This window comes from Drosophila grimshawi, unplaced genomic scaffold (genome assembly GCF_018153295.1).
Source record: "Drosophila grimshawi isolate 15287-2541.00 unplaced genomic scaffold, ASM1815329v1 contig_848, whole genome shotgun sequence".
NCBI lineage: Eukaryota > Metazoa > Arthropoda > Insecta > Diptera > Drosophilidae > Drosophila > Drosophila grimshawi.
The window spans coordinates 7,172,563-7,749,278 of NW_025063692.1; the positions used below are offsets into that span (position 1 = coordinate 7,172,563).

The window sequence follows — 576,716 nt, forward strand, 5'->3', positions numbered from 1 at the left end:
TTTTTTTCATATATGTACACAGAACTCTTAAAAATGCATGCAATTTAATTTGAAAACAAAAAAATTCTTATTTCACTCGACAACACGGCAGCCGAAAAAGTAAGTTTCCTTACTTGTCTCTGAATTTTAGGAAAGCATTTCTCTAAGCACACTTAACCATTTTAGAAGTTGTTTTCTTAATAATAAAAAACATTTCATAAAATAGAATTAATAGAAAAAAACCTTTATATTTTAATAACATTTTCTTGGATTATTTAGAAAGTATTTCCAAAGTTCTAGAATCATTTCTAGTCTTCAGGGCGATTTTCATTTTCGAAAGACGATTTCTTGAATTAATTTTTTAAATAATTTTATTTGTGAAACTTATAGATTTCAGTGTGAAAAATAATGACTGCATTAACTGAATATGTCTAATGGTATACAGGTAGACCTGTTGATGTTGATGTAGTATAGAGGAACGGACATCCATCAGTAGCATGCAACAGGGATGACAATACCAGTGTTGTGGTGCGGTGCGGTGAAGCTTCGTGTCTCTGTGGGTTCGAGCAACCGCAGAACATCAATGCAAAGTGAGTGCAAACGTTGGCAAATAACAAACATATTTGCAACTGTTCATGTATGTGTGTGTGTATAGTATATCCGTTACACACACACACACGCACACATGCACGCAGACAGACACACAACACTCACATGTAGAAGATGCAAAAGAAACAAAATTAATTATACGCAACGTATTTGCTTGGCTGGCAAAACTTTTGTCTGACCGCATTATGCACAAACTTTTTGGCAATTCCCCGGTGTGCAAGGGGGGTATGGATCAATCGTCTGCCCAGACAGGTGTTGTATTGATGGTAGCTAAATGCAGAGACCGCAGCATTATGTGTGCCTCCTCTCGTTGTTGTTGTTGCTGTTGCTTTTGCAGTGGCATCAACTAAGTTGTTTTGGATTTGGGGCGTACACTTAGCGAGTTGGATCTATCAATGCCACAACTAGTATTTCAGATAGCTGGGCAACCATTACAGGTCAGCTTATCAATCAATCAATCAATCACATTAATGGTTATTCGGTGTTCAATCTGAGACTGTGATCAACAAGCGGCTGATCAGTAAGTCGTCAATTAATCAAAGAATTTTAAACATACGATAAGCACAATTCTAATAAAGCCATCAAATGATTGTTGCTCAATGGGAAATGTGATCTGAGTGGAATGAAGTGATTGAACTGAAAGCACATGTTGCATGTCGAGTTGAACTTAACTGTAAGCCCAACTAATATGTAGATATTATGCCTAAGATAGACGAGCTTTATTGTTTTTGAATTGTAGATATAAAATTAAAACAAAATAACATGAAATTCAGTAAAAACAAATATCTACTCGTATGTAAATGTACATATGTATCTGAGTGATATTTGAATATGAAATCAGTATGGCATTTTAAAATATTATAAGGTATGTAAACAGACGCCGCCGCAGAGGCTGACTTTGAATAAGCAACCGAGCACGAAAATATTGAAATACACACTTGTACATACTCAGTTCTGCTCGTATCCATATTTAACTAGAAGTCAAAAATATACAAAGCACACACGCACAGCTGTGTGTGTGTTTTGCGGCAAGTTGAGATGAGCTGGCTGGGCAATGAAGTATAAAGACAAAAACCTTTTAGGCAATGGGTTCAGAGCTTGAATTTTTCGTCTCTTTTTTTTTTTTTAATTTTATACCCATTGAAAATGTGTGAAAAGGTATAATGTAACAAAGCACTAGAAAGCAACTCCGATCCGAAAAGATATATATATTCTAGATCAGTGTCAACAGCCGAGTCGATCAAGAGAGACTAGAGACTTCAAATTTTGAATCTTATCTCCTGTTATCGATAACTATTTTCATTTGCGAGTTAAACATAGGAATCGATTACCGATTGCAGTAAAATGCTCAATTTTGAAGATAAATCTTTCTTATTGGTTATGTATATATATACAAATTGCTTGTATATTTATAACGTTTGATAGGTTTACAGTTGGATTTGGAGGTATCTGCGAGTCGAGCACTCTCGCCTAGAACATTCTTATTTGATTCACTGTGAAATTTTATAAATTTGATGGGTGTGCAGTTTGCTGGGCGTAAAGTTTTTAAGCGTGAAGCTGGAACGGTTTCGCAGTAATCCACATCCACATGGAGCCATGGTTGATTGCGCCATGGCCCCCTGGTCCCTAGACCCTAAATTCCCTGCGGGACCCAAAAGTCGCCTGTCAGCGTCAGCTGAATCCGAGCAGTTCAACGAATATTGAGAAGAACAACTTGCGCAAGACTTTCGTTTTCGCATGCTGCACGCTCCGAAAATATTTGAGTTTTATGGGGCAAGAAACGCACACACACGCACGCACACACATCTGTGGGTATGTGTTTAAAGGAGTATATGTGGACATATTTCTACTTAGGATTATGCGCCGCTTGGCCAAGGAAGCATATTAATATTTTCTCAATATTGAAACTATTTTTCGATTTAACTTTGGTCCGCTGAAGCCAGTTTCCGGTTGGTCTGAGTTTCCGTTGGGTCTGTTGATCAGGCATCTGGCTGGGGACGGTGGTCAGGGGTCAGGGGTCAGGGGGCAAAGGTCGGGGCACACACATTTTCCATAGTGACTGTCCTTGTTTGCTTAGGCAGACAATTTGCAACTTATGGCCAACTGGTTGTTGGCCTAATCAAGACCCCAAGAAACCTGCGGCAAATGGCTTAAGCAACAACAGCCGCTTATCAGGCATCAGGACTGTTTAATATTTATGCGGCTCCTTTACAGTTATCCAGGACTCTTCTGCTTCGCCTTCTTTAATTCCTTCCCTTGCTCTCTTTTGTTTTTCTTTTTTTCATTTTATTTCATTTTATTTTTCTGTTTTTTTTTGTTTTTTTTTGTATGTTGGAATGAAATGCAATCAAAATAAATGCCAGGAAACAAATTTGACTCGATGTGGTTGCTACTCTGCTGTTGTTGTTGTCCACTTTCTCACACTTCCCACGGCCTCCGCACAACCCTAGCATACAAACCATCGTTTATCCTTTAGTCGCTCTTAGCCATTTACCATCATTGTCAACGTTGCTATTTTGCACCTGTAATGCGAGACGTCAACAAAAGTTTTCTGCACAATTTTGTGAAACGCATTCTAAGTTTTTTTTCCCTCTCTCTTTCTAGCTTTATTTCCAGCTTGTTTGCCACTTGCTTGTTATGCTTTACAGTTGAGCTGTTATTGTTGTTGTTGTTGCTGTTGTTGCTGTCGTTGCTGGATTTTCCCCATTTTGTGTTGTGGCTTGAAACATTTTTGATAATGTCACGACCGTGGGCTAAGCAGGGCCAACTTGTGCCGCTTAAGCCGCACAATTGTCGCACTTGTGGCCAAGTGCAAATAAAACACAGATGCTTTCATAACGATAATGATAATGACGACTCACTTACTATCCAGTGTTAACTTACCCAGTATTTGGATATATAGTTATATTATTCAAAATTCATCCGCATATTATTATTTATTTGATATATTCATTTTGTATATCTTGTGCGTAAAGTTGCCCACAATTTTAACTAACTTAAGATAAAATGGTTGTCTTTCAGCCTTCTTCTTCGTCACGCAGTATTCAAAATACTCGAGTTCCTTCCTCACTGGGCGATTTTTAGTTAATCAACTTTTGTTCTATATGATTATGGATGCAAGTAATAAGCAAATGAAATTGAAATACTCTGCAATATTGCGCACTTAATTGTCGACCTTTGTCCTTTACTCCTGGCTTATGATGCTGTTGAGTATTAATCACACTGACTAAGACGAGCAGCTTATGCTGAACAGTGATGATAATATGGTTCAGTTCGACTAATCCGCTCCAATTAAATAAATTCTAGTTATTAGGCAGCAGCTGCCGAAGAACAACAAACAGGTATGGGTCTAGGAACAAAAGTGTGCGCCTTTTCAATGTTATCCTATTAGACCTGCTTTTATGGATGCCAGTTGTCGGCAAAGGCATCGCACAAATTGAATACGGCCTGTGGTTGTAGATCGAAGGGGATTACAGAAGAGAATATTAACTGCAAATGAATACACTGTGTACATAAAAGGGGAGCAATTTGATTGTTCTTCTGATACAGAGGCAGCATATTTTCAGCTTACGGATTTCATTGTTGAAAATTAAAGTGACTGACTGAAAATCGCAATCAGCAACATATTGAACTGATTTCAAATTGTGATAAATTGACGAAAGTGTATTGATTTTTGTCATGGCTCCTAGCTTTATTAATGCTAATTTTTCGCTCTCTTTAAATAATTAAAATAAGCTTTGTACTGACTTCATTTTGGTTTTTACATATTATACAAATATATATATATATACATACGAGTATATACACCCGTAGAGCTTCACAGCGTGCGTTCAGTCAGCATTTGATTTTGAAATACATATGTCAAAATTAATTTCAAAGTTGCTTTCTGTGCTATTTTTTATTACCCTGAACACATTAAAAATGGGCAAGAAAGCTATAATGCTTTCGTGGAAATGTATGTAACCGGGCAGAAGGAAGCATCTCCGACTCCACAAAGTATATATTATTGAATGAAAAGGATCATCAGCCAAGTCGATATAAGATAGAAGAGCTAGAGACTTTAAATTTGGAATGTAGGCTCCCGTACACCCCGCGCAGATCGATAACTGTCCCTGTTTCTCAAATATAGCAACCAATGCCAGAATTTTAAGGGCAGAATCTCACTCGACTACATCATTCTTACTTCTTACTTGTTTTTTATATTTTTAATTTGTGTTTGCTTTCATTATTTCTCCTTAAACTTTTTGCTTTGTTGTGGATGACACATCAATGACTCAGAACAGTGATTTGAGCCTAGATTCGTATGGGATGTGGTTGATTAAATTGCTCGGATTAATTATTTGGCAGGAGGTGTGTTTAATAAATAAATAAAAATGTTCCTTTCTCTCGTTTGCTTTGTGCTTTGTGCTTCTAACAAGCCAAACTATATTGCATCTCTCTCTTTCTCTTTCTCGCTCTCTGTCTCACTCTGTTACAGATGTCAACAAAATGACTCTACGCATGACTTTTCTAAATCAATTGCAAAATCCCAAATCTCAAGAAGATGTACAGCATTCAAAGTGAATGCCAAACTGCCAAAGGCAGTCAAAGTATATTGAAATGGAATTTTAGTCCAGCCAAGGATTGAGTTCGCTTTTGGGTTGGGATCGTCCAGTGGAGCTGAGTGTAGGGCTGATATGACTTTAACGGCAACGCTTTTAACCTTAACCCATGCATGTCTAGTGTAGCTGTGTGTATGTATGTGTGACTGGCTATGTGTGTGTGCGTGTGTGTGTGTCGCTCTTGCTTTTGCTACTTTAGCTTTTACACTCGAAACGTTAATGGTCTGTCAATTATCGCCACCCAGTGGATGAAACGATAAGATATCGCCACAGGCACAACACATTGCTGACAGCACACCCCAACCCCCAACCCAAGCTCTACACACACACACACACACGCACACATATGCACGCCAGTATGTATGTATGTATGGGTGTACCGCAGCAGACTGGGAATGATGGCTGCTGAACACTTTAGTACATCATTTAGTGAGAATTAGTTATGGACCCAAGCCCAAAACTCACACACACTCACACACACACACACACACACACAGAGAGAGCTTGGAATTCAATGCTTATGAGTATTTGCCGTCAGGGTTTAGGGTTGCCAGAGCGTCTCTGTTGCGTCTGTTGCGCACTTGAATTAACTTCTTGGCTTGGGGCTTGCTCGACTGACCAGTCGCTTGCCCTTTTTACATTTGTATTTATGAGCAATGGCAGCCGAGCATACAGATGATGGGTTGTGTGGGGCTACTGGTAAGACGAGCTGTTAAGGACACCATAAAATGGCCATAGACAGACAGTCAGACATGCCACACTGACAGAAAAGTGATAATAAAATATCAATTTAAATTGAATTTGCAACTAATATTGCAAGTGCTTCTACATTCAATAAGAATATCGTAACACTTAAATTGTAATTTAGTTTCAAAGTTCAAATTAAATAATAAAACTACACAAATTATGGCTACTTAAAAGCCACATTCCCGAATTAACATTTCTGACATTATCGAATGTTTTGCAGTATGTTGAGTATGTTGTTGATATTTAAATCAATTTTAATTTTAACTTTTTGCAATTCACACGTTAACGACTAACGGACACTCATTGTGAATGTACGAAAGAATTGGGCAATAGTGGAATCCGGCTATTGGTCGGATCATCCTTAAGCCAGGCTATAATAGTAGTCGTTACTATTTTTGTGTTGTGTGTGAACACACTTTAAGTATTGAGTATACACACTTATACTCATCCTTACACTCATACTTGTACTTGTATTTATACCCAAAACTAACACTCGTAGTCATACTCGTACCGTTATTCGTATTCGCATTCGAATTCGGCTGCTGAGTGCCCATTAGAGTCTGACGTGGGTCATTGGAAAGGGGGAGGGAGGGGCGGTAAGAGATGTGGGCCCTGCGTGGATACAACAAAAAGTACTATGAATTTATCTATTTAGACGCTTTTAGTTACGTTTCGGTTTCGGGTTTTTCTTTTATTTCTGGTATTTGTTGCCTATCTGTGTGTGTGTGTGTGTGTGTGTGTATTGGGGGTGGGGTGGGGAATGGCACCTTCTTGAATTGATTTGGAGCACCATTGGTGGCATGGCCTTGGTCCTTTTGCCAGTTACTTAAAGCTTCGCATTGCCTTTGCTTATTTCTTGGCATTGTTGTTTTTGTTTGTCTTGCGTAAGTATTTTTATTTCTTTTCATGCTTATTGGAATTTTATTATCAGCTCATATAAATGCAATAAAATCTTGATGTACACACATACACACACGCATGTACATTTGTTGTGTGTGTGTGTGTGGTTGTGGCTGTAAATGACAAAAAATCAGTCATGTATTGCCAATGGCATCAAAGCCCTCAATGACCATATAAATATGTAGAAGGATCCCCTCTCGTCAGCCCCTCTAGTCATTATATCACACTGCATCTGATTTAAAATGTAAATTATATTTGTGTCTGAAATCAGTTAATGAATAAAATGCAGTTGATATCTTACGTATTATATTTGCAGTTAAGTAATAAACATATATAGATAAATATATTTAAATATGTTCTATTTGCAGCCCAAAACTTATTACAATTCCCACCGAGAATTTATTTCAAACATTAAAAATGCATTGGAGGGTTTTTTTTTTTTTTTTGGTTTGAAATATTTTCATTTTTATGTTTATTTGATGTATATATTTTTCACTTATCATTTGCTCTGTGCCATGGTTCATCGATTTTCTTTCCTTCATTCTTTTTATCATTATTTCTGCTGACTACAATTAATGTTATGGTAGTTTTGCTTGCATAAAGTCGAAATAGTTTGCTTTTAATTTTATTTCGGGTGATTTTCTTTTCTTTTTGTTTTGCAGCCCGCTTATATATATAAATTTATATATATATATATACATATATATATATTAATATTAAGTAATATATACATATATATATATATATATATATACTTTGTTTATTACTTTAGTTAATTTTAAGTTCGATTAATCCTAAAAAAAAAACCAACATTATCATTGCTTTAAAATAGTTTCAGTTTCTGTTTTTTTTTTTCTTTAGTGTTTTAATTTATGTATTTGCTTTTAATAATTGTTGTGCCTTTTTTTTGTTCTCTTAGTGTACTTACTTATTTCTATTGTGTTATATTTTATATGTGTTTTAGCCTCTTTGTGATTGCAGTTGCCTTTTAGGGTTGCATTACACATTACTGAATCATAATCATAATCATAATCATGATATTGATACTGATAATGCGGAGAGATCTTAAATATATGATTTTCTATACCTAAGCAGGTTTGCTTTTTATTTGTATTATTAGAAAACAAATGTAACAATCTATAAATATACAATCGAATATTTCATTGATTACTATGAACAAATTGAAACAAATTCGGAACTCAATAACATTATTTATTTATATATTTATGTAGGTATTATTTAATCATGATCGTTTACTGATTCGCATATTCACTTCATCTATTAATTAGTTTGGGTTCCTATTTGTTTAAAGTGAATATCTCATGAATCTCCGCATTCGACGTCATTATAACTAATAAGCGTTTTCTTTGGAAGAACTTAACTAAAGCATTCATTTGGATACTTTTTCTTGTTATAAATGGAAAATTACTGATACTCTTATTCTTCATCTTATTCGTATTACTTAGAAGATTTCTATGACCTAACGCACCTAGAAGAATCTCGTTTAATTTAGAATAAAATTGTACTAAATACGCTTACACGAAAAAAAAAAATTAAATAACAACACTTAAATTTCCATTGCATTTTTGTTGGTTTTCTTATTGTTTTTGTTTTTGTTTTGTTTTCTTTTTTTTTTTGTTATAGGAAAGTATAAAAATTTGTTGAGCTTTTCCTACAGGGTTCCAAAATGATGAGCAGGAAACGACTAGCCTACACATACATATATAACTTAACTGTATGTGCGTGAATGTATGTATGTTCTTCATTAACTAAATTCTTAAAAACTATTTTTTTTAGCTTATTTCGCTTTGGTTTATTTAACATTATTTGTCACATAGAAGCAATGAAGAGGACGGTTGTTGAAATCAGGGACCAAAACTTAAATGGGTGTGTGTGTGTGTGTGCTTAGATGCCGATTTAAATTTGATTCATTTTGATTTGTTTATTTCTTTGATTGTGAGCAAAGGGGCATACTCCAAGCAGTTCGAAATTAAGGCTCTTTGCTTGCACTTTTTCTTTGTAATGTTTTCTGTTTCTTTTCCTTTTTTTTTTCGACACTCCAACTGATTTGTAGTTTATTCGTGGATTGGGTAAGCGGCACAGTTCGTGGAAAATGCCATGCTTAGTATTCAAGTGTAATTGTGTTCCAGATTCTGATCTGATCCATTTTGCGATCAAAAACTCTCAGCCAATTTTGTTTTTGTTCTGCTTTTAGAGCACTTCAGCTTCAGCAAATTCAAGACGGCATCATTTTTATTCATTTTTATTCATTTTTGTTTTTGTTTTTTTTTTTTTGTTGTGTGAGTGGATAGTATATTTCGGTCCTTGTTTCCAAACAAGTTGTTCATATAATATGTATGTATATGCAAGTTTATATATCATTTTTACAGTTACTTTGCTAGTTTTGGTACGTAAATAGAATTTAATGCCTTATGCGTTTGCTGCCTAGCTTAGGTCTAGTAATTTGTAAGCCTACGCTTTAGATACCCTGATGCAACTTATATTGTAATTCTTTGATGTACCAATTCATCATTGTAGTACGTACGTATAAGCTTCGGTTTAATATTATTTCTAGTGCTAAGTACTTGATGGGCATGTGTGCCTGGCATGTCCCTGGCAAAAATACTGAACGAGTATTTTTCTTCGCACTCAGTGCGCTTTTTTGGTTGCTTCCTTACATTATACTATATTATAAATGTCTATATATGGAGCTTAGGCTAGTTTTAAATGCGCTTACATTTTAGTAATATTTCTACTTACACATATTTATATCCGCATGGGTATTTAGGTGATTTGTTGTTCTTTGAGAATCCAAAACAAGGGGTGTGATTTCAAGCAGATGAGTCAAATTCAGCGCCAATTGAAATATGCTTTTGCTTTTACTTTTTATGTGGGGCTCATTTGTTTCAGTATGTAAGTATGTGTGTGTGTGTGTGTGAGTATGTATCGAAGCTATCGATAATTAGCGCGTTATTGTCAAGTAGCCACGAATACTGGTGGGAAATGTTTCTGTATCTTTCATCTGTATCTATTTTTCTAGCTGAGAGAAATTTTGGAGTACAGGGTTTAAATTTTAATTCACTAGTTGAACTTGTAATATCGATTTATGTAACTAGTTCGAAGAAAAAAGTTTAATTTCGATATTGGTTCGGGTTTTCTAAATTTCAAACGATAAAGTTGTAGTTGCGCCTCCGGTTTGACACCCTTAAGCAAATTGTGGACTACATTGTTATTTTGATATTCTAGTTAGTTATTTCGTACAAGACATATTTAAATATATTTGAATTGAGTCTACTTGAGCAGCTAATTTATCGATAACTTTCGATTCACTCTCTGTGTCTCTCTTTTTCTGTTTCTCGCTCTCACTTGCTTAATCTTATAAGAGAAACATGTTGAATTTGTGTGGGGCGCTGAATTTGAGCCACTGCTTAAGACTAACTCTAGATACAAGTATTACAAAAATCCAGATTCTGGAACCGATGGACGCACGTTGTCACTAGAAGGGACCTACTAACATATTATCAAAAGGAAAGCATGTGTGCCGTCGGTTAACGATTTAATATTTATTCTTAACTACAATTCAAGCAGCATTCAAGCTAAGTATCAAAAAGGGGGATTGAGGAGCAGGTTGGTGGGGGAATCAGCATAGTGGTTATAGTTGATTCTGGATAGGATATGCTCTGCCATCGCTGGATTTGCCTTACAGCTTATCAAAACGTGGTCTAAGATCTCATCGGGAGAAGATTCACAGAAACTGAATGCGTGATATGTAAAGTAAATATCTAGTAACTTTATAAACTCTTGTCTCTCTTTAAGTAGAATTGTGAAAGTGAACAATATCGACTTACTGCCTAAGATGATCTCATATCGATTAACGGTACAACTGTATTCTTAAACATGTATACATATATATTTATATATATATATATATATATATATATATATATTCGGCAATTAACTAGAATTTTATGTTAGACATTAGCTAAATGTTAAAAATTGGTGCCTAGCCTACAGCTCTGAATGCTCAACATATACAATAGAATACAATACATACAACAGGTTTGATCAAATCTTAGTTGCTATTTACAGACCTATGTACATAACGATTATATATACTTACTTAGCTTAAACATAAACATATGTATATATAGATTTCTTTTATATACATGTATGTATCTACATATATCTATGTATGTATTCGGTTGATACCACCAACAATCTTATGAGTCTAATTGAGTTTTGAGCTTTGAGTTCAATTTCATTTGGTTGCATTTGGCACAGTTTGAGTTTTGAGTTATCGATTTCAGACACCCGATAGACGTGTATCAATTATCGATTTTCGAGTACTTACAAATTGATGAGCTTAACACAAAACAAGACTTTTTCAACACCCGTTTTGCTTCTCATTCTGTCAATTGTTATTGTTGTTGTTGTTATTATAGTTGTTATTTTTGTTGCTGTTTTTGTTGTTGATAGTAATCACCCCATATGCATAATCTTTTTGAATGCCTTGCGAAATTCTGGATTGAATATCGTGTAGATAACGGGATTGACAAAGCTATTGATATAGCCCAGCCAAGTCGTCAGCATAAAGGCCGTCAGACCCGGCCGGCAGTCTTCGTTGAATTTAGCGCACATTGCATCCATGATGTTGCAGGTGAAGAACGGCAGCCAACAGAACAGAAATACGCCTTTGATGGCACAGAATAGAAACAAAACGCAAATATAGAACAAACATACTCAGACAATTAACAAAATCAAGACGCATATTGAATGCAATGCAAAATAACAGTGATATACACGAATATTTGTTGTGTATTCGACTTACCCAGGACGATGGCCAATGTTTTCGTGGCCTTGCGTTCCTTTTTCGCCGACGATTTCTCGCGTTTCTTTTTCGAGGCCTTGTGCACCTTGTATATCGTGAATCTAAGGCCACACACGCAATAACCGGATGGGAAGCCGCAGTAAATTGCATTCCATGTTGCATGCAACAGGAAAAAAAAGAAGAAAATAGCAGAAGAAACAGCAAAACAAGCAGTGAATGAAAGAGTTTATTATGCGAGGAGAGTTGTTCGCAATTGTTGAAGCTATTAGACCAGCTGAGCTGAGCTGAGCTGAGCTGTGCTAATAATCGAGCAATTTACAAACATGGCAAATTTGACAATTTGACGAGGCAACGCCTTGCGACTCACCTTGACGCCTGCGAGTTTTTCTTATCCTTGCGCGAGGACGTTTTCGATGTGGTCGATAGCGTGGAGTCGTTGCGTGCCAAAGTCATGGCCTCCTGCACTCCGTAGCGTACAAAGGACAATGGCTTCATGGCGACGCTGCTGCTAAAAAACACAAGAGCAAAGGAGCAAACGGAAGCCAATTGGTCAGTACATGATTCACACCAAGCCACCAGCTACAGGCAATCTACAACACACACACACACACTGACTAAAGAAATGAAATGCTCTAGGCGAGAGGGCTCGACTAGCAGATATCCTGCATTCAAATCCTCAATTATCTTAAATCCCACAATCCATATTATTGATAACTGCATGTATGAATGAGTCGCATTAATCGAATAAATATGAAAATACGATTTCTTTCTGTATTTCGATAAAAATCGATTTCCAGCAGAAGTTATCAGTGAAAGAAAACGAATGTTACCTGTGTATGATATTCAAATGCTTATATTCCAAATTTAAAGTCTCCAGCTTTCCTAATCTCTAAAATCAGCGTTATCTGACAGACGCTCAAGAATATATCTGAGTTGCTTCCTGCTGCTTGTTGCTTACTTTTGCAAACCTTTATTATACCTCAATTATCAATTTTTAATGGGTGTATGATATAGACATAGACAGTTGCTGTCCAAATAAAATGCTGCTTCTCAAATAATTTAATAAAAATTGAACTCATTTTATGGTGATCAAATCTGGGAATATTTTAAAATACTTTTATTTTCCATATGCTAACGCAGAAAAACTCATCAAATCTAGTTTTTTAATTAATTTCAATAACAATTAATTTAAAATAAATATACAATAAATAAATAAAGCTTTCAATGTATATGGTATCTTTTGCATTGATTGCTTGTGTTTAAATACAATTGTCATAATTATTAAATATATTTTAAGTATTTTTTTGTTGTATATTTTCTATATGTGTGCACTACTATTATTTTGACCAGAGCTGTATGTATATCACTATAATAAATCAAATACAGCTTAATGATGGTTAAATACTTTTGTGACTTGTACGGAAGTGCGTCACTTGATATACATTTATACATATACGTATGTGTGTGTGTGTCTATATATAAAGGATGGGAGGGAGTAACATACCTGAGAGCTGGCTCAATGCGCTTGGGCGAGTCCTCGACGGTGTTGCGACGACTGCTGACACTGGATCGCTGCAAGGTGGTGCCGCTGGGTATTGGACTGTCCGGCGGCGTTGTGCTGCTAATGGCGGCGCCAACGCTCACTCCTGCAAGGACATCGTCAACGTTTGATGCTGCATAACCAGAATCATGATTACCATTTGGATCGGCAACGACCAGCTGCGGCTGTGTGGTGATCTGCGCCACAACGCTGCTGTCACAGGAACGATGACCATCATGTAAAATAAAACGGGCAGTTCATCATCATCATCATGATGACACCGATGATGATAATGATGTAGATGTTGAAGAAGACAATCAAACGCAATCCGGTCATGGTAATCAATCACGGATAGACAGCATCAGCAGCAGCAGCATCCAAAGGAAAACACACCAAAGAGAGAGAGAGAGAGAGAGAGAGGGAGAGAAGGAAAGAGAGAGAGAGAGAGAGGGGGGAGAGAGAGGGAGCCAGGCGGGTCAGATGATGAGCGGTAATGGGTCAACCGGGGCGCAACCGGGGGCAGCAAGAGAAAAAAAAAACGATTCGCAACGTCAATTTAAAAACAAGGCATAAAATTGAATTTTAATTAAGTGACGCATTAATTGAATTATTGAGATTTATTTTTCTCTGCCTCTGTCTGACGACCCCAACAACTAAGTGAATTGTGCACGACTGAGACAGAGCGAGAGAGCGAGAGCGAGAGCGAGAACGAGAGAGATAGAGAGAGAGAGAGAGACAGACAAATAGATTGTGTTTGAGGGGTGAAGTGAGGCAAAGTTTTGCGTTTCCCAATTATGTTCGGTCTCGTCAGCCCTTTGGTAAAAAGTTTTCAATATGGTTTGCTGGTTCGGTCGATTGTCGGCTTGACCGCCCCCTTCAATATTGGTTTCATTTCATTTCATGTCCTTATTGGATTAATGCGTCCATCAGTTTGCTAATTGACTGTACTTAACGCTCTCGCTGCGCTCAGCTGCCGTTTTCAAATTGACGATATATACCAATAATAAAATTATCAAAATAAATAATGATTGAATATACAAAAAATTTAAATTTAAATGTAAACTATTTAATAGTAAAGATGAAGATAGGCCATCTTAAGCATATCTCCGTAGACCGAAGTTAAACTGTTGAAATTGGCAATTCGGTCCAAAGTTAAAATAATTATTATTTCAGAAATTTTTTGCTGAACAAAATAAGAACATAAAAGAACTCATCTCTCGACCGATCGTTCCTATGGCAGCTTCATGATATATAATTATCTACAAGTTTCTCCAGATAGTTTTAAAGCTGAGCTATATCGACAAAAGTATAATGTTTGAGATCCATATTCAATAAATGCATATTCAGCACATCAATTTGAACACAATAACTATGTAAACATTAACTTGCAACATGATGAGGTATAAACTTATTGAGTTTTCTAGACCAAACCGATTGGTTCGATTTCTTGTTGTTTTATATACATATATGTCCCATTTCAAATGGAAGAAGGCATACGTAATTTGTACGATTGCCACAAAGCTCTGTGAGATAAGCTGCATGTGGCATGTAATTCCCAGAACTGATTAGTCATTTGCAAATGTGGCAAGCACATTTATTGTGAACGTGATTGTGAATACCAGTTGAGGGAGTTGAAAGTTGCAATCTACGATGCAGTCGCTTCAAATGCTTCAATATTAATCGCTTGCCTTTACTGCAAAGTCAATAAAATGCCGCATCTCCAAGCGCGACAATTGCAATGGAAGCCAAGGGAGCTAACATTGCCAGATACAGACGCAGATAGAGATACATATATAAATCCAAATAGAGAGAGAGTGAGAGAGAGAGAGAGAGAGAGAGAGAGAGAGAGAGAGAGAGAGATATGGGGGCGGTGGCCGAATGGGAATGCTGAGTGCTCATTTTGGATTTTCATTTTATTGCAGAGCGTGTGAATTTAAATGAGCAGGCGTTGAATCGAGTTAGCAACCAGACCTGAAAGATGAGCAGCGCCAAGTGCCGAGTGCCAAGAAGTTGCAATTACCAAGTACTTTGACAATTTGCTTTGGCTGCCACTAAGTGGATGCAGCCACTAAATGCATTTGGGAGTGCTTCCAGCTCAAACTCAAGTTCGACAACCAGCCATTGCCAGAGACAGAGCCAATTTGTTGAATCAGCAACTGTCCGTGTAGTTAACCATAGTCATACTCTGCTTTACAGTTCTTATCTTTTACGTTCCGCACGTGGCACATTGACAATCGCAGCCAACAACTGCAACTTGTCCTGCTGTAATTCAGGTACTCTGCTTAAAGTGTCCACAGTTCAACCAAAAACAAAAAAAAAGTAAAAACATAATTATATATGAAAAAGTTGCAGAAGCTTAGTTTAATTTGTTGTGATTGGAATACTTGAAATATGAACTGATTAAGCCTACTTGATACAGTTACAGTCATGGCTCTGGCAAAATTGAGGCATCGAAATTGGTAATCAGGCAAAAAGGGACTCCCAATATGAGACAGCCCAAACTATTTAAATTGTGTAACCTTTTGCATGTAAATTCCATTAGTTGTACCTACATCAAACAGTTGTCAAACCCAAACTAAATGCTCCGCTCCCAAACCAATTTGTATTCTTTTTATCTGGTCAGGGTCGTCACAGAGAGAGAGAGAGATAGAGAGAGAGAGAGAGAGAGAGAGAGAGCACGACAGAGAGAGAAAGAGAAACAGCAAATATCTCGCACAAAAACACAAAGTGGCAAAAAGGGGGCATTATTGGTATTGGCAGCACTTTGTTACTTACTTGCCGGTCTCCTCGACAACAGTGGCCAGCATGAACTCCGTCGACTTATCGTTCACAATGACGTGGCAATCATCGATATCGGGCGATATGGCATTCTCGTCCTCCTCCTCATTGGAGCCGCTGGCCGTGTTCGTTGCCGGCTCATCGGGCATTATGCGGCTTGGATGCCGGCTGCTATCCAATGCCGTTTCCGCCAATCGCCGTGTCTGTGCAATGTTCTCGATGACGCTGCCTCCGGTTAGCTCCGACAGATGCGGCTTTCGAGCTGCACGTTGTTTACGTGCACGGCTGCGAAGCGCCTGAAATGCAAAAACCAGATTTTGTTGTTAGTAAACCCAAACACCAATATATATACATATATATTTATATATCTATTTTTTTTATAGCTATGCTGTGCATGCAGTTTTAAGCATCAGCCTCGCCAACTTATTACATGTTTAATCGTTGGGAAATTGTGCATAAGTCAGCAGACTGAATAAGCGACTGCATTCCTTGCATTCAGCAAAAAGCAACTGGATATATATATATATAGATATATATTAACTAATTCAAATGGGCATCCAATCCAAATGCAAATCCCTTTTTGATTAGCTCGCTGACAGACTGTTGTTTGTTGTTGGTTGTTGGTTGTTTACTCACCTTGAATATGTTCCAGTAGAGGAATACCATGATTATGCATGGTATGTAGAAGCTGCTTAGCGATGAGTATAGAATGAAATCAGCATTGTAGAAGGCGCAGACATCCGGCTCACGATTCGGTGTGTTGTTCAAACCGAGAACTATTGGTGAACCGATGGCAGCAGATATCGCCCAAACCAATAATATTGTAAGGCAAACGCGGCGACTATTTTTGTGCTTTGCATATTTTATTGGCTGCGTCACAGCGATGTATCTGCAAAGTATGCAAAGATGCATGGAATGTCAGCAATATCAAATCAAATCGAATCGAATAGAGAACAGTCAACTGAGAATTTGCTTACCTGTCTATGGAAATCGCGACTAAATTAAATATCGATGAAGTAGAGCATATCACATCCATGGCTATATAGAAATCACAAACAACATTAGGCAATGCCCATGCACCATTCACCTAAAAGAGGATGGAAGAAAGAGACACAGAGAGAGATACTTAAAATGTATTATTTAAATTGATTATACTTAACTATATAATTTTATTTAAGGGCATAATGAAGTTATAGGTGTACAAATATAAAAAAACAGACTCAGTCTCATAACTATAACTATAACTCATTGTATAACATACGCAAATCAATTCATTTTATAGATAACTGCCTCGATTTGCCCAATATAGATAAAAATCGATTTTCGATAGCAATAAATGATACAATTGTAAAGATATTTCATTCTGATGATATATCATCTATACCCTGACATAATTTTGAACAGTTGCAAAGATTGGAAACGACTTACAGATTTTGCTAACCAAAATGTATTTTCATATTGAAGGAAGTTTTTATTGTTCGCCCATTTGGTTTTTTTAGAGTCTGTCTTTTAGATGATGGGGAAGCTTGGCAATAAAACTACAAGCGATGATTCAAAGATTTGATAAATTTAAGAGCAGATATCTATTAGTCGAGCTCTCTTACAGCGCTCTAACTTGTTTAATGTATTAAAGATGAGACGCACTTAAGAAATAAGTTGCGATTGGTTTGTAATTGGTGGGCATGGTGCAAAATCGTAGCCAAGTTCTCTCATTTCCTGGATAGTCGTTTATTGCCAAAAATAGCAAATAAAGCGATAATTATAATAAGGAAATTGTATTTTTATAGAAGTACACAAATAAGCAATGAGCGAAAGATATATAAATAATTTTTTTTACTGTGGATGATTCACTGAGAGCCGCACAAAATGTCTTTGTGTGTTTTGCAATGCTTTGATCTTTTTGATTCCGATGTGAAAAGGCTTATCTGAGGCAACTGAGACCCGCGGCCTTAAATCTGAGCAAGGAGTTTAAATCAATTTACCCACTGCTATGTGGGCTGAGATGACTGGAAAGGTCATTTCTTTTATTAGTATTTTTGCATCATTTGAGTGAGTAACAATATTCGCTTTTCAAAGACATAAATTTCTATTGCTTGCCATTTCGGACAGAGCAGCAAAGATGAATGGATTCCATTTTGCAGCCGGGAATTGCTTTGGCTGCCAACACAAATACATTTAACGATGTCAATTTGAGCCTAAGTGTCATATGGAAAAGCAATTTAATTTCCAATTGCCAGCCAAGTGTCTGTGAGACTGCGTGCAAGAATCGCATTGCTCGCACAGTTACAGAGCTTTAGAGCTCCACACACAGGACGACAGCTCCATTGGTGGTGCGGGGCGGTGGGTGGTTGGTAAGAGGCAAACATAAATCCTGGACGGCTGTCGACCATTGTCATCTATCAATAACAATATTCTTTCGTGCCCCAGCTACAAATTAGTTTTTCGAGTCTATCTTACGGTGCTCATCTATGAATTCCAGCTTACTTGCAGCAAACGCCATCCGCCCCCGCCGCCGCCACCGCTGTTCGTGCCACCAAGTCAAGTCCATAAAAACCTCAACAATAACGCAAGGAATTTCGAAAGCCAAACAATTTGTAGCACACACAAAAAACATAAAAAAAGGCAAGAGGCTGCCTCAGCAAAGGATGATCAGGTCTGGGTACGATGAGGAGTACACACTGTGTATCCTGTGTCCTATATCTATGTGTGAATCTGTCAGGCCCACACAAAACACCCATATAAACACACAATCGCACACACACACACACACACACACACACACACATAGAGAAAGATACATTCCTGCATCCATAGTTCCAGCATTCCGAACAATGGTGGGGTAAATAAATAGAAAGCCGATCGGTTTATGTTTAAAGTACACTCAGACAAAAAGAATTGGCGTGAATTTTACAAAAAGCTCCACACTTTTGGCACCAGTGGCAGCTCTGTTTATTGTTTAGAGTATATAACTATAATATAATAATATCATTTATGAAGTGTTGTTTCTTTCTAATTCTTTTTCTGTTCAATAAATTGGGAGAAAAAAAAAACACAGAAAAGTATAAAATAAGTTCAAGAATTTATTTTGAAAAGAAATGAAAACTTTCTAGTTTTCTGATCGAATTTTTTCTGAGTGTAGACAAACAAACTTCACTTGCTGAGCACCACCAAAAAGTGCAAAATATTTTTAGAGCCCGCACACACACAGAGCGATATACACGGCATCAAAGTTTCGCAGTGAAAGTGAAAGTCAGGCGAACCATTGAAAAAATGTACAAAAATAGCTGAGCTGCGTGAAGGGAGGTTAGTGGTTGATGAGTGCTGCGGAAGGGTGGGGAGGGGAGCTCTCTAAGGAGGTGAGATGTGGTGTGCAGACGATGGAGGGACTAAGCGAGCATAACAAAAGTTGAGCAGCGCTAAGAAAGTGGCAAAAACTTTTCGATATAAAGACATACGCACGAATGCTTTCTTCTACACACACACACACACACACAGACACACACTTATAGCTATACATAATGTAGCACGTAAGCTGCTCAAGAATTTTTACAGCGTTTATTTGCTTCCTGTTCTCAATTGTCGCCGCAGTTATTTCCTCAGTTGCCGTTGGTTGGCCCCTTTGCGTGCCATTGTATGGCAGATTACGTATACGCCGCGTTAGCAGCTCGAGAATGGCTGCTGCTTTGCCCGTGTCTCACTGAAATCCAACTATAATTTATAATGTATTGGCATTTTCGATGGGCCATGCCACAACAACAACAACAACAAAGGGACAAATGAAAAGAACTACTTTACCATTCGAATACTGAGCAGACAGCCGCCGCCTTTATTTGTGGCACCAACAACTCAACAACTGAATCGATTATTCGATCGTCTTAGTGAATCAAATCTGTTTATTTGTGCTCTATGTGTGTGCCCTGTGTACGTTAATGCAAATTTAATAGTCTCAGTCATAGCCATAGCACAGCACAGCACAGTCAATGTGTCTACGCAAAATACATATGCACACATTATATGCGATCTTATTTAAAGCTCAGCTCAACTTAAAATCGTCGTCAATCGAGTTGAGGCAAAAACGTTGCCCGTCTCAAAATATTCAATTTTCAATGTTCACTGTTCAATGGCATTGAAAATATATAGATTGTGCGCATAAGTAAAGAGAGGCATTTGAAGTTAGTCGGACGTTTAAAACGATGCTTTGACTGGCGCTCAAATGCATCCATAACAAAATTTAAAATCCTCAATCTCCCCCTTCTCCCCCCTTTTGTCTATATGTGCCTTTGTGGGTTTGTTTTTGTGTGTGTGTGTGGCTTTTACAGCAGCCGAGCATAAAATAAATAAATTTATCTATTTGCACAGTCAAAAACGACCACAGACACAAAAACCCAAAGGGACAAAGCCCCCAAAAGAGGCGACTGCGGCAGCAGCAGCTCCAATGACAATGAGAATGGAAATGCGTATGCGAATATAAGAATACTCGCCATAGATGTGACACACACATCCCAACACACACACACACACACACACACACAACAAAGCACACGTAGCATTTTGATAATTGAGCTTCTGGTTTTTATGGCTTGCACGCAGATAGAGTTTAGAAGTGTGGGCTGTGTGTGTGTGTGAGTGTATCCCCTTGTGGTAAGCAGCTGAAAGACTTAAGAATTTGTTGCCGCTACTTGATGTAAATAACTACTTGTATAAATCAGTAAAATCAGCTACTCATACAACTAACCAATATGGGAGAAACAGAAGAAATAGAGTGAGACAGTGAAGGAAAGACGGAAGGCTATAGAAATATCTAAGAGAGAGAGAGAAAGACGTAGAGAATTATGCTTTAGATCAATTTAGGAAAGGACATTTTGCTGAAATACATTGCTAATTTATTGATCAACTGTAAATATCTCATTAAGATCGGATAAGAAGTACTGAAGTTTTGACCCAAAAACATATTTCGATATTGAACTAATTTCTATCAGCAGGCTCAAGCGAAGTCTTCTCAGCTTTTCCCGCTGCTAGATAATATTTCTAAAAACTGAATATGATGGGTTATTATATTTTCTCGGTAATTGAATCTATATATGTCCCTGTCCATCCGCCTGCTTGTCTGTTTATGCGAAACACAATTGTCACTCAATTGTGTCATGCAATGATATGCATCAACTATCAATCAATCAACAACTATCAGCATCAATCATATTCAATCAATGATTGAAGTGATTGACATGCACAACAGTAATCGCTGTAAGCGTTACACATGCTGCCCCAGTAACCTTCATAATTCCGTTATACTACTCCAATAAGTCAATATACCTTCGGCGGTTGCTGGGCTCTGGAGTTTTATGGTCTCCATTGGAAAATTCACAATTCGCTTTTTTATTTCATTTCATCGGTTTGTTTTGTTCGATTTTCATTTTCATTTTAATTTTCTTTTCTCTTTTTTTTTTTTTTTTTGTTTTCTTCGCTTTGCTTTCATTTGCCTTGTTGCCGCTGGTATTTGCAGTGTTGACTGTTCAGTCTGCCAACTGGGCAGATGGAACAGCTTTTAATTAAATTCTACTATCGGAGCCAGCGATGTTTATTGCTGCAGACCAGAGAGACGAAGAACAATTTCAGATTGTGGTGCGGCTCGTTGGATTCCTATCGGTTCGTTACGTTACTTTACTTTACGTTACGCTACTGTGGCACACCCAGATCGAGTGGGTGTGGCACACAAAACAGAAAAGATGAAAAACATGAGCCAGCGGCATTTTTTGCCAATTTGCTAGGCAACTTTTGCATATTTGTCTCACTTTTGCCAAATGGCAAATGCAATTGCGGCTGTTCGTTGCTCATTGTTGTTGGTCTCGTGTTGCGGATAAAATGGACGGGACCAATGCTAATAATATATGACTGTCATGCGAACTGATGCTGCATTGTGTGGCGGAGCCAACATTTTTGGCAATTGCCTCTAATCCGATTTGTCATTAATTAGCCGCAATTACATGGATGTCGCTAGATAATGTGTCTCACACTCTCTCTCTCTCTCTCTCTCTCTCTCTCTATATATATATATATGTCGCTTTATCTCTTTCTATTTGTATCGTTCGCCATCTACATTTGATTATTTGTTTATTTGTATTTGTGTTTGTTTATCAACATTTACCACTGGTAACTGGAGTAGCGACGCGCATGATGATGATGATGATGATGGAAACGTTTTTTGGTTTCTAGCTGTTTACAACTTGTAAGAGCGTGTGTGTGTGTGGGTGTGTGTGTGTGTGTGTGTGTGTGTGTGTATGTGTGTGTGTGTGTGCAATTTCTGTATACTCGTCTGCTGCTATTTCTAATTTGTGCCTGTCAATTACGCACTTTATTGCCCAGCTACAATTTTGGTTTTGTGGGTTTTAAAAATAACGTATGTTCACTTCTCCTTGTATTTTATGAGCACACTTAGGAAATAGGCTTACTTATATATATATATATGTGCACTTTTGAGCACAAACAAGCTTTATCAAAAATTAAAGTGGAAAACAATTTGAGATGTTTGATAGACTCATAGAAAGTCGATTGTTAAAGTCTATCAGTATCATAATGAATGCAATTGAGAGAGTATTTAATTATCGGTGTTTGTTCACTCTTGATTTGTCTGTGTGTGTGTGTGTGTGTGTGTGTGTGTGTGTGTGTGTGTGTGTGTGTACTTAGCGGTGCTGAGTGCTCCTTCTGTCGGCTGGAGTAATGAAGCGGAAGCGGAAACGAATTGCTTAGCATCACTCGATGGCGCCTTGACCTTGTCTGTCTCATTCACACTCTTGCGCGCAACCCTTAACTCAACTCTCTCCCTCGCGCTGTATGTGTTTGTGTGTGTGTGTGTGTGTGTATGCCATGTTACCATGTTGGGACATGTGCGTGCTTTCAGTTTTATGCAGGACCGCAGCTGCAGGATCTCAGGATACAGCGCACGTGTCATACATTTTTGTTGCTGTTCTTCTTGTTTTTGTTAGTCTGGTTTTTGGGTTGTGGGTATTAAAACTTTGAAAGCACCAGGCGTCGTCTCTAATTGTAAGTACCGTGCGAGTGCGTAGCAAAAATGAAACTCAGTCAGCAGCTTGACGAAGCATTTAAAATGTTAAGCTTACAATATTGTAGATACACATATTTATAAATAGTTAGCTTCGAGAGGAAATGGAAAACAACACTCTCTCCCTCTATTTGGTCGGGTATGAGTTCCAATACAGCTTTTCATCGTGTAAATGGACAAAATTGAACTCAAAACATTCTGTAATAGAATTGTTTCTTAAAATTAGAAAGTCTACATTTCGAGACTTTTTTTGTACTGATTCGTATTCAATATGTAGTATTTTATGTGGTTTGATGAAAGTGCGTTGGCGAAACTTTTAAGACCAGTTAAGTACTGAATCAGATAGCTAAAAGTGGACAAACAGAGAAACGCAAAGGTTTGACATTTAACTGTTACTCCGACAATGACGATGCATAAATTAATTTAAAAGTTACTTTGTAAAAGCAAATAGTTGTCACATCAATTGAAACGAACGCCAAAAATGGCTAACCCTTTCAGTGAGTCCTCGAATCTTATTCAAATCTGTGCCTTGAACCCCTGTTTATTTTGTGAATTTGCATTATTATAAAACTGGGTGAATCATTTTCGTTGCGCATTGTAAAAGTTGCGGGAAAAGTCGAATGATGAAATTCGCCAGCTGAAAATGAAAGGTGTTTGCTGTTCGGGTTAAATTCATCAGACTGATTTCGTATTCAAAAGATGGTAGGTAGCTGGCCAAAAGCGTTTAAAAATAGTTGCGCCATAAGTCTAATTAACTGCCACAAACATCTCTGCGTGTGTAAGTGAGCCACGCTCTGTGCCACGCCCAATTGGCGTGCAACCACATCGTTTGGCCAGGCATCTTGGCCAAGACTGTAACCAACACGGAGTGGCAGCAAGCAGCAACCACTTGGGCTTCCACGTGCCACAAACACTTTGACCACATACACACACACTCACACAACACAAATGCTGGTGTACAGTTGTAGTCAAAATAATAGTAATCATTAATTAAAATTATTACTCTTTTTATATCGAGAAACCTCTTGAAAATCTTCAATGTGAAGGGAAAATTCAATTCAGCAAAACAAAAAATGTTTTGTTTCCCATCTAAAAATGTTTTTAAATACTATTATTTTCCAAATACTAAACGTAGTTAAATATATCCACCCATCATATCTAGTTTTTAGAAATATTATTTAGGCGCAGTGAAAAGTGAGAAAACTTCACTATTATTATTATTATTTTTATTATTGTTGCTTGTATTGAAATAAAATATTCCGAATTTCTTAACTATACTATGACTACTATTATTTTGACCGCAGCTGTATGAGGGTAAATTGAAGGATTATGGCAAGTGTAAATAAAAGCAAATTAAACAAAGGCCGACACATTCATTATTTAAGTTTGAGGCACAAGTTTTAACCTTAAAAACCCAAATAACAGATACAAAAACTAAGCAAAAATGCGCAAAAAAAAAAAACACAATGACAGTAAATAATGATGATGTTGAATGTTGGATGCTTGACGTTGATGTTGATGTTGATTGTGATGTTGCACTTCGAACCCAAATCAAAGAGCTTTGCGCTCAGCATGTCAAAAGTAGATGCGAGCTAATCTGGGGCCAGGGCTTGGGGCATGGATGTCCCAACTATTTTATGCGGCACATAATGACCATAATTTGTATACATATGTCACCTCCTCCATCCCACGCACAATCCCGCCCCCACCCTTCCCCCTGCAGCCTTGCACCGCCTGCGGTTGCCCACTGAAGTATTCAAAATCTGTTTGAACTTGAAAGCGTTTTTGGCCAACATTTCAAACACAGTTGTCCAAAGCAACGCTGCCAAGCATGCAGCCTTAACTCACCAGTGGATGCTGAAGTGGTAAGTGTACGGTGGGGGGTAGAAGCGGTAGGTGGATGTGGGTTGATGATGTACCCCAAAAGGGTTGTCAGTTAGTTGGGTTAGGTTCGTTGGCTGGTTGTGTTTTTCTTCGAAAATGTTTGCCTACTTTTGGTTTTATAATTAATTTTAAAAAGCTTTTAATAGCTGGCACGCGTTGCCCCAAGATGGCTAAGCATCCGTCAAGCCCCCGACGACGGCAACTCTGTGTTAGTGTATCTGTGTGTGTGTGAGGGGGGGTGGGGGGGGGGTGTATGTGTTATGGGCCTTGGCTAAAACTGTCAGAGCACTTCCCTTCAGCCACTGCTACTTGATCCTTGTAGCAGCTAATTGGCATGCCAATGTGTACGGCTCACTCAAATCGCCATTGGCCTGGCTCTTAAGTGAGTGGAGCGTGGAGGGGGGCGAGGAGAGGCGAGCAGACGCAGATGAAGGCATTTACTCTCAGACCGATATATGTAAGCCGTAATTTGCTTAAGCGCCCATCTTTATTAATCCCACATAATGCATTATCCATCAAAAAGAGCTTATAAAATTTATAGAAACTCTCATATTATGTATATGATAACCCCAATAATAATAAATTAAGTAAAATTGTCTTTGAGCCTTATATGGCAAGGTGTTCAGATTAACTTATTTCTAATATATTTTCTTTAAATTATATTTTGCTGATGAAAGTTTAAACAGTTTAAACATGTAGTTTGTAAATATTTAATTGATATGCCGAGCTATTTCCTCAATTTCATGAGTACTGATGGGCTCAGCCCTTTCTAATGCCCATTAACAATGAGTGAATAGTGTGAAAATGTTGGAAACAACCAGAGGGAAGCAGATCCGATACCAGTCTCTGCTCAGTCAATATAGCCATCTATCTATCCGACTAATTAATATATTGTTAAAAACTAGATATGAAAACTGGTTATAATTTCCGTAGAAAATAATAGTATTTTAAACATTCCCAGATGCGAAAACAAAATTTATTGTTTTACCGAATTAATTTTTAACATCATATTGAAGATTTTGAAGAGTTATCGACTACCATAAAATGAGTCATATTTTTATGAACTGCTTTGAGGAGCAGCACCACTATTTTTTGCACAGCTACTGTATGTGTGTATTTATATGCAAACGATTGTCGAAAGATTGACGGTGATTTGAGTTCGGGCATGTGAATAACACACACACACACCTCACAAATACCTAAGACTAAGCTCAACTGTCATTTCATAGTACGACAGAGTCGGCTGTAAGCTGCTGCATTAAATGTCAACGTCAACCACTTGAGCGAAGGCTCATCCGCTTCTATTCCTTCTTTGACATTACTCCAACGTAGTCCATCTAGTTGAAGATTCTTGCTCGTTCAGCATCTGTGGTGGTGTTGTCAGTTTTGTTGATGCTTGTCGCAGCGAAACGACATGATAAACGAGTCAGCGTAAACGAGTTTAGTTGGCAAGTGATAAACCAAGAAGCGGGAAACAAGAAACAAGAAAAAGAGCTCAAATTGGCAACACTCGCGACACTGCTGCTGCTCGCTGCTGCTGCTGTTTGCCGCTGCTGCTGCTTGCTGCTTGCTGCTTCTTCAGCATCGGGCTCAAAGTATGCCATAACATTTGGCTTTTTATGAATTTTCATAATTTGGCGCATTCGCTGTAATGCCAATGATGCTGGAGCTGTAGACGACTTGCCGAGGCTGCTTAGCATAAAAATGTCACAACAGCTGCATAAAAATGCTGCCAGGGATTCATTTTTTGTTTTTTGTTTTTTTTTTTTTTTGCTTTGGCGTCCCTTGTTTCGGTTTTTATGCGGCACGCATATTACATATACATATCTATATATAAACATCTATATATATGAGTATAAGTGTGTGTGTGTGTGTGTGTTATGGTCGGTGTATGGTTGCAAGGATGTGTGTTTTCTTTGGTCTGTGGCCGGTGCTGCTGGGCGCGGCTTTTGCCTATTTTATGAGCATCATAAAAGTTTACTTAGTGGCCAAGCATGGAATGGCCGAGACACGAGTAAAGGCATGGGCGAAAATCAACCACAAGCTGAAAGCCAAAGCTAGCGCCTTAAAGCCATCAAATAATTTGTTTATGTTGCCAAATGCTGCAGGGCAGCCAAGCGTTTCACTCCTTCTCTTTCTGCTTCAATGCGCTTTACGTTTTTATGTATTTTTTTATTTTTTTATTTTTTTGTTGCTTTCATTGTACACACATATAAGCATAAAAAACTGCACAATAAATTCTGTCAGCAGCAGCAGATATTATCAATGCAATTGCCATTAGCTGCAACTGGCAGCAAACGACAACTTTTATTCAACTTGAGGCTGCTCACACAAAAAAAAACGTTGCATATTTTTGTGCGCAACTCAACAGGAAAAACTGTGTTTCCTAATTTGGCCGACTGTTGACATTTTGCATAGACAGCAGACAGGGTAATCAACTTACAACATACAACTTACTCACACTAACACAGCAACGACTATTAAACGAGTTGCGCACACACATTTTGTTATGCCAAAGACAAAGTTAATTGAACTTGCTGCCCTAATAGAGTAACATACACTAACTCGCACACAATGGAGTAAAGGATAAAAGAGCAACACACACACACACACTCGCACTCACACTCACACTCTCACAGACACACACAGCTGTTGCTGGCTGCTGTTGTTGCTGCGATATCATATCAGGCGCGCAGGGCAATTAATTGACTTATTTATTAAGTTTATTGTGTGCGCCCAGCTCAAGTATGTGTGCCTGTGTGTGCGAGTGTGTGTGTGTATGTGTCTGTGTCTGTGTCTGTGTGTATGTCTGTGCTGGTAAAAGTACCATCCTTGGCTGTAACAACTTTAGTGTTCTATGCGCCATTTTTAATAGCCTCGGACGCCCCCAAGGGCGATGACGAGGGCAATGCCTGTTTATATACATATTATGTATATACATACATATATATATATATCTATATCTGTATATGTATGTGCAAGTACTGTGTATGTGTGCTACTTGGGCTGATGGCGCTACCGTGTGTATTGAGATTTTAGCACAAATTAGTTGTCATTAGCGTCAGGGGAAATTTTATTTTATGATGACATTTCCTACACCCAGTCTACATATTTCACCTCCGAATAACGTCGACTCCTCTCTCTCTCGCTCTGTTACTTTCTCTCTCTCTCTCTGTATCTTTCTCTCTCTCTTTCTGTGTTTTTATTGTAGTTGTATACATTTGTATTTTGATATAATGAGAGCTTTGCATAAGCCTGGTGCGTTTACATGCTGTCAAGTTTTGTCATCGAATTAGCCATTGAAATTGATTCTGGCAAATCAATCAAGTAAACTCTTATTTTTTTTTGGGGTTGGAGGTCAGTCAGCCAGCTTATGTGTATTAATTGCTATGCCTTAAACGTTGCAGACTTGCCGGGCGAGTAGGAATGTTCTAGTTGATAGAGGGCTCAACCAGCTGATGCCCTGAGCCCAATTCTTCACGAACTCTATAAAACAACATGCTGAAAAATGTGAGGAAGAATAATAGAAATATAACAATTTATCTTTGTTAGAGTTATTTTCTTTACCATTAAATAATTAGCACAGCTTATGATGATTAAAAGAGAGATTGTCAAACTCCACAACTGACTGGGAGTCTCTCTTCCGACGGGGCTCAAAATATATTGGGGGGATATAATAATTATAATTTACAGAATTGAGCAGTTAACTCAACGCACTAATAACTCTGTCATTTAAACCTTACCTTTGCTGGTAATAACAGCCTAGTATAAAGCCGTCAAATAATGTACTGAATATCTAGAATCATAACTACAAGACAATACCTTATAGTTATTTATCGACTTGACTACAGAGATTGCATTTTTAATGTCAGCCAAAGGTTTCTTAAGGCCTTCGTGTTCAATAATTTTGAAAGTTATTTGAGAACAGATTTTTTTGTTTGCATTGACCTTAAAGTTATTTCAACATATAAATCATTACGGCCAATCTCAGACAACTAACACAGGATTTACGATTGTTGTTTTGTCTTGTTTGCCCTGCAATAAAAGCTAGAATTTAATGTCTATAGCCTTTTAACTATAATAAAATATTCCCTTACATATTCGAGCTGCCTTGATTACAGTATTCTTATTTATCTTCTACGTATACCCAATTAGAGTGGCATAAGGAAAACTTCAACAATAGATAGTTGTAAATTAGGTTCGACCACTTTTCTGCCAGCCATTAAAAGCTGCTTTTGCAGTTGCAATCCCACCCATTTTTCCAGTTAAGCAAATTGTGAAAAGCGAAACTTTTTTCATACTGTTCTTAAGCTATGCAACCGGGCGGACCCACGGTTTGATTAAATGCCGCGGAGCAGGAGGGAGGGGTGGATTGAGAAAGTGTGGGAGGGGATGGGTCGGATGAAATGGGTGCAAATATAAAGTATTGTTAATTATTGAAGTTGCCCTTAAGCAAGGGGCGTCTTGGTGGTATTAAATTAGCTAAATAGCCCGGAATGGGCTGCCACAACCCGTGAACAGGACTTACGCACAGCTTCACACACACACACACACACACATCGCTGCGGTTCGGCAGGAAGTACGCGCTTTAACTTAGCTGGCATGTGTGGGTTTTGTTCGAGAGGAGCAGCAGCAGCAACTGGCGATAATTTCGATAGCAGCCATTTACTGCTTCTGTTGTTGCCCCTTTGCACCCAAAGAGCCTCTGCTCATTTCTTCTTCTTTTTTTATTGTGATAACCGCAGAATAAAACGGGGCAAGCGGCATGTGGAGTGTACGGCAGCTGAGTGGTTACGCTAAGCGTATGAGTGCTGAAAACTTTTGTCGGTGGCCAATTTCATGCTGTTGGATTATTTATTTGAATTGATGTGCGGCGTGGCCCCCGCCCCTGCCACTACCACTGCCGCAACCTCTTTAAACTAAACCTGGTTGCGCCTGTGACTCTGGCCCGTGCCGCTGGTTTTTGGTTCTGATTCTGGTTCTGGCTGACTTCCACGGATTTATATAAATTTTCTGGTCGCTCAACTCAAGTGGCTGCCATTTAAACGTGCCGCCCGTTGTTGTGTCAGCCACGACTCCTTTGTGCATGCGCCTCGTTTTTCTCATTTTTTATTCACATTTTTTTGTCAGCCTGTTTGCACATTTCTCTTAGCTTGGCCAGCTGCACTGGCATTCGCTTGCAGAATTGCATAAATAAACAGCCGCAAAAGCATTCTAATTTGTGTTCAACTTTTTGGCAGCACATCTTTTTCCTGTTTGCCATGTTGCATGTTCAATTTCGCTATATTTGACAGCGTTGCCTTTTTTTCATATTTGCCACTATTTACAGTGAGTAAGCAATTAATATATTAGGTCAGATGCTTGTTAACCAACTCATTGCCACCATGCGCTACCCTAATCAAATATTGCTCCCATTTTGTTGATACTGGATGAAAATACAACTTGATGAAAAAATCGTCTAACCGGATTCGTTAATAATTTTCGCAATTTTGGTTGGGTTTAGACTTGCTAACTGAGATAGATCGACTGGAAAGGGACTTTATGATTGGTCTGCTTCGCTTTTTTCTTGGTTAATTGCTACAAATGTTAGACCAATTCGACAATTAAATACCGTAGAAATGTTAAATATAAATATATTATTTACACCTCCTAGTTGAATGTTAAGTATTAAATTTAATTTTTTAATTTGTTTCAATTTAATTTCTTCTACTTCTTGTACATTTTCGTGTTAACTAAATAACTATGTTTAAATAATAAACTTGTTCTATTTTTGTTTTGTTCAAACTTTAATCTGTGTGTTGTTGTTAAGTTTGTTTAAATTTGAAATCATTGCCAGATTTTGACAGGAACATGTCGTGGCAGCTCAGCTCGGTGCCCTGTGGCGCCGCCTTGTTGCCTTGTTGTTGCAACCTTCTAAATGGTTACTTAAATTAAAAAACTTTGTGCTCAACTCAACTCTGCTTGCAGTTAACAGTTTGTAGCAGTCTCTCCTGTGTCTCGGCTATCGGCTAGCCGAACCGTAGCTGAAACTGAAACTTAAAACTTTAAACTGAAAACTGGAACTTAACTCAACCAACCTAAACAAGTTGCAGCTGGCCAATGCTGCTTTTATTGCTTGCCATAATGAAACACTTTGGTGCCGTTTGGCAGCTTCGCCCCCTCTCAACTGTGCTTGTAAAAAGTTGTTCTTTCAAGAAAACATATAGACAAAGTGCGATACGCCAAGTTTTGAGAACGTAAAATGTATTACATTCTTGTCAGTTTTGTTGTTTACTGATAAATTCCGATTCTTGACTGTAATTATATGTATTATTCAACTAAAAACTTAGTTACGTTAAATTGGACCCCCCAGATACAGTCCCAGCTGCCACACCCAACACGTTTTGCTTTTACCGCCGTAACTCTAGATCACTAAACTTGGCACAATTACCATGGTGATATATGGTAGAGGTCTGATATAAAACTAAACAAAAAAAAAAAAAGAAGAACTAAAAGCTAATACTACAAAGATCTTTTGTTCAATTTCCACGAATCGCATTGTTCAACAACGAACATTGGCCTCTAAAGAGAGTATCGATTGCGTAAAGCATTGTCAGTGATTCCACTTCATCCACGTTAATCTGACACCTTTTATGGACGTTGGTAATTGTTCTAATTTTGGCTGGAAAAAAAAAGGAAGAAGAAAAGAAGCTGCTATGACGTAATTGAACGGGTCACCCAACCCACTCCGGCCGCCGCTTTGAGTTGACATCTTTTTTTCGTCCCTTCGTTGGCTACTGCTGGCCACTTAGCTCCTCAACCCATCAATGAATGAATGAATCTGCTTAGCTCTGCTGCCTGCTTATACTAAACAAATCCAATCCAATAATTTCGGCTCATGCATAATAAAAATGCCACGGACAACACAGGGTTTGAAGAGGGTCTCACAGGGTAAGAGATAAGCGCAAAGCAGTGCGACAAAAATATATACAATATATATATATATATATATATATATAAATATATATGTGAAATTGGAATTGAAATGGAATGGGAATCGGTGAGCTGTGGCTGTGGCTGTGGCTGTTATAGAGTGCGACACTTGGCTGTCACTGCCAGGCGACTACGCGACTATTTTTGCCAAAATATTTTTCCTTTTTCTGCACCAAATGCTGACTAAGTGCCGCTGTCGACGTCGCTGTTGACTTCGCTCTAACTCTGTCCGTCTATCCGTCTGTCCGTCGGTCCCTCTGTCAGTCTGTCCCTCTGTCTGTCTGTCTGTGTGTGCGTGTGTATGTCTGTGCACCCTTTTTACTTTCATTGAAGCGCAAATAAATAAATTTAATGCGCCAACTGGCAAAAAAAAAAATATATATATATATTTATATATAAATATCTAAGTATATATATATATATATATATATATATATGTTTGTTGGCTCTATTCGGACACTTGTGGCAGTTGCTGCGAGCACAACCAAACCACTGAAATGCCAACCAAACCCCACTCCAAACCTCAATCCCGTCCAACTCCACTCCAAGCAACTCGCACACGCATCCGGCCAGGATTAGGTACAGTGCCAATGGCAGTACATTGACGCTTCGCTTACATTTGGCCAGCTCTCAAGTGCCACTAACTGTGTGTGTTTATATGTGTGTGTTAATGTGCGTATGTGTGTGTGTGTGTGTGTGTGAGTTCCTGTTTGTGTACATTAATCAGTTTATTTATTTATTCGCTGAACTTTATTCTTTTGGCTACAGAAGACGAAAATAGCTGCCAAATATAGCGCGATTTAAAGTATATTTTAATGTTTAAGTAGAACTACAATTTATTTCAAAAAAATATTTGTTTTTTTATGGAACAAATCTCTTTGTTGGCAAAAATGCCGTTGAATTTAAATTTAAGCTGAAATTTCAATTGAAAAATAATGGAGTTAAATCAATAAGGATTTTTTTTCAGCAGAACTCATTGAAAATTAATAAGAAGTTCTTAAATTATGTTAAAAATATAAAATATATGTCTTCTATATATATGAAGTTGTCAAATTCGTTTGTCCATCTGTACTAGGACTATGAGAACTGGATAATTCAAATGTGGAATACAAGTACTCGGGCAGGTCTAATATAATTATTTATTTATTATTTTTACATCGATAAGTGAACCAGAATCTGTTAAAACCGATTTCCGATAGCAATAATAGCAGTAGTTTTAAAGGTTTAGCCTACCTACCTTGATATATTGTTGATCTACCCAGATCTGACAAGAATCACCCAAAAATGATGAAGCTTCAACTTGACTATTAAAATATACCTGACGAATTGTATGTAGAGTTTTGTTGTTCTTTGTTTTAAGTGTATCTGTGTTGCATGCACTCAAGCTACGAAATAACCTTGGGCTGGCACAATCCTTGCCTCCTGTCGACTGGCAATGGGACTTAAGGCAAAGTTGAGGCTTAAGCGCTGAGCGAGGTGCTTGCAACCGCAGCAACAGCCGCAACAACAACAACAACAAATGGCGCATACAAGAGCAATTAGGAGCGTCCAACACGTGTAAAGCACAAATACACACACACATACACACACACGCACACACACGCACACACACACACATGCACTCATGACATGATTATGGCAATGAACACTAGGAGAACTTAAGGCAACGAATTGTTTGACTTTGGGATGTTGTCCACGCCCACGCCTCATTTGTGACAGCGTTGGCTCAGCATCGTAGCATGCCTGGCACTCTGGCATCCTGGCATTCTAACTTCCTGACATCCCAGCATCCTTTGGCCATACTCTAGGCTCACACGCTTTGCACGCTTTTACACTGTCAATGGGCACTTGAATGTCAACAAAAGCTTTCAACTGGCATATACAACCACTTAAAATAGAAAACCACTGGCCACAACACACACACACACACATGTGTGTGTGTTAGTCGCGAGTTGGAAGCGGCAACTAGATTGCAGATAACGCTTTACCACATGGCGCATGAGTAACATGTTGAAAGAAGGAACCAAAGCCAGTCGTTGCCTCAGCTAACAGTATGACTGTCTCTCTGTCTGTGTGTTTCTCTGTCTGTCTGACTGCCTGTTTGTCTATTTGCTTGTTTGTTTGTTTGTTTGCCTATCTGTTGGTCTGTGTCATAAGCAATGCGCCCCAAACAATAATTCGCATTGTTGGCTGAGCAGCTTGGCCAATGGCTTGGTGCTCTTGTTGCTTTTTGAGCTGCACACAACACTACAGCTGCCTGGGTTGCCTGGGTTGCTGCGGAACAGCCTTTGTCAACTGCTTACACACACACACACTCGCACACACAGAGTCACTCATTTATATGAGTTAAGTGCTATTACTACCTAACCCAAAGTTAGCCCCAAACCACACTTGGCCAACCCATCCGAACGCCAAGCTGGCACCCAATCCACAGTCACAGTACCCAGTCACAGTTCCCAGTTCCCAGTCCCCAGTCCCCAGTCACAATCGCAATCACAGTCACCAACGCCCAACGCCCAAATGTCCCGTGTTACTGCCCACTTATTGTGCTGTTGTTGACGCAAATCCTCTTAACTAAATCAATTTTCATTTGTGTTTACGTGTGGGCCTCTAGCTTCCCTCTCTCCCACCCTCTCTGACCCTCTTTCCGTGTGTGTGAGTGTGTGTGTGTGTGAGTGTGTATGTGTGTGTGTGCTTTCAAACACAAATGCCCATGGACTAGGGCCGAGCTAAATAATTGTGCTTGTATTTCGGATTTCTTTATATCGTTTGTTGGCGCTCTGAAAAGTATGCTATCATTTCCGTTGCTCTCCCTTTCGCTCACACACACTCGCACGCAGACACATGGCATGATAAGCAATTGTGTGCGCTATATTTTAGTTATGGCGTTCGCTTCTAGAACACGTGATCAGATACATTCCATTATAATTATAGCTATGCTCAGATTTCTCTCTATGAGATACACACGAAGAAATCTAACAGAACAATGCATTTAATAATTTAAATCTAGTACTGTAGGTTTATACAGCTGCGGTCAATATTAAAGTAGTGAACACATATGTTTTGAAACATGTTAAGAAATAAAAGAATTATGCGAATATTATTTAAACATAAGCAATCAATACTGAATACTAAGTTAACTTTCAAAGTTGGTTTAGCTATAAAATTTAATAACAAACAGATTAAAGTGCGTAGTTTATTATATTTCCATTTATTTGTATTCAATTTTTATTTGAATTTATGATTATATTAGTAGTGGATTACGAGTGAAGTTTTCTCTGCGCCTAAATAATATTTTTATGATGGGTTGTTATAATTTACTACGTGTAGTATTTGGCAAATAATTGTATTTTAAAACATTCCCAGATGAGAAACCAACCATTTTTTGATTCTCAAAACTGAAATTTGCCATCATTTTAAATTATATTATTATTACAAAGAGGTCTGGATATTATCAGCACAAGGTTAGTCGTATTTTCATTAAGTGTTTTGAGAAGCAATACTACTATATATATATATACATTTTGTATATGTATATATATATATTTCTTGTTTCTTGAATAACAATCTAAATGTGGTATTTAACTATATCTATGAATTACCATTAAATATTAAATGATGCCATTATATGGAGCGATATCACTTGAAGCTTACATTAACTGTAAATACATATATTTATATATATATATTTATATATATGTCAGTAGTCCCTACCCTTGGCTATTCAACCCAATTATATGTATGTGTGTGTTGCTGTGTTGACGTGTTCAGCACGTCGCAGTTGCTGTAACACTTTGGCAACGATGCCTGGTGGCGGTGTTGGCAATGTTCTTTGAATGTTCACCGAATTTAGTCTGTGAATGTTCTCTCACGATGTTTTTGGCACTTCTTGTTGTTGTTGAACCTTATAATTGATACAATGCCCTGCTGCTGCTGACATGACTCGGTCCGTCCGTCTGTTTGTCTGTTTCTCTGCTTGTCTGCCAGCTTAATTAGCACCTGACACATGCACAGAGGCAAGTGCAAAGTCCGATTAGAAGGCAAAGCGCATTTAATGACAAGTTAATTTGCCCCTGTTCGTGCCTACGTAGCTTTTTGTGTGCGCCTATGTGTGTGTCTGTGTGTGTGTGTTGTGTCCCTTTTGGCATTAGAAAATCAACATACAAAGCAGGCAGTCAGCCGTTGACAGGCAGCGGTGGGCAGCGAGTGTCAATTTAATGATGAAATTGAAATTAAATGAGCTGTCTAACCGTTAACTGAAATGTGGGTTCCAGTGTGTATGAGTGTGTGTATGAGTGTGTGTGTGCAGGTGTATGGGCGTGTCCTTAAATATTAGTGGCTAGTCAATAACAACTGGCATATGCTTGGAGCAAGCAATTTAAACTGTTTACATCCAGGAGTGTGTTCTCTGTCGTTCTCCTTCTCTCTCTCCCTTTATAATTGTGTATCATTAGCTTTCTCTCTCTTTTTCTGTCTCTCTCATTATTGCTCTCTAAAGATTGAGCATCTTTTTCCCTCTCCCTCACACAATATTTATTTATAATACACTAATTGTTCACTCCTCTATTTCCTCCCTTCTCCCAACCTCCATGTCCCTTTCTGTCTCTGTCTCTGTATCTCTCTCTCTCTCTCTTTCCCTCTCTCTCTCTCCCTCTCTCTTTCCCTCTCTCTCTCTCTCTCACTTGGCTTTTCTTCTCTCAGTCCAATTGCTGATGGCAAATATGCTAATATATTTTAGTGATCATTTCTAGTCCCATCTCCAGTTAATATTATTCGCATTCTGCTTGATAATATTTTGTAGGGACTCATTTGAAGCTCTTCTTTTTTAACTTATTTCTAGTTGCCCACATGCAACAGTGTTCGATATAATTCTTATTATTTTGTCCCCCCGTCGTCCTCTTGTGCAAGGTGTTGCTGTCAGTTTTGCGGATGGCTTTAGTTGCCATTTCATTTGAGTTGCGAACATTTTAATTATGTTGGGCGCTAGTCAGCTTTTCACGCCCGTAACAAATGTCGCTTTTACATCTGCCATTGCAATTGCAATTGCAATTTCCGATTTTTATTTAACATTTTGCATATGCTATCTGTTTTATTTACACAACTACACGCAGCACTGTGAATAAAATAAACACGCTATTAATTGTTGACAACGTGACAAACGTTGAGCTTGGCAACTGTCACAAAACTGCCAACAATTATGCATTCAGTTTTGCAAAGTGCATAAATATTGAAATAACTGACATGTCTTGACAAACAGTTTACTGACATATTCATGGGCACATGTTGTGCCACATCATCCTATCAGTGTTGACAACTGCTTTTTGACTCAAATTTCACCAGTTAAGTTAAACCATTTGGATAACCATATTTTTACATATTTATTTAAGGCACCTTCTGCTGCTTTATTCAAGAGTTTGTGATGCTTTATTTATTTATTTTTTTGGCACGCATAAAATAACTTTAATGCAGCAGTCAAAGTTGCAATCGATTTAGTGTGAATTCTACCAAAAGTTGAATAGGGAAATTGAGAAAACACTCTCTCTATTAATCTTTCTTCTTCAACTGAACTGTCTGCAAAACTCAGATTCAGACGTACAATTTAAAGCTTGGATATAGAGAGAGAGAGAGATAGATATATAGAGAGTGTGAGAGAGAGACAGACAAAAATGGGCTGGGAAGGTTGTCAGTCATTCAATCTCACAATCAATCATTTGGAATGACAGCTACAGCGACTTTAGTCAAAGGAAGTGAGCACAGACAGCAAAGATAGCATTTCTCTCTCTCCCTGGCTCTCGGTCTCTCTCTCTCTTTCTCTCTCTCGCATTCTCTCTCTCTCTTACTCTCACTTTCTCTCTGTCACACTGTCTTATTCGATTTGCTGATTTGCCATTGCCATTTACCATTTTTCCCCCTTATTTCCGTACGCATACATGCACACATTGATTTATAAGATTGGGCCGCCAAAAATTGAATGTTATTGCTTGAATGGCCGCAATTTACTAAAAAGCCTTGCCATAACCAACACCCACTAAAGCCCCTCTACCCAAAGTCCTTAAGCACTCGGCTTGCTGTTATTTATGTGCATGTTTATTTATTAGATGGCCCCCAGACACTTGATAAAATTAAACGCAAATGGCCGGCAATTTTGCATTTGGCATTTTGATTTTGACACCGTGGCCGGGCCAAATGGAACCAGTAGCAGAGCCAGGTGCAGGGGCAGCTTAGCTGGCCATATATCTTAGTGGGTGCAAGCAAGCTAAGAGACTTACCAGAAAATAAACAGCAAACGGCATTACGACTACGGCGACCAGCAGATCGGCTATGGCTAATGACACTATAAAATAATTCGTAACCGTTTGCAGCGAACGCTCGCGACACACGGACAGGATAACCAGAATGTTGCCGAATAGCGTTAGGATTGGGAACAGTATCAAGATGAGCGCCCAATAATTATGATCAACTGCAAATAGAAGAAAATACGAATCACACGAGTTATATAGATCTTAGATATTTGTATGCAACAGTTCAATTTTGTAAACAAAAAGTTCTGTCTGCAAAGTTAACAGATTTAACTAGGCCAACCTAAGTCAGAAATAAAGTAAGTAAGAACTATTTGATCGGAGTTTATTTGCGGACATCTAAATTTTAATCCCGAGTTTGAAATATTATTATGCTTTTGTACGACTTAAGCTAATTTTATCCATAACTTTAAACGTGGAATATTCAACTTTTGTTGACGTTTTAGTCATGGTTTGATCTCTAGACTAAAACTGCATTTAAATCTGAAAACATACCCAAAAAAATAAAATATATATCATGTCTTGAACTCTACCAATCGATTCCACAACTTGAAACTTATCATTCGACTGATTGATCGACTTATCGCGTCTACTCGTTTCTCTCTCTGGTTCTATTCCAAGAAAGAACGTGAATTGATCACTCTATGTTATACTGTTATACAAGATACTGTGCAGATGAACAATTCAATATCGGACACTGATTAAGAATATAATTAAATTAAATCCTAATACTCATTATAACAATAATGTTTACGTCCCTGAACATTGAAATGGGGAAATGGGAAAATTGGTAAATTTGACTTGTTAATGTGCAGTTACTCACCGATTCGGAGCTCGTGACAGGATTCCGTTGTTAGATTCAGCGTTGCATTCGTGCAATTGGTTCGATAGTTCTCAAAGTAGAGGTTCGTCAGGTTCTGATCGAGTAGAACGTTGCTCGTGGTGACTGTTGTGGTGCTGATTGTGGTTCCCGTCACACTGCTGCCATTATAATTGGGAAAATAATCGTTAAAGTTCTCAAGCAGCAGCATGAAGGAGCTGCCACCAGCACCAGCACCAGCACCCGCACCAGCACCCGCACCCGTACCAGCTGTTGCACTCGCACTACCGGCGGCAGCACCACTCAACCAAAGGGCATCCTCCGTGGCACTGGTGGTCGTTCGATTTGTTATCGTCGTCGCCGTGCGTTGCAAGAGATCATTGCTAGCCACATCCATATCAGCAATATCCAAGCTGGCACCGCTGAAGCCACCGAGAATGCCATAATCGGCATCCCCATCGGCCACACTCTCCAGCGCACTCTCCTCCGCGCTATCGATGAGCGCAATATCCTGCGCAATATCCTGACCCGATTCGCCGTTCAATTGCTGTTCGACAAAGTTGCGCAACGCGTAGAGTCCACCACCATCAGCATCGGGGTCCGCATCGAGATCATTGGTGATGCTGCTGTTGGTGGCGCCACTGTTGCTGCTGTTGCCACTTCCATTGCCACTGCTAGCCAGTGTGCTGTTCTGCAATGTCTCAGCGATGTCCAGCGTCAGCCAGCTGACCGTTTCATTGGGGCTAATGAAACCGGTGCTGACCATGCGGCCGATTGCAGCGGATGGGGTTGTCTCGCTGCTACTGCTGCTGCTGCTCAGGCTGAGATTATTGCCACCGGCGGCGCTCAGCAGCCATTCGCTGATGTCATCAATTAACGCATAGCCAGCCTCCTCCGCCGCCGCCGCCGCCGCCGCCGCTTGCGTCTCATCCTCATACAGGGACAAGTAGCTGGTGGGTGTCGAGGAGCTGGCGATGCCCACACTCTCGCTACTATCTCCATTCCCCCCTCCATCCGATACAGCTGATGCCGTGCCCGTTCCCGAACCCGATCCGCCTGCTGATGCTGCTGCTACAGCCTCTTCATGCACCGCTGTTATTCTCTCCACATTTGCGTGGGTGGTGCGGTTATGAAAATGGCCGAGCAACTTGCTGGCCAGCGCTGTTGCCGTTGTTGTTGTTGTTCTTGTGGCCTTAGCAATTGTTGCTCCCGTCGATGTTGCTACGGGACCAATGGCTGCTGCAACCATCATGCCTTTGCCTGACCAACACACACGCGCACACACACTCCCTCTAGTGGGGCTGAGCGGGGAGCGTGGTGCACTTTGCACGCTGTGCGCCAAGGCAACGTCCTCGCTGCATGCTGCCACCGACTGCAAGTAGAGAGAATGCAAAAAGAACCACAACTGGTTGTACTCCGTCTGTATTTGCATCTCAAATGTAACAAACATGTATGCAAGTTAAAATGGCTTGTTCAAGCCGACAATGGCTATCTTCAACTAAATTATAATAACTGAAAAAAATAAATTAATTAAATTAAGGTAAATAATAAATAAGAAATGTTTTCACAAACGTATTATGTGCATGACGATTATGATTACTTTTACATAATAACACCATATGTTTTCAATGTCTTTCAATGTTTTTTTTTTTTTTTTTCTGACTTAAGAGCATTTGTAAAGAAGTTTTGAGACCGTCCAACTGATGTGGCTATGCAAATTTTGAAAGGAAAATCTTTACCTAAGAGGTTAATATTGATATTAGTTGATCACTGTCCTGCTCAATATGGACTTTTACCGAAAGTCTCTTTGACTTCTTAAGCCACTTCTGATTTTCACTAAGAAACAATTTCAGTATACCTACAAATTAATATCTTGATATTTAAATATTATGAAAATTCCCAAGTATTTTACCGTCCAGCTGTATAAGAATTCTGGTTTTATTTTTCTGTCTGCTTAAATTTAAATCATTATTAAATTTTAAATCATTTTTGCCAACTGCAAATAAGTTGTTGTAAAAGCGTAAATATCAAGTGCAGGGCACACAGCTGGAGGCGCTCTGCAAAAGTGTGATTGAAATTGCACTTAAATCGCAGCACACACACACACACACACACACACACACACACACACACACATACGCACACACAGTTGCCCCAAATTATGGTGCCCTTTGCGCCAATGCAATTATCTATCCATCTATGTACTTTGGCGGCCCCCCGCACATTTAATTAACTCTTTAATCAATTTATTGCCAATTATTCTACAAAAAGCGCCAGCGAAAATGTTATAATTTAATTAAGTTAGCAAAAGGTTTTGGTGTGTCGCCTTACCAGCTGACTACCACCCAACCACCCAACCACCAAGCCATCCACCAATCAACCCAACCATCCAACTTTCCCCTCAGTTTGAGAATGAGAGTCTGCTATCGTCTATTTGCTTGCTCTGTCCTGCTTGAACTGCTTCTACTGCTTCTGCTCCGTCTCCTTCTCCTTCTCCTGCTCCTTCTCCTGGTCCTTCTCCTGCCACTGTTCCATTCCTGCTGCTGGTGTAGACACTTTGCAATTTTCGCTTTTGTATTTGCCAATTGGCGCTGATTAAAGCCCTCTTGGTCATTGGCCCATAATTAAGAGATGGCTCGTTGTGTTCTAATCAGAGCAAGCATCGACTGAGCACCTTCGAGAAATGTGAAACGAATGCGCCTTGGCTCAGCTTAATCGGTTCAGTTCCAAGTTCCAAGTTCCAAGCCAAAGTCCACTCAAGTAAAGTTTTCTGATCGAATCTCACCACTCTAAAACCAAATGAGGCAATTCAAATTGGCCACCTTTCGAGTGTGACATTGCCTCATATCGATGTTCGAAGCATTTAAAACGTTTGACAAATTAGCTTTATTCACCCGAATTAAGTCGATTTGTCGCATCCTGTCATTTAATTGTCCTCTGGCTTAGGAGGACTTGAGTAAAAACTTGAAATTAGCAGATAAACTCAATTTTGCTAATCGAACATTAATTTCCATTTTTTCTTCTCATTTTTCCTGGTTTAGATTCATCTTTATGCTAATTTATTTGGAAAGTAAAATATTTGCCTCTGAATATTACCAATAAGTTTATATTTTCTATATTGATTAGGCGTGGCTCCACAAAAAAAAAAGAAGAAAATTCAAATAATTTGCGAAGATGAGTGTGCATTTTTTGAATTTTTCTGATTTGACAACATGTGAAATCAGCTGAAGAAGCTGAAGATAATGTAAATCAAGTTGTATGGCGTAAATATAAATTAGCCAAAATGAATACTAGAAAATATACAACTAGTAGTAAAGCAAATAATTTTGCTTACTTTAAGAAAAGACTCCTTTGGTATAGACTCAAGTTAGACTCAAGATGGCATCGAGGCTGTAGTTAATTCCACAACATCCAAGTGTCAGAATATCTTGTCAAATACGCACTTAATGTGATCGTAAACGTGTAGTGATGCGCGTGCTATGTATATGTATTTGTATATGTATATCTATATGTATAACAGTTGGGGCTCGTTGTGGCTCAGATGCAGATGAGACAAGATAGTGGATACCGTTGCCTTTACCACAGATACGTGCCACTCAAAATTCGTGCCAGCTGCCAGACCCAAAATAAAGAAATGAGCAAATTGTTGGCTCTAATGAAATTTTGGCTCAAGCAAGACGCAAAAGAAACTGAGAAAAGCACGAATAGTTGCACAATGGGAAAAACCAGGCGAAAATCTTAAATACACCAAGAAAAAGACCCCCAATCATAGTGTGTGTGTGTGTTTGTGTGTGTGTGTGCTCTCGCGATTTGGTTGCCCTTTTCATTAATTACGCCAGCAAGTGGCAATAAGAACCGACAATGCCGAGGACTCAGCACAATTCAACTTGGCACTGAGCTGAACTGGACTGAACAGAACAGAACAGAACAGAACCGAACAGAACTCAAGTCGTGTAATTAATTTCACTTTCGCTTGAGCGATGATTTTGAATATGCGAGGACCGCACGCAATCCATACAATCCCTGTCCAGTCCCTCCATCCGTTTGTGGGTGAAGAGGTGCCACTACTTAAAGGCGGCAATCAACCTCAGCTTTGGCTAAGCAGCTGACAGTGAGACTGAGACTGAGACTGAGACTTAGAGTGTGTGGTGAGAGGTGGTGAGAGGGGGTGAGGGTGTCATTTCCTGTCGCTGGCACACCATCCGTAACCGACCATCCGTATCCTATTCCATTGAAGAACCACAAAAAGGCTAAATGGCATGCGACCACATAATTTTGGACTTGTTTGTTGTTGTTGCTGTTGCCTGAGATTGCTTTGTCTCTGTCATACTAATCAGCATTATAGGCACACTAATGGCATTATGATGGAACTGCTTTGGCTTCGCCCTCAGGTTCGTCCTTGGCAACTGCCAAATCCCATAAATATATTTGATATACTCAAGACCTGTCTGAGTGCAATGCACAAAGTGGCATTAGCATTTAGCCAAAAGTATTTAACTCTATTTTTTGCAGATATAAAAAGCGTAAATTGGGAAAATCAAGAATAAATTTGAGATTTAATGTTATAACATTATACTATTATATACTCGTATATACAATTATTTGATGTATAGAAAATATATCCTATCAAGTCTAATATTCTATACACAAATTCAAAGCAAACAAATTTGAATCTCCATCCCTTGCTGCAATCACAATGGCGACTCATTCACAATATCCAGTAGATGCGTGGCGACAAGGATATTGAATTTTTGGAGCAGGACTTCCGCTACTGCCTCGGCACAATAGCCACGACACTCAATAAATCAGCAAGTATAATTATTGGCGACACCAAGGCACGCGAATTAGCACTAAGCACACGCACACATCCATACACAACACACACACACACAACACACAACACACACAACTCACACACACATACAACACACACACACACCTGCACAGGCAACTAGAAACAAGAGCGGCCACCACAAAATATAGCCAAACAATTGAGAAAACTTTTGGTGTCAGCAAAAGGCAAAGTAACACTGAAGCAACAAAGAAAAAAAGAAAATAACACAAAAATATGCTTTTCGGTGTGCCTTCAGTGTGGCCGTGGCCCAAAGTTGCAAAGCTGCAAAGTTGCAGGTAATATTGCCACGAATAAGTTCCATTGCCTTGGCCCTTTGGCATTTGTTAGCAATTAATTTGTAATATTTTTGGTCTCATTTTGCTGCATTGCGTCGTATTTCGATATTTATTTATGATGACGTGTGACGTCATCGCACGCTTATAGCTTAGCAATTCCCATTGAGTTGCCACACACACACACACACACACACACACACACACACATGGCTGAGCGGTTAGCTGCGAAAAGCAAATTGGTTTCCGATTTAGTTAGCGCTGCGTTGCATGCAACTGGGACACATAATGCCCACAGGCACATTCGAGTATTCCGCCCCCATTCGCTTGTGTGTGTGTGTGTGTGTATGTGTGTATCTCTGTGTGTGTGTGTGCAACAGCTGTCGCTTGATAAATTTTATGGCATTGGATGCTGCTGCTGCTTTGCTTTCGGTTAACTCAATGTCCTCTAGCACATTCCTATGACACACGTGTATGTGTGTGTGTGTGTGTGTGTGTGTGTGTGTGTGTGTTTGTACGTGTGTTTGCAGCTAACGCCAAGTGCGAGTATCATCAGCAATAAAGCAATGACTCAAAAGGTAATGAATGGCAAAGTTTAAGCGCCCTTCTCAAAAAATACCTGACAACTGTCAATAAACACAAGTCCGCGGGTTGGGGGCAGCTTGAGCTAGTTGGGGGGAGGTTTGTGCGTGAGGTTTAGTGGGCAATAGCAGCGCCACGGGAGTGACACCTTGAACAGGGCCACGTATCGACGCTGAATGCGGTTGTCCACTTTTTTGACATAGGGCCAAACATTTTATTGTGTGTTCTGTGTTGTGTGTGTATTGTTGTTGCTGCTGCTGTTCTTGTTGTTGTTGTTCGTCATGTGGGCAACGTGAGTCAGCATGACGTTTGGTTATTTCCATTTGTATGAGTCGTCGTCTCCCCCCGGGCGTCAAACGTGCGAACAATTGATATTTATGCGTTAACTTTCAAGCGGGCAAACGGTGCGTATGAGTAATACGCCAGACCATAGATAAATTGTATAACAGATGCGTTGCGCATACGCAAAAACTATTGCAAAAACGATCTGACATTCGCTATATCTCTCTCTCTCTTTCTCGCTCTCTCTCAGACTTTCTCTCTCTCTGTCTCTCTCTCTCTCTCTCTCTCTCTCTCTCTCTCACGCCTTCTCTGTTTGGTTCTATATTGAAATGCCTCAATCAGCGAAGTGCGTCCAGAACGGCTCGTTGGTCTAGGGGTATGATTCTCGCTTCGGGTGCGAGAGGTCCCGGGTTCAACTCCCGGACGAGCCCACCGGTCGGACGGACGGGGTGGACGGACGGACACTCGCCCCTTCGTCTTTGCCCATTTTTTTTTTTTGGTGTATATATTTTTTTTTTGATATATTCTTTTTTGCATTTAGCTAACACTGTGCACACGTTGTGTGTATGTGTGTGTGTGTGTGCAGTGTAAACGGATGCGCGACTAGAACAAAATATATATTTTTGTATATGGGGCAAAAAGCGCTTATCGCTTCAAGTCTACTCAAGCGTCAACGGAGCGATTCATTCGAGAATTTCTTATGCTTCAATGAACCAGAAGTGTCGTCGTCGGCAGCATTCGCGTCGCGTCCATATCGCTTCTATATATATTTATATATATATATATATATAATGTATATATATTATATTTAAGCGTGTACACATATTTGCCCATATGAGCTCTGGCTGTTGTTGTCTGCTACGCCCCATTTATCCTTAGCCCTTTTATACATATATATATATATTTATACATATATATATATATATATTTATATATATATATATATATTTATATATATATAGATTATATATGCTGCTGTTTGAGCCATTGTCTGTTGGAGAATTCTTGAAAGGAAAAATCAAATTGCACGCTCAATTTTCTGTGCCACTTTTTGCCACGATTTTAAAGCATAAGCCTTATAATCAATTTAATAAAAATAAGCACATATCAATGACACCAAAAAAAAAGTAAAAGACAATAAAGATTGCTCTCTCCCTCGCACTGCCTCGACTTGGTCAATGCGCTATCGCTCCTTAAACCACGCCAAAAATCGATCGCTTGAAATACAGCGAATAAGCCAGGAATGAAATGGATGGAAACTCAGCTGAAACGTAAGAATTATAGAATAGTAGCAGATAAAAAAAACAATCCTAAATGAAAAAAAATAACGATTTTTCATCAAATTAATGTGAACATTAAGTAATATTGCGTGGTAATAAATATGTATGGAAATAGATAGAACAAAGAAAATATTCTCCGACTTGACAATAACTTTTATCAGTGTATATTTGACTTTGACATTCTACTATGGACTTAAATCGATTCGTTTTGCCAACTAATGAAGCGAGAATAACTAATTAAGGAATGGGATTCTAATCTAACAGAGGAATGTGGAGTGCATATGTTGACTGCTATTGTAGCGTGGCATGCAACAAGGACTCAGAATGCTGCAAGAAAAAGGTAATTCCCTCATGGATGATTAGAAAAAAAGAAGCTAGATAAAGGATAAATGCAATATAAAATATACATATATTCAATAATTTATTGGAGCAGTGCCACTTTGAAAATAGGGAATAAACAGCGACGGTATATGGATTGAAGACGGGGAGTCTCGGTGCCAGTTAAGCTTATAATTTATTCAAGCAAAACATTTTGCAATACAAAAGGGGTGCAGACCACGCAAGTGAGCAGCAGCAGCAGCAGCAGGAGCAGAGGAGTGAGCCTGCGAGTGGGTTAGGGGTAGATTTGGACTGTAGAGACATAGAGAGAAAGAGAGAGAGAGAGAGAGAGAGAGAGAGAGAGAGAGAGAGAGAGCAGCGAGTGGAAAGAAGTTCCGGAATTATGCAGCAGCATTGCTGCCGCTACTGTTGGCACAAAGAAAGTAGCAGAAAATGAACAGCGAACGGCAGAATTGCCAAACAAAGGCTAACACGATTGACGTGGCAGCCATAAACAGGGGGCTGCTTGGGGAGTAGAGCTGTTCGCAGCGATGCCTTCGAAATTGTGGGAAGAGTGAAAAAAAAACCAGAAAAAAAAGGTCAAAATTGCCGGACAATGAACATGCGATAGCTGAGCCTTATGCATAAAATTAAGCATTGCGACATACACTGAGCTCATTTGTGGCGACAAACTTAAGCTAGGCAATGCCTCAAGATAGAGAGGAAGAGGAAGAGAGAGAGAGAGAGAGGGAGAGACGGAGAGAGAGCGAACAAGAGAGATGGTTGTAAGGGCTTAGTCAAGTTATGAACCACAAAACATATTCAGGCAGCAGATCGCCACAACTGCCATTTTGAGTAATTTTCGCTCAGTGTGGGCCGCAAACGCCCTGTTTTGAAACCGGGTGCGGAGAGGGGAGGGTTAGGTGAAGTGTGTACCGAGAGTAGACAAAGGAAAATATCTTTCATTAACTAATTAGCTTACTTTTTCATTTGGCTGCCTGGAAAATCTCTACTGCTCTGCTCAGGCCTGGGCCTGTGCTGTGTTGCTTTTGTTTAGCCTCGTTCCTTGCCACTCCTGCACACACACACACACACACACACACACACACACGTACACAGGCAGAAGGGATAACGTGTAAAATTACAACTACCAATACACTTTTGGCCTCGCTGCTGCTGCTTTTACTTTTGCTCTTCCTTGTCTTTGTTATTTTACGCTTTACAATTCTTTTTGGGCATGGTAGCAAAAATTTGTTCAGCAAACGTTGGACCAGCCTGCGTCCTGCACCACCAACGGTGCCTGCAGCCTCCTGCCTACTGCCTCCCGCTCCGGCCTCTTGTCTGCTGTCCCTGCCATTCGCTTTGATTAAAGTGAAAATAAATGAGGGTCCTAGACAACTGATGCTGCTGCTCGGCGCAACCACCACAGCTAAACCCACTCCCACCTCCACCACTTCCCCTTCCCCACCCACAAAGCAAACCCACTTACAGCATTCGTCTTTTTCAGCCCGGGAGGGATCGCTGCCCGCTGCCTGCTGCCTGCTGCCGCTCCTGGTAACTTCATTAGAAGCCACTAAAAATACAAGCACCCACCAGCAATCAGAACCCACCCACCCCAAACCCCTCTCCGCCTAAACTAGTCCATTGTCAGATTCCTCTTTTCGTATGTATGTATGTATGTATGTATATACAAATGTACGTATGTGTGTGCTTGTGTTTTTTTATGCTTTCAATTCAGAGTGCCTCCATCATATCGTTCTATATTCATTATCATCGTCATCGTCATCGACATCGACATCGACATCGACATCAAGCGCGTTGACCAAATAATCAGACGCAAATTAGTTTAAAAGGTGCGGGTTTCAAGGGTTGCCTTTATCATGTGATTGAAAATGATTTGGGGCATAGTCATCAGATGTGAAGCACTACAGCAAGTCGCTCAATATTGTGCGCAAATATAATATTTAAAATATAAAAAATGAATTCAAATTAGCAAAAGATATTTGGCTTTTCAATTAAATGAGCTAACTTATACAGTTAAATTGAGATCGTTTGTGGGGCTTACTTATGAGATTGAAAAGCAAACTAGTTAATTGATGTACTTATTAATTCTTTACATAAATTTGCAAGTTTTAAGTGTCTATCGGGTATTTGCCAACCGAAACACGTTGGTGGCCCGGTTAATTGCTTGATGGTGCGTACATTTTTAGGCTAATAAAAACCACTTATCCAACTAATCAAACTTATGCAATTATTGCAGCTTATTCAATTTAACGCGCATTTGTCGAGTACACAAACACATGAAGCACAAAACACGCGAAAACAAATCCAGCAACAAAAACTCCAATTAAATGCGCATAATACGCAAAACCCATTACACAATTTGGCTTCGGGGGCCCTGCTCAGGATGCTGAGTTGGTGGCGCGGTTGCTGCGGTTGGAGCGGTCGGTGGGGGTGGTGCGGGTGTTGCGGGTGGTGCGCGTGGTGCGGCTGATGCGGCTGGTGGAGCGTGCGGCTGCTGATTGAAACTGCGTTTTGGTTGCTACAGCAAGTCGTTTGCACATATACATATATCATTAGGCATATGTAAATGTAGTCGAGTATTTGTTTTCTATATTTATAGCATGTTCACAACACACACTCACACTCACACACACACTCACACACACACACTCACACACACACACACACACGCATAAACGAGTCCCTTGTTAATTCCAATTTTCTACATTTTTGACTCGAAATGATATGAAATTCACACAAAAATAGCTAATTGCATTTGTTCTGATGCTCTTATTTTGAGGGGTATCGTTTCAATCGTATCCCGTACCAATTGAAAATGGATAGAAAGGGTATTATAAAGTTGTACAAAACTTAGGAAACATACTGAAGGAAGCATGTCAGAATAAATATATATGAGCTGATCAGAGATACTATAATAACATAAGACTTCAAATTGGGCATATTCATGTCATATACATTTTATCACTAAATTAATCCGATTCTAGCAATTTTAAGGATGCATTTATGTGTATTTGACATAATATTAATCATCCGTCAATGATGCACCAATATCAACTTGAAAGCACTGTTGAAAATCATATAGAGCAGCTCTTAGAGGAGATCTCTCTATAAAGTTAAAGATTCAACTTCCTGATTATTAAAAGTATATTTTTAAACAAATTAAAAATCTAACTGAATATCTATAAAATATGCAAATTTAATGTAACTACTAATTAAGTATATATTCTACAATATATATGTATAATAAAATATATATATAAATAATTCGTTATATTCCACTGAAAGAACACAAAAACAATTTATTTGAATTGAATTAATTGAATTGAAAGAATGCGCCATTTTACATTTAAACGGTAATAATTTAAATCATTGGATGAATGTCAAGCTTATTATTAAAAATGTTTACCCACTTTTCAATGGGTTAAGAAATAAATGTAATTGATGTGCTTTTTATTGATTTTCACGGTCCCAACTTGAATGACTCAACAAAATCAAAGTGCTGAAAATATGCTTGACTCAAGCGTTAAAATGCAAATGCAAAATTGTTGTGAGAAATTACAAAAGAAATAATAATAATATTAATATTAATATTATCACACAAAAGCAAACATTGAATTGAAACGCAATCGGTGAAATCATACTGAAAAAAAAAGTAAGATTGAAATGAAAATCAACGCTTCACGTCAATGCTCAGCTATGGATGAAAAAAAAAAGATGGACTGCGTGGAGGAGGGGGCATAGGGTGCGGGTGGTGAAATGCGTAACAGGACCCAAAAGTGAAATGAACTGTAATCAATTCCGAGGTCCAAAAGTCGGTCAATGGTCGGGCACGGGAGCTGCCCATCAGTACAACTGTAATTTCCGAAACAATTTATGAAATGCCACCCACCCAAAAAAAAAAAAAGAAAACAAAAAACACACCCACCATTCGCGTCCAGACCTCCACCCACCATCCATACATCCGTTACAGCATCTCGCACAGAAATGCCAATTATTAACATTTTTCGGCACAGCACAAAAAATAAAAAAAATATATATATTTAAATAAATATATATATATATATATATGTTTATGTATGTCTGTATGTATATGCCTCAACCACAAGGTAGAAACAAAACAAATTATTAACAGGGAGCAGCAGCAGTGGGGGAGGCAAGGTGGTACTACGCGTGATGTTGCTGGAAAATATTTACAATATTTTTCACCGTAGCTAGCGGTAGTCGTAATTTATTTTTTCTTTCACTCCCATTCTATTATTTCTTTTGTTTTTAAATTTTAATGCTTTTTGCGAAACTTTCGAATACAAAAACAAATTTGTTCTCCCTTTTTTTTTTGGTTGTTTTTTGCCTTTTAACGATTCAACTTTCTGTTTGGCTTTACAGTGGCCGATTTTTCTTCTTCATTTGGTCGGGCGATTAAAATTTATGAAATTTTACACAGCTACTGATAAAGGCCCTGATGGTGTGTGTGGGCGTGACAAACGTTGGGCAAAGCATCATTTGGGGTCCAGTTGTATCCGGCCAACTGCTAATTAATTGGAACTACGCCCTAAAGTGCCTAACAGGTGCAAGTTACCGCATGGTGCAAGTTAACAGTGCTTCCTAATTGCCAGCGTTCCTTCCCAGACCCAGTTTCAAGACAAACTAAGCCAGTTGACTGCCTCTCACATTGGCCACGACATGCAGCGCACTTTATCACTTTGATGTTGACGATAATTGCATTAAATGTAGTTTGCTGCCGTGCCCTCAATTCAATACGCATATGATGCATATATATATTTATATATATATATATATATATATATATTTATAATAAATTCTTATCATATTAAAAAGTTGCCTGCAAATGAAGTACTTGTTTGTACTTGAGGCGGGCAAATATAACCGATAAGTATTCTTTAGTTGAGAGTGCTTGACGATGTGGTACTCTGTATAATTGACATACATTGTGTCCTCATATATAGAATATACATATATTTTCGTGAACCTGGAGAACCGAATTATAATTTTCTCATCGATTTTAGTCGAAATTTTAACCAAGAGTTAAATTCACTACTTGAAGTAGTTGAAGTATACAAAAGGTATATAAATTCCTATATTTTTCCAAAAAAATTGAACATAAGTTTTCATAGACAAAGCTTGAACACAAAAACATTCTCAAACATGCACCTGAGTAAAGGGATCGAGCATGATATTTTGGCATTTTGGTTTTAAATACATTTTGTATAAATTTTTTCGATACCAATTCGGATTGCGGTTCTCAATATTAATCAGTAAAAATGCGGTGCCCAGCAGAGCTTTACGATACAGCCCGTTTCGTGTGAACCGGTTGTAATTAAATGTAGTCCTTGCTGACAATTCTGTGACATTCCCATTAAGCCGGAGAAGAAAAGGCTCTGCCGTAAAGTGTTGCCATATTACGCCTATTTGGGTGTGGCGCTGGAAAAGCACACCAAAATGAGATTATTGACAAAGAATGTGCCACGAAGGTGTCGTAGACAGGGAGCGAAACAGAGGAAGAGAGAGAGAGAGAAAGAAAGAGAGAGAGAGAGAGAGAGAGAGAGAGAGAGAGAGACATGGGCACATTACACCACATGAAAATGTGACAACAAGCGAGCACATAAGAAATTGAATGCCTCGACATGCTCGAACGCGTCAAGTGTGGAACATGAAAATGAAGCGACAGGCGACAGACGGCAGACAGCAGCAGCAACAACTGCAACAGCCAAGCGACAAACATACCCATGTCATACACACACACACACACGCACACACACACACGCACACGCAGGCAGGCAAGCACGCTGCAGCTGCAGCTGAGGATATGATTGTGTTTGGTCCTGTTGCTGGCATGTCCTGCGCACACACAAGAATTGTACGTTCCGCTGCTCTGCTATCGCAGCACCTTTTGTGGGCGTAATGGGCGTGGCGAAACGAGTTGCTGCTGTGTTATTGAATTAAATGTAAAGACACTCACACACGCACACATACATACATATATATACATATATTTATGTGTGCCCGTAGATATGTATGTATATTTAATGAGTAAGGCGGCTTAGCAATTTATTGTTACTTGTATTGGCCCCACAACAAATGCCATACACACACATACAGCTGCGGTCAAAATAATATATATATATATATATATATATTTTGTATGTGTAGTTTGCCATAAATATGGCCAGTGTCCAAAGCAAGTGAGGCTCATTTGCGCAAGCTTAAGACAGTTTAATGGTACTTTGCCATCCCGAAAAGTAGGCAATGCCAACTGATATACGATATATTCTCAGGCGAGAAGGCGCGCTGGCCAGAAAAGGATCAACAACTGATTTTAACTCTGGCATGCAAAATGCACAGCAAATTTGCACATCCTATGCAGACACTAGTGTAAACATATCATTCTAAAATAAAATGTAAATCAACCTGAATAACAACGATAATTAATGTATTTAGAATATACTCAAATATTTTGCACATATGCCTTCAGAGCAATCAGCACTAGCAAACAAATACATATACTCATATTAAATATATGTATATATGTACTGTGATTTCTCAAAGCTGCGAATATTCATTCACTATTATATATTTAGAGAAGAAATGTGTGCTTTTTTCTCTCCACTGGTTACCTCAAAAAGTCGCACCTATTTGCGCTTAATCCCTGGGCAGAGTCATTTGACTTAGCACATGGAAATTATGTGGCTCAGCGGCTCATTTAACACTGTAGCAAAAGCCCAGATTTCCCTCCGACACCCCTGCCTCCAGTGAGCAACAGTTACTGATTAGTAGTGGATTGTTGCTGTAATTAATCGTGGAGTGGGAATCGAGGATGGGGCTGCTGGTTAGGGTTGCCAACGCAATATGCGGTAAATGTCATAAATGGCACATTCGAGAGTGCCGAAAAATGCAAATCAAAGTGAACCTTTTTTTTGTGTGTGTTCCTTTACCTTTTTATACCGTACAGTGGGTCATTTAAGGTTGTCACGACGTACACGAAATAACCATTTGATTCCGTACTTTTGCTGTCTGTCGGTTTCTTCTATTTATTTAACAGGGTATTTTCATCACTTGTGATGCGTATTTTAAGCATGAGACTACGATATAATTTAGATTTCATATCAAAAATCAGTTGATTTTTTGTTAATCCCGGCTAGGGTATGTAATCTTCGGTGTGTTCTTTCTTGTTGGTTGTGTATTTTTTCACTTTCTCTCTCACTCGATATTTTTTTCATCTGCTGTTTTGTTGGTAAGCCCGCAAATATGCGCATAATTAATTTTCCGCCTGGTTCTTATTTGGACTTTGCGAGTTCGAAGCTGAGTAGATTAAATGGAATTTTGTCAAAGTGTATTCCGTATTTTAATTAACCCCGAACCTCCCCTGGTCAGACGGAGGGCTGTCAGTTACCCAGTTACTCAGTTGCTCAGTTCTCGCAGTTGTAACTCCCCCGCATGTTCAAGTTGGTTTCTTTTTATTTTATTGTCATCGTCATTTTGGTAGCGTTTGCAAGTACTTAATGCAAACGATTTAATTTTAAATCAAACTCGAAACGATTATTGTGTATATACTTACCAGTTTTTGTGTCCCTGCTGTTGACGTGATCAACACAAAGCGAGTGAATTCCAAAGTATTTGTTCTGCAAGCACATACAAAATATACACATTTTTAGATACATCTTATTCAAAGGCAAAATTTCGTTCTGGCCAAATCAAACAATGTTTTATGATTGCACTCTGACAGCAGAGCTGAAATCAAGTTGGCTAATCAACATATATATTTTTACGGCTTTGCAATTACTGCAAGCTGTTGTATACAGAATCAAATCAAGAAACAGACACACACTGAAAAAGATTTATGAGAGGTTTGTTCTATGCAAGGTATATGTTTATTATTAGTGTATTATTGTCTGGATAGTATAGTTGGTCAGAACTGAATATCGATGATTGCGGTACAAAGAAATGAGTGCAAACATGTTTGTCAGACAGTATTCAAGTGGTTGAAGAACTGTAATGAAATTCATTAGAAAATTCACTAAAAACGAGATATTGGCTTTGTGGTTATTTTTTTAATATCTTGTTGCCACTCGAACCTTGCAGCACCAGTTGAGGGAATTGCATTCAAGCTCAAAAAGGTTGGTTTGGCTGGTCACAAGTAATGCAATCCAATCAGCGCTGCAAAGTTCTTTTGTTCCATTGTCCCAATTGAAACCTCAAAGCCGGGAGTGCAACCAAATTTCAACTTCGCACAGTTCAACGCCTTTTCGAGTTGGTAATCCGCATCGCCAAACACAAAAAATGTACATATATAAATATATATATGTATATATATAAATATATATATGCATGAAGCCAACTAGAAAAAGTATTCGAGTCGGGCATACACGACTTGTCAAGTTGGTATTAAATAAATTCTTGGTCAAGATCACTAGTCGAAGATACTTGAAGTTTATACATGTTTTTGCTCCCGCAGTACATACGATGAAGTGGGCCGGATCGAACCACTATATCAAAAAGCTGTTATAGGTATAATAGTGCTAACGATTTATTTTTGTATGTAAAACTTTGTGACTCTTTAAGTCTTAGATGACAGCGGTCTGTAAGAGTATTTAATCTTCGTTTTTTCCTCTTTATTTTTGCTTATTTTTTTTTAAATTTTTGTTTTTTTGACAATGTTTTTGCGTTACATGAACAGTTGTTGTTGTTGTTGTTGCTGGTGTTTTTTTTTAAAAGAACACGTAGAGTGAATTTACCTTAAATTAATTTAATATCTGACGCAATCTGCGACAACAAGAGACATTCAAAGCTTTCTTGTAATCAGATTGATTCCACTGGAAGATACCCTGTATTCAAGTCATACTCTAATTTGCTTTTGGAGCATTCAACGGAGTCTCGTTCCTCAAATCCTTTGTTTTCTATTATTAGATTCACAACTTGTAAATACTTGAAACTGTTATAGGTATTATTTGATTGTATTTTATTGCCTGAGCTCTGACAGCGATGGCATAAAAAAGGCGCGGGCAACTTTTGACTGAACTTTGTGTTGAAAAAACGTAACTGAATTTGTTCATTATGAAATGCAATTTCGTTGCTTACTTTGTTCTCTGTAAATAATCTTGAAAATTAATTCAAAAATATTTTACATTTTTAGGGCTTGTCTCGCCTAATTCAATCGTATTACTTTTATTAAATCATATTTTATTATACATTATATCGTTTATAAGTGTCCCTTTGGATAGAGAGAGAAAGAGACAGATAATACAGGTAATAGTGAAGTGTCTGTCTTTCCCTCTCTCTCTTTCTCTGTCCGCTTTGTTTCAGTACTCATTCTTATAAACTGCTATTATCATGTTGTTAACATGTACTATTATTAAATAACCTACATTTTTGATTTACTTAAGGAAGTTTTTACATTTGTGAAGTTTTTTAGTAAGAGAGGAGAATAGAGGTAAAAAGGCAGAGAGAGAGAGAGAGGGAGAGAGATAATCAAATGTTGTTGGCCGATCGTCTAATTTGAAAACCTGCTTTGCCTCTCTATTTATATCTAACTCCCTCTCTCTCTCTCTCTCTCTGTCTCTCTCTCTCTCTCTCTCTCTCTCTTTATCTACATCTCTTTTTCTCTTTTTGTAAGAACACATTGCCATCATTCTCATATACCTTTAAACAATGATATTTTAAATGCTGTGGAGCTGGAGGCGACTGCAGAGATTGGTCGGCCGTTGGCCATTTCAGTATGCCATCTGCTATTATATAAACTTTTTATTACCTATATCATTTGTCCGTCCCTTCGGCAGCTCGTCCGTCGGCCCGTTGTACCGTTTTCTTCTGCTCGGTTCTGGTCTGTTCCGTGGTGCTTTTGTTGTATTATTTTGTTACTTTGTTATTTTCTGGTCGTTTCGCTGCTGTCGCTTGTACTTTGTACTCTGTTGTTTGACTTCATTTCATTCAGCTGTACCGCTTTTTATGGCACTTGGGCACTTGGGTGCTGCTTTGCTGCTTTGCTGTTTTGCTGCCTGGCTGCAATTATGCAAATGTGCCACGCCCATCAATCTTTGAGGGCAGGGCGCAAAAGCAGCCAAAGCCAAATAAATGTATATGAAAAATGTCATGTTTCTCTTTTGCCAGCTTTTCACGAGCGCACGACGGCGACAGTGAAAATATTTATGCATTTAGCCGTGAGGCATGTTTAAAAACTCAACTGATGGTGTACCACAACACCTACCCCTCCACCCCATCCACATCACCCCCCCTTTCATATAAGCGACGCGTCGGTGTCAGTCTCAGTGCCACTCCACACTCAACATTTCTCTCATTTGCTCGTTGTTGGGCTCCAGTTCAAAACTTGCGCGTAGATAAAAGTCATAAAGTTTGTTCAGCACCCTAGTTCCCCGCACACTTCCCTATTTGCCCCATTCCCCCTACACTTGCCCCGCCAATTACCTTTGTAAAATGCTATCAGCCAGCAGCTAAGGCGCGGCTGTTGCTCTCTGCTCGTATTTAAATAAATATAAATATAAAAAAACACGAACGAACGAAGAAGCGTCATTAAAGCGTTGTGTGGTGTCTCTGCCCAACCCCAACCGCAACCCCAACACCACCCACCACGCCCCCCTCCACGCGTCTTAGCCTTAAAAATAAATGGGCATAAATTTGCCTGAGTGCATTTAATGAGCAACAAAATGATGGCAATGCGACAGTCCCAGTCTGTACCCTAAATGGCCGAAAGTAAACGCTGTCCCCATTTTAGCCAGACAGAATGACAATATTTGTACACTTTATGGTAGCGAAAAATCAATGGACAGATCTTGTGGCGGTCATCAGAACAGTTTCATTCGTAATGAAAATTAGTTGGAATTTCAATTAATGACATAAGAGATACAACAGGTCAGCATGTGTGTGTGTGTGTGTGTGTGTGTGTGTGTAGGTGTGTAAATATTGTAGTTACTCTTCAATTTACATATTCTCTCGGTTTCTCCAATTAAGTTTCCAATTTCCATATATCTCCGGGCAATTCCTGACCGTGTTTCACTGTGTTAAGTTTAACTAATTGAGATATTTTTCTATTTCTTCTTTTCTTTCCTGTCTCTCACGTCCTCCCTCTCTTTCCTTGTTACTCTCCCCCTCTGAGAGGGATTTCCTGGTCTTCCGGCCTTCTGACTGTTTTAGCATTTTTAATATTCTCCGGTATTTAGTTATTTAATATTTCAGATTTTATTTTATTTGTTTAATTCAAATCTTGAACTTGAATACTCCCTTTCATTTAAAATTATTTATTATTTTTTTTTTAATAATTTAATTATGTCTTTGAATTTTAATCTTTTAAAGTCTGTGGACTGCCTTTAGTCAACATTAAGTTATTTTCATCTAGGAGACTATATATTTATTTGAACACAAAGAATTCGACAAACATTTTATCTGCTCTTTTTCTGATGCAAATTAGACTCTGGAACTTTATTTTCAGAGCAGCAGTTTCTGAGAAATTGAGGCTTAGATCGCGAACATCGACGTCGACAAAGTTGCTTTGCTCCAAATCGGATTTATTGCAAAAAACATAAACACACGCAACCCATCATGTGCTCGAAAACATTGCAATGCGATAAAGTCGCAAGAATTATTTGTCATGTGTCTACTTTAAAAGTTTCACCGGGATTCTGCTGGTATCTCGACTCAAAAGTTTTGGTGTCCGGAATTCATATTGAGATAGTATTCTGGAGCAGTTGGAGACTGCTTCTGCTATCTGCATTTGCCTTGCTGCTCAAATGCTGGGCAGAGAGACACCATCTCAAATTTGTGGCCTTATGCAAATTTCAGAATTTGCAGTTGGGGCAACACAAGTCGGAGGTCGGGACAAACTTTTGTGTAGAGACCAAGGCAAAGCAACGACTAAAACTTTAATTAAATATCAATTTCCGTTTGAGCGTCGGCCATATGTATTCAACTGTGAGTGTGTGTATCTCTGTGTGTGTGTGCGTGTGTGAATGGGTGTCTTTGATCTAACTGTTTGCTAAGAACATGTCCGAAACAAAAGTAGAAAAGCCACAGGAAAGCTCATTTACTTGACCAAGCACGCATTTTTAAAGCTGTTCCCAAAAAAACAAAAAAAGAAGAGAGAGAGAGAGAAATAGAGAAAAAGGGAGAGGGGAGTGGAGGGGAGAGAGACATGGATGGTTATTTGCTGTGATAATATATGCAGCTATTTAGTATACACATATCACAAAACTGAAAAGATATATGCAGGCAAACTTTGCGTGTTTGCCTTGCCCTTTGTCGTTTGCTGCTTGCAGGCAAATGGTAAAAGTTTTCTGTGCCAGCTAAACCAACACCACCTTTACCACCCACCAGCCCCCAGAACATACCCTTAAACTTTCACACCCTGCGCCCCTGAAACGAAAGTGAAATTTGAGCTTGGGTTTGCCTTTGACTTTGGCTTTGGCCTGTGATGCTGATGCTGATGCTGATGCTAGCCGCTGTCTTAGCATTTGAAATGCTAATGTCAGTCGACAGGGATACACATATAAATAGGAAAAGGAGCCATAACTGATGTGAGTGTTGGAAAAAGAGACATATATCTTGTGTACGACAGAGATGGAAACAGAGAGTGAAAGAGAGGAAGAGATTCGGCTCATAATTGAATGTTTGTTAATGCAGCGCCGACTTTCTGTTGCCTACTTTTTGGAGCGAAAAATTCACAACGGCTGCGTTTGATGGCCAACATACACCAACACACACACACACACACATACACACACACTTAAGCACACTAGCACCCATTGACAAAAAGGGACAAACTGCTCGGCAACTAATTTAAATACATGTCATGAATTTAACATAAATAAATAAAATACAAAAAATAAAAGTTGCCCATTTTTTATGACTCTCGGCGAGTTTTTGTTATTGTCGTTGTTGCTGTCGCTGTTGCTGTTTGCTTTTGGCAAAAACAAAATGCAAAGCGCAGGCAGACATTTACATGGACAAATAGTGTAAAAGTTGCCTAACATTGCTTTTGCACTCGACTGCGTTGAGGGTAGAGGAGCGGCTTGTGGGCGCGGCATTGTACGTGCCTGCTGCGTCAAAACTTTGAGTGAACTGGTCACCAACTTTTAACCAAAAGTCTGGCCAAACTAGATACAGAGTTGGCTGCCACAGAGAGAGCGGTGTGAGTGGGGGGCAGGCATTGGTTCGAGAGTGAGGTCGACATATCAGCAGCAGATAATATCATCCAACCGGATTTTTAATCAAAGGCAAAACGATCCCAGTGACCGCAGTGAGTCCATTTTGCCACAGATTTTGGAAAAAAGAAAACAACTTAACTCGGTTTGGTTTTTTGTTTGTGAGTGTTTCGGAAATTATTATAGAATCCGCATATGCGTTTTGAGCATATAGGCTAAGGCCTTAGCTCCGATGTTCCGATGATATTGGTCTAAAATAATAATCTAATAATAAACAATAATAATAATCATCATCTTGAATACATATAACATAAAAATATAGAAAATATTCCTCAATTTGAATATCATAATTTGACATAAGCCCTCATTTAATAATAATAGGATTATAGAGGATATTAATCAATAATGAAAGATAAACACTCTCTTTAAAAATCAGATTCACTGTTAAGAAACGTATTGCTATAAATAATAATACATCCTGCATTAAATGTATGTGTACACTCAATTATGTATAGGACAAATTGAAAACAACTGTATTTTTATGATAATAATAGTACGAATAAGAATATATAGGTTATTCCGCAATTATGAATATCACAATTTGAGGGAGGGTATTCCTTAGTTAACATTGAAAACGATTCCATTTGTTCGTTCACTCTTCATATCAAATAAATAAACTTTTGTTTTTGCTGCGTTGACTATTTTGCAGCGGCAAGGGTTTCCCGGCAATGGGTGGCAGTGGCCAACTCGAACTCACTGGGTGGTACGCGTTTAGCGGGAGGGGGGGGGGGCTGAGGGAGGGAGGGATGTGGGTTAGCCATGAGCCCACCCGTCAACATGAATTTTCTTTTTTGATTGCCAACGCCGGGGCAAATAAATAATTTGTCTCTGCCAGGGCTTATTGGGTTTGTAATAAATTTAAAGTTCGTCACTCCCCCCACTTATGCCACTCTGCCTCTTCTAGCTGGTTGGCTGGTTGGCTGGCTGTCTGGATGTCTCTTTGCCAACTGCACCTAATTTTATTTCAGTTTATTTCATCGTACACCACTTTTAGACCTGGCTAAGCCGGAAGGGATCAAACGTTTTGCATATTCCGATTCCAGTGAAACCCAAAAACCAAAAGAAATAATAACTCGTCGTCGTGTTGCTCACTGATGCTGATGCTGATGCTGATGCTGATGCTGATGCTGCTTTCAACATTTGGGGGCAATAAGCGTGGGTCAATGAGCAGCGACCGGCAGCATAATTTATGATCATAAACAGTGGGCGTGGCACGCTCGGGGGTAGGGCGTAATATGATAACTAATGACTTTCGTTACTGCAAATGCATGCAAATTGTTTCGAATCTGCTCACAGCTGCTAATTGGAAATCCGATACATAATTAAACGGCCATGGAGTGTGACCGTGGCTTGTGGCCGTACTGGTGTGGCCAGCAATTTTTTTCTTTTTTTTTATAACACTCTATGGAATTGATAATATACTTTGAGGATAAAAAAAATGATTGAAGTGAGCTACATTTTGTCATTATTATGGCAGTACAATTCAACTGTTTGGGCTGTTATTTATATTGTTGATTACAATGGCTGATTAAATTGGCAGCTGCCATAATCACGCTATATATAGCAACTTATTCTCAGGAGCTACAATAATTCCAAAACACACCTTGCCCATCACAGAATAGAATACAGAAAGTGGTGCTAAGACGACTTATATATGTGATTTGAAAACCTCTCGAAAGGGTTTCACAAGTTAGTGTAGAAAATCATCTTGAAAGTTACGGATAGTTAAAAGTTAAGCCAATTGTAAGTAATTGAGAATTCGCTGCCTATTTTTAGTGGTTTAACATTTCCAATCGACAATCAAATCCATCATTAGGCTTCAAGTATCAATTTCAGACCCAAAGGGTTTCAAAATGCCCTCACTCAATCTCTTTCTCTTTCTATTTCTGTCGATAGTTGACTTAAGTCAACATCGCTTGTGCTGTTAGTACTAAGATATTACGAGTTTTGCTTTGAGTCAATATATCAATGGGCCCGCAGCGTTTGCGGTTCTATTTGCAAAAAGCGAGGGGTCAAATCCACTTATTATACGCAGAGAAAAAACACTTTGAGTGGAACTAGAAATTCTATTCGGACTACAAGTAATGGTCTCTCTCTATCTCTCACTCTCTCCCTCTCTCTCTATTTCTCTGTCTCTTTCTCTCTCTCTCTCTCTGTGAGTGGTGCTGCTACTGATTTGCCCAGCAACTTGATGACTGACTGAAAATGTATTTATTCCAGCCAGATGATTTCAAAAAGCGATAAATGCCCAGCAGCCGCACAGCAGAGGCGAGGCAAATGCAACAGAATTCTATGAAATTTTACTGCCCGTCCATTGACAGTCAGCCGGGCGGAAGCAGCTTCAGCGCCTGACTGGGCGTCAATTGACAAATTGTCGGTGGGTTGATGGGTTCCACGCTGGGCTTGCCACGTCCACCAGTCTCAGAGTTGCTAGCTTCCTCGTCGTCACTGAAAGTCAACGTAAAGCTAATTTCATTTCGTTTCACTTGTGCCAAAGTAAGCTCAAACCAATTTGGTTATTATTATTCATACTCTACTCGCTCCATCCCCCCCCCCCCCCTCCCATCCAACGTCCCCTAACCTGTCTGCCTGCTCTTCTCGCCTCTCAGTACTTTGCTCACATTGCTCTTTGCGTTTGCTTTCTTTACATTCCTGTATTGTTTATGTGAGTTGTTTTGGCTGTCATCTCATTTTTTGCTTTTGTTTTTTTTTTTTTTTTTTTGTTTTTGGCACGCGTGTGCGCCCAAAAGTGTGCAGTGCTTTTGGCCATATACGTATTTTACCAGGCGTCTTCTCAAAATAAATTACGTATACGTAATGCTAAAAAAGAACGTAAAAAATGTATAAATGTTTTTCAGTGTGTCTTAAGCAAACAATGGCCGTGCACAGCTTTTGTTTATTTTGCTGTATTGTTGCCGTTGCCATTCACGCAGACACACGCACACGCACACCCACACACACGCACCCTCGTCCTCACACACACACATACTCACACACACATGCACATGGGGCCAGTTTATATTGTGCGTTTTTGCTTTTTGTGGCCCATTCGCAGTTTATTTTCGGTAGCACTGATAAAAATATTTTAAAGACAGCCTCAAAACTCTACCAGTCAACAATCAAGCATACATATATATATATATATATATATATATATATATATCTATATGTCATTGCAGTGCTAAGGCAGACCCTAGTTGGAATAAACAATATGACAAAGACTAATGCGTTTGCCTCATATTCTATTCAATTTATTTATAATCTGCGTATACTTATTTTATTTTATTACATTTCCTAGCTTTCTAAGTATGCCTTTAATATTATCATTAAGCAGCTGCATAGATTTATACACACCTCACATTAATGTTAAGCAACAATTTTGACAGGCAACATTTGATGTTTATTCCCAGCTAATTATACCCTGAACCGATTGCAAAAGATTTGTATGTAACAGGCAGAAGGATGCATCCACGACCCTATAAAGTATATATATGCTTGATCAGCATCAGCAGCCGAGCCGATATAGCCGTGTCCGTCTGTCTAGAGAGACTACAAGAGTTACAGACTTCAAATCGACGACGGCCTCCGTTTCACGAATACCGATCAATTTCGATTACCGATAGCATTAAAAGCAACCATTTTAAAATAGTATGCTTCTTATCTATATTTAATTTCTTTAAGATGGGCTTACAAACACCCAAATTATAGTCGAAAATAAAACTAATTTCCATCAACCGGCACAAGCATTCTCGGCACGTTCAGTACCTGTACCTGTCTTTTAGAAATTAAAGTAATTCCACGCAAAACTTTTAATGTGAAATTTGGCAATAAAACAGGAATATATTTAACAGCTGGATTCAGGCTATATAACAGTTGAGCTCATTAGACTATGGGACTACAGCATTCTTAATTGTACTAAGTTGGATTCGTTTGAGATTATTGTTTGCAGCCTGAACACATGGTTCACCAGCTGCTGAACCGCACCACGGCAATTCAATTCAATCTAATTTCAGATGAATCGAGTTAGTTGAAATGTCAGATTTGCGTGTTGCGCGAACTGACAATGTAAAACTGTGAGTTCAACACAAAAGTCAGGTTGGCGCTGATGTACAGCAAATCACGCACCCTGCCACGCCCACTGACGGAACTATGGGAAGTGAGCTAATTAATTAATTAATTGGCAGCTCTTACGCAATGCCACAATCTAACAATCGTGCAATCCCGCAATCTGTCAATGAACGCTGTTAGATCTGTTGAGGTTTGGGGCTGGCGTGACACTTTTGTGTTCGGCACGCATTATTTTGGACAAAAAACGAATTGTCAGCGAAAACACAGTAAACAATTAGCGCTTGCAATTCCTGCAGCTGCCCCTTAGTCACCACTTTGCAACGCCTCCACTTAGTTTATCTTAAGCAATCGGCGGCACGCACTTTCCGACTGCCTGGCTCTTGAAATTTATGAATGTTGCTCATGGTACTCCATTCTCATAATTCATAATTCGCAACTCGAAACTCAGCCGCATTACTTAATTGCCGCCAAAGTGCGGCATGCCCAAAGAGCCACGCCCATTTCACAAACTGAGAGCCATGTCGTGCTTGACGGCGACAAATTAGCGCAAATGTTTGCCAAATGTTGCCACACGCGAACACATTCTCTGGGGCAGAAGCAATACAAAAAAAAAACACAAAAAAACAGGTGGCTCAATAAAAAACACCTTGTCTTAATTAGTCGATTTCGCTTTTATGAAGTTTGGCTCGTTGTCATTAATATCTAGCAATAGAATGTCAACAGGAAATACTTTTGATAACTTCATCAGCACGAACAGGAAAACATATGAAAATTGCCGAATTGCCACAAATAGTGCGTAGCTCGTATATTAATTTAGTTATTTATTTTCATTTAGTTAGCTTATTTTATGAATAAATAACAAAATTAAATCACATAACCCAACACAGGAAAAGTTAGAATATTAAGTTATCAACCTGAAAAGAATATATACATAAAATATAAATAAATATTGCGAAACAAATATACAGAACAGTCTACACCAAAAATGATTGCGGCTGAGCATCTAAAAAAAAAATATAAATAAAATAAAACACAGTGAGAACGTTGCAGTCGGGGATGATCGACTGCGGAATACACTGATGCCACTGTAATACCGAAATAATAGTAGTCTACCCTCCAACTTTCAAATTTTGTGATTCCAGCTTTCAAACTGTGTGATATTTATCAACTAACACCATCAGCTATATCGGATTTGGGAGGCTGAGCGGGTGTGGCCATCCAGTTATCGATCACATTCTTCCAAAATTTGGTGAATCTCGCTTACAAATCATGGAATTCTAAGTTTGGCGACTCTATCTTTAAAATTGTGGGAAACATGTGCTGTGGATGCAGGCGTGGGCGTGGTCATTAAATTGTTCTTCGGTGCTTAATGTCTGTTACCAACGGTAACAGAGTATAAAAACCAAACAAATTTAAGAAAAATCACAAAAAACCAAATTGCAAATATGCAAAAAACCGAATAGATTTTTAGCTAACACAAAATATAAATAAATATTGTGGATTTGGTTTTGACTTCGATTTTTTCTTTTATTCTTTATTTTTATATATCATAGGACTAACACGTCGAGCATGGATCCGATTGCATTTTGTACGTGGCATCAATTGAAAAGCGCCGCAAAATTTATTTGAAGAAATTTCGTTTTATATATTTTTTATCTTTTCTTTTTTTTTTAGTAGGGGGTGGAGGGGGTTGCTTTGCCAACTTGTTTGCAAGTATTCAAACATTTCTTTTATGAAATGCACGCTGTGTGTGTGTGTGTGTGTGTGTGTGGACTGTGCGTGGGTGTCTATATTGTATTGTTTGGCATTGTTTGCCTGCTTTATGAACATTTTTAAGCACTTTAAATTTTTATTATTTCTCAACAAGTGTGAATGTGTGTGTGTGTGTGTGAGTGCTTGTGTGTGTTTGTGAGTGTGTGTGCATGTGTGAAGGTATCTTCTCGAAAGGCAACTCGGTTTTCAGCTCGTCGACGTCTGTGGGCCTCTTTTTGAGCAACGTTGGCAGCTGGGATTTGATTGTTGGTTCGCACAACACATACACGCAGTGCTTTGTTTATTGCTGTAGCCGCTAATGCTTTGTTGGTGTTGTTGGTGTTGTTGTTGTTGTTGTTGTACTTGTTGGTGGTGTTGAACATAACCTGCAACATTTATATACTCTGTACATTGAGTTAGAGGTGGGCATATCTGCCTTAATAATAAGCATTAGCAGCTGCTTTGAGTGAATCACCATAGCAACTTAGACTATGGCTTACATACTCCAAGTATACCTTTGACCAGCAGATCTACACAGTGCAGCATATCTTCGACTGAGCATTTTTCAACTTGTTCGCCAATTGTAAAATCGTCAGCATGAAAGCCACCTGACTCTGCTCTTGTGTGGCATGAAATTACACGAAATGATTGAGAATTGATGCGTGTATTAAATAATACTCATATCAACCCCACGTTAACATATATATGTTATATATATATGAATACACATCTAGTTTAATCACGTCAAGCGTTCCACATTTGCCACATTTTGCTCTTCTTTTTCATTTTTTTTTTTTTTTTTGGGACGCTCCTAATGTTTTCCGTGTGAATGGGCTCCTGTGTCCTGTAAGCGGTTCGACTAGTGTTCTAACGACTGAAATTTGTTCCGCTAGGAATGCCACAGAATGCCTGCAGTTGGACTCCATAGAGAAGTAAGTTTATGGACTCGCAAACTGTTGCTCGCTTTAATATATAAATATATATGTATATGGAAACCCTTGGAGATTTTGTATGCTATTTTAGGCTCAAGGCGAGTGTCTTAAAGAGTTTCCGTATTGGAACAATTTGCGGATTTCAAGTTGAGCGCACGCAATTCCCAAAATATCTAAGCACATGCCACATATTTACCAAAGACAGTGGTGTACTCTCAACCCTTTTGTATTTTGTTTTTTCTTTGTGTTGGTTTTTTAAATTGTATATACAATATGCTTGCAAATATTTATTTATACTATTTTATTATCACATTTATTTTGAATATTTGCAAGCCAACTTTTAAAATTGTTTTGGTTGACGTTGATTTAGTAACAATCTATAATTTTACAGTCGTTTCATAAGTTTTATGAAATTATTGCTCATTGCCAAATTACAATGATGAATTTCCAATTAGTTGCATTGCACAAGATTTAATTACTTTACTTTCAGGGGCACTGCAACAACTAACTATGTCACTGGCTAAATGTAGGCCTGATTTAGAGAGGAATATACTGTTGCCCTGTGACTGGTAAATGGTAACTGGCCAACGAATGTATCTTTCTTTCATATCCAGCATGGCTGGTTGTTTGTTGTAGTCACAATGTTGACCATTGGGCACACATAGTACAATGCTGAGTTGGCAGCTACTCCAAGTTGTTCGACTGACTTGTCAGCGTTGCCTCAAACACAGTGACATTGATTTTCATTTCAGAAGTGAACTCACATGTTAGCTCTGCAATCCACTTTGTTGCTTTTCGTTTTCACTTTTTTTCCCCCTCTTTCCTTCATTTTTATTTTTTTTATTTTTTGTTTGTTTGTTTCTTGCTACGCTTTTTGGTTCGGTTCGGTTCGGTTCGGTTTGACTTTGGCTTTGGCTTTGGCTTGACTTAGTTTGGTTTGGTTTGGATTTCTTGTCCTTCTGCTGCCATACGTCGCTGTTCAATTTTCAAAGCGAGTTACCAACAGCTGCTACTTAATTGGAATTTGTATGCTGCTGCGAAAAATGTGGCATGCATTGTCATTTATGTTTGCTTTGCCGTTTTTGGCTTCTCAGAGGCAAAATCTCTGAAAGCAGCTGAAGGCCCCCCAGGACCAAAACCAGATGGGCTCCGTTGTGGCATCTGGTGTTCATTTGAACCTGCATGCTGGCAACTTTTTATGGAAATTTTTGACCGTCCACTCAGCATTCAAGATTGAGATGTCAGACTGTTCGTTCCCCAGCAAACGGCCAATGGACAACTGAAAACTGGCAACTGGGAACTGGCAACTGACAGTTGGCCGAAAGCATTTATTGCTGCCAATTGCGAATATATCGAAACTGGAGCATCAGCAGAAAATGAATAGTTTGGATCAATCATGCGCATTCGTTGGCATTCATATATCTTGTACAGATATATTTCTTTTTTATTTATCCTATTTAGCCTAAAATGAATCAACATTATTATCCATATTATCATCAAGACGGCAGTCAACTGATTGTAAAAACTGAAATGTAATTAAAATTGTTTGTTCAATTGATCAATTGCCAAATAAGTCAATCATCTTAGACAATTCGCAATTGGCTTCAGAGTAAATACGATGACAAATTTCGAATCAAAACTTTCAGTTCAATTTAATAGAAAAATAATGAATCTGCTTTGGATGTGTAAACATTACAGTTCATAATTCAAATGTTTGTACATAAATCAATGAAGCAATTGTAATTTTGGAATATTTAATTTCTTAAATATCTGTTGTTGGATTATTTTAATAATAAGCTTTCCTCTCATTGGCTAAGGCATAATATAAGCACTTTATTGTCGCTTCGTACAGTTGAGTTGGAACCTAGAACCTCATCAGTCTCAGAATGTTGACATTTATCAGCTAGTTGTCTCCAGTTTAAATGCAAATTAAATGCAAAATGTTGTTTGCAAAATACCTGTAGCATAAGACCCAAACACCCACACACACATACACACCTGCATTTACATACGTATACAATAATAATTATGCAAATGTGAAGCCGTAATGGAGGCAAGATTCTTTAAGCCATCGTCACAGTCTCAATCTGAGTCTCAGTTGGAGTTTGAGTAGGAGTCACAATCTCCAACATCGTCATCACCATAATCATCATCTGCATCTTGAATCTTCATCGCCATCTCTTTATCCCATCTTCATCTCGGCTGGCATCACCTCTTGTCTCCACTTGGCTGATTTTATGTAAACAAAATGACGAATGCCTTGAGGTTTTTCACGTTCACTTTTTTGTGCAGGATACCTTTGCGCCTCAAAATTCGGCTGCAAAAATGTTCTTGTGCCTGGCAAACGGAAACGAAATGAAGTCAAAGCTAGCAAAACAAAAAAAGGAAAACACAAATGGAAAAATACGCGACAAAAAGAAAAATAACAGAAGCAGCAAACAGCAAACAGCAAAAAGAAGGCAACCAAACAACAACAACAACAACAAGAAAAAGTGAGCAACGCAAATCTCTCGGCTGGCGGGCAAATGCGCATAACTCGTTTGAGCAGAGAGCAACAGCATCAACATCATCAGCATCATCAGCAGCAGGATAAAGCTGTGGATGAGACTAAAACTGAAGCTGTGCCTGTTATGTGGGAGATGAGAATGTCATTTCTGGCCAGGAAACGGCTGCCTCCTGTTGGTGGCTGCTTCTGTCGCCTCGTTAGCAAATCTAAAATTCTCCCATCTGCTGTGAGCTTTCTTCTTAGTTTCACATATATATATAAATATTTTATATATGCATATATATATATATTTTTTTTTGTTTTATTTTTTTATCTTTCTTATTTTTTGTTGCCCGAAGGCGGCTTAGTTTTACGTCTATGTCCAACTAACTGGCTTGTTGAAAATGAGCTTACATAAGTAAATTGTGCAGGCAGCTGCGATTTAAAACTGTGCGGTTGCTGTCAGATCTATTATCTGGCTGTCGTCCATTGCCAGTACTGTTCCGCCTACCTCCAAAATGACAAACCCCTCGCCATTGGCCATGTTTGTTGTTGCCCAGACAAAGCACAAACAGCATTCAAATGCGGAAACCTTTTAAGCACCTAAAACGAAAACTGGGTTACCACTAAAATGCACATGAGTGCACCCAGAACGGCCGAACAGCTGGAGCACAACGATAGCAAGGATGCGGAGCATCAGCAGTGGTTCACCCGTTGGCTACTGGGTGGTGGGTAATAGGTGGAAGTTGGTGTGTGGGTCGGTAGTCGGTGGTGGGTGGTGGATGGTGGATGGTGGGTGCTAGGAAATGCAGCACACCATTTAACCAAATACAAGTAAAGTGCATAAAGCTGTTTGTTTCTGTGTGTGTATGTGTTTGTTTGTTTGTTTGTTTGTGTGTTTGTTTGTTTGCTTGTGTATGTGTGTGTGTGTAAGTGTGAACGACGAGATTTTTTAGATGTATTTTAAAAGATTTAGCGCACTTCCCTTGGGCGCCAAAAATGCTGGACACACAGATAGTGGAATTTAGAGCGAGAGAGAGAGAGACGGAGAGAGACAGACAGCGAGAGAGAGATAAAGCTGGAGAGATGTTCAACTGAGCGACAAACCAAGCAGAAGTAGAGGACAGCCGCTAGAGAAAAAAGAGAGAAGCACGGATAAGCTGCAGACAAAGCTTCAACTTCAGTAGGTGCAATGGGGCAGGGTCTGTGCCAAAAGCAAAAGTGAAACAATTCCGCTAATTGCAAAAAATTCTAGAATTTGAGTGTGTGTGTGTGTGTGTGAGAGAGAGAGAGAGAAAACGGGTAATAGAAAGTCGCACGTTTCAAGTCAAGTGCGACGCTTTGCTAACCGCAAAGCGCAGGGGCGCTACACTGTAAGAAAAATAAAAGAACAAAAATAAAAAATAAAATAATAAAAAAAAAGAAAGAATAAAGCCAACAAAGAAGCACAAAATAATAAAAATAAACATGAAAAGCAAAGGCAATGGCAACGGCAACGGCAACGGCAACACGGCAACAGCAGTGGGGCAAGCAAAAAAAGGTGTGCAACACTTCTGACACCATCCCAACCAATTCCCTGGTTTCCTTGCGTAGCGTCACTAACTTTTACTTAATTTGACTTTACTCTGCTGATTTAATTTAGGTTGACGTTGAAGATGGCGAAGAGTTTTCCCATGTTCTTCAACGCAGATTTTCTTGCAATTTAATTAATTAAATTTGGTTTTGGTTTTGGCTTACGCGAATGGCGAATGGCAAATGGCGAATGGAAATGCTTGCGCAGGAGGAAACTGGCGCGTTGCAACGTGGAACGCGCGTGGCACGTTGCTCACCATGGTCACTTCACTTCACTCGCATGCAGCTCTCTCTCTGGCTAGCTCAAGGCTCAATTCTCACAGTTTGCTCCTTGAGTGTTGCATTTTTCGCACGCTTTTAATTAAACGTCGCACACACTCTGTGTGTGTGTGTGTGTGTGTGTGTGTGTGTGTATTTGCAATGTTCATTGTGTGGTTTATAAGTTTGTTAAGTTGTTGTGGTTGAAAAGTGTGCGCTTAACGCGTTAATGTTGCTCATTAAGTAAAAGACGAGTGGCTTTCTAATTTCACTATTATAGATTATAATAATATAGTATGTATATAGATCATAATACAATTTTTATATACGCATTTCTTGGACACTTATTGATAATGACATTACACTTCATATGTGTATATAATATTGTTAGGTTTTTACTGCCAATATATATAAATTTATTCAATTCAGATCTTTTAATATTTGAAACAAACAACTTCATCTCCCATAAAGCACACTTATATATTCTTGATCAGCTGAGTCGATATAGTGTGGCTAGTCTTTTCATCGGAAACCTTAAACATTTGCTCCTCTTTCTCCTGAAATTCATTTATCGAATTGTGAAGCACAAAATCATTGCCAAGCTTTGACTGTCGTATCTTAAACAATATTAAACTGATTTGATTTCTAGAATGATACTATATTTCAATTTAGAAACACGATTTTTACTCTACATTTGTACTCTATATATAATATTATTACAGAAATCTTTCATTATGAATCTTAAAAGTCCTGAAGAAGAAAGTAAATTGCTGTTACAGTCAACCACAATTTCAGTTGAAAACCATTTAAAATTAATAATGCAAATAATGAGTGCGGAAAGCGCAATAAAAGCAATTTAGAGCAGTCGCTTGGCAATTGAAGATATCGTAAACCGCAGGAGTCACAGTCACAGTCGCAGTAGCAGTCACAGTCGCAGTCGCAGTCTTGAGTCCATAATTGAAAATGGGACCCACTGTTGATTAATGGGGCACCTATTGTCATTAAACAAGTCGAGTGCGAGAGATTTGCCGCCGCTGACTAATTTGGGCAATGCATAATCGTGGACACAAAATGACAGAAAGCCAGCCATTAAGCGAATGCCTAAAAAACACAGGAAAAATAAATCGAAACATAACCAACGATGAAAAACTTGATTGTGATGATAATGATGATGATGATGATGATGATGATGATAGTTTCGCGGAAATTCGCTTTGTGGGACATTTGACTTTGCTGACTGGCGCTCACTAACAAGGATAATTGCCAAAGGAAGTAACAATAAACTCAATGTTATCGAATCGTATCCAGTTATAGTCAGAACAACCAGCAACCAGCTAACAGCCACAAGAGCTCTGTCTCTCTCTCTCTCTCTCTCTGTCTGGCCTGAAAACTAGGGGCAGTTCACAGCCAGGCAAAGGCACAGATACAAACCGAACCGATCCGGGTGTCCTGTCTGGTTGGATGGCTGGCGTAGGGGGAAAAAGGGGGGGTGTAGGACCAAAAGCAAGCAAAATGTTTGCAAAGAACGCGCAATCAGCGTAAAGTGCGCGACGCTTTGTAAGTGAAACGATAAAAAAATATAGCTGAGAGGGCTGGGTCCAACTGTATGGCGAAGCTTGGGCAGGTTGTCAGCAGGCAGCAGAACGGAACTGAGAACTGAGAGCTGGAGGAAGAGCAGAACACATCAGAGCCGAGCAGAGCAGAGCAGGGCAAGCGTTGAGAGCAGACGAGCCAAACAAACGCCAGCAAACAGTTGGGAGAAAATAATAAAATGTCGTTTATTGGCGGAACGGTGAACGAGGGCGATTGTTTTCAGGTTTTTCCGTTTGCACCAATGCCACCCAAAACCCTCCTCATTTCCTTAGCATGCCCTCCCCATTACTATGCTGCAAATGGCTGATGGCTTTAAGAAACTATCTGTTTCACAGGTATCACAGTTATCCAATTGACAGTCATGTTCTCAATTAGCAAATTAAATGTTGAATGAAACGCTTACTTTTCTTTCTGATTCTATATTCTACTCTGTTTGTTAAGCAACAATCCACACTGGAAATATTTGCCAACAGTTTAAACGGATCTTTTGAATATTTGCACTTGTCAGCTAACATGAACCTTAACAGGCGCAACAAAAATCCAACAAAAAAAACAAAAAACAAAACAAAAACTATCGCAAGCTGGTGACAGGCAAATTGGAACAGAGCCAATCGAGTATTGTTTTGTGGCCGAGCACAACACACTCTCACGCTGTCAGACACAAACACCAAACACACACACACATACACACACACCCAGGGAGGCACAGTGTGACATAAATTTACTGGCACATTGCTCGATGTGAAACACACCCAATCACTTGTTACTCGCTGTAGTTGCGCCTTCTCCTTTTCATTTTCTCCAGTTGTTGTATGTTAACCTTGTTTGCTTTTTTATTGTATTTCGCATGGATCGTATCTACTACATACGATATATATCTTGGCAACTGGTACACAGTGCGTATGCGTATTTTTAATTACCAGTCATGGCATTGTTCATGCGCCGCGTGTGACAAATCAACAGGATATGCCAGCGGGAAACACAGTGTTCTATTGCTGGCATGGCCATTTGTTGCGTGCCCATCCACACCACCACACAAAAGTTAGCCCCCTTCCCCCCTCCATCCTTGCCTACCCGTTTACCTATTTACCCATTTACCCATTTACCGTCTCCATCGCCTGCAGCACTCCTGCAGCTCAATCAGCCCCAAAGCGACTGGGCTTCAGCTGTTGTTGGCCCCATTTTCATGCACATTTATCGTGATTAGCTATTAATTGATAATAATTAACTTAAGCACATGCCACAGATGTGAGTCCCAGCAATAGCAGCAACAGCAACAACAACAGCAGCAGCAGCCGCAACAGCAGCAACAACTAAATGGCATATTAACAACATTTGCGTTTGGAGATTTGCTGCTTGGCTGCGGGCTCTTATCGATATGACCATTTGTTATTGCCATCTCTGCTTTTTGTTTATGCCCCGCCCACTTTTCAAGACAATTCTCGCGTTTTCGTCTTCTTCGTCCTATTTTTGCTTTTTATCAGAATATACTGCTGCATATTAGCATATTGTTGGTCTTGCTCATGCCAAAGTAAACAAGTTCAAAATATATATTTTCGAATTTATTTTCATTTAAATTTGAATTTTCATTTCTTATGTTTTTCCTTTAGACAAATATGAAGAATTGACATCAATTAACTTTCAACCGTAGCTTTTAACCCTTTTGGCTAACTGCGCTTCCAGTTTGAATGAATTAAGTTTAACTAAACTAAATTTTGCATATATTGCAAATGCATACCTCGATCAAAGAAACTATCATTAAGCATATCTAAACACAGTTTTAGTTACTCTAAAAAAGAAAAGAGTTTTCAATCGTGAAATGTACTTTATTTTCTATAGTTTACAATAAAATATAAAATATATTATAAAAAACATTTCTGTGAAATGGATTCCAAATCAATGCCCCAATTTAAGTCTAACACTATTTATGAATTCATAACGCAAGCGTTTGTCTATTTAAAAAAAAAATAAAATAAAAATATTGGGTCAGCAATTTTAACAATCTTAAACCAATGTAGTAATACGATTATTCAAACATATAATAAACAAATAGAACTCCTATCCCATTATAATAATTACAATCACATAAATACTTACTTTCCGTGGTTTTGAATTACATTCAAATTTGCGTTGATCTTTCAGCTGTGGCAAATGCAGCAAATTCCGATTGAATTTCTTTCAAACTTTCTTCTTTTTTTTTTTTCTTGTGCAGCTTTCAGTGCTTTTGACTTATATCATATAAATATTCAACATACACATCAAACACATTCATAATTATTAAAAAAAAAAAAAAAAAAATCAACTAACACAAGGAGTGATTTTTAAATCAACCGAAAAAAAATTGCCGACGGTTTTTATAAAACTCGTAACGTTTTTTTTTATTTTTATTATTATTTATTTATTATTTTGCACGCAGCGTTATGAGGTTGACTTTGATTGCGGTGAAAAGGACTGAAGATATTTGAAAGCTTTGAATTTCGAAAAGCATAAGACACGAATTTTTTTTAAACACTTTACAGTTTGTATTTAAATTTGGAGTTTTTTGAAATCTATTATTTATTTTTTTTCTGGTTTTTATGGAGGTTTTATTTTGTTTTTTTCTTTTCTTTTTTTATAGTTTAGCTTATATTTTTAAAGTTGAATGCGGTTGATGTCTGTGGGAGTTTGTGATGTTTGCTTGATTTGATGGCTGGTTGGCTGCAACTGCGTGCTCCGTGCGGCACGTGCGAACACGTTGAGAATTCATAACCAACTGTCGAGTCTCGCCAGCCGAGTAGCCGACAGGAGCCGCGCCACAGTCGATAAACGACAGCCAGCTGCCGAGAGCCGAGTGCGGTGCCGAGTATCCTGCTGCTGCGGCGGCGACTACGACTGCTCGAAACGAAAGCCTTTCGAATTTTGGATCGGCTGCCTTTGCTCTTTAAAAGATGCCGTCTTGTGCAACAACAACAACAACAACAACAAGCAAACAGTTCCCCTTAGGCTTGACAGACTTCCGGGCGCTGTTTCTGTTGCTGTTGCGCCTTGGACAGGTCAGCATTGTCAACATTGGTCTATTGGCTGATAAGCAGCGACTCGAATGCGCTCTCTTAAACAGCACCCTCGCTCTTTCTCCATATCTCTCCCTCTCTCTCTCTCTTTCTGTGAGTGTGTGTGTGTGTTTTTTAATGATTCCACGCTCTCTTTGTGGCACTTTTATAACGCTGGCACTTTAAGTGAAACGCGTATTAAAGCGAATCGCGAATCGCGAACCGTGAATCGCATGGAACGCCAGCTAGTTGCTGCTACTTGAGGGTGTGAGAATGCCTCAAGTGTTGCACGGGCATAAAACTTTGACCATTAGCCGGCATTAATGTGCGGCGCGGCAAATTCGTCAGCTGGTCAGCGGTGCATTGATTGTGCCTGCTTCTGCTTCTGCCCTCCCCCACCACAAGGCGTTGAGTGGCTTATCGCAAGCTCTATTGACAACTTTTTACCCCAGCGTCAATCCCAAACTCCAATCCCCAACCACAACCCCAACTCCAGCAACAGCTACAGCTACTGCCCCCATTCGAAGTTCTCAGCTCTCAGTTTCCATTTACACTTTAGCAATTCCCATTAACATTGAAGTGTTTGCCAAGTTTGTGGCCATTTATGTTCATACTACTTATTATTCTTGTTCCGACATCGTATTTACAACTTTTGTTTTTTAACTTACACTTCATATATTATATATACATATGTGTATATATATATTATATTTATATAATGTCAGCATATATGAGATTTATTCTCAAGCTTTCCATTATTTTGCTTTCACTAGTGTGCAATTAATAACTTAACTCAATATTTAAGTTGAAATTTCACAAAACTTTAGTATGTCTTTGAATATTGCTGATTGTTCGAAATGTTGTCGTAGTTTTCCAACATTAATTCGTCTGTCAACCTTTATCAGCAAGACTTTGGCCATAAGAAACATATATATATATAGCCGAAATAAAAATAAATAAATAAACAAAATATAAATTATAAAGATAGCAGACAAAAGCTTTAATTGAACAATTTTACAAGTAATTGAGAATTTGCTTTAGTGAAACTTTCAGCTGAAATCAAATCAAACGAATGCAGTGGCAATTTCGCACCCCCGATCCAAATCACCAATCCGCAAGCCTCAGTCCCCAATCCGCAACCAAGTCCAAGTACAATTCCAAGTGTGACCCTTCCGCACGTATAACTTTAAGTGATTGTTTTAGGATTTGCATGCCAACTGTGACATGGCTCGCAAACACACACACACACACACACACACACACACACGCAAACCCAGTGAAATACCCTCCGATACACACATAAGTTATGGGTGGCAGGTGCTGAGGCTTGGCACAACAGCCCACAGGCAAGTGGACCTTTGGGTGGAAAGATTGAGGGTAGCTGAGCTTGAAACGCAGTGGGTAACAGTTGGCAAAGAGGCGGGGTAGCTCTCAGCTAGTTTTCAGGGGCGGGGAATGCAAAAATTTATGCGCCTCACTTGAGGCCGTAAGTGCTGTCAACAAGCGCTGCGCTGAGAGCAGTCCGTTAGTCCTAACCACTCCTTACCAGCCCACCTCACCTCCCCCCAAGAGGTATTGGGTAGGTACACGAATGACACATGTTACTCCAAGTGCTCCGGCGGCGACTGCTGCTCCGGCAGTGGCCCTCATGTGGTGCGCGGAGCTGGGAGCCACTATGACATATTGTATCCACAGGCGGACGTGCCTTGTGTGCCAACTAAGAAACTTTTCTTTGCCACAGTGCCTTGGCCATGTTGTTGTTGTTGTTGTTGTTGTTATTGTTGTTGTTGTTATTGTTGTTGTTGTTGTTGTTGTTATTGGTGTCACTTGGCTTGTTTACGGCCGCGTCCGACTCACGTTGCTGGGCGTGGTGGACTTTGGTTTCGGGTTTTTATGCGGCTCACACACATAAATTATATGAAAGACATATTAGTTGGTTGATTTTGATAGTGGCCAAACTTTTGCTAAGCAGTAAAAACAGCCAACCCCCACAAAGAGGCCATTTCAAAATATGATCACACAAAACTAACCTGGCGCCAGCGGCGTTGAGGGGTAGCTGGTTATGGGGGTCAAATCAGAAATATAAGAAAAACCAACAAAAAAAAATAAAAACGTTTGAAAACTTGTAATTATTTAATTAGAATGTATGAAATGTGGTAAGCTTTAAAAGCAAAATAAAATAAAAATTCAAAGTTCCCCTCTCCCCCTCTCTCTCGCTCTCTCTGCTCGCCACTTTTCGGGTTTTGGGGTGTCCATTGGCATGTTGCAAGTAAGTTTGCTAGTTGCAATTGGAGGAATTCTGCACACAGTTCATATGAAATCTTACTTATGCGCACACTCACACACACTCACACACACACACACACACACACACACACCTGCCGCAAATCACATTTAGTTTGTGGCCTAACCACAAGTCCATGTGCTTTCGGCCACCGTCCCAAATCAATCAATTATGTCAACTAACCCGCGGGACGCGCAACGAAAACCTCATTCTTCTGTGCGACAAAGCGACAAAAGTCGAGTTTTGTCATCTGGGAGCGCAAAGTTTGAATGGATCTGCAACCGGCAGGGTGGCAGACAAACAGACGGACAGACAGCGACTTTGAAAGCGTAAACATTTGACCCAGCAGCGACACTCTGCGGGACTCAGCAGCCTCAGCTGAACTCCGAACTACGCAGCTGACATTGTAATTGTGCATCCGGAGATTCGCACAAGTTTGGCACATTTGTAACTTCGGACATGGCAACAAAAAAAAAAAAAAACGTGATACCCTGTAATTAGAGTAATCTCAGATAAGTTGCGATTGGCATAAGTTAAGTTAAGTAAAAAAATAAACAGTTTTAAGTAATCGATATTGATCGACATTTTGTACGCTTGTCAATTGCAGGCTGAGCAGTTTTTATCATAATTAAAACATGTTTCAAACTCCACAGCTGACTAGACACACTCTGTGAATCTATATATCCAGCTGAGACTCCACACATATTGGAGTACATAAGAATTAAGAAGACCCTTGACCCACATCCTTAGACAAGATGAACACACTTTAAAGTGTCCATTCGCTTTGGGATACCCCCTTTTAATCAGTGTGAACGCGAATGGGACTGGGTATACGAACACTGCATACTGAGTGCAATAAAATGTTGCAGACAACACACACACACACACACTCGCACACTCGCACACACACACACAACAATCACAGTCCTCTATAACCTCCTCCCGCCCTCCCCCATTCCTCGTTCCATCAACCACCTCTATTATTCAAAGTTAATAACGGCCTGAGGCCAGCCGAGGTGGCGGGAAAGGAAAAATTGGGGGCTGGAGGCCATTGGAGTGGGTGCTGTTAGGCAGACGGAGGCTTTTTCCATTAGTTCACCGCTTTTTATAGCTCTTTGTCTCTCCGTGCATATGTGCAGCGTTATCTGCTCCGGCAAAACGCCTGCGGCACTCACACGCTACAGTGCCGGGAGCATGTCAAAAGGTGCGTCGTTGTCCCAACACGCCAGCATTCCACAAGAATGTGTTGCAGAGAGGGGTGTATGTGTGTGTGTGTGTCTGTATATGGCACAGGACATGTTGTTGTGTTAGTATTGTTGCTGTGCGTGCGCCGAGCAGAGGGCCAACTTTTCCGACAACTACAATAATTTAGTATAGTTCAAAAAAGTTCCACCTGTCCGTATCCGCATATCCGCACATTCATGTATCCGCATATCCGCACATCGGCAACCATGTGTGCGTCTAAAGTTTATTGGTAAAATTTTATTGCAGATTTTTGCGCTATGCCAGCCAGACGATCCATTTTTGTTGGCCCAAAATTCTCGGAGTAAAACCACGTTTTAGCCCCCAATCCTTGATAGCTAGAGAGCTAACGTTTTTTTTTTTTTTTTTTTTTGTGCGTCGCCCTTTGCGTTCCTCGTTTTCGTCCTTGTCGGCAGCGTCTTGTGAAAATATTTGGAAAAACTTTTGCAATTTATCTGTTTCATAGCCAGCGACGAAAATCGCAACGGCAAGGCTTGTCCAAGTGTCTTTAGTATTGCCCTTGCCATTACCTGTCGGTGCCAGGCTCAGCCACAGGCTCAACTACATGGCACACACACACACAAACACACACACACACACATGCACACATGTGTGTATACGTTTAAAAAGAGAAGGAAAAAATGAGAACAGAGAGCCGCATGAAAACCAATTGCAAAATGAGTTAAGTTAAAGTAATTTGGCAGTAGATTAAGCTTACCCCCTGCCCCACTTTAACCCCATCACAAAGAACCTTTTGACGGCTAGTTGCACGCTGTACAGATGCCCAAATGCTGATAAGTGAGTGCCTTGGACATAGCACTCTGATCCTTATCCATAACCGAATTCAGACTCACTCTCGTTTTCTGATTCATTGTCCGCAAATACAACTTGGTCTTTGGCTGCAGCTAAGTTTAGACCCTTGAATAAAGGAAAGCTGTTATCCGATTTATATTGGTATTAACTCTCAACTACAATGATTTTTTAAGTAGAGATTTATAAGTTGAATACACGTAATCATCTTATAATAATACTATATTTAATTTGCTAAAAACAACTTTTTTTATGCACAAAGTTCATATTAACGTTGTATTAATCTATATTATTATTAGCTATATCTTAGTGGCGCATATTTACAGCTTTATTTAACATTATCTGGCATTTTTTTACCGCATCCCACAACCCCGTCCAATGTCTCCCACAACATATATACATGCTTGATCACAGTCACCAGCCAAGTCGATATAACCATCTGTCCAACTTAATCTTAATCTTAATTTTCGGTTTGGCAAAGATACCCCTTCTTCCCTTCTTATTATACCCTTGCGCAGGGTATTATAATTTTATTGTGACAAGTGTAACCCTCTGAAGAAAACGTATCCAATGCCATAACATACATATATAGCTAACTAAGTCGATATGCCCTCATTTATTACATATGAGTTTTGAATATGTTGAATTCCCCCAACTTTTCAGCTTGTTGAAACTTTTTCAGGACTCGACTATAACTGCCATAGAAGCAAAAATAAAATAAAAATAATAATAATAATAACAATAAATATTATTAATAAAATGCGGAAATCTGGACTAAAAGTTCGATACAAACTGATTAACTACGATCCACAAGTGTATGTCGTTTTCGGCGTGCCAAAGATAATCGTTCATACTTGTTCCGTATTTATTAATAATACTTTTCGGCTTATTTGGTTTTTTGTTGGATGGGGGGCTGAAGCGGCTGCTGTAGCTGAGAATTAATGGTCGCTTATCCGTTGCCACGCCCAGTGTTGGTAACCGCAAGGCGAATGCGGCAGTCGGGTCGTAAAACCAGATGTTGCCAGCACAAAGCAGCTGCTTTGTCGATGTGTGTGTGTACGTGTATGTGTGTGTGTGTGTATGTGTGTGTGTGTATGTGTGTGTGTGTGTGTGTGTGTGTGTGTGTATGTGTGTGTGTGTGTGTGTGTGTGTGTGTGTGTACCCACTTCAACTCATTAGCGCGTAAAGAATCTTAACGCTTCAAAATGAATTAATTTTCATCCAATTTGACGTTGTCACACACTCACACACACACACACAGAAACACACACACACACAAGATGCGGAACAGGAAGCGGGAGCGGCAAAGAGCAAGCAGAGCTTCTCGCAATCTTCATCTGGCGAGAGCATGCACCTGTCTGACATTCCAACCCACCCACCACGCCCTCCCGCCTCCGTTTACCCCTCCGCAAACAAGCGACTCTACGGCTCGACTCTTTGCCACGCCCTTAAAGCACTGTTTGCTGTTGCTGCCTCTTGGCAGCCCATAATTTTGATTTTTTGCTCTCTTTTTTTTCTTTTTTTTTTTTTTTGGCCGGCGGCAACGTCTCTGCTTCTGCTTCTGCGTTTCGCTGCCACAAACTAAAGTCTGTCGAGCCGCTTCTGTGTGTGTGTGTGTGTGTGTCTGTATTTAAATCCGATTTGAATAATTACAAATTTCAATTGTATGAAACCAACGGCAGCAGCAGCAGAAGCCGCCGTCATGACAGCCAGCAATATGACGCCATATGGAAATGGCAGTGCTTACACACCCACACACCCACACACCCACACACACACACACACACGCACACACACACAGAAACATACACAGACACATACCTGCTGTGACTGTGACTGGCACGCACACTTCCCGTACAATGGAAACAGCAGCCATGCTGCTGTTGCTGCTTTCACAGTCGCTGGCCACGACAACGGCAACGGCAACAGCGAGGGCAACAGCGACGGCAACAGCAACAGCAACGGCAACAGCGACGGCAATGGCTTCTGTTTCTGCCGAGTTAAAGATAAGATTATTACCCGACACATACACACACACACACACATACACACACACACACAGACAGAGGGTGGCACACACCTAGTGGCTTGCGCCTGGGCTTGGGATTTATTTTTGTCTGTGCGCATTTGTTGCCAGCATCGCTTTTTATTTAAGCTTCACTCTGCGGTCGTAGATTCGACGTGCTGCGTGTTGCAAGCACTTCTCAGCCCACAGCACACACACATTGTGGCACTTACATTTTATTCATAATATTGAAATAATATCCGCACTTGAGCCAGCACAGCACTGCTCAGAGTCGGTCTGGCGATGCCCACATTCGTCTCTTCATATTTAATTTTTTCTTCTGTTTATTTTTATTTTGTAACTTAACTTTTGGACTCTGACCCCCAGGGTCAACGGAGCTAAGCCAGTTAAAGTTCATTAAAATGATTAAGAGCAAATATGACACAGGAGTAGATGCATTTCAAAATGTTGCATATTGATTTTGGGGATCGGCTTATTTCTGGTTTGTTTTGGTTTTCTATTTTTCAATTATTTTTCTACGAATACATTTTTTCACCTTTTTTATGTAATTAGTTACTCTCACTGTTTAATAGAAATGTAATTTACTCAGTTAAGGAATTATCTTGAATTGATCACATTTTGAATAAAACATTTCTGTGTGTGAAATAAAAATGAGATAGATTTAATTTTGCATATAAGCAATTATGGGAAATACCCAAAAATCATTCACAGTCCCTATTGAGCTTGCAAATGAAATTGAATAAATTTGTAGTTATGGGCAACGGGACGTATGCGCAATTTGAATAGCTATAATTGAAAAGCTGTCTGCCACTTAGCGATGATGATAATCAAATTAAAATAATACTAAAAACAATAATAACACTCGCACACACACACACACATACACACATACACTCAGACACATACACACACACACACACACATGAGCACACGCAACTGTTAAAACAAGAAATGAAAAACATAATAATTGTCTAATTATAATTCCAACTAATGAGTTTTCAAGTGGTTATCTTCATCTGCGAGCTGAGGCTGAGCTAACTGGCTTGTCCATGTGCACGTTCCCACTCTCAAGCTATTGTTGTTATTGCTATTGTTGTTGTTGGTTTAGACTTTCTTGTCGAGCAACAACAACAATGATTTTTGTGTCTTTCCATGGTAAATTTTTGCGGTGTTTCTATTAGCGGAGCAGTTTGCGGGACAATTGCGGGGGACATGGTGTGCTTGGCATGCTTATCGCTTAATTGCTTGACGAACAACAACAACAACAACAGCAGCAACAGCAACAGCAAAAACAACACTTGCCACAACACCAGCCAACTGACAACCGGCAACTGGCAACGATTGCCTCCCAAAATATACAAAACAAATACAAAATTTATCAAAATTTTGTGCAGACAAACTTTAAAGTGTTTTTAGCATTGGCTTTGGTTGAGGGGCGACAACAAGCGGGGGATTTTTCAATGAACTACATAAAACCAGAGGGAAATTTACCACAAATAAATTAAGACGTACCCAACAATACCCTTAAACGAAACTATTTTAGACATAGTTGAACATTTTATTTAAGCCATATTAGTTTGAGCCTTACACATACCAAAGAAGAAAAAATAATTAAAATTTATGTGAATTTGTTTTCAATTCCAAGAAAAGTAAGTTATTGCAACTAAATAAACTTCATATTCTCTCTCTCTCTCTCTCTCTCTCTCTCTCTCTCTCTCTTTCTCTCCCTTTCTCTCTCTTGGTGCAACAAAACAATTTGTTGGTCGACTAGCAAGTTGCAACCAATGTGGTCAACGCTTCTCTCTCGATTTGCTGGGTTACCCAAGTCTCTGGACACCCATAAATCAGCCCCGAGGCATCAGTCCATGGCTTAAAATAACCAGCATCATACCCACGTCCGAAAAAATCGATGGATTCTTTAATGAGCAATGTAAATTCAGTTTGCTTGAGCATGGAACAAGTTGATAACTAGCATGCTATTTTATTGTGTATGTATCATTATTTTGCCAATCAAAGTTCGACCTGGGGCAACTGAAAAGTGATTAAAAACAATAAAATGCGCAGAGTGAGGCGATTGTGTCATAATTTCTCCAGTCAGGGTGGGTAATGGGGGTGTTTTTGGGGGTACCAGTGCCTAAAACCGGATGACAGGAAGTGCGCATAATGAATTAGCGGGACGGAAGCAGACTGGAAAGCTGGCCAAAGCCTGTCGGTTAAGCCATTAAAGGAACACCCCAAACCCAACTCTGATGACTTGCCACAAGATGTGGAGCACTTGGAGGTGGACGCTGCCCATTGCCCGCGGATCGATGGCAAAATGCCGTTGGCGCTGCTTATTATTATGGCCCAGCTAACAATTTATGCATACGAACGATTCCCGGCTCCGGCGGTGGACGATGAACGATGAACGATGGACGATGGCCAATGGAGAGCTATTCACGTGCGACGAACCGGCTCCACTCCTGTGTTCGCAAATAGCTGCGCCACAAAATTAAGAACAAAGCCACTGATTGAAATGGCCCCAACAGCTGCGACCCGCTCACAAACAAGCCAGATAACCGTCTACTACTTATGATTAATTCGAATCCTCTACGTGAACTCAGTGCTCAACTGTACTTGTACTTAAGCCTTTATTGGACATTAGTCTAGTCTCTTTCTTACTCTCCATTGACTTTATTTCGTTTTCTTCATTTAGAAACAATAATTAATTGGCATTCGTTGTGCCAAAATATAAAAAACTAAAAAACAGACATTCAAGTTGAGAACAGGACATTTGTAAAATTATAATTTAGATAAATATTTACATACATACAAAAATATATATATATATATATATATATATATATACTATATATATGTATGTGTATGTGTGTGTGCTTCTTGCTGGATTTGCTCATGCAGGAAATCAACATTCCAAAAGCTAATTTCCCATGCATAAATAAGTAATATGAATGTCAATTTAATGCATATAAAAGCGAGGGCCTCCACACACATACATAAATATGACATATATATATATATATATATATAAGTATATCTATACACAAACAGACACACACATTGCGTAAATTAGTATTCGTGTGTGTGTGTGTGTGGCTTTTCTTTAGTAGGTGTAATTTTAATACAAACTGCCCTTTACCATTAATAATATTCGTTTTTTGCTTCGGTCGCCTCACAGATACAATCACACACACACACACACATACAATGGCTGTTGTATGTGCATTTGCACACATACACATATGTGTGCTGTGTGTGTAAAAAGAAAGCCAATATCCCGAGCAAATTTCAGTGAATTATGGCAAATTACATTCTTATCGATTGGACCATTTTTGTATTTTTTTTTTTATATATTTTTTTCTTTTGCCTTTTCCGCTGGCGAACACGATAGAAGAGCGAGCGAGCAGTGGATTGCTTTTTGCTTGCTGTTTGCCACAACGATGCGACTCGGCTTACCTGCAAATTACCGTATATAATAAACACGCCCTGCAACATACGAAAGGTGGTGCAAGAGATGCGAAAATATTGCCATCGCCATCGCCATCGCCATCACCATTGGCCAAGGTATGTCATTAAAGCAGCCACTTGCTGCTTACCCCCAAATGGGGCAAGCCAGAGGCAAGAGAGGAGAGGTAGTAACTGTGCTACTGTACAAATCTGTCGTGTTGTGTTGTTACTGCGATCATCAGATCGCTTACATACAATATCATACACATAATATCATCAAAATGTACGATTGCGATTGCAGAAATGGCCTCAACTTTCAAATAACAGTTGATTGCGCAGATTGCACGCAATTGGCTTACGACAATTGAGTTGATGGCATTATTATTATATATATATATATATATATATATATACAGCTGCGGTTAAAATAATGGTAGTACACACACATATGTTTTTGAACTTGTTAAAATATATTTAAAAATTATGAACATTTGATTTAAATATAAACAATCAGTACTGAAGATAAGTAAAAATTAAAAGTTGGCACAGTTTTACTTTATGTATTTATATGCATGAACAGAGTTCTTATATTGTGTTTTCTTTCAGTTGAAATAAATATTAATCTACGAGCCAAATTATGCTCAAAAAGGCAATTGCATTTACAAAACGTTGGCATTGGCATGTCTTGAGCTCCCCTTAAGCCTTATTGCATGCATTCTGGTGTTGAATCCAAATTCAGACAGGTATTTTTTCATTTCACTTGAATCGTTATTCGGTTACTAAAAATTTCAACACAAATTGACAACAAAAAAAAAAAAACAAGAAAAAAGGCGGCAGGCAGTAAAATTATCTGCTTCGATTTACTGCGAGCGCATTTTGCGCTCAACTGCGGGCCTGTCAACTGCCGCTTCCTGGAATATACACCCAAAGACCACCAACCAACCACCCCCCATCCCAAACAATAGGCCCCCCGCACCCTCAACAAGAGTCCGCTTTACCCAGAGCGTCTGTTTCTGTGTCAGCCTCCATTTCTTTGCTCTGGTAATAAGATAACCTTATTGCATATGTTTATATTACAGACATGCGTGTGTCGATGACTCTATGCGTGTATGTATGTGAATGTGTGTGAGTGTGTATTGTGTGTGTGTGTGTGTGTGTGTGTGTGTGTGTGTGCACTTGAAGATAAAACACCTAACTGCCGTTGGTGCTTAAAGACAACACCGCCTCCAAAAAAGCAAAGAAAAATATAGAAGAAAGAAAAAACCATAAAAAAAAGGTCATCTTAGCACACAGAAGATCAAATGCCCTTGTAAGCCGTAGTTAATCTGCTCACATCGAAATATTTTGAGCGTTTCTTCCTATATATAGTAGCTGGATCCGGTCGGAAGTCAACCGCAACAAAGCTTTAAGAAGAATACAACTTATTCAAATCGCGGGTGTACAAAATGAGGACAGACACTCAAACGGTCAGACAGCAACGGATATATCGCCACGTCTCTTAATGCTGATCAAGAATGTATATAAGCTTTGTGGACTTGCAGATTCCTTTGCTTAAGTGCATTAGAAGTTCGGAATAAAATTAGAGTACCACCAGCAAGGGTATTGAAATACGAAAGCCAAATATACTCAGAATCAACAGCCCACCTGGCTGTCTGACAGCCACGCCCATAGCCCATCGCCCATCGCCCGCAGCCCAATGCCAAACACCTTGCAGACCCAAGAGGGAAGTAGGGGTAGATGGCGGAGGGGGGAGGTGGTGTTGGGTTTGGTGAAGGCGGGGCTGTTGCTGTCGTATTTGTGCTCAGTGCTGCCTAATAATGCGATTGCCTTGTTATGGTTAAGCCATATAATGTAATATGTTTGTTTGTGTGTGTGTGTGTGTGTGTGTGTGTGCGTGACTGTGTTTGTATTGTGTGTGTGTATGCGTGTGGGATTCACAAATTCATTTTTATGATCATGTGAAATTTATTAATATTTATTGTTGTATATGTTTGCCTCTGCCATAGACCACATCGGCAATGTGGCTGCTGCTGCTGCTGCTGCTACTGCTGGTGCTGGTGCTGGTGCTGTTTTTGGCATTTTGCTTATTGTTTTTATATGTACTCAATGGCGGCAGCAGTAGCAGCAGCAGCAGCAGGAGCGGCAGCAACCACAATAACAGCAGTCAGCAATGGATGGAAATACATTTGCAATACAAGCTTGTATCTATTTGCAACATTGTATCTGTGACTGTCAATTGAAGGCGGCAGTCGCAGAGCAGGTGACCTAAGGCCAAAGGCCACACCGAATGCCAGGCACGGATCCCCGACTATTTGTTGTTATGCATGTGTATGTGTGTGTGTGTATGTGTGTGTGTGTACGTGCTTGTGTGTGAATTTCGCTTTACATTTCGCACACGGCACATGGCAAATGCGCGTAAGTACAAATTATTATCCTAGCGAAGCGTTGCATACTGGTTACCAATATCCACTCGAATACTAAATTACCCCGAATATGTATGTATGCATGCATATACCATATCTATATGCCAGGAATTGACAGCAAATGCCATGAGAAAATATGTTTATTGCAGCGTTAGCATCTCGGCATAAATGCGCAATTTGAATGCAAGTCAAATGCAACAGACTTTTATTGAATGCTTTATCAAAGCCGCCTGTAATTCGTTCTGATATCGCATGACATGTACTTATTTATATATTTATATTAACTATAATACATGTTTTCAAATAGTATTTGAAATAATTATATTTGAAAAAAAAGATAGAATTTTGATTTTCAGACGTTTACAGATAACCTTAAAACTGGTTTACAAAAGGAAACTATTTAATTTTATACAATTTAATTGGTAACTTTAATTCTAAATTTTTATTGATAAAACCCTTTTTAAATAGGTAAATTAAAATAATACAAGTGTAATAAGAGCACTTTCAGTGTATAAGCTCAAAGCTAGTTCAGAAACTGCAACACTTCCGCAAATACAAGTTAAAGGCACTGAAGCTCTAATCCTGGTAAGAAAAGAATGCATTGTAAGTGAACCCGCACTGTTTGTTATCTGCACCGCTTAAGCACACACACATACACACACACACACACATGGCGTAACCATAAAAAAAACATTAAAAAAAAATCAGACAGACATAAATACATTGCATCAACACTTAGCTCTTAGCAGAACTTTCTCCATTCGGCGATGGCTCCAAATCAAATCTCATGCCAAATATACGCCTTTTTATGCATTTACGCAATGATAGTGATGGGCGACGGGGAGATGGGTGGGAAGGAGGGCTGCGTAAGTTGTGGCAGTCGTCGAGTGCTGATTTGTTTTGAGTTCCTGAGTTCCTTTGCCATATTACAAGACGTTTTGCGCACAGGATGGGGCAGGGCCAAAGGCAGAAGCAGGAGGTTGCTTCATTTAAATTTGCCTTCAATTGCTGTGAACTGCGTATTTCGAGCGCTTCTTAAAAGCAACAGCCACCAAGCCTTAAGATGATCGACTCTGATATACCCTAAAATGAAAATCGACCCCAAATACTTAAGTTTTTATATTTTTTACAAATAATATCTAAAAATAAGGAAAAATATTTCTACAATTTAGAATGGCTTGTGCTTAATCGACTTTCCCAAAAATATGGCGATTCTGTCTATTATTTATAAAAATGTTCTAAAACAGTGGAAATATAAACCCTAATCTTTATAAGCAACAACGATAAGTTTTAGACATTTTTTCGTATTTTTATTGGCAAACATTTTATGAAGGGGATGATGGCATTCTCAAAAGCGAGTCGAATTAAAGATTCTGACTGCGAATATATTCTCCAATGCCCGCCATTTACAGGGTATAAAGACAAGAGCGTTGATAAAGCGTCTTCGTCATGATGCCGTCATGGTAATGCTAGCGAACAACATTGAGCGGGCTGTATGGGATTCAGGGGCATAAGGCTTGCGTCACATGCGCTCCTTCCTGCTGGGATCTGTTGATGCCACCGCCTCTGCCTCTGCCGTCTCTCAACCCTCATCTCACACCTCCTGTCTACTATCTCCAATCTCCAATCTCCTGCTACTGCTGTGGCTCTCGTTTACGTTTTACATTTCATATCTGATTTTTTGTGCGTGGAAATTTAATTTGTATTTCATCATACGAGTACTCTTCTGCCGTGCGTCGTGTGCCCTGTGCCGTGTGCCTTGTGCCTCAGCCCGTTATGCTGCCAGCTCCTGCCCTAGCACTCAGCCAGCCAATGCAAAAAAAAAAAGTAAAATACCAAACCAAAAAAAGGAGAAGAAAAAAGACAAAAGTTAAAAGAGAAATTCCTTGGCAAACGAGCAATTGAACGGCAAGCTTGGAGGCGCAACGGGGGCTTGCCACACACACACACACACAGATAGACACAGGAAATAAATAAGCCGAGGGCCAATTGATGGTTTCTGATTCTTTCAGCACCATATTGAAAGCTGTTAGCAACAATCTTGTCTTGTGCCCTGCTTTATGCCTGCAGCTAAACACAGGTAAGAGCAATTTTAACCCCAGTGCATGACTGAAAGATATCCTTTACACAGCATTACTCGATCTGTGGATCGAACACAAATCACATAAAGTATATAACAAGTAAAGGATAATATATATATAAATATGTATTAAAAATATGTGTGGAACTTATGATCGTTACTTCTATGATTTGTCAGCACAAGAAAACATAAATAAAAACAGACCGAGAGGGAGAGAGGCAGAGAGAGTGGAGAGAGAGACGAGAGTGGGAGGAGAAGAGGAGAGAGAGTTATGGGAGTAGTGGTGAATGCATGTGTCATCCATTTTAAAAGCGCGAAATATAGTTTATCAAGCTATTAGTCCGCCAAGACAGGCCACCAGAGATATAGAGAGACAGAGTCAGAAAGAGAGCGAGAGCGAGAGAGATAGACTGATATAAAAATAGACAGGCAAATAGCTTGAGAGACAGACTCAGTCAAATTGCGAGATGCACTTAAGTGAACACACCAACACACACACACACACACACACACACACACTAGTGATGTGATGTGGCAAATGCAAACAACAACTAAACGCGAGCTGTATGTGAAGTCATCAACTTTGCTACCATCAGAGACGACGGCAACTACGCGACTTTGGCAAGGATGCAAGGATGCAAGAATTCGTTGCCAAAAAGAAACTGCATCACACACAACACCCTCGCCGCCGCCCTTGCCCCTGCCACTTCCATTGGCTGTATTCCTGTTAGAGAGCAGCTGCTGGCTTCCAGCAAAAATAATATAAATAACTTTAAGTACTTTTGATTTCTCACAATTTTGCTGCAATTTGTAATTGCTGTTGTTGTTGTTGTTGTTGTTGTTGTGACGAGATGTGAGACGAGCGGCTTTATAGTTGCAACTAAGGGTGGATGATGCAAGCACAAATAAATTAAGCCAAGTTTGCAACTCCAGACATGAAATGAAAACTGTGCTCGTAGCTCGGTGCTGCATACACGTCGTATGCATAATATGCAATTATTTGCACTCGCTGTGAGGTGTGTGTGCTTATGTGTGTGGCTATGTGTGTGTGTGAGTTTGCATTGGTGTGTGTGTACTTGTATTTTTATATTTAATTAAAGATTGCATTCGTTTCTCTGTGAACTATGTGCCAAATATGCAGGCATAGAGAAACATATAATTTATACACATTTTATAAGTTTTTCTCTCTCTCTCTCTCTCTCTCTCTCTCCCCCTATTGCTGTCTCTCTCTCTTTGTGTCTGTCTTTTTCTATCTCCAACGCTCACATTTTAAATTAGCTTGAATCTAATTTACGATAGCTTTAAAACTATCTTATATCCTTATTTATTGAATGTACAAAATTCAAAAAGCCATTTTAGCGGTATTGTGAAATATATAGTTTGAGCCAATACTTATTTCAAGCGACTGCCACAACTATCAAGTTAAGTTTAAAAGTCAATAAATATCCAGCAATAATGAATAATTGATGAAGTGCAATATTGCCAAATCAAACTTAAGAAAAAAAATATTATTAGCACCGAGGACCTTAACTTCCTTATTCCTTATTTATATATTGCTTATAGTTATTAAATGGGCCAGTAAAACAAGGAGGCCGTGTGGCCTAATGGGATCAAGTCCCGTCATGGTCAATCTTATGTCTCACTTCTTAGATTTAGAATGTTGCTATTTGAGTTGAATGTTATTGATATACTTATTTATTACGGTCATGAAGGGAGACGACGACGACGACAACAACATGATGTTTTTCATCATCATTAGGCGTTTTGAAAGGACTTTTATCTAAACTATTTATTCAATAAATAAGTAGGTTTATAAAGAAATTCCAACTCCATTCAGCCTACTGCTCACTAAAATATCAATTCAAAATTATTTTCGGACTCATGCATTCAATTACGAATAAGAGATAGGTCATAGTAAGCAGAGAATCTAATTTGGTTTGCTGGCTTTTTATTTTACACAAACAGCAGCAGCTGACAAATCCCAACAAGGGGGTGGGTGGATTGTCACTAGTAAATCTCGTCTCTCTCCCGTAATTTATGCCTATAGCATAAAAACTAAGGAAGAAATATGCATGAAGAAAAAGTGCGACTCAAGAATCAACAGCTGGGCTGAAGTAGCAAAAGGAGATGGACGGGCAAAGTTTTACATGGCAAGAAAAAAATAAGAAGTTGTGTGTGTGTGTGTGTGGGGGAGAATGAAAATTCCATAGAAAATATGACGTTAATATGCATAAACGGAGAAACAAAGGCGAAACACGGAAAGACGAAAGGAACAGAACGGAATGGAACGAAATGAAACAAAATGAAACGGAAGCTCAACAGCAGCCAGGCAGGCAGACATCTTGCATTTAGCATATTTGCCACTCATCTGGATTCCGGCTCTGGTGCTGCTGCTGCTGCTGCTGCATCCTTCATTGTGGTCGAGTCCCAGACTCCCCGACCTGCCACGCCCTGCGCAGGCGCGACTGTGTTAATATGGTGCAAAAAGGGCACTTGGACATGAAGTGGATTCACAGGGATCCGTTGCTTGGGTCTCACTGCTCTGTCTCCGTCTCCATCTCCGTCTCGTGATTTGGGACTTCCGTTATTTAACTTGAGACATCTTTGGGGGCGCTCACTGTGCTCCCTGTGGCACGTCGTTCATGCAACAGTGGGGCAGGGCGAGTCTTGGGGCGTCAGCTGCAACAAGATAAACGCTGCTACCTTGACAGGAACCTTCTCGTAACTCGCAACTCGTAACTATAACGACCATGTTCATAATCTGCATAAAAGTATGCAATACATTTGCATTGTGTGCTTATGTGTGTGTGTGTGTGTGTGTGTGTGTGTGTGTGTGTGTGTGTGTGTGTGTGTGTGTGTATGTACGTGCTGTTTACGGGTAAGCTGCTTAAGTCCAAATCCTTTTTGTTATGTCATACGGCTTCGGTTCGGTGGTGTTTACTTTGGGTTGAGTTTTAGTTCGCTTCTTTATTTTCTTCATTTTTTTACTCAGTTGTCCTAACAACTAGCCTATGGCTATTTTACAAACAGCCCCTCCCCCTCCCCCTCCCTCTCACAGACCCCTTTCCTATTGCATAAGCAGTCTCGGGTGCGGTCCATGTCTGCGTACATGCTTCCAAAATAGATATCAGCATACAAGGAAAGCTAAACAAAATCATTTATCGATTATGGAGGGTAAAAAAAAATAAAATAAAAAAAAAAATTGGAAATAGAAGAAATGGGATATGGGAAAAATCAACTGATTGACGCTGGTTGGGTCAGTGAAAAGTGGACACGCAGGACGCAGGATCTATTTATGGATTTAGGCGATTGTACGGACGCCAAAGGCACTCGTAGGCCCCAGATGCTTGCTTTTGGCTATCTGGGTTAAATAGGGATCCGCTTTTTTTCACCAGCCATGGCCATCACGTGTCAATTTGCCTTGTTCGCATGTCCTGTACCCCTTTGCCCGATATCCATGAGTGCAGTTGACCAAGTCGCCGAATTGCGTCCTCAACCTATGCGCCAAATAGCAGCTGTTTCGATAACCCTTTTTAGTGGGCACAATTTGAGTGTGTTAAATAATTTATATTGGTTTAATATTATTAATTAGAGCTCTTGATTATTTTTTACGTGCATTCTAAATTAGATAATCATTATTCGATATGTTCCCTTAAAGTTGCTTGTATACTTAATTGATGATCTGCTTAAGCTTAAGCCTGATTAAGTCAAAGGATTTGAAACTAATTCTTGAATAGAAATGTAACGTATTAAGTTTTCGTCAAAGCATTATCCAATTTACTATTACCATCTTATCTTATCTTATGCTAATCTGTGTACGATGTACATATCTAAGAGGTTTTTTCACTTGGTTTTTCTACTTTGAACTCATTTGATCTCGATCGTCCGGAGATCCTGGAATTCACATATTTATTTCAACTTGAAATTTAAATTCCACGATATCAGTAGAAGTTAAACAAATGGGAAGCAATTTGTCATTCATAGATGTTGTTTATGATAGCAATGAGTAGCGCATTAATGCCATCTAACTACAGCTCTACAATTAACCTTTAATCCGTAATTACCTGAGACCTCAGACAAATATACACACAAATATATATATATTTAAATAAATAAGCATGGAGCAGATTTTACGCGTCTCAAATGTTTGTACGGCCTGCGAGGGCTTCATCCTTTGCCTAGTGCGTGTGCAGCATTAGACACATGTCCTTGCTGCTTGCTGGCAATACGAATTAAATATTTGTTTAGAATATATCAACTCATATTTCTTACACGTCATTGTGCATGTGAGATTATCATTGTCATAAATCATACAACAATCTTTCCATAAATATTTGCAAAGGCAAAGCGTTCGCGCAGCTTTACACTCGACGGAGCCGGGGGGCATGGAGAGAGCCTGGAAGCCCATGAGTATGACGAATGCGAGACCATGGGACAATGGGTGACATTCTGCACTGTTGTTTGGAAAGCAAATGCTGACGCTTTGCTCTCAAATGCATAACGCTTAATAAAAAGAATACTTTTCCAAAACTATGCAAGGATATGCACGACTCGATGGATACGTCCAGCTCGGGGTCTATGTCTTTCGCTGTGTCTGCCTCTGTGTCTGGGACAGAGGTGTAATTTAAAATGAAACTGAAACCAGTTCACAACTAAACTCACTCGACCCTGTGTCCCATGTTTAACTCTTGAAAATGTTTTCACTAACTCACTCATCATGCATATCCTTTCGGCGAGCACTTCACTTGCAAGACATTGGAGAGTTCATCTACACGTGCACTGAAAGAAAAACAAAATTAAGGTTGAATGGTAAAAAGAGCTTCACTTTCTTCATTTTATTTTTGATTTTTTCTAGGTATTTTATATTATATTTTATATTATTTGACTTTGAATATATTTCCATTAAAATTATGATTTTAACTTATTTTTGGAATTGTATACTTCATTCACGACAATTTTACTACGAATCCCAATTGAGATTCCAAAAACGATTTCTCTGAAAACTGAGTTTTACATCCTTGATTTATAGCAGCTAGCTTCAAAGCTATATTATATATTATATATTATATATATTTCCATTAAAAATACGATTCTCGTGCTCGAATAAAAGAGTTTTTATTTATTTTTTTAATCGCATACTTTTCTCAAGACAAATATAGCTCGAATTGTTTTTCCTTCCATTTATTTATTTATTTTTATTTTTTTTTCGTGTACATACACTCGCGTCATGTGAGTAGCAAGCGTGGTGGGTGGATTGTTGGGTGGTGCTACTGTTGGTGGGTGTGGCAGTGCTGCAAGCTATTTTGTTGCGCTGCTGTCATTCGTAGCTTATAGTTGATGAGGCGTGTTATGTGCATTTTATTTGCACCCCGTCCCCGGCCCCAGGGTCTTGGCAACCAAGTCATCCCATATATCTATCTATTTATCCATGGCTGTGTGTGCGTGTGTGTGTCTGTTTTATTGGGTGGTCTTGGGCGTTTCTCAGACTGTTCCACAACGATACTTGCAAAATTGCATTTTGAGGTTATCAAGGGGTTTTTCTTGCTTCGATCTTCAAAGCTTCGACTTTGACTTGATTGCTTACACACACACAGAAACCCATACAGAGAGAGGGAGAGAGACGTTCACATATTATGAACACCTGTGTAGTGTGAGAAGGCATACATCATTCACTGGTTGTGTAGTCGCTAATGAGCACAGCATCAGTGCCTGCAGATGCCTCATCAATTAATCACGCAGCAGGTAACAAAGTCAACTCAGGCTGAAGTTAATAGCTATTTGCAAAACGCAATCAGTCAATGGTTGGTTCACTGCTCACCTCCATAAAACATCGCATTGTATCAAACTAGACCATATATATATATATATATATATATATATATGTATATCAATAACCCTCACTGAAAAGTAAATTTTTGAAAATTATTTTTCTCGATTATCAGTTTGTTTTATCAGTTTGCAATTTTCAGTTTGTTTGTTTTTCATAATCATTATACTTTGATACCGATGATATCTCAATTGCTTTAATAACCCTCTCAATGTTTTATGTTACAACAGACAAATCAATTTTTGATAATATTTCCATTTATCAGTTTCTTTTTTTTTTTTCATATTATTATATTCAATTTGCCTTGACTTGCCTGCATTCTCGGTCTAATTGCCAACTGATATTCGCATTAAGCATTGAAAGTGATTTGCCAATTTCAGATGCATAGAAAACTGTCAAATACATGCAGTGGCGACAAGGAGCATTTATGTAACGTTGATACTCAGTGCATAGAGAGAATAGAGAAAAAAAGTGCCAACAAATCTAATTTCCATTCTACTGCCAGACAGCCACAGCTGAAGTTGGTCATGCATTAAGCAACAAAATGTTCTGCCTACGACTGAAATGGCCAAAAAGAAGATGCTGCATTGCATGAAAATGAGCTAAAGTGCTGAGCCTACTACTATGCTATCGAGACACACGCACACGTGCCACACCTGCCCCGCACTGCCTGACATCCTGCCAACCAGCTTAACACCAACCGAACTAACCACCAACCGAACCCACCTGGTGTCGACTTGGCTTCAACCTCTTCTCTCTCCGCCTCTCACCTATCCTTTCTCCACTCCATTTTATGCTCAAGTGCTGCTGTCCAGTTGTGATTTCTCACTGCCAATACAGAGAAAAAAAAGAACAAAACAAAAATTACTGACAGACAAAGTCGACAAGGAGAACCGTTTTCGTTGCTTGGCTCCATTTCAAATTCAAGTTTCGTTTTACTGGTCGCTTTCGCATTTGCAGCAACAGCAGCGACTTGTCCCAATAATATTTATCTCTAACCCAACATCAATCAGATTTGAGTAATCCAATTTGTCGCATTAATTGCCGGTACCAGGCCAGTCACCCACCAACACCACCACCACCACCACCCACGTGCCACAAATGAAATTCAAAGCATCATTCGAAAAGCTCAGCAACATTTTCTCAGCCAAATTTTCAGGGGCTTGAACCATTCAAACTCGTTCAACGTACAATTGCTTACTCGAGGGCTATTGCCTTTGATCCATGTAATGCATGGATCTGTAGCGTCTGTCTGTATATATGTATGTATGTATCAACAAGTGCCTTTGTAAATGTATCTGTATCTGTTTCAACAGCATAAATGAATCGCATCGCAAGTGAACTTGCTAAAGATTTTCGAAATGATATTTTTTAGCTTCGTAAGAAATCAGTTTTTATTCAAAGTTTTTTTTTTTTAATTTAAATGTATATGTCTCTAACTGTATTTATATAGAGAATAGATCTGCATTCATTCATTTATATGTGTATATTGAATCTGCAATCTGAATCCTTAGCTTTAGTCCTAACAGTGCCACACTTTCAATCTATATCTCTATCCGCATCCAAATGTATAAACATATTTTTATTTTTTGTAACTGTATTGAATATATAATTTTCGTGATATATATATGACTTGTTTTTTTTTAACGTAAATATCTTTATTTCGAATCTTCCAAGAACATATGCCGAGCACCTCTGTCATCTTTTCCGCACAAGTTAAGCGTCTTGTTTTGCTGCCGGTTGTATGCTTGTCGGCTGATGTTTATGCAAATGGCAAAATATGCACAGCTTATATAAAAGGCAGCCACCTCATCTGAAGTGTGCGGAAGTGGGTGCCGCAGGGATGGGGTGGGGGTGGGGGTGGATGAAATTCGGAAAACTCGCGAACAGATCGAACAGTTGCTCAGCCAGCCCCGTAATTTCTGCTCGCAGATATATTTTGCACTGGCTAAGAAGTTATGATGATGTTTGGTGTGTCGGCATGTCTCAATTGCTGGCATCAAATGTCGAAATGCAAAATACGAAATCCTTGCTACTTTTTTTTATGGGATGGGGAGGGTGGTGATGAGGTGACGAACAGGATGATGTCGAGGATTTGGTTGAATTTTGCATGTGCCTGCCACCTTTCGCCTCAAATTGAGTTGATTGTCGACATTCAGAACGTGGCTAGACGTTTCTCAAATGCTGCCAATTGTTGTTGCTATTGTTGTGGTTGCTGTAGTTGCTGTTGTTGTCGTTGTTGATGTTGCTGTTAGTACTCTTGTTGCTCTACATGTGGCTTGTGATTCCGATTCTGATTCCGATTGTGATTCTGATTCTGATTCTGTTATTTTGTTATTCAGACTCCATGTGCCCTACATATTCGCCTAGTCGCGCATATTTGCATAAGTTAAAGCCGGCCACGCCTTCGCCGACTCTGCCGCCCACGATCTGCCCCCTGAGCTTACCGACTTTACCGGGCTGCTAGTCTGCCTAGCTGCATTTTTTTGAGCTCACCCAACGCAGTGCAAAAATGTCGACGCATTTCATTTTATTTACCAAATTCTGTGTGGCGCAACCAGCAGCATTTTTCAAAAAAAGCAAAAGTGGAAATACTAACAACAACAAAAAAGCAAGTGAAAAGGGAGCGTGATAAACTGGAAGTTTCTTTCATCGCGACTACAACGAATGTCAGTAAAACCGGAGCGCTGACACTTGTCTGATCCAAACGAGCTTTGTTAAGGTGTAAGCATGTTGGATGCTAAGCAGATTAGTTTTTCGCCGGAACGGCTTTCGGCATAGGCAGGTGTGATCCAGAGTTAAACAAATTTGGTATTTGTTTTGGTTCCGGTTACGCCATATTATTAGTCACATTTCAGCTCAACTCAAAATAATTTGGAATTTGCAATGCTTTCAGTTTGAGCACTATTTGATCCAATAGGAAAAAAGAGAACAAATAGCATATCCAAGCCCATTAAGTATATCTGCATTCTCTAGATAAGTATTAACAATTGTCGCTTGTTACAAATTTAAGTGTTACTTTCTCAGCATTGCAGTTGTTTGATCTCGTGTTAGACTTTTGCGATGTGTTTGGCCAAAAAAAAAAAAGAACACAAGTTCGTCGCTGGGCAAACATAAATTGAGACGGTGACAGTGAAGCGCACTTCCGCCTCAGCCACACACATTTAGGTCAGCACACACACACACAATCACTTCTCACCTAACAAGAACCAAAAAAAAAAAAAAAAGACCGCCAAAAACAACACTACGGAAAAACCAAAAAAAAAAATGCGGATAGCAAACTCGTATAAAAACCGCAATCGAATAGAAAAAAGGGAAAAACAATTATGAAGAGCTTAAAACAACGTGCAGAAAATCATAGCAAAAATCAATAGGTAAACGCCTACAAATTGAGGCGCAAGGCAATAGCAAGGATATGCGGACGGGACACGCCCACTTGAAGGCGCTCCGCAAATTCAAGCGAATTAAGTCATTTAAACTTTTGGAGCGTGAGATTTTCGTTTCCGGCATAATATCAACGCCCCAACAAAAACACGAATAACAATAACAAACAAGACGAAAATGTCTGAGCCGAAAAATGTTATTTATGGCGACTTTATGCGCATTCATCATCGACGAATGTTTCTCGCGTTGTGTGCCCATTCACATGAGTCTGATAGCGAGTATAGGTATTATATTCTGTGGTCAAAATAATAGTCGTGCTCACATGTATTTTGGTAAATGTTGTCAAATAATGCTTTAAAAATATAGCTAAGTAATTCTGAACATTTTATTTAAACAACAGCAATCAATACTGATGATAAGTAAATATAAATAAATATATAAGTAAATAATATCAAAAAACAAATTAAAGTCCCCAAATTTATAATTCTTAAATTTATTTTTATTATATTTTATTGAAATTTATCATTATAATAATAGTGAAGATATCTCAGCTTACTAAATAATATTTCTAAGAACTAGATTTGATTAGTGAATATATTTAACTACGTTTAGTATTTGTAAAATTAATATTATTTTAAAACATTCCCAGACGAGACACCAAACCGTTATTTTACGTTATTATCACCATAAAATGAGTTAAATTTTTATGAAATGCATTGAGAAACAGCAATGCAATTTTTTTGACCGCAACTGTATATATATGTATATGATATATATAACATATGTATGTATTAAATATATATATATATAATGCTACTTAACTTGCGTGTGTGCTGCGTACGTAGTCATGTGTGAGAACGTGAGTTTCATATGAGCAACACGGGCACTTGACATTTATGTGCGGAACGCAGCTGAAACACACGCAGGCACCCGTTTCTCTGTGTCCACTACAGCGGTCAACGATGCCCACCAATAATATTTTTCACATTTTACTCACGAACACAGGCACAACATCAATAAACAATGCGGCTGCAATAAAACAAACTCTAACCTACCGCACATCGAATACCCTTTTCATATCGAAGTGCAAAAGTATTTAAAAGCAAATGGCCTTAAGTGTTTTTTTTTTAATAATATGACAGCCTCTGCATAGAGTTGATTTGTATATGTTCCTTACTAATAAGCCAGCCTCTGCTCAAAGTTATTACTTTGAAATGCTGTTATTTGGAATATCGAATATAATCGATAAGCAACTATGATAATTATCGAGCGTTATGCAGCATTAAAACTCATCTTCTTTTGATCGTTTTTATTTATTAATGATTATAATAATTATGATAATTAATAATCAGCATATGTCACAATATTTTCTACGAAATTTACGCATTTGATAATTATGAAATTGAAAGGTAACAAAAGCTTGCAAGTAAGCAAATAATTGTAGAGATTTAAGCAAGAGTATATATAAAAAAAATGCTCTGCTTAGTGAACTGAATATCCTGGGCGTTTACAGAATTTCGTTTCGTTGAGAAAGATGGGCACAGGGTATCTGTGAGTCAAACACAAACGAACACGATGTGTTGTGTTGCTTGCCACATTCTCAAATGTTGCTGTCTATGATTTATTTGTTGCAATTAAGTGCTCGCAGCGTCTGTAATTGACATTGGGCCAAGACGGTCTGTCAGCCAGCTGTGATAATTGCAATTGCCAATTACCGGAAGTTGGATCTACAAAATGTAGTCGGAAAAGCGCGCTGCTGCTAATAACAAACAAACAATACCAACAACAACCAAGGAAAAATTACTAATGTGTAATTTGATTAGCATGTGCTTTGTGCGCAACTCTCTTTGTCTAACCTATCTCTAGCTATCTCTCTCTCTCTCTCTCTCTCTCTCTCTCTTTCTCACTCTCTCTGCCCTTCAGCAATTTGCTGGTTCGCATTAAGTGCACATTCAAAACGAGAGAACGAATTTCAGCCAAAGAGAATGGCAAATGCTTCGGTTCTCTTCAGACATATAAGAGAAATGCGCGAAGCTGCTTCGGCTTAAGTTCGAAATTCGATGTTCGAAACGTGTGAATTTGTTTATAATACAAAACAACATTTCAAAGCAGCCCCACTGCGAACGTGCTCCAAACAAGACGGGGATGCTGTGCGTGTGTGTGTGTGTGTGTGTGTGTGTATTGGGCGCCATTTCATTATGTTGCTGCTTTAAAGCACAGGCACAGCGAACGGAATACAGCAAAATGTATTGCATACTTATGGGAGTTGCTTGAAAGTTTCTTTTCGCTCACATAATTTGCTTGCCTCGGCCACGTTGCGTTGTGGAAGGGGCAAACTGAAGGGTGCAAATGAGATGTAGTAGGAGTACAAGAAGAAGGAAAGCCATGCCGGCAGACAGTGAGGCAGTCAGCGTTATTTTTAAAAAGAAATATATTTGTTTAGGACGAAAGATTGAACATCATTTGTTAGTTAATCGCATTCCGTATTTATTTCAATTTTTAATTTTGCAAACTTATCGAGGCAAACAAACCAAAAAATAAAAATAATTGGCATATGAAACTCAAAGTTTTCCTCAACTTTCGTTATGGGGTATTTGATTTCAAAATGCGCCCTTAATTCGGCTACCTTAGCAATGCAAACAAAAATAATTTGTTCTCTTTATATATAGAATGATGAATTTAATGTAAGCATTTTAGTAAGTGCTTCTGATGATTTAATTTGTTTCTCAAATATTTTTAGCAATACAAAATAATTACAATCAATGATTCAATACTGATACAAATTTATACTTCGAAATAGCTAATAGATATTCATATTCAATATTCAAAGCCGATTCAACCACTAGCTTTAGCGAATTTAATTTTCGCTTAGTGCGGCTTTAACAGAGCAGGCAAAAAACGCACAGTTTCAAATATATTGAAGGAACATAGTATGTTTATTGAGTTAATTTGGTTGTTAAAAAAATTTAGGTGTTTTTGTGACTAGTGATTACCATTTTGAAAAAGGACCCTATAAAAATAAGAGAAAACCTCGCGAAACTGCAAAAATGCTGAGTAGTTTTGTGTTCGTTTGCTAGTAAAAATATTATTCGATCTTATTAAAATAAAATTGAAGTGAACTGATAACCAGGCTAAAAAAAAATATATTAAATTTATTTAAAAAAAATGTATAAGTTTGCATTATCATGTTGAACCACTGGTTGCAGTGTGCGCCATCAAGGCAGGGCTTTTCATATGTGATATTATAAGTGCACCGATATATTTCGTATTGCAGACACCGTGAAAGCGGGCACAGGACTCGAGACGCATAAAGGCAAGAATGATAATGGGTAATGCGGGTCCGAAAACCGATCGATGAACGAAACCACCGCAAGCGGTGCACGTGAAGATGCTGCAGGAAAACATCAATACACTGGAGAAGGTCTTCAAATATGTGGCCACAACGTATGCGAGCAAGCGGTGACTGGACACACGGCAAATACTCAGCGAGGATGACGAACTACAGCCAAATGGCCAAAACATGGGCAACTACACATGGAACAGCTACACGGAGGCCGAATGTGTGGCGGCCAATTTTGGGCGTGGCCTACGCGAATTGGGCCAGGCACCTGGCCAAAATATTGCCATTTTTGCGGAGACGCGCGCTGAGTGGATGTTTGCCGCCCAGGGCTGCCTCAAGCACTCAGTGCCCATTGTTACAGTATGTACAACGCTGGGCGACAATGGCATTGGACACTGTACGAGTATAACGGAAACGGGTGTGACCACTGGCACTGCTCGAAAAATGCACCAATGTCAACACCATCATTTACATGGGGAATCAGCTGCACAATATTCAACCGGAGGCCGTTGTCCAAATTCTCCCCTTTGCCGAAGTTGTTAAGACTGGCAGGCACAGCAAATATGGTAAGTACATCGAGACGATAAAGTTAATGATGATTAGAAATAAGATCATACGATGGATAGTAAAGAAATGAATTAAAATTTATATATTCAAAGCTTATAGCCTGATAGAATTGAAGATACGAATATCAAAGAATTTTGCTGAGCTAAGGTAGATACAAATTAGGCTTACAGACAGCCAGATAAATGGACAAAAGTATATAGACTGGATACCCGGTTGACTATTAATGAAAAGATACTGCTTAAGAATAAACATAAATATAACCAATTAATACAAATATCTTATGATCTTATCACACCGGAATTGCATTGTGGCAATGAAGGGCTTCTGCGGATGATCCGCAGGCACACATCTTTGAGCTGATCGCGGAGTGCGTTTCCCGAATGATGGGCGTCTCCATTGGCTACTCGACGCTGCCAACCCTGATCGATGCTAGCAGCAAGATCAATCGCGATTGCCAGGGCGATGCCAACGTTGCAACATTGCAACCGATTTGCATTACAACCATGCCCTTAAGCGAATCGCCAGGCTGATGGGCGGCAAGTTGCGCATTGTGCTCAATCAATCGGATATATAATTAATTACAGTTGGTTGTAAATAATAACAGACTGGGATTTTATTAAGCTGCCACTGGCATTACCTTTATCAATCACTTTTGCTGCCAGAGCTGTCATCTCGATTGTGAATTCTGTGAATTCTCATTTAAATCATAATGGGATTTAAGCACTATTCCCGCAAACCTAATCCCTCAGTGGTTCTTTGTTCTGAGAGCATAACTGAAAAAGCCTTGCGGAAAACACAAAATCATTTCGCATGATTGAAAGTATTTCACATTCCCATATTTATTAGTCATATACATATATACATGTATATGTATATACGTGATGAAAAATCTCGCAACTCTCAATTCCATCTATCGAATCCGTTCAATTAAGTTTTTCACATTGAGCTTATTGGCTTTTATTTTTTTTTGTTTTGTTTGTTATTTACTTGAGCGCTCTATTTTGGTTGTTGGTTTTGATTGTGGTTTCTTCAATTTGAGTGTTGTCCTTGCTGTACTTGAAAGTTGATATTGCTTTCGCACTTGCACTTTTGCCTGGCCACTGACCATTGGTCTAGCAAATATGTGCAACCATCCAACACAAAAATATATATGTATAGATACATATATGTATATATTTGTGGAGCACGAGGCAAGGTAAATAGCAATCTGAAGATTTGCGGAAATCTCATATCACTCTTTAACCTGCGCACAGACAACTATCCAGTATGATATCTTCGTTTTGTCAAACTGTCAAAAGGATACACAAAAAATGTACTTCATATCGATATTGATTATTTGTGTTTGTTACACGACTCGGTCTGTTTAGCCTGTGCTGACAGCTTTTAAGATACGGCAAATAGTTTTGTCAAGTATCGATTTGCTAAAATATCATAGAGCGAACTGAAAAAGCCACATTTTGAGACTTTTTCATTTTTCCAAATATATATTTTTTCCAAGTTTGCTTTGCTAACTGACTGCAGCTTCATAATTAAAATATCGATAAAGAAAAAATATTTAAAGTCAACTCTAGTAATATTTACTTTGGACAATATTTTATTATATTTTACGAAAAACAAAAATGTTGCCAATCGTTGTGAATAGCAAACTGTGCATTTCTTGCTGTTTTTCCGTAGTAATGGAGTTTTTCCAATGTAATCAAATTAACTGTGCGTTACATGGCAGCAATGTATTGAAAGTTTACATCAATCAACAACTTTAATGAATACCGTTGCAAATTGAAATGCACTTTTGCTGTGTCTGCTGCTGCAATTGTCGGCAAATTTATTTGATAAATTAAAATTAAAAAAAGTATGCAAATAAAACAAAATATTATGAAAACCTCTGCTCGACTTGGGGTATAGCCAATCTCAAGTAAGTACTCAACTATATGTATATCGTGTATATATTGATAAAAGAAAATAGTCAGAATATACTACATATACATATATATATATTGGACATTTTCAAGAGAGATTCATTTAATTAGATAATAATATTTAGTTTATTATATGCTGCGTTTATCAAATCTCATTCTCCAAAATGCACACAACAAAAAATAATTATTCATAATTATTAATAATAAATGAGAAATGTGATTAAAATTCATTTCATCGCAAAATTAATGTACATCATTACAACAGGAATGTTGGCAATGAATTCGTCGTAATTTTAACAAATTAAAAGAAAATGAATTTACGTTTGTAGCAAGGCCACAACAAATAATTCAAATAATACGATGATGAACACATCGCACTGAACAGACTCAGATATTGGCGTGGATATACCATCCTGTATAAATGTAATGCTGACATCAAAATTGACATATATGTATAATACCCAGAAGTACTGGGAAGCTCTCTAGCTATGGTAAAATGGAAGAAATCCTTATTCAGTTTAACATTCGATGCATTTCCAATCTATGTGAATGCATGTCGATAAATTTTAAACCCTGTTCGTTTCACCTTAAAATGAAAAGAGCAAGCTGTACTTAATGTAAACTTATGTATTATACACGAAACAAACAAAAAAAAAAAAAAGCACATGCAACTCATGATAAAATATGCATGCATCATTAGCACAACATGACCGCAACGCACACACACGCAGACACACCCACACGCACACTCGTGTACAAGAAAGGGCAAATATGGCAGCAATGTACACTGCTCCGTACAAATACAGCAATTAAAATGCGTGCATAACGGTAAATACTCACACTGTTCGCGCGGGGCGCGTGTAACGTGCAAAGCGCCATTTTGCACTGCTGCTGCCGGAAACGGAAACGCGCTTATATAACACGCATACCTATCTAGCAATTGCAACAAGAAACGCAAAGCACCATTTAGCTTTGCATAGTAGAGACACACCCACACACACACACCGACACACCGACACACCCAACTCTTATCGAGAAAATCAACACGCACCAAAGCCATGCTGTTAGCCACAGCATCAGTAGAGAGCCTTGCCACACCAGAGACTTGTATGTAATTTATAGCTCTAACCAATTGTCCAAGTTTATGGTTTTAATTTTTGTTTGTTACAGTCAGACCACATGCACACACGCACACACCCCCACACACACACACACACACACACATATATATACACAAACATAATTATATTGAAGCGACACGTGCGTATTTTCAATTTTTACTCATTAATTTTAATTATTTTGTAATAAATCGAAGATTTATTGCTTACAAGTTGCATGTAGCATAATTTTTATCACGTATTTGGTCGACCCATACCTGTGCGTGTGCGTGTGTGTGTGTGCATGTAACCTGAACATGTTGTGACTGGTCTCAGAGTGTCAAGGGTATTACAGTTGCTGTTGCGGTGGCTTTTGCTGTCGCCGTTGCCAGTTGTTGAGCTACAATTGATTCCATTGATTCCATTGGTTTGTCGAATACTGCAGCGCAAGTATAGTAATTAGTACAAAATATCTATGTAAAAAAAAATCATTTAAAATGAATATAAATTTATATAATTTGCTTAACATCCCAAGAAGCTTATGATTTAATATAGAGTAGAACGCAAGCAGTCAATTTGGCCTAACATTATAAAAAAAAAAAACAAATGAAGAATTATTTTACACTTTGGCCACCTTTTTGGTAAACCACTGACTTTTTGTTATATATCTTTTTTTTCAGCTTTGTTAATACTTCTGAGGTTACGTTAAAAATATTTATTGACATGTGCATATTTGTTGCAAGCTATGCACATGCAATATCTCACTTGGTGGCATTTGGATGCATTTCACAAATCATGCCTGAAATAAAAGTCAGCTTTTGCAACTTTCTTTTGTTCTGTCGCAACACGAATGCTGTTGCTGCTTATTTGTTGCCCGGCAAGTGTCTGGCAAACTGTCGAGCAAACCGCATCTCCTGGCTGGCAATATAACCTAAACTGCCCACTGAGCGCAGCGCACACACACACACACACTCACTCACTCGCACACACTGAACAGGAAGCAACAAGAACAACAAACAAGCAAGAGCATAAATTGTAAGGAAAAAAATGAAAAAAATAAAAATAAAAAAAAATAAAAGCAGAAAAGCAGAAAAGCTCGGTAAAAAAAGAAACAGCGGAAAAAAAATGGTTGTTTTGAATTGCTTTTGCCTGCACAACGGGCAACTTTGGGCAGCACAGGAGCTGGCAGGACTAATGAGGCTGCTGGCGGACATAGCGCAAATGAGCAAGGCGACCGCCAAGCCAATGCTCCAACTGGAGCAATGGGTGAGGACGCAAACGGAAACGCTTGGTCCTGGTTGTTAAATTAAAGCGGCGTTAGCAAACAGCGAGATTGCGGGGTATAGGGAGATGGGGGAATGGGGATGAGGGGCACATTGCTTTTGCTCTAACCTGCAAACAAAAACCGCACATCACAGAAAGAAAAAAAAGTAAAAATTAAGAAGAAAAAAGAAAGAGAAGTTCTAATTGTTTGTAGACATTAAATGGGGCGCCGCTTGGAAATTATTGCCACTCGCTTCAAATATTCGGTAAATCGCCAAAACAACAGCTCTATGTATGTGTCTGTGTGTGTGTGTGTGTGTGCGTGCAACGTAATTGGTCGCTTGGTCGCTCATAACAATAAGCAGGAATGTTGCTGCCTCGTCTGCCGCGTTTACATCTTGCCACACACAAAATGGCCGCATGACGAATGTAACGGGCGGTGCGGCTCATAAACTTGCAACAATAACAACAACAACAACAACAACAGCCGTGGCTAGTTGCGCATTTCGGCAATGGGCGTGCCACAGCATCAATTGTGTTCGTCTGTGTGTATACATTTCGACGCCTTGTAAGTTTTAATTGTAATCGTGTGTACTTTGTGGGCAGCGTGTGTAGCATGTCCCCTGTCTCGTCTTGGCCCGGCCCTAACCAAAAACATCGCCTGATTATTGGGCTTTAAATAATTAATTGCGTATACATGTTGTGGGCGTCGATGTGTGTGTGTGTGTGTAAATGTGCACTCAGAAAAACATTCAAGAATTGTGTACACACCTCAATTGAGAAACGAAAACTAGGCTGAGAAAACGAGCTTCTTTTGCCGAGCAACGTTTTTCTCTCCCTCTGTTATCAGAAAATTCATAAAAATAATAACTGCTTTTGATTCCATTTCATGACGCAAAAAGCTCTTTAGCTCAGCTATGACATTTTATTTTTGTAATTTATTTAATTTCAAGTACTCAAGTTCTTAAAGAAAAACTTGATATCATCCTGAATCAGCAAAAGGTTCTTAAGGTTCTCATTTTAGTGTAAGAGCGAAATGCATTTAACTTAAGTCTACAATTATACTGGAAATGTTCGCTCTATGCCAGAATTTCTCTCTCTGTGTGTGTGCGTGCATTAGAAACATTTATACTATTAGAACAGTTAGTCCGCATTTGACACCAAGGCTACAATGACTACAATTTGCGGCGGGCAGTCAGTCACTTGGGTTGCGCCCACAGTTCCTTCAAGTGGAATTGCAATTGCAATAACATTTTGCGGTTTTTTTGGTGCTGACCAATGGAATTTAATTAAACATGAAATTTGGGAATCAATTGTACGAACGGACATCGTCACTTTATAATGCCTGTGGTGTTGCCCGCAATTGAACAATTGTCAATTGAGCAAAATTCTTACAACAGCCAAATAAAGACGAAAACTGATCAGATCCAATATCCTCTTCAGCTAAAAAGTTAGATTAGATTCAAATGTAGCTTTGATTGGCTTATGGTATTAATCCATTATGTATAATAATTACTAAATAAACAGCAAAAAGGCTCGACCAAAAAGGTACCCTAAATACCCAAAAAGTTGTTGGAGATTTTCTTTTGCCCATTACTAAAAAAAAAAAAACAAAAAAAAAACGTTTCTTAAATGTCGCTCAAATTGAATACACATCTATTTGGTTGGATTCTAAGCGAATTTAGATAAATGTTTTCGATTTGTTATTGGCACAAGGGCAGAACAATTGAAACAACAGCAAATATAGTAAACGAAACTGAGAAATACCAAAGTACAAGTGCCAAACAATATGCAAAAAGAAGAGAAAATTAAGTCAGCGCCTTGGCCCATGATTAATTACAACGACCGGATGAGAGCCTAGACCAAATGTCCATTACACACACATACAAATATTAGGAGTAATACACACAAACACAAACACACACACACACACACACATAGACTCTATGCAGCGAATGATTTATGTATTTTTAAAGATAGGCATCAACATCAACGGCAAACGCTGCCCAGATAAAGCGGCCACAATGGCTGGCAGCCCCAAATACTCCAGTCCTCACACACAAACACACACACACACATTCACAGCAGCATTGACAGTGACATTCACATGGCTACACAGAAAAAAAAAATCAAAAATTGATTTTGTAATTCAATTTTCGGCAAAAGTTGTTTTTAGAAAGTTTCAATTCTTAAAAAACGAATTGTAAGATAATATAACAATTTTTAGGTCGAATAGTTTTGATATTCTCAAAATCCCGGCTAATAGTTGAGGGCATAGATTTTGTGCAGTGTATTGAAGTTGCTTGTCCAGGTTCAGATCAAGGCCAATACGCCCAGTCGCAGCATTGACTTCCGTTTCCGGCCAACGTTTTCGCACTCCGCACTGACCTGCGGAGACCGTGTTGACTTTATTTACGAGTAGTAGCAGTGAAATGAAGTTGATTTCATGATTGCGCCAAAATTGTCTATGAAAATGTAAATGTGTAATTATTTGGAAAATGGCAGGCTGTGCCAACAGCAACAACAACAACAACAGCAACAGTAACATTAATGAGGCCGAGCCAAGGCAAAAGCTAAATAAATCTTGGCCAAGCGTCTTGTCGCACTTTTGTCGCCCGAGCCGGGTCCCCAAAATTGTTGTGAGCGTGTAAGTAGCAAGGACAGACTTTAAATTGTGTGCCAAAACATTAAGCACCATTAAGAACTAACTGTGCGGGGCTTGTGGTTCTGTGGAGGCTAAGGGTGGGCTATGGCTCTACACAACTTAAGCTACATACACACATTTTTTGGCAACTGTGCTGCTGCAAGTGAAACCTGCTCGAATTCGTCTCGCAACACAATAGAACTTTCAAACAAGTTACGTCTCTCTTTTCCAATTTATATATATATATATATATAAATTCCTTTCACTTTTTTTTTGCCCACCTCTATCTATTCACAGTCAGTCAGGCAGCTATAAATGATATTTGAAAGCCACAAGAAAAATGAGAAACAAGAAGCCATGCACAATAAGCGGCTCAGCAAATATTACTATGGAAAAACTCATGCCCAAAAGATTTATACAATTTCCATTGCACTTACTTTTGCCGACTTATATTTGTATACTCTTCGGTGTTGGGTATTTTCCTTCTATTGTGCCGTGTGTCCGTTTGTCTCCGTCTATAACAAAAAGTTGCTTTCGTCGCATTTTTGCATTGATTATGCAATTTAGACATAGACTCCGCTCTGCAAGGGCATGCTAAAGTTGATTTTGTTTTTGTTTTTTTTTCAAAAAAGTTGTAAAGTCATTTTGGCATTTAATTGGGATTCACTTACACCACAAAAGCGACCAAATGAATTTGATGTAAAAACTTTTGCACACACAAACAAGAAAAAGAAAACTTTGATGTGCAAGCATTTGGTCACCCGTCCCTGTCAAAACTCTTTTCACTGCAGGTGTGCCACCGATGGAGGGGCACACAGAACGCGTTTCAGTCTAGATAAATGCCAGACACTCAAGTTGTGTCAGCAAAGTGCAGCAGCATCTGCTTTGAGCAGCGCCAACCAAATGGAAACTTGAGTTATAACCCAACTACCTACCACCCTGGGTAAACCACCTCAGTCCATCCGCGTCCTTGCTCACCCAAATGCAATATACAGCTGCGGCCAAAATAATAGTAGTGTATAGTGGAAAATGTATAAATAATTAAATACTCAAAATATAGTTCAAAAATTATGAACATGTGATTTAAACACAAGCAATTCAATTAAAAATTTGGCATAGTTCTAAAATATATTAGATTTAATCGTTTTTATATGCATTTTATACTGACTTTTATTCAATTATTATTTAAATTAATAATATTTCTAAAAACTAGATATGATTGATTATATTTTACTACGCTTAGTATTTGGAAAACAAAAGTATCTTAAAACATTCCCAGAAGAAACCAAACATTTTTTGCTTAGCCGAATTTAATTTTTCTCGACTCGATTTTATCATCATAAAATGAGTAATATTTTTATGAAATGCATTGAGAAGCAGCGATGTTATTGTTGTGACCGCCACTGTATATGCTTGTACGTTGAGGACTGTTCGCCGTTGGCATTTTGCATTCGGCACTTGAACAAGTCGACAAGCTGCAGTTGCACTTCCAAATGGCGCAGTTAAGTGTGACAATAATGATGTTGTCTGTGTCTATATCTACGTCTATGTCTATGGCTACGGCTGCTTAGCTGACTTTTGAACTTGAGTGGTGCCACAGCAGCAACCTCTAACATTGAACCCCCCACCAACAATGGGCTCTTTTTGGCAGCCGGGACAATGCGATAATAAAATAACATGCAAAAGGCAAAAACAAAAGCAGTTAGCTGTTGACAGTTTTAGCCGCAAGATATCTCTCTTTCTCTGCATGTGTGTGTTTGTGTGTGTGTGCAACCCAATGCTAGTGTTAAGTAGACCGCATCAAATCGTTGCCGAACCAAGAGACGAGTACCACCTGCAGAGCCGATGCAGCCAAAGATCTTTTTGAGCACTGGCAAAATTACAAACGAATCTCGGGAAATGGATTTCACATAAAGCTTAGCTCGATTGAGTGTATGTGTGTGTGTGTGGACATTTGGGGCATGTGGGTGATGCGACAAACAGGTTCATTAAATGTTTGTGCTCCACAACAAAGTAGCTAGTATTTAAACAAATTTTTTTTAAATTTTTACATTCATTTCACAGCAAATATTATTAAATGTAACAATGCTTATATAAATTTGGCTATAAAAAATTGCAGCTTTACAATCATTTTTCCATTTTTGCCTTGAAGTTTGCACTTACAAAAATAAATTAAATATTTGTGAAAAATAATATAATTAGCACAGCTCAGATATCAACTGGTTTTTATGTTGGGTTTTTTTTTTTTTGTTCATATTTAATTTTTTTCAAATTTCTGTGATGCTGCCACATGCCACAGCACAGAGGTGTGGCAACATTGCAATTCGGATTTTATGTACAATTTCCACAACTAGCAGTTACGAGCTAGATAAAGTAGAAGTTGTTGTCATTGTAATACGGGTAAACGGTAAACTGCGTAAATGGCAGCACAATGTGTGATAAATGTGTTGGCCAAGCGCAAAGTATTACAGTCATCACACACACACACACGCAGAGAGACGGCTGCTGCACTCATAGATGTAAATGGCACTCAAAAATTCCTTTGGGTCTCTTGGCTGGCTTCAGGTGAGTGTCCCTGAGTATCTGCGCACGTGTGTGAATATGTGCGTGTGTGTGTGTGTGCGTAAGAGCATGTGCAGTAGAAGGTTGCATACTCAGGTAGTCTGTCTACACTGAAAAAAAAAACTAAGAGATTCTTCGCCCCATATTACTACCTTGCTATAAATTTGAATAAGTTGAATACAAAAAAACGGGGACTCATATGATACTCTGAAACATATAGAAATTTCTGTTGTATTCTTAATTCCAGGGTATATTTTTACATTTAATTTATTTCAATTATTTACAAAAATATGTTTTAGTTACAGCGGATTTTTCCTATAGAACTCTAATTTTAGATTTTTCGTTACTTACATTATTATTAAGCATAAGTATTTTAATATTTTAGATTGCTTTTACTGAATTTCAGAGAGGAGTTGGCTAATTGGCATTTACATATCTACTTTTTACGAAGAAATATATTTCTGAAAAATAGAAAAGAAAACCAACAAAATTGTTCAGTGTATATACAGTGCCTGGCCGTGGCATTAACATAGAGAAACACTTAAGCATCTTTGACTGATGGCAATGCCCCAAACATGCATTTGCACACACACACACACACAGACATACACACACACACATGCACACAGTTTTATGATTTATGTGCATATTAGAAGTGTGTCGCTGTAGCATGACAACAGTCGTAGCTCACTTAGCAACGCTTGTTGCAATTTATTGCCTCTGTCAGTAAGCAACAAACCGACCCTACGGTAACCACCCCACCCCCCCCCCACGCCCCTTCACACCACCTCAGTCCAACCCATCTTCATGCCAACAACAAAGCACCCTCCACAATCAAGCATCGGCCACGGACTCCCGAAGCTGTCAGCAATTAAATGTCGCATCTGTCAAATTAAAAACAAAATTCGAATTGAGCGGGAATTGTTTCGCTGTTTGGCAAAATGACATCTGCCGTGCTCGACAGAAGCAGTATATATATATATATATATATATATATATATATGCATATACACATATATATATAATTATATTCACATCGATTTAATACAGTTTCAAATACCAAGAAATGAATAAATTATTCTAAGTCAGAGTCCATTTATGTAATGTGTGGAAATATTATGAACGTATATATATTTATATATATATTTAAAAATTAAATAAAAAAAATATCTTGATTACATACATATATCCATGTATGTACATATGCTTATACATATTTCTCGCTAAGTGATGGATTTTTTTTGGGCACCTCTGAAGACTAAAGCCTCATCATAATAAAATTAAAAAAACAAAATTTTTAATTAAATTGTTGGGTGATTGATTGCACTTGGCTGGCGGCAACAGCGGCAGTTGGTAGCAGGGTGGCATTGGTACGGGGAATTGGTTGCAACAGAAACAGCTCTATTTATGGATGATTTTGTTGCCCCATATTCTACTTGTGACTGGCAAATAGAAGCCGGACTAAAAGCAACGTTCGCGCAATTAAAAAATGAAAGCGGATAAATAAGTTGAGTTCTCGTGGCCTTTGATTGGCAGCAACAGGGGCAGCCCCGTCAAAAGAATCCCGCCAAGGAGCCACCAACTGAAAAATGATGAGCGCTCAAATTAAAAGACACTTTTTGGTTTCCATGGGACATGCGTGCAAATTGTGACCACGCCCCACTCACCCAGAAGCAGACCCCGACTCAGACTCAGACCCAGACCCAGGCTCCGACTGCGGCTCCAGCTTAGGGCACTGGATAACACTGAAAAATAAGTGCGTGGGTTTTACGTTAATGAGGCAATGCGTCACTGGGTCCAGTTCGCTGCTCCGCATCCCCGCATCACCGTATTCCCGCTGCCTCCAGCTCATTGCTCACTGCTCGTCAAGTTCATCAGCATAATTATCCATGGCATTGACTTCTTCATCAGCTGTCTCATTGTCCCAACGCCTGGGTGCCACTGAGATTTGGCTGGACAAAAATGTGTTCTATTTGCTCAATGGCTCCACCCCCACCCTCCCACTCCCACATTCCCCCCACTCCCCACTCGGCTCCACCTCAAATTCGCCCCCGTCGTTGCCAGTGGGCCACATAAAGTGTGTTAATTGTGCAGATTTGCCAGCAATGCGCACGATAAAGAAAATAATGTTTTTGGCTTAAAAAGATAAATCGCAAGGACATCGAGACGAAGCCGCAGGCGGCTAACGACAATGAATTTATAGAGCCTGGGGGGAGCTCCCCTTGCCTCTCTCCGCAGCTGTGCCAGCCAAATAATTATTGCATCAGTAATTAAGTTGTTTTGCTTGCCGGCTTTTTTTTTCTTTCCTCCATTTATCTATGTAGATATGGAGTAATATGTGTGTATGTAAATACTTTATAAGTTAGTCAGCAAGTGTTACCCGAGCTTGGACAGTTGTCAAGAGCGGAAGAGGGAGAGATAAATAGAGAGAGATAGAGATAGAGCTTAAATTCAAACGACGGCAATCACTTATAAGAGCATATCCGGGTTTTCTTTTTTCCATTCTGATAAATGATGAAAACGCCCTGTGAACAATCATGGTAAAATGGGATAAGACATAAAAATTGCACATCGGACTATGGAGTAAATAATGCAGGGCGAATAGAATAAATTGGATTCGAATTGAGAAAAATATTGTAATATATAATTTATCAAATCTCGATGTAGCTGACTACTGGGAGTCAATAGATTTAATAATATATCAAAATCATATTCATATTCAGATATTAGTAATAAAAGTACATTTAAATATAAATGAATGAAATCAAAAATTGTATATTAAATCGATTATTTTATAATTATTTTATCATATTGTACTTAAGAGGACAATTTTAAAGTCAGTTTGAGCATAGTTTTAAATATGGCCAGCAATATAACTCTATTTTTGATTGTAACCCTATTCTGTATTCTAAATTGCCTGCCACTCCCCAGTTTCAACCCTTTGTGCATATAGCCATCGAATTGATGTATATACATCGAATTGATGTACATACATAAATACTTACGTATGTATTTGGTTCGCGAGTGCCAAGAGGACAAAGCGCAAAAGTCAGCGACCAATTTCCAAAAACAAAATGCAAATCGTCTGTCAAGCACACTCTCTTCTCGCACACACACCCCACACACACAAACATACACCCCACACACACACATACACCCCACACACACACACACTCACAGGCCACTTATTTATTCCGTATTACGCATTATTCAAAATGCTCACTGCAGACAGGCTAAGTCGAAGAGGTGTAGTCGAAGACAGAGTCTCACTCTCAGTCTAAGACTCAGAATCAGTCTCAGCTTTGCCACACTGCCACAAAAAGTGCACAAACATTGTGCGCTGGCAAAGGCAACGGCAACAGCTCAAAAGGGGTGTGCGTGTGTGCGTGTGGACGGTTGTGCGTGTGTAGAGAAAGTCTTCAATCAATCACCGAGGTTGACAGTTACGCAAATATCAATCAAAAATAAATCGCATGTATGTAGCAAAAGTTGTTTGCCAGGTGGGCGGGGCAACTTACGGGCATGGCTAACGCATCCAACATCTTTGGCCCTGCATTAGCTGGCGCTTTTGGGCGGCAATCGGATCAGATTTTTTTCATCATTTTTTTCTTCATTTTTTTTTTGTTGTTATCGTCGCCATCTGCCAGAAGTCATTGCCCCAGCCCAGGCGGTCCAAGCCAATGAAGTTTCGCTACTCTTGCCTTATTTCTGTCTTTTCCTACATTTAGTGTGGCAACTTGGCATTTGATTGAGACGTGGCCTGGCCTAGTGTGCGACTGGGGTTGCGTCTGATTGTGGGACTGGGCACGTTCAGTTATCGTTATCGTTGCTTAGGCCTTGAGTTGCCAGCGCCAGCACTGAAGGACTTTACCCTCACATTTGTCACTCGACAACACATGCAGAATTTCATTTGCTTTTTTGTGTTTTTTTGGACAATCCGTCGGCTAATCGCCAGCTCTTTTTCACTTTAAAATAATTCATGTTTTTTATTTGACTTCAAGCAGTCTTTTTCCATTCAGTAAAATAATTATAATTCGACGACTTATTAACTTAATATCTTAACAGATCTCTTACAGATTATTTTCATCAATTATAATTTTAAAAAAATATTTTAAAAAAGTTCATAAAACGCACTTGCAACTTTAAATCGTACAAATTTGTGGTCATGTGTCACAGTTGCATATTTGTTTATATATGTATGTGATAGTGAATGTGGCATTGATTATTCTATTTGTTTCCACTTTTGTTCGGGTTCTTTTTTTTCTATTTTACTTTTAAGCGAATTCTATTTTCACCTTCGCTGGTCAAAAGACTATGAATAATTTATTGTTGTTATTGTTTTTATGGCTGCTGCAACAGCAGTGGTGCAGTGGTCCAGCGACAAACAACAACGACAAAACAAAAGAGAAACAACAAAGAACGCACACAAAGGTAGGGAAAGCCAAAAGCAACCACAACAAAGCAGATTGCAACCAAAAACAAAAAATAAATAAAAGTTTTTCTTACCGCTTTTAACATTCGGCCTGTGGGTCAACTAATTTATGCGGCCAGTTTGTTTGCTTGTTGTCCAGAAAGACTTTATAATTGCTTAAATCGTACTTGAATTGAAAATCTTACCAAATTAAATATGAATGAGCGGGCAATTAAAATATTTTCTTGCTAACTAGGGAAATGAGCTTCAAAACGCTTGACCAAATTTCTTGTTTGCATAAATTTTAAGAAAATAATTATAATAAATAATTTAAAAAAAAAAACTATTTTTATTATTTTTCTTTTATTTTTGATTAATTTAATAACAATTCTGATCAGTGTATCATTTTAACTTTTGGCAATCAGTTGGCCAAATATGAAAAGCTGATCTAAGCTTTTAAACGTATTTCAAAGGATTCATTTCTGCTCTGCACACATCCTGACGGCAAACATGCTTTAACTGAAGAACGCATTTCGCAGACTCGTTTAAGTGCGCAAAAAAAAAAAAAATCAAGAAACTAACAGACGGACTTGACATTTTTCATGAAATATGTAGGAATATATAAAGACATGGAAAGCAAAAGAATCACACACACACACACACATACATACATAGTCATACTCGAGATATGTATCATAAGCGGAGAGGGTGGGTTGGGGGGGGAGGGGGGTGGGGGTGAGAAATGTAAGCAGCATTGCCAACTCTTTAGCTGAAAGTTTTTACACCGGCTCGCAGCGGATACGGATTCGTGCCGGAGAATGTCCCCGACTCGCAACACGTGAATAATTTATGTAACAATTGCGACACTTTTTTTTCAACCTGAACGACTGGAGGAGGTAGGTCTACATGTTTAATGGCATTGTTGCTTGGGCCTAGCCAGAGCAGTCCGGGCCCTGGCGTGTCGTAAAAGCAAATAGAGCGCATACGACCACGAGTACAATGAAAAAAAATTACACATAGTACACCACTGAATTAAAAAAATACAAAAACCGAAATTTGAAATTTTTGGATGAAATGAATATGAGACAATTTTTTGTACATCACGAAACTTTTTTTTTTTTTTCCTCGATTAAATCAGTGCAAATTAAGATATAAGTAAAGAAATCGTAGTAAAAAAAAACACCAAATAAATAGCATAGAATGCGAGATATATTCTTTAAAATTTTCTTTTCTTTTTTTTCTATATAATTGCAATTTGCGCTTGAGATGTCAAAAGACTGTCTATATAAAAGGACAAAATCCTTAACTGTGGCCTCAAAGCGAGGACTTGTGATTTTTTTCCAAGTGTCGAGCTGCAAATGCAGCCGCTTCAGATTGCCATGCCACACGCCCCCCAACTCACCCTCACCGACCAGCCTCGACCAGACGAGCGCTGACAGACAACGCTTTGGCGGCTCGCCTAAGTGAATGAAATATGGTTGCCTAATAAAAATTGTATGAAATAAAAGTGATGACTTTCACTTTCGCTTTTGCTCTGGCTTTACTCCCTAGTTACCACCCATAGTTGAAGGATCTAAGTAAAAGCAACACCTCCTAAATGTAATGTGTGAGTGTATATATATATATACATATACATATATACAGTGTGTTACAGTTCATTTCGGGCAGTGTCTAGCAAAAACTTTAATTGCCTGCCATTAACAAATTATCGAATATTTTTCAAAAATTCCAAAGACCGGTGGCAGGTACATATATTAACCACCATAATGAATATATGACCCCCATAAACTGAGGTTTCCCACCGGCTAGGCCGGGTTATGTAAAAAGTACCTGAAATTATGGTTACATATTATTTCGGGCAGTGGCATTATGGACACCTGGGTGCCATAAAACCCGGATTTTTTACGTCAGATTGATTATTTTCGGTATAAATAGACCAATCCTTCGTGGTCAGTTTAGTTATATCCTGCATCTCGGGTGCCACCAGCCAATAAGGACTATGGACAAACGGACTACCATTGAGCAACGGAATCTCATCCTGGAACACTTCAAGATTGGATATACACATCGCCAAATATCTGAAATGGTAAATCTAAGCACCACAACTGTATTCAACATCATTAGACTCTTCGTCGACGAAAATCGGATAGAGGACAAGGGCAGAAATGCACCAAACAAGATTTTCACCGAACAGGAGGAGCGGAGGATCATCAGGAAAATAAGGGAAAATCCCAAGCTATCGGCTCCAAAACTGACTCAACAGGTGTAGGATGAAATGGGGAAAAAGTGCAGTGTGGAAACTGTGCGCCGGGTTCTGCGCAACCATGACTTTAATGCCCAAGTACCACGGAATAAGCCCTTTATAAGCGCCAAAAATAAAGGGACTAGGATGGCATTCGTCAAAACCCACTTGGACAAGGATTTGGAGTTCTGGAACAAATTCATATTTGAAGATGAGCCCAAATTCAACATTTTTGGCTCAGACGGACAAAATTATGTGTGGCGACAGTCCAATACTGAGCTGAGTCCCAAAATCCTAAAGGCAACAGTCAAGCACGACGGAGGAAGTGTCATGGTATGGGCATGTATCTCGGAAGCCGGCGTGGGAAATTTGGTGATTTTTGAAACAACAATGGACAAGAGTGCGTATTTCAATATATTCAAGGAAAATTTACTCCAAAGTGCCAAGAAGCTAGGAATCCGACGTACTTTCCGGTTCTACCACGACAACGACCAGGACAACAGCCAAGCATAAGTCCGGATTAGTACAGTCCTGGCATATCTGGAACTGCCCCCACATGATAATTCCACAGGTCCAGTCTCCAGACTTAAATGTTATTTAAAATTTGTGGGCTCTGCTGGAAAATAACATCCGGAATCACAGATCCGATCTCAAGAATGCTCTGCTGGATGAGTGGAGCAAAATCAGTCCAGAAACGACCCGGAATCTGGTATCTTCCATGAATAATAGGTTAAGGGGAGTTATTAAGGCTAAAGGATATCATACTAAGTATTAACATCCTTATTTAAGTTTTTATACGCCTAATATGTTACTTTTCCAAGACTGTTCCAAAAAAACTGTAACATGTATTTTGGATATGTTTTAAGTTTTGACTAATTTTAGTTAATTAATTAATATTTTAATAAAAACTGAAGCTTCTTTTTCAAACGTGATATAACATAAAACAAATTGGCATTTAAACATTTTGCGTTTGTTTCTTTGTTTAAACTTTATAGCACTTTAAAATTTTTGCTAGACACTGCCCGAAATGAACTGTAAGCCATTGTATATATGTATGTATACACATGCATATGCCTCAACTGGTTGCTGTGGCAGCTGTTTAACACACGTATTTTGTGAGCAAAACCCAAAATATTTAAAAGCTACTCGAATACAGCAGCACCGTTGGGCAATATGTGCCAAAACAGTATCGATTGTGCCCTTCCCTTAAAGTTAGCTACTCCTAATCCTCCATAGTAGATAGCTGCTCTTAATAATTTAAGATATTATTTATTAGACATATATGTATGTAATACATAGATTGCCCAGAGACAAGTCTTAAGGAAGGACATGGAAACCCTTTTGGATATATTCATTTCTTAAGTGGGTACTCGGGCGAGTGCTGAGCTTGACCTTAACACAGTTCTCGGTATCTATTTATTGACATTGTGAATACTTGCATTAAGCTTCACAGCCAAGTCGAAGTCGGTGTCGATCCCCGGTCCAATGCTGGTCAACCAATTAGACTACTACTTAACTGAATGTACATTCAGGTAACAAAACACATACACAGAGAAAAAAATTGTTATACTTTGCTTTGATACTCATGTTTCATCTGATAAAGTAATAATAATATGTAATTTCAAGTAAGGTCGGAGTAAAATAATACATGGGAGTACAGCTCTTCACTGCAATTATATATTGGTAGTTCTCGGACTTTGTTCATTTTTCATTAATTCAATTATTGTCACTAAAATGTGTAGTTGGTATTTAACTGAAAGGCTTTCTTGAGATATCAACTGGGTTAGATTCAAATTCTGAATTTTAACCGATAAAGTTATGCTGTGGCACCAAATGTGCACTCGTCAAATATATTTTAAATCAATTTTGTAATTTCCTAGTTATTTTCTTTCAGTGTATATTAACACACACACACACACACACACAGACACCCACAGGCAAGATGTGCATGTACAAGGCGTGACTTATTTAAAGTCGCTTGGTGCCACGAGGCGGCAACTTAATTAAATGCATCCATTGGCACACAGTAAGCGGCAAGAAGCATGTGGCATGTGGCACGCAGCGTATGCGCAATGTTTGCGTTCTAGCGGCCAGTAAAGTAAACATCTAGGCTAACAAGCACAGCATAGACAACAAAAGACAACAACTCTAACTCACACACACACACACACACATACACACACACATACACACACACACACACACACACACACACGCTCCTCTGGAGATGTCTGCAGTGGGCCGCAAAGCACTCGTAGCATGGTGCATACTTCCTGGGGGCACTAAAACTATTTGGCCAGGCTTAAATGTTGTTGGATTTTTCTTCTATTTCGTTTTTTTTTCTATTATTTTTGCCAGGCTGCACAAAAGTTGCTCTCTGTTGAAGCAATTTTTGCTATTTAGTTGCTTCTTTTTTTTGTTGCAAGTATGCAATAAATTGCTCCACTTGAGCAAAGTTAATAAAGTCACAAATAGTTTAAATATTTATTTACAGTTTTTTGGTTTGGCCAACATTTTTGCTGTTCATTACATTTGTTGTCATGCCATCTACTCGTTATCACTGAGTATCATCAAGCGTATGCAACAATTTAAAAAGCTTATCTCCACACAAGAAAAAATGCATTATGCTAAACCGAAACTGAATCAGACTCGTTTGACATCATTTGTATCAAAAGAAAAACGAAAAAAGATAAAATTATTGCTTAATGCTGCAGCTAAGTACTGGGAATCTGCTAGTCGGTCACTCTCGTCACTTGGGCACTTTCACAAGTTGTTAGTGCAGCTCACTTAGAGTTGCGCTAACCTACGTGACATTGTAATATTGCCGTTATGGGGCAAGTATTTGGCAGGCAGCAACAAAAAAGGGGGAAAGCCGTGATGAGGCTTATTGCGCTGAGCTGCCATAGTTACTGGAAACTGCAACTACAACTACAACTACAACTTCAACTAAATCCATATAACACAACAAAAACAAAACATAGTTAACACTTAAGACGGGCACGATTACGACAGCAAGCTACTTATACTTAAACTCTTTAAAAATGTCGAAATAAAATGTTCCCTAAACACTCCCCAGAAGATCGCATTTCCAAACTTTCCACTGCCATCATTTTGTCAAAACTGATTCTTGATCAGCATCAAGAGACGAGTAGATAAAGCCATGCCCTGCCCGACTGCGTATTCCAATCTAGCGCATTCCCATCTACACTATATCTGCTCTATACCTGCCTCAAAGGAAATGGGTCAAAACTTTGTCTAACCTATACCAATTTTAATAGAAAATTCCTTTTTATGCACTCAAACCATTAGAAAATGGCTCTGATTGCAAATGGAAATCAATTTTATGGAAATTACCGAGTATACTTTTTCTACACATAGTATACGAAAAAAATTATATTCTATACACACATATATATATATATATGTGTATATAGGACTATATCGCAGACAGTGACTTATTCAAATAGTTCAATTCGCTCACACACTAAAAACTTTTTAGTAACAATTAAATAGATTTGAGTTTAAAGTTTTCGGTGGAGCAATGATGCGAGTAAGTATTCAACCACAAATCTCGTTGACAGTTCATTTGTTTTAATTTAAATTGTCCAAGCAAATAACATCGAGCTAACTTTCCTTAGCCAAGTTGTGGACAATGAAATGTCGCCTGTTCTTAGTTGCAGATACAATTAGAAATTCCTTGCTCTTCCGAGGCTAGAAAACATTTCTTGCTGTTGTTGTTGAAAAACTTGAAAAACGTAAACAATTTCTGTTGACAAGTTCGCTCAGCACTCATATACACACTCACCCACAAAAGCACAAAAGCTATCAGGTCTTATATTGTTTATTGCACTCAATTTTCTGTACTCGATTTTAACTCACTCTCCAGAATGCAGCAGCGATGCTCTTTTTGGCGATGGGTGAGCAATGCTGTAATGGCTTTTGATGTTACACTTTTAATATAATATCTTCTACTTGAAAACCAAATATATATATATGTATTTATATAAATATATATATTTATAATGCTTTTAAGTTTATGGATAAAAAACCAAATATGCTAAATTTTTTAAATTTGAATACATCCTTTTTCTATTGTTACATTTTGGTTAGCAATTAGAGTTCGTCAGAAATCCGCTAGAAATTCTTATGAGACCCTATTCTCTATTAATAATTAGCAGCCGACTCATTCCGCATATGCATATGACACTGGTCGCGGGATCAGCTTAGTGTCCGTTACCAAAAAGCAATTGTAGCTGCTGGCGGCTTAATTTATGTTTATGAGAGATAGAAACAGATGAGCAATTCTCTAAAAATTCGGGACTTGGTTTTATTTTATTTGAATCTTTTATCCGTTGCCTTAGATGAAAATTCGAAAATTCAAACACACACACCATGATACACTGGAGTTGCTCGTCCGTCTGCTTTTGGCCAGCGTCCCAACCCGAATGGCAAATTTGGCTAACACTGCCCACGGCATGCTGCCCTGTTGCCATACACCCTCCTCCCCCCACCCTCCTCACACCACACACCCCGGAAACGCACTCATCTGAGTTCCAAGAACAAAAGAAATGAGCAACTGCGGTGCTTTGCAGTATTGTTGGCAAATTGCAGCCTCGGGATAAAATCCCATTACCGATTATTGTATTTCATTAGGTGGAAAACTCAGTGTTCAGTGTGCTCAATTCAATTATTAACAAGCTGCTGCAAACTGTATACGAATACGGTCAAGCTTCGATGTAGATACATACATATATATGTATATATAAGCATGTATGTGTGTGTGTGTGTGTGTATGTGTGTACATGTGTGTGTGTGTTTGTACGACGGTGTTCCCCTAAGTGTAATTTGATTTATCAATTATGGTGCTCTCAAGCCATCCAAGTTGAGCAATCAATTAATTGACTCTCTATATAATAGAGTTTTTAAGTATCTACCGGCTTTGCACAACAGGCCCATCGACCAAATGTTTGACGACCAGTAAAACAAGTACTGCTTTAAAAGTAGCATAATTTCCCTATTTTGCTAGCTTGTATATCGAATTTTCCAACACTAATTTGGCATTATATTAATTCAGTTGATGACCCTAATTTTAACCCTATCCGATACTCAAACTGAAAGAAGTACAAAAAAAAATGATTAAAAATATGTTTTAATTATTTATAAAGCCAAGAAAACTTTCTAGTTTTCAGGGCGATTCTTTCTGAGTGTAAGATAGGAGTGCAATAGTACAACAATAGATATGAAAGCTCTCAGCAAGCCCAACCAATGGATTATAAAATCACAAATAATAATATGACATCATACACACACACACACACTCACACACACAGAAGTATGAGCACATATGCACAGCGTGCAATACATCATAAATCTGAGCATTACAAAATTTAACTCTTAGAATGGGCGCTAAAGCGCCAAAGTGTCGGCTTTGACGCATACATCGTATATCATCGCACACACACACACACACATACAAACACCTAGAGGGGGTATGTGAGTCTGAGAGAAAGTTGAAATGTGCAACGATATTTTACAATATAATTATGTCAACTACAGGAGCCGCAACACAAAATCTACGTCAAGCTCTCATCCCCTCAACACTCTCAGCACTACTTTTTATGTGAGTTTCTTGTGCTGATGACTTCCACCCGCTTTCCGTTGGCTATTCCCATACTCATTCCTTGTCGCTCCATGGCCACATGATGCAACTGCAACAGTAACAGCAGCAGCAGCAGCTCTCAATTGTCAGCCAGTTGGTCAAGTGAAGCAACGGCGCCAGCATAAAAAATTATGACTCCCTTTGGGATTAGCAGCGAGCAGCTTTGGACAGTCTGTGTCCGGGTACAACGAGCAATCTAAATCATATCTTTCTCTGTCTCCACCAAGTAGCTTATTCTAGCCTCGTCCAGTCTCTCCATGGGGACATGGTATCTATTTTAATGTTTCTACACCATTTGAATGTCAAACACAAGTAAGACATTCATAATAAAAATACCATGCAGTTAACTTAATTAATGAGCAAATATTAAATACCTGAAATCGATAAGCTTCATTTGAATATAGGTTTAAATTGTGAATGTCCGCATTTAATTGTTAATGTATTTTATTGCCAATAATAAAAGCCGATTAACTTAAATATGTAGTTGGCAACTTGACATTGTCGACCCTGTACTGATAATAAAAATATTTTATATGATTTGTTAATTAAGTATTGCGTTTCTCCTGCCTACAATATCTACTTATTTAATTATCCACAACAAAGATTTCACAAAATTCAAATTTCAAATAAAATTTAAAATTAAAGCTCAAGCTACCATTTAAATAATATACAATCCAAAATGGGTAATTAAATTTTCATTTAAAAAGAAAAAAAGGATATAACAAATATGGGGATAATGAAATGTAAAATGGTCCAACTTTCGTTGCAAGGATTGGGAAAACTCTGGAAAAGCCAATCAGACAAAATATTGTTGAGCTTTAGTTATTTAAGAATAAAAAAGAAAAATAATGGAAAGTTAGGCAACTCTCTCAGAGATTTCGCTGAGATATGTTAGTATTGAAATTGAATATCTCTTTATCTTCTTTCACAAAAATATTTTCTATTACACCTATTTACACAAACTGACAGATGGTAACAAATGTTTTAGGTCTAAATATAGGTTATTCACAGTTTAAATCGAGCAATGCAATATTTATGAGTGATTGACCTGAACTGAGTTAAACAGCCGTATATTGGCCAAATGTGAAATGTTGGCTTCATTTCAACTCGGCGAAGCAGGCGAACAGAAGCGGCAGATGCTACAGCTAAATGTGAACTCAACTTTGTGAGGTGAGTTGCGCCCAAAACCACAAAATCCCTCACTCAGTGCTGTGTTTGCCACAATGTGTATGCTGTTGCCCTGCTCAAATGCCGAAGTGCAGAAGTTGGACACATTTTTGGCCAGGTAATAAAGTTAGTATGCAAACGGAATGACTCTAATTAATTTAGAGAATATGATACTTATGACATTTGCCATATGTCCCAAAGTTTATAGTTGCTTACATAAAGTTTTTGTGGCCCATTCACAATTACTTGGAAATACTGGCAGTCTCAATAAAATCGGCTTTAATAAATAGATGTATTCAATTCTTAAGATATCAATCTATCTTTTCTTTAACTCATACATACTCGTATTTAGCTATTTCATAACAAACATTTGATAATTTGATTTGGCAAATGAGAATATTATAAACCAGACTCAAATCGGGAGGTCTTTTTGCTGATATCCTATATATATATACATAAATAAATAAATATATAATATATATATGTATATATTATAGTAAATTAGCGCAAAAACATCTTCTTCTGTCTGTTACAAACATAACGGCTTGAATAACAATATGCTTTTACTAAAAAAGAATTCATTTTAAATTTTTAATTAGTTTGCCAGAAGTTTTAGCTATAAAAGATACCAAATAAATGGCGTAATCTAATTTACATAAAATCTTTAATTGGTTTCCTGTCTATCTGTAATTGCACTTAATATCTTTGGCCTTGATAAACTTAGCTTTTAGCTGGTATTTGGTAAAAGTTGAGTTTTGGGGCAAGGAGGCTTGTTTTCTGGCTCGACTTTTTGCAGCATACGCTTGAAAATCCAAATTTTAATTAGTTTGCCACTTTTGGTGGTAGCTTTTGTGGTTTTTCGTTAAATATTAAATCGAAATTCATTTGTCTTAAGCGACCGCAACAAGCACTACCTACACACATGAGTGTAGTTCCACACACAACCACACACACACACACACACACACGCACACACAAGCATGAAAGCCACACATTTGGCAAGCAGTCAACCGTTTGGCGCCACAAATTATGCTACATGCACCTACAACACGAGCACAAGACAAGAACAGATAGACCGAAAGCCAGGCGAACGGATAGACTTACAAGTTAAGCAAAGTTCTCAACAAATTAAATAACCATTTGCTGACTTGGCCAACTGGAAAGGGGAGACAACTCCATACATCTCTATCTCTATCTTCCTTAAATACATTCACTCATACTCATACTTACATGGCTAATCGAAAAATCTAAAAATCTACCAACCATGTAATCTAAAAGTGCTTCATAAATCTTCTCACCTAAACAGGTAGATAAATAATTTCAGGACACGTAACATTCATGTCGGTATCACAATGACAGTATCACAATCTGTACGTGTGAAGAGCCCTAACATTCGAAAACTTTAATGTTTGCTTTATCAAATATTTTTGGCTTTTAAGCTCCATCACAGAGCAAGAAAATATGGTAGCCGTTATAGGAACCATCTGCTGAGAAATAAGTTTGAAGATATTGGATCGAGATTGGCGTAAACATACATGCCACCCTCTCAGCTACAATATAACTACACAACTATAGTAGTCATAAAAATAAATCATTTAAATGCAATTTCCATAAAACGTACAACAAAAATGTAATAATAAATTAAACTGCTGACTATATTGAGATGTCAGCAGATTGGCTTCAGTCTAGAAGGGTATGCATTCCTCGTCATGGATAAGATAGCCTTTCTTACTTATTTTTTTGTAGTATTGAATATTATTTTGAAAACGAGTCAAGTGTTTTGCGAAACACACTTAATGTTCGATGGTGATGAACATTGTTGACCAACAATTCCTGTTGGTTTAGATCAACAGCAACTTTAGCTCATCTCATGCTGGCTGCATATTTGTTTAGGCTTCTGCTCTTTTCTTGTTTTTTTTTTTTCTTTTCTTTTTTGTTTATCCTTTTTGTGTTTTGCTTATAATAATAATAGAAGCAATTGTGTGATTATCATAAACCTATAACTAAACTGCTTTTGAATTCGTGGAAAAACGCTTCTCACCATCTATGTGCTTGCCATGACGAACCGTTTAAATAGATGCATGTAATCTTAAGCTATATGGTTCGTTAGGCAATGTTTTTAAGTCCTAAGGACTTCATTATCATTTGGCATACTAATACTGTTGCTGTTTTTTTTCGGTGGCTAAACAAGTTACGATGCTTTTGCCAACAACAATGGGCTTAGATTACTTTGCTCCTATGCTAATGAGTTGGCGCATTGATTGATCTATAATTGTGATTTAATGCGCTTGAGCTTCGTCCTTTCAATACTATGCATGCTTGATTTTTGGTAAAGACCTTTCTTTTGTTGTTGTCTTCATTCGAGTCTCCAATGGCAGCAGAAATCTTTTACATTATTCCCTAGGCTACGCACTATGGAGCTCACAGATCCAGAAATTAATCAAACAAAATGTTGTTTCACAAATACAAATTTAGAATCACAAAGTCAGCAATATCTCACTCGGGTATAAGATATTTGACTTGTAAGTTATGGAAACTACCTATTAGCCTTTTTTACTAAAATGCTCCACTGTGCAACGCGAGAATTTATCGATTGTCATTTTTCTCTGCTGTTTTTTCTGTTTTTGCTGTCATTTTTATTATTTTTATTATTATATCTTTTGTTGGGTTTCTTTTCGAGTTTTTTTTTTTTTTTTGTTACCTTTTTTTGGCAGGGACATAATGATGATACATATTTCACGGAAAGGTGATATTATAATTTTGTCCTTTGGCTTCCTTTTGCCTGAGGTCTTCTTCTCTTGATGCCATCGCTTCAAATGTTAATTAATATTTATGCAAAACGCTGTTACTATTAAGCGCATGTTGTTGCAGTTAATCCTTCATAAATAAGTTCATCTTTAAGTTCAACTTGTTGCTCATTAATAATTTAACAAGTAAAAATGCTGTCTAGAATGAGTTCGACTAGGAGACATAAAATAAAATAATGTACTGCAGAAAGCGCGTACTCGTTCTCAAAGGATCTTAATTAAATTTTTAATGATACTTAATAATATTACAAGTAAAGTAAATTATAATTTCCTCTCTTCCCCTAGGACCGTGGATATGTAAATTCTCGATTAGAATGATATACCTTCAAAATCGCGGAAGTATATATTTAATGATTCCGGCGTATAATGAGAAAAGTTGAATTAAGATTGAATACAGGCAATCTTTTTTTGTCCAAACATATGATTTTTTAAATAGCCAACCAAAATACATGATATGCCTCGAATTAATAGTTGATATTAAATAGGTAGGTTCGATGGCGTGCCCCAAATATATTTGTATGCGCATTTGTAGAATATATGTTAGTAGATAGTTAGATAAGTCGCATCAGTATTGAGTCATGCATTTTATGCACGAATTCTTGCTGCACATGTTTAGCAAGGCAATCGAATGCAAACAAGAAAGCTGCTGCTGCTGCTGCTGATGTCACAGAAAATTAGAGCGATTGCAAGTGGTTGCTGGTTGCTGCTTGCAGCATGAGGCGGCACGTGATTCACATTTCAAATTGATTTCTATTTGCCTATGAGCTGTGTGAAGGTATGTTGTAAGTGCAATTGACTTGGCAGCCACAAGCAGCAAGCAGCATCAGCAGCAACCCTGAAGACTCCATTGATTTGTTGCCTGGCAAGTAGGGCAATAATCGTTGTCATCGTCATCGTCGTTTGCAGATTAATATTTACTTAATGCCAATGCAGCGTATTGAAACACACAGTTAGCTGATCAAAATGAGAGAGAGTTGAAAAAATACAGTCACAACAGTTAACCCAACCCGATCTTCACCTTGTATCCTGTTTAGCTCACTTCAGCCAATATGCTTACAATTCAAATAGAATTTGTATTTGTTTGCCTTTTGGCTGAGATGCGTTTGCACTGACAACTTCGAAGCCATTGCAACCAAAACCTACCTGCCTCAGTGTGTGTGTGTGTATGTGTGTGTTTGTTTGTGTGTGTGCGAACGCGGTATCCCAAAAGTGTTGGGCAAATATTCGGGCCTAATTTGATGTGCTGCGAAGTATCTCTCAGATACACTGCCTGTTCTGCGGTCACTAACAAACCGACAACGTACGGCTGCGCATTGGCGATATCAAAGCAAATATTTGCGCACATTCGGCGTATGAGTAATGTGTGCTACACAAATCCCCACAACCCCTCAATCATCCCTTTGGCAGCTGACAGTTGACAGTTGACAATGACAATGACAATGATGAAGTGTAAAATGCAGTAGACATCCAAAAGTCGGCCACACTCAAACACAATCAAACACACACCAACACACACAAACACACAAACACACACACATAACTCTCTGTGTCAATCGCAATATGGATTTGGCTTTGGCTGCAATTGTGGCTTTTATTTGCGCTTTAATTCGTATTGTGTACCATGTAATGTGTCGCTAGTGCTTCACTTCAGAAGTTCATTTCATATTCTTTATTCATACTATATTATTCTATTCTTTATTCAAATTTTAACGGCTTATTTTTATACCCTGAACACATTAAAATGAGTAAAGGGGGTATAATGGTTTTGTGCAAATGTGTGTAACAGGCAGAAGGGAGCATCTCCTCCGACCACGTAAAGTATATATATATATATCCGTCTGTCGTTCCATCCGTCTGTCTGTCTGTTTGAACAAGCACTTCTCAGACACTTCAAATTTTCTACTTCTACTTCTACTAAATATATATTTTATATTGATCAACTGTCTGAATTTCTTTAAGACCGGATTAGACGCTCACAAATTAGAGCAATTCCACGCAAGGCTTTTAATAGAGAATTTGGATAATTTAACAGCTGGAATCAGGGTATTTCGCAATCGTGGTCAATAGACAACAGCATTCTTAATTGTTTTCCTTGTTGTGCTGCAAATTTATTAATAGTGATTGAATTTCTCTTTCATTCATTTTGAATGTCGTAAATATAATTTAAGATTTATTACTAACGTGATTACAAACAAACAATGTAAATAATTTTAAAAATATAAATGGGATGACTTTAAAAAAGTTTCAGGTAATGCTATACATAAAATATTTACAATTAAACACTTCATATAAAAAACATTTAAAATCATTAACCAAACAAACTATTTCTTAATCGCTTTTGTGTCAAGTGACGACAGTGTTGGCTATTGGCAGCAATGGTCATTAAACGCTTAACAAGGCATTAACACGTTAAAGATTCAGTGCAATCTGAAATATATTATAAACAATTATTCAATATATGTTTGCTTTAAACTATCCAGTTGCAGTAAGTGACTTCATGTCCAGTAAGTAAAACATGCCCTTGATATGGACAGCCAGAGCCATCAGAAACGATTACTTACAATGGGAAGCACACAGTCAACAACAGAAGTGAATGGAAAGCGCACAAAGCCAGTCGACAGGAAATTAATATTGAAATTGACATAGAACATGGCATTTTGTGTGTTTGCAAGCATTTCTCAGTCACTTTTCCCAATGCCACAGTAACAACAGCAAATTTGCTCGATTCCCGCTGTTTTTTTTTGGTATTTTAAAATGGGCCCCACTCGGAACGCAAATGCAATGCAATAGAATTTAATGAGCTCTTTATTTATGCATTTACATTTGCATTTTCATTTAATTTATCAGAAAATTAACGCGCACAGACGACAAAAACCAACTGTCCCATTCAACCAGTTAAAAGTGTTATAACCAAATTGCAGCTTATTACCGCAAAAGGTAGACCCACATTTTCAGTCTGTCTCTCTCTCTCTCTCTCTCTTTCTCTCTATCCTGAAAGTGTTGAAGGATGTCCCAGAATGTTGACTTAGGACTGGCCAGAGCCAGTTCAATGTGCTGCGAAGGGAGGCTGGCTGTCAAGTGTTTTTCATAATGCCAACAACTTAAGCTGCCGTAACTTTTGCCAGCTCAGCAATCGAGCATTAGTAAATCTGAAGAGGCTTCTCCTTTTACGACACAGCCTTAAAACTGTTGGACAATATTTGGCAATTTCATGTCTAGCCAAAAAAAGAGCTGAGTTGGCAGAAGCGCTTAGCTAAATAAAAATGCAAAGCAGTTGCCAATATTTAATTATAAACAAGTGGTCATCTTATTTAATACAGGGCGCTCGACTAACACTCACCCTGTTCGTGTTTGCAGCAATAGTTGTTGAAGCTATTCGCAAATTCCATTTAACATTTAAATTCACATATAAAATGCCAAAATTTGCTAAACAGTTGTTTGTAGCTGCTTATACACTTATTATTTAAATCAAAAAGGTAGCCAGATTTGCTTATAAACTTATGTCATTATACATTTAAAATTTGTAATACAAAGAAATACCAACATTTTACAAATTAAATTGATAATATATTTTGCCTGGTATAATACTTAAATTCCCCATTTTGAAAATGTTGGCATTAGCTTTCTGTTGTTACTTTCTTTTTATCGGATATCGACTTATCGATTTACTTATACAAGTAAGTCAATAATAACTAGTTTACAAATGTTTTCAAAGCAAGTCAAATGTTATGCGAAACGCACTCAAAGCTCCATAATGAGAATCAATCTGGTCGTCCAGAGTCAAGCAAAAAAAATATAAATAAAAAAATAGACGGAGCGCACACCGAAGATTGTATACCCTTATAGACCGGAGTTGACCGGAGGAAAAAATCAAATTTGTATCTATATAATTTCTGGCTTACGACTGTCTGTAAACTGATTATTTCACATTTGTCTGGATATATATTATATATAAATACTATATACTATATACGATATTATGTAGAGGTCTGATGATAATATATTTTTCAAATATAAGGAATATATTGGTAAATAATACTTATTTTAATCAAAAAACAAATTTTGGCTACATGGCCTCGGTTACCGATGCTGATTATGAATTTAAATGATTGAAGGGGTTCGAGTCCGTCAACTTTAATGCGTTACACATTTCATGACAAAATTATAATACCCTTTACAGGGGTAAAAAAAAAAAAAAAAAAGAAAAGAAAACATAATGAAGACAAATAGAGGCAATTCCTGTTGCTACAGATCCAACAAGGACTTTAGCTTCACATCCAGCGTGCTGACAGGCTTGCTGCATATTTGTTTAGGTTCCCGAGTCAATCTTTCTCGCTCTCCCTCTCTCTCTCGCTCTCTCTCTCTCTCTCTCTCTCTCTTTCTCTATCTATATCCAGCTGCCTAAGTTACACGTATTTGGCTTGTGCCTTGTTGTGTTTGCTTTAGTTTATCTCCATCTATGTTACTGTGTGAGTGCGTATGTTTTTTATTGTCACCAGCAGTGCTATTCTTTTGGGGCATACACACACACACACACACACACACACACACACATGTCAACTTTCGGCATTGTCCAACTGGCCACCCACCGACAAAAATACAATATACAAACACAAACACAAATCCAAACAACAAATAAATATACAATATACAATATACCATATACCATATACATAGACAAATAGCTATTTATGTACATATGTCCAAACACCAGCTAACCAGCTTCTTCTTCATTGTATTGCAGTTATTGTATTTGAATTGGAAAGCTAATGCAAATAATATATACACATATCGTCATCGTCGTACCATTCTGTACGTGCCACGAGATTATATTCAAGTTTCAGCTTAACAGATTCCGCATTTATTTCGCTTTTCATTGACTCGAACAGAAGCTGCTAACTGCAAACTGTTAACTGATAACTACTAACTGTTAAAGAGGGAATGCAGCCTTAGAATTACTAGCCAATCCTGCAGCTTTCTTCGTTATTACTGTTTAATTTCTCTTCATTATCAAGCAATAATTCCGTTGGCACATTGCGTGATAATCGATTATCACAAATCTAATAATCCATCATAATAACCATAAGATTTCTACATTAATGAACTCAATAATTTCTATAAATTAAGCTGCTTTTAAATTTATTTTATTATACTCTGACACCAAAGATATATGTTGGAGTCTCCCAAAAAATAACTAGAGACTTAAAACTTGGAATATTTACTTTTCCATATTTACGTTAAGCAAAGTATCAAAACTGAGGTGGTACACACACCAAATAGCTAATAATCTATAAAAATCGATAATTGCAAGTCGATAGGCAAACATTGATTAGATTAGTAGATTCCTGGCGACATTCTTCAAAGATCGCCATCGGTCAAGTCACGTGGCCACTTGGTTGGTTGATGACTATTACTACCTCCTTAAAAAATTGGTTAAAGCATAAGGTTTCTTGATCACACCCATTGCTTACAGAGTATTAAGCAATCGATTACGCCCGACCCTAATATTTCTACTTGCTTATGTTAATTTTTAAATATCATTAAATGTGCCTTACGGTTTCAATCTTTTGCAAGATAAGTCAAATGCCAAAAATAACTTTTCAATAGAGAGTTCGATTCGATTGATATGTACATATATATATATAAATATATATATACATAATAGCAACTAATAGCACTTGGAATTGGAATAGTGTTGCATTTGGTCGCTTGCGGTCGCTTTCAGTCAGATCCATTATAATGTTGGACCGCCCTTATGGCTATTTAAGTTAATCTTATGTTTATTTGGCCATTGATTAATGTGCGATGCCAAAAACCCGCAAAGGTCCTTGCCAGAAAGTCTTCAATCATAGTTTACTTGTTTGCTCTGCTCTCTCTCTCTCTCGCACTCTCTCACACTTTCTCTCTCTCTCTCTCTTTCTCACTCTGTGTCTCTTTGTGTGCATTTTTCTTGTGCTGAATGCTCTTAGTTTTTATGTTTATTTCTAGCCTTCTACGGGTTTATTTATGCATAAAATTTATAGCATACAACACAAGCATATTTGTGTCATTAGCCGCAAATTTTTGACCCATTTGTCATTAGGCTCGAATGCGGGGGATTTGCATAAAACAAACACACGATTGCCTTCAACACACATACACCCATGTGTATGTGTGTGAGTGCCTCTGTGTGTGTGGGTGTGTGTGTGTGTGTGTGTTTGTTGGTCTGCTAAATGTGTGACCGACAAGATTTATCAAGTAATAACAGACATTTCGGACAACCCATAGACCCATTAGTCACACGCTGTTTGACATTGTCTGAAAATATCATTTTAATCACAGGCCAGCTAGAAACGAACAAGATGCCTTTCGCCTGCTTCCTGCTGCTCTACTCCTCCAGCTCGCCCTGCTCCTCCAGCTCCAGCTCCGGCTCTGATGGCCATTGTCGTAGTCCGTTGTTCGCCAGGAGGCACACACATATATATGGATGACCCGCTCATATGTGAATGATATAATACATATACGCACACACACACACCTGATGCTTGATCTATATAGCTGCGGTCAAAATAATAGAAAGACACACATATGTTTGTTAAACAAATTGCTTAAGAGATGGTTAAAAAATATATACAAATTTGATTTAAACACAAGCAAACAATACTGAGGATAAGCAAACATTAAAAATTTATTAACAATAAAAATTAAATTAGTAGTATTAAATTATTATTTAAATTTATAATTATAATAGTAATGGAATAAGTTAAGTTTTCTCAGTTTTCTCTACGGCTCAATAATAATTCTAAAAACTAGATATGATGGGTGGTTTTTTACACTTTACTATGTTTAGTATTTGGAAAATAACAGTATTTTGAAACATTCCCTGATGAGAAACCAAACATTTATTATTAGGCAGAATTAAATATTTCTTCATATTGAATATGCTGAAGAGATATCGATTTTATTATTATAAATGAAGTCATATTTTTAAGGGAACACTACTATTATTTTAAACGCAACTGTCTATATATAATTGTTCGCAACTGTTCTAATATACACACTTATTATATTATATATTTATATATTGATGAGCCAGAATAATAATAGCAACGCATTACATTTTCGCAACAACAATTGCCCACAACAGATTATAAATTCGTGAAACTGGCATTATATCATTTCTCAGTTGAGCACTTGAATTGTGTAAAATTGTCAAATTTGAAATGCCCCTCAATTAAACTGCATAAGTGAGTACATTTTGTACAGTTGGAACAATTAATTAAAATATTAAACATTTTTTTGCTTTCAGCATTTAATTATAATAAATTGTAAAAAAAAATAATGTTGTATTCTTTGAGCCTTAGCTGCTCCTGACATTGATGTAGGCATACTTTTTAAATTCGCAACAAATACTTTACGAATGTTGAATGTACACTTATCCCTAATGGGAATATGCACAGGCAGCTTGACATACTTGACATTCGAGAATGTGTGAAATGTTAATAGTGAAATCTCGATAAAAACATTGCCAGCTACACGGCCAACATTCTCAAAATAAACAAATTTACCCCAATTCGTGCACTGCACTATCTACATCCAAGTTTACCCAAGGCATCAAATCTTATCTATGCGCTGACAAATCCAATGTCCTAATATTATCTTATTTACGACGCTGGCTGTGATTCCAGTTGCTTATTACAGGCCGTCCGGCAGATGGTGCGATAACCCATATCTACATGCAGCCCATGAGCCTGCCCCAATTCCGGTTGCAACTGCATTAAATAGCGCAGGCAGTGTCATTCCTCATATACACTGGGCATGGAGTATATAAAGTTCTCATAAACTTTGGCCAGATTAATGGGATAATCGGTGTCAGCCGGTTCACGATAATAGCCTAGTTTTTATAGTATGCAGTTTTTATAGTACTCCAGATCAGTAAACTTCCACTGCAGATCCCTGGAAATTGAAAATATTCGCGTTGTCATTTTTTACAAATTGCAAATTGAGTTGAAATAAATAGAAAAAAAATTAAGATAAGTAAAAACAACTTGATTCACTTCAAACGAAGCAGCTACCTTTAATGCTATTCTTAATTTTTTTTCTTTAATTTTAAAAATTGCATTGAAATAATTAAATAATTACTTTGAAAGTGTAGATTAATTGAATTATTTGCGGTCTGTTAAAGTATCTTATCTGTGGCATTCTGCGTCTGACGAAATGTTTGTAGACAATTATGTATTTATTCTATGATTGCAACAACTCGAAATTGAATTGAAATTGTCCAACTGTAAATGTCAATCAAAGAAAATAAGCATGATTCCAAAGAAAAAAAACAAAAACACAAACAGACAAAATGAATAGATTAATTTGGGATAATGAAATATATGGAGGATTATGTTGTGCATGGCCAAGAGCGAGCAGACAATAGAAGATGCCCAGCTACGTGGCAGACGTGGCTCTGAACAATGATTGATTCTATTATCCATAAGAGAGGGGTAGGAGAGACAAAGAGCAGACCAACAGCAGGCACAACAAATCAGTAATACAAACACGAAGCACTAAGCGGGCTGCATTGTATGAACCAATGTGTCGTATGAGTGATTACATGCAATCATTTTTGCAATCAAGCAAACCAGGCGACAGACTGAGTGCATGCTGAAATAGTTATTACATTTAAAATAAATGGCATTTAAATTGGAGCTTAGACACAGCAGACACAGCAGCCATGAACAATGAAACGAGATGAAACACAAAATTCTGTGAGCCATATCAGCGGCACTCTGGCTAATGCACAACGATAGCAGGGCCAACAAGGGTCGTTCTCTACACGTATATTGTCATTTGATTAGATTACAATGTGCATTTGGCTGTGTGCGTATCTGTGTGTGTGTGTATCTGTGTGTATATCTGTGTGTGTCTGTGCGTTAGCTGTTGATCTAACACAACAAGGACAAGCGGCTCTCGAGTGCCAGTCCCGTTGATATCCATAGACTCTCCGTGACTTGGTGGCTTGGTGACTTGGTGACTCGGTAACTTTGCACAGGCATTGACAGCAAACAGGAAACTCTAGCAACGCCATTTGCCACCACTAAGTTTGCGTCAGGGAGCCAATGTCCTGCTAGTCTGCTGCAAATTCCATCATATCACGCAAGCATATCCAACGACCAGCCCAGAGACGAACTGCTCTTCAAATTTACATTCATTCATTCACATTTACATTTACTGCAGCATGTGTGGCTTGTAGCCTTACAATTCCGGATACTTGGCTTTGCTCTTGATCTAAGTCTCCTGTCTCTGACTGTCGCCTGTCTCTCCTGTCTCTGACTGTCGCCTGTCTCTCCTGTCTCCTGTCTCCTGTCTCGGGCAGATGTAGCTGTTGCTCGGTGTTGCTGCCACATTTGATTGTCAGTTCTCAACTGTTATCATATTTGCAAGTGCAAATTAATTGTAGAGTCATGTAATTGTTTGACATTGTTGTTGGTCAGAATCATAAGTCTGTGCAGACGGGGAAGATGGCCCGTTAACCAGTCAGACGTGCTCTGACACATTCCAGCTAACAACCTGAACAACAACACGCAACAACTGCAACCAATAACAATGTCATGTTAGTTGTAAGATGTCATATTTAGTATGTATATTCAAGTGTAACACAATTAGTTGACATGGCTTTTAACTGGGATTAAACACAATTCAGTGTGTGTGTGTGTGAATAATTTATTTTGAATTTGTTTAGGCCTAGCTCTTTGTTTTATAAAACACAACTAACGCTGCAGACAATACATAAAGAAATGATTTACTGTTTGTATATAAATATCTATAATCATATTCTATATATATTTATTAAATTATTGTGTTATACATTCATTAAAAAAACACCCTAAATTGTAGTAAATCGCGCTTCTTTTGGCGTTAATGTTTCAATTCAGATAGTAAATTTCTAAAAACTACTGTTTGCATTTCTAAATTTTGGAAATTTTAGAAAAAATATGTCTAATTGTCAAATTGTTTTCTATGTGTATACAGTGAAAGAATTTATATATTACCTTTTCTGTTACTTTTATGGTATTTCATATAATCAAAAATGATACCTGTTTCTTGACTATTATTTCATAATTTTTGTTTTGTTTTCTTAAGTTGCTATCATGATAGACATTTCAACGACGAATATGCTGCAACATATTCCATCCAACCCCTTCGATATCATCAAAACCCATTTCAATCGAAATTTGCCAAATTGAAGCAAATTAACATATTCAATGGCACAAATGAAGCATTTCAGCATTTGTGGCCGAGCCACATAACTAATTAGACAATGTGGAGAACTATTGAGAAAGGATTACTGAATACATCTGCACAGCCATACATGCATATGCATGTAGATATAGACAGATAGATATTAATATATATATATACAGATAGATATATGTATGTGTATATATGTGTAACTATGAATGAAGGCAGCTGATCATAGCTGCTGGGCGCATTTTAGCCGCAAAAGGTTGTGACCAGGCAACAACAACAAACAACTGACATTTGAAGCAAACGTTTTTGCCGTTTCCGTTTCCGGTCGCACACACACACATACACGGGCAGAGTCATCCGATATAAATGATATGATGTGATTGTTTTGCACATATCTACTGGCTGGAAGCCACAGAGAGTTCAAAACGATTAATTATCAAATTGTTTTGTTCGTGATGGTCCTTTGTGAACCGCTCCACCCCTCCTCTCTCCGCCAACTCTCCCAGTGCCCTCTGCCAACTGTCCTATGCCCCCGTAGGCACAAGGATAACGATAATTATGCTGGTTGCCTGCAATTTGTGAGCATCAGTTAACATATATGTCTGTAGACAGAAGCCAGTGTATTTTCAGCAGAATTTAAGCTTGCCGTTATTGGGCCAAATTTTAATGAATTGCCAATTTGCATTAAACTTGACAATTTCTGGCTACAATTGAGTCATAATAAAACTATTTTCGCATTGCTTACTCAATCCATTTTGCAGTCATTTTCGACAATGCATTTTACAAACAATTCGTTGACACAAATATCGATGATGCCATATATTATAGTTACTTTATATAAATGTATACAATTCTCATTTTTTATTTATTTATTTTTTTTTTTACCAATAAACCAGATTGTCAACCTTTAACGAAAGAGTCACTGTGGCATAAGTGAAAGCATTTAATCTTACCTTTAAGTGAAAAACTTTTTTATATGTGCATTTTTGTTATTTTGGACACCAAGGCTGACTGACATTTTAGCCATTAAACAATTTATATTGGAATCCAATTTTTTTTTATGGAGAGGGTATCCTCATTTTGTCATGTAGTTTGTAACGCATTGAAAGACACGTCTCCAAAGCCAGAAAGTATATATAATTTATTAGCATGACTAGAAGCCTTGTTAGTCTGCTTGCTTTTTTTAGCACGATTTCCTCTCTTTTTACAAAATATATTAATGAAAGTTGATACATATTCTGATGAAATATTTGCTCGCATTATTTTTTTATCGAAATATCCCGATCAACCGTACAAAATATGAATATTATTAAGTTCCTCATCATAATCATAATCGGTTATAATTTGTGGGATTGTCAATCTTTCTGATACGATAGAATTCGTGAAAAAAGAATTAAGTCCGGTCTAAAAGAGTATTTCAGCGCCGGTGTGCTTTTCGATAACAGTTCTTTTTAGTTTCTTTTGTCTTTTTTTCATTGTCTTTTTAATTGCTGCCTCATTGAGGGGCAAAGAATAAGGCTGTCAGCTGCTCCTGGCACTCAGAGAGATTGGCAGCTCAAATGGCAACAACAGCGACGACTAGGACAAGAAGGTATCAATACTAATACGAGTGGGAGTAGAGCAGTAGGCAAGTGGGGGCGTAGGAGGACCCATATCAATGGGCTGTCAACGTGTCGAAATCGTTATGGCCGTTGTTATCAGCGATTGCTCTGCTGTTATCCATTTTAATTGCACGCTCAGAGAGTTATGCATCATTTTTCAAGCCATCAGCAAAAAAGAATAAATAATACACATGTTTACATGTTTCGATGACTAGAAGAATAAGATTTAACTCAGTATTGTGCATTGCATAAGCATTTGCATAAGTCAAACATGCTCTCAACATGCTGAACATAGTGCCAAAAGTGAGCTTATCTTGTGTTCGTGCTTTCCATGCTGCCCCGCCGGCATATCCTTTGGCTTTGGCTTGTACCTGTAATTGACGTGGTCAAAGACGCACCAACAGCAATCATAATCTGACCAGAGACTTCTTTATGTGCTTTACCACTGCTGGCTCAGCATGAATTGACTTAAGTAGAGCCAACCTTTGACCCACCACTATTCGACCACTGCTGTTCCAGCTGTGAAAGTGGCCCCATTGTGCACCATCGGACAGTCGAACATTGTTGTAGTCATTTATGCATTCATTCATTCAACTATTCACACATAACATGCTAAACATCGAAATCGAACATTAAACTTCATTACAACTTGAGAAATTCTGATTTTGCTTGTTTAAATTTAACTAGAAAATTCATCGGATGTTTTTATTGCCCACGTATAATGATGCCAGACATTTTATTGCTTTATAGCATTTTATTTTTCTCTCTTTTATACCTACACTGAAAAAAGAAAATGAATCCCTCCTTAAGTCGAACAATGTCATACCAAATTGAATACTACACAGAAGATAAATGAAGACCATATCATAAAGCTTCGACAATAAATACTCATAATATTTAAAGTTACTAAGTAAAAGTAACAGCATAATGTAATTGTTAAGAATAAAAACGGATAAATAAATTAGAAATAATATAAAAGAAGACTCGATTTGGAAAAAATAGAAAACGAGGCATGTCCACATTGCAAAATTGAATGTTTCTTATATCATTTCTGTTATCGCTTTGTTTTCTGTTTATGTATGCTTTTACAATCGTGAGAATGTATACATACATCTCAGATGGAAGCTCCTCAAAGTGAATTGTACAGCAGTATCAGACTTATAGAGTGGGATTCCCCGTTTTCAGTTTTATTGCTTAATATATTTGTCTTTCGTATTTGATTTGCAATACAATCACCATGAGAGTCAGCCACGTTGTTATTGTTTTTCATGCACTCCGCCCATAAACATATCTGAAAGAAAATAAAAACAAGTAAGAATGTTACCGTCGAGAGCACTCGACTTTCAGATACCCTGAACTCCAGTCTTAACCTATTCATGAGTCGTTTTTTTCGTATTTCTCGATTCACTTTCTTAACTATCGCTATCGATTATTCGAATCTTATTGATTTGGGGACCACGGTTATCGATACAATAGTAGGTGCTTTCATCATTTGAAGTGTCTGCCTCTAAGAGTCTCTAAGATAGATACACATATAGAAATACTTTTGCGCAACTTCATGAACCATTTTCAATGGGTTCTAGGTAAAAAAGAACTGTGCTTAGATTTAAACCAGGTGACTTCGATGATTTTTAGCACATTCCTGGCTACACTTTTGTTCCATTTCGATTTATAATGCCAGTGGAATATATCGATGAGGACAATCGTCTACCAAATCATCGCTATCGTAGATTTAAATTTAAATATAAGCAGCCAGATTTAACTCTTATGCATATGCAGATGTACATATATATATATGTGTATATATACTCACAATTTTCAAAGAGAGTTTTCTTGACTAGGGCAAATATGTTGTTGTTATTGATGTGGATGCTGATGTTAATGCTGATGTTAATGTTGTTGTTGTGCTTGCGGTTCATTCTGCTTTTTGCTTGTTATGATTTCTGTTTGAGCTTTTACTCGTATGTTAATGTGATTCTCACACTTTTCCTGTTTTTTTGAAAGAGACTCCCTGTAACTCACTTGCCAAGCCATCTATTCATGCATGCATACTCCTACATACATACATACATACAAATAAGTATGTACATGTACATTGAAAATTTAATTAAATCAACATACACAAAGAAATTATTTTGTTTGGCATACGCATTGCGAGAATCCGAATTTAAATTCAAAGTGAAAACATTATAAACAACAGGGAAGAGTTCCCAACGGCATACCAGAGAGCGACTCTGACTATCTGGGTATTGCTTTTACTTTTGCATTTGCTTTTGATTAACATATTTCTTTTATCTGAATGGAAACTGAATGGAACGAGCCACAAGTGTAGCGGAGTGAAACTGCTTACCCAGTTTACCAACAGAGTTCCACATAAGCATATTAGTCAAGCTATGAAATTTGTATACCCCAAGCCTCTCAAATACATATGTATGTACGTACGTATAAATGAATCAGCCTTTTATCATCAAGTACTTAGAGTGAAATACATAAGTAAATACACTCATAAAAAATATTTTGGATTTTTCTTTCTATGTGTGTAAATTTGATATTTGATTTGATTTCTTTGTCATCAGAAGCATAATATATTATATTCATTTACTTTCGCACCTCAAACAAATTGTTTGTACACACAATCAAATTAAATGAGATATAAAAAATAATCTTTTAAATGATGTAATGATTTTATAAACGCAACAACAATAAATAACCACATCACAAGAAGCTTATCCGCTCTTTAGTTTTTTAATCATTAGCAAATTGAGCGTTTACATTTCATTTTATGTTTTTTTACAGTAAACACTAACACAATTTGTATTAAACTAAAACAGTTTGTTCATTACAATCACGCGTTTCACTTACAATTGTTTAATTCAGCAACTGATTCAACTGATTTTTCAATTGGATAAAAATGTACACTGCGTGAATTCTCCCAGCAATTATCTTGTACCCAGAAATGTATGCATGGATGTATGTTTGAAGAAAATCGAACTAAACTGGAAATGTTTTCTATTTGTTAGAAACACTTTGTATTAATAGGAAAATCAATTATAAGAAATAGAAATTCAGAAACATGTAATGAAATTTACTGACTCGTTTTTTATATTAGAATTCAGCAATCGTCTGCTAAAACACATAATAATCTTTAATTGTCCAGAAATAGACCCCTGGAAATCACACATATTTTTTCCATATTTTGTAGAAATTTTAGAAATTACCATTGGCACCAAAAGTATTTAGTACGATTTTTTTATGAGTGTGTGAATGGACAGAGGCAATACAATTTGAGATGAGCATAGACAGCAAAAATAATATGCAATATTTGTTTTTAATTTCTTTTCTTCGCACCTTTCAGCATATATCAAGTCACTCTACTGATATTTGATCTATTTTTGTGTCTTAAAGTCCACTTAAAATGCACATATGTATTTATTCATGTAGTAATGTATGAAAATAAAGTTTTCGCAAATATGAAAATAAGTTTTCAGAAATGCTTGTGTTTTTTCATATGCTGATATTGATGAAATTGAATTGGTGGCAACAGCTTAAAAATTGTACATTTTATTGCCATAAGAGAAGGAATTTATCATCAAATGAAATAAATTTGATCTACGCATTGGAAACGAGAGATTTTATTATAAATTCCAAGAATAAAAACCATTTTACATACCCATACCCACACACACACACTCACATACAAGCATATCCATACATTTGTGTGTGTGTGTGTGTGTGTAATATACAGCTATACTGATAAATTTGCAACATTAACAGTCAATGTCGGATGCCATCAAATATAAATGTTTGTTTACAACATGATTTTTATGATGTGAAATGTGAGGAGTCGTAACTGGCATAGAAGCCTCATAAATAATGGGAAGTGCAGTTTCAAATCGGCCACTAATGGAGGTGCTCAATTGATGATGAGGCAAGCAAAGAAAATCGCCACAACTTTATGTTGCATAATATTATTGACTGACTTCCTTACAAGCAGCCCCCAGATGTGAAACTGCCAACGGCAACTCACAAGGCCAGTTAATGATGTGGACTGGGAACTGTGGTCTGAGGCCTGGGGTGTGGAATTTGCACTGAGGGGGGGTGTATCCTGGGTGGGCTTCGTTGGTTGGTTGTGTGGGCGGGTGGGGGGAGTAGAAGGCAATTGGCAAACATTCTAAAAGTTATTTGGCAGCTGCTCTTTGTGAAAGTAATGTACATACATTATTTGACTGCTGTTCCGTTGTCGTTATTGTTATTGTATATTGTATATTATTATTATCATTATTATTATTATTAGTATTATTATTATGATTACTGTTATTGTTTTTGCATTTTAAACCAAATGGACTTTTATGCGTTTCTCTCCATGTATGTATGTGTGTGTACGTGTATGAATGTGCCTGTCTCTAAGTGTAGCTGTAGCTGTACACTTATAAACAAAATCGCCCTAAATTGTTGTAAGCTTGCTGTCAATGGCAAGAAAGTATATTCCTAAAATTGATGCTTGTCTCTTTCCGATATCCAGGCTGTCGTTTTATTTATATTTTATACATTTCTCATATTAGGACGATTTACTAAAATGTTTGTTGATTTTTTTTCTGAGTGTATGCATGCCAAAAATTAGCCAACAATGATTTTGGCAGTCTTTGGCCGTACAATTTGATGCTGGCTGCTTTAACTGCCTGCCCATTTGCCCATCAATTTTACTTACTGTACAGACACAGGCAGGCGGCCTCTCTAAACATTTCGCTCCCATAAAAAATACAAATTTCCGCATAAATTACCAGCTCAACATTTTTTGATGGGCCTTCTTCATCTTCCTCTTCTTCGGCTTCTACTTATTCCTCTACTTGTTGTTCTTATTGTTGCTTATGTGTAAACATAATTGATGCGTTTGAAAACATATATATATATATATATACTTATATATATATATATATATATTTATATGCATGTGTGTGTATACACCCGTCCATAGATAAGAACAAAAATGGTTGAGTGTGAGTTGTAATGGTGCCGAAGATTTAATACCCTTGCAGACATGCTTCTACACATGCGTGAGAATCAAAATATTATTTCGAAGACAGGGACTTAATCTAAGAATATTTTCCTTACTCTTGACTTGACCTGACTTTTTCCACTTTTAATCAGGGTACGAAACTAGAACTTTATCGACTTTCAAAAATTGTATGAATGAAATTCAACATTTTTTAAGAGCCCGTTATTATTATACCACATAGTACAATAAAGTTATCGAGAATTGAAATAATTTATAGCTTTTACGATTCCATTTCATACCCATAATTTGTAGCTGAATCAATGATATTTTCTTGATATTTGAGTATTAATTTTCATTAATTTTCACATCATTACTTTATTTATGTATGTTTGCTTATGAATATTCATAAACACTCGCAGGCTGCGGGCTGATTAAAGAGTATTCAAACTGGTCAATTATTGTTTGGCATCAAATGTTTTACTAAGCATTATGAATGATGTCTCAGTTTTATTAGTTGGTTATCAATGAAGAGACCGTGCTGGACAGGTATGTACATAAAAAAAAGAAGGGCTGCAAATGTCACACATAGAGTGGCAGTGACCTATATATTAACATACTTACTTAATACACATGCTAAAGGCAGTGATTATTATCGCATTGCCATCATTATGACGATTTAGACGATTTACACAGGCGCTGATACATGGAAGACTGCTTTCCGTTAGAATCGAGACACAATTCACTGATTAGTGCTGACCTCCAACCTTGAAGCGCCTGTTAAGCCAGATAAGCCACTCAGAAGTGGAACTACGCAACACATTGTGGAACTACATTTGAGAATGATGCGAATCTCATCGCAGTCCAATTCCAAATTCACAACTTCAAAGACGTGAAAAATGAAACTAACGCAAATCGTGCTGATCTGTGCGAGTGTTTGCCTCTGTCTATGCTTATGCCCCAACGGCGGAGAGGCGTTGCATCTGCGGCAGCGACGTGTGGCAAATGCAGCACCCGATGACGGCAATCTGGCCAACGAACTGGAGGCGATAGCGGCAGCAGCAGCGGACAACGACTCGGATGACGACGAGTCGGCGGAGAAATTTGTCTCGGATGTAACAACAACGGCCCAGCCGCTGGGCATTGTCTCCATCAAGTCGCGGGCCATTGCCATGGATCGAGCCCTGTGCCAGGTGCAATCGCGCTATCATCCGCACTATCCCAAGTGTCATCAATACTGCAAGAGGCTCGAGCATTGGATTGGTCAGTGCTGGCGCGAAAGCTGCCACTGCATCTCCTAAGGCAACCGTAACCAGCATCAGTTTCATCGTCAGTTTCTAAACTTTGTACTTATATAATTATAAGATTTGTTTTACAAAACTTCTAATTACTCACACTTGTGTTTGTTTGTTTGTTTGGTTCAACTTGTTTCTCGCACTTATCTTTGTTTGTTGCCTAGTTGATTTATCCTCTTAGATGTGCCTATTAAAGTTGAAAAACACTTTTTGGATGACTTCATCATCATCACCAGCAGCAGCAGCAGCAGCATCAGAATCATCATCATTGCCTGTGTCGAATTAACAAGTTTTCATCATTTTCTTAATTCTTGGCAAATTTGTTGATTATTTTTGGGCACTTTGCAAACTTGCACCTTTACTTTTGACTTTTCGAAGCCGCTCCAAGTCGCTCACAGTATGGAAATGGAGGCATCAATTATGCAAATTGATTTTAACTATATATTTACACAGACTTGTGGCATGGAATTAAATATTTCATCTGCATACAATAAGTCAAACTCATTGGCAGAGTTTTAAGCTGATTTATTAACGATCAAATACTTGAAAGTTCGCATTTTTCGAATTTGATTTAAATAAAATGGCTAATTTATATTTGTCATAAAAAAAATGTAGATTCAAACAATTATTCAAAATCAAAGACAAATAAGAAACAAAAATATAACAAAAAAAAGTCTCAATTAAATTCTATAATAAATTTAAAAAAAAATTTATTAATTAAAAGGTATAAAAGGCTCTAATTTCCGAGCAGCTAATATATTATTAATATGCGATCTTTTAACAATAAGAAGCCAGTAAATAAAGTAAAATATATTAATGGAAATCGATACAAATCAGACTGGCAACAGAAATCAATTTAAGTTCAAATCAAACTAAATCGACTGAAAAGCAAATACAAAAATAGCGCAAGTATTGGATTTTAAGTGGTTGGTGTAGGGGATAAGGGAAGGAGGAGGTGCTTTGCAGCAGTATTGTACTATCATATGTGCAAATGTGAGAGAAAACAAAAAAATATATCTATGCAAAACCACACACATTTCGCTTGCTTTCCTCATGTGTGTGTGTGTGTGCGTGTGTGTGTGTGTGTGTGTGTGTGTGTGAAGAGTGTGCGAATGAAACTCTTTCATATGGTAATTTCAGAGTAAACAGTACTGGCCAAAAAAGCGCGACCAGAACATGCCGAGAAGGACCACATGGACGGATGGACGGATGGACAGACAGACGGACAGGTGGACAAACGGTCGGACAGTCAATAGAAGAACATCTCTGAATATGCATACATGTAACGACTGACAGCTACTAATATCACATGTGTGTGCACACACACACATATGCAGCTATTTATACCATGCTGTTGCAACTAAAATGCTCTGGTTACTGTTTTTACCTTTGTTGTTGTTGCTGTTGTTGTTCCACTTGTTTCAGTTGTTGTTGTCGTTGCTTTAGTTGTAGTTGTGGTTGTTGCTATTGCTGTTGCTGTTACTGTTACTGTTGCTGTTGCTGTTGCTGTTGTGCATGGTAAGCACACAAAATGCATATTCATGAACTAAGTGGCTGCATTTCAGCGCGTTAATTTTTGTAAAGCTTCTTTGTGCAAATTGTGAGCATTAACAATTCTATTTTCTATGCTTTTTTGTGCTTAGAGCTTTGTATTTTTCTTCTTCTTTTTTTTTTTTTTTGGCAATGCCACTTCCACAGTGCTGTTAAAAAATATGCGTCTCGTATTTGCATTTGCTTTCACACACATTCTCCAAAATTATAATTATGCCCAGGCACTCGTACGACTAAATAATGAGTATAATATCAGATGTGCCTCTTCTGCTTGTTGTGTTATATTTATTTAGACAGAAATTAATTAGTCAAGTTATGTGCAACTAATGCAAACATTTGGTATAAGCTGCTACCTGTCAAAAAAAGTTACGCGAAGAATTCTTAGTGAAGTGTATATATGTATATATATATATATATATATATATGTACATGCTTATAGATGTTTCTATAACTGTCATCCGCTATCACTAGCCGGGTATCAATTAAGGAGGCATCCAATAAATGATTGCCATCAGTTGACATTAACAAGGAATAGCCATGGATGGATGGCAACATTATTAGCCCATTTGATTGATCTGATTGTGTGCGGCCCTTAAAATTTAATGAGCTACCAGAAATGCCAAAAATATGCCCAAGCATTGGATTCGATATTCGGGCTGCTTTCAAATAATGCCAAATGGCAAATGCCAAATGTCAAATGGCAAATGGCACACGTCAAATGGTTTATGTGGGCATATGTCTAAATGCCCAACAAAAATAATAATAATAATAATAATAATAATAATGAATTATAATATTTAAAGCTACAAAATTGAAATGTAAGTGCATATAAATTGAAGCTATTTATTACATATACTTATCATTGGGCATATTCTAGTCGAGCCATCACAGCCAACAGGCTTCTTTCCAACATGTTTGCTCAGCACTTGTGCTGTGTGTGTTTTTGTGGGACCGGCTCAACTGATTTAGCTCAATAATGCGACGCGTCCCTCACGTTGACAAGGGTCTCGGCAGCATCAGTCGTTGTCAACAGATAATAACAACAATAACAACAATAACAACAAGTAGCAGCACAGGAAACACGAGTTCGTTATTTTTACCACAATGTTAACACCGCTTCACGGTTTGAAAGGATGACTCTAAAATTGCCATAGATCGCTCTACTGCAAGGTGCTTCCATTGATAACTGCACTCAAGAAGAAAAATTGCCTAACATTCATTCTTCCTTCTATCATTCAGAAAGTATATTTTTAGAAGGATAACTTGCGTCTTTCTGAAAACCAGCGTTTTTCTTTTCTTAATCCCAGGATACACATTTCTATAGAAGTTTCTTCAGTGGTGCACCTGGTGCAACTGCTGATCCATTTGGTTTATCTGAGTTTTCTGTGTTCAATTTGTCCTCAACCTTCTTGGCATGGCGTTCAGCTGATTTTGTTCAACTGTTCAGAATTAATCGCAGACCGCAAAACATTTTCTCACACTGACATTACTCACTCAAATATGAATAGTGATTTGCACGAAGAACGTTTTCATTTGCCGGAAACAAAATAAAATATTCGAGTTGTTGAATTCAACTGAAACCCAGTTACAACCTATCCTACTAGCCTATTTCAATTTCTCGACCGGTTAACGTATTTCCAAATTGAAATGCAGTATTAATTGAACGGCCAAGTTTTGACCAACAAATGTAAACTATTTATTAAATATATAGTTATTAATGCAAATTTAACAAGTGATTGCACCCAGTACAAAATTCGTATTATAATAGTTTAAAGCGTTGTTGCCTTCTACAAGCATCCTTAGCAAAATAAGCATCGTGGGAGCCGCAGCAGCAGAGGAGGCAGCAACACTACACTCAGAAAAAAGAAAACGGTGTGAATTCAAATTCGAATATCGACATATTTTTGGGTGCAGCTAGTAAATTTTTAAAAGGATATGTTGTATCTCTCTTAGAAGCGGGGTTTTCCTTTTCCACATTTCAGGAAACATTTTCCTACACAGAATTCCAGCATTAGATTATTACTGATATTATTAATAATCGTTAGCATTTCAGATAGTTTATAAAAATGCATATAATTTAATTTGAAACCACATCATTTTAGTTCTCAGGAAGAGTTGCATTTTGACGCGATTTTCCAAATGTCAGATCGAATTTTTTTCCGAGTGTAGCAGCTGCAAAGTTCTTAGCCAAGTTCGATCAAATTTGGGGTAGAAGAAGTAGGATGAGTGGGTGGAGTGGGGATGAGAATACTGTGTGCATGTAAATTTTAGCCAGATACAAAGCATACATATCGTATAATTCATATAAATTTGTTGGGCACAAAACTCTCCCCGGGGTGCATTTAACTAAACGCAGCAAAAGCTGAAGTCGAAGCTGAAGCTGAAGCAGAAGCAGAAGCAGAAGGAGCAACTGAAGCCGGTTGACTGCTCGTGGCAATTATAAATTGTTGAAAATAATTTCATTAAAAATGTAAAAAGCGGCATCAAATGGAAAAGTGTATTATTAAAAGCGAGAGACGACCGGCAGGAGGACCTATGCCTGAAGTTAGAAACTTGAAGCAGCAGGAGTCTGAGCATCAGCAGGAGTACAAAGCCGTAGACCGGCCAACGTGGTCGTACATATTGGCAGTCTTTCTCTTTATCCGTCGTGTCCATGTCCATGTCCATGTCCATGTCCATGTCCGCGTCCGTGTCTGTGCCCGTGTCCCTATCCATTTTCGGTGTTGGCTACGTGCTGCCATTAACTTACCTTTTGTCCTGCTCACACTCACACACACCAAAAAGACATTGTCTTTGTTGTTGTTATTTTTGTTGTTGTTGTTGTCGTTTTTGTTGTTCGAACTTTGACTTCCTGTGCCCGAAAGGTTTGCACTTTGCGCCTCCGCCATTTGGCTTGCAAATTTAATGCGTTCGTAAATTTCCAACTGAAATTTCATTTGCGTTAGTTCATTTCGAGTGCTCCCTAGCACACCTGCCCGGCTGCCCTCCACCCACCCGCCCCGCTTGACCCCGTTGCTAGTTAACAGTTGGTAGGTATGTATGTATGTTTTTATGGCCATCATTTGAATATTAGCTTGCGAAAAATGTTCCTACAAGTTTTGTTCATTTTGCTGACCACCCGCGCCCCACAAAACCAAAAAAAAAATTCTCAAAATGCGTGCGGCATTTTTCGGGTACACAGGAAATTAAATGGTAAACTTGACATAAATCGGTATCCAGTGCAGTTCGCACCCAAATATACCAATGTTCAACTCGAAGCAGACCACCTGGCCTATATGTACATATACATTCATGAACAAAATCGATAGCCGAGTAGATAAAGTCAATAAGGTCGATGCTTTATACTCATCTTCAGTATTGATTGCTTGTATTTAAATCAAATTGTTGTATTTTTGTACCCATATCTTAAGCATTTTTCTCTTACATTTTCCAAGACATATATACTGGAAGATCCATAGGCTCAAAAGGTAGCATAATAGATCTAACAGATCGCAGGGCATGACACACTTGACATAAAGTACGAGCAGGCGGCAACAGTTGGCATTATTGTATTTTGACTAATTTGCTGTAAATTATGTTATATATATATATATATCTATTTGCACATACTTTTCAGAACGCAGGTCGTTAACTCAATGGATTATATGAATCCAGTGTGTGTGTGTGTGTGTGTGTGTGTGTTGATTGTGCTTATTAGCACGCACAGTTGCTGCTTGGCCAACATGTGGTATGAGTAATGGGCTTAAAACAGGAAACGCAACCGAGCACCTAAATATAATACAGACTGTTTATTCGCGGCTGTTTACTTATCATGAGTGCCAATGAGGAGGGTGGTTCTTCAAAAGAAGTCCCTTCTAGCAGGAGCAGGAGACGGCAAATGTTTATTTAAAATTCACTTTAAATGTAATTATTAACGCAAATTAATCTTGGAAACAAGCCCCTACCAAAATGCAAAATGCCATAGAAGCATACGTGAACTGTATGATGTTAAAGATTCCATGAAATTGGATAATGTTACTAACTATTAATAATATTATTGCAAATTATTCTTTTTTGTAATTGGGCGGAATTGGAATGCGGAAATATCCAAACAAAAACAAAAACAATTAGTTCACCGATATTTAATTGTTTTAAGCAGCGTGTCGAACCGGAAACAGGACGCAAGCATAGTTTAAGAACCAGTTACAGGAACCGATTCATAAGTTCTACCGAAGCCTTTTCAATTTACGTACCGCAACCGGAAATGAAATACGATTCGGTTGACACTCAGCCATGAAGTTTAGTGAAGTTTTCTTCTCTGTTTACTGAAGAAAAGTTATTACATAGTAATTACAAAAAGATATCTTATATATGTCGTTCTTATGTTCCTTACGATTTCAGCAATAGTTTATATCTATTATATCCAATAAAGAAAGACCATCTATGCTTAATGAAAAGCCTTGGAATTTTTTTTAAAACAATACTCGAAAATTGTTTGAAACATTTGTTTTGCAAACAAAAAACATTCAAATTCATTTGCTTATTGACTAAAAATAGTAATTATTATTAACTGTAAGCACTATAAATACGTGCAGATGTTAAAAAGTTTTGCTAAAAAAATATTTGAAAATATTTGGGTTTGTTTCTTCCGCTGCCGCATTTAGTTAAAGCTTAGACGGTAATCGCCATTTAATTGCATTATGTCAGTGGCATTCCAAAGCCTTTCCAATTTGATTAAAATGAAAACTAACAGAAAATCAACAAAAAAAAAGCGACTAAACAGCTAAAACCAACAAGCATTTAACAAAAATTAGGCGGGCACATCAACAAAAATACAGCAAGTATAAAATAACAAAATTAAATGTGCAAAAAAAAAAAAGAAACAGCAAAAAATATCTGTAAATTAGCTTAAATTTTGCACGCACGAATGAAACGCAGTGGCAGCCAAAAGTGGCCCAAGAGCCGACTCCAGTTGGTAAGTGAAATAATTGCTGGGGCAGGAAACATTAACTGACTGAGTGAGTGACTCAACGCGACTTGACTCGACTCGATTCAACTCGATTCGAGTCTCGACTCCACTCAACGCAAGCCAACTCAACTCTCCAGACAAGGCAACTCAATTCAGGTCTTCAGTTAGTAGAGATTGTTCGACTGGCAGTTACCCTGTAAGCTGCCTCCTCTCACACAAAGCGTTACTCAACCAATTCAATTGTGTACGTGATTTCTTTTTTTTTTGTTCATATTGCATGCTCATTCACCCAAATGGAATATGCCCATTTGTTTTCTACATCTTAGGGTATTAATATGAATCGACAAAAAAAGAAATGAATAAATGCAGAGTATTCGTGTTGACGGAGCGCCCAAAGCGTTGCACACTTCACTGCGTCCAGGCTGACGCTGTGCAGAAGTGGGAGTGGAGTGGCGGATTGAGGGGACGATTGCTCTGGAATGTACTTAAGGAGTCCGGAGTGCCGAATGCGGCTGTCTGCCGGCTGTCTTACACGACACGGTTTACCATCTTAGCCCATTCCCATTGCCATCAGGCTGTTTTTTTTTTCATGCTGATGAGTTTGAGTCGCGGTGCCAGGCGCAGATAAAAATTCATTTCACAAATGAGCTTCATGATGGCCAAAAGCAAATACTCGATCCACGTTAACTGGGCTCACACATGTACACATATCAATATTTTACGCATCTGTTAATCAGCGTTTCTTCACACAAGCACACAAGCATTCTCAATGGACCGTCAGGGAGAGGGGGGATATATTAAAATGAAATACAATAAGTACACATACCTGTACAGTATGGCCTGCAGGCAGCTGGCACTTTTTTTTATTTAATAATTCCTTAAGCAGACAACACAAAATACATATTTTGTATACCTTTGTAAAGGGCATTATAATTTTGGCAGACGGCGACGACCCCCTAAAGTATATATAAGAAAACAAATATATCGCATTTGCTTAAAGCATACAAATATCAAAATATATCGTGCTGCAAACAAAAATTTTAATTTTAGCGCATTAACTCCGGTCTACAAGGGTATATAATATTCTGTGTGCCCAAGATAGCAGTAATTTCTTGTTTAAAATAACAGATAAATTATTCAACCTCTTGCAAATATGCCATGGGTGGAAATATTTAAATACCTGGCTGAGCTACACAACCAATATTAGGAAATTCTTGGCTATAAATTTGCTAGACAATAGTATCGTCATCAGATAAATGAATATACTTAAAATATTTAATGCCACAAAACGTTTAGTTGAGAAATAAATCGAGATTATTATTATATAAATCAATAGCAATAAATTCATTTAACTGCATTCATTATAAATAAATACCTTATTAAAAAGCCATATATGCACAATATTATTGTAACTTATTTAAAAGTATAGTAAATAAATTGCAACACTTTCTTTAAAAATGTTTAATCTCACCTTAAATCAACTTAATTAATTTTATAAAATTATATTTTGGTTGGTGTCATTGTATAATTATATTGCCAACAGAACAGCAGCCAAATGAGCATTTACGAGCAAAATATAAGCACGGACTCCGTTACTCTTTCAATTGGTTCAACAATTTGCGAGCTTATTTATTCATATTTGATAGCTTGAGCAGCAAAAATATTCAGTTAAACGCTTGCCTCATTGTTGTTGCATCCACACAACAGTCGCGAAAATGAACACAACGACATCAGCTAACCTCGAACACTTCCAATTCGATTCCAATGTGTACAACGCGAACCATCTCCTCACCGGATGCAGCACTGATAGCGGAACTTGTACTATTTGCACATAGAGAGGGGGATACAGGGGGGATGTGGTAGGTGCAGAGGAGACTGCGGTTGCCACTCTTAATGTAAAAGTGGAAATGTGCGAGTGTGCCTCACCAAATATTTATGCTGGGCACTCGAATATTCAGTGAGCTACAAATCGACACTTGGCCAGCAATTGCATTTAAATAGTTTTTCATTTGACTGGGCAATTTGCGTTGTATTTTGGTTGCCTGACCATTATTTTGGGCCATTTTTCTAACGGCCATCATTTTGTGTTTTCGGCATTTTGTGCTTGTTTTTTTTTTTTTGTTGGAATTTTTGAATGTTATGCGATTTTGTATTCGGTTTCGTTTTAAACTTTAAATGGGAACAAAGATAACAAAGTTATACATATAGCAGGGAGATGTAAAAATCAGCAAATTCATAAGGGATCAGAATCAAAACAGTCCAATAATGTGTGTCCAATGTATGTATAAGATGTGTACGCCTTATGGACAGTGTATCTCCTAGTCGAACTCTCTCGTCTACGGCATACAGCACACTTATTTTTTCTTTGGGCTTCGATTTCAATTTTGTCCCATTTCAAAGTGCTTCTGAATGCGCAGCGTCAGTGGTACAATTTCTTGTCATTTCCTTGAAAAAATAATTGTCATGCTGTTTTTGTATTTTTATTGTTATTGTTGTTGTTGATGATTGTTGTTAATTGTATACTTTTTGCATAGTTTGAGGCGCTGCAAAAGCTTTTGGATGCTGAGAAAGCGAATTCAACAAATTTCAGACAATTGATGTCGCAATAAAATAGATTTATTTGAAATGTGAAATCAATGCGCATTTGAAGGACAACTCAAAGTCGGTTAAATAATAAAAATGATAATAGCTCTGCTAGACGATGTTTAATGCGATGACTACAACTAACAGTGTTGTATCAAGCATCCGACCCGTTGCCCCTGCTCAAAACAGCTACATTTACAAACACAAACGGGTCAAGTTGCGGAAAAAAATCAATTAATAAAGTTGAAGACTTTCTTTAGTTCTCGGCCGGCAGATACCCTGTTTCATAATTATGTCAATCATCGTGCGAAACGAATTTAAATTCCGATTTTTCCAAAAAAGGTTAAAATAGATAAATAGAATAAAAACCTAATACATTTTTTTAAAGAGTGAGACAATGAGAATGCAATCAATAGTGATATTTTTAAAAGATATGCTTTACTAATATAACAAGTCTGGGAATAATTAAGATATGTGCATATCATTGATATCAGTTCAGATTTGGGTCCATAATTGTTGTGCACTGTATACTGAGTATCTACTAGCTAACCATTTGTGCTGTTGGACAATCTTGTTTGATTTTACTATATATATATATATATATATATATATTATTTTTTTGGGTCGGGTTGGGGTTATGTGTATTCCCTTGTCCAATTAAACGCATTTTTCTGCCCGCCAAAAAGCAACAACAAACTTTTTTGATTAAAATTTAAGAAAGTTGTGCTTCTTTTTTTTTTTTTTTTTTGTTTGTTTGAAGTGGGCAACTGGCCATAAGTTTTTGGTGGGATAACCAACCAACAAGTGGCAAACTGTGAGAGGCTGGACTGAGGCGATGAATTGTTGTTTTTGTTGTTGTTGGGTGGAGCTGCGTAAGCAAAAGTACGAAATAAATTACAATAACAATAAAACGAAGTGGCTGGCTAACGTTCCTGCCACGATGCTGTGACGTGGCTGTTACAATTGCAACAGCGCCTCAAGTTGTTTACTGGCAAAACTTTAACCAGAAAAATTACAACATCGCCGCAAATTATCTGCGCCAGTGTCGCAGCTCAAGTTGAAACCATAGCCGGGCAGTAGCAACAAATTGGCATAATTTCAATGTGAAACTTATTCAAAGTCAATTGTTGGCAGGCGGTGCGACGTGCGCTCAAAATTAGCAGCAGCAGCAGCAGCAGCAGCAGCAGCAGCAGCAGCAGCAGCGGCAGCGGCAACAGGAACCAAAGTGCGCCAAGCCGTCAAGCCACGCCCAATGTGGCCATAACGCCCCCCACACACATACACTCAGATTCAGCAGCAGCAACAACAACAACAACAGCAAATGTTGTTGCTGTCAGCAGATCCAAATGAGCATTTGAAACATTTTCATGGAAAACTTTTTCTTTGTCCACGTCCGCGTGCTCGCGTTTTATTTCACTTTTTATTCCAACTGTATATATATATATATATATATATATTTATATATATATATTTATTTTTTTCTTCTTCTTCTTTTCTGCTTTCTCGGTAGCGCGGAAATCGTAATGAATAATTTTGCTTTTAACTGTTTGGGGAGTCCGACAGCAACAACGACTGAGGCACAAAATCTGAATTCGTATCTGGTTCGGATCGTCAATGTGGTACTTAGTTGTGGCTGTTGGGTTAATTTTTTGGTTTGGTTTGGTTTCACTTTGGTTTTGCCTGTTGACAACTTGATTTTACTGACACTGAGGCACAAGCAGTGACAGTGGCAGTGTCAGAGACAGGGGCAGGGGCACGCACAGAGCTGCCATCTAGACCACAATTGAGGTAATACATTGCACATGTGTAAATGATTGGCAAGTGTGCAACTATTTTAGCTCTTGTTTAGAGCTGTCAACAATATGTACAAGTCTGGTTTAGGTGTGATATGTTGTCGCTGAACGATATACAACATACATATATGCAAATGAGAATCAAACTATATTTAATGCGTACAAATGTAAAGAGAACTATTTTAGTCAAGTATTACAATCAATCTTTGCAAATTTTAAAACTAATAATATATAACTTATGAAATGTATCTATACAAACTTAAATTATTGCGATTGATGCGATTTGTCAGGTGTTGACGCTGATGAAGAATATGTATATATATATATATATATGTGTATATAAATTCCCTCTGCCTGGTATAAAGTTTTGCACAACTTCAGTAGGCGTTTTTCCTTTGACCATTTCAAATGGATTCAGGATATAAAAGTAAGGCCAAGACTTGATGCGACTTGACCGCATAGTCAAAGCCATTTAAACCAGTTCAGATGCCTTTCTGTGCTGACTGCAACCGGTTGGCCATGCAACTGTTGTTGCTATTTCACCCATTGATGCAACAACTGCAACAACTGCAACAACTGCAACAACGGTCAGCTGCGCACTTCCGTGGCAATAAGCAGCCAGCCAGATTCGCTGGCTTCCTTTTGGGATCACAACTGGTTTTGAGCCAAAACAACTTTAGCTGGATTTGTTGCGCTGATTTAGTTTCGTCTGCCCACTCGCATCGATTGCATAATGCACTTCAAATTGCTTTCTTTTTGGATTCACGCACTGCGTTTCCTGACACGTCCATGGATCCAGCTCTTAACACATAGTTGCGCCGGGTGAGCTAATTAGTTGCCAGCCATCCAGTCAGGTAGCCAGCCAGACAGACAGACAGACAGACAACTGGCCTCCTTTTTTGGTTGTTAGCTGGAATTGCATGAATATGGCCAACATCAGCAGCAGCTAACCAACCAGTAATCATGACATTCCATTTGATGGTTATGAAATGGTATAAAATTTAATGACAAACCAAATATTTGCACAATTTCATTCCCGACTGGCTCTCCATAATTGCACGAATTATATGGCAATTTCGACAAAGCACATTTCACAGTTGCCTCTTATGCAAATCTGATTAATATGCAATTTTTGTTAAATTATATTTGGGAGCATTAGAACAGAACAATTGCAAGTATTCGACTAGACGATACTCTGTTTGCTCTGTTTACTCCACATACCACAGCATAAACATATAATTTATATATTGAAGATCAAGGCTAACTGAAATCAATCATTGGCGTAAGTGCCCAACTCGCAGAATCTGATTACACTCATTATATATATATATATATACATATATATTTTTTATTGCTATCATAAATTGATTTGTATTGATCTTGATCAAGAAAGGGTCGGAGATGATTCTTTCTGTATGTTATCATCATTTTGAACAACTTCATTATACCCTTTCGACAGATTTTCAATGTGTTCATGACATTAAAATATTTTTAACGAATTGCAATTTAAATTTTGTGTATGGGACTTGACTTCTGCTTTCATTCAGCCTTTAACATATTGGTTAGATATTATCAATGTGTGTGTGTCTGAGTGAGTGTAGAACAAATGTTTTGTCAGCGATTTATAAATATTTCAAGGTTAAAGTAACTGTTCGCCATAAATTCCGGCAACGCATTTCTCATTAGCATATACTCATGAATTTAAGCCACCAATTCTGAGCCATGCTACCAAATTGGAATAAATCTGTATTTCGATATTATAGAATTGCCAACGAATCTGTTTAAATTTGATATGCATGGAAATTGGGCAACTTCCTCCGTTAAACAGCAGCTCTAAAATAATTTAAAAGGGCAACGCAACCAAGTTTGAGAAGCTTTTAAAATGCCAAAAAGCAAATGGAGAAAATAATGATTCAACAACTTAAAGTGTTGTTGGAATCGAAAGTTTTTGAACAGAATCTGGGCGACTTGTTAGATAACCAAATTAGTTAAATAAAGAAAAAAGTTGAGTCCAATAATAGAATTTATCAGACGACTTATACTACTTATTTGTCATCAAGACAAAGAGACAATCTGCAACAATCTTGCACCTACAGCTTTGCAAATAAGTTTAGTATACGCAACAATTTTCAAACATTTGCCGCCACTGAAAGTCCAAAATTTTCAAAAGCCCTTAAGCCCAAAAAGTCTTCTTAACTATTACATTTCGAGCTGTGTCTGTCAGGTATATCCCCAACTGAAAACTAGAGCGGAACTGGAATAATATACATATATATATATATATATATATATATACATATATTTATTTTTATATTTATATTTATATTTATCTTATATATATTTAAATGACTGCCAAAATATTTGGTCATCTTAATTTTTCTTTACTCTTGTTGAGCCAAAAAATAACCGAATACTTCACATATATGTTCAGCACTTGATGCACATTTGGGCACAAGCCAGGACGAAGGATATGAGTATATTACTAACAAGGAGCGGCATAGAAGAGAAAGAGATAGAGAGAGCGAGAGCGAGTCAATTGTTGTTCCAGCATATTCTAATCCTGTGTGTGTGTGTGTGTGTGTGTGTGTGTGTGTGTGTGTGTGTGTGTGTGTGTGTGTGTGTGTGTGTGTGGCAGAGGAGTGCTTTAAACAGTCACCGGCTCGTCAGCAGGACGAACCACAGCTGCTGTCGCTTCTGCCCTAAAGCCTTTTGTTATTTTCCAGTCAACGTTTGCACTGCTAATTATAACTCTTTTACACCGGGTACCCAGCTACCGCCTGGCAACAAGAACAATAACAACAACAACAACAACAATAAGCAGTAAGTATTTTAGAAGCAAGTGGCAAGTGGCAAGTGGCACCACACTGCAGCCATTCGGCTCGCAGATTCGTTATTTCCGTATATGTTGCGCCTTGGCACAAGCTTTAAACTTGCCACTTGCCACATTTTATGTGAGACTGCAAATTGGGGCTTTCATTTGATGTAACATGGGCATTTTGGACATCGTTGTTGTTGTTGCTGTTGCTGTTGTTGTTGCTGTTGCTGTTGCCGTTGCTGTTGTTGTTACTGTTGTTGTTGTTGTTGCTGTTGTTGTTGCCATGCAGAAGTAACAGTTAAGTTTTACTGAAAGCCACTTGATTTTATTAGGAACGCTCATAAAGTCGTCCTCGTAAGCGCTTCGCTGAGCAACAACGCAAAGTGTGCGTAGGCACTGGTGAGGTGGTTGGTGGGAGGGGTTGGGAGGTGGGGGAAGTTGCGTCAAAACCCGAAGTAAGCGCTAGGGTGGCTAGTGGGGATGGGGGAGCACTGTTGCATGGAATGGGATGCTGAATGTGCTCAACAGTTTTTATAGTGCCAAACTCTTAATGGATGTTAAATTTGCAATGCTCTTGTGTAATAATAGGCCCCAATATGGCGAAAATGAAAGTCAAAGTGCGACACGCAACGAAGAGAGAGAGAGAGGGAGAGACTGAGAGAGATAGATAATTGGAATGTGGGATCTAAGTGGGTATTTAATTGTGCATACGCATCAACTTCTACTTAATCTAGATGCATTGTCAGTTGAATGACAAGTAGAAATAAACGCAGCCAATGCATTCAAAAATATCAATTACTCTGACTTTAAGTACTTAATTGCTTTAAGAATAAAGTCAACAACAAAAAAAACTCTATAAAAAACTCATCAGGATAATTAATTAAGAGAAATTAATGACAAATTATGTACTTTGAAAGCTATTTCAACTATTGTTTCTCTCTGTTTTTATTTAAGTGTTTTTTCTTTTTATAAACTAACACACTTTTCAATAATACGGCCATCAATTAAATATGAATAGAAAGGATATTATGAAGCAGGGTGTCAAATAGGATACAGATCCAGATACGTAAGATTCGTAAAGAACCTTTTTTTCATAATTCACCTTTTCACCTTTCCTTTCACCTTCACCTTTTTTTTATAATTTTGAGTTCTGTGACTTGTTTCACAGTCAAAATAAAAATGTATCTGTGATGTATGCTAAATACAAAAATGTACATATTTTTTCATTTTAGCTATAATCAATCTGTATATCGATCACGCTGATGGCTTAATGATAAAATCAAAACATACTCCGCCAAAAATTATCCCATTTCCGAATTATTTTCAACGTTATGCAGCCCATTTTATATATTGATGCTACATCGAAATGTAAAAAGATTTTTCTTTTATGTTGTGTGAAATTTTAAATTCAAACTGCTACATCTTCAGCAAAAATGATGCCATTTCGTAATTAATTTCAAGCTAATGAAAGTTGAAATGCAAGAAGAGCGCGTAAATCTGCATAAGGATTAAAAAATATGACCTAAGAACGCAATAAATCGCAAATGCAAATGTGGAGCACAAGCTCGTAAAGTGGGAACAGACGTTAATGGCAATAGCAAGAATAGAGTGGACAACCGGAGGCAAACAGCAGAAATATGAGTGGGTCGCATGCGGCATGTGGCACGAGCTGTGGCACGGATGGCTACTGCACAAGTTCAAAGAATGACAGCAACACAACCTGCAACAGACAGCAGCAAACAGAACGATGGGGACAGTAGGTGTGGATGGTGAAAATTAAAAAGGGAAGAGGGAATACAGCAAACTGGATGCTGCGTCGGTAACTAAACGCAACACCAGCGACCTTATGCTGCTATTGTTGTTGTTGTTGCTGCTGTTGTTGTTGTTAAGTAGAATTTGCATTTTGCCGCAGCAAAGTGAAAAACGAGAAAACTTGGCAAAGAGCCGCCAGCGACTGCTAATTGGTTGCAATTGCTGTTGCACTTGATGGGCGGCCAGCTTGCTAGCTACAAAGCTGACCAACAACAACAACAACAACAACAAGAACAACAACAACAGCAATAACTATAACGGCAACAGCAACAGCGCTGACAATGGCCAAGGCCGCTAATGATAATCAGTCGATTATGGCCATGATTATGCTCTCACTCTCTGACAGCGAAATGCAGCTAAGCAAACAAACAAACAAACAGACAAACCAAACAAACAAACGAACTATAGCAACAATAATCTAAGATCAGGTGCTTGCACCCAAACTGTAAGTTGCATGTTGCATGCCGCGTGCCGCGTGCCACGAGCATGCCTATAAAATGCAGCGCCAACACATTGCCCATTTCACTCTCACTTTGTTAGCTAACACGGCCAGTCAACATAAACGTGCCACTTGCGACTTGCAACACACGCTGCGTATGCGTTATGTTCAAGCAATACAAATTTGATTAACTTAAACGCAATGTTTCCGATTTTTTTTAACGTGTTTTTTGTTCTATTTTAAAACAGTGTAAATAGCTCAACAACAAAACAAACAAGCAAACAAACAAACTACATACGTTTTCTGTTAAGTGACAAAAATAATATACAACATTAAATATAAAAAGTGACTGTGAATAATGTCGCCCATAAAGGTGAATAATGGCTATATATTTATAAAAAATAAATTAAAAACAAAAAATCAGTTTTTTTTCATTTTTTACGCAGGTGTTAATAGATGCTCGTTGATTAACTTTGGTTTTAGTTCATTTATAAAATTAGCTGTTGTTGCTGAATGTGTTTCTATGCAATATTTAGTGTGTGTTGCAAAAAGTACTGAATTAAAAATAACAACATGTCCTGCAAATATACGAATGAAAAACAATTTAATGAAATCCATTTAGTTGTTTAATCAACTGAGGTTTTTAGGGACATTTAATTAAATTGCTTTTCGTTTGACTAAAAGCAATTTACATGTTATCAATATGTAACGCAAAGCCACACATAATTCCACATCAATTCAAATGATCTCATTTAGACACTAAATTATAATGAATATAATATCAAATCATATTAATCCGAGCACTTTTCGCCAATCATATCGTTCAACATTTTACAGCAACTAAAACTGAGTTAAAAGTTATCCCAAGTCTTTTTACAGGCGTTGGAACTAAAAAAAAATATTATACGATATGGTATTAGCTATCATTAGATTAGGTAATGAAGTCATCAAATTATTTAAGAAAATGTACTCATTAAGATAGCTCAGATGACTGATTAAACCACAAATATCCTAATGCCTATGAATAGTACGGGTTTGTTATTCCAATACTCGTTTGTGCAGCAGAGTTTTGAGTTATGAGAAAGGGCAGACAGACAATGTTGATTTTCTATGTTTGAATTGAATAATTAAATATTTAAGTTAAAATGAACAAAGACATCTAAGGTAATTGCAGTTGGCCAGAGACACCAGTTCGAAGACAAGCCAAATTTATCCATAATCAAAAACGACTTAAATAAATTATCAAAATTAAATCTAGATAGGACAGCACAGACTAGAAAGCTACTTTGTTATAAACTCAATCTGACCGAGATGCTTGAAATTGTGCCAGAGAAATGGTTTAAGTGAAAAGCCATAGATCGAATAGGTCGCAGTGCACATGGCCAATAATAATGTCAAATCAAACGTCAGAAGAGTGATACAATTTTCTTGAATTGTATCTGTATTTATATTCGTGACTATTCACTGTTGTTGGCTTAGTTCCACAATTGGTTGTTTAACATTATTAAATTTCCGTAGTACGTTTCGTAAATTGAAAATTGGCAGACATTTGTCTTTTTGATTTTCTACTCCCTCTCTTTTTCCATTTCCATTTATACTTCCCGGGGATTGCATCTGCCGGCTGGCACGCAATCCGATTGCATTTCTGCTTTTGAAGCTGCAATGTGGAAAGCAAATTATAAGTTATAAATTCACTGGGTGTAGCTAAACATTTTGAACTGTGATCAGGTTCGTTGAACGTGGCACAGAGAGAAGTTGGTGCTGATGCTGCTGCTGCTGCTGCAGCTGCTGCTGCAGATAATAAATAGTTTTTAATTATGCTATGTAGTGCGAAAATAATTGCATTTGCAACAGCAACAGCAACAACAACAATGACAACAACGAGAGCAATTTGTTTAATATTGTGTACGGCTCTCACATTAATTAATTTAATTGCATTTATAAATCGATTTAATGAAATTGATATTGTGAAATTACAAAAGCAAAAATGCAGCATGCAACATTAAACATGAAATATGAATCAAGTCTTAATCAAATGTTTATACGCTGCACTCTTTCTGTCGACATTAGCCGGTTCATTATGCCACATTAAGTGCCACAATTCGTATAATGTGCTAAATTTATGTTACCGTGTTGTAACTTCTGCATATATATATATATATATATATATAAATATGAAGCCAATTAAAATTAAATATAAATGTTGTCGCTCTCTCTCTCTCTCTCTTTCTCTCTCGCACAGCTTGCAGTGTTGCTCATTTGCTGCATGCACCTGGGACATGCCACAGAGCTGGAAACGAAGCCAACGGTCACCCAAGTTGAGCCAGTTGCAACAACAAAACTAACAGCCAGCGTTGAGGAGCCAAAAAGTAAAACCGAAAAACGTGATTCCTCCGACCAAACAGGTCAGTTGCAAAAAATTCACAAAAAATAAAATAAAATAAAATAAACTAAAACTAAAATAAATGCTTACAGCAATTCATTAGTCATTTGAATAATAATTTGCCAAAAATTAAGTTTATAGCAATTTAACAAGTTGAATTTAATGCAGCTACCGTGTACACCAGCAAGCCAGCCAAAGAAACGCCATTCCGTTCAATTTTCCCATCGGCAACATACTACGAGGCCGCAGAGAGCAGTCCCATCTTTGAGCCAACAACGTTGCGTTATACGGCAGCCGATGCAGCACCGCAGGTATGCAACAGCAGCAGCAACAGCAACTGCTACTGCAACATACCGCATTCAATTGTATTTAATGAACTCAACTCGACACTTGCAGAGCTACTATGAGAAACCGGCAAGCGGCAGTCTACGCTATGTGGCACCAGCAGCTGCGGGGCACAAGCATCCAACCGCCTTGGGTAGCCTTCCAGGGCCACTGCAATTTGCAACACAGCAGCATATACAGCAACAGCAACAGCAACAGCAGCCGCAGCAGCAACATCAGCAGCATCGCTTCAGATTTGCAGTGCCGCCACAAGTGGAGCTGTATCAGCGGCCGGTTGTTAAGTTGGCAGCACCACAACAGCAACCATTGCAATCCATTTACAGCTATGGGGAGCAGGCGCCAACACTTTATGAACGTGCCGCACCGCCGCAATATCAATTGGCAGCAACAGCAGCCACGCAGCAACATCAGCCACAGCAACGTTTTCAATATATTATTGCCATACCGCTTTCGTACATGAGACAGCTGCAGCAGCAACTTAGCGCCGGCTTGCTACCAGTGCCACCAAGCAGCGCGGCCAGCGAGAGGAGCTCAACCACTAGCACCAGCAGCACAACCACCACATCCACAACAGCACCAGTACCAGCAACAGACACAGCAACAACACAGTCAACCGGCGCCGCTCGTCATCCGATCATGCAGCTGTTTGGTCCGCTGGCTCGCGATCATCAGGGCATATATCGTCCATATTATCAATCGGATGCCGCCAGTGCCCCAACCGCTATACCCAGTCCAATTGATGGGTATGGCCAGCACTATGTGCAGGTACCAGCCAATGTATTGCTAGCTGCCGCACAGCAACTGCAACAGCAACAGCAACAACAACATCAGCAACATCAACAACCACTTCAAGCTCTGTATCCCAAATCAACCACATCGCCAGCATCCATTTATCAACCATCGCTCGTCTATCAGCCACATCTACAGCCACAGCAGCTTCAGCTGCAGCGCTTCTATCAGCACCCGCCAATGATCTTTGCCGAGCAGCCAATGGGTCAGCAAACCACCTCTCTGTACGGTGAGTACCCCAAAGAATATTTTTATCAATGTTAGTACTGACACCATACAGTTATTTGCCATCATGTTAGAGAATTATTCCTTTTATTATTCCCATAGTCGACGAAAGACCTGAGCAAATCTCAAGTGTATGTTAGAAAATGTAGCTTGATTTAGTAGAGTAAATAATTTACAATTTCAGTTTGGTTATTGTACCAGCCACATTAGCATAAACTTCATTTATATTATGCAAAAAAAAAATTGAGCAAAGATTTGCAGTAATCATAGAAAATGACTTCACATAAAATAAAATTTCAATCGAGTAAATTTATTAAGCACAACATTTTTAGCGTAACAAAAATATAAAAATAGCATCGATGAAATGTATTTTATTTCCCTTATTATTTATTAAATATTTTGTAGTTTAAAGTGTGTAAATTTCAAATCATTTTTAAAACTATGCTGGTTATTTTGAAATTGCATTTAACTGCTTATAACTGTTTTAATAACTGTTGGATGACAGCTGTGCCATGTGCTTTCAACCTGGCAATTAGTGCTCATTTTATGCAGCCTGGCAACTCTGGCAACTGGAAAACGCCTTTGGCAATTTGGATGGCGTTGCGAGTAGATGATTATGATAATGACGACGACAGCGTTGATGATAACTTTGTTAACTATGCTCATATTTTGCAGCATATCCGGTACACCAGCAACAACAGCAACAGCAGCAGCACCAACAGGGGCGACTGTTGCGATTGGGCCTCAAGCAAACGCAGCAGCAACATCAATATGTGGCCACACCATCCGCAGCAACTCCTTTCGCATCAGTGCCAGCAACGACATCGGCAACGACCACATTGCTGTTGCCCCCAGCAACAACAGCAGCAGCAGCTGCCGCAGCTGCACGTGAACAGCAGCAGCAGCACAATCAAGGAGCACCCATCGTTCACTACAATCCCATTTATGTGCAGTCACCAGCCGAACACCAGCAGCAGCAGCAGCAACATCAATTTGCAATATTGCCACGTTTTAGCAATAATAACCCAAAGGCCGCTTACAATCTAGCGCATGAATCAACGCCACCAATTCATGTTGTCAGATTGGCAGCTGCGAACGCATTAGGACACCACCAACCACAGACGATACAGCATTACCAGCCGTATCAAGCAACCCTGCAGCACCAACACCAGCAGCAGCAGCAGCAACAACAGCAACAGCAATTCTATCAGACCCATGCTGGGCCGCTGTCCAACTACGTCGAGGAGCAGCAGCAACAACATCATCACCATCACTCACATAGTCCAGTCTCGCCAGCTATTATACCATACTTTAGCCATCCGGGCGCCGTGCACTATGGCACACATTTGTATCATCCGGTGGCTGGTGCAGCCACAGCGTTAGCAACTAGCACAAAGCAGCAACAGCAACAGCAACAGCAACAGCAGCAGCAGCAGCAACGACTGGCGGCAGCAACAACCGCAACAAGTGGAAGGTTGTTGGGTGACAATGGGGCTAGCGGTGCAGGGGTCAAGCAGCCAACAACCGCCACGAATATTGTGAAATATCCCTAAGCAGCAATATCAGCAACAGTAGGAGCACCAACAGCAGCAGCAGCACAGCAGCAACAGAAATGAAGAGCACGCCGCCAGCAAAAAGTTTGCTAGCAGCCATTTTTTTATTGTGTGTATATAGAAATGTTGTGTAAGTATGTGTGTGTCTATGTATGTGTGTGTGTGTGTCTGTGTGTATCAGTACTTGTTATTTTTCTATAACATTCTGTCAGCTTTTTAGCTGTTATTGCTGTTGTTCCTACAGTTGTCACACCGCTTGCATAGTTCTTAATATATATATTTTTTTTGTTTATTGATCATATTTTGCTGTGGTTCTGTGCGGCTTATTATTTTAAACACTTCATTGGCAACATTTTTTTTTGGTAAAATTATTCATCATCATTTTTTATGTAAATATTTGAAATTTTAAATACACCCCATCAAATACCTTCAAATATATGTTTATCTATCTTTAAACCTTTTTGTATTTCTTGATTGTTGGTCATTTATCTCTAGATTAAATCCGGGAAAAAAAAGCGGCACCCCGAAGATTACATACTCTTGCTGATCAAACAACAAAATTAAAAACCCTTTTGCAAGTGCTAAAATATTCTAAACTTGCTAAAGCCTGGCAAAACAAACACGTCGGATTTTGATTCAGAATGCTTTATTTTCGAATTCGACTAATTAGCTTAACGCTTAAGAGCCTTTCATACCCATAAATGATAATAAATTATTATTATTATATTTATGGAAATATACCAAAAATGATTAAAGATATAATGCTGCAAATATCAATCATAGGCAATGAACTCATATGTATATGCTTTAGCCATTTGAATAATAATGATAATTTATGGACAATGACAAACCGTAAATCGCATAGCCGTTAACCGACCTATGCGGGCTTTGCCCAGAGAGCCTCCCCCCCTCCCACAAACCAAACCAGTCACAGTCTGGCACCCATATAAAATCTCTGGAGAGTTTTTTATTTATTAATTTTTTTATTTTTTTTGTAGGGAAGTTAAGCGTGTGTTTTTATTTTATTGAAAAGATTTCTGCACAAATATGATTAAGTTGAATGCGTAAGCTCTGATTTTGGCATAAGCGGGGCTGTCAACCGCAGCGTTGGCCACAATTAAAAATGTTCATTTTTAATAAACTCTTATTAAGAACTGAAGCAAGTGTGCATGGGGCATGCGGCATGCCGCTGTGTGTGGGGCAGTGCGGCGATGATGACAAAGCTTTTCGATTTTTATTTTTCGTTTAATTACCATGTAAATCCATTTAATAATGAGCTGCAGGATTATGCAATAAGCGCTTCAAAAGTCTACAGAAGAGTTTGTGCGCCGCTCCTGCCCAAGTTCAGAGGCTCGTACAAATCACAGACCCGCAAATCCGTTGACATGCGTACAAAACACATGCAACCACAACAGCAAAAGTTTAAAATTATAGTTCTGTTCGGATTGCCGAAGATTAAATACACTTACTGATGGTTAACACATCGGAGCAAGCATATATTAAGGCTTTCTTAATTCGAAAACCAATTCAGTTCGAGCACATTTTAAACACACAAAAATTAATTGAAGAAAAATTCAAAATATTCATTTGTTGGACCAATTTTTAAATGAAATATCTAAGTGAATTAGAATTAAATACACATTAAATTTAATATAATCTTATATACAACGCTCAATCTGTTGTTAGCTTTCAGTTTGACTCTTCATATTTGTAAAGATCTTTTTTACAAAACAATTTACAACACAATTTGAAACGGAAATAGAAGTTCAGGAAAAGACATACGGAGTTGAAAGCTTGACATTGCTTTGAACACACAAAGATACAATCACAATACCCACTTCAAGAGTATACAAAGTGGTATAGCTGGTGTGAGAGCACGCTGCAACTGTATAAGATAAATAACTTCCGCCGAAGGCCAGTGGGCGACACTTGCATGAAATGCGCATTTCCGGTTGCAGCTGAATAAAAATGACGGCACGCACACACTCGCCACAGTCTCGGACACGGAACGCTGCCCACCAACGGCTCTATTGGTAACCAGTGGACGGACGGACATACATTATTTTTTTCATATATTTTTTTTTCATTTTTTGTCCTTTTTATTTTGTGCTCAATGCGTGCTCGCCTTTTAAAAAATTGTAGGTAAGGGAATGTGTGTGCATGTTGTGTGTGTGTGTGTGTGTGTGTGTGTGTGTGTGTGTGTGTGTGTGTGTGTGTGTGTGTGTGTGTGTGTGTGTGTGTGTATGTGGGTGCATGTATTAATGCATGACAATTTAAAGAAGAATTTTCAATTTGATTACAGTCACTCTGCCGTCCTTATGCGATTGTCATTTAACTCATTGAGTTCATTTGATTCAGCAGCGTGTACACCGAGTAAGCTCCCTTGACAACCTGCAAATGGAATGAAATATTCACACATATTAAATACATATCTTATCCGAAGAGATCACACAGATATAATTAAGTTGCTACCCGACGCATTGGAATCGCTTTAATTCATCATTCATATTTTACTGGAGCATGCAACAAATGAATCAATAAGATTCAAAACAAAAATGATTGCTCAAAATTAAGTTCTGGCAAATGGAGAATTGAGAAAGAACATGGAAGAAAAGGCATATTTATTTAAATTTTAATATGCTTTAATATTTTAGATTCGAGATATAAGTGTAATTTAAAAATGGTTTATATTTGCAGTGCATAATACATGAGCGCTTTGATACATACCGACAATAGAGTTGTCATGCTTACTGGCAAATATCCGATTGCCATAATGCCAGCGGAACGCTGGGATCGCATTAGCATAATTAACACGATGCGACGATGCTCGACAGGCATACAGACCCAATTGCAATTGTAAATCGCCTTTGTCATCTGCTCGGCCTCATATTGCACCAGCTCGGAGGCATAGCAAACGATGTACATTTCAGTTAACATGTTCACGAGCATAATGAGCACGTATACAATCCGGAAAAAGTCCAGGTTAATTTGGGCTGCGAAAACGGCTTGTGTACATATTGCGGTTGCTGTACAAAGGCATTGAATAAAACAGGCAAATGACAGACTATCCTCAAGGATATGTCGCAATCTGTAAATGACGTTCCAATGACTTTCACTAATTGGAATTAGGATTTTCATATATATGTACATACTGCAATATAATCTGGTGAGACTCAACGCATTCAATCAGTTGCGAATAGCTCAGTTCGCGAGTTGTGCCCTTTGTATTCCCCACCCTGGCAATGCGTATGGCCAGCGCCTTCCAGTGGGCAGCGACTATCTTGAGATAGGCAACCGGATAGGTATCATTGCCCACCCCCATGAATGCCATTGTGACGAGGCCAATATTCAGTAGGCACAGCGTAAGCAGGTATAGAGAAAACGATTGATGCCAATCCCATGGTATCCAAACTTGAAATGGCATCTGTAGATTCGATTCCTTGAGCACAATAATATTAGCCACTGCAACGCTTCCCAAAAATGCAACGATTATATATTGAAAGAGTCCCTGCACCCAACGGATATTATCCTCTATTATCCGATACTCTTCCTGCGATTGCAGGCGTCCATCCAGGTGGCGCAACATTACATGGATATCCATCAAACGGGGACGTATTCGCAAAAAATTGATCAACTTCAGCAGCTGCACAAATATCATGGTGAATACTGGGAAAGCCTCACAAAAATCGGTTAATGATTTGGCTGTAAAGCTTTCTATGGAAAACCCAATCGGTACCCAAACAGTGCCAAGCAAATTCATGATAATTCCATAGATCCAATAATACCGTCTAACGAACGTATCCCCGGATGGCGAATGGTATCCCATCAGGCGCCACATGAACCAGTGGTTTGAAAATGCTTTAGTCGAATCAACGCTGAACATCTTTTCTTCTCTTGTTGCACTGTCACACTTTGACTGTGCCACAATCATGGATATACGTTCCTTTTATAGCAATCCGCCTAATGCAAATTGTCATTAAATTAGCTGGCACTGTCCCGACCAACACCACCCATCCATCCACCCACAGCAAGGACATTCTCGTCGAATTACCTATTTCAGCTACGCCACCTGAGCAGTAATCATGCATTTTCTTTGACTGGCAAATGTCCGGACTATCTTACTAAATTATGCACAATGCATTTAAGTATCTATTTCATATACATTAATATTATATTATTGGGCTTACCAGTTAATCGGCAATTGAAATTAAATTTGAAGTGGCCATAAACAGTCTTCAAAAACAGAAAAATCTTAAAAAATATATCAAAAAATGTATTTTAAATTATCGAAAGTCATATTATTGAAGCTATCAAAACAAGTTGATTTGCAAATTGATTTTTTATCATTATCTATGACAGCTTTTAAATAAAGCAAATAGAAGCAAAAAAATCTTGTATTATATAAGCCCTTTGAGCGCTTCGGCATTTTTATTTTAACTCTATCATAACTCTATTAACTCTATTTATTTTAACTCAATCAAGTTGTATATATGTATAGCAGCAAAAGCCGGCAAAAAGTGTTATTTATTTCGGATTACAAATGTAAAACAAATATTAAAAAAATCAATCCATTCAAACCTATTTCCTTTGAAAAAAAAAAGCAAAATCTGAGTAAATAAACCGTGATAAACAAATAATAATTGATTTGCAAGCTGGTTGATTAACCAATTTACAAATATAAACAAAAACTAGTGCATACAGACCAAATCTAAATAGAATCAGATTAAATTCAATTAAAAGCGTATTGCACAAGCCAAACCAGTTTGTGGACCAAATTTGTGCAAAATGTATGTAAAAGTAATTGTGAATTGCGGGCGGAGTCTGCATTTTTGATGGTGATTTGAATTTGGATTGGTTATGGGGGGGATGGCAGGGTGTTTTGGATTGGAGTGGTTGGAGGAGGGTGCTTCTGCCGCATACAGGTGTCAAGCGCGGCGTGTATTCAAATTAATAATGCCAAATTGATTACATAACATTTGTCAATGGCAATCGAGTTTCGGGATGGAGTTAGAATGGACTAAGCCATCCGTCAGATACACCGCACAGCACCATGTTTGAATATGATTGATTTAGGCGGCATAAATTATGAACATGCCGGGCCCTCGGAGCTACCACTAGCCGGGAGGTAACTATGCTCTCGCCACCAGTTTCAGTTTCAGTCTCAATGTCAGTTGCCATCTTTTGGCCAAGACACTGGGCAACCTGGTCGCGACCTTGGGCTTTTGACAAATGAGCTGCGTAAGCCGAAAGATTTGCGCAAGACGCATAATTAAATGGCTACCAGGCAGCAAATTGACATTGACAGTAGGCAGTAGGCAGTAGGCAAAAAGGGACACAAGGCCGTGCCCCAAGGACGTGGCAAAGCTATGAGGCACACACATTTCGCAGGTGCCAGCCTGGCATTCGAACCCATTTTTAAAATGACTAATGTCAATTGCAGGTCGGCTCTTTATTGGAAATCGAAATGCTTGTGAAACTTAGCAACTGGCATTATGAACTGACAATTGAAATTGCAAATTTCATTGACAATTGGTTCAAACATAATCCAATGCGACTTTGACAAACCAACACAAAGCTTTCGTGACTTACAAGACGGGCATGTACTAATATTAAGAAAAATGCACGTATAAATTAGCTCAATATATAAATTATTTTCACTTAACAAATGACTACAAAGTAGTTGTATTATTTTTGAATTTTGCCAGTATTTCAGTCAGCTACTGAATTTTCAAATACCTTGAATATTTTCTCTCCTTCTCTTTAAAATCTTTAAATTTTTAGCTTTAGCTTCAATTTAAGAATTTAAGAAAAATTTAAGAAATTATGAAAATGGAATCGAGATCTAATACATACATAGTAGAACAAATTAATAATAAAAAAAAAAACTGAACAACAAAAAAGAAGCGAATATTTATCAAAATAGGCTTTCGACATTTGTTGCTTGATATTTGTGTTTATTTAGGCATTTAATTTTATTTACATTTTTGTTCAACAAATTTTTGTCTTTTGGGCCGACGGAAATTAAATTAAATGGAAATGAGCAAAACTATTTACATGACATTTTTTTTTATCACAAATATCCGGTCCAACTTAAATTAAAAACATAAATGAACTGAAACTTAAATGGACAGCATAGCATTTTGATACATATACAAAAGCACACATACATTTACGTTGTATTTGTGATAAAATACTTGAAATTTGTCAATCACAATTTCATCTACATAGACACACAAGCATATCGTATCTATATACATATATAACGCTACAACATCCCATCCCTCCCCGACCGCCTACCGCCCCTTTCCCGTTCACCGTTCATGCTTTAACCAAGTTCTGGTTGGGAAAAGCAAAAATAAACGCCTTCATCGAACACAAATGTGTTTGTATGGATAATGGATGATAATAATTCAGTATACACAAGACCATATTGAGAGCTGTATAATTAATAATGCGCATCTAAACACATCCACACATCAACGCAAAGATATGTATTAACTATACTTGTAGCATCGATAAACAGCAAATCAGACAACAAATATCTAACAAGTTTATTAACCGAGCAGAGCCGAGTAGTGCATGGCAATTATTGAAGAAGAAAAAACACGTCTCTATTTACAAATTTGATTATCATACCAAGCTTGTATATAGATATAAATATATTTGCACATACACTCAGAAAAAAAAATCGCACTGAGCATCCGAAAATTTAATGTTTTGTCTATTTATTATTAAAAGCAGAATTAAGCTTTTGTTAATTCCAGGGTAGATTTTTCTAAATTTTCTAAATAATTATTTAACAAGAAGGGTTTTTTTTGGGGCATATGTAGTAGTTAGTATAAGTAAAAGATTGGTTTCTATGTAGAAATTAAAGATATGTCTCGATTATAGGTTTCGTATGAGGAACCTTATTGGTTTTTTTGGATAATGCTCAATGTTTGAAAAACAAAAAGGTTCTTTGTCTTCCTAATTTCTCATTTGAATTAATATTTTTAAGAGCTCACTCTTTGTTAGAGATTGTAGATCTTAATTAGTAGTTAGGATTCTTAGATTTCGATATGCTATTAAATAAAAAATAAAAAAAAGTCTTTGATCAAGATACGCTGCTACATTTTGAAGGCTTTAATTACAGGGTAGCTACAAGGCCGGTATTCGCTAATGGAGTGAAGTGTTATGAAATTGTTCATCAATGAAAATAGTGAATGTGATTGTGATCAGCTTAAGTTATTGCTACAATAAGCTACAGTGAGAACTGGCCAATGATGATCAAAACGAATCACTCGATATAGCCCATATACAAAACAAATACTGGATGTTATAAGACAAATATAATTTCCAATTCCAAAGTTGAAACAACCTACAACTTATTTATGTGCGTTTCAATTATTATTACGTTCACAAAATATATGATTTGATATAGCAGTCAGTCAGTCATATTAGGTGTTGGATGGAACAAAGCCAGTTTCAGCGCACAAACAGTAACAAAGTAAACAATAAGCAATAATAATATTTAAAAAATGACGCCCACGTATTAGAGAACCTCCTCCTAACCGAAGTCAAGTTGTCAAGTACGCTCTGATAAATCTTTGTATAAATAACCTGATGGCTAAGCTGGGCTCTTTGGCAAGTATGAATGAATGAACGAATGAATGAATGAGCGACTGAGTGAGTGAGTGTATCGCCAAGAAACAGCAAATGACTTTTAACTAAAAACAAAAAAAAAAAAAAAATCAAAAACATTACAGAACAAACAACAACAAAGCAGTTCCGAGTGCCAAACAGAGCCAAGTTTGTCAAGTCAACTGGGTTTAAAACTGAATTGGAGACTGCTGATGACGCCAACATTGCGTCTGTCTCAATTCTCAGCTGTTCTCAGCAATGCGACCTTTTTTGAGACTGAATGAGACTGAGAGGGAGACTGAGACTGAGACTGAGATGTAGACGGGACAGGCTTATAAATAGCACAAGTCCGTTTCGAAGGCGCTTCAGTTAGAATCGAGCGCTTCAAGTGGAATTAATATAATAATTATTAGCTTTTTTTTACTTAAAAACAATTTAAAAATTTGTATATATATTTAAACTCTTTTTTTGTGGCCAAGTACTGTATCTAAGAAATATGGTGAGTGCACTCAAGTGATTGTAAACAAAACGCTTCACATCAATGGAATTGTTGATTTATTTTTTTTATGTGTATATAGTTTATTTGTTCTTTTTTGTTTTGTTTATTTGTTTTTTTTTTTTTTGTAAATTACACACAAAGACAAGACATAAAAAATGCATTAAATACGCTACGTGAGCGAAATATTTAAATCATGTATCTAGAATACGAAGCAAAAAAGAGATATCGAAAATAGTCGAAGCGGGGGCAGATTCACTGGAAAATCCCTCAGTTTGAGTTTAGTTTGAAGTATTTGCTTCCGGCACTTGGCGATGGCCAACCCGCCAATGAATCACAACCATCAAATATCAAGCAAAACTGTTTTTAAAAAAGTAAACAAAAATGAACAACAAATATTGTTCAATCGATGGCAAATGTATATGAAAAGATACATTTGCGACATATTGTTAATGGGGTAGAAATATCTTATTGGCTGCCAGAAGTACATACCGAAGATTATATACTCTTAATACATACATACATACATATATACATACATTTACCATGGTAAACGATTGTTGCTATCAGAACTATATGAATACTAAGTCCGATGTTGAGCAAAAGGCATAACTGATGAGTTCGATTCGGACATTTTGGTAAACAAAATATAACAAAATATGACAAACAACAACTCAGCTTTCGACAAATCGTTTCTATGAAAACTATAGGATATATTAGTCCGATGTTGATAATTTGTAGTGCAAGTGTAAAGATAATAACGCACACATATTAATTAAGTTCGGTTCGGATATCTTGGTAAATAAAAAAGTTTTTCATACAAGAAGTCAGCTGTTAACCGATCATTCCTATGACAACAATATGATATAGTAATCGGATTCATCAGGATAGTTTTAAAGCTGATTTGCATAGAAACGGACGCACGGATATATCTTCTTCAATATCCTATAAAGGTATAAAAATGAAATACCTTTTAAAAATAAATTCTACTAAGATCAATCAGATAATTCGAATACTCTTACTACTTATAAGGAGATAATATACAAAATTGATTTTTTCCAAATTAATTTGAATCAAATGATGATGACTCTTTCTCTCTCTCAGAATTGTAGTTATGTCAATTCCCAAAAATAGGATCAGTTATAAGTTACCGCTCAGCAGTCAAAATATGCTATTAATCAAAGTCATTTAACAATTGATTAGGCTATAATGTAAGAGTAGCTCCGAAATATATATGTATATACTTGTCATGTATATGTCTGTTTATCTATGTGTGTGATGTATGATCGATTCGAATCATGCTTGGCAAATATTTGATTTGTTTTGGGCCACCTACTGCTTAAATTTGGCCATGCTGAAACTGCTGTACAACTTAATTATATTATGCCCATTCGAGCTTAAAACAATTAGCATAATTCCACTGAGTTTATGAATCATATTTAAACATAAATCGAAGTGACTAAAACAAGTGGCAAGAACAAGTTTAACACACTGTATGTGTCATAGGCAAACAATTATCGGCAGCCAGTCTAATTTAACTCGATGACATTTCTATATAGGCCAACGAGCAATAAACTCATCCCAAAATTGGTAACAGCTGCTGGCCAAGCACAAATTCAATTAAGTAGCCCAGCTAAATCGAAATCGAAATTTCGCGCTGCCCTGAAATTAGTCATAATGTTCAAAACGTTCCTAAATTCTGATGTCGTTGTTTGTTTTTATTTCTTTTTTTACTTAGGAGTTTTATTTAATTTCTTGTCAAACATACGAATAAAAATATATACCCTGAAAATGGGAAAAACGAGTATAATGATTTTGTGTGAAAGTATGTGGCACATAGACAACAACCGATCCATCTTATTAATAACACATCTATATCAGAGACTAACAGAGGTAGATCGGAGATCTATTTAATTTTATCGACTCACTTTTAGAAATGCATATATATTTTAAATATATATATATATAAAGTCGGGCCATGACTTAACCTTGATTATCCTTAGATACTATTGGATAAGTATACTTTTGCACTTTAAATTTATAATTATTTCGATATTGATACAATGAATAGTACTCAAAAAAGATTCACGATTCATATATGTATGTATGTAATATGATATTCAGCATAATTTTGCGTATCTTCTTGCTTCGCTCATCCATTTATAAAATTCATTTATAAGTGTTCTATACGCTAATTTTGTCTTGAAGTGTGTGCATTTCTTTAAAACGCCTTTTACAAGCAGATCTATCTATTATTATATACTTTATAGCATAAATGTAATAAATACCATTTATCTAATCACTTTTCATCTCTTTTCATTGACAGCATCGGGAGCTCGTGGGACTTGCGGTGATACTACTGGCACTCTGCTGCCAAAGTAGCATAGGTAAAAAGCTTGAGAAACGTTGTGTCAATTGCTCATATCGTACGTATTACACCTATGGCGATGGCCGATCCCTGCAGCGTGTCATCTATAGAGATCCCGTCTACACTCGTGGTATTTACAAATGAGAAAAAAATTAAAACAAAAAAAAATATATATTTATCATCTACGTTCAGCATCTCTGCTGCGTTCACTGAAGCACTTAACTAAAAAATAACACACACACACTTTCACACACACACACACACAGTATTAAGTAAATAGTTAAATGTTTTATTAAATTTATTTTATTACACCCTATTAAGTAAATAATTAAATGTTTTATTTGTATGGTTAAATTAAATCATATCACATAAGGCACTAAAAACACCTTTAAGCAATAATACACACCTCTCTCGTCCCGCCCACCCCTCTAAAATCCCTGCCTTTAGCTGCCGATACGTACGGGTGCAGTGGCAATCCGTGCGGTGCGAATGCCGTGTGTCAGGAGGCTGCCGGCGGCCGTCCGGTCTGCTCCTGCCCGCCCGGCTATAGCGGTAATCCGCTTACCCACTGCAATCGTGGCGAGTGCCTGGACAACGTCGACTGTCGTGGTGACCTACACTGCGTAAAAAATCGTTGCGTTAACCCATGTGTGGGTACCTGCGGCATTGGCTCCAACTGTGAAGTACGTACATATCTATTTGCCCCTCATCGCACTCCTCTTTCACATCTAAATACTTATATTAATTGAATTTGTAGGCCAAAAATCATGTGGCTGTATGCAGCTGCCCAGCTGGCTATAACGGAGATCCCTATACGTCCTGTCGTCTCGATGATCCAGGTAACAAAATCAATGCTCAAATACACTCAGCAAAAGAATCACACTGCATTTTATAATAATCACCCTTCATTTATTATCCACACAGCATATTTCTAAAAGCAAAGTTTATGTTCATAAAAAAAAAGACATTCCAAATCCAAGGTAGATTTTTCTAGACAACAATTTCAAAAATTTCCAGGGTGTTTTTTTTTTTGTATATCTAAACAGTGTACACGGAACTCTAAGATTAGCTTTTGTTAATTATTATTATGAGTATTTCCAGCGGTTTACTGAGTGATACTGAGCTACAAGGCCTCAAAGCAGACAATAGCTAAACTTTCGTTACTATTTTCTGAAGTTCAAATAGGATTTTTTTTTATTAAGAGTTTGCAGTTCAACTTTGTAGGAATATTTGCTGTCATTAAGAAACATATTTCTGAGCCTGTATAATATTCGGAAATTTGTATTTCAATAAAGCAGAAAATTGTCTTTAGTTTTTAACATATTATTTTATATATTTTATTTAAATATATATGTAGAAAGAGAGAGTGAGAGCGGTCCGATCCTGCATAAAGAAAACGTATGGATATATTTCAAGATTCATCAAGATAGTTTTTAGGCAAACGGATATTGCTATATTTACTCGGCTAGTGATGCTGTTGTACTGGAGACGCCTCATCCAAACTTCATAGTAATGTACCAATAATATATCCATTATCCAATGATGCATATTTAATATTTTTAAGTCAATTACTTACCTATATAACACACAGCAATTAGCATTATTTTTGTTGTTGTTGTTGTTGTCATTGCTATTATTTGCTCTGAAGCAAATTAACTGGTTTTGACCAAAAACAGCCATTTTCGGGCTGGGTCGATGTATATATTTTTATACCTGTATGTTTGTAGGTTGATTGGTTGGCATGCATAATAATATTTGCGCTGAATAAAATACAATACAATACAATATAATACAATACAAGAGCAACAACAACGCCCAATACAATACTCAGGCACTGGCGCTTTTGTAATTTTATGGTAATTAGCTGGTGTTTTGTTTCGCAATTGTCAAGATCAAGGACGGGCCAAGTAGGCTACGGCAAAATCAAAGCAAACCAGAAGCAAGTTGATTATAACGACTATATTTATATATATATAATTTGTCAAGTATTTTGAATCCAATTAGTATTTTCTTTTTAGTATATCTATCTTCGATGATGTTTCTTTAATCGCATCTCTGAGCTACTAAATAAATATTTAGCAATAAACCGCGTTTTTGCAAGCAAATTTCGAATCGATTGATCGAAAAAAAAGAGGTTTTTGTAATAGAATTTGAAAAGTTGAAATCAATGTTTCAAAACCTTTCAATAGATTGTTAAATGTGCCCAAAATATATGTTTTATATTAAAAAAAAAGAAGAATTTGAAAAATATTAAAGAACACATTCTATCTGTGGAAATAATGCTGAGAATTGTAGCGTATCTATAAATTTAAGTTCACATTTTCGTCTTTTGTTTTTGTTGCTATTATTGCTGTCATGTTTTGTTTGTTGTGTGATTTATGCTGGGTCATGTAATTCACGTGCAGGTCGTTGAATTCCGGCACTGACCCCTCGAAGGGTCCGTCACGGTTCTCCCCCTGCTCCTCGCACTTATCCTCACACGCACTTGAGTACTATAACAAAGCGCAAATAATTGGGGGGCGGGTGTGGGATCGAGTCACTTGAAATGGACCCTGAATAAATCGGCGATGGCCAACACCCTCAAATTCATACCCAACCAACATACCCACCCAACATCACCCCTCCACGGCGAGTTCAAATACATAAGTAGTCAAAGCTCATTTATGCGCATAATTTTTACTTATAATTTGCTTTCATTTCTATGGCCATGCCAGTTGGTTTTCATGTTTTGGGGTTGCTGTGCCCTGTTGCCAGTTCTCAGTTCTTAGTTACTTGTTCCCGTCGTTCCTTTCATTGATGATGATTATAATGCGGGACAAGTTTCGAAATTGGTATTTGTTTCCATGACAAAAGTTGTGCCATAATCGCTGGCAATGGTTAAGAAAGAAAGTCAACTAAGAGCTAAATACTTATATTTATTTATAGATTTGGTCAACATGATTCGCGTGCCTGGCTTCGCTTTTGTTTGCCAGTAGGCAACTGACGATAACTGCTCATACATATATATAAATTTATATTTATATTATTATTCTTACCTTTTTTTTATATATATATATATATATATTTTTGGTGCAATTTGTACAATTTGAATTGCTCCCTGATGACAGCCAAACTATTCACAGCTCGAAACTGGCCGCTGGACAATCATCAACCATTCGTGCATATAGCTTCGTTATGTATTATATAAATTGCATGGCCAGCTCAATTAGTATCCTTATATGGCGGCATATGTGTGGGAAACTGCACTATGCAAGTACATATATACATACACATACACACGTATATACATCTACTTTGGTATGCCTTCAATTTATGGGCATGCTGCAAATGCATATAAATCAGTGTTGATTTAAATATTCATGCAAATTAGTAATTTATTAAAGTGCTGTCGACGGTGAGGTAAATACAATGCATTTCAAACCCTACATATAAAAGTCGCAAACAATTTGCCGTTTTTAATTAAAGTCTGATATTTGTTGTTGGTAATAACTAAATCATCATTACATACAATTCGTTATTCTCACCAATAAATTAGTTCACTTTACTCGTCCTTCCACTTTGTAGCTATGCCATTGTTTATACTGCAAATATATATTTATTCGGCATTGAAATTCACATTAAATAATGCCTTGAGCAAGGCATCATCCAATCCCCAAACAAGTTTTATTGCTTAAGTTTTACTCAAATCCACTGTTGAGTTGTTTTTTTCTTTTTCTTCGTTTTGTAAGAGCCTTTTGTTGGCAAACAAAATGATCAGTATCGAACAACAATTATGTTATCTATAAAAATTTAAATTTAAAAAAGGCAGAACCGGAACCGTTGTGCGAAATTAAACAATTACAAACTCATAACCAGTATAGAAACCGATATTGAAAAAGTTGTAAGACGCAGAAAATTGAACTGAACCGAACTGAAATGATTATTATTTTGATTAATAATAATATGAATCTACAAAGGTTTGATATAAACATAAAAAATGATCGGCTAGTGATGCTGATAGTTTATGAGTTCGAAAAGTCTCATTTAATATAAAAACTAAATTATAATTAATACTCTAAAGAATATAAAAAATAGTAAGAAATTTAAGCTGCCCTTCAAAATGAAAATACAAATATTTCAAGATCATTTCGTTTTTCTGCGCACAATTAAAAACAAATCTGCCGATAGGAAGCACTTGACTTTTATACTGCTTTGCAATGGATCTGATCAAAATTATTGGGGATTATTGTCTACTCTAATTAATAAAATTAATTAATCTCAGTCTGCTATATTCCAAAGATATCCATTTGATGAGTTTGCCTCGATCTTACCTTATTTATTGGAAAGTGGATACTTTATAACTTTGTTCACAATTTGTTATTTTTCATATTTTTGCTATTTTTATGCAAAAATGATCTTGCACAACAATGAAAACGCATTTCTATTGGGAATTGCAAAACCCTAGAAAAAAAACCCTTTCTTGACAGTCTAAAGAATTGATAATTTTGTTATTATATTTCAATGAAAAATGCATCAAATTTAACTATATTTGCAGAGGAACAATGCCATCCGAGCCCGTGCGGCATCAACACGAAATGCGAGATTATAAATGGGGTGCCGACCTGTTCCTGTTTGCATGGCTTTTTGGGCAATCCGCTGAGCGGGTGTCGCCACGAGTGCGAGCACGATGGCGACTGCGCCAGCCGGGATATGTGCAGCAATTACAAATGTGTGCCATCGTGTGGCCAGTGCGGCATTGGTGCCAACTGCAAATCGGTGGCCAGTCATCGGGCGGTGTGCGAGTGCCCCAAAGGCTACATTGGCAGTCCATACACAGAGTGCCGGCCGGAATGTTATGGCGACTCGGATTGTCCGGCTGGCAGGCCGGCCTGTTTCTATGGCATCTGCAAGAACACATGCGTTGGCGCCTGTGGCGTCGGTGCCGATTGTAATCTGCGCGGCTTGACACCGGTGTGCAGCTGTCCGCGTGACATGACCGGCGATCCATTTATAAGCTGTCGCCCATTCACCAAGGAGGATCTCTGCTCACCGAATCCGTGCGGCACGAATGCCATCTGTGTGCCCGGCCACGATAACACGGGACGCGAGAGACCCGTCTGCAATTGCCTACCCGGCCACACTGGTAATCCGCTCTCCCATTGCTCACGCGTAAGTACTCATATAAATCTATATATAGGGGTGAAGACAATAGCTTGTGAACATTCAACAAAAATCTAAATATCATGTCCAGAATACAATACATTAATTTGTAGGATATAAGCTATAAATTAGAATCAGAAGGCTCCGGCTTAAGAAGTCAAAGAGGCTTCAGTAAAAGTCCATATTGAGCTGGACAGTGAAACAGATCCGAGCAGATTCTTATGGATATTGTTTGCAAAATATATAAGGTTTGATTCTATTCATTACAACAAAGACTGAGCTATCCAATAATATTAAACGAGCCAAGGACATCACGGACAGAGCTGAGATAGATAGAAGATAGTGCATCAACTCTAAGATATAGGAAAAACTCAACAATTAAATAGCCACATTAATTGGAAGGTCTCTGAATTTCTGAAGTGGCAAAAAAACATTGAAGACTCGTAGGATTCAAGTAAGCTAAAGATAGCTAATAGAATATGCAGTAAAGGTCCTTTAGTTGCGATGAAAACCAGATCAATTTATTTGCAAACGATGCTTAAAGATGTAAAGGATAAAGTCACCAAAATGTAAAGGATTTCATATTAAATTAATACAAATATCAGTCATGCATGGTGCCTGCCAACAATTTATTGCTTTCACACCTATTTTACTGTCCAGCTGATATACAATTTATTTATACATATTATTTTTGTGCAGGGCGAGTGTTTGAGCAACACCGAGTGCCCGGATCACCGGGCCTGCATTAACTATCAATGCGTCGATCCGTGCATTGGTAAATGTGCCTCGGGTGCCACCTGCGAGCCGAAGGCCCATCTCGCTGTCTGCCGTTGCCCGGCAGGACAATCGGGTGATGCGCTCATCTCCTGCCGCCAGACACGCACCTTTCCCGTGGCCAAATACCATTAAGCTAGTGGAGACGAGGCGTGGCCCCCATCTGAGCAAACGCCACACTGCCTGCCGCCCGAATTCCAATCGATTTCACACAACAAAACATAAAGAAGAAACTGTTAATTTAACTTGCATCTAATTCACTGACGAATATTAAGAAACTACGACTTACATTGCAATAATACAAAATAAAATTAATCTTCATTTATACAAAAAAAAAAAAAAAAACACCAAGTTTGAAAGCGCTTAAGAATTGTGGACAACTTTTTGACCCAATTCTCGAACTCTCCCTGTTCAAAGTCGCACAAAAAAAACTCTGAAAACTGGCTTGAGACTAAATCTAGAGATTAGTAATCAGCCAAAAGCATAATTTGCAAACAATTCTAGCATTATGTTTTGAACTAAATGCAGATTGCAAAACTCAGCATACAGTTTTATCAGTCAATCAAGAAATTAACAATATTTTGATAATGAATTAACAGCGTTATTAAAAAAAATGTAATTAGTTAATTTATTTGATACCGTCTCATACTGCTTACTTTCCTGAATCTTCTCAAATATATGGTATGTATGGATGATTATTAATGTGGACCATGCTTAAATACAACATATAACGTTCCTAAATTTGGTTAATGAAGTATTCAACACTCTGTGAATCGATCGCACTTTCTAAAAGTCTGTCCACTAAACATTTATCATATTTGGTGCTGAAACACACAACAAATCTGTATACGATTTCGATTTATGAATCTATACATATATATATCAAATATAAAATACAATCATATACAATATAAATATCAGTTTCATATGTAATTGGCGTTTCGAAAACGATTGCAAATTAATTTAGATACGACAAAAAAAAAATATACTTGTTAATTTATAGTGATTATGTATATATATATATATAAATACATATATATATATATAATTTGTATAGTGCACACAACTGAACGGTGAGTAAAATGTTAAATGTCGGTCGGTCGGTCAGTAAGTTAATTAGTTGTTGACTTTTGTGGAACTGCTGTATATGCATGTATCTATGTATCTATTGTGTGTATGTATGCATGTATATATGTATATATGTATGAGTATGCGTATAAGTTGTTTCCTTGAAATGATAAAACCGTATAAATTTCTTTACATTTTTCTTGTCTCGTTTTCTCTGCTGCTTGCTGCGTATTCGCAATTATTGTTACATTTCTCGTCATTATTGTAAATACAATTTTTCTTTGATTTGTGTTTCGGTTTCAAATATAAATATATTCTTGTATAAATATGCAATTTGTTTTCTTTTTTTGTTTTGTGTATTCCTTTTTATATATTTATATATATTATACATATTTATACATCAATGCACATATATATAGATATATATATATATGTATACATGTATAGAATATATATGTAAACTGCTAAATACAATTAATTGCGCTTTACATTTTTTTTACGGCTCTAGAGGCTTTACAAAAAAAAATTATAAACAGAAAAAAAAACCAAAAAAATTGTCTTGTGTGTGTGTGTGTGTAAGCTACATATGTTTGTCTATCTGTGTGTGTGCTGTGTATGTGTGTATGTGGTTGTGTGTGCCATCTGAACCTGTACTACGCGCCCCCACAACATATCCTCATCAACATTTTAGTGCTGCGGCTACTGCTGCTGCTGGTGCGGCGTCGCTTTCAACTGCAACATTTGTTGGATTTGCCCTTATTCTTGTGTGGCTTTACAACGATGCGATCCCTCTGCTGTTCATCTGAGGCGGCGCGCAGTTTATAATTCAACACCTGCCGCGTTATCGACATAAACATATCCTCCACATTGATGTTATCTTTGGCAGATGTCTCGAACAGCTCAATATCCATTTGACGCGCATAACGTTGCGCATCCTCCGTAATGACAACCTTACGATCCGGATCATCATTCTTGTTGCCCACTAAAAAAAATATATATATATCGGTTATTTCAAGGGGATATATGTAAACACACACCTGGACAGTAAAATGGGTGTGAAGACATTAACTTGTGCATTTTTTTAATATCATTTTGAAAATAGAATACAATTACTTCGAAAGTATATCAACATTTTTTCTTAATGAAATTCAGAAGTTCGCGAAGTAATTGCAATTTCAATATTATAAGGCCTTAACTGACCTATCAGATAATATAAAGCGTAAACTCTATCAAGAAAACTCTAAACTCTAATCAAAGAACCAATTAACAATTGCATCGCCGCATCAATTAAACTTCTTTACACAAATGCTCTTAAGTCAGAAACAGAAATAAAGGAATAAACGTAATTAGCTAGTAGAATATCCAGAAAACTTTCTTTAAAGAGGAGGAAAAACTTCGCTTTGATTCCTCAGTACAAACAATGCCACAAAATTCTCTAAAATGATGAAAATCAGATCAATTTGTTTGCTAACGGATACTAAATGTAAAGTATTCCATGTAAGATATTCCATATTAAATGCATATTGCCTTCACGCACACAACTATTTTACTGTCCCTGTATTGCATTGTATAATGGCAGCTGTACGCACCTAATACTTTGTTGACCACATCGCAATTGTGTTTGATCTCCTCCAGCCAGGTGCGGACATTCGCAAACGAATCGCCGTTCGTCACATCGTAGACGATGATGACGCCGTGGGTGCCACGATAATAGGTGCTGGTGATGGTGCGAAAGCGCTCCTGTCCGGCCGTATCCCATATCTGCAGCTTGACGCGCAGGCCATCGATGACAACGGTGCGTATCTTGAAGTCGACGCCAATCGTTGTTATATAACTGCCCGAGAATGTGTCATCTGAGAAACGAATGAGCAACGATGATTTGCCCACACCTGCAACAACAAAGACAACACAATTAATTAAAAATAATTATTTAAATAATACGACTGCAAGCGACTTCTATGCAACTATGCGCTTTCATTTCAATAGTTTATTTTTTCACATACAGTTGCGGTCAAGATACTAGCTGCCTTATGCGTTGCAAATACATAGTCAGTATCTTCATAACTCCTTTTATAATTCCTTTTCGATATTTCTCCTCAAAAAATATGGCTCATTTTATGGTGATCAATTGCACTGCTGAAAATCGAGAACTCTTCAAAATCTTGAATATGCAACAAAAATTCAATTCTGTCAAACAACAAATGATTGGTTTCTCATCGGGTACAACCATACTTAAATGATACTATTTGAAAATATAAAAAAAACCTTTACAATATGGCATTGAGTGCTGAGATTGCTGGCAGACGTCCCAAACATAATGGAAAAGTAGTTAGAAATCCAAGGCTATAATCCCTACAAACTGATTGTTCAGTGCTCAAATTAAATTTTCATAATTTTTCAAACTATATTTAAAGTGTTTTTTTTTTGAGTACTATTATTTTGATCGCAGCTGTAGATCAGTATGTGCAAGTTCTGTTTACCCAACAACAGCCACAACTAATCACTTAATAGCAGGCCGCTCTCTAATTACAAAACGCCCTTAAAAATAATACAATAATACACTCGATAGAATTCTGAGAGGGTTATGTGTGCTTGGATTTAATACAAATTGTTTATTAAACATTATCGACAACTTCATTTTTTTTCCTTTTTGCTCTTCTTATTTTATATTGCATAAAGAGCGAACAAGGAATGGCAGAGAGATTTATAATTGTTCGCCAATACAAATTGCGCGAATAGAGAGAGAGAAAAGCAAAAAAACAGCTGATTGGGCACAGCAAACACAAACACAAACAAAGAAATCGGTCAAACACAAAAACAGAAAACCAGGCAGACAGACAAATTGGAATTGAGCACAAACCGTGCAGATTTTTTTCTCCTAATAGTTTTTGTCGTTGTTCCCTTATAGTTTGTTGCTATTTATAACGTTATTGTGCAGGTGAAAAAAAAACATGCAAAAATGCATGCAAAAAAAAAAACTTTGTGTGTATGAGAAATATTTGCATTTGCACTTACCGCTGTCGCCGATTATTAGCAGCTTGAACATATGATCAAAGTGCCGTGCCATTTTTGAGCTGCTGCTTCTTCTTCTAGTTGTTGTTGTAATTTACAATAAAACGGCGTTGAGTTTGACGCTAGCAGCGGCGTTGACGCTGACGCGTCCAACTTAAACAATGCACAATTTTTGTGAAAATATTTCAGTTGTTGTTGTCCCACACACACACACACACGCGCACGCAGACACTCCCACACACATATGTGTTTCTTTGCCTCTCGCTCGCTCTGCTGCCGGTTGTTCAAATAGTATTATGATAAACCGTTGTTCTGCTGACTGCGACTGTGGCTGCTGTTGCTACTGTGTGTGTGTGTGTGTGTGTGTGATAAGATCCCGGCGTTAAAGCGCTTGCTGCTGCTGCTGTTGTTGCTGCTTTTGCCTTTCGCCTTTTGCCTTTGCATGTATTTATTATCAGCAATTTGGTTGGGATGGCGGCGAGGCAATTAAAAGTCTGACGGTTGCCGACTTGTTGTTATTATTGTTGCTGGTTGGTGTTGGAAGCACAGATGAAGTTATGTATTTTATTTGATATCCAAAAAAAAACTTACAGCAAGAACACAATTTACACGCACAATAAATTAGCAATTCTCGCCCTCTCTCTTCTCTTCACTCTTCTCTTCTCCGTCGTTCTATCTCTTTCTCGCACACAAGCGCCAGCGAATTATGGGCTCACACACACATATATATATGCACTTGTGTGTTTCAATTATATTTGGCTTATCTTGCACCGATACTGCTGACTGGCTTCAATATCTTAATTAAATTCATATTCCTAAATAATATTCATATTATGAGTAAATTATTACTAACGCACGGTATATATATATATATATATGGAATGAAGTACGGATGTAAAAAAAAATACATCGACATATCGATTGTGTGCAAGCGATATACAAATATGTGCGACAATTTACAGCACTAAACATCACTCGATAATTCGAGTCCACAAATAAAATAAAAATAATAATAATAATAAAGTCAATCTAATCTAGTTGAACTATAAATCATACATAAAAAAATACAATTTATATGTATTTAAAAATATTTTGCATTTTTAAAATAAGAACAAACGATAATCAAGTTTAATATTGAAGTTTCCAGTTGTCGTGTATATCGATTGTGCTGCTGGATAAAAACATCGATGTGTTTTGAATACAGAAGAGGTGATTGCAACTTATCGACTTTGATGACTTGCATATGTTCTCATTGCCAATCGACATCTATTTTTGGCGCACTATTCGACTTGAAAATCATTTTACTAAGCAAAAACATCAGTTTTTCTTTTACTCTTTTTGCGAAGCTAGTTTAATACATATACATATATATAGGCGAAAATTATATACGTTTTTCTAATATTCAAAATTAGTTTATGTTACGCACATAAGAAGTTTCCAAGCATATTCTCGGTTAGCTATGAATAAAAGCGAGACGCTTGATTTTCATATGTCTTTCCTTGTCTACTTTATGAAAAAAACGTTTCTAATTAAATACAAATTTAAATTAGAAGTGTTCAATTTTTCAAATCCATACATTTTTAATAAATTTCAGAATGTTATCTTTAATACTGCTATGAAAACTTAATGACTATGACTAATTAAAAATACAAAAAATGAACATTTTAATTTATTTTGTATATTTTGTGGAACGACCGCGCGTGCGACTCGCAATGACGGAATGATTGGCGATTTGATTGCGAAGTGAGATTCGTCTACGACCTGCTTGGACAGAGACGCCTGGCTGCTTCTTCTCCTTCTCTGTCACAATTTCCGAGGGTGGCTTCTCCTTCTTGTCTCTATTTGATGGTGTCGCCTCATTATTGTCTGTCCTCTTATTACGTAGTGAATATGGTGTGATTGTTGTCGTTTCCTGTTTAGCTGAATCGGTTTTCAGTTCATTGATGTCCTTATTTCTTACACTTCTGCGCAGCATCTTGAATCCCTCCCAATCTATATCCGAATCCGATCCAGAACATAATATATTGCCATTCTTATTCGAATAGGATGCCGATTTAGTGACGCCTGTGTTGCCACAGGTTTCTGGTGCGCGTCGCTGTTTCGGTGTTTGCGTTGCGATAAGCTTTTCAATAGGATCGAGATCATCGTCCGTACTATCCTCGGCGTTGGCCATTCCCACCACCTCCGAGCACGTATCGCAGTAATATTTATCATATTTTAATGGCATACAATTCGAATGCATCGGAATGGACCCACAGAAGCAACAGTAGAGCAATTGCAGATTATCTGCTTCGCGTCCATCGGGATTAACGCATCTGCGGGCGCTGCACTTAGTCTCCCGCCTCGTCTGATCCTCATACATACTTGTATTCTCCCAAGACGCATCGCTGTGGAAAAAATAATAACAATATCAATTTTAAATCAAGAGAGAACATTGCAGTCGGGCGTAATACTATGACAGCAATAAGTAAGACCATCTAATAACAGGTGCTATAGAATGGGGTAGCCAAGAAATACCGATCTTTGATGGAAGTTGCTAGTAATCTATTCTCCAAGTTTGGCCTTAAAATTACAGTTGATATAGGCTTTTAGTAATTTTTTGGGAGGGAAACAAAATGTTGTAGGGGATTCCCAATAATCTACCTTCAAGTTTTGGTAACTGTAATTCTTAAATTGCGATTGATATAGGCGATACTTAATAGATGCTGATCTTTGAAGGACATCGCCAACAGCTTAACTCAACATAATGATCACTGGACGAGAAAAAACTTACCATAGCGGCACACTGATACCCCATAGGACAACGGAACCAAACTTCTTGGAATCGTTGCACAAGGGGCACTTGAAGAAATAACCGGAGGAATTAGCATATTGCTGCAGGCAGGTTTTGTGGTACCAGCCATTGTTGCAACATTCGCCATGTATATGGTTGGTGCTGCTAAATTTTCCCCTCTTGTCGATGAGCATATCAAAGCATATGGCACACTTTTGATGCGGATCGGGACGATCTTCTTGTGGGTGCACATGCAATTTGCAAAACGATTCAAATTTGCCCTTAAATTGATACTGGGCACCATGCAAATTGCCACAATCGGTGTGAAATGTGCGACGGCAGCTCCAATGACAGCAGCCAATATTGGCGCTCTTCTTTGAACAATAGCAACATGACTGCAAGGAATTAATATATATATATATATGTATGTAAATTCAAATTTAAAAAATTACCAATTTCTTGACGCGTTCGGCTTCGGCTTTAATATCATCGATATCGAAATGAAGAATGGCAAATTTACTATTATAGCGCTGCGATAGATTCGAGCTCAAATACTGCAAGCAAAATGATTGTTATTTTCGTGAAATAATTGGTTTTGTATTTATTGCAGCACTCACCAGGCATCTCTCGTGCACATGCACATTGTTTAGTGTGTGAAATTTGCCCAGACGCAGCTCATTATCCACGCCCGAGCGGCAAATTATGCAATAAATCATTTTAATTATTAGTATACTTCTTAAATAATTGGTTCCCTATGTCAAAGATATTTGTCAAGCTATGCGACATTTCGATATTTACCAGCACTGGCGTATCGATACTCGATTCCTATTTAGGGATGTTACAAATCGTGCAACATTTTGGAAGGACGGTGTTGCCATATAACCATTTTTTTTATAAATTGTAATGTATTTTTAAATTTCATATTTAATTACATTTTATATATTTAATAAAATCGTAACATATTTCGATGCTCGATTCAAACAATTGTTATTAATATAATAAATATAAACACATTTATATATATATATATATATTTAAGTCATACACATTATAATTTCTCTTGGATCATCAATTACAATACAATTGTTCCATCTTGCACAAAAATGTCTACGGACTAAAAAACATAATTTGATTGCCTAATAACGACATAAATTCTATAAATAGTTTTATGCATATAGTAACTAAAAACTAGATTTTACACGCGGGTTTTTAGTTTTTTTTTTGTTGGCTTAATCTCTATATATATTGGGGCTTAAGTAGCAAAATTTTCAGTTCTCAAACTTAGATTAGATGCCGGCTCGCTCCAAGGCGGTAAGCTGTGTGCCCAGTCGCTCTTCCTTTGCTTTGCGCTCGGCGCTGGTCTTCTTCGAGCTTTGAAAGGTGCTGAGAAAGGTTTGCACATCGGTTTTACCATTTAGGAAATGTTCCACATGACGATCACAGTCGGCGTCCGCATTTGAGGCGGCTATTTGCAACAGTTCCTGCTCATAATAAAAATAACTATAATTATCAAAAAAAATATAAAAAATTTGTGTTTGTTTATTGCTTAAATTTTGTTGCATGGCATACTCGGATGTGCTGCGGTGCATATTCCTCAGATTTCTTCAAATACTTTTTGTTAAGCTGGTCACATTTCTCGCCCAGGGTTTTTAATGCCGTATAATCATCGCTGAGCCGTCGCTTCAACTCCAGCAGATGTGTGCCCTTATTCTCGTTTTCACCTGCGCACTCATATATAATAAATGTCCCTATAATTGATTTATAATTGTCATCTAACTTACGTGATATGTTCTCTACTTGATTCATCATCGAATCGAGTTCCTCGTTCAAATGCTGCACCACAGACATCTCCTCAATGAAGTCGTCAAAGAACTCGGGATCCTGATCGAGCTGCTTCAGTTCATCGAGTGACAACGTTGATAAATTTGGCATATTATCATCCTTCACTTTCGGTTCATGAACGCCATTACTTTCCTGCACATTCTGCTGCTTCTGTGGCGTCTGCTGCGCAGTAGGCATTTTTTGCAGTTTGCCAGCAATTCGCTATAAGTATCTCTTCCAATATTATCTATGGGCTAAAAATAAAACCTTAATTGCAGCTTAATCGATCACATATACATAGTTCTACATGAATTCGCCTACCCTTGCTAGAACTGTATGTATTTTCATCAACTTGTCGCTTTGCAAAATTAATATGAAAACTTGAGCTTTCTTCTTTCTTTTTTTTTTGTTATATTATAACTAGAACAAAATCGCATTCTATGAAGCACCGTTGGCTTTTGCCAACCAGAGTTGCCATTTAGCCGCAAATATAATATATGAACAGCTGGTCAAGAAATGTATATGTATGTATATGCCCGTACATATAATAAAATATAAGGACTGTTTGATTTATTACTTATACAATTATTTTTGGTAATTTAAAATATTTTGGAACACAACATAGTTACTCAATTTAAATAATACACATACATAACGAAGGTAAACGTAAAAGAAAAGCATTTTACTTACTATCTTACAAATTACAAAGCTCTTATTAATTATATTCAAAAAAATTGCAATATTATTTGTGTGTCACAACTCTAGCTAGCTTGGTAACTCTGTCAAAGACAGTGTTGCACTTCCATAGGAGCAAACAGCTGTTCGATGTTTTTTATATCTGATTTTATAATTGGGAAGAACGCGTTGCTAAACATTTATATAATAAACAACAGCGTGCAGTCCTAGAAAATGGCGTTGTTCGAAATGAAATGGCTGCGTCGCTTTGTGCGGCGCAACACAAGTCCAATACCGGAGCATCGTGCCGATTTGTGGAAGCGCCGCTTGAGCATTGGCTATGCGATATTGGCGTGGCAGGCATTCGGCCTCGTCTGTTACATGGTCTACACGGGTCGCAACGACTGGGCCAAATACTATGGCTACAAAACGGAGGATGAGCTGTCCTTGTCGCCGGCCCAACAGTTCGCCAGGCATGTCAAAGTGGAGGGCACAGGCAAGATTATACGTATATCGGGCTTTTCCAAAGTAGAGGAGGTCCCTTTCGACTCGAGCACCATTGACCGGGTGAAGGACTAAGCCTTATCCCTTAGTTAGTATATATATCAATTTTTTTGTTATTTATATGTTTTTCTTATTGCAAAATCGATGTAATAAAATAGTATAAATTCTGTGCAAAGAGTATGTTGGTATTTTGTATGCCGTGCAGAACGGTCACACTGGCCGCGCAGCAAACAGAAACCGACTTGGCTGCAGCAAACACAAACAAGCTAAAAGCCAAGGCTGCTAAAACACAACACAGACTTCAGCTGCAAAGCCAGCGACAAACAATATAATATAATAAAGTAATATTGCAAAGGAAATATAAAATTAAAAATATTAAAAGTTGTTTGATTCTCGTGTCTTTGCCATTGCTGTTGTCATCCCTTTGTGTCGCGATGCATTTCGTCTATAAATAAAACAAGAAGAAGAACCACAACAACATCGAAATCTATTTAATGAATATTAATTGGTTATCAAGTCGAGGTCAAACAGACTACATCTCCCTCTCTCTGCAGCGGTAGCTTATGCGCGTGGTTTTGTGTGTGTGAGAAATAACGGGATTTGCAGCAAATGACATTTGCGCTGCTCTTGTCTAATTGGAATTGTTGTGCCGATGAAGAAATGCTTAAAATAAGCTCCAGCCGCAAATGATTGCATTAGTTGAATTTTTTTTTGTGTTGCAAGGCTTCTTCCATTCACGACACGCATACGAATTTCTAATGCAATTAACGTTCGCGCCGCCTGTGGCTGCAGCCGCAGCTGTGTATAAATAAATATATATGTATAAAGAAATATATATATATATTATTTATGTGCTCATCTTTCTACTTGCTTTTCTTAATGCTTTTCATTCAACACAGTTATAAGAGAGAGTGTCAAGTGTTAAACAGCGTGTTCATCTAACGGCATTTAAATTTAAGTGTTGCCAATTACCAAAAAGCGAAGACAAGTGCAAGTGCTGCAAAAAAAAAACATACACACGCACATATATTATATTTATATACATACTTATATACATAGACATATAGGTATATATGTGTGTGTGTGTGTCGTTGATTGATTATTGTTGCTGTTGATTGCAGTTGTTTCTTGGATTGCATCTCTTGCGGGTAAGTTTTCAACAATTATGACAATTTGTTTGCTAGCTCTCTACACAATACGTTGATTGCTTGCTGGCTGGCTTATAATTAAAAACACATTAATTATATAATTTGAGTGAAATTTCGTTGACTTCACTTTCCAATTCTAAACCAGCAGCAACTACGAAAAATTAAAAAAAAAAAAAAAGAAAAAAACCATAACAAGCAAAACGTAAATCATTAACAACTAATGCATACATTTAGAAATGCAACAACAATGTCAATAGCAAAAGATATTGGAAGAAAAGAAAAATAAGAAAAAAAAGTAAGTTTCTATTTTTGTGGCTCAGGCAAAAAATGAAACCGTTTTCTAAAAATATTTCGTCGAGAAACGAAAGGAAAACGGATTATTATAATAAGTTTGAACAATCGAATAATAAAAGCACACATTAAACAAGCGCCGCGAAATGTTTAGCATATGGTAAAAAAAACGCGAACAAAGCGTGCGATAAACACACACACACACACACAATCATAAATCTACACATGTCAACAAAGCATATTTTCAAAGCATGAAAAAGGGAAAGGAAATCGGAATGGGAATGGGAATGGGAATCGGTATGTGCGAGAATATGGCGAGGGGCAGGTTGAAGAAAGGGAAGGGGAGAGACCTCAAGCGATGACAACGAATTTGTGAGACGCTACACCCAAAATGATATCGATAACTCTAAGTTGATTGATTGATAGCACATGGTTAATAATATCTGGTTTCATCTAACACTTAAATTGATTTGCTTGTCGATTAAATAGAGAACTTTCACTTTGAACTGCGATTTAAGAAACGTTATACACTTATCAAAATAAAAAATCGCCATACTTTTGGCGCCAATTACCCTATTACCCCATTATTCAGAAAGTGAGTTTCTCAAATTTATTGTTGCAGCTTTCACTACGGCTTCCATTTCTAAATATCATCTTGATTTTTCTAATATTTAGAAAAAATATGTATAATTTCGACAGGGGGTTGTTTTCTACTACTACTAATTATCGGCTTAACTTGTATTAATATCGAAAACGAAGTTTTTAGTTAAACGAATTTATCGATAACACAGCTCAATTCACGGTCCCCCAAATAGCAAAGACAGACATCTTTCTCGCGCACTCCAATTTGTAGGGTAGATCGGGCGCACCAAAGCGTAACACATACATAGGCAAAATGACAGACTAACCGAGCGACAAACCAACAGTAAAAAAACTAACAAACGAGCCGCTCACACGAGTAAATGCCCATTGAACTGGACTTTTTTTTATTTATATACCCTGCAACCATTAAACGCATTTTTTATATACCCTGCAATCATTAAGCGCATCAAATGTAACAGCAAATACTGGTGTATATATGAATAATTATACATATATATGTATTATGTAGACTATGTCAAGATTGTCTATTTCTTTCATTTTATTTGCAAAAAAAAAATGTAATTTATCATTGACTTAAATTTTTTCCTTATTTTTTTACTATCTAATGAAGTTTTTACAACTGGACAAGAAAAAAGTTATCACGTTTCATTAGCACAGGCAGCTTTGAAATTTTAAAAACCAATAATATCCATTCTTTGGACTGGGAAGAAATCACTTAACAATCGCTGTTTATAATTTTGCAATTCACATTAGAAGTGCGTGTTTTTCTTTTGCCTTTCGGCTATATTCAAATTTGTCCATGCAAGATCATTTTTGTATACAAATAATAATGATGTAACAAAAACCTACATATTAAAGATACGAACATCGCCAGCATTTTAATATAGTTCGAAATCTTCGTCATACTATACAGACAAATGAAAATATGCATAAATTTCAATTATTCACAAAAAAAAATCACTTCTTCAGTCATTATATACAATAGAAATATATTATTCATAAATTTAAATTTTTCAATTAATCAACAACAAAAAATCACTTCTTAAGCTAAAGTCTTCACATACAATAGAGATATATTACCCACGTATATATTTTAGCAAATTCTTATGCAATTCAGATCATAAAAATCGTAGTTAATGCAACTTTTTTGTCGATCTAGGGTATCTAATAGTTGAGTGAAAGAATCAACAATGCATTTCTACATTGTTGAAAATATACTTATGTCATGCTCCGACTGTCCGACAAGTTAACTGCCCACTGGGTTTCTCTGAGTTCTCTGGCGTAATGTGATCCGTTAGTGCCGCCCAGTGATCAGCGTGGGGCGTTAGGGTGAAGGGGGACGGGGGCACCCACTGTGTCGGTTATCACGACGCCCCGAAGCAGCGATAACTGACGTTTGCTACTAGATGGTCATAGACCTCAACGAGTTGGCCAAAACCAAAATCAAAAGCCAAGCAATAAAAATGAAACAAGAAACAAGTATGCAGCATGCGCTTGTAGAGAGTATGCGGCTAGCATATACCCTGTACAAACAGTTACTTTAAGAATGCATACAATGAGCAAAAAAATAATACTAAAAAATAGAAAAACTAGAAATAATTTATATATATTTATGTTTATCGATTTTAATCGATTTCAGTGATGTTATATTTTTAGATACATACACAAATATACACAAGCAGTGTGTATATAGCAAACGATATAAGGGATGATTTCTTCTGTCTGTTACATACATTTGCTGGACTTGAACATACCCTGTTGAATAGCTCAAAAGGTATACAAATACAAATAATAAAAACGTAGACATTTAACAGCTGAATACCGCATATGTGCATACATACACACATATATATATGTACATAAATACATATATGTATAGCCGACGCGGTTTGTGGCTTTTGTGGTTCCGGTAACCACTTCCAGCAGCCTCCTCACCTCGTGTGGTGCTGGTGGTGCTGATGGTTTTGTCCGCTTTGATAAGCACACGCACGCAGAAAAGCTTTCCGTAGATAAATAATTCGGTCGAGAGCCAGAGCAAAAGATGATGTAAAAAAGACATCAGACATCAGTTGCTGCTGGCTACCTGATGAGTCCATTGTTGATTGCTGATTGTTCACTGACGTGACTGACTTGAATGTATCTGCTAAATGCCAAAGAATACGAAAATGAATCAAAGAAAATGAAACTGAACTGTCATCTATGGCTATGAGTGGTGTGATGAGGTGGGAATGGAGTGGGAAGGGCAGAGCAGTTAAGGAGAGGGGACGGTGTTGAGGCAATGGCCGGCCGGCCGGCTTCTTGGTTGATTGGCCTATGGGCCAGATCATCAGCAACTGGAAAATGCTCGCAGAGAGCATAATGACTGAAATCGATACAATCCAAGCCAACCCCTCCTCGCCCCCCCCACTCATCGTTTTCCAATCCGCAAAACGGTGCAGAGAACAGCGAAGAGTGATTGATGTTTTATGTTCAAACAGAAGTAACCTAAAAGAGACATCTGTAAAATACACTCTTAAGAAAAATCGTCCAACATTTTAGTAAATCGCTATACTTTATTATTCATAGAGAAAATTTCTCAAATATTTGGTTCCAAATTTTAAATTTCTTAAAATTTAGGAGAAAATATATGTCAAACTTACAGGGTGTTGTCTATGGTGTTCAGGTGTCCTTACACTCAGAAAATATCTACATAAATTTAAAAACAATGTAAAATGTTTATGTTTAATTTTTAATAACAATATAATTAACAAAAATGTACACGACTGATTAATTCTTATATTCGCTTTTTTGTTAATTATATTGATATTAAACATTAAACATAAACATTTTGCATTGTTTTTAAATTTATGTAGATATTTTCTGAGTGTAAGGACCCCTGCACAGTAAGGACAGAAGAAAATGCACCTTCGATGCAAATTTCCAAATCGAAAGAAAGTTGACTCAATAGTTTGATCATTTCATTAGAAAATAGTTATTTATGCTTGTTTTTAACTTAATCCTAATAAACAACTCGCATATCTCTGCATTTATTTGATTCACAGCAAATGATGATATTTAGAGCACGCTGTAATTCTTTAGTCTTTTTTATTTATTTTTACCCGAGAATCGTTATTTTTTTTTCAGATTGCATGCTTTAATTTTAATTTCCTATTTGTTTGAATTCATATTTTGATGTCGCAAGTTTATTTGGTTTCTTGAATGATGATCGATTTATCGAAGCACAAAAAGAGAGAGAAAAAATATTATATATTATTAACTATAATATTATATATATATTTATATATATATATATATATATAGTTATATACACTATATATATTTATATGACAATATATATATAATATTATATTTAGTTAGTTAAATCAATCAATGACTTAAACAAACTTACTGATCAAGGCCTAAGCTTTTGCATCTTATTTCGTTGCGCCCGATCGTTCATTGAGAGTTGGTTTCACTGTTTTCTATCGAATTAAGTACTGAGTTGCGGTATTATTTTATACAAATATAGCGAAAGGCTTGGGCAAAACTTACGATCGGTTTGAACTTTAACGTTATCCGTACTGCATTCGATCCTCAAGCCGCAACTACTCCATACGGTTGTTAAAGATGATCCATCGTTCTCAAGCGCAGTCAACTTGTGGCCTCCGTCGAGTAAATCTGTTGCTAGCATATCCGTATCTTTTGTGTATTCGTTGGGATTGTTGTCTGGTGCGGAACCTTGCTTGAGATTGTCATTCAACATGCTTTTGAAGAACGGCATTCTGATCATTAAAAATACACAATAATATCACGAAATTCAATTTGGAGAGATTGATTTTGACCTGGGAATATGTTTGCTTTGAAATTGAAATGAATTGGAATTTGAATTTAAATTAAAAGCTGTCTGCTGAAATTTGAAATTTTTCGTACTTTTTTATTGAACGCGCGCACCGTCAAGTGCTGAAAAATACTTGTATATCATAAGTGTTGGGCAACACGCTACGCATGCGCTGTTATTCATTTACGAAATAACATTGTGCTGTTTTGCGCTGGCTAACTACGGTCACACTGCATACAGTTGACTCGTTCAGAAAACGCGCGTCGCTTCGCGTTCGCGTTTTGTTGTCAGTTGCTCAGCTCAGTTCTTTTTTTTTTCTTCGTACGCGCTGTGTTGTTATTCTCTTGTCTTTTATTTGTTTGTACCCCCACCCCTTCCCCTGGCTATATACGCTCTAACCTATTTCAATGGCTAACACTGTGTTCGGTATGATTGTGTGCGTGTGCAAAAAAAATACCTTTTACAGTTATTTGGTGTGAATATATCCAAAGTCCGAGCGTGTGTACGTGTCTTCATTTATTATGAATACCTCTGCTTGTATGTGTGTGTGTTCAATTCATTGTTAAGCAGTCTCTATGACACTGTTGTTGTTCTCGTTCTTCTACGCATGACATTCTTTAAGTGCTGCTGCTGCTTGATTTCAATTTACTTTCGTCATTGACAGTGAGCTAACAGCAGCCACAATTTCATGTGTAATTTAGTTAAACACACACACGAATGCAACTGCAGACTGACGTACGCTTGCACTCTCCCTCAGTGTTGCAAAACGTGTGCGAAATGTGCGCGCGTGCTGTGAATATATTTGATTTATTTGATTATAATGCACATTAATAATTAGCATTCATACGCCAAATGGGTTCACGGCGCTAATTTTTCGTTTCTTCGCTTGGCACATTTGTAATTATCTAATGGCAAGACACTTATCGCGCTGCAAACAACAGAGATAAACCCAAACCAGCCCGTATTAAAATACACATGTATTTGTATAAATTACCCACACGCACCTGATAAAACTCGAATGTAATTAACGAAAATTGCGACAAAAAAATCTGATTTTGCGTGCATGATGTCATTTTTTGATGTTTATGTTTCAATTTAAATGTGTCTCGCAAAGCCTTCTAACCAAATAAACATTTGCGTGTATCTCTTTTGTGTGGGTAGCAGCAGCATATTCCTATGAACCGTGTGCGCAGTTTGACGTCACAATTGCCTATTATTCCATATCAAGTTCAAGGATCACTTCTATTTGAAATTGTGACGGCACGTGATAGCGAAAAGTGCGAACTGTCAATTGTAGACTGTTAAGCATTACCAATATTTAACATAGGGCCGGCCGGCCGGATAAAGTCTTTATGTACCTTTTGTATGTGTGCATGATTTATATATATAAGCTATACTTATCCATCTTATTGCACTTTATTCAAGTGCTCAATTCGCGACATGAGTAATCAACACGCGCGCCACAAAATGACAATGAAAAACGTAAATGAAAATGACAATAAACCAGATGAGCAAACAACATATACAAACAAATTATTCACACACTTACATTGCATATGTATGGATGCATGTATGTGTGTAGCTGCATTCGACTTGAAACTAACTAGACGTTGACGTTGCAGTTTTAGTCTCTGTTTGGATTTCTGCTTTGCATATTTCAATTGCATACATATTTGTTTTAATGACTGCATACTAATGAAGAGGTGCCCATGATTTTTGTTTGTTTTTGTTTTATTCATAATTCTGCTTTTTCTATCTCATTGCTGACTCGACCGCTGTTAGTAAACATGACAGTGCTCTGTTATTGTTACTGTATGCAACTCTCTTTCGCTCGCTCTCTCTCGCTCTCGCAATCTTGAATTCTCGAACACAGAGCGGCTCAAAAATAATAACAACAACAATGCAAGCGATTGTCAGAGCCAAACAACAAAAGCAACTGCAACAACAGCAGGCAGAAGCGAGCAGCAGCAATATAAACGAGTTATTGTTTTTGGTTGCTGGTGTCGGCATGCAAGAGTTTTTTATGTGTTGTTATATTCGGCATCTGCTTTGAACTTTCATTCATCGTTTAGTTTCTTCTTCGGTTACTTGGTACTTCCATTGCAAATCTGCAAATTGCACAAATTCAAATTTTACTTTCTTTGCACACACACACACATACACGTAAACATAGCCAAATGAGTAGAGTGTCAAACCTAACATCGATTTGTGTTAATTTATAGCATGAATAGCGATAACGATTAATTTTAAGTGCCGATCACAACGACAAAAGACGAACGACGACGTTGCAATTGTTTCGTTCAAGTGCAACGATAAATAAATAAATAAATAAAAAAAAATCGAATCAGCCAAACAAACAATAAAATCAAAAAGTTGAAAGTTAATGATTAACGTTTTGCAAGAAACGACAAACGACAACAATTAAGCTACAAAAATAATACACAAAATGATTAAATTGAAATCATTATTTCGCAGAGGACAAGGAACCTCGAGTTCTGCCTCCTCCAACAACTCATCGCACAAGCAACAGCAGCAGCAACAACAGCAGCAGCAGCAACAACAACAACAACAACAAAATTCCAACAACAATCGACAAAAATCGCAGTCCAGCACATCACTTAATACGGCGCATGAGCAGCCACTGCAGCAACAACAGCAGCTTAACAACCCTGCAGCGACAACAACAACAAAATTTTATTCAAACAACGACGCGACTTACGAGCGAGGCGTCGATGTGGGCGACGAGGCTGCATTGCTGCTGACAACACAACAGCAGCAGCGACGCCAGCAACAGCAGCAGCAACAACAACAACAGTTGCTGAGCAATACGCTGCCGGCAAAGAAATCTAAATTTAAAGGACAAAAGCAGCCAAAGCAAATACCGCAACAACAACAACAACATCAACCGCAGCAGCAACAACAACAACAATTGATGACGTCGATTGCAGCGGTGCCAACACCAGCAACAAACAACAGCAACAATAATAACAATAGCAGCAATAGCGCATTGGCCGCATTGCAAGATGGCAGCGTTGCTGCCGCTGCCGCTGCTGATTTTTACCAGCAATTAGCAGCAGCAGCAGCAACAACAACAAACACGAGCGCAACAGGCAACGGCAGCAGCAACAACAGCAGCGCAGCAGCTGCAGCAGCAGCAGTTGCTGTCGCAGCTGTTGCCGCAAGCAGCTATCAACAACAGCAGCAACAGCAACAACAGCAGCAGCAACAACAGCAGCAGCAGCAGCAGCAAGAACAGCAGCAGCAGCTGCAAATCATCAACAACGAGCAACAGCAGCAGCAACTGTTCGAGGTGAGTAAATCAGCAACAACAGCAATAACAAGTGAAAACGTTGCGGAGTCGGGCATAACCGACTGCCAAATACTCTGCTACCAATAAGTAATCTGTTAATAGATGCCAAGAAATACCGAGTAATCTGCCAAGTTTGACTTTAAAATTACAGCAGATATAATCATTTGTGCATTTTTTGGGCCGTGGCGGAAAAAAATGTTGGAGGAGTTTCCTAGAATCTGCCTTTTAAGTTCGGTAACTGTGGGGGCGGGAGTGGGTACGGTCCAAACATTTTTTTTATGGCTTTGAAAGGTGCTACTAGCAATACACCTTACAAATTTGGTGACTAGCTTTCAAATGAGATGCATGAGATATATGGTTTTATCGATTTACAGAAATATCGCTTTTGGCGATTACGAGGGCAGGTGTGGGCGTGGTCATACAATTTTTTATCGATACTTCATAGATGCTAATCTTTGAAGGACATCCCCAGGAAGCTACCCAATCAAATTTGTTGACTGCAGCCTTCAAATTATGGGAGATATGTGATTTTATCGATTTGCGTTTATCAATTTTATCTTTTGACACTTTGACTCGGGCACCGACGAACACAGTCTGAATACCTTCTTTGGTATTATAGTATAAAATTGAAATTGAATCACTCGCTAATCTTGAAACTCTTCACAAATTACAGGCTAACAATAAAATGCAGGAGCTGCATACACAGCTGGAGCGATTGGGACGCGAGCAACTGCAGCTGGAGACGCGCATCGTGGAGCTGCTGCCATACCAAAGCGAGGTGACCAAATTGAAGGGCGATCTGCTCAAGATGCAGGTAACAACTAAATCAAGCTCGGCACCAACCCAATCCAATCCAAGACAGACGGCGAGTCGTCGTCGTCGTCGTCGTCATCGTTGTTGTTATTCCATCGAATTAACCGCAAAATCAACTGTCAACTATTGTTGAACAATTGTCTTTTTTATATTTGTTATTGTTATTATAATTATTGTTCTTATTGTTGGTGTTGTTGTTGCTATTGCTGGTATTGGAACTGGGGGCGTTGCGCTTCGTTACTTTAACCAATATTTATTGATATTCAATATGTTTCTATATGCTATATACTATGCTATAAGATAGCGCTCCTTTAATTGAGAAAATTGTCGCTCAGCGGCCGCCTCAAAACAGTCACTGCTAAAAGTATGCCAACACAGTAAATTAAAAAAAAAAAAACAGAAAATTGCACTTCACTGAAAGAGGAACCACAAAATAAATGAGAAAAATTTCAATATTAATGAAATAACTTGCGGATTATTGTTGAATGTGCATCGGGTTTTTTATTGTTATTGTTATTGTTATTGTTGGATTTGCATTGTTTGTTTGGTTATTTAGTGTTTCTTTTTTCTGTGTTTTTATTGTTTTTTTTTTTACACAAGAAAGTGTTTTGTATATTTTTGTTTATGTAGTTTTTGTTTTCTTTAATTTTGTTTTATTTTATTTATTTAATTTTTTTTAAGTAGTTTCTGTTTAGTTTTATTTTATTCTATTTTTGGGGAAATTGAGTTCATATACGATTTGCACTTGATGTTGCACCTTGCGTCACCAACAACAACGCAAAAACAACCACAACAACAACAGCAATAGCGACAACAAAAATAACAATGAGAAATTAGAAGCAACATATAAACAATAAACAACAAACAGACTCACCTGCCTCTCTCTCTCTCACTGTCATTCTTAGAATCAACAGGAGAAAACACAAATGGAAATTGGCAATTTGAAATATGAAAATGAATCTTTGCGCAATCGTTTGCGGGACGTTGTCAATTCGCCATTGTCGGACGCGGAGAAGCATCAGATTATACAAGATTCACAGCGCTTGCATAGCTCAGCGCCCGCCTCCATAGCATTGCCCAATGTAAGTCTTAATACTAACCGATATATAAAATTAAATATGTATATATCAATATATATTTATAGATAAACGAATCGGCGCATGATGGTACGCCATGTCTTACGCCGGACTGGGACAAGCAGTCGTCGTCAAGTGAAATTTCAGTAGCTTGCCTGCAAGATAAGATCATACAAATGGAGGAGACGCACTACTCGACAAATGAGGAACTGCAGGCGACACTCCAAGAGCTGGCCGATCTGCAGACCCAGCTGAGTGACACCCAAACGGAGAACGAACGCCTCTCCGAGGAGAAGGATGTGCTCTTTCAGTCGCTGTGCCGCCAAACCGAGAAGCTCAACGAGTCGCGTACACAGATCAGCACATTGCAGGAGCTGTTGCTGCGTGACACCAAGCAACCGGCGGCGGCAGCCGCCGAGGTCATCACCACGGAGCGTGAGAAGAAGCTGCTCGATTTGATACAGACATCGCAAGAGGAACGGGAAGTGTTCATGCTCAAGCAGGAGGAGCTTAACGCTGAACTGGCTGAATTGCGGCAATCGCGCGATGCGGTCCAACTGGAGCAGCAGCGTCAGCGTGAACGGAACGCACTACTCGACTCCCAGCTGGATGCGGCCAATGCGGAGCGCAAGCAAATCGATGCCCAACTCGCTGTGGCCAAAGAGGAGATCTCACAGCGGGCCATTGAGATCAGTAGGCTGAGCACACTGCTGGAGAATGCACGCTCCAAAATTGAGGAGCTCGAGGCCGATTTGGCGCGCGGTGATAAGACCGATCTGAGCGATGTGCTCGACGCGTCGCGACGCGAAAAGGATGCGCTCGAGGAGCGACTGGCCGAGCTGCAGGACCAATGGTCGCGCAGCCAGGCCGAGTTGCGGCGTCTGCGCGAACAAGTCGCCGGCCTGAGCGAGGAATGCAAGGTGGCCAAAAACAATGCGAAATGCGCCGTCTCCCATCTCGAGTATCGGCTGGAGCAGCTGCAATGCGACAAAGACAAATTGGCCGGCGATTGCCAGACGCTGGAGGAGCGTGTCGCCGAGCTGCAGGTGCAGTGCAAATGTCATCAAGAGGACAAGGCTCAGCTACAACAGTTGCTCAGCGAGACGCAGCGACATTTGAGCGATGTGCAGCTGCAGCTAAGCGATAGCGAATCCCGCCTGGACACAGAGACACAGCGACGGCAACGGGACGCCGACGAGTGGCAACAGTTTCAGGCGGATCTGCTGATGACGGTGCGTGTGGCCAACGATTTCAAGACTGAGGCGCTCAGCGCACGCGAGCAGCTCGTGCTCGATAACAAATTACAAAAGGACAAGATTCGGCTGCTCGAACAGCAGCTGGACAAGTTAACCAAGCAGCGTAAGCTAATACATCACATCAGAGAGCGAGGATATCACCGATAATCGTTAATTGTTAATCACTCTTCATGTAACCATCCACAGAATTGCAGCAGACGGAGACGCAGCAATCGGTGCTATCCACTGTGCAGCAGGAAATATGCTCGAGGCGCAGCAAGCTCAGCTTTAGTCGCCAGGATTCGCGGCTCTCCGTCAAAACGCTCATCGAGAGCATTGAGAACAACAAGCCGGTAAGCGAAGAAGAACAAGAAAGACCCAGACCGTTGTGTGTACCCTGAACAGGTTGTGAAAAACGGAGGCAGCTATCGATAAAATGGAGCAAACTTCATCTGCGCGGGGTATACGAGAACTTCTATTCCAAATTTAAAGTCTCTCACTCCTTTAGTCTGGCTGTTGATCCTTATCAAAAATATATATATAACTAATGTCCTTGCTACACATTTTCAATGGGTTCAGGGTATAAAAATACACACTTCTTGAGTTGCTGCATTTCAATTATTCACTCTTTATAATCCTAACACGCGCTTCGAATAGCAGGGCAAATCGGATGAGACCGAATCGCATTACAGTTCCACGTCCAGCTTGAACAGCGGCACACCCGAAACGGGCAATACGCCAATTATATTGCCCGTATCCGGTGACTGGCATGAGAGCGTAAGTTTCAACAATATATGTAGATAATATTTATTCATAAGCACAAATATTTCTTTTTTTAACAGCTACGTTTGCCCGTGCTGCAGAGCAGCAATCTTCATGTGAACGTTAACAATGCAACAGCAGCAGCAGCATCAACAACTATAACAACATCCGCAACAACATCAACAGCAGCTAACACTACCAAAGCAATACAACAACAGCAGCAGCAACATCAGCAACTGCAGCTGCAGCAACAATTGTCGCAACAGTCAACGACAAGTGCAACATCAACGCCGCCCTCCACACCAAACACGCCCAGCAGCTTGCAACAGCAGCAACCCAGCCTATCAACGCCGTCGACACAGACGCCCAACAGCAGCGCCCTGGTGACCAGTCTCAGTTTTGGCAACGTCTCAAAATCCTACAGCGGTAATTGAAATACATCCCCATACATCTATATATATATATATATATATATATATATATATATATAATATATAATACGGTGTTCAATTTGTTTAGGTGAACGCAAAGATCCGCTCAATATGCTGGCCAAGAATGGTGGCTCCAAGCGTAATGCGCTGCTCAAGTGGTGCCAAAATAAGACAGTTGGCTATCGCAACATTGACATCACGAACTTTAGCTCGTCGTGGAACGATGGGCTGGCCTTCTGTGCCATTTTACATTCCTATCTGCCGGATTGCATACCATACGACACCCTCAGTCCGGCCAACAAGTGGCGAAATTTTTCACTCGCCTTTGCAGCTGCCGAATCCGTTGGTATTAATACCACCCTGGTGAGTTGTGGAGTTGATAGCTCAGTTAAGCCTTTATTATTATTTATTTTATTCAAATCTTACATCTTTTGCAAACCAAAATCAATAGAGAAATGAAAGTTTTACTTATTTTATGCAACTCCTCTTATAATACCCCCTTTAATTATTGATATCGTCTATTTGGATGGCAGAACATCAATGATATGTGTCAAATTGAGAGACCCGATTGGACGCAGGTGATGTCCTACGTAACCGCTATCTACAAGTACTTTGAGACGTAAATCGCATCGCATCGCATCGTATCGCACATTGGAGAACTGAATCCTGAATCTGGAGCGGATATGCTGCGCAACACCTTTTGTATATGTATTATCTCTTCCGCCCTATAAGCAATCCCCCCCCCCCCCCCCCCCACACCCCATCAAATCCACATACAATTGAATGTTTCGGTGGCGAACTGTATTTATTACCAAATTAATATTAACACATGCGGCGCCCAGCAATAATTTGGCACAAGTCTTAGCCTAAACAAAGAAAAAACAAGTTTGCTTTTTATTTTATTTATTTTTGTTTTTTTTTTGTGCAACTACTCATAAATATTAGTTATAGTGTGTATTGTCAGGTTTTTAGAGTTGAGGCAGATTTCAAAAATGTTTGTCAAATTTAAACGCTGATTTCAGAGTTTATTTTATATAATTATAAATATACGTATAAATTTATATATATATATACATGAATGTTGGGCAACTGGGGAAACCGAGTGACCGATTAGCTATAGCATATTTATTATAAAACAAAAAATCCACAAAAAACATGATTATCATTACTTTTAACTTTACGAACAACAAAATGTAATTTTTATATTCAATTCAAAAAAAAATACCATAAGCAAAATAAATGGAAACTTAAAAACTACATAATTTTTTTAATTCAACTAAAATTCAAATGAGACAACGTTAACATAACTATGCTCATTCAACGAAATTGCTCACACAACGAAATGCACAGTTAACAACGAAATGTTATTAAAAGCGTGAAATTTGGTGGAGTCAGTATGTTAAATGTGGAGTAGCAATAGTTCTGTTTTGATATCGATAGGTCGTGTATCGATAGTTTGCTGCAATTATAGTAAGAATATACAAATTCATAAATAAATTGTTAAACAAGGCAATGTCCGGGACTAACAACAATCAGTAACGACCAAAGAGTGTCTTGCAATGGAAGCGACAGAAGACCAGCTAATACTGGCCACCGGTGGCTATGACCACACAATTAAAGTGTGGCAGACGAGCACCGGCAACTGCATCAAAACCATGCGCTTTGTGGAGACATCGGTGAGTCTTTTATCAGAGAGAACAAACTTTTCAATTTTTTTGTATATATATGTATATATATATATAAATATGAATATTTTATAAATGCATAGCAAGTGAATGCGCTGGACCGTACACCGGATAAGACGCGACTGGCTGCATGCGGTTATCAGTGCATAAGATTGTACGATTTGGACTCGAACTGCACGGCGCCGGTGATAAATTTTGATGCTGTGCAAAAGAATGTGACGCGTCTGGGCTTCCAGGAGGATGGCAAATGGATGTTTACTGCCGGTGAGGATCATCGTGTGCGCATCTGGGACATGATCTCGGCACCGCCCCATTGTTCGCGCGTTTTCGATTGTCAGGCGCCGGTGAATGCCGCATGCCTGCATCCGAATCAAGTGGAGATTGCGATGGGCTCCCAAAATGGTGGCGTCTATCTGTGGGATGTTAAGTCCGAACTGCACGAACAGCTTGTACCCGAACTGGAAGCCTCGATTCAGGATGTGGCCATCTCACCAGATGGCCATTACATGGCCGCCGCCAACAACAAGGGCAATTGTTACATTTGGGAGCTGAGCATCAGTCCCGGCCAGATGTTGAGCACGATCAATCCGAAGAAGATGATCCAGGCACACAATCGCTCTATATTGCGCTGTAAATTTAGTCCCGATTCGCGTCTACTGGTGACCACATCGGGCAATGGCAGCGCCTGCATTTGGAAGACGGGCGACTTTAGCAAGTGGCGCGAGCTGACCATTAAAAACTATTGGATTTGGGACGCTGCATTCAGTGCCGATTCCAAATTGCTATTCACAGCCTCATCGGATGGCGTTGCACGCCTCTGGAAGCTGGAGACGAAAACCTGCGAACGCGAGTATACGGGCCACTCCAAGGCAATTACGGCACTGTCCTTCAATGACGAGACTTTTGACTAACACAGGCTTATACATAGCCTTAGCATCATTAGTCTTAGCTCTACACATATAGATAAATGGAGTCCATCCCGATGTGCATTATCCAACTGGAGAAAAGATATTCTTTTCTTTTTCTTTACCAATTTATGAGAAGTCGGATCACAAAAAAAAAAAAATTCATTTTTTTTTTGTATAATATATTGCTAATGTATATACATATGTATATATATATAAATATATATATATATATATATATATATAGTAGTACATGAGGGAATGCAATTTAATAAAACCTTATAGGCATACAATAAACGATAAGTACATAAAAATACATAATAATAGCTGATTTGGGTGGAGCTCAATACTCGAATACGAAGAAAGAAAGAGACAGAGAAATCAATAATGACTACAGATAGTTCTCCGACTTGGACACATTTAATTGACATCTATGGCACATAGGCAATGCCTTTTGCCACAATTGACTCCTTGATGGGATCTGGATCATCGCCCAGTCTGTAGCCCACAATGCAGGTGATATCCACGGGATTGCCAGTGGGATTCAGTAGCAGCATCACCTGATTAATTGGCGATGCGGGCCGAAATGGTTTGAGGGGCGCCATTGCGTTATCCGTCGGTGGCAAGAGGCGCACCTTGCAGGGCTACACGCATATAACGATATGATGAATATGGTCAGTTACAATTGCAGTTGGAATTGAAATCAGAGTTGTTTCACTTGCCTTTTTCACGCTCGCCTCAAACTGGAAGTCTTTGACTGGCTGGCGGCTTTTGTTATGTGCCGATATCACAATAACGGACACATGACGACTGGGCCGATCCTTAGTAAAGTTGAGGCACAAATGCATATCATCATCGTCCAGCACAACACGCTCCTCCCCCGTCGCTTGAATATTATCCAGCTCAATATTTATCTCGCTCAGATGTTTCGTTTCTAATGCTGTTGATGCTGGTGCTGCAAGAGCCATCGCCACAGACACCTCCTTCTCTTCCTCCTGCTGCGCCTGCTGCTGCTCCTTCTCTGTGGGAGGTTGTGCTGCTGGCAGACCAGAGCTCAGCAGTGGAACATCATCTTCAGCAGGCTTGACGTGCATGCGCTCGCGCGCCATATCATTGAGTGTTATCTTCTCAGGATCTCGCTTAAAGCTGCTCATCCGCTCCTGTGTGGGAAGTACCTGCTGAAACAGCTCCTCACTCAGCATATCAATTTCAGGCATTTTGCGTACACTGCCCGATTTCCTCGTATCCATTGCAATGGCATCGCTGTTACTATCGCTCCTCTTGGGACTGAGCACCTGTGGCTCGAGCAGTTCACCGCTGCCGGCATGCTGAAAGTGCTCCGAGCTTTGCTGCTGCTTGTCCTCAATCTCGGCCAGAGCGCTGCTAAAGATGTCGCTGAGCTCCGCCAATGCATTGGGCTTTTTGTTAGTATTATTATTATTATTGTTATTAGTATTATTATTATTAGTGGTTGCATTCGTTGCTGGAACAGTGGCAGCTGCAGCTGGTGCATCTTCGCCAAGCAACAGATCGCCAAGCAGCTCATTCAGCAGCGTTTCATTGCTGGAGCCAGCTACTTTAGCTGGCATTGCTGCAGCTGTTGTTATTGTTCCTGCTGCTGCTGGCGGAGCAGCTGGCGAAGCTGGTGTGGTGCTCCTAATGGGCGAGGGCACCAGTTGTTTGTAGCGCGTCATTATCGCCACCAGATCGCCATTTGTCTCCAGCGTGTCCTCTATGAAATTACACAATTGCACAATTAATGAGCAGCAATAATTATGCATATTATATATTTATGTAAGTAGCTGGCCTAAGAGTATAATTGAATACTAACCTATTAGCTGAGCATCGGACTCGCCCAGCAGCTCGGGCAGATGCTGAAAGATGGGCTTGTGTTTCTTGCAGCTCTTGTAGAGATCGTGTATGGTTTCGTTGACATCGCTGGGATTGCCGGGATTGTATGTGTCCAGCATTTGATTGAGCAGCTTTATTGTCTCCTTCACCTCAAGCAGGACGAGACGATGCTGGGCGAGCAGATCGTTGCGTCGAGCCTCCTGCGCCATCCGATACTGCAACAGTAGATTGGCTCGCTTAAAATTCTCCGGATCTTTGCTGCGTATCAACTTGGCAAACATTGCCTCATCAATGGTGCTCAGCACACTCTCGCGCTTGGCTAATGCAGCGGCAGTTTGGCCATGATCAATGTCGCCCTCCTTGCGCAGCATCTCGTACGCGTCCCGTATCTTGAGACGCTGCGGAAACTCGGTGGTCCACAGCAGAAGGCATTCCATGATGCGTTGCTTCACCACCAGCGGCGTTTCGGCGCCTTGATATTTCTTCGACACCAGACGGATCAGTTCGTTGAGAAAGCGAAACTTGCCAGCCTCATCCTGGAAATCATTGCCGCACTGTGTCATGCACTCCTCCAGCAGCTGCCAATTGCAATTTTTAACGATTCCCACAACAAAGAAATGAAATTGAAGACATATAACGATAACACTAATGCCATAATCAAATGAGTCTAAGTGTGTGTGTGTGTGTGCGTGAGTGTGGGTGTGTGTGTGTGTACGCACTTACCGCAATTGCTCGATGGGCTTCGGTTACATTGGTCGACCGCACTTTGGCCACAATCATTTCCTGCGCCTTGTGCACCAGTTGGCTATTGCTGCGGACCACAATGCAAAACATTTGCACGCCCAGTTCATCGACTTGCTCTTTTGACGGGTTCGTTGCACGATCTGCGCAAAAAACCGTAAAGCCGTCAACAATAATGGCAAAGAAACGGGGCGCAGTTTACAAAATATAAAATAACGCAAGCATTCGTTGGTAGACTTACCCAGCATTTCGGTCATAATACTCTCGTCGGTTGTCATTATTTACATTAAATGCTGTTCAATGGCTTTACTTGCAAATAACAGTCTCAAATTCAAGGAACGTACGTTCTCCGGTGAATTTAAACAACAATCATATTGTTGTTGTTGCTTTAATTATTCTTAGAGCTGTGCATTTAGCATTCTGCAGACTATCGATATCAAACTTACATGGTTGCATTGTGGGCTACGTCAAAATCTAATAATTTGCTTCAAATAACAGAGGCCAACTAAAACATGATTGAACATATTCAGCAGCTGTAGGCGCCATCTATCGTGCGCTAGGATTAGCTACATTTAACAGCGTCTGCCGGTGTTACGCCGAACATTGAGTGTTATCGATAGCAAACAATAGCACAACATATCTAAGATATCTAATTAATATTCCATAAGTTAAACATAAGATCGTAAGCTAAATCGCTTGAGCACTTAGTGATACGATTTAATCCTATGCTTAACCTAAATAAAGTGCAAGCTATTATTTGTTAATTAAATATCTGCTCATTTTTACGATGTTAAGACTACTTAAACTGTTGCATAAAGATTGATTTATATTTGTCTATTCATTTATATAAGGCGGAGACTTTAGATAAGATTATATCATTTCGTTAAGATTACTTTCTCTGAAATTTTCAATTGCTCTACAACCATTTTCTCGTTGACCCTAAAATTATGTTGCAAAATTTTTGTTTGCATATCATGTCTTATAGTTTGCGAAAGGATTCATACTTTTCAGCTAACAGATGCTAAAATATGATGACATGTCACCATTTATATTTTAGAGAACTGTGTTATTCGATTTTTCAAAAAACATTAACTAACAATAGAATCAATCGACAAAAAATGAGTCACATCCAAGCATTACATTATATACAGTTTTTATTGTTACTGTGATTATTAATATTACTTATAACATTTATTATGTTTATAACGGCATGATAACAATTTAAAAATGTATCAAGCAGTTGTGCTTCTTATAATTTCAAATTGTTATATTTAATTTTCCAATACACAAATTTCAATATTGAATATTCGATTCAGATTTCATTGCAGGCCTGTAGCTCAAACGCAACCCTGCGCTCTGGCCGGAAATCAATTTTTGTGGTATTGACGCACACTGCCGCAACATGTTCTTTTTCAGGCGTACGCCTTTGCGCATACATCGTACACCGATTTCTTCTGTGAAAAATGTAAGATTTTTTTGTCAAAATGAAAGTGTATAAACATAAAAGCATACGCAAATGCATCTAAAGTTTGGTGGCCATCGGCTGCAATTGAAAGCCACGTGAAATGCATTGCGCTACTCTCAAAAACTCGTTGTTTTCTTTTCGCCACGCACAATGAGGTTAAATACGGTGCTCGTTTCATATATATTTTTTGAATTTTTTTTTGTTGCATTTAAATGCACGCGATTTTAAGTGATTACTGATTACTTCAACAAAGTACAACAATTACGTCCATAACTAAATCCGCAGCAGTGACACATACGTTGTTGTGGTATTCAATTGGACTACATCAAAGCCCATGATTTACTATTCCTCTTAAGGGCATTGGATAAAATATGCACACCTTAATAAAGTCAAAAATCAACAAAACAACAACAACAATCATAAATATGAATAGTATGTAAGTAAAATGAACATGTATCTGAATTGGCTTTGCTTCTTTAATATTGCAGCATGGCCGAAGTAGCTGAAACAGTAGCTGTTGAGACATTCGAGGAGCCGGTGCCAGTGGAAGCGGATGCTGCCGAAGCTGTGGTCGATACAAATGTGGTCGCCACCACTGAGCTGCCCGAGATTAAGCTGTTCGGTCGCTGGTCTTGCGATGATGTGACCGTCAACGATATATCGTTGCAGGATTACATTTCAGTTAAGGAGAAGTTTGCACGCTATCTGCCCCATTCGGCTGGTCGCTATGCCGCCAAGCGTTTCCGCAAGGCCCAGTGCCCGATTGTGGAGCGTCTGACCTGCTCCCTGATGATGAAGGGTCGCAACAATGGCAAGAAACTGATGGCCTGTCGCATCGTCAAGCACTCCTTCGAGATCATCCACTTGCTAACGGGCGAGAATCCACTGCAGGTAGGCGCACTATCCATCCATCATACTATATCGTGCCATGCTAAACTGCGCCATTGCCTAAAATAAACCAAAGCTGGCGACAGGTAGAATGTGCACGCAGAGCAAATTTGGTTTCAATATCCTAGTGTTTGAAGCGACACTCCTCTTCCTACTCTCTTGGAACTTGAAACGACAATTGCACATTAATCATAATTAATAATGGAACACAATCGTAGTTCTAGTCTACCTCAATGCCAGGCGGCGACTCTGTTCACAGGCTGCGCTGAGCATAATTCAAAAATAGACTGATAGTAAATGAAGTTTTAATATCCTAGTGCTCAAAGATCACACAACCTCTTTCCGCTCTCTTGGAACTTAAAACCACAAAAGTATTCAATAGTTTATACCGATGTACACAAACAAACATATATAAAACTATATCAATTTTGAAATTCAAGCCAAGTCCACCTCAATGCCGGTCAGCAAATATTTCATGCTGAGCTGAGCATATCAAATAACAATGGACTTATATTAAATGAGGTTTTAATATCCTAGTGCCTGAAGATCACATTCTCTTCTTGCTCTCTTGGAACTTAAAACTACATTATCCAGCCATGATCTGTATAGAAACTTCGAAGTATGTCCAAAACTAAAACCGCATCAGTGATTCACACGCTGATGTGGTATTCAATTGGACTACATCAAAGCCCATGATTTACTATTCCTCTTAAGGGCATTGGCTAAAAGATGCGAACCTTAATAAAGTCAAAATCAACAGTTATCAATAACAGTATACATATAGGAAATTGAAGGTCTTCTTTCTAATATTCATAGTAGTCCACCTCAATGCCAGACATCTATAAATTCAGGCTGTGCTGAGCATCTATCTAAAATGGACTAATATAAAATGGAGTTTTAATATCCTAGTGCCTGAAGATATCACTCTCTTCTTGCTCTCTTGGAACTTAAAACTACAACTAATTTAAATATACCTGCTGAGCACGTTTTGTGCAGTTTTGTATTTTGTATCTTATTGATATTTATTTGGATTTTTCTTGTAGATCTTGGTGAGCGCAATCATCAACTCGGGACCACGTGAGGACTCCACACGTATTGGTCGTGCCGGCACTGTTCGTCGCCAGGCTGTGGATGTGTCGCCCTTGCGTCGCGTCAACCAGGTGGGTGTTGCATACATACTGGTGTCCTGGTGTCCTGGTGTCCAATTGGCCAGCAACGATGGTGCGCAGTTCGAGCAGCGACTGTGTTCTTATAACGCTTGGCTATAATAAACATCTATCCTATCCGTAGCGTCACAATGTGTAATTGGCCGACATTTGGCGTATGAACTGAAGAAACATTTCATTTATTAATTCCAAATAATGCATCATAATTAATTCATCACTTTTAACTTTTGCTCTTTGCAGGCTATCTGGCTGTTGTGCACGGGTGCCCGCGAGGCTGCATTCAGGAATATCAAGACCATTGCCGAGTGTCTGGCCGATGAGCTCATCAACGCCGCCAAGGTAAGCTATAATCCTTCATCTATGAGCCCATCTCTTCTTGGTTTTTTGTTTTAATAAATGTTATGTTAAAATTATGTCCAGTCTAATTCTGCATCATGTCACTGGGATATTGATGCAGACTCGCTTTTGGACAATAACAAAGTCTTTTATTATCCTTGTGCTTGTGGCAACATTATCAGCTCAATGCACACGAGAAACGTAGAAGAACAACTCATTTAATATTTTAAGACTTTGACATTAGGGAAGTGGTCCAGTCTAATTCTGCATCATGTCACTGGGATATTGATGCAGACTCGCTTTTGGACAATAACAAAGTCTTTTATTATCCTTGTGCTTGTGGCAGCACTCTCAGCTCAATGCACACGAGAAACGTAGAAGAACAAATCTTATATATATATCTATTTAATATGATAATACTATTGTTTTTAATGATTTAATCGTAACTCGTGTATTCATTTTGATATATTTACATTTGCAGGGTTCATCCAACTCGTACGCCATCAAGAAGAAAGACGAATTGGAGCGTGTTGCCAAGTCTAACCGTTAAGAAGAAACTACAACACACAATATACAAATAAAACAAATACAGTTTGTTTAATGTCCGATTAAAACTTGATACCTTACGTTTGGTGTAAATTTGTATGTAGCAAAGCGTTTTGTTCAATTTTAAGCGTCCATTAAGTGAACACGTGGGGTGGCCAGGAGCTAAAGATATGTACTACACATGAAATGTTCAACAAATAAATCTGTGTAAACAAAACAAACAAAAAATAATAATATAGGACATGATGCTTCTTTTTTTTAATAGCTGTAGAGTTTATCACTAAATAAAATTGTATAATTTTTGTACGATCAACACACACACACGCTTTGCGCTAGAGCGAAAGCGTTTTTTTGAATCTGATTGTGCGCATGCAAAGTGCGCTTAAGTTTCGATAACGATTGCCATTGCCTCCGATAGCTGATGGCCTGATCTACAATACAGTTAGGTGGCAACGCTGGCTGATGCGACAATGCTGCCACACTTCATTTGAATTGTGCAAAAACAGATCGATTTGAATTTGCACACGTCTTTCATCGCTTTACATTTGTTTAAGCCTAATTGCTGCAAAATATGTTCAATGTGAATACAGTTCTGCAAACGCAATCGCTTGGCACAAGCTTAAGTGAGAGCAATTCAAACGACGACCATTCGCATCAGCGCCACAGCCAGTGAGTATTGCAAAACGAATTAAATTTTGCACACACATAATGTAGATTCCACGAGCAGAAGCTAGTCGACGAGTTTTGCCGAAAAACACAGTTGAGACAAATAATCGAACAGGCCGTTGATAGCCTGCTGCACAACTACAGGCGCACACGTAAGCCGGAGGAGGCGCTGGCGCCACTGCTGCTGCGCTTGGACTTTAACTACACGGAGCTGGCGAAGCACGCAACGCAATTGCTTCATTTGGCCATCGAGGAACCGCTGCAATTTGCCGAAGCGGTCAAATATTCCGTTTACGGGCAGGTGCGTAATTTGCTTAAGGCGGCCCAGGACAACAACGGACTCAAAACGATCGACATCGCTCAGCTGCATATACAGTGGCGTCTGCTCGATTTGCCGCTACAAACGAATCTTCTCTTCAATCCCACACATCATCAGTACCCCCTCGGCCTGGCATTGGTTAGTGGCATCCTGTCGGCATATACGCTGCCGGAGACATTAGTGTGAGTCGCGATGTGGTCGAGTTTCCCCTGCCACAATGCTATCTAAGCCGTTAAATATATATATTCTTGATCGATTTGAAGCGATTTCAATGCGACTTTGCCGTCAACTCGAAGATAATTGACTTTTGAATTTTGTATTTAAATGCTGTATACCTTTGACAGACTGCAATCAATTTGGTATTGTGGCAGCGGTTGCATGCGGAATGCAATCCAGACCAGCTCCACGGATGGTATGTCTCCTCACATACCTACTACACTCTTACTAACAACTAATACACCTAATAACATACATACTTCGTATATATTTGAAATCCTTGAATCGTAAAACAGATCCAAGTAGTCGTTCATTTAACAATCGTTATTCGTTTTTGTCGTATATTTAGTGTTATTATGTGTCTCGCAACGAATTCTACAAATTTGGATTTGCACTAATATATTTTTTTCATTTCGTTTTTTCATTTTTCACTCGATGCAATTGTGCAGCTCCACTGTGTCCCAACTGCTCGCGTCCCATGAGTGAATACCAAAAGCTACGCGTTATCGAAAATTATTGTATAATTAGCATATTGCCAGGCGACTGTGTGCTGACTCCGCGAACTGTAGATTGCATCTATCGGCCGATTCTAGTGCGTTTACGTGGTGAGTCCATATCTTATCTATCAACAGCAACGTATCCACATTATAACTATACTCTCTGTATGCCAGCACATACATACGATTGCAATTTGAAATTGGGCGCCAACTATCTGATCACTGGCTATTACTGTGGCACAGCGAACGCTTATCAATTTGAGGCATGCCATCTAAAAAGTATGTGAAGGGCGGCGGCAGCCATCGTCGTGCGCCCGTTCAGCTAACTGACTTTTTGCGTTCCGACTTCGAGCTGCCGGCATCATCAGTGCAGCCATTAAGGATCGATTCACTCTCGTGAGTGACGAATAAGCATTATACGTATAATAATTTAATCTGAACTCAACTTTTAGATCAAACATCAGCCCAGTGTTGAGTGCCACCAGCAGTCTAACCACAACCGCTGGGCCCAAAAGCATCTGGGGTGATGCTGCCAACAAATCAAATTTATTTAAGAATCAAGTATCATGTACCAACGATGAAGAGTTTCCCACTGTGGGCACCATACGCAGAAAGAAACCAAAGGACACTAGAGCTGGACAACCAGCTATACCGACATCAGCAGCCGCAGCAGCAGCACCATCAGCCGCAGCAGCAGCACCATCAACCGCAGCAGGAGGAGGAGCAGCACAGGGCAGTGGCCGGGCTCTGTTGTCCACAGGCAATTGCGTTGACAAACAAGCAGTGATAACCAAATGGCTCAACTTAGTGCAGCAGCCGATAGTTCAGACACAGCTGCTGGAAACGCCAATGCTTCAATCGGTGACGAGCATGAGTGCGCCCGCTGCTATTGCACCACAGCAGCAGCAGCAGCTATCTCAACAGTCACAAGGGCACAACAAGCCAGAACAACAGCAGACGACGACAAGTGCACCATCTGGCCAAGGCGTGGCCGTATCCATACCCACTAGTCACATCTGCACAAAGGCAGACGTTGCGCTTGGCAATGAGGAGAATCAGCAATTGCAGCGCATTGATTTCAATTCAAACGCGAATCGATCAGAGGCCGCCAATATTGAACAATCTTCGATTTGGCATGAACCGAATTCGATTCGGAAATGGCGACGCAATAAGCGACGCTTGCAAGCCGATCAAATGCCGCAGATGAATGGACCCCAAGATTATCCGGTTCAGCAGCAGATGCCGCCGCATGTGCCGGATGTGTGGTCTGCTGGGTCCACTGGCCGTAGTGACAATTGCAATCCTCTGCAGCAGTCCAACAATCCTCCTTTGTCGTCATCGCAATTCCAATCTCAATCACAATCCCAATCTCAGCTGTTCGACATCACATCATGCAGCACATTGAATTGCAATGCCAACGAATTTTATCCCAATCAATGTCCAAATGAGCGCAGGCAAATGATTAGCGTAAGTCCATAATCAATATTGGCCAACTAGTGTTGGCGCTTCAGCGAGAACGTTTGTTAAATCTTCGCTAGCTTAACTGTTTTTTATACTTTGATAACGAAATGCAACGTTTTCTCTTGATTTTTTATTGCACCCCACAGGATCGTCGCCGTCGCCAGCGTTTCTTTCGCACACTCAAGCCAAATACGGTCTTTAAGCTGATTGCGCTGCCACCCGATGAGCTCCAGATGTCACAACCAACCTCCACAAACTGGGAACCGCATCCCACCTACAACATATCGCCAAACAACAACAGCATCAATAATAGCCAGTCGGTTTTTCGGCTTTCCAGCTTCCGCAGTGGTATTGGAACGCACAGCGAGGACCAGTCCACCATATGTGACCCCTTTGATAGCTCAATCAGCCGACCATTATTGAATATGGACACGCAAGAGTTGCAATCGGATACGTCCATGTTCTTCGAGCCTGACAGAAACACAAAAACCACAAGCACCGCAGACGTGAACGTGCATTTGGATGATGTGGATCACGAGGAAGCAATCAAGTCGGACAACAAGAGTGTTCCGGCTTTGCCACGCCATATGATTTTTGTAGCTGCCGACAGTCGGCAGGGTGACAGGCAGAGTGTCACCGTCGATATGAACTTTATGCCACCCAGCATTAAGCAGCTGTATCATCTGATCTGCTCCAAGTATTCGGACTATGCGTTCGTCTATACGCTGAGTGCCCAGCTTAGCCAGCTGTGTGTGCCCATGGAGTGTTATGTATACCTGAAGATGGCACTCTTGAGCAGTCTCGCTAGCATCGAACAGGATGAACTGCGACCACCGATATCGCTGTGCGTCATTTGCAGTGACAGCAGTGTGGCCCACCAGCTGCTGGACAGCGTTGGTCAGCTGGCTCCACGTTTCATTGGCCCCCATGAGGGTGGACAGCAATCGGCATTTACGGCACTGCCCACACGTAACAATTGGGTGGTGGCCAGCCCCATACTGCTGGCACAGCAGGGCGTTTACTATGTGGGCGATTGGAATCGCTTGACGCGCGACCAAAGCGAGGAGATCGAGAAATGCATCGAGAATGGTAGCGTGGCGGTGGTACAGCTACAGAGTCAGCAGCCGCTTGAAGCGGCCATTTGGACATATTGGCAGCCGGAGAATGCGGCCAATCAAACCACAGCCTTTGCCAAGCTTTGCCCGTAAGCGTTTTACTCTAAATATAAAATATACAAATATATTTATGCATTTCTATTTGAATATATAGTATCTTCGGGCTGCCCGTCTACATGGATGAGCATGTGAATGATAGACTCTGGGATTTTGTGCTCCGTTCGCACAGCGCAGACGGGCAAGACACAACTCCGGATTCATTCAACATAAATAACGAGGATATACGATCGATGCTTGGATTGCTCCATCAGCGCCAGGTGTCATTCACGCAGCCCGCACAGCAGCTGCTGCAAAAATATTATGTTGTCTCGCGCATCGAACAGCCCAGTAAGTGAGCAAATCTTTCCTTCTCATTCGAATCCATAAATCTACTATATCTATATCTATCTCTCTCTGTTTATGTTGCAGCTGCATTCAGTAGCAAAACGTACATTGTGCTGAAGCAATTTGCGGAATCGATTGCCAAGCTGTCCATGCGTCTGGAGGTGCTCGAAGCGGATGTGACCGTTGCCATATTCCACTGTGAGCATTTTGTGCGCAGCATCTTTGGGGCTGGCGATTATCCGCCACCAGCTGTTGCCAGTTTTAGTGCCATCTCCAGGATTGATCCCTATATGAATGAGTTTGCCAGGTGGTTATTCCAATATTTGGATCGCTATAAGGACGACATGAACATGAACGATGGCAAATAGCCAAAAAAAAAACCGTCAACAGTAAAGTTTCTAATTAAAGTGCTAAACCTAATTTTTCACTACTATGATATTATTATTATCATAAATGACGCTTAACATTGGGTTATGTCTGTGCATCATTCAAAAACCATTTAGTATAGTTTGAAATTATCTTGGCTTTCGGTTTTCAATTGAGGAATAATCCTGGAAAATCACGAAAATCACGATTTGTGCCTGTAGACAGGAATATAAATTGTTTATGGCATTCCTATAAATATACTTAATCATTATCATTTTAAGCATTTGTTATCAAATTATCTCAGATTTCAGACAATAGTCACGTTTTCCAAAAGCCAATTGGCTAAAGCTTTAAGTTAAGTTTAATAATATTTCCTTTTAGTGAAAAATGTAAGCTAACGAAAATAATTTGAATTTCTTCTGCTAAAATATCACTTTAGAGACGGGTATTCAGCTCAACTCCAGTATTAATTTAAAAACAATTATTTATTTACTATTTGCCGTAGCGACTTACATTTGTTTATTAATTATTATTATTCTTTCATCAGTATTAATTAATAAATGTATTTTGATTATCATTTTCAGTTGCCTGAGCACAAATCATTCAATTAAGTTTGTTTTATGGTAATACAGAGTTGGATAATAAGTTCATAATTGATGTGTTCAACAGTTAACACATGTATCCATAATTTATATATATATATATATATATATATGTTCCCCTCGAACTCTTATAAAAATACACACATATGTATATATATATAATGTATAATAAATTTAAATTCACATCAAAACTTCAGTATAAAATTACATATTCATAGGTCGATTTGGTTATTAGTTATTAATTTGTATGTTGTATATATGTAGTTGATGAAATGGTAGCGTTATTTGCGTTTGGCTGTCTATTATACATATTTCATAATTATGTATTTATATATATATATATATATATATATGTGATATATGTTTGTTTGTACGTATGTATAAAAATGATTCTTATATACCTAGATTATGACAAAATTAAAACCATACAAAATACATTCTTCACTTTGGTCCAGTACTGAAATCTCGGATTTCGTTAGTTGCCAAAAATAAGTAGCTTAGTTTCTTGGTTTTCTGTTTTTCTGTTTTTGTTTTTGCTACGGATACATACAGGATTTATGTAACCTAGCTAGAAACGACTACATTAATAATGAGCTTCCTTACATATCTACAAGTTTACAGTTTAGTTGAGCTAAAAACAAGTTCAGTGTGTGTGTGTGTGTGTGTGTGTGATGGGCATAAAATAATAGTTTGAAATCGATGGTCAATAGTCCAAATTGCCCTGGGCCCCGGTTATAATGGCATCAATCCAAATGCGAGCCGCTGCATCCGAGGCCGCTTGTAAATTATAGCTGCGTTTCTTAGTCTTCACGATGAAGGTGCAATGTGGCCGACCGCTCTTTGAGGCATTCAAATGATCCAGATATACCTCGTCAATGGTCTACATGGAAAGCGTATAAGTTATAATAGTTAGTAACGAGTAGCGTCGTGTCGCATGTGGAATACTTACCGCAAAGTAGGCGCCACCGCGTGGCTTCCGCTCCGACTTATCCGAGTAATAGATGAGAGCACTTCGCTGTCGATCCAGCACAAACCAGCGCCTTGACCACGCATGAAACGTGGCACCCAATTTATGTAGGTAACTGCAAAACGAATATAATTCTATCATTTATATTTATCTTTATATTCTGTCACCAAAGAAGGTATTCAGGGTATATTGCTTTTGTGTGTCCGTCTGTTTAAAAAACGCAACTTTTTCGACAAATCGATAAATCGACATATCTCCCATGACTTTAGAGTTGCACTCAGCAAACATTGAAGGTAACTTGCTGGTTCCCTTAAATATCTTACACAGTTTGACAGCTAGAATCATCAAATTTCAAAAGATATATTTCTTGCAACATCCTTCTAAGAAACTCCGCCCAATCCCGACCCAAAAGTTCATAATTTCTAGGAACTTCCATTAAAGACGGCTATTTCGTGGCTACACGCAGCCTGTTCTGTTCTATTCTGTTCAGATGATATTGGTTATTGGAAGCAGAGTACCTGGCAGTCGGTTGCGCCCAACACTGCAATGTTTCTTATTCTCTTGCTGATTTTGATTTATTTTTTTGTTGTTTGGGGAACTCACCCGCGACAGCTGTGCGCATCGACAAAGACATGCGGACAGAGATCGATCTGATGGCCGGCAGTCTCGATGTGATGCCGCAGATTAAGATCTGGCGAGAAGATGGGCAGGTAGCGTGTCAACGGACGCTGATGCTTTGGCAACGCACGCTTTCGTTCACCATTGGCGCTGGCGGTGCTGCTGCTGCCAGTGCCGGCGCCGCTGCTGCTGCCACCACTACCGCTGCCCGCCGATGCGGTGTCCTGTGAGTTGCTGTTGCAGCTGGCCCGCTTGTTGCTGTTCTCCGTCGCTGATGAGTCGCCGCCATTTGCAAACTTGGGCCCCTCAATGGACGCCTCACAGTTGTTCGCCTCCGAGAGCGGGCGTGGACTGCGCACAATTGCTGCGCCACCACCACCAACACCAGCACCAAGAGCGATTGCATGATGCTCCAGTTCCGGCTGCGAGTGGCGTTGCTGTAAGTCAAACAAATGCCAGACATTGTCATGAGCTTCCATGGGCTTCCAAATTCATTCAATTCATTTAAGTGGGTTAGCGAATTGATCGTAGTCTATAAATATATTTATATATCTCTCAAAATAATATCTATTCTTCTTGTGTGTCGTCAGTCAGTGGCAAAGTGGCACGTTTAACCCCGCAATGGATCACACGGGCTTATCACACTCTGAAAATGCGAGTCAACTTCAAGTTAAAGCCAAACCTTTTACTTGCCAGCTAATGATTAATTTTTGTTTGCTTTTTTGTTTTCGGGTCACTTGAAGTTGGCCAAAATTTTGTTTGGCTGAAACATTTTGAAGGCAGAAGTGATGTTTGAGAGGAGGTTGGAGGAGGAAGGTTATAATTGATAGGGCTGTCTTACAGCAGTACATCTATATAAATCTACACACAAATCTTTTATCTTTGCCTGCTAAGTGTGAACATTTAAACCAAGACTTGTTATGCTTAAATACTCATTAGCATTCACATACTAATCGCTCGCTAAATTTCAATTGAGTAAAATTGAATGAAAAGCTAACTCTTACAGCATTGCGGCAAATTATGTAAGTCGTATGATATATTTACATTGATATATAAATCTTGTGTTCTTTAGCAGTTGAAGTGCTTGCCAACTGTGAATAGTTGCACAAAAACTCATATAAATAAAAATCGCATACGAATTTTAATCACAACTAATTACAGAATTGAGTACACATTCAGATGACTGATACACACACACACACACAAATATATATATATCCTTTTGGGGCAGCACTCACGAGATAATAGAGTTCGGAGCGCTGACGCGCATTCGCATCCATGCGGCGATGCTGCACATAGGTCATCCAGACGGACATGCTGACGTTGATGATCCTTTCTTAATGATGGCACTCTTATCTGTATCTGTGTCTGTCTCAGTATCTGTCTCAGTATCTGTCTCAGTATCTGTATCTCGCTCAACAAACAACTGGATAAGTGTAGCGCGCTACTCGAAATCTCAACTGTTGCGTGCTGCGATTGTAAATGCGGAATATTGACCCAATGCGAATTTGGTGGCTGCCTCTGCCCGGGGGCTATGGCCAACAATAAAGAAACGAGGCGCACACAAACATTATCCAGCAGATAATTGGCGATATTCAGGTAATGGTAATGGGCCTAACGATTTGTGGCTGATACGATACTGTTGAATGCCACTGCCACTGCCGCTGCCACTGCCACTGCCACTGCTACTGCCACTGCTGCCTGATACGGATGATGATGTAAACAAAAAAATTTTCGCACCAAAGTAAACAACAACAGCAATAAAAACAATAAGAACAATGGGAACAATGAGAACAATAACAAGCTGGCTAAGAAGTGCGCAACACGAGCAACGGTGGCAAACTGACGACTATCATCATGATGATCAGCTGCGATCAGCGGCGAGTATAAAGAAAAATATTATTATAAACTTATTAATAAGTGTAGTCCATAGCACGGAACGGAACCGAACTGAACCGAACCGAACGTAACGGATCGCAACGGAACGCAACGCATGGCCAGAGTGAGGGAGAGATTTGCTTTAAAATAAACATTAGCAAAAAAAAAATATATATATATTTATATATATAAATATATATATATATACACATATAAAAGAGCAAAACAAAATGTCGAGGCGCTGTATATAAAACTCGTGACTAACGAGTCAACGATCGTTTGACGGCGGATCTTATGATCAGTCCATGGCATGGATATACCAAGAAATAACCCCGAGAGAGAGAGAGCAAGAGAGAGCAAGAGAAAGCAAGAGAGAGAGCAAGAGAGAGAGTGTGTCACATATCCTTAAATGAATAACAGAGCTGTATATAAAACTGGTGACAATATGATGACGATCAGTCCATGGATATAGCAAGCAATAACAGATAGTGTGGCACACATCCTTAAATAAAAATCACAATTTGCTACAAAACTCGTGACTAACGATATTATGAGAGAACGAGAGAAAGCCACAGAGAGAGAGAGAGAGAGAGAGAGAGTGTGAGTGCATGTCACATACCTAAAATAAATAATACAATTCTATATAAAACTTGAGACTATGATGATGAGGATCATTCTATTACAATCAGTCCATGGATATGCCAAGAAATAACAGAAAAGAGAGACAGAACACAGAGTGAGAGAGAGCGAGAGAGAGAGAGAGAGAGAGAGAGAGAGAGAGAGAGAGAACGAGGGGGTGTGTCACATATCCTTAAATGAGTAAATGAGCTCTTGAGGGTAAGCAGGTGCCGCCAAAACAGAATTGATTGTGGATTGAGAGGCCCCAAACTAAAACTGAAAATAGGCCAACCAAAAAAACCAAGTATATACTATAAAACAGTGACTAAAAAGAGATTAAATGAGTCGTGACAGGCACGTTAAGTTAGGTAAGTAAACTTTTAGACCTACGGTCTACATTCCATTTATCTTTTTGAGCTATTTTTGCGTTAATTCCGCAAAAAGAATAAGAAACAAAGAGTTTCAACTGTGGACGGGCGCCTATTTGCTTCTCTTATCGCCCGTTTTGGACAACCAGTTTCAAACACGTCCAAATAATGCGTAAGCTAATTAAAAAAATAAAATAAATAAAAATAAAATGCATTGCATAAGAATGCTGTTTACTCTGAATATTTATTTTTTTTTATTTTAAGAAAGATAAAATCTGACACAAAACTCCAAAAGAACTATCCAACAACAAGTTGACTTTGTGACCTTTGTGTGTAGTCTTGAAATATTTATCGCCTTTGTGCGCTGGCCGGCCAACTATTTACGAATTTTAATTGCGGAACTTTGAAATCACTTAAGAAAAGCGTTCACGGTTTAATTTTGCCTTATATACGTTATTAATGGCTATAGTCATTTTATGGTCTAACATTAAACATATGACTCGAGAGGTGTTTGGGAAAGGCCGATAGGATAGGGGGCGTGGGAGGTATTGGGTCAAAGTAAACTTGAAGTCACATTTATCAAGTTGCACGCTGGACTTTAATAGGGGGCATGTAAATCTTTCCATTTTATGTCGACTTAAGTATTTTGGCCATTTTCCGTAGTGTTTATTTACAAAGCGAAATTGTTTCGATTGTTTGAAATTACACATGTGCGTGGGGGAGCCCAACAACAACAACCACAACAAAAGTGGAGGCGTCGCCTTGAATAAGCAACAACCACTTTAAAACTATTCCCCTAATTCCTCACTCTCCCCTCCCCATGCGAACCATTAAATGAAGACTTTCGCTTTGGCCTAGGTTCATTTTGGTCTCAGACAATCGACTCACCTGTTGGCAGCCGCTTGTTGTTGTTGTTTTTGATGATGATGTTGCTGCTGCTGCTGTTGTTGTTGTTTTGCCATCAGCTGACGCATTGTTTTCCTTATCGTGCGTCTCTTCTTCTTCTTCTTCGTGCTGTTGTTTTTGTTGAGTTGTTTCATCGTTGAGCTTTCGTAATTCGGTTTTTTCAAACAGTCTGGCATCTTTGCCGCCACTGCAAGGATACAAACAAATAGATAAACAAATACATCTGAGTTGATGATGAGACCAATTACTGATTATGTTTAAGAGTTCATTAATACCAGCATGGAATCAGCGCATTTAGCTTATCCATTACAATGACTAATGCAGTCAGCGGATAAACAATGACTCCGACTCCGACTCCAACTGCGACTTCGACTGCGACTGCGACGGTCAATTGTCAACTGTCAACTAACAGCTGTTGATGCGCCGCTCACCGACAGGCGTTCGCGAATTCGAATTCGAATCCGAATCAGAATGCGGCCAATGTTAAATGGATGTTGCGTTGGGCAATGCACAAATGCCAAATGCCCGTCGTCACTCGGCACAAAACGGCTAAGCAGTGCTCTCACCCACACAACAACACAGAGAGAGAGAGAGCGAGAGAGTGACAGGAGTGTGAGAGAGGCGCAAACACAAAAAGTGATAAGCTTATCAGCAACAGCAGCCGCGTTCGTAATTGCAGCGCGCCTGAATTTCAGGTGACGTTGTCGTCGTCTTCACACTGCCGTTTGACTGACGACTAACTGATCGATCGACACAGAGAGAGAGAGAGAGAGAGTGAGAGAATCCGCATCTGATTCGAATTCGAGTTCGGGTTCGAAATGGCTTATCTTGAATGGAAATGAGTGTCGTTTGTCGTAAATCAAATAAAAATCACAACCTAATCAAAACACACAATATTTGACTGTCTGTTTGTCTTGTTGTCTTGCTGCTGTCGCCGTATGTTTTGTTTATTGGAAAATCAACGACACGTAATTCGAAAACCGGTTTCCTTTTTCGATTTACTCACACACAATCAATCAGCAGCAGCAGCAGCATAGGCAGCTGTCGCTATTGCAGTCGACGTCGTAGTCGACGTTGACGTAAACGTCGCATTGCTTTGCCATTGGCAAAATATTTGATTAAATATAGAGGCGCAACAGGCAACGAGTGTCCACGCCACCCAAATGGCATTTACACACCACAACAAAGTTTTCAACTTCAAATACACAACGCAAATTATTCATAAAATTAATAAAAAATATACTTTCTAAAATAAGTTGTTTTCTTCATTTAGAGTCTAAGCGAAAGTTACAACACAATATATTGAAAATTTACAGCACAACACAATTTTCAATTCCAAATATATAAAACGCGCTCTTTAAAAGTCAGGTTGATAGTGGAAACCACTTGAAAGTTATTCATAAAATGAAAAAAAGGAAAAGTTAATTTACTGTCTAATCTAATGTCAATATTTAATATACAGCGCAACACAGGTTTCAATTCCAAATAAATAAACAAATGCAGTCTTTTGTAGAAAGTGGGCTTGATATGGGAAACCACTTGAAAATTATCCATAAAATTAATAAATAAAAATTTCTACTCAATAATCAAATGTCAATATATAACAACTTGTAGAGACAAACTTTCCTATTTTACAGTCTAAGCTAATGTCAATCTATAGAATTGTTTAATCTAGCTAAACTAGATATAGTTCTTTCATATATATATATTGTCAACAGTTAGATAAACTGCCTGTCAAAGCCAGTTTTTCAACAGTTAATGAAAACAATATCTGTTGACTGGAAAACAAATGAGTTTATTTCAATATATATATATATATATATATATATAAGGCAAGGCTAGTGGGATAAAAATGTGATATAAATATGATAAGATATACGAAATACCCGCAACAACAGTAATAAATCTCTCCAACATTCAACTTTGTTGCACAGTGTAATGGATGGTGCAACACCACAAGTTTCGTCAGCTGCACAATTAATTCGAATCAATGGTCAATGGTCGAGGGTCGTGGGTCAAGCGTGTGGAAAAAGGGGTTTGGCCAAATGTTGAGGCGACACCACCGACTCCCATTTCAGCTGGGCCGTTGATTCAATTAGGGGCACACTTTTGATGGTTGCTTGAGATTGTGGCATACACTCACTTGGCGTTCACTGGGGCATGTAATGGTGGCGGTGGTGGTGGTGGCATCGAGTGTGTCGTTGGTGGCTCTGTGCTGCTGCTCTGCGTTGACAGCAAGTATTGGGTGCGTGCCTCGTCGTGGCACTTCTTCTTCAGATCGTACATCTTTTGGCGCTCATGCTCGATGACCTGATGACCTGTTTGTTGTATTGGGTATTACAATGAGATTACAAAGTGCTCCACTCATCAGATCAGATCAGTTACCTTGCTGGGCTAGCAGTAGCTTGCGGTTGCGTTCGATTTCCTTAATGCTGTCAAAGATTTTCGTGCTGGCCCCTTGGCTGGTCGAGATGGGGGCATCGTTGGCCACCTTACAACTGCGATCGATGTCATCCTGCGAGGGCACACGCCGCTCCAGCGGATTCACCTCGAATCTATCGCTGCGCAGCGATAAATTGAAGCTAATCTGCTCACAGCTGCCGGCATCGTACAATTGCAACGGTGCACGCTTTGGCGTACTTGTCTGTCCCTGTGCCCCATGTGGCAGCAGCTCGATTTTATTGTTGTTGTAGAACATGTTCTCGTTAACGCTCTTGGACATCAGATCATCCTGATTGCGTCGCTTCGGGCAGAGCAGCTCAGCGGAGCCGAACAGCGATTGCGACATGACGCCATTGATCAGATTACTGCTGGTGCTGGTGCTGGTGATTGGTGTGCTGCGTCCACTGATGGTTGGCGATGTTGCCGGCTCCTCGGCCGGTTCATCGGGTCCCAGCTGGATGCGCAGCGATGCCAGCTCTGATTCGAGCAGTAAACGTTGCTCCTGTCGCTTGAGCTCCTCGTGGCAGGCATGATGCTCGGACTCCTCCTCAAAATACTGAAACTCCAGATCCTCAAACGTTTTGCGATCGCTGTCCAGCGATTCACAGACATGCTCCAGCTCCTCCTTGAGGCAGGCATTATTCGGCTTCTGCTTCAACATGGCGCGCAGTCTGCGGAATGAAATTCGTTAATACTCTTTGAATGTGTCACTGCCAACTAAATACCAATTCACAAGCAGCACTTGAAAAGTGCAAATCCAATGATGAGCATGATTCGAGAAATCTTTACTTGAATTACTGCAATACTCGGACGTTTTAATTTTAATTTAGACACAGCTATAATCTAAATATACATATCTATATCTGTCAATCTGCATCATATATATATATACATATATATAACTTTAACTATCGATGTGTGCTACATTTAACTCATTTTATGTTAGCTATCGCCCTCTCGGCTATAGTCCTACAATTAATGAATCTATTCCAGAAAACTATGCATTTAAATCAACTTGTTGTTGCCTCTAAATCTATAATTATATCTACTATTATCAATTTGAACTAGTTGAACAGACTATAAATCAATGTAGTATTCAAGTTTAAGCAATTATAATGATTATTATTGAGCAAGCTCTATGCATAATCCATAAATCTTTATCGTACATTTGTTATATGCCTGTAAATTTATATATATTTTATCAATATAACAACCCAAATTATTACTTTTTTTTCGATAACTATAAACTAAATATATCTATATCGTAAATTTGTTATAAGCCTGTTAATATGTATAAATTATCTCTATTAACTAAACAAAACTATATTGTTTATTGCCTGTAAATATATTTGATCTACAGCAACACAAATTGAATTAATATTTAATTTCTCACTCTAAGCTCAGCTCAGACTCAAAATGAATAATAATTTCTTGAAGATTGACAAGTCTGCAAAAATCATTCTTACTTATTGTGCTGATCTTGTTTCATTTCAATGGACTGCTTAAGTTTCGCCTGTTGATTCTCCTCCATGACACGTGTGGCATTGCGTTGCGCCTCCAGGCGATGGATGCGATGCTGCAACGCCTGCAGCTGCTGGCGGGGAGTCGCCATCTTCGTTGTAGTTGCTGTTGTTGCCGTTGTCAATGCAGATTGCTCACTGGGCTTCAGCTGGAAATGGTTAGAGTAGCGTGTTATGAGTGCTGACTTTTTTGGATGTATCAATATTATTACCTGGTGATGATCATCGTTGGCTGGCGGCAGCTGCGCCAGCTCACGCTTAAGCTGTTTACGCCGCTGGAGTAGCTCGCGTCGCTGCCGCTGCTCCACATTGATGATGCTGCGCGGCGCCGGCGCTGGCTTCCGACTGGCCTTGGGCGATTGCTGCTGGGCACTGCTGGCTATCGATTCGTTCAGATTGAGCGTCAGATTGTTAATGTTCTTGTTGGAGCGCTTGGCGGGTGTTTGAATGCGTTGCTGTTGCTGCTGCTGCTGTTGCTGCTGTTGCTGCTGCTGCTGTTGCTGCTGCTGCTGATGGTGTTGATGCTGTTGCTGGTGGTGCTCGATTTGCTGCTTGCGCTCAAAGGACTTGAAGAGCTGATCGTAGTCACGCTGCTGATTTGGCGCTGGCGGTTTGGGCGCCAATGGTGGCTTCTGCTGCTGTTGCATTGCGGACGCTGTTGCAAAGACGCTGCTGAATGTGGCATCCTTTTTGGGTGACATGCAATTGGTGCGTATCTTGGTCCGTGGACTCTGTGGCACATATTTGCCGCCAGTAGGGCCGCACTGACTGCCAACTGTCAACAAATTCTCATGGCTGGCCAACACGGTTGTTGTGGCTGTTCCTGCCGTCGCCGTGGCTGCAACATGCAGCTGACCATTGATCTCAACACGATTGGGTCCCAGCAAACGCACATTCTCATAGCCCGATGTGCTGCTGATGTGTTGCGTTACCAGATTGTTGCTGCTGTTGTTGCTGCTGTTGGTGTTGCTGCTATTGTTGCTGCTGCTGCTGCTGGTTGCATGCTGTTGGAATGGTGACTTCTTGTCGCGTGGCAACGAACCATTCGTCTTAATCCGATTCTGGACAATGGGCGATGAGGTGATGCTGCCAGCACTGGCATTATGCACGCCATGATTGCTGTTGTTGGTGCTGTGCTGCTGCTGTTGCTGCTGCTGTCTATCTGCGTATTCTGTACATATTTTGAGCATATCCTCCAGCTCGGCACCGCTGCTGCTATTGAGTTCGGTGTTGATGCCATTCATCGCATAGATTTGTAGACCGCCGGCGGTGTAGGTGCCCGGCTTGGGGTAACGATCATAACGATCATTGTTCACCTTACCCAACAACAGCTCTGGTTGCCCCAGCAACTGTAGCTGCTGCTGCTGCTGCTGCTGCTGTTGATGTTGCTGCTTGAAGACAGCCGCATTGCTGGGTATGTTGCAGTAGCCGGCATTGTGCCCAATGCCATTGGTGGCGCCACTGCTGCCGCCTGGCAATGTTTTGGCATATTGATTGTTTAGCTGTTTCTCGCCGCGATGATTCTCGGCCAGATTGCGCGCGAAACTAGCATATTTCTGACCAAGCACATCGCGTGCGGGCATATTGACGGTGACCAGATCCGAGCTAAACACCTTGGGGCACTGACTGGCACTGGTACTGGAATTGTTGCTGTTGCCCTGATGCTTGAGGGGATTAATGATCGTCTCGTAGAAGGAATCCAGTGTGTCAACTGTGGCAGTGGCAGCAAAGTCAATGTGTGGCATGGAGATGCGCTCGTTGGAGCCCATAGCTGAGCGCATCATTTGCGCCTCGTCCGGATTGTTGAAACGCAAATAATTCGAATTGCCAATGGTGATCATTGCACCCTGTGTCAATTTTACTTCATCCCCCACAATTGCAGCGCCGTCGATGAGCAACCGCGACTCGGGCTCGGCCACCAGTGTCACCTCGTTGCCCTCGCTCCGATAAATGGTGCAGTGCAGCGCACGGACTCCACTGCCGTTTAACGAAATGCTGCAATTCGGTGCCGAACCAATTGTTGTGTCTCCTGCATGAAATCAAATTACTTTTCATTATTAATCACAATTCCATAACTAACTGTAATCGTTGTAGTTTTATTTGTCACTCTTGTCCGTATATGCATAAGTAACTAACTGTAAATGTTGCTGTCACTGTCACCGTTACTCTAACTCTAACTGTAATTGCCGTTGTCAGCGTCGTCACCACCCTATTGGTTTTTGCTCTCGCTTACACACACGATCGAGCGAGCGAGACAGAGCTGAGAGCGAGCGAACGATTTGAGCTAAAATGAGTTGAGTTTATCCACCATGGAACGGTGAATGATATCATCATTACCGAATGCATTCTATATACATACAAATGTAATTGATTACATAGTAATCCACTCTTGCATACAGACTTGTATGCTCCAGCTTCTAAGTCAAGCACAAACTTGTCTTCGCGACATATTTCTAATATGTATTGGTTTCTTAAATATCTTATCTACCTTTTTTAATTATTGCGCTTGCGCAGCTTTGCCTATTCTAGTTTGGTTTTGTTTTTCTTTATCGGCTATGCAGCTGGGTATTTGAGTTGAGTTGAGTTTGAGTTGACGTTTGAGATGAGTTGAGTTTGAGTTGAGGTTGAGTTGACGTTCTTATCTCACCTCGCGTGGAGTAACAAGCACATGGCGTCCTCGTCCAGGCATATTACCGTAATTCAGGCCAAAAAGATTATGCACACTGGTCTGCTATCAATTTGTTTGGCGCCAAATTAAAACACAAGTAACATTGATTTAGCATTTATATACGCTCAGTTCGTTTACCCAAATTATTATCTATTTGCTCATCGAAATATTTTAAGTACCTCATTTTAATGCTCTTTTTCATTAAAAAAAAAAAGTAATTACGGCCACTGATTTTAAAGTTGTTATTTATTATAATTAGCATTGTGTGTGGTTATCAGTCGGAACCATTAACAATCACTATTTGCTATGGCTTTTTGGCTAAGACCATAAGAGTTTAACAACTGGCACTCCCTCTCATAGCCTGGTATTATATTTGAACCCGGAAACTTGTTATTCGACTGCCTTAATGATGCCGTCACTTAGACAAATCATTTACCAAGGTCGACTCAGTTTATGTTTATTTTGATTTTGATTTTAGGCGTGAAACTAACATTAAAACTTTTGCCCGCCAAACTGTTTAGCCAGACTCCGTTTAGACTTCGTATAAAATTTTTTTGTTGACATTTTGTTGAACTAAATTCCATAAATGATAAGAAACAAATCATTGACAGATGTGAAATTTTCAAGTGGAAGAACTTGTTTAAGCTGTGTATTTATGTATAAACAAATATATATATGATATCATGCTTACACGCATATCTTACTATCTTTATGGTTGTAAGATCCTAAAAGCTACCGGAGTATTTTCGAGTCACACTGTGCGAGAATCTTATCGCCTAACGAGAACTTGTTGTGTGTTTGTGTGTTGTGTTTTTCGTTTTTAATTCGTGCGTTGCTTTCGCGCCATTTATTAAGAATTGTTTTTCAGATTTTTGGAATTGTTTTTCTTTTTTTTTTTTTTTGGGTAATTATTTCATTTTAATTTTGCCTTATCAGCGTAAAAGTGATCTTGATGGTGATGGTGGTTGTGGGGGTTAAATATATACAGTTGCGGCCAAAATAAAAGTAATGCACACATATGTTTTGAAAAATGTTGAAAAATACTTTAAATATAGTTAAAATTAATGATAAAAATTTGATTTAAATAATAACAATCAATATTGAAGATAAATAAACATTAAAAGTTGGCATAGCTATAAAAATGTATTAGCAAAAAAAATTATTTCCTTGAATTGATTTTTTTTATATTTATTCGTATTGGATTGTTATTTAAATTTATCATTTTAATTGTAGTGGAATAATTTGGAAGTTTTCTCAGCTGTGTGTGTGTATGTATATGTGTATGCGTATGTGTGTGTATGTGCATGTGTGTACTCACCTATATGTATGTAATGAATGGTGACAGCGGTGCTCAGCCGACCGCCGCCAAGGCTAACCAAATGCGGATCAGAGGCAGCAACACGCAACGACGGATCCTTCTTCGTCAATGACATCTGCAAGCGAAATTAAAGAGAAGGACGAGAAGAGCGGATTTAGAAGATTTACAAAAGAAAATACACAGAGAGAGAGAGAGACGCACGCACAATAAGATGACGCAGCGCGTCCATTTGGCAAGGCGTGAAATCGTCAACTGAGAAACACTCACGCAAAACACAAATAAAACACAAATGATGCACAAGCACACGCAAACACACACACTCGCACACAAATACATGCACAATGCACAGTGAGCGCAGCTGCTTTAATTTGCTTTTGTTTCCTTTTCTAATGAGCAGGATTCACTGTTTTTGTGTGTATGTGTGCACACACACACCCACAAAAACTCAAATACACGCTCGAATTTTTGTCTGTGGGGGAGGGGAGCGCGTGGAGCGCATCTGCAAAGCGGCGCGCGCGCGCACACACGTGCATGCGTCATGCGTGAACAGCTGTGCCAGCAGCGAACTAGTGAACGACCTACTCATTACCGAGTGCATTCTGCAAATTCTATTATTTATTTCTTATAGATTTTGGCTTCCAGATGTTCTAATATTATTTTAATTATAGCGCTGGCGCAGCTTGGTTTATTCTATTCTTGATTTAACAGATACGTCGTAAAGTACTGTTTTGTATCAATTATGCAATTTGTGTAGTGAAAAATTAAATATATATATGTTTTTTATATTTAAAATTGTCAATGTGTATAGTGCACAATTAATATAATATGTACATATGTATATCCAAGGATAATCAAATTCTATATATAGTAAACTTTTATGTATATATACATATATATGTAACTACATTGTAAATGTATCTACTACACATTATTCCGTGTATCTTGGCATATGGTATATGGGAAAAGTATAGATTACGAGTTGAATTCGTAATAGCATTTTTCGGTGCTGGGTAGATGCTGTTGCCCAGTTGTCCAGTGTTGCCAGATCACAGCTTGATGGCGACAGTCGAGTCAAAATCAATTGGAAAGCTAATCAATCAACGGCATTGGGCAAATAAATGAAGAATGCGGCATTTGATAACACACACACACACACACATGTGTATGTGCGTCTGTGTATGTTGTGGAGGCATGGAAAGCAACGAAGCGAGCGACACACAAAAAGTTTTCACTTTTTTATTTTTGGGCGCGGAAATGACTGCGGTGGGCCATTTACGAAACGTTCCAAGACCCAAATTGGGTCATAAACACCAAAAGTGGCCGACAGCAAATAGGAAGAAGCGAAGCCAACAACAACAGGAAAAGCAAAAGCAAAAGCAATGCGATTAAGCTACATCATCGTCAACCTCAACAATGTGTATTATGTGTGCGTGTCTGCGTCCGTGTCTGTGTGTGTCTGTAGTATGTGGGCCAACTGTATGGATAACCAGCTGAAATGAGAGCATACTGCGAGCCTCTTTTTAAATGCTGATAAAGTTCTCATTGGACACGCATCATTTTCATTTCTATATAAACGCAGAAGAAAAATCGACCTAAAATATTAATTTAAAAAAAAAAAATGCAGAAACAAGAAATAAAGTTTACTGGCTCAGCTTTTACATTAGAGTTTAATTATCGGGAACCATGAAATCTTAAGTTTTTTCAAATTACATAATAAAGTACAAAAGTTTTTGTAATAATATAAGTAATAAAAAAGCTAATATAAGAATTTATCAATCAATCAAATTATACATATTTTTTCTACATTTAGATAAACTCACACCGAAATTTGCCAATGCAAACTCTGGTTTTTAAGAAAGCCACAACCATAAGTTTTATAAATTTAGTTGTTGAATAATAATTGTGACTAACAATTGGTGCGAAAAGTACGTTATACTTTACTAAAATGTATGGTAACTTTTTTATGAGTGTATTGTACATATTTTATATGCCACAATGTGTTGTCACTGTTGTTGTTGCTGTTTTTGTCACTGATTTCGCTTCGCCTGACTTCTCTGAACATTATCATTATCAGCAGCAGGCAGCAGGCTGTGCTCTGTTGCTGTTACTGTTGCTGTTAATATTTTTGTTGCGTGTGTCACAATTACAATTACAAGTGCCGTGTCTATGTGTAAGTGTGCGTGTTGGTGTGTAAACGAATCACCGTTGCGGGATCGGTCAGTCTACATTTGCACACAGACACACATATGTATATGTATGTAGGTGTGTGCTTAAGCTCTGAGCTACGTGATTGAGTAATATTGCTTGTGGAACGTATTGTGCGTGGATGCGGACTGTTTATTATTGTGATGAACGCATGTGGATTGCATTTTACAAAAGAAACGATCCACATATGATTTGTGATTGCTTGATAGTTATGTGCGCTTTGAAACGGTTTGCTTGTGGATTGCATTTATGACACACAATCCATTCTCTTAGTGGCTTGTGCATATGTGTGTAAACATGTATGTATGTAAACTGTGCAGATCTTGTTATTGCTCATTCCTCGCTCACTGCTTTCGCAAATAGCTAGCGTGATTGTGCTTTCTTCTCTTTCACACTTTCCATGCTTGTCTAGACTGCATTGACAATTGGCTGCTGCTGCATCGTTTCCATTTCCATTCCATATATCCACTCCACATTATAATTAACATTACGAAATGCATTTTAATTCTCTGCCTTGCAGTTGCGTTCGTCTTTGCTTTGTCGTTTTGTTTTTTTTTGTCTCTTTTATTAACGTCATTTTCGGCGTCTTCGTCGTGCGTTTTTTGTTTCGTCATCGTCATCGTCATCATCATCAAAAGCACCCAGATGTGTAATAAATAAAATCAAAGAAATCAACAGCAAAACAACACAGCAGACTAACAATGAGAAGCCAAATGAGTCAGAGAATAACAGCAACAACAACACACGTTCCACAACTAAGAACAGCAATTGCGTTCTTTTGTTTTTTATGCCCACTATACCATTATACCATATAAATGTATCTAACAGGCAAAAAAAAAGCATCTCCGCACCCTTTAAAGTATATATTCTTGATCAGGATTAACAGCCAGGATCATCTCTGAGACTATAAGAGCTAGATACTTCAAATTTGTAGTAGACGTACTAGAATATCTGGCGCAGATTGCTTCATTTTATCAGCAATTGCATCCGTTTGGCAAATATCGATACATTTCTATTTCTAATAGCAATAAAAGCCATAATATTAAAGGCAGAGGCTTGTAATTGATATATAATAATCTTTTCTTTATTATTTAGTATCTGTACCTGGCATAAGAATGCAAGCAATAAAACTCAAATACATTTAATAGCTTTAGGGTATAGGATATATCGTAGTCGAGCTCACTCACTCGACTACAGCATTCTTAGTTGTTTTGTTTTTTTTTGGAATGAGGCATGGAAATCTCGATTAATTGAGATAAGATAAGAACAATGTTATGTTAATTGTGTTGAGTATGGTAAAAGTGCCATTCTTTAATTACTTTTGCGGTCTGGAAGACATTTAATAAAATGTATATTTTTCGATGCTAAAACTGACGCTGATTCAAGGCAAGTTGGAAAATTCCTTATCCAAATGCAATTGAAATCTGTGAAAAATAAATTCTTTGTTTAGCTGCCAATTTGTCATAAACTCAAATCTCGCAATTTGCTTTATTTATTTTTATTATACGTAAGTCACAAAAACCACATTCATTAAAGTGTCAAAAGTCAGTAAAAAGAGCGAGACAAACAGTCAACGTCAACACAATTACCGTTTAATATTCGCCAAAGCCCGAACAGCTGAATGCCAACAACAAACAAAGAACAGCCAACTTCAACCCAATCCATTCCTACATTGCTCCTTTTCTCCTTACCTTCATTCATGCATGCATTTTTCATGCATCCAACAGCATCCCGCAGAGTCGATAAATTGTTTTTGCTTTCGCTGCAGCCGCTCACTCTCTCTCTTTCTCTCTCACTCTCTAGCATTTACTCACTCACTCACTCTTTCTGTCTTACAGGAAAATTAATACCAATACATTGCCATTTTTAGTTGGTTGTCTTTATTTATAGAGCACAAACACAAACACAGCTGTGTATCCCAACTTGAAAGCAAAAACACCGTTTCAATAATACGATAGTGCGGGCGACAAACAGCCACACACAGCGAGAGAGAGATGGAGTGAGGGGGATACGTATACATACATATGCACACACACATACATAGAGACTATGCATTAGCGCAGCAACTGTCAATACTCGACTCGTGTCTTCAATTGGCAAGCGCTTTTTTTGGCTGTCATATCATTCAGCTTTTGTTTTTGTTTTGTTGTACCTTTTTGTTGTTGTTGTCGTTTCATAGCACAAAACTTGGGAATCTGCGTTCGCTAATTGAATTTGCCTGTTGAACAACTAAAAATATTTGCCTTGACTTAAGCCAACAATGTGGGCAGGAAGCTATGTGGACCGTAATGCCTTCAGTTGCCAAAAGAAGCGGTTTCTATTTTTTTACGAATGGGTTGCAAAAAGTATGTCAAACATTTGGAGTGGATCGAGATAGCGTGGGTTTTTTTTCTTTGAGAGTTTCCAATACACGATTTATCCCCATGTTCGTTGAACTACCCACAAGAAGAAACGTTCGCACTGCAAGTGGATCGCATTCAAAGTGAGAGCTTGGGGGGCTTGGTCAAATTATGGATTCCATTGTGGATAGTAGGCTAGACATGCAAACTAGTTTTTATAGTGTGGACACAAATAAAAAGTGACACATGCTTGGCAGACATAATTACGAACAATGTTTGTGCAACTGTGTTCAGTGTATCTTAATAAAAATAAACATTTGCCGACACACAAAATGCGCAATTTGAATTAAAAGCATGCAAAGCGTAGCCAAAAAAGCAAAAAAAAAAAAAAAAAACCAAAACAATATACAAATTAAATATATTTTTAAAATGTTTTTTTTTTTTTATTTTGTAAGGCGTTTTCTTTGCTTTTTATTAATATATGTGAGGCCTCTGGGGTCGACGACAAATCTAAATAAAAACGCGCGCGATTTTAAACGCTTACGTTTTTTGTTGCTTTTTTTTGGGTGTGTGTGTATGTGTGCGGATTGTGAAGGTCAGTCAAGCAGCCGAAAGCGTCACGAAGACTGTTAAACTTATATTGCAATAATTCCCTCGTACATATTGTATGTGTCTGTGTGTGTGTTTGTACGTGCGTGCAATAAACAACAAGAGAAAAATGTCATCAAATCGAGTTGCATACGAAAATGCAATCTACTTTCAGTGTGCATGTGAGTTGTCAGTTTAAGCGAGCTGCTGTCATAGTCAAAGGGTTGTATGTGTGTATGTGTGAGAGGCAATATGTGGGCATTAACATTAACATTAACATATTAGCCCCAGCTACACGCACACAGGCGCCACTTGAAACTGTCAAAAATGAAGCGTGCATGCTTGCGTATGTGTGCGTGTGTGTCAGTGTCTCTGTTAAGTGGCTTGTTAATTGTGATTATGTGTATGTATTTAGCTGAAAGAATTATCGAATATGTTAAGGAGCAACACAATCACAACGCTGCCACTCGAGACCCTCTACTCATCTCTCAAGATGACGAAAATCTAATTAACACACAAAATACAACACACAAAATTAAATTGTTCTTCACGCTGCTTGACTCATTTTGAATGCCCAAATTGAGTTCAATTGAAGTAACTGTTAACCGTTTGACAGCAATAAATATATAACATTTACACATTTGCATGTATGTATGTATGTTTGCCTGTGTGTGTGTGTACGTGTGTACCAATAACAAACATAACGTCATTTACGCATACACACACACATACACAAACACACACTTTGCATGTATGTGTTTTTGCATAGATCAGTAAGCTGTAAAGTGCAATAAATCTACAATAACAGTACAAAAGTGCACAAAATGCGCATTGCAAATTTAAAAGCGCTGCTGCTTATGTCATCCACAACAACAACAATAGCAAGGGGAATATCAACAAAAGGCACTTCTATTTAACAATCGTCGCATTTAAACGGCACTTTCAGCAAGCGTGGGGCAAAACTTGATTTGACTGTATGACTTCATTATTAGTACAAATGAGAACAAATACATGGGCAACAAAAAAACAAAAACAAAAACAATTGCAAGTAATATTCAAATTCATACGTGTAATGGCAACACTGGCAAGCGCATGCGTGCGTGCGCTTACAGTTGAACAAGATACAAACGAACGCAAGCGCGCACGCGTGCATTGTGCGCACTTGTTTCGACGTTGCACAAGTTTTATTTTTGCTTTTTTTTTTTTTGTAGTAAAGGACAATTCAATTGCGAATGTTAAGTGAAGTTTATTGATTCAATTGGCTTCGACTGCGACTCCGTTGACTGCGTTTTTAATTAAAGGCAAGCGAGACAAACAAAAGCGAAGACTGCATCGCTGTTGCCGTTTAACAGAACAACAGCTACACATACATACATATGAATATACGTATTTACGTATGTATATCTACACTCATAAAAAAAACACACATTGATTGAAGTATTTTTATATTTAATTTTTTGTTACTTGTATTATTAATATAAATTTGTATATCAAGATTGCATATATACAAATATTCACATAGTTTTAAAGTTAATTTGAAAGAACTCTTCTAGAAAATCGAAAATATCATAATTTTGGAATTCTCAATTTGGGGCAAGCCTTTCTACATTTTTGAAATATTTTTCCTAATATCTAGAAATTATTTCGAAAAAAAAAAGAAAAACTTGCTATTTTTTAGGGCGATTTAATACAATTTATGTCGATTTATTTTCTGAGTGTATGTGCATGTGTGTGTATGGCGAACAACCCCCACGCCACAACATGCGTGAGGTTTTTGAACTCGAAACTTCCTCAATCTGTATATGTGTATGCACAAATGTATGTGTGTGTGTGCGTGTGTGTGTGTAAATACATATACAAATAAGGGCCGATGATGTTATTGTGGTTGCTTTCTGCTCTTTGCTGTTATTTTTGCAGACCGACAACTGGCAACCGGAAAACGGATGCGCCCTATTTGGCTGAGTACCTCAAAATTTTTATGCTGCGACCATTGTCATTTGTTATGAATAGTTGTGCGCTTATGGCTTGTCAAGACAGTTGACAGCAAAATTGTCCCATTTGCAATGGCCCAAAACCAAAGCAAAGTAAAGGTGTCACCACATGCAACATTCTAAAAGTGTATTTATGCATGTGCGAGCGAGGGTAGCTCCATAAACCCCTACCAAAAGGAGGAAATTTGAGACGCTACATAAACTGACTAAATTGAGTTAAAAACAAGTCGGAATGGTGCAGTCGATGGAGTAGTGAGTGAGCTCGACTACGATCTATCCTAGAACCCAGATGAACAGCTTTTAAATATATTATAGGTATAGTATTGCCAAATTTGAGAATATAAGAGATAAATATGAGAATATATTTTCTAGAACTATAACTTGGGTATTTCTTATCCGATCTTGATGAAATTTTGACAGTGGATCAAGCAATATCTCTGCTGCATGTACGATAACTTATGTTCCAAATTTGGAGACTTAAGCTCTTTTGGTCTCTCAGATCTCTGGGATCAGACAGACGGATATGGTTATATCGATTCGACTGTTGATTCTGATCAAGAATTTTACTATTTTACATATAGGTAAATATTTTTTTTTCTGATTCACAAACTTCTGGAACGCCCCTCGCTATACATATATGTGTGTGTGGCATTATTCATCACGCAGCACGCACCATGCACCATTAAAGATCCGATCCACCGACGGCCGGTTGACAAACTGCGTCCGGTTTGTGCGCTTCAAATGCAAATGTTCAATTTTCCCCCTTGGCCGATGTTGTTGTTGTCATTGCAGGCTGGTGGCAATGAACGCAATGAAATACCGTTATGGCCGCCTTCAACATAATATTGGCAATGAGCTGTTGCTGCTGCTGCTGTTGTTGTTGTTGCTGTCGAAAAGTTCCAACAGGCTAAAATGCGCACAGCTGCAACAGCAAACAGCACAAAACGTGCAGCGCATAAAAAGAAGTGTGAAATGGAAAAACACACACTCATAACAATAAAAAATAAAACAAGAAAGAAAGAAGCCAAGAATAACAACAACAGATCACACATATATAGACAGAGGCTGACACACATACGTATGCCCGCACATCAAACGAGAACAATTCAGGAGAGTTGGCAACGCCGTTTGGCAGCTTGCTTTTTTTTTTCTCAAAAAAAAAGGCTTTACTTTCAGACACAAGCAGCTTCTGCTTGGCATAAAAATCAAAGAAACACGAAGAAGAAGACGCTTGTGCAAATAAAAATTGCAAAGTACAAATGCATTTATGCATTTCAATTTTATTTTTCCTGTGTATATTTTACAGGCACACACACACTAAGTGTAATGGCAATGTAAGCGAATTCCGCTAAAGTTCTTTAGAGCATTGTTTTTTTATTTTTGTTTTTAGCTGTAATTTGATGTGGCACAATCTCTTTCTGCATCTGCAATCTGCGATCTGAGGATTCGTATTCGTATTCGTATTCGCAGAACGAGTTAACAATAAAAGCGTCTTTCATGGTAATTCTTAGTTATGCATGCCACTTTGTATTAATAAATGCCACAAATGCTACAAGCCGAAAATTAAATACCCTTGCTGACACGACACACATGGTACATTGCATATGTATGTGTAAAATACTAGTCGATTTTTTTTCTGGGTCTATGTTTAAACGTGCAGTTGCGGTTAAAAAAATATCTTAATATCATTAAATTTGCACTGCCTAATGCAATAAGTAGAAAAAGTCACTTAATACTCTAATTGAATGTTTCCACACAATGTTGGGCAGTAGTATATATGTATATATATATATATATATATATGCTTTAAATTTTTTTTACTGATTCTAATGGTAATTAATCATGTGCAAACAATGGACTAGCAATTAATCATCAAACTATTATGAATTGAACACTGCCCAACTCTCTATCTATGTATGTAAATAATAAATAAAAAAAAGAGCAGTTGATTAATGATTTGTACTAACTGGGAGCTCAGTGTTATTATCTCAAATTGAGTTATTAGAGTCTCAACTAATTCTGAAGACTTATATGTGCATATCTATATACAGATGTATATGCGTATGTGTATTTATATATTCTCTTGGTTCTCGATTTCTTTCTCATTCTTGTCCCCATATCGAATTGGCTGCAGCTTTTTGAAAATAATTTCTAGATATTGCAAAAAAGAATTTCAAAAATCATCAAAACGTATTTTATTATTTCTTATTTTTATTATTAACAAAAACATTTCTAAAAAGTAGAAATGCAAATCCTAAATTTCAGAATCTTTCCAAAGTTCAGAAACAAGTAATGAAATGTTTTTGGCTCGGCTTTCATATTAGAGTTTAGCTGTCGTAGAATACCCATTTTTACGAGTGTATATATTTATTTGAGTTGTTTTCAGAGCACATAAATATAAATTGGCAAGGGCAGCAAATTTGTGTCAGTGCACATGATGCATATCAAGCGGTAAACTTTTAGCACACACTGTTCTCTATCTCTCTCTCTCTCTCTCTCTGTCTGTCTGTCTGTCACACAAAACTGCATTTGACTGACGCACATGTTTTTTTTTTTTTTTGCAATACCAACTGAGACTGATGATGATATTTATATGTTCATGATGATGCATGTGCCACATCAAAAAAGAAAATAAAATATAGGACAATAACAATAATTTATTGTGCACACAACTAAATTTAGGGTCTGCCGCAATTGCCACTGTCTGTATAATTATGACAGCCACTGTGGGTTGGGCCTATTAAATTATTTCGTTTTTTTATTTTTATTTAATGTAACCTTTGCGAAATTGTTTGAGCAATTGAATCATAAAACACAAGCAAAAATGCTAATTAAATATATTTAATGTGATACACAAATAAAAAAATATATATCTAATTATTTATGTGCATAGAAATCAAGTAAGAATACTCTGCAGTCATGCGTATTCGACTGCAAGACACCCTACATACCCTTATGTTTATTACTCTCTCTATATATCTATAAGAGAGCATATGCATTGGACAATTTATTTACAGGGTATACGATATGAGAACAGCTGCAATTAAATTCCACAGCGCAGGCGTCGCGACAGACACTGAAATCGAGCCAACCCACAAACGCAAAGCGTGGCAAAAACAAAGACAAAGACAAAGTCAAAAACAACAAATAAAAAATGCTGTAGTCGATTGAGTAGTGAGTGAACTCGACCTACGATATACCCTCTACGCCGAACCCAGCGGAATTCCTTTCATTTCCTATGTCTGGCACAGGTACTGAAGAGTAAAATAAAGTAAGGCATACTCACTCACATATGTAAGGAGGTTAGAGACAAACATATTTTAGCTCGTGTCGAATACCTTGCCTCTGCGCTGGATACACGATTCTATTCTATTATAGTCTCTGAGATCAGACAGATGGACATTGCGATATAAACCCCTATCAAGAATATATACTTTAAAGAATGCAAATATGCTTTCTTCTGCCTGTTACATACATTTACAGAAAACCATTATACCCCTTCAATTGATTGAGAGTATAAAAACAGCAAATCAGAACTGAAAACTTTTATAGAAATCAAGTCAAATCAAGTTTAAGCAGCTGTCATAAAATGGGGTCTACTAATATATTGACTGGGATCTAGTTTTCGTTCTGGATCTGGCAAAGGGTATCTGCGTGGTCGGGCTAGAGTCAAACGAACGCTTGAACCTAATTCGGTTGCCCTTTTGGAATTTCTCAACGTTTGACTTTAATCAGAACTGAAAAAAATAAAAAGCAATAAAAACAAAAAAGTTGAAAGAGTCACAAAATGTCGAACAAAAGAACAAGTTCTCAGACATTTTTTTTAAAACTTTTGCCTGCTGTTCTTGCTGCTGCTTATTATTTATTCAATTTGAATTTGAATTTGCATTTTTAGCATTTTATAAAATTTACATAATTTAATGGGAGTATCTTTAGTCTGTAATTTAGCAATGTGGAACGCAAGTGGATTGTGTTAGTTATAGTTCACATTAAAAATGAAATCACTTAACGGTTATAAAAGCGCAGAGCATACTTCTAGTCCCAGCCGCATCCCAGTAAACCGCAAAAAGTATTCCAGCTTAGTGGATGTTTTTTGGATGCTCTGCGAAAGTTCATAACAAAAGGTAAAACCAAAAAAACAAACTGGGCCTTGCCATCCATAACTCCTGCAGAGCGAGAAAGAGCGACAGAGAGAGAGACGTCGTCTGGCAGTTTGTCTGCTTTTATGGAAACCGGCTAAATTCCATTTGGTTTTGATGCTGCCTGCCTTTGCCTTTTCTTTTCTTTTCTTGCTTTTTTTCTCACTGCATTTCACTATTTTCTGCTGACGTCGCGCAGCAGCATCTGTCAAGGGCGTTGGGTTATTATTTATTTTTTTTGTTTGTATTTTTTTGACAACTTGACTGTGACTGCGCCTGCAGGCAGCGACAATACCGTTATGCTGATTGTAGTGGGCGCATTTTGCTGTAAATCTTAATGAACAGTTTCAGCATTTTACACACAATGTTAATGCATTTACAGACACACACGCATACATATATATATACATACCTTTTACGTTCAATTTGTTTTGCCGCCTCAACTGTTGGCACAGTTTGCTAACTGTAAAGGTTGCTGTTACTGTTGTTGTTGTCGTTGTGCAGGGAATGCATTGAATACGGTTTGGTTCTTAATTGAAATTTCCATTCAATTTACAGCTGAATACCGCGCGCAACACTAGCAATCGTAATCGCAAAAGGCAGAGGCAAAATGCAAACAAACACATACAGTGTGTGTTTGGTGTTGGTAAACGAGTTTACTTTATTTTATATTTTGTTTTTGCTCTTTTTTTTGTTTAGCGTTGTAAAACCGCAATAACAACACACAATTGATTATTTATCAATTGCACACACTTTTTGTTTACTTTCAATCGAAAGCGAGCCTTCAATTCACAAACAAAAAACAAATTGTAAAAAAAATAATAATAATAATTGTAAGCGCACGCAGACGCCGTCGCGCTAGTCCGTTCAATGAGTTTTTTTCGACTGACTGCAAAAAAAAAACAAACGGTGACTGTTAACTTAACAGCCTGAGAGCCTCTGAGCCTCTGAGAGCGCAACAGTTGTTTACCAGTCTGCAATATTAGACAATTTTAAAATATTCAGATTTAAGTGCGCTTATGAGAGTATTTTGTTTTTAATTTAATTTTTATTGATGAAATTGTAAGTCAGCAGCTATTTTAAAAGCACTCAACTTTTGTAAATAAATACAGTTCATGCAACGTAAAACTAACAGCGCAAAACTGCTTACGTCAAACGCAAAATTGAGGCTAACAAGCGCATGAGGCCCACGAACGCAAAAGTGAGACTAACAGAACGCAATAGCAGAAGTTTTGGTTTGCATGTTATTTAATAGTGCTTTTTTTTTTAAGAAAAATAAAACAATTATTATTTCAACTGTTGTCACCGCTGGTTTTCATCTTTTTCGCCTTCTTTGCCAACTTCTTGATGTGCTCGCTCCTGTCCAGATTGTTCTGGAAGAATGTCGTCTCCCTGCGCGCCTGCGATACCTCCGTCTGCAGTCGCTGCCTGTGCGTCGCCTGCTCGTAATTCATGCGCTCCGTCAAATGTATCCATTTGAAGCGCGGCAAATATTTCATGGACCACAGCGAGTCATAAAACTGCGATTTCTTTCGCGTCGAAATTTGTTTATTATTCAGCAGTGGCACAATTTGTTTTGCAACACGTTTCGACTCGAATTCCACCCAGCCTTCGGTGAAATTTAAATTTAATCGTTTGTGCTTCTTCTTCTTCGTTGCCTTATCCTTTCCGCTACCTGCAAATATGAATGCAAGAAGTTAAATTGCATTTACATTTGAGGGGGGACATGTTGTCTCTTTCACTCACCCGGCTGCTTCTCGGGCTGCAAGTAGACTCGTCCAATTTTGCCAAAATCAGCGAGAATTTCACGCAAACGCGTCACATTCATGTGTTTCGGTATATTCGATATATAAATAATGCCCTTCTTGCGTTTCTTTCGCTTGACGGCGTCTGCATTAAAGTTAGCCAAATCCATTTCATCTTCGTCATCGTTGTCCACATTATTTGTTACAAGCTGATTATCACTGTTTGATTCCAACTCTTCTTCCTGCTCCAGCGCCTCATCGCTATCCGATTTTGTTTTTATTTGTTCCTTCATTTGTTTAATACAAAACGTGCGCTCTATGTGACCGTTTGAGTGCAACACGAGAATAACAAATACCCCCACACATTCGAATTTGTAGTATTGCTGTTAAGTAACATTAGCGCTACTTACGTTACCACGTTGCTTACGTCTAAATGAACGATAAATGCCTTTTAATTTTTCCAGGGCTGCTTTGCATATGGAGCTGCTAAACGGAAAACAAATGAAACGGTTCTATCTGTTTAGTAACATCAATATTTTTGTTTGTAATGTACGTTACGTTTGCTTACGTTTTAAATGTACGATAAACGCTTATCGATATTACCAGGGCTGCTATCCATTTCACAGTTAACAAACAGCAAACAATTGAATCGGTGCCAATGTTAAAATTCAGTTGATTACAATCCACCCAAAATGCCAGTAAGTAGTCAGTGTTGACAAATCATCAATGACTAATAATGTGTAATTTGAAAAATTTAGTTTATATTTTAATTTCTGTGCGTTTGATACACTCCAAAAAATAGGCATATCACTCGGAAATCGAAGAATTCGGGCGACAGGTGGGCAACATGGCAATTCTGCCGCTTCGCACCAAAATACGAGGGCCAGCGCCCAGTGTGAATACTGATAACGATATCATCGATGAGTCACTTTACTATTTCAAAGCGAACGTTTTCTTTCGCACATACGAAGTGAAGGCAAGGTTAACTTTATCTTTTTTTTTACATTTGTAAATCGAATTAAAATTGTATGCTATATATTTTTATTTTTTTAGTCGGAAGTGGATCGTGTGCTTATCTATATAACGCTCTATATAACGGAGTGCCTGAAGCGATTGATGCGTTGTACGAGTAAGGAGCAAGGACAACAGGATCTTTATGCGATGGCCATATCAAGATTTGATATACCCGGCGATGCCGGATTTCCGTTAAATTCCGTCTATGCGAAGCCAGATAATGCCGATCTGATGCGCGAATATATGCTGCAGTTGCGCCAGGAGACTGGTGTGCGGGTGCTCGAAAAGGTATTCGACACGCCCGATGGGAAGCCGAGCAAGTGGTGGATGTGTTTTGCCCGCAAGAAGTTCATGGAGAAGAGTCTCTCGGGTCCCGGGCAATAGAAACAAACAACATTCTCAAAAAAGTGGCTGTTAAATCAATTTTTGAGACTGTTAAGTGTGTTGTTGCAGCCCCTCTTTTTGAACGTGCCAGTGCTGTTAAGTGCCCATAGTACTAACGACAAGGCGCCAAGTTTAAATTAATCATGCGTATGTCGATGTGTATTTACCATTTATTAAAATATATATATAATTTTTTTTTATCTAGCTGTTGACAATTAATAATAAGTGTTCATAAAAAAATACTACAAGTACATTAAACTTAAATTGGTAAAAACATTCAGAAAAAATCGACTGCTTAATCAATTTTCAGACTGTTAAGTGTGCTGTTGCAACACTGTTTGTTGAACGTGCCAGTGTGGGTAAGTGCCGATGGTACTAACGTATAAGGCGCCAAATTTAAATTAATCAGACACATGTCGATGTTTATTTATCATTTAATAAAATATATGGATTTTTTTATCTAGCTGTAGACAATTAAATAATGGCGCCACATGCAAATAAGCACGGCAGGCACAGCTTAAAACTAATAGCAATACTTGTGCAAAAAAAAAAGAAACCAAAAAAAAGAATCACAAAAACATTAAACTTAAATTACGAGGACAATAAATCGTTTTAAGGTATTCACATGATTATCGGCATTATTTACAAAATACTTGGCAAGCGGACACACACACACATACACTCTCACACAGACACACACGCACACACATTGGAAGTAACGATTATTGAAACTCTTTGATAATCTCAACGATGCTCTGATAGGTGCCCGTAATAATGCCGAGCAGGGCGATCGTTAGAATGCCAATATTCTTCAGATAGATGAGGGTGCCCAGACCCTTGGGCACTTGCGTGCGTGTCACAAAATCAATGATCACCGGTATGACAAATGCCAGCGATGTTGAGCACAGTGCACCGATGAGCGAAATAAATAGATTCAATTTTGGCACCACCAGGGCAACACAAACTATAAACAGATTTGAAAAGAGACAAATGATTAAAATTTATCATTTATTGGATCAGTGTTTATATTGGACTCACATGTAAGCATGACCATGATGAAGCGCAGTGCGACCTGCATGGTAATCGGATACTTCTGGGCACAGCCATTGGCACGTTTGACGGGCGGCCACAGAATCTTCATCATGACAAAGAACTGTATGGGATAGCCAAAGAAGACGCCCAATGCGGCAACAATTTTCACAACCTGCGACATGCTGCAAACAACATAAATAATAAAATCAAATATATAAATAGGATTCTCTTTTAAATATATATATTTTTTGCGGTCAATTTAATAGGACTGCTGCTTCTCAAAGCATTTCCAAAATCTTCAATATGAAGGAAAAATTCAATTCAACAAAACAACAAATATTTTGTTTTTCATCTGGGAATGTTTTAAAAGACAATTATTTTCCAAATAAACGGAGGAAATTATAACCAGCTATCATATCTAGTTTTTAGAAATACTAGAAAATATTTAATTTATAATTTAATACAAATAAATATGAATATTATTAAATTTAAGGACTTTAATTTGTTGGTTAACAAATTTCATAAATTCCAATTTTTATAATGTTTTTAACTATATTTGAAGCATTTCCATTATTTTGACCGCAGCTGTAAATGGGGATTTTTTTCTTGCAAACTTACACATCCTCCACGTTGAGATTGAGCGTAATGCTGCCAGCAACATCCTCGCCCCAACGCATATAGCTAACGAATCCGGTGAAGATGAACAGGGCCGTAATGCAAAACATGGTCACATTCAGCACACCAAATCGACTGCTGAACGCATCCGGATTACGCATCGAGTTGCGCAGCGGTAAAATCAGAGCGATGCCCTCATACGAGAAGAGAGCCGTGCCAAAGAATAGGGCTAATTGTGTGCCGCCCGTGAACGAATGGCGATCACCAAAGGGTGGCATTGGTCCCTCCGAGAAGGCAATCGTTAGTGTCGCAATCAAACCGAAGAGTAGCGCAAAATTCGCCACCAGCGACACAGGCGATATATACTTAAGATTGGTCAACAGAGATGGTATCATTGCCGGCAGCAGTGTTATCAGCATCACCATGCTCATGCTAATATCGATGCCATTCTGCAGAAACACCTGCAAGGCAAATATTCAAACAAGTCAGCGTATAGTCGACTACGAAATACCCTCTACCCGCGAACCCAGTTTAATTATATTCCTCCTAGTTTTATGGTTAATATTACTATTTCCCTTTGAGAATGGAGAATGAGTGGAATTCTCTCATTTCTCATGGCTGAGGAGTAAACAAATGTAGAAAAGAGACAAACATATTTACGCTTGTGTCAATTGTCTTGCTATCCCTTTCTCACACAATCAGGTTGATAGAAATGAGATCAACATGAGAAAAGCTATAACTTGGGTACTTCTTATCCGATCTTGATGAAATTTGGACAGTTGATCAAAAGATTGTTAATGTATAAAATATATCAATAACAAGCCTCTGATTTTACTGTTATAGAATTTAATCGATATTTGTTAAACGGAGGCACGTATCGACAACTTCTATTCCAAATACTATAGTGCCTGAGATCTCTCAGATCGACTCGGCTCTTGATCCTGATCAAGAATATATGCATATGCAGATGCTTCCTTCTGTCTGTTGCATCTTCAGTAATCAGTAATCAGTGCTGGAGCTGGTGCTGCTGGAGTGGCACTCACCTGGTGTAGATTCTCCGTGACGAACACAAAGTAGATGGCACAGAAACCGAATTGGGTCACACAGAGGAACATCTCGACGATCAGTTTCATGGCGCGCGACATGCGCCGCAATGGTTGTGGCCCATACTCGAAGCACTTCTCAACCGTCTCCGGATAATCATAGAAGATGGCACCCGGCGTCTTCGAAACGGCCAGCAGCGAGCCACGGATGAGCAATCGCTCGCAATGGACGCACATGATGGCGATAATGGGCAGCATTATTGTGGAGCCAATTAGGCCGCCATTTTTAAAGCAATCGCCCATGGCGAAGAGACCGGCGCCGACGCTGCCCTTGAACAGATGTGTGGCTGCCTCCATATTGCTTGTGGCATGGCGCTGCTTCACGTTGCCCTCCACATCCCCATCCTTCTCTCCATGCGACGACTGCTGCTGCTGTTGTTGTTGTTCAGGTTTGGTTATTTCCAACGTTTTGCCCATGTTGCCGGCTTTGAGTGCTTTGCTGTTGTTGCTCTGTTAAAGAGGGTATGCGTGTGTGTGTGTGTGTGTGATGTTGTGTGTGTGTGTGTGTTAGTAGGTACATAGAAAACTTAAGTTATTTATTTATGCTTTATATTATTATTATTATTATTTTATGTTTTTTTTTTTCGTTGTGTCTGCCTCGAACACAATTCGGTGATTAAAAATTGAGAATCGAGGTGAAACTCAAAGTTGAAAGCGCAGCCACAACATAAGTTAACGGGGTTTCAGATTAGAGGATAAGCGGCGCTAGCTAAGCATGTAGATAAGGCGAAGAACAATGATCTAGAAAAAAAACAAAACAATTCCACTAGTAATTAACCCCAGAAAGCCGATGCTCTTTTTTCTCGTAAAACTAGTTTAAAAATATATATTATATTAGTCGTGATTCGACGTTTTTAGTTGTTGAGTTGCCCATCCCTAGATCTCCATACTAAATGCGATTAATTGGTCACGTTTTTGCCTCACATCTGGTGCGCCTCTTCCGTCATTAATTTTTAATTGCTTTCAGTGTTAATTTCAACAAATATTTACAGTTCCGCTCAAAATTATGGTAGTATATATGCAAATTTGGCTCATTTTATGGTGATCGAGTCGAGACCTCTTCAAAATCTTCAATATAAAGGAAAATTCAATTCGGCAAAACAAAAATTGGTTGGTTTCTCATCTGGGCATGTTTTTAAAATAGAACTATTTTCCTAATCATATCATAGCTAGTTGTTAGAACTCGAAAATTGAGAAAATTAGACTAATATTTCACTACTATTATAACCATAATATAAATTAAATAATATTTTAATAAAAATAAGTATAAAAATAATACAATTTAAGGACTTTTTGTTGCTAACAAATTTGTTAGATCTGTATGTGCACTACTATTATTTTGACCGCAGCTGTATACATTATATTAAAACGATTATTTGAAATATGTATGGGCATGGAATTGATTTATGTGAATCAAAGCTATAGTCGAGATAGAGCGACTAGCAAATACCCTGCACAAAGTGTTAGATATTTAATTGTATGTTGTACGATTTCCGATCTTGCTGGAGATATATAAATCTTTAGTATTGTCGATTTGATTGCTATGGGAAATCAATCAGGATCAAATGAACAAAGCTCGATACAAGAATATATCAAGAATATGTATACCTAATGGGATCGCAGATGCTTACCCATTTTCGATGGATTCAGGGCATAATAAAAATGACGTTGAACTTGTAGAACAACTTGGCATTACCACAACATTAACATTATTAACAAAATCAAAACAAATACGTTATTTTTTTTTGCACAGGTAGCATATGTGTTTTTTATTATTATTATTTATTTCTTATTATGTGTTGGGTTTGTTTTATTGATATTGACTTCTGTTTAATGACCTCTTTATAATCTCAACGAGCTTAGTCATTGAGGCGGATAGCAATTGTAAATGGAATTTCGCATTCATTTTGATGAGCTGAATGATATAGATGTTTTTCCCCTTTAAGTTCAAAAAGTTAATTGCATTACAAATGGATCAGTTTCAGTTTGTATATCTATGCACATTTCCCGTATATATTTAGAAGAATTAAAACTATTTTGGAATTGATATTAACCCATTAAACTAATTATGCGTTTCAAGGACTTTAATAAATTTTGATTTCAGATTGATTGATCTGAAAATTGTGCAATTATTTATAAAACTTTATTTATTATTATTTATGGCACATTTTGAAGGCGTCCATTTTTTATAAACGTTGGCAAAATTGGCATGCGATTAATGAAAGTATAAATCAATAAAATCACATCTATTTCCACAGGTTATTCCATAGTTATACCATTTGTAAATCAATGTGTTTATTCGGTTAGATGGATTGATAATAAATAACAAACTGCACATTTATTTATAGTATCTCAGTATATTAACGAACGCACGAGCTTCTGCATAAATATTGAGATAAGCCAAATGAACACAAATGGAAAAATGATAGCCGTTTTCATATCAATATAATCAGAATTATTTTTGATATTAAATTCACACCTTTAATTTGATTTTTCTCTCGATATTGGAAATATGTTCAAATTGATGTTTCAGAGTTCCTCTTTTTTTTCCAAAAATATTTCGGAAAGTTGCGCGTGCGTTGACCGTTTTTTTGTTTTTCTATGGAAGCGTGTTGACGCGTCAAGAACTCAAACCAGACTCACTGCTCAATATGCCAATTGGCCAAGAGTCGTAGCGTGTGAAGTTCCGCCCCGCCCCCTTTGCGACCTCTCCCTACCCCTTGGAAAATGACAGTGACTGTTGTGAGTGTGTATGTGTGTGTGTGTTTTGTTTTGCTTTTGCTTTTCTACCTTGCATTGGCGAGCAGTTGCCTCTCCTTCTCTCTATCCCTCTCGCTCTCTCTTTGTCTAACTATTTCCACCTCTTTCTCGTGTTGTGCTTTTGTTTTTCTGGATGCAGTTTGCAATTTGAAGTTTTTAATTGTTTTATTGTTTTGCTTTTTGCCTTAAAAGCGATCTTATCAGCTCAACAAGCTGTTCAATTCGATTTATAATCAGCGCATATTTGCCAACTTAATCTTGGCAATAGTTATTATTTTGTGATACTTGAAAATAGCATACTTTTAGTGCAGAACTATTTTAACGTTCATAATGCACTCACACAGTAACAGGGATGCACATAATCATAATATAATCATTATCAACATAATCAACATCAGCTGTAGCAAAATAAAGCAGTGCATAGTTACGTAACAGGAAGGAAGCAGTTTAACATAACATAACGTAAAGGGGTAAAGGAGATGAGGCGATATGCGAATTGGAACACAAATAGAATTCGAACTCATGACAATCACAACAATAATGCTACATGCATACACGTTCAAGGATATATGAGTAACATACACAAATATCTACAAACATACATATATATAAATATATATACATATATAACTACTGTTTCTATGCACGTGCCGATCGAGCGATGAACAATATGCAACAATATTGACATGACAATATTCGAAATTCTTCGTCGTTTTGCCGATCATGGCCCAACATGAATTTGAAAGCGCAACAAGCGTTCGTGATTGATCGTTACACCTGCAACTGCCCCGCTTCACATACACTTCTTGTCAAAATAATAGTATCATTCGGACATTTTTTCTTACGTATGTACTAAAGAATAAATCATAATTTTTGCAATCATTTAAAATGCTGTCTTTAATATATTGCTTTTAATATTTCATTGGGAAGGAAAGAGAAATAGAAATCGTCTATTTATTGAAAATTCAACTGTACATTTTATTTAATTTTCTTCCTTTTTCATAAAACTTAATTTTTTTTTTTAAATTTTAATTTTAAAGGAAATTTAAACAAGTTGAAAAAGGTTAGGGAAATAATGATTTTTTTCCCTCCCAATTTTTTATATAATTTTTTTTAAGTGTCTTCTTCCACTTTTAAGAAATATTTCTTGCGAGAGTGGTGCTATTATTATTTTCGTAACTGTGAAAATAAAACTCGACTTGGAACGCATGGAAATTTACCACACTTAATTGGTTGCTGTTGTTGTTTGTGGTTGGTGTCTGTGGTGTGTGTGGTGTGTGTGTGTGGCGCCAGTTAAATGAATTGCATGGAATTCATGACTTGGCTCTTCGGGCAGTTTGGACTTTTCCGACAGCCAGTTTTGTCGCACATTGATAGAAGACAATCAACGTATAGTTCGATCAAACGATCGATGTTTACGGAATTGCACAATTGGATTATATAAGCCAACAACAATGCCAAATGTCAAACGGAAGCATCTGCATTCCGCATTCGAAATGCTCGCAAATATTACAAATATTACCATATTCAATTCAAATCGGTAAAACAAGGGTATAATGTTTCATCAGTGATCTCAGAGACACTGTAAGAATAATTTTGGAATTGAAGTACATTCAGCGCAGAACAAGTTTGCTTCATTTTTATCGATAACTGCCTGCGTTTCGCAAATATCGATACATTTCGATTTTCCATAGCAATAAATGCTACTATTTTACTATATAGAAGTACGAATGAGAAATGAGAGCAATTGCACTCAAAATTCTCAAAGCGAAATAATAATAATAATAACAAAAAAAAATAAATAAAAAAATAGAAGAAATATATTTAAAAGCTGTTCAGTTGGGTTCTAAGGTAGAGAGTATATCGTAGTCGAGATCACTTGACTACAGCAGCATTCTTACATGCTTTGGATCTTCTTCTCTTTTATAATTTGGTTGCCTATTTGAAGGTCGCTAATCGGGCAATAGCGAAACGGTTTTGAACAGATTGATTGCGTTTTATTCGGATTCATTAGATTTATTTTCGAGATCAGAAGCCAAGAGCCCATTGAGACTTGTGCATCATATATACATCATATAGATATATATCTTTGGTTTGTCAGTTTTGTTCCGGGAAAGATGATCAATTCGTTCCATATATTTGTTGGTATTCGTTTCCGTTATGATACTATATGGACTCATTATAATTGTTCACTTAACTGATTCTTAAAGAAATTTTTGAATTTCGGTTCCACTGCTGAATTTCAATTGGTAAAGTTTCGGTTCCGGTTGGTTTTTTAAAAATATTTTTTTCCTTTCTATTTCCTCTGTTTTTAAATAGTCGAATGTGAATTCTCGAAATCATACATTATTTTAATTCATCACACGTTCTATTTCCATATGCAACGATCGATTTTCGATTATAATTCACTGTAAATAGTCTTAAATAGATGTCGAATTGTACAAAATGTACAGGCTGGATTTCCTCATATATGCATAGATATGGTAGTATTACTGCCCTTGTATCTATCTTTTTATATTATATTATATTACTTTCGATATTTTTTTTACACTACTTTTAACACTTTGGATGTGTATGTGGAATATGGAATTTAGAAAAATATAAAATAATAGCTCGAGCACGAACAAATAATAACACAACATAATAATTAGCTCTCGTCTGGAATATATTATTTCAAAACTATTGCTTATCACACGACTGAAACTTACTTAAGACGAGTGCACATCCAATAAAAAATAACGCAGACGAACTTCTGACGCAAATTACGTATTATAATTTATTTACACTTATGCAATACAAAAAAAAATATATATATGGTATATAGAAACTACAACTGTCGTGTATTATACGTGTATATATATATATAAATATATATATATATTATTATATATAAATTTGATAAATTTCTAATGATAAAATAATTAAAGCAACTCCTCCTCGCCAAAGTGTTTGACAATCTGTTTGAGACTCTCGTATGAGCCGGTAAAGAAACCGAGTAGTGCCAGAAGCAATATGATGAGATTCTTCATTGAAATCCAGAGGCCGGGTCCCTTGCTGGGTGCGCTGTGAGCAATCAGCTCGATGACCGGCGGAAAGACCAGCGCCAATGCCGTCGAGCAGAGTGCTCCAATCAGTGAGATGAATAGACCCAAAGCCGGCACCAGTTCTGCTATGGCAACTATATCGTTGTTTCTTCGATTAAGTTGAGTCCACGAGCAACAATGTTTTTTTTTTTTTGGGATTACTTACGCGTCACGATCACAAGCAGGCTGCGAAAGATGAGTTCACCACTCAGGGAACGGCCCTCGATGCCGCACATCTGCTTAGCACTGGGCCACATCACTTGGACGGCGACAAAGAACTGCAGCGGATAGCCGAGCAATACGCCCATGGAGACCATCGCTTTGACCGCCTGCGCCAATCTGTGAGAGCATCGGATTGGAAATGAGACCGATACCAAAACGGGAAAGCAAACCGTTCACGCGAATATCCACAAATTGGTGTCCTGGACATGGGTGCGTGACACCGGCCAATCAAACTATATCTATCCATCTATCTATCTATCTATCTAGCTAACTATCTATCTATCTATCTAGCTATCTAGCTATCTATCCATCTATATATCTATCTATCTAGCTATCTATCTATATCTAAATCCGGTTAACGATTACATTACATACATTATTCTTCAGTTTTGGGTATATCTTTGCTGCAGCAATCGGCCATATCGGATGACTATATCATACAGTCAATATATATCATAAATTTATGGTAAAATTTAGATGAAAACAATTTGATGTTGGTCTAAGTAGGCTTTTCTTTACTGGTGCCTAACAATTTTTGCATTTTGAACAACTATTTGTAGCTCGTGACGTCACGCGCCCATCTCCAGGCAAAGGGAGACAGAGAGAGAGAGAGAGAGAGAGAGAGAGAGAGAGAGAGAGAGATGGCTTACATGGTATCGCCGAGATTGAGGGTTAGACTGCCGCCGACATGCTCGCCCCACTTCATATAGCCAACGCATCCGGCGAACATGAACATGACGGAGACGAGAAACATGCCCACATTGAGAACGCCCAGTGTACTCTCAAATTGTTGCGACTTGCGCATGGCATTCTTCAGGGGCATCACCAGTGCAATGCCTTCGAAGGCAAAGATGGCGGTGCCAAAGAAGAGCGCCAACTGGCTACCATTCGTCCAAAGGGCGCGTTCCTTCACCTCCGGCAAGCCATCCTTCAGTGCATAATATAATGTTATCGCCAGTCCAAGGATCATGCACACATTGGCGAACATCGAGACGGGCGTCAACCATTTCAGATTCGTTATCAGCGAGCTGAGCAGCACCGGGAGCAGGGCCAGCAGCATCACCAGATGCACATCCATCTCAATGCCATAAGCTTTCAGGATCTTTTATTGTTTTTTTTGTTATTTTATTTTATGGATTTCTTATTTTTCTTTCTTTTTTTTGTTGTTTTTGTTAGTGCGTGTGAATTGGTTGCTCACCTGCTTCAGATTGGTGCTGATGAACACAAAGTAGATGCAACAGAATCCCAGCTGGGTAACACAGATGAACACATCCACCAGACGACCCATGGTGCGCGACCAGCCGCGCAACTTCATCGGACCATTCTCGAAGCACATCTCCACAGTGGCTGCATAGTCGGCACAGACCGCGTCCCCTCGCAGATCCCTCATCTTCTTCGAGCAGGCGATGAGCACGTGCTGGCAGTGAATGCTGATGACGGCTATCAGGATGGTGAGCAGCGGTGCCACAACCAGACCACCATTCTTGAATGCATCGCCCATGGCAAAGAGACCGGGTCCAATGTTCCCCTTGAACAGATGCACAATTGTCTCCAGGTAGCTGGCCGGTTCAAGTCATGCAAAATTCAAAATCGATAACAGGCATTCTGAATTGTTAACGGGTTCCTTTATCATTTATTTTTGGTTTCTATTTCCTCATGTTCGGTTAGGAATGGTTAAGATAATGCTGAGTGAACCCTTATTCATCGATTTGTGGAGTTAGAGTTGAGGAATTTTTTTGTATTTGTTATTTTGTTTTTACTTAACTAAGTTAGTTGTTAGGTCTAAACATATATTGGGGTTTTCCTTATGTTTGGTTAGCAGTAGATAATGATGGCTAAACCCGTATTATCCATATTATTAGTTAGTTGTAGATCCAAACAAATTGTGGGTGATTAGGTTTTTTTGGGGTTAGTATTTCCTTATGTTTGGTTAGAAATGGGTTAGATAATGATGGTTAAGTCCTTATGCCTTAGTTTCAATGCATAGATTATTGGTTGAATTTTGGTTAGCTGGTAGCTTGTTAGTATGGGGTTTTGTGTAGTTATCCATTGGCCATACCTTGTGGGCGGGTGATAATCCTCCCCATTGCCAGAGTCTGGCTTTGGGTTAGCTGCTGTTGCCAACGATGATCCATCGGTCGCTGGTGCGAAACTCGTTGTCATCTTTCCATTATTCTGATTATGATTCAGATTCTGATTCCGAGTGCTTTGTGCTGTTGTTGCCTGCGGAATGCTTGGTGCCTTTTGTTCGGTTCGCAGGGGCAATGCAGAGAAAGGCGAATTATTTATTATTATTACTTACGCCGACTCAATTGACAAATGCGAACGCATTGTCGTTGTTCATTTCAATTGCCTCATTTTCGGCTATCATTACTGGTTTTGGTTGTTTTTCTGTTGTTATTGTTATCAGTGCCCTTTAAGTGACTCACTTAAAGCACTTAAACGTGCCCACACAGACATGCCTATTTATGTGTTTGTATGTTTGTATTTACGACTTAATTTACGCATGTGATTTGATTTGTGTATCCTAAGCCCATTAAAAATTGATAAGAGTTTGCAATGAAGTTGTGCAAAACAGGCTGAATGAAGCATGCAGTATATAAATTGCCGAGTCGATTGCAAGCCATGTCCATCTGACCCCAGGGACTTTAAGAGCTAGAAACTTCAAATTTGAAATACAAATTCTTGCTTGCCACTCACATATAAAATTTCTTTAATTTTTTTAGAAAACTGTTATCGTTACGATATCCGTCGTTATGAAGATATAGCCAATATTCAAATGATATATATTTTATATAATATATCCTCACAAACGACTAATCAATCATAAATTTCATAAATATATAATTCATTTCATAATTATCATATTGCCAGCAAGTTTGTTTTTAAATCGATTTAATATGTTTAATTATAGTTAACACATATATATATATTAATATATATAATATATACATAGTAGATAGATACCCAGTTAGTCAAGAGTTCTCTCTATCTTATTTAGAGCACTCTAAAATGTTCACATTGACAAAGCACTTTGATTGTAATCTTTTTTTTATTATTATAGTTATTTTCCAAAGTGATGTGAATCCCAATAACAATTAAATGTACTTAAAAATACCAATAAGGTCGGGGCAGGGTTGGGAACCACGTGACTACAACTAAAGCGATTTGCAGTCAATTTTGCAATGGCAGGGAAATGCTTTCTTTTGAGCTTGGAGCAATATTGCCACAGTCATGCGGCATTCCAAATAATTCCAGTTAACCGCCATAAATTAATTCATAGGCGATAAGAAATGTATTTGTGATATAAAGCCATGATTTATAATAGATTGAATGACTTTCATTGAGTTTATTTCCTCATCATAAATCCGAATAAAAATCTGAGAAATTTTTTATAAATAAACAAAAATGTTTAGTTCCAAACGGAATCTACATCTATATCTATATATGTGTATGAATATCTGAGTATATAACATATATGACCATGGCAAATCAGCGGCAGCAACCACAATAACAACAATTAGCTGGCTATCACGTGCTCAACTTGACCATGTGGATTAAAATGGAAAATAATACAAATCCAACAAAAAAAAGAAATAAAAGTGAAATAGATTTTTTGGAATCCATTTCTCTTTGATAATGGTTTAGCTTTTAGATGAACAAAGTGTCATGCTGATAGATACATTATAAGCTAATTACTTAAAATTTCCAAAGTATGTCTAATCTAATCTCAATTTGTTTTTTTCCGTTTTCTTTCATTCTTACTGATTGAGTGATTGAGTGATTGAGCTATCAGCACTAATACTTTATTGTAATTTAATGAATGAATACAAGTTGTATTGCACCTCTGCCCAGAAGCAATGCGATTAGAATTCACATTCATATTTCATGTGTTTATCTTGCTGCTTAAAATGTGCATCAATAATCATAAAATTTATTTCGTATTGAAATATGACATCGATTTTCAAGAACCAATCGTAAATTAAGCAGGCAACTGGACTTTGTTTTCTGACGAGGGTTCGCAAAGTAAAACAAAAAAAAAAAATGTGTTAATCAATAATAATATAATATTCTATGCGAATTTTTATAAATTAATGTCAATCTTGGAGATTATAATTGACGTGCACGAGTGCCTGCAGCCAAGAGTTGGGCATTGAGGACTGAAGAGCTTTGCTGATAATGTGACACCATGTGGCACTAAGCGCTCAAGTGCCCCAATTGTTTTTTATCAGGATTGTTGGTTGGGCAGCAGTAGGTAACTAGGTAACTAATAGCTGAAACTGGGTCTCTAGATTTTATGCGCTTATCTGCAACAACTCAACTCAAATGACAACTGTAAGGTAAATGGCATGAATTGTTTCTGCTCCGTTCATTTTATTGACATCCATATCAGACGATCAAAACAGGAACTATTAACTATTATGCTACACTCAGAAAAATAAATCTATGCAGCAATGTGTTTCAAAAAAAAAAACTTAAGATTTCATGGCAACATTTCGTTACTATTTCAGAAAGGATTTTTCTAAATATGTCGATTTTAGAAAGATATTTTCGTATATTTAGAAATTATTTCGAAAAAAACAAGAAAAACGTTTCAAAAAGGCTGATTTTTTTCTGAGTGAAAGGAACTAACTTGTGATAAGATTATTAGATAGAAGTATTATGTTTCCTCCAATTTCGCATTGACATAAAAGAGAGATTCGAGTGATTGGGGCGTATCATAAATAGGGCGTATCATAAATTGTGTGATTTGTGTATCTGTATTATTTGTGTATGTATTTTTCATTCATTCATTTGTGGCAGCCAATTTAATGTCTTTGAGTGGAAATTTTCCATGCACGTCAAGTTTGCTTCGTACTTAATGCATTTGGTGCACTGGCGGCATATTGCCAGTCTGCAATTGGGATGACCATGGGTATGGTGCATGTGGGGCAGGCACTCTTTTCTCTGTCAGTTAACTGCTACCCAAGATCTGGCAATAAAATGCAATACAAATGATATGCACAAATAAGCCAAGCTTAATAGAATGTTGTGTATAATGTCTCCATTAAATCTAACAACAACATTGACATTTGTTTGCTGTTCATGTGTAATAATTGTAATACTTAACAAATGGCAAATTGACAGTTATCTATGAATGCAACAGTTTCTCAACTCTCTAATCGCTAAATAGTTACTTATGCATGATAAGATAATGGAACACAACTTGAACTCCTGTATTTTATTCATTAACTACATGTTCAACGTAAAAAAATGTGTAACAGGTAAAGTATTGTGTTGAACATTTTATAAACGCATAAGATTTATTGCATTATTAAGGAAAAATATTGAAAGAATAAATTGTTTTTTATTGTAGGTATAAGTTAAAGATAATAAATATATATGCTCTTGGATTTTGTTTTTGGGTTCAAACATTCAATAATAATCAAAATAAAAGTGTTTTTGAGCTATAAACAAATCGACAAAAATTTTTTTTTTATTTGATTTTAACTTTTATATAACCCAAAAACTTATATTTTTTATAGAAAAAATATAAACAGAGGAAATAGTAAAAACAGAAAACTGTTTTCGAGAAAAAATTACAAAATATATGTTTTTTTTTTGAGTAACAAACAAACCCATTTTTTTTTCTGTCCCCTTTAAACGCCGCCACTGCTGACATGTGCAACCGCTGTCTGCATCACTTTGAGCACAGCACAGCTTTGTTGCTGTTGTTGTTAATATTACGTGTTGCATTTGTTGTTGTTGCTGTTGTTGTTGCTGCTGACTTTGCTGCTGACTTTGCACTTGAATTTACATTCGAAAAATGAAAACAAAGTTTGCCTTGCTTTGGGTCTGAGAAGCGAATGTAACTGGTTTTGTGACGTCTTATTAGATGCTCAATTACAAATTTATGAGATGCACAGTAAAAAAATTAAGTAAATAAAAAATAAAAATTAATAATGTGTAAGACACATATTTGATGTAGTTTAGAGGCTATATATTTATATATATATATATATATATATATATATATGATTTATATTTCCCACACACTTTTCGACGTTTTCTAAGTAAGATCACACAAGATGTTTATATGTATAAATTTATGTTTATATTCTATAAGCGCTATTTACACACCTCTGCATCCATTTTGGCAGCTGCTGCTGGCTTGTTGTTGCTGTTGTTGTTGATGGGAGAAGTCGGTCAATGTACGAGATACGACCTGGCAAATAAAGCGGACGCGTAATTTGCCGAAATTCCTTGGCGCGTTTTTTGTTTGATTTTTTTTTAATGATTTATTTTTATTGCATTGTTCTAATTATTATTATTATTGTTGTTGTTGTTGCTGTTATTGTGGTTCGCTTAATTGTGTCATGTGTTGCTCTTGCTGTTGTTACTGCTGCTTGTTACTTATTACTTGTTACTGGCGGCGTCGAACGGATACGGATGCGTTATTGCCGCTTTTGCGATGAAATTGGCCTAGAACGTTGTCAACTTTGTGTGTTAATCGCTTCACGAAATCATCAAGACTGACTGAGACTCTGTGCCGTTGCCGCTGCCGCTTCTCATTGACGCTGCTGTCGCTGCTGCTGCTGCTACCGCTGATGTTGCTGTCGCCGCTGCTGTTGCTGTCGCCGTCGCCGTCGCAATCGTTGCCATAACGATGACGGTCGTTGCTTGAGTTGCCCCCACCCCTGTTGCTTCACTTTCCCCCTAACCAATGTACAACTGCCGCATCCGTGGTAGCCACACATTACAATACAATGTAATATATATATATATATATATATATGTCCAACCGGTTTTTTATTTTCTTTTGGTTTTTTTTTTATATTTTTGAAAAACAAAAAAACACCCACACCCTTCGCAATCGCCACCGGCACTTGCGACATCTTTCTGTCGAGCGATCAATTGAGCGCTTTTCGAACAGGTTACAGGTTGTCGCTGTCAGCTGATGGTGCAGCATCGACATGCAACATCAGCTGAGGGAAATTCTTGACGCTGATGGAATATTATTAAAGGGTATACAATGTGTCATGTGATTCAAGTATGTACAATATCATAAATAAAATATATATATAAATAATATTTATCCATTTTAGCAGCTGTAAATATAAATGTTTATATATATACAAATATCTATATCGCTTCCAGTGGCAGTTTCCGGTGAGCCACTGGTAAAACAACCTGGCCAGAAACAATTGATTCTGCTGATAACCAGGAAATTTTTATGCCACATCAGCGTTAGCCAATAAATCTATTTAATAACTCGATTGCAGATTGCATTCGCCGAATATTTTCGCTTTTATTTATTATCTAGCAATGCTTAAATAAATAAATAAATGTACAGGGTACGAAGTAGTTTAGGTGGCAAGTATAACAATTGTGCAATTTGTTGGCAGCACTTCAAGAACACAAATGATCGATGGCGCTAGGACAAAAACAAAAAATAATCAAAAATGATTTACTTGGAACGGAATGCGTTTACAGGGTATTTGAAATGCGTTGCTCAAATTTTGGCATCACTTTCTTGTTATATGTATGCTGCCATGCTACAATAAACGGACCTTTTAATGAACAATTTTATTTATTTTTTTTTTGTATTTTATTTTCATTTTATTTTTAAAGCAAATGCCGCCAGTCTTTTGAAGAATTGTTCATTCCATGGCTATTGGGCGACACACACAGCATATTTTCTTCTTGTCGTTGTTGTATCTGACAATGCCACTTGAAATTGGCGTGTTCCATGCACACACACACACACACACACACACACATACACACACACACACACACATACACACACACATTCAGTTTAATTGGCAGTGAGCAGATAAATTGTGATAGTTTCGGCCCCCTCCTGCTTGAGGACTGTCCACTGTCTCCTGACCTTGGCTTCAAAACTGTCGTGTATTTAGTGTGGACAAAGACACATACACAGATCTCCTAGACTTATTTTTCTGCCTCTTTTTTAAATGATCATCGTCTTTTTGTATATTTATAATTAAGCACTTAAATATTTTTGGCAGCATACAAATAAGAGTTCAATATTTCAATGCCCATCGTTAGGTTAAGATGCATATAGACAAGTATGTATTTATATAATACCTTGTAAATAAAAAATAATTATATTTTTAATTATATTCTATTTTAATAATATGTTTCAAATAGTTGTTAACATCGAAATATAAAAACATACCTAATACAAATGCTTTTGAATTTATGGTAATCTATTTTCCCAAAACGTAAACAATTAATTATTTCGCTTACATTTAAATTAGTCATAAAATAGTAAATCAAATAATTAATCACGTGTTTTCTTTTTCGATCATACATATATGTATTACTTACTATATTTATAAAATATTTTAAATAGTTGGTTGATATATAATAATATAAATAATACAAATGCTGTTGAATTTATGGTAATCTTTATTCCAACAGGTAAGCATTTAATCATTTCACTGACATAAGTCATAAAAAAGTAAAATAGTGGTCAGTAAATAGTAGCAAAGTGTTTTTTCTTATTGTATATATATATATATATATATATTAGTTATCGAAATATAAAAACATAAATATTACACGTGCTATTGAATTTATGATAATCATTTTTCAACAGGTAAGAAATTGTTTACATTATTATTTTCTTATTCTATGTATATTTTATTTTATTGGTTCTATGTTATATATATTTTAGTATAATAGCTATGTACTTATGTATGGTCTGTAAATGCTGGCCGAATTTCAAGTGGCTCTCGTGCGGTTTTGCAATTGCTCTTGACTGCGACAATCATGAGTATTTGTTGCTGTATACTTTAATTACAAATAGTACTTGTTAGCACATACACATATAGACATATACACATATTCACATATACATATAATCTTGCTTAACTAATGCCAAACTAATATTATTTACAAGTACATAACATATATATATATATAAATATATATAAAGCCTTAAAGAATCGTAATTGTATTGAAATTTGAACTTTTTTTTTCATTTTTTCTTTTCTTTTATTTAATAAATAGAATTAAGACAATTAAAAAAAAAAAAAAATTTTGGGATCGCACTAAAGTGAATAATTTTGAAAGGATATATTCCCACAACGTATAAACAATCCATGTAATAATTATATGTATAAAAGCAGTTAATACTTTCGTTAATGGTGTAGTGTTTAGAAATAATGAAACATTTTCATGAAATATATTGGATTTCGTGTTACGAATATTATTTCATAGTGGCAGTGATATTTTTCGGAGACACGCAGTTTCGTTTAAGAATTCGGAATTAAGTTATACGATGGGCTTAAAAAGAAGCTTAAGCATTAAATTACATAAATAACAAATATGGTACAAAGCTGGACCCACCACATGCACAAGGTGGACCCCATAGCATGCACTCCTCTAACGAAAGACCTTAAAAAAGTATAACTGAAGCTATATCAATAAACGAGTTCGAATCAAGACCTTAAATTAGGAATATTTTTAGCTAGTTTTGGAGCGCGTAAAAGTATCCCTATAAATTGCATGACGAATAACACTCATCTAATATAGTTATATAAATGTATGTGTATAAGCTAGTCTTTAGATTAAACAGCTAAGTCTACCAACTGACAAATAGATGAAGAAATAAAATTCTGTTTCGAGGTTTTGGTTAAGTACTATTTGCCAGCCGAAGTTCGAACTTAAGTAAACATAATGGCACATTGAAAGTCCCACAACCAGAATCTTTAACTGTTCTCCAGCTACAGCTGTTGCTCTTCATCATCATCATCATCATCATCTTTGCCAGCATTCACATGTGACCCCACCAGGTGGCGCTCGCCTGATAGTAGCCATCGTTGCCCCAATTCAATACGCTAAGCGGCGGCGGTGGCGGCGTCAAGGATAACACATCAAATTCATCATTATCTGCATCTTCAATGCTATTGTTGTTGTTGTTGTTGCAGCCGAATAGTATCCTTCTGTGATGTTTCTTGTGCTGCTGCGGCTTGTGCAGCAGCAGCTGCTTGAGCCTGTTGCGCTTTCTCCCAGGTGCAGCAATGCGCCGCACCAGATCCCATCCGACGGTGCCCTCTTGTTAGAAAACATTATGGCTAGTTTTCGCGGCCAGGAATGGCTTCTCCTCGTTCATCTTCTCCAGATTGCCGCTGAGCGTCGGATCTGTCGGTCGCATTCGCTTAAAGAATCCACACTTCCACATCGCATACGTGAATAGACCCAGCAGCAATAATCCGCCGAGCACCGCCAATATGTAGACCCACATTGGCGTATATGTCTCACGCTGCTGATCCAGCAGCTCCGGATAGGCGCGTGTTTCCACCTTGAGGATTAAACAAGAAATTCAACAATTACTTTCTGATTGACTCTCAATATATGTCTATATAAAAACATTAGCGAACCGGTTCCAAAACTGCGAAGCTTCTCTAAATTTGTCAAAGCTGTACCGATTTTCAAAGATGTTATTTAGATTAGTTCTGCCTTAAAAATCGATGCACATTGTTTGCAAGCAGTTCAAGTTGAGTTCATGTTTATCTTTTTACTTAAAACCGGTTCGGAATCGGTTTTTATGTGTACATACCACAATAAGATTATTATTCTCAAGCTGTTCCACGCCAAAGTTTTGCGGTATTTTAACATGGGCCGTCGACATAATCCTCACGAGATCGACACGAGGATATTCGGCGACGAGCGTTGAGTTCCAAAGTCGAACCTTTAAAGTGACCTGTGCCTCCGTTTTGGCCGGCATCCCAAAGAACTCGCATTGGATTTTGATGCACTGGGCGGTATATTTATCGCAGTTGAGTTCCACAATTTGCTGCTTCTTGCCTTTGCCGCCCACCTCGCGTCCATCCATGAAGCGTTCGGGTCGCACAATGCGCTCGATGGTGTTGCGGGGCAAGCGATTCGCCCGAAAATGGGTCTTGTTCAGTTGCAGTTTCTGCAATTGTTCCTGGCGGTGCGTTGGCCACTTCGCCATAGAGGCCAGCTTGAGGGGATTAACATATTCAGGCGGCACCGTGCATTCACCCTGGCCGGTCTCAATTTGGGGCTTATCCTCCAGATATTGCAGATACTGATATTTGCCGCCACCGTGCTTCAGATCATCGCTATGTCCGCTCTCAAGCCTCAGCGGCAGAAAGATGTCCAGCTGGACCTTGGGCGCCGTCGAGGGACCCTCGTTAAAGATGAAATAGGTGTGCACCAGCGGTGAGCCAATATCGTCCAGTTCAATGGGTAAATCTTGTAGCTTGGAAACGCCACTGTAGAAACTCTGCTCGGGATTAACCCAGCCACGTACCGTCACCTCCGCCTGTCGCACCACACGCACTGTCAGCTTGCTCTCAGGCAGCTCTTTACCCACCAACTTGGAGGTGGTGTTCGCAAATATGTGGAATAACATTTGCGTCTCCTCCGCCTCCAGGCTGTTGGGATCGAAGCGTATGCTCACATGTATGGTGGTGCCACGCAACATCGGGTTGCCCAGGCTGCAAGCCACAAGTGTCGTATTAAAGCTGTTGCAAGTCGCATTTGTCTATCGTAGTTTAAGATGGTAAAGAGAGAGAGAGATATAAATATAGATAGAGAGAGAGAGAGAGAGAGATAGGGGTAAGTTGAGGGAGACATTGCTTACCGGTTTCTTCGTCGCTATGTAAGATACGCTCTTCTGATGCGCGATGAACAACTGTGCCTCGTAAGCCGAGTCCGCCAGATTGCTCACATTCACCATAACCTCCAGTTCCGTTGTGTTTCCCTGGATCAGTACATATTCACCATCTGTTCGATGTCAATAAATATCACAATTAATTTAAGTCAATCTATATTAGTATTTGAACTTCAATGAACTACGTAATACTCACCCTCTGGTGTAAGATTGGGTTCGGCATGAAGTCGCAAATTACTCTCGCATAGATCATCATCCCCGCAATCCTTTTGGAACGTGCCCTCGAACTCAATGTAGGCCTGCGTTTGATCCAGAATGGGATTCAGACGCGTCAAAGGCGAGTCCGCCAATTCGGGTTCCTCCAGTTTCCAGTCCAGCCGGAAACGAATGGGCGTCTGGATGTCGCGAGTGTTGGCCTTGATGTAAGCCGTGACCATTTGGCACTGGACGCCACCATCGGTTCGCACCCGAACCCGTCGACTGATCACGTTGCTCCGCTTGTTGTCGTGATCAAAGAAAGCACGCGAGATCTTCTTGTGATTCTCGGAGGGCTCCGCCTCGACAGTGTATACCAAATTGATCTGCTTGCTGAGCTGCTCGTGCGGTTCGATGCTGCTGCACGCCTCGAACGTGAAGCACGTTAAATTTGTGGATACATCCATTCGACAGCCCGCCCGATTGGGATCAATGTTGCGTGTCTCACTGCTCCGATACGTTGTCTGTATGTTGATGATGGGACGGGCGAGGACAACAACGGCGGCGGGCGGTGCACCTACAACCATATCCACGTAGGAGTTACCATCCAGATCCATGTTGCCCGCTATCGAGATGCCAAAGTTGCGTATTGGCTTCGGGAGATTTATGCCCAGATCGGAGGCTTGAATGCGCTGTGAGGGCTTCTCGTTGAGGCCGTTGCGTGAGCCAAGGAAAACGTAGACGTTACCATCGCCCTCGTAGGGTGCACCCACAGCAATATCCTCGCAACCATCTTTGTTTAGATCACCAATGTTGGCCAGTGCCAGACCGAATCGACTCTCCATGGCGCCCGTTAGCCGCAGCGTCCAACTCTGGGGCAGCTTGTCATTGTCATTCTGATAGATATAGACGGCACCGCCGTCACTCTTCGAAAAGTATAACGGTGCGCCAACAATTAGATCCGGCTTTTTATCGCCGTTAATGTCCGCCGTCGCCAGTTCGTAGCCAAAGCTCGAGCCGAACTGTTCGCCGTTAATAATCATGCGCTCGGGTATTGGACTGATTTTGGCCTTGTCAAAGATGACCACCTGACCGCAGCCATTGGAACGGGGTGCGCCCGCAGCATAGGACATCTGTTCGCCAAAGTAGCGACCTCCGGTTACGGCCATACCTAGATAACTGTACTTATCCACCGGAGAATGGGTCTCCGAGTGATCACTGTAGTACATATTCTTATCCCGCTGCAGATACTCGCCCCCAATCTCCGTTACGAAAATGGCGCCGCGCCACGTAAACGGACCCGGGGTGCCCAGCACCATTGTATTGTCATCCAGTAACGCACCGGACGTGCCCGACTGACAGAACCCATAGTCCTCGTGTTGCCTGCAACGCAGAAAATAAACATGCATACATTAAAACGTGGCAGTGGCAGGCTGACATTAACAAATGAGTCCAGGGTCAGTTATCAACTGGGTGGGGTTGAGTGGTCCTTTCAAGATTTAGTGAAATTAAGTTGTGTCTAGAGGTGGTTGCGTGTACTAATTTAGTAATCATTTTTATTATTTTTAGTCGACTCGAGAACTGTTATTTTTTTAGAAAGTTGTTCTACATTTTCGTTGTAATAATATTACAGCAAAATTGACGAAAAATATATTCAAACAGACTTGCATATCTGAAGTCTAAGGCTAACCACAAAATCTTGTAAAACTAAGTAAAACGCTCCAGAAAATGTTTACTTTATGCGAATTTCTTTGGCTTTATGTTCATTGCTGTAATTCACAACATTTTCGAGTTCGTGTCACAAGTTGGGTTCGGGGACACTTCTGGAACACGCGATACCAGCGCAATGAATAATTGCATGTCCAAGTCCAAGTCCAAGTCCACGTCATCTCCATATTGTCATATAACATATACCATAGCATTTGTGCTTTGTTTTCGGTCAGCGTTTTGGGTGCGGTGCGACCCTGTTTATCTATAGCACCCATTCTTACCATACACAGACCCTACTAACTTCCCTTCCCAGTTTCAGTTCCTGCTACATGCGCTGACATTTAAATAAATTAAAATTTCGCCCTTATGACATGGGTTCCTGCAACGACGACGAGGACGTCATCGGTGTCACACCTGACCAGCTAGCTGTCCCCAACCCTCCTAAATCTTTTTCTATTCACCCGCACATACACACGATGCATGCTAATTGGCTTAAACAGAAGCTAGACACGCGTTGCTTTGTTCCTTAGTTTGCTTCCCCATTTAGTTTTCAGAGAGTTTCCTTTTTAAATACAATTAATAATTTATACATACATACTTCACCTTGACACTTTTTCGGTGTATCCCTCGGTTTCTTCTATTTCCGTTGCTGACAGCTTATGCAATGAACCAATGAAACCTGACCATGTCTAATTTACAACTTCAAATTGATTCGACAGGGAAATTTTTCATTTTGAATATGCAGTGCTCGAAATTTTTTGATACTTGGCTTCCAATGTAAGACATTTTAATTTTCTTTTTACACATTTCTAAATGCTTTCAAGCCTTGATTTGCCTAGGTTTCATAGTTTTTCACCCCCAACTCAAGTCTAAAGTTTCCTAAAGCAAAAAGAAATCTTTAGCATTTCAGCTTAATATCCTAAATTTGGAATATTTTCAATTCGAGGTGTTAATAGAGAAATCCTTGCTAATAGGTACATATTTACACCCCACCCAAGTTAAGCCACATATCTTCCCCCGAAACTAAGCGGGTTATAGCTTTAAAACTAACAATAACACTTTCAAACACTAACCTTTGCACGGTGCGTCCTTTGCACGGCTCGTAGACCTCGTCATACTGTAGTTCGTTGGTGAGGACATAGCACATGCCTTGCCCATAGAGATTTTCGGCCATTTTCGTCACGTAGCGATGCGCACAGACGAGCACCTTTTGAATGAATCGAGAGAAACGAGGATCAGTGGGGATATAAATATATACGATATGCAGTGAAATCGAATTATGTCTTGGGCTTACCTTGCCACCCAATCCTTGGGAACGGACAGTAACGCCCATCCATTGCCCCTCTTTAATCTCGTCGTCAGATGGCGGTGTCAGCTCATCACCATCGTAGTCTAAAGATGGCGCCAGGGAGTAGATAGAATGTGCAAAAAGTGTTTTGTTTTTTTCTTGTTAGCAATGTGTGTGACAATAGAATATACATACATAAGTATGTGTGCGCGGGTGTATCTGTGTGTGTGTGTGTCGCATCAGTTACAATATTAACAACAACAGCAGTAACGACAACAACAACATCAATAACAACAAATGTGATATGCATTAACAATTAGGTAATTCTTGTTTGTTTTTGTTTTTAATTTTCAAATAAGTTTATAAGAAACTAAACTAAACTCAAATTTACAGTATTTACAGTATTCACAGTCTGATTTTGTTAAAATTACAACAACAATTAAATAACATTAAAAGCAACATCAGCAAGAAGAGAGAGTGAGCGCAAGAAGAATAAGACAGCCTCGCTCAGACATCGCGCACATGTGCTGAAGAGGTTGGGGAAGGAGCGGACTTGAAGGGGAAGCTGCTGCTCTACTTATAGATATCTGCATAAACATACATATGCAACGCGCTGCTCAGCACATGTGCTACACAAGACAAACAGCAGAAACGGGAACAGGAGAAACACCAGCAACACAACATCAGCAAACTCAGCAACAAGTGCACAAAAACCAAACGAAGCATGAACTACAAATTATAAAGCGATCGGCATGCGGACTGTTCGACTATAAGATACCACGCAATAAGAAGCAGTATATGAAGTATAAGCAAATAAATATAAATATTCGAGATATATGTATATAGATTGAGCTTGAGAGATATTATTGCTGAATTTAAAAAGCTATTCATGCAAAGAAGCTTGGGTTATAGTAATTACCATATATGTAAAATTAATTTATTAATCGAAAAATTAACAGACAAACAAAAGCAATTTTATAAACTCTATAGCTCGTACAATCGTACAGATTTGTGGTGTCCTTCGCTTAGTTTGTCATAGAAATGTGCATACCCTATGCATGTGTTTTACATGGGCAGGAAGCAGAAAATGGAAAGCGCTGCCAGCGTCGCTGTCAACTTTTGATAGAATGCAGCAGCAGCCGCAGCTGCAGCCGAAGCGATGTCGACGTCGACGGTGAAGTTGGCATTGGAGTTGAAGTTTTGGGACGGGGTGTTGTTGTTTGCGCCGGCTTAGGCCATGTACCAATGCACGCACATGTGCCATAAAGAGAGAGAGAGAGACCGATAGAGTGAGAGCGCGAAACTGCACATGTGTGTGTGTGTGTGTGTAATGGGTGTGAAACGTAACGAAATTGATTTAAAATGCATTTTAAAGCATCAAAGTGTTGAAATAAGATAAATGATCATTACAGTGTGCCCGCGGCGATAACATAAAGAGCGCGGGAGAGCGAGAGAATGCTGATTGCAGTTTTTGGATGCGAGGTGTGCACTAAGCGTTTATCATTTATGATTGTTGAATCGAAGCTTTGTTATTGGTGGGGCGTGGGTCGATCGGGCGGCAGCCGCTTTTATACGTGTTTGACACGTAAAGTGAAAGTCACGAGACGCTATGCGACGCAAGCGCAGCTGACAAAAAAAAAACATACAAATTGCGCCTGCGCCCCACGCGATTTTTGGCTGCAGCTGCAGTTTAATATTTTGCAATGGCCATACAAACATGTAAGTTCGTGTGGGTGTGTGAGTGTGTGCCTGTGTGTGTGTGAGTGGCTTAGTATGTGTCTTTAAGTTGGCATAGGCCCAATGAACTTTTGCACTTTGCGGCGCGTTTTTGACATTGACAGTGGGGCTGTTGGGCTGTTGGGCGGTGGCGAGGGTGGTGTTGTGAGCGAATATTGGTTTTTTGTTGAGGGGAATTTGGCTCAACAATTTGAGACGCCCCAAGAATTTCTTCATGCCACACAAATTTGCGTTTGTCGCAGCTATTTTTATGCGCATTGCCAACGCTGCTGCGGCTGCTGTTCTACTTGTTTTTCTTATGCTTAAGCATTTTGTGAAATTTGTCACGTTCTCTGAAACTGTGCGGCAGCCGCTTTGGGGGCGCTTCGGCCAACAACTGCACGCTCTGATTGCCGCGCGTTACTATTAGCAAAGGCCATAATACACAAGAACAGCAACAACTACTGCAAAACGGGCACATATCGCAAAACATTTGGAATGCCAACAGAATGGGAGTGGCAACGAGAGGGAAGTGGGCAGATGCAGATGCCATACATACGAAAACTTTTTAATTTACATCTCAATAATGAAATGATCCGGCGCTGAGTCCATCTATAATTAATGCTAACTGAGTCACCAATTGGTGGCAAACAAAAGCAATGCATCACAGTTCCAGTCATTAGCGCAAAACGAAAAATTCTTAGAAGTCATTTTTGGAGGGGAAATGCCTAACATGTGACCAGATGCCAGCAAATAACAAGAGTGACTAAATGAAAAACTGTTCAATCAAATAATCAACGGGAGACAGCAGAAAAACGGTAAATCTATGCAAAACTATCGAATATTTATGAATTGTATGCGAAAAAAGTAATAATAGAGTGCTCATCGATCAGATGCTATCCAAGCTGAAATCCATTTAATAAATCTTTTGTTCATAAATACAAATTATTACCAAAAGCATTTATTTAAAATGTCACTAAACAGTTTTGGTAATTGAAACACATTTGAAATATACAATTCTATACAAGTTTTCTTATTTTCTAAATTTATGCAGGCCACAGTTGTTACGTCTCTCAGCGAAATTGTGTTCTTAATTTAGCTTTAAACGTAAAATTGTATTTATGAGATGCCAGAATAACTGGGAATTCCTATCGTTCTATTTATTTGTTTGGTAAAAACCGCAATTAATTATTTCATTTGATATTTGATTATTTGAATTTGAATTTGATAAACGAAATAAAAAAATGTTGCAAGTTGCAAGTTGCAATGTTGCCATGCCAATAAGTTGCCTGAGAATATTGCGTGAATTGTTTCTAAATGGTACACAGACACAAGTGAGACTGAAAAGTCAGTTAGAGTTATAGTTTTTAGTAACAAGCCAATGGCAAACAAGTTATTAGCACAGAGCGAAGTCCTAACGCCAAATACAAATTCCAGAGCGGCTCTTAACCCCGAGCTATTCCAGTTCTTACAATGCTGAGCAATGATTTAGACAGTGATTTAGTTAATTACAGTGATTGCTCATTCAAATGATGTCAATAAATGGATGTTGGAAGTTGAAGTTTAGTCAAGTAGTAAATTGTAAATTGGTTATAATTGTAGACTCAATATTGTGATTATATATACAAATTTAAAATATAAATATTATGTAAATTAGTGCGAAAAATATGTGTATTATATTAGCTTAAGTTGAGTATTATATATAAATATATATGTATATATACATATAGATGTGTGTGTGCTTTGTGCTTGAAGATTGTGCTGCATTTTGCGCTCGCATGCAATAGAAATAAATGCCGTTAGCTTTGAGGCATGCGTGCGAAACTGTACAAATAATGAGTGAGCGCTAATTGGCAACACTTTTTGAGTTATCGAATGGTATTTATCGTATTTATCGTATGTGTGCGCTGCATATTATTATTCAGTGGTTAAAAAGAACATTGGTGAGAGAGATCAAAGCGCATATGCAAATAATAAAATAAATTTGTAACAAATAAATGAAATGCTTTAATTGTGTTTTAGTTTTTGGTCTTGTTTGTTATTTTTAAATATGTGGGCAAAACAACAACAAATAAAGCACCCATACCACTTACTAGATAGATAGTATCCTTCAGATGCTAAATGACAAATTCGTTTTTTGTTTTTTTTTTGGATTTTCGGGTTGACGAATTAAAAATGTCAAAAGTAATTGGTCAATAATTTTGGTTTTGGTTGTGGTTTGTTCAAAATTTTTTGGGAGAAGTAATGTGTTTTCCATATGCGCACCGAATATATTATATATGTAAATATATTTTTTATTTTTTTTGGGGGGATTTAAGCAAAGAGTAGAACGAAAATAAAAATAAAGAAAAAAAGAAAATTAAAAAAACGCATATAAAATAACAATTAATATGTGTGTGTTTGAAAAGATTACTAAAATACTGGTCCTATACAATTAAAAAAATATAAGATTTATATTTATATTATGGATATATCCATGTAGTATGTATGTTGCCTATAGTAAACATAGTAATTTAACTAACATTAGAGTGTTAACAAATTTTAGTCACATTTCTCTATATAGCTGTAATAAGGCAAGGGATTTTATATACATAGACAAAAAGTAATCTCAAACGCGATACATTGTTATATTCTAAAAGATATTAGACCTTAATCTCGTACTGCACTCAGCGTTATCTATAGTAAATCTTAGCAAATCTGTTAGTCACTGAACATTTGAAAAAAAACAAGCTTTCTTTTATTTAAAGTTTGTTTAGCATTAACTATAAGCATGACTATCCCTATTATTATTATTATATCTAGTGTGTATATTTCCTGTACTCCGAATGTAAAACCTTCACCTCACAGACGCAGCAGTGTTAGTTTATTATAGACTAACAACAGATAAAATATATTATATACCTGTTACTTACGATAAACTTTTCGTTTTTTTTTTTTTTTTGTTTTTTTTTTGTTTTCCAATGCTGTGTGCTTTGTGAAAACAACTTAAAACTTGGCTGCGTAAAAGTAAATTATTATATAATCGAAATAAAATTAAGAATAATTATATACGTAGTGCTTATCGCTAAGAGTATTGTTATTGCCTTAATTGGATGTATATATGCATGGGCTATACTTACATCGTCTGCCATCGGTTATGACCTGTTCACAATCGTCAAAGTTCGTTGATATGGGACACTTATATAAAGCGCCCGATTGATTGGTTTGCGGCTGCCTATTACGATCCAATGGAGCGCCGACAAGCAGACTGTAATTGAAACAGAACAGAACAAAAGAATGAGTTATTGCAGGGTTCCTTCGGATCAATTGGCATAAACCGCAAGAAAAGATTAAAGTTAGCTGAAACTATGGGTCTATAGATAGATCACGACCGATGATCGCACGATCCGACGATCAGTTGATCGATACGATCTCAAGTAACGGCCCAATTTGCTCCACGGCTTGACAGCTATTCAGTTTACCAGACGACTTCAACTCTACAACAGCGGTCAGTTTTCAGTTTTCAGTTTTCGAAGTTGGCTGATTTTTCGGTGTCTCGTTTTTTTTGGGGTTTGAGGTTCACTTCAAGTGGCAAAAGTGAACTAAAGTCATGAGTATGGCAAATTGTGCTGCTCTGGGGCTTGAGAAAGAGATAGGGGGACTTACTTTGACAATCAAATCGATTATTGTAGGTGGAACCAGTTCAATGCACCTTTTTTTTGCTCTGCTCACAGGGGCTTGCCAAAATGTAATTACTTAGGACTGTTCAAAAGCGTAGTTTCGACAGGGAAAATGGTAGCTGGTAGCTGGGAGGGAGGTGGGGATAGTCGGGGGTGATTTGAACCTGGGCGCGTCAACACGAAAAGATGTTGCTAATGAGCAGTCGTCTATAAGGCGAAATGTCTAAAAAGCTGCTTCACCCACGTTGCACAGTGTAAACATGCAACTTCATTATCCTCCAAGCGGCAACAGCAACAGCAGCAGCGGCAACAGTTGCCACTTTATGGGCACCATTAAGTGTGTGGCACCTACACACACGTTGCCACACGGCTAAGTTGCATCTTTAAGTGCTTCCACAGTCAACAATAACAAGAAGAACAACGGTTAAGCCAGAGTCGAGGGCAGGTCCAAAGTCATTTGCTGCTTCTTTTTTTTTGTCGCCTTCCATTTGACACTAAACCGCGGACATTACACAACACTGGCCGTCTCTGACACTTTTTTACGATGTTGCTTTAAGTGTTTTGGTTTTTAGGTGTTTGCGTAAACACCTTTCAAATTCAAATTGTTTAATGCATTTAACATTAGTTTGCGTTTGGGTATGTTGCCCCAACCCCCCTTCTTTGTTGCGAAATAGTTCTTTTGATTAAGCCAATGCTGCAAAACTCTTTCAAATAAAGCACTAAGTAACTTACTTAGTACTCGCTATATTCAAAAGCTGACAAACATTTGATACTCAGTCTTGGTATGATCTAAGATCTACATTAAAGTGCGTTTTTTATGCTTCTGATATGTTAAAAAAACAAGTGTATCGTCGTTGTGGATATGAGTGTCGTGACTACATATAAAAAGACTGTAAAAACACTGACAACACTTTATATAGCATACATACTATGTAAGTATTATAGTCTTGTATCGACGCATCTTCGTTTACCGCAAGCAGCTAGCAAAATTTATGAACTAGTTCTCCAGCTCAAAAGACATAAACTAGTCGTTCGGGCTACATGGAGCCATTAATTGAGATTGTAATAACTTTTGAATATCTTAATGCACACCCACTGAACCAGCAAAATAAACTGAGAACTGGTTCCAGCCAGCCAGCCAGCCAGCCAACTAGCTAGACCTGATTCGGACACTTAAAGACTGGACTTGAGGCTCTGACCTGCCCCCTTCCACCGCCTATACCGAATGTATGCACGTGTGACACTGTGCAACACTGCTGGCCACTGGTCGCATTTCCATGCCGCTTTTATGGCCTGCCCGTGTCACGTTTGCTTAATTCGAAATCTGGCTGGAGAGTGTCTTGGCTTACGATCTAAGGCCTCGTTATTGGGCCAATTGGTTGGGTCTTTTGGATCGCGGCCAGTTGGCTGCTCATTTAGCATGTTTAGTCTCATGTCAACTTGCGAGATTTGGTAATGAAATGTTGAAAAAAAATTATAACAAAAAACAAATGTATGCTGTAGTAACGAGTGCTCGACTGTCAAATGCCCTTTAGTTAGGTCTTCAGTATAAGAAATTGCTTTGAATCTATAACTTCCAGAAACCAGAGTCGTCTAGAAATTATAAGCATTTGGAGAAGCAAATTCAAATTAATTTCGAACTGACCTGCCTGCAATTGATGTTAACCTTAATGTTAACCCCATATCAAGTTTGTTATTCCCAGGAGATTTAAGAGATAGCTTGATATATGAATATATCTGACTTATGAGATTGAAGATGGCTGGTTTGAAACTTTACAAAGTTACAGGGTATGTATACATAATGCCTTGATGAAAACAAACAAGGGAAGCAAACAAGAAAAAGTGGAAGAAGACGAGTCCAAAGACAACAGCGACGACAAATCTGAGTTCTTGTGTTTGTTGGTAGAACATAAATCTGTGCATAGAGTGCCGCTGTGCCATAAATCTTGGAGTGCTGCACCGTCGCTCAGTCCATAAAACCGTATTTAATGATCTTTCAGTGCCCGCTTGGAATTTCGAAATTTTGGATTGCTGCTAAAGTTGTGTTTGATATTAACGAAATTTTAGTGGCTAGAAATGTCAGAACGAGGGCTGATTTTATGCCACTTGCCACTTAGCTTATCAATTAGCGCATGGCTTTCAAAAAGGGACGATCGGAGGAAGGGCGTAGGGGTAGGGGTAGGTGCTGCTGGGCTTGTGGGTTTCTCATTCGGTTGGGGTCTACGCCGCACACAAATCAATTATCATTGCGGCCTAAATGAATGAATGAATGGCCCTTCGCTCCACTTGCAGCAACTCCTAGAAGCAATTACAACGCTCATATGAGTTTGACGTCGGATGTTGAGTGAATGCACTCACACTCACACTCACAGTCACACTCACACTCGAAACGCATTCACAAAATGCATTTAATTAAATTAAAGCATTAATTGCCGTATAAACGCGCCGCGCGTGTCGTTTCAATTGCCACAAAACAACACAGAGTCTGAGCATCACAATCCGTACCAGCACCCGATCCAGAGCCCACCCCAAAGCCCCCAACCCGAAACCCTTTCAAGTGGCTTTTGGTCGTGGCAATCAAGCGAAAGCGCCCCGCAAATTTACTACCCCACATCCACAATTCTCAGTTCTTAGTTCTCAGTTCTCAGAGTGTAGCCCGCAGCTAAAGATCTCCTAGAAATTTGATTGGATTGACATGCCAAGCCGAATGCTCTTTAGCTCTGGGTCTGCTGATTGTAATTGTAATCAAATATTGAATTGAATGCAAAACAAAAAGGGAACATCTTTACACAGCAACTAGTTCATAGTTGTCAGCATTCTCGTCAGCAATTCTCGTTAAATTTCATCAGTTTTAAGCGAGCTTTGAAAATGTATTTGCGGCTGTTCCATTTTTTAATAATAACGATTTGCTTATTAAGCTTTTAGTAATTATTAAATGAATGGAGCCAGATTTAGTTCGCTTATGGGCTCGTTTTAAGTTTGCTTAATCTTTTATGACTTTAACCAGCTAAATTTGATCCGTGCGTCACCAAATTTAATCCACAGGAAGCAATTTTATGCGTTTATTTACATCTTCGCTTACAATCGTCTGCCAGATGAATCGTCTGTTTGCTTTTGAGAACGTACTTAAAAATTGAAACCCCTCTGCTCCCCTCCCAATGACAGCAGCCACCCCTGGACCCAGCTGTGTTTGTTTTCCCCCCAACATATTTTTGTCCATGGTTATGCTTGGTTTTGTTTGGCTCTTTTTGGGAGTCATTGGCTGGTTTGCTTGTATGTCTTATTAGTCATCATTATCACAAGTGTTTTTCAAGTGTTTGCAGCCAGCAGCTCGGAGCAATCCGCCACCATCTACCCCCCGGCACACAGTCTCTTCCGACTTTGAGGCGATAGTGAATGAATTGCGGTAAGTGTTGCAGCATGGCCCTCTCGGGCTTGCCACACCCCTCACACCCTCCACACACATACACACACACACACAGAAACACACCCGAATTCTGAATGCTCTTTACAATATTTATTATCATTTGTCTGCTCCAGTCAAAAACCCACCCCACTCTTGTTGGAGTTGCCTCCCGCAACTTGCCACAAGAATTTCATTTAATTTTCATGTATTTTGAGTTCTTTGTTTGCTTGCTCTTGTTGCGACAGTTTTGGTCTAACCCCAATCTCTCATTCTCCCTTCTCGGGTTTATATAAATATTTATGCTTGGATTGGAGACAACAAGAATGTTGACAATATTGGGTCCATTGCTGCATGCCTCCTTACTCTGCTATTGCTGCTTCTTCTTCGTTGCTCGCCATTTGGTCCATTGAACTGTTATGCTTGGTCTTTGGATGGCACTTTCGCTTCATACCAAATACACCATCAAAAATAGAAAATTACAAATAGGTTTTTGGCATAGAAACTATTTACTGATAAGTGGAAAGTGATGACGCAGATGGAGCTATATGTGCATATGACGCAGAGATATGCTGTGATTCACTTGAAAGAAAACCCACTCACCACCCACTCACCACCCAGACACCCACCCAATGACACCTCATGCGGATGAAATCACACACAAATCCTAAATCATTTTTTATTTGCTGGTGTGTTTGATATATCTTCATAACAAAGACCTATCTCTTAAAGGTTTTTAATATTTTCTTGTCGGCTGGTTGAGGTGCAAAGGAGCAAATTTTACAATATTAACAACGCTCACTCAGAAATTCATGCAAGAAATCTGGAGTATTCAGTCACAGCTACTGAATTGGCTCGCAGACACACACACACACACACACACCTCTCTTTACATCTTTACACCCATCGTACATGTTATCCGTGCATTTAGAATAGATTGATCAGAATTACAACGAATCCTGTAGATGGTTGCACTAATTGTGGCCACGGGCCAATGGGACTTAGTCACGTTCACATTTAGATGGTACAGTCAATGATAAATAAAGTATTGTATTTCTGCTATCCTTGTGCAATGGATCAAACAGCAGGCAATAATGTTGTTTTCCAATTCCATTGAAAGCGGAACTCACGTGATTTTCTGTGAGTTATACAAACAAGAGGCAGCAGGCAGGAAGACGCAGGAGGCCCAGCTTGCGGCATATCCTGCTGGCAGGACATGCCTCATACAGCCGGCTGATGAAGCTATCTTGTTGCTCTACCTGACGTTCGGCTTGTTACCTGTCAGATCGAACGCGCTGATAGGCAATGTACGGTGTCGTTTACCTGCAGCTGTCCATGCCCAAAGAGTCCTCCTGCTAATCAGCAGAGGGGAATGAAGCATAAAGCAGAAGCAGAAGAAGGTGCACGAATAGTAGGCAAATTGGAAAGCATGTTAACTTAAATCCAATTACTAATATCTAGTCAAAAGCAACAATAACAAAAGCTATTGACCAAGTGGCTAATTCAATTTGCGCCTTCAAATGATGAAGACATTGAATGTAAATGAGGATTTGAGTGTGGATGTGAATGTGAATGTGGACGACGATTGACACCCAAAAGTGCTCAATGTCAAAATCACACTTGGAGTGGTGCGCTACAGCGAAAGGCATATGCCACTTGATCAAACATACAAACATCGCTATCAATAAAAAATAAACTGAATTTATTGTTAAAACTTAGAGCAAGCCAATACAAAAGATTCAAATACGAACCTCAAATCATTGAAACACAACCGTAGAGTAATTTTAGCCTTGCGGCACATGCTACAGCCAAACAAATAAAACTCAACAAATAAAATCAAGTAATAACCGAAAAAGCAACAAAGTTGACATTAAATCTAAAGAGATTTGTCAAAAATGTGTCTCCCATAGTCAATAAATTTGTGATGTTTTGTTTTTTTAATTTTCCTTTTTTTTTTAGGGGGGATTAAGTTAAAATTCAAGACAGGCAGCGAGCGAACGCGCATAATTTGATGGGATTTTGGTTAAGTCATTCAAGTGTATGACAGGGTTGCCGCAGCGTCTATGCTTGTGGTCGTGGTTGAGGGTTGTCAAGGTGTCAACGCATCATGGCTATAAAAAGACTTGGCCCACACCCAAAAAAAAAAATAAAATATGAAGTCATGGTTTATGTTCGCTCATAGGTAAACCACGTTTTTCGCCAGCTCATTAAGTTTTTCCTTTTATTTCGTTTATTTTCATGCATTTGGCGCATTTTTCACAAATAGTTTTCTATCTGGGGCTTTGATGTTTTCATTTGTGCTGGCCAAATGCGAGGTCAGCACGCGTTTCCGGCCAAATTTTGGCCAAGAAGGCAAAACAACAAAAAGACAGCATAATGTGTCCATTAAGTTAACCAAAAGTTAAAAAACCTGAAGGAAGTTTATGAGAATAGTCGGTATTTAAATACCCTATTGCAAATAAACTTAATTAACATGTATCTGTTCAAGCTGGTAATATAGCAAGTAATTAAGTAATTAATTAAATTATTAGCATATGAAAATGCTTAAATATAAATGCCCAAATATAAACCAATAGCATAACTCAGTTGAATGACTTTGGTCTTTGACTATATCACCTCAGCTAATCTTCAATCACAAAACATTTACTGGCAAACAACGTATTATGCCCACTAGCAGGGTATGAGGTATAGGTTATAGGGTATATACACAACAGAAAACAAGACAAGACAAGACAAGACGACGACGTCAGCTAGTTCTACTCATATGGTATGCATGGTTGTTGATGGCGCCGTCAAGAAGTGTCGAAATTGACATAAAAAAAGCTAGTTGTACAAATTGATGGAGGAGGGGTGTGGGGTGAATTTCAGGAGAGCGATGGAGGGAGGGAGGAAGGGAAGCAGATACTAGAAAATCACTCAAAAAAGAGCACTCAAAGCCGACCCTCGACATCGCTTTGCCTGACTAACTGTCGTTGAACCCGTTAAAATTTTGAACGATATTCGAAATGCGTATGCTTAACGGTAGCGCCGGCCTCGCTCCAGTTAACCAAGTTTGGGGTCATAACTTACGGCTCGTTAATGTGGTCAACGAAATGAGAAATTGATGCGCTGCACAGGAAATGCAATCGGACAGACAGTGGGACAAGCAGATGGACTGTGAGACAGCTGGACAGTTGGACAGTTGGACAGCTGTTGGCTGTTGGCTGTCAGCTTAGCCAACAGCTTTTTAAGCCGATTCGAGCACAGCCCACGTGCACGGTGGCCTCGTTCCAAACTGGAGCTGCCAGTTTGCAGCTGATAAGATTACAACAACAACCAAAATAACAACGAGACTAAATTGAACTGAATTTAGTATAGAGTCTGTCGACGGCAGACTTGCAGATGCTCTGCTTTTGATTATAATACAGCATCCTTATAGAGATCTAAAAAAAAGCACAAGTTCATATTTAAATTCTGATTAGCTTCTAATGACAAATTCTACAAGTTGTCCAAGTTGTTTGCTCGTATTCATGGCATGCCATGGAAGAGACACTCAGCTCGGATCTAGTCTATATGTATATACACATTTAGTTGTGTGTAGATTCCATTTATCAGCTGCGCTAGTTCGATGCATTCGAGCGTCAAATTGCTGCCAGCTGTTGGAGCATCAGTAGCTAAAGCCCCTCCATCCTCTATCCGCCGATCCCTCTCTCTCTCTGCCCTCGTAACGTAACAAAGTAGCACAAATTGCGGGCTTTCAGCTTATCACGACGACAATAACAACAACAACATCGACAACAAATTGCTTTGGCTACAAATTTCAGCGTTTTCCAGTTTCACTTCCATTTCCATTACGTAAATTGATGGCAAGGTCAAACGCTTAGTTCAGTGCGCAGGCGCAGCCAACTTCACTCCGTATTGTATTTCTTTCATCTGTTGTTTGTTGAGTTTTTTTTTTTTTTTTTTTGTTTTTTTTTGGGCTCATCGCTCATAAATTGTACAAGCAACTAAATTTTTGTGTCGTTACTTTTTTGGTGTGCTGTGTTTTTTCCTCTGCCCTTCCAAACCCTACTACTCCACACACTCTTGTATTAGTTTTTTGTTGTCAGCCGCCAACGACGTTTGAAAGATTGATGACATGGATCGTCATTCACGTTTGAACCCTTGCGGTCGCAGTGCAAGTGTGTGTGGGGTGGTATCGGTTAGCGAGAGACCGGCTCGAATGGAGCATGTGGGGAGTAAACACATTTCAATGTGTGTGTAAGTGTGAGTTACGTAAGCAAGTGGAAGTGTGGGCTTTCATTTCGATGTTCGAACCGAATACAAATTATGGCAATATACAATACATTTCATATCGATACTTTTGGTTAGCTTGTAGAGCGAAAGATTAGAAATTTATGTTATCTTGGGTTCAACGGGAGGTCGGCGTTTGCTTAGTCGCCTATGAAATATTATTAATTGTTGCGATTTACCGTAGATCCGTTATTGTCACTTCTAGTTATTCAATTTATTGGAGTATTGTTGATTTTCTATTTTCGATTGTATGTTTTTTTCCTCAACTTTATCATGTACAACACACATAATTATTAATGTGCATGTTCGACTCTACTTATATACTTTCTTGCTTAAAACTTTATTAAGGTTTCTTTTGAAAAATCGAAGATGTCATTCGTCATTCGTTTGTCATTTACGATTTCAATGACAATTCACTTTGTTTTTACCTGATTTTTACAGTGCAGCTAAGCTACTCTCCTCCCTGCATATTAAGAAACTTAACTCTTGGAATTGCTTAAAGTCCCTTGTCGAATGCTCGGACTCATTGTCTCAAAACCTGTTGTTAAGCATATTATAGGAATTACCAGCCAGTCAGTCGATGCACTTGGGGTAAGGTCAAACTTGCACCGGCTTAGGGATCGTTGTTGCTTACCTTTGCGCACTTATAGCCAACCCTCCAAGGGTTGGGCCAGCCGCAAGGTGGGCTAGGTCAGGAGGGACTGGGTCAACCATGCCGAATTGGATGAAGTGTGTTCACAAATGATGGCTGCGACTTTTGACTTTAATGATGGCATAAAACCGTTTGACGGTCGGATGGAAAAGTATCGGGGCGTAGTCGTTAATTGCTCTTGGTTGTTGCTGTTGTTGTCTAGCACATATATGACGATGAGAGAATGACAATAAAAATCGTAAAACACGCCTTGATACCAGGGCTGAAAGAAATGTCACTATTTGTTTTATGGCCCCTTGAAGATTTTGTTAGAGATGGATGATAGCAGGTATGTAGGGAGATATGTATTTATGTATGTATATATGTATGTGGAGAGAGGTGCTTGGATAGCAAAGGCGAGTCATTGGCATATTTAAACATAATCTGGTATTTTTATTATCCTCGTAGGCCAACACAAGCAGCCGCTTGGAGACAATGACAGTTAATAGCCCAAGCGTTAAGTGGGCGCCCGACCAGGGACCAAGTGCGAATGAGAGGGCGATGGCAATGGCAATGGCGATGGCGATGGATAGCGATGAGAGAGAATAAATAGCAGGGCACAGAAATGTGCCGGTATGCCGTGGTAGGTAAACAAAAACACTGCGCAGGTAAATTACAAAAGGATATGAAACGTTGAACGGCTGAAAACGTGCGCATAAATAAACCGAACTGAACACAACTTGAACAGAACTCAAAACGAAAATAAAAGAACTGGAAAGAACTCAAAAAAAGGAGAGAGAGAGAAAAAACAAACAGAACGGACGATGAAGCAGGCGGCATTTGTTGTCGAGTTGTGTTTTGTTTTGGGTTTCAGTTTCGGTTTCGGTTTTGAATTTGAAAGGAATTGGCATCGGGCCGACTGACGGTCGAGCAAACGCCGCTGGCTGACATGACCATGCCACACAAGTTGGAACTCGCTCGCTGCAGGTAATGTGCCGCATACCCATACTGGTGTATCCGGGCAGGGGGATGGGAATGGGGATGGGGAGCACACTCTCAACTAAAGCGGGGGCGTGCTCCATAGAAATTGATAGGCGTTATGGGCCCGCCTGCTATTTGTTCTTTTTTTTTTCCTATTTACATTTTTTTTTTTTTCATTTTTTTTGGAGATGCGCCTGGGTGTTAAGAGTTGAGCGGGGACAAAACTCAAGAACCTGTTTCCCTAAAGATGCCACTTAAGCGTAGTGCTTGAGTAGTGGTGCGTGCCGGGGGGCGGAGCAGTGGCGAAATCTATGCGACAAATACATGGGAGCCAAATGTGATCTGATTGAGTTCTTTTTAGACATTCAATCGATTAATGTTTTGATTTAGAGTTTGTACATGATCAAGAATATATATGCATTATGGGGACAAAGATGTTTTTGTGTGTGCTAAAACGTTTGTACAACTTACTCATTCTCTTTTTACTCATTTTTATCGGGTTTCGAGTAAAACAAATATAATTCAAAAAGAAGAATTTGGTGTATAAAAGAATCAAAAAGTAAACTGTGTTCATATAGTACATAAATACACGTAGAACTGATTATAAATTTGTTATTACGAAAAGCTTGATAAGATACAACTGGTGCTCCCAATTTATCGTGATAAGCCGTTAAGAGTTACACTTACTAGAAAGAGCGAGAGCGAAAGCGAGAGTGTGTCGAGTATAGGACTGTGGCTGGACAAGGAGCAAACTTATAAGCATGATCGATGCGATTTCAACGTTGTAATTAGCTCTATAATTGACTGTTAGAATAGGAAAGAGTGAATACAGACAGAGAGAGATAGATAGATAGAAGGAACAATCTGCTTACACCATGCTGATAACTACATCAGAACTAAGGTCTATTACTTGTATTATAACAGAGAGCGAAAGAGAGCGCGCAAGAGAGAACACAAGAGATAGAGAGGGCAATACAGCTTTATCAGATCTATTGATAAATGTAAAAGTGGGTTTCAAAGAGATATATATTAAGAGGGCAACACATTAAATTCAAAACGTTGCTAAAGCAGCGGGAACTCTTTCTAGAATTTGTGACTCTTTTGGATTGGATGCGGGCGTTGCCATTGCGTTTATTAATTGCCACATTGCCATACTGTTGTCATTGTCAAATAAATTTTAATTATGTCACCATAAACTAAATGAAGTCGATGCGAAACGCTGCAGTCATCAGAAGTTCGTCAAAAGGGGGAGGCGACTCTAGGCGACCCTTCCACCCTGCCTCCCTCCCACCATTTCGCACTGCCTCTTTTAAGTGGTTCTAGGCAACCTTTTCGCGTAGCTACGCGTTTTGTCTGCTGCTCTTGTTGTTTTTTGTTTTTTATTTTTAATTTTTTATTTTGCTGTCGTCTCTTGTTACCAGCCGCTTTATTTCTGTTCTGTGCGCATTAAATTTGCATATATTACAAGGCACCACACACAACCCGCACCGCGCCAACATACTGTTTTGAAGGCCCATTAAATCATTATGTTAATGAGTTTTAATTGAAGAGCGAAAAACAGCGAACGAAATATTATATTGTCTTCAAAAAAAAAAAAAAAAACTTTAAATATGTGTTGAAATGTCATGGGGGCACTCTAGTCCGAGCAGCACTTGGTCAAACTCTCTTTTGCTGATCCATACTGTGGCACGCTGTTCAACAAAAACGCAGTGCACCACTTGCAGCACCACTTGGTCAAATTAAATTGTGGAACGCTTACAGCAGCTTATGTTGCCATTCAAAATTCGTTTGATCTTTTACATTTGGAATAATGGGCATATATCACCATCATCTGGATTACCACTTGCAACACTTGCAGATCGCGCTTACCACAATCCACAACTTACTGGCTACTGCAGTGTCTGTGCATCATCCATAGTTGTCGACTGCTCTAACGCAGCTAGGGCCTGCTCCCAAGTTTTGGAGCCTGCTCCTGCTACCGTCTGAGGCATGTCCATTGGTATCGTCGCTGTTGCGGACACGTCCTGGCTGCATTGCCAGCCACCAGCGGAACCCGCTCCAGTTGCATTCAGCTTGACCGGGCCCTAGATCGCTGTGGGTTGACTTGTGCTCCTTTCACAGATTAACATTGTGTATGAATATGGGGGAATTTGCAGGCCCAACTCAATTTGCCAGCTGTATAGCAATGGCAACAAACAAATCGAACATCTGTCAGAATTTTTGACACTCCCGCCCCCTTTTATCCCAGCGGAAGTTGCAGCTGAGCTGAACTGTAACCGAAAAATTGGGTCAGCTATTTGGGGCGACGCCGCCATTCACAGAGATAGTCGCTATCAGCATGACGGAATGGAACGGCCCCTCATCACACAGACAGTAGAGAACCGAACAAAGCATCATATTTGTTTCTGGAGCCCCCTAGTCGATTGATTATTATTGCTATTGATTATTGCTATTGAACTCTAATCCTTATATATACATTCCCAATTGCCCTCTCCGCCAATACACAGAGCAGAGGGTTTGGGGTTTACTGCGTGGGGCAGCTGCCATATAGATGCGATTATATACATGAGCACTTAATCGACGAATGCGGATAAATACTTTTGTACATATTCCCATGCTCAAGCATTTCCATGCCCTTTTGACTAGCGGCTTATTTTGATTTGAACACCCTGTACATTATGCTAAAGTGTATAAGCAGCTCCCAAAGGCTCTCTTATTAACATTAAAAGTCGAGTCTTCCCAATCAGATTAGCTTGCTCATCTCATAAGATCATAAAATTACTATAGATTACAAAATCTTTTCAAAAGCAATGGAAACTTTTGTGTACTATTACAGGGTATCTGTCCGTCAAGCACTTTCAACTAGTAAGTGTTCGTTTTTTTTATATTTTGTTTGTTGTGGCTTGAGAAGCTGTTGAGTTTTGTGTTGCAAGCGCTCAGATTACACTTATAGATTCAGATATCCTATTCGATTTAATTCGATTCTGGACGTCCCAAAAAAAACAAAAAGAACAAAAACAACAAAAACAGCTTGAACATTTTGTTGTCTCTTCATAAACCATTTGTAACTTTACCTTTAACCATTTATATGCAAGCTAGATTACAAATTAAAATTAACATGAAAGTACATTAAAAAAAACTTCAGACTCAAACTCAAAATTAAAACAAATTTGGCAACTTGATATGTGTAAAATTCAGAAAATTTATCTGGTTTCTTCTTACAATATTTTGTTGGAATATTGTTAAAGTAATAAGCAATATAATATCAAATTATATGCTGAAAAGCACTTCAACTACACAAAATGCTGTTTATATTTACGAAGTCTTCATATATCGATATAAATAAAGAGGGTTGAACTAAAACCTATATAAGAAGTGATACCTTATCTATCTATTATATCTTAAATGTTATGAAACATAACTCAATAAAGTAAACTGCATCGAAATTTATGACACTGTGAGAAAAGTCCAAATTACCTTTTTTTGCAAGAGAAGTGGTATCTAAAAAGGGCTTTAAAATAAAAAAAAAAAAAAAAGATAAATCTACAATCAAAATTTGCATTGATACATATTTTTTAACAAACTCTAAAATATAAATTTATTTATTTTTTTTATAAATTTTAAGGGACTCCAACTCTTATTCAATATTTGGTGAACATCATTTCTGCTCCCTCTACCCCTTCTTTTTTTGATTAGTTGTATGGACTGCACATTCCTTTCGCATATAAATTGTTCCCAAGTGCTCGATATTATACCCGCCTCCTCAACCTCACCATTAACCCAAACCGTTGGACCCTGCTCCATTTGCAGTAAGCTGTCACGTGTTGGCAGCTACGCTAAATTTGCTTTTATTTCTGTTGACTTTGCAAATTTGGAGTTGCTGCTATTGTTGTCTTTGTTGTTGTTGCTGTTGCTGTTGCTGTTGCTGCTGACGACGCCCAAGCGGAAAGGGCGCGCAACAACAACAACAACAACAGTTGCTGTTGTACCAGCAGCAACTGGGTAACTGGAATCTGATCTTTTTGCATGGTCAATTAACTTTGGAAATTCATTCGCACAAACTGCGATGGCTACCACAAAATTCATGTGAAATATGCAACCGTTTGATTGTTAGTGTGGTGGTTGCTGCTACTCGGTGGTTGCAGTGGGTGCATTGAGTATGTATCGCCTTGCTAGAGCTGTCAACCTGATGAGCGTCTACATGGCAATCGAGCAAGTCGCCTTCCCCAACTCCAACTCCAACCCCCAACTGCCAACTGCCAACTGCTAACTGCCAACTGGAGACTCAGCTTCGACCACTTCAACTGCAGTTCCATTGTTGCCACTAACACAAAGCGCATTGCCAGTGTGGTTGCTGTCAACTTTAGTTGTATCCACAACAAACTACACTGCACTACACATACCACTTCACTGCTCTTGCCACCACTTCAACTGCAACTCCACTGGTGTGTCCTGTTCCACCAAAAACCTCGTTAAATGTTTAAGAAAAAAAAAACTCAATTTGAATTTTAAATTGCGTTTGCAAGTTGCAGTTGTTGTTGTGGCTGTTGCTGCTGCTGCTGCTGTTGTAAAACTTTTGTGTCGACATTTGCAACTGTGCAACATGCCACACAAAGTAGGAGCCTCCTCTACCCCCCTACATCTGCACCTGCCTCTCAAGCAAGCAACAGCTTCTGCCTTGTGTTGTCAACAGAAGTGTTGATAAATTCATTTGTCGAAATTGTTTTATGAAGTTAACTTTATTTAAATAAGTTGACCATCTACGTTATCGTGCTGAGCGGAGCTGATTTGACCGATTCAAAAGTAGGCATATAAATGATCAAAAGACGCAGTTAATAAATGCTATAGCAAGAGCAGCAGGACCTGTGGTATCTGCCAGCTTTATATTAATAAAGCAATATAAATCGATAATTTTTTGATCTTGGTATCGATATTTGTTTTAAATAGCTCCTATGACAAATACCAGTACCGCTTACATACATAAATGTGCTGCTGCTGGTTTAAGGGAGTTTTTACCGTCGAATTTCACTCATTGATAGTTGCTCGCCCCTTGGCTTAATGAATTGTTTGTCTGGCCCACTCCTCAACCCGATGCCGTGTGTTCGCCCACGCCAAGCCCCTTAAACACCTCAAACACACTTACACACACCGTTCACATCGCATCAAAAATGTCTGTCCGCATGTCAAAAGTGTCGCTGATTGACATTTAAATGGAACTGTCAGTGATGTTGTTGTAGTTGTTGTCTGCCCCCGTGCTCGTGTTCGTGCCACATACGTGTGTCCATTGTTAGCAGCGGCAACGACAATGGCTCATACTATGTACATACAAATCAACAATTGTCGTCGTTGTTGTTGTTGGCACAGCATCTGTTAATTAATCACAAATCTCTCAAATGGAATTACAAAAAAAAAGCAGCTGCAGCTGCAACTCCAGCAAATAGGTTTATCTTTATAGGAATTGATCGAATGGATCTATAAATTACATACCTGCAAAGAAAGAGAGAGAGAGATGGAGAGTTAGAGAATGCGTGAATGAAAGAACAAATAAATATAATTAATAGGAGAAGAAAATTGGCGCAAAAGTTCAAACCGAAAGCAAAGCGGGGAGGGAGGGAGTGAGAACAAACAAAGCAGCTTCATTCAAAGCACATACACAAGAAAAAAAAAAAAAAGAAAAAAAACAGTTGGCAGCCTTTCAGCTGAACTGAACTCTCGGAGTCGAGGAAATGAAAAGCTGCAGCATCTCGTGATTGGACCTTCGATATCGTTCGAGGGCATCAACAATGGTTATTGGACTGCCAACCAGAAGGGAAGAAAATTCGTTGGTTGGAAGGGGGAGGGCGTCAGAGCAGGAGGTAGTGGAAGCATATTGCAGATGTGGCGGCAGCCGCCAAGAGCAGCTAATTTAAATTCAAATTTAAATTGTTTGGCGCTCAGTTTTATTGGCAGCCGCAACAACAACATTTGCAGTGCTGCGCATTTGGCCTTAACATTTTCAGTCTTTCTTAGAGTCTGTCTCCAACAAAGTGTAAAGCTATTTGTCATTGAAACATATAAATTCAAGTCTCTTTAGTGCTCTGCTTCGTTTAGCGCGGCAACTCAAACTATCTCAAACTCTACCTTAAAAATTTGAACTATCTTTCTAAGAAGTACGTCTTTATCTTTGATAGATTGGAATTTATCTAAATTTTAATGCAGTTATGCTCAAATTATTATCTATTATCTCTATTATCAAAGATATCTACTCTCCACAATTTTATCACAGCATGCGTCACCCTCTGTATAAGAACAGGGTATAAGAATATAATTCTTGTTATTTTCTATGCTACCACAGCACCGAGCCTATGTAATCATTAAAGCTGTTCGATAAATCATATCATAGTTTTAATGGAATTTATGCTTGAGTTTTAGGTTGGCCCATTTTTGTAGTTAGTTAGTTAGAGAATGTAGTTAGCAAAAAAGATTACTTCTAATTTCTGATAAGATAAAAACGCTCTGGTATGTAACGTGCTTGTGTGTGTGTTCTTTTATGTAATAAAGCAGCAAATGTTTTAATTAGTATACTCAGAGAAGAACAGTTTTTCCAATTCCCAGTGTTATTATTAGAAATATTGGGGTATCGAAAGATACGAGAATTTCGAGCTTTGAGCGCTTGATTGAATACTTGAGTCGAGTAGAAAATTCTTTACTTTTCTCAGAGTGTAAACTAAGCTGGCAGCACTGACAAATGTTGCCAATCGACAGTTGCATGTTGTATGTTGGCGGTTGCATGTTGCTGGAGCATTATGGCAACACGTCTGCCTCACATCTCAGATGCACGCCCCGCGATTGCCAGCGCACAAAGAAGGAGGCAGAGAAAAAACCAAACCAAACCAAACCTAAACTAAGAAGATCGAGGTAACCTATGGGATTGGATTGGCACCCACGCAAAAATCAACTTCTAAAGGAGAAAAAAGGAAGGCAGCTGCCGCCCACACGTCGATAAGAGTAAATAAATATTATTTATGTATATTTGAGTTTATTGTTTTTAACGCCCTCGCTTTTTTTCCCCAAAAGAGATTTGTCAATTAGTGTTGAGAGCTGAGTTTTTAATCGCTTATCATTAATCGATAACCCTTTTGGGCGATGCCACTGCCACTGCCACAGTCGATAGACAAACGGCATGCCGCTCATTAGAGTGCGAACTCTCGTAACATCGCTCCAGCATCTCCATCGTCGCCACCGTCGCCGTCATTCGTCGTCATCCGGCGTCATGCATTGCCATTTTTGGTATTTTCTGCCAATTAGCGGCGCAAAGGCTTAAAATGTTAAGTAAAAGCGAAACAGGCGCGCAAAACGTAACGAAGGAGCAGAGACCCAACCAACCAACCAACCATCCAACCAACCAAACAAAACAAAGCCCAACAACAAACCAAGCAACGAACGAACCAACCAACTAACCAACTGAAACTGGCCAAGCAACTTGCATTTTTAATGGCATCAGGAATGGGCCTGGACTTGGGACTTAGACCTGGGGCCTCTCAGCATGGCCCGAAAGAGCCGGCGTGGAGTGGAGGATGAGGTGGAAAGGCTGTGTGTATGTATGATGCTTAGTTGAATTTGTCATAGTGGCCAACAAATTGTGGGCAGACAGCATCTATCTGGACAAGAGATGAGCGCGTGACACGACAGGAACTCGTTTCAGGTAAATCAAATGATATCAGAGAGACTAATCGCAAATTAAATTAATTTGTTGAATTTATTGTTAAAATTTCTTGCATATAATCACATCTTATGACTAATCCCATAGAATCGAAATTTCTCGCATTTCTGGTAAGGTGAGTAAGGCAAGTTTTCACTTTTTTCAGGTTAAAAAATAAATTAAATCATTTGTACTCATACACTTCTTGCCTTCTCGATAACGCCCTGACGTGTTATATGGTTACACATATTGTAAATATTTGTAGTAACCGGCAAACCGGCATTCTGAGAATCCAATCTCTTCACAACTGATCATATGAAAAATTATGCATGCCTTATTTATAGAACAAATATTGAATTTTGTATTATCTTGGTAATTTCACAACTTGTGACTGTTGTACGAATGGCGCAAACAAGCAAGCCAAATGACATGACGTATTCTCTTATGGTTATCGATAACGATAACGATACATATCGAAACACTCACGAGTGCATCGCTGAGCTCGTTAGCGAGCGCGCCCAATCAAATGAAATTTATGCGATGCGTCCTTAGAGATGCCCTGCGTGCCGAGTGACAACACTGGCAAGCGTTGGTCGCTTGCCCAACGCCCAAATATGGCCATGCCCCGTTTGGCAGGACTTTTAATGAAGCTTTAAATGTCATTGATGAAATAACTGCGCGATCTGCAACCCGCCGTCGCCAGCTAATTAAAACTGACCATCTATGGTGTCAGGCCTCCTTCCACTCAGCAGCCCCCTCACTTCACCACCCCTTATAGCACACCTACTTGCCTCTCAAGTGACTGCACATAATTGGACAGATTTTGAACAGAAGCGAAAGTGACGACAGCCAGCATCGAATGGGAGTTTTGGGAGTCCGATGAGAGCAAATGATGTGGAAGCTGTGACAGTTGAGACAGTGGGAACCGATGGCGAGCGGGGGAGGTTTGAGCTTGTGTAACTTAATACTTTTGGCTGGCTAATTGGCAATTGGCCTATGCCTAATGGATTTTGACGCCGTCCACAGCGACGGCTTCCGGCTACAGCCCCCCTCCAAAAAAAAAAAACAAAATCGAAAGGCATTTTTCCCAGCGATTGAGCGTGAACAATAATAATGGGCAATGATGTAGCCAGATAAATACAGATTTTGGTCAGTTGGACAATTTGTGCACAGCTGGCTGACCAGATTGATTATTTATTTGAAGTCGGGTTGGGGAAGTGGGCAGGGGCAAGCGTGGGTGATAAAGTCAGCAGCTGCAAATTGAATTTCTATCCACATTCGCAAAGCGAAGCAACCATCTGCATGCCATCTGGCAACACTGTGGAGCGACCTTGGATGCGCCACGAAGCATTAAAACATTCGTGCATAACTCATCATCCATTTTTTTCTTTTTTTCAAGCCGCAAATTATGATCAAGAATGTGGTCCTGCACCCTACAATGAATGGTGCTTCTTCCTCTTTCTGTTTTTTGAATAAATATTGATATGGAAATGAAAAAAAAAAACAACAAAAATAAGAGACAAGATGAAGAAGAACAACAAGCAGAAGAAGAATAATAAAATATGAGATGATGCTGCTGCGGATGATGATGCTGAGTCTGAGACTGCGACTGATGATGATGATAAAACCAGCGGGAAAAGGTCGACAGACGTAGGTGCAACGCCCAAATAGTTGTCGCTAACAACAACAACACAAACAACAACATCAACAACATCTCACACAATGATGCAAAGCAACAGCTCAAAAACTGGTAAGAAATAAGAATGATGAAAACGGCAAAAACATATACCAATTTCGGCATGCCGAACTTTAAATAGATTTACATGTTTATCTATCTGATCTATTAATATGATCTAGTGAAACTATCTCAATACTTCTTGTACCAGTTTATATTCCTATAGGCATGTTCCTCATTAAATATATGATATGAATGGATTAAACATTATACCCAGAACATGATGTGACAAAAGTTGAATACCCTATCCGCAAGGGTATATATAGAAAGAAAAAAAGTTGTGACGGTGCATAGGGAATAGCATATGGGAATGTATAGGCAAATGGAGTGGGAATTAAGATTAGGACAATGATTGTGTAGGATAAAAGAACCCAAGGGTAAGGTTAGAAGGGAAGGAAGGCGAGCAGGCAGGCCAACATCACAGCAAAGTGTTTGAATTTATGAAGTTGGCATTAACACGGGCGGAATGTATCTGTATCTTTGCATCTCCAGGTTGAGTGTGTGTGTGTGAGTGTGTGTGACAAGCAAAAGGTGGGAAACAAACAAGGAGCTAAAGAACTTGAGAGGAGTGCGAAGGCAAATGCCATAAAGGAAGAGGCAAAGCGGAAAAGGGCGAGCCAACAACAGAGGCAGAACTGTGGAGGGGGCAGGGTGTCTCTGATATTGGTTATGAGTTGACAGAGTAAACGCGCACATAAAAGCGCGTATAAACATGGCCAAGAAGAGATAAGGCCACAGCACGATGACACCAAAATGGTAACGAGGTGAGAAATTGAAGTTGTCGCCACATAGCAGCGGCGGCTGCAGTTGCTGCCACGCCTGCCACAGCTCACAGCTGCTGCAACCGGAACAGTGACCAGATTGAGTACCCCATCCCATTCCTCCCCTTCCCAACCCCCTCTTGCACGTCTCCCCTTTCGAGTGTAATGCTCAAGGCTAAAAGCGCACCGAAGCAAAGCAAACAGCTAAAACACAAACCGTTAGCACAACTGGCCGAGTGGTGCGAGTGGTGCCGCAGCTCAGTTTCTATTTGTACTTTCTCATTTAGCCACAACAACCACACAGACATACAGACAACAACAACAACAACAACAGCAATAACTGACGCATTTCAGTTCAAGTGCAGCTGCAGATTTTGCCGAGGCCTAAGACGACAATCAAGTGGCAGTCTGACCAAGTCTGGTCAGCATCATACATCTCCCATCTACCATCTTCAACTCAACCAAGCTTCCATCTTCCATAAGTAAAATGTTTGCGCAACTCGCTCCACAATCTCCCCAACAACAACCACATTAACAATAACAACAAAGTGAAAGACAACCAACACAAAACAAGAGAAGCGGCTGCCAAGTCAAGTGCCAAACAAATTGAAATTGCGGCACGCAAAAACATCAACCAAAAGCTGTCCTGTTCGCTTCAGTTTGTCCAGCAGTCTCTAACTCCCCACAGTCCATTCCACATCGAGATGAACGCGAAACAAACACGAGTCACAAGTGCCATCTTCAAAATATTTCACAAAAAGCTACTAAACAATACTAGTAATAGTAATGCTACAAACTAATATTCATTAATAGCGAATTGCGTTGGTATTTGCTGCGTTCGTGTCTCTATGATTTAATCGGATATCTGAAGTCGTTGGCATTTACTTGCAAGAATTAAGACATTCTCGTGTCACGACACGCTCTCAACGCTGACCGCCTCACAGTCCAGTTGAGTCAAGTTCTTCATGCTGCATGCTCCATCATCATCAGCGTTCATTAGCGTGAGCGAACCACATCGTGATCTGTGATCTTTGTGCTCGGCCAGAGATCTGAGAGATCTCTTGCCAGCTGTAGCAGCAATTGCTGCTGCTGTTGCTGCCCTTTCCAGCTCCAAGTTGCAACATGAATGCATCTATTCATGACTTGCACCAGCCACAGCCGCAGCCGCAGCATCCGCACTGCACTGTCCACCGTGGCGCCCTTCTCTCTCTTCTCTCACACCCACCCCTCCCATACAACTCCCTTAACTTGTCTTGGGTCACCAAATTCCATTCCCCCCACACACACACTCACACCCGGTCCATTGGTCACTGGCGGCTATCGCTTCGCTAATTTGCAGTCTCAATTATAACAACGTTGCAAAAAAGAATTTAATACATACAAATACAGAAGACGAACGATAAATAACTGCGCTGTCTGTCTGTCTCCTTGTTTTTTGTTTTTGTTTCACTTTCTTATATTTCTTGGAAGTCTTCAAGAAAGTCTTGGACCCAAGGTCTTATCACATATGCCTCAAGTGTATGGCAGCCTGACGGACTGATTTTCCACATAAATTTTATCAAACTGACTTTGAAAATAAAAGATTGTGATTTGTTCAAATTTATTTGGCCGTAAGTATCTGGAAATTGCATGAAGTCTTTTTCTGAATAAGTTATTTATTGAAGACTTTTGTTTGACACATATATTGAAAAGCTTTTTTACACTGTTCGAGAGTATAATAATTTTCCGTGAAGTTTTTAATGCATGGAACGAAACGTGTTCAATCCCATAATATATGCATCTATATATATTCTTGATCAACATCACTAGCCGACTTGATTTAGTAGCTCTGCAGTTGTCAAGCTATGTTGTTGAAAAGATCTGTTCTTGTATAATAAGTTGTTTTATGTGATCAGTAAATTTATCTTATATGAATGCTATTTTTATTATTAGCTAGGGACTACCAGTTCATATAGCTATCATAGAACCAATCAGTCAGTTCGTTAAATTATTATTTTTATTTATTCGATGTGCCTAAATAGCCGTTCTTTCTTATTTTGGAACTGTTTATTTTTATACAACAGACTATTTTAGTCATAGCCAGAAATATTCATTCAAGCAATCTTTTGACTTATTTAAAAAAAAATAGTATTCCGTTTTGAAACTTACTTACTTAAACAAAAAGTTGTAAGAAAAACAAACAAATAAAATTGTAGCTTAGCAATAACTAAGTTATGACTGTGCAGCAGTATTGTGAATTACTTGGAAACTGGTTTGATGACCAGAAGCTTGTTGCAGAACAAGTTATAGTAAAAAATGATATTTAAAAAAAAACCGAAATAGAAATACATTTGAATATGTTTAGTTCTGCAATCAGTAAGGTCTATTCGAAATAGTAAGTCTTGTTGTTTATTTTTCGCTGAATCACCAAAATGAAAATGATCATACAACGACAATTTGCAGCAGCAACAGCAACAGCAATTGCAGCAACAACAATGACAAATTCCTAGTCAAGGTGCTACAATAGTTGCGAATTCCATGAACTTGCTGGGTGGTTAAGCCCCCTATTAAGGTGGTGGCCAGGGGCAAACTGACTTGAGTCTGCCGGCTGGAAGCCGGTTCCCGATATTGCCAAGATTGCTAGTATTTATGCAGATGAGGCAGGGCCCAACTGATGACTGTGATTATCGTGATGATGCTGCTGCTGCTGCTGTCCCTCTTCCTGTGTCTGTCTGAGCTTTAGCCTCATCATCTACCTGACCCCCAAGGCGCATTGCGTCCTTCAACTTTGCGCTGCCACAAGGAGTTGGTGCTGCGACTGCTGCTGCTGTGACTGCAGTTGCGATTGCTGCTGCTGCTGCTGTGACTGCAGTTGCGATTGCTGCTGCTGATGATGATGATGATGCATTGGTTTTGCGTTTTCTTTAATAAATTGATCACAACAAATTGCTGACAGCTGATGGGGCGCGCCCCACTGTTGCTGTTGTTGCTGCTGCTGCAACAAGTTTTCAATCAATGCAGCAACAACAGGTGCAGCTGGCGGCCGTGTGTGTTAAATGACAGGCAGTGGCCAGGGACAGAAGCAGAGATTAGACCTCTGCGCTTAGTCTCTCAGACTCTCAGACTTTAGAGCTCAGTCACAGACTGAGTGCAAGCAATTTGATTGGAATTTATTGTGAGCAACAACAGCAGCAACAAAAGAATGAGCCGCAGCAATTTGAGGCACTTCAGCAGCAGCAGCAGCAGCAGCGACAACGACAGCAACAAATTGCACTCATTGGTGACATTGAATGAGCTGCGCATGCAAATGATCAAAAGTCAAGGATCCAGCTGCACAAGGAAAAGGGGACGGAAGGAAGGTGTTAGGGGGTTGGTGGGGGGAAGGAGAGAGTAAGATGCGCCTGCAGGCTGGCAATCAGCGTCAGCGTCAACGTCATTTACGAACGAAGCGTTGAAAATGCCAATGAAACGGAAGCCGCACAGCAAATTGCGGCAATCTTTGGCAATTACACCGAACTGGCAACAGGGCTGCATACACGCAACATATGCCAGCCAGGCAGCCAGCCAGCCAGGCAGCCAGCATGCCAGCCATGCACCTTACAGTGGTTAATTTCCAAAGAAATCTTAAGTCAAAATGATACATTTTTCTTTAATTTCGGCTTAGCCATTGTGAAAATACATTTTCAGTTCGTACATTTGAAAATTGGTGTTTCGTAAGTTGTGCTTTAGACATGGAAGCACGTGAAGTGTTCTAATTGGCACGCGTGCAGTGCACAGTTGGCCCGGAGCCGGCTTAAGCCAAAAGCGCGTGGGCAGCAAACTCGACTGTCCAGCTCGAAGCTCACAGGTTTCAGTTCTCAGCTTTGGGCACCCAATTCGTTGCTGGCCGTTCCCATCGGACAGTTCGGTCGGAATAGCTGAAAACCAAACAAGTTCTGAAGAATGCGCACAAGATATACCGACCAGGCCAATTGCCAATTGCCATTACAACATATTTTCGGCCAAATTACAATATTTGGCGCAAAAACAATTTTAATAGCGCCAGCCCAAAAACGAACAAATAAGCATCTCGTACGTGGCGTATGTGTAATTTTTTATTTAGATTGTAAATGCATTTGAACTGGCGGCTTATTAATTGCCAGCCAGCGGGTGAGCTGCCCGCTTTACCACTTTTGGCATGTTTGCCTGCTGGTCGTGTGGGTGCAGCCAGTGCCAGTGTAATTGGGTCATGCAAAAAATATGGTGAATAATCACATGCAGTACATTTTATGGTTTGTGATAAACGCCTCCTGCTGGTAATTCCCCAATTGCTCTAATTGTTGCTGGCAATCAATGGAACCGACACGACTCGAGTGAATCAGCAATATGCAAATGCTTGGATGAGTCAAGGATGTCAGCTTCGAGGTAGAAGGCAGCTCTTCACTTATATTCACGTATTATTCCACAATACGGTTGAAACTCTCACAAAGCTTGTCTGGGATTTATTTCGAATTTCTTCATTTTGGGTGCCACAATTGAAGTTTGGCCGTAATTGGATCTTGTTAGCAAAAGCAAAACAAACAAAACATGCAATTGCAAGTGGACCGTTAAACGTTTATATTGATCTTAGTCGACTGTTTGGCCAACACCGAATTTGATTACCTTGCTTGCAACTAAGCTGGCTTGAGAACTAATTTTCTATGGAACAAAGTCAACTCGTCCACCAAAAAGGAAACTCACACGTTCAGCTGGTAATTTAACTCAAGAAAGAGAAAAACTTTCCTTCGTCGAACCAGTTTCGTTTTTGTAATCATCTGGGGTATCTCAATTGGAACGCCCTCAGCCGTTTACCGTTCGGATGTCGGCAAAAAATGGATCGCAATTTGCCAAAAAGTAAACGAGACTAACAAATTGGCGACATTTCTCGGCATTTAATTTTTGATGGCTTTTTACCATTTTTCGATGATCAACAATCTATTTTCCAAAAAAAAAAGCTCAAAATTCGACTATTGTCGCATTTTCTAGTTTGGGAAGCGCTCAACGAAGCGTTGCCAATTAATTGAGCAGAGCAAAAAACCAGGGCGGGCTAAGTAATACACAACGGGGCGTGGTCCATGGGTATGACTATACACACATATATGACATAATTTTTGGACAATTCGATTCGATTCGATTCGATGCGTTTTAATGCAAATGCGAGAATCCAAATCGACCAATATGTGAATTAATTAACTGTGAGTTTTACTTAGCTGCAAAACGGAAACAGCATTGAATAATGTGTGAAAACGGTTTGTAGAAAGAAAATGAGGCACTCAAAGCCCGGAGCCATTGGTATCCGGGTAACGCTCACTTTCACTGCCACAGCGAAATGAAACGAAACGAACCGAAACGAAACGAAATGAAATGAAAGCAGCGCTGCCTACGCACAAGAAAAGTCCAAACGAAATCATAAAATGAAAACGTGATTTGCTTTTTAATTACACCCAAATAATGCGAGAGAAAAAATGCCGAAAATTAAAAGAAAATAAAAAATGCTTATGAAATGATTTTCCAGCTGGTAAAAAAAAAAAAAGTCAACGATTTTGATGTCAACATTCTTGCTGGCTCATAAATTTTTGGGACTAGGCGTTACTCACACGCAACACACATACAGCCCCCCAACCCAACCCCTGCCACGCATAAGAGCCAAGCATAACTCCAACTCCAACACCCACTCGAACACAGCACAGTAGCCACTCCAGCTCTACGTCGCAATTATGCTAATTGAATGGTCTATAGTTTGCCTAGGTATGCCTAGGTATATTGCCTCAAAGAGCAAGCCGAAATTTAATAACCGTTATTAATGTTGGCTCTTGGTTCCTTCAACTGGTTCATTACGGTTCAGTTGAAAGACTTTGGGAATCTATCGGTTTATTGCCAATAAAACGTTCAAGAACCAAAATTCTGATTGCTAGATACTCTGTCAAAGAAGTCCACATGAGAAATACTGAAGGAGAGATAGTTGATGTGCTTCAGCATAATCAGAGAACAAACAGCTGAATTAATTCACTTCGCAAATTAACTGACTCACCAAAAAAGTGGCAAGCTTTAAACGTAGTTTTATCTGAACGATCCCATTTGAAACGCCCCTATATGAACGCCCCACAAAAAATATATATATATAACTTATCAATTGAGTCCAAGGGGGGAAATATTGTTCATTTTTATTATATATATATACATTTTTTTTTTTTTTGCACCAGGGCAAACAATATCAACAGCTACAACAACAGCAATGACAAACACTTCATTGTCGCTAGATAAACTCCATCGTCATCAGATGTTTCTGTTGTTGTTGTTGTTGTTGTTGTTGATGTTGTTTGGAATTCCACCACACTGGTTCCTAGGCTGTTTCCTGAAAATACAAATAAAGCGGCGAGTTATCACCCCAACCCACTGTGCTCCATTCTCTTTCTCTCACTCTCTCTCTCCCTGTCTCTCTCTTTCTCCATCCATCCATCCATCCGTCCGTCAACAAATATAGAATAGTTAGGTTTGCAGCTGACGAAGTTACCAATACACTTAATAATAACATAGTAAGTGGGAAAAAGAAAGAGACCTGAAATCTATATAATTGAAAAATTTTAACTCTTTCTTCGATTGGATGGGAAAAAGGCGTAGGCAATAAAATCACACAAGGCGTTGCATGACTCTAAGAATTATTTAATTTAGACAATCACAATAATTAAGTCCGATTAACCCAACTGCACAGAGATGTTTCATCTAACTAAACTCACAAAATGGGAAATAATCAAATTCCAAACTATATTTTTATGAAGAATAATTAAACGTACTCAATTTTTTGTTCGTGCTATATATAGAAATTCCAATTTTGGATCTTGGATCAACTTATGAAAACCACTTAGGGAACTTGGGGTTGTTTAAGGGTGTAGGGATGTTTGCATTCAAGGGTCACACACTTGATGACCCTATTGAAATAGCCTAAGGGCAAGGTATGCAGCCGGCGGGGAAAGAAAATAAATATGATATTGTATAGAGTGTTTGATGCAGGTCTGCGACTAATTCAAGTCACAAACTGGAGCTCAAGTACATAAAACAACGCGACAACAAAGCGAAACGAGTTGTCAGTTGTTGTTGTTGTTGTGGTTGCCGTTTGGTAAAACTGCCGCCCAGCGTCGAGCCGCAAGTTTGTCAACATCAATGTCGCCTGCTCCGTCTATGTTTCTATGTGTGTGTATGGAACTCAATTCTTATCAAGAGTTGTGTCGCCATCGCCCATCGCCAGCGCCTTTGGCCGTGTTGCAGCAAGGCCTCAAGGCGGCAGTTTTTTTTTTGTCGATTTTGTGGCGCCCACACGCAGTCGCAGCCACTGCTTGCAACAGCTCAAAATTCGTCATATGCACATGTGCAACATGGGGCCTGCGAATGCGAATGCGACTGGGTTTGGGTATGGGTATGAAACACCCACTTGCAACTTTGGCAGCCGCTGCTGCTGCAGCATAGATAGTAGGCGTGGTAGGTGTGGCAGCCACAGCCGCAGCCGCAGCCGACGATGGCCTAGCGTATATTTCCGACAGGATTTCTGTGTATTGCCATACGCCAAACTGTGACAAACACATGGTGCGGGGCATGACGGAGTGGCGGGCAACGAGCAATGGGTGGCTCAACGGGGTGAGGGGCAGCGACGACGTGTCGCGCGTTTATCGGAGAAAAAATGTTGTTGTTTTCCTAGCAAAAGCAAACAAAACGAGGCAAAAGCAAACTTGCGCCCAAAAAAAAAAGGTAGGCGACTGACAGACAGGTAATGTGGAGGGCGTGGCACAGCTGCCGAGCAGCGTTTGTTGAACTTTTGTGGCAAACAACTAAAAAGTCGAAGAAGCAACAGCAACAAGTACGAGTGCTCCACTCAAAAGTGTCCGACTATCAGAATGCCCTGTAAGCAGCTTGTTGTTGTTGATCAGGTGCTGTGCTGCTTCTTCCCGCTGCACCACTCGATTGAGGAAAAACTATATTTATCGATTTTCGATAATCGCCTACAGCCAAAGCCAAAGAGTTATTGTGTTCAAAATGACAAATTGACATAGTTATCTCAAATATAACTTAATTACGCATTTGAAATGGTTACGGGGTATAAACCAGAAAGAGTGTTGATGCAGCAACAAAACTTTGAACGCAACTAATCAATCTGCGGCGCGCAGATGAACTGAATGGACCATGTGGACACACACACACAGATGTTGTGATCTTCTCGCTGGCAGCTGGCTAACGAAAAAGGAAAACAAAAAAAAAAAACGATTCAACACGAACTGCCAACATCTGTGGCAACTAACCAACGGCAGCAGCAACTCAAGTAAAACAAAATAAATAATCATAATAAATAAACGAGCCACGAAAAATCTCACAGTTGCATGCGATGTTGTTGCTCTTTTTCTATCTCCCTCTCTCTCAATCGCTTATGGTGTAAAGATTATTTTCATCTGCGGCAAAAGCCCAAAAAAAATGTAAAACGCAAGCAGGAAAACCAAAAAAGAAAATTGCTCAGCAATTTGGATGAAGCTAGAAAAACCTTGGGAAGCGCCAAGGGTTAAGAGGAAAAAACAATTCTAAGCGGCTTTCAAACATGGCAAAATTATGGCATATACTCGTACAAAGGGGCCGAGGAAGAGTTATAAGTTTGTCAAGAAAAAATGGTAATAAAAAAATTTCCGGAAGCAATCGGAAATGTCAAAATCTAGTCTACTGCAAAAGAGAAACTTACCAAATGGATTAGTAATGGGTATCTGCAATGTGGCACAGATTAACAGTAAGCTGAGACACTTCTTCAAAAGATATTGCGATCATTTTCCAAAAAAAACTCACCATTTTTCAGCATTTATTTTATATGAGCTTTCAGTAGATTAAATATTACAAATGTATAGAATACCAACTATATAATTTATAAAAGTGTAATTTCTGTAATTTAACTTAACGGTCATATAAGATAATAACAAGAGCTAGCTAAGATCGTCAGCATCTTGAGACGCTGAATCAATGCAGATAAGAAATATCTATGTCAAACAAGATAAACGTAAATGATATACAATATGCAAAGATGTAGCACTAGTTGCCATAGGCACTGTGGCATGTCTACCTTTGAGATACTCTATCCCCCACTCCCTCTCCCTCCCACTCCCACTCACTCTCTGTCTCGCACTGTGCCTCCATCTTTCTCTTTGGTTAGGAAGTGCTGAAGAAGGCGCAGAAATGCCTGCCAGCGACCGCAATAGGAATTGGAATAGCGCAAAAGATGCCAATGATTCCCAACGATCTCACGCAATGTGTACAAGCAAAATAGTTCGATTGTGGCAGCAACAGCAACATCGGTGATAAAAGTGGATGAGGAGTGGTGAGGGAGAAGCAGCACCAGAGGAACGAATAACAGAAAGCCCCCAAACCGAAAAAACCGAAAACAACTTAAATTACCAGCACGGCGTCAATTTTCATTAGAAAACAAGCTGCCAGGCAGGCAGGCAGGCAACTCGGCAACCAGCCGACACGATCAAGGCAGCGAATACGACCGGATTCAAGCAGACAAACAACAACAGCAACAACAACAACAACAGCCACAACAGAACAGCTAATACAAGAGGTTATGGCCATGGCTGAAAGCTGAAAGTTGAAAGATAGATGATGGAGACAACCACAGCAACGAATCCAAAAGTTTCAGCTTACGACAGGGGCAGCACAGGGGGTTTGGGAGTTTATGGGTTAGGGGGAGAGGAGGGAGGGGCAACTGAGAACTGGCGGCAGGTATTGGATTATTATTGGCAAAAGCTTCGATCTGTGGCTTCAGAGAGCAGCGCCAAAGCAGCAACTGCCGACTGTTTTTTATATATATTTTTTTTTTTTGGTTTTGGTAACGAGTTTCATTCGCACAATCCGAACGCCTCGAGGCAAGATACAAGACTCCAAAGAGACAGAAAGAGAGAGAGAGAGAGAGAGAGATAGAGAGCGGTAGAGGAAGACGGGTAGGCATTGAGAGATTTGCTCCATAAATCTGAACAATGCGAGGGTTAATGCCCATGGGCGCAACATGCTGTATCTGCGTGAGATGAGCTCAGATGCCTCCTTGCCACCATGCCTTCATTTGTGCTTGCAACTTGACGTTTGGGTGTGTCCCAGGCACACACAGGTAATCTTTAATACCCTCTATCCTTTGCAGCTGAATAGAATATAAGAAAAAGGGTATCCTCAGCAATATCCACTGTTTATTGCAGTAGAATGCTTAGATCTGCTTGAAAAAATTAAAGTTCTTAAAAACATTCTATTGAAAGTTGCAACCTTAATATTTGAAACATGCACTTTATGTAAGTGGCAACAAAGACATTTCTAAACGATCGATTATTAGGTTAGAAATTATTCGAGGAACAGGTTTCTAGTTGATTGGTTACAGGGCAGCAACTAGTCGAGCAATTAACTGTTTTATTGCTTACTTGAATGCTTTGCTTAGCCTGCGGGCAATTTGTCAGGCTCTGAGATTAGCCGAAACGGCAGCCACGGTTGCATTTTGGCTTATTGATTTATCGATACTTTTTAGATGTTGTTTTTGTTGTTGTTGTTGTAGTTAGTAGACGAAGCAGCAGCTTTAAGATCGTCGCAGCGACGCTTCCTGAACAACAATCACAGCGAATTGATTGCGTGGGCCATCAACGTGACGGGAAAGCTTTGATTTGCCAATTGCAACATGAGGGGTGAATGGTGGAGCGAACGGGCGGGAGGGCGGTAGGGCGGCGTGGTTGACTAGCTGGTTGCCCACACGCGTTCAGCAAAACGCTGATGAATGATCGTGTGTTGTTGGCCGCTGTTATTGCTGCTGTTGTTGTTGCTACATCGAGTGGCATCTCTGTTGGCCAAACTTCAACCTTTCTTGCCAGCAAGCAACAACTTCAACTTCAACTCGAGTGCGGCCCCCGTCGCAATTGGCAATAAATCATAACACCCACACGTCGTCTCTTAACTCTAACCGACCTCCCCCCCCCTCCCCCCTTACCCAGCAACCCCTCGTTGCTGCACACTTCGCCTAGCCTCATGACATTTTGCGTGTGTGGATCTCACTTTTTGGGATCTCTCTTCTCTTTGGCCTCTGGCGAAGATTGCATTTGACTACAGCACTTGGTCCGCAGTCTCATTAGTGTACACAACACACCTCATCCCCTGACGCCCCAACTCGGTCTTAGCCATGAAACTTTTTTACAAAAATTATGTTGCACGTTCCGATGTTTTTCGTCTTTTTCTTCTTTTTTTTTTCTTGCAGTGTTGTATCTTTCAGATATATTCAACACTCGACAGCTGCTAGGCAAGTTTGTAATCGTTTTGCCGCAGTCCGCTGTTTTTGTTGTTCTATCTGGCTTCACAAAAAGTTTTCCCACAACACACACACACTCGCACACACACAGAAAACAGTTCACAGTCCAGACCAACCTGCGTCGTCCCGTCAAGTCAAAAAGATGGGCAATTTTTCCTAGCGCTATAAATACGCACGCCTCCTTTTTTTCCAGTTGCCCATTTGCCCCGCCCTCCTTTTGCGGCATCTCGCACCTACCCCATCCCCTTTCGCAACAAAAATCAATTGAATTTTCACGCATGTTTATGACACGGCATGTGCTACAGTCAAGCTTGCCCAAAAGGCAACGAATACTTCCCATCATCACATGTATCTTTGCTAGAGTATCTGTTATCGAACACCTCAGTTTTCAACAGCTACATATGTGGTACAAATGGGGAATTATATGCCGATTGTCAGCATTCGTTTAAGGCTTTACCAATGTTGTTATTGGTAAGCAACTGCCAAGTTCAATCTGCTCCCAGATCTGCTCCAAGTGCAAAAGAAATGAGGATAGATCTCAGACAGCTTAGGCAGGTTTCACTGTGTGCGCATTGCGCGTATAATAAATATGTGGCAAGTGTGTGTTTGTCTTAGGGGCATTTCCTCGTCTAGTATTTGGTATTTCTTTGCTTTTTCCGCCGTAATGCGTGTGTCGTATATCTCTCTATTCTCTATTTCTGCCTGCCTTCATTTGTTTATGTCTTATGCCGTCTTTTCGGTGGAGCCAAACCATGGACATAGGCCCGCCAAAAACCAAAACAAAAAAAAAAGCAAAGAGAAAAAATATCTATTTTGCATGTGGAAACAGACGAATACTGAATACCAAATGCCGGCCGAATAACGTAAAACGAATATGAATAGACATATTCTATCATGTACAAGTCTCTCGCCCCAGTTGAGTACAACAACAAAAAACAACAAATATGACCATTAACTGCTCCCCCATTCCCTTTCTTTTTTTTTTTTCTTTTTTTGCCCAATCCCTGGTCCCATTCATTGCCCTGGCTGCGACTGTTTGGCGTCTGTTGGCCTCATTTTTCGAGCGAAACATTTTGGCGTACATTCAGTGCAAAGAGCCCCAAAGAACTATCTATTTGTGTTCCGAGTCAGGCAAAAAATAAAAAAAACGCTCCAGCTTAGATAAGTATATTTAATGTGACTTTTGGAATGCCACTATACTTATATATCATATAGGAAGCTTAACATTTATGCAGCCGAGCGAACTACATGGCAGATAAGAGCCATGTACTACCTGAGAACCAAACTCGGTTTGTTAGGTGTGAATTACATTTTTTCCATAGTTTATGGTATTCACGTCGATTTGTTTACAAATATTTGCTCTGGAGGCGTGTGCAATTTTACACGAACCATACCCTTCATCATCATGAGCTTCCTTACTTCCAATAATAATTAACAAGTCGGTGAGTAAAAATAAAAATTAAAACTAATGGTTTTTTTTTTCATATATGGATTCCATTTGGAGCGTTGCGAGCTGCACGTGGAACCGCGTGTGTTATTTAACAATATTGAACAATTGAATTGAATAAAGCATCATTACCAAACGAGTCATAAATAGTGTAGTTGAATTGGCTTGCATACGGATTACCCCATTTATTTATATTATAAATCGATTTTGAAAAGCCATCTTTAAATATTTGAATCAATTACCAAAAGTCTCATTATACATAATAACATCATGCTTAATAACAATTAAAATGTAGTTAGAGAACATTTAAATTCCAAATATTTCATTTTTCAAATCAAGAGTTTGTAAAAATACTGGTACTTAAACATTTGTGTATTCCAATAAGTATAAAACCCTAACCTGAAACTCGCGAACATATTGGTCATTTCCTAATTGATGCAAAATACAGACTACCCTTATTATGTACTGGGTACAGGGTATATACTTGTAGGTAGGAATGCCGGCAGCACCTGAACGCGATTTGCATTTGCCTATTTTGCAATGCAGCCACCCAACTCATTTACAAAGCAAATTGGCAACAAAAACAACAAACTCATTTCAAGCAAAATAAAAAAAAAAATTATAAAAAACAGCAACGTAAAATGCAATAGCAGAAACCAAACAGCCATAAAAGAAAATGGGTAAACAACCAATTTTTCCTCATTCGATATCGCTTATCAGCACCTGGGATGCGCAATGTAATTAAACAGTTCCGGTTCGGAACACTTCATGCAATTATAACATATGCAAAAATGCAATAATTACGATTACGAGTTCACCTATTGCTTGCGTATAGGCGAAATGGATTAGTACAGTTTCTTACCTTTTCAATTTTGCATCCAGTGCACCAATTGAAGTATTCGATCACTTTTTGTGACAGCCCTGTTTTCGTGCAACTTTTAAATTAAATAGCTTTTGTCACAATCACAGTTCACCCAACCCTGATCCATTTATTGAGTGCCCCCAAAAAGCTCGCAACATACCGAAATCATCCAATCCTTTCAATATATGTATATATTCGCACAGCATTGGAAATGTGTGCAGATATGTTTATTTATTTGTATTATTGCCTCAACTGTTATGAATTTCAGCAAATAGTACTAAAGGCTGCAGAACTCTTGAACTTGTTAAATAATTAAATATTTACAATTGCGGAAATTAGAGAAAATATATCTCAAATTGCCAATTTATGATACGCATTTACAAATAAATTAATAAGTCTTTGTATCTATTTAAATCTAAAATAAGAAACAAATAAAGTAATATACACAAATGACTTCACAATTGAGCTGGTTAAAGGTACTGATTTATAGGTTCGATATGTTGTATCGATAGGGACGAAAGTCTTTCGAAACGATGCAATCGCGTGACTATCGCAAAGCAAATAAAGACACGAAACGGGCGGCTCGGGCCGATCTTTGTGCGACCGCACAGAGCGCGTGAAGCGCACGTTTGAGTGCAGAGTGCAGGAGAATGGGCCGAATAATGGGCGACTGGCTGACTGACCATACATGACGGACATGACATCCGTTTGTCAGCAAATCAAAAGAGCAAAATGCACATGTTGAGAACCTGGCAATGGGAATGGCACTAAGAAACTGGAATTGGGTAAGGGAAATGGAAATGGAAATGGAGCTCGGACGAGGACTGAATTGGAGACTAGCGCGTTGCATTTGACTTCTGAATAAACGTGTGAATCGCTTTTTGATTGCCCGGCGGTTCACTTTAAAAGCCGCCAACAATTTGTGTGGTTTCATTTTGGGTTTTTTATTTTATTTAAAAATGTTTTTTTTTTTTGTATGAGCTTAGCCTTGATCATGGCCAAAAGCTGTCACATTGCGGCTTTATTGCGGTTCAGTTATTGTCGTCGTTGTTATTGTTGTTATTGTGGATGTTACAGCTGCTGTGTGAGCTGCATGACAAATGCAATCAGTGACTGAAACTTGAACGGAGTCAGACTCGAAGTCAGTATCAGAGTCTGAGTCAGAGTCAAAGCCTAATCATAAATGCACGACCAGCAGCTGAAGGAAACACATGTCAACGAGTCAACACATTGAAGGACAAATAAATCGGTCAGACATACAATAGTATAAAGGACCGTCAACTACAAGGATATTAACTGTATAGTAAATCAAAAAGTGTGTCATGTGAAAGATTGTAATGATTTTTGATATGCTTATATATCAATTTAAAGCTATATTGTAGTTAAGCTGAAACTCTTGAATTAGAAGAGTCATCAACGCTGTAATTGCCTGGAAAAGTTTAGCCAAATGGAATCATGGATCTGACTGTCTTCATCTATATATGAGCTGCTGGCATGATGGGGAGATGAATAGATAGTTAGATGGGAATATGGGAATATGGGGACAGCGAGAAGGAGCAACCTAATTGCTTTGACCTACTGCCACCCAAAAATGGACAAGTTACTTCCACGAAACAAACTTCCACAGACACGCAGACTAAATGGCGACAACAACAAATGCCAATAACAGCAACAGCAACAACAAATGCATGGATACATTGCTCTTGTAATATTTTTTTATGGCTCCATAAGCCATAAGATGTCTTAACCGTCTTTGATTGTCTTCTACTGCCACCCCACACACAACTCCCCGCATCCCTCATACCCAGCTGCTCCCCATGCTCTTGCATTGATTTTCTATTTTGATACCCTTGCCAGTGCCCAAGCGGGTAGAACGATTAACTGATGGATCTCATCTAGCGATGTCTGGCGATGGATATAAATAGAGATTATCAATTCGAATTCAAAAGCAGTCAGTAAGACGTTTATGAATGCAAACCTAAAGAGGAATATTCGAAATATCTAAAATGAATGGGTTCTCGTGAGAGTGATAAATATATATATAGTAATATATATATAAGGTCTTTCAAGTTATTTTGTCGTGAGCGTGTAGCGGCTTCGGTTTGTTGCAGTTGATGGTTTCATGCTTTGATGTTTGTCATTTTATTGGCAGTGCGGTTGGCTCCGACTTGTCTGCCCGGCTTGGCATGACCATTGCGGACCAACAACGGACACCGGACAATTCACTGTGGATACAAACTGTGTGACAGTTATACGGTGAGTTGGCAATAGTATTGTTGCTGTTGTTTTTGTAACCATTTTAAGTGCAGACGTCTGCAATTGTTGGCCTAGCCCCGGCGACTAGGTCTCGTTTGGGCCACATAATGTTGTTGATGATGATAATCAACGCTTGAACTAATCGTTATAGGTTTCTAATGAGCTTCTTGCATTTGCAATTAATTGCTGAATCAGCACTATTTCGAATGAAGTCATTCAATTTCCGTGCAATGCAAATGACTCAAGAATTTCTTTGAAAAAATTTTATTATTTAAATTTATATCCATTATCAAGTTGAGACATAACCAAAGACACATAGGGGCAGTCAGAAAAGATTAGTTCTTAAATAGAACTAACTATTCGATACTGCGAAAATATAATAAAAAAAAACTCAACAGCATACAACAAAACAAATAAATAAGGAAGAATCGGCGCTACACAAGGAAATATTTTGTTAGAAACTGGCTATGTAAATATGTACATATATAAATAAACAGTGTCTTATCTCGCGGGGATTGGGCACAACTGCAACCTAAGCACACATATAAATCTATATACACATATAAATATTTATATATATATAGATATACATAGATGCCCAAGTGATTTAGCGGAAAGTATGTCACGAAATGCGACAAATATTTCATTTCCTCTAAGTCCTGATAAACGGTTAACTGCCAAAAAAAAAGTGTGCTAAAAAGATAAACATAATAAAATGGAGTTACGAAAAATTAAAAGAATATCTTTGTGTTCAAGAAGTGAGTATAATAATCATTCTGGAAAGGAAATCCCAATATTATATTCTTTCAATTTAAATAATACAAATCGATGCTTTCAAACAACTCCTCCTTTAAAGGAAGCTAATCATTATTTTCATTGGGATTCTGTTAAATATATTTATTTGTAAAACGCAGAGAGGCATCACTCATTTATAACAGTAACAATCCAATTTTTGTCATTTTTTCTTTATTAAGCAAACAAGTTGTTTACTAAATGAACACCATTGAAACATCAAAGTTTTTAATGACATTTTAGTTTTTCATCATATTATTGCAGCAATTGCGAATTTTCTGTCTCTCTTCTTTTTTTTTATACGTTTCTTGTGCAAATGTATTCAATTAGTTAAACGAACTTAACTCAAGAGCCATCGAGTTGTGTTGTTCGTTAAATGCTAATGGAAGGCACATGCTAGATTGAAACCTTCATGCGAAACATCTGTGTGTGCATATAACATCATCTTTATAAATAATCAATATTCATTTTTTATTTCATTATATGGTAATTGAAGTGTCTAGCAACAACGAAAACAAGAATAACAACAGCAGCAACGAATAAACTGAATTTCAAACAAGTTTCGCACATTATCGGCAAAAATGTCAATAACAACAAAAACGAATGCAATGCAAAAACACGAAAAATTAATTTGTTTTATTTTTTTAAGCTCTTGTATTAAAATTAATCGAGGCTAATCAACTAAGGTAATTACCAAAATAGAATCGACTATTAAATGCCCTCTAAAAACAAAATTCAATACTGCATTTGGTATACAATCATTATAAAACATTAATTTTCTAGGATACGATGCTTACTCAATTATAATTAATATATGAAAAATGGCCAAACTTTTGACGCAATAATACACAACTGGCTGATACCCTTTGTAATTGAATGCGCATAGGGTATGCGCATGCAAGAAACATAAGCAAAAACCAAAACAAAAACATAAAAAGAGTTAAAAAAAACAATATGTAAAACCGGTTAAACTGAAGTGTTTAGCTCTTACCATTTGATGTCATTGCTGGAGTTTCCGATTGTGTGCGTGGCCAACGAATAGCCAAAATACGAATTTGGATTGCCATACTTAATAAGTGGCTGTCGCTGCTCCAAATTGAAGCACCAAATTGTTGTAGTCAGAGTGACGAGATTGCAGAAGATCAACAGAAAATCCCGGTATCTGGCTGATATGCCTCTGCTGCTGCATGATGCTAACCGCGTCTTTGCCATTGTGTGTGTGTGTGTGTGTTATTTTATTTATTTGTTATAACGTATCTAAACGTTTCCTTGCTCCGTTCACATGCACGTGCAATCGGCAACAAAAATAATAACAAGTACATCAACAACAACAATGGCCTAACGGCATGCAGAGCAACTAGCTTCCAACTTTTCACAATTCGCTTCAACCTTCAGCCTAACGCCAACAGGTAGTCAAAGGTGGTTTTTGCCCTCTTCAGGTCCATTTTTGATTGCTTTTCGAGATCTTATGTTGGTTGGTTCTGACTCTGCACTTGTTACTGTTGTTTGATTTGCAGCTCGACTGCTTCCATTGGCCTTTTCAAAAAAGCGCGCGAAATAACGTAAAACAAACTTGAAGCTTAAATATTATGCAAACCTCAATTTCCTTTTTTGCTTTATGAGTTTTGCATAACACTAGCTACACTGATAACAATTATCATTGCTTATCACAACAACAAAAAAAATGATTGAAAAGGTAATAATATCGCTCGTTTTCGACAACAAAACGTTCAAAGCGCTCAAACACGTTCGCAACGGACGAAGTCTTGGCGGACAATAATATCGCGTTCAACAATGGCATGTTGGTAACAGACGCACTGTTAGCACACTTTTAGTACAAACCATGTGTTATGTTCATGTACAGAGATAGAAACAGCTGTTCTGTATCTGGCAGGCATGTCTACTTATGATATTCGAAACGAGTTGGCAGGGCAGGCGCGCGCATTTTAAGCTGCGCAGCATATTTGTGCTGAAGAAATCAATAAAGTTTCTCTGGTAAAATCTCTTCTCGAGCATAACCCGAATATACTTCATAGATAGGGAAATGCAGTATAATCAAAATTTAATAAGTGTTCAATGTTAACACTATTTTTTCATCCAATTACCCCAAGTGTCAAATAGGCCAAAATATCGACAAAACAAACGAAACGCAGCAGCAACAGAAATAGAAACAGCGAAAATTCAAAACCCAAAGCTCTCGAATCGATAAACTCAGAGGCTGAGGCTTAGGCTGTAAACACACACAAATCAACCCCCCTCAACCAACACAAGAAAAATTCCTATACATAACAGCAGCAGCAGCAGCCGGAAAAAGAAGCAACTATGGCTTATGTGAGTTCTGCATATTGCATATATTAGGTCTGATCCAATATTTAATAACCACTCAACCACTTTAACAGCGCTTGAAGGCCACTAAGTGTCCCACGGACGAGCTATCCCTGACGAATCGAGCCATTGTCAACGTGGGCGATTTTCCCGAAGATGTCATGTGAGTTGGAAAAGCTTCTGTTTGTGGCAGCTAATTCATCTGTTTTACATATATTCCATTTTGTTCAGCTATGCGGACATTTCGCCCGCACCTGGACAGCATTTCATCTTTGCGCTGGAGAAGTCCCTTGAGGTGCCCAGAGGCTATGTGGGCTTCTCACTTGTGCAGCGCAAATGGGCCATGCTCTCCATTAACCAGGACCTGGAGGTGCGACCCTATCGATTTGATGCCAATTCCGATGTCATAACATCCGTATCCTTTGAAACTGACTTTCTGCAAAAGAAGACGTAAGTGCTCTTTAAGTGTGTGTGTGTGTAATTTTTAGTTTATTGTTATATAATGGGATATTTGACATATAAATAATCATGTAATAATAATCACTGTCTGAGCACCAAAATAATTATGTAAAAACTAGTAGAATATAGTTAAATTGTATCAGAGAGTAAGTCCCTTAATTTATATATAACTAGCAATATATATATATATAATGTGGTCCGATCCGGTTATGTCCGACCTAAGCAAATAGGTTAGCCAAAGAAGCACAGTTTAAAAATAATAATTTTTATAATGATTTGGTTTTTACATAAATACTTATTTAAATTAAAATGTGAAGGCCCAATTTTTGGTTGAAATTCATTTAATTGCAGCATATCTGTTAACTTGATATAATATTTCTTATGAGCGATTTTCAGATGCGGTCAGCAGGTCCGTTTTATTTACTTTTTGTTTTATATTTCTAAAACTTACTCTTTCTCCCAATCTTGCCCGGTAAACTTACAAATGTTAAAAAATAGGGTTTCCCAGGAGCCATACGATTCGGATGAAATGGCCAAGGAATTTATAATGCAATTTGCTGGTATGGCTTTAACCGTTGGCCAATCGCTGGTCTTCAATTTCAAGGATAAGAAACTGCTCGGCTTGGCGGTTAAATCGCTGGATTCGATCGATCCGAAGAGCCTTGGCGAGGGCAAGGAGCCAGTGATGCGTAATGTTCGCTTTGGTCGCCTCCTCGGTAACACTGTGGTACAGTTCGAGAAGGCCGAGAACAGTTCACTGAATCTGCAGGGCAAATCCAAGGGCAAAGTGGTTCGCCAGTCGATCATCAATCCCGACTGGGACTTTGGTAAAATGGGCATTGGCGGCCTAGATCAAGAGTTCAATGCGATCTTTCGTCGGGCATTCGCCTCCCGAGTCTTCCCACCCGAGCTAGTGGAGCAGCTGGGCTGCAAGCATGTGAAAGGTATACTCCTCTATGGGCCACCCGGCACCGGCAAAACACTGATGGCCCGCCAAATTGGCACCATGCTGAATGCACGCGAACCGAAAATCGTCAACGGACCGCAGATTCTCGATAAATATGTGGGTGAATCGGAGGCGAATGTGCGTCGGTTGTTTGCCGATGCCGAGGAGGAGGAGAAGCGTCTGGGCCCGAACAGTGGCCTTCATATCATCATCTTCGATGAGATCGATGCGATCTGCAAGCAGCGCGGCTCTGTGGCCGGCAACAGTGGTGTTCACGACACCGTCGTCAATCAGCTGTTGACCAAGATCGATGGCGTCGACCAGTTGAATAACATTCTGGTCATCGGTATGACCAATCGGCGGGACATGATTGATGAGGCGCTGCTGCGACCGGGCCGTCTAGAGGTCCAAATGGAGATCAGTCTGCCCAATGAGGCGGGACGCGTTCAGATCCTTAATATACATACGAAGCGTATGCGGGATTTCAATAAAATGAACGATGATGTAGACAACAAGGAGATCGCCTCTCTTACCAAGAACTTTAGCGGTGCAGAGTTGGAGGGTCTGGTGCGTGCGGCTCAATCAAGCGCCATGAATCGTTTGATCAAGGCCGATGCAAAGGTCACCGTCGATCCGGAGGCCATGGAAAAATTGAAAGTGAATCGCGATGACTTCCTGCATTCGCTGGAGAATGATATTAAGCCGGCATTTGGTACCGCCCAGGAGATACTCGACAATATGCTCGCTAGGAGCGTCATCAACTGGGGTCAGCCGGTGACCAATCTGCTCGAGGATGGCATGCTCTATGTCCAGCAGGCAAAGGCTCCCGAATCCAGTGGCGTCGTCTCTGTGCTTATTGCCGGTGCGCCCAATTCGGGCAAGACCGCATTGGCCGCCAAGCTGGCCAAAATGTCTGACTTTCCCTTTGTGAAGGTCTGTTCGCCGGAGGATATGGTCGGCTATACCGAGTCGGCGAAGTGTCTACACATTCGGAAGATCTTCGACGATGCCTATCGCTCCACCCTCAGCTGCATTGTGGTCGACAATGTGGAGCGTTTGCTCGACTATGGACCCATTGGGCCACGTTACTCCAATCTAACGCTGCAAGCTTTGTTGGTTCTGCTCAAGAAACAGCCACCCAAGGGACGCAAGCTCTTGATACTCTGCACCTCAAGCAGACGGTGAGCTGATATCCTGTAAGCTGCCTAATCTGCATCCCATTCTAACATATGTAAATTGCAGGGAAGTGCTGGAGGAAATGGAAATGCTGTCGGCCTTCACCTCGGTGCTGCATGTGCCCAATTTATCCAGCCCGGAGCATGTTACCGCCGTGCTTGAGCAATCCGACATCTTTACCAAGGGCGAAATCCAGGCCATTGGCAAGAAGATGTCCGGCAAACGGTAAGACAATTTCGGCAATCTGAGATTTTCCACAAAAATGCAATTACATTTTATATCTTGTTGTTTCGCCCGCAGCGTTTTCATTGGCATCAAGAAACTGTTGGCCCTAATTGATATGGCACGACAGACGGAACCCTCACAGCGCGCCATCAAGTTTCTATCCAAAATGGAGGAGGAAGGCGGCCTCGATATGGTTGCGCGCAAATAAGTTACAAAATGCAAGCAGGAGTCTAGCAAAAAAAAATTTATAAAAAAAATTGTTTGCAATCTCAATTATTAGCTTCTAAGTGCGAAAAGTTATTTGCCATATACAAGAGCGTTGTTATCATATATATATAAATATATATATATATAAATATATATATATATATATAAATATATATATCTATATATAAATATATATATATATATATATATATATATTCCAAATCTATATACTATAGTTAAATATTCGAAAATTATTCCCGTATAATTGACTCTTAAAAACGCGTTAACCTTGCATTGTTTGTTGGTCCAGTTCCTGGTAGCCCAGAACACTTCCGAGCCGTTCCTAACCCAAAAAGTCAAACACTTCCGTAATGTTTCCCGTGCTATTGTCGACATAGAAGCACGTTCGATCTGTATGCGACAGATATGTGAGACCTGTGACCTGATTTGGTATTGCGGCTGGTATTATAAAAATTACATATTCGTACATATATTATTACAATCAATACTAATCTCAATTGCGATAAACTATACCGATAAACGATAAACGATAAACACGTATATATAGCATACATTCGTAGTTGCATTGTATTTGTTGGTTAACAATACAAAATGATTTCTTTTTTTTTCGTCGTCTTGTTGATAAATGAATATTTTCTGTCTTATTAATCTTAAGAATTTTCCTCAGAAATAGAACACCAATATTTAGGAGACGTCAATCAGAAGAACGTTGTATAGCTTGCAGAGTTTAATATTATTACATATTAATTATAACGCATATTGTTAACCGCCAATGTTATCACTTAAATAAAGAAAAACCGATCTCAAAACAAATATTTTCCTTACATTTATTAACTTGATGATGGCATTTGTATATATAATGTCTGCTACAGTGCACAATTTAACTCATACTACACAGGAATATGCTAAAGCAAATCCCATTTTATTTTGTTGGCCAAACAGAGAGTGTTATACGATAAATAGATTTAAGTTGAAAAACAGCTAAAAAAATATATAAGATTAGCTAAAAAAAATAAAATAGAAACGTGATTTTGTCTTCAGTGGCATCCTTCAATAGTGTAAACTGCTGCTGTCGCCAATAATCGATTTGTTATATGTTTATAGGTCTTGCTAAGAGATGGCACTGCTTGGAGTCTCGGAGAAGAGTGGCTAGATGACGGTACGACTGTGGTTCAGCGACAGTTTGCCACGACGCACGCGACGCTGCAAACGCTATAAAATGATGGAAATTCATCTTTGAGATTGTTTGCAATGTGATTTAACATATGAATGTGTTACCCGATTGAAGACGTCACGCATGATGCGATTGCTGCGACGACGGCGCTCCTCGAGTTCCCGATTCTGTGCGGCGATTACCTCGGGCAGACTTTCGCAGCGTTTGTTGGTCAGCGCCTTCATCTCCTTTGTGGAGAAGATGCGAACGCGTGCTGCAAAATACAAATATAATAAATATTCGTTTCAGATTTGATAATGATTTTGATTTTGAGTTTGTTGTTGCGCTCACAGGTAACTGGTGGCGGCAGCTGCTCCAATCGTTTATCTAGCGTCTCCAGGCTGCTGTTCTCGATGAGTTGATCGAGTTCGCGACGACGCTGATTGCGCAGCAACTGCATCTCATTGAGGATGGCCTTGCGCTGCTTGGATTGCGCACAGAACAGTGGACGGGCGAGCTGCAAATGTTCCTGCAGCGTAAGTGCGTCTGAGAGCAATTCGCTGGCATCGCCACTGGCAGTGAATTGAATGGCATACGCAATTCCACGTGGACGTACCTGCAGCATCTGTTGGCGCTGCTCATGCTGAGCCTGCTGCGCATTATGCTCCTTATGCGCATGGTGATGATGATGCTGATGATGATGATGATGACGCAAGCGTCGGCGCAGCTGCAGCTGCTGGTGGCAGGCAACGTCATCATACTGATGCGTTGTTGTTGTTGTTGTTGTGGTCGCCTCGCAGGCATTAACCATGCCCATCGGTATCGACATCTCCGAGCTAATGCACAGCATCGACGAAGTCGAACTCGTTGATGTGCAGCTATTGCTTGATGCGGCTGCTAATGCAGATTTTTTTCCCATTGCTGTTGCTGCTACTATTGCTACTTTTGTTGTTGCTACTGCTGCTGCTGCTGCTCCTGCTGCTGTTGGTGCTGTTGGTGCTGCTGGTGCTGCTGCTGCTGTTGCTGCTTCCGTTGTGTGCACGTAGCAAGGCGCTGATTGAGAGTTAACTACTTGATAGTAGACAGCTCCCTCATCCAGGCAGCTGTAATCATTGCCCATTCCATGTGCATACTGCATTTGTATATAATGTTGTTGTTGTGGTTGCTGCTGTTGTTGTTCCTGTTGCTGGCACTGATGCACGCGTTGATGCTGTGTGGCACAGAAAATAGAAACAATTAAGTTATTTCGATTACGCAAGACTTATAAACCTAGCTGATATATATATATATATATACATATATAAATGATTATCTGGAGTAGTATGTATCATACCAATTGGCAAGTTGGATGCAAATGTTGTTGCTGGCGATGGATCAGCTGCTGTTGCTGTTGCTGCTGATGTTGCTGCAGCATGAAGAGCTGTTGTTGCTGCTCGAGGCGCTGCTGCTGCTGATTCTGATAGTGGGCCATAAATTGACGCTGACGTTGCTGGACAAAGGAGCAGACGCTCTCGCTGCTGCCCGAATGGCTGAGCGTGTTGGGCGTTGCCATTTTGCTGCGCTGTATCTGTCGTTGGACAGCCGCTAGTGGGTGCATTGGCGGCGGTATCGGTGGCAGTGGTCGTGACACTAAAGGTGGAGGTGGAGGTGGTGGTGGCGTTGGTGGTGGGGCTGGTATTGTTGTCGGTGCTGATGCAACAATTTGAGCAACTTCAACTGGAACTGTGACTGCATTTGGCAGCGGTGTTGAAACTGGTGTCACTGGTGGTGCTGGTGGCGCTGGACGCTTCGGTTGACGCTGGTTGGGTTCATTCGTAGTTGGCACATCAATCCTTCGAATCGGAATGTTTGTATTAGATGGGGGCGGTGATGACAAATGTGCCTCTCTCTTGGCGTTGTTCAATAGATTTTGGAGCATGCGCAGGCGCCGAATCTCCGTCTCGATCCAGTCCAATTGCGAACGACGCTCCTTGTCCAGAGTTAAGCGCAACTGTAGTCGCTTCTCTTCGTAGTCGATCTCACTTTGGGTCATCGGATGAAGCCATTCTCGCATGGCAAACAGATCGGCAGCATCTGCCGAGCTCCTGGACTTTGACCGTAAGTTCGTCTTTTGAGTGACCAGCTCATTGGATGCGCCGCTGCTTGTCGATCCGTAACTGCACGACTGCAAAGGTGATTGAGAGGGCGTGGCTACGCGAGTTCTAGGCGCAGGCACAGGGGCAGAAGCATCAGCAGCAGCAGCAGAAGCAGGTACTGCTGCTGCTGCAGGAGCTGACACAACAGGAGCTGGCGTCAATTGTTTCGCCATTGATTTGTCCAAGGTGGACCTATTGCTCGTATTTGTGGCTATGTCTCTGCGCCACTGGCTCAGCGTATCTGCAAGGAGAGCAGGAATAAATCAATCAGGGTCAACCAACAAATAATATACATTCAACCAGTACAACTTACCCTTTGAATGGCTATCATTGTTGGTGGTCTGCTCTTGTTGTTGCTGTTGGTGTTGCTGTTGCAGCTGCAATTGCTCATGCTCCTTGTGCTGGCTAACAGATTTGCTAAGCCGGGAGCTGCGAGTGGACTCGGCTCGACTGTTGCTGCTGCTGCTGGACACAAGATCGAGACAGGCTAGGCGCTTGGCAATGTCCCGAATTAGCTGCTTTTTCTGGCTGTGGCTTAGGCTGCGCTTGTTGACCAGCGAACAGAGCAGATCTATGCCCAAATCCAGATCCCCTCGACCAGGCGGACAGGAGACGGAGGAGGCAGCCGATGAGGAGGCGCTGGATTTAGCGCGCGAAGATGGCGGCGGCGGCTGTGGCTGTTGATTCTCCTTATTCTTCTGTCGACGATTGTTGCACAGCACTTGCTGCAACTGGGCGGTATACTCGCGCTCCTGACGCTGCTGCTCCACATGGCGCAGCAGCTCCTCGGCGCTAAGCGTGTGCCGACTGCTGTTGCTGCTGCGACTCGTGGCGGCGGTGGAGGAGGGCTGCGAGTTATGGTGGTGGTGGTGGTGTTGATAGTCAAAGCTGCTCGCCGCTGATGTGACGCCAGATTCACGGCGTGAACTCTGGCTGGGCGCTGGCGTTGTCATTGTCTGGCTATTGACAAAGGTGCTGGAAGCCAACGGCGGCTGCGCAGACGAAGGCGGAGGCGCCGACGCCTCGTGTTGCTTCTGCTGCTGCTGGTGCTGCTGCTGCTGTTGCAAACGATTCAAATCGGATTCAGAACGATTTGGTTGTATGGCCGCCTCTAGCACAGAGCGCTCCAATGTGCTAATATTGCTGACGGATGCGGCACGCTCACAGCGATAGCCCACATCGGCAGCTGGATCCCATTCCAAGCGTTTGTGCGATTTTAATGCCGATTCCGGTGTTTGCGTCTTGCGCGTCTGCATTTGTGCCGTTGGTGTCTGCGTGCCCTTTGTTGGTGTGCGCAAATCCTCAACAGAAACGGATGCAGTCGGTTTGCTGCTGCTGCTGCTCGCTATCGTTTCCATGACGATCGGAATGTTAATTATTTGTGGTGCTTTACTTTTGCTACGCATGCATTCCATGGCAGCTGGACAGGCAGCTGTTGTTTTTGTTGTTGTTTCTGCTACTGCTGCTGTTGTTGCTGTTTCAACCACCATTTCGCTGCCGCAGTGACTGTGACTGCGACGGCGGCTGCCGCTGCGCATTGCGTCGGTGCTGTGCGCGCCAACGCTGACGCTGCTGCTCGCTGGCGAGGATGATGATAATGCCATGAAGCGCTCCAGCTCTAATTCGCGTTCGTTTGGCAGCTCAGCGAGATATTCTCTTATTTTAGGCGTCAAGCGTGATGTGTGCTGCATTTTCCTTTCATTATGTTGCTTTTTATTATTATTGTTTGACATACTATTTGATCAAACACACAACTCGAGCATTGCTTGGGTTTATTTTTCAAATTCGAGTGCCTGAAGAAGTAAGAGCGAGCAAGCAAGTCCAAGTGCTCACAAGCCAATAAATTACTTCTATGTCTATCGATATGCAGCGATAACAATATGTACTCAGTCGAATCGTTAAATTCAAATGCTGATAAGCCAGTAAAGCCATCAAAGCTTAAATTGGCGCTATGTTAGCCAACTCAGAGAGATATTCTCTTATTTCAGCAAGATCATCTTGATAATTATTTGTACACTTATGGAATGACCCATATATTTGGCTTTTCTGAGGATCGTCTTTTGAAAATCGAATGCATTTTGAAAGTGTGTACACACCAACACCTAGTGGGCAGTGAGCGAACGGAGAATATATCGATAATGAACGAATAGTAACATTCATTTTTAAATTTTCAAATGTAATCGCCGTTATAAGTGATTTTGGATAAATTCTGATTCTGTAAATTTGTTGAAAACCTTTGTCATATAGCACATTACACAGTGTGGAATTTATTCTCGTTAAAATTAAACAATTTTTTCTTTGTATTTAAATATCTATCCGAACTTTATTTATATGCGTTTAACGTGGATTATTATTGTGTTGGCCGACTTAGTAAATAATCGAGCCACTATATCATGTACATTGTTACCATAGGGGTATTGTAGGGGTATTTAAACTTCTCCAGTTTAGGGAAAGCTTTATTTTCCCTTTATGTATAGACCGCTTCGCATATCAATAAATGCAATGTCAATCGATTTAATCGAATCGTTTGACCCACAAATTTTGCCCCTGATCAACAAGGAGCGGGAAGTTCATATGAATACATTCTGTATAAAAAAAAACAAACAAACATATATTAACATATTTTAAACAAACGCCAAACAAAATATACTTATTGATTTTATAGGATGAAGTAGCAATACCCCAGAATTTAAATCTATCTTGCTATGTAATTATAGACAGTTAGATCTAAAAGCACATGACCTGAATTTTCAATTCAATCTCAAAATTTAAATGCATTGATGTAACAAACAGTATAAATGATTAATTAGTGTTCTTGTAGCTATTATATGCATATAAGCCCTGCCCTCAATTAAAGCAGGTGTGACTTTAACTCTGTGTGTGTGTGTTTTTTTTTTGGGTGCTTGCTGAGACCATTTCTTGCAGATCATTGATCGATTTCTGTTTTTTTTTTGTTTTTTGTTTTGTGTTGAGGACTATTGTCCTATGGCCACTGTTTCATGTATCGCATGATTATTTGCGTTTTCCATCACAACGTTGAGAAAAAAGTATAAATGACTAGGCCGACACGAATCTTCACCGCTTATGCTCCAGGGGCGGGAACGAGATTGAGATGGGCGCGGCAGTTCTTAGCGCATCTGCATCTGTTGTCCACGCTGCTGTCCACGATCGTAGAACAATAAATAGGCGGGCACACTCAACACCTCATCAATGGACACCTCACGCACAATCGTATCCGAAGTGTAAAACCAGCTGAAATGTTTTTTAAAGAATATAAATCAATTTTAAAAGACTTCAAACGCTGGATCGTTCTCATCAATTTGTGTATGCCAAGTCCACTTCGATGGGATGACTCACCGATGGGCATTGCGCAGCGAGCCGCGTCGATAGGTGACAAAGTGTCCGCTGTTCGCCTCGCCGGAATGCACGACAACCGCCAGCAGCCGGTATAGATTTTTGGGAAACATTGTGCCAAAGCACTCGCCACCGGCGCCGCCGCCATTATTCATGGGCAGACTGGAGGAATACAGGGACATCGTGGAGCCCCAAGGAGTGCCCGCCTGTAAGGGAAAATAAAAAAATGTTTTAGCCTCTGCAGACAAATGGAAATTATTTATGTACAAATAATAATTTAGTTTGTCACCATTTATTTCTAATACAAGCAGATAAATGAGTTCGAAGTTTTTATTATATTAAAGCTTGTATTTTTTTGGGTTTGGTGAATATATGTCGATAGTGAAACATACATTTTCGATAAGATGCTATAATATAATAGTTATATTATTATATTATATTGCTTTTCCTCAAAATGAAATGAATCACAGGTTTCGCAGAGACTCACCTGACTGTTGAGATGCGGCTGAACGAAGCTGTAGGGCGCCATGGATAGACTCTCGGGGAAGTGCACGTAATCCTGTCGCTTGCACAGCTGCCCAGTGTTTAGCCAGATGGTGCGGGCAATATGAATGCAGAGGCACGCCGGCAGCTTGGCGAACGTAACGGATTTGGTGTGCATTGTTGTCTCGTTGCACGAATCGCATTTGACATCGCTCAGATCCTCGGAGGTGATGTACTCGCTTAACAGATGCCCCAAACTTAGTCCGGAACGACGCTGCTCGGGCAGATTCAAGGTGACACTATCGAATTTATCATATCGCACCGCCGACTTGGAGCCGCAACCGTTGCAAACGATTTGGGCGCCCATGGCGCCCTGAAACGGATGCGCCACCTGACTGGGCATCATACTCGACCAAATGGACACGCGTCCAGGTCCACGGTTAAGGCGCTCCAACGAGCGACACGAGCTCGAAACGCGTCGATTGAGGCCGTCAATGTGCTGCAACTGCGACTGCTGCGACTGCGGTTGGCGAGGGCGCGACAGACGCTCGCCTCCCAGAATGGGTGAGCCATTCAGCGGCAGCTGTGGATTAATAAAATCCATTGCGGCAACTGCGGATTGATAGCCAAACGGTGAATGACCCGAAAATGATGCAGTCGCACCCGTTGGAGTTAAAATATCCGCCGACTCACGTTCGCAAACAGAGGCTGGAGAGTCGGGAGTATGCGCTTCAGAGCGCACCAGACGCTGCAGGTTGGTAGACTCATCGTATTCCATATTGAGAAAATCAGAGAGCATGGCACTAGATGGCCGGTTAGGCTGGTCCCCAATCCGTTGACCTACAGCGGGCACATTGCGATAAGCCAGCGGCGTCATTGCGCCCGTATCATTAAAATCATTGCTAGCTGCTTCTGATGCTGTTGTTAGGCCGGTTGGCAATAGCGCATCCGACAGGCAGCCCATTTGCTGTGGCCGCGTTGCCTCCTCCTCCAGTGACGACAAGAGCACATGGAACAGCTCATGTGCATCGTGCTCCTCCTGCGGTATGACCCAGCCGAGTGTGTTCAGTGCACGCAGCACTGCACCCGGTGAATGGGGATCACCGCGAAGTGTTGCATGCGTCCCATTTATCACCTCTAAGGTGCTCAGCATCGAGCTAATCAGGCTTTTGCGATCGGGCGTGGCGCCATTATACAATTGCAGCCAGGCAATAAATTGCGGGCAGGCAGCCAGCGCCTGCAGCAGTGTATTCAGAAAGCAGGTGCGCCCAAAATTGTGCAGTCCAGCGATTTGACCGCGACGCTGACGCAAACGGGAGCCTGAAAAATGCACCGGCGAATTCATACAGATTGTTTTGTTAAATGTTTAAATGAATATCTGTCAATCACTTACCTGATGGACCCCAAAAGACGAAAGCACCAACCACAGCGGCGACAGTGACACCGGCAGCCATCAATATCTTTTCACTTTCCATGTTGCAGTGGGTGGCAGGATGGCAAGGGAGTTATTGGTTGTGGTTGGTGGGGCACACAGCACTGTGGCTACAACATCGGTTGACATTAGCAAACACAAAACACTCTACACTTGGTGTAATGTGATGGTCGCCGTTGTTATTGTAGAGTGCGTTACTTACTGCAGTTTACTGATATTTTGTTTGTTTTTTATATGTGCTTAACAAAAGTAACATTAGCCCGAAAAAAAAAATTCTGAAATTCTTCTATACTATTGAGTCTGTCGATTGTCTGATTAGTTTGTCGGGTTGCCACATTGTCGGGATTTGTGCTGTGCTGTTACTGTTTTTGACTGTACAGCAACGCTTGGCTTTTTAAATTAATATGCTGAGACCCAAACATATATTACCAAAAATATTGTAATGTAATTAAATAGGATGTATTTATTTAAAGCGGCAGCTTGTTTTTTTATTTTCAAAATCACTGAATTAATATTACACTGCGCTTTGTTCGTCTAACTATTAATGTCGGTTTGTCAGAATGTGGCAACGCTTGTGCGGTCAGGCTAGTACGCTGCATAACACCAGCTGTGCCGAAGGCAAGATATTTTATCCAGTATATAAACAATAATTGTTAAGGACAAATATTATAGTGGAAGTCACGGGACACTCGAGACACAAGTAGCGTAAAGTTGAAAGGTAAGCTGTATGGCATTAGGTGGTTAATGTTCCCACTTACTGATTTCATGCTATTACAAATTTGCTGAGCTGCATATGCGCTTTTATTCTCGAATGTTGTGGAACATATGGGAACAACAACACAGCATAGCGAGCACAATAAACAAAGCTGGCCTGCGTTAGTTGAAATCGAAATTTGTACATTCATAAGATTATTACTCACATTACAATTTGGACTTCGAAAGCGCATGAAGCGTTCGCGGTAGAAAAAATGTTTAAAATTTTCTGAAAACATAAAATTCCAAACTCCAAATTAAATTGTGCAAGTGTTTTTCGAGAATATAAAAAAATAAATTTGATATTTTCGAGTTTGTTCTTATTGGAGGTAAGTTTATGTGGTGCCTGTGTTTTCATATCGATGTGTACTCGAAATTGTTGCAATAATTGTGCCATCCTCCCCAACCACCCAACCGCGCCGTCCTTGTGTCAAATTTAAAATACACACACAAATACACACATCCCAGCATGCAAAGCTGCGCTGCTGCGCAATAGTCGAATTTTCGTCGTTTCTGTTTTCATTGGCTGCTTTATTATCGTCTCTTTGTTTATGTCGCCATTTCGTTGCGAGGGGCAGTTGTGCAATTTGCTCTGCTTCTGTGCGCTAATTTTGGAAACTGTGTCAGCACCACAGATTCAAATTCCAACATTTTATTTTACATACATATATATTTCGATCTAGGTTACGAATGTTTCTTTACATATCCCTCCCCCTCCACATCATTTTCTTCTGTGTGTGAGCGTGTGTGAACTGTAACTGCAAGGTGGTTGCTTGCCTTCATTACTGTTCTTTCTGTTTCTCTTTCTTTGTTGTCTCGCATACTAACACACAAACGTACACTTTTAACGGTTGTTGCCTTGCGTTCATTTTCAAAGTCGCATTTCGTCAGCATTAAGGGCAGAACGTACAACTCTGACTCCAACAGTCTGTGCAAATTGCAATATTCTATATCTTGTATGATCTGAATTGTTATGATAGTTTCTCGCAATATATTCTATGTTTTATCAGTAATATTTGTAATATTTAAAGAACTGTAGAATTGCATCAGTTGTCCATTTTTTTGCACGATACAAATTGACCCTGAGCTGAGATGCAGTTTGACAAAAGTCTTTGCTTTGTGCTTCCTTCTGAACGCGGAAGCGAATCGCAATTACAACTTATAAGGAAAAACACGCTTTATTCCATATTTGCAGAAAACCAGTTGCACGACGAAAAAAAAAATCAATTAAAAAAAAAAAAGAAAAAAGATTGAAACAAAGGAAACCAGCGCAGCTTAAAGCCATCTATTGGAAAGCAGCGATCAATATATATAAATATATATATATCCAGTGAAAATCAAAGTAATAAGGAAAAAATGGACTCTAAGGAGAACAATGAACAGCAACCGCAGAAGAATCAAGACAACGATTTGCGGCTGCGGACGGACAGCGAAAGCTCCACGGACAGCATGACGCGCTTCCTGATACCCAGCGTCGCTGGCAGCCCGCCCAAGGTGGTAACCATGGATGAAGTAGCCAGCATGTTCAAGAATCTCCAAAACATGGAACTAGCCCATGAGATAGCACTCAATCCCGAGTTTAAGCTGCAGCCATATGAGCCACCCATGGACAGGTGAGTCATCCAACTTGCTTTCTTATCTCCCATTTCCTCTGTCCCTGAAATCTTATATATCTCCCTCCCTCTCACTTGCTCTCTCGCCTTAATTTACGGCTTTCATTCCGCTTGCAGTATGGAGGGTCGCATCAAGACCATGGTGCACAAGGCATTTTGGGATATGCTGCGCGAGCAACTGGAACGTCAGCCGCCGTCATACGATCAGGCCATTCGATTGCTGGGCGAGATTAAGGAGGATTTTCCGCAGCTGTTGTCGGTGAAGAATGCAAGCGCTTTGGGTCGCATCAATGCGGCATTGGATGAGGCACTAATCAGACAGCAGGCGGAGAAGGGCACCTTGGATTTCAGGGCATATGCGAACTTTGTGATCCATCTGCTGTCCAGCATGTGTGCGCCGGCGCGAGATGAGACTGTGGCCAAGCTGCGCGAAATCGATGATGTTGTCGACACATTCCGCGGCATATTGGAGTGCATGTCCCTCATGAAGCTGGACATGGCCAATTTTATGCTCTCCGTGGCCCGCAACGATATTGCTGCCAACTCTGTCGAATACGAGAAGCAAAAGTTTAGCAACTATTTGCGGGAGTTTCATGGAAATGGTGCGTATATTGAGGCAGCAGCTCAGGCAGCACAATATTAATTGCCTTGTTTTCTTTTTAGCTGGTTTTCCGTCCACCGAGGATTGGCTGCAGCGCAATCGTGCAGGATGCAACAGCAACGACGACATCATCTACAATGCTTGCATGCAACTGCTGGACTATCCGGCTGACAAAGAATTTCCCGAACTGCTGCGCATCGACAAGGATCGCTTTGCCGGTCTCAGCTGGCGCGCACAACGACTAATCCTGTGCGCCTCGCTCATCTCAATAGCGCAAAGTGTGCCGGTTATATCGCAACGACGCGAGAATCGCATTAAACTGGCCCAGCAGCTGGAGGTGCTGGTGCAGCATGTAAAACAAAAGGAGTAAGTGTTGCAATGTTGCAAAGTCATATATATAAATCCGTTATTAATGTGCTCCTTTTCATCACTAAAGTCAACTGAACGCTGCCATTGATAACTGCTATGAGCAGATACGCGCATTTATTAATACTTCACTAGCCAGCGAGGAGCTGCCCCCGCTTACCGAGTCCCAGGAGGCTCAGCTGAAAACTCAGGTGCTCCAGCTGACCAACAAGGCGTCGCCCGTCCGCACCCTAATGGGTAAGTGCCTGGCACCAAAAGAAGCCAACTTGCTTCCTTGCTATTAAAATAATTACAAAAAACAATTTGAATTAAGGAAGACAAATTTTGTATGTTTCTTTTTAATTGTGTGGAACGCAATTTTATGCATTGAAATAATGAAACCTTTCACTTTAAATTTATTATAGCCAATCGCTTGGATGGCTTTGTGCGCGTCGCTTTGCGCTCCAATGGCAATATACCGCCGCCACCGCCCGGCTTCATTGACTATGCGGAGGAGCTGGTTGCATTCATTGCCTCGTTCCGTCGCCTCGTCTCCTACAATCATGCCGTCTTCGGCGAGTATTTTATGCAGCTACTCAACAAGCAGCATTCGAACACCGAAGAGCCTGTGGCCAGCAGCAGCAGCAACAATCTTTCGGCTGGTTTGGCCTAGAGAGGGAGACAGAGAAAAAGAGAGAGAGAGAGCGCAAGCGAGAAAGAGAGAGCGCAAGCGAGAAAGAGAGAGCGCGAGCAAACAAAATAGCTAAAGCATGAGAGAGATAGAAAGAGCGGAAGACGCAACAAATATGTATGTCTGCTGGTGGATAAAGCATTGGAAGCGCGAGCACGTCAAGTGCTGAAAATATAACTAGCTATATATCGTTTATATATATATGTATGTTAGCGGAAAATAACTCACAAAAATATGTGGAAAGCACTCGCAACCAAAACTCGCCCAAAATCCCCTAACTGACCTGACGTAATAGTTAATTTTGTTATGTTTAATTGTTTAAGATATTGACAAACACAGAAAAAGAACGATCATAACTATGATGCTATGGCCAAAAGCCAAGAGGAACAAATGAAAAATTGGGATAGATAAACAATGATCTTACAAATCCCCAAACCTGTAGTGGGGTCTGTGCTGCGGTGGGCGTTTGTGATAGGAGGAGAACTACAAATATATAAAAGTACGGGAAACACACACGACAAAATGAACAACTTGCTGAATGGGGCTAAAGAACGCCTGGGCAAGCTCACGCCCCCTTTTCCCACCCCATCCCCGATCATCATTACCACCAAAAAAATAAAAATCAATAAACCTTCAATAACAGCAACAACTATTGGCAGCTGCAGGTTTATATATAAATATTAACAAAAATGTAATCTTATTTACCTTATCCTAAATAAAGGAAATGAGCTGTATTAACATTAGTTGTTAAGCCACTCTAATCAATGTCTATGCATAACTTTATATTTATATATATATGTACATATGTATATGTATTTATAAACATATGTACAATATATAGTTAATGGTTCTACTTATTGATCCACGTTTCATAATGTGCTAAGATCTAATCACGATATATAATAATTTACCCATATACAAATCGCGCTCATTTTTATGGGTGCGTGCAATAAATTGAATCGAATTACTTAAAGAAACTTAAATGCAAATTGAAGTGTGTTTTTTTCATGTTGGATTAGCTGATACAATAGCTGATGATATCAGCTATGATTGGCAACTGGAGGGCAGTTTGTTAAGTACTATTGAATTAAACTAAGGTGCAGATCATATTTAGTTATACAGAAAGTAAATATTTTCTCGATTCGGAAGGCAGATGCTTTAACAACCTTTATATAGAGTCTACACTGTAGACCCAATTGGGTACCACGAGATATTCTTGGCAAATAATCTTTTAAAACTTAACCAATTTTCAGTTATCTCAGGTTTGAACTGAGAGTGTCTAAACTTGCCTGCATAAAGCGATATGTGTCTAGAAGCGAATTTCTAATTTTTTGCCTGCGGATTAGACCTTAATGAATTTATATATATTAAAGAGATTCAATATGTAAAAAAGAAAAAACAAAATCTGTGAGCAGTCCAGACACCAACCACACGGCTGTGGAACCGAATATCAAGCGAATAAGACGCTCAAGCAGTTCAGATGGTTTCAGAACCAAATATACAGCGAATAAGGCACTCAAGCAGTGTGTTGGGAGAGGAACATTGCTCGTCGGCCTGCGGGTTGATGTACCGGCTAAATGTGATGTGTGTATCGATGGAAGGTGTCTTCACTTATCGCTTAATGAACGTCGGCCAAGTGCAGCAATTACAACAGCAAAAGCCAGACCAGATGTGCGAATACGTATGTATATATATATATATATAAATATATACATCGTACATGTATGCGAGTGTTGGCATAATAATAATAAAGAGAATAATAATAATCACGCCACTTGCTGTACTTTAGCACTTGAGCCTCCTCGTTGTTTGCCGACGCAGTTTCGAGCAGTTGATTGCCACACACTGTTCTTTGCCACGCCCCTTCCGTTGCACTTAACGCCCACATTTCAAGAACACCTCATCCTGATCGCCTTATCTCGCAAATGCTGCAATTGCTCTCTCCACCACATACGTATGTATACTATACTATACAGTATATATATATTTATGACTTGAATTCTACGTTTGGAGCGATGTTATTTTTTTTTGTTTTTTTGTTGACGTCTTTATTGGTCTGATAAGAAATATGCCTTGTCAACTGAACGTCACCCCACTCTTCCCAAGCCCCTCGTAATCGCCAACACTTGAAAGACTTCCAAGCACTGCCGTCTTCGTCATATGTAGAACAACCGCAAAGGGGGTGACGACCAAAGTCCATTAAAGCAGCTCCCATTTTCACTTGATATTAGTAAATTTCCACATCTTGCGGGCTGCTTCAACCAACAACATCATCGTCAATAATCATTACGAACCTAAGTCCAAACCAGCTTTACCAGTACTCCAACCAAGCATTACGGGGAAAAAACAAAACCACAGAAACCACAAAAAAAAATAGAATAATAATATCACACACAATAGCTTTGAATGGTCGACCTTTAAATACGCTTTAAGAAATTTGCTGACACGTCGTAACTCAAATAAAGTTCTCTGGTAACTGCATAGAAAATCAACATTAACTTTACAATATATATATACATTTATATAACACACATAAGTATATATATATATATATATATATATATATATATATATATATATATATATACATTTACATTGCATGATCAAGCCAATTAACCCTACAGCAAAGACCATACCCTGCATAAAGAAGAATTTATTAAGTATGTACAGACAACAAACAAGAATCTGATCGCCTGTCTTTTTTTTTTGGGAATTTATTCCAGGCACATACAAACATGCATATACAAACCCATATATATGTATGTATGTATGCATGCACACATATATAATTATTGACCTTCTCCTTAAATGCTTTCCACGAGATTCCCATTGCTTTGGAAGTCCCAAATGGCATTCCAGCTATGCAAGCTGCATGCAGCTCTATAACCAAAATTGGGTTCGCTTCGAAATGCGCTCGGGCATACAAAATAAGCGAAAGCGAAATGAAAACGAAAAAAGCAAGATAACTCTTTTTGGTAAGCCGAATTTAACATACCCTTCCCTTGCACAGTGAAAGAGAGTATATATATATATCTGTATATATATGGTAAAGAATGAAAAAATACAATAACTAGCTAATTATTAAAGTTTCTTATTTATAAACTTATTTTTGCCGTATTGTCTCTTTCAAATATGATGAAGAAATTTAAAGTGTATAAGCAACATCAAATTACGTTTTTTGTTTGTTTTTTTGTCCCACTGCTGCTTAACATTAACATCGTCATTATCGATGCAATGAGCAAACAGGAACAGAGCCTCAGAGCCCAAAATACCAATAAGCATGTAGAATTAGTATTGGAAATTTTTGTAGAATTCGGCATTCACCGCCACCTTCGTCCCCTTTTATAACAGGCTGCCCATGCTTAAGCTGTGTATCTGTATGTGTGTGTGTGTGTGTGTGTCTGTGTTATCTATATCTATAAATAGGCCCTTCGCGGTAAAACACAACTGCTGAACTTTATACATACATACATATATTGAATTGGTACCTTCTGGCACCAGGTGAGTTCTGCAGATAACGAAAACCGATTCGTTACCGTGCAATTTAATCACGAGCCAAACAACACCGCAACAATGCTGTCGTCTAGTTAAAAAAATAAATAAATAAAAAATGGGCCACATATTGTGGCGTCATAACAAAAACCAGGCTTATACACTGGGAAAAAAGAATTCCAGAACTTTGTACAGTCGCCAAACCAAATGAAATTGTACAAAATTATATTCCACTTATACACTTCAATTTGAAGCCATGTGTTTCTCTGAATGCAGATACATTTATATGGGCGAACAGCAAATAGCACAAATAATCGTAAAAAAAAAAAGAAATCACAATTTGATATGCCATATCTCTATGATTTGCAGAACAAATAAAAACAAATTCCTCAATAGAGTAGAAGAATAGAATGGCTATTAAAAAAACAATATAATTAGACCATTCACCGGAAACCCTATCGCTCAACTTCGTAGCATTATATAGTATATATATATATATAGTATCAATGATTTGCACACAATGATTTTTTTGTTTTTTACTGCACCAATTGTTTTATGCCAAAGCAATTTCGATTATTTTATCCACTTGATAAATTCTACATTAGCAATTTTCTGATTTTTCTTCAAATTTACCTGGCTAAGATTTCAAATTCAAATAAAAAATACGTTGGCAAAGGTGAAGCGAATTTGCATATCTGATTAACTACAATAATACTCTGTAGAGTGGGACAATAAGAAGATAGTCTTGTACGTCACACTGGCATCAATCAAAACAATATGTACGTTATCTCTCCGATTTACGATTCAGGCTTTAGTAAAGTATAAAATATATATGTACGTACATATATATAAAAACACTTGGACTATTATAAAACGCAATCAAGTACAAAATTGTTAAGCACGATAAGCTCGGGCTGTAATTTTACTAACTCACCGATTTTGATTTGGGTAAACTTAATGGGGGGAAAACTTTATCTAAATAGAACATACATAGATCCAAGCAATCCAAAGTCCCAATCACTGTAGAGACGGCACTGCGAGATATCTCCACGTCTGGAAGCCTTCCAGCTCGTTCGAGCGCATACCACACCATATAATACTATACTAGGGCTTATCGCTGTTGGAAAAAGTGGGGACTTTGGAATAGGAAATGGAACTGTTCGAGTCATCGTAAAATTGGGCCACAGCCTGCATACTCATATATATATATATATCTATATTAGAACGAGCGTGCTACAAATAATATGAAATGCCTTTTGTCTGATGATTTTTTAAGACCCCACCTCTTGCGGACAGTATCTACCTTTCGTAACGATAATAATTCACATTCCTTTGGGTTTTACTTTATTATTTTTTTTTTGTTGGTTTCTTCAGGTTTATTATTATTAATTTTCCATAAAGTAATTAGTTTTGTGGTTTGTTAGAGCAAAAGTATTTAAGGTATATTTTTCATATATATAAAGCATAATTCATCATTATATCATCAGCTAAGATTAGGATACATATTAAGCATAATTAAAAAAAAACATCAGTATTTTATATATCATTAAGCATGCAGGATAAGCAAGACTGATCAGAGACTGATCTCTCTTTTTCGCTTGCGAATCGATCTGGCTAGATCAATGACATATATATATATATATAATTATATTATTCACGGAAGGGGCCATTACATATATACAATATATAGAGTGCATATATGTATGTGTATACATTTCTATGTACGTATATTTAGTATAATTCTTTCCGATTTTCTTTGTTATTTTTAGGCATATTCTCCATTCAGTGCATGTGTGACACATGGTCGCCAGGTGGCGCTTTCTATTTTTTTTTTTTTTAAATTTAGCACAGCTAAAAATGTATAGAAAATTATAAAAAAAAAGACTTTTACAACTACAACTTATATCAATATACAAATATAAATGTGTGTATGTATGTGTGTGTGTGTGTATATAGGTGTGAAGTTGTGTTGTGGGGTATGTGTGTATGTGTGTGTGTATTACTTGAAATAAATATTTACAAAGCAAACGCGTGAAGGCGGTGATGGTTGAGGGGGAGGGGGGTGGTGGTTTAGGAGTGGCTGCCTTTCTCTCTAAAGTTTCATTTGGTTGGTCTTACAAGAAAAAAAAAATGAAAAAATATTTAAAATTAAAAAGCTAAATAAGAAAATGAGCAGCACGTGAGAGGCGTTTATTATGGGGGTGTGGTGGGTGCGACGGTTATTATTATTCTTTTCTTTTTTTTTGTTTTAGTGGTGCGAGGGGGGAGTTTCCAACCGCTTCACATGCGATTTTCCCCCTCGCTGCTGCTTCCTGCTACACAATAATAAATTTACTGTCCAGTTGAGGACGCCGATGCTGGTGGTGCTGCTGAAGATTTGCTCTTCGACGAGTTGTTGCTTTTGGCCATTGTTGTTGGTGTTGTTGTTGTTGCTGCTGTTGCTGTCGGCTTGGAGTTTGTGGCGCCACTGCCATAGGGTGTGGGTGTGGTGTTACTGTTGTCACTGGCTAGCGTCGACTGCTCGACATTTGTGCCCATCGACGAGTTGATGAAATTGATGTACTGATGCAGCTTCAAGGCGGCGATCAGCGAACTCAGATAGTCGTTGATGTTGCCCTGCTGGACCTGCTTGATCTGTCGGGAGACATTTCTATAGACTCGACGCGAGATCTTATTGGATAAACGGCCGACGGTCTGTACGGTGTGTAGTACTGGGTCCTCGCTGGCGGAAACTGGCACTGCAAAATTAGAAAAAAAAAAGAAAGGAAAAAAAAAACAAAATGGTTTGAAAATGTTCTTTAAATGCGGTTGCAGTAATCGTCGCTCGGACATTGGAAATTGATGTGAATCCGAATTTGAATCAGAATCAGCAACAAATTTAAAATGTTCAATCGATCGATTATTGCATTTTGTTTGCTGCGTGCTGCTGGTGGCAGTGGTTTTGGTATTGGTTGTGGAGTGGAGTGGAGTATGGTGGTGTGGTGTGGGTGGTGGTGGGGTGGTTAGTATAAGCTTCGAGGAGTTTTTGCGGTTTGCGGGTAAATAATAATTAATGTGTTAGTTTCGCTTGCTTACCATCAGCTTGTTGATTTCCCTATCGATAATGCCTACGATCTCTGGATTTCTTCTAACGTACTCAACAATTTCGGTTATGATTTTCAACGACATGGACAGAAATACCGTGGAGGCGGCTACTAAGAATCTAGTGTCAATCTCTTGATCATAGTCGGGCTCCCCAACAACAACAACTACAAGAGAGAGAGAGAGAGAGAGAGAGAGAGAGAGAGAGAGAGAGCAAAGAGAGATAACAGACGGAAGAGATAGAAGAATAGAGAATTGTTTTTTTTTTAAAGCAAATTTTAGTCAACTCAGCATGCACAGCTTAGAGGAAAATGTAATAAAAGGGCATAAGAGAGACGAGGGGCGTGGTAAGGGAGGGAGTGGTGGTGGTGGTAAAATGGAACCAGTTCTTATGTATATATTATAGCCCTTGGGTAAACTGTTTGAAGAGGGGGTTGGGGAGAAGGACTGGATAGTTTTATAGTTAAACCCGCCAAGATTTACTATATATATTCCCCGGGTTTAAAAGGTTTTTGTTTATAATTATAGATACAATTTAACGGTTTTTATGATTAAAAATTGTAGTTCGAAGTAAATATTCGATATATTTTAATCGATTGAGCAAATTTGAACATTTTGCTTAATATTAAATCAAGACCAGTTTTTAGCTATTTATTTAGAGACTCATCCAATATTCGGACAAAAACTATATCTATAAAGTCTCTCATAAAGAATTCTTGAGCATTGATTGGAGCAATGTAAAATAATATAAAAATTATATATATATAACCTGAATACCTATGTTTTGAAACCCAATTGTTATTTAATGGTAAATTTTGAATAGTAGTGTTATAAATTAACAGAACGCATGCTTTTTGTTAGTCAGATGGTGTTAGGGGGTGTTAGTGGCTCGAAGGGAGGGAAGGGCACACTTACTATCAGTCTTAGCGTTTTTGCCATTTTGCGCGACAGCGTTTTGTTTATTATCTGAGAATTAAAAATATTTACGATTTATATTTATAGCGAATGCGGGGTTTTCTTCGAACCAGACCAATAAATCCAAAAAAAAAAAAACAAAAAGGGGAAAATAAAATATGAAAATTCCCACCCCAGACAAAAAAAAAATAGATAAAGGCCCGATTCCATTCAATTATGATTGATGCAAGAAGTGGAAATGCAATGTGAAATGAATTACTCACCATTATCCTCCTCGACATCCGAATCGCATTTGGGGAAATAGTATTCGAGCAGGCGCTCAGCGAGGGCTGTTGTGGTATCAACGCCATTGACGGCGAGGCTGCCATATTGTGTGGCAAGTACCTCGTTGGCCTTCTGCCAGGCCAGATCCTTGAGCGAGGCGGCCTTCTGCTGTCCGGCTGCCTTGAATTTGACTACACGCTCCAGATGCGGTTGCACCACATCAATAACCTTGTTCTTTGCCTGTGTGTAGATTTCCTGCGGTGTATCCTTAATGATCGGCGCCTTAACCTCCAGCGACTCAATGCCCTTAACCAGTGTCTGATCCACATAGGCAATGGGTCGATCCAAGCGATTCACAATGGGTGCAGCTGTCGTCACTGCTCGGGCCACACAATCCTCGGCGGCATTTAAAGCCCAATTGAAGACGCGATTTTTGCCTAAAAACAAAGAATGTATGAAGAAAACATGCGTTAAACAGTTGAACTTTCTCGAAATGTGAACTACTCTCTAAAGTAAAAATATAGAAGCAATGAATGGAATAAGAAATTCATATATAGAAGAAACCAATTTTGTTCACCTATTTTATATTAATATAATATAATATATTAATATATATTCATATAATATATAATAATTATAATAACTATAGATAGCTCTTTGAAACCTGGATTTTTTTCCATAAAATATATAGTTGCATATTTTGTATATCTATCAAGCAAAAATTTCTTGTGAAACAAACAATTTTGGATAAGTTATCTGTTTGCGCTTCTAAAAGTCTTAATCTGTGAGCAAACCATTTATATATATACGGCATATATATATATATAAAATTATACATATATATATTTATATATATATATATAAATTTATACATATATATATTTATATATATATATATAAATTTATACATATATATATTTATATATATATATATATATATGTGTGGTACATAGCTAGAATTGAGCTCTGGCCTGCGGACAAGTGATAAGCAGTCGGCGCCTCCCATCAGCCGTCCCCATTCCCATCTCAGCCCTCTGCCTTAGTTATCGGCACTTGGTGCTGTTGCGTGATTGATGATAAGCAACTGCGCAGTTGCTAGCAGAGACCCAGCACAGCACAGCACAGACGACAGGCTAGCTGTAGTTTTTGTTGCTGCCACTGTGTTGTCGACGCTATAGTTGTAGTTGCAGCTATTAGCTGTATTCTGAGTTAGACTTTGATAGTTCGTCATCATCATCATCATCATCGGCAACAACTACAACAATGTCAGCTTTAAGGTAGCGCGAAAAAAAAAACGCAAACAAGTCGAAAGTCCAACTAGACACACATACAAATATACACACACACTCACATACATAAACGTTTCTCCACTCATTTCAAATTCACACACAGAGGGCCGGTGACTATTTGCAAATTTTTTTTTACAGCTGGCGCCCCCTGTTGGTCACACCATTTAATGCAATTTCCTAAGTTATTCATATCACACGCACACTATCATTCCACATTACTCATATGTGCGCATTGAATATATGTATGCGTGTGTAAAAAAACGTTCAAACTACGTGTTTGGCTGGCAAAAAAAAAAAAATAAATAAAAATTATTTTTAAGTTATGTAAATTTTGTGTGATTTTGCACTTTGTACGCACTGCTGTGGCATGTCACGAGCAAAATAAAAGAATTTCGCCCATCTTTGCGACAGCGGCAGGTCATGGTTGTTGTTTTTGTTGATGTTGTTGTTGCATTTGCGTTTTATTGACTGTTGCGTCAATTGAGTTAAATTGGCAATTGCGCCGGTTCAATTAAAGTTTCGAGTTCGAGTTTTTGCGGCGAATTCGTCAAGCAATTTACTTTCAAAATGGCGAACTTTGCACTTAACGAAGTCGCGCTTTGGGCGTGCTAAGCAACGGTTTTCGTTTCGGTTTTGCGTTATGGTTTCTATTTCGTTTCGTCAGTTGTCGGTTTGCCGTTACAATTTCGAACTGCAATTGGCAGTGTGCCGTTAGTTAACCGGCGGCATGCAATAAAACCAGAGTTCAATGCACTCAAAGAGAGGCGTGCGAGCACATGGCCAATCTACGATTAGTTTCGTTTCTAGACTTACCCTTCACTTTGCCGTAGACATCTTGTGACTTATCCCACGCGGCATTCACAACGGGCAGCTTGATAATGCGCTCCAGCGACTCCAAATGGGGCAACAGATCCTTCGCATCCTTTGGCGTTTCAGAGGATTCTGTTATAGCGCTATGATTGTTCTTGGCGACGGCGGCAGCGATGCCATTGCCAGTTGCGGTTTTCTGCTCTGCACTTGCCATGTTTCTTTCAATATTTCTTTTCTTTTCTTTCTTGCTTGATTTTCACTTTTTATTTTATGCTTTTTGCTTTGCACGGCACTTTTTTTTTGTCTTTTGTGGCACCAAAGAAAAAAAGGCTGACAATTGTGTGCGTGTGTGTATATGTCTATGTATGCGTGTTAATTCAACAGGCTAAAGAACTTATGAGGCCTGATACGATCTCTTGAACACTGGGCACGTCTTCTCGCTGGCACACTCAACGCGTTTCTGACTGATTTGCAAGCTGCGCGGCTGGTTTATTATGAGGGCCTCTCCTCCAGAAGACGACGACGACGTCGATGACGTCGAAGAGCATGCGGCGAGCAAATGCCGATGCCTCAAAACGAGTGTGAGCGTGCCAGTCACATAGCGAGAGGGAGAGCGCGAGCGTGAGGGAGAAGCAGAGAGAGACCAACTGGCGCTCTCTTCGCTGCCTATTGAGTTTTGGACTTGCGGGCGCACCGACGCGTCTGACTCTACTCTGCTGCAATCGACTGCACTTGAGATACAGTGTGCGGCATAAGTATGCGACTATTGCCAACTGAAATGAGAACACAGCCCTTATGGAATTGCATATGTGTAGTGTGTGTGGGTTGATTTCAGTTTAACACTGTTTGCCAAGCTGCATCAAAGCGAAAAACATATTATAATTGTTGGTGCTGATATAAATTCCCTAAAGGCTATAAAATTGCTTGTTAACAAACTTAAATAAAATATACATTTATACATGTATATACATTTATTAATTTGGAATTTGATGCATATTCAATATTTACACACAGAAATGATCAATTACATTGTACAAAACCAATATGAGATACGCCGCTAACTGCCATGAGACACTGTGGCGATCGTCTCATATAAGAGGTGTTAGTAAGTGTCGCATTGTTGTTACTTTGGACTTTAATTGAGTTTCAACATGTGAAAATGACGTTTCGAAATTGGTGTAATCAAATTAAGTGTTTATTTGCATTTTAAATGGGTGCCGACTAAACGGTGGGTAGACTGAGGGAGGCGGAAGACAGTCAGTATGCAATTCCAATTGCAATTTGCATAATTGGAATCACATAAAGATTCGGAACGTGAATATATATGTGAGAATTCCAACCGCGCGCAGCCGATCGGTGGATCAAAGAGCAAAGAGCGAGAGAGACAGAGAGAGGGAGCATAAGAGAGTGTATGGTGAAAGAGAGTATATAGTGAAAGAGAGTGAGAGTGAGAGACGCGTGATGCTTGACAACTAGATTAACATACTGCCAGTGCCCCCGCCGCCGTCGTCACACTCCCCCGCACCCGGCACAGTGCACCAACTGAAATTTCGAATAGAATTTATTATCAATTGTTTTGTTTGTGTGCGTGCGAAAACTTTGACCCCTCCGCCAGAATTCATGCTGGTACATAAGTTGTCTAAGTACATACATACATATATACATACGTACACGCATACAAATGTATATGCATATGTATATGTATGTTTGTAGTCTACGATAAGAAATGCATTCGCTTGGCTCACACTGGGCAGATCATGTCATCACTGCTGGGTATATGGCGCCATTAGCCTAGACTCTAGGCCCTACAGCATGTATGTACATGGGTACCTATGCACGTAACATTTGATCAGCTCAATGTAATTCCAGTGCACAGCTCCAAAGTTCACACAACGGGTGCTGACTAAATGTACGTGGAAATACAGTACGATTACTCAAGTCACCAATGACCGACTAACGGATACCCAATAACCAGATGCGAATATCACTTTCTACATTACACTTTGAAAATGGTTTCTATTTGTTTACTAATAGAAACAAACCACCCGCCGCAACCGGTAAATAAAGAATTATGTGGAGATATCTTGGTGGAAAACGGAAAAGAAAAGAAATGGGGTACAGAGTATAAGGGAGTATAAGTAAACGAACAGTCAAAGTCGTCTGGCCGTTGTAATGATAAGCCATCCGCTCCAGACACAGGCCCTAAATGGTCAACCCCATGCAATCAGTCAGGCGTCTGTGGCGTGGCTCACTTCGCCACCAACCAGCAAACCAACTAACTGTTTGGGCGTGTATCAAAGATGAATCCAATGTTCAGCTTTTCTCATTTTTGTAACTTTTGTCAGGTGCTAAGTGTGCTTATCGCCCACATATCAATGATATCAATGCTAATCGTCGGAATAGTAGTTTGTCATCTAGTCGACTTTGAGCCTCGCCAATCTCACAGTTGTTAATTACATTGTGTGCCATTAGTGAGCAATATGTGTGTGCCTGTTAATTATGTGCACCATTGTAAATCATTTCAAACCTGCTCGCTTTATCGTAACTGTTTATGATCAGCTTTAATAACACCAACAAACTGTAAATCTAAACACGCTCAAATATTCGATGGTTAAATATTTAGTTTAGCCACAACTTGTTTTTATTATGCCTAATAATTGTTTAGCTAGACTAGCAATTTTGTTATATTATCTGGGCATTGCGACGCAAACTATCCCTTCTTATCCCCTTCTTACATTCTCTATGCATACATATATGTATGTATATATAAATTTATATATTTGTATACCACATGCAGTCAGAGCGGTCCAAAAAAGCATTGCGTTGTCGGTTGTTGACACTCATCGCTCTTATCGTGCCACATATGAGTATGTGCACACATGTCTTATATAGAGTCCAGAGTATGTAAAGTCCAGAGTTTAGTCTCATCTCGTATTCATGTGCTTGTGGTTCTACAGACATGTGATGCAGTCGCTTCCAGAATCTGATAAACACAATCTTTCCAATCTTTGGTCTACCTGCATATATTGTATCCCTAATCCATCTAATTATAGTAAATTCTTCTTCATTCTTCTATTCGAAAACCTTATCAAATTTATCTATACAAATGGGAAATGGAATAATTAAAATATGGCTTCTACTTCTATATATATAACTGCCTCTGTAACCCAACGCGAGCGCTCTACTTTAAATCAGTTGCAGTTAGTTTCAAGTGTTAAAGTTCAGTGCTTTGTATGTTTAATCAAATGTGTCAAAAACAAAAATAAAAAATATAAAAAAAAAACTCATTTAGTATGATGATAAATGTGGACTTTGCACAGGAAGCTACGACATTCACTACTGGTATTCATGCGTAAGTTGGATGACTCGTTGTACCCAATTGTGTTTCTATTCTTTTCTTACCAGACGCTATCGTTCTATTAAAAAAAAAATGATAATAATAAAAAATAAGGCAAAATAAATGTACCCAAATGAACATTTTTGTACATTTCTGATTGTTGTTCCGATAAGCTCGTTAAATAATCTTTTATTTTTGTGCCTTTGTTGTGCTTATCGTAATGGTGAATAAATACTTTCAGCCTTCTCTGTGTGAATACAAATTGTTAGATATAGAGATCTGCATAGGTATTCTCGAATTGACCGAGTCTATGCATAAGAAATGTTTTTGTTCGCGGAAACATCGAGATCTTTATAGACACAGATTTGCTAAGTGCAAGAAAGATAAAGTATGGCCCAAATTGCCAAGGTATGCGTTGTCTAGCAGTCGATGCATGATTGGATCCATAAATATCATTCCAATTTGAAGGTTAGTCTTTAAAATATAGATGTTGTTTTATTCATCTTCTGTGTAGAATCCAAGTGTGGTTTTTTTTTTTCACAACCAGTTCTTGTGCAAAGAAATAGGAAATCTTGGGTAAACTGCACACAAAGTAAAGTACCTAATTATAATTATTGTTGCCAAGACATGCTTTTCCAAAGACTCGTGTTGCTTACTTGGGTATATTTATGAAAACAGCTGCATAACCTACACAGAAAACAGAAAAGTGTAAAACACATATCGATTAAACGGTAGTCGTCAAGTACTTGATGGGGTCCTTCTGCGCCATGCTTAATACATTAGTAAGTTGTTTCACATGCTGTGCAGTCTGACTCCCTCTTTCCTCTTTCTCGCTCTCTCTCTCTCTATTTCGCTCTTCATCTCTCTGTATTTGCTTGCCCTCTTAAAATTTTAAACGGAATTCGTCATAAAGCAGACCACAAGAGAAACAAGCTACACAACAAAAAAAACAAAAACCAGACACTTGGACTTTGAACGCTCTACGTGTCGCTGCCGGCGTCGTCGTTGTCGTCTGCGTGGCTAATGACGACGACGCAACAGCAGCAGCGACCGCGATGTCGATGCCGTTGAGTAGCATTGAGAAAATTCGATGAGTGGAAGCAAGTAGAAGAATAAAACGAACTCTTTTTGTTCTTTAACTAAATTTAGACAAGTTGGTGCTGCGAGCAAAGACCAACTCTTGGCATACGTCATTTCAAACATGCATACATGCATATGTACAGTGTCTCGCAGTTTAACTGGAACAGCGCCTAGCAAAAAAGTTAATTGCCTGCCATAAACAAATTATTCAATATTTTTCAAAAATTCCAAAGACCGATGGCAGGTACATATATTGACTACCTAAATGACTATATGACCCCCATAAACTGGGGTTTTCCCACCGGCTAGGTCGGGTTATGTAAAAAAGTACCTTAATTTGTGGTCACATATTATGTGGAACAATGGCGTTATGGACACCTGGGTGCCATAAAACCCTGATTTTTTACGTCAGGTTGATTATTTTTGGTATAAATAGACCAATCCTTCGTAGTCAGATTAGTTATATCCTGCATCTCGGGTGCAACCAGCCAACAAGGACTATGTGCAAGCGGACTACCATTGAACAACGGAAACTGATCCTGGAACACTTCAGGATTGGATATTCATATCGCCAAATAGCTAAAATGGTAAATCTAAGCACCACAACTGTATTCAATATCATTCGGCGCTTCGTCGGCGAAAATCGGATAGAGGACAAGGGCAGAAAGGCACCAAACAAGATTTTCACCGAACAGGAGGAGCGGAGGATCATCAGGAAAATAAGGGAAAATGCCAAGCTATCGGCTCCAAAACTGACTCCACAGATGGAGGACGAAATGGGGCAAAAGTGCAGTGTGGAATCTGTGCGCCGGGTTCTGCGCAACCATGACTTTAATGCCCAAGTACCACGGAATAAGCCCTTTATAAGCGCCAAAAATAAAGGGACTAGGATGGCATTCGTCAAAACCCACTTGGACAAGGATTTGGAGTTCTGGAACAAATTCATATTTGAAGATGAGCCCAAATTCAACATTTTTGGCTCAGACGGACAAAATTATGTGTGGCGACAGTCCAATACTGAGCTGAGTTCCAAAATCCTAAAGGCAACAGTCAAGCACGACGGAGGAAGTGTCATGGTATGGGCATGTATCTCGGCAGCCGGCGTCGGGAATTTGGTGTTTTTTGAAACAACAATGGACAAGAGTGTGTATTTCAATATATTAAAGGAAAATTTACTCCAAAGTGCCAAGAAGCTAGGAATCCGACGTACTTTCCGGTTCTACCACGACAACGACCAGGACAAAAGCCAAGCATAAGTCCGGATTAGTACAGTCCTGGCATATCTGGAACTGCCCCCACACAATAATTCCATAGGCCCAGTCTCCAGATTTAAATGTTATTTAAAATTTGTGGGCTCTGCTGGAAAATAACATCAGGAATCACAGATCCGATCTCAAAAATGCTCTGCTGGATGAGTGGAGCAAAGTCAGTCCAGAAACCACCCGGAAGCTGGTATCTTCCATGAATAATAGGTTAGGGGACTTTATTAGGGCTAAAGGATATCATACTAAGTATTAACATCCTTATTTAAGTTTTTATACGCCTAATATGTTACTTTTCTAAGACTGTTCCAAAAAAACGTTGACATGTATTTTGGATATGTTTTCAGTTTTTGACGAATTTCAGTTAATTAATTAATATTTTAATAAAAACTGAAGTTTCCTTTTCAAACGTGATATAACATAAAACAAATTGGCATTTAAACATTTTGAGTTAGTTTTTTTGTTTAAACCTTATAGCACTTTAAATTTTTTGCTAGGCGCTGTTCCAGTTGAACTGCGAGACACTGTATGTATGCATGCCAGTTGCCATGTTGGGGGTACAGTTTGACATGCCACACACTCGTCCACAGTTTACGCATTGATGCTCTACATACATACATACATATGTGCCGATCAACAGCAGATCAACGAGTGCATATGTACTGCGAACACACACACACACGCACATACACATCCACAGACGAGTCATGTGTTGTCTCTGTGCAAGCTTTTAGTTCGCTCCAATGACAAACTGTTAAATATCATAGTGTGTACTACAAACACACACGTACATATTTGCCGACTGCGCTGAACTTTGAGTTTGAGCATGTTAAAAGCTGTTCTTGTTGTTGTTGTTTTTGCCGTTCCGTTGGATTTTTGTTTTCAGCTTCTTTCTTCGACGCTTCCGTTGCTGTATAAATGCTTGATTTTGTATATTTTAATAATCTACTAGTTTATATGTACATACATATGCATATGTATATATGTGTGTTCGCAGATTTCTTGGCGCAAGCTTTTTAATTTCATTATTTTTTTTTGTTTTTATTTTTTTTCGTTTGTTTGCTAAAAACACAACCTTGATCTTTTATTTATGGATGTGCGAGTTCTACAACTGTGCGTGCGTGTGTGTGTGTTGTTCTTGAAATGCACCAATAAACATGATGTGATATGATCCGACTCAAATCTATTGAACTGAAATATAAGATCGTATGTAGTTATAACTAGAGAGACAAATGCAGCTTGGCGCAGTTTCTTCGATTTCAGAAAATCCATTCGGTGGTAAATAGATTATAGATGGGAAATACCATTAAGAATTGTTTTGATTAAAATTTATTTACATTTTGCAGTAGTCGCAATTCACAGTACAATCACAATAAATTATTAAATCTGTTAAAGTTTGTCGACAGGACAGGACCTATTTTATATGTATATATATATATATATATATATATATATATATATATACATATATATAAATATATAATGATAATAGTGTATTTGAGTTAGGAATATGTCAAGCTGTCGCTGGGAAAATGCTCAGCTGTTGACCCCGTTATTGGCCTGCAATTAAAGCAGGCCTCAAGTTGAGCAAGTCGCGAGTCCTGTCAGAGTTGAAAATGGACAACGAAACAGTAGACATGATGCGGGACAGTGGCGCATCGGGTGCTTCGTTGCTCAGTAAATCGAATCCGGTCTTCTGTTGCTATTTGGTTTGGAGCACTGTGCTTATCATTAAGATGCTGCTGATGACCCTGTTGACGGCCCGTCAGCGCTTCAAGACCAAAGCGGTTGCCAATCCCGAGGACATGCGGATGACCCGCGCCGACGAGGTCCGCTTCAATGATGCCAACGTGGAGCGCGTGCGTCGGTGAGTAAAAAAACATATTATAATAATATTATTAATAGCAATAGAATACACGCAATAGTTCATTTGCTTGCTAATTACTCTCACTCTCGTTGGGTCGACAAACAAGCAATCAAACAAACAAACTGTAAAATCTAGTTCAAATAAGTGCGACATTTTTTCACTTTTGTCTGTCTGTCAGCTATTCGACTTCCTTTGCCGGGTGCTAATTGTGTTTGTCACGCTTCTTATACCTTATTCGCATGACGAGCGCATATTGGTTCCGACCATCATGCAAATGTGTAGTGCAGTGTGTGGGACCCACTACGAACTACACATGCTACAGCTTGCTGTATATTATTATTATACATCAATTTATTTCAATTATAATCATTTCACATCCATCATGCAAATGATGTCGTGTATGGGCCCCCAAACTTTCAATTGACTTTTGTTTATTTTCAGTGCTCATCGCAACGATTTGGAGAATATTCTACCTTTCCTGCTATTGACGCTCGCCTACGTCTCGTGCGGCCCCCATCCCCTCGCCGCTAAACTGCTCATACGCATCGGGGCCAGTGCACGTCTGCTGCACACTCTGGTCTACGCGGTGTTTCCAATGCCGCAACCGACTCGTGCGATCAGTTTCTTTATCACATTTTCCATTATGATCTACGAGGCTGTTTATGTGCTCCTCTGCTCCGTCAAGTATATCTAAGCGGAGAGGGGCAACTGGGAGGAAGGGTCAGTTTAATGAGTCGTTTACATTTTTTTTTATTATTTATAAGTTTATATCTGCCCAGTCACCTAGTCTTGAACTACTCCAATCACACATACAACAAACACAGAGACACATAATATATGGAACCAGTTTGGCGAGTTGTTTGGCTTTTGAAGCCATTTGCGTATTTTTGATCTGCGCAGCAAATCATTTGCTAAAGTTCGCTCTAGAAGCATAGACCACAACACGCACGCACACACACACACACTCGAAACACTCCACACACACAAACGAGAACTCCTCGAAATGTCCTCTAGTCATATGAATAGCAGTAGTAGTAGTAGTAATAGTAATAATAACAGCACAATGGATCTGCTCACATTGGAGAATCCAGTGTTCTGTTGCTATCTCTTTTGGGCCACTGTGCTGGTGGTGAAGATGCTGCTGATGTCTCTGCTGACGGCGCTGCAACGCTTTCGCTACAAGGTGAGTTCAATTCCAGTGCATTATATATAGAAAATTCAACTCATTTCACACTCATTCACACACAATCCATTCCATTCGTTCCACAGCTGCTGGGTCTGGTGCCATTGGCGTTGCGGCGAAAGGTAAAACACTCACCACATCCACTCATTCCATGAAGCAGCTATTTTCATTGCATTTTCCTCACGGATCTTCACTTTCGCTCTCGCTCCACCCGCTGCGCTTACGTATTGGAAGTGGAAGTCGGTGCGAGCCACTATTTGCCTTTCCATGAGCACAGTCCATTTATTCCATTTATGAATTGTTACTGGAACGTTGAGTTTTTTGCTTCCAGGTGTTCCCCAATGAGGAGGATCTGTTCTTCAAGAATATCGAAGTTCAATTCGATGATCCACGCGTGGAACGCGTGCGCAGGTATGTGGCATCAAGTGGATCAAGCATGTGCGAAAAATCAATCTCCTTTCTTCTCTGTCTCTCTCTTTCTTTAGAGCGCATCGCAACGACATGGAGAACATTCTGCCGTACTTCATTATGGCATTGATATACGTGTGCACCAATCCCAATCCGATGATCGCCTGTAATCTGTTCCGTCTGGCTGCCATTGCACGCATTGTTCACACGCTTGTCTACGCCGTGGTTGCAGTGCCGCAACCGTCACGTATTCTTGCCTTTGCCACCATGCTGATCATCACCTTCTACATGGCAGCTGTGGTTGCATTGCGCACGCTTCGCTTTATTTGAATCTTAAATAATGGCGCCATTTGCAAGTGCGCATTTGGCAGGGTGACAAACATAAAACTTTTATAGGTTCAGGGTTGCCGATTACTAGTAAAACTAAATAAATAATTGAAGAACAATTTAACTGTTATTGTTAACAGACGTCACAGCTACGTTACCTTGTACATATCTTGTACCATGAATACGTAGTTACAAAATGTAAACACAGATTTGGTTTCAACAATTTTGGTTTTGGTTTATGTTTCGCCATTAATTTAACTATAATTAATTTGAGATACAGCTAAAGAGAACAGAAACAAAATAAAAATAAACAAGAGAAATTTAAGTTTACGGGTTAGTTAGCCATTGCTGGCATATTCTAAGTACAGTGCCCAGCTTTATACTTTAGATATTGAAGCCCGAATCGCGCATGCATTTTTTGTGCGCCTCAATCAGCTTTGTGCAGTTCTCCTCGCCGTTCTCCATAATACTGCAAGCAAAACGGATAAAGCAAATAATTATTGTTGCGTCACTCTCCCCCTCTGTTTGTCTCTCGCGCTCTTACCATTGGTCACGTGCACGTTTGGTTTCAGGACAGGCGCAGCAGGCTTTGCATTTGGGCTTGTCGCCGGCGGCGGCGGCATCTGTGGCCTTGGACGCTGGTGCTGCTGCGGTCGCAACGACTTCGACTCCCTTCGACGAATTACTGCCCATTGTGTGTGTTTAGCGGAAGCTGCTGCTGTGCGTTTTATATGAAATTATGCACCTTTGCTTGTTTTGTTTATGTAATAAATCTTACCAAAGTTTGCAATATATATGCGAGGCTTTATTTCACCACAACTGATGGATAGCAAATTCAAGTTCACACACACACATGAAGATGTACAATAACAGCTGTGCTGCTGCCTATCGATAGGCAGCGTTGCATCACACGTGCTGCAATGCAAGCAAATTATCGATGCAACCAAATTTCGGCAATATAGAAAATGAATCGAAAATTTATAGAAAATGAGCGTAAATTCTACTTTATTCTATGTTCAAATTGAGCTTTATTCTATATAAAATGTATATATATCTGTCTGCTATGCGCGAACTTAAACTGTCGACACATTTATCGATATGCAAGCAAGTAACTGTTTATTTTTTGACAACTGTTTGTGTTTGTTGGTGTGTTAATAACTAAGCACTGTTTATGGTAAGAGCAATAATATATATACAATTTACGCCGTCTCCATTTGCTGCGTATTTTTCGCTTTGCTGGTGCTGCTGCTAGTAGATGCTGTTTCTGTCTCTGCAACCGTCTGCTTTAGCCGTTGTAGCATGTTGAATGAGACCAGATCCAGTTTTAAATGTTGCACGCTCAAAGCGCTGCCATCCCAATCGAACAGCACCTTCAATTTCGCCGCATCACACAGATTTAGCAATTCTATCAGCGACATGGAAACAGTTAGTTATTGTAAATACCCTAGCAAAAAAAAAAACTCACCCATGCCACCACTTTGGTACTCATTGCGCTCCTTTTCCAGGGTGATTCGGATGACATCCTGTCGCGCCGCATGCTGATTGGCCCGATTTTTGCCAATCGATTGCTTTAATGCAATCTGTTCCAGTTCGTCATCGAATCGTTGGAAATACAATGCAATCAAATCTTCAAATTCCTGTGCACTCAACGGCTCTGTGCGTCCCTCCTCGATGTGGCCCAGGAACCAGCTCAGCTTTTCTCCCATTATATTGCTCTTGATTGCATGCCCCATACGGACTTTGTGTTTGTTATTCTGTCGGCGCGCTTTTTTGCCCAACGCCTTGGTTTTGCGACTGTTGGGATGCTTGCATTTCTGCAACTCCTTGCGTAAGTTCGTCTGCAATTACAAAATGCAATTAACTACGATAATATTTATATACAAACTTAATGCGACTTGCCATTTTTGCTTAGCACGTTTTTGGTTTTAATTTGTTTTGGCACAGCTGTTGGTGGTTATCGATATTGCGGCTCATCGGATGTGGCGATATTTAACGTTAGAGGGTGCAACGATCGCTATGTATGTATCATATGTTTCGAACAGTCATTAAAAGTTAGGATTTTTGTAAATGACCAAAGCATTTTGATTTTTAAATTATTTAAGCATGTTTCTTTTTTGGCAGGGAAACAACCAACTTTCGCACAGATGTTAAGCGCTATCGAAACGCTATCGGTTGACGGCAGATGGCGCCAGTGAATCGATCAGCACCACCTGGCAAACAGCTGACTGACTAAATGCAAAACAAACTCGATTGCTTAGAACGCGGCCAGAAGTTCGCTCGATAAGGGCGATCATTAGGAAGGAGGGCAATTTGAGCTGAGTGCATTCTCAACGACCGAGCGCGTCGCAGCATTTCCAGGTGTTGTATTCGTCGTCGTCGCGTGCTCAAAGCGTCAGCAAGCTAATGCAAATATCTTTCACATTTGTTCGTTTTCAGGCCATTCCCACGCTTTATCTACCATACACACCCACCCACCCACCCATTCAACAATGGCAATGGCAACACATTTGCTGCGAAATGCAAGCACACTTTGGCTGCTCCGAAACTGTCGTCGCTCGCGGCCTCTCACTGTGAGTATTTTCCCATTTTTATTTGCATAGCAAAAAAATTCTTCCTCCATTGAAGTTCGGAAAGCGACGACAATCGACAATGTCGTGAAGTTCAGCGATGTGTTTTGTGTTATGTAATCAAATTCGCACAACAAGTGGGCAATTCAAATGGTGATTGCTGCACGAGTGCGAACGCAACAGCATGCTTCGCCACGCACATCACAGCAACAGGTGCGAGCGAAAGGGGTGCAGAGAGCAAACGAGAAACAGAGACACAGAAAGAGGGAGAGAGAGAGCGCTGCTCGCTACTGTTGTTGCACGACTCTCGACAGAGGGCGCAGTTGCTGCTGGTGGCGGAGCGAGTAATTAACTTGCAATGAAAATTATAATCGCTTTGTGTAGTTATATCCGATCGCATCAAATAGATACATATGTATATATATATATATATATATGGCTACATCTGGTTAATCAGTCCTATTTGCATCTATGCTGATAACAATCGCTTCATTTTTATTGCAATGTTAATATTCAACGGATTATTTGCTTCTATTATTTTTTTTTAATTATTCCTGAAGGTTAAATTTTTGAACATTAAAAGGGTATTTAATCTTCGGGTAGACCAATGCAAACAACTTTATTCATTCATTCTTCACTTGACTTCTTCCTATCGATTTGCATTTTGGATTTCGAACCTGAGCTAAAATTTGTTTTTGTTCTTCTTTTTTTCTGGTCTCGCAGCTGGCTCGCTGCCTGCATTTGACGCCCTGCGTGGAGAAGAAGGTGGCCTTCCATCTGAGCGACATTGGCGAGGGCATACGGGAGGTGACAGTGAAGGAGTGGTTCGTCAAGGTGGGCGACACCGTCGAGCAGTTCGACAATCTGTGCGAGGTGCAATCGGATAAGGCTTCGGTGACGATCACCAGTCGCTACGATGGCAAGATCACCCAGATCTTTCACAGCATCGATGAGCTGGCTCTGGTCGGTAAACCCCTGCTCGAATTTGAAGTCGCCGATGAGGATGAGGGCGAGAGTAGTACCAGCAGTAGCGATAGCTCCGACAGTGATGCGGTTCCAGCCGCAGCCTGTGGCGCTTCAATAGCAGCCGCATCTGGTGCACGGCACATAACGCCTGCTACACCCGCTGTGCGTCGACTAGCCAAGGAGAACCGGTTGAATCTGGCTCAGGTGCCGCCAACGGGCAGAAATGGTCGTGTGCTCAAGGGCGATGTGCTGGAGTATTTGGGCAAAGTGCCCAAGGGCACAAATGTGCCCCATCCCACCAATTTACCCAGAGAAGGGGCTGCTACAGCCGCCGCTCCAGCTGCAATGCCGCCCGTGCCGGCGCCAGCGGATCGTGTGGAGGTGCTCAAGGGCGTACGCAAGGCCATGCTCAAGACTATGACGATATCGCAGGTGAGTACGGCTCTAGCTGAGATACCATCAAGTACATGTATATATATATTTGATTTATATATATATATATATTTGATTTGAATTCTTTAGCTTAGTTTAGTTGCTTTAATTTGTCTAATTATTTCTCTGTGTCGCACAGCAAATTCCGCAATTTGCTTATAGTGATGAGATCGATATGTCGAGTCTGATCCAGTTTCGGGCCCAACTGCAGGTGGCTGCAAAGGAGCAGGGTTTGCCCAAGCTGACCTTCATGCCGTTCTGCATCAAGGCGGCGAGCATTGCCTTGACCAAGTATCCGATATTGAACAGCTCACTGGATTTGGCCAGCGAGTCGGTTGTGTACAAGGGGTCGCACAACATAAGCGTTGCCATCGATACGCCCCAGGGTCTGGTGGTGCCCAGCATTAAGAATTGTCAGGCCAAGAGCATTGTACAGATTGCCAAGGATCTGAATGCGCTCGTTGAGCGTGGACGCACTGGCACACTGACGCCATCCGATTTTGCTGACGGCACCTTTTCTCTGTCCAACATTGGCTCGGTAAGTAAATTGATATTCCTGTAGTTGATGTGGTTTGTTAATGGATAACTGGTTTTCTAGGTGGGCGGCACATATACGCATCCTCGCATCATGTCACCCCAGGTGGCAATTGGGGCGATGGGCAAAACGATGGTGAAGCCGCGATTCAACGACAAGGACGAGTTGGTCAAGGCGTATATTATGAGTGTCAGTTGGTCCGCTGATCATCGGGTGATTGACGGCGTCACCATTGCCCGCTTCTCCAATGTGTGGAAGGAGCACTTGGAGCAGCCGGCACTATTCTTGCTACATTGAAGCATTGACTCCAACTGCAGCTGCCACAGCTCAATGATCAACCGTTAAGGCTGTTCTCTTGCATTTATTTACAAAGAAAAACAAAAACAAAAACAAAACAAATCATTTTACAACAACAAGCAACAATTGGCTGCCATGTGACGCACTTTTCCTAAAACTGCCACCAACTATATCCAGAATGTGCATTCATAGCAGGCGCCACTTTTACTGGCTCCTCGACTCTTTTTGTTGTTGTTTGTTTAGCTTTAAGCTTTGAGCGCTTAACCGTTATACTTTCTCTTTAACTGCATTTATGTTGCATTTTCACATGCGCAAAAAAAAAAATCAAAACAAAACAAAAACAAAAATTAATTCTTAGTTCACTTATGTTGTAGTTTTTAATGCTGCTTACAGCCTAACTGTATATTGTTCATTTTAAATATATATTTGATGTACTCATGTTGTATGTGCCTTGTGTCTTCCTATAAACATCCAATTCAATTCAATTCAATTCAATTCATGTAAAGTCAAATGACCTCCGAGTATCAGTGATGCGAAAGTGGCTTGATTTACCTAGAGAAATGCTTTTGCCTCAAAATCAATCTGATTCAGATAATAATAATATGAAATACGTGCATGAATACGTGTTTATTTATTGGGTTTATTTTTATTTTAGCTGGACTCGCAGTGCTTTCAACTCAATTTCCAGCTGTAGCTATAACTGTAAACCGCACACACTCTTCTATTTATGTATGTGCTTGTGTTTGTCGGCGTTGAATTGCATTGGAACACACGTGGCTGACTGGCTGGCAGCTGTGTCATGCGCAGTGACTGGAAGCGGAATCCAACAAGTGCGGCACGGCAAATGGAAAAAAGTGGCTAAGCGCCAAATGGCCGAGCTGGCGCGCGCACGCCATTTCCAGTCTGTTTAGCGTCCATTGAACGCGTATAGGAATTTCAACATCAGCGGTCGCACAACACCAACTTACAAATAATTCACCACAATTCACCACACACACATATAGTGGGGCCAGCGTCCTGGATGCCCATTAGTCACAGTCACATCAGTTACACCATGGACAGTGCGCAGTGCAGACGTTAAAAGTTCCAAACAAAATATAAGTCCATATTTTGTAGTAGAATTGCTGCACATAGAGAGAAACACTCAAATTATTTTAAGCAAATTAATAACAGTAAAAACGCAAACGGTTTTATGTATTAAGTGACCGAGTTCTATTTATTTATTTTTTTAAGTGTGTAAACTGTTATTTTGCACTCGTGCTACTTTTGTGTGACTTTTGCTTGCATGGCGCGTGTTTCGCTGTTAAAGACTACACTGTTCACCCCCTGTCGCGCCAATGCAGCGCAACAATTGCAATAAAATAATGTTGACGCACTGATCAACGTCAACAAGCGGAGAGACAACAATCGACAATCGTCTGACGAAACTGGTAAGTAGCGTAATGCAAAAATAATGCTATGATATCCATGATACATGGACACATACAGACACACACAGAGTCAGCCCCCTATTTATGTATGTGTGTGTGTGTGTGTGTATACTACAACAAAAATAACATCAGTTCGAGTATCGACACATCTATTGCTGCTGGTGCTGCTGCTGTTGTTTTTACTACTGCTTTCGCTGTTCTTACTGCTGCTGCTGCTGCTTAACGATTTTTCCAGTGACCTTGTTGCGTACGCGAACGCCCGCTGCGTATTATTGTGTGTGTGTGTGAGAGAGTGAGCCGTATTCAGTGCGTATGTGTGTGTGTGTGTGTGTGTCATTGTTACTTTAACTGCTGCTGGCGCTGCTTAGCCTTGTCAATCCACCTCAGCTCAACCCACCTCACCTGCGATGAGTATTTTTGGAAGACCCAGCTGTCACCGCAAAACGGTCTTCATTTTTATTTTCCCCACAAATATATTGTTCGTTTGTAGCACACTTTTCAGCGCATTTCACATGAATTCATGGCAGTTCTCACTCTCTCTCTCTCTCTGTGTGTGTGTGTGTGTGTATCTTGAGTTTGAGTTTGTTGTTTTTTAATTCCAATGAATTTTTAAAACCGAATTTCATGTGTCTTGTCCAATTTGCGCTGCTGCTTGCTTTATTTACGGTATGTACTATTTGTGTGCTTGTTTGTGTGTGTGTATGTGTGTGATAAGCTTATACAGCTTTGCTGTCATTCAGCCAGAATAGCAGCACATTTTGTGGCCTTGATGGTGATGTGTCTCCGCTCTATTGGTTTTTCGTTTTTTATTTCTGGCTGTAGCTTTCCTTTTTTCTATTATTTTCCGCTCTCTTTCTGATTTTGTCTCTGACCATAACGCAATGCAATTGGCGAGCCTTTTATCGATTTTATGTTGCTCCAGCAGCAGCTAACAACTGGGCACGTGCGCGCCAACAACAACAACAAGTCATTCACACCACTTTAGATTCCCTAGGCACATACATATGTATACATATGTATACATATGTGTACGCTGAGTCGCACAGCGTTAAATTAATTGAAAAAGCAACGGCCGAGAGACGTTGCCTCAACACTCGAGTCCATAAGTAAGTGGCCCGTAGCAAAGGCGGGGACGTAGCTTTGTCCTTTGTCCTTTAAAGCAGAACCGTTGACGTGCAGTTGATTTAACTGTGCATGCTTTTCTGCTGCACTTAAGCCACAAAAAAACAGACAGAGAAAACATGGACTGACGCACAGACGGACAAAGAAAGTAGCAAAGAAGCAAATAAGGGACACACAAAGAGCATACATATACATGCTACACGAAATGTATTCAAGCAAATGCAACTTACAATTCGCTTTTTTTTTGGACTTTTAATTTCCCCTAAGCTATGAAAAGTTCCTTGTCGTGGTTTGTGCTCTTTATGTCTAAAATTGTCTTCAATTGCAAAAGTATATATATTTTTTATATATTCTTTATTTTTAATCAAAAGTCTCCAAAGTTAAGGCAACACAAATATTAATGGTGAAGGTTGGTCAAGACCACTCACAAATGATTTCCAGCTGGAATACCGCTTTACTTTTGCTTCTGCTACATTACCATTCGTTTTTATTTAATTAATTTGTGAATGGGTGAGTCCTCATTTAATTTATTTTATTTTTTTGTTGTTTTTAGAAATTCTTTAGGGTATTCCCGCAGTCGCCGTTAGTTGGACTACGCTTAGTGCGCAGTTGCTTGCATTTGAGTTTTATTGTTATGCTTATTGTGGCATCTTTTTTGTCTTTTGCCGTTTTCATATTTTTCTTGGAAAAAAATGGGGTTTTCTTTCCTCCTTTTTGTGGGTGTTGTGTCTGATTGTCGTTAGTATTATCGCCGTCTTTTGTGCACTTATTCTTCCTGTTGTTCTATGCGTTTTCCTTCATCCATGACTCTTAAGTTGGCGGCTTATGCAACCCAAAGAAAAGGACATGAAATTGTTAGCAGATGCTTAGTTTCTTTAAATTCCACAGCGCAGCTTCCTTGGCTTTACATACAATTTATAAGACCGTCATATTTCTATTGCATATTATAGATGGACAAATATTGAAAGTAATTTTGTGTGGTAAGTAGTAAGTAGTAAGTAAGAAAAACCTTGACAAGTTCATTTCAGTTTGTGAAAGCTGTGAAGTGTTTCATCAGTCAATCTCTGAAAATCCTTTTCAATGTCCGCAACCACAATAGAAATGCGTGGGTTTTTATTGAATATGATTGTGGTGGGGAGGACTTCATGGGAGGATTTCATCGGAGGATTTCATTGGAGAAATGCTGGCGATGTTCCTTTTTTATTCACTTGCTACTGACAGCTTTGCTGTTGGCTATTTTTAACATTCGCGGTATATAAAGATAGAAAGATAGAGACAAAGTGGGAGATGATGCTGATGTCATGAGGCTCTTCAAATGCCTGCTGCCCCTGCTCCCCTGGACTCTGAATCTGGGAGTCTTGGAGTGAGTGGGCCAAACCATTAAATGGAATTTTCAACAACGTGGCGTAGTTCGAAATACTTTAACAATTGTTGCAGTTGCAATTTGTGCTGCACTGAAAAAAATGAAAGAAGAGAATGACGGCAGCCTTGACATAATTAGCAAGTGACATGTGAATAGCTTATGCTCGTGTGTGTATAGAACGAAGGACGCATCCTTTTAGCCTTGTGTACTACAGCATTCCAACATACATTTTACATTAATGAAAATTGTTTGCCACAAGGCCAACTACTCAGTTATCCTTCAATCCTTTCCCAATGCTCCCTCTGCTTATATGTACATACTTGGAAGTTTATACATGTTATACATGTTGTTGTGGCGTTGGTTTTGCGCACTCTCTGAGTTTTTGTTTTAAATTGCTCTTAAAAGTTTTTGCTGCGAACATCCTCTTTAGTACACTTAATTTGCCATAAAATATAAATTGCTTTTTCCTGGCTTTTGTGTATATTTGTATATGTACATATAAATTATTTCCAATGGAGCTGCATCGTTTTTTTTTTGTTTGTTACTGCTTAATTGAAAATGTCAGCGACAGGATATTGCTTTGCATTTCTCATGCAGCCCTCTGCCCTCTGCCCTCCAATGCCTCAATACAGAATGTCGTTTTGACTTTGCAAAACGCATGAGAATCCCGTCTTAGCTGACTTTGAGACTGTCGTGAGATTGTCAAGTGCCATCAAGGTCTAATCCTCTAACTCTTCCGCTGTTTTCTCTCTCTCTCTCTCTCTCTCTTTCTCTATCACTGCTGCTTGCTCCTTTCGCTTTTTGCACGCCAATCGTGGCAAATGAATTTTCTGTCATTCCATCATCAAAGTCATTCATATAGCTACATAACTCAGCTTTGCTGTGCCATTTGCATGCCATTCCTCATAACTTGCTTCTTTACTATTTATATTTCCCATTCCTCTTTTCCATTTCACAATTTCCAATCCCAATTCTCAATTCGCTTTACCATCCGGTCTTGAGTGACGTCAATGCGATTGGCAATTTGCAATTTGCGCTATTTTAAAGTATTTTCCCCATCGACATTCGCCCCGTTTCTGCCGTTGACAACATGTCCACCAACATCGCCATCTCTTAACCCCACCGCCACTCCACACCGCCCGTTATCCTGACGAGGTCATTGGACTTGATTTGACTGGTCCCCAGCGGCATTGATTGGCTTGATCTGACCGCAGGTCGTCGATTTATTGCTTTTTTTGCTCCCACTGCTTTTCGCTGGAGTAAAATCAAATAATATAAATACTGGCAAATCATTTTTTAATGACCTCATCCTCATGGCACACAGAGTGGGACCAAGCAGCTCCAGTGACCTTTTCGAATAAAGGGCAGCTTGTTTAGCTTAAAATTAATTTTATATCTGCAATAGGTCAACTTCTTTTAAAAATAAACGCTGAAATGGACGTCTTTCGCTTGTCCTACGCAAATTTGTAGAGATGAAAGTTGAGTCAAAAGCATGGAAGTTTTTTGAAGGATTGCTAAGCTACCCACTTTGATTGACAAGGCTGACTAACCTCTGAATTGCTAATTACTGCTTGAGGAATCCACTGGAAAAGTTACAGAACCTACAATATTAAATTACATCTTGCTCTTTGCTGTATTATATCATACGATTATAGCTAGCTCCTACGCTATTAACAGTGCCCAGAACTCGGATAAATCAGAATTATGGCCTTACATGAGAAATTGACAATTATACTCAAATTTCAAAGCATGCTTTCCATTATAAAATGCATTATAGATTAAAACGGAATGCACATCTCAGTGGAAACTTAGCATTTTTAATTGGTAGTCCTTTAAAGTCAAAACTAATTAGGGTAAACAGTGGATCCCTCTTCATGTTAATGTATTGTAGTTAATCTATGAAAATTATTACTTATTGAAATCGGAAATCGCTAGAGATTATGACATATGAAGAAATGTGCCCCTATTTTCAAGTAAATAGATTTGACTTAGTCTCTAAAAATGATAAAATTTTAAATTTATTTTGGAATATATTTCCTCTCCTCGGGTGTTGCTCAAGTTAATGTTTTTCATTAAATTGAGTTAATACAGATATGTGAATGTTGAAGGTAAGTTGAAGGTTTTGGTTCTTGACTAGAGGTTATTGCAGCTTCACAAAACGGCGATTAAGAAGATGGAAAAAGCTTTTTCTTTAACGAGCAGCTCTATATATACACAAACTATGGTTTATTTATTTTTTTATGCTTAAATTATTGCTTTGTGCAGGCACACAAATGTTAGCCTCAGTAAATTCAATTTACGGCTTTGTGTGTGAGGCGTAACTCGATTAGCAGACTAATGGCTAATGGCTTAAGGTTTTAAGTACAAGCGACCTTGCAGCCAGGACACACACCACAAACATCCTATCTGCCATCTACCACCCACCATCTAACACCACCCAGCAACCTAACGGTTTTCCCTTTTATATTTGTTAATGGTATTCATCTGTCGTTTTACTTTTTTCTCCCTCACTCACTGAAGGTTCGTAGCCCGACCCAAGGGCAGAGAGAGAGAGAGAGCAGAGAGTAGAGAGCAGCGTAGCGCATCTCAAGAATGTCGGACCAGCAACGTGCCTCGTTATGCCCTCGCCTCGTCGACTATATGGCCATTGTGGGGGCGCACACGCCGCCGCCAATGCCCAAGGGCATGCAGGGCAGCAAGGGGCCGCCTGTGCAGGTGAGTTGCTTGAATAAACTACAAAGTGTAGCCATAATGAGTGTGGCACACAATTTTGGAGTGACAGCTTTAGTGTCAGTGTCAGAGATTTATAGTTATACATTTGAATTCCCACATTAAGTTGTTATTCAAATTTAAAACAGAGTATTGCACAGTCGGTACATATTAACTGCAGCACGTTCTAACGCTTCTTCATATAATTTATTTTATTTGCAGGTGCCCGATTTGTTGCGACGATATCCACCATCGGATCACGCGGACTTTCCGCTGCCGCTGGACATGGTCTACTTTTGCCAGCCCGAAGGTTGCACCAGTGTGGGACCGCGACGCACTGGTTCCGCCATACGTGACATGACCTCATTTGTGTTCGCGCTAACCGACAAGGATTCGGGCAAGACGCGCTATGGCATCTGTGTGAATTTCTATCGACCCATCGAGCGGCCCAGCTCGATTGCAGCAGCGGGTGCCGGCACAGGGACGGACCGGGGCGGTCTGATGGGTGGCAATGGGGGGGCTGGTGGACATGGTGCTGGCGGCGGTGCTGGCGGAGCGCGTGGTCGTCGTTCATCGGCATTCCGGCGGGAGTCGTGGCGGAAGAGCATGGAGCGCAGCTCGGACTCGGCATTTAGCAGGCAAGTGTGTGTTCGCAGGCTGCTTTTGGTCTGGGCTTGTTGGCTGATTTATTTGCTTTTGGCTTTTATGATCTAACGGATTCCCCCAAACCATTTCCATAATAGTTACGGCCTCTTAACTACTTCTAGCGACTACAGAAGTAACGTTGCGCCCAGCGATTCGGATCGTGAACTGACCTCGCGTCGCGACTCCGACCAGCAACGTCTCCACGCGCATCATCCTCAAGCGCAAGCAGGCCCCAAACTGGGCCTGATGGCACCCTCAGCTGATTCCGAATCGGGGGGCAGTCACTCACCGTCGCCGCGTGCATCTCGCAAGCGGACCAAGCTACGCAATCAATCGCTCACATCGCTCTGCATCATATCGCATCATCCGTTCTTCACCACTTTCCGTGAGTGCCTCTTCATACTGAAGAAGCTGATCGATGCTTGCAACGAGTCGTCGTCGCCAAAACGTGTCGGCGCCTCACAAAAACTCAATCGGGACAATGTGTGGACGGTGCTGACGGGACATGTCAGTGAAGCGACACCATCCATTGTGCTGCACGATGTGCGCGAGATCGAGACGTGGATTCTACGTCTGCTCTCCACACCAGTGCCGGTGCCGGGCTCCACGCGAGTCGAGGTATGCTTATACGCCCCGAGAAAAGACTAGCTTAAATGGGAAATGCTTGGCTTTGATATTTTAAGGAAATCTTCAATTTCATCCCTTTAACATCACTTCCTTTGTCCTTGAGTAAACTTTTTCTCTCTCTCTCTCTCTTTATAGTAGTAGTTTCCATTCAGAGTGTGATCCAGACATTAATTCATTCACTTCTTTCCAATTGTCTCATTTGACATTCACAGGTGGAGGTGCTGTCGCCGACTGTGCATGAACCTCTGCTGTTTGCACTACCGGATCACACACGTTTCTCGCTAGTTGATTTTCCGTTGCATTTGCCACTGGAGCTGCTGGGTGTGGAGACGTGCCTGAAGGTTTGGACACTGATCATACTGGAGAACAAGGTGCTCTTTCAATCGCGCGACTATAATGCCCTCTCAATGTCGGTAATGGCATTTGTGACCATGCTGTATCCGTTGGAGTACATGTTTCCAGTGATACCCTTGCTGCCCACATGCCTCAGTTGTGCCGAGCAGCTGCTGCTCGCCCCCACGCCCTTTGTCATCGGTGTGCCGGCCTCATTTCTCATCTATAAAAAGAATTTTAGGTATGTACGGCATATTGGGTGCCAGAATGACAAGCGCTTAATTGATCAATCCTCTGTCTGGTAGGCTGCCCGATGATATTTGGGTGGTGGATTTGGATTCGACGAAGCTGACACCGCCAACGGGTGGCTACGATGAGATACCCCCATTGCCCGAACCCGAGGGCACAATACTGAAGAATCATTTGAAACAGGTAAACCCCACTTGTGGTGTTGGGTCTAATGAAATTCAAGCACATATGTAGCTTGGGATTTATCTTATCCATATGATTGGTTGGGTCACCATTTTAGTTTATTGCGGCAATTACAATTCAAGTTGTGTGTGTGTGTGACAATATCAACAGGGTGTGCTTGCAGGCGCTTAGCAACTGGCATCCCTTATCCTAACGGATTAGATCAATGCTCTTGAGTGCCTCCTCCGTATGCAGAAATCGCTCGAATTTGTTGCACTTGTTGCGCATCTGGAAGACAACACTGCATCTTTCTAACCACCTTCACTTGCACATGTATGCAATATTGTTTGGCACCCTCGCACTTGAATTTTTCGAGGCGTAGCTGCTCCATGTTGGGTGATCCACTCGTGGATCCATGGAGCTTGTGACTTTTCGCATGCTTTCTGATCTATGGAGGGATGACGTCTCTTTTGTAGACATTATCGCAATTTCTATCGGGTACACAAATTGTGTGATTGGCAAGAAGTGTTCAAAATTCGGGAAATAAACGATACGAAAAAACCCAACAGCTGAGTCGAGAGCACGATTCACAAACACACCACAAAACTCAACCTAACATATGGATATGGTTTTTTGTTTTGTTTTGTCTTTCATCTATATAATTATACCCTGTACCCACAAAAATGGGTAAAAAGGTTGTAGAAAGTTTTGAAAGAATGCGACACAGGGAAAGCATTTAAGGCCGTAAAGTTTATATTTACATATATCTTCTTGATTGGCCATTCAAATTTGTCTGTATCTCAGATACCATATATATATATATATATGTATATGTTTTCTAACTATTTTTCAAAATTGCATAGCCAGCTAATTATTTATATCAATACAAAAATATATAAATATTTACTATGATTTTCTCTATATTACGTACTGTGCTGTGTGTTATATGTGGCTGTGCTGTGTGTGTGTTAGGGTACAGGGTATCTACAAGTTGAGCATACTCGACTCGAGAGTTCTTAAATGTTTTAATGATATGGTTGTTAAACTCCCACCCACACAGATGTTCGATACATTCATATCCTTCTAAATATTTGTGTATTTCATGTCACATGTACTAAATAATTGTATATATTGATATGGATGACGCTTTCATCGTCTATATGGCAAAGTGTTGAGAAAACTCTGATCTGCGCTGGCTTCAAATGATGTCGTTGGATGGAAATCCTATGCCCATTATTATCGATAGCTTGAAGCGCGCAAATCGATAATCGAACGGCCTGTGCCGTTGATAACTGTACTACTATTTTTATTACTTGTCTCTTTCCCCCAATTTTTATGATTGTGCTCTATATAATAATACTACTACTACTACTACCACTATTATTATTATTATAAGAATTGTGTATATCGCCTTGAAGTTACACTTTCAGAGCTGCCCATATATGATTTTAACATACATTTCCTGCTTTTGTATATTTGTTCTCTTTAACATTTCATTTCTATACCTCTCTATTACTCGATCTTTCTCTCTCTCTCTCCCCCTGCTCTCTCTCTCTCTTTCTTTCTTTGTCATTCTGTTTGTGTGGCTTTTACTTCGCTAATACTATACTACTACTCTACTTCTAACATTCATGCATTATCTGTTATACGAATTTGTTAAACTCGATCACAACTACAACTACAACAACAACAACTACTACTACTACTACTACTACAATATTAAAAACAACAACAACAACAACTGCAGGCTATGCTACTTATGGATGAAGCTGGACTTGGTGTAAATATCGATCACATATGTTAAAAATATTATTTTATGTTTTTGGTTACATATTTTTCGTTTGTACATACTAAAAACTACTTTGGAGTGTTGTATACTAAACATAACATATCAATAAACGTACTACTTACTAGATCTACATATATGTATATATATATATGTATATATATATTATATCGTATATGTATATAAAATCGCATGCATACAGTCATAATTTACATAGTCCATAACATATTCTAATGAACCTCCTCTAAATCTATGTATGTTTAGCTTTAGCTGAAGTGTCCCATACATACATATGTCCTTATGTGTTTTAAGCTCCCTCTCTTCTAACTGAGAACATTTTCATTATTGTCGCTCGCAAATTATTAGTTAAAAATCAAAAGTTTTTGGTTTGACGTCATCATTTTCGAGCGATAACAACACTAAAAAAAATCTTCTAACTTGCTCTCCTCTTACTCTATCTCTACATCTTGAGTATTTCGTCTTGTGATCTTCTGTGTGCATGCCTTTTCAGTCATTTCTCTTCATTTATCCTTCCTACTAACAATGTCCTTGAGATATAGAGCTCAATATTGTAATTAGCCAAAAACCAATTCCCTAAAGCCCATGGACTCTTCCCTATATTTATGTATTCGCCTCTATTGCTCTCGATCCCTCGCTCTTTAATAGTTTAGCCATGTTGAAGTTGCAGCTTTTATACTTTTGTTTGCTTAGATGAATCTATTAAAAATTCATTTCTTTGGGTCCAAATACAGGCATTAACCTCGATGACGGCCTCCAATCAAGCCGTTTCCTCACAGCAGCTGTTGCCATCAGTGCGTGATAGTCTACAAGAGCCGCCACTTTTGGGGTAAGTTCAACAAGTTAGACAAAAATAAAGACGAATCAATTCTTAGATTCGATAGCAAAAGCTTGTCTTGTATCATTACACACATATATTAATTGTGTACTGAATTCTTTATACTAGGGTCTCACAGGTGCGTCTGCCATTGCAAACGCCACCGCACTCGGCACAGACCAGCCAAAGGAACTCAGTGTCGGCACAGGGTGCTCTGATGTCTCGTCAGCCCAGTCCTATGAATTCACCGGCATTGAATCCATTTGTCTACGGCACCGATGTCGATTCGGTGGATGTGGCCACACGTGTGGCAATGGTGCGCTTCTTTAATGCCCAAAATACGTTGGCCAATTTTGCGGAGCACACACGAACATTGCGTTTATATCCGCGACCCGTTGTCGCCTTTCAAATCAATAGTTTCCTGCGATCACGTCCACGCGCCTCATCGTTCCTCAATCAGTTTGCCCGCACGCAAGCGGTGGAGTTCCTTGCGGAATGGTCGCTAACGCCCACAAATGTTGCATTCCTGCGCGTGCAGACGGGCGTCATGGATCCCATGCAGGTGGGCGATAAGCCCAAATGGTTCGCCCACTCCCTGACGCCCATACGTTTCTCTGTATGGGATGATGGCAGCTCATTGAATGGCGCATTGCGTTCCCTCAAACAGCTCGAGTGTCAGCCGACGGATGAGAGCGGCTCGGACTCGGAAGGTGCCGACAGCAGCAGCTCATCCTATAGTTCGCTTAGTGACTTTGTCTCGGAGATGGCCTCCTCGGATTTGTCGCCCAGCTTGCATGATGTATTTGGTTCATACAATCGGCCGCATGTTGTGCCGCAGACATTGTCCTCAAATTTGGATCCGGCGCTTGTCTACCATCCGCCCAGTAAGCTGCAGTATCCCGAGGGACTTGCCGGTCCTGCAATTCGAAAAGAGGATGAGGAACGTGCTGATTCGCCCGTGTCCTCATCATCGAGTCGCTCAGATCTCAGCTCGCCCAGCTTCAATCGCGACTCTGAGTTTGACTTTCAGCCAAAGTCAGGACAGCAGTCGTCACAGGGCCCCTTTGAATTGGCCACCCCGCTGGCCATGCGACTGGAGGCGACCATAAAAATGGCCAGCCTGGAAGCCGAATCTGATACAACCTCAACCGGCAAGACTATAGCCAGCAGCAAGTTACAACGCAATACTAGCGATCTGGAGCGTCCAGAGAAGAAGATTCCGGTTAGTACGTCACTCTCATATTTCTCTCTCCCTCTCTCTCTCTCCGTCAATAACAGTTACTTACCATCTGCTCTCAATAATTAATTTTCTCAGCCACCACTCACACCACCCGTTAAGCAGCCGAGTGTTACCAATATATTGGCCCGGACTGGTAGTTCCGGCTCCAGTTCTAGTAGTCCGGGTCGCCAGAGCTCGCAGAGTTCGCTCTTTGAGAACTTTGCCTCGCATGCCAAGGAGCTGGTGCGTGAGACCACCCGGCAGAGCAGCCAAGAGGGACTGCTCGCCCATGTGGATAAGGTGAGTTGTGCCCCAATACTGATATAAATGTATGTGCATCCATTGTCGGACTCAATGTGTTGTTGTACTCTTGTTGTTGATTTATTAAAAAAAAAACAAAACGCTATTCGATTAACTCGAAACTCAAAATCGATTCGTCTGCTATCGACATCCATATCGATATCGGTGATGAATTCGCACGTTCTATGTGTCCACTACTTATAAACGAATGTAATAACTAAGTATAGCATGCCCTGGACGAAGATCTAGACGATAAAATGCGTCACACTTTTGAAAAGGTTGGTACTCAGCCACTCGCACACACACTGACAAATCCAGACACACAGACACTCACATACTTCACTCATCACATTTACGAGTTTCAGCTTAGGAGTCTTACAAATAGTTACCACCTACCTTAATACATTATAAGCTAGAATACTCTTTTTTTTTGTGGTGTGGTGACAACCCTGTTACAAATTGTATTTAGTGAATCCAATCAAAAATACACATTGCTCAATATTTATGTGGACTCCCAATAGTAAAATTAGAAAAATTATCCTGTTGTTGGAACTGATGAGGTGACAACTCTGTTTCGGCATGAGTTCCATGTTACCACCTAACAGGAGTTTCCGGTATAGTTTCATACCGGAACTCTGGGTGACGGATATGGTCGCAATCCTCTAAGTCGCTATGACGCTCTGTGGGATGGATTGCTAATGTCACCACATCAAAAAAAGACGCACCTCTCAACCCTTTATACAGTAATCGCTTGTCAACTAGATCTCTGGAAACTGGAGTTATCCAATATAAAAATCTTTAACTGAAATTATTTGCCAGAGACGTGTTCCAGCGATTATTGTGCCACCTTAGTTTATAGATCGTATCCCTTTATCCTTACTTGACTAGTTTGGATGTAATTTGTAGCCTTGGTTGCCCTCATCCTGCACTCTGTGATGTTGTTTTGTAGTAGTAGCTCTCCGTAGTGCTTTCAATGAGCTTCTCAATATGGTGACTAATCTAGTTTCACACTTTGCGCCTTGAATAGTTTACGCTGCATGCGAAGAAGGCGGCTGGCGAGGCATCCAAACAGGCGCTGGAGGTGTCCAAGCAGGCGGCTGGCGTTAGCAAGAACACGCTAGAGGATCTCACTTATGTGGGCAAATCAACGTTGGGCGATCTTACGAAGACGGCCAAGGAGGCGGCCACAAAGAAGGGTATCATTAAGATTGAGGAACATGGCCCTGCTGGCAGCTCCAATGTCACCGTGCCCATCACCAACTCTCAGGTGGCCACACAGAAGCAGGTGCAGCAAAGCGGCGGCAGTGCTGGCAACAATTTCTTCTCCACCATTGGCAGCGATCTGGCCTCCTCCACAACAACAATGTTCTCGGGCATGTTTGGCAAGAGTAAGCTACGAAAATGCTTTAAATTTCATTGAATTAAATTCTCACTTTCTAAATTTGTTTTTGGTTTGTTGTTAATTCACAGAGAACCAGCAGAAGCAGGTGCAAGTGCCGCACACCAAACAAAATGTGTCCAGCGCTAGAAATAAGGCAGGCATCAACTTTGATCCCTTTCCCAGTCGAAAGGGACTTGTGGAACGGACGCCGCTCATAAAGCATGCCGGACCACGCCAAACACAGGAGGAGCTGACGCGTCAACAGAATCAGGAACGTTCGCATAGTAATGCTGAGAATCAGTCATTCCTTAAGGATGTCACCAACCAGGTGCTAGCCGGCGAGGGCGTTGGCTGGCTCAAGCTCAATCGTTTCAGAAAGCTTATGGAGGATGAATCCTATCGCACGCTGGTGCTGAGCAAGCTCAACAAAACGCTGGACAAGAAAATAGCACCCGATGATCACATAGATGATGTGGTAACTGCCTACCTTTTGATATACCCATACAAATGGATTCACTTCTAAGAGTCTCTGTATGATTTTCTTACAGTGTGTGACGAAGCCCGTGTGGAAGGGCATGCTGAAGTGTGTACAAGCAATCGCTGGCGGATTGGATGTGACCTTTAGCAATTTCGGGCTCGGTGGCATGGCATCGGTATTTCAACTAATGGAGGTGGCGCACACACATTTCTGGAGCAAGGAGATTAATGAGGGTAGCGATATGTCATCCAGTTTACTCTCGAGCCATGCGGCTAGTCCGTTGGGCAGTCGTGAGAATCTCCGCTCGCCTAGCAGCCCAAACGGTTCCCATTCGGGTTTGGGCAGCGAATGGGCATCGCCACAGGAGTCGCGGAAGAGCTCAACGCATACAGCACTCGCCGCGTCAGCAGCAACAACATCGGCTGCAGCGCGTCGTCTATCCTCGACTGATAGCCAAGATGGGCAATCGACAACGGAGATGTTCAAGGATATGTTGTCGCAAAAGAGAAGTGCCTTGAAGAATATGCTCACCTCGTTCGATTCAGATGTGAGTGTGATAAGCATTATGCGTACATACACATACCTATTATATTACTCACCCTATTTGGCATTATAGTTAGACAATCATTTAATCATTATTGCCACACCCACACCCACGCCCTCGCCCATGTCCATTGTTGCCGTTATCAATATCGTATCAGCTTGTATCGTGCGTCGCTATTGTGATCTTAATCGTAATCGTTGCCTATACATATATATATATATATATATATGTATATATATATATATATACATATGTTTGGTATAGATCGTATGTATTAATGTAGAAAGCGCTTATCAGCATATCGATATATCTAGTCGCATATAGGTATGCCGGCCACGTTCCACCCTCCACTCAATATTCAATGTTGTGCGATCGACCTATCGTGTATCCAAGCAATTATCGTATATCGTATGCCGTATATCGCTATCGTTATCGTTATCGTATCAATCGATCGTATATATCGTATGTATTGTAATTCATAGGCTGCTGGCTCCACAGGCGCCTTATCCGTAGTCAGTGATCTGCTGCCAGCTGGCAGTCTGAGCGTCCGCATGCCATCCAGCTGCCGTTCCACTGTCTCAGACACCGAATACGAAAATGTAAGTACACAGTTCGATAATCAACAAAAAATCGAATGCTACTGATCGATAAATTCCTAAAACCCATACCGATACGATGAATTCGACTCCAAGCTCCATTAGCCCTCAAACGAATCGTAAGGAGGCCAAATATCTACTTGTCAACGTTGTAGTTGTTATTGTTGTTTTTTTTTTTTTGTATTCTTTAATTAATGATCAGCACCGATTACCGATAGTAGGATTGATTCCAGTTCGTAGCCATGACTCATGTGCTCCCTATTTTCACAGACAACCACATCGAAAGATTCGAAAAAGAGCGGAAATCTGTGGTCTGGTAAATCGACGCTTAGCGCTGGTTTTCGCTATACAGGCGGACATCTGATCAATACCTCGTCATCGCCATCGCCGGACAGTCCACGGGTTTATCTATTTGAGGGCCTTCTTGGCAAGGATCGCCTTAATCTGTGGAATCAAATGCAGTTCTGGGAGGATGCCTTCTTGGATGCCGTCAGTCAGGAGCGTGATATGATTGGCATGGATCAGGTTAGTTAGTTATCTAAATATGCTAACTAATTAAAATACTTTGGAACTGATTGATTGTCTGATTTTCCGAACACTCAGGGTCCCATTGAGATGATGGAGCGCTACAAATCGCTTAGCGAATCGGAACGTAAGCGACTGGAGCATGACGAGGATCGACTACTGAGCACCATGCTCTACAACCTGACAGCCATATTGGTTATGCTAAATGTGACCAAGGATGAGATCAGACGCAAGATACGACGTCTGCTCGGCAAGAGTCACATTGGACTCGTCTATTCGCAGGAGGTGCACAATGTGGTCGATCAAATTAACAATCTAGTAAGTCAACAGCAAAGAGAGACTCTCTCTCTCGCTTCCTTAAATGTTCCAAAACTCTGACATATATATGTTTTTGCAGAATGGCAATGATATCGATCTGAAGCCTTTGGGTTCACGACTGCTGCACCGCCAGAGCTTCACCGTTCATCAGGGCATCGATGTGAATGGGCCGCTCCGTTTCATGGAGGTGCGCGATGATGGCCTCGTACTGCGCTCTGTGGATGGCACCATTGTGGAGCGCTGGTGGTACGAGCGTCTCGTCAATATGACCTACTCACCCAAAACGAAGCTACTCTGTCTCTGGCGTCGCAATGGTGGCCAGACCCAACTGCACAAATACTACACACGAAAGGTATTCCACGATGATGGATTAATCGAATTGGATAATATAGCATTAACTAAAACTAATGTTTCATATTTGTATCTACAGTGCAAGGAGCTATATAATTGTATAAAAGAGGCTATGGAGCGAGGTGGCACACCCACAAATGTACCCGAATTGGGTGGTGAGTTTCCCGTACAGGATATGAATACGGGAGAGGGCGGTCTGCTGCAGGTCTGTCTCGAGGGTGTCGGTTTGTTGTTCTCCAACAGCAAGGTAAGTGTTGATCTTCCTCTTTCTTTGTCTCACTCTCTCTCCCTATCGCTCTCTATCTCTTACACGAATATATATCACACACACACACACGTACACTTATATTTAAATACACTTACATACACACACACACATACATATCGCCGCTCTCTAAAATACTCGTTTTGTGTAAAACTTTCTCTGCATCTATATAAAAAGCCATAAACATAAGTCCATCCATAAAGTCCACCCAAACGTATCTACGGCCCAACACCCACACCCACACCCACACCCAATCCCCTAGCCTTTGCTCCCACCCACCTAACAAAAAACAGACACAAATTGACATTCAACCAAAAGCCAAGACAAAAACCCACCAATGAAAAAGAAAAAATAATAATATAATTTAAAAACAAAAAAACAAAAGAAATTCATTCCAAAATCGATCTCTCCTCTCTTTCACTCAATTGAGCCACAGAATCTGAAAGATCTTCACATATGTACAGACATTCACATATATACATATATGTATTATCTTAACTTTGTTTATTTGAAATTTATATAGATTTGGATAGGCTCTGTCATTGGTGTTGTTTGAGGGTTTGTCCCCTCGGCGAACATCAGTGCTACAGGGTCAAACTCAAAGTCCAGTTATCAAAATTCCTCGCCTCCCCACCCTCAAAATGCAAAAATGTTCCTAATGTGCGTCTATTTCTTCTATATATATATATCTACATATAAACCATTTTTTTTTTGCTCAGCAAACGTCAAAAAAAAAAGTACAGTAAAAATGCAATATAAAGGATATACATACTAAAATACTCGTACTCACATTTTGGGCGCATTTGTTTTTCATTTTTGATTTGTCAACTATGTCTATATTTCGTTTCGAATTGGGTTCATTTTCGTTCATTTTGAGTTGAATTTGAGTTTTGCTTGGATTCTCTTCGATTTGGTTTAGTCTCTTGGTTCGTTCAACTTTCTTTCACTTTGTGTATCGTCGCAAAGCAAATGATGCTGTGTCATCTGTGTCAAAATCCGTTAGTTGAATGATATATTTGGTATGTGATACAAGGACCTTCTCAATCCTTCGCATTATGATTTTCATATACTACGAATAGGATAATACCTAGCTTTAAACATAAATATGAGACAGGCGTTTTGACTCTCGCACTGTGGCTATAGCGGCTTCACTCCATACAAGTTGAGGCATTGTCAGTCTTCGTCTATATAACTGGACGATCTTACATTTATAAAAGATAAATATTTTCTTTTTGAGAGCCCATGAAAATCGCTTTCGGTTTTCCCCATATAGCAGAGTAACAAACTGATTGTTCTTAAATTAACCCGCCCGTTTTTCTCCTTCATATAAGGAATATATGTCGTATCGTATCTACTGCATATCTTCAATATATAAACAATATTATCATTTTGGCAATTTGTTCTTGCGACTGGTTCTACTTTTTTGTCTTTCCTTATTGCCGTTTAATCATGTACCTAATCGTTCCCAAACCTAACCCAACTATAATTTAAGTCTATAGAAAATTATCAACATATTTTACCTAATCTAACTTAACATTGCGACATTCTCTCACTTTTCGGTTTTGGCCTTCATTTGATACGTTTAATTTCACTCGCCTTCTGTATATGTATTCGTTTTTTTTTTTACTTATATAAGACATATATATTGCGAAAAAGTCCAACAACAGAATATTTTATAAAAAAAAATGAAAAATTTATAAAATAAAAAATATAAAAAAATCGTCCCAATCGAAATCAAAATTATATGAAATAAAAAAAATCCATATATCATATAACCCATTTATTGTGCTAGTGAATGTACTGAATGCTATATTCATTATACTCTCTACTTTATTTAATTATTCTAACCAATTAAACACATTTTCTTATCTTATCATCATCTTATAATTACGCTTACGATTCTATATCCTCAAAATGGGCATTATGTTTTTAATTTTTTTTTGGTTGTTCATTGTTACAATTACAATTGTTCTTGACTTTGTTTCTTACTCGTATATATAATATCGTTCTTAAGATACTTTCGAGCGATTCCAGGCAACTCTTATCATTGTCATAATCTTTTTTCAAATTCCTTTCGCTACTTTTTTGTAATGTGTACAATTTCAATTAAAAAACAACAATAACTAAAAATAATATGTGATAGGGCTCTATGTATATTTAAAGATAAGAATTATGTTTTTTGTTTTTTTGTTTTTCTTTTGAGAGCCGGATCCTATTAAGGCCTCATTAAAAACTCTAAAGTGTAAACGAGACTAGGATCGAATATTTCTGTTTGTTTTTTTTTATCGAATCTTACCTTGCGCTGTATTAAAACAAAAATTAAGTATACTTTCTACCCTTATTTATTGTATATACTAAAACGAAAAGTCTTCGCCCTGCTCTCTTTTTCGTATGCAGAAGAGAGCGAGAGAGCTGGTCTCTGTGTGTGCGAGTGTATCGGCATATCATTTCTATTTCCGTTTCTTTTTTCTTTGCTAATGTTTCTTCAACTTTTGTTCCAATATTTGACCACAACTAGGCAAAGAACCACCGCTCCCAAAAAAAAAAATCTAGAAAAATGAATATATATATACATATATATATATTACATATATATATGTATATATATATATACATATTTTGTGCATATTTTAAGCTGGTCACTTTTGAGATGGTCCTTGTGTATATTTCCAGTTTCTCAATTTTTTAAATTTTCTATTTAGTTGCCTTTGCGTTGAAATTTTGTTTTCGTATTCGGTATGTATTTGATATTTTTGTATCTTTTATCTTATTATTCTGTCTTCCTCTTTCTTACTTCCACTCTCTCGCTCTCTTTTTCCATTTGTCTTCTCGCTCTCTACACCTCCTCTCTCTCTCTCTCTCTCTCTCTCTTTTACATGCAAAGTTTGTTAGCTCTCTTACAGCTCAAATTTTTGTATTCGATTTCGTTTCTTTCTATTTGGTTGTTATTATTATGTTATTCGTCTTTCTTTTTAATATTTCTGAATGAAAAATAAACCACAACAACAACAACAGCAACAAAAACAATAACTAAGATTTAGCTGCCCCACCCATTGTATACCGTTATAACCCCTAAAGTCCCATCTCCAAACAAAAAAAAAATTATATTACGACTCTTTACACAACAACAACAACAACAACCACATTTCATAACGTTTCTCTTTAGTGCAACAAAAAAAACAAAAAAAAAAATCGCTAGATATTCTACTCTAATTTTTGCAATCGAACAGATACCAAAAAAAAAAAAAAAAAATTTACACCAAACCCTCAAAAAAAATATATATATGTAAACTATATTTAAAAATAAATCAAAAAGCGTTTTGTCAACTTTCTTTTTATAATTTTCTTTGTTGTTTGTTTAATGTTTTTTATCGTACGTGGAACGCTGCTCCGTTGCTCTCCCATTTGTGGACTCGGATTCAAACACGTTCCCTACGAATCGAATCAAAACGTTACGAATAATTCCAATGATTGGTCAACCTTTCTCACATGCCAAATTAACAAACCAAATAAAAAAAAAATACAAAAACATAAAAAATTGAAATGAAAATAAAACAAATATTCACAATACGATCTGAATATGTCGTATACGATAAAGGATTTCGAGGTATTGCAATGAACAAATTTATTGTTATATTTGAACTTAAATTTATAAGCAACTATTGTTCTTTAAGTCCTGTTCCCTACCCCCTCCTCCCCAACAAACTTTGCGTTTCTTTAATCCAAATATCATTGTTTTTTCTTAATTCACTTTTTACGTTTTCAAAACACTTGAATTTTAAACACCCACGCAAAAAAAGGCATACAACAGCGTAAATAAAACAACCTATACAAAAAAAAAAAAAAAAATTGTAGTTGATATATTTGAATTTAAATAATATATATATATATATCAAGTTATGTATATTATTTATAAGCTTTTACGTTTTGAGATTATGTTGTAATTGAAACTGTTGGTTGGATGGTTGGTTTGTTTGTTACATTTAAACCAAAGCCGTAAACTTCTCATTGACGTTTTCTACTATTTCTACTATTCATTTTTAAATATTTATATTAATATTAAATATATATATATTATATATATATATATATTTGATATATTTGATTTCATTTTAGTTCCATTTGTTTAATTTCTCACAGTTATTTTCCGTGCTCACTTTCATTTTCATTTCATTTGCGTTTCAATTCCAATACGAATACTGCATATACATATATAGCGGGCGTTTGGAACGTTTTGGAACTAATACATCAAATAGATATATATATATATATTTTATTGTGTGTGCTCTTTAGTTTTTGAGTTGTACTCTCTGTCTCTCTCTCTCTCTCTCTCTCTCTCTCTCTCTATTTCTCTCTCTGTCTCTATACTAACACACACACACACACATAGACACACACACACCCAGTGGACAATGATACACACACTTTGGGGGTCACTCAACCAGTTTGTTTTGCTGTGCGCTGCAAGAGCAGACGAACTGCACGATTAACTGCTATCGATAACGATAACAGCTTCAGTCTTTTGCACATTGTACAGCACAGTTTCTAGGGAAAACACTCGACTCTCTTGCATACTTAATTGTCAGTCTGTATGATTCCGTTTATTTCTCCCACCTTCGACGTTTCCCAGCGCTTGTTCTACCTGGTTGCCAAACCCCTTACACACATACACACACACACACATCTATATATATATACGCACACAAACACACACACACACACACACAAACAGACAAACATACACATCTCAAGTTCTAATACGTCTTTTGAGTTTGCTTTTGATTTAGCACTAGTTAAGAGCAAGTTCTTTGAATGTTTAACATACGCTCAAAAACACATTCACAAGACACAAGCACACAGATTTACACACAGTTATCTGCGTTACTCAACAGATCTGTTCACAATTTTCTATATAACATACATAGTTTGTAGCTGTAGCCGTAGTTGTAGCTGTTTCTCTACCCAAATTAGTTGGGTCCAATATGAAATATTTAACAACTGATTAGAAACCAGGATTATCTCGGTTCCATTACGAAAGTTTAGGTACCAAATATTTGTTCGGCTTGCTGAATATTTTCAACGATTGTTTGCGATCTATTTATTATTATAGAGTCATCGTAAAAGCAACTTTCATTTTCCCAACTTAATTGTTGTTTAGTGTCACTTAGGAAACAATCCTAAGTCTTTCAATTTCGTCTTTGTTCTTTGATGTGAGTTTAATTTGCTAAAGCGCAAGCAATCTGAGACAAATCCAAAAACAAAACAAAAAATGCATAAAAAAATAAAAAAACAATAGTGTTATAAAATGAAAACTTGTTATTGTTTATAATTTTGCTTGTGTAGATTTCTTAACGTCAACTGGCTGACAACGTTTTATTTTCAGTTTCTATCCTTCAATTTTCACTTATTTAATTTTTTACAACAAATCTACAGTAGAGTACAAATATTAAACAAAATGCTAAAAAAACAAACAAACTCTTTCCCGCTCTCATTCTGAATTGCCCATTCCGTTCGAAAATAGTAAAGCATGTTGTTACTGTAACCGATGTGTTTGCCGCCTAAACTTAATTTTGAAACCAGCCCGAAAACCGAAACCGCTGAACAATCGAATCACTTAAATCACATCCATCACAAATCACAGAGCGACAGCAAGATACTATTTAGTATGCTAATGCTATGCTTAGAGGAATACTCTCTCTCTCATCTCATTCATGCTCTTTACTGCTACTTTAAGCGAACCCCAACTTCCTTCACCCCTTAAGACCTACCTTTCTCAAAAAAAAAAAAGGAAAAAACAACAAAAAAACTTACAGCCGTACAAATAAAAACTTGAAGTAATTCTTTACTGATTTCTATACTTAATACATTGTATATTTTTGTTGTCATTGCCCTTTACTTTAATACACATATAAATACACACACACACATACTTACACACAGACACGCGCACACATACAACCAATACAGTCACAGACACAGCCTTTGAGTACAATGTATAGCTGTTTTTGTATTAGTGCAAAAATTTGAATTGAAACTTAATGCCAATTGAATAGTTCTACTAATCGCCCCGCCCCCAGTCCACCCAACTACTTCTCGTACTATATATATCTAAACTCCCAGCTAATTTATGAACGACCATCTCACAAGTGCTAATTAGAACAACCAACTGAGCAAATCGATATTTATCGATAAAACCAAAATAAAAAAAAATACAAAGTAAACTTTTTTTTTTATTATATATATATATATAAAAAATAAATCAAAATAATAAACTATCAACTGAACTAATTAAAAAATTGTTTCACATCAGTTTGCTGCGTTCTCAAATCTTTCATTTCTGATTTGTTGTGTTTTTTTTTTGTTTTTTTTTTTTTTTTCTTATCGTTGAACAGAAAATTGTTAAGTTTTTGTTGTTTCCGGTTTTGTACTTATATTTCCTTTGATCTTTTCAATTGTTTCACTTTCACTTGGCTTTTCATTTGGTCTCTTTGCCCTTATAATAACACTATTAAAATATACTTTCTAACAGTACAGACCTTGTGTAAATTAAATTGTGAAATATGAAATGAAAAAAGAAAAAAATAAAAATAAACAAACTGTAAATCGATCGCATGCTGTTACAGCACTCGCAGCTGCTTTTCAGCTTCTTGCTTTTTGCTTTGATTTTGTTTTGTTTTGTTCTGTTTTGTTTTGTGATTGTTGCATGCTGTCTGAATCTGCATCTGCCTCCGCCTCTGCCTCAATTTACTCAATACTGCTTCTGTTTCTGCCTGCTCATGCGCTTGCGTAGCATTAAGCTTCTGTTTGCATCGCCATGTCACGCGTTGCGCTTGAGTTTCCGTTTCCGTATCCGTATCAATTCCATTTCGTTTTGTTCCGTTGCGTTGAATGTTAGTTCCACACACACACACACACACACACACTATTACAGCTAAACACACACATACACAACAAATGAAATGAAACTGAAGTAAAAAATATATTTTTTTAAGTAAATATATATATATATATATATATTTATATATACATATATATTTTTATATATATTTATATTTAATACATAAGCGTATATGTTATTTTACCTGATACATATGTATGTATTACCTACTAATCCACAAGTCTTTTTGTGTGACAAATCTTGTTTGGTTTTCTGCCGATTTTCCATTTTTTAATTGCGTTCCGTTCATTCCGTTCCACTTTTGAGTTCCTTGCCGTACTGTTAGTTACGGTACCCCCACCTTCCCAAAAAAAAAGAAAGAAAATCACATATCCATCGCTCTGTTCGAGTCACGCTAAAATTCTAAAATTTGTACCAAAAATAATTTCAGTTTTTTGTGCGTTTGGATCACATACGCAAATGCTTCACACAGAAGGGCGGAATATTTGTATTGGAAGAGTACAGTAAGTCCTTTTTGACCAGACCGAAGCGTCTCTTATTGTACAATGCATTCAATGTTTTACTTGATTCTCCACTTGTTCTCCATTGCAGATCCCAAGACCCGAAATCTTGTCCAGCGGAAATATCAGTCAAGCATGGTAAGTGTGCTACTCCAATTCCATTACTCACCCATCGCACCCTCATTAAGATGCACCAAAAATTGTTGTAAGTTTCTGTTCATCAACATTGATCGAAATCTTGCAATATTTGTATTTGTTTTTTGTTTTTTTTTTGTTTTCTTTTTACAAAATTTAATTGAAAACTCAATTTTTGGCATCGTTCGGCATTTTACTAATATGAGTTGCATTCTATGCATTTATAGAAAGCATATTTAAATAGTAAATACTGTACATATGTATGGCACATGAAATGCACCACCAACTTTTGTATATACAACATACATCTATAATATACATATATATATATAAATCAGTATGTTTGATTTGCCTTTCCTTTTTCTATTCGTTTCGTTTCGTTCTTTGCTGCCACTTTCGTTTCGTTACCTTGTCAACATTTCTATGTATACGACCAACAATAACAACAACCACAACTACAACTACAACAAATAATAACAACAACAACAACAACATGCCTGCAACTACCACCACGACCACTTAACTAACACAATCCCATCAATCACACATCAATCATTGATCAATCAACATAAAACACGCTGAAACATCCTTAAAACCCGTGAATGAAACATGAAACTGAAACAAAACAAAACCAATTACAAAACCAATCCCATAAATAAGGCATCTGAAATTGTATTGAGCTTTCATCGTGTGACGTCCGTTCGATTCGCATACATTTGTCATCTGAACGGCAAGGAGAAGGCGCTGGCGGCTGAAGCAAACACTGGAATGGAATATAGCTCTAAACCAACAATGGCAACAATTTCCAATGTCTCAATTTAAAAATGTGCATTAAAAATGAAAAAAAAACAAAATATATATATATATATAAACTAGAGAAAAGTATCCCAATACGTTGTAAATAAATTTCCAATTGCCAATTGTTTATTTCTTATGTATGTCTGTGTGTGCGTGTGTGTATGAGTGAGTACTCTCTTTTCACAACAATAACAATAACAATAACAATCACAACAATAACAAATGTCACTCATCAAGCGCAAGCTGTATAAAGTTGATTTAATTACTTATTACCATAGCTGTGGCACTACGTTTTTTTCTTTTGTTGTTGTTCCATTCCACATTGTACCACAGTGCATGCTTTTCTTTTTATAAAATTCCTTCTTTTTTTTTTTGTTTAAGTTTTGTGCGTTTGTTAGTTTCTTACACGTTGTGATTAACACGAACACCAAAAAAAAAAACAAACAAACAAAAAGAAAACAAAAAACGCAACACAAAAACCACCACAAACCACCGTTTCATTCAACAATACTATATATGCCACAATACTAACGATCGATTCCGCCATACGCAGTCCGATCAGATATGCTATTCGGTGTTGTGCGTCTTCAGCTATGTCGCCGCTGGACAGGATCAGAAGAAGAATCCGGTCGTAATAACACCACAAATACAGGACATACACGCACAGCACAAGCAAAAGCATCAGCAAAAATCGAACTCAGCAACAATTGCAGCAACAACAGTGACAACAACTGTGACCACAACGGGAGTTGCAGTTGCTGGTACAGCTCAGCCACCGTCACCGTTGCAGTTGCAGTCGCATTCGCCGCGTGCCGCAATCACAAACATCATCAACATCAACAGCAGCGGTAACGTTGGCAAACAGCAGTCACTGGGCACTGTTACCATACGCCATACGTTGCCCATGCAGAAGCCCACCATAACCATGTCAACGGTGCAGCCGCAGGCAAAGCTACCAGGAACAGCAACCACAGCAACAGCAACAGCAACACCAACGCCCACACCGATACCGATGTCGACGCCATCGTCTGCCCAACATTTGCCGCAGTTGCCGCCTCGTGTGCCATCGCAGCCATCCACAGAGAGTTTGGCCAGCATTAGCTCATCATCGCCGCCGTCGCATAAGCAGCGGATTGCAGCACCGCTCGGTCCACCACCAGCGATACCGCCACGCACCGGCGCCATTGCCCGCAGCGTTTCCATACAAACGCCGCCAAGCGGTCGCAGCTCGTTTGTGCGTCAAGCGTCGGCGAATTCAACGCCGCCGCAATATACGCCGCAGCCGCCGCCACCATTTGTCATACCCAAGCGTCTGGCGCGCGCATCGACACTAACCGCAGCACCACAACAGCAACACCACCAACATCAGCAACACCAACATTATCAACAGCAACAGCAGCAGCAGCAGCAGCGCGCCAGTTACGGCAGTGTCGCCGCTGCGTTGCAGTCAATGCCCGAGGCCGTTGCCAACGCTGGTTCGCATTCCCATTCCAATTCAAGTTCCACTTCCAATTCCACATCGAATTCCAGCACTGGTTACGTTGCAGGTGCATCGCCTCAGGCCCATCGCAAGCACTGACGAAGGAGTTCATTTTTCAAATTTAGTAGTGGTTCAGGTGGTGGTGCTGCTAGTGGCGGGAGTAGTGGTGGTGGTGGTGGTGATGGCGGTGGTGGTGGTGGTGGACCCACTGGCGAGGAACCGCATCCCCATCCGCACAGACGCGATGTCTGCCGCACTATTTGCATACCCTGGCTTTAAGCTGCTGATCGAGCATCCAAATTTAATTTCCGCGCAAACCGAAATGTTATTTTTATTATCTTTTGTTTTTACAGCATATCCTTGCAGATTTGATTGGTTTTTGAGTGTAGAGATAATGTTCCTAGAATTGCTTAACACGATCGTCCGAGGTTTTAAGAAAACCCTCTGCTTTTCCAATATTATAACCATAGATTTCAGCACCTCGCCTATGCTTCTTGGATTCTAGAAAGATAATATACTAGGAATGATCGTTTTATTTCGATAATACCTATATGGCGTACACTCTCCTACTTTGGAGCTAGAACGCCCCTTCCCCTAAAGCAGAATTGGTTTTTAAGAACGTACTTAGATGGATTCCTAATGCTGTTATACTATACTATTAACCGCTCCGATTCGGTATTAAAGTACCAGGCGTATTTTTGCACCTTATCGCTTGTTCCTATGACATCTGTTTAGGATAGAGTCTGTTACGAGTTATAATAATGATAATGATACATAAAACATATATGCTAAAGAATAATACAATTGTTATCTATGTATACGAGTATAAGTTGCAACTAGTTCTTGTTATATTTACTGACTATACTACTACAGCTAGGGTATTAGCTAATCTACGAATTGTTCTCTGTGCGATAAAATAGATTGTTCATTTGCTAAATACGCTAAATATATATATATATATATTTATATATATATCCACGATATTTATAGAACACATTGCTAGCCTAACCGTATCATATCATTAGTTCACACTATGCATAACAGACACATACATTTACTATTAACCTGGAGGAGAAATATATTAAAATTTAGATCGAATCAGGCACAGTATGTATATATATATATCTATACATATATATGTATATGGATTATAGATCGAATATGGGCACAAAAACAAATAACAACACATTTATGGAAATTGAAGGCAATCTAGATAGGGAAATGTAACATACCATATATTATTATATTCTTATAACTAATCCAAAGCTATTTTCAAGGAATTTAACTAGTTGTTAATCGAATGAAAATAAAACTTAACTGAAACATGTGAAGAAAGCATCCAAATTGCAATACGATTAGTAAAACTTAAGTAAGAACCAGATGGAATCGTCTCGCAAGAAGGTATATATATATTTATATAGCTTAAGGAATTGTCAGGGAACACATTGTAACATAAACAAAAATAGTCGACAGATTTAACAGTGCTTTAACAGATTTGGATAGCAATATGTATGTGTGTGTGCGTATGCGTATCTTAATATGTAACATGTCTAACAGAGTTCAGCAAGAGTATATGAATCTATATACATATATATATCGACTATACTTATATGTAACTCCAACTAACTATCCATATATGTATATATATTGTATACAAATAACGTATAAATATTTTTGTTGTTGATACAAATTTGTTGGCTTTATCTATATCTATATATCGATACATACATACATACATATGTATATATGATTATGTCTAATCTAATACATATTCAAAGAAATTAATTGTATTTTCCATAGTTCAAAATTGCGTGCAAATAAACAATACCAGAAATTCTAAGATAACATATATACTATTTATTCAGTTCATTCATTCTAATCTTGGATTACCCGACCAATTACTTGCATAAATGTGGCTACATCTGTATATTAGTGTCGTTCTACAGAATAGACAGAATTGTTACTCTTTGATGACGCAAATTGAAGCATTTCGCCTTGCCCCAATTCCAATTCTAAAGTCCGACACCCGCCTTATCGACCACAGTCTAATTTTTTATTTGCCCGACCCTAATCAAAAACGCTTTCCTTTCAAAGCATGTTTTTGCGTACTTTTCCATTTAGATTTCAGTGCGTACAAATTGATATATGGCCACCCCCCATATAGCTTGTAAGTAACAGAGAAAGTTCAGATTCTATGCTTTAGCTACACACTATCTAATCTCAGACCTGCGCTTAAATTGAAATAAAATTTTGTTTTATTTTGATTTCTCCGTTTATTTTGATTTATTTTCACTTAATCGTATTATAATTATGAGAGACACAAAAAATATAAACATTATGATGATGACAAGTCGAAATACATTTAGTTAGGTATATGAAGATTAGAAGGTTCAAGAGGGTAACTCAATACAATTAAGGGCGTGGCTGCATGCGTACCTGGATACCATTACCACTTTTCATGATCAGCTCGGCCAATGGCTGTGGCTCATAACCGGCAACAGGCAGGAACTGATAATGCCGCAATATCATCGACAGCGAACACTTCAGCTCCAGCATGGCGAACTTTTGACCTGGCGATACGAATATGGAATGCAGTTAATTAATTAATGGGTTGGAAAATAATATTGAAAGGGGTCGTAAATACCTATGCAGTTGCGTGGTCCGGCGCTGAAGGCGGCAAAGGCAAATGGATGCAGGTTCTGTTCGTTGAGATAGAATCGATCGGGATCGAAGCGTTCCGGATTGGGGAAACTATCGGGATCGCGATGGAGCATATAAACCAGGCAACTAACACTGGCCCCCTTCGGCACTGTCACGTTGCCCACCTGCAGATCGTCGCGCACCTGCCGTGAATAGAATGGTACCGCGGGATATAAGCGCAGCGTCTCCTTGATGACTGCCTCCAGATAGGGCATCGATTCCTTTTCATGTCCCTCTCGCTCCACAGCCTCCTCGTAGGCGCGCTGCTGCACATCGGCGTGCTTAGACAACAGATAAAGGGCAAAGGCTATCGCCGAGCTGGTCGTATCGTGCCCCTCAAACATGAAAGTGTCCACCTCCTCTCGTATATCCAAATCGGTCAGCTCTACGCCCCCACCCTCCATCTGCGACAGCAAGAGCATATCAAGGAATGCCAAACGTCGCTTGGCCCCCACATCGTTGTCATTATTAGCCTCAACCTTCTGTTGAGACTCCTGCTGCAGCTGCTTGCGGCGCATTTGAATGACTCGATGCGTTTCTGCGTGCAGGACGCGCAGAGCAGCATTACGCGCTCGTCCCGCTGAGGAGAATTTGAATATTATTGGAAAACGCTGCCAGAAGGAGAAGCTCTGCTGGTGTAAAATCCGGCAAATGCTGAAATATATGTTAGGGTTAGGGTATAAAGTACACTGCCATTATTCCAACATCAACTTACGCCTGCACTGCTTGCACATATTCGGAATCGCTCTGCATTTGGGCGTGCTTCTTGATGCCCATCGCTGTCTCCAAGATAGAGTCCAAAGCGAAGAGCGTGATGTATGGATAGATGTTGAAGGGTTCGCCATTGGCCTTTTCGCGCAATTTGCTAACCAGGATGCGACAATTCTCCTCCATTGGCTCCTTGAACTCGCTCAGTATGCGAAAGTGGAAGCCCGGCGTCAGCAGCTTGCGGCGCCGATGCCAAGTCTCGCCGCCATTGGTGAGCAGACCCTTGCCTAGCCAACACTCCAATTGCTGATAGCTATTTGATTTGTACAGCAACGCATTGCTGCTCAGCAGCTGCTTCATGTCCTCGGGCGTGGTGAAGAACACCATCAGATCCTTGCCAAACCATATGCGAAAAACGGGTCCATGCCGCGCCCGCAACTCCTTCAGCCATTTGAGTACCTCTGCCGAGGTAGAGTTTATTGACTTCTGACTTTGTTCATGTTTATACGTGAGTTGTTCTGCTGCTCCACTTACCGCCTCTCTTCACATTGGCAATCAGTTCACTCACAGTGGGACCTGGTAGTGTTTTGGAAAAGCGTATCAGGTGCACAAACCTCAGAATCTGCGGCAAGTAGCGCAGAAAAATCGCCCACACGGCAAACGCGAGCAATGCCACAGTATTCATAGTGCAAAAAAAAAAAAACAAAGAACTAAAACAGGTAAACTATCTTCACAATTAAAATTGTAAATATATATATTTTTTTAATTTGTAGCTTTAGAATGCGCGCCGGACAACCGCTCGGCTCTAAGCAACTAATACAACTGATTTATATTTCTTTCAGCGACAGCTTGAATTAGTTGATACCTGCGAGTTGCACAAAATTATATACTCTAACAATCAGTTTGTATGCGAAAATTATGAAATTGTCGATGCAGTACATTTATATCTAATAGATACAAACTACGAACATGAAAAAATCTTTAATTACAATAATCAATCGTTTCTCTGACATCTCTGTAATATTTGAGAAAATATTAATTCGCCTAGTTAAATATGCTATGTAATATTAAAAAGAGTACAGTTCTGATTTGATTATTAGTTACTAAGACTTGAGTAATTAGTACTATTTTCAGACTCAGTCGACTAGCAATTCTAAAATTATATAAATATTTCGACTGTAAAAAAGTTAGTATCACATTAAGTAAATAGAAAATCTCATAATGATCAATTATGTACATACTCCCAACCGCAGGCAGTGCAAAATGTAACTGGTAACAACTAGTCGAGAGTGTCTTTAACCCACATGCGAATATTCTCATATACATACACATTCAACATTTGCGTTGAAAGTTAATTCAGCTAGTTGCTTGGCTACGAACTGGTTTTTGCTTCGAATTAGGCGCTTTCCCAGAACAATCGTAATTGCTGCAATCTTAACTGCTGAAAATAGATATTATCAAGACCCACAACGGGCTTTATCTGTTATAAACATATAAATATTTATTCAGATATATATTCAAAAATCACATTTTTGGCCCCAGTCTAATAGTACCAGAGTCATATGCAATATGCGAATTGTTTTTGAGTTATTCATATTCAGTCCAAAGTTCAGTATGTCATGTTGTGCAATGCATAGTAATTCATACAATTACTATTTGGATGCATACAGCATAAATATATGTAAATAAGTAATACTTATATAGTAACAGAGAGGTGGAGTCGACCCACTGAATACCTTAATAAACAATAATCAATAATGATAAATAAGTAGTTGACTTCAGTTGCAGTTCTTAAATCATAGCTTAAGCTCTTTTTTTTTTTGTTTTGTTAAAGATTATTGTTAATAAGACCTATGCTGAAAACATTTAATTATTTATTCTTTAAAAAAGTAGCAAGAAAGGAAACTTGTTTAAAAATAACAAAAAATGTAAACAAAATATGAGCAGCTAAAAATAAAATCGAAAGTATTTTATGAAATCAGTTAAGTTCAGCACATATAGATAAGGACTGTTTTATATATAGACTAGTTCACTATACCTTATCTACCTCGAGTGTACATTTGAACAAATATGTGTATATATATGCATACTTATATAGTTATGTGTAAAGCTTGGACGACTTTTAGGCTGCTTTCATATTCGTTCGAACAACAATTGGTAGCAAACCTTACGGCTGAAACAACCGATACTGCTTGAGTAGCACAAACCAATTAAGACTGGTTTACATCGGGTGTAACGATTTATTCCCAATAGCTGGTGTAATTCTCAGTGCCTTTTGTCAGGTTAGTTAGAAGAACCGGATCAAGAGCACAAATGGCAAATCAAAAAAAAACAAAATGCAAATTTCTAAAATTAGTATTATAAGATGTAAGAATGCTTTAATTGAGTTAGCTCGACTACGATATACCCTGAACATATTTTGTAGTTCCATCGACAAATTTCCCTTTTGCACACTCAAATTTAAGCAGGACTGCAATTGCTCTCGCTTCTTATGTCAGACACCGGCATATATATATATATCTATATATATATATATACCAACATATGATGTGTTGCAGATGCATCATTCTACTTGTTACATACAATTGCACAAAACCACAATGCCTATCTTATCCATCTATCTTTTCAAAGAGGCAAACAAATAAAAAGTCCCTGTTTTAATTTCGTGACGATTAATTATACTGTTCGCAACCAGTTCTAGTTTCTATACCCAGAACGCAATAAAAATGGGTAAAACGCGAATTATAAAATTTTGTAAAGTTAAAGGTAGACTGGACAACAGTATTCTTATTTCTTTTAATTGTAGATTGATATGCAGCAGATAAGCTTTAGGTAAGTTTCACTATCGAAATGCCATTTGTTGGGTCAAGGTCGTCTACTCATTTGGCAGTACAACAACACGACAACAACAACCCCCCGAAACAAAGAAGGGCAACACGCGTGTCTTTGGGGCAATCAGCCAGCTGTCTGTCTTTCGGTCTGGGCGATGCCCGATGGTCGACAGTTGAGTTGATGCCAGATTACCCAATGACCAATGCCCATTGCGAGTTGGACGACCGACAACCAACAGCAGTCAACGGTAGAGCTCGATTTGTGTGCGTGGGTTACGCACTTGGACGTGTTTGCTCGGACGTGTCGACTTTTTTTCTTTTTGGGGAGCGGCAGCAGTACGCAGTCCAAAATGTTGGAATAATGGGATCGTGTTATGCACTTGACATACGTTTACTTATGGTAAACACCAAAAGAAAAGCATGTAATTGCAAGGGCGCGAAAAGAAGAAGATGCCTTGCAAATAGGTCTAAAATACTTGAGTATTGTGTTCTCTTATATTCTCGTATATCATACGAAAAATTGCTCTAACTTGTAGTAAATTGCCATATTTTTGGTAGCTTTCTTGTAACTTATACTATTAATAAGGCAAACGATTGCTATAATATAAAATAAAAGCTGAGCCAGTAAACTTAATTACTTGTTTCTGAATTTTAGAAAGAAATTGGGGTTGCATTTCTATTTGTTAGAAAGGTTTTTCTTAATAATATAAATTGTGTTTGCCATTTGTAAATCGGTTAAGTTTTGACATCGCTAGCATAATCAATGTCAGTCAGTCGAACAAACATTCAACACATGAATTCGCTTAGTGCAGCACTTAAGTAGTTTATGTTATTAATGTCAATGCTTAATTTAAATTAAATTGAGACACATGCTAAGTAGGTTAGATCTGATAAATGTCATATCAATCGCTGAGGCAGCAGTTAAACCACCGCTACCCCCTACCAATCCCCCATTCCATGAGAATTGGAAATTTCAATGCGAATGTATGGCAACAACAATCAAACAGCAGCAGCAGCAGCAGCAGCAGCAACAACAACTCATCGCATTGGATTGCATCCGATCTTGACCTTGGCATACCAAAAAAAAAAAAAAGTGCTGAACAACGCACGCTCCACAAATATGCAGCTGTTGCTTTGCGTAGGGAGAAGCTGGCGATAGGGGGGTGGGAGAAGGGGATAGGAAAAAGGTGTTGCGATGATGACAATTTGCATTCCGAACGCTGACAATAGCAAATTTATCCATGAAATTGGTCTGCCTGGTCAACCCATCCATCCATCCCATCTTCGCTCAGTACTATCTTCAGCTCTGGGAACCTGTTTTCAAAAGGCGTGTCTCAGCGTACATGACAAGTGCTATTTTTCATAATATATACAAGCATACATTTATATGTATAAAGATGCATCACTCGTTTTATCTATTTTATCTAGCATCTGTATTGATTATTTAAACAAATTGAGCAACCCATTGTTCTATCTGAGTGATCATAAATAGTTGTAAGACTCGAGACTCGAGACTATGTTGATTGAGTTATGGGAACCTGCTTAGTAAATACTTATCAAGTCACATTGAATTGTTCCGCCTAGCATCATTCAATTCCTCCCCCTTGATTTAATCAAGTTTAGTCTGGGAAATGGATATGCCTACAATTAGTATTTTAATTAGTTAAATTATGAATTAAAAGCGAATTGTATTTGAATTGTAAAGCAAAGTTCTCTATAATTCCCATATATAACGTTCGACTATAGCCTATTCAAATCTTCTTGTTTACACCTTACATTATGAAAAAGCATTGTTTCTCTTAGATATTTCTTTTCGTTGTTCATTAAGTATTAACTTAACGAGCCCAACCCGGGTGAGGAGGCTGTAATATTTGAGTAGCGCTACAATCCAATTGACAGCACATTGCTCGCCAAATAAATTGGGTAAATGTTTACTTGACGTTTTGGAGACCCGACTTGTTGGACAACTATATACAAAGGTATACACACTCGTACTACGAGCCAATGGACTTCCGTTGAGACTTGGGCAAATATCAGTTTAGTTGGATCAATAAATGGATGGGTGAGTGTCGATGAGTTGGCACATTCAGTTTGTGGCGAATTGGACAAGATGGGCGGTACGAGATGGTCGCGCTCCATTGCGGTTACTGATTATTAGATGACGGCACTTAGTCTGCAAGCTGTTGTGACCAAATTATTGTCCAAAGTACGAGACCTTTGGAATGGAGTGTTCCATTGACTCAAAGCCGCGCCTCAGTGAGTTTACTTTAGTTCCGGCTAAAAACAGATGGACGCAAATTTTGTACGCCAATCTCAAATATTTGTAGTACTAACAGACTGATTTTAATTCATTAAAGCCATGGTTTTAAAAAATCAATCCAGGAAAACGTGTTCAGAAATATATTTTAATTGAAAAAGATTAGTTGTCAGATCCGAATTTTGTTGAAGATTTTTTGCAAAGTTTTTCAAAATGCAAATTGCGAATTTGTTATTGATTTAAATTAGCTATTTATCTGATGGATGTCGTTGGCAGCTAGAACAACTTTCAGTAACAGGAAAATATTGTTTCAGCCCAATAATGATTATTAATTAAGTAGCCAAATAGAAGAGTTGATAACATTTTCAGCAATTCGTGAACCTTTAAAAGCTCAATGGACGGCACAAAGGTCACTTATACAAAAAAAGAACAAAAAACGATTTGCAAAGTTGTTGAACAGCCTCTAATAAGCAAATGATAAAAAACAAGAAACGATTCTGATGTAAGCAAATTGAACACAAACAAGAATGTGCGTAAGTCAGTCCGCCCGACTTAAGAGTTGCCCAGTAATTTGGCAGCCCAGGCCACACATACGTTTCTGATATTCTTAGAATAAGTCTGCAATATCTTTAAATTCATCTTTATATTCAATCACATTCAAACGAAGAGTTAAATAAGATGAACAGATAAATGAAAATTGCTATTTATATGGATATTATCTGAAATTTGCACGAGTGTGTTATACCCGACTCCATGCTCATCCAGGGTATGCTAGCAACTATTTAAAATTGTAGGAATTTATTATTTGTTTCTTCTTATTTCGGGTGCTGTAGGTTTTTTTTTATTTGGTTTTTGTCTTGTTTGCGAACTGCGAATTGTAAAATACATATATTTATAAGTCTTTGTTTTATTTTATGTCGATGCCTTGAACTTCAGCAGATCTGCGATCATGTCTAACGCGTAAGCCACATAGACAGAGACAGACATGTGTGTGTGTGTTAAAGGCACTAGATATGAGCACAAAAATCACTTTTATAGCATTTAACTTGTTGCTTTCTGTTTATGGTTGTTGCTGAAAAGATTCTACAATCGTATATCGTAGCTTTATGGCTGCTGGTTAGTGCTTGGCTAGTTATTTAGTACCCTCTGACACTTTGTGGTAATTGTTTCCTTGTTCTTCACATGTCTTCAATTGTGACCAACCAAAACAACAGCAACAACAGCAACAACAACAACCAAGAACCACAGATAACGAAAGCATTGAGTCAACCACTGACATTGCCAAAAGGTGACAGCGTTTTGCTGTTAATTGAACAGGTTTTTGTGCTTCTTCTAAAATCGGTATGGAACAATCGCTGCTCAAATACAAATTTCAATAAAACCAACATCAAATAAAGAAAGCTCGTCGATGAGACATACCAAAATCTGCAATGCACAATTTGCTCCATTTGTATATTTGTCAAAAAAAGAAACTGGCTTAAAATGTTTACCACTCTAAATACCCTGTAGACCCACATTTTTTCTTTTTAGTATTCATGGTTAATTCAGTCCAAGCAAAGGGTCAAACACATCTCATTTGCTATGATATCAATATGTGGAGAAATTTCAAGAACTTTCCCATAAAATATCTATGCTGTTTAGCATAAATGTATATATATATATCAAGTTGTTATTTTATTAGTAAGGCACTGACGCCGAGATCGGGTTTGTAATGTTGTCACAGATGACCAGCTCCATTGTTGTTGATTGTTTGTTATACTCATTCCAAGCCATTCCTTTTTAAAAACTTTGCTGTTCTCTCTTTATTCCTCTATATGCTTGGTTTAGATTAATGGATATGGATGTACTTCAAGTGTGGATCTCTAAAATGTTTTGCGCTTTGTTGAACTTAATTGCCCATTAAAATTGTGTGCATTAAGCAAAAACTAAGAAGAATAAAACCTGAAAATAAACAAATGAATGCTCAGTCGAAGCTCAGATACACTGATTTGATGTTAGAGTATTAATTTATTCTTTAATCCTTAAAGGTAAACAGTATATCAGTATAAAAGTATAGCATTATATAAATCATAATCAAATTTCGGTTGTCAAATGTACAATAAATTGATCAACTATTTAACATTGTCTTTGCATATTTGTTGATTTAATTTCGAAAAATCTTCTTGAGGTAAATATTAAAAAATAATGTAATTAGCTTAGTCAAGGAAGTCAATAACAATTTAATTTATGAAGATTAAAACTCTGGAAATAATTTTTTCAGCTGTCTTTTTGTTTTTGGTTAATGGTGCAATTTAAATATGGTGTGCGACATTAGCCGTGTATTATCGCATTATCGTGGCCGACTTGTTAATTAGTTAGAGCCAGAAATTAAATAAAAAACAATGCCTAATTATGACGTAAATTGTCTTAGTGGGCACGCGATCTGTGTTTATGGTTTTGCGTTTCTGTAAGAAGCTCCATGTTTGATTGCTATCAGCGTCAATGCCATGCAAATAGCAGAAAACAAAAAAACAAAAAAAAATCAAGTCTATATGCATTTGCAAACAGTGATATATCTAAAAGCGCAAAGCCAAAAAAGAAGACGAAAAGCAAGACATAGACATCACCACCAACACCAACAAGTGAACAACCAAACAAATCACAAATGACAACAACAATTGAGTCATTATTTAAAATTCCAGATACGAATCGTTGCAGCTGTGACTGCGACGGGTGTAAAATGGGTTAACAGCTGCCAAGGTCGATGCAAGACTTATCGAAAACTACCAAATGTGCATATTAAATATATCAATGAAGAGCAATTTAAAAAATCGCCACTTTCGTTTACAATGAAAAAAAAAAACCAAATAAAGAAAAAAAAATGGGGGAAAAAAAACAAAAGACTTAGGCAAGCAACTTGACTGCAGCGTGCAATGACTTAAGCGGGCAACTTGATGGACTGCCCGGTCTAGTGGACAATTTGGATGAGGTCCAACTCCCCTCAGAGCTGAATGGCTGAATGGCTGCTTCCCACGGCATCAAGCTTTTTCTTTGTGGCTCGTATCGACACGTATTGACGCTTGTCTCGAGCTTTATTTAAAGGCGTGTTTCGAAAGTTCTGTTCAACACTGGCCGATGCATTTGCGTTTCTTTATTTGTTTTGCAATGGATGTCGAAAGGCCACCAACAAGTTATGTTGGAATAGTTCAACATTTTGGTTTGATTATTTTTCACAGCTTTTAATTTCGATTTGCCTTAATCCCAAGATTGAAGCTTTTTTTTTGAAAAAGAAAAACGTTATAAATGTTATCGATAATGATATAATACAAATTCAAAAATCGTTGGAAGACTATTTTCCCTTTTATTATAGGTTTTTCCCGCACAGGTCAGCTCATTTATTTTTGTTATTTTTTTTTTTGTATTCAGATTCTGTTTATATTTAAGGCTGTGTCATTTGCGTCATACGACAGATCAATAGATCAAAACCTATTCGTTTTTGTATACATTTCATAGAAACACATTTTATGAGCTTTGTTATAGTACAATGCATCCCAAATAGACTGAGGCAAATTCGTGTTAAACTGTTTGGTTTCGATTTCCTCTTGCCCCACCCACAACTGTTAAACAGCTGCAAGTAGGTATTGAATGTGTTTGGATTTGCATTCGGTGTTTTTGTTGAGACTGTCTGTGGCTGTTAAAAAGGGCAAAGCATTTGCATTTCCAACTAACTTGGCTCAAAAGTCTTTTGACCAAAAGCCGCAGCGTGACCTGCCTCAAATTGGTGTCGCTTTGCAGACTTGGTGTGTTAAGTTTGTTTAGTTTTGTTTGCTGTTCAAATATCCCATACACTCTAAATGTAACCGGGTATGTTAAAATTGTGCATCTTTGATAGGGTCAATTAAAGATATTCTGCATCAGCATCACATCCAAACAGCTTGTCTCCATGATCTAAGAATAGTCCTAGATACTTGAGCTATCATCTTTGGTATGTGGCTTCTTTAATATCGAAAGTTAAGTTAGTCTTACAGGGTGTTTTGGAGTCTGACATGCTTGCAACTCACCAAGCCATTGTGCAAATAAGAATTTATCATTATTAATAGAGTCTTTAAGAGCTAATATTAGGGAGCGCTGAGGGGTTTTTCTTTGAGGGGGTGTGGTCAATTGCAAGACAATAAGTATAGTTTTGCAAACTGACAATTCGCACTCAATGACAAAAGCCAGACGGCAACAAACCAGAAATAATAAAGAACGACAACAACAGCATTTCAATTTGCAACGCCACCTTGCCTAATAGTCAAAAACAAAACAGGCAAACAGGCAGGGGCAGGCGGATTGACAGACAGATAGCCGGTGTGCAGCAGGGGGTGCAACTACAAATGCCAGCAACTAAATCGAGTCGCTCCTTTGTTGGTAACAGTGTTACAGTGTTGCATTCACTGCACATTGGCTGTTGGCGCTTGCCGCTTGCTGCTTGCCACTTGAAAAGACTACGCAACATGCGCTGCCCCTTATTCCGCACGCTGAGTGCCCCCTCCTTAGCTAATGAGTAGCTGGTTCCGCGGAACCAAGAAACTCGTTCAGCTCTTGCCACAACGATGACCAGTCTGAGCCACATTGCCCAGTTGCCACACATTCTTTCTTGGCCAGAAAGAGAATGTTATTCGGTTCCGTTTGCAATCTGACTTGTCGCAAGAAGCAAGTCAAAAGCAACAGCAACAAAAACAAAAACAAAAACAAGAGCTTGCCACTTACAGCCGGCTTTAGCTTGAGCCAATATTTCGATGTTGTTGTTGCTGTTGTTTATGGCCAACTGAGCTACAAATTGTTGTTGGCAGGTGCTTGTGTAATTTGATATTGGCAACCAGAGGCTCACTTTCAATAGATTTTCGTCAGTTTACTTATTTATTTTATTTTTGTTTACATTTTTTTCCTTTGGTTGAATGCACTGTTTGTTAATCTGTAAACGAGTTGATTGCTTCTTTACAAATGCTTTGAATATATCAACGCAAAAATAACATATCTTACAGTTTTAAGTCATCGGCGAAGTTTTACGCCAATTTTTGGGACTTACTAATGCCATATTCAAAAACGCATAATTTCGCATATTTTTCGTTGCCAACAGAGTATTGTTGTAGTCGGAAAATTTCAGCTTTTGGCTTATTTATTTTTGCTTACAAGTTACGAGTCATTTGCCACCTGCCACTTGCTTCTTCTTCACCATCTTCATCATCGCTGAGTCTTCGTGGGGCACTTTTACGCTTACACCTTTTGACCGTTGCCTTAGCCTTATTAAGCACTTAGGCATCAAAAAACAATGAATGATAATCATTCTCTATGAATTTTTTTTTATTGTCTATTAATACCCTAACAAAGGGTGTTTCGATTTTCTCAGTATCGACCGGTGTCTGCTCAGTGACAGATATATGCCAAATTTCATCAAGATGGTCTTAAAGCTGAAGGAATTCAACTTACTCAAGAAATGGTTGTTTCAAGTGAGGACAGACACATAAATGAACATGGCTGTATCGATTCGCCTTGTATTGGTTATCAGGATTATATATATACGTTATGGGGTCAAAGAAGTCTCGTTCAATGCGTTACACGCTTAATGACAAATTAATAATACCCTCTGCAAGGAAATAAGAACAGTTTAAATTTGATCAAAAATTGTATGACTATACTGGATATTGGATAGATGTTATACAAACATCATGTTTATGATACCCAAAATAAGACAATTGGAGATTAATGCCATTACTTTCAGTTAACTGTTTGAGCAACAACAAGGGTATTAATTGTGAGTACAAATTTAGTTCCAGCAACTTGCGTTTTGTTTTAGCTGTTTGGCCTCAGTTTGGAGCTTAGATTTTTACTATGTTGCCTAGGCTTGTCCAGCGATAAAAAAAAACAAGTCGCCAGTTATTGGCCAATAATTGTAGACTTTTTGCTAGTTGATCGATTCATGCCGAGCCGAGCCAAGCTTTTAGCCAGTTGCAAAATCGCTTATCGAGCATTGAAACGCGACATCCGACAGCTTGGCCAACTAGCAGTTTAGCTAAGTTAAAATTAAAAAATTAAGCCAATTACTTACTGGATGTCCATAACCCTAGGTCTGCTTAAGTTGTTTGAATTGAATTTGAATTGACAAAGAATTGTGAAATCGAGATTTCAAAAGAAACACATTCGGGGGTGCCATTAAAAAATACTAAAACTAATCACTGTTATTATAATTAGATGTTTGTATTTCAAAGCAACATTCCAACTCCATTTACAACATTTTGTTTGTTTTTCTACGTATGCCTACAACTATTTATGCTTTTTACAGTGTATAATGTAAAGTACAATATGCGATACACGGCAAATGAAAAAGTCCCATGATTGTGTATATAAATAAGTCAAATTTATAGTTCTATGGCGCTGCTCGAATACGATCTGATAGACCTGCTGTGTGAATTGTGTGAGAAATGCGAGAGATCGATTGATGAATGAAAAAAAAAGGGAAGTTTTTACTTGAACAAAACGTACGAAAAGATTCGCATGCGCGGCACGAATCACAATGCAATCGACAATTCTTGTCAAGATGCGCAGCCCCAGCAGCATAAGCAGCAGCAGCAGCAGCAATAGCAGCAGCAATAGCAGCAGCAGCAGCAGTAGCAGCAACAGCAGCAGTAGCACCAGCAGCAGCAGCAGCTGAATCGCTCAAAATTCGACTTGCATTTGATTTTGAAATGTTTTCGGTGCCTAAAAATTGCCACAACAACAACAACAATAACAACACCAGCACATTCACATATGAGACACACGCATACACACACTCACACACACACTCACACACACACTCACACACACACACAGAGACAAACACATGTGCTGCTGCTGTAGCCGAGCAGCGCCGAAACCGTCGAAATCGCGGCCCCATCTAAGCGGTCTTCGTACGCTCGGCGGCTTTTGGACAATCAGTTGACGTTGAATGTTTCGTCTTGACGGTCGCTGAGTTTAGTCGCTGGGCTCTGCCATTAACCACCCACCCACCTGCCACCAAAAACAAAACGAAAAGCAACACATTTAAATATCATTAATTAAACCAATTAAAAATACAAATATTTTTTTAAAACAAAAAGTGATCTAAAATCTTATAGATTGGTGACAGCATTTTTTTTTGAGTGTTTTTTTTTTACAAGTTGCGCCTTGGCCGTGTGTGTTTCTCAGTTTTGTTGTTCGAGTGTTTTTTTGTGTGTTTATTATGTGCCAGCAACTGTCAGTTCAACTTAGCTGAACGTATCCCTTTCTGTTAGTCGAGCCATGTTGCGACTGCTGCTGCTCCTTTTGGCCTGCGGACTGCCAGGATGCTGCTGGGCGCTAAGTGGCGCTGCTGCCGCTGTTGCAAATCCCACCTGCAGCCTGAAGGACAATTGCAATTTGGGCGACAATCTGCTGGCAGTTGCCGGTGGCGACAGCGATCCCGTTGAATCGCATATTGCATCCATATTTGAGGACAAAGTTAACTATAGCTTGAAATTGTTTGCGGATGATGCAACAGCATCAACAGCCATAACAACAACAACCACAACGACAACAACGGTTTTGGATGTGCTGCACGATGCACTCGCTGCGGGCAATCTCAGTGAGCTGCACCACCATCACCATCTCACCACGAGCAACTTTACGGTGCGTCAATTTAGCGACAAGCAGCACGGAGAAGAAGATGAGGATCAAACGCAGGATGAGGAGCAAGGTGAGTGCTTTTACCTCTACGCTTTAAGCAGGGAAGAGAGAGAAAAGCATCATAAATTCATAAATGATTAGGTCTGTTTTCCATTAGGTATTTGCTGCTGTACTTCAAAATGTATAATTCTCGAAACTTTGAAAAATTGCTCGTTAGAAATCATGAAATCGAAAATACGAAAAATATCGTTTGTAACTTTTTTCTTGTATACAAATATTTGTTGCAATTTAGAATCATCTTTGAAAAGAACAGCTTAAGATATCTTCAGAGCTACGAGAGGTATTTGGAACGTAGCTTCTCATATAATTAAATTCATTTTGAAATGAATTGCTTTGGATACAGGGTATCTTTAGGCCAATTTCAATTTGCTTATATATTTTCTAAACTTTTCGATTGATTTCAAATATTTTTAAATTCGGACACTTACAATAAAATCCATTTTGGACTTTCTCACGCCACCCACGCACCACACTCCGCCATCTCCCCGCTCTCTTCCCTCGTCCACACTTCAAGCAAATGTCCGCAGGCAAATTGTAATTGTTTTTATTATTATTATTATATATTTTTTTTACGTTTTCTGTGCCTCTTTGTGTTCGATATCAATTGTGATGTGTCATTTGTAGCTGTTAATGTTATTATACACTCTTCGAGTGGACAATCCCCTGCTCCCCTCTCTTCTGCTCTGGCTCCAATCCCGCCTCTTAAGCTGTCCCTTTGCGTACTTTTGCACAACGCTGCCTGCGACGCGAATTGTTGCATAAAAGTTGCGCGTGTGCGTTAAATAAAATCAATTGCTCGATTATGGAGAGCCCCCCCTCTAAATACCAAGATAACAAAATTGACATATCTGTTGTTGTTGCCGTTGCTGCCGTTGTTTGGCTGTGTCTTGAGTGTGTCTTTGAGCCAGACCTACCACGTTCGCGACCAACTTTAATGGCCAGAAAGACCTCCAAGCCAAAATGTATATGAGAGCTCTACGTGATTGAACCAAACCCTCGGCTAAGAACCGCCCACTTGACCACTTACACGCAAGTAAAGAAGAGTACACGACATTGAGATGCCCTCTAGCTAGTTGAAGGCATAGCTAAGATGCTCAAGTTAATAAATGCATCTAAATTTATATATAATATATATGTCTGAAAATGTCCAAAATACTTGAAATAGTTATGTGCATTCTTTTAGTTCAAAGAGACTTGATGCGGCTGAGTTGTTGATAGAAAGAATAAAGTATATAACTAATTCTTAGATGAACAACTTTTCGTATATACTCTTTTAAAGTTTATTAAGTTACATTTAAGTATTTGTTTTCGTGTGCTTCAAGAACTCTCATAGAGTCTACTTATGAAATTCCATGGCTCTCATTCTTAAAGTGTTTGGGAACATAAGGTATGGCTATAATAAATGTTTTTATAAATGGCAACCAACATATCAATTAGCATAGCTTTTACGCAATTTTGTGAGCACAGCACAGCGATCATAACTATTTTTGGTAATTTGATGATAAAGGGTCGATAAATATGAGAATAGAAGTACGTTGGCTGATCCAATTGCTTTGGGCACTTCCGGGACTTGATTTATGCAGCTCAGCTTATTAGCATGCCAGAGCAACACTCGCCCTCCACCTGTGCACCCTCCCCGTTCCTCTAGCATCGTCAGCCGAATTTCAATTGTTGCCCACTTATTCTTGCTAAAAGGTTCGGCCTTGTCGCTTATTTAAGTTGGTAGCTGGTTAAATATTTACGCTGCGTTGCGGGAGTGCGGGTGGAAAGCCTACACTTGGAAAAAAAAAGTGTTTGATGATTTTTGAGAAAGTTCATTTTTTTTTTATCAATTATTGTACAATGTTTTTTGTGAGTGCAGACCCCATTCGGGTGACTGCAAATCGTGCAAAATCGCACGTAAGCTGCAACTGTTGAGAGATGATCTAATCGCGAGTCCTGCTCTTTATGACAAAATCAGTTAATCAACACTGCAGAAATATGGGTACATAACTTTGCAGCACTTGTTCATCGTGACTCGTGTGTTTATGAGCGAAACTAGTTTCGATTCACGTCAAAACAAAGCCAACTTTGTCTTTGGCGATATTTCTGATTATGCCAATGATGATTGCTCAAAAAGGTTATTCACGTTCTTATCGCCAATTGAAATGCTAAATAGCCATAGACTATGCACAGAATAAATTTAAATGCCACTATTGTGGCAAGTCATCCTGTCGCCAGGTTATAAATCAAATATATTGATTAATTGCTAGATTCATCTCAGTACATTCTCATTAAATAGTTGTAAAATATTAATTGCAAAAAATAATTAAATATAAAGTCATATTTATGCATAAACAAATTACATACGCAAGCAAACTAGCCGCATATTTATTCAACAAATATATATATATTCAATAATCATAGTGTGTATCGCATTAGCAAGTATACAATTTGATATATATTACACAAGAGTAAATGATACTTATTTGAGATGGTGCGATGCTAATTGGCGGCAGCAAGAATAACAATAATAACATATAACCCAAAAAATAGAAACCGAGCTGGAATTTTGCTTTGAAACTTGCCCAAATCTGTGGTGTCATGCTCAGTTAGCTGAAATTTAAACGATAACTTTCGATTCTTGCGTCAGTTCCTCGGCTAGTCAAGCACTGTAAATCATCACAACAATACATATTATTTATCCAGTAAATGGATATATTTTTAATCGAATTGTAAAATGATGATGCAATTTCGGGAATCTATAGATTAATACAATGCAAATCAGATATTATTCTGTATAAATATAACCGTTATTTGACTTGAGTTTTTTCTTCCGTTTCCAGCTTTCAATTCTCAGCTTAATCTTCATTTTTATTGATTTCCTGTTTATCAATTTTTGTCGATTACATAAGAGTACAAACGAGAAAACCTTTTTTTTATGCTTGCTGTATATTATAAATGATTTCTCCAAGTGAATATTCTACTTTTTTTTTGTCATTTGAAAGACAATCTATACTGTTTTGCTTATACATTTTTTGCATGTCTTTTGAATTTGAATTCATTAGATTCATTCATTAAGTCGAGACTTCCTCTACATCGATTATGAACAATGATTAGCAAATCTCTTCAGCACGCCTCCTTTTATCCAATGCGTAATTTATCTTCAAATTCATAAAGTAAAATTAGTATTTTAAATACATGCATACATGCATTTGTTATTATTACATACATACATTGATTGACGATCGCTGGAATCGCATTTGCTATGCAAAGCCCAACATTTACTCAACTTGAAGTGCAAAAGTGCAGAGATGGCTAATGAATCCAAATTTTGTATAAATCTTCATTTATGTTGAAATTAACAACAAAGCTACTCGAAGTTTTTAAATTACACTTGATGTTATTTAATCAAAAATAATATATTGTTGAGAATTGTTCACAGAAAAAACTAGGCATGAATTAGAATCTTTAGTGGATTGAAAACTTCGTAATCGAATTCTGACACATTACCAATTTTCCCATATGGCTGGTTTTTTTGTTTTTCTTTATATACTATTCTAATTTGTAGATAATTATCATGCCGCATATATGTACATATATATAAATGCTGTGTGTAGAATATGACGACAAGGGGACAAATTCCGCAGTCGTCGCTTGTCGTCGCTTGTCGTCGCATTTCTGACGCATTTTGAACAGCTTTGGGGACTGCCCGATCAACAACACCACCCCAACCCCACTCCTCATGCCCACCAATCGACAGTTGGAAGACGGATGCAGGCAATGAAGCGAATTTAGCTCTGACAGATCCATCGCCTCGACCGATTGTCGTCGGCAGTAGTCAGACGAAACGGCCACTGAATGCGAAATGAGAGTTGACAACGACTGAGATTATTAGCTTTAGCATAAAAATAAGACAGGCGACAGCCCAACAATGATAATGTTAATAAGAACAGAACAACAACAACAACAACAACAAGTCAAATGATGCGTATTGCATGCTGATTTTGAGGCACGAGCAGAAAACTAAACCAAAACTAAGCTGGACTTGGATTTGGTGTTGGTATCGATATTGGGAGTGGATCTCCGTTTTGGGCTTGGCACGCACGCCACCCCATGGAAACAGTGAAGAGCGAATTAGTGCTCCACTGGGAGATACCGTGTAGCCAGTATGTGATTAACACAAATAACTAATAAGCTGTTTGATCATTTTCAAATTATCTAATTTTGAATGACAAAACATTTTTTCATTGAATAAAATTTTGTACATTTTTTTAGAAGATAATGATAAAGATAACAAATATCAAAACAAAATGTTTTGTGTATCTTTTTCTCAAGATTATGCAAAAAGTGAAAATTGTATATCTGTATCTCTCAGACCCTCTAAAGATCTACACAACTTTAAAATCCAGTTGTTAAACATTGTGAATGTGTACAGGGTATACCAACAACAATAACCCAAGGCAGCTGTTGAAGAAAAAGATGAATTGTGGCGGCTGCAGCACATAAAAAAAAAAATAAATGTTGAGGCGCCTCATTAGCATCGATTTCTATGCAGCATGCTTGTTGGCTTGCAGCGGATCTTTTGGTTTTGGTTTTGGTTTTCAGTTTTCGCCGGGTTGCCAAGCTGTCATATTTGGCTGACATCAGTTGATTTCCTGTTTGCGGGCACGCGCCCAATTGAATAAGTAGCCCGCAAAATCATTGATAACTTGCCAAAAAAAAAGAAGAAGCAAAATACGTTATTCGATAATTGTTTAATAAATAATATAAAACTCACGGGTGTTCAGAGACTGCACTAACTGTTGCCGCAAAACAAATTTGTGTTCGTTCCAAATTTTTTCAAATGCTGAAAATAAGTACTTAATTATCGAATTGCCAAACGATCACTCCTGTGGCAAAAAATGTGGGAAACGTAGGAAACGCCACAGTGCAACTTCAGTTCTTGCCGCCGTCAGCTTGATGTAGTCTTTGCCTGCCAATTTCCATCTAACTTGATTATTAATTTTAATTTGCATCTTTCATTGCAGTTTATTTATACAACATTGGTAAACGCTTTCTTGCCATCTCGCAGCCCTTCGATGCGGCACGGAATCCGGACGCATCGCCGTTGTGCCGCTCGCAGATGCGTCGCTATTTTAAAGCATTGGACAATTTCGATTTATGGGCCTTGAAAAGTGAGTATCCGAATATTTGCATGTGCGCTGCGTGCATGTGTGAGTTGTGTGTTTCTGCCTGCCAATCAGCTGCGATTGCTCAGAATTCGAGTCATTGCCAACTGGGCAGCCAAGAGGCAAGCCGATGTCGATGTCGATGTCGATGTCAGAGCCGGAGCCGGAGCCAGAACCGAAGCCGCATTGTGACCGCCAGACGCGACGACATGAATTGTAAGAGTGCAAAGTCAAATGCATCAAATAATCAAGTTCTGAAATTGCAAACACAGAATCACAAACACACATGTATATTTATATATATATATATTATATTTATATCTTTATATATATATGTATGTATATGTATGTTCATGTGTCGTGCGGCTAAAGTGAAGGTTATGCGTCGAACTTTACCCACATTTAGAGGCAGCAGCAGTTGCAGCAGCAGCAACGGCAGCCACAATGCCAAACGCAACGAGTGAATTTAAGCCAACTGCAGCAAATTGCACCAGCACCAGCAACAACAACAGCAAAACACTGAGCGAACTTGGCACAAAACTGTTGCTGCTGCTGCTGTTGCTTTTGCTGCCCAGCTGGCTGACTGCTAGCTCAGAATCAGAACGAGAACGAGTTGTTGCTGCTACTGGCTGAGCTCTGTCGACTGCGACGCGCACGCTCCAATCACAGTCAAGGTCACAGTCATAGTCACAGTCACCGTGTTGCAATAATATTGGTTCAACCAAAAATACAAATATGACAACAATTTACCACCCCTGAAAGTATTCAGAAAAGAATTTTCTTTTCTAATAAATATTTAATTGTACATGCGAGTTATATCTCTTTCTCTCTCTCTGTGTGTCTTTTGCAGTGCACGATGCGAACGGTAAACTGAACTCTGGCATTCTAAATGGCAACATTAATCAGCCGGGCGACTTTGATCAGTGCTTGGGTATACAGCAGTCGACTGATGACGTCAGCAGCAGCGGTAGTGACGATGGCAATGGCAATGGTCAGGCCAATTCAATGCTGCGCGGCCAATATTGTTTGGCATACGCACAGCCAGTGCTGCCACACAAATCGAAACGGTTGCAGGCCTTCTTCAAGCTACTGCAGTCGCACGGACCCTTCAGGAGCGAATTCAACGATGTGAGTCTTACACAGCTATATATATATGTATATATATATATTAATCTTTTAATATTAATATGGCTACGTTGAGGTTCGTTGGCCTTGTACTTGCTCTTAATGCAATCTTAATGGTGTTCTTTGCACGTGACTGAGATTGCAATGAGATCAAATGCGACAATAGCCATGACACACACATGCCTACCTGTGAGTGTGTGTGTGTGTGTGTGTTTAGGTGTGTCGATAATTTTAGGAGACTTTAACGAAAGTTAAAGTCCGAATATTTCGTGACGTCGCTTCAAATACTTAGGCACCTAGCGAGAGAGAGAGAGAGAGAGCAGCAGCTAAAATGGTAGTTTTATAGTGGTCGTTGTTGTTGTGCTGAGAGCTACGAAAGCCCTGCTCCGCAGCCCCGACATTGAACTTGACGAAAAATGTGAGCAGCACGAAATATTCGATTTGATTTGGCCAAAAAAAAAGTTGCTGTTGTCACTATCCGTGGATTTTGTTGTTGGCAAATGCGAATAGATGGGCATAATATGTTAATCATTGGCCCCAAACCAACCGGCTGAAGTTCGTCGAACCCAACGAAGCTGTTTTTTATATTTTCTTTAACGTAAATCGATAGATTTTGATGAATTCAAACCGTAGTCGGGATTTTTCGTAGAATTTACTATTTCGATTTTATATCAATTAGCAGCCAAAGTTAGCAGCTAAAGTTTGTAAACAAAAGATTTGGGCAACAAACTTGCGAGCGTGCGCTACATTAATTGATAAACGTATTCCAAATTAATTATTCCTAACGCCCCGACCCAATCTAGCTATTTCTATGTAAAAAGTTCATGCTTTCGATCAGTTGCATGCAATTATTACATTCTATCTATTTCTATGCAACTGATCGAGAGCATGCATTACATTCTATCTATTTCTATGCAACTGATCGAGAGCATGCATGGCAATGAATAGATTGGGTCGGGGATAGATTTAATGAGATTTGCTAAAAGCGAAATGTTAACTTTAGTTTTAGTTGCTATTTGTGCGAATAACAACAGATATAATAACTATTCTTATCTTATACGATTGCTGTTATTTTTTAAGGCTTATTCTTATATATATTCTTCGTACATCATTTTTTTTTAGCCGGGTCATCGCGTACCGCGCTACTCGCTGATCAACTGGGGCATCTGTGTGCCATCCGGTTGCACGCATCGCGACGTGGAGTTTAGTGTGGCAGAGTATCTGCGCAACCAGACGTCCGCGACGGGCATTAGCTTCAATGTGCGCGTCGAGCCGCAGATGTGCCAGGTGAGGGATCAGCAGCCCTGGGATCGGAATACCACGTGGGCGGTGCGCTTCTTTGTCCTCGTCGTCTGCCTGGCAGTGCTTTCCACCGTCTACGATCGAAGCACTAAGGCACAGCCAAAGCAGAGTAAGTGCAACAAACAATCATATTGTCAATTTATCAATCTGAACAAGAGTTTGCTGTTAGACAATTGGTGCACAGCCTTCTCGCTGGACAAGAATCTGCGCTGGCTGTTCAGCACGCGCAGCTCATCGGGTGATATTGAGGCTGTGCATGGCATACGATTCCTAAATGCCATGATGCTCATCTTCTCGCACAAATCGATGGCCATGTTCTTCAATCCGTACAACAATCGAACGGCCATGTCCGAGAGTTTGGGGCAACCGTGGACGGTCATAGGACGTGCGGCATCCCTCTACACGGACCCCTTTCTCCTGTTCAGCGGCATGCTGACATCCTACTCTCTGTTTGGTCGCCTCATGAAACAGCAGCCCATTCGCCTCAAGAACGAGTACATCAGTCGCCTAATGCGGTAAGTCGGTCAACACGGTCTGCTGATGAATGCTTAACCGATTTCTCTTGATCATGATGATGTACAGCATTGTCCCGCCATTGGCCGCCCTGATCCTGTTCTGCACGTATGTCCTGCCTCTGTGGGGTAGTGGTCCGCAGTGGAATCTGGTGGTGGGTCATCATGCGGATATCTGCAAGCAACACTGGTGGCGCAATCTTCTGTTCATCCACAACTATTTTGGGTTCAGCGAGATGTGCTTGACGCACACCCATCACTTGGGCATCGATACGGAACTGTTCGCGGTAGCGCCGCTCTTCATCCTTGCCCTCTGGCGCTGGCCACGCCGCGGCCTCTTCGCTCTCCTTCTGCTCTGCACAGTGGGCACAGCAGCACGCTACTATACAACTATTGTGAATCAGCTATCGAACTATATATACTTTGGCACCAAGTAAGTGAATCGCTTCAGCAACACGTGAATATTTTGGTTGAAATTTTAATTCAATTTATAAGGTTAAGTATAAAGACTAAGTTTATCCGTCTGTCTAAACTATATTGCATATATAGATTAAGATCTTATCACTTCTAATATCAACAATATTGTGATTATGCTTTGCAAAAGTGGTTTCCTAATCATTTGTGCAAGATATATGTGAAGGATATCTGCCAGTCGATCGATCTAAATTCTATTAAGTAATGGTTCAAAATATTTACTCTATATTCTGCTCGATCTGCTCTTCGATCCTTTACAGCATTCAGCGACTGTTTCGCACTGCCGACTACATGTACTCTTTCCCGCCACATCGCTCCACGGTCTACATCATGGGTATTCTGTTGGGCTATGTGCTGCGCAAGTACCAGGGGATCAAGCTGACCCGGCTCCAGTTGCGTCTCGGTTGGCTGGCGGCGACAGTTTGTGTCCTCGCCTCCTTGCTGGGTCCTGCTCCGATGGGTCACATTAACTATGTATACAATTCAACGCATGCGGCCATTTATGCCGCATTTGCTCCGATCGCCTGGTGCCTGTTCTTCTCCTGGATTGTGTTTGTCTCCCACAATGGCTACAAGAGTGAGTTGTATTTCAAGTGCACAATCAAATACATTATTTAAGCTATTTTTATATACATACTTTTTTTTACTGATTGATTGATTTGACTGATTGCAGATAAATTGACGAGGCTGTTTGCCTGGCGCGGCTTTCAAGTGTCCACGAAACTATCGTATGCCATTTACCTCACACAGTTTCCCGTATTTTTCTATAATGTCGGCAGAAGACGTCATATCCATCACTATTACAACTTTATCTCGGTTATTGTGAGTATATCCATATAATGATATAAATATGTGTTAATTTGATTTTCATTCGATTTCTTAGCTCGATACCAACGAATTTATATCGATATTTTTGGCATCAGTGGCGTTAACGGTGCTCTTCGATGCACCGTTCCAGAACCTTAAGAAGCTGCTAATCAACTCTAGCCCCCCTGCCAAGGCCAAATCGCTGCCAGCAGCAACGATGACAACGACGACAACGCCAAGCACACAGCCAAGTGATACTGCCTCACATCAACAGCATCCGCATCCGACCTCGGATTCGCTTGAACATCCGCATCTGCATCCGCATCCGCACGCCGATTAGCCCCGATGCTTTCTTTTGTGTTTGTATCTTGTAAATTTGTCTTAGCATTTAGTGGCAATGTATTTAATTTGATTACGTCTACGCCTATAACCCGTCCCTTTCCCATGCGCATTTCCGCTTCCCACAATCCGCCCTTAGTTATAGTGAAACGCTTTATACATTGTAAATTGTACTGTTAGTCATTCTGTAAAGAAAAATGCGATTTTTTTTGTAGTCATTAATTAACCAACTACTGCTTGCTTGTCGTTGTTGTTTTATTGTACGGCATCATATCTTTTAACATCTTGCTTGCTAAAAAAAAACATAAAAAATCCGTTTCTGGAGCTTGTTCCCAGCTCTTGTGTTATATATATAATTAAAATATAATATATTTAATTTTAAGTGACGTCGATTGCAGTTATATATTATTAATTTTTTTGAATTGTACTATTAGTATAATAAAATTGAAAACATTAAACAATGCGTTTCATTCAAATGAGCCACGGATAGTAGTTGACTCCAATAAACGTATTTTCTGATTTCCTTTCGCGCTGCAGGACAAATTTGTATGCCATAGTCCTTGACTGCAGTTCAATGGAGTACGTTCTTGTGATTATAAAACACAATCTCCTTTAAAAACATGAGCTATTGTCTCGTCGCATATATGCTCCTTAAAGTATACCACCATTTTTGCAAGTAGCAACATATTTTCATATTCAGAGCTCACCTAAAAGTATGCAGCAATTTTTCGGTTGAGGGAAATTAAGTCAATGCAGCAACCTAATTTATGTCACTGGTGAATGGCATCTGCTCGTGCTACCAAATACAGCAACCTGCAAACAAATCGATATAGATTGCCATCTCAATAAAGGTAAAACCAGCTTTTGGTAACTGAAGCGCCTGTGGAACAAAAAAAATGCAAATAGCCGACCAATTGTCTGTGTGGAATCTGTATAATATGCTTGTTAGTAGTGTTGGATACGTTTTTCGCATACAAGCACTCATCTTTTGCCAGAACTACATACATATATCAGAAATGTTACGTTCACATTTCACGACAAAATTATGAAACTCGTGCAGAGTTTCTCGGTATTAATAAAGTGACCGAGTCCAATTTCCATATGGACTACGTATTTATGCACTTAGAAGGCACAAGAGGCGCTGGTTTTCAGCTTTAATTGAGCGCAGTCAAGTCATAAGTTATCTGCTTCATGTTGATGTTTGATGTGTGTTAAACATTTGCCTGCTTATTCATCATTTTCCCATATAGCAGTGCCTACGGTCTGCAAAACATTGCTTGCTTGCCTAGTTGCATGCTGCACGCCTCAATTCTGTATTCCAATAGGTTATTGCAGCTGTTAATCCAATGTAGAAATAGTGGCATCAGCTCTCGTTGAATGTTAATGCGGCACAAAATGCTTTGCCCGGTCTCTGACTAAATAAAAGCGCGAACCGGCAAAGCATATAACAAATAAGACAAGGTTGCACATATATTGCTATTGCTGCCCTGCTCGCTCTCTAAGCTACTAACACAAACTGCATGCTGCAGCATGGACTGAAAGAAAGGTGTCACAACGAGCGTTTTCCAGTGCATTAAGCACTTCCAATGCTGAAGCTATTCATATTGTTCTCGCTCATCCTCAGTACATCGCCCAACATGAACGAACATGTCTGCCTCCTTGGAGCAAGGGCTCCGCAGCAACAAAGTTTTAAAATGACATTCACCGACGCAGTTAGCACACCAGCAGCCAATGTCAATTCACAATAAAAAAAAAGATAAGAAAAATAAAAAATTTGACAAGCTATTTGCTGGTCTCACTTCGTGTTTCATTTGTTGCTGCGGTGCCTTTTGCGCCTTGCACCACACATTGTTCACAGAACCACTGGTAAAAAAAACAAACTAAATACAATAAGCACAAATATTCACTTGGCAAAAAAAAAGATGTTAATTTATTAACTCCAGCGAAATGGCAGAGTATCCATTTTGTGTTTTTTTATGGGTGTTTTTTGCTGTTGCTGCTGCCAGTTGTTGTTGTTGCCGCTGCCAGTTGTTGTTGCGTTTACTTGCTGGCCTGAGCCTTCTTGGGTTTAGCCTGGGTGCCCTCGCGGAAACCGTTGCGGAAACGGCGACGCACCACCTTCAAGTGGCTCATGCGGCCAGTGCCAGTGGTCTTCCTCCTCTTGGCCTTGACCGACCAGTTGTCTGTGTTTCAAAAAGGAAGACAATTAAGTTAATAATAATTGGCAACAGTTGGTCGCGGGGCAACTTACATGAACGCAACTTGGCGGCGGGATAACCGCACTGGGCGCAAGTGGACTTCTGGATGTGGTATGAGGAACGTCCACAGCGACGGCACAAAGTGTGCGTCTTGTTGTGGCGTTTACCAAAGCTCGAGGTACCCTTCGTCTGCAATAGCCAACAAATAATGCATTAGTATTGAGCAATCAAACAAACAGAAATATAAATCGCCAATGTTTGTTTTTAATTTTGGTGGTGCAGCGGACGGCAGTTGAATGAAATCTCAACGAATATAAATTATGTGGCACACGCGCAATAATTGCAATATGATTTTAGTTAAAAATATAATCGGATGCTAATAGAAATTGGCGATTTTATTTCGGCTTGAACGTGGATAAATTTTATTGACGCACCATCTTGTGTGGCGAACGCTCGTAGAAGAAAGAGCGAGAGAGAGGCGTAGCACACAAACTTCAGTTTGACAGCAGCTGTCACAATATGGCGTACGCTGCAGGGTTGCAACGAAAACAAACAGCGCCATCTGCTGGCAAGTCGCAATTATCGATAGTTGAGTGTTCTGAAAATGATTGCGCACAGCCAATTACTCATAGATGAATGTCATTGATGTCAATAGATGGCGCATTTTGGCGCAATAATTTTTAATAATTTTGAATAAAAGTCGTTGATTTGAATTTCAGTTAAAATGATCATTGTTTTATTTATGAAATAAATTATTATTATTTACATTGGAAATATAATGCATGAAATACAAATAATATTGCATAATCTGCGGCTTTTGCATTACAGAAAGCGTCCGCCCTATCCAAAAATAATTTTTACACTCTCTCAAAACAAACACTCTAAAAATATTAAAAATATTAAACGCTATAAAAGAAAGTGTGTGTTTTGTGTGCGGAATGGAACAACTGTATATATTACGTGCACAGATGTAAATGTAAAATGATTTCGTTTCTTTTTTTGTTTTGTTTTTGTTTTTAATTTTGTTTTTGCTTCGTTGCCCTTAATGGCACGCGTACTACAATATTATTCTTTATTGATTTTTCGATTTGTGAGCTATTGTTGCTGGGATATAGGAATATTGGGGTATACGTAACTAAGTAGATATTGCAACTACTATGCGCAAGTCGATTTGGCCTAAGAACTGCAGGAACTACCCTCGCCTTAAGCTAAACCAAGTTGCACATAATTATTTGTATATGCTGAGGTTTTTATTTTAGGTTTGTTTTATTTTGGGATACTTTTCACTGTGCTTGTGTTCTTTTCCTTTAATTTCGTATATTTTGTTATTTGTTTTTCTAGTAACTAACATATATAAACCGCTCCACGCCTCGACTGGCCTTTCCCACACATTGGTTGTTTTTGTATTTGTATTTGTTTTCGTTTTTGTTTCTTGTTGGTTTTTTACAACTAATTCATAAAAATTGTAACTAAAAAAAAACTTTCGCAATAAATAGACGAGTCACTGGGGTGAAATTAGGATGAATGATGGGAATGGGGGGTTGGGGGTAAGGTGTATCGGAGTAATACCAAAACTAGATACGATTAGGGAATATACATATATATGTGTATAAGTACGAGTATACAATGTATACGATATATAGTAGCTATTGACTTGCAAAAGTTTTCAAGAATCGCGTAACTCTAATATGCATCCTCTTCTTCTTCCACTTCTTCTTGATCATCTTCTTAATTATTTTTGCTATAAACAGAAAGTTATGGACCTACGACTAAACCGCAATTCGAGTGTAGACAAGAAAAAAAAACACATGAAAACTACAAAAAAAAAAGAAGAGAGTTAAGAAGTTTCGTTGTGTGCTTTTCCAGGCTGCGATTGCTTCGATTGCTGCTTCGATAGCTCCTATTGCTCCTCCACGCTGATGGTGATTATCATGGTTGGTCAATAGTGTCCGCCACCACCGCCGTTACCAGCACCCCCATTGCCAGCACCACCACCACCACCGCTGTGCCTGTGATGATCGCGTCTACCAGCGGATTGATCCCGATCGCGATAGTCCCCATTGCGGGAGCTGCTCTTATGATGATGATGATGGTGGCGCTTCTTTTCCCCCTTTAAGCACACATCCGACACGACCATCTCTGAATTGTCGCGCATTCCATAGTTATCTCGGCCGCATCTGAAAGAGACCCAAATATAGATTGACGTTAATTATCGATTTTTAAAGTTATAATTTATATTATTTTGCATGATCAGAAAATAAACTAAATTCCATAAATTTGGCATTTTGTGGTTGTCATCTCACCTGTCGAGATTCTCGCGGGAGCGTTGCATATTGTCACGCAGATTGTCGCGGGAGCGTGTCATGCTGGGCGGATCGAGGGTCTCCTTGCGGCGTAGAGCATTGTGCGAACTGTTCTTCGAGGCGGATTCGTGCAGATTCTCCCACGCCTGACGATAGTATCTGTGAATGAGAACGCAAGCGAGAGCTTTAGCTGCAGCCACAATGCAAAAACGCTTAGCGTAGACACGAACCTATTGAGGCCATTGCGAGAGCCGGAGGTAGAGCTGTCAAAGCTAGCGACCGTGTTGCAGTCGGGTGAGGCGCGATGACGATAATGTTGCGTCGTGCGGTTTCTACGAGAGAGCGTGAAATCAAGACACATAAAGAGAGAGAGAGAGAGAGAGAAACATTTAATTAGTTAAATTACAAATTAAAATGGACAGAGTGTGAGAGATAGAGAGGGATGTAGGGAGGAGGTTGAGGGATAGGGTGCTACAAGGAATACACAATTGGGCGTTTGTTAGTTACAAGAGAGTTACACAAAAAACACAGAGAACGAGAAGGAGAGAGAGAGATGAGAGAACATACATTTAAATAGAGTGCGTGCGGGAGATTAGCGACAAGTAACATACATCATATTACAATACAAATGACAGATGAGAGATGATTAATTAAACACAAAAGAGAGCGCGCCAACCTCAGATTGGAAGACCAAATGTGCAGTATAAGAGAGCGACAGAGAGAAAGAGAAAGAGAGAGAGCGCGCTTAGATATATAAAAGAATGGGACGAGTATGCATGTGTCTGCGTGTTTGTTTATGTTTGTGTGTGTGTGTATGTGTGTGTGTGTGTGTAGCCCGACAACAGCTTTTGTTTGACTGATTGATTGAATGATTTATCGATTGATTGATTGATTGATGAAATGATACAGCAAATAGGCAGCCCCACAGCATTCAACTGGAAAACCAAAAATGACTTCCAAAGGTCCAAAGTTTATATGTGTTGCTTGATTGATTGATTGTTTATATTGGCTTGTTGATTGAGCGTGTGTTGTTGTATTGTGTTTTGGTTTTTGTTGGTATGTTAAGTATTTTTTTGGCTGCTTACATTTGTGTGTATGGCCGTTGTTGTTGTTGTTGTGCGGTTTGCATTGTAGGCACTGTATTATTATAGTTTGATTGAGTGTTTTGATTGATTATTGATTGATCGATAGTTTATTGATAGTTGTCTTTAGTTTGATTGTAGCTCATCTTTGGCACACGTTCACATTACATTCACAGGTAGTCTTCGGTTTGTGGTTATTAACTTCGTTTCATATTTCGATTCGATTCCATTCGTTTCATTCCATTCGATTCCATTTCGATTCGTTTCTGTCTCTCTTTGGCATAAGCTTGTTTGCCCTTTCTGTATTGTATACTTTGGATAACTATTTCGTTTTCCACTTTCTCCTCTCTTCCTTGCTCCTTGTTCTGTTCCGTTCTACATATGACTACTGCTAAAGAGACCCGCTCTTGACCTATAGCCACGCCCATATGTGCTAAGCTCGCGTCGGGCGAGCTTTTGATCATCAAAGGGTAGCGCCAGGACGCTGTACCACAGCGATGGTGCCGGCTCGCATCGTGTACTCGACGTAATGCTGCCGTACCCATCGCCAAAGAAACGCATGTGGTAGCCACCGATGACACTACCTTTGACACGGTCGCTACCTTTGTTGCTGCACCGAGTCAATTGGGCCGTTGAGGCATAGCTTGTAGCGCTTCTTGCCGTTGCCGTTGCATAGCTGGGCAATCGATTTGGAGGCAATGGTGGTGGTGCTGGTGGTTTGTGTACCCCGGCTCCACGGTATGGCTGTTGTTGTTGACGCTTCTGGTGCTGAAGGTGCCTCGATTTCTGCTGATGGTGCTGCTGCTGCTGCTGGTGATGGTGATGATGATGGTTGTGTTGTTGATGGTAATTGGTAAAATGTTTAGCTAGGTGCCGCCGTTTGCTGTTCGGGGTGCTGACGAATGGTTTTTGCCGAAATCGAGAGAGGAGAGAACGAAAACGAAAAAAGAGAGTTGTACAACAAAAGAAAGAGAAAGCGTTTCGATCTATGTATGCGTGTCTCGAGTGTATGTGTGTGTGTGTGTGTGTGTGTTATTGTGTTTATGAGTGTGAGTGTGCAACGGCTGAGAGACTCTCTTCTTCTTCATCTTCAACTTCATCTTCTTTGGTGTATGTACAGTTATATGGTGGGTTATACAAATGAGAGCGAGGGCGACAGCTGGGAGAGCAATGAGTACGAGGCCAAGGTTTAGAATATATATATATATATAGAAACAACAACAATTGCAAACGAAAACAACAAACAAAAGGCAAACAAGAAGAGCACTAGAAAAAAATCAGTTACAGTCACAGGGTATACAGTAGTGGGTTGGGGGGTGTGGGAAATATAAATAGGGTGTTTAAATTTTGTCTGTGGCTTAAGGGCTTAGGAAAAGTTTATCTTTATCTTTTAGGTATTATAAAAATGTTCTATTTCGATATTTCGGTGTCCGATTCTGCTTACGTTTTCAGTTGCTGACACAATATTAAATTTTCTTTTAAAATTAGCTAAGCTAAATCAGGCTTCACACATATCAATTTTAGTTTTAAATTTACGTTTAAATTGTCAATTTTTGAATTAAGTCTTAATATCATCTTTAATCTTTACTTTCTATCTGAACTTCAATAAGGTGAAATTCAATATCAGTTTTATATTCAATCTTAATCGTATTCTTATTCTTTTGTTTAAAGCTTTAACTTTAATGTGAATGCAAAGCTTCTGCTTAAATTTCATCTTAAAAACTGCATTTTTCTTTCAACCTCAATTAACAATATACAACTTGAATGTTAAATTGAAAAATGTTACTTTGGTTAAGTGACTGATTGATTGAAGTACTTACCTTCTGACCAGGATGACAATGGTGGTGATGACAGCGGCAAGGAAGACGAAGCCACCGAAAGCACCAAGTGCAACAATGGCGCCCAGATTCAATTTGGCCTCCTTGGTCTCCTTGCGGTCGGGATTATCGACGGCAAATGGAACGTTGACATTGGGCGACTGATTCTGTCGAATATTAACGCTGTCCGCGATCTCATTATCCTGAGGATGCGAATTGAGGATTATCTGCTGTGTATTCCGCGTCGTCGTCTCTAGCGTGGGACGCGTCCGCGTCGGTGTCGGTGCATAGGTGGAGCCAGGACCCGCATGCAGACCAGGACCAGCATACTGTGTGGTGCTGGTGCTGCTACTACTAGTACTGCTACTGTAGCTGGTCGCTGGCGTGCTGCTCGGCTTCTTCGGTATTAGCACGGGGCGAACGGTGCGACGTGGCGGGAACTCTTCGCGCACAGTGCCAGGTACGGGCACATTGATGTTGTCCTCCTCAGAGTCGCCTGTGCGAAGAGAGAGCATGTCATGCATTAGGCTTTACATTTGCAGTCGATTGGCTGGGGGGTTATTCGTGTGTTCCGTTTTCGGAACCGGAATCAAAGCAGCTTAGTTGTTTGAGTGTCGGCACTCTACCAGCCAAACATCAACATACAAGCCATGTTTCAGGCAAGCAAATTGGTTGTAAGTATTCTATTTATGCCTAAGATTATTGTCAAAAATTGATTTTATTGCTCACCTTCACCATTGATCTCCACTTGCGGCGTGCTCAAGCTGGGATGCGGACGTGGATAACTGGCTGCAGTGCTGGGCGTGCCGCCCGTGGGGGAACTGCTGCTGGGGGGACGATAGGCGGGTGTGCGACTGGTGGTGGCTATAATCTTGGGCCTATATGACGGTGGTGCAAGTGTTGCTGCCGTTGACGGCGGCGCCGGTGGTGCTGGGGGTGTGGCCAGCGTGGGTGGTTCCAGTTTGATGCAGCGCGGCAGCGCGCTGCTCCATTGTCCGGTGGCCAAACAGCTGAGCACTCGCGGTCCCTCCATGCGGTAGCCCGGCGGGCAGCTGATCTCCGCCTTCGAGCCGTAATAAGTACCATTTGGAGCACTGATTATCGTGCTGTAATAGTTGCCAGGCAGCGTATCGCACTCAACAACTGTGCACAGAAAAAATCAAAGAGTTGTACAGTGATGTGAGTTTGGTTATGATGTGAATATGATTGCGATTTGAATCTGAGACTTACTCTCGCAGCGTGGCGGCGGTCCGTTCCAGCGTTCGTCAAAGTCACAGGTCAGCAGTGCGCGTCCTATCATCTCGTATCCCTCGTCGCAGGCATATTTCACCAAGCTCAGATAGCCAACGGTGCCATTTAGCAGTCCATACGAGCCGTGAGCAATGCTGGCCGGCAGACCGCATTCAATATCTAAAGAAAGAATCGTGTTAGTTCATCTGATAACAACTATTAGTTGCAGTTAAGGGTGGTCGTGATAGAGTCATGAGTAGTACTCATATTGCCTCTGCTTGGAGTATTGAGTACACTGTGTGGCACTTACATTTGCAGACAGGCGGAAACTCATTGTAGAAGCCCGTCTCGAGGCAGGTGCGTGTGGCAGGTCCGACGAGCAGATGATTTGCATCGCAGCTGTATTTGATTTGGGCGCCGACCTCGTATCCATTGAGCGCAATCATTGTGGAGTTGGGCGGCTGTTCGGGCCTACCGCAGGTCTTGGGCTGATGCTGGCAGATAAAGTTAAGCAGGGTGTTGCAGTTGGTATCGCTCCACAGCCAGCCCTTGGAGCCATCGAAGCGAGCGCAGTCCTCATCGCCGCCGGGATGATTCCAGAAGGAGACAGTCAGCTCATCGCCATTGACCCACTTCCAGCTGCTGCGATCGCTGCCGTCACGCACTGCCCCCATCCAGTACTGGGAGCTGACATCGCTGCGATGGCGACGCCATAGCTCCCAGCTAATAAAGCCCTGCAGCGCCGGATTGCTCTCGCTGATCAGCGTGCCGCCTCGGGAGCGGCAGAAAGACAACGCATCCAAGAAGTTCAACGGCTGTCGATTATAGAAAATATAGCATTTGCCATTGTACGAGGCCAACGCGCCGGGCGGCTGATCCCGGAATGTGGGACAGCGCTCGATGGGCAGCGCCTGATCCGTATAGACGAATGCCTCGCATATGGACAATGGATTCGGTGTATTGTTCTCCAGATGGACGCTAACAAAGGCACCCGGCATCGGTGGATTGCAGGGCAGAAAGAGCGGTTGGCCGGCTTCGAGTAGACCCGTAAACCGATTACAAATCGGATTCGTGCCCAGATCTGGACGATTGTTACCCACACGGACCACAATTGTTGCCGGTTTGTTACCTGAGAAAGTAACCATCAAAAATGCATGAAATACAATTAGTTGGCATGTTCTCTAATTCATAATTTTACAATAAAACATATTTATACTTTGTAAGTCATTCAATGTTAAAATGCGTTTTATTAAGCTCCCTTAAGCAAAGACTTTCTGTCCTAAAAAAAATATCTTTTTTCCCAATAGCCCATTGTAGCATGTGGCATATGGCATGTGCGGCATGCAGCGGGTCAGGCAAGTTCAGTTCGCAGTGCGCAGTGAAAGTAATCATAAATATTCGGTTCCCCACATATATTGCCTGCCCCACCAGCAGCAACTGGCCCTGCCACTGAGCCACTGAACCACTGACTGAACCACCGCCGCCGCATAAAAATCACATAACATTTTGCGGCAGCCTCAACTTGTTGCAGCCAAGTGAAAGCATTTGGGAAAAAAACTTATTGGTTGACTCGTCTAGCTGGCTTCTTTCTGTCCCTGCCTGACTCTCTTTCTTTCTTTCGCTCTTTTTCAGCTCTTCTCTTCTCTCCTCTCCCTCGCTCTCTCTGTCTGTCCGAAAGTCTGACAGTTGTTTGCCTTAGCGAACGTTTTGGGGCTACCCTTTTGCCTGTTTGGTTGCAGGTCTGCAACCCGTCAAGTGACTTCGTGCAACATTTGCCATTTGGCTTCTCCGTCTCCGTCTCCGTCTGCGACTCTAATTGCCATTGTCAAACTGAACTAACCTTAACCCGCAAAACACTTTTTCAGTACTTGCAACTCAGGCTTCGAATCAGAATCAAATAAAAACTTCGATGAGGATGAGTTTTGTCTTCAGTTGATCTATTGCGCTAATGCATATTAAGCCTGATTTTCAATGGAACCAACCAAATTGGACTGACTTTCAAGCCCAATGCTCTACTTCATTAATACAGTTGATTAGAAAAAATTATGATTGATGAACTTACCACAACAGGATTTACCAAAGTCCAAACGCACCAGTTGAACCATATAGGGCTCGAGCAGATTGACATACCACCAGGGCGAACGCTCCGGTTTTGTTAGGGAGCACGTCTCCGGCGTGAAGAAGGCAGAGGTGGAGCCATCGATGGCCTTCTGCGGGGCTCCGGCCCCATCAGTTGATATTTGCATTGGTGCCTTACCAGCGGCCACATTTAGTACTATAAAGATGGGAAAACATTTCAAGAGTTAAGATTAAAGAGATTCTAATTTGAGATTTGATAGTTTTTGGGATTCTCAAAGAGTGTTTGTTGTTTCAGGCTTTTGTTTTATTGTGTGTGTTGGATTTTTTTTTTTTTTTTTTGTTTCCCAGACTAAGATAGCAAGGTCTCTCCAACTGGCCAGGGCTAAGACAGTGGGCTGCATAAGTCTATGCATGGCCCTGACACGCTTTCTGGGCAAAACAAAAACAAAAACAAAAAGAAGCAAACAAACACAAAATCTACTAAATTCGAAAAAGTTCTGTGTGCATGCACATTTGTCAAGTCAAGTCACTAAAATCGACTGACCTTGCTTGACCAATTAGTCAGAGTGGAATGGCTGCAAGTGAAGAAGGGGGTGCTAGAATTTAACAAGTGCTACAAGGCCTGTACATATTGTTGAGTAGCTGGGCATAGACCTAAACGTAGACATTTTTAAGCAAAAGTGAAATTTTTTTATTTTATTTTTTTGTACATTTTTTTTTTTACTTTTTCTTTCAACTGGCGTTGTAGTGGTTGTAGTTGCTTGGGCTTAATTACACGCTACGCATGTGTGTTGTGTGTGTGTGGCAGAGATTCATTAATCAGATGCATCTGTCGGATAAAAGGCACTCGCAACTCACTCAACTCTAAAGTTAAAACTGAAGCTAAGACTAAGGCTAGGCAGGCAGCGGCTCATGACGCGCTCAAAGATCGCAGAACGTGAAACTGTGTGTGTGTGTGTGTGTGCTTTTCCTCCTCTTCTTCATCGTCTCTGTTTTTCGGTTTCATTTGACTTTCTATACAGCACATCAACTGAACTCAGCTGCTTCAAGTTTTGTGGACGGGCAGGTGTCAGTCTAAATCTCAGTCAGATTCAGTTTCAGTCTCAGTTTTAGTTTCGATGCCAGTTTCAACTTTTTTTTAAACCACTTTCGTTGCAAGTGATAATTACTTTTAATTTGTCACCGAATTAAAAAATTTCATTTGAAACTATCTTCAATTTTTCAGTTAAAATTACCACTTCCCATTTTATGCCATTCAATATTTTATTTTCCGTATAAATTTGATATACACTCGTCATTTCCCTAATTAAATTTCAATTTTAACTCAATATATTTTTTTTGTTTCATTTACTATGTGAATTCTAACTCAATTTTAGTTTAGCCTCAATTTTAGTTACTTTCGTTCAATGACAAAATACCTTTTAATTGGCGCCTTTCTGTTTCCATTTCAATTTCAGTATTTAACCACTAATCGTCAATTTTCATTTGATTTTCGTGCTCTCGACTTATTTTTGTTGCCGCCTGCTGCGTCATCTTGGTCCAATAATCATCAGCGGCACATTCAATTTTGCGTTACGCTCTTTCAGTTCGTCATTGTTCAATTAATCAATGAAATCAATGATTCGAACCGGCGGCTTTGGGTTGCCATCACTCAGTTTAGCTGCCAAGCGGCAATTTGTCTGCTGGCAATTCACAACTCGCAACTGGCAACTGGAAACTAGCAACTAACAACTAGCAACCGGCAACTTGCAACCGCAGGGCGCAATTTACCACTCGAAAATCAGTGACAGCCGTAAATCAACAAAACACAAGACCCGTTAAATTTTTTTGGTCACAACAGTTTCCGAGACTGACAACGGAATGACAAAATTGACGAGACCCCAAAGTCAAATTGATTGTACCTTAAAATTTGACATGAACTTCTCAATGAACTAAGTATTTAAAAATGTAACTTCTCCATAGACAGAAACTTGCATAGAAACTAAGCATCTTTTTTCTCAGAGAATTTTGGTATGTTACAATGAGCTTATAGGTCTACCTGTGTAAAATATGTATTTATAAGACTAAAGCTTGGTATGTAGATAGCTTGAATGTTATCAATTGAAAAACATTTGTAGTTCAATACAAAACTGGTTTGACTAGTAGCCAAATGTGATCTAAAAACAGTTATGCAAACGAACCCACGATGAAAGAAAGCTAATTTTAATAAGCGTGGGCCATGGATGATAGCTGTGCCATGGATGATTAGTGAAGAACCTTTTGTTTTTCAAGAGCTGTTACTATCCAATTTTAGATGAGTAGCCGTAGCTGCTTGAGTAGCTGCTGAAAGGTCAAGGTTGCAGTCTAACATTTAATTTCTATTCAATATTATAATTACAGCTTCAATTCGCCCTCAATTTTAAGTCATTCGTGTGATCTGCTTCTGTCAATCAATTTTCACGTTGTTTGCTTAACGGGCGGAAGTTGTTGTCAAGTCAACTGTGTAACAACAACAGCGGCAAGCCGCATAGAATGACACTTAGAACATTATTTTTCTTCTTTTTTTTTGGTAAATTTATTATTTGTTGATCCATACGAAAACCAAACAAACGAGCCTCACTAGCCAATGTGGGTCAATCGTTTCGTTCGTTCAATTCTCAACTCGCATTTTAGTTGGTCTTGTTGTTGTTGTTGGTGTTGTTGTGTATGTTCCGCCTTTCATCGACAAGACACACACATACACATAGAAACGGATACCAAGTTGTGCGTCGTGTTAATCATGTTTCACTTGGCAGCTCCACACGACAACTTTGCATTTGGAATTGGATTTCGGCTTTGGGATTCGGTGTTGTGGAATTGGGAATTGGAATTCCGAATAGCGCGTGTATCGTTGAGAACATTCGACTCGTGTTGTTGTTGGTGAAAGTTTTGTGCACACATATGGAGAGCACATACCGTCGACGATTTCAGCAGCTGCCAAGCTGAAGTCAAAGGTGCTAATTGACGTACACAAAAAAATGTTCAACTGGCCAATTGGATGTGGCAAGTTTGTGTCTTAAGTCTTTTGTTTACGTCAGGTAATAGCTTGATGCCCTGTATGACTTGAGAATGGTTATAAAAGGGACCGCTGCAGTATACATGCATATATACATGTATATACACATGTACAATACCTTCACTCTGACTCAATGTACCCTGCTAAAAATAAAGATCAACAGTGCTCTGTGCTAGCTTAAGATTTATGATTTTATAGATTTGGGTACAGGATATGTGATAGTTGATTTCCCTTTATATTAGATCTTGTCTTATCCAATTACTTACCACAAAACGGTATACCCTCTGGCACCCACTGACCCTTGTCGCAGACACGCCGGGCGGGTCCCAGGAGCTCAAAGCCCCGCTCACAGCTGTAGGAGGCGACAGTTCCTTGCGTCAGATTCGCGCTCGAGAAGACGACGCTGCTGTGCGCAGGTGAGCCAGGAAAACTGCAGGCTCCATCTGCGATAGAGAAAGAGTGAGAGAGAGAGAGAGCAAAAAAAAGAGAGTTAGTTAAGTTGAACAAAGAAATATTTTGGGTGAAATTTGAAATAAATTGAATATTCATTTTTGTAGGGGATCTGGTTGCCGCATATTAAATATTCAATATTCAAATAGCTGAACAGATGCTTGCTTAAGCGGCTGTTTTCATAAACATTGCCTTTGGGCAATAGTACGAGTCTCTTTGATTGATTTCTTAATTCAGCTTACAGCTGTGTCTCGAAGCTGAACTCTGATTTAAATATATACTTAGCAACATGATACGATGACATTAGCTACGGACTGTTCTAGCTAAAGATCAGCCTTGGGGCTAAGCTAAAGTTAAGCTGAACAAAACTTTGATCACATTTTAATTGTATCTAGAGAAATGCATTGTTACTGTAAGTTTCGCAAATTGCAATTTATTATGTGAACTAAAATGTGAAATACTAAGAAATGTTAATTTAAGTATTCATCGAAATTAATAAGACCGAAAGCTCGCAATTCTGTTTGCTGAAATAATGACCGGCGTTGATTATTAACCAACACAATATATGTATAGAAATATTTTATTGATCAGATCCTATCCTGCGGGCTTCTCTAATGGGCAGCCAATGCGAAAATGCGCCGATGTCAACATTTGTCGGCCAACAAACTGTCAAATTCTCAAGCCAACTAACTGGCCAACTGACTAACTGGCTGGCTAGCCAATGTCTTTGGACTGGGCAATTAAGCAAGTTCCGTTCCAGTTTAAGTTGCCTGCTGTCAGTGGTTGCAGGTTGCTGGTTGCTGCTTGTTGGTGTTGGTGTTGGGCATTTCGTTGATGGCGTTAACAAAACACCTCAAATATGCCAAGTATTCAGCATTGCAAAATATTCTCAGCTTGCTGTTATTTTTGTTGTTGTTATTATTGCTGCTTGCCTGCAATTGCTGTCAATGCAAAGCGTGAGAAAGATAAGTTACAACAACAACAGCATTGGCAAAACTGTCGACCATTGCAATAACGAAAGTTCTCGACTGCACAATACTCTATTCTAAGCATACAATATAGTGCTTCCTCATCCGTACTGAGCAGAAATTAGCAAGCTTTAAATATCGGACTTTATATCAAATGTTTGCTGACTTTAAGCACATTTCAAACGAAGTTATGAAATTCATATAAAGAAATCAAAGATTTAATAAGAATCACTTATTTGAAGCAGTCGTTGCGACTATTCTTCCGTTTGAGAACAGAGTATTGAATTGAATTGAACAACTTGAGAGGTACTCGGTGTGAATTCGAAAAATGTAAAATGCTGTTTATAGTTATATAAAAAATTTCAATTAAATATTTATAATATCTTAATTGCATATTAGTTATACAATTGCAACCTCAAGCCCTTATATTCATGGGCGCTGCTTCTGCAGTTACATTGAAAATGTTGTTAATTTAATTACATGCCACACTTCCCCCCCAACCAGCAGCAGCAGAACGTATCATGAATAAGATTGCTTCTGTGAGATTCGCAAACTTCAAATCGTATGCAAAATCAAATGTCTAGCAATTGTTATTGCTGCTGCTGCTGCTGCTGCCATTCAGTGATTACATTTTCAATTTAGTTAGTTCCCAGGCGCATTTGCATGTCATGAGATGGAGACGACGACGACGACGACGACGACGACGACGATGACGACGACCAAGGCGTCTGTTCATCAGTTGAATTTGAATTACGGCTGACCGCTGGCCATAGATCATGATGTTGCTGCTGTGGCAGTTGCTGTTGCAGTTGCTCTTGCTCCATATGTGAGTCAGTTTGATATTGCTGCCGCCTGTTGCTGCTGTCGTGTCGGCAGCAAATTCCAAGCAAAACATTTTCATTCCCCTTAGAGACCTCGGAGTACAAGTTTGAGTTTGAGTTCTTATGCATTGCAGTTCTGAACAGTTGTTGTTGCTCTTGTATTTGTTGTTGTTGATGTTGTTGTTGTTGTTGTTGTGTATGTCATTTCATGCTGTACACAGTTGGAAGATCATTAGGCACCGCTTGTTTTATAGACTGTGCAGGCAGTGTTCGAGGAGATTCAGTCATGCCATAAATGCTCGAATAACTGCAGCATCATTTGACCAATGCAACTTTCCAAGCAAGTCCAAGACTGCAGCTGCAACAGCAACTGCCAACTGGCAACTCACAACAACAACAACAACAACAACAGCAACAACAACTGGCAACAATTGCTAGCGTGTTAGCCAGTTTGCAAGTGGCAAGACAGCACAACTGCTTATACAATCAATGTCGAGCAATTTCATCATAACGGTTACCCGTTGCCTGCCCCATGTTACTGCTGCTGCGGCTGATGCTGCTGTTGCCAGTTGATGTTGCTGCAGTCTCTTACAAATTGGTGCGCCGGCACTAATCAAATTAGTTCAGCCAAATTTAAATTCATCACACAACGAGAAAATAAATTAAACGGAAAGAAAGAAAAAAACATAAAATACAATATACAATATACAAGTATATATGTATGTATGTATAGCTGAGACATTTGCAACGCCTGGGCCACAAATTAAGAAATCAAGTTCATGAAAATTTTCAATTTCGGTTTCAGTTACAAAATGGTTCGAGCGAGCTCCAAAGGTGGGGCTGGCGGAGGTGGGGAGGTAGATGGTTAAGACGCTGTAACTCCCACGCTGTGCGCTGAAACGAGCCCGAAAAAAATAAGATAGAAAATCAACAAAAACTGCAACTCCGGAGTTGGGAGTTGGGAGATCCGAGTCGTTTTTGTTGTTGCTGTTACCAAAAGAGAGGAAAACGGAAAAAAGGTTGCGAGCAAGGCGTCAGCCAAGCATGGAGCGGGTCGCGAGATCTGCTAAGGGTTATGCCCAGCTGACTATAGTATATATATATATATATATATGTAAAAAAAACTATATGTAGGGTATGAGCAAGTGGTGCTGTTGTTGTTGTTTTTGTTTTTTTTTACTTGCAACAACATGCAACGTTTTGTTGTGAGCTTTTTGTTTGGTTTGCTTTGCTTTCATTTGGCTTTCTACGTGCGCCAACTCAGTGAAAGTGATACCCCGCATATATCTATATAGTTATATGCACACACACACACACACATACATATATATATATATATACTTATGTGAGTATCCAAGTGACAACGCGAGCAATTTGTAGAAAGAGCAAACAAAAGAAGCCAGCAACTTGAACAAGTTTGGAATATTCATTGTACATGCACATCAAATAATATTCATAATAATAATAATATTAATGAGTTACAAGAAAAAGAGTTGTTATTGTTTTTGTTGTAACAAATTGGCTATCAACGCCTATTGTCGAAATTGACCAGAGCTCTGAGGGATACACAGAGAGAGAGAGAGAGAGAGAGAGAGAGAGAGAGAGAGAGAGAGAGAGAGCGACAGCGAGAGAGAAATAAAAAGCATTCATCGAGGCACAAGCAAACAAAAAGCGAAAGCCGTGCCGTCCAGTCGGGTCAGCAAGGCCAAAACAACGTGCCTCAAGGTATGAGGGGGTGGGGGGGGAGGGGAGGAGTGTATTATTTTTGGTTGTTTTTGCCGTTCTGTTATTTTTTGCGAACGCAGGTGAAATGATAATTGCATGTGAATTGATTGGACGCTGATCAGTCAATTAATCTTAATAGTGGAACTAGTTCAATGAACTTGTGTGTGTTTGTGTGTGCAATTAATTTTTGGCAACTTTAACTACCTGAGTAACTGTAAAGTCTTATTCATGCTGGAAGTAATAGAGAGAGAGCGAGAGTGAGATTTTATTTATCGCGCATTATGTAATTAATTACATAACTTAAGAAAGTAATTCCAAAAAATAAAATTCAGCGAAGAATCTCGACTAGGAAGAATTAGATACGGAAACTGTTCTAAGCATGTAATTAAAGTAAAAATGAAAAGTAAGGTAAGCTTAAGTGCATCAAAAGCTCTCACAGAAAAGAGATTTGTTAGAACTGAACTAAGGAACTAGTTCGGTTGAATTAAATCTTAGCTGGAGCATCTCGACTCGACTCCTTTCGCAAGCTCCTCCCCTCCCGCCATTTATATTCAGCTGATTGCTGGTTGCAGGGCGCTTTCTACGTTCAGTCAAAAGAGTTGGAACTTGTAGCAAGTAGTCTGAATACAGTCCGCATTCCATGGAGACAACAATTTGCCTATGCTGCTTAATTTCATTTTAAACGCACACAACAAATGCAACAACGACAGCAGTATGAGCAATAATAAGAGGAGAAATGCAGCCTAATTGCTTGAATGGTGGGAAGGGGGAGGGAGGGGGAGCTGCTGTCTGCCAACTCTCCGCAATTAGCATGTTTTTGGCCACTGTCCCCCAGATTTTCTGTGAAATTTGGTTGCTCGTTTTGGGCGCAGCACTTGAACTCGATAGCCCCTCAACAACAACACAGGCTAATTAGATACTTTAGACAGAAGGGGACTACTTACAGAAAAGTTAGGGTACGAATGGGGAGAGGGCAGAGGTGGAAGCAGAGGCGGAGGCAGATTCAGAGGCAGAAGCAGCTGTGCAAGTTGCAGTAGGTCGCGTCATGCGCTGATTGCTTAACGCCCACGCTTCGGCAACTGTTGCTGCTGTTGTTGCTTGTGGATGATTTTCTTCTTTTTCATTTTCTTCATCTTCTGCTTCCTCTTCCTACTCGTCTTCTTCTTCAATTGCCGCTTCAATTACGAAATTGAAAAGTGCAAGTGCGATCGAAGGAAAGCAAACATTTGCCTTGGCTGATGACCCAATTGAGATAGTTCAGCAGCAACACACAACAGCAATACACGGCACCAGCAACAGCAGCAGCAGAAGCAGCCGCAGTGAGTGAAAAGCGCAGCATGTCCAAAAGATGCGCCCATTACAAAGGTTTTCCCTTTTCTTTTACGTTTTATATATTTTTCTTTTTTGAGGCTGCCCACAGAGCGCTGTTTACTTGCTTCTGCCGGAGATGAGTGGCGGGGAGAGGTGGCAGGCAGGTCTTTCTTCGCTTGTAAGTCGCAATGATTCATGGGCCAACTAATTTTAAGATATCGTGCTGAGCGCGCTCAGTGCCGCCACATAAAAGAGAAGCGAACAATAAGCAAAGACTGATTTTGTTGCTCGACTAGCAGTTGCCCTGTAAACATTACATATGCATTTCAATAATTATTTAATCAACAAAATCATCTCGATTTTTTTATTGTGGAAATAACGTTTGTAAAATATTGGAAATATGTAATTGTCAGAAACGAGAATCATAATTTGAAGTAAATATGCTAAGTATGCGATATAATTACAAAAATGTCTACTCCACCGAATTGGTCTCTAGAAATCATTCAATATGTGAAATTACTCATTGTTTATTGATTCATTGATTATTTATTCTTAACTGTCAAACAAACAAATACATTAAGAGAACTTTACGCAAATTAGAAATCAAAGCATTGCTTTTGTCTTTTTATTTTTAGACAACCTATTGGCTTGCATACCCTTTATCTTTATACAGATTTTAATGGCTATAGGGTATAAGAAACAATTTTCTAAAGTTGACCTCCCCCCACTTCAGAGACTTTTGTTCTCTCGCTCTTTTGTGATGTTTGTCAAATCAGAAACGGTTTAAACCGTTAGTCTATCAGCGGTCATAATGATCATAATGATGACGATGCTGCTGTTGTTGCCGCTGTTGGCGTTTGAGGCTGATTGGTTTTTGGATTTACATAAATTGGCGCGTTGCTTCACTTGGCCGGTTTTCGAGAATTTCATTTAAGCTGCTTCTTTAAGCAGACGCTGTTTGACCCAGTTAGAAGTTTCTGTTGCTATGGTTGCTGTTGTTGTTCTTGTTGTGGCAATGCCTGCATTTGGCCTGGCGGGCAAAAATTAGTGGCAGCTTGTTAAAAGCCATTTCGCAACTGGTTATTTTATGCAATGCATGCGAATTTTCGCTGTTGGTGTTCTTGTTGTTGGCTTAAAAGCATCAGACAGTAGTTGCAAGTTCGTTGCCTAAGTCTTTTGATTTGTACTTCCGCTGAAGTTCATCATTGCTGTTGTTGTTGTTGCTTATAGAATTGAGACATCAATAGAGAGAACAAAAGATGGGGCCAATAGATGAGAGGGCTATGGATGAGGGGTGTGGGGGAGGGAGATGAATGGGGTTGTTGTTAGTTAGCTGTTTGTAGCATGTCTATAAGTCGTTGTCCGGCTAAAAGCTGTTAAGCGTATTAAATAAACATGCGCTGACTTGTCTTGACTTGTCTTCCCGCCGGTCGTCTCTTTAGTTGTCTTCTCTTAACTTGGCATTTATGTAACGGTACGCACAAGAGCAACAGCAACAACAACATAGGAGGCCCAGACGAAGACAGTAACAATAAATTTTCAAACTTAAACAGTTACATAAAAAAGACTTAGAATCAACAACAAGCACAGCTATAACAACAACAGACAATGACAGCATCAGGAGGCAGCAACATCTTTCACCTGCGCCAAACTGTTGACAAGGTCTCCCTCGAAAGTAGAACCAGCAAAAATCACAGAAAAAAGAAATGACGAGAGAGAGAGAAAGAGAAAGATAAACACAGAGAGAGAGAGGGAGAGAAGAAAAGTGGGCAGAACTGGGCATATACAATAACAGGTTCGATACGTTTTTTGCGGCACTTTTGCCGCCAAAGGAACGCTTGATTGCCGACTAAAGCAAAGCAAGGCCAAGCAACGGCAACTCGCAACTCGCAACTCGCAGCTCGGAACAGCAGCAGCGATCGACAAGCAGCAATCGTCAGGCAACGACATTGACCAAAGCGATGCTATTGCTGCTGCTGTTGCTGCAGCAGTGATTCTGTCTGCTGTTCTTGTTGTTGTTGCTGGCAGTTGACCGCATTCCAAGTCAAGCCAACAAATCAATGTGCAAGCGTAGAAAGAAAGGTGTTGGCAGCAGCAGCAGCAGCAGCAGCAGCAGCATCAGCCACAGCAGCAACTGTTGCTCTTGTCGTCGTCCTTCTCTGCCTGTGTGGACAAAAACTGGGTCAAGACGAGCCCAAATGCACTCGGTGTGTGTGTGTGACAGCAGCAGCTGCGAAAACACCTGCAATAGCTGCTGGTGGCAACATGAGGGGCGGACATACGGCAGCAATATACGAGTATAAGCAACGCGCATGCTCAACTCACTTCACGGCTCGTGCGATGTTTGTGTGTGTGTGTTCTCATTGCAACTGCTAATTTTGTGTGTGTGTGTGTGTGTGTGTGTGTAGATGTGTGTCTGTGTGTGTATCAATGTTGCTGCTGCTGCTAGCTTACAATTTATCATTTGCTGCTGTTGTTGCTACTGCGGCTGCCGTATAATTTTTGCATTTATTTTTGGTTTGTGCCTAATTTGTTGCACACGCTGAAAATATTTTTTTGCTTGTTGTGTACATTTTCTACTTGTTGCTGCGGCTGCTGCTTGGCATCTTTCTGGTTGACTCTTGATTTTTTTCTGTTTCTAGCTATTTTTTATGGTATTTTTGTGGTTTTGTGGCGAACCGCTAAAAATTTGTTTGGCAGTTGCCGCTGTTGCTGGTGTTCCCACATTAGAAACGATTTGGAACAACAGCATAAGCAACAATAAAATATACAAATATTATTTATTTGTGGGTAGAACTTGCCTAGCTTAATTTAACAATTTGCATAAGAGACCAGCAAACGCAGGCAACACCAAAAAGCTAAGAAACTCAAATAAATCAAATGTGCTGTTGGCCTTTCTCCTCAGCAGAGTTCATAACATTTTTGTCAACGCGTCGCGTCATCGCACGCTATGTAAATGAAGAGCAACCAAAACAACAACAACACAAAGCACGGTAACAACAACAACGGCAATAGCTACTACATCAGCAGTAACAACAGTAACAGCCACTTGTAGTTTAAATTAGAAGGAGTTTAGCAGTCAGTGGGCATCGTCTCTTTATTATTATGAAGATTTCACTTTAGTCGTTGTTTTTGTTGCTGTTGCTGTTCTCGTGCTTGTTATTGTTGTTGCTGGCATGTTTTGATTATAAAATAAATGTAGTCTTGTTGCTGTTAGTGCTTTTGTTGTTTGCCTGGCATTCCAACTGCTCGCTTTTTACCGCTAGACAGTTGCCGCCGGCAGCGGCAGCAGCAGCAACAGCAACAGCAACGTTATGAAATCAGTTGAATCAGCTGCAGATGAACAACTCTCGGAACTTGATATTCAGCTTGTTTAGTTGGGGCGGTGGACAGGTGGACAACAGCAATAACTAGCAAACTACCAACTACTAACTAACAACTAGCAACGGTCCTCATAAACGCACCATGAGCAACAGAAGCACCAATTGCTCATGTGTGGCTGCTGCAATATTGATTTTAAGCGCAGCGTCATCCACACTTCCGATTACCGCGGATAAGCCAGTCAGCTAGCTGGAGCTGCCGGCCATTGAACCTGGGCCATAGCAGTTGATAATAATGTTAATGATGATAATTACGATAATGATAATGGTTATGATAATGATGCATTGCCAAGCACCGAGTTTAGAGTCCGGAGTCTAAGTGCAAGTCCATGCTGGCAATTAGCTGGGCTCGCAGCTCTAAGCAATATATATATATATATATATATATGTAAACACACACACACTCACTTATACTCTTACTGATATAATATGTATATGTGTGTGTGTAGCTGGTACGGGCCCAAAAGGCAACGTCCTAGGCAGGCGCCATAATTTCTGGAAATTGTTATTGTTATTGTTATTACACTTGGTTGTTCATGCAGAAGTGGCAGCAGCAGCAACAGTTGCCGCACAGTGGTTCAAAATCAGTTTGCTCATGCTTTATCAAGTTATGGCCATGGCTATATATGTCAGCTGCTTTTTGCTTATGTGTGTGTGTGTGTTTGGTAGGCACAGCAAATGGGCTTGGCTTTCACCCACATCAAGTGCTGCCCAACATTCTTCTCTGTCTCTGTCTGTGTTTGTGTGTGTGTGTGTGTGTGTGTGTCTGCGTTTGAGTGTGTGGGCGCTTTGCCAAAGCGTTGCTATACCTCAATGCTTACTATCGCATAGTTTTTATATTTTATATATTTTTTTTTTTCAACCTGTTGCTGTGAAAGTTGCTATACCTTAAGATCTGTGCTGGTGCGACAGAAAACACTGCGTCAAGTAAAATTTTATTGATACCTGATATTGAATGCACTCGTTGTATATAAGTATCTAATATCAAATTTACCCATACATACACATGTGTGTTACACATTTTTCTGAACCATTCTGTACCTTTACATAAATAGGCTTAAGACTCAACTAACCTCACACATTAGATAAGTCTGTACTTTTTTACAAGACAAGGCTCATACTTATGAAAGTTAGCTAACAGATTTCATTAGCGCCGAGTACAATGAGTTACAAATAGCTTAAAAGATATACATTGAATAATAAATAAAGCTTAGTTTGTTAAGAATCCTTAATACATTTATGTTTTTACATACAAAAGACATCTACTCAAATAAAAAGTTGTGCTTTGTCTTAAGGGGTAAACATAAAATGATTTTATGCATATTGAGATATGATATAAGTAAAATCGATATATATCGAGAGGGCTACCATCAGTAATGCTTCAGCTTTCAGCCCCATCTCCAACTATAGCGCATTTGGCAGTCAATTTTATGGCATTAATTTGATGGCAATTGCAACAGCTTTTTTTAGTGGGCCAGTGACGAAACGCACATACACCAGTAAAGAGTCACACACACACATGCACACACAGAAGCACACACAAAAGCACACATTCAGACACACGCATAAGCAACGTTTAAAGTTATTAACAAAAGGCAATTATTTATAACAATTTCGATAGCGTTCGCCTCGTGGCATTGATGGCTGCAAAACGAGTCATGAATCAGATGCCAAACAGCGAGCCAATTGTTGCCTGCCAATTTCAAAATGGCAACAACAAGTAGCAAGAGGCAACAACAACTACAGTAAGAGCTAGAGCAATAGCAATAGCAACGCGTCGCACATTCATTACAATTAATTAAATTAAAAAGCACATAGATTCTGTCGTCCAACCATTAGCTACACCTTTTTGCCTTTCAGCTTTCATGGTGGCAGCACTTGCTACTGCTGGTGTTGTTGTCATTTAAATGCGCTACTAATAGCAAACAATTTCATTTATTTATTAGACGTTAGTTTCACTTTCCGCGCATTTCACTGTGACACACATTACAATTTCTTCGCACAGCTGGCAGTACCAAACGAGAGACTTAGGCAACGAACGCGAAAGTTACACACACACACACACACGCACACACACTTAAAAGGTTTTAAGATCGTGTGTGTGCGTTGATTGTTCATAAATAATAATAAATATTCAACTGCAGCTAATACTTGATTCATATAATGAGAATTCCATACAAATGAGCTGCACCCAGAAAACAAAAACAAAAATACTATAAAATCGAAAAGAAAACTTAAATTGATGATGATTTCAGTCGAAATACACATGGAATGAATACACAAATCTTACATACACAAAAATCGCAAAAGCATTGGGTCATCTTTACTGTTGGAAAGTTGAGATATGCTTAGTATAAGGCTTGTATATAATACACATTGTGAAGCATTATTTTCATTATTGATTGCTTAAAAGATTTGCGCTTAAGCGATTAATTAGCTATAATCTCTTCTTTTCATTAAATCTTTTCCTTTTCACACTTATTATCAACTTGAAATTCATTTTAATTTCATCGTTTTCAGTTCAAAATATTGATTAATCGTTGCTGGTCTTTCGAACTGCCACCTCAATACAACCTTTTGTGTAAGTGATCGAATTTTCATTTATTTGATCATATATAAAAGATTTCTTTTGTTTTTTTTTGGGTTAACGGACTGATTGTGCCTGCTCTTTGGATATTTCAGCTCAATGCAAGTGTTGCAGTCTTTATTGTGTTGCGGTTTGCTTGAGAAATAGTTTTAGTTGATCTAAGATCTTTGATCATTAATCTTCCCCATGAACTAAACTTCTACTTTGAATGATCGAATTTTATAGGTCTTTTTTCTTAATGTCAAAGCGCTAATCCTTCGTTACTTTTAGTTTCTGAATCATTTGAAATATTTTGAAATTATTTCAAGCTGAATTTCAAGCTTTCTGTTTCAAGCTTGTTTCGGTAATCTACTCCATCGCATGGCGCAATCTCTAAGCTTATCTAAGCTATTTATATGCCCGTATCTCACTATCTCCCTTTCTGTCTCTTCTTCTTCTGACGATGTGTTAATCTTTGACTTGAACGCCAACACAAAGTGTCAGCTAAATAATTGACTTTCTGTGGAGTGTCTGGCAAGGCCATTTGTCAGCTTGCGCAAGTTGCTCAGTTATTTAGTGTCTCACTTCCATTTCCATTCCACACTTGCCTCATTATCCACTCCCCCTCACACACACATTGCTACGTGTCAAGGCGGCATCACTTGTTAAAGATTGCACCTAAAATTTATTCGAAATCCAACAAAATAAAATAAAATGAACTCGAAAAGTTGCGCAAAGTTGTGAGGCCAAACATATTGAGGGGCATTATTTCGTTTGTCGTTTTGTGACACAAATGCGCGACAATTGCCCAAAGTTTTGGCCTATACTGTGACTTTTGGCCCGGCAATTGTCACACTCCTAACTGGCGATCATTATCAAAGAAAACACAAATCAAAAGCATTAAAGTCTGAGCTTATCGCTATGATTGTCGCAACGACAAAAACAAAATCATTAAAACGTTGTGAAAAGTGCGCTTGGAACGCAGAGACTGTAAGACTTGAGGCTATGAAATTTGGTATGTAAATATGTTTTGAACAGATCAACTTTAAGCTGCAAGCCATTTTTGTTTTCATTAAAATTTCAGTGTGTGGTCACTCTTTTAATAAGCGAAGCCGATTTCCAGCAAATTAAGTGTCAATTAAACTCAGCCAGAGTAAGAGGGCAATAAAATTAAAATGGAAATGCAATATTTTAGTTGGATGTCGGAAGACTATGTTTTCCTCACTAATACTAACCTTTAAAATGCTTAAGATATTCTTTTTGATGAAAAGCTAATCTGATACTGAGTGTTCACAAACTATTCTGCAAACTTGAAGATAATTGCATAACACATAACACTAAAGTTATGCAAAAAAACTATCTACGTTTGAGTGATGATGACAGCATTCATTGGGAAAGGATACTTAATCACAGTTTTGAGGTTGTTGTCACAAGTAAAAGTCCCCTGCTGCTGTTGCTGTCCGCTAAAGTGCGTTATAGTCGCCCACAGCCCCACAACTAGCTGACTAGCTTTCTGGCTGTCTGGCTTCCTCAACTGTGGACACAACTTCCTTGTTGTGCCAGTTTGTTTATCTATTATGTAAGGGCAGCCAGGCAGACAGGCAGCCACCGCCTCGTTTCGGGATTTATCCAAACCGCAGAAACGAAAACACTAAAGCTAAGACAAAAAAATGAAATAAAAAAGCGCTGATGCTTGCACGCATGCGCGCACAATGTGCCACGCCTCAAACAAAATGCCGCATTGTGTGGCGCACTGTGGTTGCACAAATGAGCCGAGTCGAGCCATCGACAACAACAGCCTTGTGAGTTATGTATCTGTTGTATCTGTTAGATGTGAGCATCTTGCGAATAGTTATGCTTGATTTTTTTTCGCATTGCAATTAAACGCTGAGCTTCCGCAATGCAATGAGAGTCATTAGCTTGATGCGATGATCATTATTATAACGATAATGACGATATGTGGTATACCATCTCATACATCTCATACAGGTATATCATGACATTACAGTGCCCTCAACCAGCTAGTCAGCGGTCATTATATATACATAAAACATAAGATAAAGCTATACGTATGAGTAACAAGTCATCATCATCATCTAATATGGGTGGGGTATTACAACGTAAGTAATGCCCTCTGATGAGCTGTGCCTGAGAGACTTGCCACACGTTGCTAGCAATTTTTAGCGAGCGTTGTTAGCTTGCCTTCTCCCTCCCATCCTTCCCTCTGTCCATCTCTGTCGGGCTGTTTACATTGCACTTTTACTTTTCTTATTGTCAACACTATGAAAATACAATTGTGTAGACAAATAAATAAATACATATATAAATATATATATATATATATATATATATATATATATATGTATATTAAAAAAAACTTTCCCATTTGGTCGAGGCAAAAAGTTGAAAAAAAACCTGGCAACACTTTTTTGTTTGTGAAATTTTTAGCTGCTCGTAAATTTTATTTTAATTTCTTAGACAATTTCTTGTTGTTGCTATTGTTATTATTATCGCCCTTTTCTTTTGCTCTTAACAACATTTTTCGTTAGTTTCTCAGTTTTTCCGTCTGTTGTTTTTGATTTGTAATTTCAATTAATTTCTTTTCAACGCGATTCCCACAGTTTTATTTTGTATGTGGACTTAACTTCTTTTTGTGGTTCTTAGCTCTAACGGTTTGCAAGAATGACTTTATCATTTTTCAGTGATAAGAGCGTATCGAGACAACAGATTGAAGATTGATGGACGGTATTCCATTATTCTCAACTTGGGTATTCCGTTTACATGCTCTTAAGTTATTGAGCCTCTTTTAATGGAGTCGTAACTGGCCACAACAATACAAAGAACATTTCTAGTAACAATAAAAGTGGCTGGTTTTTTTCTAAGCTGTTCTCTTCTGTTCTCAAGTTCAAGGCGTCGTTGTTGGGAATACACCTCCCCTCCCCCCATGGTGAGACACCTGCTTGTGCATAACTGTAACCCAATCTGTTGCCACGTGCAGCAAACATGGTTTGGTAATTGGAGACAAGAACGGCACAACAGGTTGTGCTTGCTTGCCTCTTCCAAAACAGGTGACGCTGTCACGTGCAGCAGCGGCAGCGGCAACAACAGCAGCAGCAGCAGCAACAACAAGAGTAACAGCATCGGCGTCAGCAGCAAGTTTGTTGCCTAAGTCTTTTGTTTCTTGTGACACATTTGGCATTCACTTTAGTTGTCTTTGTTGTTGCTGCTCTATCTGCTTGCTGACCCAAACAAACATCCGTTTCCTGCGGTCAACACTGGCAGACACGCCCACCAACTGAACCCGACCCAGCACAGTGCACGCCCGTTAAAGCGAACAATTTGGGGTAAATTTAAGAAAATGAAATAATATAATTGAAGTTTACGAAATATAAATAATATAAGAAGACTCTTTTAAGATAAGAGATTATTGAAAAATAAGTTTCGATGCACACAAATCGGAGAGTAGTTTTGAACTGAGAAAATTAAATTTTATAGCTGTGTGATCAGGTGATCAGAAGACGCATAAATACACTATAAGAAATTGATTCGATGTTCGAATTGTATCGAGATAAATTATGCGAAAGTTCCAATTTCCAATTTGATATACTATTTTAGCATAAATACACCTGAACATTTAAGGAAGGAAGATAACGAAATATTTTAAGGAAATGTAAATAGAATAACAACAGTAGAGTAATAAACGAGTGCTTACTGTACTTGCAATATGCATATGAGTCGTGTCTTTGGTCAGTTTCTTCGTTTCCATTTGTCGCGCGTATCCCACGAAACAATTAACGAGCACAAAAGCTGACCGATTTAAAGCGAGTGAGCGAACCACAGCTACAACAACAGCAACAGCAACAACAACAGCAAGCTGTTGCCGGCACTTGACTTGAAGCTGGACATTAGCTGATTTTTTGTAGTTGTTGTTGTTTTTGCTGCTTTATGAACGTGGGAAAAAGTGCACAAGCCTCGCAGTCGCTTTGTTTCAAAAGAGAACCGGAAATTAAAAGCCAGCGACAAAAGTGTATGCAAAAAATTTAAAGGTGCGCCCTCCCCGACCAAAAAAAAATATATATATATATTATATAAATAAACTGAAAAATGGGTGATGAGTAAAAATTAAGCAAGGGCAGTAGCAGCACCAGAACCGAGAGAAAATTTGTTTGCTTTTCTGTTTTGGACTTAACGTCTTCTCATCTTTTCATCATCTTTTCGTGTTTTCGTCTTTCGCTTGACACACTCACCTATATTCTGCGCCTGCGTCTGAGTCTGTGACTGTGACGATGCCACCAACAGCAGCAGCAGCAGCGGCAGCAGTTTCAGCCGCAGCAGCGGCGACTGCGTGCGTTGCATTTTGTCGCTCACTTCGTTGCGTTTGTAGATTTTTCAACTTGTCTCCTCTTTTTTGTTAATTATTATTTCTATTTTATTTTTTTGTTGGTTGTTTTGTTGTTATTTTTTCTAAGAATTCGCAATTTGTTGTCACACTACAATTTTTGCCAGCTTTTTCTTTGCTCTTCTTTATATTTGTGTTGTTTGTTTTCCTTTGACTTTGCTAACACGATTTTCATGAGCAAAAGTTATGACTGTTTTTCGTTTAGTGTGGCCAATTTTTAACATGCGCCAACAACAACAATAACTGCAAGAAATCGAATCAAAATCCAAAAATCAGTACAAATATTTTCGAGATTTGCAACAGGTGCGCCGGAAAGTGTGTCAGTCGAGACAGCAACTTGTTTATCCTTCACACACACACACACAAGCCACAAAAAAAAATAAAAAAATAATAAAAAAATTTAAGAATAGAATACGCTAGAAGCAGACAATAGATGCGCGCAATTTCTCGAGCACTAGACGCGTACCGTTAGGCCAGTTACGACCGCTAGACGTTAAGTGTTGAGCAGAGTTCGAAAAGTAATGGAAAACAAAAACAAAAGTAATCGTTAAGCGCGCCACGATGCGCACAGTTCCGTTCGCTTTGCGTTCAGCACGGCAACTGAATTCGTTTCTGCTCGCTAAGTCGAGCTTAAAGCGACGTTGCGACTCTCACGAAACACGACTTAACGAACCGACGACGCATGCGCACCAAAAAAAAAAAAACAGAAAAATAAACCCGAAGCTCAGGAGACGTTTTCTTTCACTTTCCACGTACTCGATTTGCAGTCGCGCACGCGCTCTCCAGTTCTCTCTCAACGCCTTGCGCTCTCTCTGCGGCAGCTGTGGCCGCTGTGTGTGTGTGTGCTTGTGTATGGATTACAAAGCAAACCAACCGTCGTCTTGTGCAGCTCGAAAGCAACTGAAAGTTTGCGCCGACGCGTTGTGCGTCTTGTAAGCTGTAAGCCTTAAGTCGCTACGTCAACGCTGGCAGCGACTGCATGCGTTATGCTGCTGCTGCTGTTGCTGCTGCTGCTGTCACTTGCTGCGCTTTCGGCAAGTGCCAAAGCTCTCTGGAGGTGAAGCTGGAGCTGGAGCTGAGGGCTTTCGATGCGTTTGGTCTATTGATCAATGGCAAATCCGTTGGCCGGTTCGATTTGGTCTGGCAAGAAAGTTGGTTGGCACTCGATCGCTTGCTTGCTGGCTGGCTATGTGTGTGTGGATGCTACAAAACGGTAATAACAACTAATACAGGTTATGCAACTGTGGCAATTGTGCTGCTTGCACCAAATTGCAGACACAGCACAAGTAATTCTTTGTGGCAACTTGGACTTGCTGCTTGGACATTCATTGCCACAAAGCGATCGATGCCGTTGCACAAGCATTTGCATGCCACAGCACAAAAACAACAACAACAAAAAGAACAACAGCAGCGCAACTCAGCTCAGCTTTAAGTATGCCAAATGGTCAGCAAATTGGAGCAGTGGAACAGCCACTACCACAATTTTTTTTTTTTGACTTACTTTGGCCAACGCACAATTTGTGTGACACATGTGGGGCAAAATGCAAAAAGTGCACCCAAAAGAATATGCTAACAACATCAGCGGCGGAGACATCTGTGATTCGCATTACCCAAATATGGGCAGCAGAAGCAACTCTGCTCGACTCGAGTCTAGAGTCTTGAGTCTAGACCATCCCGCCGACAAGTTGAGTTGAATGCTGAATGTCAGGCAAGCCATACAAAAATAATTTGGCTACTATTTTGTTGTTGTTATTGTTGTTGTTCTTCTTCTTTTTGGCCGCGTGCCTTTTAAGGCTAAAACGCTGCAAAGCGAGCACTCAAATCGAGTTGATCATGTTGCCAATCTAGGGAATTCAAAAAACAACATAGAGTTACTTTTAAATTAGTGTTCATTTTTGGAATTATTAATCTTGTAGACTTGCAAGCGTTACAAAACTATAACTGTAAATCTAACACTGTGTATTATATAACTTGATATTCCCTCGAAGTTCATTTGTAAGCTCTAACCTTAAAAATCAATGCTCTAACTTTGTGTGTATGTATGTAAGACATTAGATTCCCTTTCCAATACCCTACCTGTTCCATTTGCCAAGCTCTAAATAATTCCACATGGATATCATCTGTCAGTTGATTGAGTTATTGTGCAAAAGTTGTTTTTCTTATGGGCTGTCTTAGTACTGTTCTGGATTTGTTCTAACAACAGCAGGCATAATGATCATTGTCATCATCTCGAATGATCATTCGGTTACAGTCATTTGAGTCAAGTTAATGACTTTGTTGCCAATGTTGTTGTTGCTGTTGTTGCTGGATGTGGTTTACTCACTTCTTTCTTTAGAGCATTGCTTTGGCGAATTGTCATCACATTTGCGAACGCTGTTTGTGCTTTTAACCCACTTTAAACTGCTGCTGCTGCAGCGACAAAAACAATGAAAATGTTGCCGCAAGTGATGACAACAGCCACAATAACAGCATCAGCAGTAGCAGCAGCAGCAGCAGCAACAACGTTGATTGCAACATTGCTGTGTAGCCAGCATTTACTCATCAAGTTGTCCAGCTGCCAATAGAATTGGGTGCAACTGCTGCTGCCCCATTTCAGAGTTAAAGGTTATATTTTAAAAAAAAAACTTCGATTCCATTAATTCCTAACCTCGTTCGATTATCTCAGCAAGGTTAGCAAGACTCTACCAAACTCCAGTAAATTGTGCGAATCATCATTTATTTATTTGATTATTAGGTGAGGCCAACTGCATCTGAGAATTACGTTAACAATATTGACTTAGAATAAAACACTAATTCTTTTCATGCTGCCCCAGCTCGCTGCATTGGACGTGTGGCGCCACCTGTCAGCAGGCGTTCATTCTTTGAGGTTAAGCTCGGCAAGTGCGCAGTTAACAGTTAACTAATCAAATTGTGTGTGCCTATGACTGCAGAAACATTTAATTAGACAATGAGGAAACAGCTTTCGGCATGGGGCCTCCGAAGAGACGGTACTTACTGGTGCTGGTGGTGCTGCTGGTGCTGGACCCTAGAGCTGGTGCTGGATTGTGGTGCCACCGCCCAATTGTTACGCTTGGTGATCGGTGGTCAGTGGTCGAGTGGCGAGTCGGTGGTCGGTGGATGCATTGGCACGTGCGCAGCAACTGACGCCCACCGAGTTGAGCCAAGCCAGGAAATCGACTGGAGCGCACGCAACATCTTTCAAGCCAAAGAATTTTAGACTAAGCCAAACTAACTAATCCCCCATCCCCCCATCATCCTCATGCCCAACAATGCCGCTTCTCTTCGGCTATTTGCCGCAGCCGGCCAAGCACAACGAATTGCTGCATTTGTGTTCACGATGCTCAATTAAGTGTTTGCCTCGCTTTCAGGCCGCTACCCATCCCATTCATTTACCAGTCCAGTCCAGTCGCAACTCCAGAGACCCACTGGCAGTTCCAGTTCCACAGAGCCAGCCAGTCAGTCCACGTTCCCGTTCCCGTTCCCGTTCCCTGTGGTTCGCTTCATTTTCTATTTAGTGCTTTATTATTTTTAATTTCCAGCAAAGTCTCAAGATTAATGTTCTGAGTCGCTGCCTAACAGCTACCAACTCCCAACTCCCATTGGAGTTGCTCCCAGACACAGTTCCCCTGCTTCTGCTTCTGCCTCTGATTCTTATTTTTCTTTATCTTGAACTGACTGCATGTGCAGCAGCTGCCCTGCAGCTCTGCCTGCCGCTGCAGCTGTTGCTGCCCCTGCCTCTGCCCCTGCCCCTAACCCTGTCCATGCTCCATTGCCACGAGCCAAATTCAAGGAAAATGGGTCTAGCAATCTGTTCCAGTTTTACAGGGAACTGAGCAATTTGTGAATAAGGAGGGGAGAACAGTATGTAAGTCAAGAAGTGCTCATTCAGCTATTTAAACCAGAATAGACTTAAGTTGTATCTATGCAAATACATGTACCTAAAATAAGTTTAAAAAACATTCAAAATGGTATCCAAAAATAACAAAAAGAACATCAATCAGGTTATCCTTGGCACCACTTCACAATTTAGCAGCTCTTCCAGTATGCGCCAAATAAAATACAATAAAATCTTTGAAAGTTTGCTACTCGACCAAGAGGAAGAAGACTGACGAAGAGCATCGTTGCATCTTTGCTGGCTATTGAATGATTATATAATTAACGAAAGTAGCTCCATGCGATTCTCCTGTCAAAAACAGACAGAATTGTAATGTTTCGTTTGACTATAAAAAATAAAATAAAACGGATCGATTGTAGATATGAAAACTATATGATAAAATAATCCCATCTTGATGAATTTTTGTAAAAATGTTAGAAGCATATTAAGACTCTAGCAAGGGAGATTGGTCCGGATATATTGGTAAGCAAAATGGGAATATCATTTGCAGGGGTATTATTAGGTCTAACTATTTTGAAAACAATATTAAAAATATTAATAGTGAAATTCAAAGTTAAATAGTGTTGAAAACGGCAGGGCGGAACTCAAAGACTTAAGGTAACAAATTTTAAGATTCGTAAGTGGTAAATTAGTGGCTCAAAGCGGGATAATGAGTTTGAGAGCATGTGTACTCAAAACAATGTGCAAAGACCAAAAGAGAAGTGCGTGTGTGTGTGTGTGTGTGAATGTCTTTTGGACCACTGTGCGCCCACATTGTGTGGCAAGAGTCGGGCTACGGTTGAATTGCCAAATTCAAACTAAAATGCAAAAATCCAAATGTAAGCCTCGGCTTCCCAGTTGCTAAGTGGTGTGTGTGGTTATTACTTATACAATATGAATAAGTGGGGCTAAAACAAAAAGTGATTGCACTTGGCCCAACTGCTAGTCGGATTCCATTTGAAACACTGATTACCGCCCCGTGCAACACAGACAGCTAGTGCAAAAAGAGTGATGTGAAATGAAACGAAAGTAACAATTTTCTCTTGCTTTTAAACCCTAAAAAGGCACAGCAACAACAAAAAACCACTGGCTGCAGCTGCCCCACTTGAGCCTACCTGCCTGTCTCCCTTGTTGTTGTTGGCCAAGTATTTGCAATCATTTCATTTTTGGACACTGCTCGTAATGGACGACTGCAGCCACCCAAGTGAAATGCCTGCCCCAGCGCAGAATTCAACAAATGTTACATAAAAGCAACGACAACAACAGCAGCAGCAACAATTATGTGTGTATGCCACCGACAACAATAAACAAAACATTGCAAAAATATCATACAAAAAAATACTAAGAGCAACAAAAAAAAAAAAAATGCCATCGAGTGGTGCACGCAGGGCAGCTAAGTAGTAGAGTGGCCCAGAGCCACCATCGCCACCAAAAGAGGCCGACTAGCCTGTTGGCTAGCTGGACAGCTGTTAAAGTCTGCCTCTTCAGCTCCAGCTGCGTTGGAGTCTGACAGATTGACTTGGATTTTGTAGTGGTTCTTGTCACTGTTGTTTGCTGTTGTTGGTGGTTGTGTCATACTTAATAATGGAGCAAACAACTGTAACAGCAACTCATTTCATTTCTAACAACAACCATAATAAAAAAGATGACATTTTTTTATTTTTCTTTCAGTTTTGTTTTCCTTGGTTTTTCCTCCACGCATTAAGCCACATACCAAGCTAATAACAACATAAATCACATTTTAGACAACGAATTGTGATTGCCCTCCGCCAAAACATTGTTAGTAATATTTGTGAGATTCGTTTATGATAATATGCTATATATGAATCCGAATAGAGCTCAATTCTTGCATGCAAAAAAGAACAGTCTCTCATTTGTTATATAATGCTGCTTATTAGTAAACCGTTTTACAAGAAGTTGACTTTCGTTTTCTCGACTTAACTTATCAAATTGCATCTCATTTAATGGAATTTTGATATCTATATATTTCGATGGGGACACAATTATCTATAATGATAAGAATAATTTGTTGAGCAACTGTCTACTTTCCCGGCTTGGCTTGTTAAATTGTATTTAGTTATATTTTAATTTAAATTGAAATTGTATATATTCTATCAATTAGTTATCAGTAACATTTATCGGTAACGATGGGGTTTGCGGTAGTGTAATTGGTTTTTAGCCCACTCACGTTTCCACTTGACTTGTCAAAGTGCTTGTGAAATGTGCTGGACTTAACTCGATCGAGGTGATTGCAACAATTTGTGGCATTAGCGCTGCGTCTCTCGCATCATTTGGCTTTGGCTTTGGCCCTAATCATCTAGAGCTTTGACCAGAATGCCATCGACAGAGCAATCGCAGCGCCAAATGCAAAAGTTCTGCCCAAGTTCGTTGCCTCAGTCTTTTTTGTATTTCATTTCTTTTTTTTTGACGGCGACGCACCCAGCAAAAGAAGAAGAAGACGACGAAGACACAGAAGACAGCACTTTGGCTATTGATTATGCCAAGCACGAGCGCCACGCCCAAAAAAAAAACAAAAACAAAAAAAGAAGCAAACCAAGCTGCCGCTTAACCCTTGTGTATGCCTCGTTTTGCCAATTTGACAATTTTATTGATGTACGCTACGTGATTATTGACCGCTTGATGCCGAAACTCGCGCAATGCGCAACTTTCATTTTGTTAATTGAATTGGGAGGAATGAAAATATATGTTTTCATTTAGAAATTTTTCGCACAATATTTGTGTGTGTGTGTGTGTGTTTGTTTGGGCACTTTCGATGCCAATTCAAGATTGTGTTGTGGTTGTTGTTGTTGCTTAGTTAGAATTTATGGTTCGTTAGGCTCGTAAGTGCCTGCTTACTTGGGCTCTGGTGAATTATTGGGCTGCCAACACTTGATGAAATCGGACTTGGCTCGTAGCTTGTGAGACCTAACTGTTTTGTTTCTTTGTTGTTTATATTGTGTATGTGTGTTTTTGGTTTGGTTTCTGGCCGAACTGCCTAGGCAATTAACGCATTCCACGCATTGCCCAGTGAGCCATGCCAACCCCTGCCCCTGTCTCTGCCACTGGGCCATCCAACTGCGTTCAGCGTTTGCTTGAAAATACATGTCTAAGAAATCCAAAGAAGTCAGTATGCGCCAGTCGGGTATGCACGACTAAGAGATAACCTGCGTTTCAAATGTGCAAGAACGATTGGAATAATAGGGGATATTATGTTGATATAATGTAAAAAAAGTACTTAAAATCGGATAAAAATAAATATATATTCATTTTCCAGGGTTGGGCTTACAATTTTGAAACAAGCAACTTTATTGTTATTTACTCAGTCGTATGGTTACAGGGTATATTTAGAGAAATATATGCAAATAAATGTTGGAGTCTTCAAGCTGCTTAGCTGCTTGCTTCCTACTTGGGCCTTATGATTATGGTCTGGCCAAAAATAATAATAATAAAGACAACAACAACAACAACAACAGACGCAAAAGAGTTTCTAAAAGCTGCTTTTTTGGGGCTGCTGCTGTTGCGGGTCAATAGACGCACGTCAAGCGACAGCAACAACAGAAACAACAGCGACAACAATTTGTGTGTCAATAATTTATTTTAGGAATCGGAATCGGAATCGCTTCGAACTAAACGAGGTCGGGAGAAAGTCACTGCACAGCAAAAGCAACAGCAACAACAACAACAACCACAACAAAAACAGAAAACACTTGTCGCTTGTTGCTAAATTGGCTGAAATTATGATTAGCTGAGCTGTTGTTGTTGTATCTTTAGCTGCTGCGGCTGCGACGAGGATTGCAAGTTGTCAGCGAATCGAGACGTGTGACGAATGGCCTGAAAGTGCAGCCAGTGCAGTAAATGCAGCCAGCTGGAGGCGCAACAACAACAACAACAACAGCTCGCCACATTTCCGCATGGCATCGCCTAGCGGGAAAGCTGCCGCTAAAAATGGGCCTCAAGGTCAGCTGGCCGAAAATCCCGCTGCCAGAAATATCTCTGCAGTCTTGGTCCGCTCTCCTCCAAACGCTTTGCCGGCCTCAACTCCCTTTGCATTGTACATTGCCATCAGCAATTGCGCATACGCCACGTTTCGGGCTGTAAATGCTGGGAAGCGTCCAAAGAGAGCGGCAACAATGCAACAGCAGCAACACCAGCGACAATTGCAGTAAGTAACTGCAACGCTTATCATTGGAATATCAATAAAAACTGAAATGGAGATGAAAAGGGGAAAAACAAACTCTGCCTTGCAACGTCCACTGCATGCTCTATAAAAATAAACTTATGACCCTTCGTTGTGTTGCATATAATCAATTTAAACTTTATACATAAATATATATGTATTTATAGTTTTCAAAAAATGTTATAAAAACGACATTATTGAAAAATCTTCCTAACATTTCTAGAATAGTAATAAGTTAATCGAATTTAAATTGAAATGTTTTTTACTTTAAGTAATGTAAAAATCGTTAAAAAAAAATTTGCGAAAAATGTTCAATGAAAATAAGAGTTTGTAAGAAAAAGTTTTTTAACTTACATTTTGTTTGTAGTCCTAGTAAAGTATTATTAAGCTATCTATAGATATATATAAGTATATGCTTAGGGGCTAACAAACTGAATGAAGATGTGAAGTTGGCCGATTTGAAGGGATCGAGGGTATTGAAGAGTGTTAAACAAAAGCTGCAAATGCCACAAAAATACACATGTGAAATATGAAAATGAAAACGAACACGAAAATGAAAACTGAAAACATTGTGCAAGTGACAATTGCTAAAACTGTCTGTGTGTTTGTGTGTGTGTGTGTTTATATGCGAAATGCAGTAAATATAATTTACGACATGGCCAAATGTCGCCTTGATGACCCGCTCATTAAAAGTGAGACAAAAACAAAATGAACAAGTGGAAACAACTGGAAACTGAAAGACCAAAAGGGGGAAAAATCAACATCGTGACAAATGCGTGAGAAAAACTTGTTTTTTTTTATGTCATCCAACGCAATATGCTCTATAAATTATAAGAGAATGGAGAAATGTTAGGAAAGGTAAAGGTAACTCTCAATGCAACTTTCGCATAGAATCTGAGGCTGATTGTGGGAGGATATACATTAACAGGGTAATGATGACAAAGAAAAGCGATTAGAGATCGCTAATCGATGGAAAGCTGCAACTTGGGCTAAAAATATCTATTGCACATTTGATGAGCATACAGGTGCTAAAGATATAAATTAAACCTTTTTTGGATCAATTGCAAACTTTGGCATCGTTCCCAACATCCAAACCTTCACTTCGAAGCGTTGAAATTGGTTAAGTAGATAATTATGATGTGAAAATAAATAATTTCCTTTATATGATACTATTACAATATGCTCTATAAATCATGGCAAAGAGTCTCTATAAAAGCAACTTTCGCTTAGAATCCCAAAAATGGCAGATCGAAGAGTTAAGATTTGAGGCTTCTAATGATGATGAAGAAAGTGCTGGAAAACGAGAGTCGTTACGGCAAAATAAGAAAAAAAATCACTTTGATGTGGTTCGCAGCCGCTGAGAGTGCTTGACAAAAGAAGTCAGAATGGCGAGTGGGATAGAGAGAGATAGAGAACGAGAGAGTGAGATAGATGGAGAGAGATGCATACGAACTAGAAATTACTGTGGCCTGAAATTGGTTCAATTTATGGTATGATTTTTATCAACACTATACGTTCGTACGTTTAATGGCTGTATAAGCTGCATGCCACGCTCTTCCCACTCCACTCCACCCTTCCACTCTCTGTGGCCCTCTCTTTCTAGCCATTTCTTAAGTGCCCTGATTGAATGAATTCGCTTGGGTTATTGCTGTGGCATTCTGTGTGCCAAATGTGCAGCCATGAAACTTACGTTCTTATGACTATCAACACACATGCATCTATGTATCTCACTAAATCCCCTCCTCCCCCCCGCCCCTCCCACCAGCGCAGCACTTTTTTTTTTATCACTATTCACGTGCTCTTCATCTTCCCCGATTTAGTGGCTGCTGCGCGCTGAAGCATTTGAGCTGCTTTGCTTCTCTTTTAATGTGGCGTTGTTTAATTGTTTCATTTGCCATTTGCTATTTGCCGCGTGCTTTCCTCATCAGCTTCATTCATTCGTTGCTGCTGTTGTTGTTGTTGTTGTTTTTGTTATTGTTACTGTTGATGTTGCTTTTGTATCTTTGGCGGCATTTTATATCCGCGTATCTTTGTATCTGAGCAATTGACAAGTGCCAGTTGCGGTTGCCGTTCGTTTAAATTACTTAATAAAAGTGAAACTAACTGTCAGAGCAGACCACAGAAACTAGTTTCCACTCGACTCGAGTCCAATTCGAGTCTTTCAACTAAAAGTTTTCTAAACGGAAAACGAGAGTGAAATCTTTAGCTTGATATTACACCTGACAAAGTGCTTCGCTTAATGGCCAAAGCAAGAATAACTGCCGCAAACAAATATTGCTGAATTAAGTAGCCTAAGGCGAGGAAAACTGATGGACTGCTGTATACCCTGTCGTTGCCGGCACTTAGCTGGAAAGTTCTTTAAGCAATACCGAAAAGAAATACTCTGCAAGGAAAGGAACTTTGGATAGATTCGTATATGCGTAAATCCTATCACAAATTGATATAGTTAATCTGTAGTTTAAATATTATTGTTGAGTTTGATATTAATGATATTGATAGACGCAGTAAGAAAAAGAATGAGCGACAGGCGAATAACCGATGACTAAACTTAGTCACTATGCTTGTTATTATCCTCCTATGCTCCCAGTATATTATATAGCTTATATAGGAAGTTCTTAGTTCATACGATTCACTTGCGAAGATTTCGCAAATTTGAAGCTAATGGTAGAGCGGAAAATGTGGAAATGTAGCTCTTAGCATGGGTCCAATGAAGTTTTCGACGCCTTGTCACATCGTATGACATCGCAGGGCACCGGCAGATGCAGCGGGTCGTCTGGGAGGGAGGGGAAGAGGAAACTTTCACTTTACAAAAATGTGAACAGCAACAATAACAACAGCAAAAACGTCGACGACGACGCGACATGAAAATGAAAATTTATTAGCAAATTATGATTTCTGTGGCCAAAGCAGACAGGCAATGTTGGCTCAATGCCTTAACCTGACCACTTGACCACTTGGACAGGCCAACAACAACAACAACAACTACAATTGCCACAACATCAACAACAACAACAACAACAATAGCAACAGCAACAACAGCCACTGCAACAATTCAGGGCAGTTAAGGAACGTGACTGTCGCCAGAATTGAGCCCACGGATGAAAGAAAGTTTTGCTTTTCTGCGGCCATCGAAGGCAGCCAAAACATTGTCTGTAATACCCTGTGCCCCTGAAATTTCTCAAACGGGGTATTCAACAATTTCGGAAGAAAATACAAAATTAAACAAAGCAACGGTTCTTGCCAATTGCAGAATAATATAACAGCACAATGAACTGAAGTCTAAAACCTTATTTTTTCAAAATACTTCAGTGAAAAATTTAGGTTTTTTTGGAGAATGTTTTGGCTTAGATTCAAATCAGATCTGAATCTACTATATGTACATAGTTTAATAATTGTTCGAAAACTTATAAAATATATAATTGTCTATTATGGCCACTTAACTTTATGGTTTAATTTTCAAATTATTTTGAATCAAGAGCTTTCGTCGAAGGTGGCTACAGAGTATTTGCTGGTCGATTTCTGTAACTCAAAATCACTTTTAGCTGTGGGTTTTTGTTTTTGGCTTTGGTTTTTGAGTCATGCGCTCGCAATGCGAACTCGGGCCAAAATGAAAACGAAAACATTGCCCAGCAACAACAAGTATGACTACAACAACAATAACAACAATAACAACTGTGCAAATACACACAGCCCAAAAGCAGTCCGAAAACATTTTTCTCAATTTCTCGACAGGTTTTGTTTTGTTTTGTCGCTGTTGCATTTGTTGTTGTATTTTTCCTTTCATTTCTTTATGCTTTTCGACCAGGCCAAATATTTGCTTAACAATTTCTACTGTAACAATTACAAAAAACACATGCGTATTTTTTTTTCTTACTCTTCCTTTTCATTTCTCAACTTTAGTTTAGGTTTTTTTTCTCTAGTCGGCTAAGGCGACAATAATGCACATTAATTGTGTGTGTGTGTGTGTGTGTGTGATGAGTGCTAAGCGGGAAGCGGGTTGAAGTGGTGCCACGGGAGTAGGGGAGTGAAGCAACAACTGCCAGATGACGAAATCGAACACAAAGACAAGAAGGCTTGCACAGAGCATTGGCATTGTCTTACAATGGGGCTCTCTATCACTCTCTTTCTTTCACTCTCTCTCTCTCTCTCTCTCTCTCTCTCACTCTCTCTGAGAGTCTATCTGCTGCCAGCGATGCTGCAATCGTCACCCACGTAAATCAGCTCGTAAAGAAGAAGCAGCGGCGGCGACATCTCGAGGAGGATGAGTCAAAAGAAAGTGAAACGAGGGGCGTGGCAACTGAAGCTCAATGCGGGGCTGCCCATGAAAAGAAATTGAACAGCGACAGCAACGATGACGAAGAAGGAGAAGAAGAAATGAAAGTGAAATGGACGCCGCTTTGCTAAGCGATGATTCAATCAACAGTCAACCAGCTCGACTGCCACGCCCCCATTTGAGGTGGGCCGCCCTGTCAGCGAGTTATCGGCAACTCCGATGCTAAGTCATAAACTTTATTGAGCCACAACATCAAAACAACCAAAAACAACAACAACAAACAGCCTAACAAACAAATGATTCAGTTGTTGCGTATTGAAAAATCCCAAAAATGCGAAAGTTTCTTATCGGATATGCCATAAACATATACCCCACCGCACCACACCCCACCCATACCATCTCATGCATAAATATGCCATAAAACTAAATGCTAACGATCCCCATCGAATTTTTCACACGTTTCTTTGATGTGATTTTTGAAATATAAACTATTGGTAAAAATGGCTGAACTAACCCGATCTATGAAACTAACAATCTTATTCAAATGTAATAAAAGCGTGAAACGAAAAGAATATAATCATACATGATATAAATAATAATAATAATAAATCTGAAGCCAAGGAGTTGATTGGCAAAACAGAATTCTGCGAAAGAGTAAAAGAAAGCAAGCAAAAATAAAGAGCAATTTATGAAGATGAAAATGGCTTATAAAATATGAGGAAAATTTGTAAAAATCGTAGCATCTGTCCAGTTCGTAATCAGCTCATTGGTGAGATTCAGTTCTAATGATTCTTTTTTTTTGGGAAACATCCTTAAGGATTCCACTTCAAATGTTTTCAAATATATATGCATAAGCATCTCTTGAATACTATTAAGCCTAGAACCTATTACCTTCAAAAGACTGTTAATGACCGTGAAGATGTTGAGCCTGTAGTTCATGTTGCAGTTATTTGATGTCTGCATATTTCTATAAGTTATTAAATTCTTAACAAGCCTTAACTCTCCCTGCCTACCTCTCTTGCTCTGTCTTTGATCAATATCCTTAAATGTTTGACAAAGAAGTTGTGAATTCGATGGTATTTTGAGTAACCAATGATCTGGCTTAACATGCGATGAGAGATGCTGATGCATCTGTAGTCCCCAGCAGCAGTTGTTTGACCCAGCTAGTCAAGCGGAGCTGAGTGGATGATTGCTCATCTGTGCTATGCTCGAGAATTCTTAAAAGCCTATAGCATTTAGCATTTGTGGCAGGCCATGAGAGATGGGGCGACGCTTCGGTTGGCCAATTGCCATTTGCTAGCGGCTGATGTGAGTATATTGGCTTTATATCATGGCCTAAACAAATGCTGATGGATGAGCCTTGACAACGGCACAGCCAGTGACTTTGGCTTTGACTGTGGCTTCAACGCTTGGCTTATCGATCGCCAGTCATTTCTGCGGGCGATGTTTACCGTTTCGGTTTCAATTGCCTATCGATTTGCTGACTGGCAAATGGAGAGAGAATTTGGCCAAAACGGATTCGCTTTGTGCCTCTTATTCGTATGGCAGGCACGCGCAGCTGCATATTGCAGGGGTACGGGTCGGTAAAGGAGGGAGCGGGGGGAAGGGGGATGGGGGGGGGGTCGATGGGGTTGAAAATCGCATGGAAAATCTTTCGCATAAATCGATGCCAGTTGTCAACGTGTCGCCCCGGCGTGCAAGTGAGCTGCCGCGGGGCTTTTCTGCCTGTCATGCGATGGGTTTGGCCAAGGCGTCTACACTTGAAAAAGAAAGGGGTAAATGTTGTACTTGAATCCAGTCAAGATCGCAAGCCATTGACCCGAGAACAAAAGTCTTATTTAAGTCCTCTAAATCTAAGACTGTTTCCGGATGAGCGGAGAAAGATTGTTCTCATCTTACGATATTCAAATCGGGATGAATTTATACTAAACTCTGAATATTTAAAAACAAATTGTTCTTTTACAGAAACTTTCGGATACCGCTTGAACTCGACTGATTTTTTGAAGTGTACACAATTTGAGATTGGAGCTCGGCCAATGCTGTGCGTCAAGTGTGCTGCGGCGCAGTTCAAATTAAAATGATCCGTTACGCAGCCGCAGTTTGAGGCACAGTTCAGCTGACAACGGCAAATGTCTGATCGACGACGCCGCACGTCGCACGTTCGTTGGATCAGTATAGCTATTTTTGTTGTTGTTGTTGTTTTGGCATTTCTTTAGTGCGGCCAGCGTCGGCTCCGGTGATTGGTAATCGGCGATCGGTGGGGGGTGTGTGACTAAACAACGACGCTTAAAGCCAAGTTTTAAACAATCGCAGACCCTGTGGTTTGTGCCTCAGTCTCAGTCTCTGTCTCAGTCAAACCTCTGGCTATGAGTTTTAACCAACAGACAATTTGCTTTTAGCCCACATCCTAAAATGCATCTCAGTATATGTTTGGAATGTCTGTCTGATTTTCAGTTAAGTTATATCAAAGTAATTGACAAGATTGAGAAATATCCTTTATGCTGAAAAATGTCGAAAATCCTAAGTGATATTGTGCAAAAATACTCGTATTGATACACGAATATGTAGTTAATTATTCTGAAAGCATTAAATTAAAATAATAATATTGCTTTTGTTTTTAGTGTCATGGCTTGTGATCGTCTATGGCTATATTGTTTAGGTGTTGTAACCAATAACCTTGTCTCAGTCGCTAGTTTCTGGTGCTCCGACTTATCATCGTTTCTAATTCGAATTTTGACTCTGTAATGGAAACTGTTTAGATTTGAGTGTATGAAGCTGTATTTTAACGGCATACCAAAGAGTTGTTGTTCATTACGCTCTATAAATGCGATCGGCCTCGACTTCTTTAGACCATCTAACGGCGGCTGCAGAAGAAAGCGTTGTGCCAAAATCGAAATCAAAAACAAAAGCCCAAAAAACAAAAAAAAAAAAACATTAAATAATAAAATATATCAAGTGATATGAATTGAATCAAATGAATTAGCTTTGAGGTCACTCGGCATTTTTGCTGGCTTTGTTTTTTTTTTTATTATTTGCCGTCTAATGTAGCAAGTATTTCAATAATAAAAAAATGCCAAAACTCAATTAAGCTGGCAAATTTAATGCATGCGCCACAAGTAATGCGGAGGTGGTGTGGAGGCGGTGCAAATGCGTTGCTAACCATTTGCCAAATTGCTGCGGCGCAGTGTCTATCACCCACCAGCAATAAGAAGGAGAAGAAGAAGAGGCCAGCAGGCAGCAGGCAGCAGCGAGCAGAAGGTGGTGCAAATTGAAACGTTGCCATTGGCGACAGTTGTTGTTGTTGTTGCTCGTTGCTCGTTGCTGGTGTTTTGGGAGTGCTTCGAATTCCACAGCGTAGAACAACAACAACGACAACCATCAACAACAACAACAACAAAGACATTTGTATACTCTGGCAATGTGTTGGAATGAAGCAAAGCGGCCAAAAAGAGGTTTACATAATCCAAAGGCGAAATATTTATGGGAATTATGGTGCGCACTGCATTATCAAATGGATCAAGCGGATCAGACAGAATGAATGACAGTCGGACAGAAGATATACGCAACAATAGATATATAGATAGATAGAGAGAGAGAGGGAGAGATATGTATTGTTGTAGCTGTTGCAAGGTAGAAGACGGCAATGCCAGTGACCGAACAACGGTATTGAATGTGGAATTTGGCAAATACTTATATATAAACATAAACCGATTCCATTACCTGAATGATGTTAAATGACAGCTGATGCCAAAGCTGGAATGAAAGAGTGAATGAAGTGGAAAGTTATGACAAGTTGAAACAAAACCAACTATTTTAGGTTTACACACATTATCAGCGAACTATGATCAAGCTTATGTTTGTATAAAATAACGTATTTCAATTTACTTTTTTTTTATAACTTTCTTCGTTGTGAAGAACTTTTTAATATCCAGATTATATCGTGTAGATATCTGTGGAATGTTACTTAATGAATTTGCCATACAATATGATTTACAGAGTCGAGAACTATACCTAATATAGTAACATGATGTGTTGCTATTATGGAAATCAGAACACCTTCATTATCTGTATAATATTGATTTCCCCAATTCTTCATATTTTGCATAAAAAAAGCTCTTTGACATTGAGAGGTGCGAAACTTGACTAAGCCAGTACCCGAAGCTGCGCAGCAAAAGCTCAATGCTGACAGTTTTTCACCACACAGCTCTCCCCACTATGAGGCGTGTAGACTGGAAGTCCCAACATCATTCCATAAAGATGATGTTGCCAGACTGTCAATCAATTTGCATGAGCACAAAGCAACTGCAAGTATTGACAATCAAAAGCATGTATTAAATTAATAATATGTGATTACTTGATTCAGCTGCGTTTTTGAGCAGGCATATGAGCAACAATTGCAGGGAAATCACAAGCGATGCCAACAGTCTGGCAGCTATAGGCTTAGCCAAGACACCAATCACACTGCTAGTGCGCCGCTGCGGTCGATGCTTAAGCAGATACGCAGTGTCGCTGTTGGAACAGCTGCTTTGAATCGGCAATACGGTAAATCGGCGAACGCAGACTGCGGCGTCGACGGCGGTGAATCCTTGTCCTTTTAGACCAAAGGATGCGAGAATATTTGCGCAGTTTGCGTGCGGTATTCAGAGCTAAAGGACGCAACAGCGGCACCAGCCAAGGATACCAAATCAGCCGTGAGATAAATTTCCAACTACAACTACAACAACAACCCTGCCGCACTACCCTATCCCACTAGCCTGCCCTACCCCACCACACCTATACCTAACATCCCATAATCCATGCAAGACTAAAAACGCTGCCGCAAACAAATTATAATAAATAATTTATTTTTAAAAATTTCAAAAATCAAATTTTCAAATAATTAAAATGTTTTTAATTTGATTTTTGCAATTTTTGTAAATTTGGCGCGTTTTATGCTTCTTGCTGCTTCGACTACATTGCTGTTGCTGTTGTTGTTGTTGTTGGTGAGTGCTTCGCGTCTCTGTGTTAGTTTCTGGCTTTAAATGCCGGGCGTGTCGCGTGCTGTTTTGACCCTGGCCGAAAGCAAAGTCTAAGCCCATTTGTATTTTTTTGTTGTTGTTCTTGTTACTGTTATTGTTATTGTTATTGTAGTGCTGAGCAAAACAATTGTGAACTGAGTGATTGTGATTGGCACGCTGTGAGATTAAACGGGTCTTTGCAAGGACCCTTGGATTACCTTGCGAGGCCCACTACACAAAAAAAAAGAAACAGAAGCGCCCAACTAAACAGTAAACAGTCAAGAGTAGAGAGTGATGGATAAAGAGTGAAGAGCAAAGAGAGGCTCCCCCAAAATCAGAAACAGAAACAGAAAACAGGCTTGCAGCCGGTAAGAAATCAATTAAATAAATAAATAATATTAGAAATTGAGGAAAAATTACAGAAAATATTCAACGGCAGCTGTCGGCATTTTTCGACTGCACGATACTTTGTTCCAACATTCTTAATTTGTGACTTCCTAATACAGTAATAATAATAATTTGATCACATTTGATATCTGTTTTGATTTTAGTGATATCGAAAATACCATAAATTAATACAGTAGACACTAACAGCAAATCGAACTAATCAGTTTAGAGATATTTTAATGAGTGTCAAATATATTTTCCCCATCATTAGTTTCTTTTAAATATGAAATTAAAAATGATTATAAATTAATTTGTAATAATAATATAAAATATCAAAGAACAGAGTATTCAAAATGTGATGCCCGAAAGTAATCATTATGTGCATTTGCTGCTATTATAATTATTTCTGTTGTTGCTGTTGCTGTTGCCATTGCTTTGAAGTTGATTTTGCGGTAGTGCCAATGGCCAAGAGATGAAAAGTGTTATGAAAGAGCAGCTGCTATTTGCGGCCATTGCGGTGGGTTGTGTTGGGTTGGTTTGGCTTTGGTTGGGTTGGAGCTTGTTGTTAGTAAGTACTCAAACCCTGATAACGATGCTGATAGCCGCACTAAGTTTGCCAATGATGAGATGGGAGAAAGATGGAGGGATGGAAAGGTGGAGAAGTGGAGAGAGGCAGCCGAACAGCTGGCCAACTGGTGGAAATGTAAACAGTTAGCCGCAACCTTTTGCTTGCGGCTACATGAATAGCGGCGACGAGGTAAGCAGAAAGGGATGCTGGCAGGGTGGGGCAGTGGGTGAGTAGAGTGTAGTGAAACCTTTTTGACCCTCTCGCTTGGTTCTTTGCTAAAGTTCAAATCGAATCATTTTGTAGGCTTTTATTTAATTTGCATGGCATTTTTGGGCTTACAACCGAAGACAAAAATACCAAAGACAAAAGCTATAAGGAGTGCCCCTCCTACTCCGCCACCCCTCGAACAACATTCAACAACAAGAACAAAACGAAAAATGTTCACAATTTCGACAAGTTGCCCTTGGCTGAAAGGAGGTGTGGTAGAAGTGAAGGGGTGTTGGTGGTGATGTTGTTTGAAAATTGGTATTTCAATGGCATATTTTGTGTTTTGTTTTCATTTTCATTCGGTTTTCTCGATTGTCGTCTTTTATAAAATGCCTTCACACGTCACTGAAACACCCACACAATACTCTTATCACATCGCTCCCACTCATCTGTAATTCACACAATGAGACATATTTTTATTGAGTGTTCCCAATAGTACCATACTATGGGAAGTTTTGCCTAGAAAAGTACTTTTCAGATTATGCCATTTATTAAATATGCATAAGTCGAAAAGGATCTGTTGATTGAATTGATTGATGAATTGATGCACTTACTGAATAGTTTTTAGTTCCATTATTTACTATGAATGAAGTGAATACCAGTATGATGTGTATAATGAGAAAATATTAAAATGAGATATTAGCGGGACTGGAATTGGGGCGTTAGTTATTAGTTTTGAATACACATGAAATGTTTACTTTCTCCAATTATTAAAAGTATTTCAAAAATTAATTCTTTTCACAATTCTGATCTTTATTATTTCAGTTCGCTTGCTAAGCGAGTGCTTCATTAATGTAATAAGAGTTTTTGAGACGAAATCAGTCTCTGGAATACCGAGCTGAACTAGCTGGCCAGCATTCCAGCATTATTTATGGTCGTTATTTTTATCTTGTTACTGCGTTCGCTTTGTGCTTGTGTCGTCTCTTTTTCATTGCACACTTTTGCGTTGCATTGCATTGCTTTTTATTGCATTGCTAGCTCATCGACAACAGAAGCAACAGCAATTGCAACACCAACGGCAACATCAGCAGCAACTTTCTTGTTATTGAAGCATATTTCGTTATTTTAAATTTTATTTCCACTCGAGCAGAACTCATTGGGAGAGCAAAGAAAAGGCGAGAACCGAAAAAAAACCGCAGCCAAGTACACAAAATTGAAGGCAGAGCGATAAAAGGAAGGAGAATAACAAGAAGTAACAGGAAACAGCAGGAAGACAGAAGAAAGACAGCGGAACGCGTCGCGCTGAGTGCTAAAAGCAGCAGAGCATTTTGCCTGTTGTATTCTATGCCTTAATTTTTACATATATATTTTTATTTGTATCTTTGAATTTGTGTGCCAACAAAGAAAAAGACGCCCGCCGGCAACAGCAACAGCCAGCAAAAGCAGCAGCAGTAGCAGCAGCAACGATAACCGCAGCGACCGCAGCAACAGCAGCTGCCGCAGCGCAGTACAAAAGCAGAGCTGCGGCACTATAGCCGCAGAAAATGGCCGCAGTAACAGCGGCAGCAATAGCAGCAAAAACAGCAACAATTACAACATCAGCAACAACCACAGCAACGGCAACGGCAACGGCAGCAGCAACTGAGTGAATGAATGAAAGCGGCGACAGCTGCGACGGCTGCGCGGATTGCTGATGTTCATGAAGATGAAGACGAAGATGCCGAGCAGCCTGAAGTGCTACACGACAATGCCAAGTGCCAATAGCAACAGTAACAGTAATAGTTCCAGTAATAGCAACCGCAGTAAGAACAGTAACAGCAACGGCAACAGCAACACGCAGTGCAAAAGGGGAAATTAAGTGCCAAAGGCAACAACAGCAATAGTTGCAGTAATTCTTGCTTAATTTAATAAAGAAAAAAGGAAAAGCACAGTGCGGACACAAAAAATATAATCTAAATATTCAGAAAACAGCAGCGACTAACAGCAACAGCAATAGAGCCGCACAACAACCGCAAAATGGCAGCTATTGCAAGGAGGAGACAGCCAGTTGTTGCCCTGTTGATCATATTGCTGCTGCTGGTGGCCAACAGCAACAGTACTGGCCAGGCGCAAGCAGCACCAGCAACAGTAACAGCAACAGCACCAGCAACACACCAGCTACAGATTGGCGTTGAGGGCGATATGCCCAAATTGATTGTAACAACAAAACAACAGCAGCAACAGCAGCAGCATTCCATAACGACAACAACTGCAACTACAACGACAACAGCAGCAACAACAGCAGGAACAACAGCAGCAACAGTTGCTGTTGTCAATGATACCAGCGACCAGACGCCAGAACTAAGCACCACCGTATTGCCTGTCAAAATAGTGCCAACAACAACAACTACAGAAGCCGCTGCAACAGCTGCAACAACCACAGCAGCACCAGCCAATGCAGAAACACGCACCACCGCTTTGCCAGCCAATAAAGTGGCAACCATATCAACTGCGGCAACAGAAACTCCTGGCGACAGCAGCAACACTTTGCATTTGAGCCACTTACCGCACAGATTGGAGTCTGTGGTGCAGCTGCTAGACTTGGAAGGTACAGTCGCACCACCACTCAACAATGGCCACGATGGCCGTAAGTTAACCAAAAAGAAGCAGTTACAACAGCAACAATATCCAAAAGCAGCAGCCAGCACCGCAGCAACAACAACCACAGCAGCAACAACAAAAATTGAAACCACCACCAGCAGCAATCTGGCCAGCAGTCAACCAACCGAATTGTTGCCTGTACCAAATGGCTATTTGGGTCCCATTTTTATGGGCGAAAAAACATTTAGTGTGGTGCATCCGCTAAAGAAACCACTGGCGCCCAACCAGCAACCGTCGCCTGAGGACTCCATTGAGCAGCAGCTGCGACAAGGACGTATTGTGGAGATTCTGGCGCCAACGGCGCTACTTGAATTAAATGTGGAGACCAGCTCGTTGGGTCCGGGCACTACTCGAACAACCACACTGCTGCCAGCTGCACCACCAGTGCAGCCACAGTCTGTGCTGTCGACAACAGTTTTCCAGGTGCCCGAAGTTCAGGTCAGCACCACGCGCCTGCCTATGGCGGCGGCAGAGATTAGCGTTGCGGGTTCAGTGGTGCTGGCTGCACCACCGCGCACCGAATCAAAGATCTCGGATATACAAATCGAGGTCTACGACTCCACGGTTGATTCGATAGTCGCTTCGACCAATTTCCGTGACAACTCGGGCTATTATCTGATGCCGCTGGAGCCGGGAGTAGGCACCACCAAGCCGCCTAGTTCACCGGTAGTCCAGGAGCGCTTTACTCAATATGTAATCGATCGCGCAGATGTCTCCACACAGCCGGCAGCTGGAAATGCTTTGGGCAAGCCAGAGCCGGCAGCCATTGAGATTCACATCAATGTCTCCGAGGCCTTCGGCAATGAGAGCGAGGATCTGGAGTTCTCTTATCGCCAGCCACCGGCCAGTGAGCGGAAATCTAATAACCCCAACGATGAGATACTCGTTGTGGAGATCATTGACAATGGCGCCGGTGACAACAACACCGAGAACTCCTTTAGTGCCAGCGCCGAGCACATGAATCTGAATTCCATGTTTAACTATCCGTATCGTTCAGATGCGCGACCACCAGCGGTGCGTCCCCCACAAGATGCTGCCGACGAGTTGTTTATGGCGGATACTAAAGGTGGCTTGCCACGTCCACCGCCACCACCACCACCACCACCAATGCCACGCAAACCGAGCATCGATCGCGACTCCGACACCATTTTCTACATCTCCAACACGGAGGTAAAGGTTGGCGAATCTCTGCCCACGACCAGCAGCGCCATTAATACCGAACAGCAGCAGCAACGTAAGATTCAGTTTGAGAATCAATTCTTTCCCGCCAGCTACATGTTGGAGCAGGAACAGCAGCAGCAGCAGCAGCAGCAACAGCAGCAAGAGGATATCATTCTATCACCGCTGCACCACAGTGCCGATGCAATGAAAATCCTACGTCCGAGCGGTGGTATTAGCAACGGTGACGATGCACCACCGCTAGATGTGACATATGTGGGTGAGTCGGTCATCGAGGTAGAACAGCAATCGTTGCCATCGACTGGCAGTTCCACTCATTCGCCGCCACTTATATTGGCTAGCTCGCAACTGCCGGACATTATCATACAGCCGGCGGTGCTGCCCGATTTGGCCATAGGAGTTCCGGTTATTGGCGAGTTACCCCCACAGATTGAGCTTAAGGAGATTGACTACATGCCCGGCGAGCTGATGGGTCAGGGTCGCAGCATCTATGAGAATGATATTGATAGCAATGGTCTTGGCATGGGCAGCGATCCGGACGTCCTTGAAAGCTCCATTCAATATGGTGGCGATCTGATTGACGATGGCGCCGGTGGTGGCTTTGATGGTGTCGAGGGCTCCTATCCCTTTGAGAGTCCAGCACATCGTCAGAAGCAGCAGCAACAGGATGAAAATCAGCAACAGGCAAAACATGGTCTTTATCGCCAATCGCTCAATCACGGATACAGTCATCTGCACCGCGAACAGCTGCCGGTCGCAGAGCTACTCAATGCCACACTGCAGCAGCGCAACGAGAGTCTCAAGCCTGGATTGAATGTGGGTGATACATCTGCAATGGCGCCATTGTTGCGCAACCAGTTGCCGGAGCGCATGGTCAATGCCACACCACTTTCGGAGGATTCATTGGCCGAGTATGATGGTAAGTCGCAGCTGACGCACTTTTTTCGTAACTTGTAAATTAAATTTCTTCCTTTCACTGCTGATTTCTTTCGATTCACAGGTTATCTAAATCTATTTGCCGTCTCCATGGGCCTAATTATTGTCATTCTGCCCGCTGCGCTTCTAACGTCTATGTACTGTGCAGTACGGTAAGTGAAAGGGTTGCGTGGAAAAGATACCTTGAGTCTAAGAACATTTTAAATCAGTCTAAAATCTTGCATGTATTACTGGATATTATGATTGAGCTTTTCTCTCAATGCGCATTAATTGTATGCTTTAAGCCAATGCAAAAAACAATCCCTTAGAGTGTTTTATGGGTTTGCTGCAGAGTTCTCTCTCTCTCTTTCTCTCTGTTCCCCGAGGGTTCTGCCTAGTTGAGTGCTTAATCAGCCCAAATGCAATGTCCTTGAAATTAAAAATAATTGCGACTGTCCAATGATGTTGAAACTTTCCACAGACCAGCAGCAGCGACGAGAGCTGGCAGCTGCTGCGTAATTGGAATAAGCAATAAGCAGTCAGACAGAGCATTCAACGGAAGCTGTAATGAGAGTGGAATATAAAAAATACACCAACAGCAGTCTCCCCTTAACCAGCATTTGCTATATCCCTGCATTTGCCACATGATGTGAGGTGCATTTAAGCAGATATCTTCGACCTATTCAAACTGATAAATAGAAAAATATAAATATAAATAGATTTTCAATTCAATTGTAACCAAAACGAACCGTTCTGATAAAAGTTGTCAGACAATTGGAAATTAGCAAACATTCGCCAATAAAAACTGGTTGGCCCCTTTCTACTAAGAGAAAAAAATCGTTTTTTTTTTAAGAAAAAATCTTTAGGAATAATTTTGATGGAAAAATAAAAATTGTCTATATTTGATTGTTCTGGAAATATCTAAGGCATATGGCAATTTAAAAGCAATTAACACTTCTACATTCTTTTCTTGTAGTTGTTATTTAAAATAAAAATATTTTTACTTTCTATTGATAATTTTTCCTAAAGAAGTTTATTTTTGCTTGTGAAAAGTTGAGCAACACAGATTACCATATGGCTTAGCTAGTGTATTGAATTTTTGGCATTTTCGAAGGGGTGGAGGAGCAGCAGCTGCTGTCAGTTGCCAAGTGGCAAAAGGGTTACCTGAATGTACGCCCACAACCCGAGTAACGGGATAAAAGTGCAAACACACACACACACAGACATGGACACATTGCAGAGACATACGCATAATACACTTGGGAGCTATTGGTGCGGGGGGCGTGCCAAGTCGCATTTATCAGCTTCATTCTGGCATTTTATTTCTCGCAATGCCAGCGGCAAACGTGTGAGCAAATCTGAGAGTCAGACAGCATATGAGAAGAGAGAGAGATAGAGAGAGAGAAAGAGAGAGACAGAGAGCGGGAGGGGCAGTGATGTGACGCAATGTCAGCAGCAACATCCTTTCAGGCAATAGAGTAACATACCTCCCTCCTCTGCCGCCCCTCGCCGTCGCCCTAGCCATCTTTTCTCTGCAGTTCAGCCTCCACCGATACACATAAATCTCGAGCATGCCACATAAATGGGAATTTGTTGCCGTTGCTTTTATATGCGGGCACTAAATGCCAAACAAAATGAACGCCACACTGAAAGTCGACAAGGGGTGGTTGGGTGGTAAACAAGAACAGCAACTGGGCTGAGGCGCTGGCAGGCAGGCAGTAACAGCAAGATGAAAGGTGCCCCCGAAAATCTAAAGGCGCCACAAATCAACGACGGGCGCGTCGACAGACGCTGCCGGAAGCGGAAGTTGCCACCCATCCAAAAGACAGAGCGACGAACTGCGTGCAAGGAGACAGAAAGAGACAGCGAGAGAGAGAGAGAGAGGGAGAGAGAGAGGCAAGTGAAGATGATGAAGATGAAGGCAAGTGGCAGTGGAGCTAACAAGGCGTTGCTGCCGTGTTGCATGATGTGTAGGAGGCCGGAATGAAACGCATAAAACGTCAAAATGGCAATCGCCAGCAGCAGTTGCCAGTTGCCAGTTGGCAGTTGGCAGTTTGCTTGCCACAAAAAGGTGCCACACGACGGCGGCCGCAGAAGAAAGTCGACAAATGCGCAACGGAAATAAATTTTGTCTGCCTCCTTTTTTTTTGTTCTTATTTTTATTTTTTTGTTGGTTTTTTTTTTGTCGTTGCGGTCACACACAAGAGTAGAAAGTGTATGTGTGTGAGGAGGGAGGGTTGGGGGTTGGTGAAGTGCGTATGTGTTAGCTGGAAGCTAAAAAGGAAATTGCACAATAAACTGTCGAGACGAGAAATTAGTTGTGCGTATGTGTTTGTGTTTTTTTGTATGTTGTGTGTTGTGCGTGCGACAATTTGTACAAATGTTTGTGGAAAGAAACGCATTAAAAACGAAAGTGAAATGCCAAGGTCCCTCCAGTGTGGGACGAGGGTTTGGGCAGCTGAACCACTTTTCTATTTATCATATGCAACATACCTTGATAAATGTGTTTACTTGGCACTTACATCTACAGTGTCCTGAGCTATCGTTTAAAATAACTTTGCTTAGAATAGGATGCACTCAATTCAAGTAAAAAAACGTAGCTTCTGTCTCTCCTTCTCTCTTTCCTACTCACTATCTCTCTCTCTCTCTGTGTGTGTAACGCTCTTGTGAGAGCATCCGAAGAGTTTCTATAATTTTGTAGATTACTCTCAGCCCAATTGATCCCTCTTCACTGTGTTTCTCCATCTATCCTAAATATAAAACTAAATATCCATAAATATTTTTCTGACTAAGTCACTCTTTTCATGACATAAACTACAAATGAAGGCAATATATTTCTCACAGCTCAACATTTTTCATAAACAATTACATTACGCCACCAAGTAAGCAAATTCTTGCTGCTTACTTTTCTCTTTTGGTGGCATAGATATGCAAGAGGGTAAACATTTATGATTGCACCGCAAAGCAGGCAACAAATTTGTGAATTTTCTACACTTGAAATGCATGGGATTTGACAATGTTGCCAACTCACTCAGTAACCTATATATACATATATATATGTTCTTTCCATTTCTGTCTCTGTTTCCATCTCTTTGCAGTTATTTGCTGAATAAGAATGCGAATTCAAATGCCACTGGCGATGACAGCGAGCAGGGTCAGGGCCCGGACTCCAAGAATGAGGTAAGTACTCAATTAGATGATGAAGAATAAGCCAAACGAATACTAGTTGATGCGGATGATAATGATGTTGATCATGATGAATCATAAGTAAATGATAAAGTAATAGTTGAATGAAGAAACGCAACAATAACTTCAATTTGAATTTTGGAGACGAATGCCGTCAAGCTTCGAAAACTTTTGTTGTTAGGTCAACCGCGGCGCATCTACAATAACAAGGACTTTTGCTCCGCCCATCGCCTTTCTCAAGTACTTGAACAATGCAAATGTGTTGCGTAAAGCGTATAATTTCATCAGCACAAATTAATTAAATATTGGCGAGAGCTAGACTCAGAACAAGCTATGCACAAAAAGTTAGGCAATCGCACTCAAACTATTATTTTGTTGATTAAAAATCATTTTCAATTCTACGTGATACATTTTTGGACAGAAAAATCGCCTAATCAACATTCAAAATGTGTTATTGTGTATAGAAATGTCATCCCTCACTTGAAATATTTAGATGCTTCCTTTCAATAATTTGGAAAAAATATAAAAAAACGTAGAATACTTGGAACCTATATTTGCATAAAATAGAATGAAATTTTGTTATTTTATTTTGCAATTAAAGATATAGTTCTCGTTTCTAACTATTTATAAAATATATTTTTTGCTGAGTTTATAGACTGCCGCAAGTTTGACTTTGGTTGTGCGATCATTCTCAGCTGCTGTAATTACACTAAACATAAGTCCTGTGCACTCTGGTTACTTACAGTCATCGTCCTGCTGTTCGGTCGCATCCTCCGCGACGCCATCATCGCAGATGGACAATCCAAAGGCGAATCTTTATCCGAATCCGAATCCAGATCCAAACCCAAATGCAGCCCTGATCCGTTCCATGTCGCTGGCCTTAGCCAGTGGCGTACAACGCATCGAGTTTCAGTTTGAGGCTCGACCCGATATCCAGACACCCAACTCAATTGATACTCTCACGCCCACTTCTGGTGGGGGCGCCTTTGCATTTAGTGGTTCCGTCACAAAGATGACGCTCAAAGATAATCATCTGATTGTTGTCACCGAAGAGCGCCATGTAAGTCCGCAATGTTAACATATGTTAACTAACAGGTCCTGTTAAGCGTCTCGATTTCTAGTTTTGTCTTGCCTGTTGTTGTCTAGTTGTCGTCTCTTTTTCGCACACCGCAATCGCATAAATTAAATAAAGATACACACCCTCTAAGCTAGTTGTTCAGATTCACTAAACTAGTTCACGGAACTAGCTAAGTGCTTACTTATTGGCATTGGCTTAAGCTTAAAGTAAGCACACTTAAATATTAATCTGTATAGTTAGTGTGTCATCCAATTAAAATATTTAATTCGTATAGCTTACTGTACTTACATTAAAAGTCAACCTATTTAGTCCTCTTAATCTAGCTTATAAATATAGTTATTTAGATAACTCAGGATTTTCTACTTCGCGAAAAGCTCGAATAATTAATACTTTGATTCCATATACAAGTTTTACTTGATTCATTGTTGATTCATCTATGTTTATGAATCATATTAGCTCTTCAAGGGTGTGTGTCTCTATAACTGTACTATGTTTACTCTTTGCCTCCCTGTCTCTCTCTGTATGTTGTCTCTTTTGCTCATTATGTTGTAATTGTCTTTTCTGTCCCACTCTATCACATTCATTCATTTACACAATATTTGCATCAAAATTTTATCTCGCTCGCTGTCTATTCGTGTTATTGTTGTAGTATTGATGGATTGATTATTGTCGTATTGTTGAAATTGTCAGTCTTTTTTTTTCAACCTGTAAAATTCTCATTGTTGTGCTTTAGATGGTAACTTGAAACATATAATAATTTCTTTCACTCTTAAGGAATTTCTGATTGATACAGATTATATGTCTCTTTGGATCTTGATTGTTGAAGCATTTAACTAGCCGATTAGCTGTCTCTCTCAACCATTCATTCTTTAGAAAATAGACATAGCTTGTGATGACTGGTGAAAGTATAATTTTTCTCAATCGATAAACTTTGAACATATGTAAAATATCAAAATATGATTGAGAGTGAAATAATATTGAAATCTAGAATCTACATTTGGACTTTAAATTTTTTTGCGAAGCGTTGAGCTTGAATATTCGGTAGCTGTAATATATTATTATATATATTATTAAAAATGGATTGATGTATGTATATATAAATATAAAATTGAAAAGTGATTAACGACAGAAGATAAAAGTTTCAATTCCCAAACTGTTCCCGTCTCTGTCGAACTGAAATTCTTGTTATGCTACCGGCTTTCTTGACATGACTCTGATCGATTCTTGTAATTTGTGTCCGGCATTACTGCAATTGCAACTGCAAGTCCTCCTCCCCTCCCTCACACACTTATCTCACCCACTGGTTTTTGTCTACCGTCCTTTGAGTCCTGCCCAGTCTGCCGTATTGTGCTGGTCGAGTGTCAGTTATTTGTCAAGCAGTCGACAGGATATCCGGTGCAAGTCCCAGCAACACCTGTGCACCAGACGAGTTACCAAATCTATATGTCTCCCTCACTCTTTCATTCTTCCTCACTCTCACTTTCTGTGTATGTGTGTGTGAGGTGTAAATGTGCCATAAGCAAAGTATATGCAAATGCAATTTTCGGTATCCTTCCCATGACAGCCTCTCGATTTGTCTCCCGCCTTCTTGTGGCAATCTCCTTTTATTCTCTCCAATCCTCCCCCTGGCCATCCGCTTATTGATTGTTGTGTCCCTGATATATTGTCATTAATGCACTCCGCCAGCTGGCGCTTAGTACCTGATTTGTCGCACTCCTTTCCTCTGTTTTATCTCTCTCTGTGTCTCTCTCTCTCTCTCTCTCTCGTGCTCATACACACCCGCAGGACATTTCGCGCAACGCACGCGAGACGAAAATGCACACCGACAAGGATGGGGTTTTTGTGGTGGAGGTGGCACGTGGCATCGATTCCAAGCAGCTGCCCGATAGCCCCGCCGCCGGCACAGACATCACTGAGCTGCCCTTCGATACAAGTAGCAAGCTGGCGGTGACTGAAGAGCGAAGCCTTCCACCTGGCCATGAACAGGTGCAGATACATGCTCCACCCAGCGATTTTGTCAATCCGTTGCCTGTCGGCACAGTCGGATCAGTGGCAGCTGTTGGACTGCAGCTCATCGAGGAGGAACAGCCTGATGAGGAGCCTCTGCCCATAATGTCGCAAACTGGGCTGTCGCAGTCGGATCTGAGCTCCACATCTTCGAGTGATTCGAACAAACGCTACTCCTATGGCAACCAGGAGCTCTATGTCATCGAGCAGCCTGGCTATGCTGGTAACTCGCCTCTAGTGCTCCACTCGCAGCTGCTTGTTGGCCAGGAAACAACTGATATGGAGCAGAAGGATCAGCTTAAGTCAGAGTCTCAGTCGGAGCAGTTGGTGGCGGAGGAGCAGCCATTGCCGGCACCTGCTGCTTTTGGAAATGCCAATGTGGTGGAGGGTAAAGAAGAAGCTGAGACTGATAAAGAAATCGAGAAGGAACAGTCACCGTTGGAGCAAGAGCAGGAGGAGGAGCAGGAGAAGAAAATACAGTTGGATGTACACAACGAAGAGCAGCCCGAGAAGCTGGAGCAACCCATGCTGGTGGAACCAGAGAACACCTACGATAGCTTGATGAGTCTGCCTGCGCCACCCTCCAATGAGGAGATAAAGGAGCTCAACGATTTTACGCTGATCGAAACGAATCAATTAGATTCATTGCCGCCACCACCACCGCCACCACCGTTGACCGAGGCTCAGAATGGCAACCACAGCGACAAGCAAGAGCAAGAGCAGAAGGAGGAGGAGGAGGAGGAGGAGAAGCAGCAGCAGCAGGAACAGCTGAAAATACAGATTGCGGCTAGAAATGAGCCAAACGCAGCTATAAAGCTAACCTATGGAAATGTGAACGGCAAAATTAATGGCAGTATTGCCAACTCAAACTCCAATTCGAAACACCCACCAGGCGGCACAGCTGCAACCAATGGAGGGGGAGAGGAGCCGTCAACATTGACGCCGCCCGCATCTCCACCAGCATCGCCAGTCGCCTCCGGAGCCTCCACGCTCTGTGCGGGCAGTCTCAGCAATGGCATACATGCGGTCGCAGTGAATGGCAGTTAAACAGAAGAACAGAAGAAGCAGCAGGAGCCCAAGAAATAAAAATTAAATTGGCAATGCCGTAACGCTCTTTTAAGGTATTGTACTCAATATATACGCTAAAGTTTAAGATATTTAGAGATCGGTCAAAGCATGGGGTTTTTTTTTGTAAAAGCATCTAGCGGGATTAGTCAACTTCCCGCTTCCAGACATGTGTCAGATGCTTAGGCTAGGCTAAGAATCGTTAAAAATGATAACGAAGCATAATAATAATAACGAAATAATACGATAGCAAAACAAAAGAATTTCAATTTTTCCATTTAACTGTTTGTTGATTTTTCAAATATTGATAATAAAAACAAAACCGACAAATACGCGAAAAAAAAATAATAATAAGATTTAAAAACAATTGAAAAGCGATTATATAAATATACATGATAATTAATAGTTTGTCTTTTTCCGGCTAACGACACTGTTAGCCAATTGCTATTTCAATGTCTATTTACATAAGAAGCTACAAATAAGCAGAAACCCAAATCAAAATCCTCAAATGCTAAAATAAATGAAAGCAGATCGCATGATTAATGCATTTCAATTGTTTACACACTACTGTTGCCAAATCATTTCAACATTTAATTGATTGTGCTGTGCGATTTAGTTTGCTGTCAAAATTGGTAGCCATATAAAATAGAAGATTTGAACTTTAGTGTGTCGACATATATTAATACTATACAGCAAATAAGCCAGTGAACTCATTTTAAATAAGCACAACAGACGTTGAACAGAATTTTTTCAGGACAGTTAAATGATCAACGCTTTCCATCTAGGAACTAAGAAAAGACTCTAATACACAATTTTGGCCTAGATAGACATCGATCTTACTTACTTATTAACAAGTCGTACACCGATTTTCATTGACATTTATTTTCTTGTGACAAGTAATCAAATGTGCCGAAATTTATAAAGAACAAATCAACACACAATTTACAATAACAATTTATACAATATATAAGAACTTTTCATACATATACATTTACGATACGTGTGAAACTTGTGTAATCTTTGAACCACTAGCGACTAGCAAATATAGAATAGTTTCTTTTTTTAAACACTACAACCGACAAACAAATAAACAACATTAACAGAGGACTTCAGATTTAAAATAAAACACAAACTATATATGGATGTACTATGTATAACTATTATAAATGTTTGGATACTTACCGAAAATCAAAATCCAATACATGTCCAAAAATAAAGAAATATTCAATACAAAAAAATAAAATGGGAAAAACAGCAAAAAAAAATCTCAAAATAAATAGACGTAAAACCAATTTATTACTAAATGTCAAGATTTCACAAAAACAAAAAAGAAAGAAAAAAAACAACAACAACAAAAATAGTGTAATATTTAATGATAACTAAATATATATATAAATGAAAACGATGGAAGATACGTGCACTGCAAGTGGTACGTGTTTTAAGCAAGTAGTGAATTATATATGTATGCAATACCCAAAGGATATAGCAAGTTATTTAAATCGTTTCCGATCGAACGGTTCAAGAACGAACGAATAATTTTTAAGTTTTTTGTTGACTTGATTGTTTCCAATTGTTTTATTGACAATTTGTTTGCAGACACTTGAGCAAAAAAAAAAAACAAATACATATATGATTTATAAATTATATATGATATGATATACTTATATAACCCCGAATAGAACAACAAATATAGGCAAGTGACACTTTTTTTTTTTAAATTAGAAATGAAGAGCCAAATGAAAACAGAAAAAGAACATTGAGCAAAAAAAAAAACAGAATAAGTAAATGTGATTGTTATTTAACTTAAGTTACAATTTAAATTGATAATTGATATGTATGTTTGTGTATGTAAGTGTATGCCAAAATACATATATATATATAAACATTATTTATATATATATATATAAATTTATTACTAAATTTATATATATAATATATATATACATGTAGCCCAGTTAGCCAAAAAGAATGATAAGATTGAGATTGAAATTGAAATGGAGCGCAGAGAATGGAACAGTAAAAGCTGAAAAATTAAAAAAGAAAAAAGAAAAAACATAAATAATGGTAGTAACTATGTAAAGGCTACTAAGCGAGCAATGACATACTATACTAAGGTCAACCAGCGAATGGAATAATGAATAAAATGAAATTCAAAATATTAAGAAATTAACTAAATCTTTAAATGGGTGGCGTGGCCTTCTTTCCGGTATGCGACGTTACGGTAAGTAGAAAATCAACTTCTGTTTTTTTCCAACACCGAGTCTCTAATGAGAACTGATGAGGACTAATACATTTTGGAAAGATACATAATATCAGAAGTGATTTTTTGTTCTAATTTAGTTTTATAACAATGAAAAGATTTCACAATTTAAATAAATATATAAATAAAAATATATTTAATAACTAATATATCAAAGTACATTTTCTTTTAAAGAATCATAAACTTCTATAACATATTTTCAATTTTAATTTCATTATTTTGAAATATAAAATTGATGTACAGAGCAAATCACAATCTTTTCAAGCTGGAAGATGTACAGAAAGATTTCTACTGATTTTACATCTGGGCAAATTGCCTGAGTCGCATAACTATTAAGTACAGATATAACATAAGGAGACATAAACTTTGTAATCATTTTAATTAAATGCAACCATCTTTAACTCGGTTGTGTCCGTGACCAACATTGCCTTTGACTTTTGGACCATAAACCTTTTGGCTTTCAGTGGGTCAGTTGTGGTTGGTTGTGGTTGTGACAAGCACACATAAACTTATACAAATGCGCTGCTGAGCTTAGCGGACATATACCTACCCACAAGCGCACATAAACTTCCAACTTGAGAGGAACACATCCTTGAGGGGCCTCAGCCGCAACATGTGTCGGACATGTCAACGTCGAGTGCCAATGCACCACTTGCTCCACTTACGCTTATCTCAACTCCCCCACACTCTCTATCTCACTCTCTCTCTCTTCGTGTGTGTGTGTGCCACTCTTTTATCTCGCTGGCATTACTGAGGCAACGTTCGATCGGCGTGGGTATCAATAAAGTTAACAAGCCCCTAACAGCCCACTTAAGCCGCTTGGTCCGTACGCTTAAAGGCCCATAAAGTACCCAAGAGACAACTGCAAAGGGAAGAGGTGGAGCCGTTGGGCTTGGTTTGGCGGCATTGGCTGTTGTTATCCATAAAGAGCAATTGACAGGAATGCCGAAGCGGAGCAGCAGAACTACTATGACTGTCACAGGAAGAAGCACAGCTCTCTTGGCTGCCTTACAGCAAGTGGGCGTGTGGGGGTGGTATGCTAGTGGGCTTGTGAGCACTGAGGCAAGTTGTCTTGAAAATGTTGCAGTTTAGTTGCACGTTTTGAGTTTCACTGACGACAGCGACAAGTCAGGCAGTCAGCCAGTTAAGCACAATTCCTGGAAAACAATACCAACACCACCCAACTCACCCAATCCCACACACAAAGCAGCCTTTAGTTGGCAGAGTATCTTTTGTACAAGGAGTATAGCATAACTTGTATATGGAGCAAATAATATACTCTGAGGACGTGTGAGTTAGAGTTAGTAAATTTAATATGCTTATTCAAATCAATGTTACAAATCTAAGCAATTGAAATAATAATGTTCAACAATGATGCCATCAATGATGTATGCCAAGCAAATTCAAATATTCGCAGATACAGCTTAGGTAATTTGTTTAATTATAAATTAAATGCACATGATACTTATATACTTACTATCTAGTACTGCTATCTACTACAATATATATGATTTATGTGCCCCTAAGGGCTATCCAAGTATAGATTACAAATGTAATTATGAGCGTAGACTGATAATTTACTTTGTACTTTGAGTGCATGCGAAACCTATTTGATTCAAAGCCAATTTTTTTATCAAAGTCAGCGCCCTAAAATAGTTGTGTGTGAGTGATTTGATTGTGTTCTATTAGCCTGCGGGACCTCAGCTTTGACATTTTAATCACAATAGATCTGGTGGCGGATCCTTAACATATCCGCTTGTGCGCCTTTCCTCCTCCTCCACCCATGATTACCCTCTTTGCAGTTGTTGCTGCGCTTTAACTTCTACTAATTTTAAATTGCGGTGTTTCTCATTGACTCTCGCTATGTGAACGTGTCTGTGTGTGTGGCCAGAGACGGAGGGGAATGGGCTGCTGTGAAGTGTAAAGGTGGTCTGTGTGTGTTACACTGTTGAGTTAACTTGAATTTTTAATGAAATGCGCTCGCTTTATTGTCGCTGCATTTCAAATTATTTTTAACTGTTAATTGCTGCGGCTACCTGTCAGTGCTCCTGCTGCAGCCAGTTGCATTCATAATATTAATGCCACGGCCAGTTTATTAAACGCAAATGAAAAATAAACCCAAAGCAAGACCAATATTTACAGCAACGGTGACAGTGGCAACACCACACCTCCAACCAGTGCTACATATTTAAAATCAAATTAACCCATACAGTCACACACATACACTAAGCACACACACACACATGCACAAAAACAAACCATGTAAACACAGGAAGAGTGAATAGAGGAACTATCGCACATTGTACCGACATTTTTGAAACGCAAATTGTGCACATCATGTAATTAAATTGACATTTGGACATAATTTTGATGTCTTTTTCCACTCACTAGAATAATGTCATAGAATAATGCCAGCCCGTGCCGCTCCTCCTTTCTCTATCCCATGTAGCGCAATGAAGCTGCAATTGCAATTATGATATCCATTCAACAATCAAAAAGCTCCCGAATCAATTTTATGAGTTTGGGCCGAGGCCAATAAGCCAGTCGCAAACAAAAACTAACAGCAGAAAATAAACGTTGAAAATTTAATGAAATTTTTAAATTGATTGTTGTTATTTATAGCCTTTTTTTAAAATTGTGACTGTGATTGATTGAGTCAGCGCTCATTGGCATTTGTATAATTTTCTAACCAGGCCAATTCTGTACATAAATTCCAAGCAGCAATAAAAATTATACGGCATGCAAATCAGTTAATCATATATAGACTCATAAATAGGTCAACACATAAATTAAACTCAACAAGAATCTTGTTCATAAAAATGAGACAACCTAATTTGTATACTCACAGCTTGGAACCAACCTGAGCTGAAGATATATGAGTACGAACATTAGCATACTTTTCCATTTTTGAACATGTTTATTTACATTGCCACAAGTTATTAAAGTCCAATCTACATTTTTATAGTTCTCAGAAATATTAAAATATAAGCCAAGAAATACTTTTGGGAACGCACTTGAGTGTGTGCGTTTAATTGAGGAAATCAGGAAAACTCCAAGTCGAAGAGGTTGCCAATCGACTTGAGTGGAGTTGAATCGAGTTGCAAATGAAAATGCTGCCTGAAATTGAGCCTGAAATTGGGGAATTGAAGAAGCTGAAGTGAGCTCAGCGCTGTCCACTTGTCGGATGTCGAGTGGCTGGCCAATCACTTAAAGATGCAATGCCACAAACAGAACGTGTAACCGAAAGTGGGCGGATCATCTTTTTTTTTGCGTACGATGGGATGGGAGATGGAGGGGTTAAGGGTATGTTGATGTCCAAGTCAAATCAAAGTTAAGCTGCAGTTCCTGCAACCAATATTGGCTACATGTTACAACATACGCTTGTTCAATTTGCACTTACATAGAAAAGGCAAGTCCTAAACGAATTTCCGCCTTTTTCACGCCGTCCCCTCCCTCTCATTCCATCATCACCACCATCACTACTGAACTGCTTTACTCCATTGGTCAATCAACTGTTGTTTTGCACACTGACCAACGGACTAAGATACAACGAGCAACTAGATGGGTGAGCGATAAAAACACTTCGAACACCCTACGCTGCCATCCACTTTGCATAATCTTATCATTGGCCACGTTGATGAAGAGAAGGGGTGCCGGTGGGGTGGGGGGGTGTGGGTATGGGTGTCAGGTACTATAATGGGAAAGCAACTAGGTCGCGTGCAATTCAATTAAATCGGTCGATGCTTAAAACCCGAATAAAAAGGCAACTAAAAATCAAAATTAAATTCATGTCGAGAGTTTCATCGACATGGACACAGACATTCAACCGAAACCGAGAGACTGACATGGACATCGACATCGACGTGGACAGAGATAGAGGCTGCAGAGGCGGATGCTACTGCGGATACTAACGCGAACGGAACGTCCATTGGCATTTCAATTTGATTTGCTGGCCATTGGAGTTTTAATGTGCAAATCGTTTCGAATAACTTGAATCAATTAATTTTTGCGGCCATTTAGTTGAATTGTCGGCGTGGCGCTTTCTCTCTCCCTTGGATATACATACATATATTAATTTTTTTATATATGGGATGAAGAACGACACTAAAGTGATAACAACAGCTGCGCCGACCAAGAGAAAAACACTTCAGATGAAAACTTTGAACCTCGTCCAATATATAGTGGGTCATGGATATATATTTCGTTTGCTTGCGGAAAGCAGCAATGAATAATTAAAAGAATCAGATTTGCACGAGAAATGTTCGTCAATAAGGATGAAAAGGGCTGAATGAATTATTGAAATAATATTGATTTGTTGTGCTGGTAAAGCCGTAGAATTACTAATTTAGTTGATACTTTTGTAAGTTAAGATACTTCCGTACTTCCGTAAGAGCATTTGAATTTTTTCTTATTTTTTATCAGCAAATTACTTTCTGTCCATAATATTTTCCTTAATAATGGAAACTCTTTTAGTTAGTTTGCTGATAATATATTTAAATGTCGGAGGAATGTGTTTAATTCACATACTACTTTATTTCCAATTCACCCCATGACAGAAATCATTCGATTCAACTTTTGGCTAGCTTTTTTTTTTGGCTGCACAACACTGTCAGCTGACAGTTTTTGATATGTGAAATCTGGATGTGGGTCTGTGTTTCAGTCTGTGTATCTGTGTACAGTGTCCTGTGTCCAGTGTCCATTGCGCATTGCGTATCCGTTCCCCATTTATCATTTGTCATGTTTGCGAATCTTTAACCAACAACCACCCATCCACAACTCCAACCCGCAATCCCCGGCATCCATTAACCTCTCGTTGTTGTCGTTCGGCGCGGGGTCAACGTAACTCTTGACAGTGTCACTGCACCCGTTTCCCTCCCCCTTGCATCATGTTTACTATAAGCAAACAAAATGATTCTCATGTACCCGCCCATTTGCTGATTTTATATAATCGAAATAGTCTGACATTTTCTTGTCCCACGCTCTCGCTCTTGTTGTTGTTTGTTTTTGCAAAGTTGTTGTTCCTGCTGCTGTTGCTGCTGCGCTTAATGCATTTCGTGGCAATATTGCGTTGTGACAAACGTGGCGTATACGCAATGTGCACAGCAATTTTCATTTCATTTCTTTAGCTGCAGTCAACACAACTGTTGTTGTTGTTGTTATTGCTTTTGCTGACAACTCTGTTGCAGTTGCAGCTGTTGTTGTTGTTCATATTACACCAAAATGTCACAACACACAAAACGCTGTAGCGCAACTGACCTCCTTTTTAAAGAGTCCAGTCTCACAGTGAAGTCTCTGCCCGTTTCCCTCTGCCTTCTTCTATATTTACGTTTGCTGTTTTATTTTCTTATGCCCGTTTTCGTTTTCTTTTTCTTTTTGTTTTGGAACAGCTGCCTAGCTTAGTAGGAGTGGCCTTTGCCATGGCCACTTTTGTCATTTAATTGCAAATTTTAAGCTTGTTCTAAATTGGCTACACACACACACAGAGAGCGAATAATATGTTCAAGAGAAGTCGACTAGGTGATACCCTGAAGCCAAATCATTACTTATTACGGCTTAAATACTACAACTAACAGCTTTATTTTATTTAAGTATGTGTGTAAGTATCTATGAGTGTGCCCTTATATATAAAAAAAAATCAAAAAATGATCGAGATTCTTCTGTTCTGTTTAATTTGGTGAATATTTAAATAGATTTCTATCCGTAATTCTAAATTGATCTAAATGAAATTTTTGCAATTGATCAAAGGTATGCCTAATACAAATCCTATATCTTTATAATTGTGACTTTTTATTGTTATCGGAAATCGACTAATGAATGAATATTATTCAGAAAGTGGACGGACGAATCGATTCATCTTTTGACGCTCATCATGAATATATATGCCTCATGGCTCATTGTTGCGCAGCTTTATTATACCCTTTATAGACTTTCAGAGCATAAAAATAGACACATACACATTTATGTGCGCACATTTCATAATTTCCAAATGCACTCAGTGCTGTTGCTGCTCGTGCAGCTGCAACGGCCATAAACTGCCACGCCCCCGCCAACGCCCTGCTGTGTGTGTGTGTGTGTCTGTGTTTGTGTATTGTGTTCATTAGCCTGGGATTCTGGGATGGCTCGTTTCAGCATTTTCCAGCAGCCACAACAAAATGCAAAGCGGTTTTGTTGCTGGTTGCTGTTTGGATAGTTGCTGTTGCTGTTGCTGCTGCTCCTGCTGTAGTTGTGAAATTTATGATTTCCAAAAAAGGCAACTAACAACAACTCAACAACTGAAGGCCAAGCCGGAAGCCCGGAACTAAAATCCGCTTCTGGAGCCATAGCCGCAGTTGAAGCAGCGCCGACAGCAGTTGGTATTGGTAATCACTGGCAGCAATGCAACCCGCATCATGCGGCAAGCAGCAACAGCTCTTGTTGTTTCAATTCATCATTTTTAGGTAGGACTTAGATCGGGGTGATGGTCGGGCAACAGTATTCTATCAAACGCAATTCATGCAAAATGCCAAGTAAAAATAGCGGCAGCAGCAGCACCAGCAGCTGCAACTGATAGAAGTGGAGTAGCAATCAGTTGGCTTGCAGCCCATTACTCAAAATGTGCCACATGCAGGCATCTACATACTGGGCCGGAGCGGGCAAGGGGCCGAACCTGTAGCCAAATTGCTACTCAAAATGTTGGCAAGCGGCAAAAATGTTGCCAACTTACTGTCGGTTCGGTTACTGTTGCGGCTGCTTATCGCACACAATGGACAACAACAGAAAAGACTGAACATTAATTATAGACTCAATCATAAAATACACACTGAAACACACTAAAATTATAGCAGAGAAATTTACAACTGTTCGGTATGTGATTAATGTAATTTGTGCGTTTAGCTTTTATTCTGAATAGCAACTTTAATATTTAGTTGAACAATTATGAGTTTGGTTTCTGGATTCTGTGGTTTTGCTCCATGACTCTGCGCCGTATAAAATCAATTATAGCGCCTAACTTTGGCTTAAGATATTATATTATTTATACCGGACATTCTGCCTTTCCACATAATGCAATAGTTCCAGTGAATTCCATAAAACCGATATGCCTCTGAACTTACTTGTATATACATGGACCAATAAAACTAATGCAATAGCTCAGAGATGCGGTTTGACCATAAATTCACTAATCATTATTACTCAAGCGAGGCAGTGCGAATATTTTTGGAATTTTAGTAGAAGGCTTTGGTTTATGGACGCATCTATTTTGGCAAAACGAAATACACGAGTAAGAACAAGCTTGACTGGGAGATACGCTGTAAAAATGTACAACGGAAATGTATTCGTAACAAATAATCCAACTGCAGAATATGCCCTGTGTTTTGAGTTGAAGGTTACTCAAAGAAATACCAAATCAAATTCAATGTGAAAATCAAAATATGTTTCTATGGCAGGTGTCTTGTATCTAAGCGAAATGCAGCGACAGCAGCTGGTTACATATGTATCTGTATTTGCGTATCTCGTCATCCGTAACTCTCCTCACTGGCTCCAATGCTGTCTGTGTGGAAATGCTTGTTTGCATTTGAGCCGAAGCATTTTAAATTATCTAAATATTTGCATGCAACTAAATTGAAATGCTGCTGATCCCAGCACCATGGCAAATTTCCAATTGCAATTTGAAAATTGCTGAAGCTGCAATATATCAATACCGCCTCCCACCACCTCCCTCCGCCGCAACCCCTCTGGAATTATACGTAATCAAAATCATTATGCTGATGGTCGGAATATTCCAAAACAGTTGAGTGTCATTTGAAATTCAAAACATTGCATTATAATGTAATGGTTTGCCCTCTCATATATCAGATAAATTTGTACCAAATTTTATTAAGCACACATTCACATACAATTAAGACGAGTTGCATTGAATTCCATTTTATTATTTGCATCAATTTAAATCAAATTAATTAATATCTAATCAGGTCCAAAGGGTTGAACAGTACCGACGATATTAAGTAACCGGAATAGTTTCTTCGAGATTTCATTTAAAAATAAATGTTTTTAAAAACTTAAATTGAATTTATTGTTAAGCAAAGCCCAACAGGAAACTAAATCACCAACACCATTTAATTCAATAAGTAAAAGATGTAATGGAAATGAAGAAGAGACGAGATCATAAATATTATGTATTAGAAGAATCAACACTATGCGAAACACTTCATAGTAGTGGAATAGAGGAACACAAATAAGACAAAGTTTATTGATTGCGTTGCGAGTGCTCAAGTGGTTAGTGGGCCCATTTAAATTGAGAGAGTCCCGCCAGCCCTCAGCCACAAGTATATAAGTGTATATGTATGTGTATGTGTGTGTGCGCGTGTGTGTATGTGTGTGTGTGTTTATGCTTGTGCTTTTTTGCATGTGAAGTGGCAAAAATTGTTCTCGATGGCGTGACAAAGCAAAGTGAAAATCCAACAAAACTAGCAAAGCGTGCATTCATAAAGAGCTGACAAAACACACAACTATGCAAAGACATGGTTGGTGTAAGGGGCGGGGGTGTGGAGAATGGTGTGTGGCTGCTGCTATTGCTACTGCTGGTACAGCTGCTATTGGCACGCTGCCTAACGATCTATTTACGTTGAGAGTCCATTGAAGCGTATTAATTCTTTTAATGCCAAAATAATAACGACGCCATTATGCCGACAGCAACAGCAGCAGCAGCCACTGACTATAACATGAATAACAGCAGGAGGAGCAGAAGGAGCAATCTAGTTACAGCAGCAACAAAAACAACAAACAACGAATTCCATGGTTGTCGTCACTTTGGCGACCGCCCGTCGAGCGACGATTTCGTGGCGAGCGCCGAAAAGTCTGCTACGAAATGTTTTCCAATTGACCAAACAGCGCACAAATAAAAACCAGACAACACTAACACACGCACAGCTTACGTGTATGTTGCTTATATATCTGGGTGTGTGTCTCACTTATAAACATAAAAACTGATAACGAAATCAAAACGCCAAGCCAAACGATTTGGAAATATATATCGACAGTCAGTCAACAACGACAGAAACAGTAAAAGCAAACAAATGATTGAGGAAGAGGGAAAGTTAACGAGCTACAGCCAGAGAGAAACAGACAGACAGAGAGAGGCAGACAGAGAGAGAGACAGAGAGAGAGAGAGAGAGAGAGAGAGAGAGAGAGAGAGAGAGAGAGTTAGGGAGACAAGCCTTAATACCCTAGCAATCCAATATATAAATATAGTATACAATAATCAGTTTTTAGCAAGTGCCAACAAAATTTTTAACTGGCATACACAGAAATTTACCCATCTCAGTATAAATATTTTTATATTTGCTTACTTCTTGTGTATATAAAATAAAATATATTTTGAAACACATCAAATATGTCTGAGTTGATGTAGAAAGAATAAAGAATTTTATACGAGAGCTAAATTTCCAAAAATTTATAAAATATCTTACATTTACATTGATAGCGCTATGGTCATATGAATGAAGCTTTCAGGATTGGGACTACTTCAGCTGCCATCATGGCGTGCACATGGTATCATAATCCTAATAGTAGTTGACCTCATATGCGTTTTCTAAGGGTATAACAACAATGAGTAGGTACAACAAAGCACTGTCCGATAGTCGGGTTGTCCGATTGTTGGGTTGTGCGGTTGTTCGGTTGCTCTCCCGTAACGGGGCCGTTCAGGCAACATCAATGTAACGGCCATACGACATTATTATCATCGCAAATGGCAAGTTAGACAAACACATTGAGTGCCCATTTAATGGCCGAGCCGACAAAGGCGCAGACTGTGAGGCCTGACAAGCGACTGCCAGCGGGTCGGGGGAGGGAGTGTGACTGGGTAGAAAACCAAACAGGCAGTCAGGCAGGCACATAATGACCAAGCTAAACAGCAAATGAACTTTTAAACGTATTGAATTGACGTGCCGGGGAAGCGAGTGGAGTAGGTGGGCTAAGGGGTGAGAGCGAGGGGCAAGGAGCGAGGCATAGAACACGGCAGAAGCTGGCCAAAGCAGGCGGGAGCGTCCGTCCGTCTAGGGGGTGAATGGACGCTTGAAGCAGTATTTTCTTGGGGTGGCCTGTACCATTTAATGGGTTGCCTGAGCAACCAGAACAACAACAACAACAGCAACCAAATTGAGAATAAGAATAAGAATACTGAATGTTAAATACCTAACTGAACGAGGGAGCATAAGAAAAATACTAAAGTGGGCAGGAGATATGAAAGTCCCATGCAAACTAAGTGAGCAAAATTTAAATAATGCCATAGCAATCACAACAAAATCTACATATTAGCAAGTATCACTGTAAAAAATAGCATACGTCTGCAAACGTAACTAAATAAAATGCGAAATATACTTAGATATAATTGTGCTTGACAATGATTATTAAGTATAACAATATAAGCAAATAATAATCGTAGTCCTACAACATATATCTTGATCGGTTCACAAATAAAACGTTCCGCATTTGAATCAGAGATATGCGCAATTCAAGTTGAGTCTAACGCAACTTCAGAATCGTCTCCTGGCTCCCCTTTGTGTAGATGGTTTTGATCATAACCGTATTACCGATGTCAGCACGTAGATGAGAGGCATGTATGAAACAGTCGCGAGCAATGCCAAAGGCACGCTCCTTGGTGAGTTGCTGATACTGATCGGATGGGATGATGCCGCTGTCGATCTCACCGATGCTATGTCTCAGTTTTGCCAACATGATGTCACGTGCTCCACCGATAATAAGGTAGCGGCACCGTTCACGGTTGCCAATCTCATCAAAGTGAAAGACGGCACCCTTACCCTCATTGTCCAGCCCGGCCAGAATTGTGATCATGAGGCATGGGAAGAGTCGGCGGTTGTACATTAAAGTTGAGATCATCGAGGCGAGGGCCTCAGTCGAAATGGTCTTTTTGTTGTCCTGCTCGTACACCTGTACACGACGCCTGATCAAGGCGGTCATCGCGACTACATCGCCCCAGTTTCCAATCGAGCCGATTATCGACTGCGGTGTCATCGGAAAGAGCTTGAAGTGCTTACGCAGAATATCTAATTTGGTGATCAAACGATTATCCGATGCGATCACCACAAAGTCTCTTCCTTCGATGAATATAATAGAACCGTTGAACACGTTCTTCTTGGCAACCTTAGCAGTATTCTCCTCTTCATATTCTTCATTGTCTGAAATGTCAAATTCTCTCTTTCGTTTTAATTCACTGGCATTATCCATGTTGTTGCTGAAGTGTCCTAACTTCTAAGTAAGTTGAAAAAGTTTACAAATATTATAATTTTGTTATTTTCTAGTTGCGTTGATTTACACAGATCTAAAATAAACTGATTTGAATTCGATGGTCTACTAGCTTTGATTTTAATATTTTTAAAGAGATTGTAACGCAAAAAAAATTCAAAAATGTAAGTTTTTATTGATTGCGAACTGCTGCCTTTGCCGGGCATCTTCTTGTCGGATTTATTGTATGATTAGCTAGTGTCTTGCGAAGACAAGAATTCTCAATGATAACATCATTGACAAGTGCTGTTCGTGACATTGTCGGGATGTATGTAAAATGGATTGAGCAGCTGTTCCTGTGCGGGTATAAAATCAAAATCACTTTCAAATGCTTTCCCATAAAAGCTATTGTACAAATTCGCTATCTGGTGTTGGTGCTGACTGGAGAATATGAGTGCATACATACATACATACATATATATAGATATATATATATATATATGTATACAAATATATGTAGTATGAGTAAAATTTATCCAATTGGTCACGATCGACGGCCACATCGTCAAAATGTACCAGCTTACAAGTGGGTGTCACAAACCATTCAAAGCACGTGGTGACTTTCTCTATATATGTATATTCTTTTTCCTTCTCTCTCTCTCTCTCTCTCTCTCTCTCTTTCGCTGTGTGGATGTTACGTGACCAGATAGGCTGCGGGAGAAGGAGTGGAAACTTTGACTCATGCAAAATACTGAGTTGATTTAGATGATGCTGCTATGCAGATGAATTTTTTGTTTTCTTTTTTTTTGTTTTCTGTTTTTGTTTTCACTGCGTTTTATGTGCTGACAAACTGGCGACAACAACTACTATAAGCAATAACAAAACTGACAACAACAGCGCCAAATTTTGTCACGCATAATTTAACAATATGGCACAGGAAATTGGGGGTTGGGTTGTCACCTAGGGGGTAGTTAGGCTTTTTTTTCTCTCTTTTTCTTTGCCGTGGCATCCTAACTTGGTCGACGCTTTGTTTGTGTTTACATTTCATCTTAAGCTGGCTGCCAATGCCACATATCAGTCACATGGACGCCACTTTTACAGCCTCCACAAGTGGCTGACAGTGGCAGTGGAGGAAGGGAAGGTGGGCCTGTGGGTGTGAGTGTGTGTGTGTGTGTGATGCACAACAATCGAGTCGAGTGGATATATCACATGTGCGGGTCGGGTCGGGTCGAGACGAGTTGACGTCGTGCAAATAACCTTAAGCCGTGAAGCTCTTCAAGTGACTTTGGCAACCACTGTCTACGCATTTGCTTGCCACTTCCCTATACAACTCCACACCCACACACTCTGCCCACGCTGTGGCACCCTCTGTCATCACTGGACGTCTTGTGCTCTACATCTTCGACTTCGTAGCGTGGCGTATATTTGCATTTTGTATCACTTAAGCAGCAACTTTTCGTTGTTGCCACTGGCCGCAGGAGACATTTATTGCCACATACACATTTGCAGAAGTTTTGCTTGTAGCCTTTTCGTGCTTAGTTTGGCGTTTGCCAAGTTGCTCTATCTGTATAAGTATCTATGTGTGTGTGTGTGCGTGTGTGTGAGTGTTGTTTGCGACCCAAATGTTAAGTAACAGTATTATTTGCGGGCTCAAGTACTGAGCTATCTATTTGCTATTCACCCACTGTCCCTCCTTGCCATCCTCATTTGACAATCAAATTTGGTTTGGCAACAATTTGCTCAGAGCCGCACTCGCCCCCACTTGGGTTTGAGCAAAAACAGTCCGTTAAGTAGTCTGTGTCACACATACACACACACACCTAAGCACACACGCTTAGTTCTCGTGTATATATTTGACTTGTGTCTCAATTATGAGTCACTTCGAATAGCTTCAAACATTTTTCTGATCTTACTGCGCTCAATTCACATAGCTCCATCAAAACTCAACTCAATGACAACTTCTTCCAAGCATTTCAATAACTAAATTATTAATTAAAAATGCCTTTTACAAGTTGTTAAAAAAAAAACATTTTTCGATTTCCAGAATTTAAAAAATGTATCTGAAATGTTTTTTATATTTTCTTAAACATTTTCCAAATTGAACTCATGGTGAAAATATAAGAAAAAAGAAAATTGTAATGCGTTTTAGTACTAGGTTCATATGCTATCTGAATTTTCGATCTGAATTTTATGTCCAGCTTAGAATAAGAAAATGGTTCACATTTTGAAAAATGTTACATTATGAAATAATGCCACGGCATTTCTATTCATTTATTTTTAATTGCTCTGTGACATTTGATGCTTTTCTCTTATTCGTAATTTATCATTCTCTTGTTTTCCAACCACGCTATGTAATATTATTATTGTGCGCAGTACTTTCGCTGCTCTTAATTCTCTTTTTCGTTCAGAAATGTTGCCTTTCCTTTAGCTCTTGCCTTTGTCGCATTTTCTTTTTATTTGTTATTTGTGTTTTTTTTTTTTTTGGGAATTTCGCGTTGTCTTCACTTTTTCATTCTGTAATTTCCTTTAATTTCCTTGGCATCCTCACAGCCCTCTCTACAGCAATGTACATTTAACCCCTTTTTTCGGCATATTTATTTTAATTTGCCCTCTGCGTGGGGTACCCCGGGGCCTAGCAGAAAGTATTAAGCTTGTCGCCATTACCATAGCCGGGGCATCTGTTCCGGCCACGTCCATGACCGCGACCTCCGAGTGAGATCCCGCCCACATCGCAATTCCATGTCACACATCTCTCGGACGCTGTGGTATCCCCAGTCAAAAAGTTGCAAAAGAACAAGAACAAGATGAGAACGAAGAACAAGCAAATGCATGGAGGAATAAGTGACAACTTTTGCCTGATTTTAATTGTGATTAATTACGAATTTTCTGTGTGACGCACTTGATCCGAACACCGTTCCTTGACCTATGATGGCCCCTAACCATTTTCAGCTGCCTTCTTGTCACCTCTTTATATATACATATATATATATATAAATGTATATATAATTATGGAAATGTGTTAATCTGCTTAGCACTTGACGCATTTGCTGGTAATTACAGCTTGCTACAAACAAACCAGTGACCTAAACTCACCACCCTTAGCGCCACCTGGCGGACATTTAATGCGCTAGCATCATCGTCAGCAAATTTTCATGTTTAGTTTTTGCCATCGCGCCATTAATTTTCAATTAACACAACGCCATCTGCAGACATTTTCAGTGGGGGGTGTTGTGTGGAAAAGGTACCGGATTGCGGATGAGGGGTTTGTGGATGGCGATGGTTCCCTAGCAATGCGACTGCCGCCTCATTAGCGTTTTAATATAATGCACAAGCCAAAGGAGTACCATTATAGCATAGCGAGTACATCCGGAAGCATATAATCCCTGCACTTACCCCACGCTGCTTCCCTCAAGGCCGTGGTTTGTTTACTGTACGCAATTGCTTTCATTTGCAGCCAATACCCAACATTTTCTCCTTGCCTACGCCCATCCACACAACCTTTCAGCTCGGCTGCAGTTCATTTCATTATTTGCCACCTATTTGCTTTTACTGTGTATACGCACCTGCCTCAATGTTAAACATTTTTGCTTGGTTTTAACTTGGCATTTGAATTTTTTTTATTTACGTTATTTGTTGGCCACTTTTGGCTTTAAGTCGCATTGTCAGCCTATACTACTAGCTTTTAACCCACAGCCTCAGGGGAGAGTGGTAGGCTATGGCTGTTTTCAGCTGGAGGTCAGTTTTTAGAGCTGTATTTTTAGCAGCAGCTGCCTCTACTTCCACTGAGGCACTTCCATTGAAGCACTTAGCTAAAGCGCTTCTAATTGTATTAGAAGCGTATCCTGTGTGACCCAACCACCCCCTTTGAGCCTTTCCTTCAATCGTTCCTTTTGTTATGCTCCACAGCATTTGGCACATTGTTGTTGATGTGCCGTTACTCTTTGGCCAAGTGATTTTCATTAGCTGTTATCTGCGTCTGTTACTGCTACGTTTCTTTTCTTTGGCCCGGGCACAGCTTGGCTTATGGCTTAATTAAGGCCAAAGTAAACGGGTTGGCCTTGAACTGCGCCTGCAGCAGCTGCCACTGAGATTCACTGATTGTAGCCGCTGGCAGCAGTTAGTTGCCTTTTTCCCATTTTTGTTGTGCGTGTCAGAAGTGCGTGTGTTTGTGACTATTGCCTTTTGCTCTTGATGGCAATGCCGTTGTATATATTTTGCGGCTGTCACTCTTCGTCACTTGGCCTTAATGGGCTTAGACTTTTCTCCGTTCACCGCCCCGTTTCTTGTTGCAATTGCCTGTTTCCAGTATTTAAGCTATAAGCGCACATCATTTGCAATTTCTTTGCGTCTATTTGCGGCCTGCCCTTTGGCCTAAATGTGTTTAGCAGGTGGCGACCCCAACCCGCAGGCCTGCCACTCACATTCCTGTAGTTCCATGCTTTTAGCGTTCTGTGCTCCCACCTACACTCAGAACTTACTCAACTTCTACCTTTAAAATATATATTTCTTAAAAAAACAAAATATTACTACACAAAGGAAAATAGTAAGCTGAAACTAAATAAACTATTTTTTTTTTTTTGGTTTTTTGGGTATGTTTGGAAATTTATTTCTAGAGTCTAAAAAAATGGCATTACACTTTTTTCTGAGTGTACGTTGCAAACTTTGTGAATGTTAATTAAGCATCATTTACGCATTGAGGCCGCCATAATTTGCTGAGACATCGCCAACAATGACAACAACAACTACAACAACAATGACACAATGTCTCGACAAGTTTGACAAGACCCTTGACAAGGAGCGCCCTTTTCCTCTGTATTCATCCCATCTTCTTTCCCTCTCTTTCGTATTCATTCTATCACAACATTAAGGAAACATTGTTCAGTTCTCTCAAATGTCCCCACGCCAAATTGCCAATTTACATGCCGCGTAACCAAAGATTTGCGGAGAGAATTTGTTATTATATTTCTACAAGAATTTGGCTGCAGTATGTTTTTTTGTTACAGTCTATATAATACTAATTAAGCTGATTACTCCCCCATTCTCGTTGCCTTCAATTCCAAAAGATTGAAGTTTCAGCTTTTTCCCTACTTTTGACTCTATCTCTCTCTCTCTCTCACTCTGTTTATCTTTGTTATCAATAATTTACCCATAAATCACTGAATCTTAACCCTACCTCTCAGTTGTCGTTTATTTTAATTTCTCTTCTGCCATTATTTATCCTCTTTCTCTCTCTAATTGGCTCTTGTTCTATATTTGGGCTTTATCTGTATCTTTGTATCCCTATCTGCCTCACTCTGTCTCTCTCTCTCTTACTTCTTTCATGCTAAAAACAACAATCGGACTAGGGAAACAAGGCAGCCGCATCAATTTATGCGTTTGTATGTGTCGAGATCAAGCAGCTTTTGTCACGCTGCCACCAAAGGCAACGGGTAGTCGATTATGTATACGCCATGAGAGACTATTTCAAATTGTGCATTAGCTATCAAACAGTTATTTAGGGGTATTTGGGTCCGTCCACCGTCGGCAACGCCTAAGCAGCGTAAATGTGGCCACAAAGCGGCCGGCAAGTGTGTCCAACAGCTGGCCAACAAATCCAACAGCCAACAATCAACAACCGCCACAGGCAATATCCAACGGGCAATGGGCCACAAAAGCAACAAATTGCCAGACGGTAGACAACAACAAACCAAATGGCAAATGAAATTGAAACGAAACAAACATGAAAATTCGGCAAAGATATAAAGTGCAACAAACCAGAGGACAATGGAATTAAATCGCAGAGACCGACAAATACCCTGCAACAAATTTAGATGAAATAAAAGCTGACTGATCTGTAAAACGCGAAAGTATTTAAAGAAAAGTTTTACGTATGAAGTTGAAAAAACCTTTTTAAGCTGACGAAAATCGCATTACTGTTGGCAAAAAATCATCAGGAATAACTTTAAACTAAAATATGAAAGAAAAGCAAACAGGACGAACAAATTCTGATTGCTGTGAAGGTTTTTTCCCAGCTGACCTCAGTTATTAAAGCTTAATACTGAGCTAATAAACGTCGCACGAGCCGATTGCTATATGATTGTAATGTGAAAGTAATTCAAATATATGCAAAATTTATTGAAGACTAAATGTGAGCTTAGTTTAAGGCTAAACTCACATACTAAAGGCACACATAAGTTAAATTGTATGTAGAGGCCAAGCAACTTTAAGTGAAACAATATTAAATATCATCTAAGATAATACAAAAGTGTACTTTTAGAGTATTTGCATTAAATCATAGGATCTCAACATAAGAAATTCAACGTTGCAAGATACTCCAATGAAATGCAAATTCAAATATAAAAACGACTGTTTTGAATTAAAATAAAAGCTGAAGTTGAAATAAGAATTGGCAAAACGGAATGGCAACAGCATAAAATTTGGTTGTATTTGCCACTTCGGTACGCCATTTCCCACATCCTTCTCCCACCCTAAGAGTGCCGCCTGACAGCTTGCCCTGGTGCCCGATTGCCAGAGTCGTAATTCTTTCTCACACACATATACAAACACACACACATACAGAAATACATTCCGACTGCGCTGCTTGTCGACATTTTGGTAATAAATTGAGTTTTATGGCAGTCATATTATTCTTTATTAGTGGCTAAGAATTGTTGCCTTTTGTTGGCTTTGTGCAAACGACGTCTCAACTGGGCCAGCAGCCAACGATTCTAACCCACCGTTAACCCACCGAACCACGCACCACTGCAGCCTCTTGAGACGCCACCTGCTCGGCAACACATTCGCATAGTTACGCACATTCGAACTCTCATTCGCTCGCATTCCTTATTCTCATTCACAATTACATTCACATTTCCCATTCTCACACTTTCGCTGATGGCTTTCTCCCTGAGTATGTGTGTGTGTGTGTGTATTTGTGCATGTGTGTGTGGTTCCAAGTGGTGCCAAGTGGCTTCAGTGTCTGCTTAATTAATTTGCCCCAACACAATGAACTTTGTCAATTCTCAACAGCCCACGGAGAACTGAACAATGCTGAGGCCCAAGTCCCTAGAAGACACCACAAACTCCACTCCTTCCCCACGCCTGCTGACTCTATATATCTTAGCTTAGAGGCAAATCAATCAAAGTGACACAGAGACAAGCACAGCGACAAAGAGAATCTCTCGTTTATTCAACCCACCATCCAACCCTACTTACAGTAAATCAAAAATGCGAATACACGAGTCCTAATTGAACATTAAATTAGCTACAAAACGAAAGAATGAGCTAACTGGATATGATATATGGCCTGAATCTGGGCAACTGTAATCAGAGTCATAAAGCGAGAATATTCCAAGGGTAATGAGAACAGAAAAGAAAAGTAGTTTTATTATTAAAGTTTCCAACTATAGATGATAGATGGGTTGAGTTGCAGATAAGCTGTCATGTATACAGTTTGTTACAGATAAATAGATGAGCAATGAGCAGCTATTTCGGAATAACATTAGCTGATTAGCTGTCAAATGTACTACAAAGATGAACTTATGTATTAAATATTCCGAAAACACTTCACTGTGTTAAAAATAATAAGAATTTCTATAGCACATTTAATAATATCGAATATGTTTTCTCTAAAGGATTTTGCATACCAGATTAGATATGCACTCTACATTTTTAGCTCGAAATAATGTATACATCACTAAAGTACAAATTCTCTAAAGATGTAAGCTAAAGTTTTCTATTTTAAGTTAACAAGCTGAGGTTGGACTCCATTGTATTCCTTGGCGTTCTATTAATTTATCTAATTCTATTCTATAGAATTCAGAAACAGCAGAAATACAATGAACATTTAAATATTTCTCGTTAACCAACGACAGCAAGTCGACTTTGGCACTCGAAAACAGATGATCCTTGAAAGTGGTGCTGTCAAAACCGCCAAACAGTAAGTGGAAAACTTGCATTTCATTTCAAACACACACGCTGAGTTTTCGACAGCGTTGTGTGTGTGAGAAGAAGGAAGGGTGCTAGGGTTTCAGAATAATATTACATAATGTTACGCTTGTGTAATTTATCATCTTCAAGTTCAGTGCGCGAGTATTTCCACCAGGCAAGACAGCTCCCCCTTTCGAAAATGTGGTAAAATGGGGCGAGGGGTACTGGGTGTCGTCTGGTAAACCTTTTAGGCAAAAGTTGCCGGCAGGTGGCGCGTTTAATGATTAATTGCCAAATTGGGCAAGGAAATTTATAAACACTTCAAGAATCGCAAAGTGAATATTGTTGGCGCCCGCTGACAGGTCAGCGACGAGGACGGCGATGATGACAACCTGAACCAACTTACTCGTAGGCAAAGACGAAGACGAAGACCAAGACGAAGGCGATGGCGTTGACAGCAGCCACCTCTCTAGCCTCGCGGCTGCTAAAGTTGCCATCTAATTGGCAAGCCCAGCTGCAACTAGGGGTCTAATTGAGCCCAATCTAAAGGACAATACTTGGAATATTTAATAAACACCTTGCGGCACCATTTTCGTAATTCATTTAAGACAAGTTGACAGCTCGAAATATGAAAAACTTAATTTTCACCTTGGCATAGCAAAAGTCAGCCAAAACCAAAAATAAATAATTCAATTTTTGTGCTTGTTTTAAGAAAGCAATAAGCATATTACACGTGTGCTCTTATTAATTTTTAAAATTGTGTACAATTGGAAAATCATCGACAACGTTGCTGTTTTGACAGCGACTGTAGCAGCAATGTGGACTTTATCTATTACAACTAAGATACACTAAAATACAATAGATATTTTGGATGCTTATTGTTCAATGTGAAGTCAACTGTCACATTTTTTCTCGATCTTTTAATATACATCAAGTGGATTTATTTGTATACCCTTGCAGCATTGAAGGAGACGTCTCCTGACTCACAAAGTATATATATAATTTTGATCAGGATCACTAGCGGAGTAGGTACCCATGTTCGTCTGCCTGTCTGTCTGTGTTTTTCTATGAGAACTACTGTAAAGTACTAAAAAATTATTGTGGGTGGCTTGCAGGACAGGCAATCCCTTTTCTGGAGAGGATTAGCTAAATGCAACATTTTTGGGACTAGCGGCTAGGAGCAGAAAAAAAAGCAAAAACAAAAAAAGCGTTTGTTTCGTTTTTATTGTTTTTTAGGGGCCAATGAAAAATATGCAAAACATTTACAATAAAAAACATTGCGAGGTGCGCAGAGCAGTTGGTTTTCAGGGGCTAAGCAGTCAAAGATAAGACAAAGTACGCAAAAGGAGAGAAAGAGAGAGAGGGAGAGAGATGCCTATCCAATTGTGAGTATGCCAAGGATTTGGGCTTTCAATTTAACTTTCCAGCCAGTCCCCAACCCTTAACCCCCGACCTCGATCCCAACCCCCTACCGTCGCACATAAAATGTCTGTTCAATTTTATGACTTGGCCCAAAGGCAGCCAAAGTCAAGCCCAGCCATGTGACACGACCGTCATCCTTCTCAACCCCCGAGCACGCCGACCTCCGAGCTCCCCAAAAAGAAAAACATCATCCACAGTCCGTTTGGAGCGACCTTTGGGGTGCTCCTGTGTTGCCTTCGCTTTGCAATCAGAAACTCATCATGGCCTATTGATGTTTGTCTTTTTTTTTGCTGTTATTTTTTTTTGGTATTTCCACCCGCGCTCCACTTCAACCAAGCCTTGACTGTGTGTTGTTTCTCTTGCTGTTTGCGTTGGCCTGTCCTGGTAATTTATTGGAATTTGCCAAAAGGATTAAGTACGCCAATAAGCGTTGCTCAACGTCAATAAGCGCGTCTCCCAAATCTCCCTCCGTCTCCGCTCCCATCGCCTCCTCCCACCCCTTTGGATGTACGTGTCTGTATGCTTGCTGCTATCATTCGCATCATCGTCCCTCTGCTGCTTTGGTCTATTTCCGTTTCCGTCTCACAAGCTACACTCAACAAAAATCTGCATATACATAAAAATTGTAGTTATGGTTTCCTAAAATGTTGGTAAATTAATTCCTAAAGTAAAAAACTATAGTGGAACTTTTGTTTGAGAAATTGGAAATTTAATAATGTGTTTTATATATACCCTGAATTCTAAAATAAAAATAAAGTCTGTTTCATATTTCAAAATTGATAATATTTCTGAAATATAGAAAAACAACATATATTTGAGATTGACAATTTGGGGCAAGCGAATTATTTGAAATGTTTCTTGAATATTTTTAGAAATATTTTTAGATTTCAGAGCTATTTTTTTCTGAGTGTATCTCCGGCGCTTCTGCTACTGATATATGCTGCGCGTGTCGAATGATTTTTGTTGCTTCTTTTCGTTGTTGCAGCTGTTGTTGCTTTTGTTGCAAGTTGCCTGATTTGTATGGCTTAATATTTCAATTTTGGGTATGCTACCATTTTCGAGCATAAAGACAGTATACAAATCACACACGGACACATACACCTACTAACACATTAAGAGTACTCGAGTAAAAATTTTGGCAATGATAATGAAGTCCAAAAGTAATTTATTTGTTGGTAAAATTACAAAATTGTAGGTAGTAGTGTGACTGGCATACAACTCACCACACTATTAATTCGTACATCAAGCATTTTTTGGAAGCTTTACTTATGTTTAGTGGATGGCTACACGTACAAGCTTACACTTTTTGGAAATGTTATTTGCATACTTTTGAAAACATATAGAATAGGCACAGGTTTCAAGCAGATAGTGGAAAAATATTTTCCGAAAAATGCTTGGTTTACGAATTATTAGTGGCTTGAGTTGTATGCAATTTATTTCACTTAATATTTGTAAATGCCTTTGAAATTAATTAATTACGCAGACGTTATTGGTATTTAAAGCCATTTTTGTTTAAGGCAAAGTAGCCAATTACTGACTCTTTTCAAAGCCATAGCTTAAGCGGCTTTGTACTTTTGTGTGCATTGCAAAAACTGAGTGAAGGAGATATTTTACATATTACTTAAGCCTACAAAGCAAATATATTATTACACAGAAAATACTTGAGCTTTTAACTTAAATTTAGCTTTATATGGGTTTGCATGGCATATCTTTAAGTAATGAATTTGTGTGCAAATTTGTTAGAGCTTTTAAAAGTAACAACGAATTTCCGATTTGGATGTAATATTAATTTTTCTATCGTTTTTCTTGCTAGCTAGTACAAATATCTGTAATGCCCCTAATGTTATTAAAGGGGAGCAGGGGAAGGGGATCTATAGTGCACAATTTGTTTTCATTTTGTTCTCTTCCTGTGTTTTCTGTTTTGTTTTCCTTTGTTTCGCATTTTACTGTGGTGTTTTTTTTAAGCGACTTTGGCCAAGTGCCGCTGGCGTCAAGTTTTCAGCGCTCTATCTCTCTAGCAATATCACATAGAGGTAGTCCCCTTTTCCCTATCCCTTAGCCCCTGTTCCAAATCACACCTACCACCACCCCCATCCCCCAAATCCATCGTTTTTTGATGTCTGTTTTCAGATGCAGCTGCTGCTGTCCTGTCAACTTAACCGCTGTCACTTGCTATTGTTACTGTTTATTTTTGGGGCGCGCGCAAGCGAAAAACTTTGCCACATGCCACATCCTTCCCTCTCGCACCTCCCTACCTCACACTATCGTCTACATGATGTACGCCCGCTGGTATCTTAGCAAGAGATAGACTAAAATCTCTTCCCATCCTAGTTTTCTCAATGCTGCGAAAACTTTCTATAGCCTACAAATTTTCTTTTAGCCCAAATTGACCAAAATGGACGGGGCAAAAACTTTTACTTGAGGCTACTCTCACCGCAGCCGCACCATCTTCACGAATCCACAATCCCCCTCCCCCTTGTTGGCTTGTGACTGTGTGTTGTGTTGTGCCGTGATCCGAACACGTACATGTCCTTCGTGAAAATTCCCACGCCCGCAGCTTTCAGAGATACCCAGTTTCACAGCTCCCCGAGCAGTGATTAGGCAATATTTTGTTGGATGTTGGGCAGATGATTGAGGAGGGGAGGGGGTGGGGGAGGGGGAGGGGCTATTCGCTCGAACAAAGTCACGACCACATGAATTTGGCGTGTCATTGAACAACTCAATTCATTTGCGGACCGGGCTTTACTAATATGTGAGCGCAGATAGCACGCAATCCACTTTACCAACGCTCCTCCACCTCCTTCCCTTACGCCAATACATCGTCACAGCCAAACACAGCCGACCTCATTCCGTCCCACATTTGCCAGACAATGAAATACTTTTTGATTGTTAAGCAAATCATGTAAAATTCTCCAAGCGAATTACATTCAAATTATCGAAAAGAAATACCCCAAATACACACATACACACATACATATGTATTGTGTGAGTGTCTTTTATTGTGCTTTATGTGGTGTATATGTGTGGAGAGGGCGGGAGGTGGGGGTGGCAAAGAAAAGGTGTGGCATTAGGCTAGAGAGTTTTAAATAAATATTAACGCGTCTTTTGAAACACGCTCCAATGGGACCTTAAGCTGGCGTAAAGCAACACCCCAACCACCCCCCCCCCCCCGCACTCATCCCAATCCAACCGTCACAAACCCCCCAACCGATGGCACGACCACCTGGCTGGCTTTAGCTGGCTTAAATCAAATTGCATTGTTGTAATTTATATGAAAAGTTTTCGACTTTCGAGTTTGCTGAATGCGCATTGTGAATGGGTAATGTTGAAAAGTAAGTGCTTAAAAGATCTTAGTAGACAAGTCCTATACTATCTACTATATTGTATATGCATATCTATATATATATATATATATACATAATAAGGATAAGAGTGTGAAATCAGTCAGCTGCCTGCAGAGCTTTACGCCTTGATCCTATGGCTTAAATTGACAATGAGTCATTGAATAAATGTAGCACAAATGAAAACAAAATATTCTGCTGGCGTTGAAGCCAAATCAGGCAAGCTGAAAGTGTTGATAAGTTTGAAGGTATACAAGATATATGTACATGAAGTACGGAAGCACTTGAGATAGTTTTGAGCTTTAGGCTTTTAGGCTTAAGCAGATGCATAATACAAATAATGATGAATTTCCGTAACATACCATTTTGCTTCTTATGGAGCATTCTTAAAGTCTTATGTGGACTTGAAGTATTCCAGTTTCTTAAAGTTGACTTAAGACTTTAAGAATTCCAGTCTCGTAAAGTTTATTTAAGACTTTAAGAAACTTGAATGCTTCACCATTCGAATAAAATTATATATATATACATACAAACTGTATTTGCATTCAACTTAAGCTTTTTTATACATAAGTAAATAATTCAACTGTGTCCAATTTAATTCATATTGGCTCACTGTGCTCAAGTCGCATAGCCATTTAAATTCAGGCCAAGAATGTTATCGAAAGTAACCTCAATTTCGTGTCGATCACCGCATTGCACCATATGATGAATGATCTCGAATTGCAATTCGAATGCAGCAGACAAATTTAACGCATAAATTTCGCAAAAAGAGCCATAGCTCATCGTTATGCTGAGCAGGAGGGAGCTGCGTGGAAGTGGCGTAGTTGCAGGGTTGTTAGGCAAATGCAACTGGAATAGCGCTCAAACAAAGTTCAATTTGTTTATAGAGGCAACATGGACAAAAATGTGGCAGATACATGGTAACAGTAGCATCACTAAATCAAAACAACGCTCGAAATTGCAACCTCCCCCTACAACTGGCTAGGTACAGATACCTCAAAAAACAAAAAAAAAAGGCCGTGCCTCCTGTCATAAGCTACATTCCACCTGACTGCCTGGCTACATGGGTTGGCAGCTGCAACTCGTGGCCAGAAGCCCCAAGCTTGAACCAAATCGCAGTGACAGCATTCAACGTTCTACGTTCAACGTGGCCTAATCCAGAGTGTCGTTGCTGTCGCTTTTGTTGTTGTTGCTGCTGCTGCTGCCACGGGCATATAAACTGCAACTGGCCAGAGCTGCAGCGTACACTCAGCTGCTGCTGATGAGCCTGACAGCGTTGACAATGTTTGTTGCCTGACCCACTTTTTGGGGTCAGAGTTATGGCTTAAGCCGCTGTCCGTTGCCGAACGGATGTTGCCCCCACACATTTCCATCTTACAATATGAGCGTTGAGGGCAGCGGGATGCATGCAACAAAGTTCGCCTGTCACAACGAGTAACGGAGCCAGGCGTTGCTACGGCTTAGCCATACAGCTCCAGCAGAAGAAAAAGAGGAAAAGAAGAAAAATTGGAAAAGTTCAAGCAGTCAAAGATCACAACAACTCCTGTGTGGGCGTATTCCCTCCTCGATTCATTCACATTCTGATCGATGTTTATTTGCTGCCACTAAATTTCGATAACAATAAAATATGATTTTCTTCAGCTACATTCTACGCACAACAAACAAGCAAACAACAACAAAATACACAAAAAGAAATTAAGGAACCTGCCCGAAACAACCGACCCGCTCTCTCCTCTTCCTTTCCCTGCCCCCTTGCCACCCATCGAGCAACGAACCGGAACCCAAGTCGCAACCAAACCCAAACCCGAACCTAAACCTGAACCTGAACCCCAATGGCGAAAACAAACAACGGCGCAAAAATCCAACAAAGCGCTGAGTAAATATTACAAAAATGTATTTCTATACATACACACACACACACACACTAACACAACCAAAAAAAAAAGAAAGAATGTATATGTATATGTATATAAATAAATGGCAGACGTGACAAAAATGCTTAAGTGAAAAGTTACGAGCAAGTGAGAGAGGTATACCGTGCGACACAAAGTGTGAGTGAGAAGGAAGAGCCACCGAGAACCGCTGCGGAAATCGCTTTTTCACCCTCACAAAAATAAAACAAAACCAAGAAGAAAAAAACATTTAACTTTTTGGTTGCCAAAGATTAAATACACTGCATTAATAATTTGGCCAATTAGAAAGTTATCCATATACCATTTACATAGGTCTAATAAAAGTAACAAATTATCAAACTTTAATAAGCAACAATTTTGTGCACTGAAAACACAAATCTCAACCGATATTTCTAATGGAACCTTATGATATACGCCTATGTATGAAATGAAATGACCAATAGGAATACTGCTATATTTAGTCCATATTTTAGTAGCAATATTGTCAGTGGTATTCCATACATAAATATATATATATATTTATATCTAATTCTCTATAATCTATATCAGTCATGTTCCGTCATCAATTTCAAGAATCTTTTGCATGAGTCAATTTTAATGGGTTACATATTTAATGTCAAAATTCGAATACCCTGTGCAAGTGTATGGATAACAGTGGACTAAAAAGTTTTCTTCGCATGCCGTTCTTATGTTTTCTCCTCCGTTGCCCTCCCACTGCCACTTCATCTTCATCTTCATCTGCTACTTTTTTGGACATCTTTTGTTGTTGTGTTGTGTTGTGTTTTGTTCTGTTCACTTGCAGCGCTGCTTAATAATTTCTTGTTTACGCTTTGTATGCCAGAGCTCTTGTTTATCATCCTCAGTCGCAGTCTGAGCTTGCTCTCTGGCTTCAGCTCCAGCTCCAGCGGCAGGGCTCGGTTCGGATGCCTTTCCTCCATCCTGTTACCAGCTGCTCGTCTCCCGCGCCGTCTTCTTTGAAAACTTTTCACGCACGCCTGCAGCCGGCAAGCGATTTTCCGGCACGGGTTGAGCCGCGCACCAAATCGATTTCCGCTTCATTACCTAACTACCCTAACCCCCTTACATCCTTCCTCCGCCCCCGCAGAGAAAACTCAACCCACGTAGCATCCTGCCATCCTTTACCGAAGGACTCGACCGTATCAATCATCTTTCAGGCAGCAGCACTTTACTGAGCACTACGATGAGCAGAGCAAAAAAATAAGATGTATGCTCCCATCTTCCATCTCTACAGCATTTTCTATACGCCCTAGCTCCACTTCAAACTCCACTCATATGCCTGTAGGCACAGCCAAGTGAGGGCGGAGGGGCGGGGGGAGCTAAGCAAATTGTTTGTTTCTCTGTTTTGTTTCGTTTCGTTTCATTTTGTTTACTTGGACCCCCGTCGTCCCTGAACCACTCAAAAACCCAACAGCTCTGCACTATGCAGCAAAGCCTCCTCTCGCCCGCTGCTTGCCATCCCTCTGCCACCTCACCACCCTTAAACATAAACATATATATATACATCTTTGTTATTTTCGAGACCGCTTTTCATGTCATTTCTCAAGTTTACAGAACATATTTCAAGTGTTTGGTGTCGCACACAACGCGCATCAATTTCTTGAGTCTCTGCCATATTTTTGTTAACTGCTTCTCCATCTTGATGTGCCCCTTCTTCCATCGTGTGTTCTTTTGTATTCGGCCGGCAGCTCAATTGAAATGTAAGCCAACCCAAACCAATCAATGCATATTGAGTGTAAAATTATCAAATATAGGATCAATGAAAACAGGTCAGTCAAAGAGAGTGTAACAGTCAACCCTACTTAGGAGACCGGGTACCTAGAACAAAGGGTGAGTACCATATATATATAGAGGGAACCAGCACGTGGTGAAAGTATCTGTCCGCCTTCAAAATCTTGCAGTTTGTCCAATATGAATTTATGAATCAACTCAGGGAGAACATTCAAGTCACAAGAGACAAGCGAGTATTACTTTCTCACTGATCGTGTATAATTGCCATACATGCACCCGAAAAAAGTTAAGCACTGGACAATAGCCCATTAAAAGAGAAATAAATTACTTATGAACCTAATTAAAATTGACTGGCCAAATCCTGCATTCCGCACACCACAATGCGAAAGCGTTAAATATTGCGCATACGCCACGTAAATCCATAATTGCATTTGTTTGACAGCACTTAAACAGCGAGGGGCAAACCAAGACCACCATTAAAAACGTAACCATATACAACATTCCGATACATGTACATATATATTATGCATAAATATCTTACATATTTTCATATAGGTGTCATATGTGTGTTTCTCCAATCACTTTCGATTCAATTTCGCCAAATATTTTCAAGTTTTTGTTTTGGCATATTGAAAATCAAAATGAATAATTAGTGATATTTTAATGGACATCAAAATTTATGTATGTAAATGTACACATCAATATCAATTGTCAATTTGAAGGCGAAAGCGGTATTAAGGCAATTTGATATTTTTTTTTTTCGAGTTGAGATCTTATATGTATGCACATGTTTTTTACTTTATGGGGTTTTCGTTGTATTGCCACTTCAATTTGAACGTGCAATGTATTTTTAAGCACACGGCCGCGCACTCAGAACCTTTATTTGGGGCGTTATTCAGCCTGGGCGTGGCGGACTGCATGTTGCCACTGGCAACAATTGCCAGTTGCAGCTGCAACAGCAACGATGATCCTCATCGTCCGCAGCAGCAACAGAAATGATGATTGCCACTTGAGTGCGTTTTTTTCCACAAGCAATGTATGTGTGTGTGTGAAGGCAGTATTTATTCTCTTTTTTTTTCGTTTTTGATGTGGTTTTACTCTTCGTGTACGGTCAATTATTTGTTGCTACTTTATAAACTGCGCCTTGCTGTTGCTACGGTTAGCCAACTAAAGTTTCACCAGCAAAAACAAGAAGACCAGCACACAAATTAACCTGGCTATTGTTGCACTGTGGGCGTGGCACATCCTCCAGCTGTCGCCGTAGCTGATACTGCCTCACTTTTGCTTCTCCCACTGCTGAATTCGTTATTTTTAATTGTTTATACCCTATAATCATTAAGCACAAAACCTGTAAGCGAGTTGGATTAAACTTAGTTCAGTGCCCAGTTGGAGTCTAAGAGAGCACTAATCAAATGATATAATTATTATCAAAATATTACATTTCGATAAATAGAAATGGACCATCTTTAAATCCCAGCAACTGTTTTCTAAAGAGGGAAACAACTTTAAGCTCATACTTGGGTATCTGCCAGTCAAGCACTCGCAACTGAATAATTTTATACTTGTTATTTTAATTCTTATTATTGCTATTTTGCTCTCTAGAACTTTCTAAATTGCAACGCAAAGGAAGTTAACAAAATTGTTTGCTTGCAGGGCATTACTAGGATGAAGAGCACAGAAAGGGGAAGGAATTTGCTTAACGTGGTCAAGCTTGTTATATGGATATAAGTGTAGTTCAACATGTAACAACACTCCAACCACACAGCAAAAAATATAAATAAAACTAAAAATTTAAAAAAAAAAATATCATATTGACCGAACCATTAAGAAAATTGTCCAATTTGATGTTGAAGGACATTGCAAATAGCCAAAGTAAATATATTCTGTACATGCATCATTTGCCGAGTAGATATAGCCATCGCCTTCAATCTGCCTGTCTTTGGCTGTCTGTTTCTATCCGTTTATGAACACCTTTTTTGTTTACCAAGATATCCGTACCAAACTCATTACCTAAGAGTGTTGTTATAATCACACTTGGACAAAAGAATCATCAATATCGGTCTACTATATATATTTTATAGCAGTTTTATTAGAATTGCAGAAGTCTTTTATTGGTATAACAATCGATAGTTTTGCAGATTTAAGACATAATGCGACTTACTCTTGTGCTTTTGGGACACACTGCTTCAAAGCGTTTTGGTGTGATATCCGTAACAGTTACGCAGGATGCAAACAACTTGAGCGTAATGTATTTTATGTAATTGACACGATTTAAACTTTTAAGTTTTGCTTCATGTGGCATTCGTAAACGTTTTACTGGCAGTATTCCCAGCGATACATATCACATGGAGCCAATAAATTCTGGAGCTTTCATTGAATTTATGAGATTATTTATATACTTAGAAAAAAAATGTTCAGCACTAAATTATGTATGCTTGTCGGTGCTTCAACTAATCGGAGCACAAATCATAAGACTTAGGAACTTGTCAGGCTCAAGGGCATTTCAAGGGGGGGTGGGTTGCAGAGCTTGTAGTATTAACACCTTGGGGTAGCATAAATCGTAGTCATCGTAGACGTGGCACACAGTTCGCACAGTTAAGTGGCTAAAACTAAGCTGGCAATACGTCAAACCGCTTGAGTTTATAAAACCGAATGTGGCAAATGAGAGGCTTTTGGCCATTTTCTATTAAGTGCCAAGAGTTTAATTTACAGCCAAATGGGATGCCGCAGCACATTGAGGGAGAGTCAACAACAATAAATTACGCAGCAGACGAGTCCGGAAATGAATGCCATGCCCCGTGTCTGTTTGTCGGATGTGGCAAGTGGCAAATAGCAAGTAGCAAGTAGCAAATGGCAAATGGCAATTGGCATGTGCCAGCAAAGGAGAAGTGGAGTCCAATAGCTCAGCTTCAATCTGCAGACTTTTGAGCCTTCAGTCATGTCAAGCAATGCGAATACTAATTAAAATTTAATTGTTTACACTTTGCGACAACAAACGGAAATGGCACAAGGAAATGCGATTGCGGGGCGGCAATGTTAATTCGTTGATTCGTTTCAACCATTGTTGTTGCCAGACTACCCCCAGTTATCCTTAGTACCTTAGCTTCAGTCCCACACACACTTTCCATTAGCCTAAACATTGCTGTCGTGACCGGCGCGTTTAATTGTCTTCTGGCCTGATTTACATGGCCGACACCAAAGTTTACAACACAAACAACAGTTGCCGACTTCTTTCGTGGGTGGTGAGTGTGTGGGTGGTAGGTGGTGGTTGCTAGGGTCATGTTCTACTTTCTGTCTTCTCACTGGCTGGCTGGCTGGGCGAACGTGACTCGCATGCCAATTGAACGCTTATCAAAGTGTATAAAATTCATAGAAATTATGATGCGCGGCCGCCAAATGTTGCCAACCAAAGAGAAGTCTATGCACTCTGAAAAAAATACCGATAACAATCAGAAATTTTTCTACTTTCTAGAGAAATATATATGTATATAAAGAAAAAATTTAATTTTGACCTAATTCGATAAGTCCAAAGAAATATATTTTTTTCTCTGCTTCAGATATATTATCTATAAATAAGAATTATGTTTTTAAAAGATAGAAATGCAAATCGTCATTGTTAAGTACATGAGAAAAATATACTTTTCACGTAAGAAATGCCCTTGGCGTGAAAAGTATGACGACTTTTTAATTTCAGGCCGACATTTTTTTGAGTGTGAGCGCTGGTACAAAACAGCAGCAACAGCAGCAGCAACAGCAACACTGTGTGCTTAAGCATTTTATTGTCTTTAAGCTTCATTAAGTCAAATGGTGCAAACGTTTAAGTCACTCACAAAACGACAGCAGCAGCAGCAACAATGCAGAGCAACGCGGCGCATTAAGTATACGCATTAAGTATTCGCATTAAGTATTCGCGACATTGTGCGTCCTGTGACACAAAGGATACCACGACCACAACGAATCCCATGTGGTCAACAGCTGACCTATTAAATATGATAAGCTAATCCAACTTAGAGTTTGTGCGCGCTATGAAATTTGATATGTGGCTGTTCATTTAATATAGAAATATTTGATGTCTTTCATATTTGGAATAATGCAATGGCAAAAAGAAAAAATCATATGTGGATATATATATGCATATATATATCAGCTTTAAGCCTATAAAGAATAAACTTTGTATCCAATGAAATCCAAGAATTGTGTGAGTTATACACATTTCTTAAATATATCAAGTATCGTGCGGTCTCCTTTCAAGTTTTAGCTCTGAGATTTTAACCAGTTGACTTAAGGCTCTTCTCAATATTTGATGATTATGAACTATCTGGTCGATCATCGATTTCTTTAGAAACATACAGCAATTTACAATATTCGATTCACTTGCCGATCCTTTGATTTTTAAACTCTAACAGCGACAGTGAATATTAAGTCCAGATCTTACCCACAGGTCATCTAATAGTCGAGCACTCATCGAGTTGCCTTTTCGCCAGCTTATAGCAATAAATACGTGAAATTTTAATTAGTTGCATATTAATTGAAATAATACAATTGAAATACATTGCTTAAATCATTCATTCCATACAAATAAACCACATGTGAGCCACCTGGCAATTAAAAAGTTATCGCAGGCGCTAAGCGCGAATTCATGAGAACGAAATCGAGTTGAAATGCTCAAGCAAATTAAATTAAACACAAAACTTTGTAAAGTGCCACCAAATAAGATGCTGTAGAAGTGCGAGGTACGAGAGGTGCTAAGGCAGGATGTGGGTGGAAGTGGACGTGCACGAAAAGAGGAAAGGAGGCACGCAACGATTCCGGGCGCTCATTTCGTTTATTAAGTTTTGGACCATCCCCCAACGCTTCGGGACAAAAGTCAAACCACGCGCAAATTATTAAGTAAATTAGAAAAAGGGCGTGGCTCTTGATATGGACTGTGGACTGTGGGTGCAGGGGCAAGTGGTGGAGAAGTGAACGAATGGAATGGGCACGGAGAGAAATTGTCGCGTAATTAAAATTGAATCAGTGGGTAAAGCGAGGCGATAAGCCAGCGGGAACTGAAACGCATGGGTACAGGAAATGTTACATACCAAATTGCGCAATACAGATAAGCTGCAGACAATCAGGCAGTTTGAACTGTAACCGAAGCGACTTGTCGGATGTGCTGATGCGTCCTCGTAAAGACCATTTCGCAATAGCAAAGCTGTCTTTTATTTGAAACGCTTTCTCCCAAAAAAAATTGATCTAATGAAATTTGAAATTTTTCATACATTTAAAATTATTAAAATAAAAATTATATTGAATTTTTAATAGAGTTCAATGGAAATAATATTTTGAAAGTATCATTTTAAATGCTTGTAAATTGGTTTTTAAATGTTTGAAATGTTTGGCAATTTATGAAAATCTAAAATTTAAATAACATATAAATTTGTTAACACTCATAAATATGCATAGTTACTACAAAGCATTCTGATAGAGACACAGTAAGAAATGTCGTTGTGAAATTATAGTTAAATTAAATGAAGTGAACCAATACTAATTTGAAATACAGCGATAAGTGAAAAGCTAAGATAGAAACAGATTTCAAGGGTATCTCTGCATAGCTAATAGCTGATGAATGTGGAAAAATCGAATGCTCATATGTAGGTCTCAACAACTCCATTCCCATGTCTATTTTCATTCCCACTTTCAGACGGCTAGAAATAGTTAAACCACACGAATTAACTCTGGCAAATGGATTGGAGATGAGTTGAGTTCTTTGATGGGTTGCTTTAGTTATTTGTTTCGATTGTGAGCCTGGCAACAAAGTAAATAATGAAATGGCCACAAAAATGTGCTCAGTGCTCGCTGGTCGTCCTGCGGATGGCCAAGGATTATAGGGTGACCATTGACCGAAGCGAGCAAGTGAACGGGCGCTGATGCAGAAGATGGGAAAGGGACCGATAAGGATGTTGTGTGTCCTCCTTGGTCCTGGCTAGCACTGGCTGCTGTGGCTGCTGAACCTGCTACTGCTCGGTCCTTGCTGCTGTCATTTGCGGTTGCTGCTGCTGGTGTGCTTCATTGCTTTTTGATTGTGTTTGGCTGCTTTATTTATTTATAGCTACGAAATCGGAGCTGGGACTCCAACTCACCCAGATTCAGACGCAGACCAGTATGTAGTTCTCAGAAAATATTATAGCTTGTTTTGTACCCAAACTGATCCTGAACTGAGTCGCAGGTGAGGGGAAACTTGGGCCAAGGCTGACATATAAAGACGACAACTTTAGCATGTAAGGCCTTCGTTGAAAGCAAAGTTAAATTGCAAACAAGTTGAAGAAGAGGAAATAGGAAGTAGGGAGCAAATCTTGCGACGCAGTTTGCTGGCTTTTTGTATAACTTTTGATTAATAGAGCGTGCAAGAGAATGGAGAATGGGGGCGTGTGTGTGAGGAATACCCGAGTCCTGACATAATTGCGCCACATGCCCAAAACAAAGAAACAACAACAACAACAACAGCAACAACAGCAGCAACCAAAACACAAAACTCAAGGAAACCCCAAGAGCCAAGTGCAAGACCAAGTCGAGGTCCTTGAGTCGTTGGGCTGCTGCACATGACAAGCAACTGCCGCTGCGGGCGGAGCACCAAAAACAGAAGAAAAAAAAACAACTTTCCTCATGCTAAATTGATTTTGTGGAAACAAGTAGGCAGTAGGCAGTCGAAATAGGCACCATGGATATAACAGAGAAATGCACTTATGCAACAGCTTTCTACTATTTCAATTCATTTGATGAAATGGCAGCCAATTTTTATTCGTTTCTGTTCTTGTTTAACTCTGAGAAGCGAATTGTTCTACATCCGTTCGGGCATCTGGCAGCGCCGCAAAGCAACAATTGCATGAAATTTGAGTGAGTTACAAAAGGAAGTTTCCAATAACCCCAAATTAAAGACAAAACTTGGGCCGCCTGCCAAACAGTTTGGCATGAATTCAGCTATTGAATTGAGCGAAAAACGAGTAAATAATGTGATATTGATATCCGAGTGAAATAAAGGAGAGATTGGGCATATGATTTTTTGATTACTCAATCATATTAAGAAAAGCGTTACAGACAGTTGTATACCTTTGTGATATGCCACGAGCCAAAAATAATATAAAAACAAGTGAGAACTTTAATACCAGTGCAATACCAGCTGATAACAAGTGACAGAAAATCTGTTGGGCGGCATTGGGTGCTTGACCTTCGACTATTGAATAACCATAAAAGTGCCGTTTGAGTTCAGTGACTTCAGACTTTAGAAATATATGGGCTTTCTCGATTTTTGTGGACAAGCTGAGCGCGGCTAAGAAATGTCCTTAGCAATACTGTATGATGGAATGATCAAAACCATCCAGCTCCCTTCATATGTACTTGTACAAGCTTATATTCAATTTTCAGTCCAGCCATTTTTTAGACTGAGGGAATAGTTTGCAAAGAAACAGATAGACAGACGGGAATGGCTGTATCGACTCAGCTCGTGATGCTGATAAAAAGTAAATACACTTTAAGGGGCCGGAGATGTCTCCTTCAATGTTTTACAAAGTTAACGACAAAGTTTTAATAGCTTTGTAAGGTTATACAAATTTCATTTTTAATTTATATAAAAATAAACATACGTACTATATACGTATGTCAGTAAAGTCTATTGGTTATCATATTAAAATAGATTTAAATTCTACTAAAACTATTCAGACGATATCCGTACGCAATGTATTATGTATGGTGGCAAAATTCTGTACAAGTTAAACTCGAGAACTTGAGTGAATGTCGTTTGCCTGAATGACAGACTGACTGCACTCTGTTGCAAATGGTACCATTGACAGCGCATGGCAACATAAGTTGACTTTTTAGTTTCACTGTCAAGCTGACTGACTGCAAAGGACCCATTGCCGGGTGCCAGTATTGGGGAGGCTTGAGTTCGTGATTTATTCGTTGTTGCTGTTGCACTTTTTGACTTGGCCACCAGTCAAACTATGTACCTGCAGATGAACAGTAAGCTGCTTCTACCAAACCATGAAATCAACTTTCAAGCAGAGGGCGCTTATAAATTATCCCATACACGTACACCCAGATGTATTTAAATGTATATGCATGCATGCATATGTGCAAGCTTATCTGGAGTAGGTGCCGAAGTGTATGCACACTTAAAGCCTCAAGTGTGTCAGGCAAATGACGTCACTGAGATAGATACACCCAGATGCATACACCCATTCAAAAACAACACCACCCACCCAATGCCACGCCCACCCATAGGCAAGTTGGCTGCAAGGGTAGGCCACGAACGAAGCTTAGCAAAAATACTTTCATAATAATCTTTATGCCACGGTGTTTTAAGGCAGCGAGCAAAAAAAAAAATAACAAAAAAAAAAAATAGACTCAGACGCCTTCCTATCTAAAAAAAAAAGTACGAACAACATCGAAAACAAGGAAGTATTCTGTTGTCGAGCTGTCTCGACTTGGAGATACCTAAAATACAATGTGAAAATTCATTTTGGATAACAAAATCAGTCTCTCTTTCGATTTCGACGAAACTTGTAATAAAATATCAAGGTACATACATTATTCTATCGATTCTTATCGATATAGAGAAGCCAATCAATAAATGAAATTAACTTGATCTGCGTATGGTAAACGTTAAATTACATTCCTAATTAAAAGAGTCTAGCTCTCAAAGTCGCCAAGATCGGCTAGTAGACGGCTGATCAAATATACCCATTTTACCAATTTTCAATAGGTTCAGGGTATGGAAAACAGCTAAACGAGCATAAAACTTAAGGGTTCAAGCAGCGTCGGGACGGGACTAGCGGCTGTGACAGGATGCAGAGGGGGTGGTGGGCACAGGTTGGCGTAGTTGAGTACACTGTGATTTGTTGTTGTTTATGTTCTTGTGGTTGTTTTCGCTTGTTCCGTTATTTTCTTGTTTCTCTTTCCTCTATGCTGGTTTTGTTTTTTTATTAAGTCGCAGTTTGATAGAGAAAACCCAAAGAACTGATTTTCACTGTCGTTGTTGTGAGATTTTAGATTAAAGATATTTTAGTTCAATATAATTTACAGAATGCTTTTAGTGCTAAAATCTTTGCCTAAGGATAAATCGATACTTCTGAGAATTGTAATTTAAGAAATGGAAGAACACCAACCACCTATTCACTCTGCATACCCTTTCAAGCTAGAGATGCTCTCATATACTATCTTTCATATCTTTTAAGGCACCTCAAAACTTTGACTACTTTATGTAATCGGAGAAGTTTGATATGCATATTATTTTGTACCCTTTGAGACTTCCAGATATCCTCCTTTTTAAATGTTTAGTCTTTTTACAGCAAAACTTAAATAAACTTTTTCTGCATTTAGTAATTCTTTCATTTTAATTTTTAGAAAGGGATAACCTTAATTGAATATTAGGTGAAAAGTTAACTTTAATATAAGTTTAACATTAGCTTCAATAAGCCCCATAGGAATGTCATATCTTGAGATGCGATATGCTTTGGTCAGTGTATGCGTTGCCTGTTATCATTGTTGCTGTTGTTGTTATTGGACCTGGTTGAAAACTCTTTTTGGCTACTTTTAGCCGCTTGGCTCTCTATCCTTTTTGTTTGTTTTTTTTTTCCAATTCTTGTTGTTTTTGGATGGAAAATGCTAAAAGAAAAGTTGGATTATAGGTATGTATGTGCGCCCATGTGTACTTGGCTGCGTGTGTGTGTGTGTGTGTGTGTGTGTATGGGTGGGTGTTAAAAGATAATACAAGTCTCTAGAAGGGTATGAGTGCTTATATGTGTGTGGGCGTAGCAATGGCGCCCAAAAGTTTATTACGCTACATCTCCCGCATCACCAGTTCTTTCTCTCTGCTTCTCTCTCTCCCCCCTCTCTCTCTCTCTCTCTAGTCTTTTATTCTGTTTGCTCACTGGCCAGGTGAGTTTTATATGCAATAATTTTTGTTTTTATACCCTGTACTCTGAGGAGGGCTAATAAAAGGATTTAAGGATTTAAGCTTTAGTTGACGCAGGATTTACAAGGCCATAAAGAGATGTGCAGTCCAAGTGCCTTCCATTATAATAGCGCTATTAAATTTGCAGTGCTTAAGTCTGATATACATATGGTCAAGTATATTTTGAAACGATTCTAAGCGAGCGAAAGTTTATAAGGAATGGGTCATAAGTGAAGGAGGTAATTGCTGTGTAGAATGAGAATATGATTACAATTCACAAGTTTTTCGGCATACACTTTTCTTTGTGAATACAGTATGCAGTCTGCTCGGCTGATGTAAGTGTATGACTACAGGGTATCTCCTTTGCCTAGTACAAACTAAATAGAGCTCCTACTCTTCTTTTTTTTTTTTTTTTTTTTTTGGTAATGTGTGGTGGGGAAAACGACGGTGGGAGTTGCATTTCATAAATTCTAATGTTTGCTTACCGTGGCCAAAAGCTTTCAACCTGTAACCGCACACATGAGAATTTCTAAGGGAGTGATGGGGTCGAAAGAGGAGCATGAGAGCTAGGCCGGGTGCATAAGGTCAACTCACAGGCAAGAGCTGTTGCTGTTCTTGCTGTATGAGGAGCTGCAGCTGTAGCAGATTTAGTTTTATTGCAAATTGCAGTGCCTCAGGTTGCGTCGAGGTCCTTGCATTCCACACACGCGCACACCCACACACACACACACACACATACGCACATAGACAGAGAAGTGCGCCTGCAGCTAGCAGCTGCCAGCTGAAATGATGTAGACATTCAAATGAATGAATGGAGGGACAACTGGCAGCAGCAGCAGCAGCAGCAGCAGCTAAATTCTTGGCTCTCAATTTGGCTTCCAAATAGCCGCTGGACTAGAAGGGATTTGGCTGGACGGGCGGAACAGGACTAAGCAGCTGCAAGCATCAAGCTGAGTGCTCCACAAATATTTTGCTTGTTTTTTGTGGCCCAGACAGGAAGCGAGCAGAACGAGTAGGAGGAGACGAAGACGGAGTTGTAGAAGTTGAAGCTGGAATAACAAGTGCCACAGCAGCAGGTCATGTCTGCCGCCATTTTAATTAGTAAAACGAATAAATCTGAAGGCAGCTGCCTACAATTTTGAGACTGGATAGAGATTCGGAGCCTGGAGTTTCAGTTCTTTGCTAGCGCAGCCAGGTCCAGGGTTTGAACCAGCTGCGTCTGCTAGGCTCCTTGACGGACTGCGGTTGCATTGATTGTGGTGGCACCACCGGCAGTGGTGTCATTTGATCCAACTGCTCATCGTATTCGGCCAGCTGATCGATGTGATCCTGTGTGGCCAGACTGACGCACTTTTGATAGTGATCCATCAACTTAAAGCACTTGAAGGACTCCTGGTGATGCTGGCGCAGGCAGCGCATCAGCAGCTCTTCAACATCCAAGCATGGCATATGAGTATCATATACCAAGTGGCGCTGCGTATGCTCCGCCAGGCGATCAAACTCGTGGCCAATTGCCTCCGGTGACCTGAAGAGCAGTTGGAATTGAGTTGCCAGCACTCGCATGAATCTCATCTACTCACAAGCGCTGTATATCCGCAATGGCGCCAAGGGCACTGTCCCTTTTCAACTTCGTGGTCTCTGCCACTGGCTTTGGCTCCAGTATGTCTCCCATCAATGTAAAATACAATTTTTTTTTGGTTTTGATTTTCAGGTCGTGTGTGTTTTACAAATGTACAAATGACATGTAACTTCCGGCCTGTGGTTTGAAGCTTGAAGCTTCCGCAACGAATCAAAAAGATACACTAGACACAGTCTGGTTTCAATTAAGTTTGAAATTTGTGACAGTAAAAGTACCAGAGCTTCATAATATACTTTTAGTAAACATATGGCTTTCATTTGGGTTCCATAATTGACTATTTAAGAACATCTGACTGTTAAACTTACAAATTACTATTGGCAAAGAGTATGTTAAATGATTGAAATTTTCTTTACTACTTTGTACAACTATGTGCATTATGCCTGGACAGAGGCAAGCATTGCTGAGGAGCCTAAACCCTTACATCCATTTAGAAGAATTCATGCATATAATGAGGATTTAACTTTGAGCAGGCAGACAATAAGTCATTATGCCGAGAAAAACACATTTACATAAATATTTTCAAAGAAACCATGACACTTGAATTCCAATTGAGTCTCTTAAAAGGTCAAGTTTCTCAAGAATAGCAAATGAAGTTTGAAATCTTTAGTTAGGTGTTTCAATAAATTTATTTTTAATTTCCAAAAATTATGGATATCATCAGTTGCCCATATCAAAGAAATGCTCATGAGGAACAAACTAAACTTTGGTAATTTCATTAAAATATTGTAACAAATTATTTTCCTTTTTACTTTGGCTGCATAGCATAAATCCCAGTCCAAATAACTTGAGAGCATGCTCTCATCCTCCTCCCAGCTGACTGAAGCATATATCAAATTTTGAGATGTGCGAGTGTAGTAAAGTTTGGATTTTAAACTTGGCTTCATGACGCGTTTAGGCGCAAAGTTCTGTGGAAATGCCATAAAAAGTGACCCCCAGTTTGAAGAAAAGAGCTTCCCCTCGCTATTTTTCTCTCTCTCTCTCTCTCTCTCTCTCTCGCTCTCTCTCTCTTTCTCTCTATGTGTCTGTCAATTACAGGATGCACCTTATACGGAGTTGAGTGGGCATCGTAACTGAAAGACAGCTAAACTTGTGGCTGACATAAAAGAAACTCAAGAAGCTGGTTTTTTTTATTCCCTGACCCTGTTGAAAATGGATGAAAATGGTATACAGGCAGAAGAAAGCTTCTTCGATCCCATGAGTTAAATATATTATTGATGAAACACAAACAGCCAAGTCGATCTAGCCAATGAACTAATATTATAATAGCATATTTGGAATACATATTTGGTGAGAATTAATCAGCATGATAAGCAAGCCTAGCATAAAGTGTATATATTTGTGTATATGTTATTCTGCAGCGCCCCGGGATCTATAAGAAATAAGAGCAAATACATCTAAAGGAATAATTGCCAATATAACTAGCACCTGTCTTTCCATCGAAGTTGCGTTCAGGGCATCTCTCAGTCGAGTTCTTACGTTGTTTTGTTGGTTTTTTTGCTTTTACTTTGTATTTTGTTGCGTTTGTTTTTGCCGGAATTTCGTTATTGGCATTTTCATTGGCCACAAAAATACTTTTTCGATTAAACTTTAACGGCGCGTGAAATGCCCGGAAAATACGCACCCGCTAACAATAATGTAGAGTCCTGCTCCACCGCTTCGCATTTGCTTTGGCCCATCCATAAAACAAAATCTGAAACACAGTCCAAGTGCCAAATCAGAAAATGATTAATTACAAAAATGTCTGGCCTGGGAATCGAACCCCAATTTCCACAAAATCCATCGCGACGGCGGCAACTTGACCTCATCTCTTCCAGCCCGTAAATGCCAAATGCCAATTAGCGGAAATATTTCCCGTAACTGCTAATGGATATTTTGTAATTTGTAATGCTCGCAGCTTTCGTAATAACGTTCGGGTGCCAAATATCAAAGGGCATTCCCCAAAGGAACCCGCAACCTTTGCGAATGCTCGCATCCCAAACTGAACGCTCCTCTCACATATCATTGGCTATTGTTGTCCAATTCCAATTGCCAAATGGAATGGAATATTGGACAACACCGAAACTCGTTAACATTCAGCAACAATTGAGCCCACATTGTCTTTGGCGCATTTTCCACAGAAACCCCATCTCATGCGGCGCAAAGTGTTTTCTCGGAAAATGTTGCAGCGATGGCATAACTGCATATATCAACTGAAATCCTTGCCCCAAAGCATTTGCAACCATAAAAAAATGTGAAAGCATTGCAGTGAGTGGGGCAATACTGCTATGTGTGTGTGTGAATCAAAAGCAAACGAGCTGGTGACAAAGTCAATTTCCAGCAGAAAGCTGAATGCTCAGTGAATAACTAAATAACGCTGGCTAAAATCAAATCATTTGTCCATGTTTGGAGTGGCTAGGCTACCTTTTGTAATGTTATATGTGATATATGATATTTACAAATCGTTTATTGTAAGTGATCCCATTGTAAGTTAATTAAACTCAAAAGCAAGCACGAAAATTGTGACTGATAACTGGTATTTAAATTACAAATGTGGAACCAAAAAGCAAAATGATGTTCGAGTTGCCAAATGTTACGTAAGAGATCAAATTAAACTTTATTGAATTTCATTTTATTGCCAATGCATGTGCCCTGCACGCAAGGATTCAGGTGATGACGATACCAACAATAGGACTTGGATGCACTGTGCAGTTGCGAAAGCGACAGGGGGCGTCCTGGTGATAATCGCATATCGGATCATAGATTCAGGTGCGGCGTCGACAGGAGCCCACGATGCCATTGAGCATTGGTGCAATACCAATCAACTTCATAATCTCCGGGCTACTGAGCACTTCAGTTGGTCCGGGATAGGGGCTGGTAAAGCGCAGCTGTATGCGAAGCGAACGCATTTCATCAGGCGCACACCTTCAGAAATTCATCAGTACAAATAAGACAAATTAGTAAGGAAATATTTGTGCACTAGCAACGGTTTAAGGAAAGGCATGCGGATTCGATAGTTGAACATTACGTCGTACAGATGGAAGTCAATCTCCTCGTTTGCATGAACTGCGCAATTAGCACCTGGATTTTCAGATTGACAACGACACGAGATGCATAAATAAAATGGGCAAATGTTGGCAAATGTAGCAGTAAGCAGAAGAAGGAAGCATTTCCGGGCCCATAATGTGTATAGATTCTTAATCAGCATCAAAAGCCATTAGCTTTACTTCATATCGATGAATATATATGCAACTCAATACATATTTAATTCGTGTAATAATAATTGTAAATAGATAGTGTGGTCTGTTAATATTTAATTGGTACACTCTCTTTATAGGGAGGGTACAGGATTACTACTTAAGGTAGTTTTACAGCACAATATTTTCCTGTCATTTCTCCATATCCTCTCCCGAGACTTATCGCGCTCCATCTTTCTCCTGCTCATCACAAAAACAGCTCACTTCGTTTCATGATCATGTTAGAAAATAAAGATTATAATCAACATGAAAATCAAACGGCAAAACTTTTAACTACCCCCCACAAATACGTGGCAGTTTTTCATCTGCAACGCTTGAGGATGCTTACCACCCCGCCCCCCGCACCAACCAAGTGAGGAGCCACGCTCGCTGCAGCTGCAGCAGATCCAGCTGCGGCGTCAGTTACTGCAGCTGGGAAAAGTCACAGCATGGAGCCAGACACGTTCAACATTCTAGTGGCACGCGAAACCGCACAAAATGTCGTCTTCTTTTGCGGCAACTCCAACTGCAATTTTCATTGCCATTCCTACAAATGTCCCAACCCAATCTCATTCTACACGTGGCTGCCTGCCTGCTGCGCATTTTGTGCACAGTCTCCGTATATATGCATATATCTATATATATATATATATGTACATATTCTTTTTTTTGGCTTATTTACAGAAGCATCGTTTACTATATTTCTCAGCATATAAATTTTTGTTCAAGCTGAAAAGTTTCACATACTCATATCACGTAATGCACGACGTTCTGGCGCTTACGTCACGGATTCTGTGTGCAAGTGTAAAGGGGGTGGTGGGTTGAGCCCGCCCCTCTCGGTGGCGTGCGAGTCGCTAATTTATGTCTGACATTAGAATGCAATCATATTCACTTAAAAAACTGCATAACTTTTCGCTCTTGCTCGTAATAGTTTTAATACTTTGACTTTCGCTCCTATTATGCGAATCACAATTAAATTTCAATTCCAATTGCTCGGCATCATGCTATTTGTTGCATGCATGCCAGCAATTGAAAGTACACCTACAACTTTGCAATATTTCTGATTTTGTGGCGTGCCAACTTAACGTGTTGACTGTGGATCTGTGGCATCCCCTGCCAGTAAGGCTGGCAACATGTGAACTTTAAATCACGCAGTTCGCTGGAAAATGTGTTAAGATGCCTTTCAACGATGAAGGATGTGTATAACTGGAAATCGTGAATCTGCTACGAATTATACATAAGTATTATAACATACTTGTATACGTATGGAAACACTAACACATACACACATACATCTGTACATATTTAAATGTGCTTGTGTGACTATTAGAGAAGAAGCAACTGACCCGTGACATGTATCCCGGCCCTGGTCTAGAACATAAGCCGCAAAAGGATTTTCGTCGGTGCCTGCAAATTGTGAAAACCAAAGAATTATTGCTCTGTCCCTGACCCGGATGCCCAACAGACTGTACAGACAGTGTGTGTGTGTGCTGGCATTCCCAGTCTCAATCCCAGTCCCATTGCCACTCCCATTCTCTCTTTCTCAGTCATCGCCCACCATCGTCGCATAATCCCAGGCAACGTGACCCAGCTGACAGTTTACAATTTGCACAGTATTCGACAAATGCTGTGCCCCCACACACCCACCCGCAGCTACACACACCACTGCTGGGAGGTGTTTGGTTAAGCACATAATTAATTCGAAATTTGATTGCTTTTGCCGCGATGGGACAACACTCGCCTGACTCCGGATGTGCACACATACATACATAAATAGAGATGGTCGCATATCCAATTTTTTTGCATTACGACACAATTACAAATCAGCAAATTGCCAACACAAATTACATTCAGTAATTCTACATGTATATGCGATACTTTAATGATTATTCCTGATATATCTTTCATTTTTTATTTATTTTTTTTTCTAGATATCATATTGTTCAGGGAAACGTCAGCATTTATCGTTGGTGTCAGCATTACATTGTAAACTAAAAGTGTTCAACTCAATGACAAAGCAGGCATTCGCAAGGATACAGTTCTTCAAATCATGTTGTGCCCATGATGAACAACTCATTACGCGTTGGACTGAATTTAAACTCAATGATTTGATTGCAGTACAGCATTCTTATCAACGAGCTACAAAACAGCATTGTTATGGCCAACACATAAGCTCTGAAATTGTTTATAAAATAATTCAGCCAAAAGCACTTCAACACCTACAAAAAAATGTACGAAAGAAAAATAAATATGTCATTAAAAGAGAGGCTTTTTCATGGCTTAGTTGGTTAGTTAGTAAGTTTTCTTCAAGTATAATATATTATTCTAGATTAAGTAATTAACGAGTGGCCGTGTAAGCCAAAATTTAAAATCGGTTCAGCTTAGGAAATTTATAGCTGTGTATATATATACATCTATAGAATCTACCGATATTAAACAAGAGATTTGTGATCACATAATATGAAATTGGAATGAATCGAACTTGAATTGCAGTGAACCGTCTGAATGATAAACTAATTGATTGAACTATTGCGACATTTCGCTCAAAGCTTAAGCTAACATTTGAATTATTCTAAACATGCAACAAATATTGCTCTTCTGGAGAGGTAATTTTCTAGTTCATGGGGACTCAATCAATACTTTCGTGTGTGCAAGTTTCCAAACGGCATGCAAAATTTGAGAAGTTCTGCCGAGCAGCTCGTCGCATAGAGAACAAACGTAAGACAATTGAATACTTAATTTTAAATTTCGTATTAATTATAAAAAGTCTGAAAGTTGTAGCACCTCTGTGGAAATCGAATATTTTATTAGTTTTTCAGTTCAATTGCTGTGACTCGAACTTCACTGAAGTGGCAGTTTCGGAAACTTAAACTAATTTAACTTGAACTTCGTATCACCTTATAATTCGAACAACATTTTTGATCCGTTCATGGGTCGAATTTGTGGTTATGAAATTCCCTGAACAGGCACTGGAATCGTGTTCAGTCGTGCGTAAAAGAACACGGCACGCGTCCGACTCTAAATGTTACCTATAAGAAAGATTCTTATATGACCGAGTGTGTCTTCGCGTGTATGTGTGTGTATGTGTGTGTGCGTGTGTGTGTGGCAAAGTGAGAGTCGAATTAAAGCAAACTCGGCTATCGTTGCGGCTCTGCCACTGTTGGCGCTGCTGCGGTTTGCCGCTTAAGCGCTTGCGGTTTAATTAATCGACTCATAGTCGATACTCCGACAGAGTTGATCCGCCCTCGTTCGCCACGCCCCCTTTTTGTGACTGACTTCCTGTCGCTGCGGTTGTTCCATTTTTTTATTTTCATGTGTGTGTGTGTGTGTGTGTGTGCGTGTGCTTGTGTGTTGGATGCTTTTTAATATCTTGGGTAGAGGAAGTGCGGCAGTTCCGTTACGGCGCCAGTGTCAAACCCGAACCGACGGCGCCAGCACCAAGCGTTACTCCAGTTCCTGTTCCGGCTGCTGCTTCAGCTGCCAGCTCCTGCTGCTCGAATGCCCGTCTGCCTGTCAGCAGATAAAAAACTTTAACTTTTGTTGTGGTTGGCAGCCAGTTCTTATGGCCAAAAATAAATCAAGCACCAAACTACTTTTGCCTCGAAATGATTAATTAACTGCATTTTGTGCTCGACCACGTCCAACACTGGAGGCGATCACATCGCCGACTCGACTTGGCTACCGCCACCCCTCCACCTAAATATATATATATATATATATAAATATATAGATATATACATAAATATTATATGTACATATGTATATTGCTGGGCGTGGGCGCCACTTCAACGTCTCCGTTAAGATATTATTAATGTGCTTGTTAGCGTGGCTGCTTTGCTACTCGCAGCTCCTTCATATCAAAAAGAATGAGAGAGGGAGAAAGGGCAAGAACGAGAGCGAGAAGACCATGAATTATGTGCGCGTTTTTTCCACCTTCTTCTTCAGCCTCTTCTTGCCCCATCTCAATTAACAGTAAGCGTTGAGGCGGCACTGTTGGCTGCTGCTGGATGGCAATTGAAAAAGGATATAGCCGTGTATAATCCGGACACTAACCGTTATCCCACCATTGAGATCAAGTGTCTACTCTATTCCCGATTTATGGTCATTCTCAAATGTAATGCTGCCACATTGTTAGCTCTCGTTTTTTGCCTTTCACTTACGTTTGTTTACTTTTCAAAATCGAATAAAATTAAAATAACAATAACAATAAGTCTTCGTTTGACGAATTTTGTTCAACAAACTAATTAACACAGCTTATAGAAGCATCAAAAGGAAAAATAAAAAGTCAAATTGTTTTATTTATTTTTTCGTAAATCCAATTTATGAGTCCGAAAAAAAAAAACATTTCAATATCAGCACTTCAATAGCAATTTCAAAGCCCATTATTATTGTTTGTCGATGTATCAATCCCTGTCCACCGTAAGAAAATCAAATTCATACAATTTGTTTGCATTAGTCGACTTACGAAAGCATAATAGATTTCCAAATTTCCAAACAATAAAGTTTAGGCAATCAAGGCTAAAGTACGCTCCGAATTAGTGCTATTTTTTGCCAGCAACTGTATATGTGTCCATATGTTTTCTATCTATGTGCATCTTAGGTGCAAGTACATGTATCAAATTTATGTTTGCGTAACTGCTATTCAGCACATGAAGCATTTTTGCATCAAATGTGTTTACCACCCACGTTATAAGCTATCTTCTAATTAATAGCATTTTCTGTTCGCAGTTGTTTATTTTAGTTTAAAAAAAAAGGGTCCAGGCATTTGAAATTAAGGATGCGGTAGTTTTGGCATCTACACATGGCATGGCGGTTTCCAAAATCCAATTAACGCTGCCAAATGCTTAGTAGATACACGCTCAGAAGCACAGACAAACACTTATACATATACACACACACACACATACACATATAATGTATTTGAGCTCCCAAAGGATAATAAGCAGCTTAGGTTCGAGTCCAGGCCAAAACGAGTCGATGCGCACCAAGAATAAAGAACTGTAAGAAAACTTGTTAGCGCCAAATCGAAGCGTATGGCAAAAGATTGGCAACAACTAGAAGAGGTGGAGTCGGGGGTGGTCATGCGGATGAGCAGATTTCCCTCAGGTATAAGAAGCACACACTCACACAGAGAGTGTGGTGTGGGGTTTGTGGGGCTTGTGGTGTGCGGTGTGGGATGTGGGAGAGTGTGGCAGTTGCAGTTGAAGGCAAAAATGGCGTCACTCGATATGATAATGATACAATTTCGATAAAGCTTAACAGGGATTAGACAACCGGCGGAGAAGGAGCAAGAGCAGACGCAGGATGAGCGGCATGGCTGACGCCAGGATGAATGATGATATCAACTAATTGGCAATGTAGCTGCTTCTGCTCCTGCTGGTGTTGCTGCTGCTGCTCCCCGTGGCGAATGGCAGCCAAGAATAATGCCCAATAAGCAGGCAGCCATGGTACTAAAGTGCAGGCGCAGTTTCACACCACCAACTCGGTCAGGATGTGTCGCCAATGCTGCCAGTTGCAAGTGACAATTTATTAATAAACAGCAGCAGCAGGAACAGACTCGATACGACTCGACTCGACGCGACTGTTGTCGGCCAATTACCGCCCAGCAATAAATTGCATGTCACTGGCATCGCCAAACTAGAACGAGGACCTGCTTCACCCTACCCTATTCCTCAATCCACAATCCACAATCCCAATCGAGAGCGGAAGCGACACCAGGAGCTTGAGACGAATAACGAGAAATGGGAGGCCTGAGAAGAAAGAGAGGAAGCGCACTAACCAATGTTGCGTTTAATGGACTCAATAAATTCTGGAGTCTGTCTAACGATGTTGCTTGTCAGGCCTCAACGTTTATTAGCCAACAACGAAGGACTCGACTACATTACAAAAGATGAATTACTTTCAGTTGTTCAAGCAAACGCAGTGCGTGCCTCTCTTAAGCGGGTGCTCTCAAAACCAAATCAGCGAACTGATTTCGCCTCATTTCCAGCAAAATCATACTCTTTTTTTGGCCTGGCGAAAACAAATCGGTTGAAAATTGACAACATTTTTCAGTAATGGTAATAGTAGTAACTCTTAAAATAGAACCCAATTAATTATACGTTGAGGTAGTCTTTTATTTCACATTGAATTCACTGAAAATGTCTAAAAATAAATTGGTATGATAAAGTTGTGCAAATGTATGTAGAAGATGAAAGCAACTCCGACCACATAAGGCGTATACATATATTCATGATAAGAGTGCGATCTAATATATATATTTATATTTTATATTTAAATATTCCAGGATATCTTAATTAGCAGACACATAATATAGCAATAATAACTGAAAACAATGCAGTGAAAGACGAGAAAGGTTTAAAATTTAGTCAACCAAATTGTTTTATGTAACTCATTCGAATGGCAACATCTACTGTGACTGTCTAATGTCCTTATCGTTTCCGTATCAAAAGTACATGCGACACATTTAGACGTCTTTATGAGCCATCGGAAAATTGGGAGTAAGCCAACGATTTACGCATATGGTAAGTTTGCCACACAGCAAATCCCTTAAAGCAATTGAATCCTTTGCATTCGCATTCGCATGTTTGTGACAAGTTTATTATTTTAGCATCAAAATTCCTCCAACAGATTGTAAGCCTATTGCTATTCACAGCAGGACTCAATCCCCCCTCCTACCATGCGTAGTGTGAGATTGAAAACTTGTCCGTTGCTGTGATCGCTGCGACTTTCAATGCACACACACACAGACACACACAGGCACAGACACTCACACAGACACACAATTGAAGCAAAGCAAGTAACGAAATCAAATTAACCAAAGTGCACAAACAGAATGAGAAATAGTGAAAAGAAGGCGATGGAATGAGACGAGTGTCAGAGTTGACTGCCTGGTCGGTCAGTTGAGAGTGCATTGAATGCATTTCAGTGGCCGCAACCACAGTCGGCAGATGGCTCGCAAGTGCATTGGCAACGAGCGAACGCTCTTTGCGTATTTTAACTGTAAAGTAGGGAAGATTACATAGCTTTGAATGATATGCCACCAAGATGCTGGCAAATGCTTGCACACACAAACACACACACACACACAAGAGATGGTGAAGAGAGTCAAGATGAAGCGACGTAAAGTGATGGTGAGTCGGGCTGGCGCCAGTTAAGCCAAGAAAGAAAAGTCAACAGAAAGGAAACAGTCGAATAGGAAGCAGCCGTCTCATAGACAAAGATAAAAAAAAAAAATTACTTTGGACAAAGCACAACGGTGGCGAGCGTATAACTGACGGGAAAGAGCGGCACAAGAAATAGAATGGAAAGGCTAAGAGGCCGGATACGTTTCAATGACAGACAGACGAACCAACGGACGGACTCACCAGCCGACCGACTTACAGCAAGCGACTGGGCCACTGGCTCGAGTAATTGGTACTATTCTCATCGACCGACCTCCACACCCACCCCCCCCCCCCTTCCCCTGCTCTCTGCTCCCTGCTCGTGCTCCTGTTGCCAGCCAGGCGGTCGGCGTGCTTGCAAATGTGACTTTGTCACTGCGTCACTGGAGCGTGCCGTTTCAGCAGCATCCAGAGGAGAAGGCAGCCAGCAAAGCGGCGCCCAATACAGTGTGCCCCTGTGTACTGTGCACTCAAGGAGTCACTTATTTCGAGCCAATTACTTATCTATTTTATTGAGAAGTTCTATCAGATGAAGACAAGTACGTCTCCGGGAATCGCCCTGATCTCAGCTCTTGACTTCTTATTACAAAATATATATAACAATAAAATAAAAAAGGAAAAACAGAAAAAAATAAAAAAATACGGAAGCCAAAGCGTTGCTGTTAGCGAGTAAACACTGTACTATGCAGTAGTCCATTACCAGTTTGCATGTTCTCGTCCTCGATGCCAGGATGATGTCAACGCCAACGCCATTGCATGGCAACCGGGCAAATGCCTTTGCATATCAAAAGTGAAACTTTGACATATAATTTCTCGCATGGATTTTCACTTTGACGGCATAAACGATGACAATGCCGCCTTTTGAATATACCCCCTACTACAGTCCCAAAGTCACTTTCTTGGCTCGCTCAAACGAAAAAGGATAACCGACACACACACACACACACACACACACAGGCACACTTAAAATGTATGCACATACGTGTGTGTATGTCCTCGTTTCTTTAAAATGCGCGTCAATAGAAAAGACCTACATAGAGAAGGGCTGCTTTTATCGCTCTTGGCAACTTGGCAAGTGGCAACTGGCAACTGGCAACTGGCAACTGGCAACATCAATTCTCATGCATGACCAGCTTACTTGCCAAAGGCCAAAGCCATTTTCAATGATGGCATGGTTAAATTCAGATAGACCTACCAACACCTAATTGGCAATTGTTACCTGCAGCTCAAGAACACTTAAAACTAGTACATAAAAAAAAAATGGGCAAAGAGAGAAGTTTACTTTATTACATTACTGCATCGGACAAAAAGTAATCAGTTTAATTGCATGCTGTTTCACATATCATAATGGCCAAAGAATTTCAGAGATCAGTCAGCAAATTTCAACAGCATTTTGCTTCTGACTTTACTTTCATATTACTTTCATTACAAACAAAATACAGTTGTGAAATCTATGCTAATTAAGAACTTAATTGAAAGTAGTTTGTGCCTTTGGATAGTTTGATATCAACTAATTTTGAGGCAGCTAAGGCAATTTAATGAAGTTCTTTTGCCTTGTTTACTTTATGATTTTTTCCATGATTGTTTGGCAAACATATATCTTTGGTATTTACTTCAGTTTATTATGTCTCACAAATTTTCAGTCGCAATTAGCAAGAGTATGCAAAGATGCAAACAGAGAAAAACGTTATTATTAATATTAAATATTTGCAAGTATTTCAATTAATTAAAGTGATTATGTGCAAGTAATGACTAACAATATAATGTTGCTAGACTGTGGCTTAATTTGGTCAAAGTGACGGCTTTAGACGGATATTCATCCATACCAAAATGCTATTTTTGACCAAAAATAGTGTTTGTAAATTGAAATTTATGTCAAATTATAAGCATTGCTTTTGAAATCAATTCAATTCGCCTTTGGCAAAGTTGGGTGTGTTCAAATAACTATATTTATGGTTTGATGCTGAATAAATTGCATTTGATTAGCCACTACTTCAACTCGTAAATGTTGCACAGCAACAAATGCTCACTTATGAGGTAATGCACTTTTTATACGTCTCACAACGATTTATGTTTATTGGCATTCAAACAATATTTTTCTTGTTGCTGTCGTTCTGGCTTAGAGCAGTGTGTCTGGCGAAACGAACAAATGTCAAGTCAGCCATGTACATGTGTGGCACGCCCTCCCACCCCTGAGGGAGGCAAGCAGCTGAACAACATTTGAAAGCCGTGGAAAAGTCGCGCACAGAAATCCTCAGCCGATTCAGTTATACGAAGGAGTTTCGCAACTACTTTTGACTGTAATCCGCGCTTATAAGCTTCGCCTGAGCCTCTTGTGTCCTGCTCCTGTCTGCCGCATAATGGAACCAAGCGGCGGGAATGGGCGTTGCATGTCGTTTTAAGTGCGCCTCACATGCGATGGCATGTTGCCAAGTTGCCAACTTGGCGGCTGCCACAGATATAAATGACTAACGGTTATGGCGCCCGTCGACTTTTAAGCTTCTCGATTTGCGTATCAATCGCAGACAACTGCAGCTGGAGAGCAGCCAACTCTTCCCGTGGGGAAAACTATTGGCATACAGTATTACACTGTATATGTATAAACAAAAATACGATTTATGGTTTCATATTTATTTAACACTTACATTTGGGTGTAATTTTAAGGTCTAGACTAATATATCAGTCGATTGTTCATCATCGCAATTAAATTCGGAATCATCTTCAGATTCGTATTCAATTTCAGCGTCCGATTCTTCTTCGAATGTATTCTCGTCCTCATCATCATCGACTTCTTCTTCTTCTTCTTCTTCTTCGCTCTATTCAGATTCGCTTTCATCATTCAGTTCAGTTTCGCCCTCCACGAGGCACATCCTACCTGTAATTATGGTTGCCAATTTTGCTGGAACTGTAATCTGGTTTTATTCGTAGCTCGAACATGGAACTTTAAAATTCGCTTTCTTGAATACATTTATTGCGGCAGACTTCAGCTGCACAAAACATTTGACGTTTGCATCCGGTTCAGTTTTCATCGCCATATTCGGTCTTATATGCGAAATGTTCTCACAGCCTGCATAAATGCCAATGAAAGAGAAACAAAGTGGAAGAGTGGCTGGAGAGCAGTGTTGCACAACGTTTGCATAGCTGATTTGACACGCACTCACACACACACATACACACACACACACACACACATAAGCAAACACATAGAAACATGTTTTGCAACACATTTTTGCACTTTTGTACGTGTTTTGTGTGTGTTTTTGTCGCCCTGCCAGCATTCACATGTTTTCGCTTGTATAACAATATTATGACAAACAAAAGCCACATACCCACACACACACTCTAAGACCCCCCACTCTACTGTGTGTAAGTGTGTGTGTGTGTGTGTGTGTTTGGGGAGCGTGGGCCTCGCTTTGTTTGCATGTGTGTGTAAATTTAGAAATTATGTTTTCTTGTCTTTTAATTAATAATCTCAAGGGTGTTTGCGGCTTTTACTTGCAATTGGAGTTGGAGTTGGAGCTGGAGTCGAAGCCAGTCAAGACACAAGTTGAAGATACTTTTACATACAAGCAAATGAGACGTATGTGTGTGTGTGTGTGTGTATGCTTTTCCAATTGGCAGCAGGGCGCACACAATGTGAACTTGTGGCAAAAACAATAGACGTATTACGTATACACTGTTTACAGTTAACGCTCGATAATTATAATAATTATTTTAATCACATATCCGTTTATTTATGTTGCGTTGAGATTGAAACAGATGATAATTAATAATCATCTACAATGTTATCAACAAGAATTGGACGTCAAATTCATTCCAATCGACGAGTCGGTTCTTAATCGGCGAGGTAACACTGTACACGGATTTCATCTGTCGTCTGCCTGTCTGTCTGTCTGTACACTTTACCCACAAACATGAGAAACCAATGCCAGCTGCTGCTCCTCCGACTCCGCCGCCCTCTCCCTTTACCTGCCTCACCTTATCCTGCCGCTGCTGTGCTGAGGCGGCAGTTTTATGGTCTGCTGTTGTTGTGTGAGTTGACAATGTGATTTACATTTAATTAAAATCGTATTTACTCGTTAGATAAACAAACAGAGCACAATCGCACAATTGGCAGGCGGTCGGGTGTCGCGTCGTTTGCTTTCTGCCTCATTTGACTTGAGGAGCAACAGCAGCTGGAGAGGATTAAGTTCTAAATGTGGAAAAAGTGACGCATGTCAGCAGGTGTTGGCGTCTCTGTCTCGGCAGCACGAGAACGTCTCCTCGTCAGCAAATGTTGTCACCTTGTCAAAAATAAGAACGCCATCGATCGCAGCTCAAAATAAATAAATACATTGAAAAACGAAAGGAAAAGGAAAAAAAGAAACCTACGTCTTGGCACAAATAACGCAAATTGAATTTAATTTAAAGGTCAAAACAAATTTAGACGTATTTTAATGTGACTAGTACAAAATATGATTTTGATACATTCATGAAAAATTCAAATTATATTTGATTGGCATATTTCAGGCTCTAATGGAAGGTCTCAACTCAAACTCGATTCGGATTCAGGCACATTGCTGGACAAATTTTAAGTACGCATAGAAAACGACGACGGCAGCTTGAACTTAACAATCGACATACAATTGCTTATTTTTTGTGTCTCTAGATAGATGTTCTTTGTAAAATTGCATGTGTTTTTATTAAAAGAAAACTTTAGACAAGTCAACATTGTTTCTATAGGAGAATAAACAAAGAACTTAATGTATATACAAGTTTAATTTATATGCTAATTCGCAAATGTAACTTTGGATGTACTGATTGCACAGTTGACTGATTACACACATTGCACATTTCCGGCGTTTATCAATGCTAATTTGCGTTGCCAAGTTTTGCAGTTAACGGAAACAGGAAAATGGCAGCATGCAATGCAACAACTCAGCGGCCCATAAAATGACCACGACAAATTTCTGTTTAAGTTGCAAAATCAATTCGACTCAGTCTGTCTGTCTGTCTGCGTGACTGTCCGACTGTGTGTGTGTGTGTGTGTGTGTGTGTGTGGTGTGCGAGTGTCGCATTACATCCTTTGTAACATCTTTCAGTTATTGTTGTTGCTGTTGCTGCTAATCGATACATTTTGTGCTTTTAACTGGAAGAGTTGTCCCTCCCATCTTCCTCAACAGCAACTGTCCTTCTTTTGGGCATGTAAAACCAATACCAGGACAAATTTGTACGACAGACACAGACAATCGACGAGGGACAATGAACAATGGACAGATGAGCTGGAGCAGATGGTACTGGGGGTAGGGGCTTATTTCAAGTGTCAATACATATATAAATCAATGCCCAAAGGTGCTGTTTTTGGCTACCCAGTGTGACCAGGTCTTTGCATGGGTCGAGCAATCAATTTTAACAAGCAACATTTCCATTCCAAGCCCTGCATTTATCATGTACATAGTATATACATACATACATACATACATGTACACACATAGTTCATTCCTTCACCTACATTCTTGCAAGGCAGTCTTTTTGTTCTGCATGTCAAATGCTAACTAATTGGCTGCTTTCCCGGGGATTATTTACACTGATCTATAGAGAGAGTTGAGGGGCCTAGAAATACAAGTCTCGCATTTGGTGCGATTTAATAGCATAGCAATTTACTCACACACACACACGCACACACACGCACACACACACACACAGAACCACCCATACAAATTGCTAGCTGTAGCCTATTTTAAACGTTTGTTACACGCTGTAATTGGAGAGAAAATTGCAGGGCGCTTACAAAAAAGTTTGCAGACATTTTTTTTTTTTTTGTTATTATTATTCCTATATAAGTTTTAAACTATTTACTGCTGTCGCTGCTTTTGTTTTTGCTGTAACTCAAGAGCACCATTAAAGAAAAAACACACACAAAAAAAAAATTAAAGATGAATAAAAAAAGCGAAGAGTAAACATGAAAAATAAAACTCAAAAGTCTGCGGTGGCATTGCAGGCATGGAGAAATGGTGAAATGGTGAAATTAATGCCAGCTCTACAAAAGGAAGCTGCAGCTGCTGCTGCTGCTGTTGCAACAATGGGTTGCGAATCTCAGATATCCGAAACTTGCATAAATTAGGCATGGTGGGGATAATTTTGCGGAGCGCACTGAGGTTAACTCAAACTGCAGTTAATGTTGGGTGGGGAGGATTTGAGCAATTCATCTTTAACTCACTTTAATTGCAGCATAGTTTTGCTGTGGATTGCAGTAAACTTCAACATATGACTTACTCAAGTATATACTAGATTTTGATTAGCAAAAATTGCCATTTCAATGGTTACACGACTACATCATTAAATGTAATTAAAAGCAAAATATTAAACAAAATATTAATCACTCTGGTTTACATTTTTAATTGATGGGAAAAAATGAATTGTGCAACACTGACAACTACCAACTGGCAGCTGCAATACTGATCGTATTGCCACGTCATCGATATCGTTATTGACACAATTCATAAAAAACTAGAACCAGTCACATTTTTTTTTTTCTCGTAAATTAGCAACGGATAATATTAATTGCATCACTTTATTTAATCATCAATTAAAATAGCTGCCTTCACTAAGCACTTTCAACTGCGTAATCTAGTAGTCCGAGTCAAATGGAATAGGCTATGTGAGCCGACAGTCAAATTGGGCTTTGATGTTTATTGTGAGCTGCTTGCATGAAAAATATAAAATAAATTCGAAAACATTTTGTTTTATAATGCTGCAAAATGAATTCACTGGGCAATAATCGCTATCAGATGCTCTTCATTGATGATGAGCCCGACGACTTTGAAGCTGGCCAACGCAATTTGGACGGTGGACAGCAGAAGACCAAACAACAGCTCAAGAACAACAAAAAATTGTTCACTGGCAGCGATAAGACCAAGGGCATTGTGGTGAACAATAAGAACAAGAAATTGGTTGCCAACATAATGAAGACAATGCCAGGTCCAGTGCAGCAACAACAACAAGAGCAACTACAGTGTCATCAGTGCATGAGCTACATGAATAACAACAACAACAACAACATCAGCAACAACAATAGAAAGTATGTGCACCCAACTCGCAACGTCACAGAGTCCAAGGCATATGGTGCAGCCACTGGTGGCAGCAACAATAGCAACAACAACAACAATCGCCGCTTGGAGAAAAGTGAGTTTGATCGTCATTCGGGCTCCGATAAGACGGGCGTCAAGGCTGTTGCCAAACAGAATGGGGCCAAAGTTAAGCAGCATATGGGTACAACACCATATAACGATACAGCAACCGCCAATGCTAATAATGAGGATGAGGATGTCAAGTATATAACTATCAAGGAATATGAGGCAATGCGCTCTGAACGTCTCAAGCCCGTCTTTAACATTCGCAAGGCCGGCGAGGGGGAGATGGAGAGGCCCGACTGGAAACAGATGACCGTCTTGCAGAAGAAGAAGACCAACGCAATCAATTCCGAGACGAACGCACTCGGCTACGATGCCTCCATGTATCCTCAGCGTTGGCGCCGCCAACAGCGCGTCGACATCGAGTTGAAGTTCAATTACAATGCCCATTACAAGGGACAGTACCGCAGACGTCCGTCGATCGGCCAGGTCGAGGCTGGCCACGGTGAGCAACAACCTGTCGATTTGCAAGATAAATCTGAGTTTCCCACACTATGCCGATGTTAAGGCTAACCGCAAACAGCCACACAATCAATCACTAATCAACCACTGACCACAAACCAGCTAAACACTTCCAATAAACGAAAACATATGAACAACTGTTCCATCATCTGTCTATTGCAACTGATAGTTAGTTAACAAATTGGTTAACAACTCATTAATACACAAATAATCACAAACAATCAACCACATGAAGACAAACTATTAACAAGCATCTGAACACAAACACAACCAATTGTAAAAAGACGTCTCGTATCGAGAACTAATCACAAAGAACAACGTTTTGCATGTTTCAATTGGATTCTGAACAATAATCTATTAACTATGCTATTCTGAATTGTATGTGAAATAATGGAATTGTATATTAAAACTGTATTCTTAACTTTATAATGAACAAAATGTTGATCATTTGAGACCATATAATAAATAAAAGGCACATTTGAATGCTTCTCGACTACGTAACAACGCCCTGAAACTTAGAATATCAACATAAAATGAAAATTGTCCAGAAAATTAGAACAATTTTCTAGTTTTTAGAATGGGTAGCTAATTTATATACATCTATAAACTTTTTATAATAATCGTCGGTGTGCCTAAGAAGCTCCTTGCTTCTTGATCACTTATGCAGTTTACTTTGATTCTCTTCGTGGGTATTCCTGGGTCCAGTTACTAGTTACTTGTTGCCAGTTGCCTTAAGTTAGTGTCTGCCATGAATTGGCCATAACTTACGCTGTTATGCGCCGTTCTATCCGCCACTGCACCGTTGGTTGTTCAATTTAACTGCAACTTGTAAAAATTAGTTGGCGCTGCTGCTTTTCATATTTTTCATAATTAAAGTGCAAATAAAAACTATCTGGCAAACAAACAGTTGCAATTAAATGTGTTTTCTTTTTTATTTTGATGCAACGCTTTGTTGCTGGATTTTCCCCGTATACCCTGTAGTCATTTAACTACTCATAAGGCGTATTAAGAAGTTATGCAATCTCTATTTGCTTAAACAGCAAGCAGTGCAAAGTTAACTGTCAGATGAACCATATGCTTAACCTAATTAATCTCCGTAATTTATAGTGCTCTAGATAGCATATCATTATTAATTCAAATTTGCGTAAGTTGTTTGGTATTAGTCTTCATTGCCCTTTGGTGGTATGCCTAAGCATAAGCACTTTAAAGAAAGCAAAAATCATTTATTCTTGTTACACGAAAACATCATAAAAGGAAGCTGGGCAAAGTTCTTAGGCCAAGAATCTATTTTTGGAATATAAGTTGACTTTCCGCTAACTGCTCATTTTAGTTGTCATTTCTAAGAAAACATTCTTGACGAACTCGTTTTAATTTAAAATGCATTTCTTTTTTGGTATGTTATGTGTATTACGACAACTTCAAGTTTGCCAGCTGCAGGATATAACCAAGTCGAAGGTATCCCTAACTGAATCATTGCCACTGTTTGCTCCTCTTCTGCAGCTTTGGTTTTTCAGGCATAGCTGCTGCCCGCTTGCACATAATTCACTTTTTATTATCTCATATTTTACGGCTGCGCATGAAGCGCACTAGAGCGTTAGAGATTTGGGTTGGGGTTCAGGGGGCGGTGGTGGCGGAGGTGCTCATATGTATATATATACACTAGTTGGCAGCAGTCGGCTTGTAAGTGCCACCCCACACTCAACTGCTCCCCTCCCCCCCACACCTTTTTTGCGAGGATTTGTATCGTTTAACTCATATAGTTTTTGTTTTAACCGCTGTATTTGCTTAATTGCGGTGTGTGTGTGCCGATTATGCGCACCAACGCACACACGCACTTACACACTCTCTCTGTTTATCTATCTCGCTCACACACACGCACACACACACACACCCACACATGCACATGAGTGCATATTGCAATTACTTCAACAGGCAAATAACAGCAATAAGCGAACGGTGCAGAAAGCATATATTAATCAAAATGTGAAACAATTCAAACAACTGTATTTTACAGCTAAATAACGCCCACTGTGGCTGCTGTCGCCGCCCACTTAAGCTGCATTTGACAGAGCACAATATGCTTAGTATACACACACACACACACACAGGCAATCGCACACTAACACAGACACTCAAGCAAAGTTTGTGTTTAACTAAATGTAAACATTTTAGCAAAGCGTCGCAGCAGCTTCATCTGGCTCTGCCTCTGCCACTGCCACTGCCTCAGTCGGCGTCTCAGACGTCTCTCTGCTGACAGCATGAATTCATTTAATGACAGATACACACACAAACACACACACAGACTCGTCCATACATACACCCACTGTCGGCTGCTTCATTTCAGAATTTATGTGAAATTATTTTCGATTATTTCGTGTCGCGTTCCTCCCTCAAAAAGTATGCAGTGATTTTTTTCGCACACGCCCACACACACATACACACATACACACACTTGCTTAAATCAATATATGTGTGTGTGTGAGTCATGAGATCATAAAATGTGTAAAGAAAAGAGGAAGAGGAAGAACGTCACAGAGTGTGAGAGATTTATGGTAAATGTTAATGTAGAACATCGACAAAAGGACGAAGGCTGCAACTTTCCTGCAAGGATATCAAGCATAAAATTTACATATACTGCCAGCAGTTCGCATATAACCTTCCTTCAAGTCAATTTCAAAGGCAGAGTCGCGAAAAAATGTTGAGATATTGAAACTGTTTTCAAATACGATTTATGCCATCATCAAAATACATAATAGCAAATGAAATTGTCGCAAATTTGCGCAAAAATTCAAAAATTGTGAATGCCAAAAAAACCGGCTGAAAAGAAAAAGGAATAATCCTTGAAATTATACTCTATAACGTGCTCCAGATCATTCCGACATACTTCTGCTTTCGATCATTAAAATAAATATGCTTTAACACGCGTCGTATTTGTTTTCTTATTTCACTTCTTTTCGGATGGGGTTGTTTATGATTTTTCAAATGTTATGTAAACTTGTTTTTTTTTGCATGGTTTAGGAGTAAATTATGCGGTTACAGGATGTACAATATATACATGTATATGGATATCTATACATGGAAAGATTGAGAATAGTTAAAGACGAGTTTCTTGTGCAGTTACTCGGGCTTAGATATCTTCAAAAGCTACACGCCATCTGAATATGCATATGCATATTGAATTCGTTTCTATTGATTTTTTGGCTTGAAATGCTCTCGAAAATTCTAAGCAAACATGAAAACTTTACTCGCATAAGTTTGTTCCCTGACTATTAGAAAAATCTGTCGTCTAGTCTGGTCTGTTTTCTATTTTGCATTTTTTTTGTTTGTTTTGTTATTTTTATTGTTAAACTTTCTGGCCTTATTGTTATTTGAATTCGTTTTCTATGCGTATCTCAATCCCTAATCTCGTAATTGTTACAGTCTTGGTCATAAAAATAAAAACTTTTTGCCTGCTGTAACTTATTTTAATTTTTATTGACTTGTTGTTCTATGTTCGTTTCTGCGTTGCTTTTTCTCTTATTTATTTTATTTTTTCTGTAGCCTATTTATGCCTGCTTCTTATACAGCTCTCGTTTTTGCCCTTATGGGTAACGCGTATTCGATGTGCCTTCCACCCTGCCTCTAACACTAGTCTACGTGTGTATGTGTTGCCATTTGTTGTTTGCTGGCTGCTGTTGTTATTTGATTTCGCCTTTCGACTTGCCATTTTGAATTCAGTTCATTGAATTGTTAATTTTATCGCCACATACAGACACACACACACAGCCGTAGCCCACTTTTTTCTTTTTGCTGTTTCCTTTATTGTCATTGAAAGTCGTCTCTGGCCTGGCCTGCTTTTCATTTGACGTTATTACAAGCCATGTTTTCGTTGCACCTCCCCCACCAGCCGCCCATTCCACACCCTAGCTTTGCTCATCTTTCGCTTGCTCTTCTTTTATTTTGTGGGTTTGTTTATCATTTGGCCATATTACATTTTATTGCCCACTCTGCCTGCCGCAATATGCATCCAAATCCAATATGTTTGATTACATGTCACATAAGCTAGCTACGAGGTGTGCTCTTTAAGTTTACATTATTTTCTTGTTGAGTCCAATAGTAGCAAAATTAAGCTATGCATATTTTTTTTAGTTGTTCATTAAAAATAATTAAGATAATTGATCTAGGTGAATCGAAATGAGTTTTCCAATGAATTGCGAAAACTAGTCAGTCTGAAATATTAGTAAGCTGCGTTTCACTGTCTAAACGCAGCTTCACTCGAAAAGGATCCACTTCAAAAATATGTCGCTGTCAACAAAAATTGAAGTGATTTTTATTATTAAAATTTGTTGCTCATATTTCGACAAGTTTTTATGAAAGTGCAGCCTTCCCTGCGCATATGGCATATATTGTTGTATCCACATGCATAAATGAAGAATATATATAAATCTCAGTAATATATGTATATATATTACAAGCTGCTCTCCTTGCACTCATTCTGCGTGCCATGTTTATTTTTTCATCCTTGTGAAGTCCAACATAAAAATTTGCATTTCGTGCAGTAAATTCAATATTATCCTTTATGATTTCGCTGGCGTTGCTGCCAGAAAATGTTCGTTGTCTGTATGTGAGTCCTTTTTATGTGCTGCTCCTGCTGCTTGTGCAAATCATGTGCACACTTGTGCCTTAGCACAAGACAAACAGCTACACACACAAACATGGACACACACACACACACACACACACAAAGGAATGTAGCAGCCGTCGCGACTGTCATTTGGCTGATAGACAAGGCTGACTGCTTGCTTCTGCCAGCTTCTGCCTGCCCGGCAAAAGGCAAAAACATAAACGAAATATCCTTTAGCCAGCCTGACGCCTGTTGCCCTGTGACTCGTCCATGTTCATATTCCTAGTCCTCATCCTGGTTGTGGTCCTCGGCATTGCTACCGCCAGAGCTGAAATGGCTTCAAGTGCTTTTGCTGATTTCGGAAATTGGTTTGCATTAGAAATCACTTAAGCGCATAAAGTGCTGTGAGTTATTGCCGCAGGATGTGACCAGACAACTCGTGCCTCTCCTACACCCTGCACCCTGCAGCAAAACGTCCAACTAAAACTTCAACAATAACAGCTCATCGAATGTTGCCCGCAAATTAATTAAAAATAAATTTTTACTGTCAGTCAAAGGCAATTTCTCTCTTCCACCTCATCACTCTCATCGCCTGCAGCTGTAATGTGAATTTGTTTTGCACCTTGTCGCAGCTCATTTGCAACGTTTTTAAGACACTTTCGGCTCATGGACTTCAAAGAAAACATAAATTGCTCCACGCTCCACTGGCGCCAACCATCGTCCGATCATGATATGCCAGAAGGGAGTGGAAAGTTCCCTTGAATAAACTACAGAATGAAAGCAATTTATATGGCAGGTTTCTCAGTGTCCTCCTCCAATTCTTTTGTTTTAAATAATACAAAAATAACATTGTTTCACAACGCTACAATTTTCGAAGCATATTTTACTTCATGTGTCGAATAACATGAAAATACATTTTTTTTCTTTTTTATTTCCAGTCTAAGCCTTCTTCTGTCTCTCAGTTCGATCTGCTTGGTCTTACCCTTATCTCAGTCTTAATGTCAGTACTTTACTTCCCAGTTGAAACTTTTCTCTCGGTCTTTTCATCTCCATTCATTTTTCATCCATCTTTCAATCGACATGCCACTCAGTCTCAGATTTCGTTACCCTAAGAAGAAAGCGAGTGAATGAAATTCTATGGTTTAAGCTTTAATCCGGGCATATTGCATCTTACCTAGCTGCCGGGCTGCTTTTATAATTCTCGCTTTTATTCTCGTCCCTGTATTTTTGCTCGTTCTGTGTTGCTTTTCGCGCGCTGCGTTGCTAATTTTCTTCATTAAACAGTTCAGGCACAGCACTAATTTGTTGCTTGCGGTATCCAGGCAACAGTACAAAAAGCAGACAGACAACCACTGCAGCTAGAAACAATTATGTCAGGCACTCCAGACTGAGAGAGAGGGACAGAGTCTCAACCAGACACGTGAATGACATTGTAAGCAGCTATAGAACGAACTCGCTGAAAATGCTTAAAGCTCACATTGAAAATAAGGCAGCTCCAAATTGGAGCCTATTAACAGCCCTAAGCCTAAAACAAAAGAAGCTTGCATTGCTGAAAAAAAGTGATAGAAGACACCCTCTAAGCATTCCCAATTTCTAATTTTCGAAAGTGATACAATCGATAATCAATGAAAAATGCTAAATATTGCACTCACCAGCAGCAGCAACACAATAATGCACTTTTGCAGCAACAAAGATAAATTTCTTTCACTTGAACAAGAAAAAACAAGTAAGAATGTTGTAGTCGAGGGAGTTCGACTACGATATACCCTGAGCCCAGCTGTTAAATATATTCTAGTTTTCTTGGCAAATTTATCTTTAAAAAGTTGTACACCCAAATGTGAGCAGGTTTGCAAGTGCACTCATTTCTCGTAGCATCGATATATAAAATAAAGCAAACTTTAGCTCCGCTGCGTATACGAGAACCTATATTTCAAATTATCTCTGACATCCGCGTGTTCACACAGACAGACGGGCAGACGGGCAGACTGACATGGCTATATCGACTCGGCTGGGTATCTCGTAGTCGAGCTCATCCGACTAGCGCATTCTTACTTCTTTGCATTTCTTGTTAGGTATGTGTGCATGCTCTTAAGCAGAATGTTTCTTGCAATAGTAATACACTCTCCATGACAAACTTGAGCAGTTTCCATAAATTATTCACGAGCTTTTCGAGGCACTTCCTCAGTTTGTCAAAAATTTAAGGAATAAAAACCAACAAAAAAAAGCAAAAGAAATGTGGAAAAAAATACCGGGAAAACGATATTTAAATGATGTTTGCCAAGGATGCAAGCAACCTAAAATCAGGCCGCAAAAATCCTTGAGTTTTAGCTGACAACTTTATGTAAACAGGACCTCACCACCCCCCATCTCTGTGAATGCTGCATCTGGTTGCAAGAATGTGTATGTGCGTGTGGGTTGAGTGCTTGTGTGGTTGCTTGGGAGGCTGGCAAAAGTTTTGCCAACTTGTCGATATCGAATTACGCATACGTCACGTTGTCGCCCATCGACGCAGCCAAATTTAACGAGCAAGAAAATCGCTTAATACGCATGCGAGTACGAGCGAAATGGATAACGTTGCAATACTACTTTATGTTTGTATGTGCAACATCATGTTTGCTGCCACAATCGGCGACGGTGTCATCATCCTTGGGCCCACCGTCGGCAACGACATCAGCATCAACATCAGCGTTAGGATGGATCCTCAACACACACTCGACTTGTAATTTAATTTGTTTTGACTAAAAGCTTAAAGGCATCGCTGCTGCGACTGTGGCTGTGGCTGCGGCTGCGGTGAGTGCCTCGCTGCTTAAAACTTGCTCAACAGCCGCAGCTGTAGCTGCAACTTACCTGCAACACTCGCCGTATGCCTAGCCCACTCTCTCTCTCTCTCTCTCTTCCAGCACCTTTTGGCCCTTGTTGGCCGCCACAACATTGCAGCATTGGAGAGCTCACAATTCCGTCGAGCGTCGTCGGCAACTTTGTCCATTAAAACAAACTTTTCGGCAGGTGAGCGCATCAATGGCTTGTAGCTGATGCTGATGCTGATGCTGCTGCACCCATTCCATTTTCCACTTTTCCTCCCCCTCACTATCAACCTTAACCTTACACTCACCCCTTACCCCTTGCCTGCATCCCCTAGCAACTCCATGCGGCCCAGCATTATTTAGCTCAAAAACTGATACGCCAAATGCAGCCAACCAATTTTGTAATGTGAATTTAATGTCAGTTTTGCGACAGAAGCGTTACCAGGTCACGCCCAAGGGGATAGGGTGTATGTATGTATGTGTACATGCGTTGTGCCTTTAGCGAAGTGGATATCCGCTTTGGAACCGATTGCTTTCGCTGCCTCTGTGTGTGTGTATGTTTGTATTTGGCTTAATGCATTGCATTTGCAGTTATTGGCAAAGTTTGGCTGCGGCTTTTAGGTGTGCTTAAACGAAAGCTCGACAGGCCCAACAAACACCATTAAACAAATTGCGACCCAGACTCCAAAAAAAAATCAACATCAATTTCACCTACTCGGCCCGCAATACTCACCCAAAGAGTTTGCAGTGATGCGAATAAGAACCAGCACTTAAGCATTTAATTAATGAGCAACTCCAAAAATGAGTCCAAGGGTACTCTTTCTCCAGGACAATGATTAATTGTCTCAGGGATAAACAGGTGGACAAAGCTGTGCCAAAAAAAAAAAGGAAAAAATAGTCCCAAGAGATCATGAAATTTTGTTTACCAAGTAATATCAGCAAATATGGCAAATATAATTAGGCTCATTAAAAAAAAATTACTTGAAATGGACTGAGTTATTTTGGAACACAAATTAATTTGATCAAATTAAAATTTGTTTTTTTTTTTTTGGATCTTACGACATTTACCAAAGGTAGGTGGTAAGTAACTTTGTACTATGGAAAGTCTGGGTGATGAAGTCTTTTCTTGTGCCCATTATTTCCCATTGATGTTTGGAAGTGCGCGTGTGTTTGTTGTGTCTGCTCTCAGACATCATTAGTTTAGTTTTTGTATTAAATTAGCATCGCATTCTGCTGCTGCTGCTGCTGCTGTTACTTCTATTTTTCTTTTTGCTGTGTGTAAATTCTGGTAACAGAAAAATGGGAAAATTTTGACAAATAATCCGCTGGAAATATAATGAAAATTAATGACTGGCACTTTGAGTGATTATTGTCAGAGTGCCATCAGCTGGCAGCAGTGTGGCAGCAGTGTGGCAGCTTGCCCATATCCCACTCCCCTCACCCCTGCATCCATGAAATATATACATATATATGTGTGTGTGTGTATTTGGAGCTGTGTGTATCTGTGAGTTTGCCTTTGGCTTGGCTGCGCTTTCGTTGCGTTTAATATTGAAATTGGGTTAATGAGTTTTTGTTTATAGCCGCGTTGCGAAACCGTTCGGACCACGCCCAAGCGCCCACATGTCTCTGTCTCCCTATGTCACTTTATCTATCCCTCTCCCTCTAGCTGTGGTCACATACGCCACCGCTTCAGAACTCGCTTTGTGCTTCTTTGCGTCGGCAATGCAAATTTGCTAAGCACTGCGTCCCAGCTTGTCTGGTTGTGTGTGTGTGTGTGTGTGTGTCTGTGTGTGTAGTAGGCATTTGCCTTTGGTTATGGGCGTGGCATAAGCGAGTATCGCATCAGCCACTCAACGTTCTTCCCTATTCCGCCTGCCACCCCATTTGCCTTTCGTCAATGTAATGAAAACAATTTCTGCTATTCACTGACTACGGTTGCGAAGGGTGGAGGAGGGACGACCGCTTCAGGAGGTTAGCCAACAAAAGGCTTAATGTTAATTAAGTGGCTGACAGTGTGTCAGTGCCAACCGTCTCACCGAATCCTAGCCTGATCCTGACCGCAACCTGATCCCGTTTCGCATATCGATTTAATAGCTCTGCACAAACCGCAAAATTCACTTAAAAAACTTTTTTCATTAAACTAATTAAATTATTAGTTGACTTGAATATTTCAGCAATATCGTTTCGCACTTTATCAAAGCAGAGAAAATTATTTAATCGACATTTGCATAGCGTCCTTTCACAAACCTCTTACTCGGCTAATGGGCCTAATGGAAAACTGAAATTCTAGTTCACTTCTACTAAGCCGCAAGTTGTTCAATTGAAATTGCGTTTTAGTTTTAAAGAGCCTTCCATCCACCCTGTGTATTTGTGTAATTGGCAGTTATTGGGAAGCAAATCTGAGGGTGTATATACATATATACATATTTTTATTTACCCCATTTTGTTTACCCTGATTTGTGCGGTCTGTAACGGTATATATTTGTAATAAATACAAAAGGATAATAATCAAATATATGTATTTATGTGTTCGGCTTTCGATATCAGATTTTCGGAGCTAATAAAACCGGTTGCGGTTGCTGCTCCTTTAATAAATATTGAATTTATGTTGCGATTAGGAATTTCAATATTCCAATTGACTTACGGTTCAGATTCCGGTTGCGGTTTGACACGCTGCTTAGGTACACTTGTACGTTCCACCTTAGAAATAGCGATTTCAAATGTATCAAAACTTTCCACACCCGTAATTTTAGCAAAATTGAAGAAACTTGCAAAGCTTATCCAAGAAAATACTACAAATATTGTAAATCATTTTGATATTCGCTGTCAGGAAAGAAAAAGAAAAACAGCGGCTATCACAGGTCATCTGCCTAGTCGAACATACTTTCGTTGTGAACTTATCTACATATTTTTTTAAAATGCATTTGCAATATATTTGAGCATAAAATAAATTTGCACATGTAATCAATTTGCTTTAATAGCCACGCCCATTTGCATTGTGCCCCAATGCGGACTTATTAATGCATAAAATTCAATTAACAACCCAATAGGGATTTAATGTTCTTATTTTTATACATTTAAATTTATGCCGTTTATTTATTTATTTTGTTTTTTTTTGGCATTTATAATATTAGTTTTTTTTCCATTTTATTTGTTTATTTTATTTTATTTTTTTTATGTGGCAGACTTCTTGAATGCTTTCGATTCACGACAGCTAATAAATTGTGGCAATTATTTGGATTGCAAATAGGTTGCTGATGCTGACTGCAACAGTTGCTGTCATAATTATGATTTAGTTGGCCATTTATCTCTGTTGCGTAAATGTAATTGCAGCTGCTGCTCCTGCCAGTTCCCAGCACTCAGCTGAAAGTTATTTTGTAGTTGATTTGGGGGACTATTTTTTGTAATTAAGTTCTGCTTATGGTCCACTTTACATAATCCAATAACAATTTTTAATTAAATTACTGAACTGGTCTCAAATTACAAATAACCCAAACTTTATTACAGTTAGCTGGTTTTTCTGAGCTTCTCTTTTTTTCGCCCTAAAAATTAAATTGTGTTAGATGAGGAAATTGTTACGATTTGCTTTACTTATTGTACTTTGAAACATTGATTTTGTGCAATGTCTGATTGCCGTCTGTCCGATCGAATGGATGCATCCATTAAATGCAGAGAATTAAAACTTGTCTTGAGCAGAGTCAAGAAACCGATAATTGCAAGTCGATTAAGTCACACAATTTTAAAGAAAATGTCACCAAACAATCTACCAATTATTTTTAAGCATTTTAAATTTTTGAGAACAGATCAATATTTCTCTTTGCATGTAAGAGCTTTTAATTAATCATGAAATGGAAGTGAGGATATATTCAATTTACTTGATTATGCAACTAACAACTAAAAAGCTAATTAAGTTATAGCCATGCAGTTTTCTTCATTGTCACCCTTTTTTTTTTGTATTCAACTCTTGAGAAAGTTTCGCTGTGCATTTTCTGTTAATTCTTTTCTCTACTTTCATGTTTTTTTTTTAGAGCCCAACTGAAATTAAGGATAGAAGCGAGAAGGAGCGAGTGAAAGAGAAGAGAGATCGATAATTCAAAGTATTTTTCATTTGCACTTTATTGGCATGCTGTTGCCACAATTTGTATTGTTGTTGGTGTTGTGGAACACTGTAGTTGTCATTTTATATTTGGCACTTTTACTTGACGCATTGACCTAATTCAATTTCACGCTGCGCCACACACAAACAACGCAAGAAGAAAAGAAACAGAAAACAAGATGAAAACAAAAACAGCACCCAAAAGGCGAAAAACTTCATCAAACAAAATACATGAAGAAAATGAACTTAACTTAAAAGTGTGTGCCATGGCCAGGAGCTTAAGTACAGAATCGGGCGAAGGAGCATCAGGAGCGGACTGCGGCAAATTGTAGGCGTGGCTCGCGACAGGTGGTTTGCGGCAGCATGAAAACTGTACAACGACCAACTAAATTATGAAAAATATGCTCATTGCGAACAAAATAATAAACACAACAACAGCAAAAACAAAATAAATAAGCGACAATTACGAGCAGAGAGGGACTGCAGAGAGAGGGGCGAACAGCGCAGAGCCGAAAACTTCCAGAGACTTCGTTGCCTGCAGATTTTTCTATTAACTGTCGTGCAACAACAACTGCAAACTAACATAATAACAGTAAAGTAAAAAAATGAGAATTTTAAACTAAAAGAAAGCTGCATAGTTGTGGGGTTGATGGTGGTGGTGCAGCTGCTGCTGCTGCTAGCTCGCACAATGGTTGACACAAAGCACACTGCCAACCAGTCAAACAGCCAAGCAGCCAAGCAGCCGTCAACCCGCATCTCTGCTCTTTGTCCCATTTCGAGCCCTTAGCAGCGAACTACAGTTTGTATATCCTTGCAGAGAGCAGAGATACCCAACTGTATCGAAAGGGTTATATCGCATTAAGGGAGACGTCTCCGATTTTATAATTAACACTATTATTTCGTACATTGAGCATTTTTCTGGCAGTATCTGTTTCACTGTCTGTATCAAACATCTGCCTATTTTATATAATTATAAGCTTGTATGTGTAGCCAGTGATTGGATCTTTAGAAACTCACTAGTTACGAGTATTATTATACTTCTGACCGTACCATATAGATTCCATATACACAGAGGGACTACCTTCACAAGGGTATGCCATTTTCGGCGTGCCCATGAAGGGGTATCATCATTTCTTGTTTAATAAAAAACAAACAAAATCAACAATAATTTGAATACCCTGCTAATGAAATCGGTATCTAATTAATAGTATGGACATCGTCATTAAATTGTTGCCTTGGCAATAATTCGAAAATTATTGGGTAAGTATCTCGACACAGATGTGATCGGGATAATTTTTTGATTCCGATCGAGCGCGTCCGCAGCAGATTTCTTTTAAAATGTCCTAAATTTTCTAGCTTACTTTATAACATCACTTGAAATTATAATGCATTATCAAAAGTGAGCAAACAAATCATTTTTCTGATCCTAGATTGTCGACACAGATGTTTAAGATTTGACTGCAACGATGTAATATTTTCGACAGTAGATTAAAAATTCATTTATTTACTTTATCTTTAATATAAAAAAATTGTCATAAATGTATTTCTAAAAGATTTCCCATAAATTACACACTGGACTTGTTTTTTAGCACAAAGGGTAGCCGGCCGTCACATATTCTGCCTTTTTGTTCTCCTTAGTTGCTTTTAATAAAATTACATTGACGACAACTTCACACGGGACTCGACTTGCAAGGCGGCTCCGCAGTTTGTGCTCATTATCAACCCGCCCATCCCCACCGCCTGTGAACATCACCAACCAACGAGCTAACGTTTTACATCTTTCAATTAGGGTTGCCAACGCTGCGAAGGAGCACGATTGGGTGTGTGTTTGTGTGACTGTGGAGGGGCGGGAAGGAAGGAGGGTGGGGGTAGTGTTGGTATATATAGTATAGTATATAGCATAGACATGGAGTCTGCCTTAGAGTCTGAGTCCCGACTTGTGGCCTGCACTCAATGGCTGCTTGACTGTTGGCTGATAATTATGAAAATGTTGTTTAACAATTTGCTAGCCATAATTGAACCTATTTATGAGCAAATTGTAAAGCTTAACAAGTTGAGGAGTGCTGAGCAGGGGGCGGCAAAGGGAAAAGGAAAATAATGGTTGCTCCTTATATTGGTCGTTGCTTGGTCTAATTTCCAACGAAATTGAGTTAATATCCAGCAACTCAAATAATGATAAGTAACGTGTTCAAAATAATAAATAAGAGTTATTTCTTTTTAACGTAAGTTTCAACACATGTATTTATATACTTATATAATAATATTGTTATTAGGAACGTAACACAATTTGAATAGGTTTCCCGACATTTTCTCCAGCAGTAAGTAATGCTTATATGCCTTGTTAACCTGACTACATGCTAACATATGTACATAATACATGGCTTCCTATAAAATTGCCTTTATTCTCTCTTTCATACAGTTTTTCTTCTTTCTTAACTTTTTACTTTCCTTATTATTAAACTATTTATGTTTAACAATTTTTGTGTGACTGGATTGTTTCTGTGTTTCCTCAATTCTTGTAAATTTATTATATACCTTATTTAATTATTTCTATGTATATAATCTAATTTGGAACTTAAATATTAATTTTAAATTAAATTAATTTATTTTGTCAATCTCTGTTAATATCTAAACGTATGAATAATGATGCTCGAGCAAAATGTATTTTAATATGCATCTTTATCAAAGTTCAACATTTCTCTTTCATTTTTTCTGGTCATTTTTGAACATTTCAGAATTCATACTAATTTTGATCCTTACGAATTGTACAACTTTTTTGCTCTTATATATATTTAAATTAAATATTTATGTCCCAGACAGAAAGTGTATTTAATGCACGGCAACTTTTAAATGTATTTTGTTGATTCATCAATTGCCTTATGCCTGGTCGAGCAGTCTCAGATTGTCAGTCGAATTTAATTTGTTGTCATGACGCTTCTGAATAGCTAGCTGGCTGACTGGCTGACTGGCTGTCTGGCTGCCTAAGTGGTTGTGTGGTTGAGTGGCTCGATGGCCACTTTAGCGTGGAAAATTGAAATAAATGTGCTTTTAATTATGCTCTGAGTGGCAGTTCCTCTCGTCCAGTCAATCAATTATATGCGTTCCCCTTGTCGCCTTCGTTGCTTTGAGTCCCCTCGAACCTTTTTATCATCAGCGTCTATCATCAGCATCAGCATCAGCTCCACCTCCATTTCTAGTTGTTTGCATGTATGTGTCCAATGCAGGACAACTGGCTATTCGCCTGGCGGCAGTTTGCTGGAAGTTTTCCCTTGTTGAAAATGGTCGCATAACTAAAAGTAAATTTACCCAGCAAACGAGCGAAATTGTTGCAAAAATATTTGAGCTGCATAAGCGACAACGAGGACGACAACGCAACCAGGAAGCAGCGACGCCTCCAGGATTGCTGCCATCAGCTACTCCAACTGCTGCTGCTGCTGCTGCTGATGCAAGTGCTATATATAATGCTCCTGTCCCATCTGCTGCTTATGTGTGTATACAGTTTGATATTATGACTGCCTACTGATGGCGCTTGTTTGTCACGGCAACAATTTTGCCAGCAACAGCAACAACACTGCACTACACAACACTAGCTCGAACTTTGGAACATCGTAGAATGTAGAATTACTTTAGACTTTCTACAGAATAGTGTATCAATTAATAACCGTAGAATGTAGAATTACTTTAGACTTTATACAGCATAGTGAATCAAGCTATTTGACTGCAATACCAATTATTTTGTTTTGCAGTGCTGACGTGATTTTTTTTAATTTATCAGAGTAGCTACAAATGCAGCTGAAGCTGCTTGCCTCTGACAGCAATCATTTTGCTTTGAAGTTCAATTAAAATCAACAACCAAAATTCAAAAATAAAACACATACCAATTTTATTTCTACGTGTGGTAAGTGCTATAAAAATACAATTATTGCAATTATGTGGTAGATAAATGCATAGGTGACAGTATATGAATTTAATATTAATGCTAATACATTATTTTGAATTTTTTATATCTTAAATTCAGATTTTTAATAAGATTCCGTACCGTTTAATACATTCCGTGTCAGGTGCCTCAACTTGATGAGGTATCTTTGTGCCTTAAATTGGTATACAACTGGTTTATTACACGTAATTCCTGTGTTGGAATAATGAAGGCAGTGTTGTCCAGGGAATGGGTCAGATGAGGGGATTACAACTAACACGATAAATTCAGTTATTTTGTGCATTCGTTGGAAGAACCTAAGAGAGTTAGTGATAGAGAGAGGGAGCTGGACTGGGTAGAAAAGGGGCAGAAATCAGCAAAAATGAAATAACAAAAGCAAAGTAAAACGCAGAGAGAAATTGGGGATGATGAGCAGAGGAGCAGAGGAGCAGAGGAGCCAGCAAAGAGAGGCAACGGCAGCTCCTACGTGATTTGTTTGCCAAATTGTGGCAAATGTGTGTGGCGCTTTCTCTGTATATATATATATATATCTTACTGTGTGCTAGTCTGTGTGTGTGTGCCACTAATTGAGTTGTTGCTGCCACACACACAAATACAAAACATACACAGTGCATTCCCCAAGCAGTCAGTTTCGGGTTTCCTCCCTCACTTCCGCATTTGGTTTATTGAGTTTGCATGACCCTAATTTAAAGATGATTTCAAATTCCCGCAGCGAAATTAACCAAACGTCCGATCAGCTCAGCTCATCTGCAGGACTTGGAAGTCAATTCCCTCGGCCAGCTCTACAGCAACCCCCCATCCCTCCAATCCCTCCTCTTCCTATCTGCAATGTGTTTATGGTGGGTGGCTTATTGTTTGGTGCGGATGACTCGCTAATGCGACGCATTTATCATGCAGCTGGCGACTGAAGGGACTAGCGAAGTTGGGAGTTTTCGCAACCGACAATCGGTAACTAGACAACTGTAGCGCTAATGGTCACTACTTGGACCAACATAAATTATGTTTAATCAACAGCAACAAATTGCAACAACTGTTGTTTGTCCTTTAATCGCCATTGCCAAAGTCAAACAGACATCTTCGCAACGGCCGCAGATACAAATGCATCCATCAGATACATCAGCAGTAGCAGCTGCCACCTAAAAGAGATGTGATTTATATTAGATAAATATATTACTGACAGAGCAAATATTGGTGGTAAGAGTTCCCATACCCCTCCAGATTAATTTTGCTGGATATTTGAAAAATCGACAAAATAACAGTTTTTGCAAAGTTTGTGAAACTTATTTTGGCGTAAGAACATTTTCTAAAAAAAAACAACTTTTTTTTTAATGAAATTTGATTTTTAAGCAGCTAAACCATGTGTTAAATGTCAACCGATAGTTGGGAGGAATAATTCTAAAACTTAAAAGAAGTAAGCATGAAAAATTGTCTTTTTTTATAAGTGTTCAACATCTCCAAAGAGACAATAAATTGTAATTTCGACACATACATTTACCAACCTACAAATAAATTTTCGAGAACTAAATAGAAGCTATTGTTATTTGCAGGCATTCCATATATCAGGCAGTAGCAGAAGAGGCAGTCCCAAGTTCAGCTGCCTGTCATCATATCACGTCAATCAGGAACAGTGAAGCACTTTAGTCCAAAGACCAAGTCGAAGATGATGTCTGATGGGATCGTGGGTGGTGTTCTAGCTGAGAGCAATGGGTGCTACAATAAACCAAGCTAGCAGTGAAATGGCGAACTAAGTGGTAGACCAACCTCCCTTTAACCCCACATACCCTAATTCGCCCCTTTAAGTAGCTAAACTTGAACTATAACAAGTACGTGCTGTGGTCCAAATACTGTTGTGCTCTCTGTGTGTGTGTGGGTGTGTGAATGTGTGTGTTGGCCTGCTGACAGGCCAACTACTTAAACAGAGGTGGGCGGTGTTGGGGCTGCCGACATAATGACTGTAGTTAAGTACATTTAACGAACTGTCTGGCGAAAGTGTTTTCTGTTAGATGCATTTGAAAGGCACTGCCACAAAGTATGCACCATTCTGGCAGCACTCACCGCGAACTAAATTTCGTTGCATCTTGTTGCTATCATCATCCGCACGACGGCAAGGGGGGGCGATGGGACTCGATGAGCGGTGCTGTTCATCTATTGCCTCCAAAATGGCGCGCGAGCCCTTTTGTTATCTATTGGCCGACATTTGGTTCGCTTGGTTCCAACTATCCCTTTGATTTATAATTAATTGAACGAACAACATGATTAATTTTCGAAATGGGCTTTAAAGCCACTTGCTTGAGATTTCAGCCTTAAGTTAAAATTAATCATTTTAGGCGATTATATCCAGCTTCGATTAGTAGGGAGCAGTGTTAAAACACCTAAAGAGAAACCCATTTGAGACGACAGTGATGCTGATCAGGAATATATATATACTTTATGGAGTCGCAGATGTCCCCTTCACTGCGTTACACATGTCACGTTAACATAATAATACCCTCTAAATATCTTTAAAAATGTCTAGATTCGAATAGTTTTATTTATGATAGCAGGCATCGGAAACCAGTAGCTCGGATGCGCATTTAATTTTATATGCAACAGCGTAAAAGGTGTTTAAAAAGAGAAAAACACTTTCGCAATAGCTTATGCTAATTACCACCTGGCTGTGAATGTTAATTTAAAGCTTGTTTGGCTTGACTCTTAAGTCACACAAAATAAATTAAACAGAAGCAAAGCAATAGTTGCATATAGCTTTCAATATTATCTTTTAGTACACATATAAACCGATAATGCAGAGCGGGATTCATCGGCTTGGGTAACATAGATAATTTCGTCGACTGTAAAACAGAGTGCTTGAAGTGCAAATGCCCTCTGGGTATTTTTCTCGTTTGGTGTGTTTTAATTTAAAGACATGCCTTTAATTGTTTCCTGTGTTTTCTTCTCTATATGTCTATCTCTATTTACGGCTATGCATTTTTCTCTCGTACTCTCAACACTCTGGATATCTGGTAGAACACAATCATCTTGTCTTTCAGTTGTCCTCCTCTGGATCCCACTCCATAGCGCAATTTATGGAACGCGTTTGGCCTTTTGGCGCTTTGCCGGTTTTTTTCAGCTTCCGATTTTTCGCTGTTGATGTTTTCCTTTTTCTCTTTTTTGGTTTATATTTGTTTATTATTTTTCTTGTTTTTGGGCTTTGCCAGCGTTATCTTTTGCGTAGATTCGCTGCCAAGCCAGACAGAAATATGAATTTATTCCATTTTTTAGTTGCTCATATTGTTTTGCTCGCAAATTCCTGGAACACAACGTAATTTATAGCTACGAGTTTTGTGCCACGGCATCAGATGAACAAAGCCAGGCAGGCAAGCACAACAAAAGAAGTAGAAGAGGAATAGAGCGAAGAGCGGAGAAGCTCAAATTCAGGATGAGAGCGATGCGGTGGCCTGTGGTGTGGATGGATGTGGGATGGGATGAGATAGGTGGCATAGTTAGATCCTCTACGTTGGAGCGTTGCTAACTTTAGCAGGTAACGCTTTTAATTATGCTTGATTTATTTATTGCGCATACGCTTCGTATGCAGGTGCAACAGCAGCAACAGCAGCAGCAGCAACTGAGTAAATGGGCGCCGGCGTAGAAGTCGTTGGTTAGAACCTGAAAGCGTTAGGCAAAGTCACAAACATATGACGACGGGCGATAAATTGTTATTAAAATTGAAGGAACAGAGGAATGCAACGAGCCGGTAGGCAGCATGCAAAATGCAACATGCACCATGCAACATGCAGCAGGCAGCAACTAGCGCTGCCAACTCGTTAGCACGTGCAATTAAAATTTAACTGTGGAAAATATGCTGTGCCCAGTTTCAGTTTCAGCTTTAGTTTAATTTATAGTTGCAGCTCCAGACTCAGCCGCAGCAACCACAGGCAGAGCCTGAGGCAGCGATTGCGGCAGACGCTCAGAATCAGAGGCTGACTAACCGACCTCTGATGATAATGATGACACTGCTCAAAACAATAGACCAAAAGTGTGTAGTACTCGACTGGATAATGCCCTACCCAACTTGGTTTATTGAGTTTATTCTTCACTGCGTAGTGAACAAAAATATCGAAGTATATAGTCTATTAGCTTTATATCTATCTTATGAATAAATGTGCTCCTAGAAGTTACTGCACCTGATACAGAAGCATCGCCACAGCCTCACCAGTCCACGACTGCTCCATCTCTCCTTGTAGCTAAACATACTCTGCGAAATGAAGTTCATCACGATGGGAGAGTTTCAGCTGTAGGATAAACGCTTACGGCTCAGTTACAACAGCAAATTGCTTGCATTCAACACCTGTCTAAACTATGCTGAGACGACGAAAGGATGCAAGCAGTTGCTGTTTCGTGGAAATTTCCTGCTGCCCGACGTCTGCTTTGTGGTCAAATTGAAATCCTTTGTGCTCTGCAACAAGCAACGCCAAATCTGCCAGCAGGCAGCCCATTTGCTTGAGCAGTTCTTCGATGACAGAGAGGCCTCAGACAAACCATTTGATACGCCATAATTATTGCAATGGCTATGTTTTCCCTTCTCTCTCTCCCTAAATAGAGAGGGACTCTTTTCAGCTCGCCATTTCGCTCCAAAAATTTTGATGTATACTTTAAGCCAAAAAATGATTTCAACTGAAACTATTTGAATGGGATTAAATGCAAATTTCACATATAAAAAAACAAGATAAACAAAACAAAGAGAGAAAAAAATAATTAAATTTTTAATAAAACCTTTTAAAAGTTTCTAACATAAATCAAAGGGATATGTAAATGGTAGCATCCCTGCCGCGGGCCTGTATACAAAAAGAGGGTAGGAACATTTTTGCGACAAGTAAACAGCGGCAAAAGCGCTCACGAGCAAATTTAACTTGAACATAATGAAGTTAGAATACTCTTTGCAGCCATATTCTATGGGATATAATTTATGTTGTATACGATATTACAAATTAAAATGTAAATTATCGATAGTTAAAAGGAAAGATATGCAGGATTACATAAGTCTAGTCTTCAACATTCAATTGTTAAAATTATTTCAAGCACTTTAAATAAATGACATATATTTGTAAGTTGTTCTTCTTCACACTGATTTCACTGTATTGAAATTGAATGAAATATAATTTAAAATTGTGAAATAAAATTGCAATTTAGTGAATTTAGTTATAAAAATATATGTTGTAAGAATATGTTGCTACTCTGCAAGTCAGCAAAAAATTGCATTCACCTTCAACCATTGCACAGAATTTTTCCACAAAAAGTATTTTTATAAATAAGAAATATACTTCGTATACGTAATTGTTTTTAACAGTGTACATTCTATAATTAACAATTAACAAATTTGTATATATATTTGCGAATTGATTAGTTCAGTTTTCTTGAACTGCTGAAACTCTAATTTGTTGAATTATTGTTAATAACATGTACTGATTATTCCAGAGCCACTCGATGGCCTGAAACCACACTTTGACCACTTGTTAGAAACTTTTATTAAATTCTCGCTTGCGTTTGTTGTTGATTTTGTTGCGGTGCACAGAAATTTCAATAATTGCGCCCCGGAGCTGTATGACAAACATGCTCGCAAACAAACACTGGCAAAGAAACACACACACAGAGTGCACTGGATGGCGGTTGGTTGGTAGGGATGTGGGCATGTTTGACTGTTAGTCGATGAATTGATTTATGTGCTTGTTTCTCAGTTGACCTGCAACTTGTGTGCATAAATTTCAAATAGCTGCCATGCATTGCTCATACGGCAAGTGGTGTGCGCACAACTAATACACATGTCCAAAGTTTTCGCCAAAAACAACAAGAACAACAACTTAGGGGTATGTAAAGCAGTTTGGTGTAGATTGTTAGTTGTTAGGGTGGAGAGTAGATGGTGCTGCTAGACATTGCCCCGCAGATTGTTTCGACAAGTGTTCGTGTCGCCTGCCACCAAAAACTTTGCCCGGCATCTTCATAAATATTTTGAGTTGTTGTCTAACGGTACGATGCATTGTGAGGCGAGGTGAGACGAGTACTTCTTCAACAGCCACAAAGCAACAACAACGAATATTTAGAAGCCGCCGCACAACTAGAAACAGAACAAGAACAAGCTAAGAACAAACAACAAGTATGTTCAACTGCATTAAGCGCGCCTAAAAGTCTAACAACAAAATACATTTTAGTATTTAGCTCACCTTTCGACCGTCTCCCCCACACATAACTACAGAATACAAAAAATAAGAAGAGCAAGTATAAGCTGAAAAATAACTTACAACTTGTGCTTTTGCTGGATGTTCCCCCCCTTGAAAGTTGTTACGAAAAGTTTTCGTTAAGTCACTTCCGCTTGATCAGAGCTGGCTAATAAACTCGCTGCGAGAATATTTCAAAAAATATCTGCAAAGCACACAACACTCGTCAAGTTCCAACTGAGAGAAACTTATTTACTAGATTCTGGATTTTGTCACAGCTTATCATACTTTGTAGAAGGTGCATTTGGAATACACAGTTAAATTAAGTACAAACTTGAATTTTTCTTACAATGTAAACACTAGCGAAAGCTGAAGTAGTATAATGAAGAATATATTGACGGCCATTTTGTGTGTACATCTGTGTGTTTAAAATATATATATTCCATATCAAACAAATATATACACATGCCACTAATTGTATTATTATTATGAAGGGCCAAATTAAAGCTCGTTATACTCTGAACCCATTAAAAACGGGTAAAAAGGGTATAATGGTTATGCGCAGAAGGGAGCATGTCCGACCCCATAAAGTATATATATTCTTGAATAGCATTGTCTCTATGCATAAATATGCGAGCGCATGTGTGCGAAAGAGATGGCATGATAGCGTCAATATGTTTTTTGCAGACCTGCTTACATTTGGGTGCAAACTTTTTAAAGGGAAATTCGCCAATAAAACTAGAATATATTTTAACAGCTAGGTTCAGGGTATATCGTAGTCGAGTGAGCATTTCTTTCTTATTTTAATTTAGCCATTTGGATACAAATGTTTATCGTCGAAAAATCAACGTAATGCAATTTGGGAAACCTTAAGGATTAAATATTAAAAGCAACTGCTTGAAGCACATCATGTGATTTTGAATACAAATAGAGACCACGTGAAGCAAACAAAGCCGTCTTTCAAGTGCACATGGATGGAATACGAGTGTTGATTATTATATGACTACTGCTCGAGTGTACTCCAGAGTGCAGACCGACTCTTGCTGTGCGAATATCACAGGCTGTCGCAAAGGCAATAACGCACATAAAGCAAATGGCTCGAATGGCCAAAACCCAGCGAAACAAGCTGAAGGATGGCGAACAATGCGCCCCGCCCAGAGTGCGCTGTGTGCACCAAATGAAAATCACACTACAATTTCCACTTTCATTTCGTCGCTGTTGACGTTGCTGCTGCGATTGCAGCAAACTAACAGCGACAAACAGCAGGCGATCCAACCACCACTAGCCCTACATCCCCCATCATCCCACTCCACGCAGCCCCCCACTTGTTAGCCATCGCGTTTTAGGTACACATGCACGCAACAACAGCAAAACTTTGCTTCTCACTCAAAATAATGATGACTTTCCACTTTTGGTCAAATATGTGCATATGTGTGTGTGTGCGTGTGTGTGTGTGTGTGTGTGTGTGTGTGTGTGTGCTGGTCTTTCACACGGTTGTCATATTTGCTGGACACACACAACCAAATAAGAAAGCTAAAGCTCGACTTACAATGGCAACGAAGCGACAAAGAGAGAAATAAAAGTGATTGCGATAACCATTATCAATAGTTAATAGCTAACAATTTTGGACCTTTCATTATATATACATTAAAGTGTGTGAATGTTTTATCTGTTGAGAAAAGATAGTTATTTTTCTGAAATTAAGAAGTATATTTTACTATACACACAATGAATGTGAAGCACACATTAATTACATTCTAATATTATTTGAAAATAACCTTAACTAATTTAAAAATCATCTATTTGTGATACTTTTCATAAAATCGATATGAAATACGATAAAATCCTTGCTTATGCCCCTTATGTGAACATCTAAAGGTAATATCGTTTACATACCGTAGAACTTCTGTTCATAAATCAAAGTTGATTTGCGTATATCGAGTTGAACTGATATGCATTTAGCCATGCAATCGATTTATGATATAAGTCAAATGTTCGAGTTAAGTAGAGCTCACAGCTTGCTGAGTTATTGCTCGATAAGAATCGATAAGTCTATCATTGCCACTGGTTTTGTGGCGGCTCAATTTGAGCTCCACTTCGACGCGATCTATTTAAATCGCTGGCTTTTCCGACTCGTTAATCAGCCATAATAACAGGGCTGCAGCCCATGGTGGAGCACTGCTGTCCAATCTCCATCCACCGCCACCTCCCTCCCCCCACACACTCTACACCCTCGCTCCCATCGTTGTTCCGTTGGGGCTAACCAAGTGTAATGCACAGCGCACAGCATGCAGAAAATGTTACACGCGATTCGCCTCGGCAAGCAAAAAACTTGCACAGCATCACTTGCAAGCACACACCACACATGCATGTTGGCTGCTGCTGTCCATAAGGGCACCCTCTCCCTCTCTTCCTCTCTTCCTGTCTTCCTCTCTTCCTATCACCCTCTCCCCCGTCCACCCATACCCATTTACTTGTTCAGCTGTTGCAAGTGAACACGGTAGATTTGCCACTTTCAAAACCAGAAACAAAAAGCATAAATGGAGCACACACAAATGCAGCACACATGTCTGTCTCCTGCTCTCTCTCTCTCTCTCTCTCTCTCTATCTCTCTCTCGCTCTGTGTTTGAGTTACATTTGGCCTTGTTTGCACCCGCGGGGCCAACTTCAATTCAAAGCGAACAAACTAATTTCCTATGCAAATTGAATGGCAGTCAAGTGTGCGAAGTTCGAGATACATTTGCAGAATGCAGCCAAATGCTTTTAAAAACAACCCTTCCTCCTGTCACCCCCTACAGACAGCACCCTGCCACCTCACCCAATTTCCAACACAACCCCAACTTACACACACACATGCATACACACTCACGTTTGTGTGTAGCCCAAAAATGGTGTCAGTTTAAGGCTAAGCCAGGCTGCTTCTGTCTGCGGCCAGTAGCTGCAGCTGCTGCTTGTAACCTTCTAACCTCTAACACCCACTCCCCGACCCCACTTCCTTAATCACCACTTTGTGTGCCACCCCTCTGTTATGCTTGTTGTTGGGTTGGTTATATAATTTACATTTCATTTTAATTACTAAGTGGTTTGTGCAAATTAATTGCCACCCGCACTCCAATCCGTATCCGACGCAATTGTTATTCCCAGCTTGTGGCGGCCACAGGGGGATTGGGTATGTGGGCATGGGAGTGTGTTGCAGCAAATATTTGACTGCAAATTACGCTGCAAGAGCACGTGTGTCGAGGCTATAGAAATGCTTTTTATTTCTCCCTTTTTTCATATTTGCATAGCCCAAAATCAAACAACGAACGCATCTCGATAACGATATCAATGGAATATGGGTTAAGAGAGGAAGAGGAGTGTCTGTGTGTGTGCGTGTGTGTGCATGTGTGTACTACTACTGTATCGTGTTTGGAGTATAGATATACATCAGAACAAATGATATGATATGCATATGGAAATTGCAGCTGTAATCTGCATACAAATACACCACACACAAAATAAACAACACAAATATGAGATGATCGGCTGTCGAATACCCTGCACTAATCTTTGAGAGTATCATATAGTATTCAAAATTAATGACTCATATTATATGTTATTTTTCAATTGCTGTTCCACAATATACACTTTAAGTATTCGATAACATCTGATAAGGATTGCAAATTTGGAGTATAGCCTATCAAAATAGTCAAATTGATATGAGTATTCTCACAGTATTTAAAATCGTGAGCAAAATATAAATTGAATTCCTAATCGCTGAATGTCATTTAAAGTTTAAAATGCAACGATTTTTATACAAAATACATATAATCATATTCACAATGCTGCTGGCCCTTATGCTGAAAACAAAAGGTTTTGAGAGAGCGGGGAACTTACACATATCATAAAGCCGCTTATATAGGCATATATAGCAACATTTTGGAGCGTAATCTGTTGCATAACGCATCGCCTTTCTGGAAAGGTGCAATACGAGTACACACAATCTAGACCTCCATATCTATATATACGGGCAGACACAGATTTAAGCTTATAGCTTTGTAAAAACAACGAATTTTTAATTAAATCAAGTCGAAAACTAAGCCGAATACCACAAGACTAATACGATAATACTAAGGCTGATACGTATACTTGTTTTTTTTATAGTTTAAAACAGTAGAGCCTGCATGAAGAACTGTAGTTTTTCTAGAGTGTACAAACAGAACTCGAATGCGCATTAAGACGAGCTAAACAATATTACAATATTTGATATACATGCATATGTGACATGGAGGAGCATTGCATAGTAAAGCGATTTGGAGTTATTTCAATTCAAATACAAAAACAAACACAATTTCCAATGACAGTTTCTTTTTCATTGCTGCAACATATTTAAGCAAACGACATCATGAGGCAGGCAAGAACGATACAGAGAGAGAGAGAGAGAGATAGTTAGAAAGAGGAAGGGGCGGGGTGGGCAGGCCACACTTAAAAATTCCCAACAGATAAGAGCTAGCTGACAAGTAGCATGATGCGTGGCCGGCGTAAAAATGAAACTCATTCGTCATACAAAGAGCAGGCGACGTTGGCAAGACACAGAAAGACACAGAAAGAGATGATGGGATCTGAGAGTTGGGATAGACGCACGTGCGTTGACTATAACAAGAACCATTCAACAAGGAGCACAAAAATAGGCAGCTGATGTTGTCTGTTGTTAGCTGTTATTGTTGTTGTTGTTGCAACTCTGACAGCATTTATGATGCTTTAATAAATTGAAGTGCTTGACGCGCACACCGAAGGAGGCAGGGAGTGAAAGAGAGAGAGCGAAAGATAAAGCGAGTGAGAGGAAGAGAGGGGAGACACAAACAGATAGAAATAGCGAAATAACTATATATATCGACATCGGACACTTCTCGTTCAATGCTGTACAAACTTCACATTCAAGTTATAATATACTCTTTTCATGACATTTGTACATTTGAATGAATTCGTTTATTTTTATTGTATTATACTTGGTATATACTCTGTATTTTTGATTGCGAGTTTTTCTCTTGCTAACCATAAGACTGACTCGCTTAATTTCATTTCGTTCGACTCAATAAAATATTCTGTACTCTTTCTGCTCCTTTGTTATTTTAATCCCACATTGAGACCTACTCAATCATTAGTCCTTTGTATTTGTTTATGGTGGGATTCATCGAATTATTCGAAACATTCGCTTGTTGCCCTATAGTTTATAGCTGACACACCAAAAAAACAAATAATAAAGGAAACTATATTTGCCTCAATTTTCTCGCGCATTGGAAAAATGCAAATTTGCCCGTGGGCTATGCAATTTTAAATGCTTTGCTTTTCCCATCTTTTCACTCGCTTTTTCTGTTTGTCTTTTCCTCTCTCTCTTTCTCTCTCTCTCTCTCTCTCTCTCTCTCTTTGTATAGTGTGTCTGTTTGAATAGCTTATGCATATGCATGAGATTTTGGAGAAAGGAGTTGACATTGGAGGGGATTAGGAACACGCCCCTTTTTGGCCGCACACGAAAATTATCGACACCTAAAATGTTGCAAGCATCGCTGGATTTTTGGGGCTCGGGCAAGGATATGCCCGAGCCTCTGACGCTTATGTAATCTTAATGTTTATGCAGCTTATGCTTCATAAATTCGCCACGACAAAAAGGAGCGAGCAGATGGGTGGGGTCGGGGACGGGGTCGGGGTCGGGGCAGTCTCTGATGTCTTTGCCTTCCGGTGCGATGGCCCGCCATTTTGTGCGCTTTGCTTCAACTTCCGCTGCGCTGTACCATTTGTTTATTGCTCGTTTTCATTGCTTCATTTTGCCAGTCCAACCCAACCTGCCCCCAGGCCCCCCATGCCCCTCTCCCACTGCCTCTATCTTTTTCACAACTCGCTTTGGCTGATGAAAATATTTTTACGACAAGTTTTTCACGAAGATTTGCAACATTTGCAGAAAAGCAGCAGCAACAACAAACAAAACGGAAGTTGTGCGAATCAGCGCAAAATGAGCGCCAGCGGGTTGCGAGCGGGGTGGAGGGGGGCGGAAAGGAGGAAGGGAGTCTTGAAGGGTATCTCAAATGAAACGCACATTCTGGCCCTAAAACGTTTTACGTACACATTCCCCACGAAGTACCTACCTACACTCCCCCGACCCCCACCACCCCGCCTGGCACTTTGCAATATGTAGCAGTCGGAAGTTGTCATGTTTTATGTTTACATCAGCGCCAAGTGAAAATGGCAAAATAGCAGCAGAAGCCAGACGGATGCTGAGGAAGAGGAGATACCGCCACAATGTTGTGTATGCAGGCTTGCTGCTCAACTGGAAACCGCCCGGCTCCCGTCTCCCGGCCCCACCCCCCTCCCCCTCCCACTCCTGTCGTACCACACACACTCATGAATTTTGCATGCGCCGGCAGAAATTGCAAAATTATAATTAGGCAACAGAAACTGAAGCGTGCTGCAAATACAACAACACAAACGAACGGCACTGATAGGGCCAGTAAGCGGGCTGGGAATAGGGAAGTGGTATGGAGTAGGGACATTGGGCAATAACTATCATGTTTCATCCCCTCCTCCGTTTGATTCTTTCGTTACGTGTGCTCCAGCTTCTCCTTCTGCTCCTGCTCCTTCTCCTGTTTCTGCTCCTGCTCCTGCCTCTGCTCCAGCTTTGTGTTTGAAGTCCACGCACGTTTGCGCATAAAGTTCATTTTATTAGCTGACGTTTCTCACTCCTCAACCTCTCTCTCTCTCTCTCTCTCTTTCGCTTTCTCTATCCCTCTCTCTAACTCGGTCTCCCTCGCTCTGCCTCCCTCCTCTTTCAATTCATTCGTTATTGCATTCTGTTTCCACTTCTAATCTGCGACTTCTCTTGTTGTGCGTTTGATGCGCCAGCCAACAGCGTGTCCAGCCACTGGTTAGTTAACGAATATTAATGGAGTACAAAGATCTCAAAGTAACTGCAAGAAGTGCAAACCCTATACACATATGCATGTCCAATAAAAACAGAAGAAAAAACATACTACTGTAAAAATGTGAGTGACTTTTCAAGATTGAACAAAATTTAAGTTGGTTGAAAATCATATAAGCCAACTAAAATCAATTCCTAAACAAAAAGTCTTTGTTTGCAAACTTAAGAGAAAAATTACTTAATCTGGTTATCCAAGTGTCTATTTGTGGGCATATTGTTGAATATCTGATCTGGTCACACTGTTGTCCGTATGCCTGATTGGCAAAGTGCGATTTTGGCTACTGTTTTTATGGCTATTTTTTTTTTTGCTACTTGTGGCAGCTGCAAGAGGTTTCCCTCTGCTTATGCGTAATAACTGCCACGCCCCTAACTAAGGCGCTAATAAATATTCAATTGCAAATGCCTGACATTAGAGAGCGAGTGGGTTGGGGTTCGGGGATGTATCAGAGGCAGTGACACCGTCGCGTCCCCGCCGCCAAATGGACGCGTTCAAATTGCAAATTGCTCTCGTTTACAAGCGAAATAAATGCGTGCGCGCCCCGCCATTAGGCCAACACCCCTGGCCACCCTCAACCCCCGCTCATAGCCTTTTGCCTGGTTAGAAAAATGAAACGTCGTGCCGCAAACGACAGCCTGTCTCCCAGTTGCGGAGGTTATTGCTGTGGCATTTTTGTGTTGCGTGTGCTTTTTTTGTTTTTTGTTTTTTGAGTTGGTCGCATAATTAGATAAGCAGCAACAGCAGCAGCAGGAACAGCAACAATGTCTAGCCAAGCCCTGCAATAAACCCCTGAAAGCAACCACGCTCCTTCTCCCTACCCGCTTTCCGCCAAAAACAGTTCTGCGCTGTCGCCCTGGCCAAGAGCATAGTCACAACAAGCTGTTGACAGATGGCGCATCATAAAAGCTGCGACGTCAGTAGCAACAATACGCCACAAAATGTCTAAGGTTACGGCCAGAGGCGTACCTGAAACGGGGGGTGGGATGGGTCGGTGAGGGGAGGTGAGGTGTTTTTTGGGCAGGCACAACATGCAATTATACGCAATCAACATAAATCATTCAAATTGCCAAGGAAAAAGGCACGAAATGTACACTTTGAATGCGGTCGAGCGGGCAGGCAAAGGAACGAGTACGAAAGCAGAGCGCGGGAAGAAAGAAGCGGAAAGTAAACGGGAGGCGGGGAGGCTAATTTGCAATTGAAATGCCTGAGCCAAGACAAATTTAGCGTTTTGGCGTTGCGCGCTTAAGGTTGGGCAGGACACAACAAAAAAGAGAAATGACGGGACAGAGAGAGAGAGAGAGAGAGAGAAAGAGAGGGAGAAAGGAGGGAGAAGCAAAGGCAGGACAACACAAAATAGGGCACGACCGCATTACGCATACGCCGCGTTGTCAACAATTTAGCTGTATGTGTGTGTGTGTGTGTGTGTGTGTGTGTGTGTGTGTGTGTGTGTGTGTGTGTGTGTGGGTGTGTGTGTGTGTGTGTGTTGCGTACCTGCTTGAGCTGACAAATGCGACAACGGCACGTGAGTACAGAGCCAAAGCAATGAAGTGAGTTCAAGTCAAGTCAACGGAAGTGAAGAAGAGGCAAGAGAAGACTTGCCAAGGCCACGCCTGTCCAGCCAGAGAATGTCAATGTCAGCTGCCACAAATGTACATCCACAAGTATTAACCATAAACTCATCGCTCTGCTATAAATATATTTTGAATGTATGTGCCACAATCATGTTGAAAGTTAGGTATCTGAATTTCGTTTGTATACAGTTCAATAAAAGCACATAAAAACACACAAATTGGGAGTAGTAAACAGAAAGAGTAACGAACAATTTTGATGATGCAATTTATTAGATAGATAAGGCAGACTCTTACAACTCAGATCTATTGCTAGAACTGAAAGAATTGTCTATGCTTAATTTTTGCCCACATATAACAGAGCTCAAATTCAGTATGTGAATTTCTTATCAACATTTTTTATTAGTAAAAATAGCAATTATAAAATTCATAATGAGTTCAAATTTAAGCATAAATGAGATCTCTTAGAGATCTCAAGAGCCGAAGAGGAAATACATTTGACATAATTTCGATGGCATATTTCAATGAGTTTCTATACTGAAAATCTAGGCCTCCACAATTAATCTGGGTTCTTATAATTTTTAGGGTATACCCAAAACAATATTCTTGTATTGTATGTAATGATTAATTTAAATAATGTAATTACTGGTAGCAACAATATAAAATAGTCCACAAAGCAAAACTATTTCAATTTTTTCACTTACACTTTGTGCAACAAAAAAAATAAATAAATACAAATTATATTCCTCTTCTTGCCTTTGGGTTAAGCTCATTGAATTTCGTTGCTCGTGACGCAGCAACAGCAAATTGATTTTCATAAAGAATAATAATCATAATAATAAGAAATAAAATAGTGGACACATAATTAATGTAATCATAAATTCGATTCCTTTTTTGTGTATAATGCAATAAATGTGATTTGTTCAAATAATCAGCGGTTAATTAAGTACAGCTAGCTAAACGAAAACCGAACTCATTTTTGCTTAATAAATTACAATTACTTTTATATAAGATATATTTGCACCTAAAATTGAATATCGAAACAGGAATATTCGAAAATCTGGTGTGTCTGTGTTCAATTCAACAATTGGTATTCTGTTGTTCATTCTGTTGTTTGGGTATCGCTGTGTTCGCTTTGCTCAAATCGAAACAAATCAAATAAAATCAATGATGGTGTCAGATGTTAAGAACAATGGGTACCTCATTGTTAAAAAGAAACGAACGAAGATTTTTAGTCAAACATACTGGGCTCTGGATTCTCCACTGGTGGACTAAAGACGTGCGTAAACGTCAGCTGAGTGTATTGAATGACAGCAGTGGGACACATACCAAGTGCCTCCTCTAGGGTCACCCACTTGAAGACATCATCCATTGGGCAAATAACATACATGTAGATAACGTCGTTGATCAATGCATGAGTGATAATCGCCATTGGGCTGCTGCTGCTTGTCGAATTCAGATTGATAACCATCTGCAACGGAAAGAGAATGCCTCAGATTATTACAAAAAAGGACTAGTAAACCGAATTCTAAGCAAGAATGCATTACACTTGTTTTATGTTAAGGTCTCCCCGATGGACTCCGTTCTAGTTGTGGTATTTTCCCTGCGACCCGCTATGTTTGCCTATGTTTGACAATCCAATTGATAATTTACGATAATGTAGTTTAGCACTTTAGTTTATAATTTGTATTATTTGTGAATGGAGTCGAATTCATTTAGATGAATTCATTACACACTCCACAAAGGCTACTCAATCCTGATCACTCCAAAGCTTAAAATATCAAAAATATTGTCACAATTTTTTACAGAATCATTTATCACACCATATTCTATCTGTTGAAAATACGTAAAAGATCAATACAACATTCCGATTACTAATGTTAATAACAGAAGATATCGATACTGCGCTCGATACCTTAACTTAAGATTACATTGAATAAATTCTTCTTAGTCTAACCGCCAAACCTAGTACATCACTTTTTGCCGCTTTAAAACCCCAACACTATCCAAAACTATTTACGTTTCATTCTTATGTGTCAGTGCCAGTAGAACATCTTATTTCCACATTATCTCTCCCATTTTATGTTGATGATGGTAATATCTTGAATAGTACTTGCACCAGTGCAGCTGTAAAATTCTATATAACTAAACTAACCTTTTTCTTCTCAAAGACTTTGTCTGCGATGTTCTGGCTTCCTCCTTCAAACCACTTTCACAATAATTACATTGATGAGAGATGCCCTCCATTCAGCACATGCTCTTTACAACTCTACGCTCATGCTCATATTTGCAAACAAGCCCACAGTTACCGCATAATAGTTCTCTTATCCATTTTATTCAATTCCATATAAGTTTTACGTCATTCCCCTCCTTTCATGATATGCTCCAGATGCCACTTTATGGCATATACAAATGCACTTGACAGTCACCACAAATTGCATCCTTAAAAATTTCCAACTTTATTTCTATCTCACAACATTGAATCAAAATCGATGGCCTGGGAACAATTGTTGCTAGTTTTATTTAAGCTCACAGTCCTTGTTGTTATTGTTATTGTTACTGTTGCCGCCATCGACAATTAGCCAAAGATAACAATGGAAAAGCAATAAACATGGTCTGCATGAAAGTGGAGTTGGCCTGTGCAAAAGGGGTAGCTTCAAGGATAAATTGGGTGTCTATGTGGGTTCAGTGTCTGTTTTGTTGTTGCTGCTGCTGCCAGTAACAAATGAACTGAACAAATGAAAGTCACAGGGCAAAGTTGTCGACATGGCGTATACGTAGCTGCAGCCATGCCCTCCAGCCTCCAACTCCATCCCCTTAGCCCTCTGATGCAGGCTAAGCAACTTCGCTGTGCTTAGCGCTTTATTTATGGTGGCAAGTGCAACGCGTAAATCACAAAACATACAAACACACATGCACACCCTGTCGCAGGGCAATTAAACTGAGGTAGGAGTGGGGGGCGTGTCGTGGCCTATGCAACAAGACAAACAATCAAACGGAAATTAAAAACAGCATGTGGTAACAATAAAAACCGAAACGCTGTGAAGCTCTCTATCCCTCTCTCTCTTTCTCTCTCTCGCTCTTTTTCTCTCTCTCTCTCTCTCTCTTTGTCTCTCATTCTGGACGTTTCAATAAATTTGGTATCTGAACAGAGGTTTAAGGACCACTAAATAGATTTCACTGAGCTTACAATCCGATTTTATCAAATATGGTTCTTATTGCTTAAGGAAATATAATAATTCCAGACATATATAAAAATATAAATTAAGTGTAAAATTATTTGTATATTATTGTATTATAGTTATATTCCTAAATTATTATATAAGAACTCCACCTCGCATAAGGAAAAATAAGTCCAACTGCAATGTAATGCTATTAATTAAATATTCAGTTTAATTAATCAGATATCAAAGGATAGGTCTATTTTGGCACATACAATTCAATAATCATATGATACTGCGAATAGCTGCTAACTGTTTTGAGCATGACTCGACAGATTTGTAGCCTTTTGTTGCGCAGCACATAAGTATTTTAGGGTGACTCCAAACATTAGCATAACAAACGACTTTGAAAACCCCAAAGAAAAATAAAAAATTAACCAGAATGTGGCACATTTGCCGTTTGCCACTTTTGTGAGCAAGAGATTTTCGATATTCGATGCACCATATGCCACATCCCTCTCCAACCACTTTCCTAATCCTGGCCTTGTCCTTTGACAAGTCTTAATTAAAACATCGTTACACGCCATTTTCTGCGCCCTCCTCACAGAATGACAATTGAAGTTCTGAGTTTAACATACATACACACACACACAGATACACACACATAGTTACACAGACACACGTACGCACAATATCCACACATACTAGCAGACTCATGTTGCCCGTTCATGAATGATGCTGATGGGGATTTGGAGCTGGCAATTGGTAGCTGAAGCGTTCGGCATGCATAATTAAAATTGCACAACTGTGGCAAGAGAGAGATTGTTCGGCAAAAGGAATGGTGGTGAAGGGGTAGGGTCGTCTCTTGTCGTTCAACTCATAATGAGCCGCCCCGTTGAAGCGTCAAATGCGTTAAATCTTCATGAAATATTGGACAGAATTCAGGGAGAGACAGGTGGAACGAGACACATAGAGAGAGAGAGAGAGAGAGAGAGAGAGAGAGAAGCAATAGCTGCAGGAAACTGCAGTCGGGATTTGGTTGAGCACACTCATTGCTTTGGTTACACATTGCCTTCGACTTGGCATCACATCCGCTTAGCTGGCGCATCCGTCGCATCATCCGCTGCGCTGCACTGGGCCATAGTCCTTGCATCCTGGTATTTACCTGCAGCTTACTGCTCCCGCTGCATTTTGCCTGATACCAGCTGGCAGCCAAGCGTATGATATTGGAAACCACAATGCAAACGCTGTGGCAGCCAACAGCCTTAAATCCTCCACATTCCACCTCATGGAAGCTGCGTTGCACACATGCACACACACACACACATACACACACACACACGCACACGCACACACATCATAATGCAGGATACCTGGCACTTTATTGTAATAACGACGACAAGTTAAAGCCAATGTTAAGCAGCGCTCAAGCCGTTCAACAATGGCTGCTGGCGAAAATCCCTTCTCCAATGTGAAGCTGCGTTTTATAGGAGCTACAATTGAGGGTCTTTTTTTAATTAAACTAACTGTTCTTTAAGAGAGCTAACTGTTTCTAAGTGAATTCCCACACAGTTAACACTTAGTGTTCCTTTAATAGTACTAAGTATCTTCCTAAAATTAATTGATTATTTGTTTTTGGTTCAATGGAATCTTCCTTAACTTGAAGCGACTCTCAACTATTTCTTTTTTCCCTGACTTTTCCTCGAAATTTATCGTAGTCTGCATCTACCCAGATGTTTAGAAGCTGATCAAAATAATAATTAATAACCAATGATAAGTCCGATTCCCCTTAATAATACCATAACTAAGCCTGAGAGACACTAACTCTGATGAGGTCAGATCACTCTTCTTTTTTCGTGAGTGCCCAAATATTCCAGTAAAATTTCAGAATTCTTAGATTAATGATGCACATTTTAGCTCATTAATACAACTGACTGTACCATAGAAAACAACAAAGCTCCACAATTGAAATTAATGCAAAGGGTTCCTGCACCGAACTACTATTTTTGACCAACGGCAGTGTATCTCTTTGTCGTGCACTCCTTAGCTCTGTTTGCCAAACACTTGTCAATGCCACAGAGTGTTGATAAACACTTTAACTAACATGTGCGAGTCTCTTTATTTAGTTGGCTGCACTGTGCAAAACTCTTGGCATGCTGACGCGTCTGTGCCGCTGCCACCCCTTATCCTTCCCTTCCCTTCCGTTCCCTACCGTACTGTGATACGGCCCACCTGCCATTGCCACCCATTTTGTAGTGTGTCTGCAAAGGTCAGGCAAAAGAAGTTCAACGACTGACACAAATATTTGCCAGGTTCACCTCTTTGTTATTGCTGCTCTGGGTTTACGAATTGTGGCCCAGTGGTGGCTGGGTTATTAGGTTTCTGGTTACGGTGTGGGATTTTTGGGAGGGTTTGGACTCTTGGTTTTGGCTAGCTGCAGCCACAGACAAAAACAAGCAGAACAAGCGACAGGACAACGGGACAGCAGCAACATAAACAATTTATGCACAACGAGCTCCTCTTTCAATGAAAACTTGTGGGACCAGAACCAGCTAGTGGGAATATGCCCCGATGCCGAAGGGTTGACGACGTAGAAAGGGTAGAGACTTGACTGCAGTTTGCCAACTTTTAGCTTTGCTTGTTAGTTTAGTGTAAACAAGTTGGCGGACGAGGGCAGCCGGCTAAAAGTAAAAACAAACAAAAGTAAACAAAAAAAAAATATAAAGTACAAAATCAAGTCACATATGAATGTGTTAGATGAGTGTGTGTGTGCAAGTGAGGGTATGTATGTGTGTGTGTGTGACTTTGATATACCCTGCTCGAATGTATACAATGTATACACATATTTATTTATAGAAAATAGTTACCATTTATTATAATACATCAATATCAAATTTAATTGCTAGTCTACTCTATAAATTGCTTGCAGCTGATCTGCAAGAGGATATGCAGTAATATGAACTGATTAAGTAAAATTGTAATTATATATATGTAGAAAACATACCACATCTATACCGATTAGTTTTAATAATTGGCAAGGCTACTGTCACAAATTTAAATATTACATACCAAGTATTTGACACCTGAGACCAAAAGGAACATGAACAGATTACGTGTGAGTTATGATGCCCTTTTCACAGGGTATTAAAAAGGGACGCAAAAAGGCGAATAGTTTTTTTTTTTTTTTTTTGGGTGGATGGGGTTAGCTGGCCTAGCAGGTTGCCGGTGCGTCGACGGACCGCACAGCATCAATGATAAGCAATGGAGTGAAGCCGCAGCCAATGTTGGACGGCGGTCAAAGAAGTCGGCGCACAAGGATGCAAGGCGGAGGACGAGGAAGTGGTGGGCTGGCAACGAAGGAGCAAGCAGAGGCGCAGGCAAAGAGATATTGGTAAATATTTAGCTCTCGGCTGCACTTGAGATTAACTTCCAAACAGATGCACTCGAGAGTCGCAAGTGTGTGTGTATACTATATGTATATATGTATACATATATATGTGTGTGCGTGTAAAGACACAACACAAACACACTCAAAAGTGAAAATGGAAAAAGTTTCAATGGTCTTATCATGTTTACTTTTATTTGTGTCACTGAGTGGTTGTATAAGCCCCAGCGTCGACCCAAGCTCGGACCAGAACCAACACCAACAACAAGCAGCATGACTCGCTTTCAATACACACACACACACACACATACACATAGACACACACACACACACACACACACAGTGCATATAAGGCTGGCGTATGTTGAACACACTCCAGGGAGATCACTGGCAGCCGTGAATTGTCGCCTCGACCCCAATGCACATTCCCCGCTCGGCTCCCTTTGAGAAGGCGAACCGACATTGCTGGATTTCGATAAGGACAAAGGACACACACCCACACACAAAGCAATAGGAAGCAAAGCAAGAGCAGCAGCAGTAGCGTGCCAACGACAATGAAATGTGCTCCTACACGTTTAAGTCCTTGGCGCCAGAGTTCGAAGCCGCTTTTCAGTCTGGAGTTGCGCGCGTGACACGTGTTCTCTTTCGTGACACGACCAACACACACACAAGTAAAAAAAAATCACACTGAAATTAAGAAATTGAATTCTAAAATGAAAATCGTTCGGAAAACTAAAGCAATTCTATAATTTCAAGCAATAATTTCCAAAATATACGAAATAAATTTCTTCAAACTAGAAATGCTAAAATGATTTTCTTTTTCATTTCAATATATTGAAAGCTCCTTGTGTTGTAAACACTTGCAACATGTGCTGCGATTTTTGGTATTGATTCAATTTGTCACACTTCCATCTCTATTCCACCGGCAACTCCACACACCTCCCCTAGCTATGGTTCACTTTGACTTGCTTGCAAACCATCGAACTGTGTGTGCATTTTCCTATCTAACCCTACCATGAGATCCATTGCTTCCCCCTCCTCCCACCACCACTCTTTCCCCGCTCATATCGCTTACTGTTTAATACGCTGCTAAGCTGAACAGAAAGTAGACGCTAAGACAACGCCCAGGTCTCAAATGATTTGACACAGTTTATGATCTTGGCACCTCTACTCTTGCACCTGGTTGCCAGCATGAATCACCTGCTTGGCTGCCAGTCTGGAGCGCAACATTTTACTCAATTAACAAGACACGCAACCTGGAGAATCCCTTCGCACAGCGCCTCTTCCCATATTTTCAGACGGCAAATTAACTTTTAAGAGACTGTACAAATCTTATAGCCGCAGTTGTTAATTTCATTTAGTTCACGTTAAAATTGCGAAAACATTTATTAGACTAAGTCGTATATTTGTAGGTTGGGGATATGCGTGTATAGTACAAATCTTCATCGATTCAGAGCAGCGGTCAATCATCGTTAATCTATATACTAAACTCAGAAAAAAATGATTATGTCATATAGATCATACGCTATTTAAGTAAATGAATATGTTTATTCTGAAATTGTTGCTTTTATACTCCGAGTCTTATTTTTTAAAATTAATATATTCTTTAAATTGCATGCGAGTGTATTTAAAATAGCCATTTTTTCTCATTAGCATCTGCTATGTTTTGCATTTAACCTTTCACCTTTGCAGAAGTTCAGGTTTCCTTATTGTGCTCCATAAATGTATATTTTTTAGCACCCCTATAGTTGTTCTCACTAATTAATGAAATATTCACCTTACACCGCATAAACACACCCACACACACACACAAAGCTGCTTTTGCGTCAACATGTTGCATGGCTAGATTCTCTGCGAATTTGTTGTCATTGAAAGTCGATTGATTTTGAGTACACCCTGTGAATAGAAATGGGCCTACAAAGCTTATCGTTGGACTCAGAGGCAACTATAGGTTTAATTACAGGGTATCCACCAAGCCAAGCGTTTTTTGGACGAGCACAATTATACGTTGTACGTGCTCGGTGCTGTTGAAAATCCTTCCTTTGTGTTTATCAGCCATTGTATTGCATTGCCTACAATCAACATATCCACAGAAACGCCCTCGTAACGCCTCTCATGCACGCCCAACCAACCCCTCCACCCTCCTCCCCACCCCTAAAGCAACACCAACACACTTCCTGGTGTAGTCTCGTCTGGGTGAGACAAGTGTCCGATCAGCGATAAATACGAGGACTTTCATTGTTGCCCGTTTTCACTTTGTTGCTGTTTGCTCTGTTATTGTATCTTTTGTTTGGCCTTTAATCAAGTAATTACATACACTACACACTGTACACACTTCTCTTTATTGTTTATGTGTGTTTGTGTGTGTTTGTGTGTGTTGGTGTGTGTGCCTTTCATAATTGCTAAAGGTCAGCAAAGGGCTGGTTAATAACTGTGCAGGGCTAATTAAAATTGCTAAATTTGTGGTAAATATATTCCGCATAATTGAAATTAATAATCTTTTGACCAGTATAACTGATTAGAGAGAGACGGACAGTGAAGGATATATATATATATATATAGGAGGGAGATGTATAATATACAAATTTTATAGTTACTTAGCAGATCACTAAGCTATGGTGGGAATATTTTTTTAAAATTCTAAAAATGTATATCCAATTTCCAGAGATTTTTATATGTGTACCCCGAACTCTTACATTAGCTTTTTGTTATTGATATTATTATTAAGCATTAGTATTTTGAGATTTAATATATACAAGCTTTTTAGATAGTTTATCAATAATGTAAGACATTTAATTACATTTTATTCCGATTTTACGGCAATTTAAAAATTTACGAATAAGAAGAAAATATTATTTATTTATTTAGATTCATATTGTTATATACTCAATCAGATAAATAACATTCTCAATCTGGCTGATTGAGTACAGTTCTCCCGCTTTGCTCTGATAACTCTGTTCTGTCTCACGTCCTGTCTCACGTTCCTCTTTCAATATTTTGTTTGAGCAAAAGCTGGAGAAAAGCTCATTAAAAGAAGAACTTTTCAAGTTGAGTGCCATCTAGCCTCTCTCTCTCTCTCCCTCTCTCTCTCGCTCCCCGCCACATCCTTTGAATTCTCTGCACCTATCCTTTTGCCCTTTTGCCATCTGCTTTTATACAGTTTCATTTTAAGTGTATATTTCGTTTGCTCTGCGCTTACAATTTTTAAGCGGATTTTTTCCTTCTTGTTTGGCGTATTTTTGTATTTTATTTTATTTTTGTACCATTTGAACTTTTAATGTGCGTGCTGTGCCCCTAGTCCGAATGCCTCTCTAAGCAGCTCTTTGCTGCGCAGTTCTCACCCCAACAGCTGCCCCTGCCACTGCATGCTACCCCTTAGCCCTACGTTTGTGCCCCGTTCAGTTTATTGCACACATTGCGATCCATTCCATTAAAGTTTATATGCCACGCAGTGGCGAAACATTTCAATCAACGCGAACAGCAGTCCACCGGCCATACACCCACCCTCCACCCCGTCTCCCCCCCCTACCCCTTCACTATATTGCCCAAGCCATTTGCTGCTTTTGCTTAAAAGAGACGGATGCCATGGCAATCGCACGCATTCCCTGGGCCCCGATCTGTCTTCCACTTAAGCACTTGAACTTTTGGTCAGTTGCATTTTCAAACCATTTCAGTATGTCTGCGCTGTGTGTGTGTGTGTGGGGTGTGAAACAGAAAGACGGGGGGGATAGGGAGGGGGAGGGATGGATTGGCGGGTGTTGGTGTGTTGTACCAAGTCAAATGCACTCAATAAGGTCAAAACATAAGTCGATTCGTGCTGCGAAGTGGAACTTTTCCATTCAGCAGCAACATCAAGAATTCGATTCGGATGCCACGCAACGTCCTTCCCTACTCCCCTCCCCCCTCTGCTTTGCACCCTTTCTTGTACACTTGTACAATGGAAACCATTTCAATTCTTTAAATGGGCCCTTACATTCATTATATTCTTTTTTGTATGCTGTCTCACCCATCCACACAAAAACACACACACTCCAGTTTCATTACTCATTTTATTATATTGCATAACCCTGCTAAAGGGTATTCAACAATTTGTCATGATATGTTAAAGCGCCATTTACCGAATTCATACAAACAAAGGAGGAAAAAGAAACAAGAAAGGAATTTTACTGCGCTAAAAACCAAATTGCAAATCTTGATTTGTGCATTTTTCATCCGAGAATGGAAAATCTTAAATTTAAATGCATTAAAGCTAATTAAATGGTAAGAGCCACAGCTGAGTATCACAACGAAGTACAAAGTGTATTTACTTTGCGGCCTGCTCGAAACAATTGTTTGACAATACTTTCCTATTTAGCTTTCTCTCATCGCCATGCATCCATGCCCCTTTCAAATCCACACTCATTATACACTGTGATTTATTATACCCTGGACCAATGAAAGATGTGTAAAAAGATTATCGTAAAGTTGTGCAAATGCATGCAGCAGCTCTCAGGCAAGATAAACAAATTACAGCTAATAAACACAAAAGGTATTTAAGATTCAGTTCCCATAGTTTATGTTTTGCATAATTGAACTGAGTATGTAAATTAAAGCTGTGTATAGGGTATCTGTTAGTTGTGCCCTCAGGACTAGAGCCGCTTGTTGTTTTTGTTTTTTTGTCATGCTGTTGTTTTTCCTTCGTTTTCCTTATTTATATCTGGTTCCATTTTGTTTAGCGCATTTTCGACAATTTGCAAAATTGAAATGTGCGCAAATTTAAATTGCCGTTGCATGCTTTTAGGCGCCATCGTTAGCTGGCATTTTCCAGGCGCTTGAGCACACGCCAGCCAGCCAGCCAGTCACACACACACATGCATACCCACATAGAGAAAGAGAGACAGAGAGAGCGAGAGAGCGGGAGCGGTAAAGCGAAACAGAGCGTGGAGTGAAGTGGACTAGAGTGGCGTGGAGGAACTGCCTCATTTAGAGCATGGTAAATATTGCGCATACGTCATGTTGGCTTTGGCGTTGGCGACAATTACCGTTAACGGCTGCTGCAATTTATGCGCTGCATACTTCTCAACGCTAACGATTCTCAATGCATTTCGCTGGCACCTAAATCCAACCCCTCCAACCACCCACCTTCATCCCTCCATTCTGCATTCTCCATTCTGCTAGCACTCCTCTGCTCGTTTTGCTGGTCTAGACAGCTCATGCACACAAATTAGCCAAGTTAAATTGGCTTCCACTTGACGACGACTGGCGACGTTAGCTGGTAGCTCGTAGTTGGTCTGTGCCACGCCCACATTCCGCTTTTTTTCTAGCCTAATGAATTTGTATTTCAACTGGGTTTTGAAATTTTCTTCCATGCACACCAAAAACTATAAATTAAAAATGTTTACAACATAAACACCACCATCAACAGCAACAACAACAACAACAACACAACAACAACCACAACAAACACAACAACCGCATCGAATTCAAGCACATTGTTTGCGCTAAAAAACTTTTTGTAGCTTGTGGTTAACTGTTATTTGTTTTTCTTTTTGTTATTTTGCGCCCCACTCCGCATACCCAGTGCGTCCAAAACTTTCTCCTGGAGTATGTTAATAGAACAGACCGAAATTGTCTATAATAAATACAGTTCGGTTTATTATTGGAACATTTTCAGTTGAACTTAAGCAGCGTCAAAAACGAGCATAAAAAAATACAGCTGAAATATTTTTATATGTTGTCGATTTTCAATCAGGGTATTTGGTCGATTGCACACCCAATTTTACTCGTGTTAGTCTTTGTTTTGTTTCTTAATTTTACGTAGGTATATATATATATACTATATGTATACAATTATGTATATGTCGTCATGCCGAAGACGGATGTTGATGCGGATGTGGATGTGGATGCGGATGCGGTTGGGTCAGCTTCGTACAGCTCATTAAATTAGCATTGATAATTATTTTAAATTATTTGAAATGAGTTCATTAAGTTGTGAAAAATGTTGCTCGGCGTTCTGTTGTTGTTTGTTGTTCGTTGTGCCTTGTTCGTTGCACTCAAAGCGATTTGTACTTGTCCTTTGTTTAGGCGTTTTTTTTTGGTTTTGCTTACATTTGTTGTTGTTTAATCCGCTCATATAACTGAAATTAATTTGATTGCTGATGTTGTCTCAGCTGCTGCATTAATCAAAGCACCAAGGGACAACTGTCTCTCTCTCTCTCTCTCACTCTCTCTCTCTCTCGCTGTGTCTATCCTCCAACACACTGCCCATCATCCACTCTCCGTGCCTCTGTCAGTCTTTTTCTCGCTTTTTCATTCATGAATAATTAAATATGGAACATAGTTATACCGTTTGCCCGTCCAGGCGGCTCAAAACTTATCCATCAAATGACATTTGCGTTGATTCGGGTTTCCCATCCCCTCCCTTCCCAAGGCCCAACCCCAAGCACAATCCCCCCACACTCGACATCCACGTCTGTGTTGTCGCCATTTCACCTCCCAGCTGTGAATCTGTCTGTCTGGACCATTTTTTGACTCGCTGGTTTTTTTTTTGGGTATCTCTCGTCTATGGTTTTGGGTTCCGTTTTTCGTTCTGGTTCTGGTTCTGGCTCAGTTTCTGTTTCTGGTGTTTTGTTTGTCTTTCGTCTTTGGGCCCAGCTGCTGTCGCATCTTGTGCATCGCATCCATTCATCCACCTCTTAATGTTCAGCTTTCGGCATACATCAAAAATTGTGTCAAAATTTGAGTATAACAATGACTGTGCGCAGGAAAAAAAAAGGAACAGAAAATAATAGCTTTCCTGGGCACACCGAAGACTGCCTACCCTTGCAGACCATTTTTTTTAAAATACTTTTTATACCCTGAAAACCTGAAGCTCGAAGAATGGAGATAGAAATGTGCGTTGCTTTAGAAATTTCAAAGATTACTTAAATTGGATAACTAGTTTGGCTGCCGCAGGTGCTCAAAGTTGAGGTTGATTTTGAGGGAAACTATGCAACAAATCGCTATTTTCATAAGAAGAAAAAGTATCAATTTTCTTTTGTTTTCCATGGATTCATAGTGAAAGTCTAATATTGGCAGGTTGACTCGAGTTTGCAAGGATGCGTAGACTTTGTCGTTTTTGCTTGTTTTATTTTTTCTTCATTTTTTTTGTGTGTTTTTTTTTTGTTTTAGCATACATCATTACTCAATTCGAATTAAGAAGGGCATTCAAGTTTTTTGCCATTGTCAAATTGAGTTTACCATCTTTTTTCAGTTCGGAAACCACCCACTTCAGCCTCAACCTAAGCACTGATTTCATCATACATTTATTTCGTTCTTCGTGTGTGTGTGTGTGTCTGTGTGTGTGTGACTGTATGTGTGTGTGTTTGTGTGAGTGTGTGTTTGTATTAGTGTTATCAGCGCTGTCGCCGCTTTTTGTGATATAATGTTTTGCACTGCCAGGACAGCATCACAAAACCAAAAACATGAATAAAAAAAAACTAGGAGGGGCGACAAAAAAAGGGAAAACTGCTTTACAACTTCTGGAATATTGAAATTTTTTTTATATTTTTTTTTGGTTTTTGTGATGTGATGTGGGCGTTGTTTATTATTGTTTGTGAGTGGAGGTGGTAAAAATCCTGAATAATATTTACACATGCTGCAAAACGCAAGCATGTGGTATATGTTTTGCCTTTTGTTGTTGTTGTTGTTGTTGTTGTTGTTGCTGTTGATTGTTGTTGTTCTTGTTGTTATGCAATTCAGAGCACAAAATGACAGCAGGGGGCGTGGCGTTTCTTTTAAGGATATGTCCTGCGTGGAGCATGCATGCAAATACCCAAAACACAGCACTCACTTTTCAAACCTATTTGCATGACCACATCCTGCTTGTGTAATCAAAAAGCCGCTGTAAAAAAAATGCGCTTCGCTTAACTTATTTTTTTTTTTTTGTTGTTGTTTATTTGTTTAAGAGCCTTAGTGTTAGTCGTGTCGCAATGTTGCTTTATTATTACACATGCAGAAATTTAGTTACCTCAGCTATTTGTATATTTTACGATGTACATTTTACATGGTGATTATTGTCTATTGTTTTATAAGTTAATATTTTAGAGAGCATTACTTGGTCGTGTTGGTGCATGTTGATATGCATGTTGCTTGTGGCTCTTTTTTGTTTTGCTTGTAATTTCTGACGGGCAAATGAGTTTCGTGTGGTCAACCGCTTGGAAATTTACACCTCATACCCCGCTGGGCGCTCAGCAGTCTCAGCCGAGTCAAATGCCTTTCGTCAGTGTGAATTTTATGCAAAAACAAAAGGCAAAAGGAATTCGTTTTATGAATTTGTTAACTACAAAACACGAAATGAACGGCAGACACAGCAGGCAGCAACACAAACAAATTCATTACATTGCGCTCCAACAGAAGTGGGCAAAAAACAGTCAACTTTAAGCAGCTTTAAGCATGAAAACAGAGATAAACAGTGAGAGAGAGAGAGAGACAAGGAAAGGCTATAACTCACCATGGCCAAAACTGCAGTTTAAATGTAGCTTGAGAGCAGCGATTTCCAGTTCAGTTTCCTTCGCCTTTCCCTTAATAATGCTGCTTTTTTTTGCTGCTGTTGCTGCTGCTGTTGTTGTTGCTGCTGCTGTTGCTGTTGTAGGTAATGTGATTGAGGTTCATTCTTGTTTGGGAGCTTTCTTCATGAATTTCATTAGCTTCGTCTCGTATTTCAGGTTTTACCCAGCTGTCATCCAATGGTATCGCCACTGATTATTCCAAGTGCGTCTCGAGGCAGCATCCACCTTCACCCTTAAGTTTACCCAGCTGCTCCTACTGCTCCTCCACCAATTGATGTTGTTGCTGCTGTTGCTGCCGTTGCTGCACAATCTGTATAATTGAGCAACACACAGGGATATGAACGGGACGTCCAGCACACTCAACGAATTGAACAGCCAAAAGGAAACAATTGGCAATGTTGAAAATTGCATTACGCAAAACGCTTCAGGAATACCCTTTCACCTGAAAATGGCACAAATTTCCAATACTTTATTTAATAAACTAAAGTAAATATCACAGATTAAACCAAGCAAGTTGGCCATCATATTCATATAGTTGCTAAATGCTTTCGCATCATAAAATTTCTAAGATTTATTTTTCAATTGTCATTTTGCCATATCATTGGTGTGTGGCAAGCGTCGAGACACAGTCGAGTGGATTGGCCAAAACGTTAGTGTATATGGTTCCAAATGGTTGACAACGAAGGCCATTAAAGTCGATGCCATACTCGTTTGCTAGCCTCTCAGGATTCAGGCAGGAGTTGAAGTCATTATGCGACAGGCTTCGATTCCTTTTCACACACACAAACATAGAGAGAAAGAGAACAGGCAGTTGGGTGTGTGTGTGTGTGTGTGAGTGTGTGTGTGTGAATGTGTGTGTGTGTGTGTATGTGTGTATTCTGTTCTGCTACGTATGGCACTTGCAGATTATGAATTGGCGATTATGTTAATGAGCTGGGCGACTAAGCAAAGCGCTGCCCAGTCCCCAGTTTCATAACTGAGTCATTGTTATGTACATAATAAAAGCCATTTATGTGTGTATCCATTTGAGTGTATATATACATATAGATATATATATAGTCAAGACACATGAGGCACATTCTATGAGCGGCGTGTATTCGTAAAGGGTGGCAACTGAAAATGGCCGCTTCACACACAGACACACACACACACGCACTCGTGCAATTTTAAATTAAATATTTGCAGTAATTTCTCTTCTTCGTCTTGGCCATATTTTCTAGTCTTTTTGCCAGCTGTTGATTTGTTGCACATTATTCAATGGCCGCCATAAACTTTCTAAAGTTGAGAGTGAGAGCGAG

General features: G+C 39.3%; 39 protein-coding genes, 3 long non-coding RNA genes and 6 other non-coding genes across 69 annotated transcripts; 25 read left to right on the forward strand and 23 right to left on the reverse strand.

Annotated features, from left to right (window-relative positions):
- Positions 1-10,997: 10,997 nt before the first annotated feature.
- Positions 10,998-48,172, reverse strand: LOC6565774 (dopamine D2-like receptor). 3 transcript variants are annotated; one of them, XM_043216209.1, is made up of 11 exons: positions 48,096-48,172; positions 39,021-40,389; positions 38,168-38,358; positions 16,960-17,069; positions 16,619-16,871; positions 15,980-16,278; positions 13,362-13,414; positions 13,169-13,310; positions 12,032-12,172; positions 11,665-11,765; positions 10,998-11,527 (listed from the first exon to the last, which is right to left on the reverse strand). In XM_043216209.1, exons 1-11 carry the CDS (start codon positions 48,168-48,170, stop codon positions 11,316-11,318), a joined length of 2,946 nt encoding a protein of 981 aa, XP_043072144.1. In that variant the 5' UTR covers positions 48,171-48,172; the 3' UTR covers positions 10,998-11,315. The 3 variants fall into 3 exon arrangements, with proteins under 3 accessions (XP_043072144.1, XP_043072145.1, XP_043072143.1); XM_043216210.1 differs by having other exon boundaries at positions 12,032-12,169; positions 13,362-13,417; XM_043216208.1 differs by having other exon boundaries at positions 13,362-13,417.
- On the forward strand, positions 45,368-45,439 carry Trnap-cgg. Its single transcript has one exon. It is a non-coding gene; the product is annotated as a tRNA-Pro (tRNA).
- Positions 48,173-102,964: 54,792 nt separating the features above from the next.
- Positions 102,965-184,826, forward strand: LOC6566101 (neurogenic locus notch homolog protein 1). 2 transcript variants are annotated; one of them, XM_032738840.2, is made up of 6 exons: positions 102,965-102,974; positions 165,037-165,199; positions 165,346-165,488; positions 165,574-166,540; positions 167,212-168,219; positions 178,532-178,592. In XM_032738840.2, exons 1-5 carry the CDS (start codon positions 102,972-102,974, stop codon positions 168,087-168,089), a joined length of 2,154 nt encoding a protein of 717 aa, XP_032594731.2. In that variant the 5' UTR covers positions 102,965-102,971; the 3' UTR covers positions 168,090-168,219; positions 178,532-178,592. The 2 variants fall into 2 exon arrangements, with proteins under 2 accessions (XP_032594731.2, XP_001992214.2); XM_001992178.2 differs by lacking the exons at positions 102,965-102,974; positions 165,037-165,199; positions 165,346-165,488; positions 165,574-166,540; positions 167,212-168,219 and adding exons at positions 176,072-176,208; positions 179,021-179,256; positions 179,331-179,412; positions 183,108-183,721; positions 184,412-184,826 and having other exon boundaries at positions 178,532-178,703.
- On the forward strand, positions 146,435-146,954 carry LOC6566098. Its single transcript, XM_001992175.2, has one exon. It carries the CDS (start codon positions 146,458-146,460, stop codon positions 146,857-146,859), a length of 402 nt encoding a protein of 133 aa, XP_001992211.1. The 5' UTR covers positions 146,435-146,457; the 3' UTR covers positions 146,860-146,954.
- Positions 170,421-171,747, reverse strand: LOC6566100 (odorant receptor 19a). Its single transcript, XM_001992177.2, has 3 exons — positions 171,242-171,747; positions 170,817-171,177; positions 170,421-170,480 (listed from the first exon to the last, which is right to left on the reverse strand). Exons 1-3 carry the CDS (start codon positions 171,745-171,747, stop codon positions 170,421-170,423), a joined length of 927 nt encoding a protein of 308 aa, XP_001992213.2.
- A 1,313-nt stretch (positions 184,827-186,139) lies between the features above and the next one.
- Positions 186,140-188,945, reverse strand: LOC6566102 (ras-related protein Rab-35). The gene is made up of 3 exons (XM_001992179.3): positions 188,570-188,945; positions 187,144-187,443; positions 186,140-186,536 (listed from the first exon to the last, which is right to left on the reverse strand). The coding sequence occupies exons 1-3, from the start codon at positions 188,619-188,621 to the stop codon at positions 186,283-186,285; spliced, it is 606 nt and encodes a 201-aa protein (XP_001992215.1). The 5' UTR covers positions 188,622-188,945; the 3' UTR covers positions 186,140-186,282.
- A 1,176-nt stretch (positions 188,946-190,121) lies between these two features.
- On the reverse strand, positions 190,122-192,113 carry LOC6566103 (PHD finger protein 7). The gene is made up of 4 exons (XM_001992180.2): positions 191,957-192,113; positions 191,792-191,893; positions 191,340-191,734; positions 190,122-190,953 (listed from the first exon to the last, which is right to left on the reverse strand). The coding sequence occupies exons 1-4, from the start codon at positions 192,053-192,055 to the stop codon at positions 190,236-190,238; spliced, it is 1,314 nt and encodes a 437-aa protein (XP_001992216.1). The 5' UTR covers positions 192,056-192,113; the 3' UTR covers positions 190,122-190,235.
- A 239-nt stretch (positions 192,114-192,352) lies between these two features.
- LOC6566104 (vacuolar protein sorting-associated protein 37A) lies at positions 192,353-193,627 on the reverse strand. Of its 2 annotated transcripts, none has more exons than XM_001992181.2 (4): positions 193,482-193,627; positions 193,121-193,414; positions 192,909-193,060; positions 192,353-192,820 (listed from the first exon to the last, which is right to left on the reverse strand). In XM_001992181.2, exons 2-4 carry the CDS (start codon positions 193,356-193,358, stop codon positions 192,626-192,628), a joined length of 585 nt encoding a protein of 194 aa, XP_001992217.1. In that variant the 5' UTR covers positions 193,359-193,414; positions 193,482-193,627; the 3' UTR covers positions 192,353-192,625. The 2 variants fall into 2 exon arrangements, with proteins under 2 accessions (XP_001992217.1, XP_043071895.1); XM_043215960.1 differs by having other exon boundaries at positions 192,758-192,839; positions 193,482-193,577.
- Positions 193,628-194,026: 399 nt separating this feature from the next.
- LOC6566105 lies at positions 194,027-194,517 on the forward strand. Its single transcript, XM_001992182.3, has one exon. It carries the CDS (start codon positions 194,070-194,072, stop codon positions 194,412-194,414), a length of 345 nt encoding a protein of 114 aa, XP_001992218.1. The 5' UTR covers positions 194,027-194,069; the 3' UTR covers positions 194,415-194,517.
- Positions 194,518-199,398: 4,881 nt separating this feature from the next.
- On the reverse strand, positions 199,399-201,346 carry LOC116805616. Of its 3 annotated transcripts, none has more exons than XR_006246874.1 (4): positions 201,322-201,346; positions 199,913-200,142; positions 199,770-199,842; positions 199,399-199,574 (listed from the first exon to the last, which is right to left on the reverse strand). XR_006246874.1 is itself a non-coding variant. In XM_043215939.1 (4 exons), exons 1-3 carry the CDS (start codon positions 200,712-200,714, stop codon positions 199,817-199,819), a joined length of 330 nt encoding a protein of 109 aa, XP_043071874.1. In that variant the 5' UTR covers positions 200,715-201,030; the 3' UTR covers positions 199,399-199,574; positions 199,770-199,816. The 3 variants fall into 3 exon arrangements, 2 of the variants coding, with proteins under 2 accessions (XP_043071874.1, XP_043071875.1); XM_043215939.1 differs by lacking the exon at positions 201,322-201,346 and adding an exon at positions 200,656-201,030 and having other exon boundaries at positions 199,770-199,857; XM_043215940.1 differs by lacking the exon at positions 201,322-201,346 and adding an exon at positions 200,656-201,019.
- Positions 200,563-209,080, forward strand: LOC6566146 (cytospin-A). The gene is made up of 10 exons (XM_001992183.3): positions 200,563-200,624; positions 202,421-203,508; positions 204,182-204,322; positions 205,227-205,403; positions 205,466-206,756; positions 206,840-206,985; positions 207,290-207,409; positions 207,475-207,820; positions 207,914-208,188; positions 208,359-209,080. Exons 2-10 carry the CDS (start codon positions 202,645-202,647, stop codon positions 208,446-208,448), a joined length of 3,450 nt encoding a protein of 1,149 aa, XP_001992219.2. The 5' UTR covers positions 200,563-200,624; positions 202,421-202,644; the 3' UTR covers positions 208,449-209,080.
- Positions 209,081-209,254: 174 nt separating this feature from the next.
- Positions 209,255-210,589, forward strand: LOC6566147 (protein LST8 homolog). Its single transcript, XM_001992184.2, has 2 exons — positions 209,255-209,501; positions 209,594-210,589. Exons 1-2 carry the CDS (start codon positions 209,385-209,387, stop codon positions 210,419-210,421), a joined length of 945 nt encoding a protein of 314 aa, XP_001992220.1. The 5' UTR covers positions 209,255-209,384; the 3' UTR covers positions 210,422-210,589.
- A 78-nt stretch (positions 210,590-210,667) lies between these two features.
- Positions 210,668-213,352, reverse strand: LOC6566148 (ADP-ribosylation factor-binding protein GGA3). Its single transcript, XM_001992185.2, has 5 exons — positions 213,249-213,352; positions 212,990-213,150; positions 212,247-212,844; positions 211,138-212,147; positions 210,668-211,059 (listed from the first exon to the last, which is right to left on the reverse strand). The coding sequence occupies exons 1-5, from the start codon at positions 213,283-213,285 to the stop codon at positions 210,847-210,849; spliced, it is 2,019 nt and encodes a 672-aa protein (XP_001992221.1). The 5' UTR covers positions 213,286-213,352; the 3' UTR covers positions 210,668-210,846.
- Positions 213,353-214,381: 1,029 nt separating this feature from the next.
- On the forward strand, positions 214,382-217,511 carry LOC6566150 (40S ribosomal protein S5a). Its single transcript, XM_001992186.3, has 5 exons — positions 214,382-214,472; positions 214,961-215,363; positions 216,404-216,520; positions 216,767-216,865; positions 217,344-217,511. Exons 2-5 carry the CDS (start codon positions 214,962-214,964, stop codon positions 217,410-217,412), a joined length of 687 nt encoding a protein of 228 aa, XP_001992222.1. The 5' UTR covers positions 214,382-214,472; position 214,961; the 3' UTR covers positions 217,413-217,511.
- Positions 214,729-214,884, forward strand: LOC6566149. The gene has a single exon (XR_047218.2). It is a non-coding gene; the product is annotated as a small nucleolar RNA psi18S-1854 (small nucleolar RNA).
- LOC6566154 lies at positions 215,975-216,129 on the forward strand. The gene has a single exon (XR_047222.2). It is a non-coding gene; the product is annotated as a small nucleolar RNA psi18S-1854 (small nucleolar RNA).
- Positions 216,563-216,704, forward strand: LOC6566156. The gene has a single exon (XR_047224.2). It is a non-coding gene; the product is annotated as a small nucleolar RNA psi28S-2876 (small nucleolar RNA).
- Positions 216,936-217,077, forward strand: LOC6566157. Its single transcript, XR_047225.2, has one exon. It is a non-coding gene; the product is annotated as a small nucleolar RNA psi28S-1192 (small nucleolar RNA).
- LOC6565627 lies at positions 217,109-217,250 on the forward strand. Its single transcript, XR_047226.2, has one exon. It is a non-coding gene; the product is annotated as a small nucleolar RNA psi28S-1192 (small nucleolar RNA).
- Positions 217,512-217,978: 467 nt separating the features above from the next.
- Positions 217,979-219,393, forward strand: LOC6565628. The gene is made up of 5 exons (XM_032738956.2): positions 217,979-218,077; positions 218,123-218,575; positions 218,738-218,805; positions 219,059-219,214; positions 219,281-219,393. The coding sequence occupies exons 1-5, from the start codon at positions 217,980-217,982 to the stop codon at positions 219,391-219,393; spliced, it is 888 nt and encodes a 295-aa protein (XP_032594847.1). The 5' UTR covers position 217,979.
- Positions 219,394-223,389: 3,996 nt separating this feature from the next.
- On the reverse strand, positions 223,390-248,486 carry LOC6565629 (pleckstrin homology-like domain family B member 2). Of its 3 annotated transcripts, XM_032738663.1 has the most exons (10): positions 248,012-248,486; positions 236,338-236,452; positions 232,564-234,380; positions 232,298-232,500; positions 230,775-231,502; positions 230,533-230,707; positions 228,372-228,576; positions 224,605-225,056; positions 223,984-224,116; positions 223,390-223,914 (listed from the first exon to the last, which is right to left on the reverse strand). In XM_032738663.1, the coding sequence occupies exons 2-10, from the start codon at positions 236,450-236,452 to the stop codon at positions 223,738-223,740; spliced, it is 4,005 nt and encodes a 1,334-aa protein (XP_032594554.1). In that variant the 5' UTR covers positions 248,012-248,486; the 3' UTR covers positions 223,390-223,737. The 3 variants fall into 3 exon arrangements, with proteins under 3 accessions (XP_032594554.1, XP_032594555.1, XP_032594556.1); XM_032738664.2 differs by lacking the exons at positions 230,533-230,707; positions 230,775-231,502; positions 232,298-232,500; ... (1 more) ...; positions 236,338-236,452; positions 248,012-248,486 and adding an exon at positions 228,665-228,751; XM_032738665.1 differs by lacking the exons at positions 228,372-228,576; positions 230,533-230,707; positions 230,775-231,502; ... (2 more) ...; positions 236,338-236,452; positions 248,012-248,486 and adding an exon at positions 225,858-225,961.
- Positions 248,487-248,829: 343 nt separating this feature from the next.
- On the reverse strand, positions 248,830-249,676 carry LOC6565630 (pre-rRNA-processing protein esf2). The gene is made up of 2 exons (XM_001992189.2): positions 249,346-249,676; positions 248,830-249,274 (listed from the first exon to the last, which is right to left on the reverse strand). Exons 1-2 carry the CDS (start codon positions 249,635-249,637, stop codon positions 248,892-248,894), a joined length of 675 nt encoding a protein of 224 aa, XP_001992225.1. The 5' UTR covers positions 249,638-249,676; the 3' UTR covers positions 248,830-248,891.
- Positions 249,677-249,971: 295 nt separating this feature from the next.
- On the forward strand, positions 249,972-250,940 carry LOC6565631 (actin-related protein 2/3 complex subunit 3). The gene is made up of 3 exons (XM_001992190.3): positions 249,972-250,042; positions 250,147-250,320; positions 250,398-250,940. The coding sequence occupies exons 1-3, from the start codon at positions 250,037-250,039 to the stop codon at positions 250,740-250,742; spliced, it is 525 nt and encodes a 174-aa protein (XP_001992226.1). The 5' UTR covers positions 249,972-250,036; the 3' UTR covers positions 250,743-250,940.
- Positions 250,941-251,158: 218 nt separating this feature from the next.
- LOC6565632 (proton-coupled amino acid transporter 4) lies at positions 251,159-265,701 on the reverse strand. 2 transcript variants are annotated; one of them, XM_032738557.1, is made up of 5 exons: positions 265,678-265,701; positions 253,433-253,942; positions 252,393-252,850; positions 251,781-251,956; positions 251,159-251,706 (listed from the first exon to the last, which is right to left on the reverse strand). In XM_032738557.1, exons 1-5 carry the CDS (start codon positions 265,687-265,689, stop codon positions 251,465-251,467), a joined length of 1,398 nt encoding a protein of 465 aa, XP_032594448.1. In that variant the 5' UTR covers positions 265,690-265,701; the 3' UTR covers positions 251,159-251,464. The 2 variants fall into 2 exon arrangements, with proteins under 2 accessions (XP_032594448.1, XP_001992227.1); XM_001992191.3 differs by lacking the exon at positions 265,678-265,701 and adding an exon at positions 255,972-256,096.
- LOC6565633 (proton-coupled amino acid transporter-like protein pathetic) lies at positions 259,061-265,695 on the reverse strand. Its single transcript, XM_001992192.2, has 6 exons — positions 265,678-265,695; positions 261,617-261,798; positions 260,756-261,116; positions 260,208-260,659; positions 259,502-259,674; positions 259,061-259,430 (listed from the first exon to the last, which is right to left on the reverse strand). Exons 1-6 carry the CDS (start codon positions 265,687-265,689, stop codon positions 259,174-259,176), a joined length of 1,437 nt encoding a protein of 478 aa, XP_001992228.2. The 5' UTR covers positions 265,690-265,695; the 3' UTR covers positions 259,061-259,173.
- A 2,809-nt stretch (positions 265,702-268,510) lies between the features above and the next one.
- Positions 268,511-317,679, reverse strand: LOC6565634 (integrin alpha-PS1). 2 transcript variants are annotated; one of them, XM_032738564.2, is made up of 9 exons: positions 316,893-317,679; positions 279,239-279,366; positions 278,213-278,236; positions 274,410-274,507; positions 274,189-274,322; positions 271,407-272,788; positions 271,181-271,323; positions 270,128-271,081; positions 268,511-269,869 (listed from the first exon to the last, which is right to left on the reverse strand). In XM_032738564.2, exons 1-9 carry the CDS (start codon positions 317,111-317,113, stop codon positions 269,627-269,629), a joined length of 3,327 nt encoding a protein of 1,108 aa, XP_032594455.1. In that variant the 5' UTR covers positions 317,114-317,679; the 3' UTR covers positions 268,511-269,626. The 2 variants fall into 2 exon arrangements, with proteins under 2 accessions (XP_032594455.1, XP_001992229.1); XM_001992193.3 differs by lacking the exon at positions 278,213-278,236 and having other exon boundaries at positions 316,893-317,631.
- Positions 317,680-317,927: 248 nt separating this feature from the next.
- LOC6565635 (vesicle-fusing ATPase 1) lies at positions 317,928-321,355 on the forward strand. Its single transcript, XM_001992194.2, has 6 exons — positions 317,928-318,232; positions 318,301-318,389; positions 318,458-318,676; positions 319,184-320,812; positions 320,874-321,032; positions 321,108-321,355. The coding sequence occupies exons 1-6, from the start codon at positions 318,224-318,226 to the stop codon at positions 321,238-321,240; spliced, it is 2,238 nt and encodes a 745-aa protein (XP_001992230.1). The 5' UTR covers positions 317,928-318,223; the 3' UTR covers positions 321,241-321,355.
- Positions 321,356-322,084: 729 nt separating this feature from the next.
- LOC6565901 (Alstrom syndrome protein 1 homolog a) lies at positions 322,085-326,371 on the reverse strand. Its single transcript, XM_001992195.3, has 5 exons — positions 324,862-326,371; positions 323,747-324,789; positions 322,765-323,623; positions 322,539-322,687; positions 322,085-322,472 (listed from the first exon to the last, which is right to left on the reverse strand). The coding sequence occupies exons 1-5, from the start codon at positions 326,279-326,281 to the stop codon at positions 322,410-322,412; spliced, it is 3,534 nt and encodes a 1,177-aa protein (XP_001992231.2). The 5' UTR covers positions 326,282-326,371; the 3' UTR covers positions 322,085-322,409.
- Positions 326,372-326,846: 475 nt separating this feature from the next.
- Positions 326,847-330,176, reverse strand: LOC6565902 (ubiquitin carboxyl-terminal hydrolase 30 homolog). The gene is made up of 4 exons (XM_001992196.3): positions 329,779-330,176; positions 328,390-329,705; positions 327,906-328,108; positions 326,847-327,800 (listed from the first exon to the last, which is right to left on the reverse strand). Exons 1-4 carry the CDS (start codon positions 329,858-329,860, stop codon positions 327,677-327,679), a joined length of 1,725 nt encoding a protein of 574 aa, XP_001992232.1. The 5' UTR covers positions 329,861-330,176; the 3' UTR covers positions 326,847-327,676.
- A 539-nt stretch (positions 330,177-330,715) lies between these two features.
- On the forward strand, positions 330,716-334,806 carry LOC6565903 (T-complex protein 11-like protein 1). Its single transcript, XM_001992197.3, has 6 exons — positions 330,716-330,899; positions 331,766-332,183; positions 332,301-332,785; positions 332,847-333,150; positions 333,221-333,387; positions 333,555-334,806. The coding sequence occupies exons 2-6, from the start codon at positions 331,927-331,929 to the stop codon at positions 333,800-333,802; spliced, it is 1,461 nt and encodes a 486-aa protein (XP_001992233.1). The 5' UTR covers positions 330,716-330,899; positions 331,766-331,926; the 3' UTR covers positions 333,803-334,806.
- Positions 334,807-338,728: 3,922 nt separating this feature from the next.
- On the reverse strand, positions 338,729-344,156 carry LOC6565904 (lipid storage droplets surface-binding protein 2). 4 transcript variants are annotated; one of them, XM_032738668.1, is made up of 5 exons: positions 343,675-344,132; positions 341,572-342,009; positions 341,309-341,359; positions 340,388-340,560; positions 338,729-340,050 (listed from the first exon to the last, which is right to left on the reverse strand). In XM_032738668.1, the coding sequence occupies exons 1-5, from the start codon at positions 343,883-343,885 to the stop codon at positions 339,907-339,909; spliced, it is 1,017 nt and encodes a 338-aa protein (XP_032594559.1). In that variant the 5' UTR covers positions 343,886-344,132; the 3' UTR covers positions 338,729-339,906. The 4 variants fall into 4 exon arrangements, with proteins under 4 accessions (XP_032594559.1, XP_001992234.1, XP_032594558.1 ...); XM_001992198.2 differs by lacking the exon at positions 340,388-340,560 and having other exon boundaries at positions 343,675-344,156; XM_032738667.1 differs by lacking the exon at positions 341,309-341,359.
- A 6,810-nt stretch (positions 344,157-350,966) lies between these two features.
- Positions 350,967-352,061, forward strand: LOC6565905 (microsomal glutathione S-transferase 1). Its single transcript, XM_032738960.2, has 3 exons — positions 350,967-351,217; positions 351,659-351,937; positions 351,997-352,061. Exons 1-2 carry the CDS (start codon positions 350,967-350,969, stop codon positions 351,909-351,911), a joined length of 504 nt encoding a protein of 167 aa, XP_032594851.1. The 3' UTR covers positions 351,912-351,937; positions 351,997-352,061.
- Positions 352,062-352,155: 94 nt separating this feature from the next.
- LOC6565906 (microsomal glutathione S-transferase 1) lies at positions 352,156-353,254 on the forward strand. Of its 2 annotated transcripts, XM_001992200.2 has the most exons (4): positions 352,156-352,400; positions 352,487-352,522; positions 352,732-352,811; positions 352,886-353,254. In XM_001992200.2, exons 1-4 carry the CDS (start codon positions 352,221-352,223, stop codon positions 353,136-353,138), a joined length of 549 nt encoding a protein of 182 aa, XP_001992236.2. In that variant the 5' UTR covers positions 352,156-352,220; the 3' UTR covers positions 353,139-353,254. The 2 variants fall into 2 exon arrangements, with proteins under 2 accessions (XP_001992236.2, XP_032594849.1); XM_032738958.1 differs by lacking the exon at positions 352,487-352,522.
- Positions 353,255-353,349: 95 nt separating this feature from the next.
- On the reverse strand, positions 353,350-353,981 carry LOC6565907 (cytochrome c oxidase copper chaperone). Of its 2 annotated transcripts, none has more exons than XM_001992201.3 (3): positions 353,914-353,981; positions 353,680-353,850; positions 353,350-353,604 (listed from the first exon to the last, which is right to left on the reverse strand). In XM_001992201.3, the coding sequence occupies exons 2-3, from the start codon at positions 353,826-353,828 to the stop codon at positions 353,520-353,522; spliced, it is 234 nt and encodes a 77-aa protein (XP_001992237.1). In that variant the 5' UTR covers positions 353,829-353,850; positions 353,914-353,981; the 3' UTR covers positions 353,350-353,519. The 2 variants fall into 2 exon arrangements, with proteins under 2 accessions (XP_001992237.1, XP_032594852.1); XM_032738961.2 differs by having other exon boundaries at positions 353,680-353,853; positions 353,914-353,973.
- A 253-nt stretch (positions 353,982-354,234) lies between these two features.
- LOC6565605 (translation machinery-associated protein 16 homolog) lies at positions 354,235-355,076 on the reverse strand. Its single transcript, XM_032738727.2, has 3 exons — positions 355,035-355,076; positions 354,601-354,973; positions 354,235-354,540 (listed from the first exon to the last, which is right to left on the reverse strand). The coding sequence occupies exons 1-3, from the start codon at positions 355,035-355,037 to the stop codon at positions 354,335-354,337; spliced, it is 582 nt and encodes a 193-aa protein (XP_032594618.1). The 5' UTR covers positions 355,038-355,076; the 3' UTR covers positions 354,235-354,334.
- Positions 354,897-355,206, forward strand: LOC116805626. Its single transcript, XR_004365298.1, has 2 exons — positions 354,897-354,963; positions 355,080-355,206. It is a non-coding gene; the product is annotated as an uncharacterized LOC116805626 (long non-coding RNA).
- A 165-nt stretch (positions 355,207-355,371) lies between these two features.
- Positions 355,372-358,377, forward strand: LOC6565606 (lipoamide acyltransferase component of branched-chain alpha-keto acid dehydrogenase complex, mitochondrial). The gene is made up of 5 exons (XM_001992203.3): positions 355,372-355,493; positions 355,572-355,705; positions 356,426-357,100; positions 357,240-357,638; positions 357,699-358,377. The coding sequence occupies exons 2-5, from the start codon at positions 355,625-355,627 to the stop codon at positions 357,930-357,932; spliced, it is 1,389 nt and encodes a 462-aa protein (XP_001992239.2). The 5' UTR covers positions 355,372-355,493; positions 355,572-355,624; the 3' UTR covers positions 357,933-358,377.
- A 644-nt stretch (positions 358,378-359,021) lies between these two features.
- LOC6565607 (MAP kinase-activating death domain protein) lies at positions 359,022-385,141 on the forward strand. 6 transcript variants are annotated; one of them, XM_043216309.1, is made up of 23 exons: positions 359,028-359,362; positions 364,368-364,562; positions 364,779-365,194; positions 365,300-365,819; positions 366,041-366,402; positions 366,467-366,593; positions 368,320-368,352; positions 369,111-369,205; positions 369,323-370,415; positions 370,509-370,712; positions 370,940-370,990; positions 371,740-372,100; positions 372,183-372,568; positions 372,642-373,118; positions 373,598-373,714; positions 373,982-374,236; positions 374,315-374,554; positions 374,634-374,906; positions 374,985-375,152; positions 378,769-378,777; positions 382,499-382,571; positions 382,660-382,706; positions 384,055-385,141. In XM_043216309.1, exons 2-23 carry the CDS (start codon positions 364,440-364,442, stop codon positions 385,078-385,080), a joined length of 6,456 nt encoding a protein of 2,151 aa, XP_043072244.1. In that variant the 5' UTR covers positions 359,028-359,362; positions 364,368-364,439; the 3' UTR covers positions 385,081-385,141. The 6 variants fall into 6 exon arrangements, with proteins under 6 accessions (XP_043072246.1, XP_043072244.1, XP_043072245.1 ...); XM_043216310.1 differs by lacking the exon at positions 384,055-385,141 and adding an exon at positions 383,364-383,623; XM_032738559.1 differs by lacking the exon at positions 384,055-385,141 and adding an exon at positions 383,364-383,623 and having other exon boundaries at positions 365,324-365,819.
- A 2,088-nt stretch (positions 385,142-387,229) lies between these two features.
- On the reverse strand, positions 387,230-389,213 carry LOC6565608 (probable cytochrome P450 4s3). The gene is made up of 4 exons (XM_001992205.2): positions 388,924-389,213; positions 388,397-388,850; positions 387,626-388,335; positions 387,230-387,551 (listed from the first exon to the last, which is right to left on the reverse strand). Exons 1-4 carry the CDS (start codon positions 389,072-389,074, stop codon positions 387,394-387,396), a joined length of 1,473 nt encoding a protein of 490 aa, XP_001992241.1. The 5' UTR covers positions 389,075-389,213; the 3' UTR covers positions 387,230-387,393.
- An 11,335-nt stretch (positions 389,214-400,548) lies between these two features.
- LOC6565609 (nose resistant to fluoxetine protein 6) lies at positions 400,549-411,280 on the forward strand. Its single transcript, XM_001992206.2, has 9 exons — positions 400,549-401,191; positions 406,191-406,337; positions 407,182-407,459; positions 408,579-408,867; positions 408,928-409,273; positions 409,341-409,703; positions 410,005-410,321; positions 410,418-410,566; positions 410,628-411,280. The coding sequence occupies exons 1-9, from the start codon at positions 400,759-400,761 to the stop codon at positions 410,889-410,891; spliced, it is 2,586 nt and encodes an 861-aa protein (XP_001992242.1). The 5' UTR covers positions 400,549-400,758; the 3' UTR covers positions 410,892-411,280.
- LOC116805637 lies at positions 405,672-406,843 on the reverse strand. The gene is made up of 3 exons (XR_004365313.2): positions 406,732-406,843; positions 405,941-406,585; positions 405,672-405,871 (listed from the first exon to the last, which is right to left on the reverse strand). It is a non-coding gene; the product is annotated as an uncharacterized LOC116805637 (long non-coding RNA).
- A 1,512-nt stretch (positions 411,281-412,792) lies between the features above and the next one.
- LOC6565610 (probable 60S ribosomal protein L37-A) lies at positions 412,793-413,549 on the reverse strand. Its single transcript, XM_032738679.1, has 3 exons — positions 413,523-413,549; positions 413,142-413,277; positions 412,793-413,073 (listed from the first exon to the last, which is right to left on the reverse strand). Exons 1-3 carry the CDS (start codon positions 413,523-413,525, stop codon positions 412,931-412,933), a joined length of 282 nt encoding a protein of 93 aa, XP_032594570.1. The 5' UTR covers positions 413,526-413,549; the 3' UTR covers positions 412,793-412,930.
- Positions 413,550-413,797: 248 nt separating this feature from the next.
- On the reverse strand, positions 413,798-440,826 carry LOC6565611. 2 transcript variants are annotated; one of them, XM_043216188.1, is made up of 12 exons: positions 440,669-440,826; positions 440,102-440,496; positions 424,900-425,076; positions 421,583-421,795; positions 419,831-420,649; positions 419,521-419,700; positions 419,020-419,433; positions 418,294-418,786; positions 416,853-417,368; positions 415,622-415,723; positions 415,392-415,550; positions 413,863-415,265 (listed from the first exon to the last, which is right to left on the reverse strand). In XM_043216188.1, the coding sequence occupies exons 2-12, from the start codon at positions 440,208-440,210 to the stop codon at positions 415,028-415,030; spliced, it is 3,420 nt and encodes a 1,139-aa protein (XP_043072123.1). In that variant the 5' UTR covers positions 440,211-440,496; positions 440,669-440,826; the 3' UTR covers positions 413,863-415,027. The 2 variants fall into 2 exon arrangements, with proteins under 2 accessions (XP_043072122.1, XP_043072123.1); XM_043216187.1 differs by lacking the exon at positions 416,853-417,368 and having other exon boundaries at positions 413,798-415,265; positions 440,669-440,824.
- Positions 440,827-457,216: 16,390 nt separating this feature from the next.
- LOC116805653 lies at positions 457,217-460,166 on the forward strand. The gene is made up of 3 exons (XR_004365317.1): positions 457,217-457,268; positions 457,708-457,942; positions 459,887-460,166. It is a non-coding gene; the product is annotated as an uncharacterized LOC116805653 (long non-coding RNA).
- Positions 460,167-460,752: 586 nt separating this feature from the next.
- Positions 460,753-471,076, forward strand: LOC6565612. The gene is made up of 5 exons (XM_032738884.1): positions 460,753-460,932; positions 461,002-463,474; positions 463,556-463,643; positions 466,569-466,650; positions 469,520-471,076. The coding sequence occupies exons 1-5, from the start codon at positions 460,753-460,755 to the stop codon at positions 470,786-470,788; spliced, it is 4,092 nt and encodes a 1,363-aa protein (XP_032594775.1). The 3' UTR covers positions 470,789-471,076.
- A 12,399-nt stretch (positions 471,077-483,475) lies between these two features.
- Positions 483,476-484,317, reverse strand: LOC6565613 (proteasome subunit beta type-1). The gene is made up of 2 exons (XM_043216182.1): positions 484,100-484,317; positions 483,476-484,027 (listed from the first exon to the last, which is right to left on the reverse strand). Exons 1-2 carry the CDS (start codon positions 484,287-484,289, stop codon positions 483,567-483,569), a joined length of 651 nt encoding a protein of 216 aa, XP_043072117.1. The 5' UTR covers positions 484,290-484,317; the 3' UTR covers positions 483,476-483,566.
- Positions 484,318-511,600: 27,283 nt separating this feature from the next.
- LOC6565614 lies at positions 511,601-512,258 on the reverse strand. The gene is made up of 2 exons (XM_001992211.2): positions 512,131-512,258; positions 511,601-512,075 (listed from the first exon to the last, which is right to left on the reverse strand). Exons 1-2 carry the CDS (start codon positions 512,220-512,222, stop codon positions 511,733-511,735), a joined length of 435 nt encoding a protein of 144 aa, XP_001992247.1. The 5' UTR covers positions 512,223-512,258; the 3' UTR covers positions 511,601-511,732.
- Positions 512,259-529,304: 17,046 nt separating this feature from the next.
- LOC6565616 (putative uncharacterized protein DDB_G0282499) lies at positions 529,305-530,243 on the forward strand. The gene has a single exon (XM_043216005.1). The coding sequence runs from the start codon at positions 529,305-529,307 to the stop codon at positions 530,241-530,243; it is 939 nt and encodes a 312-aa protein (XP_043071940.1).
- The last annotated feature ends 46,473 nt before the right edge of the window (positions 530,244-576,716 follow it).

Excerpts from the sequence above, each read along its gene's own strand:
- LOC6565774 (XM_043216208.1), bottom strand. The coding sequence starts at position 48,170 with ATGAAGTTACCAGGAGCGGCAGCAGGCAGCAGGCAGCGGGCAGCGATC. Across the intron at positions 38,359-39,020 it reads CTGTCACGAGCTCCGAATCG|TTGATCATAATTATTGGGCG; the intron begins GTGAGTAACTGC and ends TTCTATTTGCAG. Across the intron at positions 13,311-13,361 it reads GGTCGTTGCCGATCCAAATG|GAGTGAGCGTTGGCGCCGCC; the intron begins GTAATCATGATT and ends ATGTCCTTGCAG.
- LOC6566101 (XM_032738840.2), top strand. Across the intron at positions 165,200-165,345 it reads TGATTCCTCCGACCAAACAG|CTACCGTGTACACCAGCAAG; the intron begins GTCAGTTGCAAA and ends AATTTAATGCAG. Across the intron at positions 165,489-165,573 it reads CAGCCGATGCAGCACCGCAG|AGCTACTATGAGAAACCGGC; the intron begins GTATGCAACAGC and ends CGACACTTGCAG.
- LOC6566098 (XM_001992175.2), top strand. The coding sequence starts at position 146,458 with ATGAAACTAACGCAAATCGTGCTGATCTGTGCGAGTGTTTGCCTCTGT.
- LOC6566100 (XM_001992177.2), bottom strand. The coding sequence starts at position 171,747 with ATGATATTTGTGCAGCTGCTGAAGTTGATCAATTTTTTGCGAATACGT. Across the intron at positions 171,178-171,241 it reads TCTCACCAGATTATATTGCA|ATTGCGACATATCCTTGAGG; the intron begins GTATGTACATAT and ends CGTCATTTACAG. Across the intron at positions 170,481-170,816 it reads GCATGACAACTCTATTGTCG|GTTGTCAAGGGAGCTTACTC; the intron begins GTATGTATCAAA and ends TTCCATTTGCAG.
- LOC6566102 (XM_001992179.3), bottom strand. The coding sequence starts at position 188,621 with ATGGCACGGCACTTTGATCATATGTTCAAGCTGCTAATAATCGGCGAC. Across the intron at positions 187,444-188,569 it reads GCTAATAATCGGCGACAGCG|GTGTGGGCAAATCATCGTTG; the intron begins GTAAGTGCAAAT and ends TTGTTGTTGCAG. Across the intron at positions 186,537-187,143 it reads TGTGGTCAACAAAGTATTAG|TGGGCAACAAGAATGATGAT; the intron begins GTGCGTACAGCT and ends TATTTTTTTTAG.
- LOC6566103 (XM_001992180.2), bottom strand. The coding sequence starts at position 192,055 with ATGATTTATTGCATAATTTGCCGCTCGGGCGTGGATAATGAGCTGCGT. Across the intron at positions 191,894-191,956 it reads ATGTGCACGAGAGATGCCTG|TATTTGAGCTCGAATCTATC; the intron begins GTGAGTGCTGCA and ends TTTTGCTTGCAG. Across the intron at positions 191,735-191,791 it reads CCGAACGCGTCAAGAAATTG|TCATGTTGCTATTGTTCAAA; the intron begins GTAATTTTTTAA and ends AATTCCTTGCAG.
- LOC6566104 (XM_001992181.2), bottom strand. The coding sequence starts at position 193,358 with ATGCCTACTGCGCAGCAGACGCCACAGAAGCAGCAGAATGTGCAGGAA. Across the intron at positions 193,061-193,120 it reads TCAAGTAGAGAACATATCAC|GTGAAAACGAGAATAAGGGC; the intron begins GTAAGTTAGATG and ends ATGAGTGCGCAG. Across the intron at positions 192,821-192,908 it reads ATGCACCGCAGCACATCCGA|GAACTGTTGCAAATAGCCGC; the intron begins GTATGCCATGCA and ends TATTATGAGCAG.
- LOC6566105 (XM_001992182.3), top strand. The coding sequence starts at position 194,070 with ATGGCGTTGTTCGAAATGAAATGGCTGCGTCGCTTTGTGCGGCGCAAC.
- LOC116805616 (XM_043215939.1), bottom strand. The coding sequence starts at position 200,714 with ATGAAGACACGTACACACGCTCGGACTTTGGATATATTCACACCAAAT. Across the intron at positions 200,143-200,655 it reads ACACCAAATAACTGTAAAAG|AATGCCGTTCTTCAAAAGCA; the intron begins GTATTTTTTTTG and ends TTTAATGATCAG. Across the intron at positions 199,858-199,912 it reads CGTTAAAGTTCAAACCGATC|TACTTAATTCGATAGAAAAC; the intron begins GTAAGTTTTGCC and ends ACCGCAACTCAG.
- LOC6566146 (XM_001992183.3), top strand. The coding sequence starts at position 202,645 with ATGATTAAATTGAAATCATTATTTCGCAGAGGACAAGGAACCTCGAGT. Across the intron at positions 207,410-207,474 it reads CCGGTGACTGGCATGAGAGC|CTACGTTTGCCCGTGCTGCA; the intron begins GTAAGTTTCAAC and ends TTTTTTTAACAG. Across the intron at positions 208,189-208,358 it reads TTGGTATTAATACCACCCTG|AACATCAATGATATGTGTCA; the intron begins GTGAGTTGTGGA and ends TTTGGATGGCAG.
- LOC6566147 (XM_001992184.2), top strand. The coding sequence starts at position 209,385 with ATGGAAGCGACAGAAGACCAGCTAATACTGGCCACCGGTGGCTATGAC. Across the intron at positions 209,502-209,593 it reads TGCGCTTTGTGGAGACATCG|CAAGTGAATGCGCTGGACCG; the intron begins GTGAGTCTTTTA and ends ATAAATGCATAG.
- LOC6566148 (XM_001992185.2), bottom strand. The coding sequence starts at position 213,285 with ATGACAACCGACGAGAGTATTATGACCGAAATGCTGG. Across the intron at positions 212,845-212,989 it reads AAGCCCATCGAGCAATTGCG|CTGCTGGAGGAGTGCATGAC; the intron begins GTAAGTGCGTAC and ends TGCAATTGGCAG. Across the intron at positions 211,060-211,137 it reads TTGAGGCGAGCGTGAAAAAG|CCCTGCAAGGTGCGCCTCTT; the intron begins GCAAGTGAAACA and ends ATATGCGTGTAG.
- LOC6566150 (XM_001992186.3), top strand. The coding sequence starts at position 214,962 with ATGGCCGAAGTAGCTGAAACAGTAGCTGTTGAGACATTCGAGGAGCCG. Across the intron at positions 215,364-216,403 it reads CGGGCGAGAATCCACTGCAG|ATCTTGGTGAGCGCAATCAT; the intron begins GTAGGCGCACTA and ends TTTTTCTTGTAG. Across the intron at positions 216,866-217,343 it reads AGCTCATCAACGCCGCCAAG|GGTTCATCCAACTCGTACGC; the intron begins GTAAGCTATAAT and ends TTACATTTGCAG.
- LOC6565628 (XM_032738956.2), top strand. The coding sequence starts at position 217,980 with ATGTTCAATGTGAATACAGTTCTGCAAACGCAATCGCTTGGCACAAGC. Across the intron at positions 218,078-218,122 it reads TCGCATCAGCGCCACAGCCA|ATTCCACGAGCAGAAGCTAG; the intron begins GTGAGTATTGCA and ends CACATAATGTAG. Across the intron at positions 218,806-219,058 it reads CCAGACCAGCTCCACGGATG|CTCCACTGTGTCCCAACTGC; the intron begins GTATGTCTCCTC and ends GCAATTGTGCAG.
- LOC6565629 (XM_032738663.1), bottom strand. The coding sequence starts at position 236,452 with ATGTCATTGACGAAGAAGGATCCGTCGTTGCGTGTTGCTGCCTCTGAT. Across the intron at positions 231,503-232,297 it reads AAACAAGATCAGCACAATAA|ACTGCGCGCCATGTTGAAGC; the intron begins GTAAGAATGATT and ends TTCATTCCGCAG. Across the intron at positions 230,708-230,774 it reads GCTACTGCTAGCCCAGCAAG|GTCATCAGGTCATCGAGCAT; the intron begins GTAACTGATCTG and ends TACAACAAACAG.
- LOC6565630 (XM_001992189.2), bottom strand. The coding sequence starts at position 249,637 with ATGAAGGAACAAATAAAAACAAAATCGGATAGCGATGAGGCGCTGGAG. Across the intron at positions 249,275-249,345 it reads GCAGCCCGAGAAGCAGCCGG|GTAGCGGAAAGGATAAGGCA; the intron begins GTGAGTGAAAGA and ends TCATATTTGCAG.
- LOC6565631 (XM_001992190.3), top strand. Across the intron at positions 250,321-250,397 it reads TTCGCACATACGAAGTGAAG|TCGGAAGTGGATCGTGTGCT; the intron begins GCAAGGTTAACT and ends TTATTTTTTTAG.
- LOC6565632 (XM_032738557.1), bottom strand. Across the intron at positions 252,851-253,432 it reads TCACGGAGAATCTACACCAG|GTGTTTCTGCAGAATGGCAT; the intron begins GTGAGTGCCACT and ends TTTGCCTTGCAG. Across the intron at positions 251,957-252,392 it reads AATCTCAACGTGGAGGATGT|CATGTCGCAGGTTGTGAAAA; the intron begins GTAAGTTTGCAA and ends TGTTGTTTGCAG.
- LOC6565633 (XM_001992192.2), bottom strand. Across the intron at positions 259,675-260,207 it reads CTCAATCTCGGCGATACCAT|ATTGGCGCAGGCGGTCAAAG; the intron begins GTAAGCCATCTC and ends ATGCTCTCACAG. Across the intron at positions 259,431-259,501 it reads CCTGCTTGTGATCGTGACGC|TTGCCATAGCAGAACTGGTG; the intron begins GTAAGTAATCCC and ends ACAACGATATAG.
- LOC6565634 (XM_032738564.2), bottom strand. The coding sequence starts at position 317,113 with ATGGCAAAGACGCGGTTAGCATCATGCAGCAGCAGAGGCATATCAGCC. Across the intron at positions 279,367-316,892 it reads TCCAGCAATGACATCAAATG|TCTGCTTGTCGGCGCTCCAT; the intron begins GTAAGAGCTAAA and ends TTTCAATTACAG. Across the intron at positions 278,237-279,238 it reads CATAACCGATGGCAGACGAT|CATCTGAAGGATACTATCTA; the intron begins GTAAGTATAGCC and ends TTTGTCATTTAG.
- LOC6565635 (XM_001992194.2), top strand. Across the intron at positions 318,390-318,457 it reads GATTTTCCCGAAGATGTCAT|CTATGCGGACATTTCGCCCG; the intron begins GTGAGTTGGAAA and ends CATTTTGTTCAG. Across the intron at positions 321,033-321,107 it reads AAGAAGATGTCCGGCAAACG|CGTTTTCATTGGCATCAAGA; the intron begins GTAAGACAATTT and ends TTTCGCCCGCAG.
- LOC6565901 (XM_001992195.3), bottom strand. The coding sequence starts at position 326,281 with ATGTCAAACAATAATAATAAAAAGCAACATAATGAAAGGAAAATGCAG. Across the intron at positions 323,624-323,746 it reads TGCATCCAACTTGCCAATTG|CATCAACGCGTGCATCAGTG; the intron begins GTATGATACATA and ends TGTGCCACACAG. Across the intron at positions 322,473-322,538 it reads TGCGTGACGTCTTCAATCGG|CGTTTGCAGCGTCGCGTGCG; the intron begins GTAACACATTCA and ends ATCATTTTATAG.
- LOC6565902 (XM_001992196.3), bottom strand. The coding sequence starts at position 329,860 with ATGGAAAGTGAAAAGATATTGATGGCTGCCGGTGTCACTGTCGCCGCT. Across the intron at positions 329,706-329,778 it reads CGTCTTTTGGGGTCCATCAG|GCTCCCGTTTGCGTCAGCGT; the intron begins GTAAGTGATTGA and ends TGCATTTTTCAG. Across the intron at positions 328,109-328,389 it reads AGCCGCATCTCAACAGTCAG|GCGGGCACTCCTTGGGGCTC; the intron begins GTGAGTCTCTGC and ends TTTCCCTTACAG.
- LOC6565903 (XM_001992197.3), top strand. The coding sequence starts at position 331,927 with ATGGACTCTAAGGAGAACAATGAACAGCAACCGCAGAAGAATCAAGAC. Across the intron at positions 332,184-332,300 it reads TATGAGCCACCCATGGACAG|TATGGAGGGTCGCATCAAGA; the intron begins GTGAGTCATCCA and ends TTCCGCTTGCAG. Across the intron at positions 333,388-333,554 it reads GCCCGTCCGCACCCTAATGG|CCAATCGCTTGGATGGCTTT; the intron begins GTAAGTGCCTGG and ends AATTTATTATAG.
- LOC6565904 (XM_001992198.2), bottom strand. The coding sequence starts at position 343,885 with ATGGCAAGTGCAGAGCAGAAAACCGCAACTGGCAATGGCATCGCTGCC. Across the intron at positions 342,010-343,674 it reads TGTCTACGGCAAAGTGAAGG|GCAAAAATCGCGTCTTCAAT; the intron begins GTAAGTCTAGAA and ends CTTTGTTTTTAG. Across the intron at positions 340,051-341,308 it reads CAAAAACGCTAAGACTGATA|TGCCAGTTTCCGCCAGCGAG; the intron begins GTAAGTGTGCCC and ends CTAATTTTGCAG.
- LOC6565905 (XM_032738960.2), top strand. The coding sequence starts at position 350,967 with ATGGACAACGAAACAGTAGACATGATGCGGGACAGTGGCGCATCGGGT. Across the intron at positions 351,218-351,658 it reads AACGTGGAGCGCGTGCGTCG|TGCTCATCGCAACGATTTGG; the intron begins GTGAGTAAAAAA and ends GTTTATTTTCAG.
- LOC6565906 (XM_001992200.2), top strand. The coding sequence starts at position 352,221 with ATGTCCTCTAGTCATATGAATAGCAGTAGTAGTAGTAGTAATAGTAAT. Across the intron at positions 352,401-352,486 it reads TGCAACGCTTTCGCTACAAG|CTGCTGGGTCTGGTGCCATT; the intron begins GTGAGTTCAATT and ends TTCGTTCCACAG. Across the intron at positions 352,523-352,731 it reads CATTGGCGTTGCGGCGAAAG|GTGTTCCCCAATGAGGAGGA; the intron begins GTAAAACACTCA and ends TTTTGCTTCCAG.
- LOC6565907 (XM_001992201.3), bottom strand. The coding sequence starts at position 353,828 with ATGGGCAGTAATTCGTCGAAGGGAGTCGAAGTCGTTGCGACCGCAGCA. Across the intron at positions 353,605-353,679 it reads AAACGTGCACGTGACCAATG|TATTATGGAGAACGGCGAGG; the intron begins GTAAGAGCGCGA and ends TTTTGCTTGCAG.
- LOC6565605 (XM_032738727.2), bottom strand. Across the intron at positions 354,541-354,600 it reads GTACCAAAGTGGTGGCATGG|AATTGCTAAATCTGTGTGAT; the intron begins GTGAGTTTTTTT and ends TGTCGCTGATAG.
- LOC6565606 (XM_001992203.3), top strand. The coding sequence starts at position 355,625 with ATGGCAATGGCAACACATTTGCTGCGAAATGCAAGCACACTTTGGCTG. Across the intron at positions 355,706-356,425 it reads GTCGCTCGCGGCCTCTCACT|CTGGCTCGCTGCCTGCATTT; the intron begins GTGAGTATTTTC and ends CTGGTCTCGCAG. Across the intron at positions 357,639-357,698 it reads CTCTGTCCAACATTGGCTCG|GTGGGCGGCACATATACGCA; the intron begins GTAAGTAAATTG and ends CTGGTTTTCTAG.
- LOC6565607 (XM_043216309.1), top strand. The coding sequence starts at position 364,440 with ATGTCGGACCAGCAACGTGCCTCGTTATGCCCTCGCCTCGTCGACTAT. Across the intron at positions 366,403-366,466 it reads ATCTATAAAAAGAATTTTAG|GCTGCCCGATGATATTTGGG; the intron begins GTATGTACGGCA and ends TCTGTCTGGTAG. Across the intron at positions 374,907-374,984 it reads ACAAATACTACACACGAAAG|TGCAAGGAGCTATATAATTG; the intron begins GTATTCCACGAT and ends TTGTATCTACAG.
- LOC6565608 (XM_001992205.2), bottom strand. The coding sequence starts at position 389,074 with ATGAATACTGTGGCATTGCTCGCGTTTGCCGTGTGGGCGATTTTTCTG. Across the intron at positions 388,336-388,396 it reads TATGTGCAAGCAGTGCAGGC|CATTTGCCGGATTTTACACC; the intron begins GTAAGTTGATGT and ends CATATATTTCAG. Across the intron at positions 387,552-387,625 it reads CGGACCACGCAACTGCATAG|GTCAAAAGTTCGCCATGCTG; the intron begins GTATTTACGACC and ends TCGTATCGCCAG.
- LOC6565609 (XM_001992206.2), top strand. The coding sequence starts at position 400,759 with ATGTTGCGACTGCTGCTGCTCCTTTTGGCCTGCGGACTGCCAGGATGC. Across the intron at positions 406,338-407,181 it reads CGATTTATGGGCCTTGAAAA|TGCACGATGCGAACGGTAAA; the intron begins GTGAGTATCCGA and ends TGTCTTTTGCAG. Across the intron at positions 407,460-408,578 it reads TCAGGAGCGAATTCAACGAT|CCGGGTCATCGCGTACCGCG; the intron begins GTGAGTCTTACA and ends ATTTTTTTTTAG.
- LOC6565610 (XM_032738679.1), bottom strand. Across the intron at positions 413,074-413,141 it reads CGCCGCCAAGTTGCGTTCAT|ACAACTGGTCGGTCAAGGCC; the intron begins GTAAGTTGCCCC and ends TTTGAAACACAG.
- LOC6565611 (XM_043216188.1), bottom strand. The coding sequence starts at position 440,210 with ATGCAACGCACGCAGTCGCCGCTGCTGCGGCTGAAACTGCTGCCGCTG. Across the intron at positions 421,796-424,899 it reads AGAGGGTATACCGTTTTGTG|TACTAAATGTGGCCGCTGGT; the intron begins GTAAGTAATTGG and ends CCATCTTTATAG. Across the intron at positions 417,369-418,293 it reads ATTGTCATCCTGGTCAGAAG|CACCCCGAACAGCAAACGGC; the intron begins GTAAGTACTTCA and ends ACCATTCGTCAG.
- LOC6565612 (XM_032738884.1), top strand. The coding sequence starts at position 460,753 with ATGGCAGCTATTGCAAGGAGGAGACAGCCAGTTGTTGCCCTGTTGATC. Across the intron at positions 463,644-466,568 it reads TCTATGTACTGTGCAGTACG|TTATTTGCTGAATAAGAATG; the intron begins GTAAGTGAAAGG and ends ATCTCTTTGCAG. Across the intron at positions 466,651-469,519 it reads GCCCGGACTCCAAGAATGAG|GACATTTCGCGCAACGCACG; the intron begins GTAAGTACTCAA and ends ACACACCCGCAG.
- LOC6565613 (XM_043216182.1), bottom strand. The coding sequence starts at position 484,289 with ATGGATAATGCCAGTGAATTAAAACGAAAGAGAGAATTTGACATTTCA. Across the intron at positions 484,028-484,099 it reads CACCAAATTAGATATTCTGC|TCGCGATGACCGCCTTGATC; the intron begins GTAAGCACTTCA and ends GGGGCGATGTAG.
- LOC6565614 (XM_001992211.2), bottom strand. The coding sequence starts at position 512,222 with ATGGGAGACATACTGGAGCCAAAGCCAGTGGCAGAGACCACGAAGTTG. Across the intron at positions 512,076-512,130 it reads ATTGCGGATATACAGCGCTT|GTCACCGGAGGCAATTGGCC; the intron begins GTGAGTAGATGA and ends ACTGCTCTTCAG.
- LOC6565616 (XM_043216005.1), top strand. The coding sequence starts at position 529,305 with ATGAATTCACTGGGCAATAATCGCTATCAGATGCTCTTCATTGATGAT.